At 43.9% G+C, this 574,433-nt stretch overlaps 9 protein-coding genes and 6 long non-coding RNA genes across 56 annotated transcripts; 9 read left to right on the plus strand and 6 right to left on the minus strand.

Moving 5' to 3' along the window:
* Positions 1 to 7,291: 7,291 nt before the first annotated feature.
* On the minus strand, positions 7,292 to 53,635 carry ACVR1 (activin A receptor type 1). 3 transcript variants are annotated; one of them, XM_071435548.1, is made up of 10 exons: positions 53,477 to 53,635; positions 25,993 to 26,066; positions 25,196 to 25,462; positions 24,509 to 24,726; positions 22,009 to 22,108; positions 21,102 to 21,248; positions 18,839 to 19,114; positions 14,065 to 14,262; positions 9,491 to 9,621; positions 7,292 to 8,574 (listed from the first exon to the last, which is right to left on the minus strand). In XM_071435548.1, the coding sequence occupies exons 2-10, from the start codon at positions 26,042 to 26,044 to the stop codon at positions 8,440 to 8,442; spliced, it is 1,524 nt and encodes a 507-aa protein (XP_071291649.1). In that variant the 5' UTR covers positions 26,045 to 26,066; positions 53,477 to 53,635; the 3' UTR covers positions 7,292 to 8,439. The 3 variants fall into 3 exon arrangements, with proteins under 3 accessions (XP_071291649.1, XP_071291648.1, XP_071291647.1); XM_071435547.1 differs by having other exon boundaries at positions 53,454 to 53,630; XM_071435546.1 differs by lacking the exon at positions 53,477 to 53,635 and adding an exon at positions 38,661 to 38,707.
* Positions 53,636 to 69,384: 15,749 nt separating this feature from the next.
* On the plus strand, positions 69,385 to 76,271 carry UPP2 (uridine phosphorylase 2). The gene is made up of 7 exons (XM_071435556.1): positions 69,385 to 69,498; positions 70,077 to 70,194; positions 71,223 to 71,381; positions 73,426 to 73,540; positions 74,126 to 74,335; positions 75,565 to 75,711; positions 76,075 to 76,271. The coding sequence occupies exons 1-7, from the start codon at positions 69,473 to 69,475 to the stop codon at positions 76,221 to 76,223; spliced, it is 924 nt and encodes a 307-aa protein (XP_071291657.1). The 5' UTR covers positions 69,385 to 69,472; the 3' UTR covers positions 76,224 to 76,271.
* Positions 76,272 to 77,122: 851 nt separating this feature from the next.
* On the minus strand, positions 77,123 to 125,319 carry CCDC148 (coiled-coil domain containing 148). Of its 7 annotated transcripts, none has more exons than XM_071435553.1 (17): positions 125,171 to 125,319; positions 123,181 to 123,419; positions 114,724 to 122,122; positions 113,869 to 113,949; positions 112,135 to 112,256; positions 108,963 to 109,066; positions 108,318 to 108,400; positions 107,994 to 108,157; positions 107,640 to 107,735; positions 107,367 to 107,548; positions 101,347 to 101,485; positions 99,122 to 99,328; positions 85,375 to 85,515; positions 83,987 to 84,105; positions 80,733 to 80,850; positions 79,082 to 79,222; positions 77,123 to 78,069 (listed from the first exon to the last, which is right to left on the minus strand). In XM_071435553.1, the coding sequence occupies exons 4-17, from the start codon at positions 113,921 to 113,923 to the stop codon at positions 77,923 to 77,925; spliced, it is 1,818 nt and encodes a 605-aa protein (XP_071291654.1). In that variant the 5' UTR covers positions 113,924 to 113,949; positions 114,724 to 122,122; positions 123,181 to 123,419; positions 125,171 to 125,319; the 3' UTR covers positions 77,123 to 77,922. The 7 variants fall into 7 exon arrangements, with proteins under 7 accessions (XP_071291654.1, XP_071291651.1, XP_071291653.1 ...); XM_071435550.1 differs by having other exon boundaries at positions 123,166 to 123,419; XM_071435552.1 differs by lacking the exon at positions 114,724 to 122,122 and having other exon boundaries at positions 123,166 to 123,419.
* A 143-nt stretch (positions 125,320 to 125,462) lies between these two features.
* Positions 125,463 to 193,012, plus strand: PKP4 (plakophilin 4). Its single transcript, XM_071435584.1, has 23 exons — positions 125,463 to 125,550; positions 151,778 to 151,930; positions 152,778 to 152,911; positions 163,014 to 163,126; positions 167,712 to 167,746; positions 172,084 to 172,215; positions 172,368 to 172,561; positions 173,344 to 173,899; positions 175,560 to 175,751; positions 177,209 to 177,423; positions 179,797 to 179,925; positions 180,960 to 181,173; positions 182,099 to 182,282; positions 182,584 to 182,701; positions 183,173 to 183,364; positions 183,506 to 183,679; positions 184,494 to 184,644; positions 186,653 to 186,848; positions 187,624 to 187,708; positions 187,818 to 187,935; positions 190,549 to 190,680; positions 191,381 to 191,454; positions 191,936 to 193,012. The coding sequence occupies exons 2-23, from the start codon at positions 151,816 to 151,818 to the stop codon at positions 192,185 to 192,187; spliced, it is 3,705 nt and encodes a 1,234-aa protein (XP_071291685.1). The 5' UTR covers positions 125,463 to 125,550; positions 151,778 to 151,815; the 3' UTR covers positions 192,188 to 193,012.
* On the minus strand, positions 190,923 to 198,514 carry LOC139593979 (uncharacterized). 3 transcript variants are annotated; one of them, XR_011680469.1, is made up of 4 exons: positions 198,424 to 198,514; positions 194,932 to 195,019; positions 194,504 to 194,555; positions 190,923 to 192,258 (listed from the first exon to the last, which is right to left on the minus strand). It is a non-coding gene; the product is annotated as an uncharacterized lncRNA (long non-coding RNA). The 3 variants fall into 3 exon arrangements; XR_011680468.1 differs by having other exon boundaries at positions 191,897 to 192,258; positions 198,393 to 198,486; XR_011680467.1 differs by lacking the exon at positions 198,424 to 198,514 and having other exon boundaries at positions 191,897 to 192,258; positions 194,932 to 197,516.
* A 5,390-nt stretch (positions 198,515 to 203,904) lies between these two features.
* On the plus strand, positions 203,905 to 277,660 carry TANC1 (tetratricopeptide repeat, ankyrin repeat and coiled-coil containing 1). 7 transcript variants are annotated; one of them, XM_071435578.1, is made up of 26 exons: positions 203,905 to 203,965; positions 232,660 to 232,734; positions 244,303 to 244,503; positions 248,328 to 248,429; positions 250,852 to 250,973; positions 251,936 to 252,125; positions 255,439 to 255,696; positions 256,266 to 256,385; positions 257,430 to 257,711; positions 258,133 to 258,287; positions 259,505 to 259,736; positions 260,747 to 260,913; positions 262,149 to 262,756; positions 264,130 to 264,238; positions 264,452 to 264,574; positions 265,397 to 265,633; positions 266,250 to 266,435; positions 268,323 to 268,401; positions 269,758 to 269,891; positions 270,633 to 270,756; positions 270,869 to 271,044; positions 272,038 to 272,170; positions 272,989 to 273,080; positions 273,518 to 273,664; positions 274,149 to 274,249; positions 275,111 to 277,660. In XM_071435578.1, the coding sequence occupies exons 2-26, from the start codon at positions 232,674 to 232,676 to the stop codon at positions 276,471 to 276,473; spliced, it is 5,502 nt and encodes a 1,833-aa protein (XP_071291679.1). In that variant the 5' UTR covers positions 203,905 to 203,965; positions 232,660 to 232,673; the 3' UTR covers positions 276,474 to 277,660. The 7 variants fall into 7 exon arrangements, with proteins under 7 accessions (XP_071291679.1, XP_071291676.1, XP_071291675.1 ...); XM_071435575.1 differs by having other exon boundaries at positions 203,912 to 203,965; positions 244,300 to 244,503; XM_071435574.1 differs by lacking the exon at positions 203,905 to 203,965 and adding an exon at positions 217,075 to 217,200 and having other exon boundaries at positions 244,300 to 244,503.
* Positions 216,693 to 222,502, minus strand: LOC139593397 (bcl-2-binding component 3, isoforms 3/4-like). Its single transcript, XM_071434223.1, has 2 exons — positions 222,480 to 222,502; positions 216,693 to 217,539 (listed from the first exon to the last, which is right to left on the minus strand). Exons 1-2 carry the CDS (start codon positions 222,500 to 222,502, stop codon positions 216,693 to 216,695), a joined length of 870 nt encoding a protein of 289 aa, XP_071290324.1.
* Positions 277,661 to 277,864: 204 nt separating the features above from the next.
* WDSUB1 (WD repeat, sterile alpha motif and U-box domain containing 1) lies at positions 277,865 to 294,598 on the minus strand. 3 transcript variants are annotated; one of them, XM_071435582.1, is made up of 11 exons: positions 293,835 to 294,598; positions 292,097 to 292,509; positions 288,709 to 288,893; positions 285,771 to 285,863; positions 284,973 to 285,066; positions 284,670 to 284,703; positions 282,930 to 282,970; positions 282,740 to 282,846; positions 281,634 to 281,813; positions 279,559 to 279,693; positions 277,865 to 278,274 (listed from the first exon to the last, which is right to left on the minus strand). In XM_071435582.1, exons 2-11 carry the CDS (start codon positions 292,492 to 292,494, stop codon positions 278,120 to 278,122), a joined length of 1,422 nt encoding a protein of 473 aa, XP_071291683.1. In that variant the 5' UTR covers positions 292,495 to 292,509; positions 293,835 to 294,598; the 3' UTR covers positions 277,865 to 278,119. The 3 variants fall into 3 exon arrangements, with proteins under 3 accessions (XP_071291683.1, XP_071291682.1, XP_071291684.1); XM_071435581.1 differs by having other exon boundaries at positions 292,097 to 294,598; XM_071435583.1 differs by lacking the exons at positions 288,709 to 288,893; positions 292,097 to 292,509; positions 293,835 to 294,598 and adding an exon at positions 287,165 to 287,287.
* Positions 294,599 to 296,592: 1,994 nt separating this feature from the next.
* Positions 296,593 to 408,613, minus strand: BAZ2B (bromodomain adjacent to zinc finger domain 2B). Of its 14 annotated transcripts, none has more exons than XM_071435565.1 (36): positions 408,458 to 408,613; positions 356,582 to 356,737; positions 350,813 to 350,974; positions 350,261 to 350,454; positions 347,400 to 347,615; positions 346,352 to 346,750; positions 343,527 to 344,133; positions 342,074 to 342,355; positions 339,721 to 339,781; positions 339,076 to 339,184; positions 338,709 to 338,810; positions 333,765 to 333,975; positions 332,735 to 332,827; positions 332,560 to 332,621; positions 327,606 to 327,671; positions 326,801 to 326,866; positions 326,135 to 326,179; positions 325,853 to 325,885; positions 324,599 to 324,664; positions 322,049 to 322,189; positions 320,420 to 320,674; positions 319,453 to 319,667; positions 317,984 to 318,058; positions 312,749 to 312,992; positions 311,062 to 311,124; positions 309,645 to 309,789; positions 306,402 to 307,066; positions 305,621 to 305,897; positions 305,311 to 305,466; positions 304,679 to 304,839; positions 303,451 to 303,761; positions 302,930 to 303,065; positions 300,994 to 301,140; positions 300,022 to 300,284; positions 299,226 to 299,369; positions 296,593 to 298,055 (listed from the first exon to the last, which is right to left on the minus strand). In XM_071435565.1, exons 2-36 carry the CDS (start codon positions 356,733 to 356,735, stop codon positions 297,902 to 297,904), a joined length of 6,480 nt encoding a protein of 2,159 aa, XP_071291666.1. In that variant the 5' UTR covers positions 356,736 to 356,737; positions 408,458 to 408,613; the 3' UTR covers positions 296,593 to 297,901. The 14 variants fall into 14 exon arrangements, with proteins under 14 accessions (XP_071291666.1, XP_071291665.1, XP_071291671.1 ...); XM_071435564.1 differs by having other exon boundaries at positions 305,621 to 305,894; positions 325,859 to 325,885; positions 342,062 to 342,355; XM_071435570.1 differs by having other exon boundaries at positions 303,556 to 303,761; positions 305,621 to 305,894; positions 342,062 to 342,355.
* Positions 408,614 to 416,592: 7,979 nt separating this feature from the next.
* LOC139593980 (uncharacterized) lies at positions 416,593 to 427,392 on the plus strand. The gene is made up of 5 exons (XR_011680470.1): positions 416,593 to 416,880; positions 417,463 to 417,523; positions 417,855 to 417,949; positions 421,220 to 421,333; positions 426,225 to 427,392. It is a non-coding gene; the product is annotated as an uncharacterized lncRNA (long non-coding RNA).
* A 12,050-nt stretch (positions 427,393 to 439,442) lies between these two features.
* Positions 439,443 to 464,193, plus strand: MARCHF7 (membrane associated ring-CH-type finger 7). 9 transcript variants are annotated; one of them, XR_011680471.1, is made up of 11 exons: positions 439,443 to 439,595; positions 445,283 to 445,433; positions 449,492 to 449,650; positions 451,696 to 451,864; positions 453,478 to 453,645; positions 455,176 to 456,289; positions 456,538 to 456,707; positions 457,939 to 458,071; positions 459,433 to 459,546; positions 461,384 to 461,432; positions 463,289 to 463,381. XR_011680471.1 is itself a non-coding variant. In XM_071435587.1 (11 exons), the coding sequence occupies exons 2-11, from the start codon at positions 445,293 to 445,295 to the stop codon at positions 463,538 to 463,540; spliced, it is 2,310 nt and encodes a 769-aa protein (XP_071291688.1). In that variant the 5' UTR covers positions 439,443 to 439,595; positions 445,283 to 445,292; the 3' UTR covers positions 463,541 to 464,193. The 9 variants fall into 9 exon arrangements, 7 of the variants coding, with proteins under 7 accessions (XP_071291688.1, XP_071291691.1, XP_071291686.1 ...); XM_071435587.1 differs by lacking the exon at positions 461,384 to 461,432 and having other exon boundaries at positions 455,176 to 455,970; positions 456,058 to 456,289; positions 457,939 to 458,048; positions 463,289 to 464,193; XM_071435590.1 differs by having other exon boundaries at positions 457,939 to 458,048; positions 463,289 to 463,460.
* Positions 464,194 to 466,187: 1,994 nt separating this feature from the next.
* LOC139593983 (uncharacterized) lies at positions 466,188 to 471,049 on the plus strand. The gene is made up of 2 exons (XR_011680473.1): positions 466,188 to 466,793; positions 468,277 to 471,049. It is a non-coding gene; the product is annotated as an uncharacterized lncRNA (long non-coding RNA).
* An 85,418-nt stretch (positions 471,050 to 556,467) lies between these two features.
* Positions 556,468 to 560,173, plus strand: LOC139593984 (uncharacterized). 2 transcript variants are annotated; one of them, XR_011680475.1, is made up of 8 exons: positions 556,468 to 557,037; positions 557,453 to 558,104; positions 558,179 to 558,220; positions 558,315 to 558,489; positions 558,573 to 558,653; positions 558,731 to 559,822; positions 559,899 to 559,926; positions 560,014 to 560,173. It is a non-coding gene; the product is annotated as an uncharacterized lncRNA (long non-coding RNA). The 2 variants fall into 2 exon arrangements; XR_011680474.1 differs by having other exon boundaries at positions 558,731 to 559,800.
* Positions 560,174 to 560,274: 101 nt separating this feature from the next.
* Positions 560,275 to 561,768, plus strand: LOC139593986 (uncharacterized). Its single transcript, XR_011680478.1, has 4 exons — positions 560,275 to 560,343; positions 560,421 to 561,509; positions 561,588 to 561,629; positions 561,712 to 561,768. It is a non-coding gene; the product is annotated as an uncharacterized lncRNA (long non-coding RNA).
* LOC139593985 (uncharacterized) lies at positions 561,765 to 565,057 on the plus strand. 2 transcript variants are annotated; one of them, XR_011680477.1, is made up of 10 exons: positions 561,765 to 561,825; positions 561,909 to 561,989; positions 562,067 to 562,209; positions 563,095 to 563,161; positions 563,239 to 564,315; positions 564,392 to 564,433; positions 564,528 to 564,571; positions 564,673 to 564,716; positions 564,798 to 564,838; positions 564,920 to 565,057. It is a non-coding gene; the product is annotated as an uncharacterized lncRNA (long non-coding RNA). The 2 variants fall into 2 exon arrangements; XR_011680476.1 differs by having other exon boundaries at positions 562,067 to 563,161.
* Positions 565,058 to 574,433: the final 9,376 nt, after the last annotated feature.

Below are 574,433 nucleotides of genomic sequence, written 5' to 3' on the forward strand. Positions count from 1 at the left end.
CAGACCCAGCAGAGATGAAACCCAAGTGTTGGGATCAAGTGGCTGTTAAACAGCACCAGAAAAAGCTGCTCTTGTACTTTTTTCTTTTTAAAATCTTCCTTTAAAGAGATCCCAGGAAGACACTCAGGACTTCCATGTCACCCCATCCTTAATTAATTGTGATGGGAATTGGAACATCTTAGTGCAGCGAAGTCCAACACAGCAATCCCTATGGGCTGATGTTTTATTGCATTGAAACACAGCACAGCAGATATTGCACACCTCACTGCTTGGGAAATGCTGCAGGGGGGTTAGAAAATACCTGCCAGGATCCAATAAAATATGAAGGTTTGGGTGTCAGAGCAATAAAACAAGAGAGGAAGAATTGCCACTATTTCCTTTCTGGAAGCCTGGAGCCGGTGACTGCTCCCTGCCCACGGCTCTCCATGTCCTGCACCTGCTCAGCCATCCCTCACTTGCCAAGTACCTGTTAAGCCATGTATCACTTTCCTGGAGATCCCAGCTGGCTCTGGGAACACCAGGAGGGAACACTGGATCCTCAGCAGCACCGGGCACTGCTCACCCTGCTGTCAGACCAGACCACGGCAGCACCGGTCCTGGCACATCCGTGTCCGCTTCCACTCCTTCCCAAGTCTTACAAACAATGCACTTCATTTGCTCAATGCTACCAGAAAATGTAAATACAACTTGTTCAGACTCTGTTTTGGTTCACAGCACGGAATTATTCTGCTTTTCCATGTAAAGGAAGACATAAAAGTAGGAATTATGCAATTAGTTTTTCTTCAGTTTAAGAAAGAAAATGTACAGAACATGTTTACTTACACTTTGCAGAAGCAATGAAAAGAGTATCTCCTGCACTTGTAAAGAAGGAGAATCAAAGCTTTTATTAAATAAAATATATATATATATATATACACACTCAGGGACCTGAAGGTTTGGGTCCTGGTTATTCATCATCACTGAGCCTTCACCCTCTGCCTGATCTTCCTCAGGCATTTGACACAGCAAACACCAGCAGAAACCAAAAGAAAACAAAGGGATGGGAGGGGAAAACCCCACCAGGCTTTGAGGCTGTTGTGAGACAAATGTGGTCCCCAGCTTGGCTGCTTGCATGGCATGGCTCATGGGGGACAGGAACAGCCTGTCCTGGGGATTTAAGAGTCTTTGGGAATAGGTACCACCAGAGAAACCTCTGCCGACTGAAAGCACTTACAGAGTTGGCCAAAAGCCGAGAATTTTGTTTCGTAATTTGTTTTGCTCCACATCAGGACAAAACCAAGATCTACTGAAATTTTGTGCAAAAAAACCCCAAAGGGAATCCACAAACTCCCCATCACAGGCAGCAGGTCAGCAGTTACCCCTCCCCTTGGTCCTCTGCCTCCCACATCAGTGTCCTGGCTACAGAGCAGCCTTGCACTCCCTTAGTCACACTGCTCATCCAGAAACGCCATGAAACCACCAAAAGATTCTGATCAGGATTATACATTCTGGCAAAAGCATTATATTGTTAGCTGTGGCAAGCTAATTAGAACAAGAGGTGGAAAATTCCCAAACTGTTCCAAGAAACATTTTATAATTCTTTAGTCACCCCCTCCCCAGATGCTGCTTCCTGTGGCTCAGAAATCAAACACACAGCAGCCCATAAATCTCCTGGGAAGGTCACATTGCAGTGGGTGGGAGCCTTTCTGATGAGGAGGGTAGTAATGGAACTGCTTGGAGTATTTGAGAATCAGGCATAAGAAGTGTCCAAAGGGCGAGCATTAGTGTAGTTAAAGTTATTTTGTCATGGATGGGTTGGGTTGGAAGGACCTTAAAGGCCACCCTGTTCCACCCCTGCCATGGGCAGGGACACCTCCCAGTGTCCCAGGCTGCTCCAAGGCCAGCGTCCAGCCCAGCCTGGGACACTGCCAGGGATCCAGGGCCATTCTTTCTACCTAGGCCCAACACACCATATTTCCAGTGGGAAGTCTCCAGTGGCCCAGTTTGGAACCATCTCCCAGGGGAGTGAGAGGAGATCTGCCAGAAACAGCAACAGGGAAACCAAACCATCCACCTGGAATGGCCAAAGGCACCAAACTGGAATAAGGGAGAGGGCCAGAGCCCTTCTCCTAAAGGTTTAATTTGAATTCAAGATCCTCATAAAACAGACAAAAGACACTGAGAACATGGAGTTGTGTCAAGTTTCTCATGCAAATTTTTTTTCAAGTGCTTGCAGAGGAGACACAATTGCAGGTTCTCTCACTTCAGCAAACAATTAGAAACAGCAAAATACCTTTTTATATTTCCTGATGCCAGTGTCCTTTCTCCCAGTGAAGAGGGGCTCTCACGTTTTGGATTCCCACAGAATCTCGTCACAAGAGACCTGACAGGGCGGCTGTGCCCAGGTGTGAGCGCGTGCTCAGGAAGAGGGGAAACAACCGAGGCCCCTCTGGGCACAGCGTCGGTCAGTGCCCGGCCTGGGGCACGGCCAGGGCTGCACCCAGACCCTCCAGGCAGGGAGCAGCTCTGCCCCAGCTCCTGGCCAGCTCCAGCTGCCCTCAGCTCCCTGCACTGCGCACAGGACACAGCCAAGCCAGCACCACTGCAGGCACTAAAGTGGGATCGCATTTTAAGGCTCCGGGTTTTCCAGAACATTCCAAGAATGAAAAGAGAGTCATGTTGTGAATCTGAAATACCCATGAAATTTGGGAAAAGGATTTTTGGGTGGTGAAAATTTGAGCAAACTGCTGCAGAGACCCATGGGGGAGGAGGAGATGGGGGCGATGCAAAGTCCTTGACTCCAGCTGGCAGTGCACTAAGGGTGTCATCATCTTTTAAGATCCAAAGAGCAAGCTGACTGCAAGTTTTAATGTCTTTAACCAAGAAATCCCTGGCCTTGCTAGGTATGATTTCCTTCTGGCACAGTTTTTCACAGTTGACACATGGCTTATCTCTGAGCTTGAACAGAAGAACAATACACAGGGATGAGAGGAAGGTATGCGTGGCCTTTTCATGCTGTGAAAGCCACCAAAAACAACCAAAAAAACCTTTAAAAAAATCTCTCCACGATACCCACGGGAAGAAGAAAAATCCAGGTGTTGAAGCTGAACACAGCATCAGCTTTTCATTTTTTGAGAGGATAATATTTTAGCACAGAAACCAAGACCTGGACTTGCTGACACTGATGCCAGTACCTGAATGCTGCTGGTTTTAGGAGATCAGGTAGTTTGGTGACAGAAGAAGTGGACAGTCACTGCACTGGAGAAGGTGGTCAGTGCTTGGGTGGGGGCTGCAGTTAGAGACAAATTACTAATTACTGATGTTAGATCATTTTTAAAATCCACCTCAGAGGTTCAGACCTGGGAGAGCAGAGCCCCAAGGACGGGATGGGAGCCCCAGGGCTGCACTCTGGGTTCTGACACAGAGCTGAAGGTCACAAAGCACAGGGCAGCCACTGCAGTGCCAGTCCTGGCCCCAGAGCCCCGCGCAGTCGGGCTGGTGCAGAGCAGGGTGAGCCAGGGCCAGTGTCCCAAAGCCCTGGCACATCCCTCCCACAGCACCAGGGGCTGCAGCCCTGGGGCAGGTCCCAGCTCTGCTCCTGCAGCCTTTTCCCCCAGGAGGGGCTGCCTGGACACGAGCTGGGTCCAGCAGAGCTCAGCCCTCCCTGGCAGGCTCTGGCTCTGTCCTGGCACGGCTCTGTGGGCCAGGCTCTGAAGGTGCTGGGATTTTCCCTTCTAACTGGGAATGCAAAGCCCAGGTGCTATTCCCAGGTGAGAGCACCCGTCACAGTTCCTCAGTAGCTCGACTTTTCCACTTTTCTCACACAAACCTTATCTTTTAAATGTATGCTGTGCTTGAGAGTCTCTCTCTATAAATGGAACAGCACCTGGAATGTCTTTGCTTCCTTTCTCCAGTGCCAACCACTGCGCCAAGGCTCAGCACTTTGTACAGCAGACATTTTGCCTCACAGGGAAGAGAACTGTCCCTATCAAAACAGTTTAATTCAGGTAAATAAAATTCTGGAAGGCTTCATATGGATTTTTGATGGATAATTCCAGCCCAGAAGGCCCACAAGGGAAGTTCCAGCTGAGGGGAAGGAAGCCTTCAGTGACTTCCCTACAGCAACACTAGCTGGAGTGCCTGGCCTCAGGCTGCTCCCAGCAGCTCTCCATCCCCAGGACACCCTGGAGTGCCCCACATTCCTGACCAGTAACAAACCAGCCTTCTGCTTATCGTGGAATCACAGGATGGTTTGGGTTGGAAGGCCCATCCCATTCCCATTCCCCTGCCATGGGCAGGGACACCTTCCACTATCCCAGGCTGCTTCAAACCCCATTGAACCTGGTCTTGGACACTTCCAGGGATCCAGGGGCAACCACAGCCTCTCTGGGCAACAGAGAAATCCAAACAAAAATCTACATTTCCCATACCCCTCAAAATTTGACACACCCTTGGATCCATCCAGTCTTCCTGGTGTAACTGCTGGGGATTGTCCCCACCAGCAGGACAGCTGAATCCCACAGGCAGTGCTGCTCATCAGAGCCCTTCTTCCAGGCAGGGCCTCCCCTCAGCAGGCTCAGATCCCAGCTCTGTCCTGGCTGGTGCAGTGCAAACCCGCCAGACACATGAATAATTCAGCAGCAGCAGGGACTGCCGGTGCCATCGCCATAGTAATAAATGCAGCGACACCCTCACTGCAGCAGATTATGTATAAGGATTCCAAATCTCTTTAGAAGATTAGATTTTTGTACTAGAGGAACACTGATTACTGAACACGCTGGAAAGTCGCATGGGAGGCTGGGGTGTTCCCTCACGTGGAACCTCCCCCACTGCCCAAGGCCTGACGCCTCCAGGGAAAAGCAGCAAGGGATGCTCTCCTGTGACTGCCCAGACACCTGGAGACGAGCTTAAAGCACACAGGTAACGCTTCCCTGGCTGTCACTGAGTTCTCCTTTCTCTGCCCCACTCCAGCTCCCAAGGGGAGCCCAGCTATGCCCGCTGGCTTTGGGCAGCACAGAGCCTGACTGTCCTCAGCAGTAACTGCACATCAGGACAGCACAGTGGTGCACGGCTTATCCCAGCCAAGGGACCAGAACTTGCTAAGAAGTAACTCCCAATGATTACTTTCCTCTTCACCTTCTTGATTCACATTTGCCAAAAAGCGACCCAATTCCAACATATACACTGGCTAACACTTCAAATAGTTCAGTCAATGCCTGGACTAAAAGCACTTCAGTAGCAGGGATGAAAGTGAAGTATGTTTAAAATAAACCCTGGATGCTTTGCTATGCAGAAGGCACTCCTTGGAGCAGCAGCAGTGACCGTGACCTTGCCCTGCACACCCGGGAGTGCCCAGGACTCCCAGCACTGACAGACTCTGTTACTCTGCCAGTGGCTTCTCCAGACAATCTCCTTTACCTAACACAGGATAAAGAGTATTACTGGGGTGTTCCTATGGCTTGTGGTTTTATCCCTTTGTCGGTTATCCCCTGTGTGTTCAGAGAAGGGAACAGAGCCCCAGGAGCAGCTGAGGGGGCTGGAAAGGGGCTCAGTCTGGAGAAAAGGAGGCTCAGGGAGAAACTTGTGGCTCTGCACAACTCCCTGACAGGGGATGGAGAGAGAACCGTGGTGTTCTTGCTGCAGGCCCCGTACCCTGCAGCATCCCAAGCAGCCCCAGCACAGCTCACAGCCAGTACCCAGCGCTGGGGCTGGGAACCCAAACCCAACCCAGAGCTGCTCCCAGCCTGCAGTCAGTGCTGTTCTAGGACAGAGCACGTTGCAGAGGGTGCTGCAGGGCAAAGAAGAGCTGGAGCAGGTATTTAACAGGACCTAATGCCCAGTAAGATGCTGTGACCCAGAGTGGCAGGGCTGGAGGGACCCAGCCCAGCCTCCACCAGCATGGCCAGAGCTGTCACTAACCCTCAGCACTCACAACAGGCTGCACTGGAAAACACTGGAGAGGTGAAAACTCCAACCAAAAACCTGACCACACACTGCACACTGAACTGCCACCTCTGCCCTGTCCCCACTCTGCAGTGCCACCTCCTGTCACCCCGGCCTGTCCAGACACCCCTGCTGGCCTCACCCCAAGCACCGCCACAAAACCAGGTGGGAAGCAAGGCAGGCTCAAGTGCTGCTGCCTGTTCCATCAGCTGCTAGAGAAAGGCAGGTGTCCCAGCAGACACGGGGCACTGCAGAGCTGCAGGCAGTGCCCACTGTCAGCTCCCAGCACTGCTGACTCCCCTTCCCCAGCTCCAGTGCAGCCCTGGCTCCCCTGTGGCACTGGCAGCCGTGTCCCAGCCAGCCCAGGGCACGGCTCACACACACACCAATTTAAACCAAAACACATTCAGACATTTGAACTCCTGTTACAAACTAAGAGAAAAACTCACTGCATCCCACTTTTCCTGGTTTCTTCTCATCACATATAATTAGAGACCTGGCAGCTGGTGCCAGCTCAGGCTGCTCTGCAGAGCTGTCTCGCAGCCCCAGGCAGCACCTACCCCGCACGCTTGGCTGCTGCTGCTCCTCCTGCACTGGGAATGAGGCATTGCACCTGGCTGCAATGGGACAGGGAGCATGGGGCTGAGCAGGAAAAGCTACAGAGAGGCAGTGGAGCAGAACCTGGTAGACCTGAAGTGCTGAAGGGAACCTCAGGGAAGTGTTTCACCCCAGAGAGGAAGCATGGAGAGGCTGATCCCTGTCCAGAGCCTCGGATCACCTGGGGCATCCCAATCCTATGAATAAAGGAGCTCTTTTCCAAGGGCGAGAGGGAACTCCTGGGCTCCTCCACGGGGTGTAAGGAAGGAGAGGAGTGGATGGAGAGTCCAGGCAGAGGGAAGCCTTGGCGCCCACTGAGCCAGCTGCCTCCCAGGGCTGGGGATCCTGACCACAGGAGGGTGGGGGACAGGGACGTGGCCAGGGAGAGCCCAGCACCTCCTGCTGCCCCTCTGGGGATCCTGACCGAGGGACAGGGGGACAGGGAGAGCCCAGCACCTCCTGCTGCCCCTCTGGGGATCCTGACCAAGGAACAGGGGGACAGGGAGAGCCCAGCACCTCCTGCTGCCCCTCTGGGGATCCTGACCAAGGAACAGGGGGACAGGGAGAGCCCAGCACCTCCTGCTGCCCCTCTGGGGATCCTGACCAAGGAACAGGGGGACAGGGAGAGCCCAGCACCTCCTGCTGCCCCCTCTGGAGCCTGAGCACCTCAGCAGGGCACGAGCAGCCCCCAGGAGCCTGCAGGTGCAGCCCAGGCTCCACACAGGGACACCTGATCACTGACAGGCAGTAACACAACTAAAACACTCCCACGTTTGACTTGAAAACATTCTATTTAATTTATACAAATAACTACTAAATAGAAAAAGTAGATTAAAACAAAATAGTTATTTTTCTGGCAGAGTTTAAATGCATATTATATAGCTTAGAAGAAATAAAATGCATTTTCCCCACAGCATTCATGACCTAATATTCTAGTTAACTCCTCCATTGCTTTCCTTTCCCAGATCAGTGAGATGCCAGACGCAAGGTCCTGTGGGAAATGGCTATATATACGTTCCATATTCCAACTGAAAATATGGTACAGACCACACACCTACAAATGTGAAGCACTTAAAATGTGACTATCAAGTTGTAATATGATAATACAGAAAACAATTCATGTTTCAGGTTATATTGTGTTACAAAAACGTCTGTGTAAGAAATCATGAAAGAGGCCACATAAAAATAAGCTTTAACTTTATGCACTTATTTTACAGTTTAAAAAACTGGCAAGTGCACTAGTAATAAATAATTTGCAAGTTTTGGATAAACAAGAAATTCCTAATGTTCAGCATTATTGTAAACATCAGTACACATGTAAAATGCAGCTAAAGTCTGACAGTTACATTTTCAGTTTACCGAATTCTTTTCCTATTACTCAGGCATAGATCAATGCAGGATACAGCCAATCATATTTTTGGCAAGTCATGTCGTTAAAATTAACAGTGACAGTGCAAGTAAGGAATGCAAAGAATTCCTAGTGCAATAAAGAAGAGAAGCACAGGCAATATTGCTGATTAAAATTTACCACTTCCATGTGTTCACCTTGGGAGTGATTAGGAGAATTAAAATAAAATATTAAAAATTAAAAAAAAAAGGGAAAAAAAAAGAAACACAAAAAAAAAAAAAAAAAAAAAAAAAGAAAAGAAAAAAGAAAAAAGCTGTTCAAAGCCATTGTTTAATGCCCTGATCTTGTCTTAGGATTTCTCTGTCTTCCTTCAGGCCACCAGCTCAGCCACAGCCCGTCCGGCTGAGTCCCCAGCACCGCCCCGGCGTGGCCCGGGCAGGGCCCGGGGTCCCCAGCTGCTCCCCAGAGCTCCTGCTCCGAGCAGCCACGGGGACCAGGGCTGGGAACTGCCTGGCCAGAGCCCTCCGGGCCAGCCAGGTGCCTTCCTGCCGGGAGAGCACCACGAGGAGAGGTCAACAGTCAGCTTTCAGTTTGTCTAAGGAATTGTCAATTTTGGTCAAAGTCTTTTTGATGCGCAGGGCTGTCAGTCTGGCCGAGGGGTTCTGGTACCAGCACTCCTTCATCAGCTTGGCAAGGGACGTCAACGTCTGGGGAGGAACAGAAACCACACAGCACAGGGGTCACTCACAGATAACAAGCCAAGGAACCACTGGCTGGGGCCAAGCAGCCACACAGAAAGGACTGACTGCCTAATGAACACTCCACCTTCAGGGCTTCACACTAGTTATCAAACACAGAGCTTACATGTTTTGAAAAGCTCCTCAAGTCTGATAACCTGATTAAACCAAGAGCACAACAGGCCCGTGGGCTGACTGGAGTGACCAACTAGTGCAACTTTAAACAACAGCGTTGGGGTTTTTTTCTAATTAAGCAAACACTACACAGAATTTCTCTTCAATGAAACCAACTCCTGCAGATCCATGAAGGCAGCTGAGAAGGTACAGAAGTTCTGACTGTGATTTCATCATGCCCAGCAAGATTTAACGGGCTGGGCTCCCAGTACAGGGCTACAGGGCACAGTTCCACACCCAAACCTCAGAGATGGGCACTCTGCCTGCCCAACTCTACAGATTTCAAACTGACTTCCACAGCTCCAAGGGCAGCCTGGAGAGGCCAGGCTGATACTGATGAAGAAAAATTAACTTGAGCATCAGTCTTTCAAAAAGAGCAACAGCCCCTATCTTGTAGGCAGGAAAGGCCAGCATTCTGTTGTCTGTGCTTGTAGGCCACAGAAAGCCCTGGACCAGCTTCTCTCCCCTTCACCTCCCCTCGGAGGGAGAAGAGCCACTGGGAAAATCAGCTCTAAGTTTTTTGTAAACCATGTTCCTAAAAGGCCAGTCTGTGAGCAGCTCAGACCTGGCAGCTGTCAGTTTGCCCAGTGCCCCCCAAGCACATCCCACCCTGCCCAGATGACACTGCTGACGAGGCCATCGAGATCCTCCCCAGGGACTGACAACTGGGAAAGCTTCCGTGACAATGCCAGAGAGACCAGCACACACTGACCGGGTCTGAGAACCATCTGTTGGGAATGTTGGGCCTCTGCTGATCCACACAGACCACTTTCCTCATGTCTTCAAAACTGGGGTCGTTCGGAACCAAGTCATAAAAGGGTGGCTTGTAGTCTTCCACGATTCCTGGTGAGACACAAACAGACATCACTCAATGACTGTGACAGTGAACAGCACTTCTGCACGGACAGGGGGAACACAAAACCCACCTAAAAGGCACAAAAATACTTTAGAACTCAACCCTACAGTGTCATGCAGCCTCCGAACAACAGGACAACCCTCACTGCCCCAGGAACAGCTTTTTCTACTCAAAACGTTAATTAACTGGCTCATATTGCAAGTCCACAAAGTATGGGCTATACCCACTTTGCAGATGCTGGAGCTGAAAGGAGAAGTAAATCCCTTGCCAAAAGGCCATGCATGTAGCTTTCCTGCCTACCAAAAACTGGGATTTCTACAGATGGAAAAATGTAAGGTCTGCACTGGGGTTTCTAACAGGCTCAACACACACTTTGGTGCTTCTGTAATTCCTGAAAGAGTCCAGTAAGCATGTCAGCATCCACAGACCCTCAAGTTGGTGCTTCAAAGCATTTCATTCCCTGCTATGAAAACAGTAAAATCCCCAGGGTAACTGGCACCACATGCCATCACAAAACCAAACACCCAAGAGCCTGTGGCATTCAGGAGTTCAATGCATCTTCATAAAATCACAAACTGGTTTGGGTTGGAGGGACCCTCCAGCCCATCTCCATCCCCATAGGCAGGGACACCTTCCACTGTCCCAGGTTGCTCCAAGCCCCATCCAGCCTGGTCTTGAAAGGCACAACCTGGCCATGTCCTGGGGTTTGGCACTGAAACCAGAGTTTGTGTGTGTGCTGCCTCAGCCCGTCACCCACCCACAGAACACTGCCAGGCTGGAGCCCCTCTGCCTGCTCCCCAGGACACACGTGCAGCTCTGATTCCTCACTGGATCAGGCTCACCAGCCATCTGCAGGGAGCCCAGCCTTCTCAGGAAGCCAATTTACAAACTGGTGTTCAAAGACAGGCATCTGGGTCAGCAGTGTGGAAAAAGCCGGAGCTAATGAGGCCCTCTGTGTCCAGCAGGAACATCAAATAGCTGCTGCTGACAGAAATTCCACAGACTGAAATCTGCTGTCCCACAGCCAGACATGAAATCCAGAAGAATCTCTGCTGCTTTGGATACCCTGAAACTGAAAAGAGGTTCTCAATCTTTCCTACAGCAGTTGAATTTTAGTTTTCCTGTTCTGTTGGAGATGAAGATCAAAGTCCCATAGATATTCCTGTGCATACCCTGCAAAAGTCTGTAAAAGTCTGTAAAAGGGAAACAGCAGATTACAAGTGCCTTGGAGAACAGTAGGGTAATTTGGAGACCTGGCTACCCAAGCAAGTTCCCAGCCTGCAGTTTGCCTGGTGCTATTCTGACATGGACACAGGACAAGTGACATGTGCTGCGTAAAGCAGCATCACCCACCCTCCTCCTCAGAGCACTTCCCAACTGCAGCTACCAAATATCACCTGCTGGGCTGAATTCCTATCTTAAGCATCCACTCTAGTGTGAGACCTCATGAACACAACCCCCAGTGTGCCCTTGCTGCCACACCTGTCCTGCAGGTAAGGCCAGGGCCTGGCAGGAGATTGGTCCTTGTGTGTCCAGCCCACATCTGGCTGTCACAGAGCTCTGAACACACTCCCGGGGCATGAGGATATCACAGATGAACTTTCTCTCTTCTGGCTCTCATTCACTATTGTCATGTGCTCTTTCCCAAGCACGGGGCACACAGCTGGCTGCTGCAGAGACACGCAGTACTGAAGACAAAGGAAGCAGGCTGGCCTTTACTCCAGTGCTGCCTGTGGAGTCCCTGAGCTCTGTCCAGCCTGGCGGGAGCCCTCGGCGGTGCCAGGGGCCACTCAACCTCTGTCCCACAGTGTGTCCCTGCCCCGTGACATGCTGCCCTGGCCTGCTGCCCTGGCCTGCTGCTGGGGACACCCGGCTCCCCCAGCACAGCCCACGGCCTGGGCACAGCCTGGGCACAGCTCACAGCACAGCCTGGGCACAGCCCACAGCCTGGGCACAGCCCACAGCACAGCCTGGGCACAGCTCACAGCCTGGGCACACCTCACAGCCTGGGCACACCTCACAGCCTGGGCACAGCCCACAGCACAGCCCACAGCACAGCCCACAGCCTGGGCACAGCCCACAGGCCAGCCTGGGCACAGCCCACAGCACAGCCTGGGCACAGCCCACAGCACAGCCCACAGCCTGGGCACAGCACAGCCTGGGCACAGCCCACAGCACAGCCCACAGCCTGGGCACAGCTCACAGCCTGGGCACAGCCCACAGCCTGGGCACAGCCCACAGCCTGGGCTCAGCCTGGGCACAGCCCACAGCACAGCCCACAGCACAGCCCACAGCCTGGGCACAGCTCACAGCCTGGGCACAGCCCACAGCCTGGGCACAGCCCACAGCCTGGGCACAGCCTGGGCACAGCCCACAGCCTACAGCACAGCCCACAGCACAGCCCACAGCACAGCCCACAGCTCACAGCCTGGGCACAGCTCACAGCCTGGGCACAGCCTGGGCACAGCCCACAGCCTACAGCACAGCCCACAGCACAGCCCACAGCCCACAGCCTGGGCACAGCCCACAGCCTGGGCACAGCCCACAGCCTGGGCACAGCCCACAGCCTGGGCACAGCTCACAGCCTGGGCACAGCCCACAGCCTGGGCACAGCCTGGGCACAGCTCACAGCCTGGGCACAGCCCACAGCCTGGGCACAGCCCACAGCCTGGGCACAGCCCACAGCCTGGAGGTGACTGCTGTCACTCCCAGCACCCTCCTGCCCTCCTGGAGCCCCTTCAGGCCCTGGCAGGGGCTCTGAGCTCTCCCTGGATCCTTCTCCAGGTGAGCACCCCCAGCCCCCAGCCTGGCTCCAGAGCAGAGGGGCTCCAGCCCTGGCACATGTCCACAGCCCTGAGGTGACTTTAAGCCCAGCCTGTCCTGTGCATGCACAGATCTCACTGCTGAACCCAACACAAAGCACAGCAGCAGCTCCAGCCTCGCACAGGGAACAACGATCAGGGATCCTCTGAGCTTCTGGTGTCACTGTGGAACAAGAGCAGAGCCCTGGGAACAACCATGACAACTCCCAAGGATGTGAGCTGTGAGTGCCAGGCACCAGGTAAGTGCTAAACCAAGGGAGCACATTCCCAGAGCAGGGGACACTCTCCAGGGAACCAGCACTGCTCCATGTGAAGAGAGGCAAACTCAGCTTTGGGGACTGAAATCACATTCTGAGTACAGAGAAAATGCTGGCTGGGGCCTACTGCAGCACACAGACAACACACAAGTACTTCTATGTGCCAAAGGAGTTTCCTTTCACATTTTCCTCCTCATACTAAACAAGAAAATACCAAGAACCACTGCGTCACCTGGAAGATCATTGGGTAAGTTTTTAAAAATAAAAAAATTAAATTAGAATAAATAAATAAAAATTAAGAACTACCAGACTTAGCAGTCACATTAGAACAACTTCAAGGTCTCTGTGAGCTGAAGCACTAAATCAGGCTGAGTCACTGGAAGGCTGTCCACGAGCCCAGGAGAGCACAGGGAGCTGACGAGTGCCTCTGGCCCCCTAAGACACCACCCTGGCTTGCTCCTGCAGGCCCACTCCCAATGCCAAAGTCTCACTGCAAAGGAAACAGGGTTATCAGAGTGACCAGCAATGATTCCTACACAGCTCAACACACAGAGGCCAGGGAAGATGTTGACTCCATTCCAACCAGTGCAAGGGCATGGAATTACTTACAGCAACAGCCAGGAGTACAGAGCAACTGGTTCTGTGCAATTAGTGTCACCTGAAACTTCAGCTGTCCTGATGTGACCAATGCAGGGACAGATCTGCACCACCTTAAGTGTGTCCATGGTGGCACAGAGCTCACTCAGAATCAAATTCCCAGAGCATGTGCCTATCAGCAGGTAGGTCTGCAGTCCCATGAGCTCCATACCAACCTGGTGAAGCTGCCAGCACCATCCACCATTTCTTGTTCAAGAGCAACTCAGGTAAAGCCTCTGCCAGCTGCAGCTGCCGCAGCAGTACCTGTGTCCAGTACCAGAACTGTACCTGTGCACAGGCCAGTGCTACTTTCCAACTCGGTAAAGCAAAAGCAATCCTGAATTCTGATACCTTCTGCACTGCCTTTCTTTCTGTCTTTTATAGGGCTTGTCATGAGAAACTAACACCTACAAATATTCACTATGGTTTAATGACACAAGGAAGGATAGAAACCTGGTGATCTAAAATTTTAACTTAGCTATTTGATACGACTTATGTCTCACCAGGCCTTAGAATGAGCAGGGCACTCTGTTCTCTGCCTTGACAGCAGTGGCAGCAGGAATCCTCACTGCACCCAACACAGCAAGAGCTTCCCCAGCGTTTCAGGGATGGAAGCACTGTGGGGCCCGTTCCTGTGCACCCTGGGCAGGTGCCTGGCTGTGCACTGCCCCTTGGGGAGCTCTCCCAGAGCCAAGGGCAGCAGCCCAGCACTCACCGTTGCTGACCATGCGCCTGGCCACCTCCCAGAGCACCAGCCCGAAGGCCCAGATGTCCACGCGCTTGTAGGAGTCAAAGCAGTCGGCCTGGATGGACTCGTCCAGCACCTCCGGGGCCATGTAGCGCTTGGTGCCCACGCGGGGATTGTTCCCCACGTCCAGCTGGTTTGTGCTTTGGGAATGCATCACTGCAAGGCCTGAAGGACAGGAAAAACAAGGCACTGTTAGGTCCCCTTCAGCTGCAGCAGCACACGCCCGAAGGCCCGGGAGCAGCGACCCCGTCAGAGGGTTTGGGAAAGAGGAGCCAAGGGCCCAGCTGGCCAAAGACCAACAGGGTCAGCTCCAAACTTGCCAGCAAAACCAGCCCCTGGGGCCACAGACAGGCCCGTTATCTCCTAAGGGATTATCATCAAGCATTTTATTGCACTCTTGCAAAACCTTGTCATGAAGTGTTTTGCAGCCACTGGATGTCCCCAGCACTCCGGGCACAGATACGCAGAGGCCAAACAGCTGCTGCTTAGAACAAAACAATTGTACACAGCATTCAAGTTTATTTATAGACCTTTTGGGTAGGTGGATGCACCCGAACTGTGGGGAAAGGAGGAGAAAAACACTGCACGAAGGATACACACAAGTTAAAAAAATAAAGCTGGAAAACAAAAACACTGTATTTGCAGCAGCTTGAAAAATAAACATCCTCAAGCAGATCTAAAATGAGTCAGACAAAACCACTCTACCTGGTTTCTACTAATTACTAAACATTTAAGCAGAGAACATTATGTGAGGGACCAAATTACTGTAAATTTGGAAACACACAGAGCACTCATTTGGCCACGGTAAACAGAGAGCACTGCAAATTGAGGAGCAGTGGGTGCATGGCAGAGCCAAGCGACAGGGAGGGCAATGCAAACTCTCCCTAATTTCCTCAACAAATCTTCTAAGAATGACATATACTATTTACATTTAACAGGAGTTTATTTTAGGTGAACCTTAAAAGGCTTTTTACCTCAGTCCCACAAAAACTAACCTATCACCAGATCATTCATTTGCCTTTCTTTCCAAAGAACAGTCTGTTCTTTAACGTAATAAAAATTTGAAAAACACTTTTCTACTATTCAAATGCACTTCAAGATATTTCAAGCTGATAAGAATATGCTTATGGCCCCTCTAGAAAGATCACAGAATACTTTGGGTTGGAAGGGATCTTAGAGTTCATCCAGTTCCACCCTGCCATGGCAGGGACACCTCCCACTGTCCCAGGTGCTCCCAGCCCCAGGGTCCAGCCTGGCCTTGGGCACTGCCAGGGATCCAGGGGCAGCCCCAGCTGCTCTGGGCACCTGTGCCAGGGCCTGCCCATCCCCACTGTAAAACACTGCCTACATTTAATGTAAACTGACCCTCTTCCAGTTTCAAACCACCTCCCTTTGGCCTATCACGAGCACTGCTGAAATGTTTGTCCCCACCCTTCTTAGGGACACCTTATGTACCATCTCATGTCCCCAGACTGATGAGAAGTCTGCTCCCAGATTCAAGTATTTCTGTCAAATACTGCCACACACACTTTTATGTGCTATTTTAAATTCGTATTAGATTATATTATACAGTATGTATGGTTTATAGTTTTTCCTTAAAAAAAGCTTGCAACAGCAAACTAAGGTCAGAAACCACATTTCCTGGCCAACTCTGAAAACATCAGGACTTAAGAGAATACTTTGATAAAAATCATAAAACTTCACCCGAACTGAGCAAAATAGACTGCAGAGGCTGACAGGTCAAGGTTTGCAGCTGAGGGAGGCCAGTCAGCACCCCACACACCCAGGGCAAGCAGGGGGGCCAGTACAGAGTGCTGTGACCATCACAGGGCATCCCGGCTGCGTGGGAGCTGGGGAGCAGAGCCTGCCCACCAGGGGCTCTCCAGGCCTGGGGGCACTGAGCCCATGGCAGAGCAGCTCCTGCTGTCAGAGCCTGCCCTAAACAGGGACCCAGGGTGTGACAGGGCCCGTGGAGCAGCTCCTGCTGTCAGACACCAGCCCTAAACAGGGACCCAGTGCTGTGACAGGGCCCGTGGAGCAGCTCCTGCTGTTAGAACCAGCCCTAAACAGGGACCCAGGGTGTGACAGGGCCCGTGGAGCAGCTCCTGCTGTCAGACACCAGCCCTAAACAGGGACCCAGTGCTGTGACAGGGCCCGTGGAGCAGCTCCTGCTGTCAGACACCAGGCCCTAAACAGGGGCCCAGGGTGTGACAGGGCCCGTGGAGCAGCTCCTGCTGTCAGACACCAGGCCCTAAACAGGGGCCCAGTGCTGTGACAGGGCCCGTGGAGCAGCTCCTGCTGTCAGAACCAGCCCTAAACAGGGACCCAGTGCTGTGACAGGGCCCGTGGAGCAGCTCCTGCTGTCAGACACCAGGCCCTAAACAGGGACCCAGGGTGTGACAGGGCCCGTGGAGCAGCTCCTGCTGTCAGACACCAGGCCCTAAACAGGGACCCAGGGTGTGACAGGGCCCATGGAGCAGCTCCTGCTGTCAGAACCAGCCCTAAACAGGGACCCATGGTGTGACAAGGCCCGTGGAGCAGCTCCTGCTGTCAGACACCAGCCCTAAACAGGGACCCAGGGTGTGACAGGGCCCGTGGAGCAGCTCCTGCTGTCAGACACCAGGCCCTAAACAGGGGCCCAGGGTGTGACAGGGCCCGTGGAGCAGCTCCTGCTGTCAGACACCAGCCCTAAACAGGGACCCAGTGCTGTGACAGGGCCCGTGGAGCAGCTCCTGCTGTCAGAACCAGCCCTAAACAGGGACCCAGGGTGTGACAGGGCCCGTGGAGCAGCTCCTGCTGTCAGACACCAGGCCCTAAACAGGGGCCCAGGGTGTGACAGGGCCCGTGGAGCAGCTCCTGCTGTCAGAACCAGCCCTAAACAGGGACCCAGGGTGTGACAGGGCCCGTGGAGCAGCTCCTGCTGTCAGAACCAGCCCTAAACAGGGGCCCAGGGTGTGACAGGGCCCGTGGAGCAGCTCCTGCTGTCAGAACCAGCCCTAAACAGGGACCCAGGGTGTGACAGGGCCCATGGAGCAGCTCCTGCTGTCAGAACCAGCCCTAAACAGGGACCCAGTGCTGTGACAGGGCCCGTGGAGCAGCCAGCCCTGTGTGCTGTCCCACAGAGATGCCCAGCTCAGGCCCAGCCAGGCACCTGCACGGCTTTGGGTGGACAAAGGCAGAACTGGGCAGGAATGAGTGACATCCACTCCTGGGCTCTGTCACACAGCACTCTGAGCCAGCCACTGCTGCTCCTGCAGCTCCTGACCCTGCGGTGCCACAGCAGCCCCCAGCTCTGGATCCTCACAGGAAGGGACCAGGGGGTGGAAACAAGACAGAGCCTCATAGAAGGAAGGGCAGGAATGTATGCCAGAAGCAACAAATTCTTTGTTCATTTTCCCTTATGAAGGGGGAAGATAGGAAAAATGTGACAGGTATATGTCTGAGGAGTTCACATTTTAAAAATAGCTATTTTAACCACCATAAAAACTAATCAGGAGGTGTTTACTGCTGTTCTCTCTTAGAAAAATCTCTCAGACCTCTGAAACCTCTAGATAAATAGTGTAATATATTTCACTGTACCAGTGCCATGTCAATCAATGCCTGGACATGCTACACCTCCTCAGAGTGAACTACAAATTTATTTAAAAGCCAGTCTCTGACACTTTGTATTTTCAATTTACTGCTGCATTTATTACTATTCCCACAGCAAACTTCCAGAGGCCCAAGTATGTGGCTTTCATGTTTTCCCTGTCTGTACATCTCAAGTCCCTCAGGCACAAGTGACAGAAACTATGCAGTAGAATTATTATGTAAAAATTCCCATCTCCTGATACACTTTTTGCCTAGGCAATGGTGCCCCAATACAGTTCTACCACTATTTCCTCCCTTGTCTGCAAAGAAAAGCAAAAAAAACGTTACTGTCAGACATCCCTCCAAGGGAACAAGCCACCCTGCTGTGACTGCTCCTCAGCACCCGTGCATCGTGCTTCAACTCCAAACCAGCTTCTGGGCCCACAGAACGCTCTGCACGACTCGAGCTGACAGAGCTACGGGCACAGCGAGCACACGGCTCAGCCTGTCTGTGGGAGCACACACACTGTCTCCGAGATGAGGGCACAGCGAGCACACGGCTCAGCCTGTCTGTGGGAGCACACACACTGTCTCCGAGATGAGGGCACAGCGAGCACACGGCTCAGCCTGTCTGTGGGAGCACACACACTGTCTCCGAGATGAGGTCTAACCCCTGCATCCTCAGGGATCCGGGAATGGGATCGAACAACGGAAACCCGGGAAATGGCCCAAAAAGCGTGGCTGGGCTGCAGGCGCCACCTGGCGGCCGCGGCGGGCGCTGCGGGGAGCACCCGCGAGGGAGCGGCAGCGCCGGGGGACAGGACGGGGGTCACGGACAGGGGACACGGACCGGGATCGCTGTGGATCACGGACAGGGCAGCGGACAGGGACAGGTCACTGTGGGCATATGGACAGGGGACACAGACAGGAGTCATTGCGGGTCACAGACAGGGGACAGGACAGGGGCCCAGACAGGGCTCACGGGCAGGGGTCACTGTGGGCACACGGACTGGGGTCACGGGCAGGGGTCACTGTGGGCGCACAGACTGGGGTCATGGACAGGGGTCACAGTGGGCGCACGGACACACTGCCCCCAGGCCCACAGCACCCCTCGCTCCCTCAGCCGCAGCCACCCAGGCCCCTGGCTGGGCAGGAGCAGGGCTGCACTCACCCAGGTCGGCGATGCAGCACTGCCCGTTCTTCTTGACGAGGATGTTCTTGCTCTTGAGGTCGCGGTGGGAGATGGCCGGCTTGCCCTGCGTGCCAAAGATCTCGATGTGCAGGTGCGCCAGGCCGCTGGCGATGGACAGCACGATGCGGAGGCAGCTCACCGTGTCCAGCGTGGTCAGCTGCAGGTAGTCATACAGAGAGCCCATCTCGTGGTAGTGTGTGATCAGCCACAGCTGCGTGCTCGAGTTCCTGGAAGTCATATCGGACGCAATAAAACCTACAGGGAGAGGAAGAAGGAGAAACAAGAAAATGAACGGACAGAGCTCCTTCAAGACTCCCCGAGGAAAGCAGCTCAGCTAGGCAGAGCAGGTGCTTATAATGCCAAGGTGGTGGGTGTGACCCGTACAGCCCATCCACCCAGTATTTGTGACAAGGTGGATCAGTGCTGCTGGCCCCTCTTGCAATGCACAGCCTGTTTAATTACAGCTGTACTGCGGACAGCTGCAGGTACCGCTGTGCTGAAAGCAAATGTTGGAACTCCAACTCACATCTATTCACAAGAACCCATTTACATATTTGTTAGTCACATCAAAAAACTACTTGTTAGGACCACACACTTTAAAAATATTTTTATTTTTCCTTCTTTTTGAAGGACCTGGGGGTGGGGAAGTTCCCAGTCAAGCAGAAAGACCCCAAGTCATAGCACATTTGCTGCTGCCCACTTGAGAGGGTCACACTGGAAAGCAGAAACACCTCAAACCTCAAGCCAGGAATAACCATTTCCATTTTTAGAGTCCACAGGCAGCTAGTACAGGCTGCTGAGAAAACGGTCAAATGTGTGGCCCAACCACAATGATCTTCTATGAAGAAACAGAGAAAATTTCCTGTTCAAAACTCATGACCTTAAGAACTGCCTTCAAAAACGTCACGTCTTAAAACTGAACCCCAAATTCAGGGCAAGCTCCCTTCCTGTCACCTCTGCATATATCCACACAGTGACCTCAACAGCTTTAGCTGGGAACAACAGAAGTTTTATTCCCAAGTCAAAGGAGCAAATCATGCTTATGAAAAACTCACATACATTTGTCAGAAAGAATATCCACTGCCTTGTGCTCAATGTGACATTTCTGTAATCTGTGATATTGTTTAATATTGCATCTAAAAAAGTCCCTAAAATAGCCAACAAATTTGACAGTCATCAAGAAAGTCTAAACACAGGCAGAGCACCAAGGAAAATATGCAATGTAATTTCAGCCAAGTCACTTGCTCTCTTGGGAAGGGAAGTTCAATAATTCACATTTCAGGAGTCCACTAAATTATTTTTGTAGTAACAAAGGAACTGCTTCAGGAAACACACAGATGTCTAGCAGGGTGAGCTAGAGAGCCAGGGAACGTTCTCTGACAGGAAGCAAGAATAAGGAGCCAAAGGAAAATTGATTGAAGACAGATCTTGGGTGAGGCAGCGTCAGCACTCAAAATGTGCTGCTGCTTTTATTTGCAGAGGTGGCACACCAGTGACAGAAGGGCACGTCTATCAGGAATCAAAGGGCTGCTTAAACCTCAGACATGGCTCAACACAACAAAGCCACTTTCCCAGTTCTCAGAACCAAGCACATGAGGTATGAGTGATGCACAAGGTTCATTTACTTTCCTATTTACAGGGAAAAAGATACATCATGCAGCTATAACTGAAGTTTAAACACCAAAAGAGCTTACTCTCACCCTGAGCAGAACAGTTAAACAGAAGAGAATGCTGGATTCATATTACACTGTACTTAGCCATAAGGAAAAGTATTCAAATCCCTAAATCTCATTATAAACTCCTCCCCACCTTTTCTCCCTCCATTTCTGCAGGGAAACTGAGATTACAACCGGACACAGCTCCACCAGAGCGTCCAGAACTGACACACTGGGCAGGACTCTGCCATGAGAGCTGCAGGAGTCAGTCCCTTCCACAGGGCTCTGTGGCACCTCCACTGCTTTCTGTGTGCTCAGCTGCCAACACCTGGCTCATCTGGCTGATTAAGTGCTTCCTGCTGGAATATTGCAGAGCAGCCAGTCACAGCTGCTACGACACATTCCCCATTTGAGACTCAGCCCCTCCTGCAAGTCTCTCCCTGAGAATTTCTCTTCAGCCATTTCTCACAAGAACCCAGAGACTGTGAGCTGCCTGGTGAGCGTGCAGTGCTTCACAGGTGACCTGTCCAGGTGACTCACCTTTACACCAGACACACCAGGATACAGAATGTGCTTGTCCTACTTACCTAAAATATTCTCATGCCGCAGCAGTACAGTGTTGTACAGCTCAGTTTCCCTGAACCAGGACTTTTCATCCCTAGAAGAGAAGATCTTCACAGCAACATTTTCTCCTTGCCACTGACCCCTCCAAACTTCTCCATAACGGCCCTTTCCTGGTGGGGGAAAAACACAGGAGAAGCTGTGAACTAACAAACAGCCTTCAGCAGGCAGAACGCGACTGTCATGAACCAAGCACCACACCTGGTGTCTGATCTCCCCTGCCTGCACTTCTTGCCACTGGAGCCAGCTGTGCTCCAGCACCGCTCATTTTCCCTGGCTGCTTTGCCTGCAAGCCCTGGGAGTGTGGATCTCCCCTCCCTGCACACCAGTGCAGCACGAGGGGTTTGAACTGGGAGGTGTCACCATTCACCACCAGCAATCAAAGTGCTTTTGCAGCTGAAGGGACTTAGGCAGCACGTGGCAAGGTCAGTGTGCACAACACAGAGCTGTGAATTCTGCAGCAAGGAGGACAGGAAGGAAATGTAATGCTGGGGATACAGCCCTTACATTTCTATTCCATCATCACTCCTTGCAAAATGATGATTTAAAGAAAACAAAAACCCAAACCCATCCACAAACAAAAAAAGGATTAAAAACCACCAGCCCCACCAAAACCAAGCCCTTTCCTGTGGAGAGCAGGACATACTGTCTGCAAGCCAAGCTTTTTACCCCAATAGCTTCCTCACCTCTTCAGTGCCTGCACAGCATCTTGGCTCAATGTCAATGCCCCCAGGTATCTTTGACCCAAATGCCTCCTAAACTCAATTAACACTACTCAATTAATAATAGAAATATGCTGAAGAAAAATGTAATGAATCCTTAAAAGTAACACTAAAGCTCTACAAAAAAACGAAAGAGGCAGAAGACACTGACCTACACACTCCACAAGTGTGATCTGGCGAGCCACCGTTCTTTGCACCAAGAAAGGAAGTCCAGAGCCACTTCCAGATGTGCAGGAATGGTCCAACAAATCCTGTGCAGAAGGAAAAGCACAAGTTTAGGACCCATGAGAAACCCCATTTTTCCCTGTTTACATGCACCAAGGACAGGTTAGGTTAAAGCTCAGGGGTATCTCTGTGGCTCTGGGGATGCCATTTGGTCACTCAGGGTCAGAGCATTTGTTTAGTCAGTCATTATTTCTCTAATAAGTGGAATAAATATATGACAACAGCTGTCTGTGCACTGGAAGCCCACTCCTGGCATAGCAGCTATCCTCTGTCATGAGATTCTGCCCTTTTTCAGCACTTCACTCTTCTTTTACTTACCTTATGTCCTCTCAGTTCTGTTTCTGATACCTATTCCAGCTTGGTGCCGGCATTTAAAACCAAAACCAGTTTTCAAATAAATGAAGTGAAGGGATTTTCCAGCATCACCTACACAAGATCTGCCATTGATACTCCAGAAAAAAATTCTGTAACAAATCTTTCTTAAAAGCTTTATCAGTTTCTGGTATTTTTAGTGCATAGAAAGCAGACTTTGGGCTGTAAGCTTATAATAAACATGAATAAGATACTGATAGAATGTTAAAATCCCATTAGCCTTGTAAAATGCTAATGCCCAGCTACTTTTACAGCCAGGAGTTTTGTATTAGTTCAAAGCATTAACTATTGCTGGACTCTTTATTTACAAAGGAAAATAGGATAAAAAAGCCTAAGTGTAATCTACTTTCTATTATTTCCAGAAAACTGCATTGCAGCACTTGGACCAGATATCCATGAAATCTCATTTCTTCTACGAACCTCTTAACGAGTGCTCAAGAAAAAGAATCTGGGAGTGACAGAGACTACTTTACTTTTTAACCCAAACTAAGGGCTCATTTTCCTTCCTGCTTGCATCAGAGGCAAAACAAAAGCAACAAAAACAAAAAAACATCCCCAAACTTATCTACAGCAACTGTAAAAACAAGATTTGAAGAGGCCAGAGCTCCTTCCACTAAGCAGCTTAGGGCTTTAAGCACTTGCTACACTGCAGAGACTAATCCTAAATGTAAACTTATCTAATGTGTGACAAAACCAGTGACTTAAAACACAATGGACAAGAAAAATCTGGAATCTAGAAGACTTGCTGCTTAGATGAACGTTTAGGCACAGGAGCTATCAATTACATTCTGTGCCTCAGCCATACTGGGAGGCAGAGCAGCAGAGCTGGCACCGTTCAGCACTGGCTCACAGGGTCTGACAGCTCCCAGCTTCTCCCAGCTCTTTGAAACAAAATTTTGATTTTTTTTTCTTCACAGGTTTTATCACCATTTCCAAGTAACATTAAATAACTAGAAGTACAAAAGGTCTGCAAATGGCTTGAAATGGTCTTGCACAGATAAGACAGAGGAGGTGGTAAAAGCTGGAAGTCAGTGCTTAAGGACAGATCACCAGCTGCACACATGCCTGGGCCACGGTGGATACATCAAGATTGGCTGTTTCAAACCAGTAACATGGAATCAAGCTTTGTGGGCTCATTAAACTGAGCCAAAGGCATTAGAGAGCCAAAAAAAAAAAGGAAAAACAAATATCAACAGACACAGGGCACTCTTCAGCCTTGCAGTGAAAGCACATTACAGTGGGACAGCACCAAAATAGAAAATGTTTTCCAGCCTCTTAATGTTAGGGGCATTTTATCTCAGCAATGCAAGGAGAAGAAAACTCTGCATTGCTTCAGAAACACACTCCATTTGCCCGAAGCTTTACTTGCTCTGCTCAGATAAAGGGAGGGACAGCTGCTGGGACATTTGTGCTCTGGCCTCAGGGAAGGGGGAAAGGACAGTCACCCTGCAGAAAGGGAACACTTCCCAGCTCATTATATTTTCCAGAGACCGCATGTGCAAGAGCATATTTTGAAAACTGAGCTTTGAGTAAGAATTGCACATTTCTTAGAACTCCCGCTGCCCTCCATCAGCAAAACGTCACTGATATCCCAGCCATCCCAGAGTCCTGCTACTGAGATCATGGCAGTCAGGCCTGAAGGTTTTAAACATCAAAATTATTTGTATTTTCCTTCTCACCTAGCATCACATCTTTTCCAACCCTTCAGGCTGTTGTATATCACACATGCAGCACAGCTCTTCACCTCTCCCATCACTTGAGGCCACCCAACAGCCAGGCACGCTGTTTGGATGTGCTGACACTGTTCCCAGGAACACCAACAGTACAGAGCCATTCCCCAGGTCAAAGGACCCATACTTGCCAAACCCATCTCTTGGTTAAAATTCATCAATACTACAGTTTTGGGAGCACAGGAGCGGCACCACTCAAGTCCTGAGGCCAAGTGGCATCCATGGCAGCAAAACATGCTCTTAGTGCTGTGGCCACACAGAAGGAGGAAAGGGGAGTTTGGAAGAGAGGAAAACTCACACCCTGCACACAGGTGGGTCACTTACTGCCAGCGTGCTGTCCCCCACGTTCGAGGCAATGAGGCCCTCGATTGTGCCATACTCTGCATCCCTAGAATTGAGCCTCTCCATGTGGTTCTTCTGTATTCTCCGTATGATCAGCACAGCAACTGCAGAAAAAACTATCAACACTACCACAGGAGCCAGGATAACGATGATTAGTGTTTCCATGCTGTAACCTGCAGCCTCTCCTTGAAAGGTTTGCCCTTGGAAAAAAAGGGGGGAAGGGACAAAGCGTGAAAAGAGAGAAAAAAAAATTTTGCAGATTCCCAGAGAAAGTCTTTAAACCCATTAGGACTGGCACCAACCCTGACCCTGGTGCCCACCCAGTGTGACAGAGAGGCTGTGCCACAGCCAGGTGTGAGCACATCTGCATGGAGGATGCACTGCCTGGGAACAGCACAGCCCCCACCTGCACCGAGCCACTTCTCACAGGCAGTGCCTCCATCCTGACCCCAACCCCACAGTGCCACCCCCTCACTGCCCCACCACACGGACCAGTCCACCCGTGGGCATCAGGAGTGGTGGCTGCAGGCCCCAGGGTGGGGAGCAGGGCACAAAGGCACCCTGTGCCCTCCTTCAGCCAGCACTGGAGCCATCTCTCTCCCAGCAGGGCAGATCAAAGCCAACCCCCCTCGTGTGTCAGCATGCACGCCTGCAGAATTCAGCTCTCACCTTTGGAAGAGGGCAGCTGGGCAGTGATGTTCATGTTGCACAGGTGCCCCTGGCAGCACTCCACGGCCTGGTTGGGGGACGGGGGTGTTTTGCAGGTCATTTTCCTTTGCTCATAGACCTGGAAGCAGCCCTTCTGGTAGACCTTGGCCCCGTCATTAATGCTCAGGGAAGCGAAGCAGCGCTGGCCTTGGCACCGATCCCCGTTCCCACAGGAGATGCCTTCACACACACATTCGTAGGGGACCATCTTGAGCTTCCGTTCATCATCTGCAAAAGGGAAGAGCCCAGGAAAAAACATCATCCTGCTCTTAATAGCTTCAGTTAGAGGTAACGAAATCATAAGACAATAAAATCTGCTTAAGGGAAGTGATATTGTTTTCAGGTAGTGCTGAAGAACCACTAAGTAGGAGGTAATGATTCTAATTCAGCTATTTCAGCATGACAAAGATATGCCACAGCAGACACAGAGATCTCTCTCGAGTAAATTAAAATATAAAACTGAGAAAACCAAGTGACTCCCAGAAAGCCTTTACTCAATGTTTTCCAAAGGCTGCTTATGAAGAGAACAACCAAGAGATCTGCAAATGAACCATTCCTTCCTTTCCATGGCAGTGGAAATAGTATTTCCTTTTCCTGAAGCAAACCTTAAACACACTGCATGTCACAAAAGCTCCACGTGCACACAGCAGTGTAAACCAGTTACAGAAGTCACTTTGCAAAGCCAACGGCTCACTGGAGCAACCATGGAAGAGTTACCAAACACCACACTGGAAATTCTGACCCCACACAACACTCACCTTGCCAGCTCGGAGATGGGAACGCCATCACCATCAGTACAGGGAGAATCATAACTCCATCAACCACCCTGGAGCTGCAGAAAGGAGAGACAAGAGAGTTCTGAATGCTTCCACTGCTGTCTAAAAGTGCAGCCACCCCAAAAGCAGTGTTTAGCCTTTCATCAGTTCCTTACACAAAACACAACCCAACGTTGATTGGACTCCTTTTTAACTCTTGTTTCCTAAATAATTTCCTTCACTTATAAAATTCATGCATTTACTGCAACGTCTTTTTAGATTCACAGAGACATCACATGCAACTACCATGCAGGTACAGAAGCTTGTAATAGGGAAATATGAACTCTCCAGTATCAAGCAGGCATGCAATACAGATCATATATTCTTTGAACCAGTTCCTAGAAAGTTAAATTATTGTTAAACTGAGAAGGTGGTCTGTAAAACTGTATTATCTGGGCTTTGAAGGGAAACAGAGAAGATCTCCACTCAGAATAACTTCTATTAACCAGCAAAAACCATTGCTGGATGGCAATGGAAAAAGACTGAGATGTATTTAAGGAAGATGCTGCTCTCTGAAGAGCAATTTCCCAGTTTAAGTTGCCTCTCCCAGGATTTTCCTTTCAATGGCTCAAGTCCATTTCCCTGCTGCTGAAGACAGGTAACTACACCTCGTGCAACAGTCCTGGCTGATTCCAGCATAAAGCAGAGGCACATGCTCCCTCTAAAACAGGAAATAAAGGAGTGAATTTGCCTTTGTATTTCCAATCTTTGCCAGGATACTTGGTCTTCACAAGAAAATACAGACCACTCTTTACTCCACTTTTTACTGCGAAACAAGGCTTCTGAAAAGAAACTCTTCTGCAGTTTCTTAGGGTTTAGCCCAACAGACCTGGCTGGTGACTCAGAATGGTTTGTCTGTCCTGTGCTGGTTGGCTCCTGCAGGGACTCTCTGGCCTAGTCACATGGAACAAAATGCTCCTTATGTGCAGGTATTTGTCTTCATTTTTCAGATTGAATTCTAATTGAAGCAGATGAAAATTGAAAATAAATCTGATACTGCCATTTTCCTTTCAGATCTCTTCTGTTGTGCCTTTTCAAATCATCAGCACTTCTTAAGTGCTCAGTGATGAAAGCCAAGCCATTACTTCTGTATTTATTTCCAGTAATTGATTTGTCATCAGTTAAAATTATCAGAGATTTCTGACCCAAGTACCCAGTTTTCACCTTCACAGAAAGGCCCAGGCAGCGCTGACCACCTCACCTCCCAGAACAACACTCTCCCTTCCAAAGACCCATTCCCCAAGGAAGCTCCCCCCTTGTCCTTGATGCAGCCAGGCACCCGTAACCCCTGCTGATACCTGACCCTCAACACTCGAGCTGAACACGATCAGACAGGGCTAAGAGCAGGGGCAGGAGCAATCCATGGAGGCAGTCTGAAGCAGAGGAGAGCTCTCCCAAGGAACCATCAGCGGCCCAGTGCTCCAGATCAGCTCAAAGGGGTCAGTGCCCTGCTCCCGAGGCAGGCTGGTGTCGGGATCCCTGCTCTGCCTCGGGCAGAACAGCCTGGAGCAGCCCTGGCCCTGTGCCCGCTCACTCAGCTCAGCAAGCCCAGACAGAGGCGGCTCCTGGCACCTGCCTCCTCCTTTGCACACAGGGCACCTCAAAGAGCCAAAGCCACCCCAGGGGCTGCATGGATGGGAGCAGGGGACAGGTCCCCCTGGAGAGCCCTTCAGACAGCAGCGACACCCAGCTCAAGGAAAAGCTGCTTTAAAAACACAAACCCTGAGTTCAGCACTGCTGGGCAGCTCCAGAGCTTAGCCAGCAGCGCCGGCAGCTCTCGGGCACAGCTCTCCCAGGTAACTCAGGGCTGCAGCCCCGGGCCCAGGTAAAACCAGCATGGGTTGTTTGGTGCTGGTGGGAGCTGCCCCGCCTCTGACACACCCGGGGCGGCCCCGAGAGCCCCATGCCTCCACCCTCCTCACCAGGGCATCCCCCTTGGCCGCTCCAGCCCCTCTCCTGCCAGAGCTGGCCGAGGGGGAGCCCAGCTCTGCTCTCCAGGGAAGGAGGCTGAGCACACGGACCGGGAGCTGGCCACAGTGTGGGACTGAAGCCACGGGAAGCATGCACCAGGCCAAACACCCGGAACACACTCCAAACACCCAAACACACTCTGCTGCTACACGGACTTACCTGGTGTCTTTTCAACCAGTTTACTGGAATTACCAAAGAAACAAATATGCACAAGTATATTTGTACACGTAAGCCCCTGCCCTGTATGTCTCAGGGGGAGGATGAGGATGGCAATTAGACCGACGCCCCCAAAGAGGCAAACAAACCATACTGGAATTTTAAGAGATTTTATGCATTCATACCACGCATGGTCCTCCCAAGGAGAAAAAAAAAGCCCAATACTTCCATTTAAACCCTGCTTCTATGAAGCTGCTCTTCCAGCTGTTCATTTTCCCAAAAAGCTCAAGGCATATCTCATCTGCCTTTGCTGAGAAGAGCTGTGCACATGTGCAGCAGCCTGTAACACACCCACCCTGTGTCCTCACCACCAAACCAAGGGCTGCACCCGTCTGGGCAGCCCGGGACACTCCGGGCTTTTGGCTCACAACCCTCAGCACAGCCCAGCCACACCGGGTCAGCTGTGCTGGGAGATTGGAGGAGGGAAGGAGCCGGGAGGGAGCCTCTGACCTTTACAAAACACTCATTTTCCCTTAAAAATTATTTGAGAGCATGAGTTCAAAGATCTTGTTCTCACTGCTTAAAAAAAATTACTCTCCCAAAGCAATTAATGGATGTACATAAGCACCAAAGCCTGGTTCTAGTGGCACCAGCAAGCACACCCCTTCCAGTTACTGCTTGTTTAGAGAGAAAGAAAATATATATTTTAATGTAAGGAACAAAATATTCTTTAATAAATCCCCACAGAAAATAGCTATAGATTTAAAGATCAATGAGATATCCAGTTACGATCTGGTACCTGAATTCACAAGAACTTTTTTCCCAAGGGAAGAGTTGGGATTAAACCCAGATAAATGAAGAGGAATTAACAAGCAACCAGCAAAAACACACAAAAGGTGTTTTCCTTTTGCCATTTGATTGGAGCTTCAGGCCGTGCCCTGTAGAACCGCAGCACAGCAGCAAGAGCCACTAGAGGGCATCGGGAACATGGGCAGGGATCCCAGCGCTCGGGATGCAAGGATCCAGCCATCCCAGCGCGGCATGGATGGAGCTGCCAGCACTCCCTGACATACCCCATACCCACACAGGGATCCCAGTGCCCTGTGCCACGCTCCATACCCACACAGAGGGATGCAGGGATCCAGCCATCCCAGCGCGGCATGGATGGAGCTGCCAGCACTCCCTGACACACTCCATACCCACAGAGGGATCCCAGTGCCCTGTGCCACACTCCATACCCACAGAGGGATCCCAGTGCCCTGTGCCACACCCCATACCCACACAGGGATGCAGGGATCCCAGTGCCCTGTGCCCCACTCCATACACCCACACAGGGATCCCAGTGCTCTGTGCCCCACTCCATACACCCACACAGGGATGCAGGGACCCCAGTGCCCTGTGCCCCACTCCATACACCCACACAGGGATCCCAGTGCTCTGTGCCCCACTCCATACACCCACACAGGGATGCAGGGACCCCAGTGCCCTGTGCCCCACTCCATACACCCACACAGGGATCCCAGTGCTCTGTGCCCCACTCCATACACCCACACAGGGATGCAGGGACCCCAGTGCCCTGTGCCCCACTCCATCCACACAGAGGGATCCCAGTGCCCTGTGCCACGCTCCATACCCACACAGGGATGCAGGGATCCCAGTACCCTGTGCCACACTCCATACCCACACAGGGATGCAGGGATCCCAGTGCCCTGTGCCACACTCCATCCACACAGAGGGATCCCAGTGCCCTGTGCCCCACCCCATACCCACACAGGGATCCCAGTGCCCTGTGCCCCACCCCATACCCACAGAGGGATGCAGGGATCCCAGCATCCCATGCCACGCTCCAGATGCAGCAGTACTGGACACCACAAGGCAGAGCTGGAGGCAGGACACTGTGTCTGAGCCTCAGCCACACACAGGGAAATGTGGATCATTTGGGTTTAACCTCCTCCTGCAAAAGCACATTATTATTGGAAAACTAGAACTTGCTATTGATAGAAAAGTCTCTTTCAAAGTGGCAGCTCCCAGATTTCCAAACAAACCTGCCATGCAGTGCAGGCAAGGAAGGGACCCTGGCTCCTGGGCAGGCCAGCATCTGCTCCAAGGCCAGCTTTGGATTCTGGAGAAGTCCTTTAAACTGGCTTTGGAAGCCCAAATGAAGAATAAGCCAAGGGCAAGGCGGATCAGATGCTTGGTGAAGACACCCAACATAACACACAACTGGTTCAGGTAAGAGTCTACAGAATCATTATGCTCTCTAGTCATAAAGTCCCAACACTGCAAAATCCACCCTGAAACCCCAACGCTTGTTCCACCTTCACAGCTAATATTGCTCTCTCCTTTCTTCCTAAGAAAACTGTGTCCTGCCAAATCATTCCTGTATGGCCTTACAGCAATGTGTGCTGAAGTTCTGTACTGGGACTGTCGGGACAGCGGCTGCAAGAAGCCAGAGGGGAGAGAAGAACCAGTCCAGACAACCTGAAACACCACAAGGAGCCCTGCAGGCACTGGCTGCTGGGAAGTGGCCTTTAGTCCCCAGAGCCAGCGCTGAGCACAGACCACAGCAGACACTGAGCCACTAGTGCAGGAACTTCAGGTTGCATTTCATCTCCATATGACACAGACATGGGAACACGAACATGAGAGCACTCAGACTTTCCAGATGAGATCAGAAGCACCCAGATATCGCTGACAGTCCCAGTGGCCCCCAGCCAAGAGCCCAAGGGCTGTACATATTTTGCATGTACCTCACCAGATTCCTATCAAAAGAAAACATCCATAATACTGGATCACACTTGTGCCATCCACAACAGACACACACGAGCTGAATTCATCCACAGCTGTGTCTTCAGAAGGAGCAATGTGCATTTAAAGGCAATAATTCACAGCTTGCTCTTTAATTGAATCTCACACAAAGGAGGTGCAGCCCCCAAGCAGCCCCACAAAGGCATTCCTTGCATCAGAGAGCGACAACCTTGGGCAGCCCTTTCTTATGATCTAAACCTGGTTGCCAGAATTCAGAAGATGGAAACCAGCCACCAACTCCATTTGGTACCCACCTGCAAATGCACAAGGGACACTTCCATGCTTTGCAGCTCCAAAAATCTGTCAAAGTGCCACCCAGAAAGACCAAATGTCTAAGATTCAAGTGACCACAATACAGAAAGAGTGAAGGACGGGATACTGGCTCTTCTGTACTCGTGTACAAAGCAAAATCACAGCACTGCTGAGTAAGAATGAAAACACTACACGAAAGGCAACTACACAGTGTAAAGTGTCCTGGAAGTTTCTCCCAGTCAGTAACTCTGACACATTCACAAAGAGCCAATCCCTTGGTTCTTGTAAGAAAAAGAAAAGGTAGCAGAGCATGAGTGCCATATAGAAATAAAAACAGCCTGCTCCCAGGGAACAGGGACTGGACAAGAGAATTCAGCATCAAGCTGTACCAGTGGAGGCTCAGGCTGCACACTGGGGAAAATTCCCTCACAGAAAGGGTTGTCCAGCCTTGGCACAGGCTGCCTGGCACTGTCCAGGGTAGTGGAGTCCCCATCCCAGGAGAGATTTAGAAGTTGTGCAGATGTGGCACATTGGGTTAGCGGTGGCCTTGGCACTGCTGGAAGAATGATTTGACTTCATGATCTTAGAGGGCTTTTCCAACACAAACCATTCAGAGATTCCACGTGGGCAGCAGAACCTCCCTGTGGCTCCAGGAGGCAGAAGGCACTTGCCCCAGTGTAAAAGCTTAGGCTGTGTGTAGGTATTGCATCAGTACAGGGGTCTTGGGCAACCCACTGACAGAAGGCTTACTCAAACAATGAAGCAAGCACAGACACTTTTAAATTGCTCTGCAACTTCCCAGTGCCTTTGAAGACACATGTGTATCTTTCCCTATCGTTTGCTGCCTTGCAGGGTAAATAAATTCACCGGGAGGCAACTGGCAAGGATTAGCATTGCCCTGTGGAACAGCCTTCCCCTGCAGAGCCCGCGTTCAGCAGCGTCGCTTAAAAGCCCTCGCTCACCAAGTCCCTGGCTGTGGCTCTCTGCTCACAGCACCGCTGGGAGCACCTGCACAGCGAGGTGTGCAGCTCCACATGGGCAAGAGGCAGCACACAATGAACACGGGGGCTTTGCAGGCCCGTGAGCTGCTCAGGGGAATGCTCAGGCTCAGTTTCACCTCACACGAACGAGGTGTGCACAGGTATCTGCTCAAGACGCTCAGATACACATGAATTACTGTGGCTTCTCACACATTTCACATACAAACAAAGGTGTTATTTTATTATGCTACACATGTTTCCTTGCTGTACAGGTACTCTTACATGGCACACAGACAGCTCCTACCAGAGGAGCATTCTGTAACTACCAGGAAAAAGGCTCCATTACACAGCTGCAAAGTTCCTCGGACACTTTCCCTGTTAGGCACAAGTCATAGCTATAGACAACTTTGAATACCACTCTGCCAAGGCCACTCTAGATGCCCACAAAGTGAGGAAAATCCCCATCAGGGTCTGGTGACCTTATCTGTGCTGAGGCCTTGGGCTTAGGAGGCAAAGGGAGCACCCCTGCACAGCCTGCTGCCAGACTGCCACACTTTCCCCTAGAATGGTTCTCTTTCCAAGGACAGCACACTCTCACATCTCAATAAAACTGCCAATGAAGATACAAACTCTGTCCAAACAGAACACCTGGATTTATCCAGCAGCCGTAAGTCCCAAAGCACAAACATTTTCAACTGAGAGATTATTGGTAATTGCCTGTAAAAGTTGTTTCTGAATAGTTTAGGTAAAAAAAGATTAAATTAGCCACACAAACCCAAAAGCACCCAGTAACAGTGGCTTCCTTTTGACTTACTCAAAGCCTGCCTCTGGGAGCCCCGGCCTGCTTTGGTGCAGCCAGCAACAGCGTGTCTGTTCCAGCTGTTACCCGCGCCCTGTGTGATGAGGGAGCTCGGGCATTCCGGGGCTGCCCATCTCGCACTGCTCCTGCGGCTGTCCTGGCAGGGGAGCAGAGCGCGGGCACCAGCACTCGGCTCCCTCCCACGGGCACAGCAGGGGCACAGCCAGTGCCACCGGACAGGCTCCTGTCCCCAAAGCCACCAGCCCGCAGGGAGAGCCCAGCGCCAGCCCCGGAACCCGTAGCACCCCTGCTCTCCAAATAAACATCGCTCTGCCCCGGAGCTGCGCCGCAATCTCTGCGAGAAACTCACTGAGATCACTGACTGCTAATCATTTTCAAATGCTTTTCAGTAACTAGTTAAATATTACACAGCTCGCCTGTTCAGAGTTTCTGCAGAACACTCCAGCCAACCAAAACAAACATTTCCAAAAACAAATCTTTGGCTTGGTTATCACCAACAAAAGTCCTATTTTTTTCCCTTTAAAAAAAAAAAGAGACTGTGGTTTTTTTTCCTGGTTCTCCCAGTTTTTCTTTACACAAATTTTAAAAACTCATTTCTTTATTCCAGGTTGCAGAGAAGCCTGGGTCTGATGATGTGCACAGCTTTTAGAGACCATCCCTCACTGGGGCACACCCTGCTGCACGGTAACAACGTCGTCTAGTTCCTACAAATGCATTAATTAAGCAGCATCTCCCTACAGTCTCGGTGTTTTCACACATGCAGGGGCCTAGAGAGGTGCAAATGCTTTTTCTTCGCAGTCCCTGACGCTATCAGGCCAGATCATTCAGAGCCAAACTCTGGCTGAGGTGAAGGCGCTCCCTGGGCCACAGCACTCCCCAGGTGCCCCCTCAGCTGTGTTGGTATTTCACTCCAGTGAGGACCCTCATTTGCACATCAATAATCCCAGAGAGATCTCGCAGATTTACCCTGGGTAAACCTGAACCTCCAGAGTTATTTTCACAGGGTCATCACCACGAGAATATTCTACTTCTTCCCTTTAGCCCAAGCACCCTACCCTGAGTACAGTTTGGGGTATTTTAATAACAATTAGCCAAAACTTTTTTTTTTTTAATCCATTTCATTGCATTATCAGAATAATACAATGGTAGCATGACTCAGCAAACACAGCCACTAGTTAACATAGAACCATCAAAGCTGGAAATATTATAAACATATACATATTTTTATTTGTGTATATACATAAATCTATAAACCTGAGCAGGGCAGGGGCAGGAGAGGTGCAGAGGAACACAGTACATGGCAGGGGTACTGAGGAGGGACAGGAGAGCCTGGCTTCACACCTCCAGCTCACTGCTGAGGGATTAAACTGGCATTAGAGCAGCATTCTTCAGGAGTGATGGGCTGCTACAAAGTCGGAAAGGTTAAGGGACATGGCAAAGTCAGGTGTTCATTCTGCACCCCACTTACAGCTTAACTGCTCCTAGCCTCAGCCAGCCAAAGAAAATTAACCAACATTTATAGAGCAATCGGACTGAGAACAGCAGTTCCTGACACTCCATAGGCACATGTCATGAAACAGCATTTCCTCTCAGCAGAGCACCTCATTAACCATTACTCTGGAGTCCAGAAAACTGAACGCAATTAGCAATCCCAAGAAGAAGGAAACACCCTGCTGCATAAGAAAGTCAAATCTTCAGAGATTATACTAGACCACCCCAGAATTTTAGCAGTACTGTTCTACAGTTTGGTCTTGCCTGCTTGGACAGGCCAGAGCCACATTATTCTGTGCTTAAATCCAACACACAAACAAAGCAGGTCCTGCTCCAGCCCCGGTGCTCCTCAGCCTCCCCTCTCCCACCTGTGCAGATGGGACTCCCAGCAGCAGGGGTGTACAGAGCCTCATGAAACCCAGCAACAACAGCGAGGGGCACCCACCATTAAGGGCAATGTAACCCAAAGCTGACTTGAAGACAGTAAGGTGAAGACCAGCTCAGGCTTTTCTCCATCTTGAACCTTCCAGTGGTATTTCTGTTCCTCCCACATCAGCAACATTACCCTCAGTGCTGCAGTTCTCAGCTGTACCCTGTTGTCTGTCTCCACCACGATCCTCTCCCTCAAAGCATCCTGCAAGCTGTCCCCCTTTCTCACCTGAGGCTTCATGAGGCACCACAGCCTCCACCACAGGTCTCTGTTCCGCTCACATCTTACCTGTGGCAGCCTCACCTGGGACACTGATCCATCTAACATTCAGGCCTAAAACAGCTCGAGAACTTTGCAAGTCACTTTGTCCTGGCATTCCTCAGCTGCTGTTACAGCTGTGTCTCCTTTGAGCTCTCAGGCAAACCAACCCTTGTGTTCCCCCGGTACAGGAGCTCCCCATCACTGTCCCAGCTGATGTCCATCCCTGCCTGCTGTGCACCCCTCAGTCCAACCATCAGGCACCTGGTCACCTCTCCAAACACCAAATGTGTCACAATTATACACAATTCTGACTCTTCTTTCCAGAGCTGTTTCAAGAATTCCCTTTCCACCTATTGAGCTGTATGCTGTCAAACTCATACATCTCACATGGCCTTGCCAAGCCTGACTGTAGTCGCAGATCTTCTGAAAACCATTCCATGGATTCATACAGGCTTTTGGTTTAATTGCTGCAGAAGCCAACAGCAGCCAGTCTCATCCCTGTTTAACAGCTAAATTCCCACGGCTGACCCCACACACACTCAGCTGCAGATGTGAAGCACAATGAAAGCAAGAGCTCTCCTTCAGGACCAGTCTGGCTTTGGAGCTCTGCACAGACTGCCCGAGCACCACACCTACCAGCAGCTGGGAACAAGGCCACACTCACCATTCCAGGGAGCTTATGGCACATGTCCAGTGGCTATTTCCAAGGTCCAACATCTCTGCACAGAGCACCCAGTCATGACTGGAAATGTGACACACTGAGGACAGAGAGTCAAAGACCACCTTCACCATCTGCTCCTGAACACAGTAAGCACCCAAACATGCTTTGGGCCACCAGCCCTCCTCACCCATAGGCTGTGATGGAGGAAGGGATCACTCTGAATAGGACACAAGGCAGCTCTTGCTCACACACAGACCATTCCACTCTTTTTCAAACAACATCAAGTCATTTTCCTCAGAGGAAAACTCAAGCTAAAGGAGTAAATGTACTTCCCACAAATAACCTGCTATACAAACTGTTCCTACAAAGGATCAAAAAGCACTGAAGCGCTGTCAAAGGCATGAGGAAATAAATTTTGGATACTCTGGATAGTAACTGTCACCAACCTGTCAGCCAGATAATGCTGAAGGAAAGGACCAACAGTGAGTACAAAAAGGTTTCCATGTCCCTACCACTCACGGCTCAGTGGAAAATGGAAAGCCAGGTTGGTCAACAAGGCCAGATCTGACTTCACAGAAACCTTCAGCATTTTCACTCATCTTCTGGCCACAAGACAGACTCTTCTGGGTTTCATGCTCTAAAGCTTTCCACTCACAAAGCAGCATCAAAACTCTATCCAGGTTCTTACCAGCGTAGCTCTAATTGTGAGCGCTCTGAAGTTAGCAGGAACACAGCTGCAGAGAGAAAGCAGTCGCTGCCATGTCTGCCTGTGAGCATTCAGTTAGGCCAGGAACCATCTGAACTTCAGCTGGACTAGACACTAAGAAAACCACAATAAAATGGACTGAGGCATCCAAAATTATTCACAGAAAATAGGCCAGACCAGGCATGAAAACATCTGGGCTTGGCTTGAGTCATGAACCACATGAGCAAGACACCCCACTGCTGCCTGCGGGCCCAAGTGAGGAATGTGAGCAGCACAAAGGTAGGCAGAGCAGTCTCCCACACCCAGATTCCCTTTCTGCATCTTCCTCCACCAAACATGCAACAGGCCCTTTATTCTGACATGTCTTGCACATCCCAGTCCAGTGGGATCTCCAAGGATGGTATTTCTGGGACATCAGGTAATGCACACACGACCACAGCTGGTCAGCCAGCCAGCTCCAGGCACGTATTCCCACTTCTGAGACAAAAACAAGGCCAAAAAGGGTTAAACCATTCCAACCCTGGCACGCATGTCCAGCTGGCCAACACTGTACATGCTCCAAGGATCCCTTACCCTGCTACACCAACACACACCAGCTCCCCCTGCCCCTCCCACCCTCATCCCAGTAACTTACACAAACTGATGAGGACAAGATTATCCCGGCTGTAAGCAGCAAACAGCCAAGACCTCATATACCAGAAGGACTGCAGCAGCTCAGCTCCTGTGTCCCTCAATGAGTCAGTGTCAGCACTATTCCCTTTCAGCTTTACAGCACTGAGGCAAGTGAAGGGAGCATTCTCACCAGAACTGCTCTCTGAGGCCAGAAAGCCCCAAAGGACTCTATGCCATGGTGGGAAAGACAGGGATGGGCCACTGACCAGAAACTATTACTGCCTAGACTCCGTAATGAAAGAGGGGAAAAAGCAAAGATTAAGGAGGAAGTCAGCAGAACTTCAGTGATTAATTAAAAATAATCTGCTCATACATTTTGGAAATAAGCCTGACAGGACAAACAGGTATGAAAAGAGACACATTCATGCACTTAATATAACACAGAAAATGGACAGACTATTATACATATAACCTATGGACTAATCCAGGAAATCCCTTTTCTGGCCACCACATGTACTCCTAACATGCATTTCAGCACTCTTACTTCAGAGTGGATTGACCTGGGTCCCCTCACTGGAAGGTGCTACCACATATGGCTCCAAGCTGCCCAGCAGAGGCTGAGAACATGACACCCACATTTCAGGACAGAGCACATTTACCATACACCAGGAACAGAGCTTGCAGCTTAGACTCCTCCAGGAGAAATCCAGCATCCACATGCCCAAACCACTCTGCAACTCACAATAAATGGAGCTCCTGGCAGGGACAAGCTTCAAAGAACCACTGGTGCTCCAAGACAGAGGCCCAATGTGGTAAGAGGCACAGAGCCACCCAACCCCAGAAGCGTGTTTGACCAACAGCCCCTCAGCTCTGCATCCCCAAAACCCAGAGGCAGCTGCTGAGGGCAAGCAGGATGCCAAGAGGGGTGAGAATTAACTTTTCACAGGAAAAGGGAGGGTGCACACCCGAAGCAAGCCTGCTGTCCCTGCTCAAGGCAGAGCTCAGTGCCACGGTGGTACCCACAGCTGGCACTGGGCACTGCCAGCCCAGGACTGCTTTCCAGGGACAGCCCTGCCTCCTCAGCACCGCTCACTCCATTAATGAGGGTTTTATCTCTCCCTTTTCCTGTCAGCTCAGATCCAGACAGGCTGACTCTGTTAACATTAGAATGCTTATTTTTCCCCTATCCACTATCTCCAAGCCAAAACAACATCTGGAACTTCAGCCTGCCATACAAAGAGAGACAGATTATAACTGGAAAAAGCTACACATCAGCTTCCCAAGCTTTATACGTTTCTGCTTTTATCTGAACTTCCCACATGTACCTTCCAAACAGCTCCACAGGGAGAAGAACTGATTCCTTCATAGAGACTCCCAAACACAATGTAAGGCCCCTTCCATTTCAGATTATCAGAAAAATAACAGGAGCAAAACTGATAGGAAAGTTTAGAGTAAGAATTTACCATCTGCTCCTTGCACAAAACAGAGGTGACATACCAGTGACCTAGAAAAGGAAATTAAACAAAGAATATTACTTTTGTGTGTTACTTGATAAAGTAATGGAAGAAAAACCTGGCGCCATTTCAGACTACGTAAAGGTCCTTCTTTAACAGACAGCTGTCTCCAGTGTCATTTAAGTGTGCTTTTTGCTTAGATCATGGTCAATGAATCATGAAAATCAATACAGATGGAAAACATAAAACCACGCTGCAGACAGGCTCAGCAGTGGAGCGTGTACCAACTAGCACCAGCCTCGGCTGGAGAGGGACGTGCCAAATAAACACAGACTAGTTTTTCCAACAACATTTATTTAACTCTTAGTAGTTAATTAACAGAAGTTATGACTACTGGTTATTTTCTAACCAGCCATCCCACTGCAGTTGCACACGCCAGGCTCACCACCCGAGCTCTGCCCTGCGGCTGCCGGCGCTCCCGGCCTCACCCACAGCTGCCCCCGGCCCAGCTCGGTGATCAGGGACAGCCTCGCCCACAGCTGCCCCCGGCCCAGCTCGGTGATCAGGGACAGCCTCGCCCACAGCTGCCCCCGGCCCAGCTCGGTGATCAGGGACAGCCTCAGCCACAGCTGCCCCCGGCCCAGCTCGGTGATCAGGGACAGCAGGGCCAGGCCATGGAGGCCGAGTGGCTCTCCAGAGCAGCCCAGCTCCGCTGTCCCGCTCTCCTCCGCTGGCAGCAGCTCCGTGTCCCCAGCCGCCCGCTGGGGGGGCCAGCCTGCTGGGCCAGCCCTGCCCCACGGCCACGCTGCTGTGCTGCCTGCTAAGCAACCAACGCTCTCGGAGCAGGAATTCTCATTTCCCAGCCCCCCTGGACCAGTCACCCCACTGCTGGTCCGGGCTGCAGGAAGCTGCCATGCTGCTGCCAATCGCAGTATTATTTTCAGCTGACAATCATGTAAAACCAATTTGAATGGCCAAAGCAGAGTGAAGTGTATGTTTTCAGGAACAAACAAAACAAGTGTCACGGGTTTCTGTGCCTAGCATCAGAGTTTTAACATAACACAGAGTAGAACCCAATTAAAATAGTTCTCGTTGAACGGAATCGGCCGTGTTGCAAGTGGAAGGACAGAGCCAACCTCACATTGTACCAATGCTTTGACAGTCTCATAGCAATGACCATCAGTTCAAACACGCAGCTCATGCCAACTCCAGTGAAGCAACAGCAGCATAAGCTCAAAATGGTAATTTGCTGCTGAATACAGACACTCTGTGCAACACTCAGAAATTAGTCATGTTTTAGCAGATTTTTGCTTTGCACCCAGCTGTTGCTTGTTCACAAGGCACCTACTCACATATTAGCCATTTTCCCTCTGAAAAGCAGGATTAACTCACAGCAATAGTACTCAGCAGCAATGACACTTGGCCCGCCCAGCCCCTGTCCCCGTGGGTCCCCAGCCTGCCCTGCAGTAGCCAGGCACTCCAAAGGAAGCTGAGTAGTGCCAGCAAACAAGCAGATCTGAGCTGAATAAACTAATTCTCTACCAATTTTTTAATACATTATTTTTCTGACAGTAGGCTGAAAAAAAATTACTAAATCATCTCCAAAACCCTCAGAACTGACTGAATAATATAAACTCACTTGACAGTATGAGCTGGTAAAAACAGAAGTCACCCCTACTGATGTGCACAGCCCTTTGGGAACATTCACCACCAACACAGACGAGACTGAGTTCCTTTGTACCAGAGCTTTCCCACTGAGGGCTGATGGCAAGGACTTCCCACGTGTCCCTGTCACCATTTTCAGGACACATCATCTGTCCCCATGGCTTCCCAGAGCAAAGATAATCACAAACTGGGCTAGCAGAGTTTGAAGCTAAACCAGTGAGTCGCTATTGTGTGAACTTGGTTATTGGTCGGGTTTGTTTCTCATGAGGAGATATTTATGCAGTCAAACAAAATCTGCTCTGCCTAGCACTTCCCTGAACCCCAAGAGCACTGCAGCAGCATTCTCCCAATACCCATTGCATGACCATGCAGGAAACTGAACTGCAGCTACCTACACAAGTTACACCAGTGAACTACTTAACCAAGAAAAGCACTTCGATCTCATCTCTTTCTGTTCCCATTCTTAACACCATGATCATTTCCACTCACTCCAAGCTCCTCAAAGTGATCATTTGGGGAAGACAAGGGTTGCTGGGCACCAGTCAACACTGACCTACTGATACAAACACACTGCTGCAAGAAGCCCTTCTAACAACTGAGCTTTAGCCAAGAACTCTGCTAAGAGATGACTCCTCTGCTCAGAGGAGCAGCTGCTCAGAGACACCTATTTTTGGACCTGCTACTGTACATTACCTCCTCCAGCAGCAATAAACCCCACATGTCCGTGCAGCACTCAGTGCTCTGCTCCTGAGCTCTGGAGCCCTGCCACTGTCCCACCTCCATGCACCCAGGGGCAGGCAGGCTGCTCTCAGCACCACGGGTAAGCCTGGAGCACAAGGCCGGTCTTGTCCGCAAACTGCTGGGAACACGAACTCCAAGCAGAAGCTCTGCTCCATGGTCTGTATTTGACCAAACAACACAGCCTCAGCTCACCTGCCACCAGGTGAGGAGGAGAGGGCGAGAGATGTTTGAACAGCTCTGCTGTCACCCCTGCAAAGGCCTGAGATGTCACTGCACCATGAGAGAGCTACCAGCAGCACCAGCTTGGAGCAGGCAGAACAAGCCACAGAAAAACCCCAAAAACACCGAGTTCCCACAGCAGGGCTACAAAGAAATCAAACAGCTTCAAAATAATTCTGTGGTAAACCTCCCAGGGGCAGAGTTGCCAAACTAGCAATTCTAGGGAGGGCTGGACAAGCCAGAGCTCTCTGCAGGTCTGCACGGCTCCCTGGAGAAAGCAACCCCCTGGCCACCCGAAAATCCAGCCAGGCTGCACAAGCTGCTCCCAGCAAGGAGCACCACACTGACTTCAGCACTGCTCGGAGCATTTCACTCCACTTGAGCAGGGATGTACTTGGGATGGAACTCTCTTTGGTCTGCTACCAGGAAAAAAACAGCTACAGAAATGAAAAATAAACCCAACTGAGTAATTGTGTGAGCATAATGATTCAAAATTCAAAGTTTAAAACAAACAAAACAACAAAATTCCCCACAACCCACACACTCGGAATTTTACCTGGTTACCTGAAATTTTCAAAACAGCATTTTACATTGGTATGGGTGGAATATTCATTTCAGGTTTTGCTGCTTCCAAGTTGATCAAGGTGATTTCAGTCAGGAAGTTGAGAACAATTTAAATAACCAATTTTAGATGTGATTTTGTACTTATTTTTTTTCTTTTGTAAGAAGGGTTTAATTGTTGTTGAAGACAATTGAACATCTTGTTAAGACTAACTAACTAGTCTTTAAAGACCGTTTCCCTCTCCATCCCTCTACTCCAACACCCAGAAACTCAGGTCCCCATTTTTTATGGAAAAGGATACATTTGCTTTGATTCTTCACTCTTATAAATACAATACTTTAATGTTTATTTTTAATTGGAGAACAGGTTTACAGTGGCCTGACTGTGCTAATAATGTAAGAAAAATGATCAAGGCCTTTTGCAAGTCAGGCCCATTACGAGCCCAAGGACACAGGAGCTGCAGCCCCCGAGCTGACCCAGGCAGAGCCAGCACGGTGAGCGTGCCGGGGTGACCGGGGCAGGGGAGACAGGAGCAGCCTGAGTCTCAGCTCCTGGATCCGCTGTGCTGCTTTTGGGAGCCCTGGGCACGGCCCCCCCAGCCCACGCACTGCCATGACAGGGTGGAAGGTCTGAAACACCCTCTAAAGATCCCTGACCTGTTAGATGGGAGGGAGTGTTTAACCACCTTTAAACACTCCTCATGATGCAGCTGGGCTGAGCATTTAACAGGCTTTATTTAGCATTTACTATGGGGCTTTATGAAAAACAAGTAAACAAAAATACAAATTAAAGTCAACCCAAAACAGTTCAGCCATTTAAAGTAATTTTAACTTTTATACTCCAGACGCACAACCCCAAAGGTGCTGCCTGTTTCTGCACAGCCTTCAGGGGAGAGTCAGCTCAGCAATGAAAATCTCATGGATTCCTCAAATCTTTCCAAAAATATTTGTTCTAAGACTAATTTAGTCTAAGTTTTAGCTTGCTAGTTCGTAATTCAGAATTAAATCAGATGCTATTTTTTGCATGTTTTACATGGAAAATATTTACTTTGTTCCTTTACTGTATTTAAACATCTTAAATTACTTTAACAGAGAAGACATGCTCTTCATGGGTTTTTTGTTTGTTTGTTTTGTACGAAAGTAGCCTTTCAAGATCAGAGAATCAACAGAATCTCCTGGTAAGATCAGATACTCAAATATTTCCTTGGTGTCTAAGAAACTGACCAGCTATTACTGACCAGCAGAAAACCCACCTCCATGCTCACCTCTAACTCATATTGGCCATACAAGCCTCTTTCCTTTGGCCTTGGTTTGCTTCTTGACACAGTAGCTACTCAAGACCCATAATTATGTCCCAAAAAGAAGGTAACACATTAAGCACTTTTTTCCTCCAGCTGTGGTCCCAAGAACAATTTGAGTAAAACCTGCAAGCTGCACCAAGCTGTCAGCTAACACACTCACATGTGCCTTTCAAACAATTATGACATTCAACTGTTTTTGGCTTGTCCAACATTCATTTTTTAATTAATATGCCTTTATGAAGTCAAGTTCAGAAGAATCCCTCTTTCATATACAACCAAACACACCTGTGGGACTGAAACAAGATCAACCATGTCAAAAAGCCCAAAGATTTTTGGAAGACTATTTCAGAACTTGGAGAAAAAGCCCCACATTTGGTATCCTTTCCCACTGCTGGCACACCGACCCCTCAGAGACTTCACTTACAGCCTCTGGGTCACTGCTGTTTGTGGCTTTGTCTGGGTTCACATGCCTTCGTGTCCACACTGGCCAGCAGCTCAGAACAAAGCTTTTCTAGGCCCACTCCGGCTGGGCTGGGTGAGCCATGCCCCTCTGGGGAGGGTCCCAGCAGCGCAGGGACAAAGGGCTGTGCTCTCCAGCCCTTGTCCCTGCACTGGGACAAGCCACACCCGGGAGCAGAGCCCTCCCGCTGCCTACAGGGGCAGCTGTGAAACCACAGTCCCACCCTGTGAGACATCACAGGCGCCCCTGTCTCAGGCCAGGCCATCCCAAGGCAGACACACAATCCTTTGCCATCACATTTCTCCTCACCTGCCAGCAAGGAGCTTGCCACCGCAGCGAGAGCGAGCTGTGGTCACCCGAGCAAGGCAGCCCACCCCAGACCTCACTGATGTGTTTCCAGGCGCTGTTTCATCCATTCTCAGCACAAGAGGCATGTGCAGAGGTGAACAGCACCAGCTGTCAGCAGTAACTTACGCTGTCAGACACTTGGCCACACGCCGGGCCCCCTGCCATTCCCTCCTCTGATGGAGCCCCACAGAGTGTCCCTGAGTGCCCCTCTTCCACACTGCACCCCCAGTTACTTGTACCTGTAATGGGGGCCAAACACCATCTTGGTTCTCCAGAACTCTCCTTTAGGAGACCCTACAGCAGAGACCACCTTCACTCCCAGCACAGGGGCTCTTCACCCCATAAACCTTGCAGCCCCAGGGCCACTTTCAGCTCACAGGCATGTGAATTCCTACCAGGAGGCAGCCAAAAGCTCTGCACGAGGCTCCTTCCCTCCCCAGGAAAACAAGGATTTGCCAATTTGTTTTGCTCAGTCACCCAGCAGCACACACACCCCTGAAGATGCTCCTCTTCCCAGATTTCCATCACAGACAGGAAAACTGTGAATCTCTGTCTTCAAGGAGAGAACCTGTTGATGTTTTCACTCGGGTCTCTAAAGTGCCACCAAGTACCAGGAGACAAACACGGCAGACTTTCCAAAGCTGCCAGGAACAGTTCTCACTATTCCTCACAGGAGCAGTGCGGGCTGTCACTGGGGCCACACAGGAGTGATGCTGCAGAGCAAGAGCAATGGTGACAGAACCCCGTGCATAGGAACAGCGGCCTCTGAATTGCACCCACTTCACATCAGGCTCAAAATACAAGCGACTCTCAAAGCGCCTTTCTTCTGCCTCCATCTGCCACTGCGTTGCTGTGCTGTGGCTCTATGGACTCAGCCTTGTGGAACAGCTTCCAGTTAATTCACCTTTTCCATTTGCTTTAGTCCACTCCCCAGAGCTCCATATCCAGTAGATATTTATTTTAAAGCTAAGCCAAAACCATTCAAACGCTAACACTTCAGGGCCTTCAATACTCCTGGTTGCACACAGTAGGGCCTCTTTTAGAATAAAGAGCGTCCACTTTGGGAACTAAACCAACATAATTATAATTGGGCTGCATGTCAAAGTTTTACAAATCCCCAGACTGGAAATAAAGTAGGTTTTACTCCTCACAGATCCTTTGTTACAGAAGGCATAAAACTGCACTGCAGCCTCAGGAACACCAATTCCTCACCAGAGATTCCAGCAACTGTGTAAGAAAACTGAGCTTCAAAATCCAGTTTGCTGTTCTGGCTCCTCACTGCATGGCATTCTGGCTTTCCTAATGGAGAAACAAGACAAAGTTCCCTCAAAATCCTGGACACTGTTCCACATGAAAGTCCAATACATATTTTCTTTGAATATCTAAACAATGTCCAGGATCAAATCCCAACCAAAAAGATGAAGTCAAGGACTTTTCCAGTCATTAAAACATGCCATTTTTGCATCAGGCATGGAAATACCATATTTCTTTCAGACTTCTGATGGTGTTTAGGTTTTTATTTCCATAATTTAGGAACAGCCATATTGATTTACTCATTCTTCAAAATATTACTTGTGTCATAAGGAAGCTGTATGGAGGGAAGGGAATAAACAGGTTCAGATTTTAGAACAGGTTTTGCAGAACAACCATGCCCAGGTTTGCTTTAGGGGTATGACACGAGTCTTACAAATGTGTAAAATATCTACACCAAGACAGAAAAAACACCCTATTGTTTCGGCAAGCTGGGACATGTTACTCAGATTATTCTCCACTGGAGGTTGATGCAAACATGCCAGGTCCACAAACACACACAAAAGTGTCTACGTGGCATTTCTGGCACATTTGTAAAGGCCCAACTGACAACCAACTAATGTGGGAGAGCAAAAGCCATGCCAAGGAGTCGCTGAAGAATTTAAGAAGTGCACAGGCTCAAGGGCAGGCCCCATGAGAGCAGAGATGGAGGAGAGGCCAAGGAAGCCAGCAGCCCCCTCCCAGCCTCGCCGTCACAGCACTCGGCCTGGGGAGCTGAGGTGGGGCAGCACAGCCCACCTTGCTGAGCAGCCTCTTAGGTGGAGCTTTCTCTTCTATCCCAGTGGCTTGAAATAACTTGAATGTTTCTTTCTGGACAGAGACAGGTTCAAATTATGCAAAGAAGCTGGAGGACAGCCAAGACTCAAAGGCTTTAACCTTGATCCCAACCACAAAGATGCACCTCTGCTCTCACAGACGGGCGTTTGCCAGCTGGTCTGGGCACAAAGCGCTGCCCAGCTGAGCTAAAGGGAGAGGAACAAGACATCAAAGAGAGATCCTGTGCTCCTCTGGCAGGGAGGACAGCTCCCGAGCCCAGAGATAAGCAGAGATGGTCCCACACCACATACACACCTTGCCACCCCTAACGAAGGAAAACGGGTGGAGTAAAAAGGTGCTTGCATGGCAATTTTCATCATCATTTCATTTAGACTCAGGATCTAGACAGGTTTTGCAACTCAGTCCAAAAATAAAGGTCAAGTGGAATAAAAGTTACTTAGATCAACACTCAATATGTAAGAATGCACGTCCAGAAAAGAATTTCCTATGTTTTTCAAGTATTTGTTTTTCTATTATAATCACAATTTCAAAGAGAACACATCCCTCCGTTTTGTTGTGTTTTTTAATTCACAAGGATCAGTATTTTTTCATGTGCTAGGGGTACATCTCAAATGCTCTTTTTTATCATTTAACTTGAGCCAGTATTTAGAAGTCAAATTAAAAATAGTCTTTTTTTAAATGCACAACTTATTGTAATTCCACTCCTAAGGAGATAGGAATTTGTTAGTTTAACACTCAGACTGGTGCACTACAAGTTGTACATGTTTTTGCTCTGACAACAGAAAATGAGGAGTAGAACACAGTGTAATCCTACAAGACTGACTGCCACAAACTCCACTGCCAAATCATCCTCCTGATCCTGAAATCAGCTGGAATTATCCTTTTTTTCTTCTTTTTTTTTCCCCACTGGTTCCACTTACATTTATCATCCTGTGCACATACTTTTATATCTCTATTGCCAGTTAATCTTTAAGTTCTATTCAGCACCTTCTGGAGAACGGAAAGTTTTTATTCTCTATGTTGTTTATCACTCCAGCCTGGGATTTGCCCAGCCCATGCATCAAAGTTGATGTTTTAGGAGGCTGCTACCCACAACTGCAGCTGCAGCAAGCAGTTTACTCTCCAGCAGCAGTGAGGGCTGCAATTAAATGGATTAAAAAAAAATAAAATTACTCCTTATGAAGTCAAGACGAGTTTTAATGTGCAGTACAAACCTGCAGCATGGACACAGCTTTAACCAATAACCAACCTGCAGCGTATCACCTATCTCTTCTCTAACATAAGAGTATCATAACATAATATGATACAATTGATATTCTCTTAAATCAAACCATTACCTTTTCATTTTGTTTTCACTTTTAAAATTCAGCCTTAAAATTGCTTTAATTGTTGCAGTCCTCCCACACAAATACAAGAGACAAGTTTATTGCAATGGAGAGCCCTAAATAGCACAGTCTGGTTTAGGCTGACTAATACAAACACACATTTTGTTTAATTTTACATTTGTTCCTAGGGAGATCTTGCTCTCATCTCCTCTCCCTCGTGTTGCACAGCACCTGACAGCACAGGACACCACCGCCCCGGCGGCTGAGCAGCGTGGGCAGCTCTGGCTCCACGTGTGGCAAATCGGGGGACAGGCTGGCCAAGGCTGTCACCGTCCTGCGGAGAAGGGAGGGCAGGCCGGCATGTGGGACCGCCAAAAACGAGAGTCCGAGCACATCCTGGTGTCACAGCCAGGGCCAAGGGTCCGAGCACATCCTGGTGTCACAGCCAGGGCCAAGAGCACGCCAGCAGCAAGGAGACCCGCAGGGACTCTCCCTGGGGAGCAGAGCACAGCAGGTCCAAGGCACACCAAACACGCCCATGGTGCACCCAAGCAAGGCAGCAGCCTTCACAAACACTCCGAGGCAGCTCACAGCCCTCTGCATCTGCTCAGCCACTCGCCTCAGAAATGCCTCCTTAGCACCAGCACAAGAAAAATACCTGGGAATTAACCTGGGTTAGAAATAACCTGGCACAGGCAGACTTAAGTTTTAACCAAATGAATGCCTTATCCAGTGTATCAGATGGCCAGAGACGCCAGAACAGGAAAAAGAACAGCACATGGAGAAGTAGGACTACTCACTCCCCTGCCATTAGTAGCCGGCAAAAAGGTTTGCGCAACCACAGCCCCAGGTGCCTCAAACCACGGAGCCAGGAACCCCAAGGCATTCGCGGGGAGGGCTGGAGGGGCCTGCTGGGGCACACCGACTCCTGAAATCAGGGCTCAGCAGCTTCCAGGACTTCAAAGGGAAGCCTCTTGTAGGCTGGGAGCCATCCGCGCAGCCAAAGGCGGCTGGGCTGGCGGGGCTGCCAGCCCGCTCCCGCTGTCACAGGAGCCTCGCCAGCCTAACAGCAGACCCGCGATTACAAGAGGGCTTTGCTGGCCTCTCCTCTGCAGCTCATTAGCACAGGTAAGGTCTGCAGTCAGAACAACAAAGTCCCGACCTCCAGTGAGCACAGCTCACTACGACTGCTCTGCAAGACAAGGAACAGCTCCTCCTACCAGCTTCCATTCAACAGCATGACCAGCTTAGCATGCTGAGAAGGAACGTTCCAGGCACTCGGGACAGAAGGTTAAGTGCTGCAGCAACACATCTTCTGTAAAAAGGCCCAGATAACAGCTTTTGGTGCTCCCCCTCACAATCTCCTATCTCCATCTTGGTCATTTCAGACAACAGAAATTACTCCAAAGGCAGCCTTGGACAATCACCAAAATGGATGTCTTGGTTTTAATAAGCTTTTCTTAACAAAGCCAAAGCCTTCCTTTCCCTAAAGCAGACTGGAGTTACTCTACAACAGGCTCCAGACACTTTCAGACCCATCTTTCCAGCAGCATCATAGGCCACTGAACTGCCTCTGCACACCAAAGGGAGGAACCACTCACAACACACAGCCCGAACCAGCAATAAGCTGACTCCACAAGAGGCCAGGAGCAGATGCTCAGGAAAGAGCATAAGGACACAGCATAAAAGGGTCATTCCTCCATGCTCCTCTCATTCCAACCCCACACCTCCCAGTCAAAGGTAAATTCCCAAGAAAATTGCATTTTCTGGCCCCCCACAGGCCTACCAACAGATTCAGCTGTTCCTCAAAAGAAGAATAAGGCTCCTGAATATCCCACTGCAATCAGTCTATAGCTTAGACTATAAACTATTGGTTTTAACTTTAAAGCTGCTGACAATTGATTACACCCAGTATTCCCCATTTCTTGCATAATAAGGAATTACCTAACACCATCCCTTCCCGTTTACTCACATCAATTGTGACTTTAAGATCTCTATAGTATTTTCTTTCAAGCATTTCTCCCCTCAGCAAGTCAGTTTATTTACACACCACCTCACCCAGCCTTGCAAAACCAGGCTGAGCCAACGTCCTGTAAAGCTAAAAAAGGGCCCAAGCTTGAAGAAACTGCGGAGCTGAAGGATATTGATTATCCCAATTGCTTAGGGACTTACAATGCCTTTGTAATCAAACAGAAGCCCATCCCTTGGGATAAGGGACCTTGATCCGGGGGGCTTGAGAGGTGTTTCAGAGCTGGTGGCACGGCAGTTTGCGGCACAAGGAAGGCAAGGCACGTTCCCAGCAGCGCTGGCAGAGCCCTGTGTCCAAGAAGCCCAGCATGGGCCGGCACAGCCAGCACTGGGGCAGCCAGCAGGGCGAGGCACTGCCGGGAGGGCAGGAGCACAGCACAAGAGGGATCTGCACCGCCTGCCACACTGACCCAGCTCCTGACGCCCAGTATTCAGGAGCAGATGGATCATGGCTCTGGCCCTCCAGGGGAACAGCAGCGTGTGAACTGCCAGCAGAGAACACGGGCACTGGAACTGCAGCGCTGCTTTCTCCTGCACAAAGGAAGAGCTGCGTACTGACTGCACTGGGAGCACGGGCACACTCCTCAGGCTCCTTCCAGGAAACAGCACCATGCACTTCATGGCAAAGGTGTGCTCCAACGCTGCTTCATAACTGCAGCTCGCTCCCTGTGGATCTTCTCACCAGAGCAGAAATCTGGGAGTGTGATCTGAACAACCTCAATCCACAGATGCAACTCACTCTGAAACAGGAACCTGCGAGCACTGTACACACGCAATTCCAGAAGACCACGTGTTAAGGAGGGGATAACCATTACCTGAGACTGGGTCAGGTGCACACTCATGGTCCAATGTAACACAGAAAACTATTGCACTACAACCACTTAATCTTATTGGACTGTACTTCTACACTTTTGAAAGCATTACTCCAAAAACACGTTCTGGCTGCAAACATAGTGGGGAAAAAAAAGGAATTCCTTGAAAGCATTTCCATGGAATTCCTTACATTTTGTAGTCAACAACATTTGATAAATTCATGATCCCAGAACAGTTTTCAAACACATGTGAATTCAGCTTTCCAACATTGCTAGAAAACACCATCATTCCTGATTTTTTTACAGCTATGTACAGGATATAAATGCCTTACACTCACATGTGGCCACAGAACTTGTCCACAGCAGTGCTCAGAAGGTGAGGATCTTGATAGCACCTGGTATCTCTGTACCTAAGGTGCTCTTAAACTCTCAGTCTTGACTACCCTCAGGTCCTAAAGTAACTAATCCATCCCCTGAGCCAGGTGCACACCCTGGCTGAGGCCAGCCCGTCACCCAGCTCTGTGATATCCCTGAATCCTCACACACAGAGCAGCAATCACCCATATTCAACACCACCACTGCAATCTGCTATAGCTCCTGACAGATGCACAGGTGAGCAGGACAAGTTTTCAACCCGTTTATACACACTAGATCAGGTATCAAGATGCCCATTTGAGAGTTCCAATACCAAGAATTCAAATGAATTCAAGTAGCTTTTTTTTGGCAGGGACAAGAAGGGCTGAACGGGTGCCTAATTATTTCACAACGGCTGTCCCTAGATCCTATTTTAGCATCGGGCTTTCATTAAATTTAAGCATGACTTCAGAGTACCAGCTGGCTGGAAAAAACAAAAACCACAAACACAACCCACTCACAACACCCCACGGGTGTTCTTTCCCCCGCCCATGTTCCCTTCCTACCCTCTCCGAGGGCTTGGAGGACTCCAGTTCCATTTGGAAAGCCAGCCTCAAAAGCAGATAAGTTCTGCAGGAAATGGCTATATTTAGCCCTCCCCTTTCACCTCAGCTCCTCCACACACTTGCATTCTCCTGCAAAAGGATCTTTCTACTCAGTGATAGAGGTGATCTTCAGCAGGTCACCTCAGCAGAAAGAATGCAACCAACTTCATACGTGTTAAGAGAAGAGCGTGAACAACCACCAGAATATCAAACATTCAGCCACTAAGGCATACAATAAAATTCTCACGTCTCAAAGCGTGTTGAATTGCAAGCTCCAGGAACACGATGTGCCCAAAATCACTTTCTGAGTGGTGCCCATGGAGGGCAAGGCTGAACCTCTGCACACACTATCTGGGTTTTCACCAATTTTGTCAGTAACTAACACAGCCATCCTACTCTCTACAGAATATAAACATGAGGCAATGAACTTCACAGCTCTGCAACTAAAATATTTTTCTAATAAATAATTTTCTAAATTTGTTTCCTAATAAAAAATAAGAAAACAGTTAACAATGGTTCCTGGGCAGTGAATATCAGCAACACCTCTGGAAACATCATCAGCACCAGGTCAGTAGGACTTCCCTTTCCCAGCTTGAAACTTTGAAACACATTATAAGACTTAAAAGTGAAAACATATGAAGGGGCTTTTCATCCCCTCGAGTTGTTTTGTTTAAATAACAGCTTCACCTGATATAATTCTGTCCTAACCATGGTTTAGGCCTGTAAGAGCTGATTATTTACAAACTGAGGAGGCTGAAGTGCGAACTAAAAGTTTGTCCCATTACGAAGACAGAACAAAACACACCTCTCACCCAGTGTGAGGAGACAAAGAGGCAAAGGGTTACAGTCAGGAACCACTCCCAAGTCCTGTGCCACTGGGCCAGGAGCACACATGGCCCCCTGAAACAGAGGAATGCAAGCCTTATCCCAGCAAACAAATCCCGAGGGAAGGCAAACCTCTGAAACCACTGCACACACTTAACACCTCCTGGGGAGAGCACAGGGCATACAGGAACTTTTTGTTCCCTTAAAACAGATCTCTAACACTTCCTCCTCAAAAAAAAAAAGGTTTCGGCCATCAAAGGGCCCAGCCGTGCACTTGAGAGCTCTCCACAGCCAGGACTCCAGCTTTCCCATTTCAATTGCAAGGCACCCCAGCACTCTTCAAACAGCTCCAGCCCTTCAAGGACAGGGCTCCGAGAGTATTTGCAAAGTGCCTGCTGCATTCCAGGTCACCACCCTCCCTCTGAAGATGAGTATGAGGATCACAGCAAAGATCGTATTACAGGAAACAAAAGAAAAGTGAAAGTTTAAAAATAGACTTGTCATTGCCCACAGCTAACTGCTATAGCCACAGAAGTCTTCTTCAAGGAGAAGCTGGGCTTCAATGCAGACCATAAAAACACACGAGATTTGGAAAAAGAATCTGTTCTCTTCTGAGAACTCAATGCATCGTTGTAAAACGTGGTTTTGTACAAACGTGCCAGTTCTGCAGCTCAGTCCAGAACCTGGAAGTTCCCACCAGTAACACCATCCTGCAGCACTGGTGCCTCCAGCACACCTACATGAACCCCAGCTCTTGGAGAACCGGATGAAGCTGAGCTGCTCTCTCAATTACTGGAAAACAAAGCGGCTTAGTTTCAATTTATGTAAAAATACTGCGAGAAACTAAAGTTGTTTTAGCACTTTTAATAGAATTGCCTGGGCAGCTTCCCCTCCTAGATTCACGGCCAGATTTCACAGAGCAGCATGCGGGTCCGGAGCCGCCAGGTCAGCACGCACACCTGAGCGGGCTGAGAGCGGCTGTGTGCCCAGGGCCGTGCTGCCGGGCAGCCCGAGTCCCGGCAGGAGCCAGCCCCTCCTGCCCCCGGGCCCGGGCTCAGGAGCCGCTCCGGCGGCTCTGGCCGCGGCAGCAGCCCCTTTAGCAGATGACCGGCACCAGGGACTTTGGCCTGCACCTCGGCTATGCCCATCAACCCTTGGGATTCCAGCGCACTGCCGTGGGCAGCGGCAGCACACCCACGGGGAGCTCGCCGCGCTCCGCGCCGCCCACCCGGGGAGCTCCCGCAGCCGCACGGCAGCCACGGGCAGGGAAATTCACTCTGCCCGGCCAAAACACCGCACGTTAATGAGAGCAGGGAGAAGGGAAGCCGCAGCCCTGCCCGCCGCGCGGCACCGCGGCGATGCTGCGCCCTCCGAGCGCGGCCGCGGCGCCGCGGGGCCTTTGTGCGCCCCCCGCCCGGACCGGGACCCCGCGGCGCCGCCCCCGCCAACCCTCCCGCCGGCGGGACCGACCTGCTCCGGCGGCACGGACTCACCCGCTGGGCCGGCGCGACGGGGCGGGACGGAGCCGTAGGGAGCTGGCGGCGCGGGCCGTGCTGCGGCGCTGCCCCGCTCGGGCCGGCGGGGCCGGGGGCGGCCGCGGGCGGCGGCGGCTCCGCTGACAAAGGAGCGCGGGCGGGGCAGCGCCCGCACCGGCAATGGCCGAGCGTCACTTCCGCCCGCCGCCCCGCCCAGCGCCCCCTGCCGGCGCCGCGGGGACACGGCGGGTGCGGGCTCGGGCTCGGCTCGGCTCGGCTCGGGTTGGGTTCGGGTTCGGGTTCGGGTTCGGGTTCGGGTTCGGGTTCGGGCTCGGGCTCGGGCTCGGGCTCGGGCTCGATGGAACGGAAAGCCCGTCCCGAGCAGCGGACCGAGGCACAGAAGTATCCAGGCACGGTGGGCGGCCCTCAGGGCCTGGTCCTGGCTGGTTCGGGCCGGCAGAGCCCATGGGGTCACCGGTGCCACTCCAGAGCTCGGGGCACAGCAGTGTCCGGGCTGTGTCCGGCTGGCTCTGGGATGGCCCCGGGAGGAGACTCCAGCCCTGCCCGGGCTCTGCTCGGGGCAGGGGCTCTGCCTGCTGTGCCGGGAGCTCCGGGGTTCAGCCCTGCCCGCGGCTCTGGGGCCGGAGCTGGGCACGGAGCAGAGCCTGGGCCTGCTCCAACCTCCCTGCACATGGGGACAGACAGGGACAGACGGACACACGGGGACAGATGGACACACAGGGACAGACAGACACACAGGGACACACAGGGGCAGCCAGGGCCAGGCAGAGCTGAGGCCCCTCTCCCTGGGCTCCTCTCCAGGCTGAGCAGCCCCAGCTCCCTCAGCCTCTCCTGGGCACCGAGATGCTCCAGGCCCCTGCTCAGCTGCAGGAGCTCCTGGCCCTGCTGTGCTGAGGAGCCAGAGCTGGACACAGCACCCAGAGGTGCCTCCCAGGGCTGAGCCAGACTGCAGATATCCTGGTAAAAGACTGGTGTGCTAAATTTTATAAAAAAAACAATTTTACTCCAATTTTCACACCAAATTAATCATAAAGTAGTTATTGTCACGTCATAATTTTTAAAGTTGAAGGTGTCTTCTTCCATCTTGAAGTTTTAACCCTCCCTCATCCACCTGAATTAATTCCCCAAAATCATCTATTCTTCCAACTGTGGTACTCCAGTCATACTCCAAGTCCCAGGATCCCAGAGTGGTTTGGGTTGGGAGGGATCTTGGAGCCCGTCTTGTTCCATGGGCAGGGACACCTTCAGGCACATTAAGGTCACCATGATGCAAACGCACTGACTCGGGGTGGAGCCAGTGTCCCTGTGCCAGCTGCACCAAGCCAACCTCACTGAAGTTCCTGGAAAGGCACAGGATTCTTCCTAAGCAGGAAAAGGAAGCAGATTTCCAGAATAACTGCATCTAATTACTGACAACAGAGCTCTTACATTATGACATGATGGATCAAGGACATGACATCCTACATTTTAAATAAGTCCAAACGATCCTGAACAGACCATGACATGAGAAATTCCCAAATATGACTGACCTGATGCTCCACGTACATTCTGCCCAGCACCATGGCCCAGGCTGTGCCCCCCAGCACTGCTCTGTGCCTCCCCAGGGCACTGGGGGATGCCAGAGCCCCGGGAGGCACTGGGAGACTCTGGGAGGCACTGGGGAGGCACTGGGAGGCTCTGGGAGGCTCAGGGAGGCACTGGGAGGCTCTGGGAGGCTCTGGGAGGCACTGGGAGGCTCTGGGGAGGCTCTGGGAGGCTCTGGGGAGAATCTGGGAGGCACTGGGAGGCTCTGGGGAGGCTCTGGGAGGCACTGGGAGGCTCTGGAGAGGCAGTGAGAGGCTCTGGGAGGCAGTGGGAGGCTCTGGGGAGAATCTGGGAGGCTCTGGGGAGGCTCTGGGAGGCTCTGGAGAGGCAGTGAGAGGCTCTGGGAGGCAGTGGGAGGCACCGGGAAGTGCCACAGCCCAGCGGTCAGACTGGGTGGCCCCTCTCTCTCAGCTGTCACGTTCCCTCAGGGTCAGCGGGGCTGTCCTCACAGTCCCTGAGCCTCACCCTGCCCGTGCCCCGGGCCAGGCTGTGTTTGTTCCTGGGCACTGCTGCAGCACTGCTCTGCTCTGGTGCATGCTCATGAGCACTGCAGGCTGCAGCACCCACCACACAGGCATCCTCCTGGCCAGGCACCAGGGGCTGTGCAGGGACAGCCACAGGGATGGCAGCGAGCCCCGGGACTGCCCGAACCACCTCCTGCAGCTGGGGAGCCCCAGGCACGGGTGTCCTTAGGAGAGACCACTCCAAAGGCCTTTAGACGTTGGCAGGGGCTGCCCAGGGAGGTTTGGAGGCCCATCCCTGGAGATGCTCCAGGCACAGCTGGACGTGGCACTCAGTGCTCTGGTTGGAGTGACAAGGTGGGCATCGGGCACAGGTCCCACTCGATGGTCTCAGGGGTCTTTTCCAACCTGATTCTGCTCCCATATCCCAAGGGACATGGCTGTGCTTTTCCTCCACACAGGCAGTGCTTCCCAAGCAGCAGAATGAGCATCTGCAAGGCAGGAGGTGAGGAGCTCAGAGGGGTAGAACAGGAGCCATGGAGACATGGCACAGTCAGGCTGGGACAGCACGGGTGGCAATCGCAGCGCTGCTGCCAGGGCTCGTTCCCTCGGGAAAAGGCAGGTGGACAGAGGGTTTGGAAGGTGCTCCCAATGAACCTCCTTTGTGCATGCAGCCCATTTATGCACAGCCCTCCAAACGGGGCCAGGATTTGACTCACTATGAGTAATAGGAATGTTTTAAACAGAGAAAAGAATACTAATTCCCTTAAAAATACAAATAGGTCTACATTTGGCTCAACAGCACAAGGCCAGTGATTTTCCACAGTGTACTGCCAAGTAGCTGAATGTGACATTCAAGTAGCTCAAGTGTAGGTGTTCCTCAGGAGAAAATACAGCTCTAACGAGGACCATTTTCCAAAAGAGAAGACTAAAGATTGGGTATCTAATACAGCTTTTCAAAATTGAACCAAAGAGCTACATTTCCAGAAGTGCCAAGTTTCCCTTGAGGCCCCACAGGTGGTGTTGGCAGCCAACACTTCTGAACACCCACCTGCTTATTTGCAGCCTAAAGCACTTTTGACAGTGATAGCCCATGTGGTTACCCGAGCTCCCAGGAAAGGGTGACACAGCTGGGCTGAGAGCCGCCCCTCACTAAAGCCTGCAGGGCTCCCAGGAGACACGAGGAGCCGCATGGGTTAGGAGCACTTTGCATGGAAAAGTTTCTGCTTTACATCTGGTAGAAGAATATGAATTTTGGAACCTGTCATTGAGTAACCCACGCATGGCTCACCAAGGGACAGCTGTTGCTAAGTGCTCATTCACAGCCACAAGGGGAACCAGTGCTGGGAACTGGAATTAGGCAGCTCCTGCCCACAGCCTCCTGTAGCTGGATCACGTACAGTTTACATGCCACTGATTTCTAATTAATAGTGAAGCAGAGGGAATAATTAAGTTACTGAAGTAATCTCAGCATCATCTATAAACAGGGCTATTTTTCTGTTCTTTTGAATGCCACTTCTTATTTATCATCATCATCATCCCTACAATTAAATTTGCTTTACAAACACTGCAGGGTTTTTTCAATTATCTTTTTTATAGGTAACATGATTGTTGATAGGAAAATCCAGCTGTAAGTAGAATTTTATCTGTAATAATGTTATTTGGGGAGAAAACCAAGGCTGCAGTCTGAGAGGGATATGATGACAAAGTGTTTGGGTTAGTGGCTGGCAGTGCCATCTCAGAGCCAGTAGTGCCAGTTCTGAGATCTGGGGAGGATCACGGGGCTGTCTCTGTGCCTCAGATGCCGTGCTGGCACAGTGAGGGTGGTAAAGCATCTGGCTTGTCAGGTATTTTACAGTCCCCCAAGGAAAGGTGGAGTGGATCTGATGGGGGTCTTCATACACAGCTGACTTTGCGCAGCTTTGCAAGGAGTGGGGTTAAACTTGGGGTCTTCCAGTTCCCAGCAGGAGAACCTCGTGTGGCTTTTTCCGTGCTGGGGAACAGTCTGGAACTTCTTCCTGGACAATGTTTGCATTAATTGGGTGTAATAATGGCATGTCCATGTGAAAGGAGAACTTCGGGCACAAATTGCCACCCACAGACATCAGAATAAACACATTAATGTTATGCAAATACCGTGGTCTTCAGAAGTCTGTGGGCCCCAGAACACAGCTCACACAGAGCACACCTTGAGCTATGGGGCAGGTTCACCCTGTCATCCTTCCACACAGAAAACCCTCCCAAGACAGCAAGCATAGCAAAATCAGGCTTCTCTGTTTTGAAACAATTTCCATGGTAACTTGAACTGCCTTGGTTCTTCATAAATTCTGCCTCTCTCTGGAGCAGCTGGGATTTCAAGTCAGACCACTTTGCAATGCTCTGGGAGTGTAGAAACAGCTCACGCAGCTGAAAGATGCCATGGAGGAAAGGTTTCAAAGAGGGGGCTGCTGGACTCCAGTCCAGGCCCCTCATTTGGTAAAACCATCTCACTCTGGCCTGCTTTTCAGCTCTGCTGAGCAGTGAGCACTGCCCCAGACCAACAGAGGCTGGGCTGGGGTCCGGCCCAGCCAGCAGCACCACACAGGGAGGGCCCTGGGCACAGACGGAGCCCCACGGCAAAAAACACCTCTAACAAACACTATTATTCCTTCTAAAATACGCAGTAAAATACAATTTAGTTGCAGCACACAAAATGAGGCTGTGCATGACAAAGCCAGCCTGATAATTGCCTTCAGAGCTGCTGAGGTTTTTAACTCTTTAGCATTATTAACATCAGCACATAAAGACTTTGCTTATATGCTTGAGGTGAGCTGTGGTACAGAAATAATAATCCAGGTGACCTTCCAAGCTGCTGCTTGTCATGAATTATTTTCTTCTGCCTTGAGGAAATTTCTAAATATATATCTGTATATATGCATGCAAACAAGCAAACCTGGCAGTTGCAGCATAGAGAAGTTGCATCACCGCCCCTCCCAGCGCAGCAACTGGCCCGAGCACAGCTGCTGAGAAAACCCCAGGAAGCACTCGGGTTTGAAATTAAAGAGCTTGTTCTAATATTTAGCTGTGATGAATGTGACTGGGAGTACATGTATTTCACCAGGCGTCTGTGAGTCAGGCGTGTGAGTCACAGACGGAGCCGCGCTGGGGCTGCCGGAGCAGCCGGTGAGGCCTGTCCCAACAGCTCCACGGCATGCACAGCTCCCACTGACTCCCCCAGGACACTCCGGGAGTGTGAGGACAGCACCGGGACATGCCTGCTGTCCCAGCAGCTCTGGAGAGGGCCTCAGCCCAAGCACCTTCCACAGTTCTCCTTTTGCAGGTCCTTTCCTCGTGTGCGTCTTTACATCACAGACCCCGTGGACTTGGGGGCATTGGGGAGCCGGGTGCAATTCAGCACAGCGAGGAGAACCCAGCTCCGAGTAATTAACAATAATGTATAATTGCTACCAATTTGGTTCTACACAAATTACACAGTATTATTAAATTAAGCAGACCATGTTCTTGCATCTGAGCATTAGCAGCATAACTTATTTTCATACCATTTTTTAAAATAGCACTGGTAATTAGTCCTGTGCTTTCCAAGCCCATCACATGGAGCGCTTTGTTTTCAGCAAAACACCCACCAAAAAGTGCTTGAGTTCTCTAATTGCAAAGATTCACTTCACAAGGCTGCACAGTTCCTTTCTGCTCTGGCTGTTATTCAGGAACAGCCAACTGGAATTTATTGAAATTATGCTGAAACATAAACGATGAAAACTATTCCTCAGCTGAGGGGGGAGCCTTTGCAAGCCAAGGCTCTGCCCATGGGAACTCTCACCCCGGAGTCACCAGGCGCGGGGGATCAGGGTGGAAATGCTGGCAAGCTCATTTCCATGTCACCCGCCAAACGTGGGATCGGAGGAGCTGTGCCCTGGGCCACCGTGGCGGCTCCCGCCGACCTTGGGTGCTGGTGACTCCCCTGGGTGCTGGTGACTCCCTTGGGTGCTGGTGACTCCCCTGGGTGCTGGTGACTCCCTTGGGTGCTGGTGACTCCCCTGGGTGCTGGTGACTCCCTTGGGTACTGGTGACTCCCCTGGGTGCTGGTGGCTCCCTTGGGTGCTGGTGACTCCCCTGGGCGCTCTCTGCCCCAGCTCGGTGCCGCTCTCAGCGCCCTGCCCGGTGCCGTGCCCATCACGCTGAGCACTGCACCAGCAGTCCCTTTTCCATCGAGGCACGGCAGCCAGGCTGTCCCCGTGCCCTCTCCTGCCCACAGCGGGTGTCCCCAGCGCCAGCCCTGTGTCCCGCCGGCCCCGGCGGCGCACTCGCCCCCTCTCCTTCTGCTTGGCTGGGAAGGAGCTTTTTTTGGCCTCTGCTTCTGTCATCTGGCATTTAAATGTAACGAGAGCTCTCGTTGCTAACATTTATAGCAGCAAAATATTTAAGTTCCAGGGCTTGTAACACATGTTGTTCGCGTCCCCTTGCCAGCCCCAGCTGCAGGCTCCCAAAGTCTTCCCTGGCTCGCTCGGGGCCGGGCGGGCGAGCGGGCGCCGTCCCCGGCTGGGCGGCAGCGGGCGAGCAGGAGGAGCTCGGGGGCGGCCGGCACCGGCACCGGCACCGGCACATCCCGCTGGGCTCCGGGAGGGCTCCCGCTGCCGGCTGCACCCCGAGTGCCGGCACTCCAAGGGCCGTGGAGAGTTTGTCGAACTCTCCATGTGGTGGAGAGGAGGAAAGAGAAGGACAGGGCTCAGTCACCAGCCTGCCACGGCTCCAGCCACCGGCAGCAGCTGAGGGTGGTTCCGAGTGCCCGGTTCAGTCCCGCCTGTGCCAGGGCGTGCATTTGGACGCTCCAGCCGCTGCCTCCACAGCCCCGGCTGTCAGCCCACAAAAGCGGCCCCAAAGGAGAGGAAAGGTGGCGAGCAGGCACAGCGCACCGTGCCCACACGGAGCCGCACGGCGCCCGTCCCTCACCACCTCCCCGGAGCCCGCGGTGCCCGGGGGTGCTCCTGCTCCCAGCAGGGAGAAGGGCGAGAGGACTCGGGGGCAGAAAGCCCCAGCCCCACAGCTGTCCAATAAAGATGTTCCTGGCTTTTGAGGAGGCTTAAAGCACCTTCAGCTGTTACCAAGGAGTCTCTTCCTCCCGCTCCGGTTCTATCTGCCCTTTGCCAGGGTAACCTCAGAGGGCTGCTTTGATCCACCTGCACCAGGACACAGCAGGAGGACAGCAGCAGCTCCCAGCCTGGCCTCAGTGGCTTAGGGTCATCCCAAAGCCATAGGTCCTGGACACACAGGACACCTCAGGGGCTGTGCAGAACACGAAGAGACGCTTCTGACCCTTATGGCCACAGCAAGCACCTCGAGATGCTGACACCAAAGGCTCAGTCTGACAATACAGAAAAAAATCCCATTTTTTAGCCTGCAGATTTTTGAGCCAGTCTTCAGATCTCTCTTCCTGGAGTTGAACTGAGGGAGCCCTCACCTCTGCAGGAGCAAAGCAGGGGCCAGCAGCCATCTCAGCCACCACCATCTTCATCTTCCACTTGTCTCTCAAGACTCCCCATCTCATGTGGGCTCAGGAAGGTCTCATCACCTGCACCTCTCTGTGACAGGCTGCTTCTGCTTGGAGACAGTGGCCAGGTTCTGAGCTGGAAAACCATACTGAGTACTTTGGAGCAGCCTTGACATGTGCTCTTCCATCCTGAGAGCAGACACAGGAGACAGGAGTGGGCTGCAGACCCAGGAGGGAGGTGCTGGATGCATGGTCTCAGCCTGATTCCTTCCAGCAGAGACCAGGACTCTGATGCCTCCACAGCACACGGAGTGGGGTCAGAGCAGCAAGAGACAGGGCCTGAGCAGCTGGTAGGGAGGACAAGCTGAGGACAGCAGCCGTAGTGAGGACAGTTCTCAGCATTTTCTTCTCCTAAAGCCGGCATCAAGTTTATTTTCCTCTCCATAGCGATTAAGTGGCTGGTTTGGGGAAGACAAGTATTTCATCATCTGACTCGAGACAGGGAACTGAAGACTGCTCACTGTGATGCCTCTGGACAGCTGGAAAGGGATGGGGGAGAATGTCTGTCCATACTGGAACAGTGACCGAAATAACGCAGCAGTGTATCAGAGGGCAGACAGCCCAGCACAGCCAGAGTGCGCCATGAGATGCTGTTGTATTTAAATAAACACTTTGGGAGGGCCCAGATTTCTTCAGCTCTTCTGAGACTGGCACAGCTGAAAGTACAGCCTGACTCGTGTCCTCCTCCCTGGGTGAGCCCAGTGCGATCCAGCTGGCTGCTGACCTGCAGGTCCTTTCTGGGAGCACAGCTCTCCTGTGGGATAAGCCATGGCTGGAATGTGGCACATAGCAGGGTGCCGCTGCCACAGCTCAGCTCCAGAGCACAGGAGAGCTGGGCGAGGGGATGGGAGGCAGGGACATGTCTGTGTAAACATTTCCAGGAATGGGGCAGCCACAGCTTCTCTGGGCACCCTGTGCCAGGGCCTCCCCACCCTCAGAGCCAAGAACTTCTTCCTAATCTCTAATCTGAATCTCTCTCCTCTTTTAGTTTACACCTTGTCCTATCACAACAGGCTCTGCTAAAAAGTTTGTCCCCAGCTCTCTTGAAGCCCTTTTGGGCCCTGCCAGGGGCTCTGAGCCCTCCCTGGATCCTTCCCTTCTCCAGGGGAGCATTCCCAGCTCTCCCAGCCTGGCCCCAGAGCAGAGGGGCTCCAGCCCTGCAGCAGCTCCATGGCTCCTCTGGGCTCCCTGCAGCAGCTCCAGGTCCCTCTGCTGTGGGAGCCCAGGGCTGGGGCAGCTCTGCAGGTGGGCTCTCACCTGAGCACAGGGGCAGAATCCCCCCCTCCCCTGCTGCCCACACTGGGACCAGCCCAGGACACCGGGGTCTCTGGGTGCCAGCGCACGTTCCCAGGTCGTGTGCAGCCTCTGGCAGCCCCTCCTGTTCCTTGGGGTTTCGCTGGCTGTAACTGAGCGAGCAGCGTCCTCTGTCACCCCCCTGCGAGGGCTCTGAGCTGCTGTGCGCCTTTCAACAGCTGGCAGGGGCTGCTCGAGGGCGGGCTGCGTTCTGCCTCTGGGAGGAGTTTGCAACGACACCACCAAAAAGAAAAGGGGAAAAGGAATTCTGTCTGTGCCCGCTGCATGGAGAAACGTTTCCACACAAGGTGGCACCTGTCTCCTTCCTTCCAGTCTCGAGCCGGAGACGCTCAAAGGCGCCTGGAAATATTCTCTGAAAATTAACTCCCGGTAATCGGGATGCAGAATCCGTCATTAATTCCCTCGTTAGCCATCGCTTTTCACTGGGCACTCAGGCGGGCACCGCAGGAATTGCTGCCAGTCAGCGCTGCGGCTGGGCAGCAGGGATGGGGTGACAGCAGCTGCCTCCCCTCCAAGTGCCCGGCTCGGGGACACACAGACCGGGGCCTCCGGGCACCAGGAGGGGCCTGGCAGCTGAAGGGGATCCCTGCCCAGCCCCATGTGCAGCACTGCACATCCTCTGCAGATGGGCAGAGGTTTATGTGCTCCAGACCTGACAGAGATTAATGCGCTGTGCCTGTAATTTAAATCACAATTAAGGTACTTTAGAATCTCTTCCTACACTCTGCAGACCAGTGCAAGCACTGCTGACATGAAGTGCTTTTGCATTCCCATGCAGGATGCTGGAGAGGCCTGCCTTCCACTGCAGCGCTTTGCTTCTGATCCTGACCTTTCCACACAAGGAAAATGCACACTATTATTGCACATTAGAGATGCAGCGTAGCTGGAACAGCTGTGGCATCGAGCAGTGAGGCAGTACCACCACTGGCAGGCTAAGGAAGGAGCTGGGCTGTCCTGCACAGGGCCCACTGGGCACCCACAGGAGCCCTCAGCCCAGCGAGGGGGCCCAGCACAGAGATGCTCCTGCTGAGCATCTCCTCTGGCAGCACAGCCAGCAGTGCCATCCCACCCAGCCCTGCCCCACAGTGTGCACACCTGAGCACGGTGGTTTTAAACCTTAAAAACCTTGGTGAAGGGGTGCCAGATCCCTTACTTGCATCAAGGTCCTTGGTCCTCAGAGCTGCAGAGAAGGCAGGGACCTGTCTTGAAGGCTGCAAGAGACCACTTTAATTTTCACGTGATTATTTTTAACCCCTATCAGGCTTCTCCCCCCTGTCTCCAGCTCCATGGTCTCTGCCTGCCCTGTGCTGGCCCAGTGCCTGGGGGCTCAGTCTCCCATGTTGGTAGAGCATGACAGCAGGTCAGGGAGGGGTGCAGAGCAAACTCTCCCTCTCCAGCCTTCCTGGAGGAGAAGAAGAAAGGACACGGGGACAAAAAATATTATAATCACAGGGAAAAGGAAAGGAATCATTTGAAAAAGGAAAAAAACCCCAGACTTCAAGCCTTCTTGGTTTACCTGGGTGCAGGGAAGAGGGAGGAAAGGCAGGGATGGTTTTGCTGGGGTCTTCCATGTATCTCCACAGGGCACAGAGATGCAGAGCCAGCACCAGCAGAACTAAGTGCCTCCTCTGGAACCAGCATTTTTTCCCTTTAGCTGTTTCCATCACAATAAAGTTGGATAAAGTAGGGTCTGGATGCTTCATTTTGAAATAGTGGGGCCAGTGTAAGTCTGCCCTTGCATGGAAGCCCCTAATCCCCCATGGAGTGCAGAAAAGTGTCTGAACAGCCGTGCTCAGTGAGCTCAGATCCTGGCAAATCCAGCACGTGAGGTGATGCAGCAGCTGCCACCAAGACCCCACAGTGCCAGGGCTGAGGACCACGTCCTGCCATGCTCCAGCCCTGCACCAGCTGTGGGCCCTCCATCCGTGTGGGGCACACGGGAAGGAGGGCAGCTTGGGGGGCACAGCACTGGGGCTCAGCCACACAAGCCTCCACATGTTTCCTAATGAGAAATTGCTCCTTGTCCTGTTTCTGAGACGTGATTGGGCTTGACAAGCAGCATGGCTTCATGAACTGTGCTCAGGCCTTGCATCATTTGCCTTATTGTGGCCGAAATCTCCTCCCAGCCCTCCCTCCTGCCTGCACCCACAGGCACCAGCGGCTGCAACAGGCGCCCACAAGCCCAAAGAGTGAAAGACAAAAGGATAAAAATACCCGTGCAAGAAAAATAAAAGAAAAATGAAGAAAAAACACCAGGCACCATCTGGAGAGCAGAGAAGCACTGGGCAGGAAGGGAGCAAGCAGAGAGGTTGCAGGTTCTGATTCTGTGTCTGCTCCCACCACAGCCAGTCTCTGGAGCCACACCCCTGCTCGGTCACAGCAAACTGGGCATTTACACAAACCTCTGTGCGCACTCCCAGCAGGCAGTAGCTCACCCATCCCCGTGGGGTGGGAAGGGTTGGAGCAGCTCACCCACCCCTGCAGTGTGAAGGGAACGAAAAGCAGCATGGAGGAAGGCAAAGGGGAACATACCCCGGAGCGGATGAGAGGTCCCTGTAGCCAAACTGCCCCTCTGCTCATTTTCCTTCTCACCCATTTCATCCTGCCTGCAGGCACAAAAGGAACTCAGCCTTGGGAGAAGCAAGATGCCAGAAGCAACATTTCCTGCTGAAGTGGATCCATATGGGGCCAGGAAAGGTGTCTGTCCAGAATGGGCAGCAGCAATCCATGTGGAGCCTGGTAGAGCAAGGACAGGACCCCTGCTCCTGCAGCAAGTCAGCAGCAAGCCAGCACCAATTCCAGCCAAAAACTGGGTTTAAACCTAAGCAGAACCCTTTTCCTAAGGCTTGTGCGGGGCCAGCCTGGTGCTCCTTGAACCTGCAAGGGCAGACGTGTGTGACAGCCTAGTGTCCTCACCTCCTGGGCAGGGCGCCCAGAGCATGGGCACAGCCCCCCAGCTGCCCTGGGGCAGGGCAGGCACATCCCTGCCTGTTCCCAGGGTGAATCCCACCTGCCGTGGCAAGGCTGCAGAGAGGGAATGGTGGGGAAGAGTGACTTGTCCACAACTCTAAGGAACATTCCTGCAGCGGAGCAACAGCACTCTCAGCCCCGCCTGTGGAGTGACACGGACTGGCAGATCAGCAGCTCCTGAATAAATCCTGAATAGTGACACAGGTCAGGCAGCTGATTTCTGCCTGAAATAAATGGCTTTGCGGCAGTGCCTCCCCTCAAGGGAAACATGTCCTGACAAGCTGCAGTTACTCTAGTGCCCCGAGGGTTTGTGGAGCCTGCTTCCTTTGGGGAGTGTTTTACTGTCTGCCCGCAATGCCAAGAGCGGCTTTATACCAATAATAAACAATGCAAAACATGGAGCCAGAGCAAACAGCTGATAAAAATCCACATTTTGCTTTCCTGACTCCACAGAACATGCCGGGTAAGGAAATCTTTGTGCTGCTGGCACATGGCCTTCCTCCTGTCAGGTAAAACACTCCGCGGTGCTGCTGCTGCTGCTCCCTCATGCCGACTGCCAGCACTCATCCCTAGAGGAACGCACAGGACATTCCCCGGACTGTGAATGTTCCTCAGCTCCCTGCTATCGCAGCAGAACTATGAGGCTGTATGAGCACAGGCTCGCATGCCCTGCCGGGGTGGCGGTGGAGGAGCTCCCTCCTGCGACGGGCACCACCTGCTCCTCCTGCCCAGCCCGACCCGGCGGCCGCAGCCAGCGCTGAGCTCCGGGCTGCTGGAATATCTCATCCAGCAGCAGCTCGGGGAGCTGCAGCAGCAGCAGCACGGCGGGAGGGAGGCAGAGACGAGCCGAGTGGAGAAGGAGCTGCCGGGGCCCGCAGGGAGCAAGGCTGCAGAGCCTGGCAGGACACGGCGGGTGCGAGCTCCCTGCCGCGCACAGGCTGCCATCGCTGTCTGTTCTAAAATAGCATTTAACATGACAAGAGGCGTCGGATGGGCGCGGGGAGCGCTGGCTCTCCCCATCTCTTCCCTTGCCGAGAGCCTGTCTACGCTGCCATATGTTATTCTGCCGTATACTTCATCGTGCTTTATTTGTCATCCTCTAGCACATATGGTAACAGCTCCACTGCCTGGCACTTGGAGAGGCTGGATTTAGCTCTGAATCAGGCACAAACACTCACTCGGGGCAGTGCTCTTTGCTTCTCACCATCCCCACCTCCCCACAGGAAGAGAAACAGGCAGGCAGCTGAGCTAGGTCAGCACTGCAGATCTCTTTCAACTGAAAGCATTTTATTTTAGTATTTTATCCTATCCTAGTCCATTATTCTATTCTATTCTATTCTATTCTATTCTATTCTATTCTATTCTATTCTATTTTCTATTCTATTCTATTTTCTATTCTATTCTATTCCATTCCATTCCATTCTGCAGCCTCTGCCGTGGAAAGCAGAAGAGGTAGGAAAAGAACAGCCACACTTCAGTTTAGGATTTACTGAAAGCCATCCCAAAGAAGAACAACCATGGGAAAAATAATCACAGACACAGGAACCAAAGGTGAGGGACTGCTCATACTGGCCAGGCAGGGAGCTGACCTGAGCCAGACAGACTGGGCCCTGAAACTTGAATGGCCATGGTGATGGCTGCTGTCCCTTCTCTTAAACGTCACTTCTGGGAAGTCAAAAGCACAGTCCAACCATTTCCCTTGGTGCAATCATGTTTACTTAAACAGAACGCCCTGGCTCCTTTTACCTTGGGCACAGCAGGGACAAACACTGTAGGAACATTGCTTGCCCACCAGCTCTCAGCCTGACACTCCAGAGAGAGCTGTGGCTCCAGGGGACTCTGTCCCTGCTCACTCAGCAGGAACACCCTCCAAAATCTAGCCCCTTTTGCCAGCACAGGGGAGGTCCCTGCCTGGCAGAGAGGACACCAGGGGCAGAGGCTGCAGCAGGGCAGGGGCTTTGCTGACCACCAGGCAGGGATGTCCCAGCTGGTTGTGCTGGAACACTATTGTTCATAAGAAAATATTTAAGAATTTGTCCATGTGCTTGGGAAAATTATTTTATCATGGGATGGTTTGAACCATGCAGGTGTGGACCTTCCACGTATGCCCAGAAATACTCTTCCATGGAAGGGAGGCAGAGAAAGGGGAGACATGGAAGCACAGCCTTTACCAGCCCAGGCAGCACATGGGAACACTCATGCCCTGCCGCAGAGCCACTCAGGTGTCCAGCTGTCTGTCCATCTGCCCACACATCCATCCACCATTCTGCTGAACCCTTTCATCCCTGATGAAAGCCCTGCTCAGCCGTGCTGGAGGTGGATGCAGGGCCAGGGCCTCATGTTCCTCCAACCAAATAAGACCAGAGAAGGAGGAGAATCCACAGGAAGCCTCAGCCTGATCCCACCTCCCCCAGAGCACTAACAGCCACCTCTGGCAAACAGCAGCAAACCTTCTGCTTCTGTTCCTCAGATCAGGTAACTCTCACTGGACACGACTGGAAGCTCTGCATGGAGCGCACTGCACAATCTGCTGTGCCCCTGAAACCACAGCACAATCACACCAAGTGACTTCAGCAGGCAGAAAGTGTGTGCAGCCCCAAGGAATCTTTTTCTGTACCCCTCACAGAAATCTGGTGCTTTCTGAAAGGGAGAAGAGTCTCCAGATCCTCATTCTTCAGGAGTGCTATGGAGCATCAGTAATGAGTCATTTTTGGCAGGCATATGTGAACAGCATCCAAGGAGGGAGAACTTCATCAGAGCAGAGCAATCCTTCCAGCCGGCCTTGGTATGACTCCAGCAAGCCTGAAATATCCCTGAGAGCTCAGTTCCTTCCCCTTCTCAGAGCTATCCTGACCCTATCTTGGGCAAGGTACCCAGTTTGCATGTTCCCAGGCCACTGGCTTGCAGTGTTTGCTTATTTTTATCCAGGCTTTTGCAATTTAAAGTAAATTTGGGTAGAAAAATGGGCATTTGCTCAGGGAAAGACTTCCTCAGTTACAACAATTTCTGTCCTTCCCCATTAGGAAAGCAGGACCGCGTCACTGCCTGAATGCAGGGTGCAAGTGAGCCCCACACAATGTGCTTTCACCCAATAATTAATTACCTATTACTTCTCTAATTATCAGAGCTTCCATTGACAATTCCCAGAGGCCAACAGCCTGGCCTCTGGCCAAATGCCAGATTCTGCCCCTCCAGCAGCTGCCTGAAATATTTTCCAGGGCAGTGTCTCCTGTCGTCGGGACAGGAAGCAGGACCAGTATCTCCAGTGTCCTCCTGCTCCTGCAGGAGCATCACACGCTCGTCCCACAGTGCCACAAGCACTCTGGCTGCCCTGGACTGCCCTGTCCCAGGGAGCTGTGCAAGGCTGTCCCTGGCACACAGAGCACTGTTCTGACAGGCTCCTGGGCCGAGACAGGGCTGGGTGGACCATGAGAGCCGACAGTGAGTGCTGCCTGGGCATTGCCGAGAGTGAAATTAGCCTCCCCAGGCCAGCCTGGTGGTCCAGGAGCTGTTCTGAGCAGGGCTGGAGGTTGCCTACAGGCCAAATTCCGGTTTTGTGCACCCCAGACAAATGCAGGGATGTTTTGGATTTGCATCTACTGGGGCCAGAGAATGGCTCAGCTGCAGAAGTGTCCAGGCCAGCAGCAGTGGCCAGGCTGTCAGTGTCCTTCAGTCCCCAGGGCCAAGGAAACACAGCCCGAGGTGGGAGCACGGCAACATCCAGCTCGGACAAACCATCTCCCCAGGGTGCACATGTGCAGCCACGTGCCCGGTGCCCTCCCCACCGGCCAGAGGGCACAACATCACCAGAGGGCCAGCAGGTCACTGGCCCAGCCCCAGGGCTGTCAGTCAAGGTTATTGGTGACGCACCTGCCCAAAAAGCCAGTCTGGGAGGAACCACGCAGCCCAGGAGGAACCTTGGCACACTGGAGCGGGCGGTGGGGACTGGCCACTGTTGACCTTGGGAGCTGCACAAAGCACAGGAGGTATTTAACCCCCTGCAGAGCCCCTTGAAACCTCTTCTGAGCTCTAAACCTCGACAGCTGAGAACACAGGCAGTGTTTTCCTTACCTTTTTACAGGCAGGGTATCGCTTTCAGCTGACTCTGGCGGAGCCGCTATGACTGAAACAACAGGTTACTCGGGGTGAGTAGCGGGAACATCTGAATCTGTTTTAATAAGAGAAGAAAAATGTTCTCCGGGTGTCATTTAAGCCTCATTTATAAGAGCAGCCTGCACTTTTAGTTGCTTCCCATCTCTTAGAGCAGGTGGAAAGGGACAGCAAGCTGGCCTCTGGCTGCCTGCAGTGTCTGCACTCACCCTGCCAGGCAGTTATTTGGGACAAGTGTGAAATCCTGATTTGCTAAGAGCTTAATAAACTTTCACATAGAAAATAGCACAGTATATCACCCCTGGGCATTGCTGGCAAAACCTATGAAGGAAAGAGCTAAGGTAGCCATTGAAAAAAATCGATAAATACTGAGACATATTTTTTGCCAAATACATAGATATAATAACAGACATGTCAAAGAGGTTACCTGGAGCAGAAAGACAGCTGGCCCAAACACCACACACAGCTGGCTTGTCCCTTGTCCCTGTGCCATCCCTTGTCCAACATCAGGGCTGTGGAGCTTCCACGCTGCCCTGTGCCCCATTTCTGCCTGTCCCCCTCCCTGTGGGCACTGCCTGGTGCCCCAGCCTATCTCCTTGTTGTCTCCCTGCAGGAGTGGGCTTGTCCTTGTTAAAAACCCACATCTGGACCTGATGGAGGAGGATGTCCTGTACCACTTGGACTTGGGAACGAAGACGCACAACCTGCCAGCAATGTTTGGGGACATAAAGGTAAAGAGCAGGTCCAAAAGCAAGGCAGCAGCTCCCCCCTGCACAGGCTCTGCAGCTGTGCATCCCATGGTGTTACCGGCCCATGCTGGGCCCCGTTGCTGCCAAAGCTCCTGTGGGGTGGGTTCTGGCTGCTCAGCTAAGGGACTCCGCAGCCAAAGCAGTCTGGGCAAGGAGGTTGTCTGTCCTTGTTTGTTTGGGGCAGAAATCACAACAGAAAATTATCCTTTTAAAAACCTGTAGCTCTGTAAAACCTGATTTAATATTGGCCCCGTCTTGGAGGACAGACAGAAGAGGCATTTGTCCAAAGAATCTTGATCATCATCTACTGGAGACAAGGGAAAGAGAATGTCCTATCAGTTTTGGCTGAGACCTGCTGTCAAAACTGACTTGTCACGATGGCATCCTCTTTAATTTCAAACCAGAGTCTTTCCCTAGTTGTGTGGGGGAAGAGCCTCAGTGCCCAGGGCTCGAGCAGCCTTGCACAGCACAGCGTGGGTTCCTGTGCCCTGCACCCTGGCAGCAGGATCAGCACTGCCCTGGCAGCTGCACTCTCACCCTCCTCCTACCCTCAGCGAGCATATTTTCCTTTAATATGTAAAATTTGTCCTTTTTACTCCCTGACTTTATGGCCTCTGTGCCATCAGCAGTGCTCACTAATTGCAGTCAGCATTGTTCATAGAATAAATTAACCAATGAGCTCCTCCAACATCTGGGTTTGCTTTGCTATCAGTGGTGATACTACCAGCTCAAATTTGTGAAATTATTTTAGATTTTCTTGCCTAGGACTGATACCCAAGTATGTGCAGCTGTATGGCTGCCCAGACCCAGGGTAGTCACCACCCTGCCAGAGTGAAAAGCTGGGTTTCATGACCCTCAGGTGTTCCAATGTCCCTTGATTGATGGTGAGGAAATGGCATCCCGCTGCTTTCTCTGGGAAGATGTTCCTGGCACAGCCACCACCGCCACATTCGGGCTGACTGGGGGTGCCTGTTGTAGCCAAGTACCCACACGCTGGTGCTTCATTCCAGTTTGTCTGCGTCGGCGGCAGCCCCAACAGGATGCGGGCGTTTGCGCAGTTCATGCAGCGGGAGCTGGGGCTGGCGGCTGCCGGCGAGGACGTGGCTGACATCTGCGCGGGGTCGGACCGCTACGCCATGTACCGGGCAGGGCCCGTGCTCTCCATCAGCGTGAGTTCCGTGCGCTCTCGGGGCCCGGGGCTGCTGCTGCCAGGGTCCCCCGGCACAGGGACGGGGTGGCACGACCTCTCCCTCACGTGCCCTCGCCTCCCCCAGCACCCACCAGCAGAGCTTTTTCCTCTCGTCACTGTTCAGCCACTACCACCAGTGCAACCTCAGCCGTGGCAAAGCTGCTCCTGTTTGAATAGCATTCCCCAGCACCTGCACTCTCCACTTGGAAAGGGCCACATCAACAACAGACATGCACGTGTTCTGCTCAGCTCAGTTTGGGAGGCAAAACCACTTCTCACCACACCTAACTATGAAACGCTGCTGGGAGCGTTACATTGATACCAGCTCTAAAAGAAATAGCTGGCCTTATTATTAATTAATCTTTCAGAGTAGGATTTTTGGCACTGAACAAAGGAAAAAGCAAACACAGGCTGTGCTGGGGAGCACTCACACCCAAAAGTTTGGTCCTGACACCATTTCTTCAGGCACAAGATTAGTCTGAAGTGTGATTCACAGCAGATGGAATCACTCACACAACAGAGCTCGTGTTTCGTCCCTCTGAAAAAACCAAACCAATCCTGACCAAGGGAATCAAGCTCGAGGGAATCAATCTGAGAGGATCCAAGGGGGAGAACTGCCACAAGATTTGGTGTTCCCCAGCCTGGCAGCAGCAGTGACACAGCCAGAAACAAACCCTCACCGAGCTTGTGGCCACGCACCAGCTTTGGTCAGTGCAGAAGGGGACATGGGGCAGAGCACATGGCCACCCTGAGAAGCATCATGCAGAGCTGCTGCCAACATCACATTTCTGCAAGTTGCTTAGAAACACAACTGAGCTCAAACATACAGGGGCAGGAACACAGATTCCAGCTCTGAATATTTACAATGAGAATTAATTTTTTAGGCATCGGCGAATAAGCCAGGCTGATGTTCCAGAATAACAACATGCTAAAAGGTCTCATATTTAAAACATGATACTAGGCAAACAGAGCATTGCTCTCACAGCAAAGAGAAAGGAGACAAAGCAACACAAAAACAGGCTGTGTACCTTAATCAATGGTGCTTCCATACGTGCTTCCTTCAGGTTTTTGAAGATGATAGCAAAACCAAAAAAATGTGAGGCACTTTCAAGAGGAAAAAACAAACTCCACAGCACCAAATACTTTTTGTACTTAAAAGTAAAGCTAAGAAAAGGATGTTGGTCTAGCAATGGAGCAGAAGACAGATGACCAAGCAACAAGCACTGGGCAAATGCAGCAGAAGCCCCAGCAGCTCCAGGCCTGCAGAACATCTGCCAGCCCCGGGGAGCAGCAGAAGAGATGGGAGTGGGGCAGCACTGTCTGTGGAGGATGGGAACAAGCCGGGGCCAGCAGTGGGGAGCCAGGCAGGGGCTGGGGACAGAAGGGCAGCAGGGCAGGGAATGTCAGCCAGGAAGAGGGACAGGCAGCCTGCAAGGCACGCAGCAAACACCTGACCCTGCAGCCTGTCCTCAGCAAGGGACACAAACCCTTCCATTGCCCGTTGTGTCCAGCAATGTTGCAGAGATGGTCCAGTGTGGGGAGAGGAGAGGCTGGAAGGCACATGGAGAAGTGAAGGCTCAGGTTGTTCTTGCTGAAATTCACTACTCCTAGAGCATGAGCAGGACACAACAAAGTGCAAGTCACACTTACATGGTGTAAGCATTGGCAATGCATGGGGAAGGTCTGGGAGCATTCAGATGTTGGGATGCATTTGTGGACCTTCCTTGAAGGACAGGCACTATCTGTGTGCCCACACAGGGTCCCCAGGGATGAACACTAGCTCTACTAATTCAAGAACCTTTAAAGCATCGAGGGGAGGAAAAGAGGCTAGACACCTCACCTGCACAGACTAAAAAGACCCCAAAATGTCTCTTCCCCCTCAAAAAAATTGCTGTTGTCATCATGAGCAGAAGAGGCCGCAGCAGAAGAGGCCACAGCATAACCCTGAGCTTGTGGCAGTCATGTACCTGTCACCTGCACAGCCTCGTGGGGACTGATGTCTCTCTTTTCTCTCCTTCCAACAGCATGGAATGGGCATCCCTTCCATTTCCATTATGCTTCATGAGCTGATCAAACTGCTGCACCACGCAAAATGCCGGGACGTTACTATTATACGCATCGGTACTTCTGGGGGCTTAGGTAAGCGATTCATGGTCTTTCTTCAGAGCAAAACAGCTATTATTAAAAAGAACTCTCAGCAATAGGTCATGCAGCTCTGAACTTTAGCATTTTTCCAGGTCTCTAAATATCCATCATGGTATTTTGTTTTGGGTGAAACCCAGAGAACTTGTGGTGACTGGTTTGGCAGAGTGCACATCCTCAGAGTGTACAAAGGCCTTGATTCCACTCCAGCCATGTGTCACTTTCCAAACAGAAAACATGGATTAGAGGTGACCCAAATGAATCCATGTCTCTTGCTGAGGCAGTGGTGCTGCCCATCCCTGCACAAGCTGGCAGGGGGTACAGGATCTCTGCAAGCCAGAAGCAGCTAAACTCCTGTCACTCAGCACATTCTCACAATCACTTACCTTGTGCTGATTCTGTACATTTTACTTGTTCATCCATGCTACTTCATGAATTTCAATTATTCTCTGACATCTTTTTTACTCACTGAAGAGCCCTGCAAGCACACATAGATCTATTGAGATGTTCCTGTCGTGCTGAGGTTTCGCAGCAGGACACAGGTGTTATGAGCTCTGGCAAGCTCAGCTTCCATTTCCACAGGGATCGAGGCTGGGTCTGTTGTGATCACTGACACGGCCGTGGACTCCTCCTTCCAGCCGCGTTTTGAGCAGGTGGTGCTGGACGATGTGGTGGTGCGGAGCACCGAGCTGGACAAGGACCTTGCGGAGGAGCTGCTCGCCTGCAGCCGGGACATTCCCGACTTCCCCACGCTCATTGGCCACACCATGTGCACCTACGACTTCTACGAAGGTAAAACCAGCATTGCCTGTCCTTCCTCAGCACACATAATGCCAAGTCTTTCCACTCTTCCATGGACAAAGCTGTGCAGGGAACCCAGGCCCCAGAAGGGCTGCAGGCAGAGACCCACATGGTGCTGGGGGGCCCAGGCAGACAGGAGGCACCCTCAGAACACACAGTACCACTGCTTGCACCTTGCTGAGTTTGCCACCAAGCTGCTCCCCTACAGCAAGACTGTCACTTCAGAACTACCAAACACTAGGAAAACATTAGGTTGCCTGTGAGATTTCTATAAACAAACTTTGGTTACTCTGGAACCATTTCCTCTGCAAAATTAAATGCTGATTGCAGAGTAGATGAAACGTAATAAATGAAGAATTAATAATCTGAGCACTATTTATAAACCTTTAGATCTGCTTGCAGATCCAGCCATCTGTGTATTGCTCAAGTCCATATTTTATTTAAACAAAAAGCCATTTGAGAGGATTAAAGTAGGAGCAGCAATAAATTGAAGGGCGGCCCAGGCTGGCCAGCCATAGGTAAGCATTTGCCTGCCCCAGGGCTTCAGACAGTGTGAGAGGAGGAGCTGCACGGGGCACAGGTCTGCTCCGAGCGCACAGCAGGACAGCCAGAGCCCCCGCAGGGGTTAGAGGAGAGGGTCGGGATGGCTGCCCTCACTGAACAGTGTTAGTCCTGCCTGCAGCCGTACCTGGAGCTGCAGTAGGAGAGCACCAGTGCCCTGGGACCAGCTCCCCGACCACACCGGCATCCCCGCACCAGGAATGCCTCTGCAAGCAGCTCCAGCTTCCATCCACAGCAGCCCCTGCAGAAAAATTGAACCCACATTAAAGGGGTTTCCTCCTCTCCTCAGTGTTCCCATTCTGCACAGCTTGTTGCACCTCTTCTGCAGCCAGCTGGCATTTTGGGGGTTTAACCTGGCAGACCTTCACAGCTCCTATGCTGCAATGGCCTGTCCCCACAGAGCACAGCATCCGCTGGTACCTCCCACCTGAGGGCCGACTCCACCTTTTACCAATGTTGAAACCTGCGTCATTCTTTCCCGTACACAGAGACACATCTCGCTGGCTTTAACGCTGAGGGGAATACAAATTAACCAGCTGCTCACAGGAAAGCTTTGTGGGCCTCAGATAGAATGTGGGCACCGCTGGACTTCCCATTTCCAACTGTGCTCCACGACACCATGCAAGGCCAACAGTGACAGTTCTCTGCTTCCTTTCCAGGTCAGGGGAGATTAGATGGTGCATTATGCTCTTTTTCCAGTGAAAAAAAGTTGGAGTACTTAAGGAGGGCTTATGAGGCCGGTGTGAGGAATATTGAGATGGAGTCCAGTGCCTTCGCTGCCCTGTGTGGACTGTGTGGCCTCAAAGGTGAGTCTTGTCGCCTCCACCTCCTCCCCACACACGGGCTAAACCCCCTCTAAGGGTCCTGTTCTGTGTCAGAGGGCCAAACACACATCCTTAATGATTTTATCTAGAAAAGAACACTAAAGCAAATTTGATAGTTCAGTAAAACCCAGGTGTGCATTAGGAGACCTGAGTGCGTGCCGGACAAACCAAGGGCTTGCTCCCTTCACGCCCCTCCGGGCCCCGTCCCGGCCGTGCTGCCGCAGCCCCTGAGGGTTTGAGGGCAGCGGAGCCGCGGCTCCCGCCTCCGGCCGTGAGGGGCGGGCAGGAGGGCCCGCTCCGCCCGGGGCCCGGGCCAGGAGCTGACCGTGCTCCGTTCCCCCGCAGCCGCTGTCGTGTGCGTGACGCTCCTGGACCGGCTGCAGGGCGACCAGATCCGGGCGTCCCACGAGGTGCTGTGGGAGTACCAGCAGCGGCCGCAGCGCCTGATCGCCGCCTTCATCCGCAAGCGCCTGGGGCTCACCCGCACGGACTGAGGTGGCGGCACCAGCACGGGGCCCGGCCCGGCTCACGGCGCCCGCTCCGGGAGCGGCAGAGCTGCGGGCCCGGGGTGCCCGGAGCCAGCGGACACCATCTGCGCTGGCAGCGAGCTCAGGCTGTGGAACAGAGCTGCAGATTCCTCACCCCTGGCTCCAGCCGCCGTAAAGGACTGTCCTGTTAGGGTCACTCCTGTCCGCAGCCATCTTCCAGGAAGGAGATCCCTTTGCTTTGGGCAGAAAGACAAAACCTAGGTAAATAACATGAAAATTAATCCATATTTGTGACCAAAGGGGTCTGCAGAGCTCTCCTGGCATGAGCAGCTGTGTGAAACACCCTTTTACTGACCTGCATGTTCTCCATGCTCCACTATTTTGTGAAACCCCCCGCAAAAAATCCTCATTCTGGCCTCACTGTATCACTAAAGACCCCGACTTACCGTTGCACTGAGGTAGCCCAGGCTTCTACAGACTTCTACTCAGTCTCTACCCTGAGACATTACAGACATGAAAACAACCACAAGTCTCAGCCAAAAAATCTGTGCCCACTATTTCAAAACCAATGCCTGCTCCCTTTAAACTTTCTTTTTCATTAACATCGTGGTATTTATAAAATATGACAACTATAATCTCAATTTCAGTGGTGCAAATTTTTTTTTTTTTATCTTGTAGATATGCTTTTAAAGGCAAGGGGAAAAAAAAATCCACTGCCTAGGTTTGGGATGATGCCTTTCTGGGAATTGTCTCACAGCCAGTCTGTTCCCCACAGCAGAACACTGCTGTTCTCCCCACAGGAATATCCAGAGAATATCCACAGTAATAGCCAGCTGTGAGGTGGCCAAGTGTGCTTTAAAAATAACGAGTTACCCCAAAGGAGATACCAAAATAAAAAGCACAAATATACACAGAATTATAATTTTAGCACAAGCACGCCAAGGCTGAGTCCAGAAGACATCACTGCCCCAGCTCAGGGCAGGCTCTGCAGCATTTCCCCACTAAACTCAGCTGCAGCACTGGGATTATGCTGCTCCTGGGCTGCCCCTGTGCTCACTCTCAGGAGTCTGTCACACCAGAAAATAAAGAAAGATCCCAGCTCTATTTATAATTTATACTGAAAAACTAATCTGCAATATGAAATTGAATGAATAGTTTGCAGTAAATATGATGCAGCAAGTTGCCTTCTAAATATAGACAATGGTTAAAGTTTCATCTTATCATAATCAAGGAATATTCGAAACATTCACGGCAATGAAGATTTTATAACTAAAAAAATCAAATTCTCAAGAAACCTGGAAAGAAAATTGTGGGATTTATTCATGTAACATAATAAAATCTAAAGTAATTGCTGTGCTAAGCTATTTCGGACTTCTGCTGCCAATTAAATCCCAATAATTCCTACTCGAGGTGCTGCACATCAGGTTGGTCTGGGCTATGTGCAGGAGTCCTTGAGCAAGGTGTCCCAGCTCGCAGTCAAAGGGACATGGGCAATCCCATGAGCAGCACACAGCCCAGCCTCTCCAGAGCCACACCTGGCAGGTGTAACGTGGTGCTCCCAGCTCAGAAAGGCTGGGAGTGCCTTAGAATGGCTGCACACACAGGGACTGAGCAGTTCTAGGACAGCCAAAGGGAATTTAGGGCTTGCATATCGTGGGCCAGACCAGAGTCCTGCTGCTGCTCTGCCCCTCAGATGAGATGTGCTCTACATTTTAAAAGCTGTAGATTCCATGTCTCTTCTTGGAAGCTTTGGTGGTGGAAGTTTTGACAAAACCTCTCTCGCATAAAGTGTTTTATGCAGTCCAGCTTCTCGGAGAGCGAGCTCAACACGGAGCCTGGCGTCAGAAATGACCTGTTAAAAAAACCACAGCAATGATCAATAGAAGCCAAAAAGCTCCCTGAGGAGCTGCTGCCTTTCCCCATGTTCTCCACGCACACAGCCCCAAGTGCAGCACAGACTCCAATCTCCTCCTGGCTGTTCCTACAGAACCCAAGTGCTTCAAATGCCTTTATGATTTTTCTCACAGTGTCACCTTGTGCTTACATGGCAGTGCCACTTCCATTTGTCAGAACAACAATTAATCTGAGGGAAATTACTTCTGGAATTTGTCAGAGGTTTATCTGACAAAATTTCTAAGCCTCTTTCCAATCCCTGTTGCATGGTTTGCAGTGGGACTGCACTGGAAGTACAAGGAAGAGCAACACATTGGTTCCAGTTCCAGCATCACCTCCCCAGTGCCTAGAGCTGCTGGACACCAGCACTGGGAACATGATCCATAGCCCCTGCAGCACTGGGAAGGAGCATGGGGATGTGCTGGGTGGGCATCACATACTGCAGCCCAAGGAGCACTAAACCTGTCTGGAGTTGAAACAGAGACAGCGTGCTAAGAATTAAGACATAGGACCCAAATATACATGTTCAAAGCATCTTTAAGTTAAGATTTGTCAGAACCTCATACATTGGTCAGATTTGGGAATTTTAATAACCAAGCAAAACCCACATCTTTCCATTACCAAACTGAAAAGCTTTAAAATGTCTTAAAATGGGTGGTGCTGGACAACTTTAGCTATAGACAATGCTGAATTTCATTTAATTCAGTGTCAAAAGAAAGCTTTTACACCACAGAATTGTACCATAGCTCTTCTCTTTTCATAAATAATTTTGAAATTCCAGAGTGGGAATAATTGCAAACACATTGACTGAGCAGATAGGGAACAGTGAGGGAATTTAAAGATATCAAGATGTTCCTTGAGTTCATTTGAAATTGAGGGAGCAGCCTCCTCAGCAACCTGGGTGCCCTGAAACACGAGTACAGCCAGTTCAGTTCCTCATTCATTTACACAGCACGGTTACAGAGCCTTACCTGCTCCTCACTGTAGGTGTGCAACCTGAACAGGGGCTGCTGCAGCTCAAACTCCTCCTTGGCTCCAATGCCCATCCGAGCTTTTGACGCCACCGTGTCAGCCACTGCTCTGGCAGGATCTAATTTTGCAACAATGGCAACCTGAGGACACCGTATGAAAGTCACAATTACTCTGTCTGTGCAGAGCCAGGGTCACTGTCAGGAGCACACCCTTTGAGAACACCATCATTCACAGTCTCTGCAGTGACCCTGTAACAGCGGCACAGAGACAGCCTGGGCACAAGAAGGGTGTGTGAGGGAGAAGCAACAGCACCCTGAGCTCTCCAACAGGCACTGGCATGAGCTCCAGTGTCCAACCTGGTCTCTACAAGGATCCAGCAGCCTCAAAATTCTGCAATACCCACAATTCCAGACTTTCTTCTTTTTCTTTCAATGGAAACAAAGGTGTTCAGGGTGATAATTCACAATTTTACAGAGTCACAGGCAACAGCATTGAGTTATATGCCCCAAATAATACAACTCTGTTTTTTTCTGAAGTGCATCTCTTTTAACTGTGCAATTTCCTGTGCCTAGATCAATATCAAAGACTCCCAGACACTGTATTGTGCCAGAGTTAATATTTTTCATTGCTTACTTACTTTGTGTTAAAATATTCAGATACAGGCTAATACTACTTTGGAAATACAGAAAGATGCATGAGCAAAATAGCTAAAGTCAGAAGCCCATATGAAGAATGGCTAAAACCAGAAAAAAATACTTTAAATTGTGTACAATATTTTTTTGTCCATCTCTTTAATAAAATACCACCTCTGTATTTTATTTACTGCCCAAATCTAGAGGCCAAATGACTTTAGTAAAGATCTTTCCCCCTCTCCCCATACAAACATTGTACATACTTTATGAAGCAGCATTTCATTAGTGTGAAACAAAGAATAGATGTTGATCAGAGAAGTATAATGAAGTGGGAACATCAACATCCAGGCAAAGGCCCCTCTAGAAGCATTTTCTACTCTGGCAAGAGAATTGACTCAGTGGGAAGAGATCAACAGATCATGACTACCAACCAGCCTCTTTGGAGGAAAAAACAAGGAGATTACATACAAAAATGTAAATTAAGACAAAATTACTCTTTCAAAAGTCAGCAGTATAAAAAAATAACCCTAGCACTACTTTTACTATGACATTAGAATCATTAGTAAGCATTTTACTTACTAAAATAAGTGTGTCTTTTTAAAAGTAATGTGCAAAAGTTTCAGAGACTCAAATATCTCTAAAGAAAAGTCATCCAAGGTGTGCAAGTTTCCAGAATTTAAAAAGAATATAAATTACTCATAAATCTTGCCTTAGACTCAAGGTAGACTTAAGGTTATTAAAACAAACAAAACCCAAAAAAAATCACAGAAGAAAAATCACATCCAACCTGGAAAAAACACAATCTCTATCTCCTCTCAGATATCAGCAGCTCCTACAGTTCAATTTAATGTCATAATGTTCCTGTTGTCAGAGCTAGAAAGGACACAGGATTTATAACAGGAGAGGCTTACAGTTGGTCAGCCCTAAAGTGCCTTTTACCTTGTTCCCTTACTTCCTTTTAGAGACTGTTCTTTTATCTCTGCCCGCGCTGACTGCAGCGCAGCCAGGGCCAGCCCACCTGCTGCCGGAGCGCTTCCAGGCGCTTCTCCTTCTCCTGCTGCTGCCGGGCCTGGAGCAGCGCCAGCTCCTTCTTCTGCAGCAGCCGCTTCTCCAGCAGGGCTCGTCGGAACTGCACCCTGCCGAGCACAGGGAAACGCTGGGCAGTCACGGTGCCGCTCTCCGTGCTGCCCTTCAGCTCGAAACCTGCCTCAGCTTCTCTGGACACACCTTGTGAGGCCGTGCTGGTTCATCCAGACACCTCAGAAACACAAGGGTGCTTTTTCATTCCAGTGTGTTCTTTTTGTTGGAGTTCTTGGGTTTGGGTTCTTTGGGCAAGAGGAGTTTGGGGAGTTGTGCTTTTTGATTTGTTTCTGGGTGGGTTTCGGCTGGTCAGTTGTTCTTTCAAACAACTTGGCTAACCTTTCAGATTCCATGTCTAGACCACAGATTTTCTCTAGCATGCTTTATATAGCCCTGGTACTCTTTTTTTCTCCCCCATTTTCTTTGCCAAGAAGAAATGTTCTCTCACATCTGTGTATGGCAGAAGAAATCTTTCCTATAACCCTTTCCATTAAAAGAAACACCTCACTCCCAGTCTTGTCACTGGAAAAAGGAAAAAAAAACTTGAGACTTGCACCCTTCTTTCAAAGGAAAAAGCTGGAGGTTGACACCAGTAACTCCAGAACTTTACCCACAGCACTACCGTGCTGCTCCAACTTTCACTGCAGGCATTTTTAGACTATTGTGCAGAGCCTGTTCCTTATGTGAGCTATAGATATTTGTTGGGATGTCACTTTTAGTCCTTCTACAGGAGTTGCCAATGCCATGCTTTGAATTTGGAGAATTACCCTCCTTTTGTCCTTCAGATCTGAACTTGCCTTTAGAGAAATTGAGACAAGACAGCTGCTTCAACTACAATAAAACATGTATTGTTATTTTTTTAGTCTCCAAATTTTAGTAAGCTCAAAGGAGTATAAAACTTGTGCTATAAACTGCAATAATCAGAACTAAACCTATAGTTCTGCTGGTGGCTAGTGAAGACGTCTGTGTCATTAACCCAATCACAATTAGCAGGACAAACAGATTTATCCCAAGAGTGTGGTACAAGGCTGCCTGAGGGTACCCCCAGAGAGGATTCCAGTTTCTCAGAGCATCCAGTGTAGTTTAGGCAGAGAAATGCCGCAGCAGCAGTGCTCAGTGGTCATTCTGTGCCAGGGAAAAAGCCTAATCTTCTTTTTATATGGAGAACATTTAATAACAAGCAGATCTTCATTTCTTTTTTTTAATGACAAACTATATATACTGAAATCCTTTCACTCTGCTTGAGCTGACTGTTGTGATACATGTTTTAAAATACCCCAGAGTTATCAAACATAAAATTAAATACTCTGGAAGCTTTTGTGCCAAGCCAAAAAGGAAGACTGGGGAGCACTTGGCCAGGCCTAAGGTCAAACACTTTGTGTGCCTCTGGCAGTTTTCCTGCCCAGGGGAATACAAAGCAGTGCTGCACTGAAGCATCCTGAGGCCTTTCTGTGCCCAGTTTGAACCAGTCCAGGTGACCCCGACTGACTGCAGCCAGGGAGCAGCCAGGGAGCAGCCAGGGAGCAGGGGCAGAGCCAGGCACCACAAGGCTCCTGTTCTGAGGCTGTGCTGTGATCCTCCCCAGGCTGCAGAGAGCACAGCCAGCCTTACCAAAGATGGAGTTTCATTTCAGCAATGAAATCCACACCCAGGGAAGGCAGACACCTTGGAAATACATCCTCAACTGCACATCACGTTCCTAAGTCGGAACGCCCTTCCAATACTTTTTTATACTTGGTTCCAGGTGCCTTTAATCCCTTACTTTGACCTAGTCAGAGCCCTGGCTATTGCAATTACAAACTAAGACCTGAATAAACAGGACACCATGGTGACTCTGTGATAATAGCTTTCTTTTTCATAAACATACCAAATTAGTTAATTTTAAAAATAATTTAGTTTGATTAAAAGCAATTCAGGATAATAGCAGAGTTTTTACAAATATTCTATTGTATTAGAAACTCTATGCACTATCCAGGCCATCTCCTGTACTTGGAGTAGTCAGTCAGCCCATTTTTTCCTGTTCCAAAGGACCCTGAAAATGTGTTGGATCAGAACTGTGGTACCAGCCTGTGCCATGTTTCATGGGTGTTCTGCAAAGACTCAAACCCAGTTTCTGTGCTCTGGCAGGTGGCACATGCCAGGACGCTGTCAGATTTGCAGTGCTGCACTGGACATGGCAATGCCACATGTGCACCTGAGCCTGGACAGTGAAATGTTTCATTTTGTACAGTAGGTCAGTTCTGAGTGACAGAATGCACAACATTTACTGATTTCTCATTCACAATAGCCTGAAGGGGTGATTATTTTCTCCCAGTAATTCAAATACATGTGTTCCTTCTCCTACAAGCTAAAACCACTGCAGGCATGTCTAAGGAAAGGTAGAGACTTATTTGTAGCATAAGGACACAGACATTTAAATAAAGTTGTCAGAAAGGTGTCCTAACAAAGTAATACTCAAGTAGTGTTTCCTACAGAATTCTTACGACCAAATTTAATATTCTAATGCCAATGGCACATTAATCCTATTTTAATTGCACTTTTGGTCCACACAACTTGGTGGCTTCCTCTATGTAAAAAGAGTCAGCCTATGCTTTTATAAGAGCAGTTATAACCAGACTACATGAAGGGGTTTTTATGTTCCTCTGCCAGAGGGATTCCTCTATGAAATTCAGTATTTCTTCAACAGGCTGTGAAAGGTCATATTGTGCAAAAAAGACTTGGCAATTCAAGCCTGAGCAGGCTCAAGTCTAAATCCCATCAAACAGGTCAAGAGCATCTACAACTAGATGAGCAATTTAGGACTCCCTAAGATAACAATAAATATCTTTGAGTTTGTTAATGTGTTCCTTGCACTTGCCCCTCAAACAAACCAAACTTGATCATAAATCATTATGCAAAGTGAAATATAGAAGGTCTTATTACTCAGCAACATTTTATGACAGTTTGGTGCTTACAATGGTCTGAAATTTTGATGGATGCTAATTAATTAATTCAAACTGAAATAAATTGCATCTAGGATACAGTCACCTAGGATGCAACCTTACTAGATAGTTTGAAGCGTTTGCCAAACAGGAAGGAAAAAAATATATTATCCACAATTTATTCTAAAAATGAAAGTCAGGAGATCAAAGCAAATTAGATTAGAAGAAGATCCTATTGATACTAAAGGTATTCACATTTAATTTCTTTTACCTTTCTCTGTCTTTGGCAGCTTGTTCAGCCATTAATTTTCTCAATTCTTCCAGTTGTTGTAGATCTCTCTCCTCCTGTTCTTGCCACTTGAGCTCTTTCTCAGCCCAGTATTTTTTCAGCTAGAGTTTGACAAAATACAGCAAACAAAATAACACTCATTCCAAAGCCCAGACAGTGAGAACAAAGCAAGCAAGAGAAGTGTTAAGTTAGAGATTCCAATTTTGATCCTTTTAGAATAAAATTTCTATTTTAGAGCTACAAGCTAACAGAATATTTACTAGGAGAGCAATAGGGTGTGGAGCTCCCACAACAAAAGTAGTAAAATCAGACTCCGAACACTAATTTGAATATATTTTTCCACCACAATTTGAAGACCACCACTTCCATTCTGCTTGCATTCCCCAGAAAAGCAGCTGCAGTATAAGGTTATCAGCCTTTTTAAGTATCTAGGATGTAAAATACTCCAATGAAACAAATGACTGCTGACCCCAAACAGCTGCTATTCCATCTGTGCATAGGCAGAGGGCTGCTCTATCTAGACATTACACACAGCAAGAGAAAAGTTTGCACAACCAGAATATTTACAGATAAAATGAATATTGGTAGTGGTTGGGTCAGCACTGGCTCCCTAAAGCTCTTTCTTCCCTGTGGTTTCAGAGCCACCTGCCACTACAACACCATGTGTACAAAGGCAAATACACAGGAGGAGCTGGAACAAAAAGAGAAGCAGCAGCAAAGCCACTGGTGACCTAAGCAGCAACCCTCACTAAATGTCCCTCGCTGTGCCACTGGACTCAGAGGTAAAAGCTCAGTGCAACAACCACACGGATTTCTGCCATCTCACTTAGGTAAAAAGGCCAAGCCAAATACTCGTGACTCAGCTTGGTTTTCTAAAGCATTCCATTCACTACAGCGCATTTCTGTTTCTGCTAAGGCGCATCCCAGCCATCTCCCAAGGAGCCAGCGCACAAGCCCCGGGAGCACTGTCCCCCCGGGGTGCCCTGCAGCTGTGCTGCGCTGCACGCACATGCTGCCGGGCTCCCTGCTGCATTGCAGCACACAGCTGCAGCACTGGCACTTCCTGGGGCTGCTCCAAGCACACACCCGTGCAGCCAGACTGCCGTGCCTCTGTGCTTCTTCTGTGACACACACACTCTGACTGGCTGAGGCTTTTTTGTAAGAAATGCAATAGAGTAACATAACTGGTGTGTCAGATCAGGCAGCTTTAGAGCTGAAATGGACAGGGGAAAGACCTGACTAATCATTTGCCCATCTCTACATCAATACATAATACTTTACAAGAATACATGTGCTATGAGAACAGCTATAGATTTTAGAAGCAATGGTACACATTAATATATGCAAAAATGCATAAAAGTTTCTCATACTTTCTCTTTATCCTGAGCTCTACGGATGGTTTCCTGTTCTCTCTGCAGCCTTTCTCTCTCATCTTCCTTTTCTTTTCTTCTGGCAGCTACAGCAGCTTCTAGTTTAGCAGCTTCTTCCTGCTGTGCTTTCCACTGTAGAACCTGGAAGAAACAGTTGAAGAGACAGTCCTGCAGCAGACTGTGTAACACTGATCCTGCCAAGCTGAGACTGGGAAGAAACTCATGTAATCCCTTACTTACAAAGTAAGTTTTATAATCTTATCAGCAACACAACCATTTAGCAAGCACCACCTTTCTGCATGTTCATGTGCACCTCCCAAGTGATAGCACAACATGCAATGAAATCACATATGAAAAAGTTTTGGGCAAAATTGCTAAAGCCATCTCAGTAACTCACATCTCTGTTCAGCACTTGGAACCTGTGAAAGGATGGAGACAGAGTCACAGGGCAGAGTGCATTTGCAGCCCTTAGCACAGGCACTCCTGCAACAGCTCCCTGCTCACACGCAGGGCTCACTGCAGGGACAGGGCCATCGCCTCTGTCAGCACAGGTGGTGCAGCCCAGTCTGGGAGCCCTGCTCAGAGCCCGTGGGGTCCTGCACACTCCCCTCCTTTATGGGAAGAGAGGCAGTGCTGCCCAGCACAGCAGGACAGGGCCACGCTCCCCACACTCCCTGTGCAGGGCCTGCCACACTTCCTAACAAACCTGCTGGGGTGGCACACACCAACCAGCCCAGCGTGCCAAAAATCCACTCCTGACACCATCCACACTGTGCTGGTTAAAGGAGACAGCTTGTCCCCATTCCTGGCCATGGGCAGGGACTCATCTGCAGTGTCCAGCCAGGGTGGCCCCATCCACCTCGGGGCTGTCACAAGCAGTTGCGTGCTCATCCTTTTCACGATGCTTTCTACAGGATCAATGATGTCTCCTTTTTGTTGGCTTGCCAGCTCCTTTTGTAATGGATTTGTCAAGCACTAACAGAACTCTGCCTTCCTCTAAGGAGCAAGCATTGCAGCCATTTTTCAGCTGGTTTTCTACACTACAACACTTTATACAAAAATATGAAAATGCTTATAATTTTTCCACCTTTACTGCATTTCACTGGCTGTGTGTGCAGATTATTAATTCTTCTGGTTTGTGCTTATAAAAAATGTTCTGTTTAGAAATCCAGCACTCCCCATGGTCCAAGGTTCTCAGAGAGCTGCATCTCTGAACAATGCCATGCTTGCCCTGCTTCTTGCTAAAATAACAATTATACTTTTTTCTTTGCAATACATTGAACAATGCCGTGGCTTCTCATGGAGGTGCAGGCAAAGTGATAACATGAAAATAACCTGAAAATGCAGAGGGTGCAAAGAGGACAGAGCCAGGCTCTTCCAGAGGTGCCCAGTGACGGGCACAGACTAAAACACCTGAAATTGCAATGCATTCCTCACTTCCCTGCTGGGAGGCTGGGTGAACATGCTGGCCAAGGAGGTTGTTTAAACTGGATTCCACACAGTCACCAGCTGTACCTGACCCTGCCTGGGTGGGGGTGACCTCGGGGTCTGGAGAGGTCCCTTCAGCCTCTGCTGCAACACCCGGATCAAACTTCCCACACACTTGAAACTTGTGACACCAGGGCTGTCGAAATTGAAATCTTCGTGTAGCAATTTTGCCAGCAGCTTGCTCGTGCAGTTTAGCGGTTTAAAAATCTAAAATAAAATGCTAAATTGTTTCAGTTACCCTTCACTTGCCACGCTAATGAACTCAAAAAGAAATGCTTTGAAAATGAGTCAGAAGAACATGCAATCCTTTTCTACCTTGCTTTTGAAACAGGCTGAAGCAAAACCATATATAGAGAAAAGATTTAAAATCTGACAACAAGCAAACAGTAAGTGAAATCTGCAAAAAGCATACTCAGATTGGAGCTGGGATAAGCTGCAGGAGCATTTGAAGGAGCTTTAAACTTCTGTAATAACAGCACAGATTTTCTCAACTGATATGAGGTAAGAGTCAGATTATGTAACAAAAAAATTGCTTTTTGTAAGCCTGGATTTCCCTACATCCTGCTTCCCACTCCTTTCAAATGCTCTCCAATGCTGAGGTCAATGCCACTGGGTGCAGTTCATGATGCAGCCTCAGCTCCCCCCACGCCTGAGAACTCTCCCAATCCTCCAGAGGTCTTCCCTGGACATTCATTTATCTATTAACCAGGGACTTGTTCGGTTGTTTGATTGGTTTGATTGCAGCCATTATTATGGCAAGGCCACAAACTGGTCTCAACAAAAGCTGCACTTCCCTGATGCTTCAGGGGAACCAGTGCCTGGAAATGCCCATGGAGAACAGAGCAAAGCCTGCAGGGAGTCTGGGACGATGGCAAATGACTGAAGGAAGCAAAGCACGCTGAAGCAGTAGCAGACACAGACACTAATCTGTCCTGAGATGATCTCAAGCCTCCCTGTTAACCCATTTCATTGACAGCAGTCTGTGTGGTGCGTGTGACACCCTGCCCTCGTGGTGTGCCATGGTCACCTTCTGGCGCTGCTTCCATGCAGATCTTTCCTCACAGCCTTTTGATCCAAGTCAGAAATCAACACTGGGGCACAATCTAGGTTCCTGACAGCTTATGTACAAACAAATGAGCACAACCAAGCACCAAATTCAGAACTTCACTAAGCTGACAAAGCATTAATCACACACTAGTGTTCCCCAGACAGAAGAGATGGGCCAGTAACTCAGTGGGTATCTCCACTCCTACAATGCTCCCTACTCTGCCCTAAATCACTACTAACACATATATTTACTCAGGGGGTAGAACATGCTTTCCATTTTTCAAATTTCAATTCTGAATCTACTTTTTCATTTTCAAATGTATGAGCCCAAGGCCAATCAGAAAAATGGGTAACAAGGATACCAGAGGAGAGTTTCACTGTACCATACTTGTTCACAATACTTACTTATTATTTTCTGTATTCAGCACATGAAATTAGTTTAGATTTGTCCCTGCTCCCTCCATGCCTTTTCATTAGGGCAAAATAAGAATAATTTCCTTTAAAAAAAATTTATAATTGTGACAAAAAAGGACATAATTCCAAGAACCCCCCCCCCCAAAAAAAAAAACCAAAAAAAAACCAACAAAACAAAGCAAAACAAGGAACATTGGTAAAAACCAGAAAAGCAATACACGCAAAATATGTATAATATGTGACTGTGATTCTGTAGGCTGGCCTTATGCCATGGCTTTTCCAGGAACAAGAGTTGAATCATATAGGATTAAATGTTCTTAACAGAGCAGAGGTAGAGTGAAGTGTAAGAAGTAACAAAAATTAGGCATTAACCAGGTGATTCAAACACCAGCATATTTCACTTTTTAAACCAATTTGAACATTAAAATCCTCTGTGCTAGAGAGCAGTTCTAGTCTGACAGCTCCAGATCACTTTGTGCACCAGGCAGGGGAATCCACACCCTCAGGAGGTGGCAGGAGGTTCCCAAACCAGTCCTGTCCAGGTGGTGGCAGGTTAGAAATGAGGGTCTGGACTCTGGCTCGAGGTCAGACAGGACAGGGCAGAGCCTGACCTGCATTTCCTGCCCTGGGACAGCGCCAGGGCTGGGCAAGCTCTGCAGGGAGCAGCTCCTGGCTTTGGGGCTCTGCTGGCCAGGAGGGACCACCTGATGCTGAACTGCCAGCGTTCCCACAATTGAAGAGCACCAAGAAAGCCTGCTGCATTCATCGTGATTTTATCTCCAGAGGAGGGATCATGCGGGTCTGGAGAGCAAAAAACCTCCCAAACAATAATTCTGCTTCACTACAGCAGCCATCTGGGACCACAAACTGCACCAAAAAAATTTAATGTGTTCTTGATTGCATTCTTCCATTCCTATCAGTTCAAAATCAGAAGGGCATATTTTACTGTGTCAACAGTAAATATTTTATTTAAATATTAAAAAATCCTAGTAGTTAAACTAATATTGAAAATACACTGAAACCTGGCTCTCCCATTGCCTGTTCCACAAAACTGTTTTCATTTTAGCAGTACAAGTACTGCCAGCATGAGGCTCTGAAAGTTTTTAATTACAAATGGCATTTCAAGTACATTTCACAGTTCATGCATTATTAGAGGAGGTTTTGCCAAGTGAATTATTAAATTGCTGTGCTGAACAGAATGCATACACACCTTTTTTCAGTTCATTTTTTCAATATTGAATATTACAATAATGTAAAGTGCACTAGAAACTAATTAAAGTAATAAATTAGTTCTTTCACTGTAACATCTGAATAGCAATAATGTATTTACCATTCACCTAATGTTACAGATACAACTCTTTTAAAGACAGAACAATGCAGAATACCACAGCACCATGTGAGCTTTCCTCTTGAAGCAGCAATGACTTTTTATAAACAGACACAAGAGGTGGCATCCAGCTCCTCAGCTGGGTACCAGGAGCACAGGGCAGCTGGCTGTGCTGGCAAAGGTCGAGCAGGGCAGGCTCAGCTTTGGAAACAGAGGAAAACGTGCACAAGGAACCAAAAGGACACAAAATCCTGGGAGGAACGGTGTCAGAAATGACTACCCAGAGCTCAGATTGCTCTGTGCCACACAGACATACTAAGCTTGTAGAATCCAAGTTCTAAGCTAAAGTTCCCAATAACTGTGTGATAAAGCCAGTACTGTTTGTCACAAGTGAAGGCATAAAAGGAAAATCCTCTGAGATCCCACTCTGATGTTTTCTAGCCCACTTTTTCAACCATATAAAATGACACAATCTAAATACTCTTCTGGTATCTCACAGAGTTTAATTAATCTCTGAGTCACTTCTGCTCATCTTTCCTTATTTATTCTATGGTTTGCAGTTTTCGTTTTCTTCTTCAAATTGTTCACAACTGATTCTAAGAATCCCTGGGAAAAAAATTAGGGGGTCTCTTCAAGAAAAATAACTTCACAAGTGAAGATTCTACATGGTAGAAGGAACCACAAAAAAGAAGAACCACAAAATTTGGCTAGCCATGGAAGCCCACAGCAGAACAGAGCCAGCCTGTTCATGGTGGGATCACAGGAACACAACAGCTGCAGGTCAGGGCTGCATGATCACAAACAGAAAAATGGGATTATGAGACAACTAGAGATTCAAATACTACTTTAAGGAATTCAGTATTTACAAAATCTCACGCATAAAAGAACAAAACACACAATGAGTCTCCCCACATTTGTGCCACGGTTCCCACAGGCTGTTGTCCAAAGCAGGTGGGAGGTCCCAGTGAGCCAGAGGCACAAAGCACCATTCCATGTTTCCCAGTGGGGCCAGCACAGGCTGCTGAGCTCTGTGTTAGGCTGTGCACATCATGTGCACCAAAAACCCTACAAGTGCCAAGCACATTGCCATTGGCTAGCAAAGCTCCATGTCAAGCTATTGATTGAAGGTGCCCGTGGACCACAGGACAAGCCCAGCAGCTGTTGGGTCAGCCAGGCAGAGCCCCAGCAGGCAGTGGGAAGCAGGAAACAAGCTCTGGCAAGGATGAGCACGGCGCTGTGCGGGACCAGCACGGGCTGCCTGCCCACAGCACTGCTCAGTCACCTCAGCTGCTCACATGTGCTCAGGAGAGGGAGACAGCTGGGAGCCAAGACAGCCCCAGAGCACACTGAGAAACGGGCATGTTCACATAACCACGCTGATCCACTGCCCAAACCGCTCTAGCCTCTCCTCTCCTTCCCCTCCCTGCGTCATCACCATCTCCTCTGCTCAGGGTCTTGCTGAATATAGAATTGAGAGTTATCCCATTTATGGCAAGTCAGAGATACCTCTTGGTTCTTCCAGATGGAAGCCACAAGGCACAGAGAGGGAAAAATGCCTCTCGATCGCAAATTTGGATTTAAACCACGTCAACTATGACATTTTTCCTTCACATTTTTAAAATAAGGGCTGCAGCCAGAGAATAAGTTGGTGTCCAAAGTAATTCTGTTTCTAGAGAAATGGCTACTTTACAGCTATGCCCTTCTAGTGTGTTCTGAAAAAGAGAAAAAGCAAAGCAGATGTAAAAGGTGATTAAGTCATAAGAAGTCACATGCTGAACAAACAGCAGGATTGCAACACCAGCCCTTCAGTAGGGATATTGGTCTCAGTCCAGTTCCTAATAGACACATCATCAAACAAGGAAGAAGATTTTGTTTAGATTTGGCAAGCTTTTTATTTCCCCACACAAGATCATTGCTTTTTATCTCCTCTAGAACTGGTCAAACTGAGATCACTACAAGATTAACATAGAAAACTCGTGACTTTCAATGCCAGCAGGGCAGCCTCTTTAGTAACTCAGCCATTCATACTTCAGATGGAAGCAGCACATACTGATCTGTGTCTCCTGCCTGAGCAACTCCCTGCCATTCTGACACGCACAAAAAAGAAAATACTTTAAAGAAAATGGGAGGGAGATGTAGAAGAAAAAAAAAGTTAAAGACCCAATCTCCCACAGAAAAGGATTCAATCAATTTTTCTCAAAAGTAATAGAAGTTAAACACAAAAATCCAATTTGGGTTAATAGGATAATAAATCCCTTGGATTTAAATATTTTACAAACTCAACAGGAACATAGAAGTCTGTGTTACAAAACGAACCGGGTTTTTCAAGTCACTGACTGTATGGAATGTCTATCCAACAACTACTAAAAAGTAGTGCACTTTTTATTGAAAAAAAGTGTTTTTTCTCAAATATACTTGCATTCACCCACAATTTCTCAATACAAACTCTAGTTCACCTGCTCAAACTCTTCCCTGTGTGCCAGGACTAGGAAGAGGGTAAGGGATGGATGTTGTAGCCATTCCCATCTGCAGGACAGAGCTGCTGCAGCTGGTTCTGGGCAGAGCATGACCCTGCCAGGACCTGCCCGGCACTGGACTCACACGCAGGGTGTGGGCAGCCATGGCAAACAGGGGATCTGAGGGGCACTGGGCCTGCTGGCAGCTGATGCCAAGGAGCAGGAGCCCCAGCAGCTGGGCACACACACACAGGGTGTGGGCAGGCACAGCAAACAGGGCACTGGGGGGCACTGGGCCTGCTGGCAGCACATGCCAAGGAGCAGGAGCCCCAGCAGCCGGGCACAGGCACACAGGGTTTGGGCAGGCATGGCAAACAGGGCACTGGGGGGCACTGGGCCTGCTGGCAGCACATGCCAAGGAGCAGGAGCCCCAGCAGCCGGGCACAGGCACACAGGGTTTGGGCAGGCATGGCAAACAGGGATCTGAGGGGCACTGGGCCTGCTGGCAGCTGATGCCAAGGAGCAGGAGCCCCAGCAGCCGGGCACAGGCACACAGGGTGCGGGCAGGCATGGCAGACAGGGAATTGGGGGGCACTGGGCCTGCTGGCAGCTGATGCCAAGGAGCAGGAGCCCCAGCAGCCGGGCACACGCAGCCCCCCAGCCCTGGGTGGGGCTCTGTGCACCCCACGGGTTTCACACCTCCAGGCAGGACTTGCTTGCCAAGGCTTTAGAAGCCACAAGCAAATCGTGTCCCAACAAAGCTGACATTGCCAAGGAAACTGGGATGTATGGGAGACCTGCTACTGATGTGTAATTGTATTATCTGATAATAATAAAAAGAGACTTGCGCTATTCAAAGCCACCACACGCTGAAATATAAAATATTAACAGTGTTATTTCTGGAAATACAATAAGAATAGGAAGTGTATGCGTGTATTCCTAAATGGAAAGCTAATGAGATGGGTGCCTCAGGGTGTGAATACTAGAGCTTATAAAAGGGAAAAAATTAAAGTGTATATTAAGAACAGTTCCCTGGAGTCTGAAATATTACAGGGCAGGGGGAGTTCATCCAAACAATATGAAAAAGCCATCTTTTTTTAAATTCAGAGAGTGTTTTTTTAAAAGCATGGTACATATCATTTTTCTTTCCTCAGGTGCCAGTAACCTCCTGAACTGCCACAAAGCTTTTAAAAAGCCAGTATGTCAGGGGCTGCAGAAGGAGGTGGGACAAGTTCAGATTTGCACAGGGGCTCCACATGAGATATCCCCAGCCTAGCAAGAGCCACTGCTGTTCACGTTGCATTGAGATGCAGAAGGCAGAGGCCCAGAGATGTGCTGCTGTCTGTGCTCTGTGGTTCAAGGCCTACAGCTCTGGGCTCCATTACCCTCCCAGCACTGCAAACCCCGAGCAGTAAATGCAGAGCCCTGCTGCCCATGGAGGGGCTGTCTCCACCCTGCTCAGCAGAGAGAGGGGTGCTCCCTGTCCCTGGGAGCACAGCCCAGCTCTCCTGTCCTGGCAGAGATCTCGTGCTTTGTGTTACTGGACAGAGCCCTGACACCACCCAGTAGAGGGGAAGCTCTGGCATCAGCAGGTACAGACATCCACATCGTCAACAACAAACTCGTGTGGTATCAACAGCTGGGCTCTGAAGGCTCCAGTAACTTTCAGCTCTAAAAATCTGCCCCTTTCTCCCTAAACTGGGGATTCTTCAACCCTGAAAACCTCTGAACAGCACCTGGAACCACAGCCCGACTCCACAGGGTCTTGAATGACAAAAAATAAATGGTAAAAGCTAACAATTTCTGCATCTGCCTGGCCTACACAAGACCTACGAGAAGAATTAGAGCAGCATTAGAGCATTTGGCAGTAGGATAATTAAGAAATAATACATTTACAAGTTTGCTAATCTCAGAAGATAATGTCATTCTGGCTGTGGTTAGAAAAACAATGGAGGTTCACATCCCTAATAGATTTTTGACGATCCTTGTGCTCCACAGGCTATCTCTAAGAGGCTAAAAAAATAAATACCAGAAAAGCGGTTAAAAGTAACTGTTTTGATCATTAACAGAATATTGTCTTCAGTTACATAAGTGTTTAAATCTAAAAAAGGGATATGAAAGAAAAGCACTTGAGCACAGCCCTCACTCACGACCTGAGGAGGAACACCAGGTACCAGTTTCAGTGAGGAAACTGGTCACAAGGGCTGGGATCAGGACTGGTAAAACTTGGGATCCAGAACAGGAGCAGTGCCAATTCCCTGGGGACGTCACATCAGCTTTGCTCAAGGCAGTGTGTGAGCAGTTTATTTCTCACAGCTTGTCCTTGTAGTTCCTCTCTTTCCTCATCCAGCATTATTGGGAACATCTTCCTGTTCTTGACAATGGGAATGTCAACATTTTATTAGCCTGTCTAAATATTATACAGGCTTAAATATTCACACATGCATAACCTTAAGTAGGCTGCATTTGTATTTACAACTACTTATTTAAATTGCTTCCTTTAGATATAGTTCCAGACCCATTGAGTTCTCATATGGATGAGAGCTCCTTTGATCCTTTACAACTGCAAAATTTTGGTGCAGCTTTGCTTGCCCAAGGTGCCACTTTGCTCACTGATGAAGATCATTCTAAGAAAACACTGTGGGCAAGAGCTGTCTGCTTGTCTAGTAATCCATCCCCAAGCAACTGTAGGTGTCACTGGCCAATTCCAGCTAGATTTGAGAGAGAAGTGCTTGTCTCAAACATAGCCCAGCTCTCACCAGCACACAGGGAGCTGAGCGGGTTATGTCCAGGCTGAGGCCCTGCGTGCTCCTCTGAGCAGCTGAGGTTCTGGGCTGCTGTAGTTTGGGTTGTTTCAATGGATCTCAGAGCTCTCACAACAGTCCATGGTCTCCTCCCATGCAGGACCCTGCAGCCCCTGCTCCCAAAAGCCTCAATTCAAGCCCAGGGGATCAGGCACGAAGCTGTGACGGCGTCCTTGGAGGAATCCAAAGGAACACACCTGGAGCTTTGCAAACTGCCCTCAGCAGCTTCCCAGGAGCACAGGGCTCTGTGGGCACCCAGTCCTGCCCAGGGCAGCCACAGGCAAACATCAGAAACACAGTGGGAGGAGATTAACAGGAGACAGATCAGGAATAACAACATCATGTGATGGAACACAGGGACAGGAAAACAGGGGGGAAAGACTGGTGGAAGGGCAAGCAAGGCAAATGTGCAGAGACAGCCTCTGCAAGCGCTTCACATGTACTGTGCACGAGCTTGGTCTGACCCAAAAGACACAACTGGGTCAGTGCTGTGCTGACCTCAGACTATTAAATCCAGGTTTATTAGGGCTGGATTGAAAACTTATTACTGAGTCAGAGCTGGCTCATCTTTGAGTGTTAGAGTCTTAGACACTTGCTCACATACATTTTGGAGAAATACTGTAGCATCCTACAGCTCTTCAGTTCACCACAAACATGAGTAGCTATATTTAAAATTTAGGTTATTATAACTTCCTTGTAATTTTTATGTCCAACAAATGAATGGGTCAACTCAGGGGTGAATAGACAACACTTCTGAAAAAGAAAACCATGCTTTTAAGTGCCTTACTATTCAAATATTTATTCTTTAAAAAAATTCCTTCAAAATGATCAGATTATAGTCAAAGCCCTGGATCTGATACCTCTGGATTTTTTTAACATTCAGTTGTAATACTTCAATGTTGATCTCCTCTGATAGTCACAGCATTTAAACCAGTGACTTGACTACATGCTGAATAGGGATGATTTTTTTTTTCATAAGTTTACTGTCACATCCTTTCTTACAATACAGGAAAGGAGAAGGAAAGCAATCTGCAAGATTTTATACAATTTGCAATACCCCTGTTAATTCCACCTAATGCTTTTCTTTTTGAAATTAATTTATCTTAGCTTCTTCCAGGATAAGAAATACAAGAGCTGCTCTCCCAAACTTCACAATGTGTTGCAAGAGATTTTAGCATTGGAATGGGGATTAATCCTGGAGCACAAAACAAGGAAAAGATTTAAAGGCAAGCAGGCACACAGGTTTGTGCTGAGGAAGAAAAAGCCCCCCCTAAGCAGCACACACAGGGGATCCAACTGCCCTAAGGTCTGCTGCTGTTGGTCTTCCCTCTAGTCTTCTTTTAAAATCATTTCCTACGAAGATGGAAACTACCAGATTACAAATATTTTAACATAGATTCAATAGAAAAATAATGGTTGGAATGCATGCAGACACCTCAACTGAATTTGTGGTGTAATACAGCAAGTACTTCAAACCCCAGCTGTGAGGCAGCACCTCCGAATCCTCTGGAAAGATCACTCCTCACTTCGTGCCTTACCTGCCTTGCAACGTGGAAAAATTTGCTTCTCTGTGTTGTTTAGGAAAAGTAATTTTACAGAGATCAAATTTGTTTTACACAGTGTCTGCTCCAGAACCCTGGGGGATCAGATTCCCGCAGCTCAAAGATCTGAGTGACTCTTGATCACTCAAAGTGTGGCCCCTCAGGGTTTGTTTTCCCATGAAAAACAAAGAAATGTACTAGGCACATTTACTCTTTAACAATGTACAGTGTAACCTCCCCAGCATTGTCCATTTCACATTTTATTTCCTTCAGAGGGCTACCATATGGCCCTTGTGATTTACTTCACCTGAGCTTCTTCAGTTGTTCCAAACTTCCTCCTTAGGGACTATGATTTCTGTTAAGGACACACATTGATCTTCCGTGAGATGGAACATGGAAGAAAAATTTGAAAGTCCTTTCCCCAAGTAAAAACTGCTATAAATATTAATTCAACTTCTCTGCTGCTTTATTTTTTAATTATCCCTCCCTGTCTAGAGTCTTACTAGTGGCATAGGTGCTTCTAGTGCATTTAAAACAGCTTTAAATCATGTACTCTTTAGTCAGTCTGCTGCCCCTTTGGTTTGTTGTTGCCAGAGGAAGAGAACTGTACAAAAGCTGGGTGGTATTGTGTGGTTATTGCAGTAACTAAACCAGTGCACAGCCTGTCAGATATTACATCCCTTTCCGTGTGTGCCATCACTTCCTTGCACAGATGGGCTCAGCAGAAAAGCTGTGGCTCTCTGCAAGCTGCTGCTGCACTGGAGGAGGTCCCTGTCCCTGTCATATACAGCCTCCTCCCGAGCACACCAGGGTTTGCACACAGGTAAATCATTACAGCAGCTGCACTGCCCCCAGCGAGGGGAGACAAGCAAGGTTTCCTGACGTGGAACTTCCCAAAGTGCAAAGTGTTAAGTCAATCAATAGTTAAAAAGAAAAGGTAGTTAATAATAGTTAATAATAATAATAGAATAGTTAAAAAATAATAATAATAGAATAGTTAAAAAAACAGCCCTTATTCCTGATTTCCAGTTCCACACTCTTTCCCTCAGAGGTAGACTCACCTTTTACCCACCTTATGGATCTCTTTCAGGATGGGTTTTACCTGTGTGATCCCTGATTTCCAGTTCCACACTCTTTCCCTCAGAGATAGACTCACTTTTTACCCACCTTATGGATCTCTTTCAGGATGGGTTTTACCTGTGTGAATTGGTACTGGACTGAGTTCCCATTTACCTGCCAGCAGCTGCTTTCCATGTCCAGCACTCTGTAGTTGTAAAGTTCAGAAGTGCAGAAAAACAAGTCTGTAAAATGAACTATAACTGGGCAAACTATGAGTTTTCAAATGCATATCCCCATCAAACCAAAACTGACCCCATGGATACATGGAGAATCATTTCTCTGAAAATGAGTGAGCTCTGTGCCCAAGCTCAGCTTCCGCCCTGCAGCCCTTTCAGTTGTGGAGCTGATCAAAACAAGGTCACAATAATATCCTCCTTTAATGAAAGAAATGTTCCTTTTTCATTCCTCTTTTCTGGGAAACAGGTGAGTTGGTTTTGTTCAAATGTTCAACATTTTAACGAAGATTCCTTTGAAATCACCCTTGAAAAGTGTAGGTCTAATAGGTTTAAGTTTCAAACAGTTCCTGGAAACAGGAGGTCAGAATCCAAAAATCTTTCAGACAATGTCAGTGCACCTGTGAGAATCTTACATGGAGACAACAAAGTACTCCAAAACCAGCTTGTTACTTCTTGTGCAGAAGAAAAGTAAAAGAAACAAAGGAAAAAAAGTGGCTCAGATTCACAGTTCTGGAATAATTGGCCCTTCCATCTCTGGTTGTGCAGGTAAGAGACACACAGGCATTCCAGAAAGGAAGGCCTAGGTAAGAAATCACCAAACATCCCCTCAGCTCCAGAGAACCACTCCTTCCTGCCCCTGGCTCAAGGCAAGGCTGACACAGGAGTCAGAGCAGGGTACTCCCCACTTAGTCATGCCCAGACAGTTTCTAACCCTAAAGTGTTTAGATTCAAACCTTCCTACGCCAGACAGCTCCAGAACACAAGACAGAAGGGCTTTTGTGTTGTTGCTAACTAAAAACTAGTGTCAACATCAAAATCCCACCTCACAGAACAGGTTTTACCATGCTTTCCTTCTCGTAGGAAACCTGAATCAAGTGTTTAGTATTTCACTGAAAAGTGAGGGCACAGCAGAGAGAATATTGGTAAAGTGAGAATAACACATCATGCATGCTCTCAGATGTTCATTTCTGTGCAAGTCAAAAATCACAGAGAGCAGTTTAAACAAATCTTAACATGTCTCATGCCCAGAAATGGGATTCCTCCTACAAACACCTTAGGCATAAATATCACAACATCTTCCTCTTGTGTCCAGCCTCCTCCCACTTTACTCTATTCACCTACCAAAACTACACAGGTATTTTTATCTTTTTTCACCTCTTACCACAGTAAATCAGAATATTGTGAACCTTCTATAACAAGGCCAAACAAGTTATGGGATCCATTGTTTCATGTCTTAAAAAGCATTCTTAAAAAAACCCCAGAAGGACAGATATCCATTATTTACCTGGAAAGAGAGTTGTGCTAATGTAAAAAACTTCATTTTGAATGCATCTGTTAGGTACAGATCTGGTGATGGATTTATTACCAAACGTACCTTTGCTTTCAGATCAGCACAGATCTCCAGTTGCTTTTGCCTGGAATCAGCCAGCACCACCTCTGCCTCATGAGCAGCAGCAGCTTCAGCAGCAGCAGCCCCTGCCCTAAGGACAAAGGCTCTCCTAAGCTGGGCCCAGGCTGACAGCAAGGCTCTGCGCTGGCTCCTGACGCACTGGTAATGATCCCGAGCCTTCTCGTGAGCAACCTGAAAGAGGAGGGCATTTCAGAAAGGCTTGAAAACCATTTGCTAATAAAATTATAATTCTAGACGTTTTTGCAAACCTGGCTGTAACTGATTTAGGTCTTGTATCCCCAGTATTCCCACGGGATCCGCAGCGCAGGCCCAGGCACTGTGCCAGGGATGTCACCGTGTCCTGGTGCCCTGGGCAGTGACACCCTCCAGCACCACAGCATCCTCCTGCCCCACTGCTCTCTGTTCAGCTGCTCTCTTGCAAGGGAGTAAATGAAATGCAACAGTCCCTCCCTGCCCTCAAGGACATCATATATAAGCAGGTCCTTCCATATATCTCCAGAGATATTGAGCACTTCCAGCAAGATGAGGCTTTTCCTAGCAAATTCTGATCTGCAGAGAAACAGGACACCAATAACAGCAATTGTACAAAAGCAGTACAGTGGGGAATCAGCTTCATTTCTTTCCTAGCAGGAAATTTGGAAATAAGATCTTAGTTGGCCAAGCAGCACAGTGCCACCACCAGTGTCATCATCTAGCAAAAACAGGGAGTGTTTAATTCAAAATCCACTTGCTTTGGCCTAATTCAGTGAGGTTCATGAGGATATTCAAGGTTCTTCAAGGCCTTGATGGAAGCAGTATCACGTAAGGCTGCATAGAATGAGGCATCAGAGTCTTGAACCTGTCTTATATCCCCAAAATATATAGGGATGAATGAGATTCTAGAGATGGCTGGCTGCTCTCAGGTGTCTAGGGGACCATTCCAGATGCTAATTCCAGGCCTCTGGCAGGGAGCAGGGGATGCTGACTCACTCACAGATATTCCTATCAGCTCCTGGCTGGCTGAAGCTGCACCTCGAGCTTCCCCACGGCCAAACCACAGCACTCTGCCCTAGCAGCTCCCATGCCAGGGCTGCTGCCCCAGACTCGCAGGCTCCTGAAGCCAAGACACTCCTGAGCAAGGCAGGGGCTGGAGTCTGCTCCTCCAAACACAGAGCTCTGCCAGGATCTGCTCTGGGATCAGCCTCTGAGTGCCTGACCCCGACCGCTCTGCACGGGGGAAGGAGGTGAGGAAGGCTCTAGGCTGCTGCTCCAGTGTGACACAAACATGTTCCCAGAGCAGTGGTTTAACATTTCCATAGTCATCCTGCTAATACACACACCAAGACACATCAGCTCAAGGAAGAATTAGGTTTTTAAATTTTAGATGAACCTTCCAAGGTGTAGGGAGACCCTTTAATGGTGTCTGTGCTTACAACACACCTGCATTGTCCAAAGACCATGACTATTCAGCCCTGTTCAGTCCAGGGCAAAATTTCTGAAATCCACAAGAACTTCATTTTTAGTCAAACTCTGGCTAATTAGCAGTATCACTTCACTGTCATTCCTTTGCACTAGACATTCCTCAAACACAAGGAGGTAGATGGTCTAAAAATACAGACACAGATAAGAAAAGCCTCCTACTTTCCTTATGACATCCTGAAGTGTTCTGGCCTCAAAATGGGTTTCTCAATTAGCTGCTATGTGCTTATTCACTGTGGAGTGCAAGAGGAATCAGCAATCAATTTGAAAGCATTATGTATACAAAAATAGCCTCTCCCTTAGAGTGGGAGATAACTTTCTACTCTTCCTGATATATATGTGCCACAGAACAATTAAAATAACTATTCCAAGACAGTGCAACAAGGCTGTACATCCTCACAAAAAATAAAAACACCAAGAGAAGCAGTGGCATAGCACAGCTATAAAACTGTACGGCAGAAACAATGCTAACAAATTATTTTTGTGAGTTTGGCTGTAAGACTATGTGGAACTAAAAAATCTGCCCAGGAGCTGTTTTGAAGAGATTATAGGTTTAAAAATTCCTGCATTTTAAAACCAGGGATGTTTCTTCTTTACTGTGCACAATAAGATTTATCATTAAGAAATTTTAAAATGAAAAAAATGTAATAAACATACATTCTTTAATACAACCGTTCACGACATAATTTAAGAATTTGTATATTTGAATGAATAGGTAAACCAGCACTGACCAGCTCCTGCCTGGATTTGTGGGGAAGATACCTCTGCAGCATATCCAGGTACAAAGTCCTCCTCCTCTGAAGATCGCTTGGGTACTGATTGATAACAGTCTGGAAAACCCACTGATCTTCTTCCTTCCAGTCACTGTTCCTATAGGAATACAAAACAGTTCATCCCAGTCTAAATTAACCACTGAAAAGGAGGAGTTGGGTTCTGGACAGCCCAGCCTCAAGTGGACTCACAGTCCTGGTGCTGTAAACTGGAGCTGGGTTAGAGGTGACAACATCAGATTAATGAAATAAAGCAAACACACATTGCTTTGCTGATATGACACGGTGTCATCATTTCAGTGAATTGTTCTGTTTCTAATCTGGCTTTTTACTGGGGAATGTCACTGTGTTTCTCAAATGTGCCACATAATTGGATAATCAGTGACCCCACAGGGAAAATACAGTGTAAAAAGAACAAGATGATCAGACTCCACCACTGAGCACTAAATAAATGATCAAAAGGGAATGAATGAAGTGACAATCCTTGCACACAGCTAAGTGAGGATCTAGTTCACCAATCTCCTAACAGCCATAAATTCATCAGCAAGGCATAGGAGTCACCATTTTTAGAGTAGGATCTATAGTAATCAGCTTGCATGCCTCTGTCTCAGAAAATGAGAGCAGGAAGAAGTAACATCCATCTGAAAGAATACCACAGGCTGGGATGCAGATTTTTAGCCTCAATCTGAACTCTTGGCCCTGAAGGGATTAATGTCAGGCTGTCATTGTCAGCATTAACATCCAAGCAGCAACACTGAGTCAGACCAAAAGGTCTCTCTAGCCCAGTGACCTGGTTTCAGAAGTGACTAAGAGCCCAGGGATAATTAAAAGAAGGCAATCATGAGACTCTACCCACCCCCCAAATTCCTGCTGCCTCCAGCTGCTGCAGCTCCTGGACTCCCCAGGCCAGCAGCCCTGTCCCAGTATTCCATAGCACTGCATCCAGTGAGGGGTTGGAACAGCCTTATCCTTATGCAGGCAGAAAGAACAGGTGCTTCAAAAAGGGGATTTTTGTGAGAAACCTCACACATAAATAACATTAAGCTAGAGTCCATGATCTACCATTAAATAAATCAGCAATCCTCCTCTGTGAGTCCTGACACACCTCAGTATGAGGCGACACCTGAACACGCCGCTTCAGTGACAGTAGGCAGACAGTTCTAAGAGCTGAGATTCTGCTTTGAAACGTTTTACTTTGGATATTTCTGACCATGTGGGTTGGTGAACAGAGATCTGCCTGCAGAGAGGAGGAGTGAGGCAGGGTGAGATACCCCTGGTCAGGGATCACTCAAGAGCAGGGAGCAGCCCCAGTCCCTGGGCAGCTCCTCCTCATTTATATCCTGCTCATTTATATTCTATATAGATTCCAATGACCAGCTAACCACAAACCTCTGCACTGCTCAGAACAAGGAGAAGTTTTTGTGGGAGATCCTTTGGGGAGCAATCAGCTGGAGAGAGAGCTACAAGTAGTTTATTGTAAGTAGGGACAAACTGACTGCCAATGCCTCGGTTTGTCAGCTGTGCCAAAATTTGTCAGCTGTGCTGAGATTCTGTCAGCTGCTGATAGAAAAATAGTGAAAAAAAACCCAGCCAACCAAAAAACCCAAAACAGCATGACCCAGCCCAGCATATTCATAGCCACCAAACACATGGAGAATTTCAACATATCCTGCTGAGTGAATCTGAGATGTCACCTCACTTACACTTCTGTAAAATTCCAGAAAGGAATATCTCATCTCAAACAAGTCTGAAAAGTGCCAACACATTTGACATGAATATTTAAGGTATTATCAAGTTTCTGCACTGTCAAGATATTGACAAACATTTGCCAGGCTGAATGCCTGACCCAAATTTTAAATGTAGAGCTTGGTTTTCTTGTATGCAGCATTGTACCAGCGCACAGCACAATCTCTATTTTGTTTCAGAGCTGAAACACAGCAATTGTCTCACCCGCACAGCCCCGAGGCAGCTGCTTCCTTTGGAACAGATTTACCCAGCACTAATCCCTGGCTTTACACACTCCAAGGGATACAAACAGCTCCAGGGGAAGCTCCCTCTCCCCGCTGCAATCCCGCAGATCCCTCGCTGCGGCACCGGGGACCGGCACCGGGGCCATCGGTGGGCACACACAGGGCCACCGTGACACCACACAGTGCCACTGTGCCACACACACAGGGCCACCATGACACCACACAGTGCCACTGTGCCACCGTGACACACACACAGGGCCACCGTGACACCACACAGTGCCACTGTGCCACACACACAGGGCCACCATGACACCACACAGTGCCACTGTGCCACCGTGACACACACACAGGGCCACCGTGACACCACACAGTGCCACTGTGCCACACACACAGGGCCACCATGACACCACACAGTGCCACTGTGCCACCATGACACACACACAGGGCCACCATGACACCACAGAGTGCCACTGTGCCACCGTGACAGAGTGCCACAAAGCCACCACACAGTGTCACCGTGACAGTGCCACCGTAACACACACACACACACAGGGCCACCGTGACACCACACAGTGCCACTGTGCCACTGTGACAGAGTGCCACAAAGCCACCACACAGTGCCACCTTTACACTGCCACCGTGACAGAGTGCCACCTTGACACCACACAGTACCACCCTGACAAGAGTGCCACAATGCCACCATGACACACACACAATGCCACTGTGCCACCCTGACACACACAGTGCCAGAATGCCACTGTGACAGAGGGCCACAATGCCACCATGCCACCTCACAGTGCCACCCTGACAGAGAGCCACAATGCCACCACGCAGTGCCACCGTGACAGAGTGCCACAATGCCACCACACACACACAGTGCCACCAGGTGAGAAGCCCAGCCCCTGCTGTCACCAGAGGCACTGCCCATTGCAGCACAACCAGCCTGGCAGGGGCCTGGAAGAGGAATCCACCCTGAATCTGCTCCACGCTGTCCTGCCCTCCCATTCCTTTGAAAGGATGCTGCACAGGATCCAGCGCTGAGTCTGCAACGCTCCATTCATCCTTCAGTCATTTAAATAATTCAGACACCCTCGGAAATTGTGGAAAAAATATAACAGTGCTTAGAGAATCATTCTAACATGCATCAGTCCAAGCCCACAATTTGTGGGATAGCTCACAACCTGGGTATTTCCCAAGCACAAAAATTTGTGTTTCAGCAACATAAAAAAAAATAAATTAGATTATAAAATATTGTAATCCTGTATAAGGCTTGAAAACAAACCCAAGCTCTTCTTCCATTTCTAAAAGCAATGACTACTGCGATGTGCATTCTAGTGTGAATGAAAATCACACAGAATAGACCAGACCAGAACATTATCTTATTCTAAAATTGCTGTTTTGAACACTTTAGGTACATTTTCCAAATAGTCTGAAGTGTCAAAAAAATGGGATGTGCAATGCCAGAGTAGTATTAACTGAAGGTTTCTTTACTGTACAATCAACATATGAGGACAGAGGAAGTGGAGTGGCCAAGTGACCCAGCTGAAGTGACCAAGCTATTGTGTTATCAGAGAATCATGTGCTACTGAGCAACTTCTCAAATCACAAAAATAAGAAAAGAATGTATTGCAGGAGGATGTGTGGTCTCTGGGTACAGAGCAGTTACAGGAACTGCAAAGGCTTTGTTAAGGCTGCATTAACCGGGAGAGCACAGGGGATGCACACCAAGGTCGAGGGCCTGTCACTCCATTTCTGACAGCACTATCTGTGCCAGTTGGGTCACAGTTAGCATGATGAATTATGGAATGCTTCAATCACAAGGCTGCATCTTTGCAAACTCATAGGATATCTCCATGCAAATTAGCCAATATAAATGTAAGAAGTGACTTGAGTTTTACAAACCCATACCATGGAAGCAAGTAATGCTATAAGAACAAAGTCTTTCTTTTTTTAAAATTGAAAACTCATTTTTAATCCTTTTGTGGATGAAATCACTTGAACATAAATAAGCAATACATTAAAAATGTGGAGACCAGAAGGCAAACAAAAGTCCCCAAGGTCTCGTTTTAAATCGAAAGCCTGAGACAATTGCTGGTGGTGCATTTATGATTCTCTCCATTTCAGTTCTCAGGACTGGCCCAAACTGGGTCTGTGTCCCTGCAGCCTCTCACCAGCATGTCCCCCAGCTCCATCCACTGCGCTTTCCTCATCTTGAGATCACACCCTCCTTCCTTCCAAGTGCCACTGCACATGGGTTCAGGCTACCACTGATTTTCTTTCCATTGCAAATATGGCATTTTATCTTTAAGTCCCAATATTATTTAATTATTGGTGCAAAATTAGCTAGCTCCAGACCTGAACTCACACCTGGCCTATGATCACTGAAAATACTACTGCAGATTTTTCAACCATTTTCAGAAATTTTGTTGTCTATATTTACATCTGTCTATTGTTCAGTAGCACACATGTGGTGTGAGTCGAGGATTTTAATTTATGAATTTTCACCAAAATTGTGTTGATCATAAACTTTGACGCAGCTTTGATTAAAACTGCTAGGAAGACTTCATATATATTTACTGATTTAGCATTTACCACAGATTTTCTCAATGAGGTTGTTAAAACTTCTTAAGATAAACTATAACAAAATATCAGAGAGAGCAGCAAAATAACTGCTTAAATTTGCCATTTGTGGCTCCATAAATCAAAACAATTTTCAGTAAGTATCATGTTCTAACTGCTAGGATGCTCCAGTAATAACATCTATGTCTCAGGTACCACAAGAAGAACACACAGAATATTTGTACAATCTGTACAAAGGATAAGTAGATCATAACAACCCTTTCTATGGCAGCCAGCATCTTCAGCCTGTTTCAGCACATCAGACTCATTCAGCAGCAAGGACAGAACAAACACTGCACTGTATGTGTACACAGAAATCCGATTTGGAAGCAACATGTGATTGTTTTACCAAAGAAATTCAGGGAGCTTCCTGTTCTCCCCGGTTTCTCCTGCCCAGGCTTCACACCATTCCATTGGCCAACCCCTGCTTAGTCTTTTGACAACCTGAAGCCATCCAAAGGAATATCAGGGATGGCAAAAACAAAGGCCATGCAATGTCTGCAACTCAGGGCCTCCTGGCCTCTAGACAGCCTCAGCAGAAAGGCTAAGCTTTATATTATTAATACACAGGTTTATTACATTTCTAGATCATTATGAATACTGCTCTTTCAATAAACATTTTCATTTACAGAAAAATCTCTCCTCCTTTTGGTTATCTGAATCAGAGCAATATACATCTTTTATATTTCTTTGTGATGACAATTATTGTAGTGATCCAAAATTTGTGATAAGATTGGACCTTTTTACCTGCTTGACAGATAAAAGCACTGGAGGTGTGTCTTGGAAAAAGACTGTACTTCCCTGTCATAATCTTGCTAGTGTAATTACCATAGAGAAGGAGCAATTTCCATTCCTGCAAGAGCATATGCAAAGGACATTTGATGCACACCAGATTGTTGGTTCCTTAATCCACCAAACACATTGCTTGTTATTTCAGCTGATAACTCTTGCAAGGGCTGCCTTCACTGCAGCTGTGAGAGCACCGACTGCCCGAGCCAGGGCTGGGCAGTGCCTCCCCTGCTTGCACAGAGCAGAGCCACACCGAGTGTGGCTCACACAGCCACCCACAGCACCCAGAGCACACAGCTCATCCCTGCACAGAGCCTCCCCAGAGCGCACCCCAGGCACACAGCTCATCCCATCCCTGCACAGAGCCTCCCCAGAGCACCCACAGCACACACCAGGTACACAGCTCATCCCTGCTTGCACAGAGCCTCCCCACAGCACCCAGAGCACACCCCAGGTACAGAGCTCATCCCATCCCTGCACAGAGCCTCCCCAGAGCACCCAGAGCACACAGCTCATCCCCGCACAGAGCCTCCCCAGAGCACCCAGAGCACACCCCAGGCACACAGCTCAGCCCTGCACAGACCCACACAGGTGTGGCAGTACCTGGACAGAGCCTCCAGCTGCTGATCCACCTCCTGGAGCTTGGCCCCGTAGCCCCTGGCGAGCTCCTGGTACTGCTCCATCACCAAGGCCTGCAGGTCAGGGAAGGGGCACTCCAGAGACACCAGCTCGGGAGGAACTTCAAGGAATAGCCCATTTTTCTCTTCAGAAGAGTGCTCCAATGCCTGCAATGAAGAAATGCTGCTCAGGGCACTGCTCTGCATCGTATTTACCCCCTCAATCAACTTCTACTTGAACTCGAAAGGAAAAGCTTACATTTTCTTTGTACTCTTCGAGCTCTCTTTCCAAAGCCAGACTTTCAAGGATGAGATCTTCCAAAACTGCCTTCTGTTGATTCTTCAAAAATTTGATCTATTTCATGAAACATGTTACTGTTACTCTTTCTCTTGCTACAATATGAAAACTCCTATTTAGAAACAGAGTCAGATTTCCAGCCCTACACAGCTACGGCTTTACAGACTTTGGCGAGCAGATTTACACCATGATAAGAAGGGGGGTTAATGGCCCACTCTGCATGTGAGTTATAGTCTCAAAGTTTAACAAAAAAATAAATGAAAATGCTAAAAATATGGTGATAGCAAATTGTAAAAATAAAGTTAAAGCTCCAACCTGCTGTAACACCTCAGCTGAATTGATCTTGGGTTTCTGACAAGATTCTTTTGAGAGGTGACGCTGCACTTGAGACAGCTTGAGTTTCAAATCCTCCTTTAGCTGCCAGACAGGAACTAAAGCGTTTGTTTGATAAGTGTCCCACTCCTTGGACAATTTCTGCTCTGTATGAACATAAAGCTTTCTCAAACACACAGAACATGTTACACAGCATGTGCTATGTAAATCTAAACCTTTCAAAGAAGGGATTAAAAAACCCAAACAAACGATCAAGATAATGTTGACTATAAAAACGAAATTAAGAAATTAATAAAAAATTCTTACCCAATTCCCTCAAATCAAAAAAAAAGTTGCTCTTATGGCTTTCTTCATCAAGAAAAGTCTTCATTTCTTCTTCTGCTTTTTGCCTGAAGGAAATGAACATGCATTTTGCAGAAAGACCTAATTTCTTATTCATTACATTTGCAAGAATGATGAGCCTCAAATACCCCAATAATTACATTAAAAAGGAGATCCTTTGCCTGGGAAGGTATGAAGTGAAGGCCTTGGAAACAAAGATGGTAAAGAAGCCACAAAAGCTCTTGTTGAGTACACAGGGTAGTGGACAAGAGCACTGTTCATGTCCCCTGTTGTGTGACCTCAATGCACAGCCTAGAGACAGCCTCTAAAGGAGCTAAAAAGCATCTGGAAACTTTTGATACTCGTACAAAGACACGGGCTTCAGACCTGCAGATCAACTGAACAGCTCTGAGAGCGACATCACCTGTTCTCCCTGCCCTCAGGTGAGCTCTTCATGTCACAGACCCCTCTCCACGTGGATCACAAACCTCCATTCCCCACACAAAAACACCCTCAGATCAGGTATTAAAGGCTTTTTTTCTCAGAGTCCCTTGAATCAATTATGCCAGCCCAAAAACTCTGTCTGCTCATCTTTTTAGTAATCACTCCTTCAGATGCCTCAGCCCTTACCTGCTCTCACTCAGTCTTTTGTACTCTTGCCACCACACCTGACGATGCTGTTTCAGCAGCATTTGCTCTTTGCTGATTTTCGAAACTTGCTCTGCTTTTTTAATCTGCGGGGAAAATTAAAGGTTGTGTTTTGAACATATTCAACAGCTTTATCAAATGCCTTCACATGGAAGCTTTTAAATACAGAATGATGAACCTAATAGCTTTTTATAAACTGTGTTTTTCTAAAGAACAATGGGGTCAAATGTAACCAATTTTCATTAAATAAGTGTGTTGCATTTCAAATCACAATTAATGAGAAGAGAAAGTGAAAAAAAAAAATCAGTTCATTTTCTTCTTTCCTATCCCATCCCTATGTCTCTGGAAGTAAAGATGAGGAAGGATAAGCACAAGAACAAAAAACATACTTTCTTACAGGTGGGAAGATGAAAATATGTCAAGAAAAAGAATTTCAAAAATCTATTACTAAAAAAGAAGTTTTTTACAAAATCTATCCCATTAGAGAGGCTCTCAAACTGAGGACTCCACAAAAACCTCGCTTCACACTTTGGATAAAATAGGAATACCTGCTTTTGAAACAGATGGAGTTCCTGCTTAAACCAGAGGAAAGCCTGCCAGGGGAAGGCTGCTCAAGTGGAACCAGCTGACTCTGGCCAGCCAGCAATGATGGAGAAAGGCTCAGAAGCCTGAGAGAAGTGGTTTCCTCTGACCCTCCTGCTGCCATGGCTGTCTCTGGCTCTCGGTGCATGCTGAGGGCAAAGCTCCTTCCCACTTTCCTTGCTGCTCCCTTGCTGTCCCTTTCCCCCAGAGCTGCACCCCAGCAGCTCCCACAGCTCCTGCACTGACCCTTTTCCCCTGCCCTGTTCCCCCCTCACACAGATCCATTGTCCTGTGGCAAAACGACAGCAAGGCAAGAAAAATACACGGGCAAGACTTGCGTTCATTCACAACGGGGAGAAATGAACAAAGATCTCACTCCACATCCAGCTCAGCAAAGGAATGATTCAGGTCAGAACTGCTGGGACTCCACTTGGATCAGCTGGAAACAACCTGCAGCTTTCCTGCCCAGGGCAAAGCTGCACAAAGCCACCAGGACCCCTCTGTGTCCACACGCACCAGAGCACTGAGCAAACACACCCAGAGACACAGATGGGATGTGTCTCACACCCACAGACGTGTCCCCCTGCATGTCCCCACTCCTGCCATCCCATACCAGAGACACAGACATGTGCCCCTGCGTGTCCCCGCTCCTGCCATCCCACACCAGAGACACAGACGTGTCCCCTCTCCTGCCATCGCATACCAGAGACACAGACATGTCTCCCTGTGTGTCCCCTCTCCTGCCATCCCACACCAGAGACACAGATGTGGGCCCCAGCATGTCCCCTGTCCTGCCATCCCACACCCAGAGACACAGACGTGTCCCACACCCACAGACGTGTCCCCCTGCGTGTCCCCACTCCTGCCATCACACTCCCAGAGACACAGACGTGTCCCACACCCACAGACGTGGCCCCCTGCGTGTCCCCTGTCCTGCCCCAGGAAAAGGTGTGGAGTTGCTCTTTGCAGGACTCACATGGACAAGGAAGGGCTTGAAAACTCTGCAATCACAGTTCCTCAGCCAGCCACCAACAAAGCTGAAGTCCTGCTCCAGACACAAACCCAGCTCCGATCAGCTGAGTCCAGAGCCTGTGGGTGAGTTCACCTGAAATCCTGATCCAGGCACATGGGAAGAGCCCCGCTGGAAGGGGCTGATGCTCCTGCCTGGCACCAACCCTGCCCTGGGGCTGCTCCTGGTGAGCAGCTGCAGAGGGGACGCTGTGTGCCCGTGCCTGGGACACGAGGTGTCACAGGAGTGCACTGGGCTGTGCTGCAGCTTGAACACGCGATTCCGTGCTTTCGATCACTGTGTTACAATACTTCTGCATCAAAGATAAGCTCTTGCTTTTATTGCTTACATATTTTCACACTCTAAAAGTTACTTATAGTTTCCTCTATTTCATGAAACACATTACTGTTACTTCTTTCTCTTGTTACAATATGAAAACTCATATAAAATCATCAAGTGTTAAGCAAACAGAATACTGTATTTAAAGCAATTTGAAAATAGTTACATCTGCAAACCAATTCCAAAACTAAGTGAAACAAAAGTTGAAGTACCTTTATACGTAAAGTTCAACATGCTCTTGAAATTATTTTATAACAACAGCATTGCCATTTGTGTATAACTGCTGCAATATTACCGTTTTTCCCTGTTGGGCTGTCTCTTTATTTCTTAAGCAGTCAGCAGCTGATTTACCATTTGTTTCTTTGGTTCTACCTCAAAGGAAGAAGAACCCAGCTCTTGAAAATCTGAATGGCTTGAATCAGCAACAAAAAGTAGTAGGTGGAACACATACTCGTCTCTCTGGAGTTTCCACCATACATATTTTACTACCTACTCAGCTGGAAAACACTTGAGAAGGTGATAAAACAAAAGAAAGATGAAAACAAAGCTTGAATGAATTCAGTAGAATTTGGTATTGCCAATCCATGACCAATATCTGCCAGAATTGTTGATATATGATATCTATGTGCACTAAAGAAGCAAAATAATAATAATAATAATAATAATAATAATAATTATTATTATTATTATTATTATTATTATAATTTTATACTTTTTCCCTCTCTCTCATTCAGCCTTCTCTAGCATTAAATAAGGCTCCTCCTGTCTTTACCCCTTGAGATGTTCTGCACTAATTTATACCTTTCTGTCTGCTCCACATTTACATTTTATGGTGATTAAACATTTTTAATCTTCTTTTTAAGATCTACCTCCACTTGAGTTTTGGAAATCCTCACTTCATATCTTTTTGTTTGGCTTTTTTTTCTGGCTCAGCCTTCCCTTCTCATTTAATCACACAAATTCTTCATTGCCCCCAGGATTATGTAATAAGTTTGGGTGAATTTCCTCAAGGCAGTAAAACACAAATTTTTCCTGTCTTTTGAGGAAGTAGAATCCACACATACTTTGCATCCCTGGTCTGAACAAAGTCCCCACATTGACATTAACACATCCAAATCCCAGTATAGCTATGATAAACTTTCATATTTGACCCCCTCTGGCTGAAATAAATATGGTCACTGAATTTCAAAAGCATTCACATTACAAATAAAACAAAAATCATACCTTTAACTGAATTTGTGCAGAGGCCATTTTTGCCTCTGCAGCAAGTTCATACAGATGTTTGTAGTCAACAGGTTTGTACTTCTGGCTGCAAAGAGCATTTCTGGCAGGAACCATCAAATTGTCTAGTTATCATATAAAACACACAAGGACATTTCAATTTCTTGAGAAATAATTTAAGTGCAAGGCATAAAATGAAAGCTCTATAGGTAGAAATCAGAACCAATGTTTTCAACACTAGAAGTTTTCATACCAATATTGTTAGTTGGTGAATGACAATTTGAAACAAACAAACTAATATACTAACATCAAAATTATATAAGAAACAGTTGTCTGTTTACAAAAAGTTATTTTGACAAGTTTTTAGTTTACATGTGAATTTAGTTATCAATTCATTTTAAACTGCATTTACAGGCATTGTAATAACTTCTAATACAGATATACTTAAGTTTCAAAAAATGCATCCTTCTTGCACTGATTGGAAAACTGCCCCAATGTTTTTTGCAACCTATGGGTTGAGCAACAGGAGTGGTTTTTTTCTGGAAGGTATAAAATTGAGGTCCAATTACAATTGTAAATGAACTACCTGAACTTTTGCCCCGGCACTGTGAAGCCCTCATGCACAGACACTCAGTCATTCTACATAAGCCAGGAGGCTTACAGGGATCAGGGATGGGCATTTCCTCACAACCTCTGCTTTAGTTTTCCTTAGTAGTGAAATTGGCCGTTGTGTTTCACATTCCCTGCTAAGCTCTGTGGCTGCAAGTGCTGTGCCTGGCATGTGGTTTTACAGAGAGGTAAAAGGTAAAATAAATCCTGCAGAGCCATCCCACGGTCCTCCTTCAGGCCTCCCCCAGGATTTTCATTTGCTGCATGCCTACACGAAGCTGACAGCACCTCTCCAGATGATGCCTCATGGGGAAGGGTTTTTCCAAGTTCCCCTGCCCTGGGACAGACAGAGACTGGGCACTGAATGGATGGAGTAGCCCTGGGGAGAGCAACTTGGGGATCCTGTGGGCAAAAAACTGGGCCTGAACTGGCAAGGAGCCCAGCAAGCCAGCCTGGGCCTGGCCTGCAGGAGAGGCAGTGTGGAATTTAGTTATTAATTCATTTTATGAATGGTGCCAGGGGAGGTGTTCTGCCCCTCTGCTCTGCACCTGGACCTGCAGAGACCAACACTCAGCTCCAGGACCCAGGCACAGGGGGACAGAACCTGGCCCAGAGACCGAGGAAATGGGCTGGAACATTTCTCCTGTGAAGACAGGCTCAGAGAGGTGGGGATGTTTGCCTAGAGAAGACTCCAGGGAAATTTTATTGCAGCCTCTTGGTATGTAAAGGGGGCTTCTATGGGAAACAGAAAGGCTCCTCACCAGGATCTGTAGGTGACAGCCTGAGGGACAACAGGTGCAGCCTGAATGAGGGTGGGCACAGACAGGGACTAAAGCAGGAATTGTCCCTGTGAGGGTGGGCAGGCCCTGGCACAGGTGCCCAGAGCAGCTGGGGCTGCCCCTGGATCCCTGGCAGTGCCCAAGGCCAGGCTGGACCCTGGGGCTGGGAGCACCTGGGGCAGGGGAAGGTGTCCCTGCCATGGCAGGGTGGATGGGATGGGCTTTAAGGTCCCTTCAAACTCAAACCATACCCAGGGTGCTATAACAGCTCCTAATGAGGCTATTAATTGCAGAGGGTTTCATAAAGAGTCAAGAAAACAATTAAACTTAAACATGATAACATACATACCTCCACCACTATTCCTATGAGCTAAAAACAGTGCTCCATGGTCCAGTTCATCCATTTTTATTTTTTATGTATTTTTTATACCTGTTGAGAAACAAACATAGGTTTTGAGAATACCAACATTGTGGATGCAATCTAAAAACACTTTCAAAAATATCTATTGTTTTTTGAGAAGAGGTACATCTCACTAAAAATGTAATTAGACAGAAATTCCTCCAGTTTATCTTTCATTTTAGGAGGTATTCCATGTGCCTCATACCATTAAGTAGCCAGGAAAAGAAAATACTATTTCCTTGATGAATTTGTAATGCTGTGACATAGCTCATCTATTCTTTGCTTTATGCTTTTCAAAATATGAGTCCCTCAATCCAAATGTCAGATCAGGTTTTGAGGTGTTCTTTGCTTTATAGAAATTAAGCCTGAAAAGATCAGTCTTTCCTTATTTTGGAGACTGCCCAGGTCCCTTTAACCCCTCTGCAGTAACACCTGTGAAACCAGGGCAGCTGTTTGGGCAGCAGTGCCTCAGCTCTTGGTGAGCAGCATCTATCAAGCATCCACATTGTCATGGGTCAAATGGGACGTGTCAGATGCAGTAAGTTACACAACACAGTAAAAAATGTCTTGTATGTGTCAGACCCCTTACTTTCAATTAAGCCTGCATTGGTGTCACCCCAGGTCTGGCATTGAAATAAAAGCAATAGATCCACCTGAGGTGTTTCAGCTGAACTGAACCAACAGCTGAGTCCCACCAGAAAGGAAAGGCCATGTCCAGCAAGGCTCCCCATGAACCCCCTCCCTCAAACCCAGCCATACTGTGCCCAAATTTCATACACACAAACTTCCATCTCTTGGTCGTACCTTTGACATTTGCCTGGTCCCAGAGCAAGCAGCAATACAGCAAATAGTAGAGCAGCAAAATTTGTTCATTTGTGGAGTTATTTCCTCACTGTTCTAGTGAGATGAACTGGTTTATTCCTACAAATTCCAAGGATGGCACAATGCAACAGGAAGGTGGGAAGGAAGACCAGCAGAAGAAATGTAAAGGGGACTACTCTGACAGAGAACTATTAATGTCAGTCAAATAAAAAGGTGAAACTGCAACTGGAGACAGTTTACAGTGTACTTTGCTGTGAGCTGTTTGACACTCTGCATCCAGCCCTCTGCTATAGACAGTCAGCCTTCCTCTGCCTGCTTTTTGTGGCTTCTGATCATCTGAGCACTGCTTCTACCAATAAACTTGGGAAGGGAGTACTACAGTGACCCTCATCTACACCATATAATGAAGGCAAAAATAACACTGATGGAAAATTGGGAGTACTCAAGAGCTCTAAGAAGATTGGATGCATCACAGGCACTTCCCTCTATTAAAACCTTTTATTACTGTTCCCTGTGCAGCTGCCGCAGCAGCGTCACTCTCCTGTGCTACGCATTTGGGGAACCATCATCCTAATCTGGGTCCATCTGGCCAGCTTTAAATGACAAGCTCCTAGCACAAGACACGCTGTCCTTTTTGAAAAATAACTATGGATACTAGAAAGATTAGCAGCAGCAGAGCTACCCCTCTGGGTTATTTATTTGTTCATTTGGCAAATTGTTAATATCTTCTTTCTACCAACATGTTTCTGATTTAATGTCAGTATTTGAGCAAAACTTCACACATATTAACCTTAGCTTCACCTCCTTTCACAAGAAACCAGGAATACATCTCGAGAACAGAACTGATGCAAAAAATTTACTGGCCATTTTCTGTAAATTTAGGGCTACAGTATTTGATGAACCAAATCCTTAATCCCTTCTAGCCAACCCATTTCTCTCTTCCACAATGATGTCATACGTGTGTATTTGATCTCAGCCTTTCACAGGCATTATCTTCTGTTATTCAACATTATGAACTAACTAAAACACTGAAAGTGAATGGTAAGAGGTTCTGGAAAAGGACAAGATCCATATAAATCTGCATTTTATCTCCAGTAACTAATAAACATACTAATCAAAATGATGAAAGCACTGCTAGTTATATTTATTTCTGCTTTAATGCAGATATAGTCAGAAACCGCTCAGATACTACAGAAGTCCATTTAAGCCCAAATTCCAATACCCTGCCTCAAAGCTTTGCTCAAACTTCATTGCAGGCTCTAGGCTGGGAGTCTTGATGCATCTTAAAAAGAAAAAGTGCATAAGATCAACCAGCCACCAGGCAGAAGTCCCTGTACATAGAAATCTGTCCCCCAAGAATGCCAAGTCAGCTCTGCCTACAGCCAACCACAGCTAAATCTTTTAGCAGCAGTAAAAAGCACAAGGTTTATCAAATCTCTTTTTCTGCTCCTTAGACAATTTAGTATTTCCCTATTCACTGAACTCTTTTAGGCAATAAAAACGTAGTCTCTTAAAAGATTTCATCTCCAATTCAACCTAACTCTTCAGTACATTCTTAATGTGAGCCCTTGCTGGTATCTGAGGTATGTGACCTATGTTTATTCTTACATATGCAAATAGCCAATATTGAGGCAAGCCTCTCCTTCCTTTCATTTAAATAGAAATTAAACTCCCCAGTGTCAGTCAGCATTCCCAGAAGAAGCCAAGCCTGGTGCCTGCCACATACTGCTCCTGGGGATGAGTCAGGTCCAGCCCAGGCCCCAGTTCCACAGGTGAGTGCTCCCGGTGAGTTCAGCCAGTGATTTTAAAAGTCTGACTCCACTGTCTCCATTCAACAAGTTGTTTGCATACATAAACCTTTGCAGATCTGGGTCACCAGTGCCATTTTCCCTCCCAGCTAAAGTGCTGCTCCTCAAGTGAGGGACAGATGGAATTCTGGCAGGGAGGCACAGTGCTTACCGAGCCAGACATGCCTTTTGAAACAATTTCTTGTGCATGTTTTAAACGCTCACTCACATTATTAAATACCAGAATCAGTAATATGAATCAAGTCTTCCCAAAAGACGATTTAGTAGCAGCAGCAGTGGCAGCGCAGCGGGTGCTCCCAGAGTTCGTGTGAAGGAAGCTGCAGAACCCTGTGACAGCAGGTGCCACACTCCTCTCCATGGCTCACCTGATGTCCTGCTGGGGCTACACCACCAAGAGCCAGAGCTGAACCAGACCTGCTGGGAGCAGCATCAGCAGGAGCTGGGATTATACATTACAGCAGAGGTTCCTAGCAAATACAAACTCGGGAAAAATCCCCAAACTCAGAAGTCCCTTATTCTCAGTGCTCTCTTCTGAATATCTGGCTATGTCTTGAACATTTTGTGGAAGGCTTTTTAAAAGATTTTAAAGTTTAATGGAAATGTTAATCGCTTAGTTACTGCATGTTTTCATTTAAAGAAAAAGCATATTAATATGCAGTTGTTGAACCCTCTGATCCTAATTACTGTTAAGGAAAAGAGGCAAAGATTCACTCCCATTGTAGGGTGTGGAGTACAAATAACAAACAAATAATGAGCTTGATCCCTTAATCAGATCCTTTCTCTTCTAGTTGAACTAACTATCTGAAAATGGCACCCATCCAGAATGTGTTAATCTTGCAGCAGGCAATCCTTTCCACAGGAAGAAAATACACAGTATAATACTTCTATCATTCGGTGCCAAAACAGTTTCTAGAAAAATCCCATTGATTGTAATTTAAATTTACATTCCCCTAAAGAAAGAATTATAGCTCTCTTTGAAATAAAGTCAAGTCTCAGAAATTATATGTTCCCAAAAGAGACACAGTCCTTTTTGTCTATGATAATCTCATTACTTCCTCATTAAGTAAAACTTAATCCAAATTAGGAAGATCAATTTGAGTAACACTTAAAACAATCAGCTTCATGGACTGCTCTGTCACACTGCAGGGGTAGGGAATAGCTCATCTGCTTTCTGAGGATCTGCACATCACAAGGGAATTCTATTTCCCCTCCATTCTTGGAATATTCTTAGAAAATCCAAGAGAAAATAAACTTTAGGAACACTTAGAAAAAACAAGCAGATAAAAAAAAGGAAGTAAATGCTTTAGAAGTTGGTAAGTTGACACAAAAAGGGTGGGAAATGAAGTCACCATGTCACCTTGGATCAAGTGAGTCAGCTGGCATTTCATGTTGTTTTGTTTCAAAGAAAACGTGCACAATCCATTTTCAGTGACCAGACGCAGCTGGCCTGCTGCAGTGAGCGCACCTGGCAATTGCAAGGTTTAAATGAAAGAGCATGAAATGAGAGCATGCTCTGAGTAGTTAATCATAGAACATTTGGGGTTGGATCTTAAAGCTCCTGCAGCTTCACCCCTGCCATGGCAGGGACACCTTCCCCTGTCCCAGGTGCTCCCAGCCCCAGGGTCCAGCCTGGCCTTGGGCACTGCCAGGGATCCAGGGGCAGCCCCAGCTGCTCTGGGCAATTCCTGGCATGTGCCTGGACCAAGTCCAGCTTTGCTGAGCTAAAGGCAAAAATTCTGAGGCATCATTTACAGACTTCTGTAACACAAGAGATTTGCAGAATTTTGTCATATGTTGTTTTTATTAATGTTCTATTTTGATTTCTATTTATTACCTCCATGGTCAACAAAAGCTAGGAAATGAAACAATATGCATGAATATATGAAAGAATGATTGGAAGACATGAGGCTGAGTTATCCATTACAGGACCCTAAAATTTTCTCCATTACTTAAGACATGATAAATGTTTAGTTAAATTGACCTGTGACTGCCTGGCCCCTAAAGCATACCTGCTATTGGCTAGTCTGTGTGCAAAGGCTTGTTTGGAATGGTGCAGCAAGCAACTCACCCCTCTGCTGCTCTGCATGCATCAGAAAAAACACTTAAATCTATAGAATTCACTTAGCACAACAGAAGCAAAGATGCTGTTACACAAAACTGCAGAGAATCAACATTTCCTGCAATACAACAAAGTACCTGGGCTTTGCACTTCTTATCAAGAGGCAGGGTTTGCACTGCACCACAGGAACTGCAGAAACAGATTCCACATGTAACACCACTGGGCCAGTGGAATGAGGATGCAATTTTACAGGCAGGGTTAATTAAGGAGCCAGACCTCAAAAGGAGCTGCAGCAGATCAGTGTGTTCTGCAAGAAGCATCACACGTACTAAACCATCAGATACTGAAATAGTCAATACTAAGTAGTAGCAGAAGTTCAATGGAAGACAGTTTAAGAAGCTCAGAGCAGGTTGAAGCCACTGAGTCACTTTAAAAGGAAAAAAGAACAAAAACATACTGAAGACTGGACTTAAAAAAATCTGTGCAACATATTTAATAACTGGATTCCAGCTGTTAAATGACAGCCCAATTGCTCTTCAGATAAACCAGCCAATGTGATTTTGTTTCCATTGCTGCAAAATGCAGAATTGGAAATACACAGTTTGAGAGTCATGATACCTTTATTTTCTATATCTAGCTAGGTCTCAGATTTTGTCAAAGCAAGAAGGGAAACAGGAGTCAGGTTCCTTATTTAAGGAATTAAAAAGGTAATTTTAAGTTGTCCTCACCTTCTGTGCTTGCCTCTGCCTTTACCTTTGCCTTCTGTGTAGTATTTTTAATGAAAGTATTTCCTCCTACCCCATTTTCATGCTAGCTTTGTTACTGATGTTTTTTACTTAACCAACCCCAATCTGTATGGAAGGGTTCCCTGCCCCACTGCTGGAGGCCTCTTCCTCACAGCCCTGCTGACAGACCAATTTCTGCACGCATTTCCTAATGAACTGCAGGCAGAAGTCAGCTGGCTGAGTTTATGTTGCTGGCAGCACACTTTAACAGTGCTTCAAGAACACGAGACTCTGTCTGAATAAGCCCAGTTTCTCCTTAAGCCAAGACACTTTTCCCTGTTTAAGCCAGAGAAGCAGCGGCTGTCTGGAGCTGGAGCTGCAGCCCTTTGCACACCGACACTCCAGAGCAATCCTGCAACTCCCCTGCCTGGGCTGCAGGTGGGACACACAGAGGGCAAACCCCAGGGGCAGAGAGGGCCCCGAGGGCCCTGCGAGGCAGCACTGGCACCAACGACTCTGTGGCACTGTCCTTCAGCCAGCACAGATGATTTTTGTCTGAGCAGGGTAGTGGGAGTCAGAGCACAACGTTTGTCTGCAGCCTGTGAGAGACAAGCCAGAGGGACAGATAATTCATGTGATTTAGGAGCCACTGCAGCTTATTTTGTCAGGAGCATCAGTATCATTTTGTACAGCTTTTGCCAGCTCTGCTAGGCCAAATTCCCAGAGTTATGTGCAGGGAAGCATTTGGCACAACTTCGCTTTAAATTATTGCATAATGTTGTCTGATATCTTACTACAAAAAGCAACTCATTCTTGTCTGGGGCCTCTCAGTCACAGCCATCAGAAATGTACAGTCCATAAACATGAATTAAACAATCTTTCTGCATATACATTCTCTTTGTTGCCTCCTTATTCAGAAGTATCTCTGGATTTCAGCCTGACATTCTGTATCCCTGGTCTGGTAAGAAAGATTACAATTTGGTTAATTTCTCAACATTTTTTCCAGCCTCATATACAAACTAGTAAGAAGATCTGTAATATTTTGTTCAGCAACTGTAGTTGGTGGAAATGGCAAAGGATTTTAGCAGATCTTCCCCTGTCCTTGAGCAGATAGAAGTACCTGCATTGCCCAGAGCTGGGGGGCTGAGGGATTTTTTATTTCTTTGTTAGTGGGCTTTGGGGAGAGTTGTTGTGGGCTTTGGTTGTTTTTTGGTTTGTTTTGGGGATTTTTAACATGACAATTACAAGCTTAGGACCCGAAAACCCACAGAACAGACACCAGCTGCTGATGACCTTGTCTTTACTGGACACCTCACTCGGCATTTCCTGCCATCTTTTCTCCAAATCATTCTCTTGGCTGTTGTCAAGCTGCCTGCTTATTTCCAGTGCTGCAGTATCCTAGAGGACCCTGACTTACAGGTGCACACCTGATGAAGCCTGATGTCACCATCAGCTGGCTGCAGCAGCACAGCTCAGTTCAGGACACCCCTCCCCTGCTGCCCCACACACAGCACCCTCCCTGCGCTCCTGGGACCACGCTCCAGCTGGAACAATACCCTGGGACAGGATGCACAGGGCTTGCCAAGGACAGGTGACTGAGCTACACTCAGGCCAGCAAGCTGCTGCGCCTGGAACCTCCTCCATTCTGCTGGAACAGGGACCCAGGGCAAAAGAGGAGCCCCCAGTCCCGCTGGGCACGGCTGCTTGCACATTCCTTGGTGCAGGCATCACGGGCAGCAACAGTGCCCTTTGGAAAACTGATCCAACTGAGAAAATAAGGGCATGTGTGTTGTCATCTTATTGCAAAAGTTCCATACCTTCTTGGTGATTTCTCATGGGCATCTCCTCACAGCACAGCCAACAAACTCCAGCTCTCCTCCCCACCAGCTAATCCACTCTTTTGTAGTGCTCATCTCCTTATTGGACACAGCTGTGGCCTACTAAGGGCAGGCTTGTTCCTGATCTTTGGTGATTAGTACAGCTGCAACTCCTCAGGGGTGAGATTACCTTCTGCACTATCTTTATTTTCTTACATTCTATCCTCCTGGGGAAGCCGGACCAGTTCCATAATGCACTCCCTGCACGGCTGCAGGATCCTGTTGCTGGCACTGGGAAAGCTGCAGAGAAGTGTCACTATAGGGCATTATTGTCCTACCCGTGGCAGCTGGGCTTCAGCCAGGGCACGGGGCCCTGCAAGGAGGGCTGGTGGTCATGCTGAACACTGTGCACCATCTACAATCAAATACTCCTACTTGATGCTTCAAAGCCATGCAAGAAAGAAGGAAAGCGCAAACAACCTGTCAGTATCCAATAGTTTTTCCTCAATATTTTGTTTTACCGCTGGGAAAGTGTAATATCTATCCACAGCAGAGCAGTAATTTTGAATGGCACTGTCTGAAACAGAATGTTTCTATAAAGCCCTCACTGAAAAAGCAAAATGTCAGCCCACCACTTTCCTCAGAAATATACCTGTTAGGTGCCTTACCTCCCCAGTGAAACAATAAAAAGCAGGAGAACATTTAGTGCTTTCTATACCAAATGAAATTACAGTTTCAAAATTACCCAAAATCAATTGTATTGTGATTGACTGAGTTGCTGTGACATCAACACAATAGCTTGCAGTAACTTTTGAAATCAAATTGTAGCTTTTAATGAGAGGAAAATACCCCACAAATCTAAATAACTCCCCCTGTGAACACTAAACAGCTGTTCATGGCTTGTGTTAGCCTGCCATGTCATCACTCTCTTCTCCAGATACCTTTTTTCCCAAACCTTCATAATTTCAGTATCTGGAAGAGATTACAGTTAAAGCAGGTAGCATTAAAAAGCTTCCAGCAGAAACCAAACCACACCCCCCAGCCTCCCCCAAATAACCACCCAAAACCAAACCAACCTAATTCACAAGAACAAAACAAAAGACAGAAAAAAAAAAAAAGATAAAAACAAAACAAAAGCAAGAAACCCACCAAGAAATAAAGCAACACTGTTTTTGTGACAGATATTTATCACTAAAATTAAAAGATAGGCATATTAATATTCTGCAAGGGCTGTAATCATCTGTGGAACATTTATAAAGTGAGACTCGATTAAGGATTAATTTCAGGATAGATTAAACAAAGCAGAAAAACATATTAATGACTGGAAATGCTGAAGAAGCACAACAGCAGCAAAACAACTAGCAAATACCTGTTAACAACCTTGCCATCTAAAGCACTGGAAGGCGAGCACAGTCAGTTTAAGGGGCCAGATTTAAGGCTCAAGAGAAACCAGTACAGTCCCAAAGGAAAACATGAGACTGGGTTGTTAGGAATTGCAAACATAGTGGAATTATGGCTTTCCTAATGAGAATGATACAGACCATCTCACTTGCAAGTCGCATCCAGAAGAAGGTGAATAAAATGAAAATGGACTTGTTTGCTGCCAATTTTAAAAATTATGTAAGAATTTAAGCATATATTTGACAAAGGCCACTTTCAGCGAAGGGGATAAGAATTCAGAGAATCAGCCTCCGTGCAGCCCTTTGCATTGTAAAGTTGACATGGGGTGCCTTTCCATAGCCGATGTCATCCCTGCTGGACAGGGCTGCTGCCCTGGGACACGCAGCAGGCAATTAGATAATGTATTGGCTGCTCAGGGTGCCAAAACAAATACACCAGCTATGAGGGTATGACTAATACCAGACAGAATGAAACAGCTTTCCTCACTGACAGTCATTCAACAGATTTCCAAATCTGACAGAACCTCAAAATGTTACTTTCAATTCTTTCTACTTCTTTTATGCCAAAACAAACAGACTCAAGATCCCTTTCTCCTTCCCAACAGCATTTCTTACCCTTTCCCATCTCACCCCAAGAGGAGCTCCAAAGCACAGTCAGACTCTGCAGTGTGTGGTTCTGCAGGGATGCAGGGCACCTGGAGCAGCCTGTTCCTGATCACCTGGGACAGCCAGAACCGGGAAGGCCTGGGGATCCTGGGGATGGCACTGTGCCACATCCTGTGGCAGGCTGTGCCTTCCACAGCGACATCCAGGAATTGTCCCTTTTACTGAGGGACAAGTGAGCGCAATCCTTTCCCAAAAGCCGTTACCTGTGAAAGCCAAGCCAGCATAATAACACCCAAATTACAGGTGAAAACCAGCTGAGACTGATTTGAAGCTAATTTAATTAATCCAGTACACCTTTGGTAGAAGCAACCTTTGTAACTAAGGAAGGTCACAGTTCTCATACATCCTGCACTTTCTCTTCTATTTATTCTAGATCTAGTTAGTTCACATTTTATCTTTCCTTCACTCCAGCTCTCCACTCTCATTTGACCCTTTCACCCCTTATTTTATTTCACATCTACTACTCTTTATTTTCCTAAGTTTCTACTGTTATTCCCCTCAGTTTCTGTTTCCCATTTCCTAGACAGAGACCACCATTTTGGTTTAATATTTTATATGTAATTCACATGGAATAAATTACGAGATTTTTCAGAGCAGTGAGGACTCAAGACTCCTGTTTACAGCTGCCAAGCATTTTCCATGTGGATATCATCATAATGTAGGAGCTCCTACTGCATTATTCAAAATACAAACAATTATACAAATAGCAACAAAAACCTCAGCGATTAAATATCTTGCCAATAGCCTATGTGGTTTCCATGTAGCAGAGTACATTCCAAGTGGGAAATTCAGAGAAGGGACTATAAGAGTTTAGAGTTCACTCTCCATGTCCACCTGCCTCCTCCTCGTTACCTGCAGCTCCCTCTCAAGCAGAGGCTAACGAAACACATAATTCTACCTGCAGCATCAGCACCAATTAAACCACATCACGAGTTCATGTGTCCTTATGCCTAAAATAAAACTACGGTTCACCCCATCAAACACTAAACCGAAAAACGGAGCTGGATGGAAAACAGACACAAGTTACAATGTGGACACTTTTTCCACGTTCCTTTACAGCAGGCTTTCTACACCATCCGCATCTATGCAATAGGGGAAGAGAGTGAGTAAAACAACCTCTTGAGACAGCGAGAGCTGCTGATTTAAGTGGCCATTTGGTTTTGGCTCCTCTGAGCCATTTACAGCGTCATTCAATGAAGTGGAGAGTGTCGATCGCTATCGTACCTGCGGGGCGGGAGGAGAGAATAAGTAAATGGAAAACCAGTCACACCTGGGCTACAGCGGGACAGTCTGTTCGGGAAGGAGAGGAATGGCCCCAGCCAGATCCCCGAGACACACCGAGAGGGTGAGTCCAGGACAGGCATGGGATGCAAAAAGTTGATCAAGCATTTAAAACGCCCAAAGCCTCTTATTGAAATGTTTTACGGCGATTTTAGGGATACTGGCTTTTCTTTTCTACGTCTATGATTCCTCACACGCCATCAAGAGAGATCAGCTGCTATTGGAAGCTTAAAATGGTAGGATGTTAAAACCCTATGGGAAAGCGTTTTCCATCTTTCCCAAACACCTGGACTTAGCCCGTCGGGTCTGAGCAGCGCCGCGGGCTGTGTGCTCTGGCGGTACCGGGACACGGCAGGTCACAGGAGCGGCAGGTCGGGCAGGACCAGGGGCAGCCAGCCACTCCCAGCTCCCTGCCCAAGCAGGGCCGTCCCGCAGCCCGTGGCACACGGTGACGGGCACACGGGCCCGGCTCTGCGGCTCGGCGAAGCCCCCGAGCTCCGGGCTGCTTCCCGCCCCGCTCCCGCGGCGGCTCCTTCGGCGGGACAGGAGGCGGCCGGCACCGCGGGGCGGGCACGCCCGGTGACCGCGGGCACCCCGCACCGGCCATTGTGCAACCGGTTGCTCCATCCATCCGCTCACACACCGCTCGCCCCCGCCGCGCTCGGACACTCACCGCGACGGGTCCGGCGGGTGGCGCAGGAGCAGCCTCCCGTCACCACGGGCTGTCCCGGCGGAGCCGCCCCCGGCAGGGGTCGGGTTGGGTCCGGTCCCGTCCGGTCCGTCCCGTCCCATCCGCGCCGTCTCCCCCGCACGGCATCGGTAACCACGGTAACCTCAAGTCGCGCCGCCATTGGCGGGTTTAACGCGGAGCAGCAGCCAATGGGGCGCCGCCCCAGGCCGCGCCTGGCCAATGGTGGTGGGCGCCGGGCCGGGCGGCGCGTGACGCGGCGCGCGGGCGGGGCGGGGCTGGCGGAGCGGGCGGCGGGGCCGCCACCATGGAGACCCCGGGGTAGGGCGGGCGCGCCCGGCGGGGCCGCGGGGCCGCTCCGCGCGGTGAGTGCGGGGCACGGGGGAGCCGCGGGCTGGGGCTGCCGCGCGGGAGGGGCGAGGGGGCGGCGGGGTGCGGTGAGGCGGGCGGCAAGGGAGGCGAGGCGGCGGACCCCGCCGGGGTATCGGGGCTGTAGAGCCGTCGTCTCGGGCGGCCCCGCGGGCGGAGCGCCGCGCACTCTCCGTGCCTGCGGGGCCGCCCGGAGCCCGGTGGAGCCGCCCGGAGGGGCCCTGCGGGCGGAGGTGCCGCCGCCCGGCCCCTGCCCCGGGCGCCGCGCGGCACCGGGCGGGAGTGCGGAGCCCGGGCCCGCCGGTGTCCGCGGCCGCGCCGTGTGCGCGGGGTGTGCGCGGCGCCGCGCCGGGAGGTGCGAGCCCGGCGGAGCCGCTGCGGGTAGGGCCACCGGGCCTCGCCGTGCCCGCAGCGCCGCGCAGCTCCGGGCGCGGGGCCGGGCGGGGACACGGCGGGGGATGGCGGGGTCGGCGGAGCGGGCAGGGGGAGCCGGCAGCGCCGGGCCCTGCGTGCCCCGTGTGCCCGGACCGGCGGCCGCGGGGCCCAGCGTCCGCCCCGGTGTTCCCCGGAGTGCCAGGCTTCGGCTGCCGCCCCGGTGCCGGGCGTGCCGGGCCCCGCTGCCGTCGCGGTGTTCCCTGCGCGGGGGTTTAAATATGGATTTTTCACCCTTCGTGTGACCGCGGAACGAGCCGCGCTCCCGTCGCCGAGTACCGGGAGCCGCGGAGCATCCTCGGCCCGCGCACCGGGAGCACGGCTCGTGGGGTTGTAGTAACTTGTGGCGGCGTTTTCTCCCCCGGCTCCGATCGCACACGCGGCGCTGGCAGCGGGGCAGCACGTGCGGGGCGTGGGCGCGGCGGGGACAGCGGTGGCCCGCGGGGACAGGTGGCCGTGCCCGGCTGGCCGTGCCTCGGGCACGCTGCAGTGTGTGCGAGAACAGAAAGTGCTCTGCAGGTGCCGGTTACCGAGTGCGACTGCCGTGGCTTGGGCTGGGAGAGCTGGGAAATGAAGTCTCGCCGCAATAAAATAAATGCTGATGCTGAGCCCAGGCTGTTTCAGCACAGAAAAGCCAGAGCTGATGACTCAAGCCCCCTCTGGTCCATTTCTCCTCCCGGCTGACGCTCAGGAGACATCACCAGTTCGCGAGCAGAGAACTGAGGGTTTCTGAAGTGCCTCTGTTTGCCCCATAGACCTTTGTACTTTTTTTTTTTTTTTCTAAATAGCCTCCTGCTCCCTGTTAATTTTACATTAGTCATTGCTTCCAGATTCGACTGTTTGAAGGAAAAGGTGTGGTTGGACTGAGAGCACTAGTGTTGCATGAGCTGGCTTTTCAGTTTTTTCAGCATTGTCAATTTTTGATAAATTGGAGTTTAGAGATTAGTAGATTACAAGGATGATAATGTTTCCCCCTTAACTAATAACTATATTTTTGAGGTCAACATCAAATAATTTGTTCATTGCGATAAAGATATGGGAACCTACTAAATGTGCTTGTTTAGTTTATGAGGAGACAGTAATTCAGTCGTGTTCATCATATTTAAAGTGGCGGGAGTGCGTGTTGGGAGCAAAAGCTTTTTGTTGGCATTTATATACTGTAATGTTTCTGTTAAACATTACAATGTTATATGCAAGTAAATGTAACATGACTGTGAAAGGTAGGTTGCAGTAACTTTCTCCTTCTGTGAACTGCTCTGCTGCTGCTGAAATAAGATGCTATTAATATTTTTAATTAAGGTAGAAAAGCTGATAGGCCCTTTCCAGTAAAAACTGTGTCTTTTTCCTTTTCATCTTGTTAGATGTTCAGAACAAATAGCAGTACTGATACCAGAAGTTCTGCTTTGAAACACAGTTGGAGAAAGTTTCGTGAGAGTCATCCTCTATGAGAGGGGAGAATTTGTTCATTTCTTAGAATGTCAACAAGATAACACCTTTTGGAGTTTGCATTTTTATATAGTAATGCAGGATCCTTTTAACAATGAACAGTTGAATTCAGTCACACAATGTAAACAAGTTATAGGATGCAGTACCTTTTTATAGAAGCTTCTTGCAATAGCAAAACAGTGTCTGTAGTGCATTTTGAAGTATTTTTCATATTCAGTGATAGCATATGCTATGTACAAATAATAGTAATCTTAATTAGTAATGTGCGTTTGCTGTTTAGTGTAGAAATCTGCATGCACTGAGAGAAGACTCTCTGGAGAAAAGCTGCATTTTAAATGAACAGAAAACATGAAGAACTTCATGTACTTCTGCTTCACTTTATGTAGATTATTTCAATACATTTAGTACAGATGAAGAGCTAAAGCAGTTCTGAACTATGGGACTGTGTGAGTAAGGTCTACATTTTGTTATGGGGATTTTTTTTTTCTTCATTTTGATGCTGGGAATAATCAAGTCGTGTAACATTTGGTTATTTGTTTGGTGCATAAAAGCAGTGGCTAGTTTAGGGAGTTCAGTGAGCTTAACAGTAGACTAGTTTGCTTTAGTACCAGGTTTAGTACTTAGTGTAATGTGCAACAGAAAAGTCCCCGAAAAAGCAAGCAGAGCTTGTGACACTTGTCTGGAAAAGCATGGTTGTGAGCCTGCTGTTGGCCACAGTCTGTATCGCTCTCAGTTGCTTTTCTGTCACGTTCAGTGAGTCTGGTGGGTTCCGTGGAGGTGCTGCGGGTGAGCAGCGGCGCTCATGGTGCGGTGCAGCAGAGCAGTGCCCGGAGCAGAGCGTGTTCCTGGCAGGCTGCCATGGGCTGGGACCCCGCTCCAGGAGTTCCCTGCCCTGCAGGAGCAGCAGCTCCGAGTGCCAGGGCTGCCTGGAGCTGCTGCAGCAACAACGCCTTCTGCTACCTTGCACAACAAGCATGTGGACATCTCCCCGGGAGCCTGTGTTGGTGCGGGTCAGAATTCTGGAATTTTCAGCATTTTTGCATTTTTGGTTAGGTTTGGTGCCTTTTTTTTTTTTTTCTCAAGCAAAAATAAGATATTAAATCCTTATGAATATGGCATGTACTGCCAGTCTAAAGTTAAACTGGTTCCAGCTTTAGTAATGAGGTGGGAAAGGAGAAAGGCCTGGCATAGCTTTGTGTGTGAGTGACCAGAAACCAGATGTGAAACTGGGCTGTTGGGCATGGCCAGTAGCTATCGCTTGCTACCTGCCTCCGCCTTGATTGCAATATTGCTGACAGCAAGGCAGTTCAAATGCTAGTGAAGATGGGGAGTAAACACACAACCGCAGCCAAGCCCAGAGCCAGGGCCTGTGGAAATGGCCCTTCCCAAGGAGCAGGCTGTGCTGGCCCTGGCAGCAGAACTTGGGAATGGAGCTGGAGGGGATGATGGCACCGAGTGATCTCTGGGCATGTTTGGGAGCTTTGCTGATTCTCAGCTGCTTTTCCTAAGGCCTGCGAGATGTCCTAGTTCATTGGATAACTTCTCATGTTCTTTTATCCAAACAGAATACTCATTTATTCTGCTCGGGGGAGGTTTGCAGAGGGAGGGGAGGAGGTGGATAAAGACAGCCAAAAACTGCCTCTGGTGACCTTCCCAAAGCTTTTGCTTGCATGGAAGAAAATCCCAGCGTCTTGTCAGTGAAATCTCTGCAGCTGGCAGCAGCGTTCAGACCTTTGCTCCTCTCCCCCTTGCTGCCCTTAGTACCTCTCTCCTTTACTTTGAGGCAGATGAGAGAGGTCTGGATTTCAGGAGGAAGGAAGGAGTCCATCACTTTCACAGAAGACTAATTATTTTCTTTTTTGATAGTGGAATCAAAAAGACTCTGTCATTGAAAGGGAAGGCTGAAGGAGAAGGGTCTGGGAGTGGTGTGTCATGGTGGCTCAGCTGGGCCATGGGAGGCTGGAGGCCATGGTACTCGGCCATGGGGCAAGCCGTGTGTGTGTCCAGGGCCAGGGAGGACATGGGGCAGTTGTGTGTGTGTCCAGAGCCAGGGAGGCTGTGGACTGGCCGTGTGTCCAGGGCCAGAGCAGCCGTGTGTCCAGGGCCAGGGAGGACATGGGGCAGTTGTGTGTGTGTCCAGAGCCAGGGAGGCTGTGGACTGGCCGTGTGTCCAGGGCCAGAGCAGCCGTGTGTCCAGGGCCAGGGAGGACATGGGGCAGTTGTGTGTGTGTCCAGAGCCAGGGAGGCTGTGGACTGGCCGTGTGTCCAGGGCCAGAGCAGCCGTGTGTCCAGGGCCAGGGAGGCCGTGGGGCAGCCGTGTGTCCAGGCCCAGGGAGCAGCCATGTGTCATGGGGCAGGGAGGCCATGTGTCCTGGGCCAGGGAGGCTGTAGAGCAGCCATGTGTCCAGGCCCAGGGAGGCTGTGGGGCAGCCATGTGTCCAGGGCCAGCCATCTGTCCAGGCCCTGGGAGGACATGGGGCAGCCGTGTGTGTGTGTCCAGGCCCAGGGAGGCCGTGGAATGGCCGTGTGTGTGTGTGTGTGTGTGTGTCCAGGCCCAGGGAGGCCGTGGAATGGCCATGTGTGTGTCCAGGCCCAGGGAGGCCGTGGAATGGCCCTGTGTGTGTGTGTGTGTGTCCAGGCCCAGGAGGCCGTGGAATGGCCGTGTGTGTGTGTGTGTCCAGGCCCAGGGAGGCCGTGGAATGGCCCTGTGTGTGTGTGTGTGTGTCCAGGCCCAGGAGGCCGTGGAATGGCCGTGTGTGTGTGTGTGTCCAGGCCCAGGGAGGCCGTGGAATGGCCCTGTGTGTGTGTGTGTGTGTCCAGGCCCAGGAGGCCGTGGAATGGCCGTGTGTGTGTGTCCAGGCCCAGGGAGGCCGTGGAATGGCCGTGTGTGTGTCCAGGCCCAGGAGGCCGTGGAATGGCCGTGTGTGTGTGTGTGTCCAGGCCCAGGAGGCCGTGGAATGGCCGTGTGTGTGTGTGTGTGTGTGTGTGTCCAGGCCCAGGGAGGCCGTGGAATGGCCATGTGTGTGTCCAGGCCCAGGGAGGCCGTGGAATGGCCCTGTGTGTGTGTGTGTGTGTCCAGGCCCAGGAGGCCGTGGAATGGCCGTGTGTGTGTGTGTGTCCAGGCCCAGGAGGCCGTGGAATGGCCGTGTGTGTGTGTGTGTCCAGGCCCAGGAGGCCGTGGAATGGCCGTGTGTGTGTGTGTGTGTGTGTGTCCAGGCCCAGGAGGCCGTGGAATGGCCGTGTGTGTGTGTCCAGGCCCAGGGAGGCCGTGGAATGGCCGTGTGTGTGTCCAGGCCCAGGAGGCCATGGAATGGCCGTGTGTGTGTGTGTGTCCAGGCCCAGGAGGCCGTGGAATGGCCCTGTGTGTGTGTGTGTGTGTCCAGGCCCAGGGAGGCCGTGGAATGGCCGTGTGTGTGTCCAGGCCCAGGAGGCCGTGGAATGGCCGTGTGTGTGTCCAGGCCCAGGAGGCCGTGGAATGGCCGTGTGTGTGTGTGTGTCCAGGCCCAGGGAAGCCGTGGAATGGCCGTGTGTGTGTGTGTCCAGGCCCAGGGAGGTGACTCCAGCACAGGCTTGCCCTCCTTTCAGGATGGGCTGTGTGAGTCAGCCCTCCTTCCTGAAGAGCCAGTGGTGTCTGCTGGGAACCGGCCCGGCCAGTTCCCTGCTGCCTCTCCTGCCTTTCCTCCCTGCCTGGCAGAGCCTGTGGCTGCCGGGATCCGTGGAGAGTGTCTGGGGCTGTCTTCAACTTTCTGGTCCTCTTCATTGCATCCCGCTCTTACAGGAAAACAAAGATGACTTTGGAAAGCTGGGAAAAATCTGTTCTTTGAGTATGGTGTCTTTAAACAAGGTGCCGTTTTAACAGAGTTTTTGGCATGCTTTTGTTATACATGTGTTTTCCTACTTTAATTTTAAGCAATTTTACTATATTAAGAAAAAGAAATTGCTATTTTTCTCCAAAATGTCTCCATGACCATCTCTTGTAGATCTCCCCCCCTTTTTTTTAACTTTGCACAGCATTTTAGAGATTTTACCTAGCTAGGTAAGAAATTTCCTTACAAGGAATTGAAGACCAGTCAACTTCCTGTTTAATTGCTTTTAAAGATAATTAAAATATGTCTTTATTTTAGTGGAGAAAATGAAACCAGGAGTTGTTACTTAATTTGAGAGTCATTAAACCATTATTCAAGAAATAAGTAAAATTAACCCCCCATGTAGTGTTCCAACTGAAATGTAGTGTTTTTGTGAACCTTCAATTAACATTATAGTTGATCTGATGTTTTGATTGATGTTGTGATGAATTCATTATTAAAGAGCAGAAAGGAATCTATTGTAAATTCTTTGAAGGTGCACAAGTTGAAACTTGCATTCTGCATCACAGCTCAGTGGGGGGATTTTTAATGTATTTACTGTTTGTGGATGGGTTGGTGGTTGTGGGCAGTGCATGAAATCCCCCTGTGGCTATGGGATGTGTGAGGCAGGTGGTTCACAGCCCCTTTGCAGGCTGTGGGATGAGCTGGCCTTCAGGGTTCGCTGAGTTTGTGCAGAGGAGTTTAGGGCACCAGGCTGCCGTTCCCTGATGAGTGAGATGCATCTCAGAGCATTGCATGGGCGAGCCCTGATGGGATTTGCTTGTCTTGGGGCACCGGTGCTGGCTGGTGGTAGGGGTAGCTGTGCTAGATTGGTCCAAGAAATGCCCTCAGACTGACTGGGGCCACCTCCAGCAGCTTTCCTAGTGCAGGTAGGGAAAGGAGTAGCACAGGTCTGGGAGCAAGCGAGGAAAAGAAGGAGCTGTGGTGTGATGCCAAATATCACCTTTTGTCCTATGAGGTCCAGCTGTAAGGAACAAGGAAGAAGCATTAAACAAATTCTAGATTTCTGTTCGTTTCTGTGGGTACCAAAAACTTTTCCTGTCTTTATCTTCTTATCAAAAGCTCTTCATCTTCTGTCTGTGGTGTGTCTAGCCAAAGACTATCATCTGGGCTATGCTTTTAACAGGTTTTTATAAACGGACTCAAAAGCATTTGCATTACACGTGTCCAAATAGAAAGCACCTAATCTATCCCTTAGTTTGCTCTATATGATGTAACTTAATGCCATCTGTGCTAGAAATCAGATGTGAATGGGAGATGTCCATTTTGTGGTGGATGTCTATCCTCTTCCCCAGGAAGGCAGCAGCAGGCAATGCGTCCTAGGTGCTCTGAAAGGAAACCTCTTCAGTTCCAAACCTGTGTTCTTCACTGTCTTGCCTTGGCAGAACTTCCTGTTGTGTAGTCTGGGAATTAAGTATTGGCACATTTGTTATCATACAGGTAAATCTGATTGGTGAAAACTAAAACTACAGAAACTCACCTCTTTCTGAAATGGTTTCAGACAAATGATAATTCTTTAAATTTAAAATATTGGCAGTGAGATGACTGGTACAACACATCACTTGTTTTTGGGAGCATGTTTATATTTTGGATGGGAAATGAAAAACCATTGAACCCAGAAATCTCAGACTGGCTTGTAGACTTGTGAGATGTGCCCATTTGCTCTGTGTTATTGGGACTATCACATAAAGAAAGAAAATTCTGAGGTTTTTTAGTTTTGCTATTGTTCCTTAGCATAAATCATAGCAACAGCATATGAGATTTAGGAAACTGAGATTTAGGAAACTTCACTGTCATTAAATACATTCTTTTCCAGAAGATACTTAAAAAAAATCCTAGTTTAGTGTTTTTCACAGAATAGATACTGGCAGAAAAACTTCCTGTGGTTCAAGAACTTGACACTTCTTAAGGAAGTTCTGAAGTTCTGGTAGAGAGCACTGCCTGTTGTGGGATGCTTTTTGTTCAGGCTGACGTAGTCAGTCTTTCAACACTCAGAGTTTTTTAATTTAGTTGTGGAACCCAGGTTATTTTTAAGCAGGAAGAAAATTCACCAGGTCATGTACTGACGCTGAGACAAAATCAAAAAACTGCAACAACAAAAGACCCAAATCCCAAAAAAAAAAAAAAAAAAAATCCTGAAGATATGTGGTTAAAAGTGTTGAATTAGCAAAGCACACTGAATCCAGGAACTGGATTTGTCTGATGAGCTACTGAGTTTTATTTTGGCTAACTTGAGTGCTCTGAAAGGAACCACCCACTGTCCATCGGGAGCTGCTGCTGCATTGATCCAGTCTGGAAATGTAGTCACACAGTGGAGGAGGATAACATTCTGTATTAAACTTAATGCATTTATTGCTGTTCATAATGGGTAGATTTTAAATAACTTATTTACTGTTGTAAATATAGATACAAAAGAAGATATCCTGAATCACAACTTCCTGCTTTTAGGAGGTGTGACGTGCATTATATTTAGGAAGTCTTGCCTTGTTAGAATGCAGCAAATGCTATTTTAGTGATACAGTTCATTGTATTAATTAATATAGTAATATTGAATTGGTTTGTATTACTAGTATATTGATTTAACCTATAATATTAATATATTTTAGACTGAATTTTGAAATATAAAAGGAAGTTATTTTTTCAGATAGCAAAGATAATTCAAGTTATTGCAATTTTTCCAGAATTTTCCTTTTTTTTCTCTGCATCTCAATGTGTCACAGGAGTCATATTGCAACAGAACAAAAATGTTTTACTATGGCACTATTCCAGGTTTTTTTTGTTGTTTTTTTTTTGTTTGGTTTTTTTTGGTTTTTTTTGTTTTTTTAGAAAGTTGAAGAATATGCTTTATGTGCAGCAGTGCACACTGTAGGATGGTATTTCCTCCTGGTCAGGTGTTCCCAGTTCCAAAGGGACCGTGTGGTGAAGGCTGTGTTGGTCGGGCTGTGTGCACCTCTCTCAGGTAGAGCAGCTGTGGAGGTTGCAGCTCGGAGCACCAATGACTGCACGAAACCCAGTCTGCACCAATCCAAACAACAAACCCCTGCACCAGGCTGGCCGGAATCCTCAGCTCTTCACTGAGTGCTGGAGCTGTTTTCACAGAGGTCACTGAATCCTGTCTTTCTAAACTGATTGCTCTCCAACTTGGTGTTGTGATTGAGCATGGTGAAAACAAAGGACTGCTGCACAGACACTTTCTGTGCTTTGAAGCATAAACATGACCTTTTTCCTTGTGCATGGAAGCTGATTGCTCATGCCTTAGAAGAATGCCCTGGTGTGAAAAGTTCAGACAGCCTTTCCTTCAGCTATGCAGCACTCAGGAAGGCCTCATTCCACAGGCCAGCAGCTGCCTTGTGCTCGTATGGGATGTCCTCACAAAACGAAGAACTGCTAACTCTGAGCAGATGACTTCTAGAGTTGCTCTTGCTTCTCTTGGAGCTGGTAATTGGTTCTTCCTTCCCCCAGGTTCCCTGACACAGGCAGGCCTTTGGAAGAACTTGTTACTGTTGTCTGCATGGCAAATAGCCACCTGCCTGTGAGGGTTTTCTTTCCAAATATTTGACGGGTCTGTCTCACTTCCAAGTCTTTAGTGGGCAAACTTAAACATGTTGGAGGAAGGCGAGCCAAGCTGTGCTGCTGCATGGATTGCGTTCGGCTGTTTCCCTCCTTGCACAGGATCTCGCAGAGGCTGCCTTAGCTTTGATCTCTGGACTTAAAACTATCCTCTAGCTGACTGAAATGGTTTGCATCTTGCACAGAATTATAGCCAGAATAGAGATTTTTATCTTGGAATTTTTTTTACCTTGGATTTTTATCTTGGAAGCAAAAATGCCTTGTAAGTCCAGAAATTCAAGGGTGGTGTGTCCTTTTCCCTAGTACAAACATAAATACTACCTGTGAAAGCTCTGCTATGTCATGCTGCTAATGCCCAGGAACTAATTAACAACTAGCCCCAGAGCTTCTGCTCTGGCAACTTATAACAGCCTGGGGCAGGAGGAGAGCAGGGATGTACTTGGGATGTCTAGACAGGCTTCTTAACTTACTAAATTTTTACAACCTTTATTTTATCAACCCTCCCATTGTACCGCTGTCTTTTGGATTTACACTTGTCAATGTATTCTATTAATTCTTACTCCAAGGTATGAGGTGAAAATCCTTATAGAAGAGTTTAGTCTGTTGAAATTCAAAACTGTTAAGCTTGCTTTACCTGTATTTCAGAACCAAGTTTTGGTTGGTTCTAGACAACAGATGAATAACCACTGTTCTGCAATTTCTTTTGTTGCAAGAATCACTTGAACCTGGAGCTTTTAAAAGATTCCTTACAGACCATGGGAAAAAAACTTCTAGGAAACTGCTAATGCTTGGTTTTCCTTCAAAGTATTTATCCATTTTACACAACTTTAAAAAAGATATTGTAAGTTGGAATTTATCTCCTTTACAATTACGTCCCCACAATTTAGCTGAATCTAGTGATTCCAGACTGGAAGATGCGATGTTTGTGCAGCCAGCTCATTTCCTAGTGGAGGCTGGGAGAGAGCCCCAGGGTGCAGAACCCACTGCTCAGGTCCCTGTCACTGGGGATTAGCCAGAGGAATCTCTGCTCTGCTGCACTGGAGCTGTTCTAAAGGGTTTGTGGATAGCTCAGTTTACCATGGCTTGTGATATTTGGACCTTTTCACTTTCTGAAATGACACAATTCAGTGGGAAGACAATGCTTGTCACTGAGGATATGCTGTTTTTTGGAATACAGTGCTTGTTAATGCATTGGCTGATCTCTCACATAGTGCATGGAGTGAGCAGCTCTCTGCTCTGTAGTGATGGGGACTTTGTTTGCCTTTCAAAGGCCCTCACTGATGGACAGCCTTGTATGCTTCAAAGTTCAGACTTCCTGCCAATGTACTTTTTCAATATGAATGTGAATCACTTTGGTGTGTTAAATTTGTGAGACCTACAACTTCATAGATTTATGAACACTAATGGCAACCTTTCAATTTAAGTGTGCATCGGTTTTTCACTCAGTTTTCCTTGAAACAAAAGCTGGAGTTTGATATGATTAATCTTGTCCAGGATCCTGGCAGTGGGCCTGTGAAGCTGACTGAGGTGGTGCTAATCCCTGACTTTATTTCTGTTTTGCCTTTTTTGTCCAGAAGGGTGTGTTAGGAGATGCAGTGACTGTGCCTCTCACCTGGCCAACATTGATCATTTCTTCTTCTAGATGAAAGAACATGTCTGTCAGACTTCCGGCAGTGTAGGATCTCTGTGGGTTTACAAAGCAGATTCAAAGAGAATTGTGACTTGTGTGTGCAGAGTGACTTGGGTAGGGGACAATCAGCATGTCCCCCAAGTTATTGTTTATTTTGCTCATTTGGGCGGGTTACAGCAGCTGTGGCCTTGACTTGCTCCTACGCTGGACTGACAGGATCAGATCCCTCTTTGTCCCAGGTGAACTTAAACCAAGATGTGAAGTCTTGACACAGTACTGGAGGAGGGAGACAAAGTGACTTGAACTGATGGTTTTCACATGCCAGCTTGTACTTTAAATGAGGTGGAACTTGAACGTGTGATTTTGTGGGTATGCAGATGTTCCTGGCATTGCTATGGGTGGATGATAAATGCAGTAATAGCTTTGGTTGTTAGTTAGTTGAGCTCCTGTGTGAAGATACAGGTGTATGTTTTATTAGAGTCCTAACTGAAATGGCCCTGCCACAGGAGGAAAGCAAGCAAATCACCTTGATTTGACCTTAACATTTTCCAGCTGCAGAGATGCCAGCAGAATGTGAATCAAAACAGTACTGCCTGTAAACACATCCCAGAGGAGCCAGCTACTTTCTGCTGGTTTAACTCTGATTGAAGGAGTTTGACTCCCTTTAAGTTAGATATGATTTTATTTGTACAAATAAGAAAAAATAAGTCAGATGTACCAGTATGATAGGAATCCTCTCTATGGATCCTAACAGGGCAATTACAACAGTGGAGAAAATAGCCACCAGTAATTCTATTCTCAAATGATATATTCACTGTACTTTTTTACTTTTCCAAAATGTTCATTTCACTAGGAAATTTCCTAATTTGTAGCTACAGTGATAAATTGGTTTATGGTCATTTAAGACATGTTTGGTCTTCTCTCAAATGTTTCCTTATCCTTATTTTTACACGAAGTATTCATAGAAAACAGTATCTGCTCAGTTTCTATTTTGAAAGGTTTCTGGTGATGAAAAAGGAGGATTTGGTTTCTTTATCATCATGACAGCCTTTGAATTCAGGCAGACCAGCAGAACCCACTGCAAATGTGAGAATCAAGGCCTGTGCCAGGTGCTGAGTTAACTTCCATTTCGTTCTAAGGGGAGCAACACTTCAGATTCTCTGCTGGAAGTGTGTTTTTGATGCCCTCTGCAACAGCATGTGCTGTTACTGTGGCCATGTCTCAGGAGCAGCTATGTTCTTCTCTCCATTCACCTCTTGATGATGGCCTTGCTGTCCATCACAGAAACTTTCTTTGTTCACTGTCTGTGATTTGGGTAAAGAGCATTGGCGAGATTAATGCCCCATGCCCTTCTTGCCTACCAAACCCCACCAAATTTGGAAGATATGAAAACCCGTTGTTTTGCCACTGTTAAGAGTGATCAATCACAAGGCAATTCCTAGTGGAGAAACTTCTCTCTGGATGGAGAAGTTAATTCTACTTCTTTGTCTTCCTTCCCTTAAGCAGGCTGCATACACAATGATGGTCATTTGACAACAGAGACGGTGTTTACCTTTGTCTGAGGCACCTGCTGGGCTGTTACCTGGCTATGTTTTCTCTGCAGACAGATGTTTCTGTCATCCTTAGTTGCTGTGCTGCTTTAGCTTGCTTGTCTCCAGCTTTCTCATAACTCCATTATTATTTGACTTGGAAAACAGCAGCAGGCAGGTAGATTTCTCCTCTCCCCTTAGGCTAGGAAGGGAACATCAACCTTCTTTTGCATTTGTATCTCTTTTTAAAAGTAGGTATGCTTCCCAGATAAGGACTCCTCTATTAGCTTAGTTATATGCCTCTGTGTGTCATCCCTTCCACTGCTTTGGATAGCTATGAATTTATTTGGGAGCAGGAGATCAGCTCTGCTGGGTTCAGCTGGTTCATATCACCACATTGTTTCCTATTTTGTAAGACTGGTTCTTCTTAAATCCACCACTTAAGTTACAGTTCTTTTACTTGAATTGTCTTTCCATTTAGGAATTGAATCACTCCATAGCAATTTTGGCAACTGATTTTTTTCTGTTCTGTCTTTTAGGCTTGAGTTTGTTGAGTAATCATTTTTATTTATCTGCATTTTTTTGTCACTGTATCCATTAAATGAGTAGCTGTGCCCACGACTGTGCTGATTATTCGTGCCTCCATTGATGTCTAGAGCAGCTGGGTCTCACAGGACCAAGATTCTGGTGGTATTTCTTTCTAACAGAGCTTGCACCCCAAAGTGTGAGTGGCCACTACTAGCAGCTGTCTCTTGTCTGCTGTTGGAGATTGACTGAACAGCGTTAATGGCTATGCTGTAGCCTCTATCTTTTGTCATGTGAAGGAACTCCAGTTACAAAACTGAACAGCCTTCAGAGAGGTAATTACCTTCTTTGACTTCTCTTGGTGACATGACTGTTCCTATCCTTTGAATTTTGCTTTGGTCAGTGGGTCTTACAATTCTCTGATGGATTAAGATTGTAACTAATGAATTACAAATAGGACAGAAGTCTATTGTGAAGACAGTGAATTGATAGCTTACTAAGGAAGCCCCTTTTTTCTGTTGAAAGTTGGTAGCTTTGAGCATGCTGTACTTTGTACCAGTGCAAGTTCTTCAATCTTTTGCTAAGAGGTTTTCAGTGAGGTTGGGTCTTCAGTTCTTTGGAATTCAGTGTGAAACCTGCAGTTCATATTGCCACTCCAGTGAACAGTTTTACTTTCATGAAGACTTACTTGAGGATAATGGATTCTAAAGACTTGTCCCACCCCTGCATGGTGTTTGTTGGCCTAAGGTATGGAACAAGTAACCAGCCTTGTGTCAGAGCTTTGTCCTGTGCCAGCTCTGCCACCTTTTCCTCTCTTTAAATGCTTTCATTTCTCATTCCTGTGCAGGACAGGGGTAGTGATGGTAGTGATCTTGGCTTTGAAAGAGAATCAGACTGGCTTCACCAAGATGAGGGCTGGCTCCCTGGCACTGCTCTGGCCTCGGAGGCACAGGTGTGCCAGCAGTGCCACAGTGCTCCTGCTGTCCCTGGCACCGGGACCACGGCAGCAGTGTGTGGCCAGGACAGTACTCCTGGCAGGAAGCCTGGGTTCTTCTGGGCTGGATTATCAGCCTGGCATGGTTCTGCTCAGCCTCGTGCTGTGTTGGGTGGTGGCTGCCCTGCCTCAAGGGAGCTGTGCTCGGGTCCCCGAGTGCCCAAGGACAGCAGCTCTCCAGGATGTCACCCCAGGACACATGGGCAGGGTACTCTGTCAGTTCAGTTGTAAGTAAATACTGTCTTTTAAAGTGACCACAAGGGACTTCTTCCTTATTCCTGGGCATATCCTTTCTGTGGCTCACCAAGAGGATGATGACAGGCAGCATCAGTATTAAGAACAGATAAAAATGGGACAAGGTAATGTGTGTGCATGTTTACCCTGCTGTATGGGAATGTGCTGATCTGAAGTCTGCATTACTAACCTTGCTGAGGGCTACTTTTAAAGCATATAAAAAAAGATTTTGACAGTATTCATCAGAAGATGCGTGCTGAGTCTTATTTGGAATTAACCAGCAGCATTACTGTAGAGAAACAACTTAGGAAATGTATTTACCATTTTAAAGAAGCAGCTTCTTTGAAAACCTTATTTGAAGTAATAATTATGTGCAGACTATATATATATATATATATATATATGACATTTTTCATCAAGTTTTTATTGGGCTTTTGTCAAAAAATGTGACAAAAGAAGTGCAGAGTTACACATTTCTTTTAAAGGTAGATTTTTGAGCCTACTTTTGCCCCTCCTTTCTGGGCATGTTCACATTTGCTCTGGTATTTGCAGATTTACCTCTTAGGTCGTATGAGAACTGAAGTAATAGAGAATGTCCTATATTATATTAAGTTAAAGAATAAAAACCAATGGTTTGAACCTCTGTGGAATTCCTGTGCTACTGCTGAAAAGCTCAATTTTAAATGTTTTGGGTTTGAAGTGGTCTCTCACAAATAGGCAAGAAAATGCTATTAGGTGGATATGCATTCTGTTTCTATCTGTAATCAATCCTGCTGTCTGTGATACCGAGAAGATAACCAGCAGCTGCCTTAGAGCACCTTACTGAGATGGTTCATTTTAGGTGGCATGAATGGCCTGTGTGCCAAGTATTTTCAGCTGCTGCAAGCCAGTGGTTGGGGTGTTGGTGATTCCTCCCTTCCGCGCAGGGCTCAGCGCTGCATCCTGCCAAGGGGGCCGGTTCCTGCCCCGCGCTCCTGCTGCCTCTGCCGCACTTCGCAGCGCCCGGAAGGGACAGGTCAATAGCAGCTCTCTGAAACTGTACATATTCTTATGGAGCTGAAGTAAGACATTCTAAAAATGGAAAGATATGCCTCTAACTACAATTACCCCGTAAGCGTTACATAAAAGAGCAATAAAGAGCAATCTCGCAAGTGGTGGAAGTGCATTCTTTTCTGCTGGTGTCATCCAGGAGTGTATTTCCTGAGTTGTTGTATTGACATTCTCCTGGACTTGCAGAGAGCAAGCAGGAGCAGGCCTTCTCAGGTTTGAAAGTGGAAATCCCCTAAAACGCTAATTAATTGTTGTATTTTTTTTAAGACTTAAAATTGGGTAATTTTCCAACTCCCTCCTTGTTACTGAGAGGCTTTGCTTTTTAGCAAAGATTTTAAACCCTTCATTCTGAGATTTGTGTTACAGCACAGTGAAAATAACTGGTTGAGTTTGTATCTTCACTATTGGTAGATATACTTATTTAAATATATCAGTATTAATTGTCAGGCATATCTAAGTGTGAACATTTTTTTTTTTCTATTATGTGTAGATGTGAAATTATCTAAAAAATCATGTTCGTTTGAATTTGGAAGGGCAAAAAGGAGCCCCTGTATTCCATTTAGAGAAGACAGCAGCACTTAAATAATTAATGTCATTTATGTTGTCTGTTATTGGCAAGAAGGTAGCTGTAGCTCTTTTAAATATTATCCTTGATTATTATTTTGTCTTTCCTGCAGTGACTTCACTATTTTGGCTATTACTGCTTTTCCCAAAAGTCTCTGCTTTATATCTGAACACAGGCAACTTCTGCATAAAATTTGCTTTGCTTTGGTTGCTTTCTTCTGACTTTTCAATTGATCCAGCTTGACACTGGGTGCACAAAACTTCAGTGAAGCAGTCTGGGAAGATTGTGCATTTTCAATGCAGTGCAAAATGGAAAAGAAGCAGGAGTGATCAGTGAGGTACCTTATTTTTCTTTTCCCTCTGTTTTCTTTGCCAGGGGAAGGTACTTTGATTACAGGCATCCCAGCTTTGTGTTTTCCTCAGAGCTGTTGTTTTGCAGTGTCTGCTTTGATGCAGGACTTGGTTCTCTGTGTCACCTGCATTACCTGGAGCGTGAGTGAGGCAGAGCAATGTGTGGGAGGTGAAATTGGGTATTGCTGGGGTCGATGAGCAGACTTCAGCGTTTGGTGTGTTGGGGTCAGTTGGGTTTAGCTTGCTGTTCGTTCTGAGCTGCATTCTCCTGCAGTTCCTGACCTCTGCGTGCTGCCCACCCCTCCCTGCTTTGTGTGTCCCTGCCCCAGCCATGCCATGTGGAATGCCTGGAGTGCCAGCCTGTGCTGCTGTGCCAGGGAGCACAGCTGTGACGGAGCGCATCCCAAGCTGCCTTTCCGTGCCAGCCAACTGCTGCCTTGGGTTCAGCTCCCTAAGGAGGTGCCCTGGTCACCTCTCTTTTCCCAGGGCTCTCACCTTGGCTTTCTTGGTTGTGTCTCACAAAGCCACATGGCAGTGTCAAGACTACACCAAATGTGTTTCTCTAGTGCTCTTGTCATTCAACAAAATTAGGTAGATTTGATAAAACAAGCCCACGCTATTTTCCCAACACTTGAAATTCTAGTGCCTGTTACTGGTTTTGGTGTGCTTAATTGCCCTGCTCAGGAATTAGCATGTGACTAGAATATAGGGCAGGGAATTAAAAGGTAGAAATAAGATTGGTGTTGTTGTGACTACTCTTTGAGATTCCTTTGATGTTAGCATCTAAAATACAGTTGAGTCATACTTTCAGTCTTTCAGGAACTGAGGCAGGAAAGCTATCTAAATTGCATCTCCAACTGGTAAACTTTGATGGCAAAATGTTGCCATCTCATGACAAAATTGCATGCCTTTAGCAGATTTTACAGGAAGAAATCCTTTTCACTGTGAGCAGAAAATTGCATCGTAGGATCTTGTAGTGCTGCATAAAGATGCAGTTCTGCCACACAGCAGGAAGCCTGTGAATGCTGTTCTTAAAGTTTCTCCTTGTTTTAACTGAGCATCAGCAAAGAACCATATGCCTTCATTCAGTATTTGTTTTGCTTCTTGACCAACTTTCCACACTTAATTCCACACTTAATTCACAAGTGTGATTTCCACACTTAATCTTCATTCCTTCAATATATAGTTGTCTGTCTCTCTGACTTTTTTTGTTGCTGTATGCTGGATTGCCTACCTTTTGCACTGTGGATGTCTGTTTTGGAGTATAGTTACAATTATTGACTTTATTTAATGTACCATTGACTTGACTTTTCCCCCCTGTGGCACTTCCGCAAAAGGTTTCCCTGCCTAGCCAGGCACTTTAACCTGAGCCTGCCTAATTTTGTAGCTGTGTTTCTGTCACCTACCCTTGCTACAGGAAGGCCTATGGGTCACTTGGATGGGAACAGTTTGTATGGTTTTGTGTTTATCAACATTGGCTCATTCATCTTTCCTTGTGGTTTTCCTCAAATTAGTCAGTTGTCCTTGATCTCCTCTAGTTGTGATATCATTTGTAAATTTTGGTGTTCACAACTCTTCATCTCTTCAAAAAGTATTAGTAGAAATACTTAATTATCTATAGAGTAGAGTTATGTGTAATCCTACTACAGTACTTTCAATTTTGAGGGGTGAACAAAATCAAATACACATGGGAAAATAGCACCTTCGGGATATTGGAGAACTGATGGAAGTATTGGTAATTGTGGCCTGAAAACCCAGATGCTTGTTGCCTAATTCTTATATTTTGCTTCTACATTCAAGGAGTTTTTTAAACTTCTAGCTTGGAGAACAGAAGAGGAGAGAGCTTCATTTGCTTAAATGTAAAAGTTTGCAGGTAGAATGTTCTTGGCAGCAAACAGAGTTTTGCTGTGGAGTTCTAATTCAGGGCAATAGGAAGAGTAATCTGCAGTTTAGTAATTGATGAAACTTCATTTTAGTAAATGAACTTTCATGAATTACTAAACTGCAGCTTACTCTTCCTTTTGCTAATCGGAAGCCATGTTTGGAAAACAGTGGTATTCCTCAATTTATGTTTATGGTATGCAAGAATTTGACATTTCTGTAGTAGTCATTTGGGCAGGAACATCCACTGGTAGCACTGAAGAACTCATAAATGTATCCTGAGTAAAAGCAGGGTTTCAGCGTGGTCAGTTTTCAGTTTTGCAGGGGCACGGCCGGGTTGCTGTCCCTGCCGCAGGCGGCTGAGCCGCCGCCAGTGCGTGGCTCGTTCCTGAGGCATGGCTGTCCCTGCAGATGTGCAGGCTGTGCTGCCAGTGAGCACACAGCTGTGCAGGGGAGGCACTGCTCACAGCTGCTTGCTGTCTAGAGGCAGGAGATGACCGCCGCTGGTGGCAGCCAGCTCCACACCGTCTCAGGGACACATGTGACACCACATCGCTCAAAACTGGCATTGTGCAAACAGGGAGCTGTGGAAGTCTGTAACTCTCCAGCTGTCTTTTGTAATGGGAATTGTAGCTGATAATTGTTATCATTGAGAAAATTTTTTGTATAATATTTTTTTTCAAATATACTATATGACAAAATTGAGAAGCATACTTTTATAAAGGCATAGAACATATATTTGGGTTGCTAATACTTCTGAGGCATGTCTCCCTGCAGGTAGTGAGCATTCTCTCTAGCAATAACATAGTCACACTTGAGCAATAATTTTGCTAGGAGAAAATACAAGTAGAAATTGAAGAGCAGTTGCAGCCATTGTTGTGATTGGCAGTGTTCATATCTGTACTTACAGCCATTCTCATTTTAATTGCCATTTGCTTGTTTGTAGTTTTCGGGTGGAAGATGGAGCGGGTACAGGTTTGTTTGGAGCTGGGGAGCAGGGCAGCAGTGCTGTCAGCACAGCATGCCTATGCTGCAGGTTCTCAGCTGTCAGTCTGCAAGTCATGTTGTTCTGTGAAATTCATTCTGCAGGACTTCATACCTGCATTAATTGCATCTATTCCAATACCAAACTGAGAATTTATCCTTCTGTGCATGGTTGGATGAGTAATTTATGAATGCCCTAGCCACCTGACGGCCTGCTTGGAAAACCTAAAATCCTTCTGTGGTGCTACGTGTCCCTCCTCCCCCTCAGTCTGCAATAGAAGAGAGACTGAACTTCATCCCTCGAGATCAATCTGCTGTCAGTTTGCTGTTCTGCAGAGCTGGCTTTGAGCACTGTGCTCTGATGAGGCTGTGTTCAATGGCAGTGGATTTGGATACTTCAGCAGAAAAGAGCAACACAGATGTGGGATGGCCCAAAGGGAAGGCTCAGATTTGGGGTCTCTTTTTTCTTATAAGTCATGGAGCCTTGTTGACTTAAACTACTGAAAACTCTATTTATTGCCATTTAGCTTCTCGTGCTTCATACGTTTGCCAAGTGTAAATGCTCTCCAGACATCCTTCAGATGACAAAGAGGCTTCTTTTCAGGTGAGCTACAGACAGTGCCTCAGGCCTTGAAGGACATGGTTATAAATATGTCTTTATTCAAAATGGTTGTCTTGCTGTACATGTCTGATACCTTCTGGTGAATGGCTCACTTGAAAGCTATAAAAGATATTAGTCTTGTGAGCATGTTACAACTAGATATTTGTGGATGTAGAATCTTGCCTGCTCACTGGAGTGGAGTTGAAGTATGTAGCCAAAAAAACCCAAAAAACTGTCTTTTCCTAGGAACTGTAACAAAAATATGTTTATCAAATGCTAGGGTAATGTACATTTTAAGATTTTAATCAGGATACAGTACCAAATGGTTTTTCAACCTGCATATATTTAAGTAAAAAACAAAAAAATTAAAAAGAGGAAAAAATATGTGTTGTAAAGAAAAAGGGATTAGGAAAGGGCTAAATTTAGTGGTAAATCAGTTAAACATCTCCCACATTTCTCAGGGAACAGCTCAGGTGTGTGTAGGTTTCCTTTTTGACTATGGGACTCAGTCTGCACAACTGTGCAGGTGGTTTTTATCCTGCCATTACTGAAGTTACTTTCTTCTGTGTTTTCATCAGATAACATGTTTATTTTCTTGATTTCATCCTTAAGTCTGCATGAACTTGTGCACTACTAATGTCCATAAAGAAAACATGTCTTGAACACAGTGGATAGCCTGCAGTTGATGTTTGGAGTATCCTCCCCTACTGCATCTGGAAATTTCAAACCCTGTCTTTTATGTAAACACTGAAGCCATCTTTCACAGAATCCATTTTTAGTTGCTTGCATCATCCTTGCAAGCGGATAAGTTGTCATCTGCTGCCTCTCCACCCAAAGACATTCTGCAGGCTGGCAGACAGAGCGCAGAGCGTGGTTCAGTCACTTGGTTTCAGGAAGCTCGAGCATATGAATCCCTGCCTGGTTCTTAGGTGAGCAGCTCTGGCCTTGCAGCAGGGTGGATGCAATGGGAACTGCTCCTGGAAGTGCTCTGACAGCTCTGTGAAGGAACCTGAAAACAGATAAATTTTAATCATATCTTCCTGTAAAAACCAGAAACGTAGTACGGCTTGTTCAGGTTTTGACTTTTCATGCACACTGTAAAGGATGAGCAGAGTCCTTGACCAAGAGCTGAGATTTGCCTTGTTGTTCTCAGTGTAGATATACAAGAATAACTTTGTCATGTAGTAAATAATGTTAGTGTCTCAACAAGATGATTTTAGCTTATAGGAGCTTTTCCCCTCTGTACTAATGAGTATATGTCTAATATCATTGGTAATTTACTATTGTTCCTTGAATTACCCTTGTAGCTAGATAAATGTGAGGATTTTCAGTGATGAGAGGGTGTCCATTGTTTTTTGCATGTTGCCCTCATGAAATAAATACGTTATTGTTGTTGTTGTTGTTGTTATTAATAATCCATTATTATTATTATGAATCCACTATTATTATTATTATCATGTCCTAGCTGGCAGAGTTGGTAAGAATTTTATTACCTCTTCAGCATGAATTGTGCTGGTGACTGTTCTTACTGGCTGCAGGTCAGCAAGGGGAGGCTCAGAAACAGGGAACATAGGTAAGAAGCATATTTGGAAGAATAACCAATGTAAGGAAGGCAGGAGGAATACGAAGGGAGGGGATTAGGAGGTTGTGAAAAAGCACCACTTCTGTCTGGCATCAATCCTCAAAAGGTCTGGCTTTTTCTTGGGCCTGCACTAAAAGAAGTGGGATTATTCGGTACTGGCAAAGCTGTCTGAATATGTCTAGGACAATAACAGAAGGAGCACTGAAAAGTGGGAAGTAGAGACTAATGACAATGAAAACCTAAAGTATGGTTTACTACACTTGGTTTAGTGATTTCTCCTATTTCTTCTCTGTTTCTCAGTAGTGTGTTCTTGCTTCCTTGTGTCAGTGATTACTTGGCTGCAAGATCAGCTGGCTCAGGAAAACACACCCCTATCTGGTCCCCAAAAGCATGGCTGAGTCAGATGAGCTCCCTGAACTGCTGGCTTTGCAGTGTCTGACCAGTCAATCTGACCCAAAAGAAGGTTTTTCCCAGGTTCCTTCCCTGTGTGCTGAGAGCAGTGTGAGAGCCCGGACTGGCCTGCTGCTGGAGCCGCCGGGTGACTCTGCCCAGCCCAGGGCAGGGGGCTGTGGAAGGACAAGGGCTGGGGGGCTTTAGGAGCTGGGGCTTGCGTGAGCCACGTGAGCAGAGCAGGGGGTGCACAGTGGAGGCAGCACTGTCCTCTGAAGGGAGGGGCAGTTATGGGGCTGTTTGCCCAATGTGGGGGTCCTTGCCGAACCCTCCATGGATAGAAAGCTGTCTTTATGGTGGCTTGGTTTGCTCTGCTTTGATTTACTGTGTGGTTTCATAAAGCCATTTGATGAGTGAGTCTCTACAGCAGAGAGGCTGGGAAAACCACTGTTCTCAAAATTATTTTGGGGTATTTCAAACTGGAGGCTTCAAATTGAGCAGCTTTGTCTTTCTTGCACACTTGATCTGGATATGCCAGCCTGGAGCAAGGTTATCGCTGCTTTTGGTCTTTACTTCTAAATGGAGAATTTGAAAATTCAGAACAGATGTTAAGAATTTTCTTGGACTTATGCTACAAGATGAACTATTTAAGTATTTTCCTGAAAAATTATCTAAGTGATTGAAAGACATTATTTTTTTTACCAGAGACTGAAATGCACAACAAATTCTCCATGTTTCCAAGCTTCTCACATTGTACTCTTGAGCTCTATTAGAGACATTTACACCGTGCACAAGTCTCCGTTCTGCAACATCCAACAAAAGATCATTCCAGAACATTTAAGACTTCCAATTCTTGTGTATTCTTTGCAATAGCAGAGAATTTAGTGTGTAAACTTTGATGTTCAGTGATGTTAAGATGTAGTCAGGTGTGCTGAAATGCACTGAACAGAGCTATAAACAGTAAAATATATTTTCTGAGTTTTCATTGTGGCTACAGAGATCCTAGATCTTGAGTGTGCAGGAGCAGTTTGAGAATTAAAAGAACTGGAATGCAGGGAAGCATTAAGGTGCATTTTTGATGGTACCTGTGTGTACTGCCTGATCCCTCAGTGCTCAGGGCTTGCAGAGAGCAGCCCAGGGCAGGACCTAGGAAACTACAGCATGGGGCTGTGGGGAATGAGGGTTTGGACAGCCTGGGAAGAATGTGGGAGCAGTCTCCTGTTCTGGGTGATGCCTGACTATTCAGCCATGACAGGCAAAATAACTGTGAACCTAATTTTTTTGAGGTATGAAATCTGGCTGCTAGTTTTCCAATAATGAATCAGTTATCTATCCCCAAATGAGTGGTAGCACAAGTCCAGGGAGTGTTTTGAGTAGTTAAATCCCAGTCTTGTGTAGGGAAGGAAGAGGGTTTTGTATTGACTTCTCCAAACTTCTTACTCACACCAGATTTCAAGGCTCTCACAAAACCTCCTCTTGCTATTTCCTGTTCCTATAAGGTGAAGATGAGAACCTGCCTTGAGTTTGTGAGTTCCTGTCCTTAAGCAGCATCCCCAGGCAGAGCTGTGGGGTGGGACAGGGCCCTGCAGAGCTGCTCCTGCTCCCTTACTCTCCTGTGCTGCCACCCAAGCCCACGGCCTGGCAGCAGGGCGGGGAGGGGATGGCAGACTTGTTTATTAGCTCAAGTGTGTACCTAAGTGTTTGTAGGACCAGAGCCAACAGTTATTTAATGTTGGAATCAAGATTAGAAAATCAGTAACTTTGCCAAGAAATGTGTTAATTGAAGGAACATCAGTTGAAACAACTGCCTATGTGAAAGGGTGTAGGTCTGTGATTACATCTCTTAACACTGAGATAGATGTACATTTAACACTGACACCTTCACTAATAATTAATTTGATTGGTTTTTATCTGGATGTTTTTATTATATACTCAATACTGGGTAGATTTTCTGTTCCAATGAATTAGTACACCTTCCAGCCAGCTCAGAGGGATGTTTTCTGGACTGGTGTATTACAGAAATCTGCTGCAGAAATTATTCACAATGTTGGGGTGAGAAGAGAGAGAAAACTATGGAAAAGCTAAATTGAGATTGTTTCACTGCTGTATTTTGTACTTCTCTCCTGGAAATCCCAAACAGGATCCCTGCCCAAGCAAGCACTGCCCTGTTACATGCACGTGGAGACAGTGGGATACATGGACCAACAAGCAGCCCCCTTCTGAGAGAAGGGCATGTGTAACATGAGTTTGTGAGACTAGTCCTTTAGATTGCTTAGCAGATGTTCCTAAATGAAGGAAAGGCTTGATTGGGTAGCTTTATTACTTGATATGCTTGCAAATTTATCAGGTCATTTAGAAACCTGAAACACTGAGTTATAGTTATAGAAGAACTATGGTAAGTGATATAAAAAATCAGATATGACACATGGAATTGTGACATGTGTTCTGTTCTTTGGGTTCTTACTGCTTGATTAAAGAGTTAGTTTTCAGAAATAAAACTTTGAAAAAAACAATTTCCATTTTCTAAAACCGTAAAGTTGTGCATTTGACTTTTCAAAATTCTATTATACAACTATTAGAGGTTGTTTTTTATTCTGCTTGCTTAATTGCTGTTTAATGGGTTCTGTAGAAATGCTCCTTGAAGTTTTAGTTGTGTGCCCACCTGACATGCAGCTTGTGATAGGCTCAGTGTGGCAGCCTTTGTATCTACAAGCTGAAACCAATGAAAATAGTGTTTCAAAAATAGCCAGATATGTCTAGTTATTCATTTGTGGCACCTTGGAAGTCAAGCAGCGTTTAATGCTGCTTTATTTGTCGAGAGTGAGTTCTGTTCCAGTTGCAGTTGACGGAGGTCCCTGCAGACCCACGGGCCCGGAGCTCGGCTGAGCACGAGGAATCCCTGTGGGAGCTGCCCTGGGTGATGGTGCAGGGCCTGCCCGGGGTGCCCCGACGGCGCTGGGGCAGGAGGGAGGGAACGCTCGCCGTGGGGCAGGAGGGAGGGAACGCTCACCGTGGGGCAGGAGGGAGGAAACGCTCGCCGTGGGGCAGGAGGGAGGGAACGCTCGCCGTGGGGCAGGAGGGAATGCACGCTCACCGTGGGGCAGGAGGGAGGGAACGCTCACCGTGGGGCAGGAGGGAATGCACGCTCACCGTGGGGCAGGAGGGAGGGAACGCTCGCCGTGGGGCAGGAGGGAGGGAACGCTCGCCGTGGGGCAGGAGGGAGGGAACGCTCACCGTGGGGCAGGAGGGAATGCACGCTCACCGTGGGGCAGGAGGGAGGGAACGCTCACCGTGGGGCAGGAGGGAATGCACGCTCACCGTGGGGCAGGAGGGAGGGAACGCTCACTGTGGGCCAGGAGGGAGGGAACGCTCGCCGTGGGGCAGGAGGGAGGGAACGCTCACCGTGGGGCAGGAGGGAATGCACACTCACCGTGGGGCAGGAGGGAATGCACGCTCACCGTGGGGCAGGAGAGAGGGAACGCTCACCGTGGGGCAGGAGGGAACGCTCACTGTGTGCCACGGGGCTTGGCCATGAGGAGGACAGCATGGCGTGGTCCTCACAGTGCCATGTCTGTGTGAGGGGAGACCCACGTCTGTGGGGAGAGAAGGTGAGGGGAGCGCCATGTCTGTGGGGAGGGGAAGAAGGCGAGGGGAGCGCCATGTCTGTGGGGAGGGGAAGAAGGCGAGGGGAGCGCCATGTCTGTGGGGAGAGGAAGAAGGCGAGGGGAGCGCCATGTCTGTGGGGAGAGAAGGCGAGGGGAGCACCATGTCTATGGGAAAGGGAGAAGGCAGTAGAGTGGCTCTTGGTGTGGCTGGGCTAGCATGTTCGGGTGTTCTTGTGCAGTACTGACAGCAGAAACCTTTGTGCAGTTTCTTTTGCCTGTTCCAGAAGATAAGTGTGGTGTAGATGTATGGTAAGAATGGGCTGTTCATACAGGCTCATTTCAGGGTATGTATAGGGCAGCCTGCCTGTGCTTCACCTGCAAAGTGCTGAGGGGAAAAGTCCTGCCATGCTGAGTTATGCTTCTTCTCTGATGTGTTTGGGAAACAGCTTTTCTTTCTCCATTTGCAGTGGTGGAAACTGGTGGGTGACCAGACTTCTGCACCACAGGTTGCCCCCAAGACTGCTCCAATCCCTCACATCACTCATCTCACCTGAGTTCCCCAAAAACTCTTTGAATCCCTCAGTGGCTGATGTGAAACTGCATATGAGCCATGTCACGAGCTCTTTTAGCAGACTGGAACAGAGTGGTTAATAAAGAGCCTGTGCTAGTGCCAGAAGAGGTCATGGGCCTGAGGAGGAGCCGTTCCTCTCACAGCCCATATGCTGCTGTACATAGAGCAGAATGAAACCCCTTGTTTTTACACCATCACTCACCTCTCCATTAGCAGCACAGGGCTCCTCTGACAGCACAGGGCTTTGCCTTTGCCTGGGCTCTGCATACAGGGTGAGGGAGAAACCTTGCAAGAGGCCAGCAATCCCAGGAGAGATCCCACCAGGGTCAGCTCAAGTTCCCTTTCAACCCTGTCAGAAACATGCAGCTCTGCAGCACAGGTGTACACTGATCCTGTGCATTGCCCTGTGCTCATTCAGGTGCTCATGGCTGATACAGCTCCACACGGAGGGGTCTCATGGGTCCGTTCCTGGCCTTGGAGCCCATTTGCAGCCTAAGCATCTCCTCACCCTTTGATAATGAATGGAATGGGGAAGGAATCTGTTCCTGTTTGTCTGCCCTAGGAATATTGGGTGAGTTTGTTCTGAAAATCTAAAATGAAATACGGATTACTTCTAACATTAGACCTCACAAGCTTTATTTTCTGAAGGAAATTAAAGCGTGGTATCTGCGTAGCAGCTTTGTGAATGCCACTTACTTGCTGTTTTCAAAGCGTTAAACACACTTCGTAACTATTTCTGTAATATTGGTTAATAGTGACTTTGATAATTGAACAAATTAATTGCTCTTTTCCATGGATTGGAGTTCTTAGTGTGCTGCCTCTGCAATAACACAGCTTGGGATTATTGGATGCTAATCCTGTCAGTCCTTTCCACACTATCCATAGCCCGGGGCAATTGCTTTAACTTCAGCATTTTAATTTCCTCTTTTGCAAAAAGAGCATTAGAAGCATTGCTCCCATTAAGCTTTTATTGCCATAATTAGTCTCTTCCATAGTTTGTTCCTGACAGCAGAGCATTCTGCTGTTATGTGTCATTCTTTTGTGCCGAAAACTGCATGTGGTAAACTCGTACTGATCCTGGGTGTGCTTAATAGTTAACACTAGTATTTTTCATGCATCTTGAATTGTGCTAGTTTTATTGACCACCACAAACCAGTATTTTTTAAAATAATCTTGAAGCATCATGCAGCGTGCTTGCTCCTGCCTAACCCTTGAGTTGTGTAGGTGATTCTGGTCTCCATTTGTGAAGGTGAAACACAGTCACACAATATAGATTGAGTAATGCAAAGTTCTCTGCTAATTTAGTTAAGTTTGGAAAACTTCTAGAAAAAAATGAATATAATTCATAATCCTGAAAACTTGGATTTTAAACTTCACTGGCTGAAAATGTAAACTATATTAAAATCTTGTTATTGCAGGCAAAATGCCAGCCCCTGAGCAGAGCCCAATGGTGGAGGAGGGGCTGCCGCAGACAGCACAGGAGGCATCCACAGGCCCAGGCATGGAACCAGAGACCACTGCCACGACCATTCTGGCTTCTGTAAAGGAACAGGTATCTGCCTCCTTTTCAGCAATTCATCAGTTCAGAGTGTGCGTGGAGCTAACTGCTGTCTCTTACTGCATTGCTGCAGCAACCATGGCTGTTTGTTTCTGTGCGTGTGACCCAGGGCCGCCATAGCCTATTTCGTGTATCGGTTTTAGAATCTGAATATAAGGGGTTCAGTTACTGCATTAAACAGAAGCATCATTCTGGTATTCTGTATCCCTTGGAATGTCTGCACTGCTGTTATAAGTCAGACTGGAAATGCAGGTTTAGTGGCAAAGAAAGAGAAAAGCTAGTGTAGGTTTGATGCGACATTAGAATCAGTCCTTGTCAGTCCTGCAAAGCCAAGTGTTCAGTGCTTAAGTCCTGCACATACAGATTGGGTATGATTAATTGTACTTTATTTTAAAATGGTCTTTAAACTCTGAGTTTGTTTTCAGTTATCAGTACCAAGGTACTAATACATTTTAAATCTGAAGCACATTTATGGGTGTGTATCTAAAGCGATAATTTCTACAGGAAAAATAAAATTGCATTTGCAATCAAATTCAGCCTTAATTTGTAAAAATCATTCAAGTGGAAAATATAGCAGTTCTACAAGGAAACACTCCAGCTAAAGTTTTTGTTTTTTTCTTTTTTAAATTTAAGGAACACAAAGAGAGAAGGGATACTTTGGCTTTCATTGTATCATACTGAGAAATAATATCATCTTTGTTGCCTTTATACACAAACACAAACTGTAATATCTGAACCTCAGAATAAATCTGCTTTGCTGTCTCTGTTTTGGAACTTCCTTGATTCAAGGAAGGATCACAACTTGATTCAAGATGGTAGCTCTGAATGCAAACAATATAATAGTTCTTATGTTGTCCCATATAAACATTTTTTAAAAGATGAGAATTAGGTTATATCTTCTTGATATCAACATTTTTCACACCCATAATACCATATTGTTAAAAATTTTCCGCAGGATGATGAAATTTGAATCTTAATTTTTGTGCCTAAATTAATTGTTTCAAAAGTAATTTAAGGTGACAATAGCAACCCTAAATTTTCTTAGCAGTGTTAAAGTTAGTATTCACATTTGCAGTGTGCAGGATATCACTGCCAGAGGCCCTTGCAGTGTGAAAAGTCAGCCAAGAGTTACAGATAACTTCAGTCCCCTCTCTCCAAACAACAGGTACCCTTGTGCCACCTTAGCCTGTCACAAATGGGTTAGGACTCATTTGCCTGAAGTATGTTGGTGGTGGCTTTAAGGTGGTGCATTTTATGCTGCAGTGGGCAAGGAGTGTACTCACAGTGTGGCTAAGCTGCAGTGGCAGTGTCAGAGCTGGGCTCTCCAGGCAGGGATGCTGTGCCCAGGAGCTGCAGTGGCAGTGTCAGAGCTGGGCTCTCCAGGCAGGGATGCTGTGCCCAGGAGCTGCAGGGGCAGTGTCAGAGCTGGGCTCTCCAGGCGGGGATGCCCTGCCCAGGAGCTGCAGTGTCAGAGCTGGGCTCTCCAGGCAGGGATGCTGTGCCCAGGAGCTGCAGTGGCAGTGTCAGAGCTGGGCTCTCCAGGCATGGATGCTGTGCCCAGGAGCTGCAGTGTCAGAGCTGGGCTCTCCAGGCAGGGATGCCCTGCCCAGGACAGCTCTGTGCTCCAGCTGTGCTCTGTGCTCACCACTCCCATGGATCCTACCATGGGAGCAGGCAGGGCAGTGCTTTCAGGAACAGCTCCAGACATGTGTGTGTACTCACGGCTTTTGTTAGTGTTTCTTTGCCTGCCCAAGCCATGTTTGTATCTTTTTATTAGTCCTAGAGAAAAAATTATAATGGAATATTTCTTTCTTTTCAAAAGTAGGTTAAAACCTCTTCCTCTTTCCATTTATAAAAAGGCTATTAAATATGTTGCTATTACATAACTAAATTCTGATGAAAGCTAAAGAAAATTAAATAGTCATTTATCATCTGTGTTGCAGAAAATTCAGAATTGGAACCTTACTGTGAAACCTACAGACACATAAAGTGAGTGTGAGGGGAGGAAGATGTAAATTGTCCTTCAGTCTTGGAAGTGATAATATGAAAGAATTAAGAGCTGAACTGCTGCTTTCTGGTATTTTTTCTGTTGATAATAATTAAGGACACTGACATGTTCAACACCCTTCCTGTGTGGCAGAAAGCCCAGAACAGAATATTTTCCAGTGAAGTTCTTCACTTTATTAAGCTTGAACAGAAACTGCTACACTGTTTGCTGTTTCCTTTGGTACAGGAATTACTGCGAGGTGCAGCAGGTCAGTGTTTGTAAAATAGAGCTGCCACACCCTGACCCAAGTACTTCAGAAACGCTGCAATGGAAACACAATCGAGAAAAGCCTTTATTGTTATTTGTCAATTGGGCAAGATTTTAACTTAATAAAAACTTTTAAAATTACTACAGTAGTTCTAAGATAGATAAATGTATTCAGTTACTTCAAGCTTTCTGCCATAGGCATGAGACAATAGTTATGATTATATAAAAAGTGGCACCAATTAGCCTTTGACCCCTACAAGCTGCTTCTAAAAAAAGTTCCCATTTGTTTCCATTTGTTTCCTTTTCCTAGGACCTCTAGTTTAAAGCAACTATTTTACCAAATTGGAGTGTGTAGTCTAAACTCTGATCAGTCTCTCGTTGAGTCAGGTGTCAGACAGCTGGGTCAATCTCCTTTGGTCATGTTTTAGGAAAGGAACATTTCAATTCACTCACAGCGTTATAAAATAACACAAGCAGAAGAGGTGTAACCTGTGAAGAAATTTAGATCACGATAGCTTTGTGCATTTCTGACAAAGCTCAAGATTTGTTTTAAAGTGAATATGAGCCCAGGTGGGCAAGAAAGCCAAAGGCACCTGGCCCTTGTCAAAACTTGTGTGGCCATCAGGACTAGGGCAGTGCCCTCCCCTGGCTGGCACTGCTGGGACATCTCCAGGTCTGGGGGCAGTTTTGGGTCCCTCAATATAAGAAAGACATTGAGGGGCTGGAGTGTGTCCAGGGAAGGGAACAGGCCTGGAGAGTTCCTGAGGGAGCTGAAAGGGGCTCAGCCTGGAGCAAAGGAGGCTCAGGGGGCCCTTGTGGCTCTGCACAGCTCCTGCCAGGAGGGCACAGCCAGGGGGATTTGGGATCATCCCAGGGCACAGGGCCAGGAGCAGAGGGAACGGCCTCAGGCTGGCCCAGGGCAGCTCAGGGTGGGCACAGCAGGAATTTCCCCATGCAAAGGGGGCTCAGGGATTGCAGCTGCCCAGGGAGGTTTGCAGTGCCCATCCCTGCAGGTGTCCCAGGGATTCTGGAGGTGGCACTCAGGGCTCTGGGCTGGGGACAGGGTGGGCATGGGCACAGCTGGGACTCCATGGGCTGGGAGGGATTTTCCAACCTTGATCCTGGGATTCTAATAGAGGAATTCCTTTTTGAATGCATGAGAATCCCAAGACTAATTGTAACAAAGCTGTAAGTAACATTTTCATATTTTTGTCTTTAAGTAAATTCGATGATGGATTTTGAGTATTTTGGGTTTTTTGTGGTTCATTTTTTTATTTTTTTGTTTGGGGAGGGGATTGTTTTCTATGGGTTTGTTTTAGAGGAGGGTTGAGATTTTTTTTTTCCCTAAAACATGAATTTCCCTTCTAAAAGGTTACAAGGCTTCCATATTGTCATGGGTAGAAGTATCTTAGGAATTGCTGAAATAAGTTTTAAATAAAAGTAAAACATGTCTATACTTCTGAATCCTGGGGAGTTCTGAATCCTGCATAGACGTTTAGTTGAGTTCTGTAGGGAATCTCTTATCCAAGTTAAAAGTAAATTGAGTATTTTCATACTAAAATAACAATTTATTAGAAATTGTAGGGGCAGGATGGTATTTTGGGGGGCTTGGAATGTAGGGCAGCTAATTGCCAACTGCTCCTTGTAGGTTTGTGAAATCATTGCTATTTTCTGTGTTCAAGCTGTATGCTGCTGGATTTGGAATGAGCTGCTGCTGAATTGACAAGATTAAATGGGATCATTTGGAATTTTGAATTTCATGCTTAGCACGTTATTTTTCAGAGGCTGGGCTGAGAAAAGGTCTTGCAGGAAACACCACTCATCAATGTAGTTTTCAAAAGTAACTGGAATATGCTGATTTTAATGTCTTTGCTAAGACAGAAGCACTTGCAGCAGTGGCTGTTTTTTAGTTTGTTCTTTGGTCTAGCTGTTTGTGACACTTAGAGATGGGCAACTCTTCACCTTTTCTTTAGTAAATAGATGACAGAGTAAGAACAACTGGATATGCTTTCAGATGAAAAATACTTAGGTTTCTCTACATGTTTTTCTAGAAGAAAAACATGTTGTTTGTTCAGGACTTCAGCAAAATGCTTTCCTTTTGTGTAAGTGCATTGAACTGTATCGTATAAATAGAGAACGCGCACCTCGCTTTTTTCCTTCATTATTGTTTAAGTACAAATTTTTACATTACTTTTGAGATGCTTTTTATAGGGTCTGGGAGCAGGGAGCAAACCTCTGTGTGTTTCAGATGGAAACAGAAGGAAGAATGCATTCTGCCAATTTTTATTGCCTGTTAAAATGTCTTTTTGACTGAGAACTATTGATATTAAGTCTTGGAGATTTCTTTACGGTTCAGATATGTAGTGCTGTACATTCAGTAGTCTGTGTAGGCATATCACTTCATGGAGATACCTGAAAAGAGACTTACTAAATGAACTTCCAGTAACTGGGCACAAACTTTGGAATTCTGATTTGCATGCATCTAGTGATCAGTTAGGTGATTCATGTGTGGCAGTTCTGAATTGAAGGCAGTACTTTTTGTTGAATGGACTCCCACGTTTGGCAGGAGTGAAACAAAAATCTTGATCAACATTTTGTGAATGGCTGGAAGAACTGGGGTTTTCTTCCAACTCTCTTAGTGTTGTGTTCAATTGCATAGGTCACTCTTGCCTACTTAATCCTAGAACTTTGAGGTTTAGAGTTTCTGCTGTTTACCAGCATTTTAGTTTCAGTGAGTCAAGTCTGAGATGTCAACTTCCTAAAGGTCTTACTCTAGAATAAATTTAATGCCACTGCTGTCTCAGGTGAAATAGCTAGCTCATTTCCTTAATCAAAATTCTCTGTACTCCTTTATCCATATGATGACCCAGAAGTTAATTTTCCTCTCTTCTTTGTACTGTTAGGCTTCAGAGGAGAAATTCCCCTTGAAAAAGAGCCTATGTGGAGCTGTGGGGGCCTCTGCCATGTGCTGGAGTACTGACACCTTGTGTAGCACCCTTGGTTTAGATTGTCAGCTTGCCTGCTCACCCTGGTGCCCAGCTGGCAGAGCAGTACCCTCGGCTCCAGCACTGACTTGAGCTGCCCGAGTGTTGTCACAAAGCTTCCAGAGAGGATGTGTCAGAGGCAGTCCGGGAATGCCTCCAGTGCCATTCTTCCCTCCTGCCACTGGCAACAGTAAGCTTTTTATAAAATGCTAAAATTTTGATCTCTCATCAGCTAGAGCAGCACTAAACTGTTGTACCAGACTAGTGAACAATGCATGCATAAAAGTATTAAGGGCTTTAATGGTCTGCTGCTGTTGAATACAGAGTAAGTGTGATCAGCCAGTAATTGTAGCTGTGTCATCTCACATCCTGTAATCTGTGATTCTCTCTACACTGTCCAATTTTTTATCTTTTGTCTTCTGTTTTGGAAGATACTGAGATACTGAAAGCATGCAAATGCAGTTGTGTGCGTGAGTAAACTTAATTTTTACAGAAAATATTAAGATTGCTCTAATATGGTTAGTTTGAAGTATAGGCTTTCTGCAATACATTCTGGTTGAGAATTTAAATATTGGGTCACTACGTTATGACATCCACTTTGGAAAATACAGTATTCAGTGTGGGTTTAAGTAGTGAGTTGCTTGATTTAGCTCTGAATTATGGCAGGTAGGAACAGAGAACTTTGCATAGATGAGTGCAAGAGGTTAATATAAAGGAAGGTATAAATCAGCTTCTGTTTTGTTTGTCCTCTTCTTTGTTGCACATTTGTATCATGAAAATATCCAAAATATAATAACCTTTTCTGTAGCACTGTGTGAACTTTCACAGGTGATGGAAGTTGTGCGGCTCTGCACTGTGTTTACAGTTGAATAGGAAATAGTAAGCACAAGGTAAAAATATTTCTCTCAAATGCAGGCTTCGCTTTCTTAGATTACTAACTTGAGCTATTGAAAGGGCTCAGCTCAATTGTTCAACAGACAACACTTTTGAGATTAGAAAACACTTCATAGTTCAGCTTACAGTTACTTTCATAATGTTTTGTGGACAGTGACGTTTGGCATTTGAAGCAAGTTAGCATATCCCAGTGTTACTGGGATGGGAGTGCCAGCCCATCCTAGCCCAGCCTCCACTACAGCAGCCACTGAGAGCTGGTCAAGTCAAGAAGTGCAAGAGATGCCTTTGCTCATTGGAGGCATTGTCACCCTCTGATGTCCAGCTGCCCAGTCTGGGTCTGGCTGGCCAGGCATGAACCATTCAAAAGGAATCTGTGACTTCTCTTCATTGCTTGTGCAATTGCTACTGATTCTTGCAGAGCTGTCAGTAGAAAACCTTTCACTGGCCACCTGGACCACTGTTTAAAATTGTTTTTCCAGAGGTCCTCAAATCACAACAGGGTGGGAAGGAAGTAATTTTTATTTTTCAGTGTGGTGAATGTAGATTCCTTATTCTCATCTATGTTACTGAGGGATAAAAGTTCCCCGTTAACATAAATGAAAAAAGTGAATCTGCAACATGGTATCATGATAGGATGCAGATAGAAGGCACAGGATTGCCCCCAAACCCCCTTTTATTATCCAGCGCCTGCAACAGGAGATGGCAGTCTTCATGGTCAGTTGTGCTAACAGCATTCCCATCACTTACTTGTTTTCAAATATTTGCTGGCAAGAGGCCAGCACAGTGGTGGTTGCTGTCCCTTGCCCTGGAGCCACCAGAGACACTGAGCTTTTACATAGAAAGAAGATTCAGCTGCTGAGATTGGTGTAGCTGGCCTTGCCTTGCAGTGAAAAGTCATCCCAAGTGAGATTCCTGCTGGGCAGAGCTCCCCAAGGAAGAGCAGTTGGTCACCTGGTGTGAACACTACAACACCAGCACAGGGTTTGCCCCCCCCTCTGAAAAAGCTGCAGCCTCCAAAAGGAGATGAGACAGCTCTGTGATGTCCTGGGCTCTGGTTTTCACTCACAGCGCCTGTCTGCCTGCAGGTGGTACAACTGCTTTCCAAAGCAAGCTGCTTTCTTGCCCCATGTGTGTGCACTTCCTCATCTGGAGCTGAAATTGTGCTTAAGGCTTTTATTGTAGTTTCGTATTAAGAATTATGGCCTGTGGCTTTGCAGTGGAATTTTAGGTTATGAACATAAACCCTGCAGTTCGATAAGGTGCTTAAGTAGTTGCTGCTAAAGAGGTTTATAGAATTACAGGTTACTTTTTTTTTTCCCCTCAATGTATGTTGAATAGTTTTGAATAAAAGTAGTTCTGGCTGAGCCAATGTAGTGTGTCTAAGAAGGCTTGTTTGCTCCTTGGGATGCAGTATGGCAGTATGTTCTGTAATTTTGTGTCTGATTTTACTATGTGCTTGCCACATAGATGTTCTGCTGCAAGTGCTAATGAGCTTATTAAGAGTTGTATTTGAGTCCTGCAATGCCATTTTGTCAGTAGCCAGTGCTGTAGGAGTCAGTGTGTTGTGATTTGTGCCCAGGGCAGAGCTCTGTGCAGGGAGCATCCTGTTCAAGAAGTGAGCTCTCCCAGTGCTCCCAGAGAACCTGGAAAGAAACAAATTCCAATAGATTCCTGCCAGAACTAGTGTGCTGTCTGATAGATACCCATTGTGGGGGTATGTCCAACGTGCACTCAGAGTGGTATAAAATTTCATTATAAGGAGGCATAAACTAGAAAGGTGATTAATTTAGAGCTGGTTAGGAATTAGTTTTCTATAATAATAATAATAATAATAATAATAATAATAATAATAATAATAATAATAATATTATTTAAGGTAAAAGAAAAAAGTTTTAAAGCATGAGGTATTCCAGCTGTAAAAAGATGGTAGGTCTAAAACTATCTGCCTTGTATATTTATGCAGGTATTTAAGACATAGCACCTGCTGCAGATCTCAAATTTAAGAAGGTGCATACACAAATCAGCACTCATGGTTTCAGAGTTTGTAAACTGCTGCTTCTTTGGACTCCCAGGCTGGGCATGCCAGAATATACTCAGACTAGAAAACAGAGCTGGATGTTTTTTTCTTACTATACTTGCACTTGCAAAAGCACATTGGATCTTCCTAAGCATCAGCATGATTTAAAACTGGCAGAGGAGTTGCAGGCCTCTCACCCCTCTGCTGTTCAGTGCACTATGCAGTTTGTGGCTCTCTGGTCAATGCCCAGATAAAGTGAGGATCAATGTAAATAGACAGCGGATGGTGTTGTTCCCAACTCAGCAGTGCAAGTGTCTCTGAAGTGGCCAAATGAGGCTTGGTGGCTTTTTCTCCTATTTCTCCTTATCTCAGTTTTTCTGATAGAATACAAGTGAGTTTTGCTTTTAAATGTAGTTTAAATATTGCTGTGTTGTCCACTTACATCATTCATCTCTTCTACTCTCAAGAAGAATAGAAGTATAGTTCTTCTGTTTTAACTGCCTTTGAATTTTTGTAGTGTGGGGCAAAAACCAGGGATTTTTATTTCAATGGGCAATTTATTACTTGAAATGTTATGCAGCAAGATGTTTTCTAGAATAATGTGTTCATTAATGCCTCTATCTGTAATGGAAAGGGAAATTAATCCAGATTGGTTGAATGGAAGCAATTAATGGCTAGCATGTTTAATTTTATTCATCTAATTAAAAGATCCGTAAATAACAATAGATTCAGATTTGCAGTTTGCATCCATGACATTGCTGTTTAAATATTGGTTTGATAGTTGGAGGAACAGGAAACATGTCCTGGATGCAAACCCACTTTTTCTTGCCAAAATTGGGGATGTTAAGGTGTTTATTCAGTTTGATTAGGGAGTTATCAGAAGTGCTTGGACGTGTCCACAATCGCATGTATCCTCTGGAAGGGCAGGAGTGGGGAGTGGCTGGTGAAAGGGAAATGGTTCCACCCCATTCCGGGGGGGGTGAAGGAGCAGTTTGCAGGAGCTGATAGCCCTGGCTCCACACAGCTGCTGGGCAGACCCATAACGGGAGTCACACGGGAGAAACCCCATCAGTCATTTGAGCTTTCACGTCAAACGAGTGCTCTGTGCTGCACTTGACCTCTCTATAAGACTTGCTTGGTGCTTCATCTGATCACTAAATATTGGTGTTCGTCTATTTTTAGATGTTGTACCTAAACTTCAGAGGGTTTACAGTATCAGTTTGAAAAATAATGCAATTGCTCAATAGAACCCTTCTCTGGTCAATAAAAGCTAACTGAGGAGAAAAACACCCTCAATATCCTGTGATGTGACATAGTCTGGGTTTCAGAGAGCTTTAGAAAATGGTTCCAGATTTGAGTTACACCTGTCCTGTGCAGCACTGGTATTTCCCACATCACCCTTGCAGTGTTGCATCCCAAAAGCCTCTTAAAAAGGCTGAAGAAGTTTGGTACCCTTGACCAAGAAATATAAAAAAAGCTGAACTCAGAAAAGGTGAAATAGCACATCTCTACACTCAGCCAGTTTGAAGTTATAAATCTTAAGGTTTCCAACTACCGTCAGAATGTAGGATAACTTAGGATCTGAAGGTTTGTGATTGGAAAGGTTAGGATATTTTCTGGTTTCCTTGTTTATAGGTTAAATTGAAGACTGACTTTATAGGCACTGATTTTGTTAGACTGTGGTAATGTAAGAAGACACAAAAATTTTAATTGTAGGAGTAATAAAACCCAAGAATGCTTAAACATGTTTTTCTTTCTGTAACAGGTGATAAATCAATATTTGCATGAATCACTGATTTAAAGACCCATTTAATTTCCACTTTTGTAGTTTATTCACCTAAGGAAGAGTCAAAACACAGAGCTGTGATGAATCAGTGATTGTTTCAGAGTTAATCCACACCCATTTTTAACATCAAGAATGCTTTTCTTTTTATTTTGAAATTTCAGGAGCTTCAATTTCAAAGACTTACCAGAGAACTGGAAGTGGAAAGGCAAATTGTGGCTAATCAGCTAGAGAGATGTAGGCTTGGAGCAGAGTCACCAAGTATCGCCAGCACAAGGTACAGGTCCTGATGACTTTACTTTCATTTGTCCCAGGAATTAAAGGCTTTTTAGTGGTGCTTATGTCCTCTATATATATATTTTCACTGATAGCTATTCACCGCTATTAATATCTGAAGGATGAAAAAAATGCAGATTTGCTGTAAAGAGTTATGGGACAGTTTCAAGAGGCCTCTGTGATGATTAGTGTATTCCAGACATGTTCTGAATTCACACCTGGAGAATTAGTGGTTTCCAGGGTCACCTGGAAACAGCCAGGAAGTCCCAGGACTACCTGTTTTTGGTGGCAGTGCTGGTTAATTTGTTTTGGGGGGGAGCATAGGATTGCTTAGGCTCCCGGTACAGGGTCTGGCAGAGTGGGTAGAAGAATCAGTTATATTGGTGAATTCAAGAAAATAGCTGTTAGAAAAGTTGAAGACTGAAAACTACCTCACTTACTTAAAATATTTGTGAAAATGTCTGCTTACCTGTCTCGAGAAGAAAAGCAAAATACTGGGTTTTGTGGTTTCCAGTGGCTTGTAAGGGGTAATACAAGTTTATGGAGTTTGCTACATGGCATTTTATTAGAGAAATCCCCTATACTAAGAATTTAAAGTTACGCTGAGTTTCCCATACAGTGCACGTGGTTGTAAATGCGTTGTTGGTGCAGATTCCCAAAGTGGAAGCCAAAGGACGAGCGAAGCAGCTCGGGCAGGCTGCAGGGTACGGCAGTGTGGCAGGCTGGCTGCAGGGTACGGCAGTGTGGCTGGCTGCAGGGTACGGGAGTGTGGCAGGCTGGCTGCAGGGTACGGCAGTGTGGCAGGCTGCAGGGTACGGCAGTGTGGCAGGCTGGCTGCAGGGTACGGCAGTGTGGCAGGCTGGCTGCAGGGTACGGCAGTGTGGCAGGCTGGCTGCAGGGTACGGGAGTGTGGCAGGCTGGCTGCAGGGTACGGCAGTGTGGCAGGCTGGCTGCAGGGTACGGGAGTGTGGCAGGCTGGCTGCAGGGTACGGCAGTGTGTGGCAGGCAGGCTGCAGGGTACGGGAGTGTGGCAGGCTGCAGGGTACGGCAGTGTGGCAGGCTGGCTGCAGGGTACGGCAGTGTGGCAGGCTGCAGGGTATGGCAGTGTGGCAGGCTGGCTGCAGGGTACGGCAGTGTGGCAGGCTGCAGGGTACGGCAGTGTGTGGCAGGCTGGCTGCAGGGTACGGGAGTGTGGCAGGCTGGCTGCAGGGTACGGCAGTGTGGCAGGCTGGCTGCAGGGTACGGCAGTGTGGCAGGCTGGCTGCAGGGTATGGCAGTGTGGCAGGCTGGCTGCAGGGTACGGCAGTGTGGCAGGCTGGCTGCAGGGTACGGCAGTGTGGCAGGCTGGCTGCAGGGTACGGCAGTGTGGCAGGCTGGCTGCAGGGTACGGCAGTGTGGCAGGCTGGCTGCAGGGTACGGCAGTGTGGCAGGCTGGCTGCAGGGTATGGCAGTGTGGCAGGCTGGCTGCAGGGTACGGGAGTGTGGCTGGCAGCCCCGCGGGCAGCGCGCCAGGAGCCGCCCTTGCTGCTGCCGCCTCACAGCACAGATGTATTCCAACATGGGGGCGGAGCCACCCGGGGAGCTGAAACACTACACAAATATGTGTGAAGTACATGCATTTTTAACACAATCATATTTTTAGCTTTTTACAGCTTTTCACCATTTTATAAATATTTAATAAATAGTACTTAATTTTTTCATCTATTGCCTTTTCTTGATGACAGCAGCAGTATAGCCAAGCAGGAGGGTAGGCGATGGAAATCACTGCTTTTCTCTCAAGTGGTGCTGTTTAAATCAGAAACATTTTTCACCTTACGGATACTTGCAGAGATAGTAGGCTTAAACTGTTTCATGTCATGCAAAACCTGTGAGAGATGCACTGGGAATTGACCTCTCCAATCTAGGAACTGGAGATCATAATTGTGTTTACATAATTTTTTAAAAAATAGCACTCTGCTTAACAAAATCAGAAGTCTGCAATTTCCCTAAGTGTCAGTGTTGTTTCTGAAGGCCTGTTGTGCTGTGCACAGGTGTGGGCTGAGACCTATCTGGGACCTCCACCAGCCCCTTCTGCCTTAGCAGCCTGGCAGAGCCGCTTCACTGAGAGAGATGCTGGCCCCTGTTCTAACCTGGAAATTCAAAGCTGGAAAGTGTTTGCAAGCTGCCACATGAGAATGTAAAGCAGTGCTGGTGATCCTTAGTGTGTTTTGTTTCTAAATGTTTTCATGTAAAACATTTAGAAATTTTCCATTTATTTTTATTATTCCTTTTCCATTTATTAGATTTCTACTTTTTCCAGATTGGCAGCTGGTTCAATTTTGTATCTAAGATAGCTTTGAACTAAAGCAGTGAAATGGCGAGGAAAAGGTGTGAAATTAAGAAAGGGGCAAAACCGAAAAACAAACAAACAACAAAAAATCAAATTAGTCAAAACCTCAAACAAAAAAACCCAAACAAACCAATCCAAATCCTTAAAAATACAAGTGAGGAAAAACATCAAAAGGGTAAAAAAAAAAAGGCATAAATGGATTTCAGCACATTTTGTATGCATTCTCCATCTCTAGTTACCAAATATTTGTGTTACTGTCATATTTGTCTCTATCTTCTCTAATTGTAAACTGAACATCATACCAAGCTGTTATGATATTTCTGATAGAGGACAATTTCTGCATTTCTACTCTACTGACCTAATTCTTTTTCAAGGATAGTAGTGGGCTAAATTAACATTTTCCAAAGTTCAGTTTGCCACATGTGGGCTCTCTTTGGATCTATTGCATGCTGCTGTCAGGAAGAGACAGCATTGTGACTAATTTCAGCAACAGCTCGGCATGGGCCCTGCAGTGTGTCACCACAGAGGCTTTTAAACACCGGGATGAAATGCACTGGAGGTACTGCTCAAAGCTGACAGATTTGCTGTTTTCCAAATATTGCTTCTGCTAGGTGACAAAATCAGGTGCTGATATCAGTAGGTGATGTATGCTAGACTTGTTCCAAAATCATTTAATAAGAGTCAAGTTAAATGCTTAACCAGTTGAAGTGTCAATGAAGCAGCTTTCCTCCTGTGACCCACAGTCAGAGCAGCCTTTTTCATTCCTACGTTTTGTGCCTGTAGAGGAAATTCAAGTAGTCAGGTATGTTGGGCAGGGATGTGCTCTGGGTTATAACTTGTGTGTGTGACATAAAGTATATGTGTGTATTCAGTGTGTGTTACCATTGCCAGCAACACAGAGCCATGTTCCCCCAGGGTAAGGAATTGAGTTTCCAAAAAGTCTCAAGAGCAGAGCAAAAGGGCAAGAGTGGAAAACTTGGTATTCAGGTAGCATGAGAATTCTGGGGCCAGAGGTTGACTTTCAGACGTCTGTAGTCTGCATTGGAATTCTCCTTTTACTTGAAGTCTCATTGTAACTCTAGTTCAGTTTGTGCTAGCATGTGTCTTTAGCACTCTTTTGTACAAATATTTTGTTTCCAAAAAGGCTTCTAAATGGTTGTTTCATTTTACAAAAGAAGTATCTCGTGCTGTTCATGTGGCTGAGCTAGTTTTTTGCAATCGGTAGCTGTGGTAGAAAGAAGTAAATAAAAGGTCATTTAGAAATTGCTACATCTTACCCAAAATCACAGTCTCATGCTGATATTTAGACACAATCAAATCTGATGGACTTGCCTGTTTTTCCTTTGAAAAGCTTTTTATTTGGAAAACAGTAGCTTATAATCACTGCAAAAATGATGTATTATTCAAAGTTTGATATTTTATATTTAGAGTGAGGAAATACATTTTCCCATAAAAATATTTAGACTAATGTTAGTAACACATGAATGAATTCTGCATTTGCCTGCATCAGTACTACTGTGAGCACAGGAAAGCACATGTCTCAGTGGAAGATAGTTTGATAAAAAATCAGTACTGGAAAAATGCAGGAGAAGGTTTGGTTTTACACTGATATCAGACACCTGCTTGGTCTGTGCAGTAGTTGGCTCTGAAGGCATCTTGCTAGCCTGGACAGTGTGCATCTGTCACCTCCTCACTCTCAGAGTTGTAGCTGTGTGTGTCAGGTGCTTTGACTTGTTCTGTACAAAGGATCAGAAATCTCTCTGGAAAACTGGAAACTGAAAAACAAACAGAAACAAACCTACAATTTTTGAACTGCTCTACATGTAGAAACCAGATGCTGTGGAGTGGTGATCCCCAAAGCTCCTTTGCTGGACCCTGCCACGAGCAGTGCCCGCTGCTGTGTGAACAGAACGGCGCTGGTGGTGCAGTGCTGCTGGTGACACACGCTGCTGTGGGCTGCCACTGACAGCAAAACACCTTAAACAGGAATTGGGGTCACAGGCTGTCCTCTCACCTGCCTGGTGCTGTGGTGTACAGGAAGTTAGAGTGAATAATTCCCACAGACTAATAGAAAATTGAACTCGATAACCAATGGTTTGCTTGTCAGGTATAAAGCACTGAAGAATGGTATTTACATGAACTATTTTTTAAGTTTTATCTGCTGGGGGGTTTTGTAAAGGTTTCTATGATTAATTAAAAATAAAATAAAAACTAACCACATGGTTCATTTGTGTGATAATTTTTTTTCTTTCTGCAGCTCTACTGAGAAGTCATTTCCTTGGAGATCCTCAGGTATTATCTTTTATGTACAATTTGCTTTATGCCCAAGTAGATTTATTTTCTTGGCATTCATAGCTTGTTTTGACACAAATGGAATATAAAGCAGCAATGCTACATATCTTTTCCAAGTGTTTTTTCTAAAGTATGACATTAATGTTTTCTTTGTCACATATGGGACACGTGTTGTCTGTGTTACTGTAAAAGGTGCTTGAGCTTATAGGTAGTTGCAACCACTTTTCTTGTATCTTTATGTGCCTTTGCATTTCTGTGTGAGCTCTGACTCTAACATAATAACATAAGGCTTGTCATGTATTGGGTCTTCCTTGCAATTAACTAAAATTTACTTGTGAGTCTTCCCCTTGGCAGGTAAGGAGCATGAAAAAATACTGCATGTTTAAAGCTTGAAAACTGTTTTGGTTTTTTGGTTTGGTTTTTTTTTTTTTTTTTTTTTGCAGATGTTCTTACTTAACTGAGAAAATCTCTAATAAGTGGAGGTTTTTCTGGGGGTGCTTTTTCTACTTTTGTATCTTGAGATAGTGTGAACTTTCTTTCCAAAATAAGCATTTTTCTTGTACTGCTACATCTGCTCCTGGTTATACTGGGGGAGGGGGTAGGGCTGTATCTTCAAGGTGGCATTCCCTGGTCTGCTGGAATAATCCCTTCTGGCCCTGACAGCCCGAGCACAGGGCTCTGACAGGTTGTGTGCATCAGCTGCTGTTCGACTTTGCGGAGTCGCTCTGAACCCCATGGGCTCTGGAGTGATGGGGGCGTGTGCAGGAGCCACTGCAGGACAGGCACAGACAGGGGCTCCTGCAGGTCACTTGTTGTGCTGGGTCACCGTGTGCTCTTGTCATGCTGGCCAAAATGGCCCAGGGCAGTTCCAGGGCAATCCCAGGGCAATCCCAGGGCAGCTGGCATTGTGGGGTGAGAGTTGCCTGAGCCCCGTTCTGCAGAGCCTCCTGTCCCACTCGTGCAGGGGCTGCCTGTCCTCGGAGCTGTGGCTGCTGCACAGGCACCCTGCCTGCTGCTGCTGCCCAGTCAAGCATATTCATCATTACCATCATTGGGATTACTTTATATGCCATTCCTGGTTTTTGTTTTGTTTGGAGATTAAGCCCTTAAACTTGTACATAACTGTATTTTCATGGTTTCTGTTGCTGCAGCTGAGGTGAGGCTGGCTCATGTTAGCTTTTTTCCTTTATTTTAAAGCTAATATTCTCAACAGCCTACTTGCACTGCCATTTAACTTCTGCTAGTCATGGTGGTGCTTTTCAGGTTTTCCTCCAGCAGTGGTTTTAAACAAAAATCAAATTTGTTTTTTCAAGTAACTGAGAAACAAGTCTTACATATTTTTTCAATGTGAGTGTTGGATTTGTGGGTTTTGTTTGTTGGCGATTTTTTAAAATCATGTTGTTTCCCCTTGCTCTATAATGTCCCAATGATATTTCACAACTGGTACAGATTCCTACTGAGAGCTCTCAGGTGTTGTTTTACTTACTTATTTCAGCCAGTTCCATTCCACTGCTTCATTTCCTCTTCTGATTTTCCTGTAACTTACTCACTTTTCTCCTTGACCTTCTATTAGTCTCTCTCTCTTTCTCTCTCTTTCTCTCTCTTTCTCTCTCTTTCTCTCTCTTTCTCTCTCTTTCTCTCTCTTTCTCTCTCTTTCTCTCTCTTTCTCTCTCTTTCTCTCTCTTTCTCTCTCTTTCTCTCTCTTTCTCTCTCTTTCTCTCTCTTTCTCTCCCTTTCTCTCCCTTTCTCTCCCTTTCTCTCCCTTTCTCTCCCTTTCTCTCTCTTTCTTTCCTCCTTTCATCCAGCTCATGTTTTTATTTTGTTCTTTAATTCTCCCTTCACATTTGTGTATTTTTTTTAGAAATCTCATGTGCATCTCCCTGCTAAGCAGTCACTTGAGATATGGCCAAGAATTCTACTTCTGTTTCAATGCTCTATGTGTTAATGCAAACCTAGATCTGTATTTCACACGTCTCTATATTCAAAGTAGCCATTCCTGATGTAATTGCTCAGAAGTGGGCATGTTGGAAAAAATCCCTATTTCTTGCTTAGAAGTTCCTGATCTACATTTCATTTCCTGTTTACATTTATGCTGTGATTATGGTTTGATTATAAGTTTTTATTCCCCAATTCACCATGAATCTTTGTTTTGAAGTGTCACTAGTTGCTTTATGAACTGTAATCTGAAAATACTGAAGATAAAGATGGATTAAACCACTGCCTTAAATCACCTTTTCTGTGACTGTAGGTAGTGGTTTATGTCAAAAGCATCAGTGGATGATAAGATGTGACTGTAGCTGTAATTGCTTTCTGCATCAGTGGAATTATACAGAATTTTTCACAGAAATATAAAGTGATGTTGTTTTGCAGATGCTTATAAATAGAATATTAGATCAGCCATTTATAAGAAGGGTATTATTTTATTCAGGCCATTCCTCCTGTTTTATGGTAGTGGAGTCAGATAGAAAGACAACAATTCATTTTATTGTGCATTCTGCCTTTGTTAAACAGCCTAAACAATCTTTATTTTTTAGCCCTATGAAGGCTTTGGCCTGGTGGGCAGTGTGTGATGGGAGCGAGATTGGGCTCAAACCTCTGTCCTGGGAACATCTGCACTGAACAGCACAATTGGGCCTTATTCTTTCTGTGTCTCTCCCCAAACTGATTGTCAGTTTGACATTGATTTAGTATCATGTAATATCCAGTAACTGAGATAATAGGCCTTGTATTAGATAAACAAAAAGATTAAAGTATTGAAGTTGGATGTAATCCTAATGTAAATGTCCAAGTCCTCCAAATGTTTTATTCCGAAGAACATGGAACACCCACTGGTGGCTGTTACCATCTGGTGTTGAGCTGGTGTAACAGGCTGGGAAGTCAGTTCTGGCAGTGTTGGTTCTCTGGATCATTTCTAGGCATACTGATGATTAAAGTAATGGAAGTGTAGTAACACTTCTTATTAAATCTTAATTAAATTTGATCATAATATTCCTATTCTAGTAAAATAACTAGCCTCAAATTTTACAAGCTAGTTTTGACCTAAGAATGTACTACTGGTAAATAACTGCTGACTGCCTGGGATTTCTAGGATTTATTGATTTTTTAAAAAATCTGACTAGCATTCAACCCTTCTTCATAATAGCAATTGCTGAGTAACATTTTTAGTATGAATGTTCCTTATGGGTCATTATGCAGGTAGTGAGAGACCAGCATTTTGTGTGCAGCCACTGGCAAGAGCCAGAGTATTTCTGTGCATCAGGCATTGCTGCCCAGAGCCCACCAAGGCCACCAACCAATCCTTGGGGCTGGGCTGGTGCTCCTTGGCACGCTCCCATTGGATTTGCACCAGGCTCTTTCATGGATTTCTGCAGCAAGAATTTACATTTCAGGTGTTACCTTTAAACATAACATCCATTGCCTACTCTGCTTGCTCAGAGGGGTTTAGCTTGGATATTAGGGGAAATTCCTCATGGAAGGGCTGTGCAGCCCTGGCACAGCTGCCCAGGACAGGGCGGGGTCCCCATCCCTGCAGGGATTTAAAAGCTCTGTGGATGTGTCACTGTGGGACCATGGGGCAGGGGTGGCCCTGTGCTGGGGGAGCAGCTGAGCTCCATGGTCTCAGAGCGCTTTCCCAGCCCAAACCATTCTGTGGTTCTGTAATGCATCTCTGCTGCCTGCTTAACATGGTAACTGAATGCTTCGTGTTTCTGTTAAAATAATGTTTATTCAGTATCCTCATCTTTGTCCTTTTTTCCAGACTCTTTAACTTTTTCCTTTCATCATTGCTGTGCCTCCTTTGCCTTTCCTTACAACACTGTCATTTGTCTGTACAGTTCAGCTGGCATTCTTGGAACTGAAGTTAGCTTAAGAGGCATATATTTAGATATTAGTTTACTAAGTAAAAAATATGTTTAGAAATTTGTAGCAACTACTGTTCATAGTACATAAACAGGGATGAAATTCAGCTCAGCCTTTTACATCTGGAGGTATTGATTACAGGTCCTTAAACAAGGATAGCTATCCACTGGGCAGTGCAGCACAGTTGCACAGTGTTTCTATTCTGCAGAGTGTACTAGATAATCAATTAATTTTTCATTAATATAGGTTGGAACATATATTTGAAAAATTAGAGTTGTAGAGCTACATCTAACAAAATTCTCAGGTATTTATATTAACATTCTGTTAATTGTGTTTGGGAGATGATAACTGTCTGCAAGTAAACTGATTCTGTTTGGTGTAAGTCCTCCATTAGTATGTATGAGAAAATGATCATTATTGAGATTGCAGGAAACTTGCATATGAAACACTGGATTTATCTAAACAATTTATTCTTTCAGATCCTCCGCCCACCAGTGTAAGCAAGCCCCAGGTGTCAGAGGGTGTTCACACCAATGCCTATGATATTAGGACAGAAGCAGAGCAAGGGACCCTCTACTCGCCAGAGCAGACATCTCTCCATGAAAGTGAGGGTCTGTTGTGTGCATTTTAAATATTAGAATATATTTCTGTATTGAAAGTATAAAAACACAATATAGTTATGAATGCAAAAAATAATAAAGTTATATAATACTTGGTGGACTTGTTAGATGATTTTATTCTTATGCTGGCTTCATATTTACAGGGTCTGTAGGTAACTCAAGAAGTTCAACACAAATGAATTCTTATTCTGACAGTGGTTACCAGGAAATAAGCAGTTTCCATAACAGCCAAAACTTGAACAAGGCAGAGCTCAGACAGCAGCATTCCCTTGGTGGACCCCTCAACAACCATGATGCGGTGAGGAGCTCGCGCGCCGAGGGGCAGACGTCAGTCCAGGTACTCTGACCGGTGCACTGTGCGCCTCTGGCTGTGCACGGGCAGGGTTGGAGACAGTAGCTGTATAGCTGGGCCCCTTTGTATGGGCTGGAGTTAATGTTACCAAATTAGTTTTTGTTTAATGCTTTCACTGGTTACAAAGCGGAAATGGCTTGCAGCAGAGACTCCTTGGCTGGGATCAGCACGTGTGATCTGGGTCATTCACAGGAGCTGAAGTAGCACTCCTGACTGCACAGTACACTGCTATTAGCATATCAAGAAAGTATCACTCACTCAAAATTCATTGTGAAATGGGGCAAAACCTTCCTAGAAGTTAGCCTATATGTAAGCATAGTTCTTAAAGGAAGATGCTACTTGTGTTCCTGTACATTCTATGGTTTCTAGCTTTTCCCTCCTTTTTCAGTAAGTGGAATGATAGTATGACAGTAATTGTTAGAATATTTCTGGATTATACCAGAACTCTTTGCATTACTGTTCCTGAGTTTCCAGAGTGGTTGAGTAGTGAGGAAGGAAAGTATAGGTGAAGATTAACATAGCAAGCCAAACGAGAATGAGAAACAGGTGGGTTTTTAATGTTAAATTGTCATTTTATATACTAAGAAGCATTGGTTAGAAAAGTTACGGTGAAACTTAAAGGAATTAGGTTTAGGATAGAAGCTAGACTCCAGCTGCCTGTATATACCGTTGTGTGCATTTCCTGCTGACTTCTCCATCTTACAGGAGAACAATATCCTCTCTGTGACCTAAATGATGAAACTCTAAATGTTTTTGATTTCCAACAGCCTTCAGCCAACACCGCTGCCAACCGTGTGATGAGACGGGTCAGTTCGGTGCCATCCAGAGCCCAGTCTCCCTCCTACATGGTCGGCACGAGCATGTCCCCGTCGCGGGGGTCGCTGCGGACGTCTCTGGGGAGCGGGTACGGCTCTCCCGGCATTGCTGAGCAGAGGCCCCTGCCCTCGCACGCGTACTCATCCACCACCCTGCCCGTGCAGCGGGCGGGCTCCCCGTACGGCGCGCACAGACCGGCCTCCCCCTCGGCCGTGCGCCGCGTCGGCTCGCTCACCTCGCGGCAGGCCAACCCCGGCGGCGGCACCGCCCCGTACCCGACGGCAGGCAGGGTCGGCTCTCCTCTCGCCCTTGCTGATGTGCAAACCAGAGTGGGCTCTCCATCCCAAACTCAGCTGGGATCCTCTTCCCCGAAGCGCTCCGGCATGACAGCAGTTCCGCAGCACTTGGGGACGACGCTGCAGAGGACAATTCATGACATGGAACCGTATGGACAGCAGTACGAGATCTATGAGAGGATGGTGCCCCCACGGCCAGATAGCCTCACAGGTGAGTAACGGGCGCAGACCGCAGCTGTAGAAAACCCAGAATGCAGCCCTGGTGTTGTGGAGGAAACGTGGTAGCAGCACTGGGGCACAATTGCGGTGCTGGTGTCAGGTCACTTGTACATACTGATGTCAAACATTGTGTCAGTCGCAAGTTCCTCAGAGATACTGGATTTATGATTATTAATTGCTAGCCATGCATTGAATTAAATCCTATGATTTAAGTTGCTAAATGAAATTCTAAGTCTTACAGAGTCATGTCAGCGTTTTCAGAGATAAAGTACATTTAAAATGTGTGTGCAAGCTAAATGTAAAGTAACGCATACTAGCCTGGAACTAATTTTATTTCCAGTTCTTTCCTAAAATATATAGTTTATTACCACTGAATATTAGGGTTTTTTTCCACTGACATTTCTAGACTATCTCATACTTCAAGTTAAATATAGGGTAACCATTTTAATACTAGCTTAAAATAGAGCCCTAAAAGGTAGGATCTATTAACCTGAGAGGTAGTTCTTGTTAACATGTGTGTTACTGATTTTGTTCTGACCTTCATCTGAATGAGCACAGACAAGGTGATTTTCCAATTAGACCATGTGCCCTTTGAAACAGATGTCAACTTCTGTTTTTTCTTTTGAACCATTATAGTGCAGGAAACTCCAAAATGATCTCATTCCTCAGTAAAAGATAAAATGTGTCTTCTCCCTCGCTTCAGTTTGCAAGAGTTAATAATATGCCAGTTTGATAAGGGGTTGGGAATGAGGTTGATGGGAAAGGCCCTGCTGCCCTCTTTGCCTGCCCAAGTCCTCTGTTCTCACCACCTGTAGATGTGTTTTCTTAGTGATGGCCCAAAGCTTTCCTTGCAGTCACTGGCAGAGTAGGTCTGGGATTTTAGGGGAGGAGAATACACAGACAAAGGGTACATTTTGTTACACATCACTACTCCATTGTACTTTTGAAGCTGTTTTGTAATCTCCATCATTTCATCATCCTTGCATAGCTCATTTCACATATTCTGCTGCTTTGATAACTGCCAAAGCTTTAGTGCCCACAGTGGTAATGCTGAAGTCAACAAAGTTGAATATATTTTGTATGAAATATTAAATATATAGCAAGGTGAAAAATACTAATCCAGCTGCAGCGTAGCTGTTTATATATACTCACATCATGGGCTATTTAAACCTTTATAAAGTTTTTTCTCCATGTGCTTACGTTTCTGCTGCCACAATCAAGCAGATGTTTGCTCTTACTGCTGCAGACTGTTTCAGTTTCATGATTACAACCCCTTTAGTCTGTGCCCTCTGTCACGACAGGATTTCTGTCAGGTCCATACTTACCCTGTTATTGCTGAATCTGTGCACCGTGCGTGCTGACTCAGCTTTTATTCTCTGTGGTTTAGACTGTAAATGATACCAAAAAATTAAGTTGGAAAATTTCAAGTTGTTAGTGTATGGACAAAACTTTTGGTCAAGGAAATGCTGCTTTGTCAGCAAGCCTTTCAGTATGGGCCATTTAATAATGGAAAAAATTTAATGAATAAGTCTTTGTAACTGGTAGGTTAAACAACGCCTTTTCGTGGCCAAAGGAAGAAAGAGTCAGTCCTGAGAGCTCTGTTGCTTTGCTGAAGATGGGCCACACGGGCATGTCCCTGTGCTTGGTTGCAGGGCTGAGGAGTTCGTACGCGAGCCAGCACAGCCAGCTGGGGCAGGAGCTGCGCTCGGCGGTGTCCCCGGACATGCACATCACCCCCATCTACGAGGGCAGGACGTTCTACAGCCCCGTGTACCGCAGCCCCAACCACGGCACCGTCGAGCTGCACCACGGCTCCCAGGCCGCCCTGTTCCGCGCCGGCTCCGGTGGGTGACGGCCCCGGCCCCGGCCGGCACGGGGAGCGGGGACACACAGAATGCCAGTGCAGGAGGAGGAACTAGAGGGGGTCCATTAATGGAGACACAGGCTAGGCTTGAAGGACTTAAAATAACCTGCAGGAATTAAAAGGCTCCTGTGATATTTGCAGGGAATGCTTGGGGCTGTACATCACTGTCAGCCTGGGGTCAGAGTGTTTTCTGTTTGATAGCACATGCACAGCTACATCCTAGATAAGTGTATTCATGACACACAGAATTTATTGCTTCCTCTCTTGCCTTCTCTATGCATCTCTCTCTTAAGAATTGAGTTGGTTCATGGGGTTTTTTTATTCATCAATACAGTAAAACAAGAGCTTGCCACTAAAATTACCTACCGCATCTTTCACAGTAAAAATACTGTTTTACCCAACTTCTCAACAAAGCATAAGGGTAAATGCTACAGCTGAGGATTGTCTATTGAAACCAAAATATTCCTCTAGTATCTCATAGAAGTGCCACTCATGTAATATGAAGAGTATAGGCATTAGATTAGTATTAGGATTTATTTTCTGTAGAGAGAAATGTAATGCATGTTGCAATGCAGTTTGTTCTTTAAGGTTGATTAATAATCTGTATAGTGGTTTCCAAAAACTCTTAAAATATTAGAGTGATTTAGTTAAGTAACTCTCTAGAATTATTTATAGAGAACTGTCCGATTCATATGCCATATTTTCCCACACTTGAAAATGCCTTTTTAATGTTTGCTAATATAACTGCAATACCAAGATAATAGTGCTGAAGGAGCAACCAGTTTTTGCAATTCTCCTGCCTTCCACAACCTGGAATAAATGGAGTTTGTCAGGATGTGCCAATGAAGAAGCATAGCTAGAAACTGGAACTCTTTGTTTACTTGTCTACTTAATACCACTTTCCTTGGGAGAACAAGAGCCACCACATCAGCTCTGTTCAGATTGGAAGAGGCATGTTCTTGTTCCCAAACCACTCAGCTTCGTCTTTGCAATGATCCACATGTTACCTTTTACAGGGAAAGTGTAGTTAGGAAAAGCAGACTATCATATAAACAATACGCATTTTTGCTTACTTATTTTTCCTTTTTGGTACAGTTGGTGAATTGATATTATGAACTTTGAAAACACTTTGCACCCAGATTTCTGCTTATTGGCATGGGATGCATTTCCTACTTTAAATACTTGTTGAGGGAAGCTGAGGCACGAGTCTGATCCCACCAACCCTTTCATTCTGTAACTAACCTCTCTCTCCATTTGCATGGGACACTGAGGAATTGCTCCATGAAATCTGGCATCAACTTGCAACCTGGAGCACAGTACACATTTTCAAGACTGATGGTTTTTTTGCTTGCAGTGTTAAGTAGGTGTAGCCCCTTCTCTACAGCGGGCACTTGTTACCTTTTGTTACCTGGTTGGTTTGACGCTGTTTTATCCTAGGCATGGGTAACCTGCAGCGCTCCTCCAGCCAGCGTAGCACCCTCACATACCAAAGAAACACCTACGGGCTGCCCTCGGCGGCCGTGCTGGCGGAGCCGCTGCGGGCGGTGCCGTTCCGGCTGCCCGAGCCCGGCTACGGCCGCCTGCACCCCGCGCCCGACGGCGGCACCACGCGCTCGCCCTCCATCGACAGCATCCACAAGGACCCCAGGCAAGTGCCCGCCAGGGCTGCGCAGGGCCCAGCCGGGGCGCAGCTCCCTCCCGCCCGCGGCCCGTCAGCCCCGGCTCATTTAAATGCTCACAGTATTTATTGAGTCATAATCAATTACTTTATTGCCAAAACAGGGAACACGGGCTGCTTCTTGCTGTGAGAAAAAACAGCCCGTACACATTTCATTATTACATTTTTCTTTCATGTTTGTTTTTGTGGGGAAGTTATTACAGGGAACACAACTTCTATGAGATTTGACTGGATTATTGAAAATATTTTTTAGTAACCTGTAACACTGCAGTGAGTTTTCTCTTTCTATGAATGGGAATTGGGGCTTGAAAAGTCAAAAGGACAGACCTAATTTATTTGAATTAATTTTTTATGAACAACTTGCTTAAATTTCAAAACAAAGTGTTAAAACTATTTATAAATGTGCCATTTTGAAAGTGAACACACATATTTCTGCAATAATTACTGGTTTAACGTTGCACATGTCTGTGCAGAGTGTGAGCCTCTGACAAGTGTAGTATCATCATTGTAATTTATTCTAGACACTGTGCACTAAAACCTTGTATTTAACCTGGGAGTACCAAAGCCCAGGCTGTGCACAGCTTGGAAGGACTTACGTGCATATTTGGTGTGGATTTGGAATTAGTAGGAATTTCAGTCCCTCCCCAGATTGCTGGTTCACTGAGAAACCAGCTCATCCTGGAGGAGCAGGGCTGAGCTGTGCCTCCAGGGCTGTCCTGGGGACATGCTGGGCTCCAAGGAAACCTCAAGCAGAGATGGTGAGACTGAAGTTTTCTGTTGCATTCCCCTGCTCCCATCTATAGCAGGCTCATAGCACCGGGCAGTTATCTAGTCTGGGCCAGTCCTGTCAGCTCAGCAATGAAAATGCTGCTTTAATGGATTTTGTTACTCTATTTATTAGTGGAAATTGATATATTTTATTTGTTAATAGATACCAAGAGACAGAACTAGTTTCATTTAACTGAATGGTGCATTCATCCAAATTATTTTAATAGGATAGTCTTACCTCTAGGTAGTAAAGCTTGGAGGCTGCCTGCTCTGGTATGGTGGCAAGAAGAGTTACTTATAGCAGGGATGCTTCCCATTCATAGCAAGGAACTTTAAAGAAACTCTGACTCAGTTGTCACTGCTGATGCACCTTCTTAACTTGTTACAGAGGAATAGTTATTACAGAGGAATAGCTTTTACCTCACATTTAATCTGTTCCAGTTTCTGATGAGCGTACCTGGCTGTGGCAGGGGAGCATGTTACACAGCCTCAGAGGGGGCTGTTAGGAAGCACCACTCTGGAATGAGAGGGAAAGCAACTAGTTGTATGAGAAAGCCAGTTTCCCCTTGGGTTTTCCTATCATTAGTATGGAAAATAAAGCTCTGAATTGTTGAGCGGTTCAAAGTGGGCACAGACCTGAGCTTCCCCTTTGTGTGACTGGGAGTCCTGGGGAGACCTGAATGGCCAGGCCAGCATCAGTCTTGGAACAGCTGCCCAGCTACTGTTCTTGGAACATACTTTGCTCTATTTTTGTTTATTTTGGGTTTGGTTTTTGGTTTTTTGGTGGGGTGGTTGGTTGGTTTGCTTGTTTGTTTGTTTGATTCATTGATTGTTTTTGGAGTTTGGTTTTGGGTTTGTTTTAGATTTTTGTTTACTTGGATTTTTGACCCTGAGAAAACTTAAGATACTACTTTATCCCCCTCCAGTTCTCTTTTACAAAAGGCAAATGGCCCGGCAAATATTAATTACTATGTTTCTAAATCTGCAAACTGGGCATGTTTCATGCCTTTTCCAGGATTGGTCTGCACAAAATCATTGTGGTTTAATGGAGGAGATATTATTTAATGATTTTAAATTTACAATCCCTGAATAACTCAAATCAAGCAAACATCCTGCATCTGATTCTGACAATAACACTTCAGGATGTGCAGGTTTTGTTGAGGTATAATTGGCTTCTGCCTAGGGAGAACATTAAGCACTGAGAGAAAAATGTTGTGCAGAAATGATGCCCCTAGGCAGCACTGTTGAGGGGGTATCTTCTGCATTATATATTTAACTTCTGTGAGATTTTTTGTAGATTGAAATGTTTGAGTTGGTGTTACCTTAGTGATTATTTGTATTTGTGTGGTCCATAAGCCAACAGAAGCACACTGGATATAGTGTCCTTTTCCAGCTGGAAGACTAAAGGGTGATGTGACCCACTGCTTTCCCATTATACCTGGGTTTCCTTCTGGCCCTCTTACTCCAGAACAAAACTGAATTGTTGGAAATCCGTTGAGATGCTCCAGTACTTGTAGCTGGTAAATGCCCATCCTTTGTGAGTAATGCCTCCTCTCTGTGTGCTGCCCACTGAAGGGAGTTTGCGTGGCGAGATCCGGAGCTGCCCGAGGTCATTCACATGCTCCAGCACCAGTTCCCGTCGGTGCAGGCCAACGCAGCTGCCTATCTGCAGCACCTCTGCTTTGGGGATAACAAGGTGAAGACAGAGGTAGGTGCTGCTTGCGCTGCTCTTCCAGGGCCTCTTGCCTCTTCCCTTGTTTTTCATCATGACACAGTATTTGTGACCCTCCTGTGTTCCTGTGTGTACCAGGTGGATGCTAATATTGAAGTGCCTGGGGGTTGTAATTATGCACACTCAGATTCTTCCTGTCATAAGAGCTGCATGGAAATTCTATGGAAATCTTTTGCCTTAAAGTTGTCATCCAGCAGAACTCTAAAGTGGGTTTGCCAGAGCCTGGCTATGTGTAACCTGTTGGTGACTGGAGACAAGAACAAGCAGGAGCTCTGGAGTGCTTTCAGTGGTTTTTATCAAGGTGTTTTAAGGCATCATAGGGAATGAGTGAGCTGTCAGGCAAAGGAAAGGAGCCCAACCCTAGAGGAACATGGAGGAAACTGTTTATGCCATTGTGATGTGGGGGCAGAATACATCTGAGTGAACATTCAGATTATTATTATTGAAATCTCCTGAAACTTTGCATTCAAAGACCTGCTGGTTTTGCGAAGCAGCTGTGACCTGTTGATTTGAGGGAATTTTGCCTTTTCATTTGCATGCTGTGTGTGTGTGCTAGATGTTATTTTCAGTATAAATTTTATTTATGTTAATAAAATGTTGGTTCAACTTTTGTAAGAAGACAGCCCATATAATTCACTGTTGCTGGGAGATGAAAAGGTGATAGTTTTGATGATCTGGTGATGATCACAGTGATAATCAGCTCTTATTTCCAATGTTCCCTAAAAGCATATTTTGGGTATGGGAAATTACTTTTAAAACTGGAAACAAAACTGATGCAATAACAATTCTCTGCACACAGCAAGTGTCTGAAAACAACCCTCAGCCACTGCAGTGGGGTGGAGGGAGAGATTCAGTCCCATGTAGCAATCAAGTCAATAAGGTTCAGCAGCTGTTTCTTCTGGAAGTAGAATGGGAAGTACTGTTCTCATAAAAACAAAAGCCTTTTACATCTGTAGTGTGAGGTGAGTGAGATCAGTGGGTGCTGATGGTCCTGACATTCCACTTTCCAGGTCTGTAGGCTAGGAGGTATCAAGCACCTGGTGGATCTCCTGGATCACAGAGTCTTGGAGGTTCAGAAGAATGCCTGTGGTGCGCTGAGGAACCTCGTTTATGGGAAGTCCACTGATGAGAACAAAATAGCCATGAAGAACGTGGGAGGGATACCTGCCCTTCTGCGGCTGCTGAGGAAGTCAGTTGATGCCGAGGTCAAAGAGCTGGTGACAGGTAAGCTTGGAAGGGAAATTAGCAGAGAGCTGTAAGGCAATGTATTTTTCTGGACACTTATCTTGATCAGTTAAAACAGCACAGAGTGTAGAGTCATTGGGAGAAATAAATGCTGAGGTAGCTGCACTAAAGCTCCACTTAGGTGGATTTTCCCTCATATGAGTCTCCTGCACACACAGCAGGTATTTCTTTATTGATTCTGAACATTCATTTTATTACTGTCTTTTGTTTTATCTTTTCTTGACAACAGTTTTAAATAAGATCTTGCAGAATTCTTAAGATGGATCCAAACTATGTAAATGTGTATGGTATTTAATCTGAATTATAATCAAGGATGACTCCTTCAGAAAAATTATTTAAGCTGTGTTTCATGATGACAAAGAAGATTCAGTGCTGTTCAGTAGGTTATTTGTATATACAGTTCTGCTGTTAATTTACATCAGGTTTCATACTTCTGTGTCTGAATGTCATGTATAGAAACTTTGCCAGGCAGGGGACTAGAGATTTCTGCCCGAGGATAAAAGATGGATAGCAGTTACATGCAGCTGATGGATGGATGGGACATGCTCCAGACTTGTTGCTGTAGTTTCCAGGAAGAAAGTTTCCATAGGATTTTTATATCCCTTCTTGTATGTTCAGTTCTGCTCCTCAGCACCTGACATCCCTGGTATATGGTGCCAGGTAGCAGGAATGTCAGGGCAGACCATCCTTATCATTGGCAAAAAACCAAACCAAAGCCATGCCCTCCTTCACTGTTCACTTTGTTCACCTTGCTTTCCTCCTTTCTGGATGCTGGCTGTCCATGTTCTGCCTGCTCTAGAATCACATCACATATTTAAAGTAATGTCTTTTAAGTTGTCAGTGTTGCTTCATGTTTGTTTGCCAATTCTCTGCTGACTTTTCTGCTCTGGAAATGTCTTCTAAGGGGTTCTCTGGAACTTGTCTTCGTGTGATGCCGTGAAGATGACAATCATTAGAGATGCTCTGTCCACGCTGACAAACACTGTGATAGTGCCCCACTCGGGATGGAACAGCTCCTCCTTTGATGATGATCATAAAATTAAATTTCAGACTTCCCTTGTTCTGCGCAATACAACAGGATGCCTGAGGTATTTGCTCTTCTAGAATACTCCCTTTTAAAGAGTAATCATGTTATCCAGCAGGTCTTTCTTGTATTGTAAAGACAAAGGAATTGTTTTAGTCTATAAATTACAGAGTTCTATCATGTAGACAGCTTTTCCAATTGTCCTTTTTTTCCTAATAGAAAAATATGAAAATTACCAAGTTAGTCACTAAGAGTTGCTAACCAATTACTAATCAGCTGCATAAAAACCTTCTGCAGACTGCCTAATAAGTGATTATCTGTATATCCTTGCATACACTATGTTCCTTTGTCATTCCAACTTTCAGAAACCTGAGCTCCGCTGGGGAAGAGGCACGAAAGCAGATGCGGTCCTGCGAAGGACTGGTTGATTCTCTGCTCTACGTGATCCACACCTGTGTGAACACCTCAGATTATGATAGCAAGGTGTGTGCATGTCTCATGTACAGATACTTTAGTGCTAAACTGTGTGTCTGATCTTGGGGCTTTGTTTAGCTCAGCTGAGCACGGTGATGTCCTCAGCTCAACTGGCATCACTCCCAGCCCCAGGTTACTGAGGCACAGCCAAACTCAGCTGTGTAACAGAGGGTCACTTCTTGTTTTCAGCAGTGTTGCAGTATCTGTTTCTTAATAAAACAGTAATAAGCTCTCAAGCTTTTCATTTTCAGAATACTAAAGAATAAGCCACTATAGCAGAGACCACTCTTATAAATACTGTCAGATTTGAGAGAGATTGCATTTTCCCAGAGAAGCAGCCACAACAACAGCCCCAGGCCCAGCATTAGGGTTTAGCACTTGTGCTCCCAGTGCCTTTTCTCCTCTACTGACCTGGTTTGGTTTGGTTGGTGTCTGTGTGAGGAAGAACTGGTGACATGGTGTCTCTCTGGTTTGGTTCAGACAGTGGAGAATTGTGTGTGCACCTTGAGGAACCTTTCCTACCGCTTGGAACTGGAGGTACCTCAGGCACGGCTGCTGGGAATAAATGAACTGGATGACTTGTTGGGAAAAGAGTCACCCAGCAAAGACTCCGAGCCAAGCTGCTGGGGGAAGAAAAAGAAGAAGAAAAAAAAAACTTCCCAGGAGGATCAGGTTTGTATTTTCAATGTACTGCAAATACCTCAGATGGGGTTTGACTCATGGTGGGGAAGGACATAGCTTGGCAAAAACAGCCCTACATGGAATGAAAATACAGAGTTTTTGTCCGGTTACAAATCTGCGTTCCTTTCTCAGTGGGATGGAGTTGGCCCTATCCCGGGATTTTCCAAGTCTCCTAAAGGAGTGGAGATGCTCTGGCACCCATCGGTGGTGAAGCCATACCTGACGCTGCTGGCAGAGAGCTCCAACCCAGCCACTCTGGAGGGCTCTGCAGGATCACTCCAGAACCTTTCTGCAGGCAACTGGAAGGTAAGGGAATTCCTGCTCCTCCTCCTCTTTGTAGTCCAGCTGATTTTTCTTGTAAGACCCTGGAATGTGTTTGGGGGGGACGTGCCATTTTCTTGTGTGCCTCTGAGCATTCCTCTCTTGTCTGTGCATTAGTGCTCATGTGCTGCAGTCATGTTTCCACAGTGAAGAGCCTTGGCAAAGAGCAGGGGCAATAAGAGCCATATGGAAACTGGCATTTATTTTAAATAAACAGAAAAAGCTTCTTCCAGCTTCATGTTTTGATCTTATCAGATCAAAACAATTTTCAGGTTTCTAGCTGTGAATTCTGGTGGGGAGGTGCTGTTGAAATAAGACCAGGACAAGTAAATTTACCTTATTTCCATAATCCATTATTTATTTCCATACATTCTGGCCATTGCATATATAATGTGCTACAAAAGCAGCACATGAGAACACTATATTGTGTCATGTATTTGTTATGGAGAAATTAAAAACAAAGCAAGCATTAATTGCTTCCTTTGCTTGCAGCAAGCCAGCTAAGCCCTTTTCAGTTTGACCATTATAAAATTGGTATTAAAAAAAAATACAAGCAAAACCCAACCCCCCTGCTCCCTTTTCAATAATCATCATCTATTCAGATACTTTCTCTCTTTGTAAGAGGAATGAGTGAAAAATGGCAAAGAGCCATCTCTTTATAATCACAGAAAAAGCACACATCAAACGTGTCATCTTTTATTGGAAAGGACCAAGCATGCTTGAGAGTCCCAGCCCAGCCCGAGGCAGTTCCAGTGGCAGTGCTGTGCAGGGTTGGTGGGTGACTGAGCTTCTGTGTCAGTTCGCAGCCTACATCCGCGCTGCCGTGAGGAAGGAGAAGGGGCTGCCCATCCTCGTGGAGCTGCTGAGGATGGACAACGACAGAGTGGTGTCATCTGTGGCCACTGCCTTAAGGAACATGGCCTTAGACGTCCGGAACAAGGAGCTCATTGGTACGTACAGACCGTCCTCAAGGGAGCAGCAGCTCCGGGATGTCAGACCTTGGGTGGGAAAGCCAAGGAGAGATTCCACTAATGGGAACAGCAAGCTTGATGTTTCTGTGTCACATCAGTTGTGTCACATAAGTGAGTCCTCCTGGCAGCAGCAGCTTTCCAGAGCAATATTGCCACATTAGTTTGCTGCTGGCCATCTTTCATGGATGGGAGTCAGCCAAACCAGACAGGAAACCCTCAATGCCAAAAATGCCAAATAGGATGGGAACACAGCTCTGCTTCCTTGGAGCTCAGTGCTCCCCTGCTTGGGGGGTGCAGGTCTCCCATGTGTTCCTGGGGGCTGGAACAGCTCTGCTCCACAACAGCCGTGCTTTGTTAACAATCTTGAACAGGAAGAGAGGGAAGAAATCTTCTCCAGGAAAACACAGATATAGAGCATCATCTGTGTCTTTGCTGAACTAAGTCATCAACAGAGGTGCTTGCTAGAAAAAACTTACGGTCTTGTCACTTCTAATATTTAACCCTTTAAGAATTCATCAGTGCCTTTTTTATCTAGCATTAAAAAGGCCCAACAAAATGTCAGTCAGCTTTCCTGAGTTTTCTCAATCTGTTAGTGTTGAGCATGCTTCAGCATCAGGCTGCTGTGGGTTCAGTGAACCCTGTTAACAAATGGTGTGATATAAGAAAGTCTCATTTTTGTTACAAAAGCATTTTCTGTGTATAGAATGTGGGGTCAAGGCTATAACAACTGTTCATAGAGATAGGAGGATCGTTATTCTCACAAAGAGAAATACAGGTGGACAGAACTTTGTTATCTGTTTCTGAAGCTTCTCATCTGGGATATTTAGAGTGTGTTTTCCGGCAGCGCAAATGAGGCATGTGTAAAGAGAGAATTCTATTCCATAGCACCAGCCCTGTGCAGGTCAGATTCAGGTGATATTCTTTTGTCAGTATGTTTCTTCCATTCCTGGCAAAACTTTTCAGCTCAGGAATGGTCCTCCACCTGCTCCCTCTCCCTGTCAAAGCTGTACCTCTGAAAGAATTTCTGGCCTCAGACACACTCTGAAACAGACCATTGGATAAAACATTGCCAGATGTGAAGCAAGATCTGCACTATCCCATGCTAGAAATCATCTTTAGGAGCTTCTCTGCTGGTATAGGAAAGGAACAATGGGCTCACAGGGTCACACTGAAGGAAATGAGAGATGAGGACTCTAGCAAATTACAGTATATGTTGGAACATGCAGCAGGTGGCTGAGCTTGCTAAAGCATTTGCAATGGCAGGGTATTGCTGCAGATGCCATTGTGGGGATAATTTCCCAGTGTTTCCTTTTGCCTGCAGAATTCCTTTTTGTTTCTTTTTTTCCTTTCAGGCACATTATGCAAATAGATAGCGAATGACTTTGTGCAAAGCTCCTTCATTATTCACTGTTATGTGCAAATACATGTCTACTATAAAATCAATTAATCATTCAATTAAGAGTACAGCCCAAACAGGAAGAAACCTTGACCTTATCTTAGTTACTGTCCCTTGTGTGCAGCTTATCTCTGGCATCAGTCAGCAACTGGAGCCTGACAGAGCTGAGCACTGACAGGTAGCAAACAAGGTGAACAGAACATCCAGAAGAAAGAATTTCCAGTTACTGTAAGGATTCCTTTAATCCTCCCATAGATGAAGCCCAGCAATATGCATTGCTCTGTCAGTCATAATAAGTAGCCTAACATTTTTCCTTGAACAATTCTTCTTTCTCCAAATAATTCTTGTTTAAAATTGTTCCTCTTTTAGTGCAGAATTCAGCTTCCCACACTTCTAAGCTAAAAGGAAAAAAAACATTCAAAAATTGTCACGTGGTCTCCCTGGGCTGTGTGTAAAATGTGAATTCTTGGCGGATTTTGGTGCTGTGCTGCTTCTCACTGCCTTCAGCTGCAGTTTTATGCTGAATCCTGCAATTTCCAGCCTGAAGGACCAAGCTGCGGTTTTGACCTGGTTCTGTGGGTGTGTTTCCAGGCAAGTACGCGATGCGAGACCTGGTCAATCGGCTGCCAGGAGGCAACGGGCCCAGCATCCTGTCGGACGAGACGGTGGCCGCCATCTGCTGCGCCCTGCACGAGGTCACCAGCAAGAACATGGAGAATGCCAAGGCCCTCGCCGACACCGGTGGAATAGAGAAGCTGGTCAACATAACAAAGGGAAGAGGTGACAGGCAAGTAGGCAGCAAAGACCATACCTGAGCTGTTTGTGTCCATTTACAGTGCTTAACAATGAGGGAAATGCTTTTTTTGAGTGAAAAAAAATCTGCCTTTGGGTCTGGGTCTGGGTCTGAGGAGCTGTCAGCTGGAGTCTCACTGGGAGGGAGGAGGCACTGGTACCACTGTCTTGGGCAGTGTTCTCTGTCCCAGGCTTCTGGAGGCTTGTACAGCTGCTCACAGTTACCATGGTCACGGGACCTGTTCAGGTTCAATGAGTTAGCCAGTCACCTCTTCAACACCTATAAGATTAATAAAATATTTGGAGCTTTTCCAGGTCAGACTCTGTGGGCACCTTAGTCAGGATGTATCCCAGCAACTATGAATTGTACCTAGTGCAGCCCTTTGGTCAGTGGCAGGAGAACGTAGCCAGGGGAATGCCCTCGAACTTGCCAAGCAAGTGCTGGCTGAGGGGAGCTGGTCCTGCCCACTCTATCAGGGCTCCAGGGAGGCCATGAGACAAGTTCTCTGCTGGCACTGTGGTTGTCTAGTGGAAATGAAAGCTGTGAGCGTGTGGTGGGTCAGCAGCAGGAGGCCCCTGTGGCTGGTGGATGGGGCAGCAGGAGCCCCACCTGTGGTGAGGCTGCTGGCTTGGCTGTGCTCACACTGGTGATGCAGGGTCTGGTTTGCCCCACAGCAGCAGGTTCAGGCTGTTACAGAGCTCAGGAACACTGTTTGTTTGAAGTGGAATTCTGTGTCTTTCTCACACTGCCATATTCTTCACCTCCTCAGGTCCTCGCTGAAGGTTGTCAAGGCGGCGGCCCAGGTACTGAACACGCTGTGGCAGTACCGAGACCTCCGGAGCATTTACAAAAAGGTAAATTGTAAAATTAGCTTACACTGGAAAATGGTGCCACAAAAACTCCTCCTATTTATTTATAACTTGCACCTTATTCTGATGTGTTTTTCTTTTTGCCACTCCATAGGATGGATGGAATCAAAGTCACTTTATTACACCTGTATCAACACTGGAACGAGAGAGGTTCAAATCCCATCCTTCTCTATCTACAGCAAATCAGCAGATGTCACCTGTCATGCAGTCAGGTCAGTCAGGGAGGGTGAAGGGGACCTGCTGTCCCGTGTTTTTAATTCAAACACCTCTCAGTTTGGTATTAATCCCATTTAAAACACAGAGGTCAGGCCGTTGCTCCTTGGTGTATTGGAATATGATCCCAATATTACCGGATGGAACGTGCCTGGGCTCCGGCCCTTGCTGCTTGACCAAAGGCAACATAACAAAGGGAAGAGGTGACAGGCAAGTAGGCAGCAAAGACCATACTTGAGCCGTTTGTGGTGTTTCACCTCAGAGACACCTTTGGCTGGCTGGATGTAGCAGCTGGCACTTGGAACAAGTTCAGGCAAGCAGGAACTCAGGTTTACCTCTGGTGGAAAGGCTTTAGGCGAGGTGAAGAGGAAAAGGAGACGGATTCTGCCGTAGGGTTCAATCCAGAGATTTATCCCAGGGTCACAGATCTCTGAATCTTGTACCAGCTCCAACAGAATGCCGACCGCATGGTCCCGTGTCTTTTTAAGCTCGAGGGGAGGGAGAGGAGAAGGGGCAGGTGAAGAAGGAGCCACCAACCAGGTGGCAGGGGGGGAGTCTCAGGGGACAATGACACCCAGACTGGCCAATGACCCCAGGGCTGAGAAGCATCTTTTGAACTGCACCAACCAGACCAGGGCCTTGCTGGAATGTTAAGATTGATGGACAGCACTTAGCAAGGGGGCAAGGGGGAGGGGAAGGGAGAGGTTGGCACACCTGAGGGACTGGGAAAGGTGAAACAGGAAATTGCTTCACACCGCAACATTGGTGTTTAAGCAAAGTACTTCACATGCTCTGAGTACTCCCTGAATTGTTCCTGCAAAGTGAAATCCTCAATGAATAGAGCTGGATGTTGTTACCAACCGTTGCCCCGTTCAAAGCCACTTCTCCTGTGCTGTGTGGGGATTGTGGAGTGGCCTCATGGAATGTGGGGACCTGGCAGCATAAACAGCAACACACCCACAGCGAGGAGCTCATTTTCATTCCCAACTATGTCATGTTCCATAAGAATGAGCAACCAAACCCAAAACCCTTACTTTTCTGACTCTTCCTTGTTTATTTGTCACCTTTGTTCCTTCAATGTGTTCAGTGTTAGGATTTAGATCTTCAAGACAGCTGATACAAAACCACCTGAAGCCTTCTATTTTGTCATCATATGGCATTTTATTTTACCCAATTTACTCTTCTAGAAACTATCTGCAGCAGATCTCTGTTAATACTGAGAAATGCCTACCTGCTGTGACTACTAAAATTAGTGACCAGTTCCTACAACACTCTTGTTTAATTGCTTATTTACATAAAAGTAATAACCCTCACACATTCCTTTATGACATGGTTGACTTGAAAAACAAGGACTCCACCAGGGGTTTGTTTTCCTACAAGAAGTAAACCTGTTGTGGCGTTTATGCCAGAGTTCCTCTCACCCACCAAGAAAGCCAGTACAGCTTATGCTCAGGGAATGACTGGATTCTACCCAAGTGTAAAAGGATATTCTGACACCAACTGTCAAATTTCTATCTCGGCGTTTTCTCTCCCAGGATACAGCAGCAGAACAACGGTGTTACTCCAGTTCTTTGAATGACAAGTAGGAAGTAGATGAGCAGCTCTAATTTAATATTCAGAGGATGTTGTATTTCAAAGAGGGTTTAGTAAAAATTCCTAATAGGAAGTGTCTGCTTTTCTGCTCTAGAGCACAGCCAAGCCCAAGGGAGTCAGTGGAAGTGGTGAAAGGCCCACATCCCCAGAGGGGCTGTACAGCATCCTGCTGAGCACAGCAGATGCCTATTGGAACAGATACGCTTGGCCTGAAACAGTTGTTCTTGTTTCAGTCACTTCATCATTAAAACACACATTATTATGTTGACCCATGTCAGATTTTTAACAACATGGCATATTTAGCCATGAATGTGCCAGGAAAATACCAGTAATTAAATTATCCATAAAAACACAGAATTCTGAGCTATGATGTAACGGACACATCAGTGGAGGAAGATTATCACTGAACTAATATTTTGATTCAAAATTTATAGAAATTGTTTTTAACTATTTTACTCCCATTGCTGGAGTCTTTCTGAGCCAACAAAGCCCAAGGGATATGTAGACCAGGGAGGATTTAGCAGAACTTCTTACAACGGCAGTTGAGATTCAGCTGCTTATTGAGGAACACAAGTGGTCCCTAGCTGGGATCCCCCCATGGCCATTGGCCTCCCAGAGCACACCATGCCCAGGACTCACCTGTGAGGCCAGGTAGGTTGGACAAGTGACAGGGTAGCCTTAAGTATTGTGTTTAAGTGTAACTTAGGTAAACCATCACCATTAGCAGAGTGTCATCTTCTGCCTCCACACAGGCGATGTCCTAGCATGGTAAGGTCCCATATCTGGGCTGTGAGTGTCACAAAAGTCCCGCGTCTGCCTGCGAGCACCACAGAGCAGTGAGTGCCCCTTGCAGTCTCTGGTACCTGGCTGGCAGCTCTAGGGTGTTCACCCAGGAATAGCTCCGGCTGTTCTGTCCTTACCCATCCCCTGGCAGTGAGCACTTGGAGCAGGCAGTGGTGAAGGCTGGCTGTGCAAAAGGCTTTTGTTGTCAATGCTGAGAACCTCTCTTTTCCTGTCAGTTGGCAGCACGTCCTCGTCCCCGGCTTTGTTGGGAATCAGAGAGCCTCGCTCCGAGTACGACAGGACGCACCCTTCTATGCAGTATTACAGTAGCCAGGGCGATGTCATTGCACATAAAGACATCTACACTGGTAAGAGACCAGCTGACCATCTTCTGGAACAGGGAACTATCCCTTGTGGGAAGAGTTCACAGTCATACACAGACTACTGCATTAGCAGGCTGCTTGCTACCAGCTGCTGCTTTCCCTTTCCATTCTTTGTATTCCCTGGCTGTGGCACAGGGCAGGGTGTCACCAGCTCTGCTGTCCTCTGTAAAACTGCCCAGTACCAGAGTAAACACAGATCCCTTTCTATACTGGGAGGTGAGAGGCAGTTGGAATTCTTATTTTTATTTAAAATACTAGAACAGAAAATTGTATTATTATGTACATTATATTATAATGATGATGTTATAAATTTTAATGTGCAGTTGTATATTATTATATTACTAGATTATATCAAGATTTCATTTTTCTCTGATCTCTCTTTTCCTTCCTACTATGTCACACAAGTAGCGAAACAAGAGATGACAGTGACTAAAGAGAAGGAAACTCCTTGCTTTAAAGATTTTCAGTCTGTAAAATGAGAAACAGCAACATAAGCCTCCTGACTTTGCTGTAAATGCTGCTGAGGGACATTTGCCTTCATTCTGATATTACATTGTATCATTAGCAGGCACAGAAATCTGCAGATTTAATAGTATGGGTGCTACATAAAAGGCAAGATAAAAACCTATAGACTTACGGCTGAATGAATAAAGACTGAAGTTATGCATTAACCTTTTTCTCCCAGGTTCTAGCAAAGCTTCACCAATTTACATCAGTTCCTATTCCTCACCAGCGAGAGAGCAGAACCGGCGGCTGCAGGTGAGCCCAGAGGTGTGTTCAGGTAGCAGCTGCTGCCCAGGCCCAGCAGGAGGGGCCAAGCCTGGGGCTCTGGCCACATGCCCCGTTCCATTGTCCTGGCTCAGTGCCCTGAGCTGGCAGGGCCTCGGGGCTGATGGAGCCTGGCTGCCTCCATATGAGTCACCTGTTTTAACACCTTCTTACAGTGGGATCTGAGACCTCTTTTCTGACTCAGATTGGGTTTGGGCTGGTTTTGGTGGGTGTGGCCAGGTTCTGTACTTACTGTACTTGAGCTCTAAAATTGTGCACTTTTAGAGTTACTCCCTTCAAGTGATGTAGGAGGAGACACAAAGCAAACTCAGGGGCATTTCCTCCATTTCCCTGGGTATATTTCATGGAGGTTTGGAACCTACATTACTGTCATGGGTCGAGCTGCACTTGGGTACAGTATTTTCTCAGCTAATTATATTTTTGAAAGTTTATTTTGATATCATTTTACCAGCAGCATCAGCAATTGTACTACAGCCAAGAAGATACCACCAGGAAAAACTACGATGCCTATCGGTTGTACCTGCAGTCCCCACACAGCTACGAGGATCCTTACTTTGACGATCGAGTTCACTTTCCTGCTACTTCAGATTACACAACACAGTATGGACTGAAATCGACCACCAATTATGTAGACTTTTATTCCACCAGACGATCTTCTTACCGAGCAGAACAGTACCCAGGCTCTCCTGACTCCTGGGTGTAGCACAGAGAGAAGAACCCAGCGTGCTTCTTGTCTGGCTTGAGAAGGACTGGAATGGCCCCGTGTTGTTTTGGCTAAGAAATATGAAAGTGAAAGAAAAGAAGGAAAAAGGATGATTGGTGTTTTGGTTTTTTTTTTGGGGGGGGGGTGGGGGGGAGGCGGGGGGTGGTGGCTTGGTTTTGGGGTTGTTTTTTGTTTGGTTGGTTTTGGTTTTTTGGGGTTTTTTTGAGTGAGGAATTGTCAGGAGAAAAAGCTGGCAGGGATGGTTTTGCTCTGCTTAGGTGTTAGGTATCATTACTTGTAGCTCCTGTAGTCTGGTGAGGGTGTGGGCGATGTGATGAAAGGTTTGAGAATTGAGTATGATGAATTTGGAAAGTGTGTAGGTCAGAGCAAATTAAAGCCGATTTTTTTAATGTGAATAAAAGTCTTGTTCTGATAGTTTGTACAGAAAAAATCCAATGGCTGCCCTTGTTTTATTGCTATTACTGAATGTCAGGATTGTATGCTACTGCGTCATGTAAATTTCTTTGTTGGTGTAAATATGGAAATGCCACATTGGTCTCAAGTGCCATCCATTTGTAATGCAGTGTGTCATTGGAAAAGGAATTTGAAACATCATGCACCAAAAAAAAACCCCAAAACCAAGAAAGTGTTGTGAATTCTAAGAAGAGCCCAAATTTTAAAAAATGAATAGTGTAATTTTGAAGCACAAAGTCTAGTCCAGTATATCCATATCTCTCCCATTCCCTGCCTATTTCATAAGGAACTTCACTGCCATTTTCTATGCACATGGAATAACAATAAATATGGAAGTCTCATCCATGGAAAGCTGTTCCCTGTTCATTTTTTTCTTATTATTTTCTCTGTGTGATATTCAGAAACAAATACCATGAAAATTAAGTCTAATTGCATGTTCTTAAGCAGGTTAAACATATCAAAACATTTGGGCCATTTTCCCAGCTCTCTCCAGTGGAAATGTCCTGAATGTGTCAGGCTGGTGGCCCAAAGTGCTAAATCCAGCACCTTCCTACCAAGATTCCTCAGACTTCTGTTTTTACTTTTGGTATTGGCAATCCAAGATACTTCAGAACTCTAGCCCGCTTTCTTTCCATCACCCCTCTACCCCTCCTCTTGCTCTCTGAAGGAAATTGAGGTCACCTTGCTGTCCTAGAAATGATGGTTTCCATTCTGAGTACAGTCTGCTTGGATTTGTTTCCAATAAATATGTTTGATTATTTTAAGTAACTAAATCACAAACTCTCCTGTGCTCTACAGTCTGTTACCTCTACCCTGTCTGTAACCACCATTATTGCTCCACATCACTGCATTTTCCTTGGGTTTTCAGGGTTTCCAGTCTTCTGAAGAAGGATGGGAGAGCACTGGGAAAAGGCTAATGAGTTTTTCCATCACAGTTAACAGACTGAAGAGAATCCATCTCAGCTGAGGACAGTACTCAAGCATGCATTCTTCATTTGAGTTACTGTATCGAAGACTAACACAAAAGGTAACATAAACAGGAATAATCTTTTTGAAAAACAAGGCGAACATGACTTTGTAGCTACAAGTAGATTCCTGTAGCTGTCAACAACAGCAGGCACAAGGGGAAAGCTGTCACTGAGACATGCTGGAAGGTTGGTCATTTCCCATCACAGAGTGCAGGGATTCATTTGTGGCCATCAGGTAGAGGTGAGGGAGGGACTCAGTGCTGGCTGCCCCACTTGGAAACCTCTCCAAACACTGCCATGGAGGGGGGGTAAGTGACTGTCTGCCTGGAAGGCAGAAATCAGCAGAATGGTTCTTCATTTGCTCACAATTAGCATCGATGTAATATTCGTGAGGTCTGTTATCCAAAGACATCAGTACTTTATTAGAGATTCTAAATATTTTGTATTGAGATGGATACAACTTATAGGACATTCACTAATTTAAAATGCATGCATTTTCAAAAAATACTGCATTTTTGCTCTTATTAAGGTTTTTACCCCATCAAAAAAAAAATGTAATGTTTATTTGGCTTGGTTAATGGCATTTTAGTTCAGAGTAGAGTTGGTAATTACATCACAAGATTTAGTGTGCAGCCATAGTAGACTCATTGTCACGCCAGTAGAAATTGATAGTGCTGTGTGAAACAAAGCAGGGGTCCCTTGGGGAGACTGCAGCAGTAGCATTTCTGCAGCCATCCAAAGAGCTGGGTCAGGTTGTCAGGGTCAGCTGGTTCACTGACCAGTGCTAGTCCTAGAGCAGGCCAATGATATCAGGCGCCCTATCTCCTTACTGCTTCAGGGCACCCCAGATTCTAGTAAATGCTGTCATACATACCGTTCTGTTGTATGAAACATCACCTCCTGGTCTGTCCCACGTTATGTGAATCCTGTGTAAAAGAATAAGACAAGTAGCAGGCTATGGAATGTGCTAATTTTCAGCTAGCTGTCAAAGTCAGAAAGATTGTGGAATGAACTATCTGCCTATTCATTGGCAAAAAGCAATCGCACTCTGAGAAGAAACTGATCTCCATTAAGATGAAATTCTAAAGGCCTCTGTCTGTGTGTTGCAACCTAATTCTTTAGAATTCACTCACTTATTCCACTGCCCAGTAATACTTTTTAAACATGGGCACATAGGTGGATAAAACATGTGATGACAAAGGTATATCTTTTTAGTCCTTCTGTGGGGAAAAGAGAAAAAAAAAAAAACTATTATTAAAATTAGCCAGTAAGGTTCCTCTGCTTAATGATGTTGCCCTTTACCTTCCAGCCTGGAGACTTCTTTTTCTCCTGTGGTCTGAGAAACAATCAGCATCCAGATCAGAACCAAGACCTGAACGTGTCAGGTTCCCTACAAAAAACAGGCAAGCTTTACAGATGTGAAGCCAGACATATCCTCCAGATTTTATCAAATATATACTACATGCACTAGTGAAAAATTATATGAATACAAACCTCACTGAAAACATGTCTGCCTTTACTTCTCCTTGCTTTAGACACTTAACACAAATGATCTCTCTAATATTATTAACTTTGTGCTGAACAGAACATAAAACCATGGGTGGGAGAAATTAAAGCATGACAAACAAAAAACAAAACAAAACAAAAAAGCACTATGTACCTGCCTCAGAATATTTGCTGTCTCCACTGGGCTCCTGGAGCATCTAAAACCAGCTATATTGACTCATCTGAAAAAGGTATTGCCTACCTGTCACTGACTTTGAGAAAGCAGCAGTAGTATTTCACCATTCAGTTGCCAGATATAAAACCAGTATCAGTTTGTGTCAGTAGCCACAATTTAGTAATTCTGACATTTGAAAACAAGCAATACTGGGAATAAGACAGAGAAGGGAAACTACTGCAGAGTCACGAGCAGTAGATCTTAACAACAGAGAGATGCGGTTTAAAATATGACACATGAGGAAGGTATTCCATATGTCTGTATGCTAACTGCTTGTTTTTGATGTGGGCTGTCTGGTTGTCATCCCGAGACACTGGTGTATAATTATGCTAGTAGCTGTTAGTTGGATTAGAACAGACGGTCTGCTTGGGAGCATAGTGATTTTTGTTCCTGCCCAGTGACTTTTCAAACTTTGCAATCGGCTAATAACCTGCCTTTAGAACATAGATTATAAAGGAGAAATTTCCAGGAATGTGAGAGATGCTGAGAGCACCACTCAGGAAAATTTAAATTACTATTGTCTCTTTATCGCAGTTAAAATTCTGTGTCTGTCCCCAGGCTTTCCCACATCTGCCTGTGTTATGAAAAAAACCACATTCTGAAAATATGTAGAACCATTACAATATAAACTCATTTTTAATTCAGTCATTCACAAATTACTATCATTAAAATAAACCTATCCCCAGCATCAGATGAACATCTCTGAAGTTTGGTATTTACGTGATTGGGAAATGGGACTGAGGATGGCAGGAAAAGCAAGAGATTTCAACTGCACTATCCCACAGCCACAGAAGGATTATTCTCTTGCTAATTCTTCTCACCCAGCCAAACCAGTCTAACAATTTCCTACAGGTAAAAAGTCTAAATGAAAACAGAAAAAAAGTCTAAATAAATGAAATCATTACATAAAATCAGGTTTACAAATCTAAGCTGGCACAGTGGCATTGTTGAGGTAGTGCCAAGGGCTGCCTGTCAAGAATAAGGTGCACCAAAAAGTACTATATAAATATGGTTTCACTTCACAACAGCCTCTGATTTAAAGATATACCAAGTGACAAAGGAAATTAAGTAAAGAGAGTGGAAGAAAAAGAAAAAAAGAAATGGCATATTATATTTAATATGGTAAGAAGTCAACATGAACTTAAAATTTCTTATTTAAACCAAGTTCCCATGCTTGTCCCAAGAATTCCTAGAACAGATGTACAATGGCACTAAACCTTATCATTATTAATGCTTTAGGCAGCGCACCAAAGCTGTGCTACATGACTGCCTTATGTGGTAAGTAATGAAATTTCACCTCTCCAATCTGTGCAGTAACAAACAGCTCAGGTAAACAAACTGAAAAAATCAGTATTTCTCTGCTGAGGCAGAGAAACATGAATATCAAAACCCCCTACTCCTGGCCAAGTACTTCAGAGTAGGGTTCTTTTGTTCTCTCTCCTGCAGATCATTTTACGTAAAAGAATTTATTTTCCCAATCAAAATTGCCATCATCCACTTCAGGCTAAATGCTTATGGGCAGAGATTTGCAGTACTATCAACTTTAATATTTGCAAAGTAAGTTGCTTTTCTAGGGAGGAAATTGCTGCATTTCAAAACTATTTCCTGCCTCATACATACAGAATTAAATATCAGAGAGATCTAGTTTAGACTGGATGTCCTTTCATTTTTTCTGCTTTAAAGATCCAAGCCAACAGTAGTCACTCATAAGGTGGTTTTTGTGCTATAAATACCTACTGGTTTCTTAGTCTATTTTCTCTTCCTTTTTTTTTACTTTATTTCCCCCTTCTTCTGATTCGACTTAATCACATCCTATCTTTACATTCCCTCTGTCCTTTTTCTTAATCATTGACATCCAATAATAAGACAATTCCAAATAAATCACGAGACTTAACAATTTTTTTTCTTCTTTCGTGTTTTGCTTTCAGAATCCCTAAAAGAGCAAGTTTTTGTGACGAAATGCTTTAGCACAGCAAAGCAGAACATGTTTACAGCAGTCTAGGGAAATCTTTTTGACAGTGTGCACGATGGTTGCAGCAGCTGCCTGCAGCCCAGCCCAGCCCGCGGCAGCAGAGGCAGGGCCGCCCTCCCTCGGCGGGCACCGTGAGCAGCGCGCCCGCAGCCGCAGCAGAGCCGCTGCAGGAGCCGCTGCCGGAGCCGCTGCCGGCGGGGCTCGGGCGCTGCCCCAGTCCCCCTCCCCGGGGCACTCACATCCCTTCGGAACGCTGTGAGAGCGCCGTGGGATGCATCTGCTGCCTCACACCTGCCCGGCACCCGCCTCATCCTTCTGGAGACCCGGCGGTACCGGTATAGTGGAATAGAAATACAAAATACAAAATCTTACCGCCACTGACAGCTTCAAGAAACTGACAACTTTTGTGATGAACATTTCTTCATCCGCAGTATAATTTACAGCATAGATGGTAAACATTAAAAGATAATTCCTTCTTTTTTTTTTTTTTTTTGGTCATTTTAAATACCGAAAATGAAAATATTGAGGGGTTCATACAGTAAATAATTCCAGATTGGCTGTATCTATTTTCTGGGTTTGTGTTTCTAATATGTTGTGTAAAACGTCAATGTTTGTTAAGGTCATGGATTTTTTAAAAGAGGGCGTATGAATGACAATGTTTTGCTTGTCTCAAGCAGATACTACTGATTGAACAGGGTAAGATTTACCTCACTAAATCAAGTTCTTTGACTCTTTAGCAATGTTTTTAAAAGTCCCGCCCCTCACAGCGCTCCCCGCCTCTCTCACCTGCCCTCACGCCGTTCCCCACCTCTCACACCGCCCCTCACACCACACCCTGCCCTCAGGCCGCTCCCCGCCTCTCTCCCCGCCTCTCACACCGCCCCTCACACCGCCCCCTGCCCCTCTCACCTGCCCTCACACCGCTCACCACCCCTCACACCGCCCCCTGCCCCTCTCACCTGCCCTCACACCGCTCCCCACCCCTCACACCGCCCCCTGCCCCTCTCACCTGCCCTCACGCCGCTCCCCACCCCTCACGCCGTCCCTCACGCCGTTCCCTGCCTCTCTCACCTGCCCTCACGCCGCTCCCTGCTCCTCTCACCTGCCCTCACACCGCTCTCCACCCCTCACACCGCTCCGCCTCTCACACCTCCCTTCGGAGCGCTTGCCGCCCCTCACTATCGGCTTCGTACCGCCCCTCACGCCGCTCCCCGCTCACAGGACCCCGCCCCGCCCCACCCCAAGCGCTCCGAACCGCCGAAGGCGCTGCCGCTCGGGTCGGTGCGCGGTTTCCTGCGCAGTTCCGTGGTCCTGCCCTGGTCTGCCCCGCTTGGTTCCCGGCGCTCCTGGTTCCGCCATGGTGCTGAGGAAGAGTGTCCCGCCGGGCCGCCGCCCTCCCGCAGGTAGGGGCCGGGGCCGCGGCCGCTCCGGGCGCGGTGTGGGGGGGCTCTGCCGCCGCACCGTCCCACACAGATGCAGCTGCTCCGCGGAGAGGACCGGGAACTGGGGAGGCGGGTCTGTTGTGCGCGGCCCGCTCTTCCCAGCAGGTCCCGCACCGCCCCATCACGGGTGCCCTCGGTCGGCGGGTGTGCGGCTGGCGCCGCGCGGTGATCGGGCGTTATTGAGATATAATGTTTAATGTCTGTGTTTAATGTTGCAGCCGTATCCCCCACCTCCTGTAGTAAGGTGAAGAATTTACTTCCCCTCCACCAAGCGCCCCCCCCGCCTCACAGAGATAGATCTCTCTGTGAGGAAGCCTTCGAGCCTGCTGTTCCAGCCGCCGCTCTGCCTGTGTGGCGGCTCTGAGGATGTACTACCGCGACTTTAAGGACGTAGTGGCGAGTGTAGTAGCGCATGTGTTTGTTAGGGGAGCGTGTAAATGCATACAGCGTGAGCAGCTCCTGGGCCATCCCGGGAGCTGTGCGGAGCTGTCTCTCAAGCACACCAGTGAGTGAGCTGTGTGTGTGTGTGTGCCTGTTCTGGGGCACACGCAGAGATGCTGCAGGCTCAGCCTTTGGAGCTGGGAGATAGTCGCTGCTAGCACAGTGACTGCAGGCTCAGCCTTTGATACCTGAGGAACCGTCACTACAAGTCTTTAAACTAGCTGGGACTTCCCCTCGGTTTATTAGGAGCAGTTAGTGCCTGAGGAGCACATACTTGTCTGTCTCCCTGTACCCCATAGAACGGTTTTGTTTTCTTGGAAATATTTTTGTTTGGAGGTTTTTTTAGCATACTTCTACATGAATTGGGGATGTAAATAAATTTTTCATCTTGTCTCTAGTCCATTCCTGGACTTTTGTGTGTGTGGCAGGGACAGTTGAGCTGTACCTGAAAGGGGCTTTAAACCGCTGCAGTCAGTGACCTGGCGCAGGTACTGGTCTTTCTGAACTTGCATGATAGTATTCTGCAACTTGGAGATTTGCAAGTCTCCAAGAAAGTCCTGGTGAAGCTTATGTGTGACTGCAGTGGGGACCAGCTTGGCCGAGGGGTGGAGGTAGCAGAGTAAGTGGTTTATTCTGAGCAGTATTCAGCCAAGCTTTGTTTTCACTTGGGTTTGTTTTTATGTTGTTTTGTTGCTGTTGTTGTTGGTTAGTTTTGTTTTGTTTTGGGGGGGGGTTTTTTGTTTTGTTTTTTTTTTGAGAGGAGAGCATAAAAAGGAGTGTACCTCCTTACTTTCTTGTTTTATTTTAAAAATGCATGGTCTTTTAAAAATGGAAATTAGTAAAGATTTTGTCACTTAACTGTTGGATTACATGGCTAACAGGTCACTTATAAAAATCACAAAATTGAACTCTGTATTAAAAGTTTGCCTTACCTCTCTATTGCTTTGGAAACCAAATTACAAAACAGCTTTGTGGAGCATCCCAGATGCATCTGTGTTTAACTCTTGCCCCACCATGGAAGTGTGTGAACAGGTGGGACAGCTGTTCCTAGTGGCTAGTTTCAAGTCAGTGCAGAGATGGAAAGGAACATGGGTTATGTTTAATCACTATAGATAACATTGTTTTGTGGGCCTAGTGGTAACAGACACAATTCCAGACTGTCTATGTTTCAGTATCTCTTCCCACGTTGGGTATTTCTCTCCTCCTTGTCTAGCTCCCCTTGTGCTTTGTGTGAAGCCTCATAGTGTTAAAATGTCTGCTTCTGTCTGGATCTCCTTGCCCTGCTAAATTAAAACTAAAAACAATGCTTGTATCTAGAAATTGCCAATCCTGCATGTGAGGGAAGGTCCCAAACCAAAAGCTGCAGGTCTAGGTTCAGTTACCTTTTTTTTTTTTTACCTAATTCCAAAATTTTAGTGGTTTTCCTGTTTGTGGTTTGACTGGTTCCTAAAAAGATGAGAGCATATCAATGTGTGGGAGAACACTTGGGATAACCTGTGTTGTGTTCTGGATGAATTTATATGAAGAGAAATTATGTTGAGAATATCTCTGAGATCCTGAAAGATGCCAGGGCTTTTTTTTGTGTGTTTGGTCTGGTTTGTTGTTGATATTTGGTTTGTGGTTGTTTGGTTTGGTTTTTTTTAAACATGCTTTGTCATTTTAGTTTGAAGATGCCTCAAAGACAAGGAAGAGTTTCACACCTTTGAGCTGATGGTATTTAGAGTCTCAGTTCTCTTTGCTGGTAGACACTTGGAAACAAATGGTTGAAACTTCCATTTCAGATACTTTTAATTTTGCGGTTAGGCTGCCAGAAGGACTAGGTTCAGTCTAGGTCTCCAGTGTATTTGCAGCTGTAAGATGGCTGGGCAAAGAATTTGCTGCTTATACAGCAGTATAATTAACTGTATGTATGTCATTTTAGGAAGAGAAGAAAAGCCAAGTCTTGCTATAGCATAAGTCTGATCTTATAAAGCTCCCTTGGACATGACTGTGGGAGAATTTTTGTTTCTAAAATTAAACCTGCAACCAGGAAATACATGGTCAGGAGTCAGATTAGGAGTCAGATTTGGTAGAAAATGGGCATTAGTTACAGATGGATACAAATGCATTTCTCATGCTTGCTAGTTAAGTAATTCTAGAATCCTTTCCCTATTCTCTCCTTCCCTCAAATTAAAACTCTAGCCTTGATTGTTCATGATCAGAATAGGAGTCTTGCTGAGAGGTGAAGCAACCTGCTAAAAAGGATGAGAAAAGAACACTAAGGTTGTTCTTTCTTACTTACAGTTTTAAAACTTAAAATGCTCTCCTGAAGAGGGAGAAAGTATTTCTTTCAAGAGAATGTTTTAGATAACTTTATGTGTTCTTTGTTCAGAATTCAATTTTCAGATATGCCTCAGAACTTAAATTGTTGTTGTTAGGTCGCCTGTAGCTTAATTAGTACTAATTGGTTTTGTGATTGGCAGATATGTTAATAAAATATAATTAAACATGTTGGAGCACAAGTACAAGATGAGTATACGTCTGGTTCTTCTCTGCATTATAAAATTGATTCTGGGATCTCCTGAACTGATCATGAAGCCCTTATTGCTGTTAGTCACATTGTTCAAAAACCTGAAAGTGTTCAGATGGTGTTCGGTTTTCTTTTTTGTTTTTAAAATACAAATCAGAGATGTAATAGTTTCTAGGGAAGAATGCATATTAACATAGTAAGGTGTTAAGGTTTAATATAGTTAGTGGTGCCTGAAACCACTCTTGATTTCCTGATTTATGGTGTCTGGAAGTTGATTTGAGTCTGCTGTGACACAGAATTTTGAAGCCTTTGCTGCATCTCTTTGGCTACTCCTGTGTATGTGTGTGTACAAGTAAAGCATGGAGCTAAATACTGAAAGATGATTTCTGGTTAATGGTAATCCTGGGTAAAATTATTCTCTTCTTGTGTATGTAATGTGGTATGTAGTTCTGTAGGTATTTTTACTCACATTTCACTTTTTTCTTGCAGTTAAAGCTGGAGGTATGAGAGTGTCTAAAAAGCAAGAAAATGGACCTGCTGAGAAAAATGCTAAACTTCCAGGAAAAGAAAAGTCAAGGTATTACAATGCAGGGCCTGTTTCCCCCTGCCCTGTAGTTCAAGTTCATAGGCAATGATCCTTGAAAACAAAGAAAACTCTTATTCTACAAGAGTTTAATTCTTAAATTATCTTGTGCAAATTGTAGATAAAATAATACTGATATTGAAATAAGTATTGACTTAAAAAACCCCAAAACCCAACAACTTCAAAACCCAAGGATAGTGCCTTGCAATGAAAGGCAAGGCTGAATCTCATCTCTATTGTCATGTTTTATGGAACAGAAACTAAAACAATGTATTACATACCTGTGCCTAATAAAGGAATGGTCAAACAGTTTCCAGTGAAATAGGAATGAACTTTAGGCTGTCCACATTCTCAAGGAAATTAAACCCACATCAACTCCCCCAAGGAAGAGTCTTATCTCCTGTATAGGCTATACTCCCTATTTCAATCTAAAATCTAATTTGGTTTTTGCTGTTTGCTACTTTATAAGGTTAACCAAACTGTTTTGCCCTGAAAATGAAGGCATACTTCTATTTTGAATAAAATAACAGTCACCAGTTGATGTGGTCATTAAAACAAGTATTTTCTTGCAGCTTTTTCAAAGACTGAACATTTTTCCTAAATACCTGCACTTTTCTTAAATGTCACTTTACAAAAAGTTAAGTTAACCAATATAAGGATATGACAGTAAAATTTGAATGACTTGTGATGTTCCTGAAATTTTTTGTTGTTGTTGTTTTTTTCTGGGATTAGAAGCTTTTTATTTTCACTTGTTGCCAATTGTCTGGGTGTAATTTTTTACCTGTCTTCTCCATAGTCATAGTTACCTAATGGTATAAACAGATCTTAAATAACATATTTGTCAGTGTAGCAAACTGTCAATTGCTAAATTGAAATGTCAGTAGGAAATGTCTTGCCTAATCCACAGAATCATTAACTTAAGCAGTATCTGCTTTTTTAAGAGTTACATTTATGATATTTGGGGTTTATAATGATTTTTCACTACTCCATTTTAAGCTACAGATGTGTCAGTGGATATAATGGTTTCATCAGGAGAATGTGCCATCTGAAGTTCTTCCTCTTGCTGAAGTAAATTGTTTCATATCCACAGATTTGTTTATTTGTGGAATATTGGTAACATGGTGTTATTCATTGGAATATAGAGAAGTTAATAGGGTAATCTTGTGAAAAAAAAGTTCTTGCATGACAAATAGTTGCTGTGAAAGGAAACACTCTCCAAAAGCAGAGGGTAAATTTTTATCATGGGTCTAAATTGGAATCAAGAAAATGTTTTGTAGATTGGGATATAACTGCTCAGCTTCTGAGAAGTTATTTCACAGTGTACAAAAAAAAATTCTTTTCGAGATATTCAAGGATATTTCATATACAGTTTCTTGGATATCTGAATAAAAATATGAGCCTGTCATAGATTTTTCTGCTGTTCCATTCTGAAACAGCATGCCTTTTTTGATATGACATAGTTTTTAACGTGATGAAAAGATTTAGCTCCAAATCCTAAATTTATATTGCAAAATGTTTTGTATTAAGTCTGGAAAATGAAAGTGACAAATGCTTTGCGTTTTTGTGAGATGGAAATGCTAAATATTTTTTTCTTCTGCTTTACAGTGCTATTGTCAGTTTTGCAAAACCTCAGAACATGGGTGTCTTGGTAGCAGAACCACTGAACAAAGTAAGTCTGAAAGAAAAGTCAGGGTTTCTTTATAAAGCTAAACAGGAAAAAATGTTAAAAAGTGAAATTTCCTTAAACTGGTGTCTGGCAGTTGCAGGTGTTTCATCTGGCACTAAATGTTCTTGGGATAACCTATTTCTGTAGTGCTTGCGTGGCTGAGCTGCTAGATGGCTAAAAAGTACCTGGGCTTCTGTCCTTGCTGTGACTCCTCTCCTGGTTACTGCAGCATGCCCTGGGTAGCTGTGCTCACCTGTGCAGAGAAGCACAGCCAAGCAGCGGGGTGTGTCCTGCTTGTCAAGTGGCATCGTGCACTAGCCTTAGTGAAATATGGGGAACAATTACCAGTGGCATCTAAGTGTCTGGCCAAGCTGGCATTACATTGCCGAGCAAAACCTTGTCTTCAGTGCTTTATCCCACCATGGAAATCACTTTGACTCCTAGAAGGGTCCAGCAGAAATACGGAGCTGCTTGAGGGAGGCGGGTGGCAGGTGCTGGGGACACCAGGATGGTGACCCAGTGTCCTGCTCTGGGAATGATCCCTGAGACAACAGCCACAGCATGTCCTCTTGCTGTGCCATCTGAGGCCTGAAATCACTCACTCAGGCACCTTTTGTCTTCTCCCTTAAGAATACTACGGGATCTTGTAAAATCTTGTATCCCACAGCTGTAATGGACCCTTCTGTTTATCACATGCTTACAGCTCCTGTCCTGTGTCTTATTAGGCTGTTGGTGCAGACTTACCCCTGCCCTTTGGAAGAGCTGATTTCACAAGCAGCTCTTCGGTTTGCATAGTAATCTGAAGATCTGACAGCTATCATCCCTTTGTTACATCCCTTTGTGCAATGTTCAGACTCTAAAGCATACAAGAGTTCCTCATCCCTAGAGCCCAGTAAAACATCAGTTGCATAATTTCAACACAAGCCTTTTATCAACAGTTGTATTTATAGATTTAGCCTGTAAATCTTGAATTTTTGTTTAGACTTTTTAACGAAGAACAGATACGACTCATCCTCCTTCTCTTCCACCTGTCCTCATCCCCTCTGTTCTGACCCACCATTTCCTTCTCCTCCTGGTTTCCACAATCTTGTATATGAAACTTCCTTGCTACTTTAGAATGTGATAGTTAGTTACTGTAATAATTATGATTTTGAACCTGGGAAAATAAGAATTTGATTCAACTTACTGTTAACTCTGACATACTGATTATTTGCTGTGTTTTCTTTATCTTGGAAGATCATTCTATGAGCTACTAAACAAGGGAAGAAAAAAATCAAAAATTCCCGAAAGGTAGTCAGACTAATATCACTTTGAAAACAGAAATTATAACTAAATATACCAAGTTACCATGAGTTCTCTGTATTGATCACTTGAACTTTTTGTGGGTTTAGGTTTTACTGCTCCTTTTAAACTACTTTAATAGGATAAAATTTAGAAAGAGAATAGCTGAAAATCTGTATTCTATCACAACTTTTTTTCTCCCCCCTTTAATGTTACAGATGAGCCACAAAATCCATGCAGCAACATTACAAGTGGCTCACCAAAAGCCACAACCTACCTTGGAGAAGTTCATACTGCCTAAAAGAATTTACATTATTCAACAGCCACGGAAATGTTAAGATTATCATTAAAACACTTATGTTTACTTAAAAGTGAGTTTCTATTCTATATAACACTTGGCACACTGTGGTGAAATGCTCAAAAGCTGTGTGCCTTGTATCTTGCTGTGTTTCTGTTACTGACAATAAAATATGAGAAGAGTTACTAAATGTACTCAGGATTTATTACTATATCATGGCTTCTCTCTAACCTGGTGTTACTGGTATATAGTAATTACTCAATGCCAAAAAGTCTAAGTTTCACTTACTGTGTGAGTTTTGAGTGAAGGAATGGGAACTGTCAGCCCTATTGTTTTGGGGGTTTTTTTAGTTTAATGGTAGCAAAGCTGATGTGAACATTATTCTAAGAAAGCATGATTGAGAGACATGGGGCTTCTTTCAGTTGAGCCTGAGGTTTTCCATGCTGAATGCAGGCCTGAGGCTTACTGCATGATAAGTAATTCACAAAGTCCTGTGAAGGATTTCTGTGCAATGAAAGAAGTATTTTTTTGTTTGCATTTCTTTCTGTAAGAAACCCAGCTCCTCTGCAGAGATCCAGCAAGCAGGAAGAACTGAGTGGAAGCAGTCTGTCTGAACCTGTTTGGGGCTAGGGTGGATAAATGAAAGAATTACCTGACTTGGAGCTGAACCCTTGGCATAGGAGGGCAGGTGGCAGGGAGGAGCCAAGGTGCAGAGAATGCTATGGCTGGAGTTTGGACTCGGTAGCATGGTGTATGAGACTTAGCACTGCCTGGCAGTAGTACAATCATGAAGGGTCAAGCTTAAAAATGGGGAGGAACAAGTGTAAATCCCAGTCCAGGCAATGTCCTTGAGCCATGACCTGCTTGCAGTGACAGCAGGGACAATAGAGCCAGGGGATAATACTGTCCTGCTGTTGGGAGTTGGTTGTGGAGCTGCACTGACTCAGAATTTGACTTTTTTTAAGGTAGTGATTGCAGAAGAATATGATTCTGATTCTTTCAAAACTGATTATTTGACCCTTTTGGTGTCCAAGAAATTGATCCCCACAGAGAGTGGAGGTTTTTGATCTGTTTACAGTTGTGTGCAGAAAGGGGTGCTGGGTGGTGAATTGTCAGAGCTAGCATGGAGACAGACCAAGGCAGGCACACCTATAGGTTACAGTCTCAGGCCAAGCAGATCTTACTTCACTCCATGGTTAAGTTGCTGTTAGCTTCCCTCTGTTTCAGTCTCAAGGTGTAGTGCCCAAGAAGTCGTGGTATGTGCTCACTGAGCAGTGGGCTCTTGGTGGGCAGAGGGGGCTGAGCTAGAGATTTGGCTTTTACTATTATAATCTAATGAGGAAAGTTCATGGCAAGGGCAAGTTCTCACCATAGAAGCAGTCAGACCTGGGGGTTTGTTGGCCCATCATATAAAGTCCTGAATAAAAAGGGTGTGATCTTTTTGCTCCCTCCCCTTCAAGGACATAGGACATCAATTTTTTGTTTTCTACATTCCTGCAGCCATTGCTCCTATTGCTTAACTGCTTTGTTCTCTGTCTTATTATTTGGAACTTTGTTCCTGTTATTCATCAGTTCCCCACTTCTGTACTTATGATGCTTCTTATACATATCATAAGTCTCACTTTGGAACTGTCACATACTTTCCTGAAAGGAATCATGGGGCTGACAGGTAAATCAATTGCTTCATGATTTCCCAAATGCAAATACATAGTGCTGCAATTCAGACAAAGCATAATAGGGTTAGTATTAGGAGAACAACAAGATAAGACTTCTCACTTAAACTCCCTGTAGTGATGGTTAGTGACCATCTGAAAAGTGTCTTACCACCCCTGTGGTAGGACACTTTTCACTTGTTCCAACCCTTGTGTGCTTTCCACATCACAATGGACAGTAATCAAAGTATTTTATCCATTCTTCTGAACTTGTTTCAGCAGTTGTTGCAGATCATCCTGCTATAATAATTTTCTTACTCAAGTGAGATTCATCCCAACTGGGGTGGGCAGCAGATCTTGAATCAGCATATAAATATACTGCAATAGCTGATAATAATGTGACAGGAACGGAATAATTGAAATCCCACCCATTGATTTTGGTGAAATTTGGAACACAAACATTAGAGTAATTATCTGTATCTACAATACGGTTATCTACAAATATGAAGCCACAAATTGTTCTCATATAAGCACGTAGTTTTCCAGTATATTAAAGTACGCGTTCATGAGCTTCATCAGGATGGATTTCAAAATGACAAACACTATTCTGAATCCAGACGAATGTCAGGGCTTTGGTGTTAGGGCACAGGTGAGTCCCTATTCCCATGCAGTGCATGTATTAACACTGATGGTTTGCCATTCCCCATGGGCACACGGGGAATTCTCTGGGGTAGGGTTCGGTTATGATTCAGGCCTAGTGCAGCGACTGAGTGATGGACACTGAGGCTCCTATATGGATTAGTACCAGGATTGTGCTATTGATGGTATTATAACGGACTAAATGCCACCAAGGCTGGAATTCCTTTGCAAATTCAGTCATTATTCCAAATTACTTTTTGAAGTTCAGTGGGTGGAGGTGCCTTCTTCGCCTTCTCTTAAAATTGCTGCTGCTGCTGTTGATTGTATCCGCAACTGAGCTCAGACGAAGCTAAGAGAAAAACAACCTTGACCTTGGTTTGCACCAAGTGCCTCTGGGATCAACTATGAGCTCGCTCATTGATTCTTTCCCACTGAGGCAATGTGTCAGATAAGAGCCATTGATTAGTTTCTAATGCTGGTAGAGAACACCACAGAGGGTGTTGCAATTTGCTTAAATCACTTATGGTTGTGCTCAGGTTATTTATAAGTATTTCAGCATCTGTAGAATTTAAAACTCCCTGTGGTTCCAGTCACAATTCTTATTCCTTGTGGCATTTTGCCCACGTAGCCAATCTGTCTTGCATGGGGAGCACTTCAGGATGGTTACCACATTGGTTTATGTGTAGAAATAATAATCTGCATTACTAGTTCTATTTGTTTAAGAAACCAAGGTGGATTAAACAACATTTGTTGCTGATCTGCATTTTTGATCACATGGTCTAATTTCAAAAATTTTGGGGAATTAAATTTTCTCATCCTCTTTGACTGGGGCAGATGTAATTGTTTTACTTTCAGTAATATCTACCTTGAGTTTAAATGTTAGTCCCATATTATGGTGGTACCAAAGTCATATAACAAAAACAGGTTTAACCAGGGTAATATTATACCAACAATCCCACCTTTTGGTGGCACAAAATTTTGAGCCTTTTGTGCTTGATTCTGTTGTACCATTAAACATTGAAATCTGAGTGGCTTTCCCATGTGTAGATCCATCCATCATTTTGCAGCATATCTGAATTTTTTCTTGGGTTGTTTCTTTCAAGAGAGGAACCCAACTATACCTATCCTAATCCTACCCATGTTCTAAATATGCTTCAGCTCCATGCATAACTATAGTAGTGAAATTGTACACTAAAATTGTATACTTAACTTCATGCTTAATGTTAAAGGTGATACTCAAAAAATGGTTATACTGTCAATGAGGATTCTTTTTAAGGTGCGCTTTCCACATGACTGCAGTGGAAAGCTATTGCAAATATATGAGATAATCCCTCTAAAATCAAGGGATCCTGGGAAGGTTATCCAGAGTTAGTGTTGCTATTTAACACTAATGTCTGCATCTTTTCATCCATCCATCAAATGCAGATACCCTTGTGTTGATTAAAGATTATGATCACAGGAGGTGGTGATTAGTAGCATGTGCAATAAATATTTTGGTTACACCTTGAATAAATAGAAAAAATTAAAGTACTGCTTCTCCTTTGAAGACAACTGTTTTTTATCTCTGGTTCCATAACTGACTGATAGCCACTTGTGAAATACCATCAGTGTTATCCTGGACAACAGCAGCAATATACTTTATGGGTGTTGAAGTTGTAGGTATGGGATTTGGAAACCAGTCTGCTTTTCTATTGTTTACAGCACACTTCTATTCTCCAGGCTGGCTCTATGGCAGTGAATACTGATATGAATGTCAGTGAACAAACAGGACTTGAGTCCAAGCTCTCCATGTGTTAAATGACTATCCATGCTCTCAAAGCCAAAATTAGCACAGTGCACTCTAATGTATTGATGGCCAATACATGCTCCCTATACAAAGAATATTTGTAAAATCTTTAGAATTCTAATCTTTATGTTTTTTATTTCTGAAGAAAATCAATAGCTAGGGAAAAGTTGTAGGGGTCTGATTCTTCAGGCCTTTATAAACATCACTTTGTATGAAGCTTTGGATGAATGTTACGTAACTGTTTAAGGCGGTGCATTCAGGGAGGAGGGATGTGCTTGGTGTAGAAGGGAACTGTGGTAAATCCCTTTGTGGCACAAATCAGGCAGTCATACAGGGATTGCTAAGGATGGAACAGTTCTGTCAAAAAGCCCTTAGGCACTGCTCTGTGCAGTGCACACTTGGCAAGTGCAGTCCCAGAGATGAACTAAGTACATTCCCTAACTCGCGTTTCTGGCAAGACCGTGTCTGTGGGCAAACAGGAGTTCTGCAGCATGGGCTCAGCCCATGTGTCTGAGCTGCATCAGCCCACCCAACCCAACAAATCCAGGTGTGCCCTGCAGCAGTTCCGGGCTCCCCTGTATGTGGAGCACTGCTGCAGGGTGCTGAGGGAGTGCCCAATGGCCTGCCAGAGAGCAGGCTGGAATGGAAAGGATCTTCCAGGTGCTGCCTGGGTAAAACTTTCACATGTTAAAACAGGTCCAGACAAGAACCTAGGAGGTCTAGTTTTGATAAACTTTGTGTTGTGGGTTTGCCCATTTTAGAGCAGGTGCAATCTCCTCTTCTGCTAGAGGATGAATCTTGCAGATCAGGAAATCCTGGCAAGTGTTCTGTTCCATGTCCTGCTCAGTCAGGTGGTGTCCAGTTTGTGTTTGCACCATCATTAATGATACTGTGCTGAGGCTGTTGTGCCTTCTGTTGCAGGGAATTTGTTTTATTTAGTTCAAGCTGTAATACTTAGCTTTCATTATTTAAATATGAATTGCCACCAAATTCAGCACATAAAGAGCAAATGCAGTAGGTTTGCTAGAAAAATCAAACCTCTGCAGGAAGACTGTTTTCAGGCTTTTCATGGACTATTTCAAACAATGTAGGCATTCCGTGAGAATGACATGATTTCAGGAAAGTATTTCTGCTCCTGATCTTTGTTTCACCATATTGGAGGACACAATGTTGGTTAACATGCAGTTGTTATTAGCTGTAGCCCTCAAAACACCTTACAGAGATGGGAAGCCAAGGGACAATGAAAGCTGTGAAAAGAGATTTCAATACATGTTGGTTGGTTCAATGTCTTTGTCAGCTTGGTAATGTCACGTGTGCTGTTTGATGGCCTGAGACACACACGATCTGTTGGACTTCTCTGCAGGGAGGAGTTTCCTCTGGGGCAAAGAAGAGACTCTACCCTTAAGCACTTGGTGCTCCTGGGTTGGGTGGTGCTGGACAGAGCTGCTTGGGAATTCAGGACTGTGCAGCTTGTCACTGGTCCAGCAGGAGCTACAGGATATGCTGTTCAGTGCACAGACCAAGGCCTGAATTGAGATGAAGGGATTCCTGAATTTTGTGTGAAACTGCAGCAGATGAGATGGCAAAGAAATTACACATGGCGAGACTGGGAAGTTGCAATAAAACAGAGCTACAGCACAAGACTTAATCAAGACTTAATTTTAATAAACAAATAGTAGCTGTTGTTTAGAGCCTTTGTGCGTTGCAGGATGTACTTGTTCAGCCTGTTCCTCTCTAAGTGGTATGCATAAATCTGCAAATAATTTCAAGCACAGTAACCTCTGCCTGCCATATCAGCCCCAAAACTCCTGGTAAGTGGTGCATACATAAGTCAAATAATTTCCTGAGTTCACCTTTAATTCCAGGATAGAAGACTTTATTTCTACAATGTAAAAAAAAAAAAACCAACCCAAATTCAGTGGTCTAATCATCTGCCATACTCATATTGTTCCTGTTGGGTGCATTTCCCATAGCGTGTTCCCAGGCAGGCACCTCTTGGTTTGGAAAATCTTGCTCTTGTTGAATACCCTTGTTTTCACATGTTGTCATTCCTCCTCTTCCCTCCTTGCACCTTCTTGCTGCCCTTTCCTCCTCAGCCTGCACAGGAGAGCCAGCTGGTCAGATGGCTGGAGGAATGTGTACTTTTATAGTATGTTTATGGTTCTTGTCATACACGGCCACAGGTTCTACTTGTGGCCATTATGCCACTCCTGCTCAATTTTAAAGAAAAACTTCTAGATTCTATTATTAGCAGAAATTTCGGTCTGATACTGCATTTATAATGGGCTACCAATGTTTACTTCATTCCAGAATTGAAGAGAAGGACTACCACAGCTCTGAAGTCTGAGTATTGTGGGGGGATAGAATGTAAGAAAATAAAGATAGTGCAGAAGGTAATCTCAGCCCTGAGGAGTTGCAGCTGTACTAATTACAAAGATCAGGAACAAGCCTGCCCTTAATAGGCCACAGCTGTGTCCAATAAGGATGAGTGCTATAAAAGAGTGGGTTTACTGGTTGAGAAGAGAGCTGGATGGAGTTTGTTGGCTGTGCTGTGAAGAAGGCGTCAGTGCTGTGAGGAGATGCCCATGAGAAATCACCAAAAAGGTATGGAACTTTTGCAATAAAATGACAACAGAGTATTGTTGAGTGTCCAGCTAACAGGGACTCTCCAGTTGTTCATTAAAGCAATTTTATAGAGGTTTATAACTCATATCAAGAGAAGCTTATGTTGTTTCAAAGGTTATTAATTATTACAGGTGTAGTGGATTTGCCACAAGAGGTTGCTGTATGCCTACAGTTTGTTCCAGCTCTGCCAGCTGAGCTGCCCTCAGAAATACTGCTGTTTTCTGCCAAGGAGGTGTATTTTAATCTGCTGAAAAAGTTTCAAAGAAAAGGATAGATAAATTTATAAAATCCTCATTTAGTATTTCATGGGGGACATGACTGCCTAGAAGCTGTGAAGATACAAAGGGTATCCATGGTACCATAATTCCATGGTAACAAAAAGTATCAGACTCCCCACCCTTCCTCCAGTCTCTGGGTTCCCAGCTGGAGTCAGGTACAGGTGAGGCAGCACAAGGAACAGGAAAGAGTGCAGACTGTATTGGTATTGAGTACATTCAGTATGATTCTCTCCGTTTGTAGATGCTTACATAGTATGTTTCTGAATGTGGTCGCTTCATAACAAATTAATTGCTCCATGAAATAGGCAACATTAGGAAGCTGGATATAGCATCCCACAGTCAACAGTTATGTATTGAGAGATGAAGTTCCTGAACCCCTCTCTAGACACAGTGTATTTCTTTTATATTTGGGCCTGACTTCTGGAGAGAAATTCAGAAGTTGTTGTTATTTAAAGGAATTATTAAGGCTTTTCTTGAGTTATGATAAAAATATTTTATATAATAGTTATCATTTTAGTTGCAAAAAATGTAATTACCATATACTGAAATAGAATAGTCACTACAATGAAGATTGGTATTAAAATTTAATTTCAACTCTCTACTTTCATTGATCACAACTTTAATAAATTCTTTCTAGTTTAAATTTTTCACATTCAGTATGTTTTTTCAAAGTTAAAGAGAGAGTTGGAGCAAACTGAGCTACCTTTAAGCTGCATAAGCCTGAAATATTTGTTTTTTATATGTTACAATCAAGAAATATTAAATAATGAAAAGTATGGTTATCTATTTAAAAAAAGCTGAAATTGAAAACTTTTAATTTGGTTTGTTTTGTGGATCTCAGCCTTAAAAAGTAAAACAAATCAAAACCACAAATTTAGACTGATTATGCTGAAGCTGTTCACAGATACCAGTCAAAGGTGACAGGTGTGTTGCTCATCTCTGGTGTGTGTGCATTTGAACTCTTCTCCAGTAAAGTCTGTTGAGGTTTCTCTAGACACTACTTGTAAATATGTCACAAGGAGCTCTCCAATTATGTCAAAAGTTCTAGCTGCTGGTTCTAAAATTAGTTTTGATGCCTTGAATTGTAATGACTAAAAAAGACAATAAAGGAGGTAACAGGGAGATGGCAGAATGTCCGAACACTTTGCAGAGCTGGGCTGTAAGGAATTTAGGAATTTGGCTGGCAGAAGTGGCTACGCTGCATGCTTCTGCTGGTTGAAGTGCATATGCTGTTCTAAAAACTTACAGCTCACAAATGGACTTTTTTTTCCCTTGTCTCATGCTCTGCCAGTGAGGAGGCTCACAAAGGAAACTGGGAGGGAGCAGAGCTGGGACAGGTAACCAAAGCTGACCAAAGGGGTATTCCATACCATAGAATTTCATTCCCAGTCTATGAACTGGGGGAGGTACCCAGAAGGGCCTATCTAAATTTGGGAAGCGGGGGGGGGTCTGGCATTATTCAGTCAATGGTGAGCAATTCCATTGTGCATCACTTGTTTTTTCCCTTTTTATTATTTACCATTATGACTGTATTTATTTTATTTTCAATTATTAAACTGTTATTATCTCAATATGCAAGTTTTACTTTAATTCTCCTCCACATTCCGCTGGGGTGGGAGTGAAGAAAGTGGGTTGAGGGAGCAGCTCCATGATGTTTCATCTCCAGATGGGTTTAAAATCATGACAATCTACTACCTTAAAATCAGTAAATTAAGGATTTAATACCAAATTATTATGTTGCATGAGAATGAATCTGCTGGGATAAAAGCATCTACATTGAATGGAAACCTCTGAAATTTACAAATTACCTTCCCTGAAAACACCTTCCAAAACCAAGAATTGGGAATAGTAGGTTAAGATGAGAAGCACGAACTAACATAAACAACACTGAAGCGGAGCTGAAAAAGGGGAAAAGTCTGATTTTGAATTTCTCTAGCTCCCAGCATATATGTTAATACAATGAACACTGCTGCCATTCTATTTCAGTGTGATCTGATTCCTGTTTTCCTAAAATAAAAAAACTACTAGAAGCTTGCGTGATAAGTGCGAGACTGAGGAGAGCCATAACCTTTGTGAGAAGAAGAAAGAAGGAATTACCATGGAATTATGTGCTGAAGAATTTCAGTGGCTAGGAATGGATAAATCATCTGAACAAATGAGTGGAAGGAGCACAAGGCAGAACAGTTAAAGTAGAACAGCTGTGAGCTAAATACTTCCCAGAAGGAAGCTACTGATGGGAGCAAAAATCTTTATGTTCCTGATATCAAAAGCATTTGCTCTCCTGAGACAAATTGGGAAGCACTAGAATCCATTGTGAGCTTTCCTGTGAAGAAGGACCTAAATCCAATTGACTGTAAGTACTATTTCAAAACTTTTGGGTTCGTATCTAGAGGAAGAGAGTGCTAGTGCTGGACCTGCTGAGGAATAGATCCAACAACAGTGGAGTCATACCTCAGTTTCTTGTCTCAGATTTCAGACACAAAATCATAAAATGCTGCCCAAACTTTTGACATTTCCTCTTAGAAGGAAAATTCCTTTATTTCCAGATATAGGCCTCATCACACTGGCAAAATGTAGGGAAGAGTACGTGATTAAGCGCATTCTCCACTGGGGAAAAGACACCGTACGCTTGCTGCTGGCTGAGGTGCTTACAGCATCCTCCCCTTGTTCTGGAACCAATCTTTGGCTACCAAGTTGCTGAAGTGACAGTGAAAGAAGAGAATGTCACTTATTGCTGTTGCTCTTGTCACCCTGAGGGCTTTGTCTCCAGTTCTTCTGCTCTTCTGACACCAAACAAGGCAGTTATGGCCAATGTTCTGCAGAGACTGTGCTGCTTGTGTATCGGCCTGTCACTTCTTTCTGAACACATACATGGATTGTCTTTGTGCCCCTTACAGACACATTGGAAGACATCTTGTGAAATGCTTGCATGGTGTAGAAAATGTTCTAGAATATTCTGGCACTGTAATTTTGCGGTTAAATTCAGATTTGCTTTGTCATGATGAATTAAATATGAAAGTCAATTAGAGTTTGCACAGAAAACAGCAAATCCTTATTTATTAATTTGTAAATGTATTTTGGATTGCCCCTACATTTTCCTTTCTGGTGTGAGGAGGATTTATTTTTGTATTTAATTATATGAAATTGTAGAGGTTGTGTGTAGCAAAGCTAAGCACTTTGGCCTCTGTGCAGGGAATAGCTACAACATTGGACACTTGGGGTGGAAGAAGCAAGCAGCTTCAGGTTGGGAGAGAAAAACATGTGAGCTGAATGTTTCTGCTGACACTTTTGATTGATGTGCTCATAACAACGGCATGCAGATCACCACTGCGAAACCTGTGTTATACTTAACATAGTTAATACCACCAGGCACTTCAGTGCTAATGCCACTGATGTAAGACAGTTATCTCTCTACGTGTGACATTCTCAGCCAGAGATAATGCTCTTTGGTGGCTACTTTGCTACAGCTTATTGGGGTTACCATGGGTGCCCCACAGTAAAATTACCACTACCTCAGGTTTTTTCTCATCAGCTACCATCTGAAATGTCTTTTTGAGGAGCTAAATATTTTAACACTCTTGCTGCCCGGCATCATCTTCAGCCTTCAGAACAGTTTTGTGGATTTCTTCTGCAGTCTCTCATTCTTCAGTATCTTGGAAGATATGGATGGATAGATCGGGAATGCTGTTCAGAGGTAATGCCACCTCTACACGTGCTTGGGATCGCTCATTTGTACAGGTAAAGAACACACTGGCTGCTTTTGGAACAGCAGCACTGATGTCATGTGGTTTTGCCATGGCAGCCCCATACCCTTTTGAAAGTGTTGCTTTCCGGGACGCAGTTTGTCTTTTTCTGTGTTGTGGGCAGGGCCACACTCCTTGTTCCTCCTACACCTGCCATTTCAAATCTGGCTGTCAGAAATGCCTTGTGTGGTCCAGTTCAGAAAGTAACTTGGAACAGTCAGAGATCTTAACAGAATCACAGAATGGGTCAGTTTGAAAGCGACCACAGTGGCTTATCTGGTCCAACCTCCCTGATCAGTCAGCGTCATCCCAGAGCACATGGCACAGGATTGTGTCCAGACGGTTCTTGAATACAAGCACCTGTGGAGGGAGACTCCACAACCTCTCTGTGCAATCTGCTCCAGAGCTGCCGTTATTATTTATATTATTTATATTCCACTCGTCTTTTGCCGTGTGCAGCCTTTATAAGCTCCGATGCGATTACTTTCGTGTTTCTGATGGAAGGCTGCTTTGGGTAGAAGTGGATGGCCTCCGGTGCGGGGCTCGGGGCAGGAGCCCCCAGCCCCGAGCTGTGCCAGTGGGTTCCCAGGAGCAGAGCTCAGCCGTGCGGAGCGCACGGATGGTGGGGCGCTCCGAGCAGCGCACGGTCCGCGGGCCCGGGCCCGGCTCTGCGGGGCTGCGCGGTCGGCGTTTGTGGAGCAGCACCGCAGCCCGTGGAAGGGCGGCCCGGCCGAGCGGGCACTGCCTCGCTGCGCCTCACCCAGCGCTCCAGCCCGGCCCCGCTCCGCCCCAGCCCGTCCCGCGGGGGGCGGGCGCTGCCGCCGCCCCTCCCGTGAGCTCATCCCGCCGCCGCGCCTGCCCAGCCCGGAGGAGCCCGGAGCAGCCCGGGCTGGGCCGCGCGCGGAGCCCGAGGCGAGGGGCCGGGCCCGCCGCTGGGTGAGACCTCCCTGCCTCTTCCTCTCCTTCCCTTCTTCGCCCCGCGCCCGGCCGGGCCGGGGGCTGCGCGGGGTCGGCGGGCGCGGAGCCGCCGGTGAAACTTTCTGGCGGAGGAGCGTGTGCGGGCATGTCGGGCAGGCACGGGCCGGGGGCAGGGCGCGGAGGGGCGCGGAGGGGCGCGGCCCGGGGCCGGCGGGGGTGGCCCACCGCTCGTGAGTGGCCCGGGGTGGCCGGGGCCGGCACGGTCCGGGGGAGGCGCTGCCCGGGCGGGGCCCGGCCGGGATTTCCGCCTCTCCGGCCCGCACTGTCACGTTTCGGTGACTGGGGCGGTTTTCGTGCCTTTACCAGTAAAGATCTGGGGGGGGGGGGGGGGGGGAAAGCTGCTTTCTTCTAAACTTGCTTTCTTGGTGGTGTTTCTGTTTGGTTTCGGTATTGGAAGGCGAGGAAGAGCCCCTGAGAAGAGGCACAACGGCCCGGGCAGAGCCGGGCTGCGGGTTCGGCCGTGCGGGGATGGGATGGGACACGTGTGTGCCTGTGGGCAGCGACCTTCTTTTGACGGCTGGGGCAGAAGGGTCTGCCCGAGAAGTCATCAGTGTTCCCTGCTGGGATCTCAAGCATAAAATGATAAAACAATAAGTTGATTAGTTTTTAATACGTGAGTTACTGATAGTGTATAGTAACAGTGTATTTTAAAGCAGACTTTCTTAAAGCTTTCTGCTTTCTCAGTATTTGTTTGCCATAGCCTCATAATGCATATTTGTTAGATAGGGGACTGGGTCCTGAGTTGCTGTTTTCAAAACCAGAATGTGTCTGGAGATACCTTTGTGTGGCGTTGGACCCCGGGGGATGGAAGGAGGTTGGATGCGCCTGGGTGTGATGCGGATGTGTCCCCTGCCCGTGGTCCCTGCTCTGTAGCCCCGCGGGTGGCAGTGGCGCTCGCCTGCTCTGCCTTACATGGCGGTCTCTGACGAAGCCGGTGCTTTTGCACCATTTGGAAAGCTAACAGCTGAGGATGTGGGAGGTTTACTTTGGGCTTCTGTGACTGCTGGGTGTAAAAACAGTTGGCAAGAGGTTTGTTCGCTGGTCTGGAGTATTTTAAATGTTTTACTCATCCAGCCTACTTCAGAGTTTTGCAGGATTATTCAGTATATGCAGAAGTTCTATGTTACCTCGTATTTTTGATAGCTGTTGCTTAAAAATAGCCTGATACTTAAAAATTGAAAATACCAGGGAATTTGGGAAATAAGTGTGATGCCTTAGATCCTAGAAAATTTCCTTCCACTGTTATTATACAGTGGCCAAAAATGAACCTTTCCCACTTGTTCTGATCTGCTGTATAAGTGCTGTTTAAGTGAAAAATGGGAATATATTATTAAATAGTGCCAGTGAGCAAGGTAAACATAAGTACTGCTTCTTTTTGCCACTGTTTGGGTAGTGCATTCAGCGCTTCGTTTATGTGGATGCTCTGAAGTTCTGGTTGCCTTGCTTTCTCAGTGTCGCTAACCATTGGAATGTCCAAATGGTGATGAATTATATCTGCTTTAGAGCCAAAACATATTTGGTTCATGGCCAGAGTTGCTCAGCTTCCCATAAGAGTATGTAGGAAAAAAGACATTTTGTGGGTATGACCACAGTCCTGAAGTTGATGCCATGGCAACTTTGTGATCTGAATTATATGTTGGATGGCAGCTGAGCAGTCTAAGCAGAGGTGTTTGTTTTTCTTTAGCTGAACTTCTTCCTCTTATCAAGATTAAACCTTTCTTTGAAGGTGAAAGATTGTTTAGCAAGTTTTTAAACTCCTGTGCATGTAAGAATATCAGCCTGATCTGTTAGTTATTTGTAATGACATCCATAAATATCTGTAAATTGTAATTTATATCCATTATTTTAAAATTAAGGTTTATATGTAGGGATGCTGTTTTGACTAAAAAGTGGTATTTCAGGCTCTTTCAGGAGTTAGATCTTCATGTTTTCTGGAAAAATAGATAAAGGTCAGCTTTAGGTTTTATGTGTGGGAAAGTCTGAGAAAACTGGGTTAGTTCAAGTCTTTTTGTTGCTTTCAGCTCCCAAGACTTGATGTGGAGGTTGGAGAGTTTTTTTATCACAAAGCTGCGGCAATGGAAAAAAAAATCTCAGATCTCAGCATATGGCCTAACAAATGTGTAAGGTCTTATTTCTTAACAATATGTTTGTGTATAGGAAGCACCACTGTTAGAAAACTGACCTCTGAGTATTGAAGGCATAGCATAACACCAAACTGAAGAAACCCCAGAAGCAACCTCTGGAACATTACGTGATCCTCACTGCATTTAGTTTTGTGTTTAAGTTTAGTTTGATAAGTGCATCTTTTTTTTTTTTTTTTAATAAGTTTGTTTTTGTGGAGCCTTAACCTCTCTGATCTTATCCTGAAGGGAAGTAAATAAAGGGATCAGTTGCTCATTAATGCAGAATATCTATTGTGTGGTCTAATGTTAATATGTTTGTTTGCTCTGCTGTCTCCTACTATCCTTTCCTTTTAAAATTCATTGTTTAGCATGACTGAATTAATCCTTCTGTATTCATTGTACTTGAGAAGTTCTGTAGAGGTATTTCAGCATGCTTAATTGACTAGATTATTTATCTAAGTATAAAACTGTAGAGCTCAGGGGATGATCTCTATGCTGTGTTTGGGCTCTCCACAGATATTTTGGAGTCTCCTGTGGTGTCCATCTCCTGCTCACTGGAGTGTAGGAGAGTCTGAACTGGAGCACAGTTTCTATTTCACTTGGTTTGTGCTTCAGTCAAACAGGGTGCTTTTGGTCTCCTTTCATAGCTAAAATGTCCTCTTGCTCCCCCTCCCTGTCTTCCAGCTTCATAAACCTTGAGAGGTTTATCCAGTGTAGTGATTTCAGATTTTTGTGCTGTGTAGGTGATACATCACTGTGTAGGCTTTTTTCATCCATCATCGTCACTCCTGCTTCTTGAAGTATATGCATTCTAGTTTGTGTTCATGGAATTACTTTAACTTCTGAAAGTCCTGTTTCTCTTGCTGTGTTTCTGGAATTTTGTTTTTGCTCCCCCTCTCACCAAGAGGAGGCTTGCTAAGCCATAAGCCTAATCTGTAAAGGTACATTGTTACTAGAATATTCAATTTTGCAATATCTTAGCTTCAGTGCTTGGCCTCCTTGTAAAGTATGGAGATACTCCTGTGCCTGAGGGATGTTCATTAGAGTGTGGGAACAAAGGGCCAGGCAGCTGTGCCTGTGAGAGGTATTTCTGCACTGAGTGATTGGAAGCGTTGCTGGCACATGGGCTTTGCTTCCTGAGGTGGTGTCATCAATTTAATATTTCACATATTTTCTCCTCTCGATCTGGAATACTAATTTCTAATGAAGGTGCCAGTTTGAAAGCAGAAGCTCCTCTGGCTTTTGGAGTGACCGGCTATGCAGATCAGCCAGATGTGGACAGATGTGAGGTGTCCCGGTGGTGTCTTGGGTCCTTGGGTGCTGGCACAGAACAGTTTGCTGGCAGCCTCGTGGCTGGTGTGACACCTCAGCCTGGGATTCTTGCTGGGCTGCAGGAGGTATGTGCAGTGATGGCAGCGGCGAGTTCTGCCACGGCCCTTACTGAAATTTAAGTGTCTGGTCAAGTCAAAAGCTGCCTTTACAGTCTGGATGCCGTGGAAGTTGGTGTCAGTGCTCACTGAATTACGCCTGTCTGACCTTTTCCTGTAAACACTCTATGTCAACAGGTGCAGGGTTATGGTTTGCAGTGTTTGTGAGGTGACTGACTCAGTGAGGCACTCTTTGTGAAGCACTTCTCAGGCACTTTTGCAGTCTAAATGGCCAAAATAATTTTGTGAATGCAGCTGGTCTTGAAGTCATCTAGTTCTTCCTCATGTGCATTAGAGAATTCAGCTGTATCTGGGTGTGTATGAAATTGGAAAACTATATGCAGCTTAAAGTTCTAGTGATCTTAAATATTGTAACTACATAATGAATATGTGCAATATATAAAATATATACAAAGTTACAGATATGTATTTTGAATATTGGACTGGTTTATATCAGCTGCCCTTAATTCATGGTGATGCAAGTTGGAACTTGTAGATTATCATTAAATGCAGATTTCCTCCATGTTTTAGAGTTCTGTAATACAGGGTGGTCTTAAAAGAGAAAAAACCACCACAGCCTACAGTAGAATTGTTCGCAATCTCATCTCGCTCTGCAGCAGAATTCCCGCCGATTAGTGATGCAAGTGTTAATGGAATTTATCACCTTTTATTTTTAAGAAAAGATGCCTGGTGGCTCAGCTCTGTCAGAATGTAGGGGGGGTGCCAGGTGACAGTGGCGCATAGCCTGCCTGGCACAGAGGTGTCACAGCTGTCAGGGCCCTGGGGGGATCCTGAGGGTGGCTCAGGACAAGCCATAGGCACACAGGGCACGGGGCAGTGTGGGATCCTGAGGGTTGGTCAGTGTGAGCCATAGGCACACAGGGCAGTGTGGGATCCTGAGGGTTGGTCAGTGCAAGCCATAGGCACACAGGGCACGGGGCAGTGTGGGATCCTGAGGGTTGGTCAGTGTGAACCATAGGCACGCAGGGCACGGGGCAGTGTGGGATCCTGAGGGTTGGTCAGTGTGAACCATAGGCACGCAGGGCACGGGGCAGTGTGGGATCCTGAGGGTTGGTCAGTGTGAGCCATAGGCACACAGGGCACGGGGCAGTGTGGGATCCTGAGGGTTGGTCAGTGTGAGCCATAGGCACACAGGGCACGGGGCAGTGTGGGATCCTGAGGGTTGGTCAGTGTGAGCCATAGGCACGCAGGGCACGGGGCAGTGTGGGATCCTGAGGGTTGGTCAGTGTGAGCCATAGGCACACAGGGCACGGGGCAGTGTGGGATCCTGAGGGTTGGTCAGTGTGAGCCATAAGCACACAGGGCACGGGGCAGTGTGGGATCCTGAGGGTTGGTCAGTGTGAGCCATAGGCACACAGGGCACGGGGCAGTGTGGGATCCTGAGGGTTGGTCAGTGTGAGCCATAGGCACGCAGGGCACGGGGCAGTGTGGGATCCTGAGGGTTGGTCAGTGTGAGCCATAAGCACACAGGGCACAGGGCAGTGTGGGATCCTGAGGGTTGGTCAGTGTGAGCCATAGGCACACAGGGCACGGGGCAGTGTGGGATCCTGAGGGTGGCTCAGGACAAGCCATAGGCACGCAGGGCAGTGGAGTGTGGCCATGGGAGAGCGGGGCTGCAGGCAGGAGCCTGAGTGCTGAAGCTCCTTGTCCCTGAGTTGTTTCTTACCTTTCTGCCTGCCTGTGCCCCATCTAGCTCAAACAAATCTGTAATTACAATATTCAAGAATTACAGTGTTTGCAGCAAAGCCTGAAGACTTTGTAGGAAACCTTTTTGGCCTGATGCAGGCTGCGGTGAGTGCTCTCGTTCTGATGGCCAGGCACCCTCGGCCGTGGTGGAGCCTCTGCCTGCCCTGTGGATGTCACTAGCTGTCACATACACCTGCTGAGCAGTGGGAGCTGGTGTCACCTGTTCTGTGGAGCCCTTAAAGTGCATTTTCAGATGTGTGTAGGGTGAAGGGCTGCTGCTTGTTTGCTGCGTATCTCATATATTTGATAATTAACTGCTTTAAGGCCAAAGGGTCCTGTAAAATGTTTGCTGCACTACACTGCAGTTGTGTATATGGTGTAGGTTGTTGTTTTGTGTTGTTTGTGTTTGCTAGTGAGGTTTTTTTGGTTTATTGTTTGGAGGTTTTTGCTTTCTTTTTTATTTTTTTAAGACTCAATCTTAGTCATGGCTAAATTTAGCTCCAGCAGGAGAGAAGCTGGAGCTTGTTAGCACACAGGAAACGCCCTGACAGGAGGTATTTGATGTGTGTGTTTGTGTGTAAATGTGAACTCTGCAGCTCCACGATGGAGTCAGGCCTGTGGACCTTTGGGTAGGTCACAGTGGTTTTACATCTTTAAACGTTGTCTTAGATTCTGGTGGAACTTCGCTACCTTAAGTAGTAAATATGTCTTACAACTTGTCAAAAACTGGTAGTTTTAAGTTAAATACAAAGCTATTCCTCTTAAAACAGCAGAGGTGTTTAATTGCTGAAAAGACAGTTCAGATTTTATCTCTTTCAGCTTTGTGTTATCTAGAAAAATGCTAGAATTTGTGTAGTCTAAAGACTGTGCTTTTCTCTTTTCAGTCATTTACAATTAAACGAATCCATTTCTGTCTCAGCAGGTGTCCCTTCCTTAGGATCTATATTTCTGACCATGCTTTAACAATTAAGTATTTGAACAATATCCAAGTAAGAGTAAATAGAAGCACAATATGACCTTTGCTTTTTGGAATTTAAATAAGGTGGAAGTTGGTAGAGGCTTAGGTTTGATTCTTTTTCTGTGTTGTGTGTGGGTTTTTATCTTTTCCTGTGTTGTGTGAGGCTTTTTGTTACTTGGGATTTTTTTGTTGTTGCTTTTGAGCAAGAATGACAAAACACAAAATATTCTCAGTGTGGGTTTTAGGGAGACTGGTTTTGTCCAGAAATGCCTTTGAGTTCAGTTGATTATTTAGTTAATATGCTTCAAGGTCTGTTTTACACTGGGCTAAATGCCACTGAGGTTGCAAAGGGATTTTTTTTTTTGTGTTAGTAAGGACTGAGTTCCTGGATTTTTCTACAAAATTTTCCAGCAATTGAAAGTTTGAAGAGGAATATTTCTGCCACAGAGCATAGGCATGATAGGATAAAATTTTCAGCGCTCCCTAACTACTGATACAGAATGTTTATGTTCATGCAAGAATTCCTTTGAAAAGATAGGAGACAAGACATAAAGGGAAGACTTTGCTTTACTTTATAGATAAACTATACTTGGCAAAGGTAGAATGGAGTATAGGAACATTGTTGAAACTGTTGTGCAGTTTCAGAATGCAGTGATGCTGGTATATTCAAAACTCTAGCAATACAGAGCTGGTGTGGATGTTTTTGTTTATTTATTCTCTGTCTAAGCCATTCTTTGTGCCACTGTGGTATGTCACCAGCAGCTTATAAAGTGTTTTATACTCATTTGGAGGTATTGGGCATAGTTTGAAAGTCTGAGGGGGAAAAAAGACCTAATTAATATTGGGTCTTTTCCCCGACCAAAAGTGTTGCACTTTGTCCTTTTAAGACAATAAGGAAAGAAGAACAAAAGTGACATTAAATTATTTTTTTTTCTGCTGGAGTTCAAAGCTTGGTAAAAGTCTGCACCAGAAGAAAATGCTGAATGGTTTGTCAGGGAGGACTTGTTTCTCTTTTTGCTCCTCCATGCCCGTGCAGAAGGATCCCCCAAGGCTCTTGCACTCTGTGTGCAGTGTGTGCCACCAGAACTGCCTTGGGTCTCACTGGGGATCTGGGCTTCTCCAGAAAGCTCCTTTTGCATGTCCCAGGCATCTGCCTCACTAGCATTTGGGGAATCTCACACTGTCCCACAATCTGGTAGAAAAAGTTTATTGTCTACCTGTTTTCATCATCTCTGCTAATAGGAAAAACAGGTGCTTTTCTTCTCAGTGAGCCTTGCTTGAGCCTCCTTTCTTCAATTCTCAGCCTTCCCCAGGAGAAAAACTGAATTTTGTTTCTTTGCAGTATTTCTTCTGTTGGTAGGATTTTGACCTGAGTGAGTTCTTGTTGGTGTTGCATTGCATTGCTTCTCTTGGTGTATCAGTGAACTCTACTCATGTGATGTAGAGTGGGCTTGTAGGTGTCTCAGGAGCAGGTTAAGGGGAGGCAGTATGCCCTGTCTTGGCAAACTTGTAAATATTTACACAGACTTAAGATTTTAATGAATAATTACTTTTTTTTTTAAGTGTAAAAGTCTGTGTTCCACTAGTAGTCAAATTCTGGTTGTGAGGATTTAAATTTATTTGGTTTGGACGCTTTCCTGTGGAAGGAATGCTTTCTGGCATCTGAGTTAGAAACTATAGTGGTGCTTGGCTGTTTAATTACTGAAAACAACAGGACAACTGCAAAATTTTAATAAATACAGGCTTGCCGAGTATTTAATATTTTTGGTAAAAGCATGTAGGATCTTGTCTACACCAGGGAGTTATTGCAGGATGGGGGCGGGTGTAAATGTGAAGCACTTTCCCCCTTGTGTAGACAAGCCTTTAATTTTCTTGAGTGAGCTCTGGGATGTTCTGGGTATTCCATGTTCTTGTCCTTAATTTGAGCTCTGCAGGGCTGATAAGAGTTAGTCATCCCGCACGCCTGTGTCTGGTTCACGTGAATGACCTCCCTAGTCTGGGGTGTGTGTGTGTGAGGAGAGCCCCCCGTGCCAGGCTGGGGCTCGGGGGAGGCTTGTGTGCCATGCCATGGGGCAGGAGCGTGCAAACAGCCGGTATTGTGCTGCAACCAGGGCTCCCAGCACCACTGCCCTGTACGCTGGCGTGAGGGGATTCAGGGCAAAGAGTTGGGAGAGCATGGATGGTAGAGTGTTTGCTTGAGCTTTACACTACACAAGAATGCCCGAGTCTGCTCCGTAAAACAACACAAGCGGGTAATTAAAAATGGAAGGCTTGCATTTCATGAGAGACAGAAAAAGGCAGCATCCCAGGATCTGAGGTGGAAAGCAGGGAGAGTAATATTTTTGTTTTGCCTCCTTCTGATGAGTGAGATTTCAGGAAATAGCCAAGCTAATCTAACAGTTTGCCGTGATTCGGGGGAGTGGCATTCCTTCCTTCTGTATCTGCTGTGAGATCCTTCTTTTTTCCTATGTCATCTCCTCTGTAAGCACAGAGAAGATGAATCACATCTGACACAATGCAGCAGGAGCACAGGGCTGACCCCACTGGCCATCTTGTAAAGGCTCCACCAGTATGACCTTGAGAAAACTGGGCTTTGCTCCTCCTAGGTGAAATGGAAATAAAATTGTTCCCCTTCCTGCAGGCTGCTGTGAGCTGTCATATGTTCTGAGATGCTCTGAGGTTGAAGAGGCAGTATATATAGGTACCCAACATACTTTCTGGATTATGTGAATTTCATGTCTGTTCTTTAGGCATCCTCAAAAATGTTAATGTTTAATTCCAAAGTTTGCTTATTTAATTGTCCACAAGATATATACCCTTCTTCTTGCATATGTGTATAGTTGTGCAATTGTGCTGATGTGTCCTGGATAGGTCAGTATGTTTGAGCTTTGTGTTCCTTGTGTTGCTGCTCACTCCCACATTTTAGGGTCACTTAGCACTTGCTTTTCTTTTATTATTTTTGGGAGGAGGAGGGTTGCAGGAGGTACTGTCATGTTATATGAATTGTTATTAACTGTCAAAGCCAAACCCAGCACAGGGATCAATTTAGACAGTTACATTCTCTGAAGGAAGTAATTTTGCTTTGTATTTTTGATAGCGGTTTCCAAGATTTTCCTGTGTGACTTGCCCTGACCAGGGGGCTGGACCAGGTGACCTCCAGAGGTCCTTTCCAACCTTAACCATTCTGTGACTCTGCCCTTGTCAAAGAAGTCCTAGTGAGTCCTAATATTTCCTTTCTGTCATTTTGGATATTTCAAGCCGTTGCACACATATCACTCTACCTCTAGTAACTAAAGCTAAGGATAGTTATCCTAAGGAAGAAAACATCAATATCAATTGGACGTCAGGGTAGTGTACTTTTAAAAGCCATATTAAAACCTTCTGAAGTGTTTACATAGTAATATATATGTTCATCTCTGCCTGTAAGAAGGAAGTAAGTAGTGTGTTGTTTGTGTACAGATTTTGGATAGAGCTCTGCATTTGATTTCTAGAAAAAGTAAGGGGCTGTGATTCCCAACCATTTCAAGATCAGGTATTTTGTGATTTGGGTTTATAGTAAACATACTGTCCCAGAATTTCTAAGGGTAGCTGACATGGGGGAGAAAAGATTGACACCAAATACAGGTGCATGTTCCCCATGTTTGAATAGAGATCTGTAGTGTTAGGAGAAAACTATTAGTAAAACAGGAGAAGAACTCCATGAAAAAGCAGACAATAAAATCCTGAAAATACCTGATAAGGATGAAGAATATAGGAGATTTGGAACTAGATATGATAAGGAACTAAAATAGAAAGAAGCTTTATCAGCACCGTCTTATGTTAGCATTCAAGGAAATACAGCTGTCATTAGTGTAATGTTTCTTAAAAAAATAAAATTCTCAGGCATACTAGCATACTAGATTATTTGAAAACCTGCAAATTAGCTGTGATGATGAAAAAAAGTCACCTCTTTTGTATTCTGGACATAATACTGACCTTGTTTGGGATTTTGTTTGGATTAGTTAGTTTTAATTTTGTTTTGTAAGTCATACCTGAAGAAAGGGAAGACTGTAGAAAAAGCTAGATAGCTGTGGTCTTGGCATTTTCTCTGGAGGGTCTCAGCAGAATGGGAACAAAAAGTCTAAAACACCTCTGCTTTGGCAGAAAAGCTGTGAACAGGTAAGATTTTCAGGTTGTGTTGGCAGCTGCTACTCTTCTTTCCTGTGCAGCCAGACAGGTGATTCCACTCGTGATTCTCCATCTGCAGGATTGCTGAATCCTTCGGGTTGGTTCAGACAGGGGCTTGTGACCTTTGGAGTGAATGGTTCTGGCTCGTGAGTGCTCTCCATCTGCTTCAGTGAAGATCAGTTTCTTCAGTGCTTCAGGGTATTCTCAAGTAGTGAGGAGCAGTAATCTCTGAAAAGATGATCAAGAGTAGTTTTTGCAGTGTCTGGCTCCTGCCCAAGATTTTTGGACAGCAGTCAAGTGAAGCCACCAGCTTTTCCCGTGTGTTGGCAGCCCTTGGCGATACTGGCCAGAATAATCAGCAATTTGGTAAAAGAGTAACATAGCAGAAAACTAGGTGATTGCAGGGCATAATAGTTACAGCTCTGGCATCTGAGAAATTAAATCTAGATCTAGACTGGTGGGAAAAAAGCTACTGCAGAAGCACATTCTAACAGCTAACATGATAATGAGGTTTTTCTCACGCTTCCTCATCTTTCACCTCTTATTGTATTTTAATAGTGCTTCAGGGCGTAATTCCACTTCAGAAGTGAATAACAAACTGGAAACCTTGCTGTTGTTTTGCAGTTTCCTTTTAAACTGCTGCATAGCTTTCACTGGGTCAGATGAGAGGGAGGAAATGTGGAGTATCTCACTGGTAGGTTTAATAATGATTAGAAGATTGAGTGAAGAGCAAATGATGCAAACGTACTATGGCTTGTCAGTTTTGTATCTGTATCTGGTTTGTACTTAGATTGATCTTTGTGCATGAGAAATGCCTACAAAGGGTAAATTGTTTAGGGTATTGTATAAAAATATTTCAATAATAACTATTTAACTTTAGTGGGTCTGGCTAAATATAGTGCATTGGAAACATTATATATGCCTCTTTTTACTTGGCTGTAGGGACAAAGGGTCAGGGACAGACCTCTCCAGTGTATGCTTTATCATTTTCGTTCATGCATTTGAATCATCATAACACAAATATATCTCACTGGAAATTGTGTCTTAAAAGTAAAAACACTATTCTCTTCAAATGTCTGTTCATTAATGAATTAGTAGTCACATATCTGGGGATATGCCCTCTGTTTATTACAAAATGTAGTAATTTTGAAGGAATTTTTTACTTACTTGATTTGTTGGATCAGTAATACCTTGCTCCTTTAAGTATTGTTTTTTTGGTGTATATTCCTCTTGTTTGAAATCTGCAGTTCAGCTAAAGGACTTTGAATTTGCCAGAAAAGGGAAGTGTTGGAACTTTTCTGTGTGACACATAGAATGACACTCTGAATGTATTTGTAGGCAGTGAAAGCAGTTCTGACTAAATGAAGTTTTCTTTTGAAGCTTAGGATTTTGGGATTCAAAAATGCAAAATGCACTTTAAAAATGCAGATTATTTGAAGTATGTGTTTCATAAACCCCACTGAAAGGTGGCAAATACTTAAGTACTTCCGTGCAGACAGTAGACTAAGATGTTCTACCCTGGATTTCTTTGCAAATAAATGCTCACTGGTTTTCAGGATCTAAATCTGGAAGTTTGAACGCAGCTGTGGGTAGTAATGTAAGGAGTGTAAATGTAAGGAGTGTAAATGTCAGGAGTCCATGGGCATTAGCTCAGGTGTGTACCTGCCATGTGGGCTTGGTTTATTTGACCTCTGCAGTAGTGATGAACTCCTGTGGGTAGATCTTTGAAAATAACCCTCTCCAAAAGGTGAGGGAGGTGCAACAAGAGCTGTGAATCATCTTGTTCCTGATGTTGGTGTCTTCAGCAGGAGTTTTACATGGAAAACACTCCCTTGCAAGGAAGTTGCTGAGTTTTAAGGAGAGACTTGCAGGCTGAGTGAAAATGTGGGGAGATTTTTCCATCTCTGCTTTTCAGAGGGGATTCCTCAGGTAATGAAGTATTTAATTTACAAAGATTGAGACATGAACTGTTGCGTGTGCCTGTGCTCCTGACTCTTTCCATGACCTAAGATTTCTGTTTTATAAAGCTGACGATGCTTTGGAGTTGTTCAGAAGAAGCTGATCATTATAAATTCTTGAATCAAGGGACTTTCTGCCCTTTCCCTTCATGCTCTGAGCAGGAAGCATGTATGGAATGCAATGTCCTCTGCATCTGAAGTTGAACTGGTGGGAGGACAGCATCCATTTGAAAATGCTCTTGGTGTGAGCTGGAGTCCACCTTTGTCAGCAGCTGACAGGGTCTTCAATTCAACAAGCAGTAGAGTTCTGTTGAGACATTGTTATTATTAATGCTCTGGGATAACAAGTCCACATCTAATACCCATTTTTAAATGGGAATGATAGTTTCTAAATCTTTAAAAAAACCCAGCAGACACCAAACAAGTGGTTTCATGGCAGAATTTAAAAATTGGAATTAAGAAATCATGAACTGGAGTTGTTTACCAAAGTGAAGCAATTGCAGTAGCTGAAAGGGTTCCTGATGTCTGAGTCAGGGAGTTTTTCTACTTAAGCTTAGCTGTGAGAAGGAGAGAAAGTGCAGTGTGCTTAGAAAGACAACGTGCCAGCATTACTGTAAAATATCCCATTAATACAGTTACCTTTAAAACAGAACAAGATCTAGTCTCTTGTGCCCGATTCAAGGGATGAGAAATTATAAATGCACACTCTTGCTGTTCACTTTAATTGGTGTTACTGAGGTGTGAACTATGGGTATGAACAAATACGTTACCTGAAGCTGAAATGCCCTTGCATGTATGTCAGTAAGCATCACAGTAGGTGCAAATAACGTCGGTATATCTTTTGGCTTTGGTTTTTTTATTTTTTGCTAACACTGTCTGAAGTATTTCTAAGCTGTAGCAGTTGGTTCATTCCCTCAGCGTTCACCTGCACGCTCTGGAATGCCAATGATGTTGTACTGGACCCAAGGTGGTGGTTTTAGCATTGCTTCAGAAGACAGTTTATTTTTATACCCTTCAGCTTGCAAGCAAAGAGCATTGCTATTGCTTTGCTGTTGCAGCCCTTAGGGTTAGCTCTCTCTGTGTGCATAACTCACATAGCAAAAGGTGAGTTGCTTTGGAAGTACTTACCTTTATTTCTGCATTTCATTTTGTAGGGGAAAAGGAAGGAAGTGGACTTCATTTCCAGGTAGTAGGCACTTTTCATATCTGCACTGATTGTGGTCTGAATAAGCAACCATCTTGCATGCCAGTCGTGTTCTGTGTTAGAACAGATCAGCGAAGAACTCTTCGCACAGTAGGGAAATTGGCCTCAATTCCAAAAAGAGAAAATCTAGGATGGAATTGTCCTTGATTCCTTTTATTTGGTCTCTCATCAGCCCTTATCTATATTCTAGGAATAGGAATGACATATACTGTAGAGTTGCAGTTCTATATGAAGCCTGTCTGTCCTGGTTAATAGAAAATTCACACTTGTATTTGCAAAACAAGAAAGTTAAATATAATATGTGACTTTTCAGGTCTTCCTTTTTTTTTTCTCCCCCTTGCCACTCTATTCTAGCTATGTATGTAAAGTACCTTTCTTAGATTCTGAAATTCATTAGCACCTTCAGGTCCTACCATTGCATAATGCAGGCTTTCTAACATGGTGGATGGATAATTTGATTAATTTATTTTGCTTTGTATCCAATAAGTAATCATAAATTACTTCCTTTCAGTGTATTTCATTTTTCGGGTAGATGATCCGGTTTTGGGGCTGTGTTTGCGAGCTTTTTCAGTTTTCTTGATGCTGAGCTGGAGAGGGCTGGGTAATTTCCCTGCTTTGGGAAGCAGCTGGAGGCGTTGCAGAGCCTGTTGGCCCCGGCAGCGCGCAGGACAGCGGTGTCTGCGTGTGGGTGCCCATGGGTGGCCCAGGCAGCGCCACCCCAGCACAGCCCCTGCCTGCCTGGGGACCAGCCCGGGGCGTGCCTGGCTGTCACCTGTGGGAAGCTGCCGGGAGCTGCACGTGGAGTATGAGCCAGGCCTGGAAACCTTCCAGTCCTCTGGGTACTGTTAGCTGCGTATGCTTCGGGTTATTCATGGGAGCTGAACAATTCTGTTGTACTGATTTCTCTTTCTCTGCTTTATTTCATCAAATAAAGAGAACTTTCCGAGGAATCCATAGTTTTTGGATGGAAGACTTTTCCTGTTGATTCATGTGGAGTTCATAGCAGTCTGTTACATTAGACAGCATAGTCAGATTACTTTTTTCCCCCCTTCTTGTTGCATGTTCTGTACGGAAAGTTTTCTTAAATGAGGTATTTTTTGAATATTTCAGTAGAGAAAACAAATGAAATTACAATTGTCAGATGCTCCCAGAAAGCTTTTTGGGAAAGAAGTGATGTTCATAATTCCTTCCATTCTGTTTTCCTTGCTTTGTAACTGGTTGCTTCTGTGAAAGAACTGTCTTTCAGGTTGATCAGCCCAAATACATTTTTCTTTTACTTCATACTTCTCTGAAACCTGCAGTCAGCTGCAGCCAACCTGTGCTCACTTGAGGCTGGCTGTTAGTGTGCCGTGTGGCAGGCAGAAAGCCTTGTGGGGAGGAGTTTGTTCCTCAGTTCCCCGGGTGCTGTGTGTGGGCACAGGTGGAGGGTGTCCCATGTCCTGCTGGTATCCCTGCTGCACAGTCTTGCAGGTGGCATTCCCAGGTGACACCAGGCTGCTCCTGTTGCTGCCAGTCTGGCGGCTGAACTCTGGTCAGGAGTTAGAGCTTCATTTTAGTTTATTTTGCTGGAGTATCTTAGAGCAACTTACTCAGGTTTAGCCCTGTAACTGCAATTGGATGTGGAGCATGGAGAATGCTGCATTACTTTTCTGTACCAGAAGACAGCAAACTCTTAGTTGCTTAGTTAAAGTATTGAAATATTTCTTGTGCATGACTACTTTGCTTAACCAAGTGATGCTGTAAGAAATAACTGTGACTACCAAAAGGTTTCTTGTAATTACTTCACTGTTTTATTTGTATTGATCCTGTTTTTTGTTTTGACTTGTGTGAATGGACATTGCATTTATTTTTGTTTCTCTCTGTTATTCTCTAGGAGCAACATTTAAAATGCTAAAGGCCGTTCTAAAAAAGAGCCGAGAGGGTGGCAAAGGGACCAAGAAAGACCCAGGTATGACTGTTACTGTGATGTTTTATAGCCCAGGTGAGTTGAGCACTGCAAACCCAGGACCGTCCATCCTGTGGTGCAGCAGTGCCCGTCCCGGGGGCAGCTCCCTGTCCCCCTGCCCAGCTGCTGCCTGTGGAGCAGGAGCTGCAGCTCTGGACCTGCCTGCGAGGCGGCTCCAGTGCAATTATTGCTGCATCTCCAGCGGGCGGCGCGGGGGACAGCAGTTGGTTGTGGTTGTTGCCCTAGAAGTACCGAGAGCAGGCTGTGTGTGCTGTACTGCCAGCTCCTACACGGCCTGGGGCCAGGCCTGCTGACCACAGAAATGCACTCTAAAATGCTTATTCCTTACGTTACAAAAAAACTCAACTCTGGTTATGTATTATGGGCAATGGAATTTTTATTATATATGTCTTTTGGAAAAAAATAATTATTGAATTAGTGAGAAGTTATTAAGCTGGTTATCAGGTTTCTATTATGTTCTAGTTTTTGCTTTAACTACAGAGATTTTTTGAAGGTAAAAGTAATCATTATCAACAAATCTTACTTAAAATAAAACTTATTTTAATACTAACCATAAATGTAGTAGGCCACTACTTACCTGCATTACCTTCCAGGAAGAAGGGTAACTAAGAGCTCTCATTGCCATGTTCAAGGGCAGGGGAGGCCCAGGGATGCTGGTTGAGGAGGAGCAGTAGCTGTAGATGTGCAGGTGTTGGTGACTGATATGAACATGCCTGCTCTGTGCCAGGCATGCTGAGGTCTTTGCTGCGCTGGCTGGAGAGCTCATGGGCCTGAGTGAGAGTGACCTGTTTTTCAGAGTTACATTTTTAACTTCAGACTATTAATGTAGACTAACATTTCTGATTTTCTGATGAGTTTGATCCTAAATTATCCATTAGAGTAAATTTATGGTCTTTGGCAACATTAGCTTCTTACCCCCAGAGTAAAATACAAATAAATCTGAATACTTCTTATATGTATAAAGAAAAGAGCATAATAAAGGTGCCACGTCCTTGTTTATTGGAGCCTTTAAAACAACACAATCCTGTTTTCTCAGAAAGCAAGTTACATACATGTCTTGCATTGCAGCTTCTAAAACTATGCAGTTACACTGAGTCCTACAAGGGGAGAGTATTTTCACTGTTCTTTTGCAAAATCTGGTTCTGAGTTCATCTGGCAGGTAATGTGTTGTTCTTCAGGAAATTTCTGTGGTCTTGTGAAGTTTTCACTCTGCCCCAGTTCCTTTCTAAATGACTGAATGATGGGAGCTATGCTGATTAGAAAAAACACTGACACTAGATCAGAGATGCACAGAAATTATCACAGAGCAACACGAAAGGCATTCTGTTAATTCTGTGTGTGCTGCTGACTTGAAGTTACCAGCTGGGGTTGTTTAAACAGAGTGGGCTACAGATTCCTGTGGTGAGGCTTTCACTGGTACATTTTTTGTTAAAGTACTAGATGGAAGTTGGTTTTGGCTCAGAAGGAAAATCGGGCTGTTCAGAATAGAGCTCTGACCAGGCTTTGATTAAAATCTGAAGCTTGGAAAAACCCTTTTCCTGTAGGTCAGAAAGCATGGCTTTTTATTTTAGTATCTCTCTGCAGACATCTGTCTGTAGTAATGTGTGCAAAAGAAGATTTTTCTCTGCTTTTGCAAATACAATGCTGCTGTATTTCTGAGCAGCAAGGAAAAAGTTAAAGTGTGGGAAGTTTTTTGGTTTAATTTTTGGTTTGGTAGGTTTGTTTATTTGTTCGGGGGTTTTTGTTGTTTTTTAAGCAGAGCTCTAGAGCTTCACGTATTAATTAGATGTTATGGAAACCAAGTATTGGGAAAAATTGGTGAATAGTGCCTAACTGGTGAGAGCTAGAGCAAGGAGGAGTTCAGGAGCAGCTTTTTAAAAGGAAGTAAATAATTGATACATTGGATTTCAGAGATTTGTGGGTTTTTTGTATTTAGATGATGTGAAAAGTTTGAAGAGACATGTGTGCATTTAATTCTGTTCTGTTGTGTGCATTTAATTCTTAGACCAGGACTTTCTGTAAAGTTATGTCCAGTTTATTAGCTTTCTCTGTTGTTCCAAAGGACATTCCAATTCTTCCAGCTGCAAGACATTTCTCCACTTTTAGAAAAGATGTGAAGCAAGGAAAAGAACATTGATCTTAGTAGAGCTTATTTTTGCTCACTCATCTCCCTGGTCTTTAAACTGAAAACAGGGAGAAACTGAAGGGTTTTTTTGATTGTAGAGTTTTCCTACTTCATGGCCCTTTGGATATGGAATAGCAGCAACACTTAAAATTTCCTGTTCTCTGTAGAGAGTAGAAATGCACCCCAGCAATGGGAGCTGACTAGAGAGATAAGACTGTTAACGTGGCCATGGCCATTCTTCAGACTGCTGTTGGAGAGAGGAATGCAGTAGTAAATTTAGATGCTTCTCTCAGCTCTGTGGGCACATGGGCTTGATTTTTTGCTTATGAAGTTTTGAGAAATTGTTCAGGTTTTTCAGAGCTTCCAAATGTGGGAGGAAGGAGACAGCGCATCTCAGTAGGGCCACCCTGAACACAGCTGGGAAGACTGCATGGTCCTTTTTCAGCGTGTTCATGGTTTCAGAGTGATACTGAGGAGCTAGAAGGCAGTAGAATCTCCATGGGTCATAGTGGGCAGCCCAGCCGGCGTAGGAGGGACACCAGAGTGATGAGCTGCAGCTGCGCCTTGACCACGTGGGACCATTTGGAGTCAAACTGAAAGGGATTTAGGCTAAACTGCAGCAGCTTATTCTTAAACTGAAGTAACCCCAGTTGTCCCATGGGTTGCATGAAAGGAACGCCTGGAAGTCTGCATGATTTAGATCTTAGTGGGATGATTCCTGTTTTACTGAATAGAACTTCCTGTTTGTGTGTTAACTCTATTTTATGGGTTTTACAGCTGGTAGGCTTGTGGAACTTGTATGAGTAGGAATGGTGGTGCTTTTTTCTGGATTGAAGGAAGGCACAGCTGTAATATTAAAAAGTGTAAAAGGGTTAAAGGACAAAAAGAAACAACCCTAACTGTTTTAACAGTAGCTTGTATGGATTTTAATACTGGAATTTCTCATTTGCCCTGACATAAGGGCTTAAGAGCTGAAGCTGTGCGTAACATTTTGGAAATCTAGCTGCTGGGAATGTTGATTGCAGGTTTTAATAGATTCTTAAATTCAGGGTTATCTTGAAAAATAGGGTTTCAAGAACTAGTATCGATACTTTGAGAGAGACAGGTGCTCTGCTGAAGAGTGGTAGAATATCTTTGTAGAAATAACTTCTGCCTTGATCAGATGGAAGGCTGTCACGTGGGAATGTCACTTGTGGAAAAATGATACCTGAAGCAGCACCAAAAGCAGTAGTTATGGATACATAGTTGGGCTCAGACCCTGAAGGTACTTCAGTAGAAATTCTTCTACAACAGTTTTGTAATAAACCCATTTTAAAATGTGTTTGTTTGGATGTGGCTGGGAGGTGTTGATAGGTAGGTAGGTGGCTGTTGTAGAATTAGATACAATCTGAATGAAGCAAAATGAGTGTGTTTAAACTTGCACGTATGTAATTATCAATTTGTGCAAACATACACGAACACAGGTGAAAAGAGCTGTGTTGGCAGCAAGTTACTTGTAGAGCAGCTTTTGCAAGCAAAACTTAGGGATGTTATTTCTAAATGTGGATTTGAAGACAAGGTGATTGGTATCCAACTTAGGTAAACAGATGTGCCAAATGAACAAAATTTCAAACAAACTAAATTTTTTACACAGACATAAAACTTTTTCTGCATCCAGATTTTTTCTGGTTTTCTGCAGCATGGAGAAACCTGTCTTTACAGCCCTTCAGACATAGTTATTTCCATACAACAGAAATAACTGTAATCTGTAAGTTGATTTTTCTTTTCTCTTGTCCTTCTTTGCATTAGTAATGTACATACTTGATAAAGGACAGAACCTGGGGGGGGAAAGCCACAGTCTGCACCTGTAACCTTAAAGTAACAGAAAACGGTTTGGGCAATGTTTGAAACCAAGCAGGAAGGGAGTAAACAGAAACAAGTAAAAAGTGGTACTATCTCCTCTTTGTTAGCTTATTGTCATCAAATCCGTGTTGTCTCTCTAAACTCTTCCAAAGTTTCCAGGTCCTCTAGAGATTGCTGGGGAGGTGTCTCTCCAGTGGGACATGGCAGAGCTGTCCCACCTTGTGCCCTCTGCTGAGGGTGTGTGTTCTCCTTCCTTGCTCTTTGCCTTTTGCTTTGCTTTGCTAATGGACTTTATTTTCTACATTTAAGGTAATCCCAGCTCTTTGTCTGTTTCTGCCCTGTGTTTCTTTCTACCTACCATAGAATTGTGTGTTTCTGCTCTCTCTCCTGTGTTCTCATAGTTGAGGTTAACTTGTTGACCAGTTTATTTCCTTGAGGTTTTTAACTTGACCTCTGTAACCACAAGGAGATCTTCTGTCTCTGGCCTCAGCTGAAAGCAGCTGGCTGTTTTATTTTAATATAGCATAGAAATTTTGTGTGTTAGTGACACAGTTCAAGCAATCAGGGCCAGAAGACTGTTGTTCAAGTTCTGCTAGGTTACCTGTAAGTCCTGTCTGTGCCTAGAAGAGTAGTATAAAGAATATACATAAGCTTCAGAATATAAACAAAAAGTACTTCTTAATTATGATTGGTTTAGAAATTCTACACAGCTACTCATACTTAAATGCTTAAAAATGCTTCAGAGATAAATTTTTATTAGTATTTCCTGTTGGGTTTCTGTACTGCCAGCTGCTTTCCAGTATATAATTATATTTGTTTTCTTTAACTGTCCCAAAGTCAGAAACTCGCTTGCATTTGAGAATCTGCTTTTTTTTTTACTAACCAAGCAAAAGCTCATTCAGTATAAAATACATGTGATGTATTTAATTTAAAGAGAAAATAAAATCCTGTATATTAAGTTTCTACAGAACATACTCAGTTATTTCAGATGGTTTTGTAGTAGTGTGACCATTGTCGTTCTGTTGACCCAATATCAGGCCTGAAGGAACACGAATAATGGCAGTATTGTGCTTAGTTTGCAGTGTTCTTCTGCACTAAATCCCATCAGAAGTTGAACATCAAATGTAGTACATGGTATGCCTGGAAACTTCATTGATGTCAGTAGAAATAGAGTGTGGTAAGTAGTTGGGACTTTCAGGTTTTCCAGCTTCAGGGCTTGTTAGATATTAATAGTAGTGGTCAAATAACAAGGGACAGATTATTATGTCAACAAAAAGATGATGTTTAGAATGCAGCAACATAGAGCTTTAAAGGCAGAGAATCTGGAGAAACAAGATGGGTGGTTTTGGTTTCTGACATAAAAGTTATTGAAGTACTTATGGATTTGTATATATCAGACTTGGAGTAATTGCCTGAATATTTAGATTTTTTTTTTCTTATTTGGTCTGCCAAAAGGGTGCATATTAATAAATCTTTCCTGTGTCTTGTTTGATTCAGATCTGATAGATCAGACCTAATTTTTTTCAATACTCTTTGAGACTTAATTTTCATTTGCATTAATTTCCTTCTTATATTCAGGTATCTTCATGAAAGTATCTTTGGCTTAAGTATGGGTATGGGTATACAGACTTCTGAATGTTTGTATAGAATGGAGGCTTTATTTCTGCATTATGTTCCTTTGCAGACTGGCATATCGTTAGTTACTTTTGTTTGTCTGCCTTGCCCTTTAGGAATATTGTACACTGAACAAGTTGGATGAAATCTGAGAATTCAGAATTTCCTCTCTTTTACTCACATAATCAGATACAATTAAGAAATTGAGATTATACTTAGTATTCTTTTTCATAAGTAAAATGGCTTTCAAAGGCATGAGCTGTGATCGCTTGTATGAGGCTCCACCACCCCTGTTTTACTTTCTCCTTTTCCTTTTAGCCAAGGCCCCTGTTACAAGCCTGACGTGCAGCCCTGGGGCAGCACTTGGAATGATAAACAGAAATGTACTGAAATTCACTGTTACTGGGTTTTGGGGTTTTTTGTTTGTTGGGGTTTTTTGTTTGGTTGGTTTTTTATTTATTGTTTCTGTTGCTATTGGTAACTAAATTGCTACTCTGAAAAGTGAAGCTGCTGTGCAGAAAAGCCTATTTTTTTCTTAAGACCCAGACCTGCTATTTAATCTTTATTTTAAAACTGAGTGTTTTAAGAATTACTTGCCTGTAGCAGTAAAGGTTTGATTCTCAGCTGACTGTGGTCAGCTAAATGCAGCTTTTAACAGCCCTGTCTTGCATTACATCTAACTCAGCATTTTGGCCTAATACACTCTGAACCCAGCTGACAGCATCAAGGTACCATTCTGGAAAACTGAAAGGCCATTAAATAAAATAACTTTGCCTTTTAAAATCTAAATATGTAAATTCAATTGGCTTTTTCTGTCCAAATGCTCTGTGATATTAGGCTTTGAATTTTAAGAGCAAAGGACATTTGTGCTGCATAAAGTACACATTCACTGTCTGGAACATTGAACTTGGAATGGAATACTTTTAAGTTTCAGTTTGACTTTTTGTTGTTACTCTAGAAATACCTTGCAACAGAGGAAGCATTGTTTCATGCTTATAATATAGAGCTGTTTTTGATTATCTTGTGTTGCTTTGCCCACTTTCAGCTGCTCTTGTCAGTTATTTAAGAGCTTAAGCTTTTTTGCTGAGCACTCAGTATTTAATGTGGTGAATGTCTTTTCAGAAGCTAATTCCAGTGATGTATCCCATGTACATATAAACACCACCCCTCAAAAAAAAATTCTGCCCTTGAAACACATGCAAATTACTTCAGTGACCTGAATAACCCCTATTTTTCCCTGTTTTCTTTCTTTTTTCTTTAAGAGCTACAGGAGAATGTTAATATTTTGTGTACTGATAAAGTAATCCAGGGTGCCGAAATAAATGCCAGAAAGTGAGCAAATAATGTCAAGTACAAGCAGAGTTGGCAAAGGTTGCCCATTTAAACCATTTATTCTAATTTTGCTGGGTTGTTTCTCACTCATTGCACTTCACTGCTTCCTTTACTCAGGCCATAATGCGTTTTCTTCCCATTCCATGCTAGTTTCTCTCTTTTTCTGGTCTTCCCAGAGTCTCGAGAGCAGAAGAGTGAAATGCTGCTCTCCCCTCATGCGTGCATTTTCCATGCCAGCAGCCTGTGTCCTGTCCCAGAAGGCTGGCTGTGGATGGCTCCGCTTGGCAGGAGTGGTTCTGCAGCTCCTGGTCAGTGTGTGCACTGTGTGACTGCACAGACTGGGACACTGGACTCCCCAAGCCTCCTGGATTGCCCTCCCCTGAAGCTGGGCTGGCTGTGTCTACAAGCACACACATGCCTGTAAGCATTTCAGTTTTGAAAGACACAGCCCTTCAAGGGCAGTGCTTACTGTTTTACCATAAAAATGAAGCACCTTATACTTGGTCACTGAGCCAGGTTACAGAGTTCTGTGTACACTTGCCTGTCAGTTCTATTGAAAGACTATCAAACCCACTGGGTTTTGTAATCCTTACACAGTTTCTTACTGCTTAGACATAGAGATGCCTTGTTCTGGAAGGGACTTTCCAGTTTGGATGGCTTTCCTTGTTCCTACAACCGTTTTCTTTTTCCCACGTGTAGTTTCCTTCTGAACTTGTCTGTAGGGTCGCATTTTTTCTTAAATATTTGTTAGGGTGAAGCATGTCCTGTGGAGCAGAGTGGACTTTGTTAAGACTGTCAGTGCTAGTGTAGTCACATCAGTGTTGGATGTGGTGGTGTCCTTCACTTCGTGGGGTTCACAGGGAGCCTTGGTCAGCAGCAGCATCCTGCACGTTTTTTTCTTTTTAACACATCTGAAACAGAACTACAGAATTTAGGATTTCTTCCATCGTAGCATGATTTTATATCAGATTTTTTTCTTAAAAAAAAGAAAATAATTGATATAAAATTGGGTTGAGAGTCATGTTTCACTTTAGTAGAAAGGTTAAGGGAGAGAAAGACAAAACAGGCTTTCCCAGAAGGGCTTGTTGAGGGAATCCATGGAACATAGTTTTCTCTGTGGCTGCTCTCAATATCCAGGATCAAAGAGGCTGCATGTTCATTGTTTAAGCTCTCACTGCTGTAAAGGTAGTGGTCCTATTCCTTCATGTTAAAAAGCAATCTGAATTCCTGGTAATGTAGGTGGCATTCTTCTGGTTTCTAAGCACCTTATATTGAATGAAGAATTAGATGCATTTTGTAATGTTTAATACTGATATAGACAGGTGTGAAGGTTTCCATTTTAGCTATCCTCCCTATTAAATAGGATTAGTTTGATCTTAAAGTTCAAGTTCTCTTTTAGAATATTAAGCTCTACAAAATCATTACTGTAGTCAGCCATCCTTGTATCTCTTTGTATCTAAGGGGAAAAAAAAAGTAGTTTGTAATCAGATTATGCCTATCAGTTGCATCCTTAGGTGCAGCTAAACTGGGATTTGGTTTTCATTCTCCAAGCTTTTTGTGTGTGGTTTTTCAAATTTTTTATTTCTGTGGTTGCATTGACCACTGAGTAAGAACTCTAGTGTTGATTGATGTTGTGCAAGGTTTTTGTCCAGAGGCTGCTTTGCAGTGGAAAATGTACAACTCAGAGGTTTTAAAAAAATGGAAGTGGGTTTTCACCAGACCTTCCCTTACGTGTTTGTTTTACACCAACAAACTTCCACTCCAGAACTGACGCAGCCTGCTTCATACTCTGGTAGATACCAGGCAATGTCATGTAATTTTCAAGTATTTTTGTGGGGTAATTTTGGGGTTTTGTGTTTGTGTGGCATCTGCGAGTATCTGAGCATTTTAACAGATTGTATTTTGACAGGTATTTCTTATGCATTTTTCTAGTATTGTTTCCCTAATGTTAAATTGCTGTGTGGGAAGCATAATCTATTACTGGGTGAATCCCACAAGCTTGGTAATTTTGGGTTTGTCTTGTCATGTGTAGAGCCAGGTATGTTACAGGAATTTTCATGTTATTTGGATGAAATGTGGAGATTGGTCATCAGTCCAGTATACACAAAATAGAAAGTGCATGATTAAATGGGATGGATTTAGAGACTTCGGAAAGGATGATGTAAGCACGTAAAAAGCTTGGCACGCCTCGTTATCCCACATGTAATTGAACGGAGGCAGCCACAGATGAGGTTCCTGGTGCGGGTCTGGATGCTGCCATGCCGGGCCGCGCGTCTGTGCCTCCCTCAGAGGTGCCGCGGGCTCGGCTCTGCGCTCGCTAAGGCGCGGACACCGCAGTGTCCCAGGGAGCCCGGGCAGCCTGCCCCGGGCACGGAGCGGCCCTGGCCCTGGCCCTGCTGAGCGAAGGGAGCCTCGGAGCCGGCCCAGTCCCTGCTGAGGGAAGGGAGCCTCGGAGCCGGCCCTATCCCTGTCCTTGCTGAGTGAAGGGAGCCTCGGAGCCGGCCCTGTCCCTGCTGAGGGAAGGGAGCCTCGGGAACGGCCCTGGCCCTGTCCCTGCTGAGGGAAGGGAGCCTCGGAGCCGGCCCTGGCCCTGCTGAGTGAAGGGAGCCTCGGAGCCGGCCCTGTCCCTGTCCCTGCTGAGGGAAGGGAGCCTCGGAGCCGGCCCTGTCCCTGTCCCTGCTGAGGGAAGGGAGCCTCGGGAACGGCCCTGGCCCTGTCCCTGCTGAGGGAAGGGAGCCTCGGAGCCGGCCCTGTCCCTGCTGAGTGAAGGGAGCCTCGGAGCCGGCCCTGTCCCTGCTGAGGGAAGGGAGCCTCGGAGCCGGCCCTGTCCCTGCTGAGGGAAGGGAGCCTCGGGAACGGCCCTGGCCCTGCTGAGGGAAGGGAGCCTTGGGAACGGCCCTGGCCCTGTCCCTGCTGAGCCTCGGAGCCTCGGCCTGTTCAGCGAGGGACATGTGCTGTGCCAGGCTTCCACTGGAGCTGTTCTTGGGCTGTCAGGGAGTTCTGGGGAAGAGCTGGTCTGTGCCCATGGTTGGGGCAGCATTCCAGGGGCTGTGGTGTACATGCTCTGCTGGTTCCCTGCTATTCCTGGTGTGCATGGTTTCTGAGCTCGCAGGTGTGGCGTTGGTCTATTACCTTGTGTTTAACAGCTTTTTAGAAACGGCTTGGAGGAGCAGGGTGCTGTTCCTCCTTTCTTGGATTGCTACTTGTCTAATAGGTGTCTGCTATTCCATTGTATCATAACCATTTTACACTTAACACAAGGGTTTTACTGCTTCAGCAGAATGCAGCACTGTTCAAATACACTGACCATCACTGAGGATACAACACCCGTAGGCTGAAGCCTGGGGTTTTCTCAAGGTGTGGGTTTTGCTCCAATGAGCTGCTCTGTCTGAACACCATGGCGATGTGAGTGGTAATGTGCAGAGGCTTATTGTACAATTAGGAAATGAAATTATTAAAAAGGGGGATTTCTGTGGTACGCATTTTACATTTTTGTCTTTTAAGTCATACTGCTCTCAGATTCTGAGTCATGGAAGCCTGCTCTCCACAGCATCAGGAAAAAGAAAAACCAGAGTACTGCTGGAACAAAAATTCCTAAGATACAGTAGTGTCTCTATATATTGACTGTAAAATATCTTTCCTGTTGCTGTCATGATCAAATACTCCTAACTTACTGATTAGAGCTATTTAGCTCCATCCAGCTCTCTTCCATGTTTGTAATGTTTCATATACAATAGAGACAAATTAATTCAAAATTCGAAAGTGTACTAAGAAGGCAATGAATTACACAGATTATGCCATCATAAAAGGAAAAATAGAAATGAAGGAATTGCAGGTGGATGTGTCAACCCTTTTGCACCCCCACCCCTCAGCAGTCCACCTGGAATACTTATAAATTCCAAACTGCAGCCTGGATATGTCGCTAGTAAAAAGCTGTTAACAGGAATTCCAGTATTTTCTAGTTACATTTAGCTGTATTACTATTCTACTGTGTTTTTCAACACCTTTTGAAGCAAACTCACATATTCTATATTGAAACAAATAATAATATCACCAATGTTAAATCTGTGTTTAAATTGGCTGTTGTAGAAGTTTAATTTTCAAAAGAACAGAGAAGGGAAATCCTTAGCCTCTTTAATAGCACTGAAAGTGGGAAAACAAATCTTAGACTGCCCATCTCTGAGTGTACATATTAGTAATCCACCTTTTCATTACATGTAAGGGGTAACCCAACCCTCCTTTAACTAGTTCAGTAAACAGTATTTCAGATGGTCCTGGCTTTCATGCTAATGCAGTGATGCTAAAACACCTTTTCAGTTTGAAAAATACTTTTATGTTCATAGGGAGCTTGATGTTGACCCTAAGGATGGAGTCTGAAAAGTGCTGACTGTTGAAAGTGAGGTTTTTCTTCCCCTTTTTTCTCTTTTTTACATTAAATTGGAATGTTGCTTACTTGTGTATTTACATTTTCCCAGTGGTTATCTGGATTTTGCAGTGGAGGTGGCATAGTAGGGCGAGTCACGCTCAATTGTTGCTGGCGAGTGTTTTCTTGTGTTAAATACTTATATTTCAGTGCAACTCTAGGCTGTTTATTTTGGCACATCTCCAAACAGATGACAAAATTTTATTTTTAGCAGGTGACTGCTGCCCAGAGAATGCCTCGCAGGTTACAGCAACATCTGGCCACAATGCAGATTACCCCAGTGGCGAGCAGCCAGGCTCCCAGGACACCTACAGAACAAACTTGGCCAAAGGAGTCTCAATGTCACTGCCGTCCTCGCCTCTGCTGCCACGGCAGTCCTATCTGATGCAGGCTAGAGCAAACAAGAAGTCTCCAGGTAAGATGAAACAATGAGCAACTAAAATCTTCATAACGTGTTGACTCAGTTATTGATAAATTCTGCATAAAATAACTTCGTAAAATCATGTTAATCTTTTGCAACAAGAATAAAAGTAGTGCATGTTTCCGGGTTAAAAAAGTAATTGGTTATTAAATAGAACATATTATTTCACGTGGCAAAAAATTAATCTATTTGATGTTGCAGATACTTATATTGAAGTGTCTGAATATGATTAAACCTGGTTATTTATGGTTAGTTAATCAGGTAGATTAAAAAAACTTTGTGCATGTGTAAGTGACTGTGTAAGAGTGAGTATTGTTTGTGGCTTTTACAGTTCAATTATTTTGCTTGTATCTCCATACACAAATGTATCAATAGATAAATTGCTGTGGAAGTGACAAGGAAGTTGTTCGTTTTCAGCGGTTTTGTCCTCAGTGGTGCCTACCCCACTGGTGTGGGAGCCAGACTAAATATGGGGCTCCATGGGGCTCCTTTTATCAGCATTCTGTGCATAGAAATCATTCCAGCACACCAGCATCACTTGGGTTCACTCGGGTCAGTGTGGGAGAGACAAGTGAAACTCTCCATGTTCCTGTTGCCTGTGGAGACACTCAACAGGTTTGAGTTTATAAGGTCTGGGAACAGAGTGTCAAAAGCTGGGCTTTGTCAGCACAGAAAATGCTGAACAGTCGATGAGTTGTGACTGAAAAGCCATATTCATGATGACTGCAGAGTCATTCCACTGTGACCTACAGCCAAGGGAAAAGACTTCCTGTGATTCTACAGTGCTGAGAATGCACTGGCATTTATGCATCATTATTTTGAACAAAGACCTAACCAGGTGATAGGAGGCTGACAGAAACATTGTGCTATTCCTTTGACTTTCACCAAACTCTAGCTGATGGAAGATGATTCAATATAAATTAGCTGTCTGGTATCTGGGGCAGGGTTAGTAACAGGATTATACTAATGTCCTGATTTCAAAGCTCTCTATTTCAGTAGCATGGCAGCAAGTTACAGATCTTTCCAGATATGGTGAGTGAAAGAAGAAAGGACTGCACAGGAGGCTGAAGTAGTGTTCTGAAGTTGGGTTGTAGTGATGAACTTGTCTAGCAATGGTAGAACAAAATTGTAATTTCAGTCCTCCCAGTTGAGCTTCTTCTACTACAAAGCTAGAGTGAGCATTGTTTGGATTGGTTATCTTAACAGGTGTGCAGCTAAACCAGTTTTTGTTCTCTTAAAGGGGTAATAGTTGATTGTAGTCTGATTTAGGAGGCTCAACTAAAAGAATGAAAATACTGATTTATAAGGGATGTTCCGATAAAATGGATTGTGGAGTTTAAGATATGAATGAAAGATGATGCTGTTGCACTTGAAAAAAATGTTTGCTGCTTTCCTTACATTAATGATACAATAATGCTTTAACAGAGAAAGGTTTCCTTGGAAATCAGTGAATTTCCGTCAGTGAATGCTGGAGGTGACTCCTAGGAGAGTCTTGCATAAAGAACTTCAGTAAGTTTTGAAGTCAAGCTTCAATTAAAACTTCTAATTAATAAGCAAATTAATCCTCATACTGATTCTTGAGACTAGACTAGGTCAGAGAACTGGTTTCATCTCAGGCTGCAGTTCTGCGCCCTGCCCATGGGAGCCCTGGGGACTGTTCCTCCTGCAGGCACTAAGCTGGCCCAGCTCCAAGGTCCTGCAGCGGGCAGTCTCTGGGGTCAGTACAGCTACAGATCCACTTTGTCCTGACAAGAGGGAGAGGATGGAGCTGCACAAGTTACAATGATCTTCTGAGACATCAGCTCTTCTGCAGTCAAAAAAGCATTAAGAATTACTCGCAAAACAATAGATGACTTAAAAAAACTATTGGCATGGAATTGTATAAATCTGTAGTTTGTTCCCCTTGGGAGGAGACCAGCTTTAAAAATCTGCACTAGATTTAGGACAGAGCTAGAACAGGCTTCAGGAATGACTGTTGGTGTGAGATGGCACTGAAGAGAAGTTATGGTAATAGACTGGAGTGGTGTTTGTCTGCCTAGGAGAAAGGCAGCTGTAAAAAGGAGACAGTGCAGTCACTGTGTCTGGCAGTGTTGTGTTCACCTGCTGATGTTAGAGTGTGAGAGAAAGGCTGGAGTTAGTTCCTGGAAGAAAAATCCAACTAAACTCCTAAAGAGCAAGTGGCCACTTTTGCCTCAGGACACGATAAGGCACTCAGCAGCAGTCACGAGAGCATAGCAGGGAGTGTGTTTTCCCTTACTGAGATTCCTCTGCAAATTTGCTGCTGATAAAGCGCTGTCCCAGACGAACGTTCTGTCAGACCTGATTCAGCCACCCTACACTTCTGTAAAAGAGCTGTTCTGCAGATGCACTTCACATTTAAATGAGTCCTTTTCATCCAAGGGTTAATTCATGCGTCCTGTTCTAGATTAGTGCATGAAAATAAATTTACCATGAGTTCTCCTACTTGTTGCGATGTTGTATATTGGATTTGCAATTACTGTTAAGTCACTTCCACAACAGTTTGTGAGGAACAAAATTCAGTAAAGGGTTTCCTCCACAGCTTAAAGCATGAGTGTTAAAAATACATCCTGAAGATCTTTCTGTGTTGATCTAATTTTATAACTGCTACACAGTTTTTTTGGTTCTTTTAGAATGAGTGCTTTTTGTTGGCCAACTTTGATATGTTTGATTATACTTCTGCTTACAAATGACAGGTGTAGGCTATTGTCTCCTTAAAGAATGGGATTTTGTTTCAAATGAATGCATTTTTAGCTGCTTTCACCGGGGCCAGTGGCCTTTATTTTTGTTAGACAAGTAGTGTTGGAAGAGCCCCCCCTGGTGTTGGTGCCGAGCTGTTCGTGTAAAAAGTGAAATTGACTCAAGAATCTCTACTGGAGATATAAATATGTGTTCGTATAGGACTGACACTTCCTCACCAGTATTTCTTGGCTAAGAAATTAGGTTGTCGCCATGTTCCCATATTGCACTTCTAGGTGGAAATCTGAAAGAGCAGATGGGTCCAGATTGTTCTGGGATAATGATGTGTGTTACCCTGTGATGGGGGGGCCAGGCCTTCACAGCTCTGTGGCAGTGTGACCCTGGGAGCCTGAGGCCACAGAGGAGAGATGCAGCTTTTCTTTAAAAGCAGTCATGAGTCTTAAAGTGCTCAGGAAAAAGAGCAAGAAATTGATGTGATTTTCAGAGACTTAATGTAGCATCTGAGGCTGCTGCCAAAAGGAAAGACGGGATGCTTAATGTGACTGAAGTGCCACAGCCTAAATATAGGGTGGGATTTTAATAAACAAAGTATGAGAGAGCTTTGGTGTGCCCTTGAACTCTGAACCAAGGAGAAGGATGCTTTTTGAGGAAGGGGCAAGTCTCTTTATGAAGGTCAATGTGAGACAGCTGGCCTCAGACCTTCAGTCCCTCTGCAGTGCTCCCTGAAGGGGTTTTGTTCTGTTGGTGCAGGAAGTGCAGAGCAGGAGGAGGCATGGTTGAGAGCCAAGGTGTAGTCCTGAGTTACACATCAGTACTGAGAAGAGTAGGGAGACCAACTACTGGGGTTACATGCAGTATGCAGCTTACACACCACGTACAAATGGTTTGTTTTCTAGCAGCCTTTGTGTTCTGAAAGACCTGGAGCATGTGTTTCTCACAAGAGTGGAAGTGCAGCAGCTCGCTGATTTTTGTGATAACAGCTGTGTGTGTAAGAAGTACTTTCTCTGCTTTTTTTACATCGTAGAGAATAGAAGCAGGACATAGGAACTTTGTGGTCCGTGTGGAAACAGTTCGGTATGCTCCGTTCGTTCCCATTGCAGGTCCGGTCAGGAAGCCCAAGTATGTGGAGAGCCCCAGGGTGCCAGGTGAGGCAGCCCTGGCCCTGCAGAGGAGGCCGGAGCCGGGGGAGCCCAGCGCCAGTGGTGAGCATCCGCCCGAGCGTCTGTCTGTCCGCTTGCTGAGTGTCTGTCTGCCCGGCCGTGCTGCCATGTGCTGTGGGGTGAGATATTCATTCTGTGCTGGGAACAGGCTTTTGCAGGAGGGGCTGCTTGCTGTTACACCTACGCCGTCTTTAGAGCTGTCTTGGTTCCTGGGGCTGGTCGTGTGCTGCAGGCAAAGTGATGTCCCAGTGTCATTGACTGCCACCTAGAGCAAGGCCTCCTGGCGTTTTTCTAAACTTGTTTTTTATTATAAATTCACTCAAATGTGTAGCTTTGCTTTCCTTTCAGCACTTCATTTTAGACATGTTGTAAAAGTTTGCTGATTAAGGCCGTAAGTTAACTCCTGTGTTGGCAAAGCTGGGAGAAGCCACCTCCCTAAAGTTAATTGGCATTCTTGGAAAGTTTTGTGTTGGTTAAACTGATTAGTACATGACAGTGTGGCTTTTACAGCAAATGTCATGACATATGTTAGTATATGTCATGTATTTTTAGATTAATTTTTAAGTTTAACTAACCTCACTAAGGTCAGTGGATATAACTGATGATGTTCCAGGTGAAAATTCTCTTTTCTTCCTTTTATTTCAATTTTAAAGGAAACTACCATTTAAAAAAATCAATGTTTTCTTTCTAAAATATAGGTGCTTAGTAGCAGAAATAGAACTAGAAATTGTTTTCACCACCTACTTGATGTAGTATAGTTAGCCTGGTTGCTCTTGTGCCTTCATCTTCACAGCCATCTTCTAGTGCTGGCATTAAAGTTCTAGGTCCAGCTGGGAGAGCATGTAGTTTTCATCCTCTGATTTGAGGGTGACCATGTTGTGATATTCCTCCTCTCACAGAGCTGTGCTCCCAGGTGATGAGGCTGAGGCTGCTGGAGATCAGCACCAGTTTCTGCTGTTCAAGACTTGAACCGTGGATGCTGGGTTGAACACCTTGGGCTCTTAGCTTTGGTCTCTGTTACTGACTGAATTTGGTAGTATGCCTAACATTCAGTCAGACTTGTCAGATATTATAATTTTTCTAGTAATAATAGTAATAATTTTTGTAGTTTTGAGTGAAGAATGAAGATGTTGATTTCACAAAGTGTAGTTTCCAGGATTGTGACTTAAAGATTACTTGTAATCTTTAAAGTTGCTTTTTTGTATGAGAAAATATATTTTCCAGGCAAATATTTGAAGACCCGTCAATTTGTGAAACTTCTGAGATAAAAAAAACTTTTGCTATCTACTTTCCTCGACTTCCTTCTTTTGGGATTAAGTGAGAATCAGTCTTGCAGAGTAAAACCTTAAGCTGTCTACAAAATTAAGAAAGGCGTGCCTTCAAGTAGGCATTGAGCTGCAGTGAAATAAAGACAGAGGGTTGACTGGTACCGCACATGTTTGCAAACTTTGGGGTTTTATGTCACTCATAAAATTGGGCCATTGTTGAAGTAGTGCTTACGGTCGGCTGTTCAGTTGCAGTTGTTATTTTGTGTTTTTCTTCCAGACTGCAGCCTGGGGAAAACGTGCTGTTTGCAGTTACCACTGAGTGTCAGCTGGGTCTTACATGGTTAGAGACAATATACTCCTCACAGAGATTAAAAACTGTTCTGACGGTGCTCAGGCTCAGTGACACTGTGAAGGGAAGGCCAGGAGACATTCAGCTGGGTTGCTTTGTGGGTTGCCCCCTCACCCCGGCTCCTCTTGGTGGTGGGGCAGAAGGTGTTACAGCTGGGGGCCTTTTATCTCCTCTCCTAAAATTCATCCCTAAGTCTGGGCACCTACTTCTCTGGCACTCTGTAGCAATTGGGAATTGTTTGTTGCATGACATCTCCAAAAGTTAAAGTGCTAGAGCTGTTTGGGTGTCTTTGCTGGCTCCCAGCAGGGGGATGGCACCAGCAGCCCTGGTGTGCTGGCTGGGAAGTGGCCGAATGCTAGAAGACATTTCAAAGCACGGTACTGATAAAATTAAATATCTTGGCACCAGAAGAGCTGGGACTTTTAGAACTGATGTCACATCTTTTGCATAGCAAGCAAAACAAAAATGTTTGGTACTAGTTCCGGTGTTAACTGTGAGATTACAAAACATCTATGTTATTAACCTCTACTTTTCACATTTTTATATGACAGAAATAGAATTTCAGCTTGCCACAAAGCTTTGATAGCATTGAGCTTAATACTATCTTAGGAGAATTGTTGTGTTATGTTGCTCATCAGTCCAGTGATGAACTGATTGCACTTAAATATTTCTGGTTTGACTGGCAGGTGGGTTTTTCCTCCCCTAGATTTGTGCAGTTATGCAGAGGATCCAAGACCCACCAGCAATTAAAAGTCTGGTGGACAATTTGGTTGTACTTTTTCTACCTCTTTTAGTAGTTCCCAAATAAAAGACTCTAACCTTCAACTTTTTTCCTCCCAATCCAAAGCAAAACCTGACAAAGACTCAAGCTGTTCTCCTGCAGCACAAGAATTGATGACAAGATTGGGGTTTTTACTGGGAGAAGGGATCCCAACTTCTACTCACATGGAAGAGAAAAGTGAAGTTATGGTAGGATAATGGAATATAATTTTTTAATGTTCATCCTGTTTCAGAGAGGACTAATCTTATTTTGTCTGTCTGCTAGTTGTAGTTACTTGATATCTACCCAAATACCAACCATTTAAATAGAAATACAGTAATAGAATTGGACTTCAATTTTAACAAGTGTTTGTTTTCAGAAATTCAAGATCAATTCACAATTTCAAAACACACAAACTGAATAGATTTCTCATCACTTCTGGAGGTTAAATCTAGTCTACTATGAATGTGAATAGCTTCTAGAATTCGCTCTGCTTTTAGTATTTAGGAGGAAATTTTTGCCTTCTCTTTTCAATGATTTCCAAGAATGGAGAAGGCCAGCATTTTGTTAAAATGGGAGCATGCTTGGGGATACGGGTGTGTTTATTTCTTCCTGAGAAGTTGACTTCAATCAGACAGTCCTTCTCTGTCATTTGGTGTAGAGGGATTGGAGTGAAGCAGGCAGCTACTATCCACATGAAACTCATCTGCTAACTAAAACTTCACAGTAACTACCAACCTCTGCTCCTCCCCCTTGCTCCCTCCACTTTTAGTCCCAGCCCTCCTAAATCTTTGTGCATCAGTTTGGGCTTTCACACTGATAGTGAAAAATTAATAAGACTGTAGCTCTAGGTTTTTTCAACTCAAAGAATAAGTACAAGAGGTGGAGGGGAGGGGTATCCAGTAAAGTGTTAAATAGAGAAGAGATCTGCCTCACTACAGCTTTTTTACTGAACTGTGAAAATCCCTTTTTAATTCAGTGGTCACTTTTTAAGAGTAATATGAAAGATTAAGATTCCCAGTCTAGACAAAACTTTCACTTCTTGAAGTTTTTACTTGCAAAATGGGCTCTTTGCTTTGCTCTTACTCTACCTCAGCTCGAGGTCTCTCGTTTTCAGCCTAGCAGGGTCCTGCCTGCTGAGCAGTGAGTGTTTCTTGCTCTTCCCTGGCAGGGCGTGGGCGCCAGCCAAGGCGTGAGTCCCTGTTCCACCCTCACCAGCAGCACGACGTCGCCCAGCACCGACAGCCCCTGCTCCACCCTCAACAGCTGTGCTGGCAAAGCAGCAGCCAACAAGGGCAGTCCCTGTGGCACCATCAGCACCCCCAGCTCCACCCTGGAGAGCAAGGACAGTGGGATTATCGGTGAGCATTCTCATTAGCGCGTAGTAGAAATTAGTTTCCTCTTAACTGTGCAAGTCTGAGCAGCTGCTTTATGTCACCGTGTTCGGTTTTACACTGTCTATGGGATCCCATTTTGAAAGATTGAAATCCTGTTCTTGGCTACAACAGCGGCTCTTATGTGTGCATTTCTCTTCTTTTGTTTTTCTAGTGCAGTTCTAATTTCTCCACTTTTTCCTTTGAAATAATTATTTTCCTCTGTTTTTCTTCCATTTCTTGTTTTCTTATGCTTTTTTTCTTTTCCATTCCAGAGGTCTTAACAGTGCTTTTCATAATGGAGAAGCACAGCAGGGCTTGAAGTTGATTTAATTTCCAGCTGAGGGAACAATAATTGATGTGATTTCTTATGAGAATAGCCTAAATTAAACTGTTTAAAAAAAGTGCAGACTTTTGAGTAATTGGCATGAAAATGAAGCTAATATGGGACATTGTGGATGAGATGAAATGGTGTGATCCTCTGTTGAAAGATGGCTGAATTGAGGGTATATGTGCATCTTGTGTGGGGACTCCATGACCATTGGAGGCAGCCACCCTCACAGCCCAGCTGTTACCAGCTCCTTGTACCAACCAGCTGAGTAAAAATAATTTTTACTGATCGGTTACCCTAAGAGACATTGTTTGTCATGGGTCAAAAGACTCCTGTGTAAAACTTAAGTGTTTCAGTTGAAGAAAATTATTTTGTGTACTTATTCCATGTCAGATTGATACTTGATCAACTTTGTATAAGATCTAGTTTTGAGATAGTATGAACATCTTGATGTAAAGAAAAGGATATATCCGAATTGTTGCTTTTAGAAAAAGAGCACAAATGTAGATACTGATATGAACATACTACCCTGACATACTAGCTTGACAGGCTTGAAATAGTCCAAGAGTATGTCCATGCTCTAAATAAGGTCAGAATGGCCTCATATTTGTTTTAAATAGTGTACTGGCATGACAATATCATTACTACATAACCTTGTAAGTACCAGTGTTTTAAAGAAAATATTTTAGAACAGTGATTAAAGTTACTTATTGAACTCTGAAAAGGAAGGATGAGTGTATGAGTGCAAGAGCAGGGGGAGCTTGCTGGTGGCTCCTTCAGTCAGGTACGTGTGGTTGGTGGCTGCAGGACCGTGTGGAAGCCATCCGCCGCTCCTCTGCAGAGCTGCCCTTCGTGTCTCAAATTCCAGAGGAATTTGAGCACCCCGGCAGCACCCCTTACATCTATAAAGGCATGAAACCAAGAAGGGAAAGAAGAGGCACCTTTCTGATAAGCAACCTGTGCTTTTGGCTTTTACATACAAGTATGTCTGTGCATTCAAATTTGTTATTAGTACATGTGCATTTTAAATTATGTTTAGCAAGTATATGTTTTCTAATGTCTTTGACAGAGTTCATCCAGCCATGAAAATATCTTGCTCCTTCATGCTACTTATGTGGGCCTCCTTTGTATTTCTACTCCCACAATGTTTTCCGGACCAGCAGACTGATGGGAAATCGGTCTTTTCTCCCTTTTCCTCTTTTTTGCTTACAGTTCAGATTTCCTTTAGTTTTCCAGTGTTTTACTGCTGTAGCTGAATTCTTCTTTGCTTCTGTTGAAGTTGATGTAGTAGCAGTAAAGGCAAGTTTTAAACTTCAGCAAGGAGCAAAGCAGGAGAAAAGATTGGGCTGCTGGCCAAAATAAAAGCTTTGCTGGATCCTTGCTGCTGTGTCAGGATGGAAATCTTGAGCAGACAGGTTTCCTGGAGTGCACTTCACTCCAAGAGGAATCAAGGTTTTAAAGATTTCATACTTCAGGAGGAGCCAGATTTTTTTGACACAACAATAAAAAGAAAATAAATTTGTCATATGGAAATACTGTCTAAGTGTGTGCAAAGATTAATGGGGTGCCTGGAAAGCTGGTTTTTTTCTTCTGCTGCCTCTAAATGGTATGTCATATTATTGGTATTTCTTAGAATATGAGCTGCTGAATTGAAGCATCCAATCTTCTGTTTCTTATGAATGTGAGGCTAAGCTGGCGGAATGCAGAGCTGTACAGGTACCTCACCATCCTGCATGGCTGAAGCTTCAGTGCAGCTGGTGTGGAAGATCAGTTGGTCCTTCCTTGACTGGACCAGGCTCAGCATTGCAGGAGCCACCCCTGCGGTTGCATTTTGTTAGCAGTCCAGTATGCCAGAATGTTTTCATTAAAGAATGGGCCAATTGAGTGTAGACTAGCCACAAATATGGCTCTAACTTTTAAATTGGTGGCCTAGGAACTACCCAGAGTTCACACAGATATTATAGTTTGAACTGGTATTGATTTTTTTAATGGTTTTTTTTTTTAATCTTGATGCCTTTTCATCCTATTTTGTATTTTCCTCTGTTGCGTTAAAGTGTTCAAAATGCATTGAGTGTTGGCTTAATCTTCAATAAATATTTGTTGTTCAGTTATTTTGTGAGAGATTATTGCAAGTAGTTGAAAGAATTTTGAATTAAACAGAGTGGTTTCAGTATAAGTCATACAAAAAAAGTATATATCTGCAGGGTGTTCCTAATTAGGCAAGGAGGTTAGCATAGTTTTATCAAACATTACTCAAGTAGGTGTTCAGGAATATAAAGTCTTCACATTATTGCAGGAGGCCTTGATTAAATGCAATCTCAAACAAGTACAGACACACTGATAACCCTCAGCTACCAAACTGGAACATTTGGATCCCACTGGATAATGCAGTTGGTGTTGTCTGTCATCCAGGGAGTCACTGCAACAGCGGAAACTGCTGCTCTGTACCATAGCATCCAAAAACACCTCAGTGGTCTTAGCTGCCTTTTACCTGAGGGTCTCTCTAGGTCTGTGTTCCTTATTGCCTAGCATAGGAAATTTTCATAGCAGAAAATGCCCCCTTTCCCCCAAGCCTTTATTTGAGCCTCTGATTTATACTGCAGCACTTCTTAAAAAACATAAATCAATATGTTTAATAGAATCTGAAATTTTATTAATTTACTCTACTGTTCTGATTCATCATGCATCTACTCCTGTTTGCTCTTACTGACAGTGAAATGTAGTAGGTGCTTAAGAAAGGAACAGTAAATAGCTTATTTGCTGGAAGGTTTCTGTCAAGATTGGTTTGCTAGGTATATGAGTACAGGCCGATTGTCATCCTGATGTGATTGTGTATTTTAGGTAAGATGGACCTCTGAACAACATTGAATTCTTGTCATTTATGTTTCACAATGCCATTTGAGAATGAAAATTCTTATCTGTGTGCCAAATTCTTCTGACTTTACTTGGGTTTTTTTCCCTCTTTTTCAGCCACTATAACAAGTTCGTCAGAAAATGATGATCGTAGTGGATCCAGCTTAGAATGGAGTAAGGATGGGAGTCTCAGAGCTGGAAAACACCAAGGCATCAGCCGTGATCGAAGAACAGATAATTGTTCGCCCGTTGCAGAAGAGGAAGCCATTGGCTCTTCTGAGAATCTGCCAAAAGAAGTACCAATGGGAGAGGGTCCCCTTCCTTACACTCAGAGTTCTGCCTCTTTAATAATGCCTCGTCCAAACTCCGTTGCAGGTAAAGTCCTGAGGTCAAAACCCAAGGCTGTTCTTGATGATAGGACATTTCTTTTGAATCTTTCTATTGTTAGCATGAAAGTATCTCTATAGGATAAAAAGAAAAAAGCCTATGTTCTGAACGGAATAGATGAGCATTACCTCATTTGTTTAAAACTGTGGTCTAGCATGCTTTTCAGTAGGTATTGATTAGGTCAGGGCTTTTCAAACACTTCAGAAGTCCATCAGTTATTCCAGGACACTGCGTGGTGACAGGGGGTGTATTAGCAGGTAATACCTGAACGTGCTCTAGCACTTCTGACCTTGCTGATGTGGTTGTTCCTATAGTAAAAAAGAAAACTCCCTCAATGGGAGAACCGAGGGCCATTTAAACAGGGAAAAACCCAACTAAATCTTTAGTCAACTTGATTGAAACGTATTTTGTAAATGTTGTAACGCGAATGACTTTGTTGCCATTGTCTAGAAAAACTGCTCTGTAAGTAACATGCAGATGAAGGACTGTAATAAATAATGACATTCTTTGTAACTTGTGTTGAAAGAATAATAAGCTTCAGTTCTTTAATACTCTAGCAACAAGTTCAACCAAATTGGAAGATTTGAGTTATTTGGATGGACAAAGAAATACTCCTTTACGAACTTCAATTCGCTTACCTTGGCACAACACCGCTGGCGGAAGAGTGCAGCAGGAAGGTAAAGGCAGAGATATTTACACCTGCATGTGTCTGGCACAGTCACACATTCCTTCAGCTTCAGTTTGGAGCGTGGGTGGGCTGTGAGCTTTGTGAGCAGCCCTGGCCTGCAGTGTTACTGTGGAGTGCTCCTGACAAGGCACTCTGCGTGTCCGCCAGCAAGGTGCTTGATTACGCTTTTTCCTGCGCTGTGCTATGGTTTAGAGATGGAATGTGCGTGCATCTGTTACAACCAATAACAATTAAAGGCAGAAAAATTTAAGTGAACTCCTAGTAAAACTGATCTTGAGGATTGTATGGAGATGCTATGCTGCCCTCTTTCATTTATGGCTTTTCACAGTCATAGATTAATGCTGAAACAGAAGTTGTGTAACACTACGTTTGGCTAATGAATCTTTAGAGCATATTATTGGTGAATATTATTATTCCTGTAAATTTTAATGTATTTTATGCAATCAAACCCAAATTCTTTCCTAAGTCATCAAGTGTTTTCCAAATGTATATATCAAAGTAGTCAAAGGTGTAACTGCTGATCCTATGACTTGAAAAGTACAGAAGAACAAGGTAGTAATTTTTTTTTATTACTTTAAGGTTTTTTTTTAAACAGAAAAATTATTTTATTCTCTGTACCTTTTTCTGTTTCTCTGTAAATGTCTTTACAGATTTGAAAACCTAACTGTGATGCTCAGCACATAGTTCACTCTAAACTGAAAAATTGTGCTTCCTGATTTGTAAAATTATTAATGCATTATTAAGAAAACTTTTTGGATTCTACAACTTACTAACTCAAGTTCAGTTGTAAAAAAATAGATTGTCCCTGTAGCTTCTCTCCTCTACAATTTAATTTATGCAAAAATTATGGAGATGACCTGGACTGAGACAATCAGATTTTATTTTATTGCTTTCCTCGTGAAAGCAATGGAATTCATCTGATTGTGACTGATAATAACAAAGCTTCTAAATGATGTTACCTTCTGAAACCATGCTGTTTGATTGCATGTCAAGTTTCTTCTGGTAAACTTTCCTCCCTGGCACATCTTTTCAGCTCGTTTCATCCCCTATAAGCCTCAGGACATTTTGCTGAAGCCACTGTTGTTTGAGGTGCCAAGCATAACCACAGACTCAGTGTTTGTTGGAAGAGAATGGCTGTTTCACACCATTGAAGAAAAACTGCAGAATCCTGACCCAGCAGAGAGCAGGGGAGCAGTCATTACTGGAAATGTGGGATTTGGGAAGACTGCAGTCATTTCACGGCTGGTAGCACTCAGCTGCCATGGAAGTCGCATGAGACAAATAGCCTCCAACAGCCCAAGTTCATCTCCTAAAAGTATGTTCTTTTTCTGAGTAATCGTCTGGGTTAATGTGCTGACATCAGGAGTCACATGTTTGCTTTTTATTATTATTACTAATAATAACAATGATAAATTTCCCAAGAGTTCAGTCATATAGTAACTACTAGTTTAAATGAGGCATTGTATGTGTAATTTTCTGAAGGAAACTCTTCACATCAGCATGGTTTTTCTTTCAGTAATTCTGTAGTTTTGATCTAAAAGTCAGTTGAGTTGTTTTAAAATAGTAAAGTTGCAAATGCTTGCCTGTATTTATCAGACTAGTTGCAGGCTTCTTTTATAACGGTATAGCACAGTTTCAAGTTTTACTCTAGCAGTAAGATAATCTGTGGTAATTTCCTAGAAAGCAATCTCCGGTCAGCAAATTTGGTTTCTCTTGTATTTGTTGCCTTTTACAAGCAGGTGGTGACTCCTGTCAGGAGATTCCCTTAAGCCAGTTAGCCCCGTGTCCCCCTCCGTCAGGTGACACCAATACAATGAAAACTCTGACCTGTCCTGGTACTCCTGAATACAAAACTCAAGCAGGGGATTCTGTGAGACGCCTCGCTTCAAAGGTGAGTTTTCACTTCCTAAGAGATGTTCAGTGTGCTAGAACCCTCTAACCTGGAGGTCAGTTTGCTTTGCAGAGCCCCCGGGAGGCTGCGGGCACCTCTGCACGATGGCTCTGTTTGGCTGGTGAAATCAGCTGCCCGCCTCTTGTACTTGTCAGGTGATCACCTGAATCCTGCGTGGTCTTAGAAAGTGTTACCTTAGCAATTTCTCATCAATTTTGTGTGGGTGTGGGAGGTTGGGATCCTTTCCTTGCCAAAGGGGCTGTATGTTTTCTGCAGGGAGCTGCTCAGTGTACCTTTGAAAAGCAAAATTCGGGGTGGGGGGAGGCAGGGAAGATAAAATGTTTGCTTCTTGTATAACCCATCTATATGCTATGATACGGATTGAGTCTGAATGCAGTTTTATTTTACATCCTCTGAAAGCCTGAAGTCATTTTTGTATTAGATTAATATGTTAGGTGTTTTATTTTTTGTCTAAGTAGTAAAACTAATGAGTATCTGACTTGCATATTTTATATGAATAATTGTAGGGAAAACATGAGATCTTTAACATTTGCAGTCTTTAAAGTGATACATATTCGTTTGAAGCAGTGTTATGAAAACTACTGAAATGGAGGCTTTTTATTCACTGTGAATACCATGTTTTCCTTGCAGTTTGTTTAGGGGTTTTTTACCCCAAAGAAATATGGGTTACAGCCTGGTTTATTTTTAAGCAATACACAGCTTTGAAATACTCGGAATAAAGCCAGTTGTCGTATTTCTCCATTTGCTTATGTAAGCATGTCTTTAATAGCTGTTTGTAATTTACTTTTGCCTGATGATCAAATTAGTCCTTTATTCATTATAGTGTGGGACATGGTGTTGTTAAATTACATATGCTAGGTTACCTAGTCAGACCCTCAGGTTACTTTTGTGCTCAGTTAATCAGCTGCTTACCCACTGTATCCAAATGCGTGAACTCAAGTTATGTTTTCCTGCCAGAATCTGATACTTTGATTTCTTTTCCTCTCTGCATGCCCTGCAAGGTCAAACACCTATTTCATTGCTTTCCTCCCTGTGTTTGACCCAGACTGTCAGAGACTGTTACAGCGTGGGATCTTAACACTGAAAAGGATTTTGTAGTTGAGAGAGAAGTTTAAAAACACTTTATCATAACTGCGCTAACTAGTAACCAGCCAAAATTCTGACAGAGTAATGCTTTTTACTATGTGATTCTGCAGGTCGTTGCTTATCATTACTGCCAGGCTGATAACACGTACACGTGCCTCGTCCCCGAGTTCGTGCACAGCGTGGCAGCTTTGCTTTGCCGCTCACATCAGTTAACAGCATACAGAGACCTCCTCATCAGAGAGCCTCACCTGCAGAGCATGCTGAGCCTGAGGTCTTGTGTCCAGGATCCAGCAGCAGCTTTTAAAAGGGGAGTGTTGGAACCACTTTCAAACCTCAGGAGAGGTACGTTAAGCAGGAAGTGACTTGGAAATAAAATCTAAACTGCATAAGTATTAGAGAAAATTATTAAAAATAAATAAAGCAGAACATTCGTGGACAAAGGTATTCCTTAATTGTGCTAGTTGTTTGTAACAATAATAGATGGGTTTTAAACAGGTGATTCGTGTTTAAATTAAAATTCTGTGAAACATATTAAAGGTCATAGAAACTTTATATTTACTTTTTTTGCTAGAAAACAGGGAGGCAGCTATTGTTTGGAGTTAAAGCTGGCAAATTCACATTAAAGGATTTTGTTTTAAGATGCATTTTAGTTTTGTCACATACTTTAGTTTTCTGGGCCTAAAGATCTGCAAAGTGGATGTAGGTTTTGCTTGCTTTTAAAATGGATGTGGCAGTTCTTCAACAATCACAGAATATCCTAAGCTGAAAAAGACCCAGCAGGATCATCAATCCAGCTCCTGTCCCTGGACAGACACCCCAGCAATCCCACTGTGGGCATCCCTGGGAGTGGTGTCCCAGCGGTCCCGGAGCTCCAGCAGCTTTGGGAATGTGACCGTTCCCTGGGAGCCTGGGCCGTGCCCAGCACCCTCTGAGGGAAGAGCCTTTCCTGATATCCACCCTAACCCTCCCCTGCCGCAGCTGCAGTGTTCCCTCCAGTATGGTGTGTAAAAGAAAGCATGTAGCAACGTGATTTTTGTATTTTATAAAGCCCTAGCAAACTCCCCTTGAAAACAGCTGCTTCCCAGCAGATGCCAGCTTGAGCACATACCTGATCTGTGGCACAATGGCGGCTTTGCCTACATATGAACAGAGTATATCATTCCTGTTAAACTGTTTTTAGTCTTCTAATGCTGTTTTTAATCTTGTAAATAATGCTTAAATGCCGTAAGATGTATACTGGTGTGCATAAAGATACATTTTTGTTTCTTGACATATGGAATTTGAGGATAAAGGTGTGTCGCTTTAAGGGAGAATGTGTTTTTATCCTTTCCTTTTTTATTCTCAAATTTCAGAGCAGAAAATTCCTGAGGAAGACTACATAATTTTGGTAGATGGTTTAAATGATGCTGAATTTCATAAACCTGATTATGGTGACACAATTTCTTCATTTATCACAAGTATAATCTATAAGTTTCCTCCCTGGCTGAAGCTCATTGTGACTGTAAGAACTAATTTCCAGGTAAAAACACCTTTTAATGCTTTTCTTACTCTCAAAGACCAAATGATCACAGCTGCATTATTATGAAAAATACTGGGTTTAGAGGAACTCAAAGTCTCTTAGATTTTTTCCTTCCTTCCTTTGTTACATGTTTATTTGCAGTGAACAGATACAATATTGGAGGCCTTTTCCATTGTGAATCACTTTATTGCAGCTGTCAGTAGAGTTGCTAATGTAAGAAATGAAGAAACTTGAGTCTGTTCCCTTGTACTTCAGGAGTGCAGTGTTAAGGTGCAGCTGTGCTTCAGTACAGTCTCCAAGAGTTTATTTCTTCTCTGCTTTCTTACCACTAAGCACTCAGTGTTTAACTGGCTGAAGAGTTTATTTCTCAACTAAATTTTTGGGTTTAAAAAGGGATTTCTGTAGCAGAGACTATTCCCTCTCTGGAGACTGGAGAAGTGTGTCTTTGCTTAAAACATCTCACTAGTCTGAAAGTGCAGCTTTTTGAAATCCACTGAATTACATAAAGTGGAATAGTTCCTTTTTGTGTTGTGAAGGTCGGGAGATGTTGGCTAAACTTTTGTAGTATATGACTCTATGTAAGAAGTTTCTGGTTTCAGTTAGAAGTTGCAGAAGTGTTTCTTTTAAATAAAGGTGTTTTGGATCTTCATTTACATAAACATAAAAGTATTCTGTGGAACAGAAGCATGAAAGTGTGTTCAGGTGAACCTGCTGAAATGTCTGTGTTGTGCTTGGTACTTGTACCTTCAGGCACAAGGGGCTGGGGATGTGTGCACAGCACCTTTCTGGTACGTTTTTACTGGAAGGTGAAATGATAAGGGGAGTCTTTTCTCTCTTGTCATTTGTGATACTTCTCAATAAAACATTCCTGCCTAATAGAGCATTCCTTTTGCCTCCCCCTTTCCCTGGCCTGTCTTAGGGTCTGGTAACTGTTTTCCATTTCCTTGACTTTGAAGTGGTCATTTCTCATCCCTTTCAATTGTTGAGTTTGGTCACTGAAATATTTGAGACCTTCCAATGAAAAATGATAAAATGTAAAAATACTGTTCTACCTCTTATGAGGAGGCAATATTTGCAAAACCATCTCAGGGTTACTGAATTCCTTTTTAAGCTGGTACTCACTACAGAAGGGAAATGTAGCAGAGATGCATCGTTGAGTTGTCAGTGCTGGAATACTCTAATGTCTTTGGTTTGCCTTTTTTTTTTCTATTTTTCCCCCCCTCTCTCCCTCACAGGAAGTGATAAGTTCACTGCCATTTATTGCAATATCCTTGGATAATTTTCCAGAGAACAAAGGAATTCATGATGATTTGAATGCTTATATTCAGTACAGAATTAATAACAGTCAGGAAATTATAAACAACATGTCTTTAAATGGAAAAGCTGATGCAGCTACAATTGGGAAAGTGAGTAACCACCTGATCATGAGAAGCCTGGGATCTTATCTCTATTTGAAACTCACTCTGGATCTTTTCCAAAAAGGTCATTTAGTAATCAAAAGTGCAAGCTACAAGGTTGTTCCTGTGTCTCTGTCAGAGCTGTACTTACTGCAGTGCAATATGAAGTTCATGACAAACTCTGCTTTTGAGCGAGCTCAGCCCATATTGAATGTGGCATTGGCATCCCTGCATCCCATGACAGATGACCAGATTTTCCAGGCTATTAATGCAGGACAAATAAACAGTGAACAACAGTGGGAAGACTTCAGCCAGAGGATGGAAGCCCTTTCATGTTTTCTGATCAAAAGACGTGACAAAACACGCATGTTCTGCCATCCTTCCTTCAGGGAATGGCTTGTCTGGAGAGCAGAAGGTGAAATTACTGACTTCTTATGTGAGCCAAGGTAAATTAAAACTGCAGTAATTCATGTTCAAATAACCAAAACTAGGTTTTTTATATTTATATTTTATATTTATATTTTATATTTATATTTTATATTTGATTACAACAATTGGTGAGAGGAAAGAGTGATGTTAAAATACAAGCACACCTAATGTTTTCCAGAATGAAATCTTTTGTATATTTAGAGGTAATGTTACTTAAGATTCAAAGTTTACAATGCATAATTGACTCTATGGAAGTCAGAAGTTTGCATCTGACTTTGCTACCTTCATGGAGAAATTAGAGTGCTATATTGTTATTAACACAGCAAAATTGTTTAGAATCCTGTGCAGGAGCACCTTGTCTATGTAATGTAGAATGCAGGAATAGAAGGAACAGATCATTTGTGCTTTTTAAAATGTACAAATAATGAGACGTTTTGTGCTGTAATTATATCCTGCTGGCATTGTTCTAGTTGGTTCTGTAACTTTGAGAGCCAGAGGTGGTTGAGTTGGAGACAGCAGCTGTTACTGTTCGTCATGTTCTCACAGTTGGCTCCCCTTTCTTTTTTTCATGTTTCTTGGGGTTTACAGCTTTTCTGTTTTACAAAAGAATAAATAATGCTGACATTTAAAATTATTACCAGCCCAAGACTTGTCTGAGCTTTCAAGTGGCTGTAACAGAACCAGTTCTGTAGGTGGGACTAGGGGCTTGCAGCCTTGTGGACCTCTGGTCTCACCACACTGGGAACTCCTAGTTCTTGCCCCAGCAGCAGTGGGAGCTGCCTGGGCCCAGGTAAAGCTTCTGATGGTGGAAAGTTCTGCTCAGAAATGTCTGAAGGTGGGGTGAGAAGTCACTTCCCACAACTCACCCCTTCAGATGAAGAGTCCAGCTAACATACGGCTAATTGCCCAGTTCCAATGTATAGTGTGATTAACAAACAGTATATGATAACCTTCTTTTCTCAGGGTTGTGCTGCTCTCACTGTTTCCTAGAACACTGACCACCACTAACATAGGTGCAGAATTACTAAATACGTGTTTTCACTCAAATTTCACTAGCATTCAGATCTTGCTCTTCTAAAAGGATTGACTTCTTTCTGACACGCCTGCAGTTCCTGGCTCTGAGAATGCAAAAGGGAGCAGTATGTAAACCACTTCACAGCTGACACAGGCCCCCTGTGAGGGGACAGCACAGAAATAAATACCAGGAATGTTTCATCTTCAAAATTTGTCATTTTTCATTTTGCATTATTTTGTTATGGAAGGAATTTTGTTTAGATGTGATGGTATGTTTCAGTAGTCTGACAAAGTTGAACTCTTATAACAGGCATAAAGATGTGTATTTACTGAAATACAATTATAAAAGTGGTTCTCTCTTAATCCCTTTTATTAGGAATGGACATGCTCTACTGGCTTTCATGTTTTCTCGACAGGAGGGAAAGTTAAACCGCCAACAAACCATGGAACTTGGCCATCATATACTTAAAGCTCATATTTTCAAGGTAAAGCTTGCAGCTTAGTAGGCTTTATGATCTATTCATGCGAACACATCATAGAGGTTCTCCTCTGACTTGCTTGAATAATTTGTTGGGAGCTTATGCAAAATATTTGGTAGTGCTATCAATCCAGATTTTATTTCTTTTGATACTGAGTTGTAGATTAAAATAGGATTTCTAATTCTACAGAGAGATTTCCTGTTATATCATTTCTGTTAGGGTCTCAGTAAAAGGACCGGAATTTCTTCCAGTCATCTCCAAGCCTTGTGGATTGGTTATAGTACTGATGGACTGTCTACAGCCCTGGCTTCTCTAAGAAACATCTACACACCCAACGTGAAGGTAAGAACAATCAGCAGGGCTGTACAGCCAGAGCTTTGTCTGGCACTGGGCAGGGGAATGCTGAAGTCAGTGTAACCCTTCAGCAGAAAAGCACCTGGAGCTGAACTCTTTTGTGACAAGCTTTCATGTACTTTTGTAAGCTGTTGCTTAAGTTCAAATCAGTTTTCCTTGATGGAAAGAAGGGTTTTTACTTTTTTCTTCTGTGGCTGTGCACTGTAGCACAGGTAGGTGTGTGGCTGCATTTCTGGGATCAGATGTTCCACATGGCCTTGCTGGGCAGAGCTCAGTGCTCTTTGCTTCTGTGGGAAAGTGTCAGCTGTAAAAGGGGAAAATACTGTGAGAGGATGGGATTTAAATTCCACAACTTTACACTGTTATTTGAATCCCCAGATGATGGATAGCAAAATCCAAGTCAGTTGGAATTTGAGCCAACTGCTAAGGCTTTTAACTGGAAATTTGTGTGTACATAAACACACATGTGCATACTCTCGCCTTTTTTTTTGAGATTTTCTTTTTATCCAATCTGGTTCTCTTAATGGAGGTAGTTGCAGAGTAGCAGCAAGTCACACATGCAATTGTGATGACAGGTAGAGAGTTTCAGGGGAGAGACAGGTCTTCTCTTGGGAGTGCAGTGCTCAATAATACAATAATATATTTACTAAGAGAAGATTTTAAACTGGTGTATTCCTATATGTGTGTTAAAGTTGATGTCTGCCAATAAAATCTGCATCAAAATTAGGGTGTAACAAATGAGTACCTGATCAAGATATCAAATTCAGACAAATCTGAGGAAAACATTGTTTTGTTTAAATTAAATTTTAGGTGAGTCGGCTGCTGATTTTGGCAGGAGCAAATGTGAATTACAGAACTGAAGTACTGAATAATGCTCCAGTGCTGTGTGTTCAGTCACACCTTGGACATGAAGAAGTGGTCACTCTTTTACTCGAGTTTGGAGCTGCTATTGATGGAACTTCTGAAAACGGGATGACAGCCCTTAGTTACGCAGCTGCTGCAGGTCACATGAACATCGTGTCACTGCTGTGCAGAAAAGGTGCAAAGGTAAGCTGGTGCACAAAGATTGCCAAGCCTGCAGCCAGAAGAGTCATACAAAGGCCCAAAAAAGCTGTTATTGATTACTTAAGTGTATAATTATCGAGCATAGGCCCATGGGGTGAGTCCAGACTTCCGTGAAGCATTGTGCACGTGCCGCTGGTCACAACCCTCCGGCAGAGCTGTTCAGCCGGTTTTGGGTGCCCCTCACTGTGCACTTTCACGACCTGTTGTCATCAGCTTGTCAGTGACTGTTACCAAGAGAGTGTTGGGGCCCTCTAAAGTCGAGGTCAAGGGCAGCCCCTGCTCTCCTTACCCACCCTTTGGTCCCCTCAGAGCCGCTGGCTGTCCAGCAGGCTAAGCACAATCTCCCCTTGGCAAGCCCATGCTGGCTGGTCCTGCTCACCTTGTCCTTCCTGTGTTTGGCAGTGCTCTCTGGGATTAGTTTTTCATCAGCTTCCCAGCTGCTCAGGTGAGGCTGTTGGGCCTGTAATTCCCCAGATGTTCCCCCTTGTCCTGGAAGTCAGGAGTGAGAGCTGCTCTCTCATAGTGCCCTGAAGCATCTCCTCTCCACAACCCTTCATTGCATCTTTTAACCTCAGATGTTCCCTCTTCTCCCCTTCAGGCTGACCTTGCAGACAAGAAGGGCCAGTGTGCTTTGGTGCACAGTGCACTGAGAGGGCACTGTGGAATCCTTGAGTTCTTGCTCGGCCTGGTCTGGGTGGCTCCCTCCCAAGAGCAGGATTCACTGAGGAAGCGCCAGGCACTGCAGCAAGCTCTCACAGCGGCTGCCAGCATGGGGCACTGCCAGGTGGGTTGGAAATGCAGGTCCTCCAGATCTCCAGTTTGACATTTTCAGAACTGTACAACAGTGCTTGCAGCTATTTTTAAAAGAGGCTTGGAAAGAATTGTTGACACTTCTGATATTTATTGTAGTATATATTAGCAGCTGGTTTAAATGCTCTAGCTGAGTATCTGGTAATTCAGTTTGCTTCAGGATTTGTTTATATGTAATTTTCTGTCTATTTTGTCCTCCCTGTCCTTGGATGTAGTCCTGAATCTCTAGTGGTGGTGATGACTTTCTGTATCACTGATCCACCCAAGTATGTTTCTACTTCAGGTTGATATTTTTCTTCCAATTTTTCATTGCATGCAATCACACAGGCTTCAGTTTTTAGCTTGATGCACATGCCAACTTACAGACTTCAGCTCAGTGTCACTTTAGACAGAAATTTGGGAAGGAACACTAAAAATAAATGTATGTGTTAAAAATAAACACATAAGAAGTACTGAAAATGCTTTAGATATTTAGGTAATACAAGTATGTCTTCTGTTCATTGGGAAAATAAACTGTAAACTGTTACTTGATAGAAGAGTAATGGGTAAGTAAAGATATGAATGAAGATCAACTGTGCAAGAGGACTTAGTTATGTAGTAAGTGAGTGCCAAAATGGAAACAAAATCTTCAATAAAGCTGTTTCAATATTTACTTCTTTTAAATCTAGTTTTAAGTTTCTATAAGATAAAGAGTCTGATCTTCGAAGTTGTTTAGATGATCCAAATATAGAAATATCTATGTGCAGTTAATTTATTATATGGTATATAAGCCATTGCTGTCTTACAATATAAACTTGAGGATTCTGAGCTATGGTTAACTTGGATGAATAGATCATTCCTTTACTCCCATGAAAGTTCTTGTTTGCTGTCCACTGATTAAATTAAAGCAGTCAACTCCTGAATATCAACAAAAGAGATCACATTAATCATAAATACATACCTGAAAAATGTCCATCTTTCTCTATTTTTAAGACATTAAGAAGCTGTATTCTTAGCTGAAAAGAAGATCTGTGTGTTTCATGAATTTTAATAAATTATGTCCTAGCATTTTGAATCCTAGGATTTTCCATACATTGTATACAACAGTTTTCAGACAGCCTGAAAACACACAGATCCTTTCTCCTTTCCTGCCTTTGTTTTTTCCTGTAGCATCCCAGACTTTGTTAGTATGATTCTTCTCCCTCACCTGTTGACTGCAGCCTCAGTGACCATGTGCCCCATTAGAAAATCTATTTAAAACAGTCATAAGTAAAAGTTTTCATTTAATGATCTTTTAGCAGGTGGTTTCAAAACACAGATATCCTTAATGTTGTAGAAACACAGCAAAACTTTATTTAAAGCTTTTTTCAGCTTTAAAAATTACCATTTATTGATATGTGCTTACACTATTCTGGGAAGAAATTTAGAACAGGTAAGCTATAAGCAATGTGGAAGGAAAAACCTAGGTATCACCATTTTACAAAATGTATGCAAATATTCTCATTTTTGCTCTCTTGTTTTAGATGATCTGGAGTTTCCTCACTGAACTAGGAGGCTTTATTTTTGCCATTGTTTATTTTGATTATTCTGTTCTATATAGGTCACATGGGAACTAATTAAATCATAGTCATGCCAAACAACAAATTCACAGAAGAGCACTGGGCTTTTTTTAAATTGTTTTCAATAACATTCACTTGTCTTAAAAGTCATTCTAAAGTCCTACTGAATTTGTTTTGAGTAATACTGATTTTCTTTTCTATTGATTATATGCATTGAGAGAGAAGCACTCTCACTTGTTTTACATCTTTTTCTCCCTTGTGTCATATGAGTGACAACTGATGCTCTTGTGGCTCAGCCCATCTCTGCTCAATGATTTTGGCAGGTGGTTCATTACATCTTGACAGTTGAAAAAGACCATGACATGGACATCAATGACACTGATGCCTTATGGGGAGAAACAGGTATTTCCCTTCTTGTGTGTTTCATAATTAGCATTGCTAATTTAGGAATAAAGAGTTGTTAATCTTACTTTTAAAATTTAATTCTCCATAATAAAAATAATGGAAAATACCAGATTTAATAATAAAATGCAGTTTATAAGTATGGTTTTAATTTACTGAATCTATGCATCTCAAGTATTGAAGGACTATTTTATATTAAAATTACTGTAAATTACTGACTTTTTAACTAAATGGAAAATTGTGGAAATACAGTGCTTAGGTTTTAGTGTGGAATTTTATGGGATTCTCTGTCTGAGAACCTTTGTTTAAATATCATTAGCTTTCAGGAAATGCTGGGCCATAGCCTCATTTGTTCTGATTAGGCAGTGGAAGCAGAGATGCCTTTGGGCATCTGGGAAAGGCCAAATGTCGTTTTTAAGGCAGACTGTAATGCCTGCACTGCAGTTCCCTGGTGTGCCTTGTGAGCGGCATCTCCATGCCATGGAAACAGCCGAGGGTGAGGGAGCAGCACTGGGATGATGGTCAGTGGCCTCTCACATCCTAGAGAAGCAGATGTGCTTTGTTCCTACACGTGTACAAAACCCTTGTTGCAAATCCAGCGAATTCCAAAAGCCATATATCTGTTTCTAAATTAATTCTGTTCTTCAGTATTTTCCTGTCAGTATTTTTTAATTGAAATCCTTGCATAATACATTGGGAATCTTCACTCACTGAGGAAGTGAACTCCCTAAAAGGGGGATTTTTGAACAAGTCTCAACTCTTTTGCTTGTAATATTGGTATCCATAACAATTACTTTCCAGTTGTTCAGCTCTAAACAGTTGTTATAACTGTTACACAGTGCAGTTTCATCAACTGAGGAGGGAATGGGTAAGATAAGTGCTAAAAAAGAAAAAATTACTTCTTCCTCTAGTGTTTGTAATTTCCTTTACTTTCAGCATTCATTGGAATTTAAAAAAAAATTCTATTTGACTGTGTTTGAAAATGATAAAATCACTTCTTAGAAGAAAATGGAAGTTACTAGGCTTTAGAAGCTGGAGGAGCAAGTCCTTTCCTGATTCTTGCATAAGTCACATGTTAACTCATCTTTTAATACTTGTTGGCATGACTGGTGAGGCTTCAATACAAACAACATAATTTAAATTTCAAGTTCTGTTTAAAACACAATATGAACAAAATAAAAGAGGTGGAAAAATTATGGTGGGGAAAGTATTTTCTTTTTTTTGTTCTTTTCAGCTTTCACTAAGTGTCCCAGTGAAAAGCTGAAAGAATGGGGATTCAGTAATACTCACATATTGTGCATGTGTCCAAAGGCCAAATAAGCCAAGAGCTGATGTTGATGCAAATGCTTTCTCTAGCGCTGACAGCTGCTGCAGGAAGAGGAAAGCTGGAAGTGTGCCAGTTACTGCTCGGGCACGGAGCGGCCGTGACCAGGGCCAGCAGGAGAGGCGTGCCCCCGCTCCTCTGCGCTGTCCGGCAGGGCCACTGGCAGGTCTGCACTGCTCCGGGGGTCCTGTGGGAGGCGGTCCCTCATTCCTCCCATCTCTAGTTTTGAAAATAATTGGTGTCAATTTTCTAATACATGTTTGCATCTGCTTCAGAGGGATGTGCTCAGAAGCTTCACTTCCAAACCCTTTGTATCCCTGGAAATAACTTTAAAAGCACGTTGGCGTCACAACAGTCTTAGTTATAATATACCTGAAAAATAAATGTGAGTTTAAAATATTTTATTTCCTAGACCAAGATCTGAGGTGATTTCAGACCTTTTGTACTGCTGCTGTGCAGAAGAGAGAACCTTGGATTCAGAAGCCTTCCTCATGCTGGCCTCTCCTGTGAGAAGGCCTTGAACTGCAGTCAGGGCTTGAGCTACATAGAACTTCTCAGTGGTTGCCATAAATACACCTTAGTCCTCTTGTTAAAAGTTCATGATATTATAGCCAAAATCTCAATCTGCCAATTTAATAAAATCATAGAGTTGGTAAGATTGGAAAAGCCCTCCAAGACCATCAAGGCCAGTTGCTCCCCAGGCCTGCCAAGGCCACCAGTAACCCATGTCCTGCAGTGTTAACACCCACATGGCTTTTAAATCCCTTCCGGGATGAGGCAGGTGGGAATTCCACCCCTGCCCCTGTGCCAGGGCTGGACAGCACTTTCTAAGAAATTCTCCTAATATCCAATCTAAACCCCCTCTGGTGTGAGGAATGTATTTTTAAATTGGTATTTTCTGTTTCAGATCGCTAAACTTCTAGTGGAACATGGGGCTGATGTGAATTTAAGTGATAAGCAAGGCCGGACACCGCTGATGGTGGCTTCTTGTGAAGGACATCTGAGCACTGTGGAATTTCTCCTTTCTGAAGGTAGAAAATAAATAGCAGATTACAGCTGCACCAGGGATTGCATCTGGGTGAGTTCAGGAATTTTTCCATTTAAACAGAGAATCTTCATAACAAAGTTCATATTATTTTACAGGTGCAACTGTTTCATCTCTGGACAAGGAAGGACTGACAGCTCTGAGCTGGGCATGTCTGAAAGGCCACAAGGAAGTAGTTCAGTATTTAGTAGAGAAAGGTGCAGCCACTGATCAGACTGACAAAAATGGAAGAACACCCCTAGACTTGGCAGCTTTTTATGGGGATGCTGATATTGTAAGTATAACAAAACATAACATTCAAGAAAAAGTTACCAAAATTTAGGATTTATAAAAAATATTGCCTACCAAAATAGGAAATTTGGGGAAGTAGCCAAGAGGATTACACTGCTCTCATCTTGACTACAGTGAAAATGTTTGCTCAGGAAAGCATTTTCTAGATAGGTAGAAGCTCAGAATTATGCTGCAAACCCACAGAGGTCCCTTCTCAGGGTCCTGATCAGTTGATGCCTTTGTAGACGAAATACCCCAAGAAGAGGTGTAAGAAGAGGAAGGGCACACTCAGGTCTGTGTGCACTGTGGAACTAGACAGAACAGCACACGCTGTTCTCACACTCACTCACACCTGTGTTTCTGCAGCTTGCATACCCAAGGTCTGTTTCAGCTGCTGCTGTGGCGTGTAACTCACTATAGCATGTTGTCCCATTCAGCTTTGTCTGAATTAACTTGAAATTGTAAGTGATAGTGGCTTTGGTAGTTTTCAGACACTGTGTTTTTGCCCATGACACTGGGTACTGGAGGCTCTGCTGGAGAATGAGGGGTGTCCAGGCTCCTTCCTGTCCCTGGATTTGCTGTAGGTCATTGTCCTGGAGTGGTGCCAACTCCCATTTCCCTGCCTAGACCCTTCAGTAGGTCTGTGCTCAGCTACTGGCCAGGCTGGGACAGGGACAATGCCAGTAGAGAGGTCCTTGTGCAGGCCCATGGCTGTGGGTCATGGGGCTTGTCCATGGGCAGGACTCTTGGTGCCTCTTCCCTTACAAGATCACTGCTGGTGGCACTTGAGCAAGTAATGGTTATGGGAAAGAGCTGCTGCTTCCCTCCAGCCTGCCTGTGCTGTGGTGCCTTTGGTGGGTTTTAGATGGCTGTACTGTACTCAGCAGCATATGCTCAGTGTGTTTCAAAGAAGATTACATGGTACCTTAAATATTTCCTTGGTCTGCCTTTTGTACCAAGAGCCATGTTACAAAGCATGTTTCATTTCTTCTCCCAGGTGCAGTATTTGGTGGAGAAAGGAGCAATGATTGAGCACGTGGACCACAGTGGCATGAGGCCACTGGACAGAGCGATTGGCTGCCGCAATACCTCAGTTGTGGTCATGCTGCTGAGAAAGGGAGCCAAGCTGGGTTAGTGAAACTGCCCTGCACCGTGACAAACAACTGGGTTCTGCTCTGCCAGAATTAGTTATTTCTGTGAAGTAGATGAAATAAAACACCAGATTTTTGCAGGCTGTCTGGTTTGCAGATGCCTGCCTAAGATAAACAATCTCCTTTAAAGGCAGACACACAAGACTCACTTTAGAAATTAGGAAATGCAAGGACTTTTATTCTGCTCCTTCTTTGATGTGTGCTGATGGTGAGGTCTGGAGGAGTTACTGTATATGATTACTCTGCCTTAATATATTGCCTTAAGACAAGAAAATGGTGATTGTGCTACTACTGATACATAATTGTGGCACTATTAATGATTTAGATTAGGAAGCTTTACTTTTAAATAACACTCTTCTAATAAACTATAGAACTGTGTATTTTTGCAAAGGGTAGGCCAAAGAAATGTAAGTTATGTATTGCTAGTAGGCAAGTACATGATGCGGTTGTGTATGTGATAATTACTGAATATTTAGTACATTCGAATCACTATTTCATATTATTTGGGTAGTAAGTGTGATCAAATACAGATTCTTACTTAGGCCTGAATTTAATTGTGACTTCTATACATTCCTTCACAGCGGTGAAATGTATCAGACCATTTAATACCTGGCTGCTGTCCAGGTGGTGCCAGAGATGCTTTTTAAATGCGTGCACCCTAATTATGATGATAATAGTAATATTGGTTCCATGTAGGTGGAATATATACTGAAGTAGGACCAGGCTTTCTGCTGTGGTAGACAGCAGGAACACACTTTCTTCCCTTTTGTCAGAGACCCTTAAAATTTAACTTGCAGGAAATGCAGCGTGGGCAATGGCCACCTCCAAACCCGATATTCTCCTGATTCTTCTGCAGAAACTGATGGAAGAAGGAAATACACTCTATAAAGTAGGTGGATTTTTCTTTTTTTCTGGCAGCAGAACATTGGACTTCTGCCTGAAGGTAGACTGAATGCCTTTATGCCTCCTTTTCAGTTATATAATCTAACATATTACAACTCTGTTTAAAACAGAGTAGTAATACATCAGATTATATGATTTTTTTTCTGGTACTAGTAGTAGTACATATTAGTGCAAATATTACCCTTGTCAAATACCATTAAACATTTGAGTTCAGAAAGGGACACAAACTCTGATTAACATGCAGGTTCTCCCTGTGCTTTTCTGACAGTGTAGTTCATACTGTGTATATTTATTAGAGAATCTCTCTCTGTGTTTTCTGCTTGAAGGGCATCTCTTGTTAGATGTCAAATATAAATATGCTTTTTGGACAGTATTGCAATATTAGACGTTTGTGAAAAACTTCTTGTTCCCTAAAATTTGCAGAAAGGCAAGATGAGGGAAGCAGCACAGCGCTATCAGTATGCATTGAGGAAGTTCCCAAGGGAAGGGTTTGGTGAGGAAATGAAAGCCTTCACTGAGCTGAGAGTTTCATTATACCTGAACTTGTCACGATGTCGCCGCAAAACAAATGTAAGCTCTTGCTGTTAGTCTGCTGCCTCTCTAGCATTGGGAATCTGAGACTTATATCCTACTGCATTACTGGGTTGTGTGTGGATATCTATCTGTGCTATTTTAGAATCCTTTTCACTATATCCTGATCTTGGGCTTTATTATGTCAATAAATGGGTGGCTTATAAGGTGAGGGCATGTTGTCGTGGGGGATCTATTACAGCTGGTCTTACATCATGCAGTAATTGTGGAATGATGAACTACTGGATCTTTGTGGTACTTTTAAAAGACTGAATACAAAACATTGCTACCTTTGTTATCAACCAGCACAACCAGGTGCCATGGCTGTGCCCATGTGTGCTTTCAGCAAGTACCTGCTCTTGCAGACCGGGGCAGGAGCCTCTGCCACGTGCGCTGGCTGCGCTCCTGGAGCCAGAGCACGACCCGCAGCTGGCAACTTGCTTTGCCTGGCGCTGTGTAATGGTGTGCTTGATTCCTTTATTAGGATTTTGGAATGGCTGAAGAGTTTGCTACCAAAGCCTTGGATCTGAAGCCTAGGTGCTACGAAGCCTATTATGCCAGAGCGAGAGCCAAGAGGAACAGCAGGTACTGCAGAGATTTTTTTTTAACTTGCCATTTTTAATAACTTGTTCTTTTCTGCTAGTTGCATTTCAAATTTGCAAAGAAAAAATTATTTTTTAGTGCACTTTACATCTGTACTGGGTCTCTCTTATCAGATAAAGCCAACCACATCCAAATGGTGATATTGAATACTCGGTAAGTACTTATGAGGCAGTCCAGAAAGTAACAAACTCATATGAAGAGGGATTATTTTAAATGTAACAGTGAATAGGTCTGCTGCTCCACATGACTCAGCAGAATGTGACCAGCAGTGTGCCACCCAATTCCAGCGCTTCATTGTTTATTGCCAAGCTTGCAGTTTATTACTGGCTACTTTGATAGGAAATAATATGATGAATCGTTAGCAGTTGAAGACAAAAATAAGGGGAGAGAGGAGGAACCATCTCTTTAGGATGAAAGAATAACAAACTATAGTGGTGTAGCTGAAGTACAGGAAGAGGTGTCTTTTTGATTCACCATATCTTTTCTAAACATCAATAAATGGTCATGAAGCAGAGTTCAGCAGGTTCCTATCTCTAGAGGTAACTGTGGAAGAGCTTGTGAGACAAATTGTCATTTCCTGGTGTTCCCAGCAGAGAGTTCTCCTGCCTGTCTGCATGGCGTATCAGGATACTTTAGGGAAGCATTCAGGGTTGGGTCTGTGCTTCCACCTTAGTTAAGAATTTCCTGAGGTGGAGAATTTCCAGTTGTAATTTGTCACCACCTGCAGCAGGAAGCAACAAATCAGGACATTTTGCTAAAAGGGTGGAGGTGGAATAGTAGTAGGCAATGCTGGGACACAGATTTGCCCCAGTTTTCATTGTTTACTTATTTGTTCCTAAACAGAAAACTACTTGCTGCTCTCTCTGACCTACGGGAAGCCACTCAGATATGCCCCAGCAATCAGGAGATAAAACGTCTCTTGGCTCGGGTGGAAGAGGAGTGCAAACAGTTCCAGAGAACACAGCAACAGAAGCATCAGTGTCCACAGCTGCTTGAACAAACCAGCAATTCTGATAATGAGGAGGAAGGAATTGTATCAGGTGTGAACGATAATTTTAATCTTCGAGACAGGGAAGCTGACCTGCCACACCCCAGTGAATCTGTTTCTCCTCCACAAAGGCTGCAATGTTCCTCTGCTGCTTCATTATTTAGCAGGACCCTTCAAGAAGGTGTTCAGAAAGCTCAGTGTGTGTCCCCTCAAAGCAGAACAAGCAACAAATACCTGAGAGAGCCAGGTTTGATAATGCAGCCAACAAAGCAGGCACAGATTGTAAAAACGAATCAGCATCTGAGCTCCATCCAGCCTGGATCTAAACCAGGAAGCAGTCAATGTAGCACCAAGCCACAATCACCTTTGCAGCATCTTCCCCACAGTCCCTTGCCCATCCGGCACTGTGGAAGTCAACAGGTGGATAAGACAAACATATTTTCATCTGGAAGCATTTCCACAGATCCCACTGCTGAACTGCACAATGAGAAGTTTGTGTCTAGCCAGCGTTCACATCCACAGCATCATGAGACTCTCTCTTCTCGTTCTTTTGCTTGTAAATCTAAACCTGGTGACACATCAACAGCCTCTGCTCCAACGAATTTCAGTGACTCAAGGGAGCAAAGCCCTGTAGCCAGTGGTGGCTCTTCTGGCTCTCCATCCAGTAGTGTGATTCTTGCCAGCTCATCAAGCAGCTTCACTGCAGCCAGCAGTTTGTCAGGCAGTGTTAAGGGGCTGGGCCCAGATGTTCGACTCAAGGAGACCAACATCAGTCAAGCTCAGGGCACTGAGCACCGACCTCGCAATACCCCGTTTATGGGAATCATGGACAAGACTGCAAGGTTTCAGCAGCAAAACACACAATCTAGTCGCACTTGGCACTCTCAGGCAGCAGATGGATTATCCACAAACGTTGCTTCTGCAGGCATTCAGCCCTCCAACTTGGAGCAGTTCTCAGTTAAACACTACTCAACTAAGGGATCCTCTACAGGTGCTGCCCCTGGAGATGGCAGCCAGAGCAGCGTGCAAGCAAAAGAACGTGAGGAGCTCCCATGCCAAACCCCTCCCCACTGTACAGACAGCAGATCACTCAACCAAGGTTCTCATTTATACCCTGATGCTGTAGCCAAACTGCCATCCCACAGCACTCAGGACGGCCCCCTCAGTCACGTCACCACGGCAAAACCAAAGCGATCGTTCATTGAATCAAATGTATAAATACTGTTCTGTACATTGACAGGGGAGACTGGGCTCACAACATCACAGGGTCTGACTGCTCTACAAAACACTGACTGCCTCGGCATGGCTGGGTCCCAGAGAGCAGTCTTTATGGGATACAACCACTTCCAACTGTTCCTACCATCACAGGCAGTGACAGTAACTGGAATAACAAATTAGTGTAGAAAGACTTAATTAGGTTGGCCTAGGAGCTCGAGCAGAGAAATCTTTCCTATCACATGTTACCATTAAATAAGCCTTTCCTTTCACATATGGCTTCAGTCTTGGCTTTTGGTTCTCTTGCATCTCACACATAGTACTCATGCCTCTCAACTGCTTACGTGCTGATGTCTCACAGCAGCGCTAAGGGCGATAATCTGCTGCAGAATACTCAGATCTGTACATGCATGCATTTTTTTCAAATCAAATTATTTTATCACTTTTCTAGTGGGATCTAATTTGGGTTGCATGATGTACATTTAGGAAGCATAAATAATTTGTGTATGAGTAAACTATAAGCAGCCATGCTTTGATGTGTAAATAAAACTATTTTTAGTAAATAGAAGAAATTAAATAAAATGAGTGACATTTGCATGTGTATTGGGAGGCTTTGACCATATTGGTTATTGCACTGAAGAACACACTATTATGGCCTATTAACAATAATCGCACTTTATATAGGGTATCTAATCACCTTTGGGTGCTATCTTAAAGCAAAATGATTTATTGTTTATTTGTGAAAAGGTACAACAACTGAATGCTTAGTAAATGTTTTTATGGGAAACCAAGAAAGGGATGGCATGAACGTGAAAGTCTGAGGAACAGTGTATGTGCAGTTGCATGACAGAATGAAGTTGAGACGTTGGTTTTTTAAGGAAATGAAGATTTTTATTGGCAAGAACATACTGAAACTGAACTGCTGCAGTGACATTCCTATGAGTGCAATTCAGGTGGAGTGCTCAGCTTTATATTCTTCCCATTGTGCTTGATTACAGTGTTCGGTGTACATTGTAAACAGCTGTACCCAGCTCTACACATCCTTTTGCAGTTTGTATCATTACACTTTAGCTTATTTATTGTTTACTGTTTCTTTGATATTTTGTACAAGTCCCATATTAGTCTTGTCCTCTAGTTCTATTTTTGCACAGCTACTGTACTCTTTCCATACAAAATAAAGATTATTAATACACCTGTGGGATGAGATGCAGTCCCTGATGGTTACAGGAGAAACTCTCTCCCAGCTTTTCCAACTATATGTCCAGTAATGGGGAACAGAGGAAGACACATTTTGGTTTGTTAGAGTAGAAAAAGAAATACAGATCCTGTACTTTGTTATTTCTTACCTTCTGAAAGACTGACTTGGCAAGATGAAGACTCAAAACTCATAAACATAGTAAAAATTATAAGAAAATTTTATTTGAAAAACTGAGTTTGAGTACTTGATTCTTAAACAGAAATACCACAAAGCAGAACTACCAGGAACTTAAAAGTTGTTCTGGGAGTTTCCACCAGTGAAGGTTGAACCAGCCACAGATAGAAGAGAAACACAAGTTTTGCTTTCCATTTGTTTCTGATACAATTAATTCCTCCAGCTGCATAAAATTTCAATTAATTTTAACAAACAACTTCAAAATTAAGTGGTTTAACTATTTCTGCTGAGTCTCTAGCCAGCGACTAATGGCCATTTTTAGTGTTCTGTTTGGTGTGAGCATAAGAGACTGGAGAGGAAGATTTGTCATGGGACTAGATCGTCTATTGCTGATCCAGTTTTCCATTGCTTCCCTTTCATAGGAATAGCCATCTGCAAAGAAACCATCAACAAAAGCTCATATTACAGAGGCTTGGGCACTGTGGCACTGTGCAGATGTTAGCTGTTTAAATGTAAAAGGGAAGTAAGGAAATAAATACATGCAAACAGGAAAATTGAGATCTAGAATAAGTGCACTCTATGTGAAATCTTTACAGTGGATACAAACAGTTCTGGCTAGTTTCATATATCTATCTCTGCCTGCAAAGCACCAAAATATATTATGCACAAGTTAAATAAGACTTTCTTTTCAGTTTGAATGATCCATAATGTGAAGTAAAAGCTGATTCCCTAACTCAATTGCCTAACACAGCTAAAGCCTTCTGCTTTGCTGAACAGGGGCCTTGTCCACGTGGCTGACCCAGCCCTGAGCTGTGCCTGTGCAGAGCCCTCACCACCTGCCCAGGTTCAGGACTTTGGCTCTTAAGAGTTTGTAGCTGAACCATCTGATCCTTAAAGAGCAAAAATTAGGCCCCAGCTAAGTGTCAGTCACCCAGGAATATCTGTGGTAGAATACAAGCCTGGGCCTTATGCCCCTCCTCTTGTCTCCTTACTCCTTACTGAATAAAGCAGCTATCACTCCAGCAGTTAGCAAATGTCTTTGTATTTTGGCCAGTTTAGTTCTCAGAAGTCTGCCTAATACCTCAGAACCAGATGAAGTTAGTTACTGTTTACAGAGCAACAAAAAAAAAATACTGATCTGATGTTTCTATGCTTACCTTCCCTCTCCCCCCAGGAACAGAACTACAAAACAATAGTTCTTCATAAAATGTTTTAACTATGTAACATCTTATGCTGCTGACATATCACAGTTCCAATGGCTGCTGCATTTATAGGAGTCTCGTTCTGTACAAACTTTTAAGTGCCCTACAGATGGTGTGCTAAGCATAGAAATGAGCCTGGGGTTTTTTGGGTTTTTTGGGGGTTTTTTTTGTGGGGGGCTGGTTTGATTTGTTTCCTTTTTGCCCTACTGAATGCACAATTCCATTTTGCATTAACTGAGCCAACACTGTAATTAGGCTTGTAATTATAGTTACAAAGGCACATAGAGGGAGGCACATTAAGAAAAGGAAGAAGTTGCTTGATAAGAGTATTTTTCTCCATATCAGAGCTGTAATTCAGCAAATTAAATGTTTATCACAATTCTGGTTTGTTGCTACAGCTATTTAGAATAGTTTATCTTTCTAAGTCTGCTGTTAAATAGGTGTGGGAATACAAAAATGGGCCTATCTTTACCCTCAAGTAATTAGTTTTAGTCTATGTCACGTAGAGACATACCTGTGGCAATGACAGGATCTTTCATAAGCTCTCTTGTTATAGGACATAGGAACTCATCAGGAACAGAAACCGAGGTCATTGTCATCCTCAGTTCTTCAATTTTCTGGAGAACTTTACTGCGCAGGCCTAGAGACTCTGAAAAATGATTTGTACATGAAGTGGACAGCACAACAGGTAAGGCAAAGAGGTCAGGTTTTGGAATAGTCAGCATCCATGTTACAGGAGACATAGCTCCATCTCACCACCCCCTAAACCAAAAGCCCTGGCTCCCACTCCAGTCAGCTCTGCCACAGGTTCTCTCTCTGCTGGGCAACAGCAGCTTTGGGTAGTGATGAAAACCATCAGTAAAAGCAGCGCAAGTGTAGCAGAGCCATGGCAGAGCAGTGGCCTGGTGGCCGTGCAGGGTGCAGAGCGCGAGAGCAGCGCTGCCCTGCAGCCACAGCCACTGCAGGGCTGGCCCTGGCAGGGCCCGAGCGGTGCCGCTGGGAAGGGACAGATGTGCACCTCCAAAGGGAGCAGGAGAGACTGGATCTCCCTTCGCCTTCACACTGGCATTCCACACCCCTGCTCAAACATACACTACACCTGCTGGGCAGCTCTGTCTGGGCTTACAAAGGCACAAATCAAAGGTGCCTGAGCCTGCAGAACATCAGAACACTGATGTTCTCCAAACTGCACAGACTGTGAAAAACTTGTAGAGGTCTTTAGCAAGATCTTACATCACAGTCTCAGAGGAAAGAAAACAGGTTATCAAGGAGAGAAAGAACATGCTCATTCAAGCATTTGTATGGTGGTAGACACCTAAAATTTAGTTAAAAAGGAATATGAATAACACAAAAAATGTTGTTCATCTTAGGCATATAGTATTTTCCTACTTTGTAAATGCTTGAGCTATGGCAGATAAAGAGCAATTTTTAAAGTCAAATATATGAGGCCATAATTTCTATACCTTTCTATACCTTCTCCCCACAGAGAATCTCTTTGTAGCAAGTCACACTACATTCAATTCTCACAGAACTTTCTAGTCAGCGTTATCTGATTAGCCTCAGCTGGCAATTGCTGCAACAAAGTTTTATACTACTTCAATGCTAAGGAAAATGTTTGCCTAAACTGAGGAAGCCAAGTGTCTTTCATGGATGACAATTCCTGACAGATTCCCAGCATTTCTGTTATTTCTAGATTTCAACAAAGCCAGCTGTTACACAGAGATAGTATGATCCAATATGGACCAATTCCACACACACAGAAAGGAAGGGAGCAGTCTTCCTACAACAAAAAATATCCAGCTGTACTTTTTAATAGGTTTCTTACCTCATTCAGGCTTTTGTCATACTTGACCTCACTTTCACGAATGTATTAGCACCTAATTTACATCTAAATCTGGCCATCAAAAGTAATAGAGAACTTGCATTTTGAAAGTTCCAGTGCAGTTCACTATTTTAAATCTTCTTATTTCATAATGACCACTGTGGAATCATGACTTATATGGTGCTTCCTTTTGATTCCTTCTAAAATGTAATCACAGTTTTGCAATAAAGCAATAGGACAATGTATGAACCTGATGTATTAGAAATTGTCTGAGCCAGGCAAGCTTTGCTTGGTCTTTACCAAAAGTCATCATCAAATGCACACTTAGGAATGTCACTGTTCAATTCAAGGTTGGCAACCACCCGCAATTCTAAACATTGCACTTCTGCAGACTGATAGGAAAAACTATAGACTACCCTATTTACCAAAGTGAGAAACATGAATTATAGAGCATAGCTGAAATTCCTTTTCCACAGCTTAATAATACAAGATCAAACAAGGAAAATAGAAACAAAATCAGGTAAGACCATTTAACAGTATCATTAGTGGAAGTGCACTGTACGCCACCAGGTATGAGCAAACACACACAAAAAAAAGGAATACTGTGAACAATGTAAAATAAGGGGGTTTTTAACAGCCCTGGAAATGAAATAAGAAAGGCATTTCAGGGGGGGAAAAATCCATTTATGGAACTCCTAACTTGTTTTCATTCCAACATTTCAAAGTACTCTAGAGATTAAAACCTATTTGGATTTCAATACTCTTACCAATTTTTAATTCATTAGCAAGACTTTCTTTAGTAAGATTCAGTAGTTCCTTGCCATCAATATTATTCATTTTGAACAGTCCAACAAAGTCTGCTAAATCCTGTGCACAGAGCCAGGCTGAAACATCATCCTCCGACCAGTCCTCAATAGCCACCTTTGACTCATTTTCTACAGTACCTCCTTTGAAAATGAAAAAGAGTTAAAAAACAAAACAAAACAAACCCAAATTAAAAACAACACTATCCTCCCTCCCCCACAAAAAAAACCCAACTCATCACAACCCCCCAAAAGCAAACAACAATGAAATTCTCAGTTCAACGAAACAAGGTCATTAATAGATCCTGTTTTTAAGTGTTCTCAGTACTATACATTCTTCAACTAAGAAAATAAATGCTTCTTAGAGATTCTTTCGTGAGGGAGGGCAGTAATTTGGGTTTACCTTTTACCTGTCAATTTTCAAAGTTTAGAGGAATTTAATCTCTTAGATGCCTACACTTCTGTCAAATCTGAATTTAACAAACAACCAGAAAAGTGCTAGCAGACACTGGAATCACCTTGCACATCCTTAGAAGGCACACCAAAATCCAAACTTACTGTTGTGGTTTGAAAAAAGACAAAATGTACCTTTGTTCCACACACTTGAGGTGCTGGTGTAATTTGTACCATTAGTTATCCTATATTAATGGCACTAACGTCATTTGTACAATTAGTTTTTCACCTATAACAACTGGTAAGGTGCATTTCTAATTGACAATTACACTTGCAATTAGCATATTTTCAACTTGTCACAAATTACGCGTGTCCAAGAAGTGCTTCAACACTGGCAATAACATTCACCTCTTAAATGCCAAAAAATAAGCAATTGCAAATATCAGAAAAACAGACAGACCAAATTATTAAAACTAAAATACGTCTAGTATTTTTTTCTTTACAAAACAACAAAAAGAGAAGACCTCTTCTGGGCATTAGTCAGGTTACTTAGAAGATAAAAAGCATGCACACAATCCTGATGTTACACATTAAGTGCAGGTAAGAAAGGGATTTTTGCATCTTCAGAAGGTGTTTTGAATTTAAAAGAACAGATTTCAAATACTTCACACACTGACCTGCACAGGGTTGCTTAAGGTCAAGCTGCCATATGTGCACAGTTTTATCCATTGAGCCTGTGGCAAGTAAAGGACTACGTGGTGCAAAAGCACAAGTTGTAACATATCTACAAATGAAAAAAAGTCTGAAAATTCATTAGAAAAGGATTTCTTTTATTTATGAAACAGAATAATCATGCTGGTTACTTACCTTGTATGCTGAGACAAAATATGAAGGGTATTGCCAGTACTCTGTAAAAAAGTTTTTGTGATTTTAAATCTTAAAGAATAAAAAAAGTGTTTCTTCACTTGTTTGCTTCCTTTCAAAACAGGGAATATTGCTTCTTGAAAGGTGACAGAAGGTACCTTCTGAGAAGTTACACAACTTTGACAAAGCTGAACAGCAGCAGAATCAGAAATACAACTTGACTTTCCTGCTTTAAGCCCCTATTTGATGCCCTGGAGCCTTGTTCCCCTGCACAATCAGCCAGCGTGGAACATGCAGGCAGAAGAGTGCTGGAACACTGACTGAATTAAATCCATATTGGCTGCTTGGTTGTGTAGATAAAGACATTTCTTCTATAAATCTTGTATTAGAAATGACCAAAAGGGTCATTGTGGGGGTCAACTCACAAGCCTTCAACTGGACCAATAATTAACCACACCTATTTGGCCTATTCTCTATTTGGCCATGAAATACTAACTAAAAAATGAAATTCCTGAATTTTGGCAGTTTTAACTTATTATGGAAAGATTTTCCCTCCTATGAAAAATAGCATTTCTTTGACAGGTACAGACAGGTTGGAAAGATGATGAGCAAAATTATTCTGAATCACTAATTGATCAGTCAGCACTCCAATATTTTGAGCTGTCCAACATGATTAAAGTTCCCTAATATAGGTTGAAATCTCTCTCCCTCCCACAAAGGTTTATTTAAAAGTCCCCACTTTTCCCCACAGAATCACAGGATGGTTGGGGACCCCTGGAGATCATTTAGTCCAACCCCTCTGCTAAAGCAGCATCACCTAGAGCAGGTGTCCAGGCAGGTTTTGAGTATATCCAAAGGAGAATTTCAGAACTAGAAAAGTTATTGTCCCATTTAATAAAAACCTAAGGCCACAAAAGCTGATGAACAGTATTAAGAAACATTTAGGCTGCGGTTTCCTTCATCTTCCAGTTTTCTGAGGCTCCTGAACTCTAGAGGACATCTTACATACCTGTCTAAACTACTAAAATAACTGGGCCAAAAACTTTGCTGGTATTGTATTAGTGATTTTGGTGAAAAACTTTAATGCTAATTTAAAAATGGTATCAATACAACAAATATGTGCAGAGCAAGCTGAAGAAGTTTAAAATTTTTTCATCTGTCATTTTCAGCAAAATTATTATTTTTAATACTATAAAATATTAAAGGCATATTTATCACTTACAGGTGAATCATAAAGGAGATAACACCGTTACTATAGAAAATGCTTAAACAATAGGTTTTAAAGACATTGTGCTTAATATAAAAATTTTCTTGAATTCTTTATTATGCTTCTATTTGCACTTTACATATAGCTAACTACAGAATTTTTATGTTCACCATTCCTGATTTTATGTCAAAAGTTACAGTTTTCTGTGCTTTGGAAGCTAAGCTAAAGTTAGGATAAGAAAAAATCCTTCCACTTCAATATGAATCTTGTAAAAGTATGGAATTAATTAACACCCTGCTGCAGAGAAATCAACGGACAAATCCTCACAATGTAAATAGAAAGTGAGAAAGATTGATCAACTCTCAGAAGATATTTTTCCTTAGACTCCTTCCCCTCCTGCCCCCAAATGCACAGTAAGCATTTGGCTTAGTATAATTTGTATTCTTTAGTATTTTTTCATTGCTACAACACTGCAGAAGCAGTGCTTATATTTAAAGACAACCCCAACAAATGATCCTGTATTATGCTATACTTACAGTTTCATAGATTATGACGCACTTGTCCACAGACCTTAAAAAAATACATTGACATGAAAGTGATGCAGAGAAGGAAAAGGAAAGTGTTTCATTAACTTTTTCCACAACCCAAGATTTCAAACTCAATCACCCACAAGACACAGACTGATTGTAAAGACACTTCAACAGCTCTAGAGGTCACAGAACTATTCCTTAATTATTGATAAGAAATATTTAGAAATTTTTAACTCTTTTGAACTTTCTGTTTTACAATATTGAAGCACGAACCTGGACAGCCTGACATTTTAACAAGGTGCTGCTTACCCCGAGACTATCATCTGTCCATCACATGAAAATGCACAAGCCAGAACTGGGGCAGAGTGCCCATTCAGGGTGCATTTATATTTTAACTGAACACCTAAAAATACAAAAAAGTAAATTATTACATATGGCTATATTTGACCAGGTATAACACAAGCTGCTCTAAGAAGCCCAAAGCTCCACCAAAGATGTGACCCTGTGACATATTGTTTACAAAAAAGGGGATAAAAAGACCATAGAGACAACTTCCCCTTTTGATATCTCGAACTTTATCACTTTGTAGTCTTAGCCTGTCTCACAAGGTTTTAGATAATTAAATGTGTATCTGGACACACAGTATTAATGCTTACACACTTTTTTATAAAGGAGATTACAAAAAAGCACCCACTGAAGATATTTTGGCAAATTTACTTAGTCTCTACATCGTAGTTTTTGCAGGAGCCAACATTCTTTTCTCCAACTCTTATTCAAGTCCCAGGATATACTGAAATGTGAACACAAACCTCTCCCTTGCCAGGCAGATTAAGAGGTTTTAACCTATCAACCCGCTAAGGCCATGGTAGAATTTTTTTAAAATCTTTACTTACAGTACTTGTTAAATAGATTGCTAAATAAAATTTACATGGCACAGCATCACAAAGTGCTGAATGCCTTAGCTGTTCTCCAGCTCATAATTAAAAGAAAACTTTCAACTTGTGGTTAGTTTGGCTGTGAATCCAGTAGTACAAATTTGATTTTCGATTTAAATTGTCACTAAAGACCTAAGACATTGGTAGATCCAAAAAACATTTCTATACAAACCTAAGGAATCTGCAAACAAAATAAGCCAGAGTTTGATATGATTATCTTGTCCACAGGAAGCCATCTGGAAGTATTTGAATCCATTTTCACTATCTGATAAAATTAAAATATATAAATGGGAGTCAGAAACATTGAAAATAACAGCAGATCAGTAAAGTACATCAGCATAAAATCATTGCAGAAGTTCTAAAATAGTTTGGACGTAACAAATAGGTATCATTATACTCTTTTCTGAATAAGTAGATTAAGAATAGAGCTGTGCTCATGTTTTAAATTTTCTTGGTGGGAAATGTTTGAATCCTCTAATTATACGGCTAGGGTCTTTAAATCTAAATTATATGGTTATATCCATTTTTTCTACAGTTCCGCAATTCTCAAAATTAACCACATACACATACAAAATTTGAGAGTATCTGACAGGGAATTTTCATACTTGTACACATTTAACTTTTCACTTTTATAAACTGACATTTCATGACTGCAGTCCAGCCAAACACTCAGTAAATACTGCATTAAGTGTGAAATACAACAATAGTTTTATAGCTTTCCCTTCTGGATTCAGTGGCTATGAACATTTCTGAATCATGTTCCACGACTGGACTGTTAGATGCACAAGAAAGTGGTTGGATGGTTGCATCCTCAGGGTAGTGGTGAATGGCTCAGAGTCCCAATGGACCAGTGGTGTCCAGTGGTGTCTCTGGGTGGGTTCTGTATTGGGAACAGTGCCATGTAATATCTGCATTTATTTAATAGGCACAAGAAGGAAGCAAGCACACCCTCAGAAAATTTGGAGATGACATCAAGCTGAGTGGTGCAGGTGACACAAGAAGGACAAGGATCCGGAGGACCCCAGAGGAACCTGGACAAGCCCGAGTGCTGGCCCATGGGGATCCCAGGTGCTGGTGCAGCAGCCGGACTGGGGCAAGCCCCAGTGACAATCCAGGCTGGGGGGTGAACAGTGGAGAGCAGCCCTGCCAAGAAGGATTTGGGGCTGCTGGTGGGTGAGGGGCTGGGAACATTGCATCACTTGCCAGGTTCAGTTCCAGCTTCACCTCGGCCTTCCTCATCCCCTCCCTACACAATCGTAACTCATCTCTTTACTTTTCCCAGGTTACACATCTTTGCTCCCACTGCCTGGGCATGCACTTCTTGCCTTTTAGTTTGACCAGCAGTTCTTGACTCAGCCATGCAAATCTCTTGCCCTCCTTGCCCAGTTTCTGACTCCTGGGGACCACGGACTCTTGCACTCAGTAGAAGACCTTCCTAAAGATCTGCCAACTCTGTTCCATTCCTTTGTCCCTGAGGGCAGTCTCCCAGGGGATCCCACTGGCAACCTCTCTGGAGAGCTGGAAGTCTGCCTTCCTAAAGTGCAGGAGCCTGCCTCTATTCCTTACCTGACCTATACTCCTTAAGATGGTAACTCCACCAAACTCCACCACAACAGCTCTAGATGCCATGAGCTCCTAGGCAACTGTGACTGAATCCACTTCAAAGGCAGAAGAATCACCTATTACAGCCTAAAGCACAAAGAACCTATCAGACACTCTGGATCAAAACTTGCTCTGAATTAAGCAGGTAAAGAGAGATAAAACTATCTTAAATATAGTTTAAAATATAGTTTAAAACTATCTATAATTGTTCTGGATAAGCACTACTTGTATGCATTTCATAAAGTATTAAATCTGCCAAAAATCCCAGAAGGTTCAACCATTGATGACTAAACAGCAACACACAAAAAGAAATATGTTGACTTTCAGTAATATATAGATTGAAAAATCAAAAATTATCAGAAATCAGCCAGAACAAATCCACAGTGCAGGAAATACCTGCTTTGTTGCCTGTTTATCTTGGCAGAAGGCTGTATTTTTTAAACCTAGAGAATAATCTCAATATGAAATGGAGTGGTGGAAATTACACTCCGATCTGTTTCAGCTGCAACATATGTTTTGGTCTCAGATGCAACTCTTAGTTCATGATGGAGTTTTTTGTGTAGTATTTTCATCAAGTAAGATCCTACACCTTTCAGAGGGCATATATATGTTTGATTTGGTATTGTCAATCACTAATTCTCTGTTCTGAAGTGTATGTTCACATCCTTCTTCCTCAGGTTCCTCCTGCTTTCTTTCCCACTGCTTCTCTCCTGTTTTCTTCTGCTCTGCATCACCTCCTTAGACAGGGTGGTACACACACAGTAGTACTTATTGCCAGGTCCAGCACTTGAAGATGCAAGTGGCTGCTCAGTTACAAATTTTGGGGTCTTTGAAAGGGCTGCTTGTGTATTCTGAATATAAAAGTCTAAATATGTCTATGAAGATCTGGAAAGCACAAAAGTATACATACAAGGTTGTTAAGTGAAGTCGCTTCATTGCTTCCTGACAAAGAGATTTCTTCCCAATTTCCTAACCTCCATTAGAAGCAAATGACTATGTGATCAAATGCTAAAACAGCTCCAAGATTTTTGAACATCTTAGGGGAATGCAGGAGATTCTGGGCTCATTACTCCCCCAAATTCCTCTAAATGACAAAGTCAGGTGCAGGAAAATAGCCTATCTGTTCATATTCCAAAGTTCAAGCATTTAGCTTATTAGATTTACAGCTCTCTGCATTGTTTTAATCCAGTCCTGCTCCTTGGGAACCAAAGTATGAAAGAGACAAGTGGGAATAGTAATCAAACACTGCATCTCCTAACACCCGTGTCTGCCATGGGGGCGATTAGCTACTCAAAGTTATCACCTTGTCTGTTGACCTAGTACATTTCTTGCCACCCACCTGACCACAACCTTTACTTAAGAATATTCAGAATATTCCAAAACATCAGCTCTTCACAAGGTCATTTGTATCTTGAGCACCAATGGCAAAAATAATACAAAAACAAGAGCTAGGGAGAAATAAACATCTCTTTTTAAAAATGTTCCCCCTGATGAGTTGAGTAACTAACCAGATACTGGATGTGAAGAAATATCACAGCAGGTAACTCCAAGATCATGTGCTTTTTCATTATACAGGCATCTCATTTTATCATCCCAAATGGTTAAATCACCACTAGATGATCCAGTGACAAAGAAGTCTCCATTGGGAGAAAATGCACAAGCCATCAAAGAACCACCTTTAACCTTCCCGGATCTGAAAAGCAAGAGTACACAGGATTTGAATTGAGAGTAGTTAAAGTTCTACAAAGTGACCTCTCAAATGCAGTCTGATGCAATAAGCCAAACTCTTCTATGGTTTGCACTTTGGAACTAGCTAACAGAGGAAAGAGAAACCCAAACCAGCTATGAAAGGAGAGCGAAATAAGCTCTGCAGCAGGGACCAGACCAGCTCTGACAGCAGGAGGAAAAACATGAGATGGAGGCCCAAGGCAATAATTTTAACTGAGTGTTAAAATAATTTTCAAACTAAAGACAATTTGCATGGATTTAACACTTAAAAGGCACAATGTGCTGTTAAAATTCTATGGCAGGATACATTTTAAAAGTCAAAGATAAATATACAACTATAATTAATACAGATTTACATGTACACAAACAAGGGGGAAAAAGACTGACAATTCTTCTGTTTTAGAGACAAAAGAGAACACCTAATAGCCCATATGATAAGGTGTACCTGAGTGGTATACTTGGTGATTTATGATGTAGGATTAATTTTGCACCACTTGAACACAACGGAAAGCAAGATGGAAAAGAAATTATGTATTTTAATTAAGTCAGCCAAAGCACTTTGCAAAACTGATCTTCAAAGAAAATTTTTAGCACATATGGAAGAGTGGTCAACCCTCAGGAAGGAAGTGGGGTCAACCTGACATCCTTTATGTTGTCTGATAACCTAAAGTTAATTGAAAGAGTCTGACTCCTTTTAATGGACACCAGACCCAGCCAAGGGTGCACAGCTGAGTCTTTAAGTGCGGGGAGAAAATCACAGCCATGAGAAACAGTCACATGAAAAGTATGTCAGAACTATTTACTCTGTCATCATACTTCGTAGAACAGCTGCTAATGCTCTTTTACTGACAGAAATTTTATTTACTGCCAGAGGTGTCAAACTTAATGTCACAGAAGACAAATTTTACTCAGTGTCACACTAATCAGACCCATAACCTTCTAAAAAGCATTGTATCCCTTAATTCTTTTATTAAGAATATTATCAAATCCACTACAGTGCTTCCCATTTTTATATGTACAATCTTTTTTCTTTAGTGTAGCTTTTATAAACTCCATTTTTTCACACAAAAAGTTGCTGATTCTGCTCTGAAAGCAACAGTAAAATAAACAGCATTGTGCATGAATTTAAAATTTGCAGGCCAAATACCAGTTTTGTAACTTACTACTGAACAGGAAATAGAGACCAGTAAGAAATACACACAAGTCAACTTGCTTTCCTGTTGTTTACATCCACTACAGAAGTTATTTAAATAGCCACTTTACTTCACCATCTGAACTGTCAATTACAACAGCTGAGTAGATAAGGAGCAAATTTTATGTAATTTTATTATAATTACCATCCATATATTTAGTCAACTGACAAAAGAGTGTAGTAAAATGTTTTCTCATTTTCAGCATCAACACAATCAACTGTTTCAAAGAAACAGAGGACCACAGATTTACATTAGATGGTTAACTAACTTCCCCTGACATAATTTTTAAGTACTTTGATGATTTCTATGTTACACTGATTTCAACTATTAAAAACAGGACATGTGCATTTTTCTACCTGCAATTACAAATCACAATAAAAATATTCATCACCTGAAAATACATACACACGTGCACATCCCAAAATAGATATAAAGTTGACTACTGCTGGCCTGTTAACACTCTGAAATGAACTTTTAGTAGTTAAGGGGATAGGATCATAATGTTCAAATTTTTTCTTATTTCTCTACAATGAAAACACCAAAGCAGAATAATTTCTGCTTGTAATAACAATATAATTTCTTTGTAGTCATTATACATCCACCATTGAACTAGAAGAAAATTAGGATGTAGGTCTAAAATATGCACCACTGCATGTATTAAGAGCATACAATTGTAAGAAATGTTGTTTGCATATTTCTGGGGTTTTCCCTTCAGCAACAAGCATTCTGAATAAAAAAAAAGAGATCTCTTCGTTAGTAATGTCTCAAAACAAACCCTCAGATTTCAGAATACTAATGACTGAATTTCCTAATTTTTCTGAAAGATAAAACTAGGAAAAAATAGGTTATCTGTACCTCTTTACTACCAGAAACCATTTCAGTGTTTCTTTATGCATTACAAAAAACATGGTGGCAAAAATCTTGGACAATTTATGGACAAATTTCCAGATTTACAGAATTTCAAGTAACTATAATCAATCATTTTGAAAAACTGTACAGTTTCCCACATAAATCACTGCTGTGGAAGGCAAAGAGGCCACAAGATGAGGGACATGCTTGACAGGGAACTACCAAGATCAAACACTTCTGTCTTTCAGAAACAGCTGCTCCCTCAATCCTGAGTGAAACATCAGTTTGCTCAAATTCTTAACTACTTTTCTAACTTTAGAGAGTAATTTAGTTGGATAATAAGCCCTAAAACCTAAATAATGTCTTGCCCAAGTACAGATTACAACAACTGGCCTAAAGAATTCACTGAAAGACAGAGATGTAAAGGAGGACTCTGAAGATAGCTCTAAGGTTCATGCCTTTAACTATGCAACACCAATTAATATACTCATCTGCTTTGCTTCAAATGTTTCTTGGAAACCTATGTGAAATGCTGTCTGTCATGCTTAACTTATTTAGCACCAATACTTCTTTCAGTCACTTTATGTCTTAAAATGTACAGTTTCAGGACAGGTCCATAGTTTCCAAACTCTGGTTGCTGGATTACCAGCAAGCTTCTAAGACCTTCCTGGACACCAAACTCCTAATAATTAAACATTTAATTTATACTACTATATGCAAATGCAATATAAAGCACACAGTACAGTCAGGCTCCACTAACTGTGTATTATGTACCACAGTTTGCTGACCCACCCTTTAGAAACCAGATGCATACAGTGTGCAATGCATCCTGATCTCATGTTAAATCAATGAAATTAACTTTAAAAAAATCAGGATTAAGATGTACAATAACCTTGTAAAAATTAAAGCTTCTTGAGTTTGCATTGTTTAACTTAAAAAACCAAAAAGCTACTTAGCACTTCTCCCTCTCCTATCAATAATCTTTTGGTCATCTAAATCCTATCCCCGTTTGGTTGTGATATCCATGGGTGGTGTAAGTCTACATATCTTGTATTCCATAGAGCGTACCGCTTGAACTACATTCACCTCGAAACGAAGTATTTGTCAGAGAACGCTTGGCACTCACCGGTAGAGTGTCCTGGCCTGCACGTTCCAGAGAACCACGCTGCCATCCGCGGCCCCGGCCAGCAGGTGTGCGGCCCGCGGCGAGAAGCGGCAGACCCTGACGGGGCTGGCGCCGGGCTGCTGGAGCACGGCCAGCCTGCGGCCGTCGCGGGTGTCCCACAGCGCCGCGGTGCCGTCCGTGGAGCACGAGGCCAGCACCAGCCCCGAGGGCGAGAAGCAGCAGCAGTGCACGGCGTACGCGTGACCTTCCAAAGGCGAGTACGGCAGCTCGGCGAAGTTGCTCAAAGAATAAACGCGAATTGTTTTGTCCAAGGAACAAGTAGCCAAGCACGATGATGAGAAGGCACAGTAATTGACATCATCACTATGATCTGATAAAGTGTGAATTAATGTCGCCATTTGAAAAAAAAAAATCTGAAAAAGATTTAAACAGACTTAATTTTCCTGTTCCGTAAATGAAACATACTACCTTAGCAAGACAACTTCTGAAGGAAAAAAAAAAAGGAAAGAAAAACCTATTTGCAAAGTAGGATTTTCACCTAGCATTGTTTAAGCAGAGAATCATAAAATCACAGACTAGTTTGGGTTGAAAGGGACCTTAAAGCCCATGCAGTTTCACTCCCTGCCATAGGCAGGGACACCTTCCTCATCCCAGGTTGCTCCAAGCCCCATCCAGCCTGGGCTTGAATGCTTCCACGGATAGGGCAGTCACAGCTTCTCTGGGCACCCTGTGCCAGGGCTTCACTATCCTCACAGCCCAGCCTTAGCCTTCCCAAGCTAATCCCTGACTGCCCGAAAGATCTCTCTGTAGTCCTCCCAATGTACCTGTCCTTACTTGCATCCTTTTCCTTTTTGTTTGAATTTGTCCAAGAGCTCCCTTCTGCTTACTTTCACAGATAGCAACAGTAGTGATGGCAAAACATCAGCACAATACCACATACTTGTGTTGCCAATCCAAAGTTTGACCAGCCTGACTAAAACATTTAAGTCAAAATGTGAATATTAATTGGGTGATCAACATTGGAACCTCTGCAGAAATTGCATTTGCTGCTACACAGAATAACAAAAGGCAATGTGAAATTCACATGCATTTTTCCAGGATGTAAAACTGCTAGAACCAGTTTAAATTGTATCAGACAAGTGATTTACACTGCTGAGGTCCAGGAAATCCCCAAATGCACAGAGCCAAAATGAAGTACCTATAGCTCTTATAAGCTGTTTATAATGAAAACCCAGAAATACTATTTATATTGAATTAACTTATATAATAGTCTGCTGTTTTAGATAAGTGTTTCATTCTGAATAATAATTTCAGTGCTGAGGCATCTGCAAACAAAACTATATATACTCACGCTTTTTTTTTTTTTTTTTTGCATAGAAACATACACACACACACACGCTTGTATGTATGTGGACATGTAAGTATGTATAAATGTATGCACACATATGCAGAGGTACGTACATATACCTACAGACACAAAGGTACATATGTAAGGGCAAAATACTCATTCTCTTCAGACAGTGCATGGCACACCGATTTAGTTAAAGACAAGATCATTGAAGACTACCTACTTCAGCTTCAGGATGCTCAGTTTTACTACCACTCTAAAACCATTAAACAAATAAAAAAGTATCAATAAGATAGCTGCAGAAAGAAAATAAACATATTTTCTTCAACTACGAGAAACCAAAGAGTCAGAGAAAACTTAACATCTGGAAAGATGAGCTGAAAAAGGCACCTTGATCTCACTGTCAGAAGAATTTCAGGAGCTCACTGCAGAAAAGCAAACCTAAGAACAAGAGGTTTCAGTATCAATAAATCGACTGAGGGAGCTAGGAGCAGCGGGAGCATTCGTCACCAGAGAGATGTTCAGCACCACAGCATCATCTCTGGCAATTACGTATTTTTTTTTATAATCCACAAACCAGCAGCAGCGGCCCACGGGAACAGCTGCAGCAATTCTCGACACGGCTGGCAGCCCCTTCCCTACTGCTCTTTCCCGCAGCCTCGCCCCACCCAACCCATCGCGCCGGCAGCGCGGCCGGGACGCTCTCGGAAGGTCGGCGGAGTCACCCCGAGCTCCAGTGGCACGTGTCGGGTAAACAAGACCATGCCCCGGCTGCGGGAGGACCCCGCGGTCACCAGTCACGGCCCCGGGCCGGCCATGAGGGGATCCCGCCCGCACCAACCGCGCTCCGACCGCGGCGCCTCCTGCCTCGGCCACCCCGCACGGCCCAGAGAGCTGCGCAAGCGCGGTGCCCCCCCCGGCCTTCCGTCATGGTGCGCTCCGGGCCGACCCGCCCCGCTCCGGGCCGCGCCACTGCGCGCCGGCCGCGGGGGGACCCGGAGCTTCCCGCTCTAGCGCCGCCATTGGTCCCGGCCCCGAGGCAGCGCGGGCGCGGATCGTGCGACCTTCAGCCCTCCGCACCCTCAGCTCCAGCGCGGAGCCGCACAACAGCCGCCGGCGCTATGGCTGCCTTGGCACGAACCCTACGTGGGCGCAGGCGGTGCCAGCGCCTGTGGCATGCTGGCGGGGCCGGATGCTATCCCGGCCACTGCCGCGCCCTCACGTCAGAGCACTGTCCGAGCGGGCAGCGGGGCCACGCTCTGCGGCTGAGATGGACGCGGTGACCGCCTCAGCCCGGCCTCCGCCCGCCACAGGCGCGGCCCTCGAGCAGAGCGAAGGGGAGCTCCAGCAAAGAGCGCTCCCCCAGGCCCAGCAGCCGTCAGGTAACTTACCCCATCTCCCCCCCCGCCTTCACACACACGCTCAGCAACTTATACATAATAAATGGTTTAGCCGGCACCTACACGTTTTGAGGAAGACAAAGTCACTTCCTCGGAGTCACTGTGCCCAGGAAGCATTCCGTAAATGACTGGCCTTCCGTGTTTAGTCTGTACCATCTCATGCTCTGTTTTATAGCATTTTATTTGATTGCACACTCTGTGATCGATGGCTGAAGCCTGGTCTTTCACTGTTCTGAATCCTAGGTGACAGCCACTGTTAAAAAGAAGGCTTTAGACCTCTTTTTAAAGATAGGTATTTTGATTTTCAGCTGCTTTTTTATCATCCCATTTTTTCCAAAGAGATGACAAGAGACAAAAGAGAACTCGCACTCCACCATAACATTCCTCATTGAGTACCGTTACAATATCTATAAAATAGTAAGTTTGAAAGTTTCAGAATAAATTCTGTAAATTAAGACTGGTCATGTTTGTTCAGAAAGGATGAGAGCACACTGGAAAATTTTTCCTCTAAAGAAAACATACAAACATCAACAGGAGAGAAAATTAGCAAAGAGGAAACGTTACCAACATTTTTCTAGTGGTTAAATCCCTGCTCTTTTCTATGGATCTATGAGGGCATATGCATGACTCAAGCTGGCTATTCAAATATTGTATTTCCTGTAAATTTAATTTTACTGCAAGAGAAATGAAGACACTGGCTGTTAGCAAGGAAAGTGATACGCTGGCCATGTCAAGTTAGAGGAGATGCTTGTCTCACTGTCATCACTCTAGTAGTAGATGTTGCCACCTTCCCGGCTGTTCAGCTGACTTGGGATACAAACTGAAAAAAAAGCAACTTGTACTATAGGTATTATATGTAGTGTAGCTAGTGACCTGTCTGATATTTCAGAAAACTAACAGGTCTAGTTTTGCAAAGAAAGCATAAACCAGCACAAAATCTGAAAAAAATCATTGAAGAACTAGATTTCTCAATTACCTAAGCATATTTATAACATCTTCTTACAAGCTTACCATCATAAATTCAAAACATTGATTAATCTTCACATCGCTGGTACATGTCAGCAAACCTCTTTACTGAAATCTTCAGAAAGGTCATGAAAAGGAAAGGCACAGAGCAGTCAGTGTGGAAAGACACGTTAGCATGCAAGACTGTCTGACACCCAAATGTGCTTTTTTTTATTTAAAGTAATAAAGATTATTCTAACAGAACTTTGTAATAAAGGAAAATATTACTGAACAAGATATTCTGGGGAGAGCAATGGAAGCATTAATTAAAAAATAGGCACTAAGACTCAAACACGGCAGACCTAGTTTAAAAGCAAAAACCAACACCCCAGCATTATTTTGAGAGAACTACAGATATTGCAGTTCCACAATATCTGTTTGTAATTTCTGTATTTTCTTCAGTCAGAGCAGGAATTATGATTAATGCCCTTCTACAGGCCAAAGAAGGGACAGAACCTTACGAGGACAGCGGTTGTCAGGAACGTGACCAAACACGTGCACGTCCATGTCTGTGAGGACAGCGATCTCAACCTTGCACACCTCCCTTATTTACAGGCAGGGAACTTCTCTGACTGCTTGGCAATTGCTTCCTTATGAACTACTATTAAAAGCCCAAGAGAATTAGATGCATCATAAAAAGAACTCAATGTTAAATGCAAGACTCCCAAGATATTATCTAAAAAATACCCCAAACCAAAAAACCTGTGTACATAGGACCTGAAGTATTAAAATTGTCAAGAAAATCTGGTTTGCAAAACAGTCTTTTATTGTATCCGTGCCACACATACTAGTGAAAAATAACACTCCTAAAAAGGGAAAAGAAAAAGAATGCTACCTTTCCACAACATTTCTTTTAAATAAAACTTCAAGTACTCTTACATTAGTACAAAAAAAATTCCGATCTATCTGCCCCAACAGGCCACCACAACACACAGTAGATAAAACACAGTGGTTACAAATGTCTTCTTTTGTTATTCTGTGACAAGGCAAATGGAGGAAATGTTTCTATGAAAAAATACTGTGTGCGTAGGAAATTGTCACAATTTTCTTCCACATGGATACAAATAATGATTATACTTGGATTTGAGGCCGTGGGGGCTTGAAATTATATAACAAAATAGAAAAAATGGAAAACTAATATCCCCTACACCCTGTTTTAAAGGCAGGCACTACCAAGATTAAGGAGACTCCACAGTGTTGGTAGAGGATAATTACTGTACAAGCCATAGAGCTATAATTACCTTAAGACTAAAATAAAATGCTACCATCCTCCTAAGGCATAAACAATAATGTCTGCAAACAATATGTACACATCATACATATTTAAAACAAGACTTAATATAAACAATAATGAACAGTATATACATGTCTCAATTTTTCTTCACTGTCTTGAAATACAATTTAACTACACAAGTGATGCAGCAACATATATATAAATGTACTTGTAACTCTACAGTAAAGTTTAATTTTTAGTGCCTTCACAGCACATCAGTGTAAACAGTTTTACTTGGCTTTGTTTTATATTTTAAAACATTCCTTGTTGTATTTTCAATATTTAAAGCAATTTTCTAGTTCTTCCTTTTCACAGAAAACGAAGATTCTGAATGCTGTATAATCATAAATAATTCATAAAATTAAATACATTCACTAAAAAATAAACTACAAAGTAAAAAAAATGAAAAATAGATATTTATTGAAAGGGAAAAGAGAACCATTTCCCCAAGTAGAGCTCTGGTGGTTGAATATTCAGTGCGTTTTGATAAATTGCTATTGCACTATAACACCCCTTTCTTTGAAATTCTTTGGGTGTGCTTCCCTGTTCTACCTAAATTAGTTTGTTAAAACACACAAACCAATAACCAAGGGGCCATGGTTGCTGTAGGAGTGAAGCCTTTAAAATTAGTATCACAACTCCGTGATATTTTGAAGGAAAAAATTAGTTACGTATGTGCCTTGCACTTCCATGTAAATATAGTTCACATTGCTGGTCTTATCAGTCCTCATTTGAAAGAAGGAAAAAAAAAAGAAAAGAAAAAAAGAGTCCTAGTAGCTTCAGCTCACTTTGAAAATCTCTGTCCATTTTTTTTCAAAATATTTCCTCATGTTATGGCCAGCCCTGCCTATGTCAGAATCATCTTCATTGAAAGTTTCACAGTTGTCAAAAACAAGCCTGACATCCAGCGAAAATGCTTCAAGATTAGGGTACCTAAAAAGAAGAAAAAAGTGAATGATTTTTGGAACACAGGGAATCACAGAGGAAAAGTATTTCAACTAAATGAGAAAATATTTAAGTTAGAATTTAAATTAGAATTTCTAACAAGAAAATGAACATCAGTGAAAGGAAATACTCTCTTGTCACTGTTTTGTTATTTTCCTCACAAGTTTTGTAAGGTAGAATTTCATGCCTGTACTCGAAAATAAACTTCTAGAAAATTAATTCCTCCCTCTCTTCAACAGCTTTCTAGCTAAAATGCTATGGCTGTTTTTCATTTATGCATCTATTCTTGCATTCAGGGTCCTTTCAAAATGTTGAATAGAGCTTAATTTATCTAAATGAGCAACAAATGTGTGCAAAAAAAGGCTGCCCAAATAATCTTGTGATCACTATCTTTGCTAATTCTTTTTATTATCCTGAATATACCCCTGAATGGCCCAAAGAGTGTTCTAATATTCATAGGAACTATTAAAAATAATAGAAGTTACAAGTCTAGTGATATGAGCACATGGGGAGCATTTAAACCTCATATTCATGGGAGAAAAAGTCTGAAGAGGTTAAAAAGCTCCTTGTGCTATCCTAGGGAAGTTGCTGGTGGAGCAAACAGACACTGCACAGGGTCCATCTTCACAGATCCATTAGAGCATAGGGATTCTAACAAGGAGGGAAGGTAGGCACACAGAGGCATGGAAGTGTGGTCTTCTCTTTTAAGAATCCATGCAGTTTAATTTTAGGACTATAAAATGATTAACCACCATTACAGGAGCGTTACCTACAACAGAGCTGGCATTTCACTCTACAGCCACATCATTTACAGCGACTCCAGAAGCTTAAAGCCTACACAGCTGGTTCTCTCTGACACGCAATAACACTAAGGTGTCTCCATGAAAAAAGGTTCCTTTTGATTGTTTTGGTGCATTTGACCTGGTAAGTTTTATTGTTTTTCAGCCAGTTCCACACATTCTCCTATCCAACATGCTATTTCACTTGGATATGGCAAAGATAAAAGCATACAATGAAGAATTTTTATTTTGACTGTAAACATAATCGCAGATGTGTCAGAGCAGAACAATATAGTTTGGCTAATTTTAAACATGTATTGTATTTCAGTGTTTAAATATTTTTAAAATGTAAAGTACAATTTACAATAGGTTTACTTACTGTCCACTACTTAGCTTGTCTCTAATGGTAGAAAAGTCCATAGGTTTTTTAATAACTTTCTTATAACCAGGAACAAGTTTCAAGTTTACAGGAAGTAAGAAAGGCCAGGCATCTTCATGAGTTTCCAATTCTGAGAGAATCATACTAAATAAGATAAGGTTTCGAATCAGTATTTTTATATTTTATTCATACATTCACAGTGTTTTCACTATTACATGAATTCCTATGAACTGCCAAACTATTCATTTTACAAAAGGAAAACTTTACTCTGCACCCTGTTGAAGGCTGAGAACAATGTACATAGAGACAGACAACTAAGTAACTAATACAGCATTAAGTTCTCTCCAGGCAACCTATGTGAGATGAAATTCTAATGATCAACATTCCAAAAGAAAACATGGTCCTGCAACTACGATCCTCAGTGTAAACCACTTGCAAACCAGCTGCTGAAACGGACTTTCCAGGACTGTGACAAGGCTGAACAATGTCCCTCCCTTCTGACCGAGCAGCAACGCTGCCACAGCAGATGGTTCAGGTGTGCCCGTCTGGACGAAGCAGACATTGTCTTTGATACCCTTGAGAAAGGTGTCAGTGCTGCTGGGGCTGGGCTTTACTCTTCTCCCAGAAGACACACGTGTGTAGGTATAAATACATACATACACACACACACACACACAACGTGTATAGTACATTTGTCAAAGAACAACATTCCTGTTTCCCAGAACAGAGAGAAAAAGGGTCAAGTACTGCTTGTTTCAGTAAGACTTACCCCTAAATTTAGCATCTGACACTTTACCTGCATATAGCCAGGTCCTTGGAGTCTCCATCTCTCTTAGGTTTTTTAACAGCAGTGCAAGTTTCTTGCTTTAACTGGCTTACACAAACATTTTCATCCATTTTTCTTTTTTTAGGGTCTGTTTTTCCTCTTTTTAAGGCAACGCTTGTAGTTGCAGAGTCTTCATCCTCTGTTTCCCCTGCTAATTTCCTGCTTCTCTTTTGTTCATTACTTTTTTTACCTTTAATTTGAAGTTTTTTTATCTTTAGAGTTTGACCACTTGCCTACAATAGAGACAACTGAAATAAGTAATAACCTAGAAATTACAGAAACCTCTGTTATCACTGATAGACAATAATGAAGATCAGAAACAGAAGCACCAAAACAAATTAAATATTTCATATTAGAGATAATTCACTTTTTGCTCTTCTCTGAAGACAAATAAGGCTGCAGAAATTCCTGGTACTCATGACCTAGACTCTCAGCTTGTGACAATACAAAAGCACTTGGCATTCAAATTAGTACAACAATACCTCCTAACAACCAAGTTGGCATACTTTTAGACAAACATTAGTCCATTGCTACATGACTGATACAAACATACAAAAAAAAAAATCACAAAGTTTTTTTCTGATTTTTCTTTTGAAACAGAACCTGACACATTGGTCTGTCAACACTTAATGATGAAATTTCAAAGACAAATACTGAATAAATTTTAAAAAAGAAATTAAAAAATATGGCATTGAATAAGCATGAAAATTCTGACCTACTTCCATTTAAAAGCCAATAGTTTAGAACAAATAAAACTGTAGCCTTTACTGCTACTAAAATACAAGTTAAATAAAACTACTAATTTCATAATTTAATGAGAGCTCCCCATAAAATATACAGACCATTATTTTCACTGAAAAAAGCACTGGTAGACCTGTAACTCTACCACATATAATAAACCAGTCACTTGCTCCAGCCCCTCCATCCTGACAGGAGTGTTACCTTTGCTATGCAGGCAGGACAGAACCAGTCCCCATCTGGGATAGTGCTGATCTTGGGTCTGTGGCAGTAGGTGTGACAGCCTTTATCACAGCCATCACAAAGGAGAAGCAGTTCCTCATTATCTCCCTTTCGACAAATTTGGCAGTACTGTAATTGATGAAAAATGGGTTTAATTCAATTTTTAAAATTTGAAACACATAAATGGTACCTAAATTACCCTTCTCCTTCAAACATGTAAATTCACTCTCAAAAATACTTTCATTTTACTTCAGTCAGAATCTGCTAATGCTCATATCCATAGAAGAATATGTGGAGTATGTAAGGAACTAAATTAAAGGCTACATTTGGGGAACATCTTGGAAAAGCAATTTATTTATTATAAGACCAGTGTCTCTAGAGCACAAAAAAAGATGAGCACTTTTTATAATTCATTAATGTCAGTGAGAAGTAAAGGTACACCTATCAAAACCTCTTGGCCCAAACATACTATCTCAGAAATCTTCTCTTCATTTATGCCCATACTGTGTATGAACATTGTTATTTAATAAAGACAATTTATACTTTACAAGGGCATTCCCACATAATAATTGGTAGGATCTTACCTAAGGGCAACCATGAACAAATGCAGTAAAGCAAAACAAATGATCCCAGCACTTCCTAAAATTCACACTAACTTACAAGTATCTAAAGGACTGCCAATTTTCTTAAATGCATTGTGTGATTTTGCTAATTACCTTCTTTTTAGACATATTTTTCACGAACTTAAAAAATCTTCAAATATTTTCACCAAATACATGATTAAACATATTAAACATACACCAGTATGTTTAAACATACAGCAGAATGTTTATTGGTATCACAGAATACTCTGAGTTGAAAGGAATGCATGAGGATCATCAAGTCCACCTCTTCAGTGAATGGCCCATACAGGGACTGAATCAGTGACCGTGGTGTTATGAGCACCCTGCTCTAACCAACTGTGTTGTAATTAAATGCAAAGAATATTTAAATGAAATTGAGAGGGATACGTTTTTTTCTGAATAATATATTACTTCATGTTGAAACGTTTCAATGCCTTTTCAGGTGCTCCTACCAAATTCATAAGCGTTTTGCACTAAAGCTATTGCTTAAAGCTAACAGCTATATAAACTCAAAAGTACAGCCTGACATTACAGCCTTTATTTAAATCATCCTTTAATTGTCCAGATGTAATTAGAATTTATATAGGAGTGACAGAAATTAAAAAATTAGGAAAAGGACCACAAATGGAAGAATCACTTTTGCCACCCTCTACACAACACTGATCATACTTGATCACATCATAGTCACTACTGCTGTAGTAATAAGTTTTGTGCTCAGGAATTTGAGGTTCAGAGGTCCTTGAAATTTTGACATATCCCCTTCGTGTGCTTTTTTTATATATGTAGTTGACACAGATTGACCTGCTGAGTGTACATGGAAACAGGTATTTCGGCTTGTCTCTTCACACACTAATTTGTATGTTCAGTTGTGAGAACTCTGCATGCAAAGAAGCTGCATATTTGGAGCATCTCAACTTTCTGAAAAATGAAATCCTTAATGAAGGATATATGATGTTGAACCTCCATAAAACTTGTGTCACGGGTGAGGTTAGAAACACTCCATTAGAACGAGTATATTTCATCAGATGGAGCAAGATGACTTTTACCTCTATGTCATCATCAAAGAATAATTACCATCTTAAATAATGTAACCATTTACAAGAGCTTTCTATCTTAGCAAGTTCAGGATGCTGAATTTGGCAATCAAGGGACAATCTTTTCCATTAGGCTTATTCATCTGTGCACAATGTACAGTTTAACTTTGTGAGGTTTTATGTGAAGTAATAAGAAATACATTAACTTAAAATGTCTGAAGTTGGAACACAGGATATAGCAAACACAGTTTAGATACTTACAACTTTCATAATGGATTTTTCCCATGCTATTGATTTCTGTAACTGCTGAATGCACAGAGCTACCTGGGCAGCACTGCGTGCTTCTGACAATGCCCTTCTCCACACCCTTAGCCCTGGAGCAATATCCTCTTCAGCTCTGCATTAAAATACAAGCAAATTAAGTAGGTCACGCCTGTGTTTGTTCATGTTTAAATGTGAGACAATCATTATCACACCGAAAGCCAAGCAATGACAAAACATACACAGCCAATAAGTATAAGGTTTAAGCAACTAAATTTGATGTAGTGCACAGACTGTGGCTACGTGCCTCAAAGCTTAGTCACAACCAGTTAAATGTAAGATAACTTTGCAAGAATATTAACAAACATAACAAAAAATTCTTTACAAAGCACCATGCAGAATAAGATGATCCGTATGGATCACAGACATACAAGAAAGTACATAGATAACAGGCAATAAGAAAATAGGCTCCAATTAGCAAAGAAGCACAATAATTTTTCAAGTTAATCTCAATAACCTACCCGTCACCATCACCACTAATAGATGGTGCAGGAGCAGGGACAGTAACTGTGCCCACATTATCCAGTTTGATCTGAATGGTGGTACTTAAGGGGCTCTTCAGATACCTTCGCTCTATGTTCCGCTCCAAGTCAGCGAGCCTGGTTACAGCTATATCTAGAGGGTTGTCACTCCTCCGCTCTAGAGAGCTGGCACTGCCTTCTCCGCCTCCAGCACAATCTCCATCGTGCTTCTTGTGCAATCTAGTAACTGACTTATGTTCACGATATACCAAGTCGTCTCTCTCTGATGCAGGTTCAGGACACAGCCAACCCTATGTCAATAGAAAGGTTTGGGCATTTATTGGTTGCTGTTAACTCAGTGTGTAATCAGAGGAACTGTTTTATGGAATCAAACTAAGTAATTGAAGCGCTGTTTCCAGTAGATCTTGGTTACTTGTAATCCATCTGTAGAGACATTTTCCAAAATATCCAGAAAACTAAAATAATTAATCAAGAAACACAAGCATTACTGGACTTTCTGAAGGGACCTTTCTGCAACAGTCTGCATTTTTATCCCCTTGTGAAGTATCCTGTTCTCTTGGCTGAAACATCAGAACAGGTCTACCTGTTCATCAGGCTCAGGAGGCAGTATCAGGACACAGGAAATTAACATCCATCTCATGCCAAAAACTAGATCCCAAACACTAGATCCCATAGTACACTACACCTGTACTATAGCCAAACATATGCAATTTGATAACCTTACACCCACCTTGGAAAAATTCCAAAATCCAGAGAATTCTTAACTCTATCACACTCATAACCATTACATGTTCTCCATGGCTCTACAATACTCAAGCAAATTATTCTCATGTACTTGTAGATATTTCTGAAAGCATTAACAGCAAAAATCACACAAACCAGGCAGAACTGTGGCAACCCCCCAAGAGTTAAACAGTCTCTGTGAAATATGGTCTTTGCATTCAGAGAAGGTTAACAAAATGTACATGGAACTGCACTGTAGGAGAACATTCTCCCGGAACTGCCATTCTGAACATCTTCAGCTGAAGACTGAACTGCAATAAAATGTTTCAAACACAAATCTCCATGATACTGCACAGTGTATTTATTTCATTTGTAGGCAATTAGGATGGAATAAGAAGGCACTTACCAATACACAAAGACTGCTATCTGCTTTAAATTCATACCACTTATTTTAAAGAGACATTTTACTGAAAGTTGGTTTTACCTTAACTTGTAAACTAGCTGATGCAACTCTCCTCTCTAGATCTTCCACCTGCTGAAGAACAGCAAGATCCATCTCCATAGCTTGCTCTTCTACTGACCAGTTTTCCACAACATCCCGAGTTACCTGGTTATCTTCATTTTCATTGATATCAATAATTGCAACTGTATTTGAGAATCACATTTTTATTATTTTAATTAACATTACAACTGCACTGGTTAATTCAAGCTGATTTACCCGTCACTCCAGTCAAATGCTGAAAAACTGTTGTGAAAGTATACTATTCTTAAAATACCCAATATGAACAACAAATTCTGTATGCTTTCAAACTTTCAATTTAAGGGCAAGAAGGGGAAGGAGAGGCCAAGTGTTAAGGAGATGGAAAGAGCTTCAGAAGGTTACCAAAGCTTAAGAAGGTTACTTATATCACGCAAACTATTTACATTACATGGCATTTCTCTAATACAGTAAGTTTCCAGAACAGGGTTGGTGAAAATGCAGCTACAGATGGGGAGACCTTTAACTTTTTTCTCCAACCATTACTTTAATTCTCCTGCTAAACATACCCCAGGAGAGTTCTATGTCTGTTGTCTGGTGCCCCAACACCATGTGTAACATAAATATCAACTACATACCGTCCTTGTTTTTGATGCAGGCCAGAGTGATATAATCCATGTGTTTCTGTATCTGCTTTTGTAAGGCCTTTTCTCTTATTCCCCTGAGATGCAGCACTTTAAGCAAAGATTTTAGGTCCTCTGGATCAGTAATCCTCCACCATCCATACTGCATTTCTAAATCAAGACAAGCATATGAACACTTTGCAGGTGCTTTTTTTATGTGATCACACATGATCAGATTAGAAAATCAATAGGCAAATTATTAAAACAATTGTAACATGATAGAGACACTGCAGAAATTATCACCTTACTGTTGCATTACACTTACCTTCTGGTATAGGCTTTGGGTTAGGATAATCTACAGGCTTGGCTACTTCAGCTGCTGTAGAAGGGGCAGAAGCTATTTTTTCAGCTTGTAGTGCTGGTGATTCACTTTTACTTGCAGGAACACTAGATGCCAAGAATGAGTTACCATTCACTTCTGATAATCCCAGCCCTGATCCAAGAGCAGGTAAAGGAGATGGAAATGGAACATTTGAAGTAAGAACTCCTGTAGGCCATCCACAAAACTGAAGTCCCATTATAGGTAGTCCTGTCTTCATCTGCTACAAAGCACAACTACCATTACTATAACCAAGAAACCTGAATTATGATTAGGATGCTATTTGTCAAACAATACTCAAAACACAAAGAAAGCCTTTACTCAATACTTCACTTAGTTTCAGAAAAACTAATGTAACACTGACATGTAATACTTATTAGGGCCCTGTTAATGCTAAAAAGCAATAGCCTCTAAAGGTAGGGTTTGGTGTGTTACACTTCCAAGAACTAGTTTGTATTTACTTGCTTTTCATTTAATACCAGTAGCCGACACTCTAAAAGCCAAATTAATTACTGAAATGCATGTACAAAATCATACATTGGCTTACTCAATACATCATAATCTAGTATTACAAAATTTCTCTATTTAGTTACTAACATTTAGAAATAGAAAAAAATAAAGAAATGCAGATATAATGATTGCAGGTCTGTGAAATGATTTGTATAAAGATACATCCTGCGCAAATAAAGTCTGCAAATTCAAGCTATTAAAAAATTAATTTATTTACCTGCAGCGGTGACAACGCAAAAGGACTTAATCCCATGGGACTCTGTGCAGAGGCTGAGCCCAGGAGAGGAGATGGAACAGGTGACGGGGAGTTTGATGGTGGATGTGACTGAGGAGTGAGTGGAGCTGTAGTAGCTGGTGTGTCCACATGGGTGACTGAAGTGTCATCACAGGGCACCCGTGGTAACAGGCTGAACCACTGCCTGCTTTTCTCAGTAAGAGTCTTTAACAACTGATCATTTGGAATTAGTGGAGAACTGTAAAACTTTCCTGTCCCACTGGCATTAGGACTGAAAAGATTATTAGACTCAGGCTTCTCGATGGAGCTTTGTGATGCAGGGGGTTGAAGACTGCAGAGAGAGTTTTTTGAGTTATTTGGGTAAGATAATGTGCAGCCATTTGCTGCACTGCCGTTAGGTTTTGGGGACATAGTATCAGACTCAGGTGGCATTTTTGCTACCTCTAACAGTTTGCTTAATTTTGAAAATGACCCCGGCTTTTGCAAAAACAGGTTAGTGCTGTCCTTTTCTTTCAGATTTTCCTTTTGCTCACAGTGAGTTGTAGCTAAGCAATGCAATTTTTCTTCTGATTCAAATTCTTCTTCTTTGATATGCATACTTTCTTCCTTTTTTAACTTCTCTTTCTCTTTTGCAATTTCTTCTAGACCTAAAAAGGTGCAAGAAACACAGATTACCTGTAACAGATCAATTATTTTATGAACTTTTTATAATCCTAGTTTGAATTAAAAATAGCTTTGTTTTTGGCTCAACACATGTTAGATTCCCATGTCTTTGCTGTTGTTGCTATTAATGAAATCCCTTCTCACTTCACAGCACACTTTGCAGAAGGAACAAGTTTCTAGGCATACAGATTTAAACACTACTAAACACCTCTTGGAAAAATCACCTCAACATGGCTAACACACTACTGGATTCAACCAGTACTACATCGGAAGCAGTTTGCCAGTGCAAAGTCTGTGAACAGGACAAATTTTTGCCAACCTCCATGCCTCATCAAGAAGCTTCTCTGGTGATATCAAGAGAGTGCAATGTTTTCACCCCTAAGTTTATTTTTGCAACTGATTGTTTCAATAAACACACAGCCAACTATAAAATGGAGAACCAAAATTCCTGTTACAAAAATATTTGCCAAATACCAAAATAACATTAAACATTTTACTTCTTTCAATACAAATCATTAACAACTTTAATGGTGCAACAATATCAACAGTCTATGAAGTTTAATTCTCTTTCAAGAGCCACCCAGCATGACTGGAACTCCACACAACTAAGCAGACAGCTAATATCTAATCAATTTAAAGTACAGCAAGCAGAAGCTGATTTAAAAAAAAAAAAGTTTCTTCAAACATAGGAGGTGCAAAAGATCTGAAAATCTAGCTTTTATGAAAGGAAAAGACTTTTTTTTTCTCTGCACTACTAGTCTTTCTTAACTGTTTCTCTTCTACCCTTATACTGACTGCTAATTCAGACAAAAGGTCTTTAAAAGTATAAAATGCTTTTAAATAGAGAACTGTTAGCTTAAGGGGAAGGAGGTAGAAAATCCAACTCCTTATTTTATGTTCATCAGATAACATAATCACAAATAAGCACACAGCTTTCAGTTCATGGCAAGCGCATCTACAAATATTTACTTGCTTCTGAAAAACGGTAATTTCTACCAAGAAGTTACATCCCCTCCTATTAGAACTCCAATATGTGTTCATAGTTATGGTCTGTATCAAGATATAAACAATTTAGGTATCAGCATAAACATGAAAATGACTACACAAAAGGGATAGAGAAGTTTTGTTTAAATGGACAGACCATTCAAGACTTTATGTCTCCTATTTCCAAGGGTTAGGGTTACAGAATTAGAAATAGATAAAGTGTAGAATTTACATAAAGAGGCCAAACTAAGAGCTGAGGGGAAAAGCAGGTAGGTGAGAATATAAGAATACCTCTGCTTTCCTTTTCAGGGAGATTAAACTTTCATTAAGACAACATTAAAAAACAGGTTTGGCCTACAGCTCTTGGCTAAAACTTTGTGTGGGTTGGTTTGTGTGTGTTTTTTTACTATTTTAAGACAGGTAAGTATATGTAAACTATCTTCTTTGTGTATCATTTCCAAAGTGTTTGGGAATTCATCAGGTTAAAATATAATGAAATATGGCAAACCAAAGAAATGCAAGCAGCACATTCTGTATGCAGCTACTTGTGCAAAACTCTCCTAACACAGAGCATAACTTAATGTGGAGCAAGAGACAGAGGGGAGAGCACTTTTTATGCTACCCATTTTAGAAAGAGAACTTGATCATGATTACATTTAGGAGAAGTTCTAGGGCTTATTTTTGGACCACAAACCAGGCTCAAATTTCCTACTATGCTGTACTGTTACAGTTAATTAAACAGCTCTCTAGAATGATGTAATTCTCATGAGATCATTCAATTCTGATGTGCATCAGATCTTTTTCTTGTTATTTTTTAAAGGAAAAAATGTGAGAGAAATGAGGTTTTGGTTCACCTATATGAAAATTAGGAAGGATTTCTCTGTGGCCAAAATGAAGGTTTATGTTTAAAAATTCTAATACCAACAAAAAAGTCAGGTTAATACAAAATTTCTGCATATATCCAATTAAAAGTGTGTGAAAAATTCAACCACAGTTAACATACAACTGTCACAAGCCCAAAATTACATTTTAGTTTTAGCAAAGTGATTTCAGCGATTGCTGGCTAAAGAAACATCAATTGGTAAAATACAGACACTAAATCATGTGGCTTATTAGAAAACAAGGTACTTCACTTCATGAAAGTAATTGTCATATTTTTGCAGACATCTATCCTATTTTCATGCACAGAAGAGTCTGTGCATTTGCAGAAAATCTGAGGATGAAAATTTTTTCTGCATTCTATGGTCCTCCTGATTTTCATACACAGAGATCATTGCCATAGGGAAAGGTGAAATAGTTCAGAATCAAGAAACTTTGCAGGTAGGTAAAAGCATAACAGGTAGAAGTATAACAACTGAAAACTTCCAAAATACCAATCCTTATTTTGTACTACCTGATCTTTCATAACCAGAAAGAGATACCAGAGAACCACATAAGGGGTGAGTTCTATTGACAGCAGCCTGAGGGCATCTGGCTGAGGGTGAAGACCTTGCTGCACAAAGCCAGCGCCTCCAGAGATGGGCAGCATGTCTTGGCCTTGTATGCCTGTGTGTGCCACCATTCCTTTATTGCTCTTACCTTCACCACTTTCCATGCCTTCTACAAAAATACCACCACACTGGGGCAGGATCCAGTACCGGCGCCTGTAACGGTCCTGACCAAACATCATTGAACGCAAACAGTGGGAAGCTTCAAATAACTTCTTTCTGTACTGGCTTTGTTGCTATTTAAAAAAGGGAGAGCATTATAAATCGGTGGGCAGGGAAAAAAAAAATCTCATTATTACAGAAAACATCTGGCTGCCAGACTGAACAGAAGTTCAAGGGTCAGACAAGGAGGCCCTCAGAGACTCGGGATAGTGGTGTGTCTGTGTGTATCTGTGTGATATTCTACTTGCAATCGCTGCCTTGATGATTTTACTTACAAAACTTCCTTTTAAAAAAATCCATTAAAGCACTCCCTGGCTCAGCCCAGGTTTATCCTCTAAAAACACACTGCAATGGTGCACCTTGTCTTTTTATCCCTGACTCTCAAAAAGCAGTGGATTAAAAAAAAAAATCACTGCACAAGAACAGCTGAAATCCTAATAATTACACAGCATCAGCAAGTGGTAAACAGAGCCCCGAAGACAGATGATAATGCAACTATTTATGGGAGACTACTGAGATATTTTAACTGTTCATAAAAGAATGACAACAACAATACACAAAAATAAACTCTGTCTTTGAACATAACACAGCTCTTTAGGGGGGGCCAACAAGAACTTCAGTTAGTTTATTCAGTTCTTGCTCTGCTAAATTGACACTGATGGGAGTCAGGTGGAATCCTGGACTGCTAATTTACTGCAATTTGGAACATGAGAGAAACAACACATGAAGTCTTAAATGACAAATAGGAACAACACATGAAGTCTTAAATGACAAATAGGAACAACACATGAAGTCTTAAATGACAAATAGGAACAATAAAAATATGGGTCATGAGTACCCCTAAATACAGTATTATAACTTTCTCATTTACACTGCCCTTCCAATTCTATTGCTGCTTCTTTCAAAATGTGAAGCCCAGACAGTTCTGTACTGGCTTGGAGCACAACGGCAGAAATCAGCATGAAAAGAAGGGCATGAGAACAACAATCCATTGTATAAGTGAAGCCATTGCTTCTCACATACAAAATTTGTCATCACTTTCTAAGATCAACAAACAGGAATATGTGAAGTAGATCTGGATAAAAATTACATTATTCTCTGAAGTGCAAATATATTATCAACTATTACTATTAACTGCCTTTTGAGTGACGTCTACTTAGTGCCACCGGACAAAACTCACAGTTCAGGTGTCACGAATTGGAGCGTTATTCATAGTTTCACAAAACAAGAGTAGATACTTATTTCAATTTATATTAACTTGGAGCATTGAAATTTATGTTTAATATACTAACTCATAACACCCAGTGATCACATTTGTAGTAGAAAAAAGAGTAATGGTCTCTCACCTTTGTCAGTTTTTCAATCTGCTTCTCTAATTCTTCAACACTTGCTGTCTGATCCCCATCATCCTATAATCACCAAATATACTGTCACACCATATTTATTACAGGATAAAATCATACCACTATGTCTTATCATTATTACAGAAAAAAGATGTAACAGAAAATGAGAGGAAAATACTAAAGAAAAAAATAAGTTCAAATTGTGTGCTTGTGCAATATATTTCACTAGCAACAACACAATTGAAAAGAGGATACACCTTGAATATTTTGAAACCACCCAGACATGGACAAAGGAGAAAGCTCATGTTTGCTGAAAACTGGAAGTAACTCAGTTTGTGCATGACACAATACTATAGAATTTAATCTTAGTTTCTATGAAGCTTTTTAGATAGTCAAAATAATTTTAAGTGTTTCTCATGCATGAAATAATGGCGTCCCTTAAAATCCTATCAGTAAATCTTTGGTCAGTCCACATTTGCATTTTATTTCAATGTCTACATGAAATTGTAGACATTGAAATTATAACTCTGCTATAAAAGTTACAGCATCAATCTTGCTGATTTTTTAAGAGGAATGAGTTCATGATTTAAGTCTGTGGTTGCCTTCTTCTTGCCTGTTTAGAGTCTTTTCTATGACAAGAGTTTTAATTTAGTTGAAGAAAACCTTTGGAAATAGTAGTAAATTTCCAAAAGAATATGGCCAAAATTATCTCCACCATAAGATACCAGTCTTGTATTTCTTGGCTTCGTAAAAGTGTACCAGAGTAATGCCGTCTGAAGTACTACATAGAATACAAATGCGATGAATTTCTGGTAGATCAGAAAATTAATTTCTGTACTGTTACTGGAATTTTGGCTATGAAATGCCCAGTGCACCAACATAAGAGATTGTACAAGATGGAAAAGGATTGAGGGATCAACTTGAGATTAGAAATCTAAATATTAATCTTTTAAAAATTCTGAATTACTTTTAAATACTTTGGGCTGTTCTTCTAAGGTAGTCTCTTAAATTCATACAAGTTCTAGTACTTGAAATAAATCCACAATAGCAGCACTAAGGGCTATTCCTACACTAGAAATTAGCTGGGTTTCTAATTAAGGGTGTATGCAAACCTCTGAGTTCACATATGTTGGATACATGCATTGTTCAAGCAGTCTTAAAAATCTTCGAACCTTGTATGAATGGATCATTTTCTGGCAAACAGAAAATACCCAGTGCTGCATCAAGTGCTTTAAAACGTAGTATTTTCTATTGCTTGTGCCTTGTATCAGGTTCCATCCAGTGGAAGCCTGTGCATTTCCATTAAAAACCAGCTCAACAAGGTAAAAATCTTTCATTGATACTTCCTGTATTATATCTGACACTGATAAATAAAATTTATCATCTTGTGATCAAATCAAGTCAGGCAGTAATCATGTGGGGGAAGTTGTGAAAAAAATGCACAAGAAGATCACTCAAGCTTCAAAACAGAGAATGTTAAAGGCAACTGCGTTGTTCATTTTTTACATTTTTACATTGTTAACAAAATAATAAAAACTAATAAAAATTTCAAAACACTGGAAGTAAGTTATTCTTCCCTCCTTTTTATGGCAACATTTTTGGGAAACAGTGCCATATTACAGAAAAACAGAAGGAAAACAAGTTTTAGCATATTTGCAAATAAAGTTTCACTATACTGACAATTCCCCACCTCATCCTCACAAACTTCTGCCTTTTTTCCTTTTTTATCATCTTTGTCCTCTTCATCCTCATCATCTTCATCTGCCTGGTCATCACTGTCATCATCATCATCATCGTCGTAGTCACTGTCCCCTCCCTTCCGCCGGCGCTTGCGGCCGGGCGTGGGCGTCTCCAAGGAATGGGGTTCCTCGCCTCCGTCCCCACTCCCCGCAGCATCTCTTTTACCAGTTTTCTTGGCATGAATGATTCTAAGCCTTGGAACACATGAGAAAGGGTGAAATGATGGATTATGGCTGTAGCATAAACATACCTCTCTTCCTATGAGATTGAAAGAAAATCATGTATTTCAGATTTGAATTAGAGCTTCTGATCTATCATGACACTGTATTTTCTCAATATTTATTGTCACTAGTCAACAAGAAAAACTGATGTTATAAAACCCTTACTACTCGTGGTTCTGTTCTGAATAGACTTTGTTTCTCCCAGGTCAATTTTACTGTGTAGCTCTTCAGAGGAAATGAAACACAAGAGGGATTTTGAGAAGTCAGGAAAGATGATATAGAAGAAAGAACCATTTCAACTTCTTTATCTTTTATTTAATGCACTTAAGAACATGATGACAAAATACTTGTGTCTGAGCCAGGGAGAAAAAGGCAAAAATCCTCACTTGGAAGTATGAAATTATATACATTGCATGGCAACAGCAGGTTCTACTAAAGATTACTCAAACTGTCATTTTTCCTTTTATGAAAGAAAAGGGAAACTTACATACCAGTTATTATGGTTGTAGTAGACCTCCTTCTTCTATAAAACCCCTATAAGACAAGATTCCACACAGCAAAAATTACAGTTCCACCTATCAGGGAGCTTGCAGGCAAACATGCTGAACCACAGGAGGTGTATATAGCCAGGCTGAACCAGTCACTTATCACGCAGACCAAAAACGCAACTGACTTAGAAGAGATTCATAAACGTGTAGAAAAGACAAAGATTTTTAAAGAGATGACTGAAGAAGGTAGGATGGGAAAAGCAGAACGGTAACGACAAACACAATTACCAGGACGTAATTTTTCCTTGTCGTACTCCTCTCTTCCCATCCTACAGAACAATATTCCATACAGCAAGTGGCTACAAGTACAATGAGTGCTGTCCAAGTACTCGTTCCAGGGAATACTGACAAATGGACCAGCCTTCTTAAACACTGATAACCAGAGCCAGTTGTCAACAGCACAAACTGAAATGAAGGTGTCACTGTTCAACTGGGAGCAGCGCATTTTTTAGAAAAAGACTGTTAGCCAAGAAATCATCAAAGGGACTTGAAAACTGCTGGGCTTTGGTTTCTTGGTATGGTTTTGTTATTGCTGTTGTTTTGGGTTGGGTTTTTATGCACTAGTTAATACAACTGGAGAATTTATAAAATTTTATCCATTTATTTTTTCCATATCAAGGGGATGTTTACCTGTTTTAGTGATTTAAAATATGTTTAAAAAAATCTCAAGCCTTTCAGTGAATTTGGAAGCAAATAACATTTTCAGGTATTGTGCAAAAACCCTCAGTCTCACTGCGCATCAATACCACTCAGGCTTTTGATTAAGTTTTTTAGAAAACTAATTTCCTTTTCAAGAGGATAACTTCAAGCTTCTTCACGTAGACTGGAAATTCCTGCCAATAAACAGGACTTAACTATCAAAATCACTAGTTAATGACTGGATTGTCTGCTGCAGTGCTGGATGATTTTAGAGACAATTTACATACACTAAGATGATCTTGAAGACAACTCAGTAATAAAGCTGGCAAGCGAATGACCTGCCAACACCTCTTTCAAATACCTAAAGGAAATCAGAAGAAACAAAAAAGGCTACTTTTTCTGAAAGCAAAAATAAAGATGTAATGTTGTCAAGCACTAAAGGAAGCTTGCACAATACTGCAAATTATCAAGCATGAATCAAAGATGCTCTTCTTTGATAGCACCACAAGCAGAAGAAGGCAGCAGTCCCTACTCAAAGCAGTGCAGAGGCAGAAATGAATGCCAGCATAACTTTAAAAAGGTACAGTTATTTCAAGAAGCAGCATCATTTTTCTGTTGTTGCCTAGACATATGGCTCACTGAGAGAAGAAAACCCTCACTTAGGAAACTGTTCTGTCTTTCTCACTTTCAGGTATGGACCAAGCGTGCATCTGCAACTGCTGAGAGAATCATAAAGTCTACTGACCTATAAAAAGAGTGGGCGGCCCATCAGAGAACCAGATGATTGACTTAAGCCTGCTCTAATCTCATCTATAATGCTTACTAGATCACAGAAGGAAAATTCACCTTCTGATTTAGTGTTCATGCCTTCCCCATAATTTTTGCATGTATGTAGTAGGTAGTACCAAGGGAAAGAAATTCTGAACATTGTACTTTTCACATAATTCACCTTGCATCTCAAAAAATTAAAGTTTGGTAAAAAAGCATTAGCATCTCCTACCTAAACTCAGGGTGTAATTTCTCCCCTTAGGGATGCCGCTTTTCACATACCATCAATCATTTAGAGTTGAAATGGTTTCATTCAACAGAAATTAACTTACACAGAGCATACAAAAACACTGGCATGTGAAAAGAATACTGTTGCAGTGAAAAACTTAAGTCCTTTATAAAAACGAATTATTATAATCAATTAATTATTAAACCAAATTATTATTACCTAATTCTTTAAGAGGCAGTATTCCATTTTTATTCTGTTTTATGTTGATCTCGCTACAAAAGAGATGCCAAAGAGAAGCCATGTAATAGAAAAGGAGATGCTGAGACTTTGATTATCTAGTTAAAAAAAATCACAGAATCATCTCAGGTGAGAGTCTGACCACAGCTGTCACACAGAAAGCACAAAGAAAGATGACTTGATCATGAGATAGGTGCCTTTACAAAAAAAGGGATTAGTACCAAGATTCACAGCAAAGTGCAATAGAGAAGGAATTAGATGCAACCTCTCATTGACGATCAGCTAAGGAGAAACAGTCCAGGCAGTTCAGAACTCAAATTTCCAACCATCTGTATTACACTTATTAAGATCCTTGAGGGAAGGAGGAGAAAAGGAGGGAAGAGCGGGGAAAGGGGTGAGAGGCAAAGCATCCCTTAAAACAAAATACAATGATTCTGTTTTCCAACCTGGGATTTTACTGTTGCTTATTTGCATCTGTCAAGAACAGGCTTTTGCATTTATTTTTGCCCTCCTTCCCAGCTGAGAAGCTTATGTCCTTAAAAAATGAGAACATAAGTGCAAAAAAAAAAACCTCCTTCATCGAACACATGTGATGCAGATAGAATCTTTTCTCATCCCCCTTGAATATACTTGTAGCCAACCTGGACACAGTGGTTTGAAGATTAATGACAGCAAACACTGGCCAAACAGGCTGAGATTAAATAAACCCATTCCTCAGCCTCCGTTACTCATCCCCTGCGCACTTCCAGCAGGAGGGGCATGTGCTGAGGGGCACGTAAAGGTCTGCAGGCATGTGAAAAGAGGTCACAGCTCTTGATCACACAGCGAGTACCCAACTAACCAGTTATTGCCATGCAAAACTCTTTGGGACTGGGATGCTTAAACATTAGATCAAGATGTGAATGGATGGGGAAGATAAAATGTAAGAATGAAGTCCGGAAGCAGAAAAAAATAGCAAAAAGACTGATGTGTACAGATTTCATTTCAGAGAAGCCCCAGAACAGTTGTAAGGGTTTATGGAAAACATAATTGACATAGTAAAGAAGAAAATATTGTTTAAAATTGATTGAAGAAGAGTCTTCTAGAACCTTCTTGGAATTCATCAGAAAAAGTGGAAAACTCGAAAATTTTTAATCAAAGATCGAGAGAGGTGAATCAAGCTCATTGAATTCAAAGAAGCAGAAGAGCAACATTCCTGAGCTCTGCTGCAATACTTGCACTCAAAAATAGGGAGAGCTACTGGACCCCAAAATCCACACATGAGGCAGAAAAACTCAAGAAATGGAAAAATTATTGTAGCAAGGAGGATGAGCTTGGGACTTCAGAGTATGATGCTCACTACTTGACAGGGAAGAAATGAGAGATTATAAGGAAAAGGGAAGATCCTACATCTACAAGTACTTACAGTTTGATGGAGGGAGAGAAAGACTAAGCAGGCCCTAAGAAGACAAGAACAGGGAAGGGTCCCATTTTGCTAATGGTAAATTGGCTACATCAGAACTTCATAAACACTTCTTAAACCATATCCCATAGAGGGGACACAGATGAAGACAGGGAAAAAGTAAGTGGGTTAACCTAAAGGTTAAAATACATTAACTCTGTGCAGACTGGGATTTGTAGTATTAGTAGAGAATGTCTTTTTATTGGTCTAATTTTTTCCTCTACCTCCCTCTTGTCCTTCTTCTTTACTTCTTTCCTTCTTCCTTCTGAGATATATTAAAGGGAAAAAATGGAGACATAAGATTAGAAATGAAAGTACCTAAAGCAAGGACTAAGAAAGGATTTACCATTCCTAGCAAGAGGTAAAGATGACAAAGAAAAAAAAAAGCAGAGTCTGGCTATGTGTTTTTACCCCCTGTGATTCATTAACTTTATGCCGTCCAGCTTCCTGATAGTTGGAGCCAGTATGGTTGCTGTATGGAATTTTGTCTTGTAGGATGGGAGAACAGTGAATATGAAACTGACAACCTTTAAGAAGTTCAAATTTTACCTTAAACAGAAATATAAGAAATATAAAAAATAATCTCAAAGCTTGCATTCTACATATGATCCCTAGCTATAGGGAACGACGTGACATTGACAGATGAGAAACACTAAGATAACATAAATTAGCAAAATTCAATTGGCAATTGTTGTATGAAAATCACATTGTCTTAAAATGCCTTTCAGAATGAACACTGGAAATTATGGTAGGTCCAAATAAACTTTGATTATGTCAATAGCAATTTTATGGCTCCTTTAATATTCCAATTAAAAAGTTTTTTGTTTCCTCCAAAGAATACAAAATTAGACTTGACTTCGCTCCAAATCTGAGTGACACTACCCCTCTGAATCTCATGCATCTTTAATAGACTGTAAAAGACTGGTGCTGCAACATCCTAAACTCACATACGTCTTAATTAAGCAGCTTGATTACTAATGTCTTGGTAAACCTGTAACTTAATCGGCTGATTTTATGCTCAGAACCAATTTCCTATAGAGCAGTGTATGTGAACAAAGGCAAAAAAGCAAAATATGGTAATATTTAAGGAAATGAAACTTACTTCCGAAGTTTGCCTTCAACCATCCATTTATCTCTCCTTAAGTTTGACATATAATCAATGTTTTTATCAATTTCACTGTCAAAGATGAAAATAATCCATTAACTGTGAACATAGACATTACGTATAGACATTTTTCCCTCAAATAACTATCTTTTGAGAAATCCTTAAAATTCAAAATAAAAAATTTTAAATATAGGAAATCACAATACTAGGAACACCAATGTAGCACACTGCTGTACTTATGTCAGTCTTTATCCCCAACATCACCTCAGCTTTCTTTCCACAAGGAGCATGGCACTCAACATTTCTTTTCATAGCTCTAGTTCAGAGTCAAGCCTCCAAATGTCTTTGCCACAAAGCATGTAGCCCTGTGATGAAAAAATAGTTACCACTGGTACATCTGAAGTATTCTACCTAGGATCTCTGGGACCTACAATCCAACATTCACTTTTCACTGCAGAAACTGAAGAACCAAAAGGAGGACTTTGGTACAGTCACCATCTGCGTGCCCATGTCCGAGACATCCCAGCCTCAGCAATTCAGCAGATTACCGTTGTTTCTATGATCAAAATATAGAAACTCAAGTTCTAAGTGATCATTTCTACAAATAGGACCTAAGAGTCATCTGCAACAAGAGGAAGTTTCTTTCTATGATGAATTTGACTGATACACATGAACTTTCTTGAACAGTTATGCACAGCACTTGCACTGCCCACTTCTGCTATCTTCCAACTTCACAAAATCTGAAGCATCTCTTCCATTCCTGCTTTATGCAACCCTGATTAACTTTTGCAGCACAGGGTACCAAACCCAGCAGAATACACCAAGAAACAAAGCAGCACTCAATTAGGTCATGAAACACTTCAGCATAGACAGTCTGTGGAAGAACAGGCCTCCCAGAAAATGGCATTTCCCAACTTTTTGTTCCACATTGGTGGGTTTTGACAAGTTGTTGAACATAGGGGGGACTTAAAATTATGAAATACTATACACTACTGACCACAAATGCAACATATACACCTTCTTGAATTACTACGATGATACATCAAGCTTGCCACCTCAGCTTATGACCCTACTTAAAGAAACATCTTCAAAACATCTTCAAAAACAAAAGGAAAAAAGGGAAAATAGTGTACTGCAGAAGCCTTAAACAACTCTTCTAAATTATTCCCTAGAATACCTACTAAATTTCTTGGCAATCAACCTCATCTTTTATTCCTAAAATTGCTAGAGAAATTTTGGTTCAAGCTTTGAAAACAAAATTACAGACCAAACATGGAAAAGTTATATTCTTCCATCATATCAACAGTACATAAAGGTAAGAAGCAGTAACTCAACCAATTTCAGCTTCCATTGTAAGAAGAACATAAGTAGTCTCCCTGTAATGGAATACAGTGAATACACAGTATTTCTGAACTACAACATTTTTATGATCTTATTTTCACACACCTGTTTGGGAAAAATCTTACCTTACTACACTTTTGCTGCAGGCTAACTCATTGACCAAAAAAGCAAGTACGGATGCTTTCTGAGCTGGAGAATGTGCCTGAAAAGCTTTTGTCTTCAAGCTCTCTGTCAGCTCTGTTTGCCCACAATGAGCCTCCATGAAAATCTGCAGAATCTCAGACACATTATCTCGATTGATACCAACATTCAGTAAGTGTTCTCCAAGAATAGTTTTAGCCTAAAAAGAACAAAGACATTTCAGACAGTCATGTTTTAAAAACACCATTTTCCTTTGTAGGCTATTTTATTGTTCATAGAGGACGATATGGGTTTCTTTGCATTTTTACATAAGTATATCAAACATGATTATTCTTTGAGACTATTCAAATGTAAATCTTAAATCCAGTAACAAATTAGAATGTCTTCACCTATAAGTTTTTAAAAACAGAGATAATATTAGCAATAATTAAATGGATTACATGTAAAAAGGCATGGTCCAACTGAAAATTGATGAATACTGCTGTGCACAATGATACTATGAAGAGCTCTAGAGTGGAAGAAAGCTGAAAAAGAAGGCCAGTAAGAGAGAGAGTCATGACTGAATTGGGGTTTTGATGCAGTGACCTAGACAGCAGACGTTAGGGAAAGAAATAGCAAGATTCACTGAGAATACAACATGAGGATAAGAACGCAAAGGAATGGATGGAAAGGAGTTAAAAGACATGGCCACAGATGTGACAGTGCCCTACAAAAGATCCAAATAAAAATGGGATGTGTGTTTGTGTGAAGAGAAAATGCATTGAAATTTATCATGTCTGGAAAATGGGAAGGCTGATGGGACACAAAGTTTTGGAGTAACATTAGAACCATGACACTGAAGAAAAGAATTAGGAAAGTCAAAATAAATCCATAGGAGAGAGGTGTCAGAGACGCATTATGAAGAATGCATTTGTATGCACAGGGTGTTTACTATGGATTTTTTCTTTTTACCTTGTATCCTGTACCAAGTCCAGGATCGCACACAGCTGCAGAGACAAGTTTCACAAGCAAGTCCTGTACTTGTCCCATGCTGTCCCCTATGTTGAGCAAACCCTCTTGAAGAACACTCAGGGAGGGAACATCTATGGCCACATCAAAGCCAAGAACTTTACCAAAGTTACGCAGGAACTGCACTACCATAAGACAATCAGAAAACGTGCTTCCATCAAGAACAAGGCCTGGGATGCGAGGCAGCTCTGGGAAAGGCTGGAAAGCAAAGAAAAAAAGTAAAAGATTCAGTAGCATATTTCAAAAGAAATTCTTTTTATAACAGCTGGGAAAATTGATTGACACTTCCTTCTGACCTAGAGCATGACAATGCTGGAAGGTACAGGCAACCTTCCTTCCAAGGGGTATCCTGCACCCCTTGCCCATTCAATGCTGAAACACATTTAAATGTTCACAAATTATAGAAGGCAAGAGATCAGGAAGTACTTCCTTTTTGGCCAGGAGACACTGTAAAGATCTGTTCTGAGTCAAATTACTGTAAAAGGTAGTGTAAAATTATTTAAGGGAAAAAGGGAAGGAATTTCTCTGGAACAGACTTTGAACCCAACCTTCGTCAAGTCCTTACGGACAAAAACTAAGAAGTTGGAAGACTGGGAGAGTAATTCTTTTTGAGCAACAGGTTGTAAGAGTTCTCTAGAGAACTATACAGTGCCTGTGTACTGAGACATGATGCACATTCCTGGTGTGAAAACAACTTGAGTAAAGAATTTTTAAAGGCAACCATGTTTTTAGGAAGCAGGCCTCTTTTTGTCGGGTCCGGCTGTCTGTCTCTGCCCCGACACGGGTAGGGTGGTTCCTGGGTGGCACGCGTTTCAAAGGACGAGTCTGGACTCTTCAGCTTTTCGATCTTCTGATTGTTTATTGTTTCTTATCTACAAAATTTTCTGTCTGCCCAACAGAGGTCTGATCTGCAAGGCAGCCAAGGGCACTCTGACCACCCATGGGGCAGTCATGTCTTTTTATACTAAAATCTATGTACATGATATTTACCTTTATTTTCCAATACTTTTCACCCATGTTAGCAAGTGCACCTTCACCATAAACTAATCCCCAAGTGCCAACATCACTACAGAAGATGGAGGACAAGAAGAAGAAAGAAGAAGGACGAGACATGCCCTGATCCCTCCATCTTGTCTCCATAACCCCCCTGTACCAAAAACCTTAAAGTTTATATTTCACCCTCTAAATGTGTCCCTTTTACACCCTTCACTCTAAAGTGATTCTCATGTCTTCAAACTGCTGTCACTTCTGTGGATGGATCAAAATCAAGCCACCAAACACTCTTGGCAACATTCCAGGGTTTTCGAGACCCCCAAGGGTTCTCCTGGCATCTCTGGACATCGGGAACGATGTGCTGAGATCCCACATCTTTTAAACAAAAAACTTTTACATAAACATATGCTACTGTGTCGCATTCTAGTATCTTGTATTTGTATATATTTCAAATAGCTCTCTAATTACCTCAATTAAAACTTGAATGCTTTGAGTGTGACTGCAAGAAGAAAGTTATTGACAGAATTATAAAATACAAAAACAAGAAGCAAGAAAGTAAGTCTATGTTGTTGTGATTACCTTCTGGTCTGCTAAGCACATATCTTCATTAGGCTTCTTTAGCTCCTTTGCCATTTCTAATTCCAATCTTCGCTGTTCCAGTTTACGTTCCTTATTTAATCTTTTTTCATCACGTTTCTCTTGCTTCAGCCGCTCTTTTTCCTTAAGAGAATTAAAAGGGAAAAAAATAAACCCCACATATTAAACTTACAAATGAACAATCTAAGAATTTGAAGAGCACTAGTTCTGTAACCTTAAGAATCGCCACATCAATTAAGGAACCTGCATCAACGTAAAGGGGAGGGAAAAACTAGAACAAAATCACTGAATTTGTAAAGCAATCTAAGATTCACTTTTTTCTCTCCTGTCCACAGAGACACAGGTTTCAAGTATGTTTGCAAAGAAAAACTCTTTGACGTACCATTTAAAAAAGATGACTGAGTGAAAATACGGCAAAGAATTGCCATGCAAGGCACCTGATTTTAAAGGCCCTGCTTACACCCCAGTATTGTTAATCTGCACCTGCTACAGCAGAGACCACTCAAGAAATCTCTCTGAACAATACATGGCTGAAAAAGTCCCATAATACATAAACTAGACATGAATGCCTTATAAAACACAACCAATCTTTTCAAACACAAGTAGCTTCTGGCCTTGAATTACCATACACTTTGCATGCAACCTAAAACTGAACATTTTGTCCTTTATGTCTTATATGCACAACAAGAACACACGCATCATCAAGTGAGAAGTCAAGCACCTACTGTCTCTTCAACACCCTCCACAGTGGAGTCACACCAATACTACACCAACTCTGTAACATGCCAAGACTATGAACCTAGATCTCCCGTGGCCTTTCCCATCCCCGGTGCCAGGGTTTCTGCTGCCAATCCACTGTCCTGATGACACAACTGCCCACACCCCCCCAATATCAAGTGTAAAATGTATGGAATCTGCCACACATCAGCACCACCTGTTCAGAGCACAGAACTGTGTGTATAAACAAACACACGTATGTGTGTGTGCCTCCACTCAAGAACCTGATACAGTACAAAACTGAAGATGCTGCATGTGCTTTTCACCTGTGGACACAGAAGGGCTAAAGAACCAAGCTAAGATGCCTCCCATTACTCAGAACCACTCCCTACTATTCTGTTAGTTTAAGAGGTCACTCTAGTCTCTTCCATTTACTACCACCATATTTTGCAACAATGAGAGTATGGGCGATACTAAGTCAGGGCTCAGCTGCATTTGTAGGCCAGTATTAACCACTGACTTCTCTGGAGAGTTCTGGCAGGCCCCATGACTTTTTATTCTTCCTTTTGATTCTACATGGAGTATTATCAGACCACTAGTGACACCTGTGGATAACCACTGTGAGTGCACAGGGATCATGACTTCTACTACTACAGTCTTTAGTGGATAGCAAGATCGAATTTCATATTACACACAAAGAACATATTTGGACCAGTAAATTTACACTGGCAGAAAAAAAATGCACTGACATTCAGAACTACCCATCTGCCCACCTGCTTGCTACTCTACAGCTGTGTAAGCACCCTCTGTACTGCCCACGCAGGCCCTCTTTATCTACCCTGAGTTCATAAGAGACATCTTGTATTGAAAAATCACAATACACTAAAGCAGCACACAAAATCCCTAACTTGATGACCTCTGATTTGCTTTTGGAAACTGATTTATTGCCTTTTATCTTAGCCTATGTCAATGTCCCAAGGTCAGCTGGCATTGCTTACAACTTGTTTTTGCCAATTTGAAATGCTCTACAACAGAAGAAAACCAGAGATGTATATATGGATATTTATGTGTCCACACAGTAATTTATAGTTATGATTAAAACTGAAAACTTCAGGCTGCACTACGTTTCATAAATCTATTTAAACATTACTTCTACTGGTTGAAATAAACACTGTTCTATATCTGTTAAGAGTAAGAATACATTTAGACCACTGGATCAGACTAAATGACCATTTAGCCTGGTATCCTGATTTCCAACAGTGGAATGGCTGCTCGGGGTATCATCTTCCTCTACGTCCTTGTAATGAAGTATTATTCAGTTTTTCTTGGGTTTGGTCAGTCGCTTTTATTGAAATTTGCAAATACATCCTAGAGAGAAGTTTTAACAATTTCCTTAACAACTACTTGCTATAATGATGGCTATCTTATTTCAATATCCTCATTATCTGCACTTTATTTACAAAAGTTTCAGGACATGGACTTAAAAAAAAAGGATACAGAAATACATAAATGTAAAGCAAAAAGCAAATGAGTAATTGTGGGGTTTTTGTATTTTACTTCTGTTTCTTCTCAAAAACATCCAGAACTCTCAAAACTGGGCAATCTGTGCCAATGTTTAACCATCTCTCTCCAAGTAAAAAAGGTTTTTAAGTTTGAACAGAATTTCCTGTATTTCAATTTGTGCCTAATGTTTCTTGTCCTACTGCTGCAATGTACACAAATCAAATTATACATAATGTAAAAGGACACTGCTCTTCTACAGATGACTGCAGAACAAAACTACGAAAACTTCAAACTTTCAGAGTTAATACTCACTTCTGCTTTTTTACGTGCTTCCATGGCTTTCATAAGCATCATATGTTGTCTTCTCCGTTCTCGTTCCTATTGAAGTGGGTAATATTAGAACAAAACTAAACCGCATTTTCAAATCAGTAAAAAAGTGGAGTAACAAATTTAGCATTAATAGACAAGTCACAGTAAATACTAAATATAGGACAAGAATGGCCAAGTCTGTGCATGTTTTAGTTCAGGTTTAGAAAGCAAATACAAGAACAATCAAAAGCAAAAAGGTAAAGCAATGAACATGGAGACAGTGTAAATAAGAAGCATACAGATTTACTTATGGTCAGTTGTGATGCTCCTTCATAAGCTGGCAGAACAAAAAGCATAATGGTTGGCTGGAACAGGTCAGTTACCTTACATCTGCTATGACGGAACTTGCAATTTACTTCTTCAATAGCCAATTCAGCAGAAATTTTAAACTGGTCTTTTTCAAACATTGCAAGTATTAACATTTTTCTAACCAAGCAACAAATTAACATGATTAATTTTATCAGCTCTAGATCAGTTTTAATCAAGCCAGTAGTGGTGCATACACATATGCAACAACACTTGCATTTACTGATGCCTGTCCCTCAGTAAATTATGTCAGTAGCTTCAAATGCATTAAGGAGCAGTATTCTAAGGCACTAAGTACAGGGGATTTTCCTTCAGCTTAACAGCTGAAGAGCAAATCTTGGCCCCAGTAAAGGCTATAGGAATTTTATCATCTAATTTGGTGAGGCTAGGATAACATTCTAATATTTCATTGTATATTTATAACGTTATGTATTTACCACCAACTGAAAGCTATTTCCTCAGTATCTTACAAGGGGAAGACATCACCCTGATTTCTAAAACAGGTTAATTCAAATTGTATTTAAAATGTCTGGATTCATTCCCAGTGAATGGGACAAGGCTTGCAAAAATCATCCAAGTGACCATCCTAGTGATTTTGCATCAATCCCTGATTTTATATACTAGTCAAATTTTTACTGGGACATCAGTAACATAGATCCCTGGTTAAAAACCACATTTAGTTATTGCCACATTCAATTTATACACATGTTCAAGACATGGTTTTTTTTCCTTAACAGACAAGACAAGCAGATGTATGCAATGCACTGTGCTGTAAAGCCATGCAGCAGTATGTAATATGACAGCAGCCAGTGCTACATTTTATGCATTGCTATGACAACCATATCACAACCAAATCACAATGCGGTGTTAGATGTACAAAAATAAACATACCCATACCATATCTAGTCTATGCCTCTCCAACTCCTGGTAGAAAGAGTTGGCACAACATTATGAAACAGAAATCACAAAGTCATAAAACCACTTTATAATCCCCCAAAAGACCCCAATACCAAAGCAAAGCAAAAAATTGTAAGGCAAAAGAAAATCTGTGCAGGAATCAAACCCAGAAGTTTAAAAAGGGCATATTTTGATGATTCTACCCCCCCCATACAACTGAAAGCAGTAGCTGACAACTGGCATTCTGTCTGTTTGGTCAACCAAACTTATACCAACCTGGTGCTTCAGAAGAACGGCCTGCTGCCTTCTCATCTCTTTCTCCTTCAACAGAAGAACAGAAGCGTATTTTTTTAAAACATCAATCAAAATTTACTTACCAAATTGCACAGTTCTGCCACACTAAAACAGCACATCTGACTTAAATTCTAACTTACAGAGAAGTATACACAGTATACATGACAGTAAGTCTGGTGAGTTGGGAGTTCCATGTTAGAACACACCTAGAATGCCGAAGCAGCAATAGTGCTTATATACACACACACAGACACTGCATTTTCCAGTATTTGTAAAAGAGTTCTGTAGTTTTGCATGCATTACAGCCTAGAAAAGACTATGCTCACCAAGAAACAACAACATTTTTCCATACAGTGTGCTTGAAAGAATATTGTGAATAATGTTACTGCAGAACATTTTGTTACGCAAACCACGGTAATGGCATATAAAGTACTGTCTCTGTATATCTGTGTGTGTATGCCACACATACACAAACTCCTCTGCATATGCTTCATGGCTTTTTATAACAATACATACATGTCATTATTTGCTGTACAGCTGCACAGCTTCATTATCAATGAACAGCCTCCCAAATCTATTGCTTTTATACATCCACATACATTATGTATAATAACACAGTTCTTGTTTTTGGAGCTCCTCTAAACTAACCTTTATTCGTTTTTCCGCTTCCAATAATTTGGCATTTGCTGCTTCTTCCTTCTTTTTCTTTTTTGCCTGTGCATGCAAAACAGGTCACACAACAGCACAATCACAACTTGAAAATAATCTGACTAGAAGCAAAGTTATGTATCTTTAGAAGTTAAGAACATCATCACTTATTGCGTACATTGCAAGAAATCTCTGATGCAGCTTTCACAATCAATCAATTCACATTTCAGTTACTTTAAAAAAAATTCAACCAGAATTTCAAACAAAAAATTTCAACCAAAATTTCCCACTCAAAACTGTTTCATCTGGCTATTTTAAGAAAGCAGGTACACACAGAAACGGCAAAGAGATTACTATTAATTTTTATGTCAATGGAGACTTGAAAATTAGCAATCTATCTTTGCTAGTACAGTAGCAAACCTGTAGAGTATACTCTAATACAGCCATAGTATTTTTAAACCCACTGCATTTCATACAGAGCATACCCACAGCATTGTATTGTTTTAATATCCTACTACTGCAAACTTTTTCTCTAACTAAGGAATTGTTTTGCTGTTAACTTATGTACACACAAGACTATTCTGATAGAAAACCGTGAGCCCAAGTGTGAATACTTGTAAGACTATGGATCACAGTTTATGTTGATCTTTTAAGAAAAATAATTTAGGACACATCTTTGAACTGGCCTTTGGAAATAAGGTCATTAGAGCTGCTATATTTAGTTACACTTCTAACTACATGTGTAACTACTAAAATACATTTTAAAATGACAATGGAAAAATTACATTTGAGTCATTATTTTTACCTCCAAAATTTGCTGAGCTCGAAGTTCCTTCTCCATTCTAATTTGCTGAATTCGCTTAATTTTTTCCTACAAGGGTAAGAAAGTTACTTCTTTAAAAAATATATATAAAGGAAATTATACTTTTATAAAAAATACATATACTTTTATATACTATACTGTACATACTATACTTTTTTAATACATTTACTTTTACATTTTTAAAATGACAAAGTTTATACATACTTTTTTGTTATTGACTTTCAGCCATTTTAGTCAACTGTTCCCATATGTTTAGAAATTTTACTAGTATTAGATATCTTCCTTTCCCTGAAGGAAACCACGTCTAGTTATGCATGGGTGCTCATGTTTAAGTTGTCAAAGTTTTTATTACTTTTTTAACACCTTCAAGAGGACCAGATTAATGACCAAGTAAGGTAACTAGAGTATTCCAATTCCAGCTGACAATGGTGAAGCTCCTTAAGAATGAACAAAAGGGTGAGCTATGCCATGAAATACATGATGTTTTGAAGTGATCTCTCTGACCAAGAAATAGCAAGGGCTGTCCAAGCACTGAGGCGTTTGTGCCTCAGTTCTTACAGCCTCTTTCAGGCCATTATGGTCCCACGGGCAGCACAGTGAGCTGAGCTCAGCAAAACCCAAAGCCCATGCTCTGTCAGCCAGGAACACTCACCCACATGAAACCTGGGTAACATGCTCAGCTAAGTACACTTCAGCTGCTCCACATATTTAAAGCACTCAGGTAACTGATGCTAATTTTGGAAGCTTTAGTATGCAGTTTAGTGATGGAATTGTACACATGCTGTAACAAAAGAAGTAATTGGAACAGGAACCATGGGTACTACAACATATTTAAGCATGTTTCATCATGGTGAAAACGATGAAGTTATGCACTCCACAGATGGATGCTGGGCAACCATATTCTAATATATCCTTCTTCATAAATTAGTTCCTGAAATCTGAACCAAGTCTTATTACATTGATTGAAAAATGCAATCATAGCAAACACTGGAATCATTTCACACTACCTGTGTTGCATAGGTTTGTCTGTTAAATTAGCTATTAAAAATTCATTAGCACATTATTTGAGATTATCTCAAAAGAGCTGACTGAGCCACAGTGACTAGGAAGGACCATTTTGAAGGAAAGTGCATCCATCCAGCTGGACTTCCTGTAAAGTTTTAATAGCAAAATCCAGATCATGGAATAGCCCTGCAAGCTGGGGGAAGCCTAGACCAGAAGCTTGAAAAGGAGCTCAATGAGCTTCTCTGGAACAGCAGACGCTTTCCCAACAGTGAGGGTAAAGCCCATCTGTACATAATACATTGTTTTCTTGTAAGCTGGCCTGAGACTCTGAGAACAGGGATCACTCTAAAATTTTACTCTCTGGAGGACATAGTGATACATAGTGATACATACAATAAAGTATATACGTAGAGATGTATATACATAGTGATGTATATACCAGGGTCCTAAGAAAAGATAGTCTATAATATTTAACAGTAAAAGAGCAATGACAGATGAGAAAGATGTACTAAGTTTTCTGACAAACAGAGCTGCTACATGAAGTCTAAACACCAGTTTATGAGCTCTGTAAACTATTGAGAAGTCCAACATAACACAACCTTATCAATAAAATTAACTCAAGAGGCCTTGTGCAGACCGCGCAGAATTTTTTCCACGTGAAGCTTCCATGTGAAGCTCACAGCATGGACCTTAAATCTCTATTATCCCTCATTATATTTTAAATCAAAACAGTGCAAAAGTTGAAAGCATGTGCTACACCCTCTCACAGAATGACCAGGTTGGAAGAGACCTTCAAGATCATCGAGTCCAACCCAGCCCCAACACCTCAACTAAACCCTGGCACCCAGTGCCACACCCAGTCTTTTTTTAAACACATCCAGGGATGGTGACTCCACTCCTCCCCAGGCAGATCATTCCAGAACATTATCACCTTTCTGTAAAAAACTTTTTCGTAATATCCAACCTGTATTTCCCTTGGTGCAGCTTGAGGCTGGGACCTCTTGTCAGGCCTGGAGAAAGAGACCAATCCCCCCTGAGCAGAGCCACCTGTCAGGAGCTGCAGAGAGTGATGAGGGCACCCCGCGTCTCCTTTTCTCCAGGCTGAGCACCCCCAGCTCCCTCAGTGGTTCCTCACAGGGTTTGTGTTCCAGACCCCTCACCAGCCTCCTCTGGATGTGCTCGAGCATCCCAAGGTCCTTCCCAACCGGAGGGGCCAGACCTGGACACAGCACTCGAGGTGAGGCCTCAGCAGTGCTGAGTACAGGGCAGAATGACCTCCCTGCTCCTGCTGGCCACGCCATTCCTGATCCAGGCCAGGATGCCCTTGGCCTTCTTGGCCCCCAGGGCACACTGCTGGCCCATGTTCAGCAGGCTGTCAGCCAGTACCCCCAAGGTCCCTTCCTGCCTGGGCACTGTCCAGCCTCACCTTCCCCAGACTATAATGCTGCACGGGGTTATTGTGGCCAAAATGTAGGACTCTCAACTCCATAAAGGTTAGAGTTAATAAATACAGAACAAACTTTTCAGCAGAGATCAGAATAAAGAACTGTCTAAAGAACTATCAGAGAAGAAAGTACTCTGCACATTGAAATAATGAATTTTATCAGGTTACACATCAAGAAGGAATATGACGATGACAATTTTGATGACATCAAGGATTTGATGCATTTGACAATTTAAAAATTCTTGCTCCCTAGACCCCTCGGAATGTAAGGACCACTTGAAAATCATAGTGTGCTACTTTTCTTTAACAAGTATGGGTTGCCTTGAGAAGTGGACAGCTTGAAACTGTCAGGATCTACAAAAGAGCAGACTGGCTGAGGCTGGGAGGGACATCTGGAAGTCACCTTGTCCACATCCCCCTGCCCCAGAAGGGTCGCCTAGAACCAGTTACCCAGGACCACATCCAGGCTGCTGTTGAAAATCCATGTGGGAGGCTCCACAGCCTCCCTGGGCCACCTGTTCCAGTTCTCAGTTGCCATCTTGGTGACAAACTGTTTCCCAATGTTCAGAAGGAACCTCCTGTCACTGGGTACTTCAACTACTAAGTCACCTCTTTGCAACCTCCCCTCAGGTACTTAGCAATATTAGCAAGATCCTCCTGGGCCTCCTCTTCTCCAGGATGAACAGTCCCAGCTCCCTCAGCCTTTTCTAATATAACTTATACATGGTAGAGTGACAGCTTCAAGCTCTGTATCTACTACAATGAGCACTATCATAAAAAAAAGAAAAAAGGGAAATATTTAAACAGTTACCAACAAGAATTAATTGTTATCTATTAAGGGAAAATTTAAGGTAGCCTGAAGTAACACCAGTTCTGGTTTACTACTCAAAAAAAAAAAAAGCAGCATGTCAGGATTTAATACCTGGATTTCAAAGATGTGAAAGGGTTTACTATTTTCATTTTTTTAACACCTCAAGATGTCACAAAATCACAGAGCATGCTGAGCTGGGAGGGACTCATCATGATCATCGATCCAACTCCTGGCCCTGCACAGACACCCCTACAATCTCACCCTCTGCCTGGGATCATTGTCCAAATGCTCCTGGAGCTCTGGCAGCCTTTGAGCTGTGACCATTCCCTGGGGAGCCTGCCCAGTGCCTGACCACCCTCTGGATTGGTCAACCTTTACTCTGATACCTAGCCTAAACCTCCTGACTCAGCTCCAGTAGTTCCCTCAAGTCCTGTCACTGGTCACAGAGAGCAGAGATCAGAGCTGCCCCTCCAGAGTTTGTTGAACACCACAATGAGTTTACCTTCAGTCTCTTCCAGACTGAACAAACCAAGTCCCTCAGTCACTCCTCTTAAGCCTTCCCTTCCAGTCCCATCCCCAATCCTTGCGGCCTTTTTTGGATAGCCTGTAATGGTTTACTGTCCCTTTTATATTGGGGTACCCAAAGCTCTCCCCAGGACTCAAGGTGAGGCCGCCCCAGTGCAGAGCAGAGTGGGACACACCCCTTCCTTTCTGGCCAGCAAAGCTGGGCCTGATGCCCTCCAGGGCAAAGATTCCTTCCTGGGTGCCAGGGCACTGCTGACTGACACCACCCTTGCCATCAACCAGGACTCCCAGATCCCTTCCTGCAGCTGCTCTTCAGCCCCTCATTTCCCAATTTATAAACACAAGCAGGATTGTCATTAATGTATTTGAAAAAAATTTTTTCTGTTGTCCCCCATAATTCTGGCAGCTTAAACTTCAACTGAACTTTGGCCACATGAATTTTCTCTCTACACTGCAAGCAGCATCTCTGTCTTCTTCCCATGTCACCCATGTCACTTACAGGAAAACCAATACTAGTACTTTTTCCAAGTGTTGGGATGCTGAAATCATATACAGACATTGAGGGGATGTAGTATGTCCAGAGCAGAAGGGCAAGAGAGCTGTGGAAGGGGCTGGAGCACCAAGAACAGCTGAGGGAGATGGGAAAGGGACTCAGCTTGGAAAAAAGGAGGCTCAGGGGGGACCTTCTTGCTTTCTCAAACTCCCTGACAGGTGGGTGCAGCCAAGGGAGGGTCAGGCTCTGCTCCCTGGAACAAGGGACAGGACAAGAGGAAACGGCCTCACATTGTACCAAGGGAGGTTTAACTTGGATATTAGGTAACATTTCTTCATGGAAAGGGTTGTCGAGCTCTGTCACAGGCTGCCCAGGGCAGCGATGGACTCACTGTCCCTAGAGGAACAGTATTGAAAGATGTGTTGATGTGGCACCTGGGGACATGGGTTAATAGTGGATTTAATGAAGTTTAGAATTTTAATATATTTACAATTTTAATACAGTAATTTTAATACACTGTGTGCACTTTAAAACTAGATTTAAAACATACGCTTTGTAATCAGGATACTTAGTAATTTACGAAATATCTGAAATACACCTTACTGAGTGATAATGAAAACATCATTTAAAGAGCTTATTTAGCAATTGCATAATTTACCTGTTGCTTCATTATCTTTATCTGCTCCTTTTGCTTTCGCTTTTCTTCAGCTGCCATAATAGCTAACAAACAAAAGCAAACAATTCAGCAGAACACACAAGAGACAGGTAATTTTTCATAAACACTTTTCAAAATAATCCCCTAACATGCACAACTTTGCACAAGTAATACTTACCTTGCTGTTTTTTTGCTTCTTTGGCAGCTCGTGCTTGTTCCTGCTTCTGAAGCTTTCTCAGTAGCTTTATTTGTGCTGCTTGCCTAGCTATTTCTGTTACAAAAAGAAAATATTAAGTTCATAAAAATAGTGCTGTCCAACAATAAAGATACAGTTCATGTTCCAGAGATTTGTATGTTGTAAAGACAGAGCAAACAGAGGATTTGTTTTGCACACACTGGCATCTACAAAATTTTTCTATGAACTACCGTTAATGGCACATCATGTATCAGTAACCATGTGAACAGTGCAAATGAACATGGATACTTTCTATATAAAACAAATACTGGTTGAGGAGGGAAAATTATTTAAGTGACAGAATTATACCAATAATGCTGGTTCATTTTAAAACCATTTTCCTCTTTCTTCTAAAGCAGAAAACATTTGCTTCAAAACTACTAAATCAACATTTTATTCAGAAAGCATGGAATTAGTTTTCCTTACAAGTCACCTCAAGTAATTATGTAATAATTTCTTAACAATGAAGTAAGAACACACTCACCTGGGTCACATGCCTCTTTCCTGTGTCTACCTAAAGTCAGCCATTCTTATGCTAATAAGTAACCTCCTGAAGCATTCTACTACCCTGTGATAGCATTTCTGAAATTTGAATTAACTGTTTATGGACGCACTCATAGAAGACAACTGCAGGAAGGATTTTCTGGAGGTTGAATTTAGCTTCCTTTTCAAAGGACTGAGGTCCAGGACCTGCGTGCTTGAACTCCCCAAAACACTGTCAGCTTCTTGTGCAGTAACTACAGAGTAAGCTTTTAGACACGTCTTTAAATATGCACTTCCTTCTTTAAAACCTATACTGATAAACCATTTACTGGTTTATCAAAAAGTCTTCAATAACAGCATATAACAAATACCCAAAATAAAATGCTGTATACTAATATCCTAGTGAGACAAATCACTCTCCTATAGGAAAAATATTAACTCTTTACATACTGATACCCTCTCTTTGTGAAAATATGAACACAGTTCTTACCTTGAGCTTGGAGCTTTCTCAAAAGCTTTGTGTCAGCGTTGTCCAGAAATTCACCGCTTCCAACATTGGGAGGTCGGCCCTTGCGGCGCCGGGCCCTCGACTCCTCTCTGGAGTGCTGCCTGTCTGGGTTGGGGGGTCGTCCTCTACGCCCTTCCATAGCTCTGATACGGGGAAGGACTTCCTCTTCTTTCAGAAGACACCACTGCACACCCTTTCAATTGACACATTTCACAAAGAAGTATTACAAACACAGATTAAAATAACCCGAAGTCTAAGGTGAGCTGTAGATGTTAAATATGCAAGACGTATTATTTGGGCAGGACAATTTCTTGTTGATGCACAGAAGCTATCTATTGAGAGACTATCACTAAGAACTTTTATAAATTCCACCACTAAGAAAGATTTTGAAGACTATTCAAACATATACAAAGTTTTCACCTAGTAGATATGCCATTACTGTTATTTTTAATTATTTCTCATTAAATCAAATTGTTCAACACTTTCTAAAGGGCAAAACAGATTTTTCCTAATTATGTAAACTCAACAACTTCTGCTTTCATATAATATTATGAATAATATTCTGTTTTCATATAATCCACTGTTCAACATGAACAAAAAAATGTGTCAAGCTATGAGGTGCTGTTTTCCAACAGAGCGTGTTTACAGAAATTCTGGCATACATAACAAGCAAAGGCAGTAATGTATTTTCAAATATTGCTTTTGAGTGTTGTAGAGCTCAACAACTGAGCTGAAAAACCACAGATGCATTTTAATCATCCAGTTTTAGTTAGTACAACTGAATTCTCCCCTCATTCGCTGCAAAACAGTTTCTGCACCAGCTTGAATCAATGAAAAGTACCTTCTAAGCATCCACATATCTAAAGCTACATGAACTATATTCTCTAACCAAACAAAGCATGCACTGCAGTATTTTGAGGCATCACGAAAGCAGATTCTAAAATAGTTTCTTAATAAAAATAACCAAGTTAATCCTCACAAAGGAATGGCTTTATTTAGCTGGCCACTGAAACTAGAGTTTATTGTGTCTACTGAGCAGAAAATATCTAGGTAAGCCTGTTTAATTGAGCACCAGTATTTCAAAATTTTAACCTCTTTTACCATTTCCCCAAGTTTTTGACAAATGCGGCAAAAATCTGCAAGTTAAGCATCCTTTAGGACTTCTTTATAACTTGCCTTAAAAAGGCAAGGTTTGTAAAAAATTTTGAAAATGTCTGCCTAAAGCAAGAAGAAAAGTGTGTATTTAATGAGTTTTTTAAGTTACCAGTTCAGAAGAAATAGATTTAGAGTGCTTTAGTTTTCACACTTATATGCACATAAACCCTAAAATCCAATTTACTGTACCACAACATAAATGATTTCTGCTTTTAATTTGTCTTTTAATTATTTCTGCTCGTTCTTCACAATTACAAAGGTTTTGCATAACTTCAGCGAAAGAAATGGCAGTTTGTTAATGCGACATTCAGATTTCAAAGGAGTTATCAGTATCTGCAAAGATACTTATCTAAAGTCTGAATCATTCCCAGTTAAGACCATCCCCAAAGTACAAGTCACATTTGGTTTGCACACATTCCAAAGGGCTTTGTTATTAATTATGTTCTGAAAATGCACTGTTCAGAACCAAAACCGCATCATTAATGTGTTCCACATCATCATGCACCACCCCTAAGGACTTTAACCCAAAATATTCACCTCCACCACTTGACTAGAAGTTAATTATCTTACTATCTTGAAGAGTACTACTTAAGTGTAACTTTTATTTCTCTGCCTAGTACTTGAATTGCAGTTTATCACAGGTTCAGTTTATTGAGGTAGATTTAATACTTGTACTTATGAGCTACACCAACTTCCAACCTAGAAAACCTAATCTCATAAAATGTACATGCCAAGGGAGGCAAAACAGAAATCAAAGAAGAGAAGGAGAAGCAGTGATAGTTCAAAAAATACCTTAGAATGGCAATGGAGATTGCTCTTGCCCTGTATTTGTATTTTCTGCAGTTAATGATACTAACAATAATTAATATGCATCACAAAAAGTAAGAGGTCTATCAGATCATTAGCACCAGAGACCATGTTGGTTATTACATTTTCCTAATGCCACCTGAAAGAGAAACTAGAGGCCATCAAATGAAGTGAGCAATGGTTCAGTAAGCAAAAGGAGCAGGTGCTTCAAGGGATGGGAGAAGACAGTTTAATGCCCTGTCAAAGGCCATTGCAGATTCACAAGTTTAAGAGAGGACAAGACAAAAATAGTCCAGAACAAAGCCATAAAGGGTTAAGCAAGAGTTGATTGACCATCTATATTTTGTGCTCAAACAATTTTTAAAATCTAACCCGGAATACATTTCTATTAAAAGAATGTACAGTCAGAATGCTCTATTAAAAAAATGTACAAAAACTCTGGGTTTTTGACATTTCAAATATAAAATACAGGGGTTGTGCCTTAACATAGGACAATCACAGGCTTCCATAAAACTGAAGCTTTGCTACTCAAATATTAGAGAAAAATGGGAATAACACTGTGAAATGTTGTGGTGCATTGTTCAAACTAATCAAAATAATAACTTTATTCAATTTCTCACCTTCAAGCATCTACCCATGTACCACAATACTGTGCTGCCACCAGGACATTTGCCAAAAAGACACCAGACAACTATGCATGAAAGCAGAATCAAGTTCAAATCCTGTTAATCAAGCTAATGAACAAAAACACAGGCACTTTGCAAGAAGCAAAAATCCACTTAATTTTCAGATTAGATTTCTGGGGAAAAGTTAACAACATTGCTTTCCAAACTGAATTGCAGAACTCAGAATAGGACAAAGACTCCTATACGTATTACTTAAATTCATGAGGACCCATGTTTATTCCATCAGCCCATATCACATTCATATCAATCTTTCTAAATCACAGCAGTTTAAAGCTTCCGAGTCCAGTCACTGAATTTTCACATTTGCCAAACTTCAATCATTCTCCTAATCCTATTCCTTTGTGGCCCACTTCTGACAGATATGCTTCTGTTACAGTATTCAAACACTGCTTTGAATAACCCATAATATTTGGTGGTTTGCATACCACAAGAGAGAAACACAGGCACTAATAGAAGCAGGAAATCCTCGTACTTTTGCCTTGCTATAGGTAAATCTTTAATAATACTGATTTAGCCTTAAGGTAATTTTTTTCACATCTTGTTTCATCTTAGAGCTGTGTGAAAATTAGCCCAGCACATGTTGCATGTCTCAAAAGATGACAGAAAAGTATAACAAAGGAAGGGAAGAATAATCACTAAAGGCTATACAGAATAATTGAAATTACCACAAAAGCAGAAATAAAAACTTCTGGAATTACCTCCAGACATCCATGAGGATATGATTATCATATATTATTTTGAATCTGGATGATTCAAAAAAATTTGGTAAAGAGGGTGCAAGCTCTTTTTATAAAGTATCAGTACCACATACTGTTTCACTAGGCAATATTATCAGTCTGAGTGTAGCTCCATTGTTTTGTAACTCATCATTCACACATAAAATGTAAACACATCTTAGCACATTTGACAAAGCTGCCCTCAGTCTCTTTTTCTAATAAGAAAACTTCTCCTTTGTCTACCCAAGTCTCAGTGGAACCTATCAAAAACCACATCAGTACAAAGTTCATGACGATATGTACAACAAACTAATGTTCACATTGCCAGTCTTGCCTGTAGAAATCTTCCCCTCACACTGCCTTCACTCTCAAGTTTTATAAATCACAGGGCAAACTGCAAATCAACTAAAGGGAGAAGACAGATATAACTAAAGAAGGGGACAAGACTAATGAAGTTATACAGGTAACAGACAAAGAAAATAGAACAGGGCAAAAAGAGAGCCGATACCCTGCCATTACAGTACATCACAGTAAAATGAATTATTTCAGTCAAGATGTGCAGGTACATAATGAAGTTCATAACTACAGTTGTAACTGTTGAAGACCAAACATGAAGCAAGTTTAGCAATGTTTTAGCCTGTAAACCAGGAAGCACTACCTAGAAGTAGCTGCTTACCATGAATTCAGTCTTTAATGCTTTCATTAAAGACATTCAATTTCATTTCACACTAACATTACATACTTCTACAAGGTATTACAAGAACATCAGGCTTAACTCAAACCTGAACTCAAGACTGTTGAGAGCTAGTAACATGTTCAGAACACTTATACCTTAAAGAAGCAAATACCTTCACTGAGAAAAATAAAAAATTTTCATGCACATCCTGAAGAAATGGCAACACGGCCAAAATACAGTAACACAGCATGGCACAAACACAGTAACAATTTCCTTAAAATTTTAGTTTTACTTATCCTGGTATGGTTTATCTACACACCATCTAACAGTTATACCACTGTACGGCATAACTGGTATAGTTCTGCATCCCCCTCTGTAAAAGTGTCATGCTTTAGGATGCACAGAGTATTCTTGATACAGGAGACACCTGTATATAAATATGCAATTTACATAAATATAGATATATAAACACACACATACACACATACATATATTATGAACACACTAACAGAGTGGGATTTAACATCTACACATAAATTACCATTGATACGAGGCTGTATACAATAAAAGAAGAAACAAAGTCTTAATTCAGAAATACCTGAATGCTAAGATAAAATACGCAGCTCTGAGTTTTCAAACTAGACCAAGCCAGGCTCAGAGCTGATCATTAAAGCACCCTCTGGGCAAAGCCACTGAATGTGGTTCTCAACACAGCCCAGGATCAAGCTCTCCATGTCTCAATCTAACTGCTGTTAAGAATACGTGCAGCTTTTAGAAATATTTAGCTAAAAACAGGTAATGCTTCAGATCGTAGCAAAAATTACTTTACCTAAACTTAAGTTAATGCTCCTTGGATCAAAAACTTTACTTTTTAAAAAGTGGATACCTGCGGTCCATCTCTGGCTTCATAGAAGTCACCCACTCCTATTTTTGCACTGAAGCTGAAATTGTCCCTTGAGATATCCATTATTCCATTTCTGCTGAGATACTGAAAAAATCACATATTTTTCCACTTCAGCTTGTAAATAATTACAACCCAGCTTTGATGCACAGCTAACTTTGTGACTGTAATGTTTTGCATGTTCTGTCAAAGGGATACGCATTTATAAGACATCAAATCAGTAACAGACTGAGTTACATTACACCTCACATCACAGAAAATAAGTACCTCTATTGGAGAGAAAAAAATTACATATTTTAATTGCAAGCATGCTTACTAACATTAGAACACAGAAGTTAAAAAGTTAATGTACCTTTACTACTTCAGGATACTGTCTCAGCTTCTTTCCACAAGGTGCAAAATATGCTACTTCTCCTTGAAGACGACCACCAAAGTTTCTTATTCGGGTTTCTCTTTGCCAGCTAGAGTAATATGAAATAGTTGCATGCAACAATACACTTTTTAAAAAACAAGTAATTTGTGTCAATTTAAGAATTCTACAAAAAAAGGAAGAGGAAAATGTGACTAGAGTATCATAAATCAAACATCAAACCAGAAAATTTTATCATTTTAGTAGATTATCCAAACAAACTAAATATATGAATTTATTTATATCAAGTGACTTACATATTACCAGATTTTAAACAGCTTAGAACTATACTTTAGGGAGTTATTTGGAGTCTATGTCAGATCAGATCATTAGGATTAATTTCCAAAGCAAAACCGCTAAGAGACGGGTCATGTTTGCAAAAGAGCAAATTTAATGCACAAAAACTAACACATGAAATATGCTGACACTTTTTAAAGAGATTCACAGTCACTGGGAGTCAGAAATCTAAATTGCTGAAGCTCTCTCCTTAGTATTCAGCCTCAGAATTTTTTAAACTCATTTCTTTACCAATGGATTTTTGAAGGCATTATGTCCCTCTAAGGAAAGTCAGGTACATACATAACGTACCCATAATCAAGAGGAACACGCAGCTCCCGTTCATCTGCTACTCTTCGTCTTTTTGAAATACCTAAAACAGAATCATTGATTAATACCTAACAGAGCTTACAAAAGAAAACATGTCCCAAAAATGTACTTTTTATGTTTCTATCCCCAAAACAAAAGAGAACTGTTTTTCCATTCTTGCCATTACCAAGAAAACTAATGGAAGTGTTCTTATGAAATACATTTTCCTCTAAGTTCCTGTAACCTCATCCTCTGAAATTGTAAATAGAAAACCTAACTATCCCATACCTATCTGCTTGTACTGTTTAGTGTTCTCAAATATTGTTAGTTTAATTCCTTGCAAGCCTGTTTTTCTAGACAAGATAATGTAAAATTTTTTTCAGTGAAGAAGATGCAAATAAAAACACACTTTACTTTTAAGATCCATATTCTAATAGGTTTAGTCTTCCTAGAGCACTGCCTATAGACTGCAGTTAAATGCCAAAGGCAGAAAATTTTCAGAACTAGTTTGGCTTTCCCCAGTTCAAACAGATGTTGTGTTTGGTGCTTGTCAAGCAACTGAATCAATAGTATCCCAGAGACAACTGCCAAATGTGAGTTTTTTAGTGTGAAAGGCTTTCCTTAGGCCTCTCAGACAGCCACAGGACATGAACTATGCACACAGACCAACTTGTGGTGCATTTCCCAAAAAGGTAGTGTGGACCTTCTGTCAAGAATGTGACACATCCCTTCCCTGGGAAGAGCCGGTACCAGGCTGGCCCCGGCCCTGGCTCAGCCTCTCCCAGCCCAGCACAGCAGCAGCACAGCACTGGCTGCCAGGGGGCTGCCAGCAGCTCCTCACAGACGGTGAAGGGACCCCTCGAAAAAGCACCAAGGAAATGTCTGTGCTCAGATCCCAAAATTCAGACACAGGTCTGCCCTCTTAGCCTAACATGAATGACTACTGCATTATTTGGAATGGTCACAGTGCAGGGAAGGAGGCTGCTTTTCCAAATATAAGTGAAGTAGAAAGTCCAGTGCAAAACAGATACAGAGAAGAGACCACAAGACTCCTTCAGAGACCCTACCAACTCTAGGCAAAAGTTTCACAAAAATATTTTTGTGGTATTGTGTTGATTCTTATTAGGTGATTCTTAGGTGTAGTATTATTATACATAAAGCAAGGACATAAAATTTATTCTACCTTCTACTCCTGTAAATGATAAAATCTGCTATCAGACTTTTCAAAACATCCTAAGTCAACACAGATTCTTGAGAAAAACATCATCTTTTTAATTTACCATTTGGATTACTCCTAATCCATATGAAATCTTTTATAAACTGTACAGTAAACAAGCCTGCTTCTGAGATAAATATTAGGTAGATTACATTATACTTCTTCAAAGCTAATGGCCTTGTATAACATGGAGTGAAGCTCCTATTCCACTGAATCCAAATATAAAAAAACTATTCATAAACAGATGTCCCCATTTAAAAAAAATCTGCTTACACCCATGTTAATAAACAGCAAGTCTCTAATTCAAAGTAAGAAATATGTGATTTAATTTCATTGTTACCATGCAAATAAGAAATGTGACTTTCAAAAATGCATTCTTTACTGTAGCCATAGCAATTTCTAAATCTTACAAATTGTCACCAAATGATGGATTATAAGAACTATATAATATCAGGCAAATGCTGATACTTTCTATGAACTTCTAAAACAAAAAATCTTTGCGCAAAATCCATAAATTCTAATAAGAATTTTGAAAGACTTATTAGAAAATTATGTTCTAATAAAATATGGTTAAAAATTTTGTTGAGGAAGGGACAAAAACTGAAGATTCAGAACATAAACCAGAACATTCAGAAATCAGAAGAATAACTAGTTTAAAATAAAATGGAGAATGCCGAAGACTTAAGAGTTTTAATGTAATCAATATCAAATCTGGATATTTAATTCTATCTCCTCTAAATAATTACACGAGTTAAAATGTCCTCGTCTAAGTGTAATGTTCTAGTCTGGAGAACTTGCAATTTGGCTGACAGATCTTAATGACTGCTGCAAACACCCATGAAAAGATCACAGAGTCACCCATCAGCCAAAGTCAGAAGGGACATCAAAAGACACCTGATCCAACCTTCCTTGGGAAAGGAAGCTTTGCCAAGATTAACTTGCACCCTGACCAACTGGCATCTGAAAACCTCAAGTGAGGGTGACTCTGCCACATCCTTAGAGTGGCTGTTCAGTGAATCACCGTTCTGAGGGTAAAAACCAGCACCTGGACTATTTTTGCAACTACTTTCGCAACACATGGACCTTAGCTATCACATGGTAGTAGTATAAGAGAAGACAGTGAGATACCACAGTGTGTACTTGGCGTGAGGGTGGAGGCTCCTGTCCCGAGGAACACTGCAGGCTGGGACTCAGGACACAAGGCAGCTGGTGCCGAGCTCGATGTCTTGGCTACTTGGAGATTAAGCGGGGCAGAATGAGCTGTAAGACCGATGGAAGAGCTCTTCACAGAGGATGAAGTTTTATTCAGTTTCAGCGGGGCCTTTTCTCCCTCAGTGTCAGTATCCGATTCATCTTGGTCCTTATCCTCATCATCTTCCTCCTCAGACCCTTCTGTATCTGACTCAGAATTACTGTCAGACTCTGTTTAAAGAAAGTGCGGCAAGAGGCACATTATGACTTGGAAACTATTAGCAAGTACGTTAAAGTCCTAACACTTGTGAAGTCTTTTCTCTTATTATGCATGCTTTTTTAATAACATCCCTTGAGTATAAATAGGAGGTTCTAATTAACTACCTAAGCTTTAAAGCTACTACAAATATGACAGTACTAAGTAATTCTGCACAATAATACACTGTTCTTTTGAATGGAAACAGATGAGTGACAGAAGCTGCAGTATCTCAAGACTGTTTACCCCAGAGTGAGCTACAGCTAAATCCTCCCGTTAGACCAGCAGCAGCTGGACATTACCCCAGGAAGGGCATTTCACAGGCATGAAATCCATCATGAAGAGGAAGAAAACAACAGAACTGGATACGGGCTGAAAGGTGTCAGAATCAAAAGTATGGCAATTTGGGCAAAGGAAGAGTAAGAATTGAGGACAGCCAGGGTAAGGAACTAAAGGTGAGATACGATCCTGAGATAAAAAGATTAGTACAGGGTGTGTGGATGAGAGGGGGAAGAGAATGATGAAGGGTGGAGGCTGGACACAAGGGATATCACCACAAAGGACAAAGCAGTGACTGTAAATACAGTCAACTCTTTAAAACAGGCCTTGTCAGTCCAAATTGCATAGCCTGGTCTGCAGCCCTTAAAACTGTCCAATAACTTGCTCAAGGACTACTGTGCTCCTGAATGAGGCACAGAAACACGCTCTTCTTGCCACTCTTGACAAAGGCCCTTGTTTAGGCCCTCTCTGGCTAGGAAACCTGTTTTGCAGCTGGTCTCTGTCTGCCAGGATCATCAACCATCAATCAGCCTTAATGTCAATCCCTTCCTGAGCACTTTGTCACATCAAGCTGCAGGCTGGGTGACTAATGTGGAAGGCATGTCTCTGACAGCCTTTCCAAAAGACTAAGGAGCCACCTCCCCAGGACAGCTGACCAAGTATCTGAACACCCCAAACATGACTTTTGGACATGACACAATGGAGAATGGGGACATGTGCTAATTTCAACAATATGTGTAGGGCACTGTGGGGGCCATGCTGGCCCAGTATTTCCTGCCCCTATTTTAAAATATGGTGGGGAAATGCATGTTTTCAAAATGCAAAAAAATTAAGTTTCTGCTTTTCCTATTAAAAAGGTTAAACCACCTGATTGGCTATCATCAGAATCATCTTCTTCATCGTCCTCATCTTCATCTTCATCATCGTCGTCATCATCATTTGAGTCGTCAGAGTCTTTACTGCTGGGGGCATCTGAGTCTACCCCTCTGAACTGCTCCACCACCAGCTTTGCAGAATGAAGGCGGTGTTGTGGTTTTACTGCATTTACTGCATTATTGCTGACTGCTTTATCCTTTCCTGAACCAGGTAACACAGGAGAGGTAGAGGGCATAACAGCTGTACGGTTACCAGTTGGCTTTTTCCCACATGCACTCAAGTTTATTGGCAAAGAAAAGGGGGCACTACTAGAAATGGCTACACTTTCATTGATCTTGGTCTGGGGTTTCGGTTTCGTAGTGAGTGCAAGAGGAGCCTCCTGGATGACGCTCTGAATAACTCCGTTGGGTTGGTGATTACCTAAAAGTGCATTTGTCAGGAATGGGTTAGAATGGTTGTTTTCCAAGGACGTGAGTTTTTGATGAGCTGGTGAATTAGATGTTGGTTTGGGGCTTGACAAAGCTGCGATAACCTTCTTCAGGCTCTTCGACGATTCCTGTTTCTTTAGCTGTGCTGGGAATGTCTGCTTATATTGTTCCTAAAGAAATAAGAAGACAGAGGAATAAAATGTGGAAGTGTTTGTTTGTCTTTATTTGGTATTCAGGCAGGTAAGCTCTAGGAAATTTTAAACATCTGCTAAGCCATTTTTAGAAAGCCAAAAGCAGATACTAGGTACATCAGAAGAGATGTGTAACTACTGGTTACACAAGTCTTGCATGATTTTTTCACTGTAAATCAAGTAGAAAAAGACGAATTGAACTCAAGATGAAGTTGATCCAAATTATGCAGGGAAGTTTTCTCACCTGCTACAATGCTCTAGACAGAGACTTTCATAAAGGTATTAATCATTCTGAAAAAGGTCATTTTTGGAAAGATACTTACTACTCTTGTGTATCAGCACAGGAAAACCTCTTCTTATAACTTAATTTAGTGTATAAAAATCCCATTAGTGAATGTACAGCTACCTTTAACAATTTGTTCACTTTAAAGCACAAGGTAAATAAAACACACTAATGGCCACAATACTAGAAAACCAACCGAGGACTCTTGGTATGGAAAAAATTTCTTTAAAAGAATGAGGGAAAATGTATTACTCAGAAATGCTGTGATATGTTAACTGTTTAACTGAAAGAGCACCACTTGAAATTATTAATGTGAAACTTTGTAATAGCCCAGAAATGCATGTAAAGCTTACAGTGTCTTTAGTCTAAAGACTCTTCTAAAGAAAAAAACCCTCACATCATCTTCAAAAGAAAATACAATAAAATGAATAAAGATGGTACAGTTTAAAAATAATTTTAAAAAATTAAGTCAAAGACAATACATGCTTGGAAGTTACTAATATTTAAAACTGAATAAGAAATTATGAAGATCTCTAAAACAAATATTCACACAGTGTATACCTCCAGTAAAAGTTTAAGAGAAATCAAACTACTAAATGTGTGATCTATCACCAGCTAAAGACTCATAAATGTGAAAGCAGAAGCCTCTTTCAATAGCAAAGACGTTTGTTATCATAATTATAATTTATTTAGCTACTCCTGGTAAGTGATAAGCTTATTTGAATTTTATGTAGTAACAAGAAATTGGAAAGGAAAAACAGTTTTTATCTTCTAGTCTAGCAATAAAAATTAAGGATTTTTCAGTTCCCACTGAGGGCCTGTGAGTTAGCTGCAAATCAGAATTGAGTTTACTACTCCTGAATACTACTAGTTTAAAACAAAATTTGAAAAAATAAAATAATAATAATAATGAGAATTGCCTCTGTAAATGTATCTTTAATGTATTTATTTTTGTATGTATCCTGAGCCTCGATGTTTGTAAAATGACAGATTTTTATTCTCTTCTAATCCCCATTCAAATCTCACTGAACAGAAAATTCATCAGCAGTCACCTTAATTACCATTAAAAAATAAATAAACTGAGGATCTAAAAATTCTAGAAGCCACAAACTGTTAAGACAGACATATAAACTTATTGTACAGTCCTGACCAGTAGAAAGGAAGATAAACTGAAGGGAGGGTGGGCAGGCCCTGGCACAGGTGCCCAGAGCAGCTGGGGCTGCCCCTGGATCCCTGGCAGTGCCCCAGGCCAGGCTGGACCCTGGGGCTGGGAGCACCTGGGACAGGGGGAGGTGTCCCTGCCATGGCAGGGGTGGGACAGGGTAGAGCTTTAAGGTTCCTTCCAATCCAGGCCTTTCTTTGATTCTAAAAAAACTATTGAAATGGCCATACTGAGTTTCTACAGCTATCAGTGCTTAAATACCTGTCTTTAAAGAGCAAACAAAACTCAACACTACAATGAGCATGTTTGGGGGTTTTTTTAATGGGTTTCAGCTTCTTTGTTTAAAATAGGTGATTTCTATTACTTTGACTTGAAACTATCTAACTTGAAAGAAAGTGAAGTCATGCTTACATACTAGATAAGTGAAGTATTAAATAAGCATTTTCACTGAACCTAGAAGCATAGGAAAAATATCCAGGCCACACAATTTACTTATTTTGATATTTAAAATTTTCTTTTTTTGATATTGATTTCAGATGCACATTGTTCTTAAGAGATGCATGACCCACACAACCTAGTTCATTTACACCATTCAGAAATCCAGATCAACTCTAAAAACACTAACTCCCATGATTATGAAAATATATATACTTATAATTTTAATACACTATATTTAAAAGAGTTTGATGGCACAATGTTATGCCTTCTTAAGCAGATGACACAGGTTACAAATAATCAAAAACTTCACTCACCCGTTTAGATCTAACATCGCTGGTCAAAGTGATAGATTCTTCAGAGGTATTTTTATTCCCTGCTTTGAGTAGATCAGGGGAAGGAACTATGAGTTTTAAATAGGTCTCCTTTTTGGCTTCATGTACCAAAGACAAAGGTTTCACGTGAGGAACCAATCCCGTAGACTGTATTACACTTGTGTGTTTGTTCACAGATTCCTCCTTTGCCTGAGAGCTTTGAAAAATAAACGGAAGCTGCTGTGACAAAACCTGAGGCTGCTTCTGCTGGGACTGGAATGATGAGTGAGTCTGGGAATCAGACACAAGAGGTATCTGCTGGTGTGTTCTTTTTTCTTGAGACTTGTCCTGTGACTTCTGTCCATCGGTTTTTGCATCTGTTAAACCACTATGCATTAGCACCTGCAAAATATTTATTTTTGAGTGTTCATTACATAAGTTAAAGATCCTTTTAAAAAGGCTAAACATATGATCAGTCTTCCTGAAACAATTACACTAGTCTTGGCAGAGGATGAATAATAACTTTTAAATCAGTCTTGTAATATATTTATTGTTCATTTTCAGTTTTTTTCCCTCAGATAGTTTCAGCATGTTACAACAATGTTTACTAGAGAAGGAGGAGTATTAAACCATGGTTGTTCTTAAATGTATTTCTGACTGTAAAACTAACAGGATACCAAAGATTCCAATCTTGCTGTTCTTCTACTAGGAAAAAAATAACTGCCAAAGCAATACCCACAATGATATATTTTCGATTCACTACCTGCACACAGTACTTAATTTCTTTGTACTTCCTACTTCATAAAAAAAAATAAGTCTACCAACTGTGAACTCCCTGTAAAGAACAGCAATACAAAGACATGCATGCACACAAAAGAACCAAAAAACCGCACAAACAGAAGATGCTGAAGCAAACCTAAAATGAGTATTCTTAGCATTCATTAACGTGCAGTTAAATAATTGTTGACTACTTGTTCACTGACGTGAGTAGGTCAACTTGTCACAAACAGCTTGTAGAAACAAGACTGGACAGGAGAGTGAGGTGTTGTACCTTGTTCTTGCTTTTGTGATGTGCTTCATTTTCGGAATCAGATTCATCATCTTCACTCTCTTCAGCACTCTGGTCCTCCTCCTCCTCCTCCTCCTCTTCATCCTCCTCTAGGTCCTCAGAGTCACTACTACTGACACCTTCACTTGAGGTGTCTGAAGAGGAGCCCGAATCACTGTCGCTGTTACTCGAGCTTTCCACTGCTTTTTTTCTGGGCTTCTATGGGAAGATGAATTCTCTGTTAATGCTTCCATTTTAATCTGTTATGTAATCTTATTATGACACATAATCTTTGAAACAAAGAAGAGTGAGACTTTGGAGAAAAGCGATCTGCAATGCCTAAAGAAGAAGTGCTTCACAAGGTGATGAAAATTAAAAACTGGCCACAAAGTTCCACTGAAGTCTTTTTCTGACCACTGCTGACATCACTACATCACAAATTTATATTATTTGGCATAAAATGCCAAATTTAGGTCCAAAACTTGTGGTACAGGTTAGCACAGAAAGAACAACAAACATTAGGTTTATCAAAAGTTTCAGTGATGCATTCATTTAGCTACTTTCACAGTATGGGCTGTACAGCAAAATAGAGTTTTGAGGACTGAAAACAGTATGTTCATCAAATTGCTTCTGGGATTTGCTTCTGAAAAATGGACCAGAATCTGCTGAAATACTCTGACAACTACATTATATCGAAAGTAACTCTAGATTTTCATCAACTGTAAAAACACTTTGATATCAGCTTTGCCTTTTTCTTTTTTTTTTTAAACTAAATAAATATTTTAGCAGGTTTTTTTAGATACCATCCCCAAAAAGAAATTACAACTAAGGTGATGACTGATGAAATCAGAAGATGAATACTAAAAAACTAAAACCCTAAATAAAAGAACTTTTAGAAAAGTATATTAAAAGGTTTTAAAGTAAGACATGCTTTTAAGAAGAGACAAGTTTTACACTTAGAAATTTAAAAGCATAACATCACTTGTACAAAGCTCAGCTTTAATAATCATAATCATCGTCATATTAGAGTTCTCATTTGGAGTAATTTCCATGTTTTGATACAAAAGGTTGTTCAAATCATTACACTGACAAATGCCATTTACCTCATAAAAAGTTTCAGAAGAAAAGCAGCTATGAACATCAGCATATCAAGTAAGATTAGGAACAAAAGCTCCATTTCAGTATTTCAAAATTTACTCCAGGAACTTAAGAAAAAGACAACCTGACATTTATCTGCATGAGACAAAGGACTTAAAAGTCAAGATATGGAACACAACATTCTTAAGAGAGGTACTTGCACATCAAATCCATCCTTTTACAGCACCTCAGTATTTAGTCAATAAAACTGGAGTTTGAAATCAGTGCTTGCATCAAGAAATCTATCAACAGCACCAAATTTATACTTAAAGATGAAAGGTAACACAAAGGAGAAGATAACAATGCTGACAGACATCCTGACAGAAAATGGAGAGGGAGGAGGAACCAAAACAACAAACCAACCAACCAAACAAAAACACAAACAAACAAACAATGGCCAAAAAGAAGTAAAATTTTCTGAATAAAGCAAAGAGCCAAAAAGTACCTTTTGGGAAGGTGTTTAGAGTAGTAAAATAGAAATGTATTTGGTACCCTGCCCAACTGTAGTAATAGTCAGAAATACAGAAACACTATCTGAAAAAGCTTTACCTCTGCACCACAGAAAGAAAGATAAATTTTGCATGTAGATACCCAGGATAAAAAAGCAGAATTTTAGAAAGAGCCATTTTTAACATTTAAGCCTGAAAAAAGTCAAAGATTACCCAAATACCTTTAACTAGCTTAATACTTTCAAAAGGTGTCAACTGTTGAACACGAAGAGTGTTTTAAGAGAAAATATTCTTAGTAATTTTCCTATTGTCCATATACTAAACATTGTATATCACTACACAATTATAAGCAGCCATTTTGGTGCTAACCCCTATTTTTACAAAGATACATCAAACCCCAGCTGTCCTTTGAAAATGCCAACCTCTCCCCTTCAAACATTTGGACTTGGTAGCTGAATGTAGTTCAGTAACAGAAAGAAAGCAAGAAGGCCAATTCACTCACAAAACAAAAATAAATAAAAAAAGAAAAATATTTTGGCCTAGATGGCTATCAGTAGAGAATTACTCCCTTAGCTTTTATTCTGACAGTAATCCCCTTCCCAGTACACCATTTTCTGTGTTTTGCTTCAATAGTTTTGATTCCAAGAGCAGCAAAATTCTTAGAGTGCTTAGGTCAGTATATAAGGTTTACTAACTCACTGAGAGCACTCATGTCTTTCATATTAGATAGCTAAGATTATTGCTGAAACACAGCAGTGAATAATAGTTCTTTCTTCTGATAAATAGAAAATGGCTTACAGAAAAGCACTTTTAATATCTAAAATTTTCTGTTTTTATAAGACATATGAAAACCTAATTAAATTCATAGAAATAATCGATAATATTATAATTGTAATACCAATATATATGCATATATATATACTGTAATAAATAATATCAAATACTGGTGTTAAAAATACAATTTTTTAAAAATTAGATAAATTAAATGAAACAAGATGTTGGACACCGCTATTAACTTATTAACTAGTGAAATTAGCACTAATAGTAACTTTTTGTTCATAAGTATGTCAAAAAACCCCAAACAATTTTTAAAAATTTCAAACACCAATACACACAAAAACTCCCTACAGAGACAAGGAGACAGATCGTGCTCTAATAGATCAGAAGAACCCAAAACATTCTGTACTCAGAAAGAACTCTTAAAAATGCTCCTGTGTGCAGAACACTTATCATGTCAAATTTTTTGTCTGACTCTTCAGTTTCTTTCAGTGTATCTACCTTGTCTTTGATTTTGTCAGCTCTGGTATCCAAAAGCTGAACTTTGCTTTGCTCCTGGTTGTATTTGCGTCCTCCAGCTCCTGAGGTCACACTTTTCACTGGTCCTGCCGATGTTGCAATGCTAGCGGAGAGCACGGATGTGCTGAGAGCTGAGACTGCACTGGTACTGCTGCCATTCAGTGATCCATTCATACCTAAAGATGACAGATTTACAAAGTGACATTTAAAATAAATCTGGAGTAACAAGTAATTTCTTTGAAATGCTCCAGTCACCTAATGTTCCACAGACATGTAACAAGATCCTAGATACTTACAAGTTACTCGCCACATATATTAAAATCTGTCATCAATGTGTCACTGTGATTTGGAGTTATTTTAGTTTAATCATCCATGATTTAAAGGCCAAACACATACTTGGTATGTATCATCATTACCTAACAGAACCAATTTTTATTGAACTGTTTAGGAAGGGGAAGAATGAGGAAAGTAAACGTCAAATTCCACATCTTTCTGGATGTGGAGAAGTTCAATATGATAATTTCCAGCCATTACCTTTGTCAGTATTACTCCGACTACTTTTTCCTGTAGCTCTTGAGTGGAATGAAGCAGAATCATGATTCTGTGCAGGAGGAGCAAACAACGTGGGAATTCCCAAGAGTGGTGGGAAAAAAGCTGCCCCAGGACGAGAGTGTGTGTCTGCTGTTCGCCACCATTCTGAACCGCAAAGGAAATAAAAACAAACTTCAGTTGTTCTAATAGTATATTTAAGTATTTCAGTAAGCATATTGCTGTGCATAATTCAGAGCAGATTTACTAAATCTAGAAGTAAAAACAAAACATTAAGGAACTTCTCAATGACATACATTTCCTGAAGCAACTCTGGTCTTAAGTCATTAAAGCCATGCTGATAAAGATTGCAATGCAGTTTTATTTAAATACATTCTGAAAATTAATACTTACTAGAAAGCTATATGACACTGATCACCCCAAAGTGAAACTGCTAGTCTTATAAACTGAATCAGTATTCACATATCCCCCTTTAACATTTATTATTATCTCAGCACTCTTCCTACACTGGAACTAAGAAGTAACACAACAGCTTTCAGTCACCTCTGCAATCTGAGTCTTGCAATACTCCGAGGCCTCCACCACAAAACCACATCTGAAGCTGTTCCCCGTGAGAAGACCTATTAAACAGAGGAACTGCTAGCTACCCAATGGTAACTCTACAGCCACTGCAAGAGGTCTCTATGCTTGAGTTTGACACTGCATTGCAAAAAAAACTGCCTCTATTTTTTTCCTGTAACAACCCTATTCAAATACCCCAGTATCAACTGGTGATCCTGCTTCTAACTTCACTATGCATCACGCCATCTCTCAGACTGGAAGGTCGGAAGACAAGATGAAGATCAGACGTGATGAAGAGGTGTCCTGGTTCCAGCCAGGGCAGGGTTAGTTTTGCAGTCATTGGGACGGAGCATGGCCAGGACCCAAAGTTTATTCAAGTAAATCTCACATCGCTGGCAGGGGAAAGGGACTCTCTTCCAGGGAGAAGGGCTCTCTTCCCAGCAGGCGCACCAGTGGCAGAAGTCAGTACTTGTCTATTGTTGGGTTGGGCGGGGTTCCATTTGAATAGTTTGTTTCTTATATCCTCTGACAGTACTGCTGATGTTAATATTTGTTTTCTTATCTCATCTCTGTTTCCATAAATTGTACTTATCTCGACCTGTGACCTTGGCTTTTTATGCCTCCAATTTTGCTCTCCAGCCCTCTTCAAGGGCAAGGGTGGTGGTGAGAGGCAGGGGAGAAGTGAGTGGCAATGTGGTCCTAGTGGGAGCACTAAAGCTAGATGAACCAGACTAAAAATTACATGCAAAATGTAAGCATAGTTAGACCTGTGCTTACCTTAAACAGTAAGGATATTGAAGTCAATACAGCAAGGAAAATATGTGAAAAGGAAAATGAACAGAGGAAGTGACCAGAAAAAAGTAAATAGAGAAGTTATTTGAGCTGCTACACACTGGAAGGTTCGGGAAGGGCAGCACAGAAGAGAGCAGGCAAGTCAGCATGTATTCACAGGGTAGGACAAAATAAGAATATATAATAGCTAAGATGACAGACAAAAATCAAAGGCCTAGAAATTCTGTAATCCTGGTAGAGGAAATCTCATAGGAATTTCAGAACTAAACTTCAGCTTTAGAGATAGCCTGAACACAAGTATAGAAAACAAATAATGGAATTCTCAGACTGTAAAAGCATACATAACCAGAAGAACAATGTAGTCCCTAATGGAGATAAAAAGCAGGAAAAGACTGACACCAAAGAACATTAAATTCATGTGTGCCATCCTTTAATATAAAGACCATTCACATCAAAAAAAGGACAGCATAAGAAAGACCAGCATTCCCTGTCTTCCAGAAGACTCCCGTTAGCAACAAAGGCCTAGGGCACACTGACCATGCTTCTGGTGGAGTTCTACACACAAACCATTAACTTACTAATCCTGCTCCTCCCTCTACATGTTTTAAACATTATTACTGTGTTTGTGTATATAAGGAATAATTCTGGAATGAATTCCTGACTGCAGTAACTCATCCTATTAGGTGTTAGGAACACAAGGGCATTCACTAGGATTTTTCATTTATTAGCAACTGCAAGGTAGCAACTACAAGGCAACATAACGGGAATACTACATAGACAGTGCAGGGAAATTCCTCTTACTGATTTCACATTTCTGGTTCAGGTGCCGTTTTTTCCTTCTTCCAAGACAAGAAGGGATTGTCACTTCATTGATGCTAACTATTGCAGGTGATGTGTAGAGTATTTCTTTAAGCTTCTGACATGAGTTTAAAAGCATCATGTTTCAGGTCTACATTTGCTGAATTTAGTTCAAATGGCTTTAACATCACTTTGTAAATTATCACAAAAAAGACCCAAAAAACAACCATAACCAACCCAAACCTCAGTTGTGTATCTTCTTCCACAATGCTTCTCTCTCACAGACCACAGTGGTGATTCTCAATCATGCTGATGAGCAACACTGCATTGCAAAGTTTCATAATATTTGAAGAGTTTCCGAGTCAAAAGAATCTTTGAGATTGTTCATCAACATTCTTCATCATAGAGAAAGTGCAGCTAACTGTACACTATACTACACACTATAACAGCCTTGAAAGAAGACATACTAAATGTGCTATCTGAGCCATTACCTAATGTATCTAGGAAAGAGAAGCCATCCATTTTAAAATACACATTTAAGCATGTGGAAGAAATAAAACACCAACAAAAAATGGTGGAAGTCTTGTAACACTACACTGAACTGTAATGACATTTCCCCTCTTTCTTATCTCATGAAAATACTAACAGTCTGCTTACCAATTAATTATAGTATTTCCTTAATTTTCCTATTTTAATGTTCACTCTTCAAGTTACTAACTTACTTTACACATGCTCCACATAGGTAAATTTCATATTAAATCTCACTCCTTAGCACTCTTGGCTTAGTTTTAAATAGGTTAAATATTTTTGAGCACAGTTTTTGAAATTCTACTAACCACTGCACAGATAAATGATTGAAAGCATTATTCCAAAGGGCAAAATACATTTCAACAATGCTGGTCTCTTACTAACTCTTGTGCATTTATGTACACCATTTTAAAATTGTTATGGATCTCATTAAGGAGAAATGGGGAACTCCAAATAAGACTGAACAATTTTGCTCTAACAAAAACAGCTTCTGGTCTGGGAAAAAAAAATGTTTTGTTATTTATTAAAAAGTTAATGAGCTTCCCTTTCTTGAAAAATAAAAATTAAAGACTTTCCAGCTCTGATAACATCAAAACAATACAGCTTAAATGTTCAGCTTAGAATGGTTTCACACACTAGTATTATTGCTTTTCATAAAGACAAAACACTGAATTATGGTTTTATTTTGAGAAAAAGCTATTGATTTATATTCTTCCAAAGTTGATAACATTCTCATGAGGGTGAATGTAAACCTCTTTCCAGAGGCAATTTACTTTTCCAATGCACCTTATTTTCAGCAATGGGTGAATAAGAAGAAATCAAATAAAATCTCTGTTTACTTGATTAGAATGTTTTAATTATTCAGGAACTAGTGCAAATTAACCAATTAAACTAACAGTATGTGATATATTCCACAATGGTTTCACAGAGGTGCTTTGTCTTTCTGACCTGGGAATATGCCAAAATAATTTACTTGTATTTTAATCTCCCTGGCAAAGCATAAAGACTTCCAGTTCTAACTCATCATGTATCATGGGCACCTGACACGGTATGCAATCAACTTTATTGCAGAGACTACTTAATAGACTACTGATTGCTGCAAAGAAAATAAAGAGATCTTTTTGGGCTAAAAAGAACCTCTCTAATCTCATGCATTAAGATGCATTACCTTCTCTTAGTAAGAATAATTGCTTATTCTTAAAAAAAATATTTTATTAGATACTAGAAAAATGCATTTTTAAATTTGAAGATAATTCAATTATCTGTTTGACAGACATTGATGGGTTTTTTAAAATATTACAGAGTGAAGAACACTGCAGTTTAGACCTGGCTAGTATATAGTCTACCTTGGCTACAGAGTATCGTGTAAATTCAAGACACGCAGCTGGCTGGCAGCATCAACACTTCGGGAACCTTTCCAGAGTGGATACAACAGCAACCACAGTGCACTGCGTCAGCAGAGAAACAGACGTACTCGTAAATAAAACTGATGGTATTGATAGTAAACTACATTCCAGCTTGCTTTTAGGAAGACAAAGTGTCCTTGAAAAATTATATATGTTCTTAAACATCAGATGCAGCCAGGCAAACAATCTGACCATCAAAAAAAAAAGACTGCTGGTAATTACTATCAGTCTTTTTAACTATTAGCTACCAGACAGAAATTACACTTTTTTAAAAATAAAAGATGAAAATAGAATGTTTAAAAGGCCCTTAGTAAAGAACCAGCTGTGTTTCCTAATGAAGAACAAAACTGACAGTTTAGTACCTTTATTACATTATTCATCTGCTTCAGTCTTACTGTATTTTGGCAGACCAAATACATATCCCTATAAATGCACAGAACCTTAACAGTAGATACAGAATTACATGATGTAATCTGCACACAGCAAAAGCAGCAAGGAGAGGTAAATGAGTCACAGAAATGCTCAGGTTAGGACTATACATTCATAGCCATATGGAAATTTACTCCTGCTACATTTTAGGAACGACCAAAGAAACCCATTTCAAGTGGCATGGGCTAATGAATATAGACCAAAAATTCTTTTGGAGATGAGTCTTTAGTGGGGTACTGAAAAATGAAATACTTCGTTATTTATTCCAGAAGAGTTTTAGTTAAGAATTTTCTGGCTGATTTTAGAAAAATTAAAATAAATAGTTGAGACATAACTCTAGGTCTGGAGACATTCTGGTTTCAGGTTCTTGGGGCAGATACAAAACAAACAAATGCAGGATGATACTGGGGACTTGGAATCTACTCATTACTTATTATCAAGCTGTATCAGTTTGGAGAATATACTTTTGCTCATTTTGCTGCAAGAACAGAGTTTTTTTCTGAAAACAGGGGATTACCATTAATTTAAGCTGAAAAAACTTCCTATTTACCATATATCATTCAAAAATCAGGCTAACAGAAACAATGTTCTCCAAAAAAAGATCTGTTTATGAACAGTTAAGTGAGAAACAGCAGGGAAGAGTTTACCGTTTCTTGTTCTGTGGATGACGTTTGCATCGTTCCGCTGAAATGGGAGTTTCAATCACAAAAATTAGATTCTTGCATGGAGAAATCTTCCATATATATTTCTGATTCAAGGTAAGATATTTCACTCTAGTCAAGATTACCCAAGACTGTGACATTGTGAAATTTATCTTTTCCATTTCAAGCTCCATTAGAAGAAACTACTCATCCAAATGTAAAACTACAGTATGGGCTGGGCTTAAAAGGTGAGAACAAGATGTACGTTCAAGAAGCTGATTATTACAACTTAATCTGAAAGTGGCGCAGAGTTTGCTAGATGAACCCTTTATTTGATCCTCACTCTCAAGGCAGCCTTGCAAACTGAATTTTTTTTCCACATATTAAATAGTAATTTTTAATCAATTTCATTCCTTCAGTAAGTAAGTACTATGTAAAATGTATTCACAGCAAATGAATGCCACTTGGCAAAACCAAAAACCTCAGACATTTTTCTTGGATGCATCTGTGCAACCTTATTACGTTTGACTTGTAATAATAATTACAAGCGCTGACAAACACTAAAATTACATTGCAATATAGACTTGAGTCATTTTTACCACACGTGTTGATTGTGGAGCTCAGTGTCGCGGCTCCAGAGGAAAGGCCACCCTTCGATACTTCTGAAGTTACCGACGGTGTAGAAGATGCTGGAGTGGAAGCAGCTGTAGTAGAGGAGACTGATGATGACGTTAACCGCTCTCCAGACTCCATATCTGGAAGAGAGAAGATAAATATCTGTCTTCTATGGCAGCAAGGGAAATCACAAGGGACTATGGGACTGTCTGTGCTGACTGTGTCTCAGGATCTGCACTAAATTCTCAAGAGGTTCCCATGAGACCTTCACATGAGAGGTACATCCCATTAACAGCACCCATCGGTCAGGGAACTCAGCAGCGCTGCAGAACTGTGGGAATTTGGTACTGCTGTTCAGAGTTACATCACATTTCACCTTGAATGCCTCTACCACACCCTGTGCTCAGGAGCTCCACTTCAGCTCAGGCTGGACGGAGCCAGCCCACCACTCTTGCAGCCTGCCTGTGCCCCTGCGTCTTGGCTACATCACATGTTCTACCTGCTCTCTAGGATGGCATCAGCTCCCATTTTCTGCTACTTCTCATCAGGCAACCAGATGGATGCTGGGCATGACAGATTCCACTATTCTGTCTAACCGTGTGACCAGCATTGTGCTGGAGAAGGCAAAAGCCCTGCCTGTGTAATCCTCAACTGCCAGCTTACCCCTCCTTGCAGAACAGCCCTGCTCTTTGCTGCTCTCTGACAGCCAACTTTAAAGAACCGGTATTGCATGCCAAAATGTCCATATCTAGACTCCTAATTTAAGAAAAAACCCAGCAATTACGGTGAGATAATATGAGTACAAGAACTCCTGTAAGTTGCTAGGAGTTTTTGGTGGTGGTGGTGGTGTTGTTTCCTGGTGAGCTTTTCATACAAAATAAGACATTTATCTGTGCCATGAATTGTCTAAATCCAAAGCCACCAGACTTATCTCATGGAGCAAGCATGTGTATTTTAAGAGAAACAGACAGTAACATTATTATTAAAAACACTAGAAAAAGTGTTTGGACAATACTCAGGGACATCGTGTGGCTCCTGGGGACAGACTTGTGGGTCCCTTCCAACTCAGCATATTCTGTAAAGTAGTTTCTCAAATACTTAAGAAGTGCAGCCAAGCCAATGATGTCTTTTCACAGTGGTAGCAGCATCAACAGACTGTCTGACTCAATCTGCCAGAGCAGCAGATGATGGTGAGTCAAGATCACAGTATAAATAAGGTGGAGAAAAAATTCCAAAGTCCCTGTCCTATTAAAAATGCCATGAGACTAAGCACATTGAACTCCTAACTGGGAAACTTCCAAGAAACTTGTTCCTGTCATGGAGTCTCCCTCATGGACACAGGCAATACCCTTTCTCAGATTTACACCTGAAACCTGAGGGGTAAGCACTGAACCTAAATCAAACAACTTATAAAATCTCATTCCCAGCGAGAATGAGATTTTGTAAAACAGAATGCCAAGTACATAAGAAAGACACACTCTTCTAAATTCTATTTTAAACAACTTAGAAAACTGCTATGTTAAACAGCACTTCTGATCCAAAGCTGTATTAAACAGTGACTTCACAAATGCACATTTGAAAGATAGCATAAAACCTGTTACCTGCCTCTCCAGAAAGTAGATCCTTGGTTGTCTCAGACAGTAAAAATGAAATTTAAAAAGCCACAGCAAATACAAAAGCAAAATCAATGGAGAAACACAAAATACTGTGAAGATACACTGTACCCATTTCAACTAAATTGTTCATTCCTTGTCACTAACAGTTTTTATACATTGCAATTTCTGTGCATGAGGAAAGTCTCCAGGCTTTGCAGGCTAGCAGAACAAAGCATACTACTTTGGGAAAGTGAAAACTGCTAACATGGGAGGTACAGTCTGTCATACAGAATTGCCTACCCTCTGTACCAACTGCAAACAGCCACTCCACCCTCAACAGCACCTAAAGATTTCACTGCTTTTACTCTTTACAGGCCAATTTATCATGAATCAATGTCCTAGGGTGATGTTATGATGCTTGTATCCCCAGCCATGTGTTCTGTTTATGCTGGATATTATATTTTGTGTCCCCAAGACTGGCTGAGAGAGAAGGCAGGGAGAAGAAGTGCAGATTTTTGTTATCAGAGACTGGACTCCTCTTCCACAGTCTGCGGGAACACTGTTGATGTCTGGGCACGGATGGGGCAGGACCCCATGCTCCTTTTGCTTTTTAGTTAGTTAGTTAAGCTAGCTGAGACAGTCGGAGCTTTCCCTGGACTGTTTTTCTTTCCCTTTTCTTGGAACCATTTGGACCTGCTCCAGACCCAAGGAACCCAAGGAAACACCAAGAGCTCACACTTTGCAGCCTGCTGGGGCCTTCTCTGCAGCCTTTCCCAGTGCCGGAGGGACTGATAACAGAGCAACTACCCACCAGAGAGACTTTCTGAATTTGTCGTCTCTTCAGAGCAGCAAATGAGTTTTGTCATCTGGTATTGTTCATTTTTTGTGCTGGGGAGTGCTTTGCCTGCTAAATAAACAGGTTTTTTCCTCTTGTCTCTGAGGAAAGTCTTTCCCGAACCAGTTGGGGGGAGGCCAGATCTTAACCCAGCAAAGAGTACAGCTGTCCAAGCCACGAGCTGCCTGTTTCTCCAGGAGAATGTTGTGAGAGACAGGATCAAAGGCTTTGCTGAAGTCCAGGCAGACACATCCACAGCCTTCCCCTAATTCACTAGTCAGGTCACCTGGTTATAAAAGGAGACCAGGTTGGTCAGACAGAACCTGTCTTTCCTAAAGCCCTGCTGGCGGGGCCTGCTCCCCTGGTTTCCTGCATGTGCCGCCGTGTGACCGCACCCAAGATGATCTATTCCATAACCTTCCTGGGCACTGAGGTCAGGCTGACAGGCCTGGAGTTTCTCAGATGTGAACATCTAAAGTATTTTATAAATAAGCATAGTTAAGAACCACCTACAAGCAATCCATGCTTGAGTCATAAATAAGAAGACATCCTTGGCAAATCAATACTTTTTAAATACAGAAAAGTAAATATAGCTATACTCGCAAGCTTTTAACTAACATAGGCCATCTGTTTGATCAAATAAGAACTGGGAGAACAGTAATAAGCTGCCCTTTTAAGGCTCTCCTCTCTCTCTCACTCCCACCCTGCTCCTTTTATTTCAGTTTGCAGGGGTCCGAGAAGTCTTTTTGAGAGGGTGCTTTTTCAAACTTTATTTTAGCTGCTTGTTTAATGTCTTTAATAGAGAAATGAGATATTGGGATTTCAGAATTATTTTGAATGGAAGAAATTTACATTCTTCTCCTAGAGACATACATAGTTTTGATTTCAAACTAAGTTAACCCTTAATTATGTTTAATTACTCTAACCACAGCAGATGGCTAACTCCAAAAGAGATAATCCCCAAAACAGTCATTAGACAGGATCAGCAATAATTACACTATAGACCTAATGCATTCTGTGACTAAAAAGTCCATACCAGTTACAGCAGATCCATATCCTTTTTAACCTCAAGTATAAGTGAGACATTTGGTTCATTGGAGTTATTTTGTCAGTCAATAGTTATGAACTGCCATGACTGATTATTAATCTCTCATATTTGTAAAAGAAAAATCATTAAGTAAAACTAAGAAGAAAATTACTTTTTAAAATTTTCCTGGTGTAGTGATTTATGTCAGTTCCTCTCAATGCTTTGCCTGAAACTCCAGATATTTTCCCAGAATTTCCCATGGTGAATAATCATCATTAATGCAACTTAACCCAATGAAAACAGAAAGTAATCTCTTAGTAAAAAGGAATGAAGAAGGGAAGTATGTGAAGCTTTACACAGGAAAAATGTTGTATTTTGGGGGGAAAAAATTACTAATGTTTAGTAAAAATAGAAATACTAAAAAAAAAAAAAGATTTACTGAAGGAAACAACAGTCAAATAGTTTTCAAATATATCAGGTTGAAATTTCTTTACAGTCAATTACCTACCTATTCTATGCTCAAAACCTTCATGGAAATGTACCCTAATGCAGAAGAAAAACCCTTTTCCTACTCTTATCCTATCAATGTTAGCAGGAATGTGTGAATACTATGAAGTATGTTTTGAAGACATCTAAACACTAAACTCATCTCCAAATTCCAATTTAACTTCTACATTCCCATGTACTGCTTCCTTGTTTCAATTATTACCTCTAACACAGTGAAAAAAAAGTTGGGTAAAAATACGCTTCAGTTTTTCTCAACGACCAAGTGAAATTTGTAACAACTTTATGATCCCAAACTATAGAAGAGTCCCACAATACTGTGTTCTCTTGCCTTACAGCAAGGTATTTCACTGCGTCATAATAACATTGTCAGTCTGCCACTAGTTCTTGTATCAATGAGTGCTCCACTGCCAGAAATATTGCAGGTGATGAAGGGAAGCACATCAGAGTCCCAGAACACACAGTCCAGCACATCACAAATGCAAAATGCAGTGCCCAAAAAGGTCATGCTCAGAAGGTAAACGCAGAGCATGGGTGCTAGCTCAGAGGTGACTCAGCAGGCCAAGCAGTACCTGTGCATTCCACACCTTCCACAAGGGCCACAGAACCAGGGAGGAATGGGTTCAAAACAAGTGGTGTGACAAAAAACACCCACAAAACAAGCAAGCACACTGACCAAACCTCAGGTGAGAAGGAAGTGAGGTACCCACAGGAATGGGTGAAGCTCCTTACAGACAGACTATGGACACCAGAGGCTCCCACTGATGCTCCGTGCTCTGCCGACAAGGCCTCGTCACAAACCTTCCAACACACAGTCTACTACTGCTATGATGTTTTACACATTGAGATTTTTAAACTCAAATAAAAGTGCCTATATACTTAGTGAGATCCACTGTCTCAAATATTGTACAAACCAGAAAAGCCAAGTTAACTGCTACATATTGCAAATTTTGCAGAATGTCACTGCAATTATGTCACTTTCAATAATTTGCACTAAGTACTTTATGTAAAATTCTCGGGGAAAAAAAGCCACCATAACAAAACTTCTTTTATTGAATCAACAACCACAATAAAATCTTTTTTTTTTGTCAATCAAAAGCATGATTGGCTTGTGTTTCAAAGATATCACACAAAGACACTTTTATGCATCAATGCATAATTAATACCTTATTGCCAGTTATACTGTGTGAGGCAGACTGTACGTTCCTGTGATATGTTCTAAATGGGCTTTATAGCCTTCCCCTGACTCACATCACCCATATTCAAACGGTGATGTGACAACTCATTGTTTATCACATTAGAATCCACAACAGTGAAAACATTCCTAAAATCACACAGAGATTACAATTCCATATATATTTGTTTTAACTGTCTTTACCCACATCAGGTGACTTACTAAAAGCCACTTCAAAGCAGACCCAACTCTTAAGCTCAATAAACAAGTAACTGTGTTGCTTTCCACTAGAAATAAACATAACTTTGAGTATTTCTGCACTCGCACATTTTGTAATTTTCATGATCATGGTAAAGAAAGAATAGTTACAAATGACAGAGGGCATTATAATTCACTTAGTTTACATTCCATGGAGGGAGGAGGGGCACACAGGTCAGGTTAAACTACAATCCTTCATAAGCCTCACTTCGGGACAAACCTCAGAATATATTTCTGAAAGCTGCATAATGCTGGGCAAAAAATCTAGCCTATCCAATCTGTACCACAAAAAGTGTACAGCCATAATAAGTATCCATGGGGCAACACAGCACCACGGAGAGGTACTTAATGTTGAAGTGACCCAAGCCTCCTTAAATGTTTCAAATCCAGAGTAACAAACTAAGAGTCTGGTTTAAACCAATATATAAACAGAATCATAGGATGGTTTGGGTTGGAAGGGACTTTAAAAGCTCATTTCATTACACATACACACATCACCCCAGGCAAGGGACACCTTCCACTGGATGAGGCTGCCCACAGATCCATCCAACCTGGCTTTTAACAGTGCCAGGGGTGGGGAGATCACAATCGCTCTGGCCAATCTGTGCCAGTGCCTTACCACCCTCAATTTCTTCCTAACATCTAATCTAAGCCTACCCTCCTAAAATAAAATCTATCTGCATTATCTGTTATTCTGTATGAGGTTATCAACTTTATACATCCATGTTTAGCAGTTACCACTTTTATTAAGAACACACATCCCTTCACTTATTTTCACTTCTATGCTGGGTTTGGAAAGGAGAAGCTAACACCGTCACCCTCAAAACACAGAAGTAGATGGGTGGGATTAGCTTCTTACACAGATGAACACACTTTCAGTCAGGAATGCTCACCCTACAAAAGCAGCTGCCCAAGCCACTTCTTACAGTACAGCAAATTTCAGATGACAAGAAAGGAACCATCCTGTAAGTTACTTTTACCAACAGAAAAACTGTGCAATTCATCCAGTTCAAGAAGAGGAGCAGTCAGGATGCAGATATCAGGGTGGCAATTGTACAGTGCAACTCTGTGCAGACATTAAGGCTTATGGACATTCCGCTCATGAAGTGGAGATGATGGCACCACACACCTGTATTCCAATGCTTCTAAGCAGACTCCAAACAGCAAATAAATAGTGGTGCCACATAAAATTGATGCAAAGTCTAGACTCTTGTCATAACTGCAGAGGCTAAAATAATAGCATCTGAAGAACATTCAACAGCAAAGATTCTCTGGCATCGGTTTGGTAAATGCCCCAAAGAGGGAAACTCACCAGATTGTGTCATTAAACCAAAACAAAGGATTTATCATTTCAGAAATGAGGTTTTACAAATCCTTCTGTTCCTAAAAAAAAAACCCAAACCAACAAACAAATGGATCACTGCAATATTTTATACTGTCTTGGGATGAATATCAGTTTTTATTTTCATGCCTAACCGTTCAACTTAAATACATGTTTCCAGTTTCAATGTAAAAGCCCACTCTTCCATTCCCCACATATCTTTTTTTTTAATGTTCTCATTATGAGACTTCAATAACTTGGGGTTCATTTGCACCAGATTCTAGTTTGTGAGGGCACTGAGCAAACTATCTACAACTACCTCTATGCCTTTAAAATTATAAAGTATTATTCAATCTTTGCATACTGATAATCAATACAACATTTTTTAAATACATAGCAGAAATTCTTGCTTAGGGTGGTTCTGACCCACCCTAAGAACAGAAACCCTAAGAATATAAATCCTATGCAACAGTAGTTCAAAAATCAGTAAAACAACCGGGACAGCTGATGTCAATGCCTTTCTTTTCTGTGCTTTTTCGAAATCTGAATTTTAATCCGTCAGAGGCAAATTTTCTGCTTTTGAGGTGGTTTTCTGCCACTCAGAAACTTAGCTCCTGTTTAGCCATTATATAGTACACCTCTTCCCATAGTTCAAAAGCCAGACTTGATCTCAAGCTCAAGATTGAGGCTTAGCTCCAATTACAGGCACTATCAGAGCTGGAGAAAACATCTACCGAGGGGGAGTGCCCTGCTGAACCTCTGACAGCAAAAGCTGCCACAGGCTTGTCTAAGCATCATTAAAATTCAACAGTGCTTGTGCCAAACATGCTTTTTATAGTACTTCTATATTTGAATCTTGCCTAACTTCGCCAAATAATAACAGAAGGCATTAAACCAACACCTAACTTTGTGGAGCCTAAAGTATTGTCTCTAATATATATATGTATAAGAACTTTCAAAAGGAGTCACAACAAACAATATGGTTTTCCTACTTGGTATTATTTTGCTTTATGCTAGGAAAAATAACATAAAGAAATTACTACATAGAGAAAAATTCAGTTCATCTTTAAAAATATGATCTAAAGGAAAATTATTTTAGGGAAAGAATAACTACAAATCTAATATCTGTTTGGGTGTATGAAAGCCATGTGTGTCAAAATAACGAGTTCAGAACAAGTCCATGGGTACTGCCCAGTAAAAAACAAGATGCTGAAAAAAGGGTTCTTTTACCCTGAAGTCCTGAACTTACAGACCACATATACTCTAACAAGTAGGCCAGGGCAAGGATGGTAGGCAAATGGACCATTCCTAACAAATGGTCTAGAGATTTTTTGGGGTTTTTTTGTTTGTTGGGAGTTTTTCATTCTAACAATTTAAGTTATTATTCTAGTCCTTCAAACACTGCTAAAAACTATGACCACCAGCATACTCTGATGAGAAATGAATTATGGATACCAAGTCAGAGTTTCAGGAAAGCATTCAGGAGAAACAAATATTTTCATTGTGTTCCTGTACCAGCCTTAGGCTTTGCAATGGGTCCTGATTTTGTTTTAGAATAGCATCAAACTTCAGTCTGATTATTCTAACACTAATATCATTTTATGTTTAAGCAAAAGACAAAAACCCAAACATCTAAATTGTACATTAGGTTCTCCAATGCCAGCGAAAACTTGTTTTAGCCCATGGGAGAGAGAAGAAGTCTATCAGCCTCTCACATCAGTGACTGAGTTCTGGCACCTTGACTAAAAAACTTATCACTGAGGAATGCTAATTCCTCAGTTTTGAACTTCTAAAAGCATCTTGTGGTGTCATCTTGAAGGAATGTAATAGTTCCCACTAATTGGCTGAGACACACATACACGGTTTCCACATTTTCATGCAGTCACACTCTCATGGTTCTTTGGAATCCCAGAACCAGCTCTTGAAGGAAGTGTTACATGCCATAACAGCCACTGTTTTGAGTCAGCTTCATCACTGGCATCCATTCCCTTTTCCAAAATATCTTTCTTAGGTTATTTGTACATTGTTTCTTCCAGTTGGAAAGATATGATGATTTTTTTTAAACCTGAGACATTTGAGCAAAACAAAACCCCCAGAAAACAACAACAGAGTCCACTAAAGTATAGGTAAACAGAGTAACTAGAAGGAAAAATAATGGGCACTTAAGACACAAAGAAATAAAATTAAGCTTTAACAGAACCCACAGCAGGTATTACTGTGTCAGAAGACCATTCTGGCTGAGTCCATTCACAACACTATTTTTACAAACCAAGCAGATGCAAATCTGCCATCTTGATGTTATTTACAAACCTGAAATAAGTGCCTAGACACAAAAAAACTGACAGATCACAATTTTATTTCTATAAACTGGAAAGAAAGAAGATAATAGGCCATCCATACTTCCATCATCGAAACAAAAGTACTATATCTAGATATTAAGCTCTAACAAAGCCACATGCTAAACATTACATTTTCCTACATGATTAAAGAACACTGGTTAAAGCACATGAGTCCACTTTTGCTGTACACCATGTGTTGTTTTCTTGCAAAGCTTGAAAACCCTTTAAAGATTAACAGTGATACACATTGTAAATGAGCCATTCTTTAAAAATTTGAAGGCACTCTGCAAAGGCAAGCATTCAATGATGGTCATATCTGACAGATAAAGCTGGGGCTGTCTTATGGGGTGTGGGAGCAAGAAGCCTAAGCAGACCCAACTCCTGCTAGCCAGCTCTCAATTGAAGAGCTCCATGGGGACCTGTGCTGGAGCCAGGGCTAGCATCTGCCCTTCCCTGCACAGCAACAACACCTGTATCCTTTGGCCACTGCTGCCTCCCACACTTCCCTTCCCCCAGGCAGCCCGGGCAATGCAGCTCCCCCAGCTCCCATCAGGGCTGTTCTACCTGCTCTGCAGGAGTAAGTTCTGTAAATTAAGCTGAAGCTTGAGCCAACAACGTCAGCTGTGAGGCACCAAGCTTTAAGAGTGTCTTCAGAGGTAGAATATGCAAAAAGATTACAAATAGCAAGGGAAACCTTTTCAAAACACCCAGATTGTAGGACATTGGAAAGAACAGAGCAGGGGTACAAGAAGATGGCTGGACAGCAAGGACGTCTGCTGGAAGACAATATATACGTTTCGCTGGTCCCCAGACTAGGACATTTCATAGACATAGTCAATATTAAGCACTACTGAAATTATCTGGAATATCATACTATATAAATTTTATCTATTAACAGCAGCAATTCAGTATTTTGTTAAAAAAAATCAACAGACTCTTGTTTTGTAAGAGACATTAGGATAGGATAGTACTCCGGGTCACTGGGCTTCCAAATTAAATACAAGTATTAAAGGGCTTGTAAGGGAGGCAGCATTTGTACAAAACCTATGGCTATCCTGTGAATCCTTTATCTTTCAGTCAGTGTTCTCAAGATGAAAAGGTCATAGTTTCAGAGAGAATGGCACTCATTCCTCAGCAATCCTCTGAATATAGCACAAGTATTTGGGGGAAAAACAGTTCAAATCAATGGCTTCCAAATACCAGGTCTTCACCACCCCACAAGATGAGAACCCTTTAAAAAAGTAATATACGTTGAATCCCTCTTCCTTTCTTCCCCATGGCATTTTTCCTGCCTTGTTCTCCTTAAAATAGACCTGTATCTACATGCTCTAGCCACTCCGTTGTCCACACCCTTTTCTCTATAGCTAACAACTCATGTGAACTAATAGGTCAAGTATGTCCAAAAACCTCTTTCTACCTCAAGCTGAAGGAACACTGTTCCTCACCTACTTATTTTTCTCACAGAGTGAACAAAACAGATTTCTCATATATGCTGTGTACTTTACAAGTTTTTTTAATAACAGCTGTTTAATTCAATGTCTTTTTTACCCATCTATTATAAAAAACATCTCTTTCTTTTAACTGAATCATATTTTTTCTCCATGTTTCATTTTTGGTTCCAGTTTCTGTTAACATAGTGGATATATTGTGTTACTAAATGAAATTATATATCCTTTTAATTGCATGTAAAATACAATAATAGAAAAATGGACTTTTGAAGAGCAACAATTATTTTGCTTAGAAATTCATTAAAAGGTTTTTCATAATCTAATTTATAAAAGGAGAAAAAAGTCTTTGGTACCAAGAACACAATATTATTGTATTATTAATTTAAATCAGAACTGCAAAATTTAATTTAGCCCTTTTCTAAGCTTCCACAAAATGACCAAGAACACAAATTGGTACTATGTACTATAGGATGCCAGTAACATTCATCATGGTACATACAGCACTACTGCAAATGCTATGCCATTTATACTAGCGCAACACAAGACCAACCTTAAGAAGAATAAAATAATTGTAGACCCATGTAGAAAGCCAGGTAAGATCACAAACACTCTGTAACCATTGTTTGACAACAAGAAATCTGTTAGACTGATAGTCTTGAGAAAAATAAGACCACACCCGGGTACTGAGTGATAGCTCACACTCACCTGGTCCTCAGCAGCAAGAGCCAAGAAATTACTTAAAGTAAAAATAACACATTAACTCTAATAAAGATAGAAACAGCACTCACATGATCATATAAGAAAGGTTGACAAAATGGCTGTTTTGCTTTATTTGAAGACTAAGTTTCTTAGACAGGAAAACAGTTCTGGAAGTGATAAAAATATTATGAAAACAGCAATACTTTAGAATTTGCGTGAAACACACATTCTATGTCACTGCATTTGTCCAGTGAGTATTCATCAGAATTTTTCATAAAGTTAATACTAGTTTGCTGAAACCTAAATAGACTTCAATGGTTTGGGGTTTTTTAAGCTCATGAAAATCAGAATTTTTGCTCATCACTACTGCCAGATAAGCATTACAAGAAGCAGCAGTTGTCTCAGAATTAAAAAAAAAAATTTGCTATTCTATACATTCTTTTTGCATTCTTCAATCTATAAACATTTCAAACTATTAACCCAGGGAAGGCCAGGAGGGGCGGAGGGGGGGGGAAGGAGGGGAAGGAAGCACAGAAGAAAAGCACTGAACACTTGGCATTACAGGAGAATAGATAAAGAACACAAACAGCTTACTGTGGAGAGGGGTTTAATCAGGAAGTAGCCATTATCCTGTCGCTGCAGAGCAGTGACAGCACTCCAAAACAAGCCGAGGGTTTGGTCTTGGAGGTTTTTGTTGTTTGCTTTCTTTTTCAGTCAAGAAGGAAGAAAGCACACATGCTATCATGTCCGAGTTTGCTGAGCCCAAAGGTCGCCAGATGCCTATTGTCAAAAGCTATCCTGAAAATGAAATCCAAGCAAGCATTGACAAAGCTGTATTTAAGGAAGCATCTAAAATCTACCACAAGCTCCCTCTGTGTTACACACAAAACATGGCTGTCTTATTCAGAGATTAGCAATTATTGTAATGAGATACTGTCGGAGAGGGTCAAACAGCGCTTCCTGCAGTTTACACATCTTGATTTCCTGGTAAACAAACTGAAAGGCAGGTGGAGCACTTGGATCACCAGTAACACAGCTGCTCACAGACCAAAACCAGCTCAGGAAAAGTATGCAGCTTTATCTGTACTTTAATTACATGAAGGGAAAAGGTAGAAGAAAAACATAAAACCAACTGAACCATAAAGGAAAGTTTTCCCACAGTGTCACATAAGCATCAGTGCCAGGCTGCATTTTCTCGTTTATACCAAGCCCAAGGAAAATATCGCTATTTTTATGTAAATTATGCATATGTACACACACACACACACACACACAGACTCTCTCTCTCCAAAACAAACTGCTCCCCAAGTTGTTTTTGGTATGTAAAAGTGCTATGAAACTATACCCTGAAACAACCCTGGAAAAATCTGAAACTAAGAAAAACAAACTCTAATCACTGCATGCGAATTTAAGCACAATTAAATCTACTAACAATATGCAGAAATCATAAAAATTAATTAACACAATTTTAGAAGAAAAAAAATTCAAATTGCTTTTCTTGAAACTGCCAAAAACTTTTCCTCTACAAATCAAATAATCGCATATGGACTAAATATATGGCAGTGACTCAGTGAGAAGAGATTACAGGTTGTCCCCTACCTATAATCATTCCAAAAACTAATTTCCACAAGCTTCAGTTTAAAAACTGTATTTTCATGGTGGAACTGAAGAGGGTCCTAGGTTACTATGAAAATTAAAAGGGAAAAAAAAAAAAAAGCAACCACCAACAAATAAATAAGAACACTCCCCACCCAAAAAAACCCTTTGACTAATAGAATTAAAAGCTCACTTCTCCTAAGCAACTAGAATAAAGTATTTGGTCCAAAAACAGAATACAGAATTTCTGCAAGAGATCAATATAGTTAACTTATTAGACAATCTGTTTATACAAGTGAAACTGTTACAGTGACCAAAAATAACAGCACAAGCGCCTGAACCACAACATGTAATCCAAGAAAAATCATTTGTATGGCAGTAGAGAGATGCAAAGATACTAGGGGCTGGGGGGCAGTGGGTCAACCAAGGAATTCTTCCTCTCTCAGAAATCCAGCAGCATCAAAGACAACCTGGGGAACACACCAAAGTAACATGTCTGAAAAAACAAATCAAGAAACACAAAAGTTTCTAATAACAATGTTAGAAATACATGGCAGCCATTTTTCACAATCACGAAAGAAAAAGAGGAAACCCATAAAAAATACAGAAAGCATTACTGGAAAGATCAAGAAATATGAAGGGGTTCATCTGTATCAGCAAACACTGACAGTGAAAATGCAGCCTTTGCCAATGAAGGAATGATTCTGTCCTCACAATCTCCCAAAGATACATTAAGAGGGATCTCTACAATTAAAACAACACACCAAGAAGAATTTTGCAGGCTGTGATTGTTACAGACCTAACTAGTGCAGCCACAATTTCCTCATCAGACACTTGCATATTAACTCATTGCCTTAAGTTAAACTACACCAAAACTTCAGCATTTCATTCACACGATTTTTTGTTTCCTGTCTTACAAAAAAGTAGTTCTGTCAAACCATGTGCAAGTTTTCTGAAGAGAACAGTAGAATTCCAAACCATCAAATGAAAAAAGTCTTTGCAAAAACAAAGACTATCAGCAGCACTCTTCACAGTAGTCTTAAAATAGTTTTAAAAAGCAATATATATTGTGTTTACTTGGGGTAGTTTGGTACTAGTATCACTGCAAACAAGCTTTCACTGCAAGATTTAGGAGACCATGATCTGAATCCTCAATCTGCTAATATCAGAAATTTGCATGCTAAAATACAGCTACGATTAATTTGGTTGTTGTATGACTCCAGGACAATCACATAGAATAGTTCTACGTGTTAAAGTAATAGCTCATAAATGATGATTTTTCTAAAATTGTTTCAATCCATATTGCTCATAATGTGAAAAATACTTAGTGTGGAACAGCTGTTTACTGACAGAGCAATGAAGGAGAGAGAAACAAAAACATGCCACTGGAAGCAGCAAAACAGAAGGTCCGTACTTATTTTCTGAACCCAAGGCTCAATCAGACCTTAGTCCAGTAACAGTCAGTGAAGCACTGAAAGCACAGATTTTGTTTCTATCACTGTAGCCATCAGAGAAGCTAAATATACTGAACTACAACCCACTGCCTCCATGTTAGTCAGCAAGAGAGTAACAAAGATTCAGCAATTGTTCTCAGACAGAAGTTTTACAGGCGACCAAAACACTGGTGGTCAAACACCTCAGCTTCACAAAAAAAATTACACGTTTATAAAACTGACCTAATATGATATAATAAATGAACTACTCCAGCTGTATCTCAAATACTTATCATCCCCTGCCCTCATGAAATGGCATGGCCTCAAGATGTGGAGTTACTGTCTTCGTGAAAGATTTCCTTTTCTTAAGAGTATCACTTTCTATACAGCAAATTCTAAGTATAAATATGGGTACTGAATACAACTCTAGCTATGGGTATGCTTAGGTAAACTATATCAAATGAAAAAATTAAAATCTTTACAGAACAATACATATGATAACATTAAGTAAAATATTGAAGGGCTCCTCCACTGAGATTTCAAACACTGCTCATGGAAATTAAATCTATGGTCATAAAGAAATTACAAAATCGTGAAAACTTCACCTACTAGATTTCAGTCTAGAACTACCTATATTCATTGAGGTAGCTCAATTCCACAGATGTTGATTTAGAACGTCTCAGTTTACCCTGTGATAAAGAAATATAAAAGCAGTTAAGTCATAAATGTTGCTTACACACAGTTGAGAAGAACATGTAATCCCTATGGAACCTGCAGTGAATGCTAACAAAGCCAGAGATCTACATTTTGCATCATAACTTGATCCAATTTCAAAATTGTTGCAAAAACCACATGTTCATACCAGAAATACTTGCTCAAAATAGCAAACATTTATGAATACAGGCCCAATACCTGAATCCAGCGTCATCTGTGAACACAACCTGCATCAATGGTGTTGGAGAGCATAAACTTCCTGCAGTTTATTAATTCAACATGCTTATTTATAAAAGTTTCAGATGCAGTATTAAGTCTACCTTTTGCTTCTAGCTATTTTATCTGGAATACTCTGATACTAACTGCATGGACCAATAAGGAGGACACAAAAGGGATAATTCATTACTTAAGGAATAACAGTGATTCTAAATAATCTTTTTATTCAAGAAAAATCTAACAAGCTAATAGAAGTGACCTCCAAGTAAACTACAAAAGATTGGCAGGAGGACAGAAGTGTCCACAAAGGATAGGCCCAACAACCGACTTTCTCCCCCTCATTCAGCCTGAAACAGAAGCCTCAATCACCATTTACTCCTCAGAGACCTTCATGCAATGGCACACCAAAGCAAGTCCTACTTGCATCCCTGTAAATTCAGACTCTGACAACATTTACAAGACTCAGTAGCATTTTTTCCCTACATATGCTACTGTACGGAGCCCACTCTTGAGTTCTGCTCTTACACTGAGTACCACTAGTACTCATTGGATTGGTCTAAAGTTTGGTCCCCAAACTGGAAACAAAGATGCATCACAAGGGACAGATTACCTTACTTCAAATAGTTTCTCACCACCAAAAACAACTACATCAACCAGTCGTTAAAACACATCAGCTGACAGTAAGGAATCTGCATCCTTACAGTGGTTATATCCCTTAACAAAGCCAAGGGAAAGAGGTGTTATTTCCCAAGGAGAAGAGAGGCAACAATCCTCCCTTTGCTCTACCTCCTACATAGCCCAGTCACATTTTTAAGTCATATTGCTCACGATTTGGCTTTATTTTAAAGGCCCTTTGGTCCTCATTGAATTGTTTATAAAATGCATGAACACTGCACCTGTCAATTTGATCCTGAAACAGGATCCTGCATTTGAAATGAACACAGTAGCTACCAGTGAACATTACTCAGAAAGAGCCATATTCTACTCTTCCTATACACCTCTACCAAAACCGAATTGTTTCAGTTCACATAAGAAGCCACACAAAACCCCAGAAAACTAGCATATTCTTTGCATTACCTTAGTGCCCAAAATCATTCTTGATGCCAGCTCGTTACCTAAAACTCATCACAGAACTACAAAAAATCCCAAACTATCACTCACTTAGTGGCATTGCAAAGATCTGCCACTAGATTTCAACCCCACAAAATATATATACATGGAATAAATACTCAAAGAGCACAGAAAAAAACCTGAATTTCAATACATTTTCATTTTCCTGTATCAAAGCTTTCTCATGTACTCCTTTTCATTCTTAGCATTACTAAATGGTTTTAACTAGCAACTTGGAAAAAAACAAACTAAAAAAACCCGAAACTAAACCATATCAGGATGTCAAGGAACACACTGTCCTATGTACCAAATAATGTAATTTCATAATAAAGTTGATATATCTTACCATAAAGTTTTGCTAGCATTTTTCAATATAATCTATTAAAATTTAGTCATTTGAGTTTTATGAGATTTGACACCAAGTTAAGGTTTATTTCCATGTCTTGCATACATTACTATCATCCATTTTGAAAAGCATTACAGAAACCAATATTCTTGATTTTCTTTACATATTTTCTTTACATATGTATTTGGGGGGGATAAATTCAGTATTAACTGCTATTTAATAAGATTTTGGAGAAAAGATCACATAGGTAGAGAAATGCACATAGAAGTAGAGTTAAACTGCTATTTTCCATTAAAATAACCATTAATTTACCACATTATTGGAAATTTGAAAATAAATTATTTTGAAACTATATTTCAGAAGTTTTTAAAGCTCGGAACAACAATAAATATATTCTTTATCTATCATCAAAGTACATATACACACACAGACACTCTGAGAATACAATATTCATTTTGCTGCAGAAGAACAGACATTGCATAACAATGAGATTTGCTAATGAAATCAGCCATCAACCTGGAATACATTTGTATTAAACCAAGACCTCAGTGTCATTTTCTTTTTGCATCATTTGTTCTCTCATTTTTCGACCTTTCAAGTACTCTATCCTCTTGGTTTCAGTGCTTCGAGTACAGCAATACTGCAAAATATTTGAACACTGTATGTACAACGCTTATTATTTTACAAAATTTCTTTCTCTGCTTACTACTAAATGCAGATTCTAATTGCATAGCTTCTATCAGCATTGCGAATGTACCCTTGAATGAAAAATCAACGGGTACTATAGAAACAAAGGAGTTTTATTTCCTCTGTAAAACTGCAGGAACATCTAATAAAAACTGGCTGTCACTTGGAACAAACTATACTTTCATAGCTCAAGTTGCACACCCCTTAATACAAGAATTTAACAGAAAAATAGCCTCTCTATTTATCTAATGATTAAACAGGACAGAATTTAGCATCATTACATGAATACAGGTGTATTTTCTTTGCCTGAACATGCAAGAACATTATGAAAAAAATTAAAACAAACCAGCAAGCTCAGTGACAGTACGTTAAAGTATGCTGTATATATAACAGGTACATAAAACATTTTACTGAAAAAGAGATTAATACAGAATGGAATTATTTATTCTACTCCTCTGAGGTGACCATAAAAAATTAAAAATTACAAAGGTGTTTTAAAAGACATTTTTCTCTCATTATACCAATATCATATTTTGGTTTTGCAGGTTATAGGCTGTCCTATACTTCATAGATAAAAAGCAATCTATTTGCACCCCTAGCTCCAAAAGTATTAAACCTATGTTTTGAAATCACCCCGAAACTATTGAAACTAGAATACAGCGCACTAATTTTTTGTACTGTTCTCATTTTACAGATTTTTTTTTTCATTGAATTAATACAAATAACACATTGTGACCATATGGTACTATCAAGTTAGTATTATTGTTGATAAGCTCCAAAGTCATACCAAAACCTAATACAAAACAATAGGGAACAAATGTTTGTGGACCTGTTTGGTAGGGTTGGCTTTTTTTTTGCAGAAGCAGGTGAGAGAGGGGGGTCACACATTACATGGTGCTTGCTTGGGTGGGCATGAGTGTTTTTCCACCTTTTTTTTTTTAATTAACACTACAAAACCCTAATTCCATGAAAAGGAAAGGGCAAATAATTACTTACTCTAGTATACAAAAACTGCTCACAACTCTCAGGGAATAAATGGAAGCAATTTGTAATTTATTTCATCTGGGGGATGTAAGGAAGCCATTCAGTCATTCTATAGTTACAACAGCCATCCCAACATCAAAAAAGTCCAAAAGAAAGTTTAACTTCTTTTATGCCACTTTTTAAAGTGGCATAAAAGACCACTGAAAACATAGAGAAAAGTAATTACATGTCAGAATATGGACTTAAGCATCCCTGGAGCAAGTTGTATCAAACGGTCTCTATACAGCTCAGGAATACTATCAAGATACTGGACATAATGAACTAGGTAACTAACTGAAAGCAAAAGAATTTCCATAAACTGTCTTTATGGAAATTAACTTAGGTGCTTGTTAACTTAGCAGTGGAGTGCTATGTCATATACACAGGTGTAAGAGCCTTTGAAAGCTGAAGGCATAAAACACATGGCCTTATTTTTTCTTCCATTTTCCTCAGTTTTAAAGATACGTGGCTACAAGATACAAACATCCAGTCATAAGTCATATGAAGAGGTCTTACTCTTATTCACACACTACCACGTCCTAATAAAAAGATCTATGAAGACTATCACACACTATCAAAAATGCTTCTTTCAATTATGAAGCATTTGTCCTTCTGCAATAAAGCCATCCACATTAGATCTCAAAACGACTGAAGCTGAAGAGATACAGGAGGCATGATTAATTTAAACACAAGGACTATATGACCTCTAGGCTCTGAAATAAAGAAGTTCTAATGCAACAACCCTGACCCTTGAAAGTGATAGGTCATTTTCTTCTGTGATTGCTTTCTGAAACTCTTAACAGTTGTCAAGTAGGCTAAAGAGTACGGCTGGCAGATGATAGCTGAGAAAAGCTTGCACTTTTAACAATGACTTACTGCCATGTCATATAGATCAACAGTCCAATTGAGCATTTTCTACAAGATCTTACAGGCTCTTGAAGCCACATACAGCAACTGACATCACTGGCTTTATTAGTGATCAATCTAGTGGATATGAAAGCTAAGAATATAGAAAACTGTTAAATGATACAGTCTTAATTCAAATGAGAATGACAAGATGTGCAAATTTACTGTACATATGAAATATGTGATTCTGGTACATCACTGTTGACACTAGGCAATCATGCATATACCTTAAGCACAGAACATAAAACTTCACAACTCACACAACTTGGCATAAATTTCATAGGCATGAGAACACAGAAACCAGTTATTCTACTAATGAAAGTGAACCCTTATTTTAAAAGTATTGACAAGAATATAGATGAAACTGTATCAACACCACATAGAATAAGATAACGCCAGGTGCATGCTAAAACATACTTGAATTTTTATCAATAAGAAAAAGCATTCATCCAGAAATTTATTTATTTGTATTTATTCTCTCTGAACTCCAAAGAGGAAGCTACTTCAGTATATAGTCTAAAATTCTATATCTTGCTGCAATAAATCACAGATACAGATACTCAGAGTATGAGTATATTCCAAAATTTAACACTGTCCATTTTATAGTGTTTCAAATATTCCGGAGAATATTCATAAACATATACATGCTGACACACAGAATACACACATATACATATCCAGTTTGCATATACTGGTTTTGTGTTGTGCTTTACTCGTAGTCATATGCATGCACACTAACACCCACACTTTCAGCATTACACAGTGCTTACTTAAATGCTATTACTGGCATGTCAATGCAGAAATTGTAAGCATGCTTCAAAGCTTACTTTTAAATACCTAGCAATAAAGCAGGCTTATACTTTTTTCACAATGAAATACTACAAATTGTACTGAATTACAATGACTACCATTTATCTACTTTTAGGGAGTAAAACTAGAGGACAATTTATTAAAGCACAGGAGGAACTCCTGAACACTGGAAGGTCACGGGCTATGTGCTGAGCTGCTAAGCAAAAGTGTCTCTGATGTTGCAGAGCTGCCATTTTTCTTCCTTGACAAAGCCTCCATCTGCCACAGAGCCATTTACAGCCTCAGAGTCAGAATATCAATGATTTCCAACCATTCCGCAAGTATGCTTTCACCTTGACATCACCTCTGTAAAATATCTAAAGCAGGTAATACATATAACCCTCAACTATCTCTAAGCCCATGCTTTATTCAATTGATATGCATTTAAGGTGTACTCTAATACATAATTTCTTTACTTCCTCTGAATTGTGCAAGAATATGAAAACTAAATTGTATACATCGTTTTCCCTGTTGTGTTTGCCCTAAAGAAATTACCTTTGAAAAATCTAAAAAGAAAACCTTTGACTATTGACAAAACATGTAAAAATTAGTTAGAAAATATCTGTATTTACATAATGTACATGCACACCATCACAATTTACTTTATTCTTTCCCTTATAAACAAAACATGCCTGGTAAGATACTTACTACACAGAATAAACTATCACAGCCCCACTGAAACTAGCAAAACTACTTTCAGCTCTTGATGTATAAACAATCTGATTTTTTTTAAAAAATCCAGATTAGAGATAAATCAGAAGAGGAAAGAGAATCCTGACTTACTAAAAGAATACCTAATGAATTAGGTCCTCAGACAAAACAGATTATACCTGGATCAATAAAACTAATCAGGTACACATATATATATTGTTAAGCATTAACATATATATACACGCACGTACATGCACACGTATGCTGTCTGTCAAGTACAAGAATACACACTCCATCAGGCTCATTACAACATGACTTTAATGAAGGCATTCATAGATAGCAACTTCTGGAGTCTGGAAATGCAGATGAATGTCAGTACTCTAGACTAATTTTAAAATGAGTGAAGTTGCAGCTTGATTTTATAGATAAACTGGACCGCAGAAGAAACAATTTTGTATTACAAATATGTATGTAATCACATATGATAGCCAGAACTTCAAACACTGCCATACAAACCCTCAAGATGCTAAGTATACAGGAGCAAAATATTTGAACACTAGATGAAACTTGCGAGCATCTTTATGAAAAAATTACTTCATAACACCTGTAAAGTACCTATTTTACAATCTCAACTTTTGAAGAATCAAATGTATAATTATCAATGGTAGTCTGGGTAAATAGCAAAAAAAACCCACATGCAATACACTTCCCTCCTTGAACTCATAGCCTTTACAAAGACCAGACTTTTTGGAGCTTTCCTTGAGTGAATTAGTCAAGTCCTATTAAAACAAGCTTTCTAGCTGAAACAGGAACACAATACTCAAAATGAGTTACCAGCAAGAAAATTCCTGAAGATTTAGATTGAAAGAATAAGGTGGCAAAAATTTACATATGGAAAAATATCTTTTCAATAGTCAACTAGAAATGTCTTCTTAACCTGAAAATCTAAATTTCAGAGCTACTGTATAATAAGACTTTGAAATTTAGTGAGAAAAAATATTTCTCATTTCCTATAAGTGGACAAAGCTTTATTTTTAAATGCTAAGAACAGTTCCTTCTGTAAGAAAGCCAAAGCAAACAAAGTGAAAACTCTAATCTAATCATATGTACTTGGAAAGATTTCTGAACTTTTAAATTTTTGAAGGAACTGTGAACAACAAAAATACTTTCTTGTGCAAACAGAATGTTGCTATTGCAAAGATAAATCAGCTGGTCTAAACAACACGGTGATACTACCAAAAACTGAATTTACATCTGAGCTACTCCAGTTGTCATCTGTACATTAAAGTTTAACAAACCATTTACTCCTCCTAACAGTGGATTTACAATACTAATTTAGAATCTGCCCCTCAGCAGATAACCATCATTAAATCTGGTTTGCAGCAGAAGCATTAACAAAGTTGGGAGTAAGTCTTACAGAAACTGTCAGTAAAGGGGCTGTGTGCTTTGTTTTGGTTTTTTAACTGCCTTCCTATTACAACTTACAACACATCAAATGTAGACTATTAGTTTAAAAGAAAACTATAATAAAAAATAGGTGTTCCACAGATAAATATGCAGATCGTTAACTCTTTCCTTGAAACTTTCAGTCCTTTTGTAGTTTTACTTTGGTAATTTTAGTTGCTTGATCTAGCATGGCTGTTTTACCCAACAGAGGCATCTAAATACATAGAAGGATATACAAGTACATACTCACTAACCAAAGTTGCAGACAACATACAGCAATAAACTACTTCCAATTTTTTTATAAGATGATTTTCTAAAAATAATTACATAGAAACAAGTAGAAAAAAGGTACAATTGTCCTGTATTTTATTTATGCTCAGTATAATTACTGCAAGCATATGAAACTGTTGCAATCATATTATCTTTAGTTTCTTTGTCAATGTTAATTGTTAGTATACTAAAGTGAAGATGTAATTAAATCTCCAGCTGTTACACATGTACGAAGAAAGCAAATTCTCATGTTCTGTGGGGGATGGCATGTTTTGGAAGCTTTTAAATTTTTTTGGAGCTTGCTAAGCGTATATCCACCTAAACAGTTAAAAAAAACCCCAAACTGCCACTTTTCAAACATTATTACCACAAACCATGAACAGCCTCCTTTTCTAGTCTCAGAATGACTCTGTTTAGAAAGGACCATAAAGCCCATCGCATCTCACCCACTGCCATGGCAGGGACACCTTCCCCTGTCCCAGGGTGCTCCCAGCCCCAGTGTCCAGCCTGGCCTGGGGCACTGCCAGGGATCCAGGGGCAGCCACAGCTGCTCTGGGAATCCCAGCCCAGCCAGGAATTCCCAGTTCCCAATGTCCCATCCAGCCCTGCCCTCTGGCAGTGGAAGCCATTCCCTGTGTCCTGTCCCTCCACCCTTTGTCCCCAGTCCCTTCTCCAGCTCTCCTGGAGCCCCTTGAGGCACTGGAAGGAGCTCTGAGCTCTCCCTGGATCCTTCTTGTCACAGACATCCTTTTGTGAAAATTTTTTCTTTAAGATTTTCCTGCTGAAGCTGAGAAGTTTCAGCAACAAATGTAAACAATTATTATCTGCTGCTGTAGAATGCAACAAGTCCACCTGTGATTGGCCCCTCTTAGATGTTTATAATTAATAGCCAGTCAAGACTGAGCTATCTCGGAAAGAGTCCGAGAGAGCTGCCTTTGTTATCATTCTTTTCTATTCTATTCTTAGCTTAGCAAGCTTCTGAAGGAACCTTTTCCCTCCTCTTCTTTTTAGTATAGTTATAATGTAATATATATCATAAAATAATAAATCAAGCCTTCTGATCATAGAGTCAACATTCTCGTCTCTCCCTTCATCTGCAAACCCCTGTGACCACCAGCACACCTTCTCTTCTCCAGGTGAACACCCCCAGCTCTCCCAGCCTGGCTCCAGAGCAGAAGGGCTCCAGCCCTTACATCACTGTTGTGGCCTCCTCTAGACCTACTTTAGCAGCTCCGCATCTTCCTTGTACTGTAGGCACCAGAATTGTTTTGAAGGTAATATAAAAACAGAGATACTTTTTCCATAACCAAATGGACATTTCCAGTAATTCTCTGCATCTTTTTGAGTAATTACATGATGTAAAAAGGCAAATACAGCTATGTATGTAGATGCTTAAGTTAACTTTTGATGAGAAGGGGAACAGTTGTGGAGAGGGAGCTACTGATACCAATTCAAACTGCCGTAAAGCCATAGAACTACTTCTATTAACCCAAAATCACCAAATTTTTCTTCTTTTTTTCCTCCTTACTTCTCTGTAACATGTGTTCCAACTTATTATCAACAGTTTCTCATTAGCTGCCCAGACTTACCAAATTTCACTTCCAGTTCAATAATCCTGGTTTTTGTTAATTTTCTTTTATTCAGAGACATAGAAGCTGCAAGTGATAAAGCAGATGGTTTTGTAAAAATAAAATAAAAACTGTTTGCCTAACTTGCTTGTTTCTGCAAGTCTTCTTTTATTTAGCTGCAAACAGGCTATTATTTATCTACATTTAAATTTCAAGTAAGGGCTTTTCTTGGCAAATTGCTTTCATATTTTAAACTGAAATACATGAAATCTTTCATGGGTCTGACTCACACTCATTTTTTGTTGATGTTTGCTTTCACACTCATAGTCACCAATTCCAAGTAGGCCACTGAATACTTTGTTACTGTGAAAAGAAAACGGGTAGTTTTCAAAACCTGTTAAATCCCTACTTAAACTTTCTGTAGGACACTTGATTTCTGAATTTTCTAACATGTTGCTTTTCTTTGCTCTTATTTTTCCCCCCTCTGCCCTCCCCTCCAAAAAAATGGGGGAAAAATCCTTAAGTGTAGATCTCACCTATGAAGATGCTTCTGCTCATCACCATACTCACCCCAACACCAGTATTCCTGTAATGGCAACATCTCTCAAAAACATGACATTTACCTTGTCATGACAATTTTTGTCAAAGAGACCTCTCTTCTTAATTTCATAACTTTACTCTAGAAAATTTTGCTCAGCCTTCTGCTGAGCTGATCTTTTACTCTGAACTCTTTTTTTTTTTAATTATAGCCATTAATAACTTGCTTAGTTACAACCATATAAAAAATTTTTGAAAGTATTACCTGCATAACTTTCAAGTCCTGTGTCAACATTCTAAATTAGCTGTTTCCCCAAATAAATTGGGACTGTTAGAATTCACCACTGCTGCCTTTTGTACAAATAAAAGGAGCCACAATTAGGAATTTAAAAAATTTTGTATTTGGGGAGTAGAAATTAGCATCCACAAGAACTTCCTATCTAAAATGGCATCACTGTAACATGAAAAAAAAAAAGAAAAAGAAACCTCACCAAATTAAGAGACCAACCACCAACACCACAAATGACATCACAGAAGGAATTACTACTTGCCATTTTTCCCTATCTTTTCAAGCTCTCCCTTAATTGACCTATTTGTTACAACCCAAGGCACACTGAAGTGCCATTTCTTTGTTTGGATGCAAGGGTTATTATTGCTTCATAGCAAAGACAGTATGATCTGTAAGCTAAAGAATTGACTGTACTCACAAAAATGTTAGAGATTATTAAGGATACATTTTTTTATTATTATTCAGAGATTTGATATTTTTCATCTCTCAGAAAATAATTAAGCATGGTTGGACAAACACACAAAGAAAATAAGCTGGCACACTGAGTTAGTACTAACAGTCAGCATCAAAATGAAGTTTGTTGAAATAAAGATATCTACACCTGCCTATTGTTTCTCTTTTATTTTTTAATGCCTACAAGAAAACTCATCAAAAAGCATAAATCTTTCTGTAAATTCCTCCTGTCCTTCTCCAACTGCATACTTAAAGGGAGGAAATTCATGCATGTCAACGTGACCATTTATGAAGCATTTTTCTCATTTTCCTGAGTGAGGCACTCTTTTCTTCAGCATTCATCCTGATGACTCCACAGAGTTAAAGTGGTGAGCTGCTGCCAGCAGCAGTTCTCACTCCACACTTGAGGTCCAGGAAAAACTGCCCCACAGAGTAGGACTTGTTGCCCCTATGAGTAGGACTCATCGATAATAACTCCCAGAACATTAAGGAGGAAGGAGCCTTTGTAACACTTGAGTGTTCAGAAGTCAGGACAAACTTTTAACTCAAGCAATGCACCTGTGTTCTTAGTAGAATTCTATCTCCTTCCCCAGGTAAAGGACTTTTAAAAAAACAAAATTTTTCAAGTCAGAAAGCTAGAAGGTTTAGCTTTTCAAAGCCAAACATACAGGTAATGTTTAATACCAATTATGTATTCCATCCCCTTATCTTCTGCAAAACTGGAAGCTTCTTCCATAAAGTTTCTACATCCTTCCAGTCATTGGAGGCTGGGAAAGTAGCACTCTCAGTACTCCTATCCCAGCAAAAAACATTACCCCATTAACAAAAAAACAACAGGGTTAAGCTTTTAGTAAATGAAGGCTTTTTCACTAAAACCAGCTCAGGTTACAGAAGCTGGCAGTACATTACCACATTACAGGAAGTTTCACAATAGCTGGTTCTGCACTAAACATTAAATACAGATAAAGCCTTCCTATTTCTGTTATTGCAAATTATTTAATTACTTTCCTAGTTCTGCTTTTTGATTTTTTTTAATGGTTCAGGATGCTGCTCATGATTTTGAAATAGCAGGCTATCATACCTCCCACCCTTACTTGCTCGCCCATCACTGCCTGCCAAGCAATGTGTTCACTAGAAAACTGTTCTTTTGAACTTTATTTCACTTGATCCCTCCAGTTTAGCAGATCTGTTCTCTTCATATTAACCTATTCGTTCTTTGAATTTAGCAGCTGCAGGTGGTGCCCTTGCCATTCCCACAAACATTATATTAAGACACATGTAGTGGCTACCACAGCTTCTTCCACACTGAACAGAAAGCACTTCTGAAACTTGAGCCTTTTAAATTTAATCTGACAAATTATTTTAACCAGCATGCAAAAATTATTGGTTTAGGCTTTTCTTCCCTACTGTTAGCGCACATTTCACCTCTACTAACTGGGATGAGGGCCAGAAGGTCGCTATTGAGACATAAAACTCCACTGTTATCGCCCAGTCTAGTAAAACAAGAAAACTCATGTTTATCATCTAGCAAAATATCACGTATTCTCTGACTGTGCAAAAGTTGCTAAAACTGATTTTGGAATTAACCTCACAGCACAAACTCTCTATTAGTTTTAAATACTCTGTAAACTGTACAACAGACATCAAACCTATTAAAGGTATATACTAAAATTATCTAATGCTATCTAATTTATATTTCAAGCTTACATACAAAGTAATCCAGAAAGAATGATAACAGTATTATGTTAATTGTTAAAGACCTTCTCAACAGCTAAACCTGAAGTCACAAAAATAATTGCACCCACAGACTAAGTTTTACTTAGACTAATCCCTAAGTTTTAGCTGAGGCTGTACTTAATGTCTGGCTGAAATCACGACCTGCATGAAGAATTTAGCACTAGGCCATTCAGTAAATAATATTTTCCTTTTCCCTGTATGAGTTATGCTTCTCAGAGAACTATCAGAATGCTCACTGCTACAGCTTACTTACTATGACCAACGTGGTCAGTTGTGTGACATTGCTGTTCAGCCACCTGAAAACAGAAAACAACTGATGATCAACTGAGTCATCAAGCAACTTTTGCAAGGACAAAGACACAAACAGAACAGTAAAATTTATTTTAAAAAAGTATGTGAGGCATTTCCAGCACACTGAAAGCACTGTGTACCAGATATGAGCCATTACAAGAGGAACAGTTGAAGATAAATGTTATATAGTAACACTTTATTTTTTTGCAACCATCTGCTTAAATACACATACCCATTTTACTATAACTAAATTGTGAATGATACAGTACAACAGGCACCCCTTTGATAAACACAGTAAGCCAAAGGAATCTGTCAAAATGCAAAGTAATTTCCAAAAAATAATAGAAAATGTTATTTTTTTTAATAATGGAACCAGAGTTTCATTCCATTAGCGATGCTCTCTAGCATGCAGATTTCAAATTCCCCTCATGCTATGAGAATTCAGAAGCATCTGTGTGTCAGTACACAATCCACACATATTGCACTGAAAATTTAAAACTCAAAATAATTTTCAGCACTTGTTTGGATTGTTTACTTCCCAGACTTTTTTTCTCCCTGGGCAGATCAAGTTTTTCTGAACACCTAGCTCACACACAGTGTATAAGACACCAAAAACAGCAAAACAGATGCAACATTTCCATTTCAGAACAATGTTATTGGTACAGTAGTAGAAATCCAATACTGTTGGGGTTTTCTGATTTTTTTTTTTTCACTGAAGACATGTAAAGATTGAGTGAAATTTTACAGCTTCGTACTTTAAAAATATCTTCTGTAAAATTAAATGTGGACTTGCTTTACAAAGCCTAGAGGTGCTCTCTTCAGCTACACTGACAGACAATTTTAACTAAGCAAAGAGGCATCATTTGCCTACGTATCAAAATGCTAGAGCAAAATGGCATTTCAGGATTTTTCTCTGGGTTTGCCTTGATTAGGGCTTTTAGACGGAATGCTTTTTAGAAAACAAATGCATAGAAAAACAAGTATTTTTACTCTAGATCCTTTTCTACAGCATCACATTTGCTGGGAGCATAAAGCTCATCTATCTCACAGTGGCACAGACAAGAAAGCACACTAATAAGCTAACACAAACAAAACTTCAGTCATCTACATGAGTAAGAACTTCTTTAAAAGTTAGGCAAGCTAGCTAATTTAAATCTAGGTAGGCAGTTGCATCAACAGCAGCCATATTTTTTTTAAATGTAATCTTAAATTACAACCTGGAAATGTGTGGGCATTAACTCCAACTGTTTTTTTTTTGTTTGTTTGTTCTGGCCACCAATGTCAAGCTAAACTCCCATGCCTGCCAGAAAAGCAATAGGTATTTTTCTCCCTTGACAAAGGACAACCAAGAACAAAACACTCCTCACAACAGTCAGTGCAACATCAAGAACCTATAAAGGAAAGGTATCATGTTTATTCTCCCAAGGGGAAATCTGAACATTGATATTCACCTTCTCTAGCCTACTGTCATACTTTGACACCACCAAAAAACCCCAACCTACTGGAACCAAAACAAGGGAGAAGATAGAAGATACCACACAGTAATTAGACAATTTTAACAATTGGAGCACAACTTGACACTTGAGAAAGGGGAAGCTTCGAAAAGTACACATTTTGCTACACTCTTAATCGTCCTGCTGGCTGACTAGAGCTCTGAATTGTCTTCCCAAATGCAGAAAACACAAGTGTATTTCCTTTCTCAAGTTGGAAACATGGCACTTCCTGCATTAACTGAAGCTCAAAGCTCAAGTACTTGCTCTCAGCTAATATTCTGCAAGACTACATACATTTCTGTGGCACTGCTGAATTTGGGGTTTGGGATCAGTCCTGAAGGCACTGAATAGTCCCGCAAGACCTGAACTTTGGGATAAAGGTTAGAGGTTCAGCAGAAGGCAGCGAGAAAAGTTCTTAAGGCTCCTGCTTGCCACTTGCCAAGAATGATAACCAGCTGCTTAAGCACCCGGCAGGCGGGGATACTGCACAGTCACGGCTTCTTCAGCCTTGAATCAAGTCATGAAATAGTTTTAAAAACAGGGTCTACTATGGCTCCCTGATTAAAAGCACACAGACTGGTTTTGGCCCCAGTGTCCAATGTACAGAATAAACAGATGCCCTAAATGGAAAACCAAGGTAAAACTCAATAGCAAAGATATGATTTAGCATGAACTGAAAGAAATTATACAACATTAACTTCTCCATACAGTAAAAAATACTCGAATGGACCAAAGAATATTGTTTCAGATTAAATATTCTCTTTCTTAACATAACTGCACACACACAAACATGACAAGCTCAGGATTAACCATTTAACTGTCCAATACTGGAAGTCCTTGAAACTAGTTTCTTCTTCCTTTCAGTACTTCCAGTTATCCTATTAAGGCCCTAGAGAGAAGCATTTGTTTGTGGTTTATTTTTTTGATTTGTTTTTAGAACCAATTATTAGAAAGTGTAAAACAAAATATCCTCAGACACAAACAAAATCCTAATGCAAATTAAGAATAAAAGGCCAGAAACAGCCAACATTCCATACTCAATAACAATGGAGAGAGGTGGAAGTTGAGTATTTAAAACAAAAAACAAAAACAAACAAACCTAAAACCACAACAACAACAGAAACCTGAGAGTGGTCAACGGAGAATGCGACACTTACAATGGACGAGAGTGATTTTATTGTTTTCAAATTTCAATATTGACTATGCAACATTAATGTAACCTAATCAGGCTTCCCTGTTTTATTTCCTTACTGTGTAAAAGGTAAAGACAAAGGAAGCTTCCTGTGCTTAATATTAGCATATAAATGAAGCTAATTAAGGTGTGACTTCAGTGGGAAGTCAGGATGAGGTGAATTCCCACCTTTGTTACTCTTATCACTTTGCAAGGTGGGTTTTTAAGCAAGATTAGAATAACTCGTTTACATTATGGGAATGGCATCTTCTCATTTAAATCCAAACTTGTATCTGAAAGCACTGCAGAATGCAGCAAAATAAAACGTTTTCATAAAGCTGTGAGGGAAGACATTTTCTATCTTGATGGCAATTTGCTTATTTCTCCAATGCAAACATACTACTAAAGATATGCCTGTCTTCTAAAAACTTAGCACCCTTCTTAATTACACTGCAAACAAAGACTGAAAGACCACTGTTTTGAGGTTACACTCCTCCTGGTTTTCATTCATTAATTCAGGACTTGTCTGCTCTAAAAGCTTACTGTGACAGGAAAGCAAATGAAGTTGTAGCATTTATAAAAGACTGAGAAAGTGAGATTAGGGAGCATTATCAATCTGTTTCATACTTCTATTAATATTTGTAACCAGTAGTTGCCAAAAACCCTATAGAAAGAACATTTGATAAAATGGGGGGCCCTTATTCCTTTGAACTTACCTGAACATTTGAAAAAAACTGAAGCAAGTTTCTCTATGTAAGACAAGACACGCCATTTTTGGTATTTTTGATCATTTTAAAAGCAGAAAAGTCATCAATACCTACCAATGACTAGTACATGACAATATATTTCTTGAAAAGCCCTTCCGCTGAATAGTCAAAAGAAAGAGAGAAGTCATGGGCCCAAATACAGTCTTAGAAAAGTACCCTGATTTAAAAAACCACACACACATACTTCTACAGGATATTTTAAGACTCATCTCCTCTGGTGAACTAATGTTGGAGAACCAATCATTCAAAAAAATAAATTTAGAGCAAAAGATCAACCAAAAAAAATCTCAGAAAATGTTGAAACTGCCAAAGCCAAATTATCCCTTATGATTTCAAAAACTGATAGTACAACAAGAGTTGAGTATTGCATCATCATATTTATACATCAGTTGTGAAGAACATTGAAGTAACAGAAATCAATTGCCTTCTCCAAGACTTTGGGTTCTGGGTTAATTTCGTTTAAAAGATTTATGTAGTTGGGTTTTGACTGCTTGCAATTCTCCCCCTGCCCTCTTCAACAAACCAGTGAAACAGTATGGAAAGGGCACAGAACTGAAAATAACTTCTGGGTCAAATTTACTTCCTTCCTACCCCACATCACACAATTCTTCTCATAATAGATAAAATATCACCTTTGAATTTGGTTTCCTTCTCTAATCTTTACATCCTTCAGGTTTTCATCTTAAAATTGCTCTTCATCAGCTTGACTCTATTTGCTTGAATCCTGCAATTTCTGTTTTTTGGGAGCTTGTGCACCATGGGGCACGAGTATGCAAGGTTTAAATTTTGCTAAAACTAAAGCAGTTTAAATTCTTTCAAATCCTGGTATAAATCTCCACGTTTTCTCATATTATTATTTTATCAGTCCTCAAAAACCTACCCACTCTTCACCTACATTAGACAAAATTCTAGAAGTGGGAGAAAAACTAAGGCCTTTACCCACATTTTAACTTTGTACAAACAGAATGAAGATAAGAAATGTTTAATCAATGTCACTGTACTAAGAAATCATCTTTTCAGCAGCAAATGGGAGTTGTCCATTTTTATGACTAACGTCCTAAGTGCAAGAAGCCATACTTTTACAGTGAGTATGGTAGCACTGCTTTTTGAAAGCAGAAGCCACACAAGCCCTTAGGTTAGTACCTGATTCTGCAGTGGGCAGACTATACTACTCTGTCGTAGAGGAAATACGGAGGTTCGTTAGCTGCTAGAATGGTGCACACAGGAACTATGAATTGGCCCCAAACTGCCTGACTGAGGCTCACACATAGTTTCACTCTATGTTTTTTAAACAAGTAATTTGATCATTTCATATTCAATCACTGTGTACAGAGATCCACTTACACAGAATTGCTTAGGTTGGAAAAGCCCTCCAAGACCATCGAGTCCAACTGTTCCCCCATCACTGCCAAGGCCACTGCTAATCCACGTCTCCAAGTGCCACACCCACGTGGCTTTTAAATGCCGCCGGGGACAGGGACTCCATTACTGCCCTGAGTAGTCTGTGCCAGGGTCTGAAAACCCCTTTCCAGGGAAGAAATTGTTCCTAACATCCAATCTAAGCCTTCCCTGACACAAAACTGTACAATCATACCAAAGTAAATACCTTCTAGACAGAATCCTTATTATCCTCTGAACTGTCATATTTCTTTAAGTCTCTATTAATTTTAACTTGTTTGTTTGACCATCTTCAAATACTTGAAAAATATTAATAATTCTCATACAAAAGCAATTGTTCATTATTTGATCTCCAAATGCTGTAAAATCTCCATGTCAATCTTCACTTTGTGAAGCTCAAAGACACTCCTCCTTTGAGCTTATTTCTGTTTCAGTGTAAAAGACTGCAAAAGCATAACCATCAACTGGAGGCTTCATTTAGTTCAGTAATATTAAAAAACAAATTCAACTTTTTAAAGTCCTTTTTTGCATTTTTCAGGTAAAGTATGCCCACAAAACATGCCACTTCTTTGCATAATTATTCTCTAGATCAAGCTAAAAAGCAAGAAAGTTCAGGAAGCTGAGCTATGGGGGTTTATTTACATTGTTGACCATTTTGTGCAGCTCGACAAGGTGAGATTCCAACACTTGGCTGCTCAGAAAAAGAAGGCACTGTGGAAGAAACAAAAGCTGCATGGACTGTCAAAGCTCTGTCAGCACATCGGACACACTTATGCCATGAACCTTTCCACAACAGGACTTCTCACTGTTATGATGGCTGAAAGCAAAGATGTCAGCTGTGACATGGCCTACATCATAATTAGGTATTTTGATCAAGATTCAACACTTGTGAAAAAATGATCTTTTACCAAAGCTTGCCCAAAAGTGCTGAAAGGCTTTTGCATCGCTTTAATTAGTTTTCATCAACTCCCACATTCTACAGACATGACAGATTTTTTCTCTGACTCAGCACTTCCAGGTATCAGCAGGCACACTTAGGACTAAAAAGCATGGCCATTCTATAGAACCTCCCTAAGTGTCACTTCCATACATTTGAGAAACAAAAATTGTGTCAAGGCTATTCTCTAACAAGTGAGGACATGTTGGTTAACAACTCTATACTGCCAGTAGAATGTGAAGGAAAAAACATTGTCGGTAAAAATTCAAAACTGCTCCTCTTCCTGTCGTCACCTTCAGTAGAAGACTAAAAAATGTGAAAATAATTTTTTCTTCTAGCAAAGTGCCATTTCAGCCTTTAACATCCATTTCAAGCTAAAGAAAAAGTCTAAGAATTACTGCACTAGTAGGACTTGATCCTCTCTTTGAAGACTGACTACTACTTTGAGACTGCATATTTGCTGCAATCTTGCAAACAAGAGGGGAGCAGCAAGACATGGCTTCAGTATTCACATAGCTAGCTGCTCCAGTCTGCCAAAAAGACACAGTAACTGTTTTGCATAGTGCCCCAGTCACAAAGCTTCACTGCACCATACATGATTCAGAGACTCCTAGACAGTATTATAAAGGCAATAATTACACAGACACAAACACAGCTGAGAAAAGACAGAGAAAGCAAGAACAAAAAAATCAGACAAAGGAAGAAAATAAGAAAAAAACAAAGCTATCAGAAAGTTTCAAAAGCCTTTTTTTTAATTAATAGATTGAGTTACTTAAGAACAAAAATGCAATGCAACCATAAAGTCTCACATGAATTCAGTGAGACTATTAGGATGAAGATGATGATGATGATGAAGGTACAGATACCTTTATTAGGAATTTGTTTATCACAGCACATAGTTAAGTCATATCTAAAATGTCAGTAACTTTTCTTAAGTTTCACAGCACTGAAGTCCAGCAACAAATGGTTAGAAAAGGTATGGAATATAGATTTGATTCACAATTAGATTATGTCAAGTACACAAGCTAATATAAGAGTCTTATTCTGAAAACTGCAACAAGAAGATAACTTTTTCCAGGCAAAGATATTATTTCCAGGTCCTTAAAAAACAGTTTGATCTCCAAAACTGAGATGCTGTGATGTGACAAAAAACATTTTGCCTCTTCTCCAATAAAAGGAATTACCAGCTGCATGCTAAAGCATTTCAACCAAATGAAATTGGAAACTAATTGGTTATCAAGCACAGCTACATTTAAACATCCTTTGTATCAGATCTTCTGCCTTTATACTTCTACATCAGTCACAGAAACATTGCCCTGCCTGTCTACAAAACCATTAATCCAACTTGTAAAAACAAATTTTCGAAGATGTATGTGTATATGTGTGTGCATATATATATATATATATGTGGGCACCTTCCACTATCCCAGGTTGCTCCAAGTCCTGGATACTTCCAGGGATGAGGCAGCCACAGCTTCTCTGGGCACCCTGTGCTAAGGCCTCAGCACACTCATGAGGAAGAATTCCTTCCCAATATCTCAGCTAAACCTGTCCTACCAATCACCTGGCGTTTAGAGCCCAAGATACCATGCCAGAAAAAGATTCCCCATATTGTGTGACACTGAAGAGTTAATTTAAACCTAATGCAGAAGCAGCATTTTTGAGGCAGAAACATAGATCCTGTTTACAGTTTCTTGTAATTAGTCTCTTGATGGACTATCCATACATAAAATAATTTTTCCACGTAAGTATACAAGAAACCACATAACCCGAAGCAGGTTATAGGACATAATGGATTTTCATAAAGAAGAATTCACAAATTAAAATCTGGGGAAAAAGAATCCTAAGTAATGTATTGGAAGGCTTATTTGGCAAAGAAGCACTGGAGGACAAGAACAAATCCATTTCCAGAAAAATATCTTAGATAATGCCAGGATCAAACCATTTACTACATATCATTACTTATATTTTATAGGTGCATCAGATGAAACAGGAACAGATTTAACAAATAAGAGCATTTTAGCAATAGAGATGGCTTTTACCTATAAATACACGTTAAGGAAGAACAATAATCTATTGCAATTCTAAGTCACTCTTGCCCAAGATAGTAGTACCTTCCTTAAGCACATATGTAACACTTTTTGACACTGGAATATTCTCACAGGGACCTACAGTTTCCATCTATCCACAAATGAAGTCAACATAATACAATATAAAAAAAAACCACACCATTCCCTTTCAGTAGGGCAAACCCCTACCATTTTAGGCTCTCACTCTTCTTCCAAGACAACAATCAGGCTCCTGCACTGGCAGCTGCCATACAAAACAACCAGAATAACACTTACTTCACATATCGCATAGTCCTTAGCAATACCACATTCCTTCTTCTCCATTTCCTAATGCATACGCCTCCATTCTGCTCTTGAGAATGAGTCTGACTTCATGCTTTGACAGAAGAGGCACATGTTCACATCTGACTTGGATAGCCTTGTATTGAAAGATGCCAACAACAAATGTCTAGTAATATAACTAGCACAATAAGGAAAATAGATCAGGATTCAAAGAAGCTTGGATAATAAAATACCTCATGTCTCATTCAAATTTTCTTTTTCTAATTCAATTTTATCTTCATTTTACAATGTTCAGTAAAATACTTTATTTACATTAAAAATCTTGTAGTCCTCTTTATCAGTTTACATAACACTACATTTAGATCAAAACACTTCTTATTAATCACAAAAATTACAAGCTAATGAATCATAGAGTATGTTTCCTAGTTACACGTCTAGTACTAGGCAGCATTACTTTTCAAAACAACCGCTAAAAATGAAAAAATAGGGGGTTTCATTACAAACAGGGGTTTGTTGGGGGTTTTCTGTTTGTTTTTTGACACGTATTATATTTAAGCTTACTGCCTTACAAAACAAGACAGTGCAGCTGATAAGCTAACTTTAGCATTGCAAAGACCAAAGGGAAACACAGGTTTTCTTAATTTCAAAAATCACAGTATGTTTATATACATACATACACACATGCATGCACTTTATGTATTCAAAGGTGGAATTACAACCATTGAAAAAAACCTAGTGAACACATTTTATCAAATTAATACAGTAATTCTAATATATTACTCCTCTGGAACAACAAAAGGCTTTAAATTGGTCCATGTATATCAAAGGCAATAAAAAAAGCCTGTATCACAAAAAAACCCAACAGTACTAATGGACATCTTCTGTAGCTTATCCCTAAGTCATCAGGGCATGACATGAGCCACCTACCAGGCATATATAGTTGATTTAACAGATCACATGGTAAGTACCAACATGCTACCTGAAAAAAAATAATAATCCACACCAGTGGTAAAGGCTATTCCACAGATTTTTCTAAATACAGAGTCCTGCTACAGAAGGTTCATTTCCCTGAAACTAAAAGGCAAAGCAAATCCTGCAACAGAGACAACCACTAAAAATTCTGGAACAGAGAAATTATGTTGCTCCTTGCTAGCATGCAAAATATAGTTGACAGAATGGAGCTACACACACAAATATTGAGTATTTTGTTTAGGCATGGATAAATTTGAATGGAAATAACTGTTGGTTTTCAGGGAAAAAACAAAGGAGAAAATTTTATTTAAGGAAAAATCAACCCTTCTCCCTTTCCCCTCAGATTTTGGGTAAGGGAGAATTTGACAGTGTAAATATATGAGGTAATCCATCAAAGACGGAACTGAAGAACTTCCTACTAAGTTTTATTATAAAACAATCTCTAAAAAACAACCCTTTTTATTATTCTGAGGAAAAGCAGCAAAGAGAATGGAAGTTTAACCTATAATACTCTGGGTTCCCTGTGCTCACACAGTTCAGCATGAAGTTACTAAAAACATCTGTGTCAACATTCTCTCCTAACATCATATAGAAGCAGCAGGAAAAAACCCATTTTGTACTTGACATAGTTGTTGATTTTCTTCAGGCACACTTTTATGGAGTCCTCCTATCTCAGGACATTGTGCATTAAATCTAAGAAATTGCAGAACGACAAACAGCTATCTTTTTAAAGATCACATGGATAGCCTGTAATTTAATCCTCATACATTCTATTTCAATGAATCCTAAAGACCCCAGAATTTGAGAGTCTTAATTCAAGACTGTAGCAATATTCTATACTTCTGGTCAAAACTCATGACTCTGCATGCTCTCCTAGTACCATTCTGACACAAAGTAAGTTTAAATAGTTCACCAAAACATCCCAAAATATAGAACAAGTGACACACAGGATCACAGAGTGGTTGAGATTGAAAGGGAGACCATCTTGTCAAAGCCTTTGCTGAAGTAGTCACTTGGAATCAGTTGCCCAGGACTGTGTCCAGATGACTTTGGAGTATTCCCAAGGGTGAAGACTTTGCTACCTCTCAGGACAACGTATGTCAGTATCCTCACAAATAAAAAGTGCTTCCTGATGTTTGAGGGCAACTTCCCAGAATGGGTCAATTTGAAAGGGACAGCAGAGGGTCATGTGGTCCTGCCTCCCTGCTCAAGCAGGGTAATCCCAGAGCACATGGCATGGAACCTCCTGTGTTTCAGTCAGTGCCCATCTTTGTCCTGATCCACTGAAAAGAGCCTGGTTCTGTCCTCTTTGCACCTTGCAGACAGGTATTTCTAAACAGCGATGAGATTCCCCTGAACCTTTTCTCTGGGCTGAGGAGTTCAAACTCTATTTCCTTGCAGGTAAAATGCTCCACACCCTTCAACTCCTTAAGGGCCATTTATCAGATGCACTTCAGTAGTCCCATGCTGAGGAACTCAGAGCTACACACACAACTCTACAAACCTCACCTCTGTCCTTCAGCATGAATTTAATTGCATTTTGAACAGTGAAATGCCATAAAGAATTTTGGTAACAACTTACGAATTGTAGTAATTTATTGGAACAACGGCAAAGCCACAACCAACACCAAAAAAGGCTTCAAGCATCTGCCCTTTATTGTTCTTCAGTCCAACCTTTTATATTCTTTATCTTACATGCAATTCCACCTGTGTGTCCCCTGTACCCTTTTGTCATTGGTCAGTACACCTCGGCACTCCATGTCTCACTGCCTTCAACACCGGTCACTGTCCAGCACAACTATAGCCCATCAGGGATGAGGCTCAGCCACAACTCCACTCCCAATTACCACAAACTGTATGCTTGCAACAGTAATTCTTCTGGCAAAAAGATTTATGGTAACAACTAGTTCAAAGAAACAAAAATTGCATACCAGTTCCACTGTATTAATGAACAAAAAATACTGAGATAGTGTTGTGCCAGCAAAACAATGGACTACAAGATACCACCGGAAGTTGAAAGTGTAATGCAAGGTAGCAATCTTACCTAGTTTAAAATAAAATTGATAATTAGGTGTGAGCGATGGGCTCTGCTGTCAGGATTCTCCACTGCCCCTATTCCTTCAGTCTTGGTGAAGCAATTGTATGAATCTTGGCCACATAGACAAGGGAGAAAGTAAACCCAAATAACCCTGTGAATTGTACTCAGAAAATACAGTGTAAAAATAAGGAACTACTGGTAGTCATAATTTTTTACTTCAAACCATTCACATGTATTACATTCATTATATTAGCATCATTCCAGAACAAATGCAATGTACCAGACATTCTACTAGGTTTCTGCAAGTTGGAAAGCTAACAGCAGCCTGAAGATACTATAATGGGTACCTATTTGAAAATCTAGAACTTGTGTTTCAAACTATTTTTCTTCTGCTTCCCTACTCTTTCTGGGCAAAAATAAGCTTGCAAGTATTTTCTTCTGCTCTGTGAGCTTTCAAGTTCAGGATAAGACCACAATTTTGACAAGATAACTTAGGAATCTGTAGAAGGAAGTTGATTGTCTACTGATTAAAAGACAAAATACTGTAAAAAAAAGGCCTTAAAACTGTGTGGAAAGGACCACTACAGGTTATGACATGATAAGAAGCCACAAGCTAGCAAGTCTGAATTAATTGTTTCTTAGAAGAATACCCCTGATTTTTCATCTCCTAAAGGCTGGAGCTTGAGGTCAAAACTGAAACTTCACCCCTGCTTAGCACTAATTTAACTCTGCTACTAATGGAATTCAAAGTACATCTAAGAAGAACATAAAGAGAAATGCTACATATTTTTAAAATATTGCCCTAAGTATCAACCAGTATCTGAGTATCTCAGACAAGAAACATTGAATCAGATTAGTAAGAATCCATCATGGAATAGTTTTTTGTTTTTAACAAACTACATTTATTTAGAAGGAAAGATAGTCAAGATATAAGTTTGTTCTAAAACTCACTTTTGGTTTGATATCTACAGATCGCTGATCATTTGACCTCTGCCTTTTTCTTTATGGCTCATAAAAAAAAAAAAAAAAAACCAGAACAGAAAAGACGCAACAGGCAAGTTGAAAATTAATCATCCTGAGGCCATATGCTTTTAAAAATGCAACTTCTGATTATTTCATTGATTTTTATATATAAAATAATCTATTTACAAGAAAAAAACATTAAAAAAGGAACTTAAATGTCTTGTTTAAGAAACTAAGCTTCTCTTCAAGTCCCTTAGAAATTGTAGTCTTACACTTCTGTTCAAAATTAAATTTATACTGATCTAACAGCAGCTGACTTCTGTTCAACAAGTGAAAACATACTGAAACCTGTTTTTCAGCAATTCTATAACTTATTTTCTAGCATCCACAGAAGTTAATTACTGCCACATGCATGAACCAGTATGATTTATACTACAACAAGAGTAGCTATCTATGCAGGCTTTTTAATATCTGATAAACAAGTCTGACTCCTGTTAGTCAAGTTTACAATTTATAGGATGACAGTGAATCTTCTTCATCACTGAAATCCAGTCCACAATATGTGGCGGGGTGGGGGGCGGGCAGGTGGTGGAGGAGGGCAGACACCTCACCTGCCTTAAAAAATAACTATGACTATATATTTTAAAGCTTTGTATTTTTCACTTGCATGTGACTACATAAGTAGTAGTCATTAAAAAAGGAAGCAATAAAAGCAGGTCCTGCTTTTATTAATGAAACAGCAATCAGCTGTCTGTAAGCCATCCACGGGACACATGCACATAATCCATTTCACAGGGCACTGGTACATTCACAGACTTCAGTTCTGAAAAATCCTCAACTACAATGAAAGCTAATGCAAATGCTTGTTCTCTCATGTAATACTGCACTGGAAAGATAACAAGTCAGTACAACTTGTGCTAGACTATCTGTGCACCCTCAGTAAGAAATAATGCACACATGGGAATGATTCTAAGGTACTTTCACCAACAGAAATTACTGGAGTACTTATTGCTCATAGTTACAGATGTCAACATAATTCTAGTCATGCTACTTAAAAGTGACCAACATTTTCTAACTGAAAATATTGAATTTATCCTGAGAACAAAATTTTGATCCAAAGAAAGTAAAATTTAGTATCCACTATCTGCATTCTACTGTGCACAAAACCCATGTACAAGGTATCATGCAAAAGCTTTTTACTACAGGTCTCCTCATGTGCTTTTGAGGTGGCTGAAAAAATTCTCCTGTGAGCAGTGTGTTCCTATGATGATCCTCTGCACTTCCCTACTGCCATAAACCAGACCGCATGAGGAAATGCAAGTCCAGTTCAACAACCCACTTGGCAAGGACAGTGCTGACAGCACATATACTTGTTGGACAGTGGGCACACACTGAGGAATCAGAGAACTGCTTGGGGCATCGGTGAAGGAACATTAATATTGGCCCTACCACTTCCTCAGCTGGCAGGTCTAATCTGTCCATCTTCTTCAAGACAGTGATTGATTTTCAAAAAACTGTAGAACTTTACTGTTAATTATCTAGCCTACTTTCAATTATGTCTGAAAAGAAATGACGAACAGAAGTTATAGCATGGAATGGACAGGCACATGGACAAACAGGTAAGCCCAGTCATAAAACTTTACATGTTGACAACAGGTACTTGAAGGGAAAGACACATGGAGCAAAAAAAGTAACTCAGCTTTACAAAAAGATCCCATTTACATGCATTTCAAATGTCTCCCAGAACATGTAACACAGATCATTCCTTAAGACAATTGCTTATGTATTTATTTTAAACACACTGCAAGGTATAAAAAATACCACAATTATAAAAATTAAGCATTTAGAGGCCAAGAAATCCTTTTAAAGTGATTCCCCATGCTTGTTTTAACATAAAGTCCTTACACTATTCACGGATCTCTCAGAACACATAATTCATTTCCATTACCGCTAAAAGACTGCAGGCTACATTTGAACACTGCTCTGTATAAACTACTTACATCAACACAATAAACTTTCCAATATGCTGTATATCTATAACATCTTAACTACTAACACTGAAAATTTACTGGCATCTGCAAGTCAAAAGATTTACCTCAATCATAACCAGAAACAGGTTGACATAGAAAAGCATCTCCCAAAAAACAGGCAAGTATTCAAGCTGCTCTGTATCCTTCTCACATATAAATAAAAGGAAAATGACATAGCATAATCTGTTCCTTTCAGTTCCTAATACCAGACAAAAAAGAGCATTTTATAACTGACTGCACTTAACATTAGTTTTAAGCTAAAGTGAGAGCGAGCTCCTTCCTTCCCCACATGCCCTTTGACTGTTTCTTTGTATAATGAACACACTACATTTTGCAAATCATAAAAAAATAGTTCAAAACTAGCCCTCTGTATAAGGCTCTACCATGGAACCAGTACTTCCCATTCTTGCTCAAAAATATATTTGGTTCCATTAAGACAACTTGCTATATACCCTCTAAGCCTTAAAGGGGGAAAATCAGGCCTGAAAAGCACTTCTAGAAAAGAAGAAAAGAGAACTGCAGAAAAATATAGTGTTAATACCACAGTTAAAGGCTGAACAATAAAGGACCCTTACTAAGTCTGTTGTCATTTTAGTAATAGATTCTTTCCATATGCATTTTTTCTCTTTTCTACTCCAAAATTTACTGCTCCAAACACTCTTACATGCATTAAGTGGCAAGCATGTAACTCTAAAAACCCTTCAGATATTTTTTATTTGGCAAATTGTTGGCAAGTTAAAACAAACAAAAAAAGACATGAAAAACATCAAACAGAAGCACTTCAGTATGTCATTAAAATGGGGCATACCCATTTTTTGTTCAAATATACACCTATTCTAAACCCCTATCCTCTAAATCCTCCGTTACATTTAAGGTATGACTAAATCCAAGTGCACTCTCAACTAAGCTGCCAGAAAGATAATAACTGTTGGAATATATTTCTGTGATTTTTTTCAATAATCCACAGTATTTCACTCCCTTTAGTCAAGACTGGGGATCTCAACTTTCTTCCCATTTCTCACACTTTCTTTGGGACAGTAGCTTTTTAACATGGTCTCTGTTGACAACGCAGTGAAAAAATCTCAATTGGTTAAGTGTCAGCGATTACTAAGAGGAGGGTAGGTGTGTAATCACCTAATATCAGAATATCCTGCATTGGACATCCACAAAGATCACTGAATTCAACCCCGACCCTGCCCTGGATACCCCAACAATCCCACCCTGTCCGAACTCTCCTGGAGCTCTGGAAGCCTTGGGGCTGTGACCATTCCCTGGGGAGCCTATCCAGTGCCCAACAACCCTCTGAGGGCAGAACCTTTTCCTGATACCCAACCTAAACCCACCTCTGACACAGCTACAGCTGTTCCTTCAGGTCCTGTCCCTGACCATAGAGAGCAGAAATCAGAGCTGCCCCTTCACTTCCCCTCATGAGGAAGCTGTAGACCCCAATGAGGTCTGACCTCAGTCTCCTTTTCTCCAGACAGAACAAACCAAGAGACCTCAGCCATTCTTCACATGGCTTTCCCTCCAAACCCTTAACAAATTACTTCTTTAGACTCCTGTGTAAGGTAATTAATTTCACTGAAAGAGCCAAAATGGAAGCGCCTACTGTTTCTAATATTAGACTCAGTAACTAAAACCACTCAAAAACCCAAACAGTAATTCTCCTTGCTGCTTTGAAAGCTCCTACAATCGTGCTATGAAGAAACTGCTTCTGGCATTACAACTGTTGTAGAGGTTGGGTACCCCCAGGGACCTATTGAGCACCCTTCCACCCCACTTCTCTCCTAAACCACACAGTTGTAGTCTCAGTTACCTCTGATCTAGCTCTTTCTTCAACATTGAAAAGAAGCAGTGAGGTGCTACGGGTAACTCCAAGAAAGAAAAATGATCAGAGATGCAAAGGAAAAATGCTGGTTTGCATTTCTCACAGTTTATCCTTTTTTCAATTGCTGTAACTACTCAGACAAGACCAGAGCTGTAAGGAATGATAACATCTTTTAGTAAATCAACTGATACAGCTTGAAAAACTAGACGCTTTCAGGCACGTATGTTTGATATTTTTGTCTTGCTGACTAACACAGTAAGAAACCTCCCTTAATGACTTCCCATTTTCCTGGATCCATACATATGAAACAAGAATTTATTTACAACTTTCCTCAGCAATACTTTCTTTACATGCCAGCTTATAAATTAGTAACAAATTAACAACTTACAATGTACTGGATCAAAAGATGTATGGAGAGCAGGAATTCTGGGCTCCCTTTTATTCCCAGAAGAACTAAGGATGTTAAGAAAACTGACTTTTATTGTCAAAATTATTTTACTCCTTATAAAAGTTCCAGTCACTAGGCCAAACAAAAATACAGAAAAGTTATCAAACTATTCTGCATAAGCTTGATTTCTCACTGAAAAGCAAAACTGAATGTGGGGAGATCAACTTTACATCACGGCTTATATATATTAGTAACTAATATTTCTAAGTATGTACTTTTCACATCGTAATAATAGATAAACATACCTTTATAGGAGTACAGTCATTCCTAATACATCCATTATTTTCTCCATGGGATACTCAAAAGGACTGCTTACTTCTATTTTACTATACCTTAATTTTGTGTAATACAATCACATGTTATACTTCTTGGTTTTCCCCCAAAACCATTGGGTATACAATGCATGAAAAAAAAATATATCAGCAACTACAGTGTTAGCAAGGTAACACTGGGTAAATCTAACAAGGATTTCTTATTCAGAACAACACACGTTACAAAACGACTACAAAGCTTGGCTGATGTCACATTTTTAGTCTTTACATAACAAGATTTCATGTTTAAGATGTATGTCACTGCTCACCCTTACACCTTGTTTCTTCAAAGCACAGAGTTTAACATTTTATTCAGCATTTAGTTAAAAATAAATATTTAATACAGAGGTTGTTCTACGATGCAAGCACAGCTAAAATGAAGGGCCTCTGTGGCTTCAGCGACCAGATTTCAAATGCAGGTAAATCAATAAAATAGAAAGCTCAAGCACAGTCGCCATGTGTGAGTAGAATGGTTTATAATAGCTTGCAAATGACTATGCACTTGCTGTAACCAGCTGTTCTTAAATTATGAATATGCAACCAATTCATGTTAAAGCCAAATCCCAGCACCATTTTTACAGGGAAATCCTAGTAGTTTTTTGCTTGTTCCACATGTTAGTTCTGTTAAGGCTAAATACAAACAGCAGTAACTTTGGAACAAATAGGACCAAACTACTTGCATTTCATTACTAAGTCCATTAGCACAGCAAGGGTTGTCAATCTTTAGAACTCCCCTAAAACAGCACAGGCAGTACAACAATGATCTCCAAGCCAAAAAAAAACCTCCACAGCAGACACATGAGCCCCTTTGCCAAGTTTTTGCTTCAGCCCATCAGCCTGTCTACCCTGACCTGTTTGAAGGCTTGCATCAAGCTTCAAACACTTAAAAACATCCATCATAAAAACAAAGACAGGACACTGAATTATACAGTATTAACCTCCAGGCTTTGCATACAAAGATGTAAGATTTATTTATGTCGTAGCACGTTAAGAGCTTCAGCACACTGTTCTTTACACCAAACCAGCTGCCAATTTGATGAACCTCTCTGCCCTCAACAGTACAGTGTCTTTGATTAATGAGTGCATGCTTGTGGAAAAGTGCGAGAACAAAAAATGGGGCAAAATCCACACAATTATGTCCCTGTGCACCAGTGGACCACTGAAATCATTTTTGTCCAACTGGCTTCCTGTTGTAGAAAGACTGAGGGCTGAGGAGGTGGTTGTGGAATTATTTTGCTGATTATACTTGGATACTACATACCACTCTTCTAAAATAGATAACTGGTAAAATGGACTGCTTTGTTTATGAAAGAAACTTTCAGCATTAGAAAAACACTAACTCATTAACACAAGTCGATTTATAAACAGGGTCACAATCCAAAAACATCATCTATGTGCTCAGTGAAGAAAAAAATACTCTCAGGAAGATCTCAAGGTTTTATCTTCTAATCCAAAAGACTCAGGACTGAGGTTCAAGTTCAAGAATAGCTAGGCAGATTACTTTGTGCCTTTAAATTACTGTATTAAGTATTCTAAAGAAAATCTACCTTATACTTCCTGTAATTTACAGGAATAAAATATACTGGTAGGGTTAATCATTACTCAAAAAATGAAAATTTTTCATCATCCTTTCCAACAATTCCAGAGCAGAACTAAGTTCTGTGTGAGGCTCCAAAAAGACAACAGCATTATCAGAACAGTCACTGTATTATTTTTAAGCCTACCGTCTTTCCCAAGGTTTTACACTGTAAACATTACCAGTGACAAATACTTAAATTTAGCAGCCCCACTAATTGCTAATGTAAAGAGTCCATCAGGTAGAACAATTTTTCAGGTAGTTTTTTCTTTACATTTTTAGTAGTTTGAATTTTAAGGTTTTGGGTGATTCCTCCCTCAGCAGCTAGAAAAATCTCTGCAATCTCTTTTTGCAAACTACCAAGGCTTAACCCATTCAGCTCTTTACAATGCCTGACCTACATCAAGTGAAAGGAGTCTTATTTCCTTTACACACAGAAAACAAGACATTCAGGAGGCCCTGAAGGGCTTGGGTAGCAAGGTAAAAGGAGAGAATTCACATTAAAGGCAACAGGCATCATACAGACACAGACAAGACCAGCACATTTTTTCCTAAGTTTCAGAGACGATGTTTGAAAGATCATCTGTCACTAAGCAAAGTTTTAAAATGTATACTTGTTTTGATATCAGGTTTTTTTCCAATGATCTGAAAGATATTCTAAAAAAAGAGAAGGAACTGGTATTAGGAATTGTGTCAAATACATAAATTAATTCTGTTAAACTAAACTGGGAAAACCCTTGTATCCTTTCTTCCTTATTGCTACATTAAAAAAAGTGAAACAACCATTACAACCTCCTCACACTCCAAGAGTTTCTTTCTGATGTCTCAAGAGCTGGTCTCATGAAATGCTAACACCACAAAATAAACCACAATTTCTCCTTCCCAAAAAGAAACAAAAATATATTTTATACCATTAAATTATTACTTTTATTATTTATTTCCATTTAAATCTGAGCAGAACTTTTATATTGGACTTTAACAAAGTATACTTGTTGGTTTTTTTTTTTTTTTTAAGGAATGGCTGGAGTTCTGGCCACTATATAACAGCAAATTTAGGACAGTAAATAGCTTAAACACTAAAGAACTTGGATAAGAACACAGTGAATAGGTGAAACTCTGTGCTAACTGGACTATATGTTCTACATACCTCTTTACCACTTAAAATTGTATGATTAAGAAACAAAATAATGGCAAAATACTGCATCTTGCCTGGCCCTTCTGCAGAGGTTGAATGAATACATGGTCCCAGTTTTGTTTAATGACTACGCGCTGCATTCTGCTCACCTACCCATAGCAATTACTCTGTGGGCTAACAAACCACACATTTCCGTTTTCAAGGAAACAACTACCCAGCACACTACAGATTAAAGTCAGTGAAGGCAGTTCTTTCTTCATCCTCTACCACCAACTACTTGTGATGTTGGTAAAAGACTAAACCCTTCAAGAGTCCTTATCTCTGTAACAGTGAAACTAATACTGTCTTGCTTTCATAAAGCCCTAAGAAAGACAAACTAAAAACTAATGAGAACGTACTGTTTTCCTCACACGAATCTTCTGGTGATTTCTTTCTGGTTTGTTTGTTGCTATTTACAATAAAAATGGTTTTAAAGTAAAAATGTAGTAGCATAACAAAAAAAAAAAAATCTTTAAAAGCATAGATGTCCATTTAAAAAAAGGATATTTCATTTCTTTCTTTGATGCAGCAGGGAAGATCATATGTACCTAGATTCCGAATAGTGCATAATGTTCTTCAATACAAACTTCCTATTTCTATAAAATATGTTGACCAACATATACTTGCTTGCTACATTTTGTCTACATTCAGAATGTTGTAAACTACTAAACTATCATAAAAATCACTGCTAACCTTGACAACTGCTTCAGTGTTCCTTGTGGTGACAATTAACAATCACAAACTAGTTTATAATGTAGTATGACATAATTCACTGAATGTACTGTAGTAAAACTACAGTATTAACTCAGAAGTTGATCCATATTTGGGAGAAAACTGGTAGACTATAGGAATCTTCTTGGGGCCAAATTATCTACGTGATGAAAACAATAAGCATCACTCTTAGTACTCTAATGGAATAGTCTGTTTATTAAATTTAAAAAAAAATCAAACAAAAAAACCGCATTCCACCATTATTTACACTTTTAAGTTTCATTTAAAGATAACTATACATTAGCATCTCGGAGACGATCACAGTAAAGGGATTTGAACACAGAATGTTCACACAGTGAAACCCTCCATGTGCCAGAGGGAGGAGGGAGGAAGGGTGTAAGAAACTGCATTGCTGGTTATACCTCCCAACAGTCAAGATCTCCTATTCCCAAATATACCATTATAAGAAAATTATAGAACTAACAACAGTGAGGTATTCCTTCCCCTCATTCTGGGATATGAGAACGGGTGCACAAGCTTCATTTTCTTTGCAACTCTGATATTCTACGTCTTGCATAGGAACAAAAAGTAGCAACAAAGACCTTAACAATTGCAGTTCAAGCTGGGAGGGACTGTTCTACTTGAATTCAATGACACCACTAATGGCTTCTTAGCAGTTTCACGAAATCAACCAGCTGTCAAATCGATGCATCAGAAGGAACAGTTATGCACTCCCAGAAGAAAAAAGCAACACATCAGGATGTTTTGCAAAACATCTGCTCCCTTATAATGCAGTTCTACAATAAACGTGCAAACAAAGAAAACATGAAAAAGGGCAACAGGACCTATAGGAAAGGCTTCTATTACCTTCTTATTTGCATTTTAAGTGTCTCCCAAAAAAGACCAAAAAAGTCTAGTAGATCTTTCTTCTTAACATAAGGTCAACATAAAGATTAAACAAATATACTACAGTGGTCAAACCAATGCTCTTTCCCTCCATGTTATAAAGATATTGTTAGTTTACCTTTTGAAAATGCAGAACATTATATTACATGTTCAAGAAAATCAAGAATTTTTCACCAAAAGGTATGAAGTATGCATTTAGTTTTTTTCCCTCTCACATTACTCAAAAAATTTTACAATGGCATTGACAATCTACAAGAATCTTAAAAACAATTACCTTTTTGTGGGAACACAGACCTGTAAGGAACCCAGCACAGTGGAATTTAGTTTGAGAAAATAATTTGGATGAGAAATACCAGTATGCCACGGTTTAGGACTGGTAATCTCCAATTCGCTGCTCCCACTGAAACCATGTGCTGCTCATTCACTCCCTCCCCTTCTTCAGTATGGAGAGGAGAATTGGAGGCACAAAAGGTAAAGGTCTCGGATTGAGATAAGAATAATTTACCGGAAACAGCAATGGGACAAGAAAACAAAGAGTAATAGCAACTATACCAATGACAGAGACTACAAAAAAGCGTCCAAAGATTCACACGGAAACAACAATACCCTAGTTTCACTTGGAAGAAAGCCCTTCTCTCCCCAAGAGGAATAGAGTGCCTTGCCTGTCCTTCCCACCCCCAACGAACAGAGGTAAGGTGGTCAGAACCACTGGGTGCTGGCCATGCCCCTCCTGGCTGCTGCAAAAATGAACCCTGTCCTGGCTGGAACTAGAACACGGTATCACAATTCCAATTTATTTTCAATACAGAATAGTCACAAAACCTTATACTGTGCCATTCAGAACAGACTTTGGATCAGGAATGAAAAGGAAACAATACCTGATCCTCTAAAGAATTTTTTTTACTTTCCAGAGAGTTCTGTTTATGAACAACTTCATCACAACCTGATATGGATACTCCTCTCGCTTGCAGGAATTGGTAGACCCAATGATTAAGCCAGCATCACCTGCCTGAAGTGAACATAGTATTTCTTGAATACTGAAGATTCCTTAACGATTCCTATATTCCCTTCTCTACATATACTTCACAAAAATTACCTTGGCTACCATTTTCTTAACATTATGTAGTTTACTTTGCAGCATTTTGCAGCATTTTGACAAAAATTGTATGTGGTTTATTATGAGATGTCAAAGCTATACTGCCATTTTCAGAAACTACTTATCCTCTGTTGTTCATCATTTATAACCAATCCAATCTTCTAGACCTTCACTGCACTTATAATTTAGAATCACCTGCTGCACATGCTTTCCACTGTTTAAACATTTTCATTTACTCAGCATTCACACATACAGGAAACAGCAAATCCAACCACACTTTCTGATGCATTTAGGAAAGAAAAATAAAGTAAGCATCTGACGCTTGTTCTAACATAACCTTAAAGCTACTTTAAGTACAGCATTTAATACTGACTTGGATAGAAAGTCTTGATGTACAAACAACTACTCCTATTACTTTGTATGTTAACTGTTGTCAATATTTTCCCCAATCCTGAAGACTAAGAAAATGTGAATTAAATACAAGTAGTTTCATGTTCTCCATAGTGTGACTTTAAATATGGAGCTAGTCAAACAAGCATAGAAAAAAGGATGGAAAAACAAAAATTTATCTACAACAATTACTCCTTACCAATTACATGTTTCACCAAGTCATGTGACCAGAAAAACTTTCATAAGATCAAAAAAGGGCAATTGAGAACCAAATTAACACGTTGAACAATACCTTTTATTGTTCTCCCTTTCACAACAGTTGATGCAAAACTGTAGTCAGAGGAAAAGAGATTTGTTGTTGGGTTTTGGGTAAGGAGTTGTTGTAGGGTTGGTTCTTTCAATGAGTTGAGTATAGTTACTAGGTTTAGCCACACACATTATACAGCACCTGGAACATAACCCAAACTACATGTAATATTTATAGGTACATTCCAGATGGAACCTTTTAATAATATACCTTAATAAGTTCGTTGCTTCCAAACATACCTCCAAGTCTGTAATTTAAAAATGGAGGTCTGTTTAGCCAAGTTCCTCATGCCAAGAAGACTCTGTTTATTTCTCAGGGAAGATTCTGTACCAAGTGTTTCATGTAAACTTCACATCAGATTCATACTTTCCATAAACAAAACCAATGCAGATCTCCAGATAATTTGTTATTTAACATAGTAACTTCAGAACGTTTTTTTAAATAACCCAACAGTTAAGCATTGCACATTAAATGCTAAGGCCAGGGCAGAAAAAAAATAAAGGGGGGGGGGGGGGGGGGGCGGCACGATTCTTTTCCCGATATGAAACTAGGCACCAGATAAAAAAGCATATTCTCAGTGTCCCCTGTACGTGCGCTCACGACTAGGAACCTTTCTCTTTAAAGAAGTGCGGTTTACAACACGTTAGATCAGGGATTCCAGGGGAAAGCACAGAGTCTTGGACAAAAATCCCCTTAAACTTTACATGACGTCACTATCTGTCCTTGTAACATTCCCTAAACTTTAATGTTTATCCAGAAGTGCTTTCAGGTTTTCTACGCATTCCCTCCTAAAAGAGACGGTCAGAGTTTGAAATAAAAATTTGCCCAAGATGGCGAAAGGCTTGTTGTTTAGAGGGCAGAAAAATGGAGGATATTGTAATATACACAAAGGGATAAATTTCAACAACTCGGCCCAGCGCTGCAGCTGCTTGTTTCTCTTCACAGGGACGGGACACGCACAAAGCCGCGGACAGAGGGGCCCGCAGCGAGCCGGCTGTGCGGAGCGGCGCCCGCTCCCGGCCCGCGCCGCGCCCCGCGGAAGGGAGGGAGGGAGGGAGGGAGCGGCTACTCACCGCGCGCGGGAGCGGGAGCTGCGCGGGGCCGAGGGTCGCCCGCGGAGGGGCATCGCCCGCTCCGGCCGCTGCCCCGCGGCCGCCCCGCGCGGCCCCGCCTCGCGCCCGCCCTGACAGCCCCGACCGAGGGGAGCGAGGCAGCGCCCGCCGCCAAGAAGGGAACGGGGCGGGAGGGCCGCCGGGAGCGCCGCCGGGAGCGGAGCGTACCACACAGCGCCACACAAAAGAGCCGCCCGGTGGCCGCTAGAAGCCGCCGCGCCGCCCCGGAGGCTGCGGGCGTCCGTCGGCAGAGACGTGACCGGCACCGCCCGGCCAAGGAAAGGGCGTGCGGCCATGAGCAAAGTTTAAAATTGCTCGGAACACGGCCGTCCCGTCTGCAGACACCCCGGCCCCGGCCCTTCCCCGGGACTCACCTCCACGCAGCCACTCCGCCTCCCGCCCGCAGCCCTGCCCGGGCAGGGCCCCGCAGCGGGACTCGCGCTCGGCCCACACAACAAAGGGGCGATACGCACCGGCAGGGACGCGGCCGGCGAGGCGGGCGCTACTCGGGTTGGGGAGCCCTGGCGCGGTAGAACACCATCCTACTGCAGCCGCTCACCTGGGAGAAGCTCCGCCGCTCGGTGCGCGGGGCGCGCGGCTCTCACTCTCCCGCTCTCTCCCCTGCGCTGTGCGGGCGGCGCGCGCCGGGCCGGCCCTTCCCGGCGCTCCCCGGAGCCGGGCGGGGGCGCGCGCGGGCGGCGGCGCGCACAGCGCCCGCCCCCAGCCGGCGGGACCCTGGAGGGGGTCGCGGACCCCGCGCCCCCGGTGACGTCACCGCCGGCGCTCCCCGCAGGGCTGGCGGCATGGCCGGGCCGGGAGCGAGCGGGTGGCGGGATCGCGGATCTCGCTGCGGGACCTGCGCCCGCCCCCGGGCTGGGAAAAGTTCTGAGCCACGTTCTTCACACAGCGACCGAAAGTTCCAGTCCACCTTGGGTCATTTTTTAATGATGACTTTATCGGTCGGGGGAGAAACCAAGTTGCCCACCTTAAGAACCTACAGATTAAGTTCAGGTTAAAAAAAATAATAAATCAACAATAGAATCTGTGGTGTAAACGACTGACGTCTACGAAACAAAAAAATAAAGTGATCCACTTCTAAAAGGAGACATTTTAAAGAAGCAACGTTCCAACTTTTGAGTTCTTGAAGTACTCGATAGAAAAAGAAAGCAACAAGGGTGGCAGAATGAAATTAAAATCAAGGGGAAGTATTAACACTCACCAGCTATTGACACAAGAATTAAAATTAAAAATACATCTTTTAAATATAAATCATCTCGCCTTGCCTGAAACAATCCATAGAGGTTGTTTGTAGGAAATTAAAAGCTGTGCTTCCCTACACCAACCCTTCACACTACACACATGGTATCCTCCTTTTTTTCTTTTTTTTTTTTTTTCTTTCTTTCTTCCTTCTTTGGCATAGTCTCAAACTCAAGCAGGGTTAAAGTACACTGCTAGAGCCCAAGGACTGCTCCCTACAAACCATAACTATAACATCATCAAGTTAAACCACAGTGCAATGAAGAAAATCTAACTGTTTTCAGTATGAGTTGGTAACAACATACTTGCAGAATTCAAGAATATGTACAGCTTGTTAACCTTATTAAATACTACATATATCCATTTTAAAAATCAACAATATTTCTAAATAAAGTCGATCTATGCATAAAGAAATATGCACATGTAGAAAGATGCCATTGTCTTCTGTTTTCTCTTCAGCCACTGGCTGCGATTTTAATTGTGCTGGAGGATCTTCATTAGTATTAACACATGGGGAGATTTCACAAAGCTCCTTCATTAGGGGGAAAAAAAAAGCCTGGCAGACTAGCTCTTTTTGCATGCAACGAGAATGTCAGCCTTACCTCGGTCATTTGTAACATAATAAGTGCAAGCACAATGATTGCAGTGCAGGAGCACTGGGGGAAGGGCAAAAACACTGCCGAACACGGATATGAGGAAAAAAAAGCTTCTCATTACAGAGTAAAATTTGTGCTAAAAATTAGTGAAGATGATGTCTTGTGAGACTCATGCTAAATACATTAATGTGCTGATATGTTTTTAATTATTATTTTTGTACCAGGCTATTTCATTCCAAGGATTCACATCCAGCAGCAAAGGTTTCCTAGCATTTATTGATTTTTTTTTTTCTTTTTTTTTTTTTGTCTACCACATTCCCGGAATACAGATTTTAATCATTTCACTACACCGCACTTAGTAATTTCATTAAAAAATGGAAGCTTCCATCCCCAGAAAGGCATTTAATTTCAATGACACACAATTTCTTTTAGCAGCAAACTGTCTCAACAGTAAAAGCTGGCCTAAGGTTCAAATGCATAATTTAGTCCAAAATTCTCCATGCTCTGCATTCCTTTGAAGCTATAATTTGACTAACTACCTAATAACTGTAATAAGGACAATGATTTCCTTATAATATACTATTAACCCACATTTAATTAACTCAGAGGCTGAGCTCTGTACATGTTTGATTGGGTCAGTACCTCTCTAACCTCAAAACTTACTAATAATGGTCTAAAAAACAGTGTGGGGTAAGAACTAGTACAGATACAATAAACAGCTGCTTTGCTCAGAATGTTATCCATCAAAAGCTCACACATTGTGCAGTACAACAACACTGTCAGTCATGAGATTACAGAGTTTTGTAACGGGGAACAAACAATGGCTTTAGATAATTCACTATCAAATTTACTGGATGTTTGGTGCATATTTAATACTGCTGCTTGTAACATTTAAAAGAAATTCTAGTAATAATAGAAATTGTATTATTACAACCTCTCTAAATAACCATTGTAAATATATATTTTGTTGTTACTAAGAGGAATTATAGTATCTTGTGACAAATAAAAATATGTGCATGTTTGGACAATGTTATGTAATCTTTATTTTCTGTAATGCTCAGCAGGACAGAATTTAATCTGTGAGCACAGAACGACAGGTCCCAACACATATTTCTCTTCACAAAGTTCAGTTAACTATCCAAATTTACACCACTGGGTTGTATTTGTCATCAAAATATGAAAAATATCTTTCTCATTGTGCTGAATATTAATTTGGTTTTTGGTCAACTATTTAATGTAGTCTTAGGTAGCTATATAATATTTTATACTCTACACCAAAATATGTGTAAAAAGTTACAGTTTTTCCACTAGTCACAAACAAATCAGTTTTACTACTGCAAAACATACTAAGGTTTCAAAAAAAAACATGTCAGAATTCCTTTGTTTTAATATGCTTATTCAACAGAAGCTGTTGCTAGTGGACATTACTGATGCCTTTAAAGTGATTAACTATTACATCAGAAAGGTCCCTAGCTTTCAAATTTGGCTGTTCTCCCTCAGGCAGTATGAAAGATGGAATTCTCAATTTTAAAAAATGCAAATTCAACCTGCAGCACATATACTACAAAAAGAGCATTCTTTTTTTCTTTTGCTTCCTTTTCAGGATGAATTAATTACAAATACAGTTAGCCTTTGCATTTTCAGGCTTCCAGTGTAAATACCATGAAAAAAAACACACCATGCCAGAGTTTTGTAGTTCCCTTAGTATTTTCTGCTATGTTTTTTGACCCTATCATGATATTTTTTTTTAACTACCTGCACACATCAATGCATTCCTAATCTTAACTGCTGAATCGGGAGAAAAAATAATAAAATAAGCACCGTATTTACAGACATGTATTCTCATATTTGAATAATTACACTGATGTCACAAGGGCCATTTACATACCATGCATAAATGTCTGGAAGGTCAAATCCAAAATTCCTGTGGGACCACAGAGATAGAGTTCACTGCAATGATCTCTCCAGAGGCACAGACAGTTCAAAAGGTTTCTCTCTTCTGCACCACGATGCACAGGCTAGCAGCACAGGTTTACAGCTCTTCATTTGTAGCAATCCAGATGTTTGTGAGGCTACACTAAAGGTAAAACTCACACAACATTTCCAAACTCTGATCTTGTAACAGGATCTGTTCTAGACAGACCTTCTTATACACCTAAACAAACAAAATGTCTTTGAAGTATTTTAAAGGGAGATGCAGTATTCACTAAGGACTAGAAACTATATTATAAAATTCTGTTAACAGGTGTCCTGTGCACTGTTTGCGAAGCATGCATTTTATTATCATAAAATATATTAAAACTGATTGGCCACACTGTAAGGACCAGCAGGAAGTTACTATCAATCAAAAATAACAACATTTTTACAAGGCTAGTAGGGCTAGTCCATCCCCAATGAAGGGTTGAAGTAGTTAGCATTTAATGAATACTATTAATAAAAAAATTAAACAGTTGATTTAAAAAAAACCCTGAATACATCATTCAATTGTGATGTGCAATTTGTTTTTAAAACATTACATTCAAAAATATTGCAAAGCCTTTTTGCTGCATTTGCTCTGTGTTTAGGAGGTTTATTGTCATCACAGATACCTGTAAGCATTTGCAGAGGTTATGCTACCACTCTCTGACAGCTATTTAAACAATTTAGCATGTCTAAGTATCCCTGGCTTTATGCTCTTATACATGGGGTTTTATTATGCTGTCCTGGAGTGGTCAAATGAGTATCTACTTCACTACAATGAATGAGGGTCGAAGTACAAAAGGCCAAGGAATCTTTAAAAACATAAATAAGTTTATAAAAAGTATAAAACTAATTTAATAGTTCTGCAACTGGATCGATATGTTCACCACTAAGTTGCTTTCATTAATAAATGCTGTGTAATTGTTGAAAATCATTATGAAGGGAAATTTTGTTTTGAAGTTGTGCAGAGGTGCTGAACTAAATTAATCTACAGAGCAGTCATAACTGGTGTGCAGAAAACACAGATTTGAAGTACCAAAATAAGAACTTCTGAAAGATGGAAAATAATCTAGACTGCAAGAATCTAGACTTCACACATTCTATAAAAGGCTAGAAATCTTCCTTAAGGAGTTTCTGCATCAGCCTGTGTTACAGACAACTTACCAAATACACTGCATAGAAAGTGCACTCTTCTTACAACACATCTCACGGGGAGAGAGGTGAAAGCAGCTATGTGTTATTTCCTGTCACTCATAAATTGTTAAAAGATACTTTCGCTCATCTTAAAAGATAGAGAAATCTGTGATCTGTTCTGCCAATCCCATTTCAGCAGTCTCATACTCCAACCTTGCCTTCCATAGCTCCTCCAGCATTTCTTTCATGTCCATGATCAAAAATAGTATTTTTATTAACCAATTAAATCTCTAAAAGTGGGAAATGCCAGTTCAATCGAAACAGTTAAAATATTAATCCTCTGGAAGTAGAGAGATAAAAAACCGTACTTCACTAGGTGCCTTCTGTACGATATTCCTGTCAAATTTTACAGTCAAAATATCTGGGTCTGACTTGTACTCAGATCCAATGTTGGATTTTAAGTACAAGGGTGCTTTCAACTGCAAGTTGTTTGGGACATATATCCAGGATGTTATATTTACCCTTGGAATGAATGAAAAACAAGGTCATTTTAAATGTTACAGTCAGGCAATAAATTACCTCCACATTAGAAAAGACTTAGGTTTTTCTGTTTGACTGGAAGAGCACCAACCTCACCGACAGCAATGTTAGCAAATAAGGTATTGAAAATCTTTGATTACTATGACAGCTCACGTTGTTCTATCAAAATCTTTGCAAATTAAAGTGTCTAAAAGACATACATAAAAACAAAAGAAACAGGGATTACTTTTGTAAAATTTTTTCACTAGGTGCTTTAGAAGAACTAAAGCAAGGAAATACTAACTGGCAAATTCAGTTATTTTTTTTATCTTCTTCCAAAAAATTGATGCTTTTTGCTATTTAGGTATATTTGGCATTTTCCTTTCCCTATGTAAGTCTACAAAATACCTTACATAACAACTTGGTTAATTTTCTTATACCTACAAAGGTCTCTTCTTCTGGACCAAAACTACAGCTAGTTTGATCAAAGAATGTAGTGTAGAACTTGCACCCACAAGTGAAAAGAAGCTCTTTCAGGGTGGAACGCAACAGCTGTTACATAGCAGACAAGACTACACAATAGTTTAGGACAGGAAGTGATGGCATCTCTTATCAAACTATATTTAAGCAGGAAGTAATTTTATGTGATTAGCCAACTTGGAACCTGGCCAGGTCACAAGGATTAAGAACTCTTGCAAAAATTTCAGCACAGCCTTAGTTAATTGCCCTTGAACTTAATTTAAAATACAGCACATTACTACTGCATATATAGTGCTGCATGCACCAAAAAGACCTGTGGCAAATTATTTTGTCACTATATACATTTTCAAGTTGCACTTAGGCTATTAATGATGTTGCCTTTAGTGTACTTTTAATAATTTTATCTATAAAACACCATCCAGCCTTGATTACCTTTAAGGCTACATCAAATGTATGCATATTGTCTAGATGATTTTTATACATTAAAACAGAATAATGCAGAACACCAATACTGTGACAAAACAAAGATTTTTTAGTTGGTTGGGTGGTTGGGTTTCTGGCTTGTTGTTTTTTTTTAAGAGACACATGCTGTTCAAGTTTTATTTAATTAAGGTCTCATATGCCTGCAAAACCTATTGTTTCAAAGCAGAACCTGGCTTTACTTACACAGTTGAGATTCTTCAGTTTCTAGCTCTTCTCTTAGTTTATCCTTATCCTGTTTGCCATGTTCCTAAAGACATTATAAACACATTTCTATATTTTAAGACCTTGGTGATGCATCCATAACCAGAAAATATGTAAAACGGAACAAGGATTACTGCAAAAAAAACTAAGCTGGAGAATAAATGCACTGACACTTGTCTTCAGCCATTGAGTTAATGACTTTTACAACAATGCCACTAATTGAAGGAAATACAGAGGTCTAATGTCCAAGAATGTCCTTAGCATAACAGAATCAACCCATTAGTATATTTAATTTCCTTCCACCAACATCATAAATTATATTCTATATGAGAGCTATATTGAAACATAAAATATACAATGGCTCTTAAAAGTTATATTCATACATTGCCTCATGAACACTAACTCTTAAATTTAAAAAATACTAATGATTATGTCCTTTTTATAGACAAGGATTGAGGTAGACAGAACTAAGAGCTGAAATCATAAGCTTGTGATTCTAAATCCTGTGAAATTCCACCTTCCAAATATTAAAAAGAGCTTCTTAAAAATAGTTTTGTACCATAATTAGTTGCATATGTTGATAAAGAAATACACATTCCCTAAACTAGTTTTCTAGGAATTTATAATAATATAATTTGCCAGAGAGTTCAGAAATCATATTCCTGAGTGGAATACTATTGCCGTTAAAAAAAATAAAAAGTGATTTTCTTGTAGCCATGTCTTCAGAATCTCTTGCTAATCTGTTATTTCTTAATCTGAGCACATTTTCTGCATCTTCCGTTTGATGTCACATCTATTTGTACTATCTTAGAACTCTCAGAACATTATCACCATTCATGTCACAACATAACCCAAATAAAGATCAGGGTTCTTTCAGACTACAGAAAGCTGAACTACAGATCCAGAGATTATTATTGCACCTATCTGATTATTAACCTGAATATTTTATAGTGTTTCTGAAAAGACTGCACCATGTAGTATAGAAATTTTAAACTGTTTTTTTACATAAGTAACTAACATTTCTTTGCAGGGAAGCACGCATGAAAAGGACCTTTTCTATACTACTGAAAATTCTAAACGCCCTACATTTATTGTTACATATTTGAGGATATCTTAGGCCAAAAAAAAAAAAAAAAGTAACAAAAAGCTACTTAATGTAACTGGAATAGTAGAAATCGGGCATTCATGTGTTGATAATACAAAACTTCCAGTCTTGGCCTTTCCTGTACCTTTCCACTTCTCTCCCTCCAGATTATATTAACTTCCTTTGTTGAAAGCTAAAAATGCATAAATTTATTACTATCCACTACAGAGATCTCTATGACAAAGCCTTACCTAAATCACTTCCTGGTGTGGTAAAATGACTGATTTGTGCTTCTGTGAAAGCTCATAAGAATTATCATAAGTGGAAAAGGTATATCGTGTTTGAAATTTTTATGACTATAACAGGTAGTATTTTCAAATTAAGTATGTCATTCCAAATTTTAGCTTCTAAAAATTCAGGTTTCTGATCACATTTTGATCATAGAAATCAATAAATATCACTTTGATGCTTCTTGTGTCTTTATGTTTTAACATTAACAGAGAAATAAAAACAAAGCCAAAAACATTCCAAGCGTCTAGTCTTGAATGTCTACATTAACTCATACTCAGCAGATATAAATACAGCTGCATTTTATGCATCTCATAAAAGATTGTGTATGTTCATGAAGTGCAAGAGTTAAAAATAACCTCGATGCTTTTCCCAGTATTTTTAGCAGTTGATAGATACTTAATTCAATCTCATTTTCTGTCATACTTTAGCAGTTTAGGAAAAACTTTAAACAGTTATTTTTAAAAATACATTTGTTTGTTTGTTTGTTTGTTTGTTTGTTTGTTTGTTTAAGGGCAAATAGTGGAATACCTCTAGAGGTATTCCTGCATGACGAGACCCTCCATCTTTTCTCCGGCTTCACCATATTAATGGCCCTTGGCCCACACTCAGCCGCGGCTGTAATTTCCGTCTGTTGAAGACAGTGCACACATGGGAGCCGACCCGTCTGTTGGCAGCGTTACACCTCAGAGAAGCAGCACGCCAGAGAGCGCCTCCGGGCCTCCACGCCCGCCGAGCCCAGCGCTGCCCGGCCGCGCACTGTGCGCCGGCCCTCACGGCTCTGAGGCCCGGCCTCTGCCGGCCGGGGCAGCGCGGCGGGAATGTCACCGCCCGGCGCCGTGAGGGGACCTAGAGACGGCCCGGCGCCTCGGCTCCCCGGCGCCGTTCCGCACGCCCTCGGGCCGCCATAGCCCGCACCGGGCCCGTGAGAGAAGCGACGATGGCTTGTAGTGATGGCCTGCACTGGGGCCCGGCCTGCAGGTGAGCAGAAATGGCCTGCGCTGGGGCACAGCTACGAGGGCAGCCGTGGCCTCACAGCCCGGTTGCACAGCAAGGCAGCTTGGACAGAGCAGACCCTGCCTTTTAGAGTTTGTGCTCCCTCTGCCAGACTAGCTGCAGACTGACTGAAGCGCTTGAGTCCAAGTCCCATCTTGGCTATTAAATTATATCTCTGCTTTCAGTTGGTTTTTGCCCATACAAATTTGACTGAAGGTGACCTCATGCACAACTGCAGTGGTTTATTGCACAATTAAATTTTCTCACCTACTTCACTGGCAAGGATTCTTCTTCTTCAAAGAAGGCAAATAGGTACTTGCTTCTTAAAAGGCTGTGTTTTGTGAAAGCACTATGAAGAAGCTGGAGTAATTATTAAAAGCAAAGAATTATTAAAAAGGCTTGATCTCTACTTGATGTACTATCTACTCTCAAAAATCCATGTTGGTAGAGGCAGTTCAACAAGATTTTCCAGCACTGAACATTGTTTAAGAGTGAGAACAAACTGCCAACAACAGGCAATTTTCCATTGCCGACTAACCTGAAATGATCTCATTCTGTATACTTCAGTGCACATAGAAGACAGAGACGAAATCTGTAGATGCTGATGACAGCAAGAGGGAAGATGAAGGTAAGTCTCAGACAACTTGAAGAGGTAACTAAATAGTATCATTATAGTTCTTCAGTCAAGAGGTCTAGATGATGTCAAGGAAACTGCTAGCAAAGAATTCCCATAGTTATATTTGAAACCTATCATTAAGCAAGTCCTCGATAGTCTGTCTTTTCCTTCATGGGTATTTATTAAGAAAAGGTGTTTACTGAGGGTTCACTGAACTTGTGAGCCCATTCTTACCAAGCAGTAATTTTCTGTAATAGACAGTACAAAAGTATATGCTTCTGCTGTTAGACCTTGAGCTATGCATTATTTTTTACTAATATTTTTCCAGTCTCTCTTAATTAAGTTACTTCTTACGGTAGTCTGAGACTTACCTTGATCTCCTCAATTGCGGTCACCAGCATCTGTAGATTTCTTGGCTGTCTTCTATCTGCACTGAAGGTAATGGAACCAAAATAAGTTGGGGGGTTGGGGATTGCAGGTTCCTTGGCCTGGCCAGCCTAAGCTTCCTACACAATTTGAGGAAGTTGAGAAATAAGGCTTTTTGTTCTCAAGTCCAAATAATAGTTGTATTTCAACTAGGACTAAGTTGAAATCCCATCACAACTAGTGCACTAAACAGCTTAGGTCTTGAAAGTTTGGCTTGATGCAGTCAGCCCTGGAAATTAAATCTTCCACGCCTGCCCATATGTTCTTAATTTGAGTGGACATGAATTGGTGTTTATGAGATCCCCTTCAATCTGATCTGTTTGAACTGTCATCACATTCTGTTGTTCCAGTTGTGTGAAATCACAGGATGGTTTGAGTGAAAGATCATCTCATTCCTATGAATGTTAAGATGTATGCAGAATAGTAAGTGCAGCTACTCAAAATTCCAGATATTTTGTCAGTGCTCGAAAATCCACACCAGAGGACAGTACTGGGGTTGCTTATATGCACAAGAGCTTCATCACAAAAGACAACTACATACTGATGTGTATGTGTAAGAACACTCCAGGGCAGTAGAGATTTGGATGGCCAAGAAAGAGGCATTTGGCTTCCTAAATTCTGGGTGGCAGTTATTAAAAAATAAAAAAGAAAGAAAGAACAGACTTTTGGAGGGGAGCAGGGAAAATCGACAACCTTGATTCGCGTTCTATCAGTTTAAATTTTTTTAAAAACTGAATAGACAAAAATCTAAGATTCATCTTTCTGAAGGGGACTACAAAGTTGACAGCTAATTAAATGTCAGTCATCCATGAAGCTGAGCAAGCCTAAGGACTGAAAATTAACATATTATAGAAATAATCCTGTACTACTTGATGGGCCTTACATTTTACTATTATAACAAAAAAAAATATTTTCAAGACCTCACAGACAAGCTCTCTGAGCTAAGAATAAACAGGACTAAAACTCATGCATGACATCAGTTTGGCCTCTTTGTTCTCATGAGCTTATTATTCTAGTGTAGTTTGTTGGGGTATTAGGGCAGTAGACAAAGGCGGCAGTTATCTATTCAATTCCTGAGCCAGTTGCTGCAGAAGTTGGACCACAGAATGAATGAAATATTGAGTTGTTGCTCTTTAAGTTAAGGAAAATGAAAACCACTCAGGAAAGCAGGCCTTCTGTCTCAACCTCTGACATGAAATGTTTTTTTATTAAACTGAAGGTTCAATAGTTAATCTTTATTACCTAAATAGGTAGTTTGACCACCTGTTTTCTGAAAGTATCGGGTATTTACCAACTTCCATTCACAGAAATTTAGAGCTGTTTTCTGAGCAAAGATCTTCACCAAACACAGATGCTTGACCTGAGCATCCAAACTAATTAAGCAAAGTTGGCAAATACATATTGTAATATGCCACATATGAAAACTGATAAAATCATTCCTAATACATATAAACTAGCATGCCAAATCAGGACTACTTATTCCAGAATCAATTGTTACATAAACATGGTCTCCTATATGGCCTAATGACCATATTATGAAGAATAGGTTTAAATTCATGTCTGCTCTTGTTCCAGATTAATTTTCACCTGTAAAAAAAATCATTACTTAGAGCCTACTTCTTGTCTCTGAATTGATAAATTCCTCATGTACCTTAATAGTGTGTATGTTATTACCGTACAAGAAGTAGAAGCTCGAAGTCCTTCATTTTGCGCACACAAGGAGCTTTGATAATCTGGCTTTGTATTTTGACTTTGGTTGCTCTCCAACAGATCACTTGATTAACAGTCAATGCAATAAAAAAACACATTAAGATTTATTTAAAATACCTCCTTGTAATCCGATCTGTATTGCCATTACTACAATTACAGAGCAGCAATTTGAGACCCATAACTAGAGAGGTGTTTCATTAAAGATTCCTGTTCTCAGAGTGCTGGCATTTTTGACAGAATAATTTTACTTTTGCATCTCAATCTAAAGGTAATTTTCATTACTGTTGCTTTGTAAGCGTGGCAAATTAAATCAAAAATATTTTCTCTAAGTCCTCATTCTGTGAAAAGGTAGTAGAATCTATTTTATTTTGTCACTAATTTCAGGAATATTTTTGTCTCTAAAAGTTAAATATTTAGTCTTTCATAAGCTTAATTCTTATTTAAAAATCCAACTTGTTCAAGGAAAGTGAATTTAAAAATAGATACTTTAGTCTAAAAACTATGTAATAAGCCCCGCATTGATTCTATGCTCTACCTCCTATTAACCTTCTGTTTACAGCAGAAGTTGTAATGTGGCCTTCTGGAGAGGGAAAAGAAACTAGGCTTTGGTAGTTCCACTCGCCATAGAGCTATTTTAATTTGTGTTTACTGATGTCATTAAAAGAAATCTGAATATTTTTGCTTGCACAAAATGCAGGTTTTCAGCTAAAAGAACAGTCAAGAAAGGGGTTTTGTCCTTTGACTCCTCTTTTATCACAGTAGTTCTGTTTATCCCATGATCCCTTCAGTATCCTTTCCAGGACTGGAGACAACATGTGTTATGCTAATGTAAATCCGTGTGAGTTGGCTGGCCAGGAGGCTTGTCCCAACCAGGATATACAGCATATGCATCCTGCATTCTTTTCTTCACTCAAAGTATTAATTCTTATTACTCTCCTTCATGCCTGGAAAGATACGACCACCAAATGAGACCTCCAACAAGTTTTCTTGCTATCTGCTTTTACTGCTCACTCAGGATCTCCAGTTAGCATCTCTGTCACAACAAGCAACTTCTCTCTTTGTTCAGGCTCAGATCTAGTAATCTCCACTCCTACACACCCTGAGTTTATCACTCAAATAGCTACTATTATTTTGGCATTCGCTTTTGCACAGACACTGATTTTCAGGAAACTTGCAGGAACACAGATTTTTATCTGTCCTTCAAAATGGGTTGAAATTGGTCAAGACAGTAAACAATGGGACTGGCAGGGCATTTGTATGAGCCTCATTTCCTTGGGAATGCACAATTGAATTATGTCTCAACCATGCTGGTGCAAGCCCTGTCACCTCTGCAGGGGTCAGTGGCTCCAGATACAGGGTAAGCAGAGATAAGCAGTTGCCCCCTTTCAGAACACACCTACATCAAAGCCTGTTGGTCCATCAGACCTGGGCACATCCATTGCTAGGATTTCACAAGAAGTCTGTAACAAAACACTGAAATTTATGTATGCTAACTGTTAACATCAGATATGTAAGTATGAAAGAAAAAGTAATTGGTGAATGGCTTACATAATTATTCCTATCTTTTTCAAGTCTAAAAAGGGTGACAACCAAGAATGGCAGAGGTTGAAAGTAAACCTTACTGGAAAGGCAGCAGGAGGCAGATGTGTGCAAGGACAAAGGAAGAAGGCAGGCAAAACCACACAGGTATTTTTGAGAGCTGTGAGTTTCTTATATCTGCAAAAGATCATTCACAATATAAACAGAGACATGTTGTGGGAGGAAAAATTACTTAGGGCTATGGAAAGAAATATCTTAACAGAATTTGTTTCAAATAATTTTTAAAATATTTACTCTAATCTTCACTTGAAGTTAATTTCCTCAGCAGGAGCAGAATTCTCAAGGTGTACTTTAACACAAAGCACTCAAACTAACAGACTGGCTTACTACTTAAAACTAAGCAGGTAAATTGACTTTATACAATACTCAGGTGTAAAACTCTTTTAGCAATCATCTAGACAAAGGAAACAATTGCCACGTGCCATAAATAGTTTTGGAAAGGTTTCATTTTGAGTAGGTAATTGGTAAGAAGGCTGCTGGCTCCTGGCATTTCCAAGTTTCCCAGCAGTATGGTACTAGCTGCTTTGCTGTCCTTAATGGATGCATACAGACAACTGCACACTCCTCCAAGAGCATGTACATATTGCTATTTTTTTAATTGCAGATCATTGGATAAGATAGTGAGATAGATACAATTTTTAATGCAATACTTTTAATACAAAATTAAGATAATTCCTTCAAAATAATGAGACTGTTTTTTCAATTTTTTTCATTAGTTCTAAGCTTTCTTCCATTAGCTTTGTTTTCATATGATAAAGACACAAGTTTCTCATGTTTATTCTTTTTCACTTTGACAATTATGATGGTTTCTCCTGAGTCTTGATTTGTTGGCTCTAGCAGGATATTCCTTTTCGTCATTATAAAGTACCGGTGGAAAGAAGCATTTATTTGGCAAAAGCAGGCAAAAAGTAAAATAAATAGTTGGTCTAGTATAGTGTTAAACAAGCTACCCTACTTCGTATTTGGAGGACTCCCAAATCAATCCATATGTATATACAACATAGAGGAAGCAAAGAACACAGAAAACAATTTTACCAACTTTAGAAAGAGAAGTGCAACAGAATTGGGATGGAATAAGCAGACTGTGATTAAGTAAATTGTGCTATTAGTGGTTATTTTTTCCCCTTGTCATAGTGTTATTTTTTCTATGGGCAATGGTCTTAGCTTACAGTGCATGACTTTTTTCCAAATGCTGTATCAAAAATACTGCCAGGTCTTAGCACGTGAGTGAAGGTGAGCACAGAAAGCCCCACCAATGTCACCAGTATCTCAGGTCAGGATAATAACTACCCATCTGATGAAAAGTCACTGCAAGAAGCACCAAACTTATTAGTAAAAAAATTATTGGAGAGGCATAATTTAACCTTTATTTTAGTCTGAGGCCAAACCCAGCAGTCTGGATCCTTATAAAGCACTTAATATTATGCCAGGTAAATAGGCACCAGTGACCCCAAGGCTTTGAACATCGATTTTATCCAGACTTCAGAAATCCTGTGTGAATCTTCAGATGGCACTGGGCTTTTATAAGTCCAGAACTGTTGTCAAAATGACCTGTGACAGAAATTCTGAGAAGGTGTAACATGCAGGCTCATTTCTAATCTGGTTGTCTGTGGCCTTTATTTCCTTCCTTCCTTCCTTCCTTCCTTCCTTCCTTCCTTCCTTCCTTCCTTCCTTCCTTCCTTCCTTCCTTCCTTCCTTCCTTCCTTCCTTCCTTCCTTCCTTCCTTCCTTCCTTCCTTCCTCCCTATTTGGATTCAGGGCCATAATCAATGTTAATTGCATATATTGGTTTTGGATAATTGTTGAATGGCTCTTTATCATAAAATAAACATTACCTGTAACTGGTTATGTTAGAACTGGCAATGAGGAATGCAGACCAATGATTTTAAAGGAGTACACTGTATTTGTTTTCACCTCTCACTTTCAACTGATAGAACTTGGTTATGGAACTAAAGTTATGTGTTTGCTTTTCTCTGCATTATTTCCTCATATGATACTGGCAGTCATGCTTATTTACTAAAGTAAACAAAAGAACTTATAGTTTTGATAGCTATGATACTAAGTTATTTAACTAATGCCATGAATGTGCCTTAAATGATGAGAAATTACGAGTATTTTTACTGTATTTGTTTTTTATTTTAAGAAGGGACAATAATGCAGAGGCTGTATGTGTAACACCTTCCAAAAATAAACCACATTCTAAATTTAATTGTGCTAAGCGTAATCATGGGAATCTAAATGTATTAGCGTAAGAAATTTTAATTCTGCACAATAAATAGAAGCAGGCTGAGTTATGTTTTAAAAAATGTCAGATATAAACTTTCTTTTGTGAGATCTTTATTTTGCTCTCCAGAGTTAGTCAAAATCTGGGATTTTGACTTCACAGGTAAGCAAAAATCCATAATTTAATCCACTTTTCCTCAAATGTAAATATTTTTCTTACTGAATCTTAAATTTCAGGCAATTACTTAAATTCCAGGCAATATTACTTGTTCAGCAAAATGCTAATTCTCGCTGTACTCTGAGATTAGAAGACACATGATCTTGAAGAAGAAGCAGGAGACAGTTAAAAAATCCATGACCAATTTCAAACCTGACAATTCTTAATGGATTGAGACTCAGAAGGCATAAAGTGGCATCAGCCTTTATGACTAACTGAAATAGAAGTCTCTAATATTTTATGAAAAGAATTTTTAATATTGATAATGACATAGAAACAAGGTGAATCTGGTGTTTTCCAGTCTGGTGAAATTGCATGCATTTACATGGATGCAAGCCTTATTAGCAAGGGATACAAAGAAAAGTAGTACATTTATTAGAAGATGCAGATGCCGTGGGTATTTTCAAAGATTAAGGAGGCTAACTTATCATATACACTCAGCTATTTCAGTGATGCAATAGGTGACCTTGTCCTTCTCATATAACTGCCAAAAAGTATGCACAAATTACATAATAAAAGCAGCATAATGGGTTGCAACAAAACAATTTCTCAAAGGGTATTTAAAAATTTGAGAGTACTAGGATTGGGGTGATGCAGTTTGTCTTGCAGTGTGTTCTTTTCCCTCTTTGTACATCACTGGGAATCAGTTAATCAATAATAATTCAGTTATAAAATTGCTTCAATGTGTTGCTTTCCAGAGCAAGATCTACTCACGTGAACAGCAGTCTTCACAAGAGAATGGAGAAATAGTGTCCTGGGATACATCAAAATAAGTGGTTACTGCAGCCCAAGCTGTCTGATTATGATTTCACCAGTCAGTGCTACTGTGTCAAGTGGTGCTAATAAACGGTTACAACAAGGGAAAAAGAAACCGTGCTGCATTAGCGAGGGAAATGGGTACAGAGATAGAAAGAGAGAAAAAACCTCATATAATGTGATTACACAATAGAGCAACTGAGCCTGGGATATGTTTTAGAAACTTACTTCTAGGTACATATGGGTATTTTAAAGTAAATAAAATATTGTGAAAGCTTTTTTTCTGTTTTGTTGGTATACTATTGCTTTCTTTAGGTTTTGTACATGACATCTTGGCAGTGTATCGTTTCAGTGGTTAACTGATAAATGCCACCCCCACAGGATTGTTTCCAGCCCCATCTGCTGGTCTGAAACTCACCATTTCCAGCGAATTCTGGAGTTGGCTCTGTATTTGATTCTGGCTAAATTCTTCTTATTTTTAGGCCTGGAAATTCAGGTAAAAGCTAAATGCATTTTATTTAACCAGGATTTTTTATTTTCCAGGATTTCTAATAAAGCAGTAGATATTTTACAGATATTTAGCAATTTTCCTCCTGCAGGGTCGATATATTTTATAACTACGACATGCGGGCCCGGGCCCTGCGGGGGGGACAGGCACCACGGGGTGGATTGCCGAGGTATAGCCGCGGTTTGCCTCCGAGCGTGACCTGAGACTTGCGCTGCACCACAGAGTCACAGAATATTCTCCGTTGGAAGCGACCCGCAAGGATCATAGACCCCTTACGCGCTTACACCTCAACAATCTTTACAGTGGTCTCCTGTACCTAAGGATTAGAATTCGGCCTTTAAAAACATGATCACCTTTTGCTGAGACCACTGTCCATCCAATGGAGAAATATGCTTTCATAGTCTCCTGTGCTGTTTACTCACAACTTTGAATGATATTGGGGTTTAAGACTATCTTTGATTCTTCTTCTATATTCTAGCAGCAGTTACCTCAAAAATATTCAATGGGTCATTACAGTTTATGTATGCTTCATGCTACAGATAATATGAAAGAAAGTATTATGAAGGCATTGGCTAAAACATGATGGATCACGTAGGAAGCATCAATAAGGCAAGAGAAATATGTTCAACAAATAACTATATATCTTAGGGAAGAAAATATAATAGATCAGCAAAAGAAAAGTGTGATTTCAAACAATTTTTCTATCTGGATTTTGGATGAGGCCTTCATTTATGCCCATTAACATTCCAAATAGGTCCTTAATTTTTGAATAATGTCTTGGATGTGAAAATCTGTACGTAAAAGTTGTCTTTTTATCTAGAAGAACAGTTTGTTTCTGTGAAAAAAACCTAACTTTTCTTGTGTGAATATGTCTGATTATTAATAGTAAAGGCAATGGTGTTTTAAAAGAAATAATCCTATTTCCTGGTTTCATGAATATTGAATGATTTTCAATCTTTTTCTACATAACAGCTTAAAATGACAGAACCCACCCTCCTTATTTTCTCATATACACAACCTAGCCAATAGTGTAAGGACATTTCATAAAAGATAGGGAGAGTTTTCCTAGAAGGAGACTGAACTTGATTTTTACCTCTCCTAGGCAAGGATCAGTTGATCACGAAGCGATGCAGTTCTTGTATTATGCAGTAAATTCCTCTTACCAATCCAATTATGTAAGAATAATCTGGCAGTCCTGTGTTTATCCTAATGATGTGTTTCCTGAGTTTCCAACTGAGTATTTGCATTTGTGTTTCTCATTTACTTCTCATATAGGAGCATCAATGGCTGTTACACATTCAATTCCCAGCCCGTGGGTGCTGGGTGGCAGCAGCTCAGCTGGAGCCAGATGATGACAGAAGGAAATGGTCCCTGTGAGCTCACCATCGGTGCGGCCTCACCACGCGGTCCATGTGCGGCACTGGGCCCCAGCGTTGGAGAATGACATGAAGGTCCTCTGATGCCGCTGGAGGAGGCAGCCGAGCTGGTGAAGGGCTGGAAGGCACCTCCTGGGAGGAGCAGCTGAGGGCTCTGGGCCTGTCTGGTTAGGAGAGAAGGCAGCTGAGGGGCAACCGCTGGGCTTTTTACCAATTCCTGAGCAATGGACATGGAGAGGCAGGCGCTGTGCTCTTCTCCCTGGGATCCAGGGACAGGATGTGTGGGAATGACTCAAAGCTGTGCCAGGAAAGGTTCAGACTAGACATGAGGGAACATTTCTTTACCAGGAGGGTGGTCATATGCTGAAATAGGTCTCCTGGAGAGGGAGTGTATGTCCCAAGTATTGAAGAGACATTTGGGCAGTGACCTTAAAAACAAACTTCAACTTTTGGTCAGCCTTTGAGAAGTCAGGCAGATGTACTAGATGATTGTTGTAGGTTTCTTCCAACTGAAATAGTCCATTCTATTTGAAACCTTTTGGCTGAGTATAATGTCCTTGTTTTAAAATGTCCGTCCATTCTTTTTGGTTTTCATAAGTAAATTAGATGGGTATTAATTACAACTAAGATTTAGTGCATTTATACAAAAGCATTAGGACTATGTACATTTAAATAAAGCAAATTAAATTGCTTTCTAGTTTTGCACAGGTCTCACTGGGTGTCGCAGACATCTTTTTGTGAAAATCCTTTCTTAGGATTTTTTTCCTTCTGAGAAGATAAGAGTCCTCAGAAACAAAATGTAACCAATGGTTATCTGCTGCTGTGGAATGCAACAGGTGCATCTGGGATTGGGCTCATCTGCTTGTTTGTAATTAATGGCCAGTCACAGTGGAACTGGCTTGGACAGAGAGTCTGAGCCAGCTGCCCTTGTTATCATTCTTGTCTTTTTCTATTCTTAGCTTAGCCAGCCTTCTGAGATGAAACCTTTCCTTCTATTCTTTTTAGTATAGTTTTAATGTAATATATATCATAAAATAATAAATCAAGCCTTCTGAACATGGAGTCAACATTCTTGTCTCTTCCCTCATCTGAAAACCCCTGTGAACACTGTCACAATTGGGAAATACAGCATACATTATACAAGCAACCTGACTGTAGGCTTCTCAGTATTTCCGAAATAAAAAAATTACTGTAGTTAGTCCAGAAGAGTGCCACATCTCAAGGTAATCAATGAATAAAAACAAAGTTACATTTCCAAACCAGTGAAAACAGATATTCCAAATTTGTTTCCAGAGAAAACTGTACGTTTTCAATAAATTATAAAATATACATTTTAGTATGTGTCGGTGGTATCCAAGCCCAAGTTCCTATTGCAAACTTGGGAACACAGTGCTGGTACAGACAGTATCTTCATATCAATTTTATTTTTTGCTTCTTTTAATACCTTGTATTACAAATATTTATGAGCATGCTAACCATTATGATTTTTGAGAAGATCCATAAGCCCCACAGCATATCAGAGCTGTTGCTTGATAATCAGTCTAGAGAGCTAAGAAAGAGTGTCGCAGGCTGTCTTATAGAGGATATAATATTTGTAAGTATAAGTTTAGTATTAGTCAGTTACATATCACTTATTTACTTGAGTGAAGTCTGCAGAACCACTTCAGTAATCACACCACTAGCAGATACTAGACACAATATTAGTTTTACTAGAATCTGAAGAGATGTCAGTGTCTGCACAGGTATCCTGGTTTAACCTGGACAGACTTCGTTTTCTTCTCAGTTGCTGGTCCAGTGACTGCTGTGTTTTGGATTCAGTATGAGAATAATATTGATGTTTTGATGCTTTTGGTTGTTGCTCAGCAGTGCTCATCCTAAGTCAAGGACTCTTCCTGTGCTCTGTCAGCAAGGAGGTGCACAAGATGCTGGGGAGAAGCATGTTGAGGACAGCGGCTCTGAACTGGCCAAAGGGATACTCCATACCACAGAGTGCCACAGGACATGACAAGCCATGTTAGTATTTATGAACTACAGGTTCTGTAAATGCTTATAACTAAAAATTCAAATTACAGATTAATAAAGCCTCTGATCGGCCTTATCATAAAGCAGAGCACTAGGGCTCAGGAGCTCAGTCCCTGGGCAGGGACCGGGTGCCCGAAGCTGGCTCGCTCATGCCAAGGCCGCAGGGCTACCATCTAGCAAGCATGGTGATTATCAGCTCTATAGTGATTGCAAGCTCTCAGGATTTCAGCTCTGCTTGCTAGGTAGTGGTGCCCTGGGCTGGAGGCTGCAGCAGACGGAGAGAGAGGAGAAGGAGAAGGCGCAGGCTGTTCCACGGAGATGGCTTTGTTTGGGGAGGTCCGTGAAGGGTCTCTGCTCTTCTTCTTTCTCCCCTAATGGGGTACAGTATGCTTCTTTTATAGGGTTGGAAAGGATCCAAGCTTGACCAATGGTAAGGGGTTAACATGACATTGCCTTATAGGGTTACAGAGATAGGTTAAAGGGTGGAGGACAGGAAAACAGGAATTTTCTTTTGCTGTTTCAACATTCCTATTGTTCATATCCTCCATGGTGCTTTTCCTAATCTATGGGGTTTACTACAACAGATTCTAAGTGTGAACACATATGAAAGGACTCCAGTGACACAGGGGCAATTTCCTAGGAAAAAAAATTACATTATATCCTTTCCCTACCGATGAGCTGATGCAAGACAAATGCTTATCATCAGTTCTTTATACCAACAGTTGTCTGTGTCTGAATTTTGAACCCATTTGTATGCTGGTCTTTGTTAGGAGCAGTACATTCTTCTCTGTTGCCAAGAAAACCTTATTTTGCAGTGATTTGTCTACTTTTTTGCATTGCACATGCCTCCTGTACATAAAAGAAGTTGGAAATACTCCAAACAATTGTCTCTGGAGATCATGATCTCTGACCTTTATCTGCATGTAACAACAGCTTAAATTCCACATTTTGTTCAGCATAGGATTCACACAAAAGTCTTCTAAATAGGCTCTACCAGCTTCTATTCAGAGCTGCTCCCATTGTAAAAGCCTTTTCCCCCACAGTTCATTGTTTTAGAAGTAAAATGTTACTGGTTGTATTTTTAGAATTTTTTTATCCTTTACATCTTTAATTAGAAGTGAATATGCTAATAGTCTGCCATGCATTTTCTTTCTATGACTTTCTGCAAAACACGACTAAACCATCAGTCAAAACAGTAAAGGTTTTTATGTTAATATTAATTTGAATAGTCGTTTGAAAGATGCAGTTGTTTCACTAACATTTTAGTTCCCATCTACTCAACAAACATCTACAAAGAAAGCAGATACTTCTAGCTGTGATAATTTCTTGTTTTGACGGCGTGTATCCAAATCTCCTTTGGCTACTTTTAGAAGCAATAGATTTGTTATTAGTTTCAAGCTCTAAGAATGAAAAGGTTAAGTGCTACTTAACTATATTAAGAATCTGATTTAAAATGTAAAATCCAAGTTTTCTTATTCTAAATGTGATGTTATATATTTGTTATTTAGGCTGTACAGTTTGGATAAAACCAATTCATTATTTATAGAAGTCAAACATTGTACAAAGCGTCTAAATGAAAGCCTTTCATATTGTATTTGATATTTAAAATTAAGAGAGGGAGGAAAAAAAAAAAACCAAGCAGAAATAAACTACTTGAAGCTGTGGAAGACAAAGCCATTCTTGTTTCCCTAAAACCCAGACCCACCAAAAGTTATAAAGTTAAGATTCATGTGAAACAGGATTTAATTATTCCTGAATCTTACATCCTGATTTCCACGATGAAGAGCGGAGCCCTCTGAGTCACTGGGGTATGACCTCTAAATGGAACACAAAAAAGCAACAGGCCTTGTACTCTATAAGGACTATGTATTTCTCCTAAGGCTCTGACCAAAAACCCTCAAGCAAATGGTAGCTGCAGGGTGGGAACATGCTACCTCACTTGCAACACTCACAACTTGCAGTCCCATGCGGGGTAACCCTCCTATCCTTTTCCCCTCTGCACAACTTCTCAGGCAGTGGGTCGAGGCTTTTAGAACTTTTCTGGATCACACATCCATCCTGGCATGCAGGAGAGGACAAAAAGTGACCCTTGAGACTGCGGATAAAAAGAAAGAAGTGAAGGTTTTTAACAGCTGTCACTTCCTTTATGCATTTTGAGAAGATAGCTTCACTAGCTGGAACACAAAGTAACACATCTTTTCCAGATCAAGGTCATATGATCAAAAACTAATCCCTTTTTATGTAAGGCACTGCATGTGAGACACCCAATGGGTTTGGACACACTATTAGAAAGGAAATAATCTAATTAATTTGTTTCAGACTTGCCAAATTTCACACGAACTGGCCTCAAATGAAAAAGCTGTATGTCACTAACCAGAGATTCAGATTTCAGGTTCAGTCCTTCCCGGCAGGAAGATACAGATTTATTTAGGGGTATGTGCATAGCAGTAATAGAGCCATCTTCCCAGTAGTGCTATCAAACTCACACTTGTGAGAAAGAAAAAGTCAGTAGCTGACAGAGATTTAGTTTGACACATTTCCTACTTATGGAACATTCAAGAATAAACAAACAAGTCTGCCTATATGAGATCAGAAAATGAGCATCCAAGACAGTATCTTTTTCCAACAGTGTCTGTGTGGTGGGTTAACCTTGGCTGCCTGCCAGATGCCCACTAAACCACTCTCTCACTCCACCTCTTCAAGAACTCAGGGGGAGAAAATATGATGAAAAATTATGTGGCTTGAGATAAAGACAGACAGATCACTTACTAATTACCATCAGGGGCAAAACAGAACTGACTGGGGGAAGATTAATTAAATTTATTGCCAATTTAAAATTGAACAGGATGGTGAGAAACAAAGCCAAAATGAAAATCAATCTCCCTTCCCTTCCCCTATTTCCCAGGCTCAACTTTACTGCTTTGTTCTGACTCTTCTACCTCCTCTCCCATGAGCAGCACAGTGGGGATGAGGAATGGGGATTGCACTATCGCAATAAAGCATTCCTGTTATCAAAACTGTTTTCATCACAAATCCAAACCATATGAGCTACTATGACCGTAGGAGCTACTATGAGGAAAATTATCTCAGTGCACACCAGCATGCGCCTCTCTACCACACCTTCCTCTTCCTGCGCTTTCCTTCTTCAGCATGGGATCCCTCCCACAGGGTACAGTCCTTCACAAACTGCTCCAGCATAGGTCCTTCCCATGGGCTGCAGTTATTTAAGAACTGCTCCCTCCAGTGTGGGCTCTTTTCACGGTGTACAGTTCTTCAGGAAGAGATTGTTACAGTGTGGGTCCCCCACCCCACCCCATTTCTCTTCCACCTAGGCCACAGAGATCCTGCTAGAAAACCAGCTCCTGTCACCTCTCCCTAGACCACAGTTTCTGCAGGTGGACTGTCCTGGTGTGGAGTCCTCCATAGGGCACAGGGCCTCAACACACGTCACCATGGTCTTCCTCATGGGCTGCAGGTGAATTTCTGCTCTGGTGTGTGGAGCACCTCCTCTTCCTCCTTCACTGACCTTGGTTGTCTGCAGGATTATTACACATTTTTTTCACTCCACTTTCACCCAGCTGCTCCACAGTGTTTTTACACTTTCTTACATTTTATCACAGAGGCACCACCAACATTGCTGGTGGGCTTAGCTTTAGGCAGCAGTGGGTCTGTCTTGGAGACAGCTGGAATTGACTCTGTTGGACAAGGGGGAAACTCCCGTGTTTTTTCACAGAAGCCACTCATGCAGCCCTCCCACTACTAAATCCTTGCCACATAAACCCAATACAAGCTAATAGCAGATATCCAGTGAGAGTATGGGAATAACACAAGATACAATGAAGGCAGCTTCTCTTTACAATCCAGCATATGGAGTTCTGTTCAATCCTCCTTCTGGGAAGAAGCATGAATTTCATTCCAGACTAAATCCTTAGGTGTCTGCATTTCTTCATGGCCTGTAGTGATAAAACCCCAAGTACAAGTTACAAGTGCTTAGAAAGGGAATACAGTACAAATGTGAAGTCGCCACTAAACCACTATTAGTCTGTGGTGTGCCTACACCCTGAATAATGAGTTCAGTTACAGCTACTTCTGACAGAAATTATCTAGTAGAACCAGAAAACTAAAATAAAGGATGTTCAAAGTTACAGAAGAAGTCACAAACTAAAAAATGGACTAGAATCCTGTAACTCAGGAGAGGCAAAACTCAAAGTCAAGATGATAGGTATCTATAAAGTCAGAACTTGAAAATGAAACAGTTATTTGTTCTTTGTCTTATTTCAGAAATTGGGAAGTATCAAATTAAATTATCAGATAGTGAGCTCTAAGAAAACAACATGAGAATCCATTTTTTTTTACACATCACAAAGCTAAATTCTGGAACTACCACTACAGGATGTGTCTGTGAGGATAAAATAACCAGTCATCATAAAGATGTGTGCTACTACCTGTCTTTGATCTATAGGTCTGAAATGCAAGTCTGGTATTTGGTGTTCCTTTCCACAAACTCTGTGGGTGTCCAGTCTCACAGTCTGTGTAACACGGGCAGCACCTATCACAGCACCAGTAAAAAAATTAAGGTGACAAAAATACCTCGTTAAATATCCCATGAAGTCAATTTTCACTTCTCAAACTGTTTCTGGCATTGGCTATGTTGTGTTCTTGTTATTTCCAGTCCCCTCTGTGTGAGGCAAAGGTGAAGATATGCTGTCTCAGCCCCATGTGAGTCTCCCTGATAAAAACCTCCAAGAATAATACCTTATCCAAATGCAGGACTGTCACCTCATTTACCTTCTCCTCCCTTCCCATCTCTGCCAACTGGTGGCTCCCTATCCTTGGTCAAAACAAAATCCTTTCATTTTCTCCTTCAATTTCTTTATCTTAAGCTGGTTTAAAATGGGCACAGTGGAGCATATAGGGCCTTTTACATGTAAATCACTTTTCATGTAAATTCTAGCTAGGCCTTTGTTATATTTATGTACACACCCTTTAGTTTTAAATGAATTATTTTTTATTTTTTAAATGCACCACTGTATCTACCACATGTGCACTGTAAAGCAAAACTAAAAAAAAAAACCCCAAAACCAAAACAAAAGAAAAAATCAGCCAGATGGGGAGTTGAGCCGCTTTCCACAGGTGAAATACACTTGTAGTACATACAACAGTAGAAACAAGGCCTATATGCCTAATCCTACACATGATTCATTAAGTCAAATCTACTTGATATTTATTTTCTCATTTGTTTAAGGCACAAGAGGAAGAGATTTACTCTGGTCCTATTAAGTGCCCAGCAAAACACAGATGTTCATTTTTATTTTTTCCTACTGGAACCTTAAGAAAGGGATATTAATCTCTTCAGTCATAAAGCAAGAGCAGGAGAGAGGTATAGTTTCATCAACAGTTGCAAATGCTTTCTGGTTTTAATTATGTTTTAATAACAGTCATTTTTTTCTACCCATAAAAGTGTTTGACATAATAAAAATTAAGGTAAATCAATAAATTAATTTGAGACAACTTTTGAGACAATTCCACTGCCAATTACAGGAAAAGCAGAATGAACTCCTTGTTGAATGTACTGTAATAATAATTCCTGATGTTTTGCTCCTCCCACTTCCTTCTCTGCTTTAACACTGAATTAGTCACCATGTGACAATAACAACAATTATGTTGAATCTGGATTCCAGTCCAGATCATCAACACGGAAGTAAAACATTTTGTGTTCCTGCATTCCTCACCCTACTTACATACCATCCTCAGTAGCAGAGCTCAGATTTTGGTAAAATCTTACACTGCTATTATTCTTGCTCAAAAACTCTTTCAATCCCATATATATATTTACACATATGTATATGTGTGTCGGTTTTGTGCAACTATTACATTCTTATAATAGGTATATAGAAAGACAGTTTAAGGCTATCCAAGCTTTTAGTAGCTAAAATTTCTTGCTAAAGGACAATAAACAAAGACATTTTCATTTCCAGTGGAGTAATTTCCACTGCTCTAGCCTGGGTTGAAGACATCTTCCTGGATAGGAAGATGAAAGAAAACACTGATGTCTAAACACTCTCTTTTCTCTAAAAGGTGTTGGGACTTTTCACTATTAGCTTTTTCTATTGCAAAAATGAGAAACAATTGACACATGTGATTTAAGGTGAAGAATTCTTCCTATTTATTAGGAAGGTATACACAAGGCATACAAATATTTAGATTTTTCTTTTTAAACATAAAAGCTATTGGAAAGGGAAAATGTAGTTGTTTCAGATGTCTGCTGAAGTTCTGAGTAGTTTTTTTGTTTTAACTTTATATGTCTCTATTTAGAAGACTGGTTATTCCACAGAAATGAATGAAAGGGCATGTAGGTATTCTGAGAAAACAAACCAACCGAAGCATTCTGATCAGTGTTCTTTAAAATGAGCAGTAAGAGCTCCCTGGTGAATAAAACAGAACTAGAAGTACAATTTTGTGCTTCACAGAGCTTTAGTCTTCTTCCTGACTTGGAACATGGGAAGAAGAAAAGAAGTAAAGAAAGATTTTAAAACATTGACACTTTCTATAGTATTAGAATTCCAGAAATAGTAATTACAGGGAAAAAAAAGAACTCATCACCTTTATAAAATAGAGCTGAATAATTTTTAACTATTCTAATGATTTCTGTAATTTTAAGTACACGTTCTTTTAGCTTCCAAAATATAAGTTTAGCCAAAACCTAAAATTTCAAAAGAAGATACAGGTACACTTGATCCATCTACCCAAGATATAGCAACACGCATAAAGTTAATCTGTAAATGTGGTTTAATTGCCTTTTACTTTACACTGATGTGATTCAGAAGGCACAAAGAAGCTTCTTGATTAAAATAAATTGGTAACATGATAAAATAAATCTATTTATGCTTGAAAAAAATTCTCAGGAACACTGGACAATGATTTTAGATGGATATTAAAAAAGTATAAATTTATAAAATAAAACAACAAGAGGGAAAGGAAACCTTTTAATATGGGTGTGCACCACAGTGTTTTATCTCATAAAACTGGGATCCATATAGGCCAAAATTATTTCAGCTTGATTTTGATAAAGTTAAAAAGTATTTTAGTTTCAAAAAGCTTCCCATATCAAAATTAGGTTTTAAGTTAATTTCCTGTATCAAAACATTTAAAAGCAGTTATTTTAACCTTGCCTCAAAAAAATTACTAAGTTCAAAGTGCCTGCATTGTAAAGTCTATATACATATTTTGATAAATTATTTATTTCTATAAGAATTATGCCATGTTTCTCACTGTCAGTATTACAGTAGTTTCTTTATGGCTTAATCTGTTCTAAATTCTCTGCAATGTTTTGTTTTTGTTTTTTTTTTTTTTTTTTTTTTAATATCACCATTTATCTTACAGTTTGGATAGAGATCACGAGACTTTTACAGACACCATATTTACCATATTTGTTTAAGCTATGAACTGTGATTTGGATTTATTTGCTGAGGACAACTTTCTGGTTTACCATCCACTTTCAGAAATCTTTCTTGTGTAATGTTTATCTTAGACAGTTAAACATGAACTCTGCTTTTCTTCACATCCTAGTTTTCCTTGCTCTGTAAAACCTACATGGTGCAGACTTACTGTTTTAGCAAGTCAACCAGGAGCAACCCCACAACCCTGCACAGCAGGCTAGAAACCAGGGAACCTCTAATACATTTAGCGTCATGCTCAGTAGCTCTAGTGCACACAGAATCAGAGAACCTCCTGAGTTGGGAGAGACCCATCAGAATCATCGAGTCCAACTCCAGGCCCTACCCAGACACCTCTACAATCCCACCCGCTGCCTGGGAGCGTCGTCCAAACACTCCTGGAGCTCTGGCAGCCTTGGAGCTGTGGGTTAGGGTTAGGGTTAGGCTTAGGCCACTGCTCTGGGGAGCCTGTCCAGTGCCCAACACAAGAGTCTGCAGAAAGAAGAAAAGGCAAGGGTTCAATTCATTAAAAACAGCCCCAGGAATGGGTATAGAGTCAACCATAGGGACTATCTTAGTCCTTGTTCTAGCTGACACAGTAAAAAGAACAAGTCCATGTGTAAACTAAAGTAACACTTCAGCGCAGAAAAAAAACCACATTAAAAGGATGATTTGAGATTGTTTTGGTTTTTTGTCTTGTCTGCAAGTTCTTCAACCTATTCCTTTTCTGCTGTCTAAGCCACACACCCATGGCAGGCAATGTATTTTAAAAACTGTATTTCATAGTGAATGTTGAATAAATGGACTTCTGTCTCAAGGATGCATTTTCCTTTTTCTTGGACACAATGGCTGCTATCCATGGAGGTCTTCTTCCTGCCTCTCACCTTCAGAAATGGCTACTGTAATATTCAGAATCATCTGTGTTATAACTTGCCATATAAAAATCCATTCTCTGGATTTGAGGCCTTTTTGCTTCCTTTTCTCTCTGAAAGAAGAAGGTTAAGATTCTTAGGATATTGCCTGAAATCCTTCATAACAAATGAATATTCAAGATGCAGTCTAAATCACATTAAAAAAAATGTGCTCTCTAATAAGATTCTTGCGGTTTGGTCAGAAATTTAACAAAAAGTCTATGGAAATGGTCTATCTCCAAAAGGTTATTAAAAGTGAATTTTTCTGAAGAATGACTTACTAATAGGGATAAGTATAAACTATTCAGCTAGACAACACTGATTTCTGAAAATCCTAACATTCCAGACTATGACCTACTGAAGTTAAGGACAGATACTAGAAGAAGTTTAGCCATTTGTGGAAAAAACAGCTTTTGTGATTCCCTTTTTGTGAAGAGATGTAAGACTAGACAGTTAAGGATAGTAACTGTTAATAATGATGTGATTTAAATCTGGCTGTTTCCATATCATTGATATGGTTAAAGAACACGATAAAGCAGAGGTACTTTAAACGTACTGCTTTGCCATTTATGAGCACACTGTTACACAGGATTTGTGACTTCAGCCACTAACGCCCAATATTAGATATTTTCCCTGAGACGAAACCCAAATTATATGCATGTTTGTAAGATAGTCCTATTTTAGCAATGATTCAGAATGTAGAGAAGTCTTTGTACTATGTGGTAGTATTGAACACTATGTCTTAACATTTCCTGATTTTGTATATTTGTAATTAAACTAGTTGTTACAGGCTAGATCTTTGATCCATTATGCTGAATAAAACAAACAAAAAAAAAAAGCAAGTTCATGAACTCAGGTGATAGTCCAATTTCTTTTTTCTGTGAGCTAGCAAATGGCTCATAGAGCTCATAGATTGTTCATAAAAGGTCATTGCATCAACCCTCCAGCAATAAAATTTGTGCATTGCATTGGACAGGGCTAATGCAATGAATGCTATAACATCTTAGCATTCCCAGTAAATCATGTTCTGGTTTTAGCAAGACAGAGTCGAAGACCTCTGAAGTTTTGTATTGGATGGGGCTTTCCCCACTTACCTTCTAACTAGCTTCTAAAAAGACAAGCATAATGCCCTTGGTTAGTGGTGGCTGTGATCTATCCTGGCTGCAGGGAAGGCCGTACGCTTCATCCTCCACATTTACACAGACACTTCACTAGATCTGTGAATAACACTTGATTTGTGCATTACTAAAACACAGAATGACGCCTTTAAGGATTGAATTTATTATAGATCTAAGTGCTCTTTCTATAAGTGCTCTGGTTTGCTAGCCAGGAAAAAGAATAACTGCTACTGCTGGAATCATTCATGAACCCATTCTAGCTGTCCTCTTCTCCTGGAGAGAGTTATGCCAAATAAATGGTATTGTCTGGGGCAGTAGGCCTGCTTCTGGGTGCTATAAACAAGATTTTCCCAAGTCCAATAAGCATTGCTCTTGGCATGATGGTGAAAGGCAACATGCCCATCAGCAAAAAACCCCTTTCTCTCCATATCAATTTTTGTTCCATTATTCCTCTTTTCCCAGCTAGATTGTACAGCTCTTCTGAGCTCTTCATCTTTGTCTCCAATTAAATAGTACTTTGTCCATTATTTCTCTGTGTGAGGAAGTGAATAAAATGCAATACAATCCAAACATATTTAAAAGCATGAATGGAAACAGAATCAAGGATGTTGCTCAACATAGCAATTGGATGGTCTACAATTTAGGTGCCACCTGTCTAGTTTCTAACCAGCCTGGCTGGTCTTACACAGGTCTCAGATCTGTCAGACCTATTAGACATGGACACACTGAATTTGTATGTCTTGTAGCTCCATGTAAGGGTATCTTGATTGTGTTTTTCTTCCCTTTTTAATTTTCTTTTTTCTTTTCTTTTTCTTCCTTTTATCTTCCCTTAAAGAATAGCCAGACTGCTACTGTTGCACACTCCTTTATTTTAATTGCAAAGCATGATCTATGGCACTTATTGTGATACTGGGATTCAGGAAAGCCCTGCTGCAGACTGATGACAGATGGAGATTGGATCAGTAAAATACTGAGGCTCATGACAGCTGTGATACAAGTCTAGACCCGTTAGTAATAACATAACCTGTCTTCTTCAGGGCCTGGCTCAGAAGCACACTGTGAAGTCTCTCCCACTTTCTGTAGTGGCCAGGGACACTGGAAATCATAATTTGTTTAGGATTGCTAATCTAAATGCTGTGATTATGTGAAGACTCGGCATTTTAAGAATTTGAGAAGATTATCTCCTGATTTCCAACATCATGCAACATCTTCCCCTCAAGTAAAAATTGCTGCCAATGTCTGTTACTGTCAAGAGGACATAACTGAGGCCTCAATGCAATTAAAATGAACGAGAATTCTGTTGCTTTGCCGTTGAGGGGGCTCTGTCCAACATCCCCATCCCGCCGCGTCCTTCACAGACAGCCGGGTGTACCCGGTGACGAGAGACGGGGGGAATTAATTTACAGGGTACAGGCAAGGAAGAGAATGTGACAGAGACAGAAAACTCAAAGAGCGTGATGCAGTTTTCAGGCTGAACGTGGAAGACGATTCGGATGTCTCCGGCGATGCTGCTGGACGTACTAAAGGGAATCCTACCGCTCCCAGTAGGGTTTTCCAGCTCCGGCCCGCCCACAGCCCTCAGGCTCCGCTCAGGGCTCCGCCCCCGCCGCGCCCCTTCCGCGGGACCGGCCCGCGCGGCAGCAGTTCTCGCGGGAGCTGGGAGTGGCCGCGCCGGGCAGTCGGGCGGTCTCGCGCTGCCGCCATTGTGTTGCGGGAGCGCCGGGAGCGGGCGGCTCGGCCCGGCCCGGCCTGGCCTGGCCTACGCGGCGGCCCGGCCGTGACGGTGAGTACAGACCCCCGCGGTGGGCCCGCCTGCGGCTCGGGCCGCGCCTGCTGCGGGGCCCCGCATGCCTTGGCGGCCTCACGCCAGGGCCGGGGAAACCATTTTGTGCCGTGCTGGGACCGGCCCATCCGCCCTTCTCTCTGCCATCGCCGTCAACGGCCGCTCGGCTCCGCGCCCGCTCATAGCGAGGCTTTGTGACACCTGGTGCCCCCTGTTCCTCTCCGCCCTCCTCGCGGCCTCTCCCCAGCCGTTGGGGCCGGATGCTGCCTGAGTAGCGGGACCGGGTGCGGCCGCGGGCCCCGGCCGGGCCCGAGCCGTGCGAGCCGCTTCCCGGGGCCTGGCGGGGGAGGTGAGATGCCCTCGGCGGCTCTGCAGAGCACCTGCTGGCTGCGAGAACAGCCCAGCCTTAGGGCACCAGCCGCGGCAGCGTGGGCAACCATCGACATTTGTAAATATTCTTGCTCCTGAGAGGTCCCCGAGAGGCTCCCGAGTTATTGTCAGTTTCACTACGTTGAAGGTTGAGAAAATAGCTGTAACGAAGAATTGCAGAGTCTGAGAGAAAGACTCGTGAGCTCTGTCTTGTTTGTCATAAAAACGTGATTGTGAGTAAGCTCCGAGGAAGACACGTGAGCATGTTTTCTCCCGAGGTTGCTCGGGAGAAAATCTTATGAATAGTTGTATTTCAAGCTACACAAAAACATGTAGATATGAGAGCTCGAGTCTTAGGTAGAAGTGTAAGTGCATAGTTCCAAGCTAGAAGAATGAATTTAGGAGCAGGCAGTGAAGCTTATGCTTCTCTCTGATGAAGGGTACAAGATTGCTTAAAACTGGTAGTAATCATGGAAGCTGGCAAACACTTTACTTACTCTTAGACGTGGTTACCTGAAATTGCTCTTCTTTTATTGATAGAGAGGGTCAAGGCAGAAGAGAAATATTTGCTGTGTTTTGTGAATACCTTTTTGTGAAGGGGTATAAAAATGGACAGTTAAGGATAGTAACTGGTTTTGTCTTTTGAGATTGCATTGCTTTCCCTCAAAGACCGCTTGGATCTTTTATCACTTCGTTATGTCTATCCGTGGCTGTGTTAGGTCTAGTTCGTCTTTTACAATGCTGTTGGAGGGATGACAGATCAAGGAAGGCAGGACATTTGATCTGTGTGCTCAAAATAGGCTGTGCAGCTCCGCCTCCTTTTTTCAACTTGACCATCTGTTTCTCAGGTATGACTGAAAAGTTTTATTTCAGAACTTGATTTCTGCCCAAGTTTTGAGAGGTATTGCATATGTCCCTTATTTCAGGAGGTTCTGGAATTGTTTCAATTGTTTTCATGAGGTTTTGATTGCTAAGTAGTGTAACATGGCATAAGTTGGTGAAATATGTTGCTTTGATAAGAAGAGTGCTGCTCATCCTGCTGTACATGTTCTCATTTTTCTGTTGTTGGGTAGGAGTGTGTGTAGTGTTAAAATCATGGAGAAGCCAGAAGTGCATTTTTACTGGTTGATGCGTTGAGGGTTCTCAATGAAGGCACATCAGGTGTGATACTTGAGTAAGGTGTTTCTTTGCTTTTTGGCAACAACAGGCTTTTTAATCAGTTCAGACTACAACCCAATTTCTGGTTCCATGATAATTGTTATTATTTCCTCAGAGAAGAAATTTAAGTATTTTTTGGTCTCACTACCTTCTGCATAAATTGAGGTATCTACTTTGTCATTACAGAACTTGCTACAGCATGTTAATTACCACTTGGGGTTTGTTGAATTCCTATGTGTGTAAACAAAATGTTTAAGGTTTTGAGTGTTTTTCTTCAGGAAAACCCTTAAGATAATGATATTGTAAAAGGGAACCATTCTCATTCTGAAATATTGTATACAAGCTCAATATTCCCCTTGCAGAGAAGTATTGTTGTGGCTTTAATAGTGTGGTTTGTTTTTTTTTAGCATGAGAGCATTGTATTGCTCTGTCCTGTGCTCTGTGATAGCTTAGCATGTTAGCATGCTCACCTTATTTATAACCACCTCATTGTGTTGCCATGATCAGCATAAGCCTTGTATGTGTTTTGTTTGTATTCAAGCCACCTATAAAGACAGTTGCATCTCAGGCCTTTAAGGTACAGTGCCTAAAATGGTATTCAGAGAACTCTGGGGAAAAATTTCCAAAACCCAAAAGACATCTTAATAGTGTTGATCACTAGAGGTGAAATGCCTAGATCTAGTTTTGTCTATCTAGTAAATGGATGTCATGGCTCCGTTGACTTCAGCTGCATCTCTGTCCATCTGGGTAAGACTATGAGGTAAGGCTGAAATAATTGGGGTTGTTTCGCCAGGAGAAGAAAAGCCTCTGGGGAAACCTCATTGCAGCCTTTCAGCACTTAAAAAGGGTCTGTAAGAAAGATGGGGACAGACATTTAGTAAGGCCTGTTGTAATAGGACAAGGAGTGAATTTAAGGAAGGCATTTTTTATGATGAGCATAGTGAACCATGGGCACAGATTGCCCAGAGAGGTGGTGGATGGTCTGTTCCTGGAAACATGGAAGGTCAGGTGGGATGGGACTCTGAGCCATGTGATCTCCTTGAAGATGTCCCTGCTTATTGCAGGGTGGTTGGACTAGACAGCCTTGAAATATCCTTTCCAGTTCAAACTATTCTATGATTTCTCCTAGTTGGATTGCAAATAAATTTTATAACGGATGCCCAGAAGTTGAAGAGCTCTCGGGCAGCAGAGTTTTAAAAATGATTCATCTTAACAACATGCTTTATGTCACCAAATCTTTATTGAAAGGGAAAGGTAAAGTCTGATTTCCTTGACCTGAAGTTCTTTGCCTAGATCATAATGCCTTTTATTCAGCATCTTTTCACTTCTGCATCAGACATGGCAGATGTCAAATGCCTATTCTTATGTTACTCTGATTGATCTTTATAGCAAATCCTTCTCATTTGCTGGCTGAAGCAAAGACTGCAGAAAAAAATTAAGGTTGTATGCAGGAAATGAATCACAGTTTGTATACATAAACTGACGCATTAAATTTTGCCTTTCCTATTGTGCTACCCTACCTTAAGTTGGTTTAAACACTGTTTTTTGGGTATAGTTTCTGCAAGATTTCTTTACTTGTAGAAAGAAAATACTCTATAGGTAGTATTATCCTGACATATTTGGATTGAAATCAGAACCTGTGCCAATTTACAAGATGAGGCTGATGAGTAACATTGTCTGTCCTCTTGGGGCTACCATTGAAGGAGAAAATTAGTCTTGTGCCTATTTATGTATGTCTGTAGAAGGAATTTGCTAATTTTGGACTCGATTTCATCTTTTGCAGGTAGTTGGCTCTGGTGTCCAGTCTTCCACACCATCCTGTTCTGTATGAATGCTCTTACTCTGTTCTGTGGATGGTGCATAAGCAATTTTATTAGTATTAGATGATGTATAATTTAGTCTTTGAAGTTGTCTTATGCTCCTGTCTACTCTGCTGACTCATCTGGGCATTAATTCCTACTAATAGAAACTTCCATTCCTTCTAGAACCTTTGCGTTTTCCATGTGTGTCCGTGTCTGTCTTTTATCTATGCTATTTAATTCATCTGGTTCCACACCTATCTGAAACAAAGGGATTCAGAAACAGAATGATCAATAATAGAGGAGATAATGCCAGCACTCTTTGTTGAGTACTTAATAGTACATACTTGGATCATTATTTTGAGTGTTGGTTCCTTGTATTTTATATCAGGGTAAAACACAGACAAACAGTGCTTTGACTATCAGATCTCATCAAGACATACGGCTGTCCTGTCCAGCCTACACTAGCCTATATTATTGTGATATTATTTTAGTTTTATAGTTTGCAGCTTTGATAGTTACTTTTTTTATACTCATTGCAGCTTCATACAAGTACTAAACTTGTAGAGCACATCATGGCAGATTACTCTGAAGGATAAATTATCATTACAGTTTGAGAATGAATATGATTGTTACGTTTTACTGAACTGATGATCCACTTGAGTGCTGTAGTTTGGATAATTAGGCTTGTAATCAATTTCTTTTAAACTACCACAATCAACTGGTTTTTTTTGAACTCTGGACTGCTGCTTAGAACATTCTTATATTGATACAGATGTGCTTACAACTTGAGAGTTGCATAAGTTGCTGAATATTTACCAAAGGTTTTAAATATAATCTGGGAAATTAAATTAATTAATTATTCCAGTATATTGATGCGAAGTTGGGCAAGTGAGCATTTTAGATTCTTAACCAGATCTTGTTTACCTGGTGATGACTTTGGCAAACACGAACGGGTTATTGGTGTTGGAAGTGTGATCTAGAAGCAGATGTCCTCTGTAATATGGGCCAGTAGCTTTTTTGTACACAAAGGTAAACAGTCACTTAAACCTGGTATACTTTAGAGTCCTACTTGCAATATTAAACATTTTGGCTGCTCTTGTAAAGCTAGGTAACAACTAAACGTGCATGAGAACAGTGGTTAAGGAAACTAACCTCAGCTGTCCATGCTGTTAGGTTGATGGAGTTCTGTACAAACTAATTGGCTTTTACCAGGTAGAATATTTAATTCAGCGTGACTTGAGCAAAGATTAAAAGTCCTGAGTATGTGGACTCACCTTGAAACTGCAGCCAGACATGAAGTGTGTCAGGATTGATGTAACAGCTTTTTGCAGAATGTGATACTGATGGGCATGACTGAATTGTGGAAAAAAGGAGTGCTTTGTTGATGGATAGGGTTTTTTTTTTATCAATATAGTTTACTCCTGTTCTCAAAAGGGTAGGCCAGAATTAGAAGTGGTTAAATAGACTGTACCACTTTGGCAAATCACCCTGTACCACTGGGATTCTCTGCCATCTGTTTGTTACGTGTCATGCTATTGTTTATGTACCACACCATTGAGGATACTGCAGTTTCCTTAAATTTTTTTAAGAGCTAACGTTTGTGGTCTGCTTCTGTCTCTACTGTCCTGAGGAGGAAGAAACTAGCTGTCTTGGGTTTTAGGTAAACATTAAGTCAGATCCCATTTCAAGGGCAGGTATGAGTATAGGAGCACATCTCATGTGGAAAAGGCACGAGCATTTCTTTTGAAATGCCTAGAAAGAGCAAAAGGCAGATAAACAGTCAGCAAGTGAGAAGTCAATTTATGAATACACTTGTGAGATAACCTGTGCTCCTTTGCCTATGTTAGCTTCCATGGGAGCTGTCTTTGGAGAAGTTGAAGGCAGATAGACTGCTGGTGTGTTTTTCCACAGGAGGGTGAAGTTTCACAATTTCAACCCTGAGGAATAAATCTGAATATAATTTCTGCAAGTGTTGAGATGCAGTTCATTAGCAAAAATGTAATATATTAATTTGAGAAATCTGAGTAATCTGTTCCTGACTCATTTTGCATTAATATGAGTACTGTGTGGTTCTTAAGGGAGTACCTCTTACACTTATAATTGCAAGAATATATCGTAACAAAATCATAAAAGGGGCTGTAGTTTTCTGATGAGGGATGGGAGGAGATGTAAAGAAGGGGTTACAAAAACTAGGATAAGAACTTGTTTCCCCATTTTGCTGATGCAGTCAGACCAAAGCACTGTGTAAATATTTGTATGTGTGAGTCATATTTATGTTATACCCAGAATGATCTGTGTCTATTTTGCATGAGTTCCCTGCTTCCATGAGAAAAAAATGATCAGTATGTCCTTGTACAGGATACAAAGGATGGAGTCAAAACCCTCAAGAATTCCTCGCAGGATATCTGTTCAGGCTTCCAGCTCTCCTGTAGGATCTAGAACTGGAAACAGTTTATCTGGTGCATATAGTACAAGAGAATCTTCATGGAGATTAGAATCTGGATACCAGGTAATGTATTTTTTTTTTTTCCTTTTTATAAAGTATGAATAATTTTAAAAGTGTCTTTTTTAACCAAGAAAAGCCCTAAAACTTAGCCAAAAAAATTTCTAAAATGCAAGAATTTACTAACCAGGCCAGTGACAGTAATCATTGAACTGGTAGTTCTAGATTTTCTGGTTTTACCTGCTCTTGTTTGTAGCTGCACCTTTAGAAATCAGCTGTTTAATGAATGAGAGGGCATTCTCATAATATGGATCTATTTTCTTATGAACCACTGCCATCCTAAATCTGGATAAATGGAGTTTTTTGTTGAGGGAGAGGTGAGGGTTTTGTTTGAACTTTGATGTGTGTAGGGCATTACACCTAATGTGTTGGTGATGCAAAAAGTACAGTATGTTGTCAGTAACAAGGCTATACCGTTCTGCAGCACCTCCTGTGTTTATATTTTGAAAAGGTACGAAGAGGAGCTTTAGACTCTGTTGTGGTTTCACCCTGGCCAAATGCCAGGCACCCACAACAGTTGCTCACTCATCCTCCCCTGCTGCAGCTGGGCAGAGGAGGGAAAAACTTAATGAAGGGCTCATGAGTTGAGATAAGGACTGTGAGAAAACACTCCAAGGGCAAAACAGCCTTAACTTAAAGGTATAAAGTTAATTTATTACTAACAAAATCAGAGGAGGATAATAAGAAGTAAAATAATCCCTGAAAAACACCTTTGCTTCTCCCAGCCCCTCCCTCCTTCCCACTGACAGTGCATGAAGACAGGGCATGGGGATTTTGGTCAGTTCCTCACCCGAGGTTTTCTTCCGCTTGGCTCAGGGTCCGTAGTCCTTCCCCTGTGAGGCTGAGGGGTCCCTCCCATGGGAGACAGTTCTCTCTGAACTTCTCCATCATGGGTCCATTCTCATGAGCGGCAGTCCACCCAAAACTGCTGTGGTGTGGGTCACTCTTCCACAGGATGAAGTCCTCCAAGGACAGGCCGCTGGAGCCTGGGAGCAGGGGCCCTCTCTCTCCATCGGGTCTGCTGCTGAATCACAGCCTTCTCCAGGAATTCACCTGCTCCAGTGTGAGCACCTCCCCCATGGGCTGCGGGTGGATCTCTGCATTCCCGGTGGACCCATGGGCTGCAGGAGGACAACCTGCTTCACCATGGTCTTCACCACAGCCTGCAGAGGAATCTTGGTTCTGGTGCATCTCCTCCCGCTCCTTCTCCACTGACCTTGGTGTCACTGTGTTGCTTTCCCTCACATGTTCTCACCTTCTAATCTGTTGTGGCTGAAATTAAAACTGCATCCCTCCTTTTGTTTTGATTTCTGAAATCTGTCATCACAAGAGGTGTTACCACCATCTCTAATTGGCCTAGCCTTAACCAGCAGCCTGTCCATCTTCAGAGCCATCAGGGATTTGCTCTGCCAAACATAGTGGAAGCTTCCAGCTGCTAATTACAGAAGCCACCTCTCTGGCCCCCAAGGTTTTTGGCAGCTACCAAAAATCACACTGTGCAAAACCAACAGAGACCCACATTAGCCTGTCATGTTAGTATGTTAGTACAGCTGGGCTTTCTGTGCACTACATGGGACTGAAAAAAGGCCTTTTGCCATTTCACCAGCAGCATTTTACACTAACCAAACTACTTTTGTGGGGAAGGGAAGCTGTTCTCAAGAGGAAGTATTCACACTCTGCAGGTACTTGCAGTTTGGGAGGGTATTATGGGAAGCAGATATAAAACTTCTGTAGAAATAGCAGTTTCGCTCAATTATCTTAGTACTTTTTTTTCTGCTCCTGTCAGCAGTTCTCACCTCAGTTTTGGGCTCAGAAATGTAAGCCCATTTTGGTCTTTGAAATTGCAGAAACTTAACTCTGTGATTAAATGTTCATATTTAAAAAAAAAATGGTTAGGAGTTTGTTCCCTGCTGTCAAGCTGTCTGGGACATTGTATTATATAAAGCCTTTTTGAGAAACAGTTTTACAAGTAGTAGAACATTATTTTTAGCACAATTAATTGTGTGTGTTACATTTTTGTTATCTTCAGCATGCATGTGCTTGTTATTATATAGGCTACAATATATAGGCTGAATGTACAAGGGGAAGCAGTTAGTAATTTTTGTATTTTGGAGTCCTGCATGTTTTTTGCTGTCTGGCTGCTCAGCAAAAGCAAATCGAACAATCTTACTCTTTTGTAGAGATATGTGGACACAGTCCACACAGTGTACGTATACTGAAAGCCATTGATCAGAAGTCTTCAGCTGAACTGGTGCTGTTAAAAGATTTTGACACAACATATCTTTCATTATTTTATTTATTACATGAATTGCAATGTGTTCACTGCACTGTGTATTCTCTTGACTATTTCCTGTTGAGCAAAGTGATTCTCAGCTGAGGAATGATCTCATAACACTTGCCAGTTAAAACAGCAGGGAAAATATTTGTATAGAAGATTATGTTGTATCCCTTTTTTCCACTCCCAGTTTGTAGAAGGTAGTCTGAGAACTCATTACACAACACTGGTGCTTAGTGATAAAACTGTAGGAAGCTCCCTCTCTTGACTAACCTTTGGTATTTACAGAGCTGGAAGGAACAAATTGCCTTATTGCTGGCAGGTTAAGATTACAGAGCAAGAAAGTTTAAGTCCAGTCAGATAGGAATACAAAGGACAGGCATTTTCACTTTGTTAATCCATTAAGAAACCTACCATAAAGTATTTAAGATCTAGTACAGTTACAAATAATTAAAAATTTGTCATTTGGAAGAAAAACTTGGACTATCAGTAATTCTTTAGGTATAAGGAGGACTTGGATTTTTAATACAGAATTTCTATAGAGAGAACACTTGATTATAAGTTAACTCAAAAACTTCTGGGACAGATCAGTCAAATTTATATTTGGTTTTGATTAGGGCTAACAAATACGAAAGGTTTCCGTTGGATGGGTTTGTTGTTTTGTTGGTTTTTTTTTCCATGCACATATCGAATTCTTGTATGTCATGCACTTTTGAGATCAATCTGGGTACTAGCCCCTGCTTATCTGAGGAGGCATAATGGAGAGGTTAATTGTAAACTAATCAGATGTATGGGATATAGGGTTGCTGCCAGGTAACTTTAAAAAATCGAACTAGTGTCATAGTATGAGGAAAAAAAATCCTATCCTTTACGATACAGCATAGTAAACATTTTATGACAAATGAATTATAAGTTTGTTTTTTTTTCAGTGGAAGCATAGGGTCAAGAGCAGTTTATAAAATTGTTTTGAATGCTTTCCTGATAACATTTTTCAGCTGCTGAAAACAAACACCATAACCAGAATACCTTATGTAGGGCTTTAATTGTTAAATTCTGACAAGGGATTTTAAATAATCTGAAGCTGAAATGAAGGAAGAAAACTGAGGCTGAGATTTTTGTATTATTTTGGTTTGGCTTTGAATGCTTTGTTGTTGCTTTTAAGAAATGGTGACAGCAACTACTGTGTTTGTAGTACTCATAGTTAATAGAAAGAGAATGGACAAATAATCACTCAAAAATGCTGCTTAGTATTAATAAAATGGTTGAATTTCTGTTATTTCTATTAATTTTGCTAATCTCCATTATTATTCTATGGAGCAAATTAAATTGCAGTATCTTTCCTCAGTTATGACCTATTCATTGAAATTCAGCTTGTTTTAGTGGCCAAAGAGGTGCTTTTGTTGTCATAGAGACCCTTTCTACACCTGTGGGGGTTTTTGCATAACACTCGAAATCAGGCCCTTAATTCTGCCCTGTTGCTGCAGTACCTAAGTCAGGCCAATGCCTCAAAAGCCTTACATTTTGACTTTTTATTGTCCTAGTTCAAAACAGAGGACAGATGAAGGAGCTGCTGTAAAGTACTTAAATAAAATAAAGCGAATAACAAGACTTTCCTTTTGCCAGTGGTTCTCTCTAAGCCTGTTTCATTTCTTGGCTATCCCTCAAGGTTTCTTAATAAATGTTCCCAGATTTGTTACTGCACCCATTTCCCTGTATTTTCAATACTCAGACCAGATACTGAATTATTTTTAAGTTACAAGATGCATATGATAATCACGTTTTTCTTCAGGAATCCAGTGTATTGAATAGTTCCAGTAGAGACTGGAGAATTGGAGAAAGGGACACCCGTGAAACTCCTTGGAAGCTTACAGCGTCGTCTCCAACGCGCTACTCAGGGACACTTGATCACCCTCATTCTGGAAGATTTTTGGGAAGCAGAAGCAGATTGGTGAGAACTGTTAATGTGTGATAATTGGGGAAAAATATTGAAACCCCAGGGTTTTACTTTAGTCTTCCCAATCTGAAAAGCTGCCAGCAGGGGCTCTCTGTAACATTTTCAGATAAGTAGATCTTACTAATTCAAGATGGAGCAAAAACTAGAAGATAGCAGTGTTTAAAAACATTCAGAGGATGAAAATAGTGATGTATATTAATTTTACTAAGAGTTAAGAAATACATTTAAAGTCAGTAGCTTTGTAAAAGTCCATTTAAAAAGAAAAAAGGAGGGGGTCATTGGAATCTCAGACATGTTATAGTCCTGTGGATGGCAAAGTTCATATTACTTATACTCGCTCCCTCAGATATTTCCCGGGGGGGGGGTGTTTCTTGGGTGCTAGCTTTGTGAGTTAACACAATGTTCATGGGTTTGGAGACCTACTTTAGGAAATTTACTTGTGAGGTGTAGTTCATAGTCTGATTGTTCTTGCTTACAAGCAAAAGAATGGTTACTTGAGATTCAAGACTCAGGCCATGAGAGTTTGTCTTAAATGCGTTCTAGAATGTGCCTTGGTAACTCCAAGAATAAAGTAGTTTGCTTGTGGCATGCTTATGCATTGTAGAGTGACAGAGAAACACTTTAAAGCATGGTAGAAATATTAAGAAAAGCAGAAAACTGAACAAGTTTGGCAGGATGATAGAGAAATAAAAATTCTACTCACTTTCAAAGGGAAAGATGTTTGGGCTCACATCATTAAAGAGGTGTTGGTTTTCTTAGGTGAGTCAAAGGTGAAACACTGAGATATTGGAGGGTGAGGAGGGAAGAACTATGTGCACGTGTTGGCCTTCAGGGGAGGTCATGGTAGATGTCTACCTATAGTTTAAATGCAAATGGAATCTGTGCTTCTAAGTGGTCTACATATCTAGTTAAATTAGTGCTATGGTTTTCAAGGTAAAAACCCTTTTTTTCCCCCATTAAGGTTAATTATTCTCTTGAAGTAAATTCTAATGCAAGTGAACCTTGCAGAAGACACTCTGAAAATTCCACATATCAAGTAGTAAATGATTAAAAAATAAGTGATATGTTAAATAGAAGACTAATAAGGGAAAGTGTTCTGGTTTGTACTTGGTTTCTGAATGTTGGTTTGTTTCCCTGTTTTTTTATGATGAGATGAGGGAAATACTTAAAAGACTTCTTAGTGTGAAAGAGTAAGAAGTTGTGGCTTAAACTTAGTAAAAACCATAACTAAGTAGAAATAAACCACAGATATAATGTCCTCTAATTTGGTTGATCTTTAAAGGATCTTGGTTGTGGATAGTTTCTGGGAAGACAAACAGCTCAATTCAGCTTTTTGATTGAGCTTACCTTTTTCTTTTTTATATGAAAAAAATGAACCTGAAGTATTTAAAATAGAAGATGAATGCCTTAACTGTAAGTAACCAGATAAACAGCTTTGTAGGCTATTCCAAACTTTTTTTTCTAGGTCCTATAGTGCTAGTTTTTGAGAACTGTTTTATTTCGGTGCTGTACACTGCAAAAGTTGTTTTGTACCTGTTCTTTTCTCTGAAATCCTTCAGTTGCGCTTAAGCTTGTTGTAATCAAAATATACTTGTTTCAAACAATTTTCCTGAGGCCCACTCCTTAGCTAATTATATTTTAGGTTGATAAAAAATAAGCTTTGGCCATTTCTGGACAGCAAGATATGTTCCCTTGGGGATCTGTAAAGCTACATTTGATTGTGTTTATAGCATCTTACAGGCCAGGAATATAATTTTCCCCCCTTTTTGCAACAATTTTTTGTTGTAAGCCACATCTATCTGGAAAGGAAATAAAATGTTGAATGTTACAGAAACTCACTTTTGTTGGTAGGACTGTATTGAGTAAACCTAGAAATACTAATCAAGAGCACAAGCATAATTCCTACTTTATTTTTGAAGAAAAGGTTTTGTATCTAATGTTATTCTTCACAATGTTTGTGAGTTTTACGTTATGCACACTTTTGTGGAGTATAAGTGCATCTGATGTACTATGTAATTTATTTTTTAATGTTATTTCAGTCTACATCTTCTTCTCATTTCACATCTGGGTGTTATGGTGAATCTGAGAGAACTCAGGGAGCATATCCAAGATTGCATAGCCAGCAGCAAGATAGTGATTCAAAGAGACCTAAACTATCTTGTACATCTACCTCTTCTGTGAGAAGTAATGGCTTGGCTGCCTTTTCAGGTGAGTGGTTGATTGCTTGAGCTGAGTTACATCAAAATTGTCTGAGTAGTAAGATGAGGTTTTACCAAGTTTTAAAAGACTTGCTTCAAATATTATGCCTTTATCTTTCTTAATTAATGAAAATTTATGCCTGTTTGAAGAGTATGTTCACAATGATAACAGCTTCCAAAGTTCCGAGTATGCTGTTTACATGGTCTTTGGAAAGTCCAGTTGTACTCATACCATTTCAGAATTATTACCTGTACCTATTCCATTTGTGGTCAAACTGAACTTCATGGCTCAAACAAACCTTCATTGGTTAGGATGTCAAGAAAAGAATAAGCGCAGCTGCTCTTATTTCATGAGTCAGATGGTGTTGATACATCAATGTGTGCCAGGGACAGCAGAAAGGAAATCTTTACCATACTTAGCAATATGTTCAAGCACAGCGTCATGGCTGGTTAGAGCACTGTTGTTAGGGGTCGGGGAAGAAAGTGTTCCTTTTTTAGCAGGGCCTGAACTCATTCTCTAGGTCCTGGCTAAAGAAACATTCTACACTAAGAGCTCTTTCAGGAAAACCTGAGACTTTCATTGAAGCTGTGGGTAAGTTCGTGAAACTTGGATAGACAGAATTTATGCAGTATGCCAGCAGAAATCTAAAGCTCAGGAAGTAACGGTCAAAACCTTATGCTGAAAATATTTCTAACCATTTTGATACAGATCATTAAATTAATTCAGATTACCCTTGTGAGTATGGATTAATGGGTTATTAAAAAAACCTTATGGAATTGCATAGATATCCAAATAAAAATTACTAAATTCTTGCTCAAACCTCAGTATTATTGATACTTTCTTACTGTGTTAATAAAACGACAACATTAACATTTCTTGTGGTATAGGACTGTTTATCTTTCCGTTTCTATGTTGGTTGGTTGTCACACTGCCGACCAATGAGTGCTTAAATTTCTTTTTCTAAGTTAGCAATGAAGTGATATCAAGGTGAATTTTTCAGAGTCATTGAAGACTCTTTTGGAACTAGAGTTTTGTCCCCAGCTGATGTATATAACAGCTTGCTATGCAGTTGTTGGAGCTGTTAGCAAAAACCAAGATCCATTTTTACGCTGAAGTGTTTTACTCTGTAATATGAACAAGGACAGTGCTAGTCATTGTTCTTAAAGTTGTGTCTAAACTGTATTTAAGCTTCATCAGCTGTTTTTATGAGAAACGAAATTTCATTTAAGTAATGTCAAGTAGAATGGCAGTATTTGCTAAGTCTCAAGCTGCTGTTTTGCTATAATGTGAAATCTTTAAAAACTAACAACCATTAGGAAGCAAGATGCTACTTCTCTTCCTCTTGTATCCTGTAAGAGTGTTAATGGGTCTGACTCTTCACAAAAGTATTTCTACTTTTTGTTTGATGTAGCTTTCAGAGCCAACTTTCTGCAAGATGAAGTAAGTGTCTGCATCAGCAGAGTGCACTTAGCTTTATGTTGGCAGCTGGGTCCTTGGTCAGCCTAATGGTAATGTTAAACTTGCCCTTGATACGAATAGCGAAAATGTCTGTGTAAGTGTCAGTTTTAATGGAGTTTTAGATGATTACAAAACCAGGGGATTTGTTTACTTTTTCTTCCTAGATTCCTCCTGGAGATGTAGTAGGATTCCTAGATCTTCATCAGTAATGCTTGGCTCCCTTGGAACTGATCTGGTGAGAGAGCGAACACAGTTAGAAAGAAGAACAGATCTGTCTGTTAATAACCTGCTGGATCCCAGCTACGGAAACAGTGACTTTTCACCTTCAACATGTATGTTTCGTGTAACTGAAAGCTCATAAACCTACAGTTTGTATGGATTTTAGTTTCTTAACATGTTCATAGGATCACAGAATGATTTGGTTTGGAAGACACCTTTTGTTCCACCTCCTGCCATGGGCAGGGACACTTTCCACTATCCCAGATTGTTTAAAGCCTCATCCAATGTGGTCTTGAACACTTCCACGGATGGAGCATCCAAAACTTTGCTGGGCATGTTTTTTAATATTTTATTGAAAACATGAACACAAAATAGATTTTAAAGTATCCTTTTAAATAAAATTGGTTGGCCACTTTCCATGTGTTGACCAAACCATTGAAGGATATATGAATGGTCTAGCTTGTAGATGCATTGTGGTGTTGATGATCGCCACTGTAACTCTGCAATTACTCAGTAAAGCTCATTTCTTATTTGTCTTAAAAACTCTTTGTATTTAGGTATGGGAAGAGAAATAATGTTGATTTGACCCAGGGAAGTTTTTTCTTAAAGGTGCATATTATCTCTTTTTATTTGGGTTCTCAAATGGTTATTAGGGAAAACTGTTAGAACACTGAGAATAAAAATGAATAAGCACACACTTGACATGAGCTGAGAGGTTTGTCTCGTGGCAACTGCTAGGACTAGTAAGGACTTCAGCACTGTAATTTTCACTTTCTGTTCAGAGTGCTGTGATGTTCTAGAGCTGTCTCAGGGGAAGCTCACCATTAGTCTTGATCTGCAACTTCTAGAAAAGCTAAAAACTACTTTCAGAATTTGTCTTGGAGTCTTGCCTTGACAGAAGAGTATATTTTAATGTCATCATACTCATAGCACTTTTTAGTAAGTGGACATTCAGCTACTCTACCTGGTAGAACCTTATGGGAGAAGTGGACTGGGGAGCAGCCTTTGTACTGTCTATGCTGCATTTCTAGCAGTAGTGCTGCTATTAAGCGCTATTAATAAACTCCCAGCTGTGTTCCCTGATGTGTAATCAAAAGCATATGGTAGATGATTGGCATCTGTGCAGATGTTTAGTTAGCTGGAATCTGCCAGATAAATAAAGCTCATCTTGAGCAGTAAATTGTGATTGCAATGCAGCACCCATTAAAAGAAAGTCACCAAAACTGCAAAGATGAAAGTTTTAAAATTGAGACTACATAGAGAGCTTCTGTTTCCTACCTTCATCTATTCATGCTTGTTTCTTCTTCCCCCTTTTCCCACCCACAACCACCCAGTGCAGCTGTTTGAGGAAGGACACTAGCCACCTCAGCTGCTTCATGTGAACTATGGTTCATCTGCAGTGGAGTTCTTCTCAGTGTGTTGAGATACTCAGACAGCATTTACAGAAGATGTGCTTGTTAGAATGATAGAATGGTATGGGTTGGAAGGGACCTTTAAAATCCCCATGTCCAATCCCCCTGCAGTGAGCAGGGACATCTTCATTTAGGACAGGTTGCCTAGAGCCCTGTTGAACCTAACCTTGAATGTTTCCTGATGTGTATGTGCACATCATCATAGTATTTTCCTTTGCTTTTCTGCAACAGATCTTCAAGACAGGCCTGCCTCTTCATACGCAGAGGGAGCAAGACCAAAAGACAACTCATTAAGCACTTTGAGGCTGAATGCACCCATGAACCGCCAGTTGCCTTCTGATCATCAGCCATCTTTTTTCAACAGAGACTCTAACGTGAGCTCTTCAAGATCCAGCCATTCTTCAAGACAAAGGAGAAATGAATTGGAATCTCCCCACAGGAGTGTGCAGCCAGCATTTTCTCTTACTGCCATTAGAGATGAAACCCCTTCCTCAAGTGGTTCTGAAAGGATTTTATCTTCTCAGAGGTCACTGAATGAGTCTGCAGCTGACAGTGAAGGGAGGCGCACAACCAGACAGCTGCTGTCTCGTTTAGCATCTAGTATGTCATCCACATTTTTCTCTCGAAGGTCTAGCCAAGACCCATTGCATACAAGATCGTTAGGCCCTGAAGAGTCAACAGCGGTCCCAAGAGTTCAAGCTACTGCTCTGTCAAGTAGTAATGGAGCTGCAACTCCGGAGGTTCCAGGACTTCAGTCATCCGAAGCTTCTCAGGGGTTCAGTTTTCTTGGACGAAGATGGGGTTTATCAGGAGTTTCACAGAATCGCAGCTCTGATTCTGATGGGGAAAGTTACAGACCAGACACTGAAAGTAGGAGCACAGGATCCTGGTTGTCGTCCTCTTTGAGGAACAGATGTACACCTCTCTTTTCCAGAAGAAGAAGAGAAGGAAGAGATGAATCTGCAAGGATCTCTACCCCTGATACAGCTGCTAGATCACAACATGTCTTTAGAAGGAGAGGGTCAGGTGAGGAGACCTCTCTTGAAGCATCAGATAGCCCTCCTCGGGCTTCTGTTAGCAGACCAACGCCTTCAGTATCTGTTATTTCTACAGCTACTGCCTCCCCACCGGATTCAGCCTCCAGTGGAAGAGGTTCAGGAATTCTGCCTGCTTCTCTCTTTCGCTTTGCAGTGCCTCCAACATTAGGAAGCAGTCTGTCTGACAATCTTATGATAACTGTAGATATTATTCCCTCTGGCTGGAATCAGTCTGATGGACAAGAAAGTGGCAAGTCTAAAATACCACCTTCAAGAGATCCGGAAAGACTCCAGAAAATAAAGGAAAGGTAAGTTAGTATGTTCTTTTGGAACAGTAAAATGTACCTGTTCTAACCTGAGAGGGCTTTCTGCAATCATGATTTAAAAAAAACAACTTTCTTTTAGAGGAGGTGGCAACTCAGTTGTATTCTCACTTTTGTCTTTAAAGAAACTTTTAATTCTCATGGGTTTGAGAACAGTTTGATAAGTGGAATTCTCATTATAAAAAGTCCTGTGTGAAATGTCACAGCGTTTGTTGGTATTCCATCCTATTCAGCCTACTTTTAGAAGATTCTGAAGATGAAGAGGGTGACATATGCAGAATCTGTCAGATGTCCTCTGCAAGTTCTGACAACCTTTTAATAGAGCCATGCAAATGCACTGGAAGTCTGCAGTATGTTCACCAGGAGTGCATGAAAAAATGGCTGCAGTCGAAGATAAATTCAGGTAAAGCAAACTCTAGACCAAGGTAGACTTCCAGTTACACAGGGAGGCTTATTGGAAGGATTGCACCTACTGGGGTATTTAGTTGAAAAGCGAGCAGTGGGGACAAACAGTAGTATGGCACTTCCAGGCTTTTTGTGTTCTGTGCAGCTTCTCATGTGAATAGTTCCAAGAACTGTATTTTTTGTTTAGAGAACTGCATTTTTTGGGGTTGTCTACTAAGATCTTGGACGAAAAATAATGTTGCAGAAGTCTAGCTTTAAAATTACTCTGCCACTTCAGTTGTACCACTTTGGGTGGCATTTGTTCCCCACTCTTCCTTATGGAAATGGTTGTGTTTTTTTCCAAGACTTCTATAGCTGAGCTAACTGTTAGCAGTGATAGGAATTTGAAAATCCAGAATTTATTTTGAATTGTAACTAAAGTATGTTAATTTTTTCTTAAAGATATTAATGCCTATTCAAGGCACTTTAAAAATGCTTGTTCAAAAATTACTTAAAAGTGCGTATATAATTCTTTAAGAAACATTTCAGATATTGCATGCTGTAGAAATATTTTTGTAACAGATTGATTGACTGGTTTGTAACTGTTACAAAGTTATTATTAGCAGTATTCTTAAAAGTAGGTGGCTTGATAGAATACATGAAATACTTTATACCAAAGGAAGGTGCTAGTATCTGAAGTTTTTGCTCAGCACCAGAGGATACACATCAGCGAACGGATGTTTTAGAAGTCTCAGCCTGTAGAAGAAAAAGAATTAGAATTATTTAGCTATATATGAAGACAGAAGTCCACTATCAACTTGCTTTGTTCATCTTGTTGCTTATGGAGGAGTCTGTTTTAAAACTGGTACTTAAGACAAAATGTTACTTAACAATAACTTTGTTGTGGTGTATTTATTCTTACTTTAGTGTGTATTTGAATTACACGGTAAAATTCAGAAAGCCCAAGAAGCGATTTTATGCCATACTTGCAGGAAGAAGCATATTAATGCCCAGAGTGAATGTGAGGCAAAATAGATGCAGCTGGATAGAGAATAAACATTCTACAGGGTTTAAATTCTGACAGTAGCAGATGTCACTACATTCCTATTAGAGGCTTGCTTTTCTTCTAACCTTGCTCTGCAAAATAAAGTCAAAAATTACGTAGAGTTTTTAATGTGTATATGAGTGTGTTGTTTGTTGTAGACTGTTGAAACTTGACAGAGTTTTCCCCTTGCCCGCCACCCCACCAGGTTCTTCTTTGGAAGCAGTGACAACTTGTGAATTGTGCAAAGAGAAGTTGCATCTCAATCTGGAAGACTTTGACATTCATGAACTTTATAGGGCACATGCAAATGAACAAGTTAGTATATTTTACCTTATTTGGTAAGTGTTGCTTTAGTGCTGGGAGGGCAGTCTTTAGAGAAGCCAAATGCATCTCCATTTCAGAAGGGCTGTTATGCATATAAAGTAATGTTAATGTGGAACAGATTTTTCTCCTCAATATTCCAACTACCACTACCTTCCTGCTATGCTTCCTACAGCTGAGCTTTCAGTAAGTGTAACATATCTCTTTCCTGAGTTGCATATCTGTCATCTAGCTTTGTAATCCAGTGTCTGTGCCACATAGGTGCAGTGTGAGTTCTAGCATGATTATATTGAATTTCATACTCAGGCGTTGTTGTCACTTTTAGCTGTTTTTGAACACAGTTTAGCAGTTGTTTTAAACATAAAATTAAAAATTTATTTCATTAGAGTGGTAGAAACTAACCTCTGTTCTAGCAGTTTTTAACTGCTCCTTTTAATAATTTTCTAACTTAAAAATAAAGGCCCGTTGGTATAACTTTTGTTATTTAAAATAGAATATCTTAGACCTACTGGACTGTGTAGTATTTAAAAAAGAGTAAATAACTCAGAGCTGGTGTTTTTAATGAACTTTATTCAGAGGGGTTTTCCCTATTCTCTGGGTTGTAATCTGATGATATATGACGACTAATGCTATTATCCTATCTCGAATATTTAAAGAAAATACCAAGTTGTAAGAATCCATGCCAAGTGACATCAATTTTGGGGCAAAACATTGGGCTCTATTTTTTTTATTATTTAAAGTAAGTTCTTACCCTGGTACTCGAATTCCTATCAGTCGGGGAAGTCTCTGAAAAGTCTTTCTCAAGACATCTTGTTTTAGTGCTAGTGCTTATTGGTTACTGCCACTGCACTTTATTAGAAATAAGAATTTTGATTTTTTTTTTTCCTAAAGAATTGACTAAATTATCTGTTCAGCAGTAGCATTTTTAAAATTTTTCTCTTATCTTAGCAGGTAAAGGAATTTCTCAAATATTTATAACATCATAACATTCTTAAAATATATTCCTCTATTTTGGCTTTCTGTAAAGCCTTGAGACCACAGAGAGGAAACCAGCAATACTGGTTTGATTTACCCAAGTGATCTAATACTCCGATTCGCACATTCTTTCCTCTGAACTAATCAGGCTGACAGATTTAATTTGTAGAACTCTATTTATCTTCAAGGATAACAGGTTAGATTTGGGGTGGATGGGAAGGACCAGAGGTATAAATAGCTTTTCAGCAACTTAAATTTTTTAGTATTACATTTTCCTAATTCTTTCGAACAACTACAGATAACTCTGTAATGATTTCATTAAAAATCTAATTGTTGTTCTACTTGAATCACATATGCAGATGTATTGCTGACATTCTGAATGTTTCTTTTGATCTCCTTTAAGGCAGACTATGAATTTATCAGCTCTGGTCTCTACCTTGTAGTGTTGTTACACTTATGCGAGCAGCGCTTTTCTGATATGTTAGGAACTGCAAATGAGGCCAGCACACGTGTCAGAGTAAGTATGCAGTGATTTTCTGGCAGGAATTACTCATACAGAGAACTTGGAAGCAGATTGTTACGTTGGGTGACCTAGGAGCTAGATACCCAAGAAACACACTTTTAAAACAAATTTAGGTTTAAAATGGGCTGTGCTTGTCAGTGTGCTGTGTTTGATTCGAAGCTGAAGGTACTACATAATTGCAGGTACTCTGCTACAGAATACTTTCTGTCAAAGTTGTTGGTAATTCATTAGTTAGCACACATTAGCACACAGCATACAGTTAGCATACATGTTGTCGTGATTATTGTGAATTTATGCAAAACTGGAAGGTTAACCTCTCTCTGTGCCAAACATGTAGTTAAGAATGCTGGACTACCTGATTTGTTTAATTTTTCTCATTATGCAAGTCTATATTGCAAAGGACTAGAACTTGTGCTTGTCTAGTGCACTAGACTAGTGCTTGTCTGCCAGAGTACACCTAAATGTGTACTTGAATATTAACATTCTGCAACAGCCTATAGCTGTAGTGTGAGTTCTCTGGCATTAGTCCAAACTCTTTATTGCCTTTGACTGCATTCTTGTTGCTCTAAAGGTCCAGCTTAGGGACATGTTAAGTACACCTTTAACCAGTAAGAGATCAGCATACAGAGTTCTTTCTGCACAGTGATTCACTCATAAATCCAGTTTGCTACATGTTTATTTGATACTAGATAATTAATCAGTGCTCTTAGTCAACTGAGCTCCTGAAAAGCCGGTTATTTTTAGTTTTTTTTTTTCTTACATACAAATGAGTGACAGTATTATACCTTTTCCAGTGCATATGGGAATGATTGACTGCTAGCAGGTAGTAGATCTTTGGAAGAGGCAGGACTGTGCTCTACCTAATCTTTTAATGTATTAGAGCAGTGCTCCTCTTTTCTGTACAGATCCAACGTAGAGCTTGTATTCCATGCTCCAGTTTCTGTGCTACAAGTGTAGAGATATAAAAGACACATGATAAAATTGCAGTCAGCATCCAGCACAGATTGTTAGCTTGAGTGTATTGCAGAATATGTTTTTACTGGTTTCCCATCAGAGGAGGCATTACGTACTTCTGTGTGTGACACTGCATTTTAAACTAGTGAGAGCATCAATGCTAGTATTTTATATCAAGCATATGAGTAAGCTGTGGAAACTCTTGTTATCTGCTGTGTCTCAGTATCTGGGCTTTTAACTGAAGCAGTGATGCAGATTGGCAGTGACGAAAACCACTTGGCTGAGACTTTTTAATCGTAGGAATTTTGGCTTTGGGTTTTGATACCATATGTTTCTTACTTCAAACCACCACCATTGCCCAATAGTAATCATGCTCTTAAGATTTTAATTATAAACAAGAACTTAAGTGTATTTATGAATTTTTCCTGAACAATATTCATTTAGAGGGTTCTGTTTTTTTCATATTAGTCGTGAATTAAATTAAATGGATTTAACTAATGCAAGTCCTTACTGTGATTGTTTTTCTGCATCAGAGTTTCTAGGAAAGGTTTTCATTGAACCTGACACTTGTTTATGTTTGCTGCTTTCAAAATCGATGTGTTCTACAGACTGTAGAACATGAAGATGATGTCACAAGTTGCTACCACAAACATTTTGCAGCTGAAATAACTGTGTAATAGCAATTTGAAGTCTAGTGTGTGGGGATTTATGTTAAATTTTGCATTGTTTTTTGGAAGTTGGGCAAATGGTTTAGGTAACCAACATCTGTCATGAAGCTTTGGGATGTAAAAAGTGAAGAAAAATTTGCTAACTTGTTGCAAATTTCTGCAGATAACTTTGCAACTTTTAAACTACTTTCTCTCTGCCTTGTTTCTAGTTTATTAACCTTGCAAGAACTCTTCAGGCACATATGGAAGATATTGAAAGTAGGTGCTTCCCCTCTTTTCCTCCCCTCCCATTAGATCAACTCAAAGCTAATGAGTACAATCCTCCTTGCCAAGATTCATAGTACTGAATATAATTACTGAAAACCTTACTCAGCAGTGCTTTTTCCATCATCAGTAGAATTATTCTGAGGGGGAACCAATTTTAATTCTCCGTTATTAACTTCCCAACAGCACAGAGTTGTTTAGACCACAGTAGTGTTATCTGCAATCAATAACAGAATTCCTTAGTAGTTACACTTTGGTTATTGTAGTTCTGGTAATTCATAATTACAGGATAAATGGTGACCTTCAGGTTGCTGCCTTTTACAAGAGAAAGTAGGAAAGAAAGTAGTATGAAAGAAGCATTTAGAATTGAATTTTACTGTATTTAGATTAGACACTTGTATTGCCAATTTTCTTCCCTTTCTTTTTCTTGCCCTCTTCTCCCCTTTGTTTTTTCCATTCATACACATTTTTTGGTTGTGTGGGTTCCTTGATCAGATCTATCAGACCTCTTGAATGAAGTCTGAAGGTTGCCAATTTTGGCAAACCAAAGGATTAGCCTGCCTTTCATCTAATGGCTTTTTTTTTTAATGTGTTTAAATTCAAAACTATATGCTGATACATCTAAATTTCTGGTAAATATACCCTGGATCTATTTCTGAGCATGTTGAATAGGCATAGAAGGGTAGTTGGTCTACCCTTTTTTTCCTAGTGTGCATGTGTCTGTCAACTTCATATGGGTTTTTAGTACTCAGGATGCATTTGGAATACTATAAAGAAAGGGAGTGTGTGTGTGTGTGTGTGTGTGAAAGAGGGAGTTCTGGTTCAAGGTGATTATTTCTGCATTCAGAGTGGTCAAAAGTGGACATGAGTTATGAATTCATTCCTAAGTTATGTGCGTCCTTACTAGTGGAAAAATTAATGAGTGTCATTTAACTCCTTAGTTCAATCTATATTTGATTTAGCCTTTAACTTGCAGGTGAGGAATACGGACTTGTAGATTTATTATTGATGCGCTTCAGTTACATTTCTCTTCTAAGAACTGAAGAAGCAAGGAGTCAGACTTTTCTTCTTTCTGTGTTCAGGGATGGAACATGTTACTCCAGTATACATACTTTCTTGTCTGCAGACCTGGCTTAAGAGGACACATTAAATTCCTGTTATAGAGAGGAACATTTTACAAACCTAATGTAGATGTGTGTATGGACTTTTCTACCATAGTTGACAAGTGCGTATTTGTCTTTTGACTCACCTTGCAACGACAAAATCCTGTGCATATGCGGGCATTGGGTTCATCTTGCATATGCTGAAAGGACAGGAGTGGAGTAGAGGAGCTTCTTCCAAGTAGGCCCAGGTTGCATTAAGCTATATATATATATATATATATATATATATATATATATATATAAAATGTAAGAGTCTGTTTAGACTGCTGGATCATTCTAGGTATTTTAGTATCCAAATTGTTAACTTGGTGTTAACTTATGTTGGGTGCTGCTGTCATGGATTGAGTATATCCTCCTCTGACTACTGCTGGAATTAGCCACGTTAAGCACTACATAAAAGTTGAATCTCTGGCTTAATTAAGTTTTCTCCCTCTTATTTTGAGGAAGGAGAGTAGGAGGGCACAGCATATTGTATGTTCTGTTGAGTTTTGATTTGAAAATGCTGCATTTTTAGGACATGAGATGCATTTAAGAATTAAGTTATGTGATTACTCAAGGTTTGGGTGGGTATTGCAGTCTGCTATTTAATATTATAAAATCACTTCTATTTCCTCTATTCATCCTAAAGTGCTTTAATTTTCACACATTTTTGTGAAGGCTTCTGATTACACTGTGTTGTTCCAACAGCTTCTGAAGATGACTCTGAAGACTGATGCTGGTAGAACTTTCATACTGCAAGAAACAAACAGAATTGCTGCAGAAATGCTGAACTGGCAAGAACAACATCAACACGCATTTGTTTTATACCTCTCCTTAGTAAAATGCGCATTGAATATTACTGTAGTTTTTGAAGCATTGTTGAATTCAAAATCAACTGCTGCACAGTGGAGCTCAGTAGACTTGAGAACTACTCAGCATGTGTGCGGATTAGATACATAGAAAGCAACTTCCCTTTTTAAATTATGAGGATGTTGTACTTTGTTTTGGAAGACATCGGATTCTGAATATTTAAGGAAGCTCTATCTCCCTTTGTGTTTTCTTCTTACTGTAGTCAGACTTCTGGCTTTGTCTTACCGGGTTTTGCTCCTGTACTGGCACTAAGTGGTTATAGGGGGTTTCAGGGGGAGGGTGGGGATGCCTGTGTACTTAAATAGGTTTTGTTAAGGTGTTCTTAAATGCCTCTTTTGCTGCATCATATAACTGATTGCTTCCATTGTTAATGAATGAACAGGAGGATAAGCAAGATACCGTAGAGATTGTTTGGATTTAGGCTTATTTGAAGACTATTATTTAACTGAAAAAGCAATAAGAACTTGCAGTGGTCTTTTAATACTTGGCGATGGCTTTTTTATGTACCAGTTTGGAAATTTGAGATTATATTTGATATCATGTGGCTGTTCCATTATGGAATATTGCAGGTGTGAACTCTTGCATTTCAGCATTCCTGGCAGATATGCAACTTGATAAAGACCTAAGGTTGTTTAGTTTAATCAGACTTTTTTAGATCCCACCTTCACTGTTCAAAGCACCAGTTATCAATGTGTTTTCTAGTGTTGTCACTTCTTTATAAATAAAGACAAAAGAGGTATGCATCTCTACTGGTATTGTCCATTTCATTTAAATGTGGATATCTACCAGAACTTACACTTGAAAACATAGAAAGCTGGAATCTGTGGGATATCTTCACTGTTTCTGAATTCTTACGCAGATATTTAAGATTGTTCTGACCATTTTGGATTGAAATGCTTTCTATAAATGGTGATACAATAAATTCTTATACATGTATTGGAATTGTATGTCCTACAGGTACGTGTTAGTTTTGTAATTACCTCAGTAAACAATGTGTTGGCAAAGAGTGCAGTATGTTGAAATGCCATGAGTTTAGTTCATTGTTGCAGTATGTAAAACTAACTTGTGCAGAGGAAAGGATGTGCCTTACCAGCTGAAATGAACTCATGATTTGCAGAGTTAACTTTGCTAGCATTACACGAGTTGGCCTGTCATCTGTAAGACTTGAAAGAAAATGGAATGCTAAGGAAATGGCATATTTCTATGCCTATTCTAGTAACTTTAGGCATTCAGTGCCAGCACTTACAAGTATTATTCAGTAATTAGTTGAAATACAGCTCCAGGACATTAATCTGAAAAGTGAAGCTCCAGGCATATGTGAAGATGTTTCTGACTCATTTATGAAGAAGATGAATTGAAGCTTATAATAAATGTTCAATCCTTGCTGAGGTAGATGGTACCGCTTAATAAAATGTCATACAGTGAAGCAGTCAGTATTTTATATGCACTCAATACATTTAGGGTTACAAGCATGGGTTCTGATACCCTAATAAATTGATGACTTGAGGGATATTTAAAAAAATTTTCCCTCACTCTTTGTAACAAAACAAAGAGTTGCACAAAGGTGAGCAATGTAAGGAGCTCCACGTACAAATGCAGTTGAAGTGATACGTGTGTTTGATGTTCTGCAGCCTTGTTGAGCTTCATTGCAAATGAGTGACATGGGTGAATACCCAGGGGAGTTGCTGAAGAGTAGAGGGTCTGAATGCATCAGCTGGGAAGAATGGTGTCAGCAGACCCAGCTCCCTTCTCCGAGGAGATCTGCCTTGCAGCCCTGATGCCGCACAGTTTTAGATGGGTAGAGCCTGGCAGCAGCCAGGTTAGTTGTCATCTATGTACCTGTGCTGTGAGATCTCTGTCCATGAGCGCACCTATCTGTGCAAGCTCTTGTGGGTCCATGCAAGCGGATTTTTGTTAGCACACCGCACGAGTGTCCATGCAGGTGTCTGTGCAAACATGCATTTTGTCTTGTCCGCACATGCACGCGCCCTGCTAGTTCCCAGGGTTTTAAGACATGAGGAATAACTGTGGCTTGTTGCTGGTTCCAGCAATTCATAGGCATACCTGATCGTCAGTGGTGGGCCTAGATATCCCTAATGATGCCGGTGATGACAGATCCATGTGTGAATGGGAACAAGCTGCAGAATTGAGTGCCTCATCCCATCCTGAGGCCAGTTTAGAGCTGTGAGGTTGACAGGATGCAAAGATGTTCAGTGCCACCGTGAGTATTTAGGGCTTTGGCTCCTGCAGAGCTCCTTGGTGCTCTGCTGGATGTGCTCCAAGTGTCTATCCTGGCCTCCTGAGTTGGGGGTGAGAAGGAGTATACTTTTCCAGTATACTGGAAATTCTGACTTTGGCTACTGTGTGTGCAGTGCAGTAGTCTTTTGTTCTGTGCCACCCTCACCTGCCAGGTTGTTTGCACTGCACTGACCTGCCTTGTTTGAAACATCCATCTTGCGCATTGCTGCGCTCCTCCCAAACCTAAGCACGGGCTGGGCTCTTCTGCTCGTTAACGCTGAAAATAAGAAGGCTGTACGTGTGCAGCACAGAGGATCTCACCCGTGAACACGAACTCTGCAGCGCCGTGCATGCACAATTAAAAAGCAGTAATAAAGCTACTCAAACATAAAAACACCCAGCAAAAATGCGTGCACATGGCGGCAGGACTCAAAAAAGCAAAGGGACGAGGGACGACTCGGAGAGCGGCGCACGCGCAGCACAGTGAGTTACTGCGCATGCGCAGCGGCGGGCCGGGGGGAGGGAAGCTGCGTCTAGGGCAGCTCGCTGTCTCCACCTGCTGGCTGACAGGAGGTGATGCTGACTCGGGAGAGCCGCGGTGTGCAGGGAGCGGCCGCAGCTGCGCACGCGCAGTGCCCCGGGACCGCCGCCCACACGGCGCGGCTTCTTCCGCTCGGTGCCGCCGCCTTATGCTGTAACAAACGTGCCGTACCGCAGCCGGGACCTCACGCCTTCCCTGGGTGCCGCCGCCTCGTGCTGTAACAAACGTGCCGTACCGCAGCCCGGACCTCACGCCTTCCCTGGGTGCCGCCGCCTCGTGCTGTAACAAACGTGCCGTACCGCAGCCCGGACCTCACGCCTTCCCTGGGTGCCGCCGCCTCGTGCTGTAACAAACGTGCCGTACCGCAGCCGGGACCTCACGCCTTGCCTGGGTGCCGCCGCCTCGTGCTTGTCCTGCCCTTGTGGGGCCACAGTGCCCAGAGTGCAAATCGCACAGCTGTGGCGGTGCTGCCGCCAGGCATTCGTAGTCTCCTGTTGCTTCTGTGGCCTGAATTGCTTCCAGTCAGCAAGAATTGTTCCCAAACGTCATCCCCTCTGGAGCTCGGTAAGGTTGTGTTCCCCGAAGTCCAGGTGCTGCTTCTTGGTGCTGTGTGCACTTCTTGCCTTTGACTGCTGTGAGCAGTTTTGTGTTGCAGCTCAGTGAAGTCCAGTTCAGTGGTTTCTATACCAGAAACCCCTTTAGTGAGCAATCAAAAGGGAGGTTTCCTGTTCCTGCTATATCTTGGCTTTCTGGAATTGCTATATCCTCTTGCATGCCGTATGCCTGAGAGAATTCATGCCATGATTCCTCCAATTTGGCACTAGTCTGTACCTTGCTTGGGGCACAGAGCATCCTTGAATGCATTGTTAGGAATCTTAGCACGGAAGATACTTGAGATGTGAAGCTGGAGATCATGCACGTGTTTGAAAAGCAGAAAGGTTTACTGGACTATTGTCATGTTGTTTTGAATGCAGCAAAGGAAGGCCGTCTATTGGCTGGGCCTGTCATTTGCGCTAGCTCAGCTCTACTGTACAGAAAAAAAATGTTTAGTGCTTTGGGGTTGTGCATTTCAACTGTAATGTATTGTCAAATTTGTCTAATGGGTCTTGCATGAATTTTATGTGTTAATGTTGTTGCAAAGCTAAAGGCTGAGAGGGAATGCTGTCAGTAATACAGAAAATACTACTGTGGGCATAGAATGCATCTGAATACCTCTGAAGAGACTGTGCTACCTCTTACCTGGACACTCCCACCCAAATAGTTGACTTTAAAAAGAAAAGCAGACAGCATGTCTTTTGTTTCTTCTGGTTGCTGAGGACTGTTACCTCCTGTTGAGACTCTTGAGACCCTGCAGCTTCTTTTGTACGTTGGCAACTCTGTTGTGGCTTTAATTTGTTCTCTACCCCTATAATAAAGGTGGACTATGCACGACTGTATACACCATCTCCTGAACTAGTTGGATGTTATGGGGAATGCTAAGAAGGTGACAGATCAGTTGTTGTTTTAAAAACAAAGGCAATTCTTTGGGATGATTCCAGAGTACAAATCTCACACTCAGTTGTTGCTTTATTGCCATTGAGGGTGCTTGCTTTTAAGTTGATGAACACTGGTAGACTGTCTTACTTTGTTTGAACAGCCATGGTTATTTTATCCACCTCCAAAGCTTGGGAAGAAACCAAAACAGTGTTTGGAGATTGTTTAGAATAAAGCTGGTGTTCCAAGAGTGGAGGAGTAAGCACTCAGGAGTCATTTAAGGAATCAGCTTTCCTCAGCATGAGAGGAACCAGCCATGGGCACTGCTGTGTAATATGGAGCACATGCAACCACTGCATCTCTCCGAGCAGCTGAGAACATACCTTCCAGTGTTTTGCAAGCAAGATAGCTGTTTTACTTTTTTGTGTAAATATTTTGGCAATAGAATACAGGGACTCATATCTATGTGTGTGGCTGGGTGCCTCTCTGTGGATATTTAGGTATCTCAAAGAAAAGTGCCTGTACTTGTGACTGGGACCATTCTGAGAAGTTCTTTCCTTGCTGTCCTTCACAGGAGGATATTACTTGAGAAGCGCTTATGGAGCACTTTCGCTGCTCAAGAAATTCCAGGAAAAACAAGCTGCCCAGCTATCAGTGCGCCAGAAAAGCTGACCAGTCTGTCGGCATCCTGTTAGAGGCACCCTTCATTGAGCAGTCCTGCTGGACTGGAGGGAAGTCTGACTGACATTCACGGAAATAGGCCAAGAATGTAATGGAGACCCCTCAGCAGGTCTTTCCACTTTATGACCCCTCAGTAGGACTTCTTATTTGAATATGTTACCTGCTGCTGGCAACTGCTAGCATCCATGAAGGAGTCACACTTTGGAATTTTATGGAACAGTTTATGGAACTATGCTCTTTATAAAATTGTGACAGGTTAAGGTTCAGGAATTGTTGGTGATGGTATCTGTCAGTGATAGTATTTGACTGCAAAAACTTACTCAAAGCAATATACAGACAAGTTGTAGTCCCCAATAAAAATATTCAGCAGGCAGAGTGCATTTCTAACCCAACAGGGGTTCCTATGGGGCAGAAGACAGGTTCAGCCCATTGACTGATCCCAGCAGTTATGATGGAGCCTTCACTAACTTTTTCTCCATTCTTGGCTTACTTTTATAGTATTTCTTTATATTTAGGTGAAGCTTGAGTGACTCTACTCATGCATATATTTGCTACTGACTGGTGTAAAATCCTCTCACTTCACTTTCAAAGATACAATCAAAAAATGTATAGGGCTCATTTCCATTGAAAGGTTGTCATAATTTGGAGGCAGTTAACTTTGGGATGGAGGTGTGCATTAATATTACAATTAGGCTATAATAAACCACGTTCATCTGAGGAAAGCGATTTTGCCACGTTGCTAGCTTGGCAGTAAGACATCTCTCTCACAGCTGCTATGCAGTTAATCAGCTTCAAAGTACCATCAAGTTGCTGCCAAGGATTTTGGCAGAGCCTGGTCATGGTATCTCCATTCCACTGCACCCTTCCTTAGCAGGTGCTTATGGTTGTATGGGGAATCATTGTGCAGCATGCCAACCCAGTTCCATCCTGGGAACAGCATCTGTATTTTACCCTAAAATTTCTGTCCCGTTGTAACTCCTGTTAGGATACAAATGTAACTTAGTTTTCTCTGATTTTACCCTCAGTCATCTTTCCATACAAACATTGCTCCACTCTCCAGAGGATTATTGTGAGCAGATGTGAGCTCTGCTGTCCCTTTGGACTGAGAAAGACAGAGGTTTTTTCCCAAGTTCCTTTTGAACCTGTCATGCACCTGTTACAAGTCTTCAGTCTCCTGCAGTTTTGTGGGTCAGTCATGTGTAGAACAGCACAACTGGCTGGCATGCTTTGCTTGTGAGGGGAGACAAGAGAAGAATCCCTCTGTTCACACCAGACTTGCAGCTGCCAAACCTCACCAAAGCACCTGAGGAGCCCCCAGGGATTGATGGCACAGAGGGAGCTGATGGAGGACAGCACAGCAGGCAGCCTGTCCTCCCATCAGGTCTGGCTTATGGTGCCACCCTGAGGGTTTCCCCTGTCTTCGGGCAGTCCTAGCTACTGCAGCTCACTTGACAGAGACTCACTGTCTATACTGTGCTTGGCTACACTGGAGAGGATGAAGCTGAGGACAGCAATGGTTGCCTTCACATCCCCTGACTGCAGACGGGAGAGAGGGCGAGCTCTGTCACCTTGGGAAGGCATCTGCAGATTCATTGCTGCCCATCTCTGGAGCATGGCTCTATCGGGGGATCGTGGTAAGGACAGCAGTGCTCACCTAACTTTGCACCTGAGGACAGCTTCAGGATCTTGTCATACTGTGGGAGAGCAGAGCTTCACAGTAAACACCAGCTAACACGCTTACTACCAGTGTTAACACTAACAATTCTTACCCAAATATTAATACTAATAACACTTACTATGCATATTATTAATGCTAGTAGAGGCTGGTAGCGTTCTTAACGCTGAGGCTTGCATGAAGAACACAAAATTAATTAATGTTGCTGATTATGCTATTGTGGTGTTGAAATACTTGGCCTCCACTGCAGTAGCCCCACACTTACCTCGATGGCCTCCCCCAGCAGGTCCCGAAGCACTGGGATGCAGATCAGCTTAAGCATCACTGATGTGATAAACAGAGTTCACTCTTTAAAATTTTTAAAAGTTTAATAAAGGATAAAAGGACAAAATAATCTAGCACTGGGGTGCTTTTGGCACCCGGCCACAGAGCACAGAGGTAGCTTAAAATCACGTTCAATATATATGGTTACATTGCTGGGGTTACACGCATATTCATTAGCTTATACATTATTCAAACATTCCTTTGAGTTTTTGGTGTTCCAGGAACTCTCTTGTTTGGTTTTAATCTCTGACTTGTCTGCAGAACATTCTGTAAATTAGGTCTAAATATTTTATTTTTTCCTGTAGTTTTATCCTGTTGCTTCACACTCCCTGATAGCGCCGACAGAGCTGATAAATCTTCCTGGATGCTTATGCTTTGTTTTTGTCACTGTTATCTTATCACTTGGCCGGGCCAATCCGCAGATACAAGAAACACAGTAATTGCTTTACACCATTCTCTGAGTTAGTTACATAGAAGTATTTTAGTTTCTATTTTAACTTTCTGTTAAAGCCTACGATGTATTTATCACACTACTATTCATATGAAATACACAGTGCATACATAAACTGGCATATTACACAATACAAAGCAGTTAAAAGTAAGTACAAGTTGTACCATATCAAAATACTTGTGATGCAAAAAGCTAATCTATGAATGGGAAAGCCAATATTGTTTTATCATCTATAACATCCGACCGCTGTGGGGGAGAAGGAGGGTGAGCAGCGGGCCCGCAGCGGGCGGGGGGACGCGGGCACGTAACTTTGGCCAGGGTGCTGATCTCGGCTAGTCGGGGCAGGCCAAGTCCCCGCAGAAGCGGAAGCACTGCAGGGGAAGAGGCGCCCAGAGCCCGGAGCGGGCTCTGCACGCCCTCCCCACTCCCCGCTGCCAAACCCTCTCCTCACCATGTCGCCGCCGCTAGTCGCCGCCGCTCCCTAGTCCGCGCTGCTGTCGCAGAGTCCGCCTTTGCGACCCGGAACCACTCCCGGGCTGCACCACCCCCACCGCCCCCCTCCCCGCCCCTGCCCCGAGTGCCGATGGGGCGCTCCGGTAGGGGCTCTGCGGGGGGTCTTTTCGCCGGGACCTGGGCACGAGAGAGGGCCGGATGAGGGGACGGGAGAGGGTCTCGCGAGCGGGACCCACGGCGCCCGCGGACCCTTCGGGCAGCCCAGGCTCCGCCCCACGCTCCCACGGGCCGCAGCCTGACGGCTCCCAAGCCTGCCAATCCCGGCCCGCCTTTCTCCGCCCGCCCTGTCCAATCACAGCCGCCCTTTCAATCCGGGCGCGGTCCCGCCAATCTCAGCCCGCTCAGTCGCGGCCCGGCCCCTCAGCCTGGCCCCACTCCCCCGTACGCCTGAGGCGCCGCTCCCGCCACCGCCGCTTTGGGAGCTGGCGGAACTGTGTCCCCGCTGCCGCTGCCTCGGCAGGTGCTGTTGGGGCCGGGAAGGGCGGGCCGGGAGCGAGCTTCAGTTCAGGTCCTGACCGGGATCAGGTTCTGGTCCAGGGAAACGGGCAGACGGCGGGGAGCGGGCGGACGCGGCCCCTGCAATGGCGGCGGGAGGTCGCGGAGCCGAGCGCGGCGGGAATGGGCGGGCTGGGATTGGTGGGGCCGGCAGGCGCTGCCTCGGGTTGTGATTGGCTGGCTGGTCCGGCCCTGGGGCATAAATAGCGTGCGTTGAGGCGCCGCAGGCGTCAGTTCGGCGGCGGAGCTGGAGTGACGGGAGCTGTGGGTGCGCGATCTGAGGAGCGGCGCTGCGCCGGGACGGGACCCCAGTGGCAGCTGATCCGGGGAGCGCTGGTGAGCACGGACGCGACGCCTGCGGCAGCATCTGGGAGCCGGTTGTGTCCAGTTCTTTCTGCCGCGCCCTGCGCGGCTCGGGTAGCTGGCGACTGGTGTGGGGCCTGGAGTGGCGCGGGGGGGAACCGGGTGTTGTCACTGGGGGCCGGGAAGTAGCCGTTCCGCGGTTTCTGGATTTAAAGTATTGTTCAGAATACGAGGAATAAAGCTTGCTTTTTTTGCTTTTTTATTACTTTATTTTGTTTCTACTTATAATGATTTTTTTCTTTATTGTGTTATTTTATCATTGCTCGTTTTATTACATCTTTTTGGTTTGATTTGTTTACTAGATATCTGACGTTAATTCAGTAAGGGTTGTGGGACTGGGGCTGAAACACCAGTTGTGAGATCAGTGGGGACATAAAACCCCAGGAATAATGATATTGACATGAGTCAGGCCCAAAACAATGTGGAGCGGTGGAAATGCTGGGGCTAGAAAAATGCCATGGGAGAAGGGCACGGAGCTGCAGCACAGGGCCTGCAGGACATGCCTGGGGCTTCCCAGCCCCTGCCCCGTGGTACCAAGCAGAGAGGCTGCAGGTGTGGGGGCTCAGAGGGGTTCCAGGGGCCAAGAACCAGCCCAAGGGTGCCTTTTGGGATGGGGGAGCAGGAGCCCGGTGGCTATTCCCAGCCCCTGGAGCTGCCTGGGAGGAGGTGAGGGGGCCTTTGTGCAGGTGCTGGGCTGAGAGCCAGAGTGAGGGAGAAGGTAGATGTTGAGCTTCAGGCCTCAAGTGTCCCCAAAGTTGGGATCCCGCTGGGGTGGGTGGGACAGCTTCTAGAGACATTGAAATGATGGCAGTAATTGATTTGTGACCTTATCAACAGCCCCAAGCTGCAGTGAGAAGCAGGAGCAGCTTTTAGCTACAGCCAGTAGGAAGCTGAGGAGCTGGAGCTGAGGCAGCAGAGCTGGAGGAGACAGAAATATGGTAGGGTTTGGGGTAAAACCCCTGTGGGAATGTGGAGCTGGGAGGTGAACTGCAGGGTTGGAGCTGAAATTGCTGTTAAGAGCTGCGATCTGAGCTCAAACCACACAGAGCTAGAGCTAAAACAAAGATCCTGCCCTAAGAAGCAGTACTAGCGTTATGTGGCACTGCTGTGAAGATGTTGAGCAGGAAGTGGAACAGAAGAGCTGGCAGTGAAATAAAGCTTGTGGGACTGGAGCTGAAATCACTGGGGCCAGGGTGGGGACTGCAGTGCTGCAGCATCAATTACTGCTCAAAGGGAGACTCACTGTAGATCTGAAGAGTAACCATAGAATGAGACACACAAATGAAAAATCTGGAAATAGAATGATGACTACCAGAATGGGGTGAGAATGGTGACACTGAATGTGGACATGAAACCCCAAAACTGCAGCCAAAGCCAAAACCTTGTTTCAACGTGAGAGCAGCTTTGCCTGTCAGAGCTGGAGAAAAGTGCCAGCTAGGAGGGAGAGAGCTGGCAGTGAAATACAGCTTGTGGGTCAACAGCTGAAATCACTGGGGCTGGGAAAGGGGAATGGGGTTGGGATTGAGACTGCACATGGGATGGAGACTGAAAGGCTGACATAGAGACTGTATGATTTATGTGCTAAACTCACTGCAGGCCTGTGGTATGAATACTGGGGCTGAGTATTGTGACTGAAAGTAGAACAGGATATGTGAAGTGGAAAAGGGGACTGCAACCTTGTGCCTGAAAGCCCGGTCGATGCCGTGATATTGTCGAGATTTGTAATGGCATCTCTAGGGAACGAGCTGAAATCACTGTGGGGCTGGGATTGTGGTTGAAAATGCATAAAAAACTAAGGCTGAGAATGGGACTGTGAGCATCGAAGGGAACTTATGCAGGGGCTCGCACAGTGACAAAAGTGTTCTTGTGTCGAAATCACTGTAGGCCTGTGACATGGATGCAGGGGCTGGGGATTGTGACCAAAAGTAGAACAGGATGTGTGGAGTGGGAAAGGGGGCTGCAACCTTGCGCCTGAAAACCCAGTTAGTGGTAGACTATTGCTTCCGCCTGTGACGGCACCTCTAGAGGTGGAGATGAAATGAATGTGGGGCTGGGATTTGAAAGTGGAAAAGGTGCTAGACCTGTGAACAGGGCTGTGGGAATTGCGGTGAGCTTATGCAGGGGCTGGCAAAGTGACTGGAGATTATTGGGTGGGAGCTAAAAAACCTGCAGGACTGGAATATTGCTGGTGGAGTGGGCTTTGAGAGGCTCGTGTGGGAGGTGAATTGTTGCTGAGCTGGAGCCAAGGGCAAGATGCTGCCCTTTGAAGCTGGAGAAACACAGAGCTGGTGCTGGAAGAAGAGAGCTGGCAGTAAAATAAAGCTTGTGGGTCAAGAGCTGAAAGAGCTGAAATCACTGGGCCTGGTGCTGTCATCATTGTGGGTCGGGGATCGCGGCTGAGCACAGCATAGGAACCATAGGTCTGTAACGGAGACTTTAGTGTTCTTGCTGCGAAATCACTGTAGGCCTGTGACATGGCTGCAGGGGCTGGGGATTGTGACTGAAACTAGAACAGAACATGTGGCCTGCAAAAGGGAGCTGCAGCCCTGCGCCTGAAAACCCCGTCGATGGTAGAATCTTGTTGGCACCTGGGATGGAACCTCTAGAGGTGGAACCAAAATCAATGTAGGGTTGGGAAGTGGACAGTAAGGCTGTGATTTGAATGTAAACAGAAAAGGTCCTAGACCTGTGAATGGGGCTGTGGGTCTCGAGGTGAACTTATGCAGGGGCTGGCACAGTTACTGGGGATTGTTGGGTGGGAGGTAAAATCACTGCAGGGCTGGGATATTGCTGGTGGAGTGGGCTTTGAGAGGCTGGTCTGGGGGCTGAATTGTTGCTGAGCTGGAGCCAAGATCAAGATGCTGCCCTTTGAAGCTGGAGAAACAGAGCTGGTGCTGGAAGAAGAGAGCTGGCAGTAAAATAAAGCTTGTGGGTCAAGAGCTGAAAGAGCTGAAATCACTGGGCCTGGTGCTGTCATCATTGTGGGTCTGGGTTGGGGGCTGAGCATGGCATAGGAACCATAGGGCTGGCACAGAGACTGTAAAATAAAGCTTGTGGGTCAAGAGCTGAAATCACTGGGCCTGGTGCTGTCATCATTGTGGGTCTGGGATCACGGCTGAGCATGGTATAGAAACCATAGGGGTGGCAGGGAGACTTTAGTGTTCTTGCTGCAAAATCACTGTAGGCCTGTGACATGGCTGCAGGGACTGGGGATTGTGAGCGAAATTAGAAAAATATGTGTGGAGTGCGAAGAGGGCTTCTACCTTGTTATTGGAAACCCTGTTGATGGTAGAATATTGCCTGCGCCTGTGCTTGCACCTCTTGGGTTGGAGCTGAAATCACTGTGGGGCTGGGAAGTGGACTGTGAGGCTGGGAATTTAAATGTAAACGGAAAAGGTACTAGACCTGTGAATGGGGCTGTGGGTCTCGAGGTGAACTTATGCAGGGGCTGGCACAGTGACTAGGGATGGTTGGGCGGCAGGTAAAATCACTGCAGGGCTGGGATATTGCTGGTGGAGTGGGCTTTGAGAGGCTGGTCTGGGGGCTGAATTGTTGCTGAGCTGGAGCCAAGATCAAGATGCTGCCCTTTGAAGCTGGAGAAAGAGAGCTGGTGCTGGAAGAAGAGAGCTGGCAGTAAAATAAAGCTTGTGGGTCAAGAGCTGAAAGAGCTGAAATCACTGGGCCTGGTGCTGTCATCATTGTGGGTCTGGGATCGCAGCTGAGCACGGTATAGAAACCATAGGGCTGGCAGGGAGACTTTAGTGTTCTTGCTGCGAAATCACTGTAGGCCTGTGACATGGCTGCAGGGGCTGGGGATTGTGACTGAAACTAGAACAGAACATGTGGACTGCAAAAGGGGGCTGCAGCCTTGCGCCTGAAAACCCCGTCGATGGTAGAATCTTGTTGGCACCTGGGATGGAACCTCTAGAGGTGGAACCAAAATCAATGTGGGGCTGGGAAGTGGACAGTAAGGCTGTGATTTGAATGTAAACAGAAAAGGTCCTAGTCCTGTGAATGGGGCTGTGGGTCTCGAGGTGAACTTATGCAGGGGCTGGCACAGTTACTGGGGATTGTTGGGTGGGAGGTAAAATCACTGCAGGGCTGGGATATTGCTGGTGGAGTGGGCTTTGAGAGGCTGGTCTGGGGGCTGAATTGTTGCTGAGCTGGAGCCAAGATCAAGATGCTGCCCTTTGAAGCTGGAGAAAGAGAGCTGGTGCTGGAAGAAGAGAGCTGGCAGTAAAATAAAGCTTGTGGGTCAAGAGCTGAAAGAGCTGAAATCACTGGGCCTGGTGCTGTCATCATTGTGGGTCTGGGTTGGGGGCTGAGCATGGCATAGGAACCATAGGGCTGGCACAGAGACAGTAAAATAAAGCTTGTGGGTCAAGAGCTGAAAGAGCTGAAATCACTGGGCCTGGTGCAGTCATCATTGTGGGTCTGGGATCGCAGCTGAGCACGGTATAGAAACCATAGGGCTGGCAGGGAGACTTTAGTGTTCTTGCTGCGAAATCACTGTAGGCCTGTGATATGGCTGCAGGGACTGGGGATTGTGAGGGAAAGTATAAAAGTATGTGTGGAGTGTGAAGAGGGCTTCTACCTTGTTATTGGAAACCCTGTTGATGGTAGAATATTGCCTGCGCCTGTGCTTGCACCTCTTGGGTTGGAGCTGAAATCACTGTGGGGCTGGGAAGTGGACTGCGGGGCTGGGACTTGGAAAGAAAATGGAAAAGGTACTAGACCTGTGAATGGGGTTGTGGGCATCGAGGTGAACTTATGAATGGGCAGGTAAAGTGACTAGGGGATTGTTGGGTGGGAGGTAAAATCACTGCAGGGCTGGGATATTGCTGGTGGAGTGGGCTTTGAGAGGCTCGTGTGGGAGGTGAATTGTGGCCGAGCTGGAGCCAAGAGCAAGATTCTGCCCTTTGAAGCTGGAGAAAGAGAGCTGGTGCTGGAAGAAGAGAGCTGGCAGTAAAATAAAGCTTGTGGGTCAAGAGCTGAAAGAGCTGAAATCACTGGGCCTGGTGCTGTCATCATTGTGGGTCTGGGTTGGGGGCTGAACACAGCATAGGAACCATAGGGCTGGCACAGAGACTGTAAAATAAAGCTTGTGGGTCAAGAGCTGAAAGAGCTGAAATCACTGGGCCTGGTGCTGTCATCATTGTGGGTCTGGGATCGCGGCTGAGCATGGTATAGAAACCATAGGGCTGGCAGGGAGACTTTAGTGTTCTTGCTGCGAAATCACTGTAGGCCTGTGACATGGCTGCAGGGACTGGGGATTGTGAGCGAAATTAGAAAAGTATGTGTGGAGTGCGAAGAGGGCTTCTACCTTGTTATTGGAAACCCTGTTGATGGTAGAATATTGCCTGCGCCTGTGCTTGCACCTCTTGGGTTGGAGCTGAAATCACTGTGGGGCTGGGAAGTGGACTGTGAGGCTGGGAATTTAAATGTAAACGGAAAAGGTACTAGACCTGTGAATGGGGATGTGGGTCTCGAGGTGAACTTATGCAGGGGCTGGCACAGTGACTAGGGATTGTTGGGTGGGAGGTAAAATCACTGCAGGGCTGGGATATTGCTGGTGGAGTGGGCTTTGAGAGGCTGGTCTGGGGGCTGAATTGTTGCTGAGCTGGAGCCAAGATCAAGATGCTGCCCTTTGAAGCTGGAGAAAGAGAGCTGGTGCTGGAAGAAGAGAGCTGGCAGTAAAATAAAGCTTGTGGGTCAAGAGCTGAAAGAGCTGAAATCACTGGGCCTGGTGCTGTCATCATTGTGGGTCTGGGATCGCGGCTGAGCATGGCATAGGAACCATAGGGCTGGCATAGAGACGGTAAAATAAAGCTTGTGGGTCAAGAGCTGAAAGAGCTGAAATCACTGGGCCTGGTGCAGTCATCATTGTGGGTCTGGGATCGCAGCTGAGCACGGTATAGAAACCATAGGCCCGGCAGGGAGACTTTAGTGTTCTTGCTGCGAAATCACTGTAGGCCTGTGACATGGCTGCAGGGGCTGGGGATTGTGAGGGAAAGTATAAAAGTATGTGTGGAGTGTGAAGAGGGCTTCTACCTTGTTATTGGAAACCCTGTTGATGGTAGAATATTGCCTACGCCTGTGCTTGCACCTCTTGGGTTGGAGCTGAAATCACTGTGGGGCTGGGAAGTGGACTGCGGGGCTGGGACTTGGAAAGAAAATGGAAAAGGTACTAGACCTGTGAATGGGGCTGTGGGTCTCGAGGTGAACTTATGCAGGGGCTGGCACAGTTACTGGGGATTGTTGGGTGGGAGGTAAAATCACTGCAGGGCTGGGATATTGCTGGTGGAGTGGGCTTTGAGAGGCTCGTGTGGGAGGTGAATTGTGGCCGAGCTGGAGCCAAGATCAAGATGCTGCCCTTTGAAGCTGGAGAAACAGAGCTGGTGCTGGAAGAAGAGAGCTGGCAGTAAAATAAAGCTTGTGGGTCAAGAGCTGAAAGAGCTGAAATCACTGGGCCTGGTGCTGTCATCATTGTGGGTCTGGGATCGCGGCTGAGCATGGTATAGAAACCATAGGGCTGGCAGGGAGACTTTAGTGTTCTTGCTGCGAAATCACTGTAGGCCTGTGACATGGCTGCAGGGGCTGGGGATTGTGACTGAAACTAGAACAGAACATGTGGACTGCAAAAGGGGGCTGCAGCCTTGCGCCTGAAAACCCCGTCGATGGTAGAATCTTGTTGGCACCTGGGATGGAACCTCTAGAGGTGGAACCAAAATCAATGTGGGGCTGGGAAGTGGACAGTAAGGCTGTGATTTGAATGTAAACAGAAAAGGTCCTAGTCCTGTGAATGGGGCTGTGGGTCTCGAGGTGAACTTATGCAGGGGCTGGCACAGTTACTGGGGATTGTTGGGTGGGAGGTAAAATCACTGCAGGGCTGGGATATTGCTGGTGGAGTGGGCTTTGAGAGGCTGGTCTGGGGGCTGAATTGTTGCTGAGCTGGAGCCAAGATCAAGATGCTGCCCTTTGAAGCTGGAGAAAGAGAGCTGGTGCTGGAAGAAGAGAGCTGGCAGTAAAATAAAGCTTGTGGGTCAAGAGCTGAAAGAGCTGAAATCACTGGGCCTGGTGCTGTCATCATTGTGGGTCTGGGTTGGGGGATGAGCACGGCATGGGAACCATAGGGCTGGCACAGAGACGGTAAAATAAAGCTTGTGGGTCAAGAGCTGAAAGAGCTGAAATCACTGGGCCTGGTGCTGTCATCATTGTGGGTCTGGGTTGGGGGCTGAGCACGGTATAGAAACCATAGGGCTGGCAGGGAGACTTTAGTGTTCTTGCTGCGAAATCACTGTAGGCCTGTGATATGGCTGCAGGGACTGGGGATTGTGAGGGAAAGTATAAAAGTATGTGTGGAGTGTGAAGAGGGCTTCTACCTTGTTATTGGAAACCCTGTTGATGGTAGAATATTGCCTACGCCTGTGCTTGCACCTCTTGGGTTGGAGCTGAAATCACTGTGGGGCTGGGAAGTGGACTGCGGGGCTGGGACTTGGAAAGAAAATGGAAAAGGTACTAGACCTGTGAATGGGGTTGTGGGCATCGAGGTGAACTTATGAATGGGCAGGTAAAGTGACTAGGGGATTGTTGGGTGGGAGGTAAAATCACTGCAGGGCTGGGATATTGCTGGTGGAGTGGGCTTTGAGAGGCTCGTGTGGGAGGTGAATTGTGGCCGAGCTGGAGCCAAGAGCAAGATTCTGCCCTTTGAAGCTGGAGAAAGAGAGCTGGTGCTGGAAGAAGAGAGCTGGCAGTAAAATAAAGCTTGTGGGTCAAGAGCTGAAAGAGCTGAAATCACTGGGCCTGGTGCTGTCATCATTGTGGGTCTGGGTTGGGGGCTGAACACAGCATAGGAAATATAGGGGTGGCACAGAGACAGTAAAATAAAGCTTGTGGGTCAAGAGCTGAAAGAGCTGAAATCACTGGGCCTGGTGCTGTCATCATTGTGGGTCTGGGATCACGGCTGAGCATGGTATAGAAACCATAGGGCTGGCAGGGAGACTTTAGTGTTCTTGCTGCGAAATCACTGTAGGCCTGTGACATGGCTGCAGGGGCTGGGGATTGTGACTGAAACTAGAACAGAACATGTGGACTGCAAAAGGGGGCTGCAGCCTTGCGCCTGAAAACCCCGTCGATGGTAGAATCTTGTTGGCACCTGGGATGGAACCTCTAGAGGTGGAACCAAAATCAATGTGGGGCTGGGAAGTGGACAGTAAGGCTGTGATTTGAATGTAAACAGAAAAGGTCCTAGTCCTGTGAATGGGGCTGTGGGTCTCGAGGTGAACTTATGCAGGGGCTGGCACAGTTACTGGGGATTGTTGGGTGGGAGGTAAAATCACTGCAGGGCTGGGATATTGCTGGTGGAGTGGGCTTTGAGAGGCTGGTCTGGGGGCTGAATTGTTGCTGAGCTGGAGCCAAGATCAAGATGCTGCCCTTTGAAGCTGGAGAAACAGAGCTGGTGCTGGAAGAAGAGAGCTGGCAGTAAAATAAAGCTTGTGGGTCAAGAGCTGAAAGAGCTGAAATCACTGGGCCTGGTGCTGTCATCATTGTGGGTCTGGGTTGGGGGCTGAGCATGGCATAGGAACCATAGGGCTGGCACAGAGACTGTAAAATAAAGCTTGTGGGTCAAGAGCTGAAAGAGCTGAAATCACTGGGCCTGGTGCAGTCATCATTGTGGGTCTGGGATCACGGCTGAGCATGGTATAGAAATCATAGGACTGGCAGGGAGACTTTAGTGTTCTTGCTGCAAAATCACTGTAGGCCTGTGACATGGCTGCAGGGACTGGGGATTGTGAGCGAAATTAGAAAAGTATGTGTGGAGTGCGAAGAGGGCTTCTACCTTGTTATTGGAAACCCTGTTGATGGTAGAATATTGCCTGCGCCTGTGCTTGCACCTCTTGGGTTGGAGCTGAAATCACTGTGGGGCTGGGAAGTGGACTGTGAGGCTGGGAATTTAAATGTAAACGGAAAAGGTACTAGACCTGTGAATGGGGTTGTGGGTCTCGAGGTGAACTTATGCAGGGGCTGGCACAGTGACTAGGGATTGTTGGGCGGCAGGTAAAATCACTGCAGGGCTGGGATATTGCTGGTGGAGTGGGCTTTGAGAGGCTGGTCTGGGGGCTGAATTGTTGCTGAGCTGGAGCCAAGATCAAGATGCTGCCCTTTGAAGCTGGAGAAACAGAGCTGGTGCTGGAAGAAGAGAGCTGGCAGTAAAATAAAGCTTGTGGGTCAAGAGCTGAAAGAGCTGAAATCACTGGGCCTGGTGCTGTCATCATTGTGGGTCTGGGTTGGGGGCTGAGCATGGCATAGGAAATGTAGGGCTGGCATAGAGACGGTAAAATAAAGCTTGTGGGTCAAGAGCTGAAAGAGCTGAAATCACTGGGCCTGGTGCTGTCATCATTGTGGGTCTGGGATCGCAGCTGAGCACGGTATAGAAACCATAGGCCCGGCAGGGAGACTTTAGTGTTCTTGCTGCGAAATCACTGTAGGCCTGTGATATGGCTGCAGGGACTGGGGATTGTGAGGGAAAGTATAAAAGTATGTGTGGAGTGTGAAGAGGGCTTCTACCTTGTTATTGGAAACCCTGTTGATGGTAGAATATTGCCTACGCCTGTGCTTGCACCTCTTGGGTTGGAGCTGAAATCACTGTGGGGCTGGGAAGTGGACTGCGGGGCTGGGACTTGGAAAGAAAATGGAAAAGGTACTAGACCTGTGAATGGGGTTGTGGGGATCGAGGTGAACTTATGAATGGGCAGGTAAAGTGACTAGGGGATTGTTGGGTGGGAGGTAAAATCACTGCAGGGCTGGGATATTGCTGGTGGAGTGGGCTTTGAGAGGCTCGTGTGGGAGGTGAATTGTGGCCGAGCTGGAGCCAAGATCAAGATGCTGCCCTTTGAAGCTGGAGAAAGAGAGCTGGTGCTGGAAGAAGAGAGCTGGCAGTAAAATAAAGCTTGTGGGTCAAGAGCTGAAAGAGCTGAAATCACTGGGCCTGGTGCTGTCATCATTGTGGGTCTGGGATCGCAGCTGAGCATGGTATAGAAACCATAGGGCTGGCAGGGAGACTTTAGTGTTCTTGCTGCGAAATCACTGTAGGCCTGTGACATGGCTGCAGGGGCTGGGGATTGTGACTGAAACTAGAACAGAACATGTGGACTGCAAAAGGGGGCTGCAGCCTTGCGCCTGAAAACCCCGTCGATGGTAGAATCTTGTTGGCACCTGGGATGGAACCTCTAGAGGTGGAACCAAAATCAATGTGGGGCTGGGAAGTGGACAGTAAGGCTGTGATTTGAATGTAAACAGAAAAGGTCCTAGTCCTGTGAATGGGGCTGTGGGTCTCGAGGTGAACTTATGCAGGGGCTGGCACAGTTACTGGGGATTGTTGGGTGGGAGGTAAAATCACTGCAGGGCTGGGATATTGCTGGTGGAGTGGGCTTTGAGAGGCTGGTCTGGGGGCTGAATTGTTGCTGAGCTGGAGCCAAGATCAAGATGCTGCCCTTTGAAGCTGGAGAAAGAGAGCTGGTGCTGGAAGAAGAGAGCTGGCAGTAAAATAAAGCTTGTGGGTCAAGAGCTGAAAGAGCTGAAATCACTGGGCCTGGTGCTGTCATCATTGTGGGTCTGGGATCGCGGCTGAGCATGGCATAGGAACCATAGGGCTGGCACAGAGACAGTAAAATAAAGCTTGTGGGTCAAGAGCTGAAAGAGCTGAAATCACTGGGCCTGGTGCAGTCATCATTGTGGGTCTGGGATCGCAGCTGAGCACGGTATAGAAACCATAGGGCTGGCAGGGAGACTTTAGTGTTCTTGCTGCGAAATCACTGTAGGCCTGTGATATGGCTGCAGGGACTGGGGATTGTGAGGGAAAGTATAAAAGTATGTGTGGAGTGTGAAGAGGGCTTCTACCTTGTTATTGGAAACCCTGTTGATGGTAGAATATTGCCTGCGCCTGTGCTTGCACCTCTTGGGTTGGAGCTGAAATCACTGTGGGGCTGGGAAGTGGACTGCGGGGCTGGGACTTGGAAAGAAAATGGAAAAGGTACTAGACCTGTGAATGGGGTTGTGGGCATCGAGGTGAACTTATGAATGGGCAGGTAAAGTGACTAGGGGATTGTTGGGTGGGAGGTAAAATCACTGCAGGGCTGGGATATTGCTGGTGGAGTGGGCTTTGAGAGGCTCGTGTGGGAGGTGAATTGTGGCCGAGCTGGAGCCAAGAGCAAGATTCTGCCCTTTGAAGCTGGAGAAAGAGAGCTGGTGCTGGAAGAAGAGAGCTGGCAGTAAAATAAAGCTTGTGGGTCAAGAGCTGAAAGAGCTGAAATCACTGGGCCTGGTGCTGTCATCATTGTGGGTCTGGGTTGGGGGCTGAACACAGCATAGGAAATATAGGGGTGGCACAGAGACAGTAAAATAAAGCTTGTGGGTCAAGAGCTGAAAGAGCTGAAATCACTGGGCCTGGTGCTGTCATCATTGTGGGTCTGGGATCGCGGCTGAGCATGGTATAGAAACCATAGGGCTGGCAGGGAGACTTTAGTGTTCTTGCTGCGAAATCACTGTAGGCCTGTGACATGGCTGCAGGGACTGGGGATTGTGAGCGAAATTAGAAAAGTATGTGTGGAGTGCGAAGAGGGCTTCTACCTTGTTATTGGAAACCCTGTTGATGGTAGAATATTGCCTGCGCCTGTGCTTGCACCTCTTGGGTTGGAGCTGAAATCACTGTGGGGCTGGGAAGTGGACTGTGAGGCTGGGAATTTAAATGTAAACGGAAAAGGTACTAGACCTGTGAATGGGGATGTGGGTCTCGAGGTGAACTTATGCAGGGGCTGGCACAGTGACTAGGGATTGTTGGGTGGGAGGTAAAATCACTGCAGGGCTGGGATATTGCTGGTGGAGTGGGCTTTGAGAGGCTGGTCTGGGGGCTGAATTGTTGCTGAGCTGGAGCCAAGATCAAGATGCTGCCCTTTGAAGCTGGAGAAACAGAGCTGGTGCTGGAAGAAGAGAGCTGGCAGTAAAATAAAGCTTGTGGGTCAAGAGCTGAAAGAGCTGAAATCACTGGGCCTGGTGCTGTCATCATTGTGGGTCTGGGATCGCGGCTGAGCATGGCATAGGAACCATAGGGCTGGCATAGAGACGGTAAAATAAAGCTTGTGGGTCAAGAGCTGAAAGAGCTGAAATCACTGGGCCTGGTGCTGTCATCATTGTGGGTCTGGGATCGCAGCTGAGCACGGTATAGAAACCATAGGCCCGGCAGGGAGACTTTAGTGTTCTTGCTGCGAAATCACTGTAGGCCTGTGACATGGCTGCAGGGGCTGGGGATTGTGAGGGAAAGTATAAAAGTATGTGTGGAGTGTGAAGAGGGCTTCTACCTTGTTATTGGAAACCCTGTTGATGGTAGAATATTGCCTACGCCTGTGCTTGCACCTCTTGGGTTGGAGCTGAAATCACTGTGGGGCTGGGAAGTGGACTGCGGGGCTGGGACTTGGAAAGAAAATGGAAAAGGTACTAGACCTGTGAATGGGGCTGTGGGTCTCGAGGTGAACTTATGCAGGGGCTGGCACAGTTACTGGGGATTGTTGGGTGGGAGGTAAAATCACTGCAGGGCTGGGATATTGCTGGTGGAGTGGGCTTTGAGAGGCTCGTGTGGGAGGTGAATTGTGGCCGAGCTGGAGCCAAGATCAAGATGCTGCCCTTTGAAGCTGGAGAAACAGAGCTGGTGCTGGAAGAAGAGAGCTGGCAGTAAAATAAAGCTTGTGGGTCAAGAGCTGAAAGAGCTGAAATCACTGGGCCTGGTGCTGTCATCATTGTGGGTCTGGGATCGCGGCTGAGCATGGTATAGAAACCATAGGGCTGGCAGGGAGACTTTAGTGTTCTTGCTGCGAAATCACTGTAGGCCTGTGACATGGCTGCAGGGGCTGGGGATTGTGACTGAAACTAGAACAGAACATGTGGACTGCAAAAGGGGGCTGCAGCCTTGCGCCTGAAAACCCCGTCGATGGTAGAATCTTGTTGGCACCTGGGATGGAACCTCTAGAGGTGGAACCAAAATCAATGTGGGGCTGGGAAGTGGACAGTAAGGCTGTGATTTGAATGTAAACAGAAAAGGTCCTAGTCCTGTGAATGGGGCTGTGGGTCTCGAGGTGAACTTATGCAGGGGCTGGCACAGTTACTGGGGATTGTTGGGTGGGAGGTAAAATCACTGCAGGGCTGGGATATTGCTGGTGGAGTGGGCTTTGAGAGGCTGGTCTGGGGGCTGAATTGTTGCTGAGCTGGAGCCAAGATCAAGATGCTGCCCTTTGAAGCTGGAGAAAGAGAGCTGGTGCTGGAAGAAGAGAGCTGGCAGTAAAATAAAGCTTGTGGGTCAAGAGCTGAAAGAGCTGAAATCACTGGGCCTGGTGCTGTCATCATTGTGGGTCTGGGTTGGGGGATGAGCACGGCATGGGAACCATAGGGCTGGCACAGAGACGGTAAAATAAAGCTTGTGGGTCAAGAGCTGAAAGAGCTGAAATCACTGGGCCTGGTGCTGTCATCATTGTGGGTCTGGGTTGGGGGCTGAGCACGGTATAGAAACCATAGGGCTGGCAGGGAGACTTTAGTGTTCTTGCTGCGAAATCACTGTAGGCCTGTGATATGGCTGCAGGGACTGGGGATTGTGAGGGAAAGTATAAAAGTATGTGTGGAGTGTGAAGAGGGCTTCTACCTTGTTATTGGAAACCCTGTTGATGGTAGAATATTGCCTACGCCTGTGCTTGCACCTCTTGGGTTGGAGCTGAAATCACTGTGGGGCTGGGAAGTGGACTGCGGGGCTGGGACTTGGAAAGAAAATGGAAAAGGTACTAGACCTGTGAATGGGGTTGTGGGCATCGAGGTGAACTTATGAATGGGCAGGTAAAGTGACTAGGGGATTGTTGGGTGGGAGGTAAAATCACTGCAGGGCTGGGATATTGCTGGTGGAGTGGGCTTTGAGAGGCTCGTGTGGGAGGTGAATTGTGGCCGAGCTGGAGCCAAGAGCAAGATTCTGCCCTTTGAAGCTGGAGAAAGAGAGCTGGTGCTGGAAGAAGAGAGCTGGCAGTAAAATAAAGCTTGTGGGTCAAGAGCTGAAAGAGCTGAAATCACTGGGCCTGGTGCTGTCATCATTGTGGGTCTGGGTTGGGGGCTGAACACAGCATAGGAAATATAGGGGTGGCACAGAGACAGTAAAATAAAGCTTGTGGGTCAAGAGCTGAAAGAGCTGAAATCACTGGGCCTGGTGCTGTCATCATTGTGGGTCTGGGATCACGGCTGAGCATGGTATAGAAACCATAGGGCTGGCAGGGAGACTTTAGTGTTCTTGCTGCGAAATCACTGTAGGCCTGTGACATGGCTGCAGGGGCTGGGGATTGTGACTGAAACTAGAACAGAACATGTGGACTGCAAAAGGGGGCTGCAGCCTTGCGCCTGAAAACCCCGTCGATGGTAGAATCTTGTTGGCACCTGGGATGGAACCTCTAGAGGTGGAACCAAAATCAATGTGGGGCTGGGAAGTGGACAGTAAGGCTGTGATTTGAATGTAAACAGAAAAGGTCCTAGTCCTGTGAATGGGGCTGTGGGTCTCGAGGTGAACTTATGCAGGGGCTGGCACAGTTACTGGGGATTGTTGGGTGGGAGGTAAAATCACTGCAGGGCTGGGATATTGCTGGTGGAGTGGGCTTTGAGAGGCTGGTCTGGGGGCTGAATTGTTGCTGAGCTGGAGCCAAGATCAAGATGCTGCCCTTTGAAGCTGGAGAAACAGAGCTGGTGCTGGAAGAAGAGAGCTGGCAGTAAAATAAAGCTTGTGGGTCAAGAGCTGAAAGAGCTGAAATCACTGGGCCTGGTGCTGTCATCATTGTGGGTCTGGGTTGGGGGCTGAGCATGGCATAGGAACCATAGGGCTGGCACAGAGACTGTAAAATAAAGCTTGTGGGTCAAGAGCTGAAAGAGCTGAAATCACTGGGCCTGGTGCAGTCATCATTGTGGGTCTGGGATCGCAGCTGAGCACGGTATAGAAACCATAGGACTGGCAGGGAGACTTTAGTGTTCTTGCTGCGAAATCACTGTAGGCCTGTGATATGGCTGCAGGGACTGGGGATTGTGAGGGAAAGTATAAAAGTATGTGTGGAGTGTGAAGAGGGCTTCTACCTTGTTATTGGAAACCCTGTTGATGGTAGAATATTGCCTGCGCCTGTGCTTGCACCTCTTGGGTTGGAGCTGAAATCACTGTGGGGCTGGGAAGTGGACTGCGGGGCTGGGACTTGGAAAGAAAATGGAAAAGGTACTAGACCTGTGAATGGGGTTGTGGGGATCGAGGTGAACTTATGAATGGGCAGGTAAAGTGACTAGGGGATTGTTGGGTGGGAGGTAAAATCACTGCAGGGCTGGGATATTGCTGGTGGAGTGGGCTTTGAGAGGCTCGTGTGGGAGGTGAATTGTGGCCGAGCTGGAGCCAAGATCAAGATGCTGCCCTTTGAAGCTGGAGAAACAGAGCTGGTGCTGGAAGAAGAGAGCTGGCAGTAAAATAAAGCTTGTGGGTCAAGAGCTGAAAGAGCTGAAATCACTGGGCCTGGTGCTGTCATCATTGTGGGTCTGGGATCGCGGCTGAGCATGGTATAGAAACCATAGGGCTGGCAGGGAGACTTTAGTGTTCTTGCTGCGAAATCACTGTAGGCCTGTGACATGGCTGCAGGGGCTGGGGATTGTGACTGAAACTAGAACAGAACATGTGGACTGCAAAAGGGGGCTGCAGCCTTGCGCCTGAAAACCCCGTCGATGGTAGAATCTTGTTGGCACCTGGGATGGAACCTCTAGAGGTGGAACCAAAATCAATGTGGGGCTGGGAAGTGGACAGTAAGGCTGTGATTTGAATGTAAACAGAAAAGATCCTAGACCTGTGAATGGGGCTGTGGGTCTCGAGGTGAACTTATGCAGGGGCTGGCACAGTTACTGGGGATTGTTGGGTGGGAGGTAAAATCACTGCAGGGCTGGGATATTGCTGGTGGAGTGGGCTTTGAGAGGCTGGTCTGGGGGCTGAATTGTTGCTGAGCTGGAGCCAAGATCAAGATGCTGCCCTTTGAAGCTGGAGAAACAGAGCTGGTGCTGGAAGAAGAGAGCTGGCAGTAAAATAAAGCTTGTGGGTCAAGAGCTGAAAGAGCTGAAATCACTGGGCCTGGTGCTGTCATCATTGTGGGTCTGGGTTGGGGGCTGAGCATGGCATAGGAACCATAGGGCTGGCACAGAGACTGTAAAATAAAGCTTGTGGGTCAAGAGCTGAGAGAGCTGAAATCACTGGGCCTGGTGCAGTCATCATTGTGGGTCTGGGATCGCAGCTGAGCATGGTATAGAAACCATAGGGCTGGCAGGGAGACTTTAGTGTTCTTGCTGCGAAATCACTGTAGGCCTGTGATATGGCTGCAGGGACTGGGGATTGTGAGGGAAAGTATAAAAGTATGTGTGGAGTGTGAAGAGGGCTTCTACCTTGTTATTGGAAACCCTGTTGATGGTAGAATATTGCCTGCGCCTGTGCTTGCACCTCTTGGGTTGGAGCTGAAATCACTGTGGGGCTGGGAAGTGGACTGCGGGGCTGGGACTTGGAAAGAAAATGGAAAAGGTACTAGACCTGTGAATGGGGTTGTGGGCATCGAGGTGAACTTATGAATGGGCAGGTAAAGTGACTAGGGGATTGTTGGGTGGGAGGTAAAATCACTGCAGGGCTGGGATATTGCTGGTGGAGTGGGCTTTGAGAGGCTCGTGTGGGAGGTGAATTGTGGCCGAGCTGGAGCCAAGAGCAAGATTCTGCCCTTTGAAGCTGGAGAAAGAGAGCTGGTGCTGGAAGAAGAGAGCTGGCAGTAAAATAAAGCTTGTGGGTCAAGAGCTGAAAGAGCTGAAATCACTGGGCCTGGTGCTGTCATCATTGTGGGTCTGGGTTGGGGGCTGAACACAGCATAGGAAATATAGGGGTGGCACAGAGACAGTAAAATAAAGCTTGTGGGTCAAGAGCTGAAAGAGCTGAAATCACTGGGCCTGGTGCTGTCATCATTGTGGGTCTGGGATCACGGCTGAGCATGGTATAGAAACCATAGGGCTGGCAGGGAGACTTTAGTGTTCTTGCTGCGAAATCACTGTAGGCCTGTGACATGGCTGCAGGGGCTGGGGATTGTGACTGAAACTAGAACAGAACATGTGGACTGCAAAAGGGGGCTGCAGCCTTGCGCCTGAAAACCCCGTCGATGGTAGAATCTTGTTGGCACCTGGGATGGAACCTCTAGAGGTGGAACCAAAATCAATGTGGGGCTGGGAAGTGGACAGTAAGGCTGTGATTTGAATGTAAACAGAAAAGGTCCTAGTCCTGTGAATGGGGCTGTGGGTCTCGAGGTGAACTTATGCAGGGGCTGGCACAGTTACTGGGGATTGTTGGGTGGGAGGTAAAATCACTGCAGGGCTGGGATATTGCTGGTGGAGTGGGCTTTGAGAGGCTGGTCTGGGGGCTGAATTGTTGCTGAGCTGGAGCCAAGATCAAGATGCTGCCCTTTGAAGCTGGAGAAACAGAGCTGGTGCTGGAAGAAGAGAGCTGGCAGTAAAATAAAGCTTGTGGGTCAAGAGCTGAAAGAGCTGAAATCACTGGGCCTGGTGCTGTCATCATTGTGGGTCTGGGTTGGGGGCTGAGCATGGCATAGGAACCATAGGGCTGGCACAGAGACTGTAAAATAAAGCTTGTGGGTCAAGAGCTGAAAGAGCTGAAATCACTGGGCCTGGTGCAGTCATCATTGTGGGTCTGGGATCACGGCTGAGCATGGTATAGAAATCATAGGACTGGCAGGGAGACTTTAGTGTTCTTGCTGCAAAATCACTGTAGGCCTGTGACATGGCTGCAGGGACTGGGGATTGTGAGCGAAATTAGAAAAGTATGTGTGGAGTGCGAAGAGGGCTTCTACCTTGTTATTGGAAACCCTGTTGATGGTAGAATATTGCCTGCGCCTGTGCTTGCACCTCTTGGGTTGGAGCTGAAATCACTGTGGGGCTGGGAAGTGGACTGTGAGGCTGGGAATTTAAATGTAAACGGAAAAGGTACTAGACCTGTGAATGGGGTTGTGGGTCTCGAGGTGAACTTATGCAGGGGCTGGCACAGTGACTAGGGATTGTTGGGCGGCAGGTAAAATCACTGCAGGGCTGGGATATTGCTGGTGGAGTGGGCTTTGAGAGGCTGGTCTGGGGGCTGAATTGTTGCTGAGCTGGAGCCAAGATCAAGATGCTGCCCTTTGAAGCTGGAGAAACAGAGCTGGTGCTGGAAGAAGAGAGCTGGCAGTAAAATAAAGCTTGTGGGTCAAGAGCTGAAAGAGCTGAAATCACTGGGCCTGGTGCTGTCATCATTGTGGGTCTGGGTTGGGGGCTGAGCATGGCATAGGAAATGTAGGGCTGGCATAGAGACGGTAAAATAAAGCTTGTGGGTCAAGAGCTGAAAGAGCTGAAATCACTGGGCCTGGTGCTGTCATCATTGTGGGTCTGGGATCGCAGCTGAGCACGGTATAGAAACCATAGGCCCGGCAGGGAGACTTTAGTGTTCTTGCTGCGAAATCACTGTAGGCCTGTGATATGGCTGCAGGGACTGGGGATTGTGAGGGAAAGTATAAAAGTATGTGTGGAGTGTGAAGAGGGCTTCTACCTTGTTATTGGAAACCCTGTTGATGGTAGAATATTGCCTACGCCTGTGCTTGCACCTCTTGGGTTGGAGCTGAAATCACTGTGGGGCTGGGAAGTGGACTGCGGGGCTGGGACTTGGAAAGAAAATGGAAAAGGTACTAGACCTGTGAATGGGGTTGTGGGGATCGAGGTGAACTTATGAATGGGCAGGTAAAGTGACTAGGGGATTGTTGGGTGGGAGGTAAAATCACTGCAGGGCTGGGATATTGCTGGTGGAGTGGGCTTTGAGAGGCTCGTGTGGGAGGTGAATTGTGGCCGAGCTGGAGCCAAGATCAAGATGCTGCCCTTTGAAGCTGGAGAAACAGAGCTGGTGCTGGAAGAAGAGAGCTGGCAGTAAAATAAAGCTTGTGGGTCAAGAGCTGAAAGAGCTGAAATCACTGGGCCTGGTGCTGTCATCATTGTGGGTCTGGGATCGCAGCTGAGCACGGTATAGAAACCATAGGGCTGGCAGGGAGACTTTAGTGTTCTTGCTGCGAAATCACTGTAGGCCTGTGACATGGCTGCAGGGGCTGGGGATTGTGACTGAAACTAGAACAGAACATGTGGACTGCAAAAGGGGGCTGCAGCCTTGCGCCTGAAAACCCCGTCGATGGTAGAATCTTGTTGGCACCTGGGATGGAACCTCTAGAGGTGGAACCAAAATCAATGTGGGGCTGGGAAGTGGACAGTAAGGCTGTGATTTGAATGTAAACAGAAAAGATCCTAGACCTGTGAATGGGGCTGTGGGTCTCGAGGTGAACTTATGCAGGGGCTGGCACAGTTACTGGGGATTGTTGGGTGGGAGGTAAAATCACTGCAGGGCTGGGATATTGCTGGTGGAGTGGGCTTTGAGAGGCTGGTCTGGGGGCTGAATTGTTGCTGAGCTGGAGCCAAGATCAAGATGCTGCCCTTTGAAGCTGGAGAAAGAGAGCTGGTGCTGGAAGAAGAGAGCTGGCAGTAAAATAAAGCTTGTGGGTCAAGAGCTGAAAGAGCTGAAATCACTGGGCCTGGTGCTGTCATCATTGTGGGTCTGGGTTGGGGGCTGAGCATGGCATAGGAACCATAGGGCTGGCACAGAGACTGTAAAATAAAGCTTGTGGGTCAAGAGCTGAAAGAGCTGAAATCACTGGGCCTGGTGCAGTCATCATTGTGGGTCTGGGATCGCAGCTGAGCACGGTATAGAAACCATAGGGCCGGCAGGGAGACTTTAGTGTTCTTGCTGCGAAATCACTGTAGGCCTGTGATATGGCTGCAGGGACTGGGGATTGTGAGGGAAAGTATAAAAGTATGTGTGGAGTGTGAAGAGGGCTTCTACCTTGTTATTGGAAACCCTGTTGATGGTAGAATATTGCCTGCGCCTGTGCTTGCACCTCTTGGGTTGGAGCTGAAATCACTGTGGGGCTGGGAAGTGGACTGCGGGGCTGGGACTTGGAAAGAAAATGGAAAAGGTACTAGACCTGTGAATGGGGTTGTGGGGATCGAGGTGAACTTATGAATGGGCAGGTAAAGTGACTAGGGGATTGTTGGGTGGGAGGTAAAATCACTGCAGGGCTGGGATATTGCTGGTGGAGTGGGCTTTGAGAGGCTCGTGTGGGAGGTGAATTGTGGCCGAGCTGGAGCCAAGATCAAGATGCTGCCCTTTGAAGCTGGAGAAACAGAGCTGGTGCTGGAAGAAGAGAGCTGGCAGTAAAATAAAGCTTGTGGGTCAAGAGCTGAAAGAGCTGAAATCACTGGGCCTGGTGCTGTCATCATTGTGGGTCTGGGATCGCGGCTGAGCATGGTATAGAAACCATAGGGCTGGCAGGGAGACTTTAGTGTTCTTGCTGCGAAATCACTGTAGGCCTGTGACATGGCTGCAGGGGCTGGGGATTGTGACTGAAACTAGAACAGAACATGTGGACTGCAAAAGGGGGCTGCAGCCTTGCGCCTGAAAACCCCGTCGATGGTAGAATCTTGTTGGCACCTGGGATGGAACCTCTAGAGGTGGAACCAAAATCAATGTGGGGCAGGGAAGTGGACAGTAAGGCTGTGATTTGAATGTAAACAGAAAAGATCCTAGACCTGTGAATGGGGCTGTGGGTCTCGAGGTGAACTTATGCAGGGGCTGGCACAGTTACTGGGGATTGTTGGGTGGGAGGTAAAATCACTGCAGGGCTGGGATATTGCTGGTGGAGTGGGCTTTGAGAGGCTGGTCTGGGGGCTGAATTGTTGCTGAGCTGGAGCCAAGATCAAGATGCTGCCCTTTGAAGCTGGAGAAACAGAGCTGGTGCTGGAAGAAGAGAGCTGGCAGTAAAATAAAGCTTGTGGGTCAAGAGCTGAAAGAGCTGAAATCACTGGGCCTGGTGCTGTCATCATTGTGGGTCTGGGTTGGGGGCTGAGCATGGCATAGGAACCATAGGGCTGGCACAGAGACAGTAAAATAAAGCTTGTGGGTCAAGAGCTGAAAGAGCTGAAATCACTGGGCCTGGTGCAGTCATCATTGTGGGTCTGGGATCGCAGCTGAGCATGGTATAGAAACCATAGGGCTGGCAGGGAGACTTTAGTGTTCTTGCTGCGAAATCACTGTAGGCCTGTGATATGGCTGCAGGGACTGGGGATTGTGAGGGAAAGTATAAAAGTATGTGTGGAGTGTGAAGAGGGCTTCTACCTTGTTATTGGAAACCCTGTTGATGGTAGAATATTGCCTGCGCCTGTGCTTGCACCTCTTGGGTTGGAGCTGAAATCACTGTGGGGCTGGGAAGTGGACTGCGGGGCTGGGACTTGGAAAGAAAATGGAAAAGGTACTAGACCTGTGAATGGGGTTGTGGGCATCGAGGTGAACTTATGAATGGGCAGGTAAAGTGACTAGGGGATTGTTGGGTGGGAGGTAAAATCACTGCAGGGCTGGGATATTGCTGGTGGAGTGGGCTTTGAGAGGCTCGTGTGGGAGGTGAATTGTGGCCGAGCTGGAGCCAAGAGCAAGATTCTGCCCTTTGAAGCTGGAGAAAGAGAGCTGGTGCTGGAAGAAGAGAGCTGGCAGTAAAATAAAGCTTGTGGGTCAAGAGCTGAAAGAGCTGAAATCACTGGGCCTGGTGCTGTCATCATTGTGGGTCTGGGTTGGGGGCTGAACACAGCATAGGAAATATAGGGGTGGCACAGAGACAGTAAAATAAAGCTTGTGGGTCAAGAGCTGAAAGAGCTGAAATCACTGGGCCTGGTGCTGTCATCATTGTGGGTCTGGGATCGCGGCTGAGCATGGTATAGAAACCATAGGGCTGGCAGGGAGACTTTAGTGTTCTTGCTGCGAAATCACTGTAGGCCTGTGACATGGCTGCAGGGGCTGGGGATTGTGACTGAAACTAGAACAGAACATGTGGACTGCAAAAGGGGGCTGCAGCCTTGCGCCTGAAAACCCCGTCGATGGTAGAATCTTGTTGGCACCTGGGATGGAACCTCTAGAGGTGGAACCAAAATCAATGTGGGGCTGGGAAGTGGACAGTAAGGCTGTGATTTGAATGTAAACAGAAAAGGTCCTAGTCCTGTGAATGGGGCTGTGGGTCTCGAGGTGAACTTATGCAGGGGCTGGCACAGTTACTGGGGATTGTTGGGTGGGAGGTAAAATCACTGCAGGGCTGGGATATTGCTGGTGGAGTGGGCTTTGAGAGGCTGGTCTGGGGGCTGAATTGTTGCTGAGCTGGAGCCAAGATCAAGATGCTGCCCTTTGAAGCTGGAGAAACAGAGCTGGTGCTGGAAGAAGAGAGCTGGCAGTAAAATAAAGCTTGTGGGTCAAGAGCTGAAAGAGCTGAAATCACTGGGCCTGGTGCTGTCATCATTGTGGGTCTGGGATCGCGGCTGAGCATGGCATAGGAACCATAGGGCTGGCACAGAGACTGTAAAATAAAGCTTGTGGGTCAAGAGCTGAAAGAGCTGAAATCACTGGGCCTGGTGCAGTCATCATTGTGGGTCTGGGATCACGGCTGAGCATGGTATAGAAATCATAGGACTGGCAGGGAGACTTTAGTGTTCTTGCTGCAAAATCACTGTAGGCCTGTGACATGGCTGCAGGGACTGGGGATTGTGAGCGAAATTAGAAAAGTATGTGTGGAGTGCGAAGAGGGCTTCTACCTTGTTATTGGAAACCCTGTTGATGGTAGAATATTGCCTGCGCCTGTGCTTGCACCTCTTGGGTTGGAGCTGAAATCACTGTGGGGCTGGGAAGTGGACTGTGAGGCTGGGAATTTAAATGTAAACGGAAAAGGTACTAGACCTGTGAATGGGGTTGTGGGCATCGAGGTGAACTTATGAATGGGCAGGTAAAGTGACTAGGGGATTGTTGGGTGGGAGGTAAAATCACTGCAGGGCTGGGATATTGCTGGTGGAGTGGGCTTTGAGAGGCTCGTGTGGGAGGTGAATTGTGGCCGAGCTGGAGCCAAGAGCAAGATTCTGCCCTTTGAAGCTGGAGAAAGAGAGCTGGTGCTGGAAGAAGAGAGCTGGCAGTAAAATAAAGCTTGTGGGTCAAGAGCTGAAAGAGCTGAAATCACTGGGCCTGGTGCTGTCATCATTGTGGGTCTGGGATCGCGGCTGAGCATGGTATAGAAACCATAGGGCTGGCAGGGAGACTTTAGTGTTCTTGCTGCAAAATCACTGTAGGCCTGTGACATGGCTGCAGGGGCTGGGGATTGTGACTGAAACTAGAACAGAACATGTGGACTGCAAAAGGGGGCTGCAGCCTTGCGCCTGAAAACCCCGTCGATGGTAGAATCTTGTTGGCACCTGGGATGGAACCTCTAGAGGTGGAACCAAAATCAATGTGGGGCTGGGAAGTGGACAGTAAGGCTGTGATTTGAATGTAAACAGAAAAGATCCTAGACCTGTGAATGGGGCTGTGGGTCTCGAGGTGAACTTATGCAGGGGCTGGCACAGTTACTGGGGATTGTTGGGCGGCAGGTAAAATCACTGCAGGGCTGGGATATTGCTGGTGGAGTAGGCTTTGAGAGGCTGGTCTGGGGGCTGAATTGTTGCTGAGCTGGAGCCAAGATCAAGATGCTGCCCTTTGAAGCTGGAGAAAGAGAGCTGGTGCTGGAAGAAGAGAGCTGGCAGTAAAATAAAGCTTGTGGGTCAAGAGCTGAAAGAGCTGAAATCACTGGGCCTGGTGCTGTCATCATTGTGGGTCTGGGTTGGGGGATGAGCACGGCATGGGAACCATAGGGCTGGCACAGAGACGGTAAAATAAAGCTTGTGGGTCAAGAGCTGAAAGAGCTGAAATCACTGGGCCTGGTGCTGTCATCATTGTGGGTCTGGGTTGGGGGCTGAGCATGGCATAGGAAATATAGGGCTGGCACAGAGACTGTAAAATAAAGCTTGTGGGTCAAGAGCTGAAAGAGCTGAAATCACTGGGCCTGGTGCTGTCATCATTGTGGGTCTGGGATCGCAGCTGAGCACGGTATAGAAACCATAGGGCTGGCAGGGAGACTTTAGTGTTCTTGCTGCGAAATCACTGTAGGCCTGTGATATGGCTGCAGGGACTGGGGATTGTGAGGGAAAGTATAAAAGTATGTGTGGAGTGTGAAGAGGGCTTCTACCTTGTTATTGGAAACCCTGTTGATGGTAGAATATTGCCTGCGCCTGTGCTTGCACCTCTTGGGTTGGAGCTGAAATCACTGTGGGGCTGGGAAGTGGACTGCGGGGCTGGGACTTGGAAAGAAAATGGAAAAGGTACTAGACCTGTGAATGGGGTTGTGGGCATCGAGGTGAACTTATGAATGGGCAGGTAAAGTGACTAGGGGATTGTTGGGTGGGAGGTAAAATCACTGCAGGGCTGGGATATTGCTGGTGGAGTGGGCTTTGAGAGGCTCGTGTGGGAGGTGAATTGTGGCCGAGCTGGAGCCAAGAGCAAGATTCTGCCCTTTGAAGCTGGAGAAAGAGAGCTGGTGCTGGAAGAAGAGAGCTGGCAGTAAAATAAAGCTTGTGGGTCAAGAGCTGAAAGAGCTGAAATCACTGGGCCTGGTGCTGTCATCATTGTGGGTCTGGGTTGGGGGCTGAACACAGCATAGGAAATATAGGGGTGGCACAGAGACAGTAAAATAAAGCTTGTGGGTCAAGAGCTGAAAGAGCTGAAATCACTGGGCCTGGTGCTGTCATCATTGTGGGTCTGGGATCGCGGCTGAGCATGGTATAGAAACCATAGGGCTGGCAGGGAGACTTTAGTGTTCTTGCTGCGAAATCACTGTAGGCCTGTGACATGGCTGCAGGGACTGGGGATTGTGAGCGAAATTAGAAAAGTATGTGTGGAGTGCGAAGAGGGCTTCTACCTTGTTATTGGAAACCCTGTTGATGGTAGAATATTGCCTGCGCCTGTGCTTGCACCTCTTGGGTTGGAGCTGAAATCACTGTGGGGCTGGGAAGTGGACTGTGAGGCTGGGAATTTAAATGTAAACGGAAAAGGTACTAGACCTGTGAATGGGGATGTGGGTCTCGAGGTGAACTTATGCAGGGGCTGGCACAGTGACTAGGGATTGTTGGGTGGGAGGTAAAATCACTGCAGGGCTGGGATATTGCTGGTGGAGTGGGCTTTGAGAGGCTGGTCTGGGGGCTGAATTGTTGCTGAGCTGGAGCCAAGATCAAGATGCTGCCCTTTGAAGCTGGAGAAACAGAGCTGGTGCTGGAAGAAGAGAGCTGGCAGTAAAATAAAGCTTGTGGGTCAAGAGCTGAAAGAGCTGAAATCACTGGGCCTGGTGCTGTCATCATTGTGGGTCTGGGATCGCGGCTGAGCATGGCATAGGAACCATAGGGCTGGCATAGAGACGGTAAAATAAAGCTTGTGGGTCAAGAGCTGAAAGAGCTGAAATCACTGGGCCTGGTGCTGTCATCATTGTGGGTCTGGGATCGCAGCTGAGCACGGTATAGAAACCATAGGCCCGGCAGGGAGACTTTAGTGTTCTTGCTGCGAAATCACTGTAGGCCTGTGACATGGCTGCAGGGGCTGGGGATTGTGAGGGAAAGTATAAAAGTATGTGTGGAGTGTGAAGAGGGCTTCTACCTTGTTATTGGAAACCCTGTTGATGGTAGAATATTGCCTACGCCTGTGCTTGCACCTCTTGGGTTGGAGCTGAAATCACTGTGGGGCTGGGAAGTGGACTGCGGGGCTGGGACTTGGAAAGAAAATGGAAAAGGTACTAGACCTGTGAATGGGGCTGTGGGTCTCGAGGTGAACTTATGCAGGGGCTGGCACAGTTACTGGGGATTGTTGGGTGGGAGGTAAAATCACTGCAGGGCTGGGATATTGCTGGTGGAGTGGGCTTTGAGAGGCTCGTGTGGGAGGTGAATTGTGGCCGAGCTGGAGCCAAGATCAAGATGCTGCCCTTTGAAGCTGGAGAAACAGAGCTGGTGCTGGAAGAAGAGAGCTGGCAGTAAAATAAAGCTTGTGGGTCAAGAGCTGAAAGAGCTGAAATCACTGGGCCTGGTGCTGTCATCATTGTGGGTCTGGGATCGCGGCTGAGCATGGTATAGAAACCATAGGGCTGGCAGGGAGACTTTAGTGTTCTTGCTGCGAAATCACTGTAGGCCTGTGACATGGCTGCAGGGGCTGGGGATTGTGACTGAAACTAGAACAGAACATGTGGACTGCAAAAGGGGGCTGCAGCCTTGCGCCTGAAAACCCCGTCGATGGTAGAATCTTGTTGGCACCTGGGATGGAACCTCTAGAGGTGGAACCAAAATCAATGTGGGGCTGGGAAGTGGACAGTAAGGCTGTGATTTGAATGTAAACAGAAAAGGTCCTAGTCCTGTGAATGGGGCTGTGGGTCTCGAGGTGAACTTATGCAGGGGCTGGCACAGTTACTGGGGATTGTTGGGTGGGAGGTAAAATCACTGCAGGGCTGGGATATTGCTGGTGGAGTGGGCTTTGAGAGGCTGGTCTGGGGGCTGAATTGTTGCTGAGCTGGAGCCAAGATCAAGATGCTGCCCTTTGAAGCTGGAGAAAGAGAGCTGGTGCTGGAAGAAGAGAGCTGGCAGTAAAATAAAGCTTGTGGGTCAAGAGCTGAAAGAGCTGAAATCACTGGGCCTGGTGCTGTCATCATTGTGGGTCTGGGTTGGGGGATGAGCACGGCATGGGAACCATAGGGCTGGCACAGAGACGGTAAAATAAAGCTTGTGGGTCAAGAGCTGAAAGAGCTGAAATCACTGGGCCTGGTGCTGTCATCATTGTGGGTCTGGGTTGGGGGCTGAGCACGGTATAGAAACCATAGGGCTGGCAGGGAGACTTTAGTGTTCTTGCTGCGAAATCACTGTAGGCCTGTGATATGGCTGCAGGGACTGGGGATTGTGAGGGAAAGTATAAAAGTATGTGTGGAGTGTGAAGAGGGCTTCTACCTTGTTATTGGAAACCCTGTTGATGGTAGAATATTGCCTACGCCTGTGCTTGCACCTCTTGGGTTGGAGCTGAAATCACTGTGGGGCTGGGAAGTGGACTGCGGGGCTGGGACTTGGAAAGAAAATGGAAAAGGTACTAGACCTGTGAATGGGGTTGTGGGCATCGAGGTGAACTTATGAATGGGCAGGTAAAGTGACTAGGGGATTGTTGGGTGGGAGGTAAAATCACTGCAGGGCTGGGATATTGCTGGTGGAGTGGGCTTTGAGAGGCTCGTGTGGGAGGTGAATTGTGGCCGAGCTGGAGCCAAGAGCAAGATTCTGCCCTTTGAAGCTGGAGAAAGAGAGCTGGTGCTGGAAGAAGAGAGCTGGCAGTAAAATAAAGCTTGTGGGTCAAGAGCTGAAAGAGCTGAAATCACTGGGCCTGGTGCTGTCATCATTGTGGGTCTGGGTTGGGGGCTGAACACAGCATAGGAAATATAGGGGTGGCACAGAGACAGTAAAATAAAGCTTGTGGGTCAAGAGCTGAAAGAGCTGAAATCACTGGGCCTGGTGCTGTCATCATTGTGGGTCTGGGATCACGGCTGAGCATGGTATAGAAACCATAGGGCTGGCAGGGAGACTTTAGTGTTCTTGCTGCGAAATCACTGTAGGCCTGTGACATGGCTGCAGGGGCTGGGGATTGTGACTGAAACTAGAACAGAACATGTGGACTGCAAAAGGGGGCTGCAGCCTTGCGCCTGAAAACCCCGTCGATGGTAGAATCTTGTTGGCACCTGGGATGGAACCTCTAGAGGTGGAACCAAAATCAATGTGGGGCTGGGAAGTGGACAGTAAGGCTGTGATTTGAATGTAAACAGAAAAGGTCCTAGTCCTGTGAATGGGGCTGTGGGTCTCGAGGTGAACTTATGCAGGGGCTGGCACAGTTACTGGGGATTGTTGGGTGGGAGGTAAAATCACTGCAGGGCTGGGATATTGCTGGTGGAGTGGGCTTTGAGAGGCTGGTCTGGGGGCTGAATTGTTGCTGAGCTGGAGCCAAGATCAAGATGCTGCCCTTTGAAGCTGGAGAAACAGAGCTGGTGCTGGAAGAAGAGAGCTGGCAGTAAAATAAAGCTTGTGGGTCAAGAGCTGAAAGAGCTGAAATCACTGGGCCTGGTGCTGTCATCATTGTGGGTCTGGGTTGGGGGCTGAGCATGGCATAGGAACCATAGGGCTGGCACAGAGACTGTAAAATAAAGCTTGTGGGTCAAGAGCTGAAAGAGCTGAAATCACTGGGCCTGGTGCAGTCATCATTGTGGGTCTGGGATCGCAGCTGAGCACGGTATAGAAACCATAGGGCCGGCAGGGAGACTTTAGTGTTCTTGCTGCGAAATCACTGTAGGCCTGTGATATGGCTGCAGGGACTGGGGATTGTGAGGGAAAGTATAAAAGTATGTGTGGAGTGTGAAGAGGGCTTCTACCTTGTTATTGGAAACCCTGTTGATGGTAGAATATTGCCTGCGCCTGTGCTTGCACCTCTTGGGTTGGAGCTGAAATCACTGTGGGGCTGGGAAGTGGACTGCGGGGCTGGGACTTGGAAAGAAAATGGAAAAGGTACTAGACCTGTGAATGGGGTTGTGGGCATCGAGGTGAACTTATGAATGGGCAGGTAAAGTGACTAGGGGATTGTTGGGTGGGAGGTAAAATCACTGCAGGGCTGGGATATTGCTGGTGGAGTGGGCTTTGAGAGGCTCGTGTGGGAGGTGAATTGTGGCCGAGCTGGAGCCAAGATCAAGATGCTGCCCTTTGAAGCTGGAGAAACAGAGCTGGTGCTGGAAGAAGAGAGCTGGCAGTAAAATAAAGCTTGTGGGTCAAGAGCTGAAAGAGCTGAAATCACTGGGCCTGGTGCTGTCATCATTGTGGGTCTGGGATCGCGGCTGAGCATGGTATAGAAACCATAGGGCTGGCAGGGAGACTTTAGTGTTCTTGCTGCGAAATCACTGTAGGCCTGTGACATGGCTGCAGGGGCTGGGGATTGTGACTGAAACTAGAACAGAACATGTGGACTGCAAAAGGGGGCTGCAGCCTTGCGCCTGAAAACCCCGTCGATGGTAGAATCTTGTTGGCACCTGGGATGGAACCTCTAGAGGTGGAACCAAAATCAATGTGGGGCTGGGAAGTGGACAGTAAGGCTGTGATTTGAATGTAAACAGAAAAGATCCTAGACCTGTGAATGGGGCTGTGGGTCTCGAGGTGAACTTATGCAGGGGCTGGCACAGTTACTGGGGATTGTTGGGTGGGAGGTAAAATCACTGCAGGGCTGGGATATTGCTGGTGGAGTGGGCTTTGAGAGGCTGGTCTGGGGGCTGAATTGTTGCTGAGCTGGAGCCAAGATCAAGATGCTGCCCTTTGAAGCTGGAGAAACAGAGCTGGTGCTGGAAGAAGAGAGCTGGCAGTAAAATAAAGCTTGTGGGTCAAGAGCTGAAAGAGCTGAAATCACTGGGCCTGGTGCTGTCATCATTGTGGGTCTGGGTTGGGGGCTGAGCATGGCATAGGAACCATAGGGCTGGCACAGAGACTGTAAAATAAAGCTTGTGGGTCAAGAGCTGAAAGAGCTGAAATCACTGGGCCTGGTGCAGTCATCATTGTGGGTCTGGGATCGCAGCTGAGCATGGTATAGAAACCATAGGGCTGGCAGGGAGACTTTAGTGTTCTTGCTGCGAAATCACTGTAGGCCTGTGATATGGCTGCAGGGACTGGGGATTGTGAGGGAAAGTATAAAAGTATGTGTGGAGTGTGAAGAGGGCTTCTACCTTGTTATTGGAAACCCTGTTGATGGTAGAATATTGCCTGCGCCTGTGCTTGCACCTCTTGGGTTGGAGCTGAAATCACTGTGGGGCTGGGAAGTGGACTGCGGGGCTGGGACTTGGAAAGAAAATGGAAAAGGTACTAGACCTGTGAATGGGGTTGTGGGCATCGAGGTGAACTTATGAATGGGCAGGTAAAGTGACTAGGGGATTGTTGGGTGGGAGGTAAAATCACTGCAGGGCTGGGATATTGCTGGTGGAGTGGGCTTTGAGAGGCTCGTGTGGGAGGTGAATTGTGGCCGAGCTGGAGCCAAGAGCAAGATTCTGCCCTTTGAAGCTGGAGAAAGAGAGCTGGTGCTGGAAGAAGAGAGCTGGCAGTAAAATAAAGCTTGTGGGTCAAGAGCTGAAAGAGCTGAAATCACTGGGCCTGGTGCTGTCATCATTGTGGGTCTGGGTTGGGGGCTGAACACAGCATAGGAAATATAGGGGTGGCACAGAGACAGTAAAATAAAGCTTGTGGGTCAAGAGCTGAAAGAGCTGAAATCACTGGGCCTGGTGCTGTCATCATTGTGGGTCTGGGATCACGGCTGAGCATGGTATAGAAACCATAGGGCTGGCAGGGAGACTTTAGTGTTCTTGCTGCGAAATCACTGTAGGCCTGTGACATGGCTGCAGGGGCTGGGGATTGTGACTGAAACTAGAACAGAACATGTGGACTGCAAAAGGGGGCTGCAGCCTTGCGCCTGAAAACCCCGTCGATGGTAGAATCTTGTTGGCACCTGGGATGGAACCTCTAGAGGTGGAACCAAAATCAATGTGGGGCTGGGAAGTGGACAGTAAGGCTGTGATTTGAATGTAAACAGAAAAGGTCCTAGTCCTGTGAATGGGGCTGTGGGTCTCGAGGTGAACTTATGCAGGGGCTGGCACAGTTACTGGGGATTGTTGGGTGGGAGGTAAAATCACTGCAGGGCTGGGATATTGCTGGTGGAGTGGGCTTTGAGAGGCTGGTCTGGGGGCTGAATTGTTGCTGAGCTGGAGCCAAGATCAAGATGCTGCCCTTTGAAGCTGGAGAAACAGAGCTGGTGCTGGAAGAAGAGAGCTGGCAGTAAAATAAAGCTTGTGGGTCAAGAGCTGAAAGAGCTGAAATCACTGGGCCTGGTGCTGTCATCATTGTGGGTCTGGGTTGGGGGCTGAGCATGGCATAGGAACCATAGGGCTGGCACAGAGACTGTAAAATAAAGCTTGTGGGTCAAGAGCTGAAAGAGCTGAAATCACTGGGCCTGGTGCAGTCATCATTGTGGGTCTGGGATCACGGCTGAGCATGGTATAGAAATCATAGGACTGGCAGGGAGACTTTAGTGTTCTTGCTGCAAAATCACTGTAGGCCTGTGACATGGCTGCAGGGACTGGGGATTGTGAGCGAAATTAGAAAAGTATGTGTGGAGTGCGAAGAGGGCTTCTACCTTGTTATTGGAAACCCTGTTGATGGTAGAATATTGCCTGCGCCTGTGCTTGCACCTCTTGGGTTGGAGCTGAAATCACTGTGGGGCTGGGAAGTGGACTGTGAGGCTGGGAATTTAAATGTAAACGGAAAAGGTACTAGACCTGTGAATGGGGTTGTGGGTCTCGAGGTGAACTTATGCAGGGGCTGGCACAGTGACTAGGGATTGTTGGGCGGCAGGTAAAATCACTGCAGGGCTGGGATATTGCTGGTGGAGTGGGCTTTGAGAGGCTGGTCTGGGGGCTGAATTGTTGCTGAGCTGGAGCCAAGATCAAGATGCTGCCCTTTGAAGCTGGAGAAACAGAGCTGGTGCTGGAAGAAGAGAGCTGGCAGTAAAATAAAGCTTGTGGGTCAAGAGCTGAAAGAGCTGAAATCACTGGGCCTGGTGCTGTCATCATTGTGGGTCTGGGTTGGGGGCTGAGCATGGCATAGGAAATGTAGGGCTGGCATAGAGACGGTAAAATAAAGCTTGTGGGTCAAGAGCTGAAAGAGCTGAAATCACTGGGCCTGGTGCTGTCATCATTGTGGGTCTGGGATCGCAGCTGAGCACGGTATAGAAACCATAGGCCCGGCAGGGAGACTTTAGTGTTCTTGCTGCGAAATCACTGTAGGCCTGTGACATGGCTGCAGGGGCTGGGGATTGTGAGGGAAAGTATAAAAGTATGTGTGGAGTGTGAAGAGGGCTTCTACCTTGTTATTGGAAACCCTGTTGATGGTAGAATATTGCCTACGCCTGTGCTTGCACCTCTTGGGTTGGAGCTGAAATCACTGTGGGGCTGGGAAGTGGACTGCGGGGCTGGGACTTGGAAAGAAAATGGAAAAGGTACTAGACCTGTGAATGGGGTTGTGGGGATCGAGGTGAACTTATGAATGGGCAGGTAAAGTGACTAGGGGATTGTTGGGTGGGAGGTAAAATCACTGCAGGGCTGGGATATTGCTGGTGGAGTGGGCTTTGAGAGGCTCGTGTGGGAGGTGAATTGTGGCCGAGCTGGAGCCAAGATCAAGATGCTGCCCTTTGAAGCTGGAGAAACAGAGCTGGTGCTGGAAGAAGAGAGCTGGCAGTAAAATAAAGCTTGTGGGTCAAGAGCTGAAAGAGCTGAAATCACTGGGCCTGGTGCTGTCATCATTGTGGGTCTGGGATCGCAGCTGAGCACGGTATAGAAACCATAGGGCTGGCAGGGAGACTTTAGTGTTCTTGCTGCGAAATCACTGTAGGCCTGTGACATGGCTGCAGGGGCTGGGGATTGTGACTGAAACTAGAACAGAACATGTGGACTGCAAAAGGGGGCTGCAGCCTTGCGCCTGAAAACCCCGTCGATGGTAGAATCTTGTTGGCACCTGGGATGGAACCTCTAGAGGTGGAACCAAAATCAATGTGGGGCTGGGAAGTGGACAGTAAGGCTGTGATTTGAATGTAAACAGAAAAGATCCTAGACCTGTGAATGGGGCTGTGGGTCTCGAGGTGAACCTATGCAGGGGCTGGCACAGTTACTGGGGATTGTTGGGTGGGAGGAAAAATCACTGCAGGGCTGGGATATTGCTGGTGGAGTGGGCTTTGAGAGGCTGGTCTGGGGGCTGAATTGTTGCTGAGCTGGAGCCAAGATCAAGATGCTGCCCTTTGAAGCTGGAGAAAGAGAGCTGGTGCTGGAAGAAGAGAGCTGGCAGTAAAATAAAGCTTGTGGGTCAAGAGCTGAAAGAGCTGAAATCACTGGGCCTGGTGCTGTCATCATTGTGGGTCTGGGTTGGGGGCTGAGCATGGCATAGGAACCATAGGGCTGGCACAGAGACTGTAAAATACAGCTTGTGGGTCAAGAGCTGAAAGAGCTGAAATCACTGGGCCTGGTGCAGTCATCATTGTGGGTCTGGGATCGCAGCTGAGCACGGTATAGAAACCATAGGGCCGGCAGGGAGACTTTAGTGTTCTTGCTGCGAAATCACTGTAGGCCTGTGATATGGCTGCAGGGACTGGGGATTGTGAGGGAAAGTATAAAAGTATGTGTGGAGTGTGAAGAGGGCTTCTACCTTGTTATTGGAAACCCTGTTGATGGTAGAATATTGCCTGCGCCTGTGCTTGCACCTCTTGGGTTGGAGCTGAAATCACTGTGGGGCTGGGAAGTGGACTGCGGGGCTGGGACTTGGAAAGAAAATGGAAAAGGTACTAGACCTGTGAATGGGGTTGTGGGCATCGAGGTGAACTTATGAATGGGCAGGTAAAGTGACTAGGGGATTGTTGGGTGGGAGGTAAAATCACTGCAGGGCTGGGATATTGCTGGTAGAGTGGGCTTTGAGAGGCTCGTGTGGGAGGTGAATTGTGGCCGAGCTGGAGCCAAGATCAAGATGCTGCCCTTTGAAGCTGGAGAAACAGAGCTGGTGCTGGAAGAAGAGAGCTGGCAGTAAAATAAAGCTTGTGGGTCAAGAGCTGAAAGAGCTGAAATCACTGGGCCTGGTGCTGTCATCATTGTGGGTCTGGGATCGCGGCTGAGCATGGTATAGAAACCATAGGGCTGGCAGGGAGACTTTAGTGTTCTTGCTGCGAAATCACTGTAGGCCTGTGACATGGCTGCAGGGGCTGGGGATTGTGACTGAAACTAGAACAGAACATGTGGACTGCAAAAGGGGGCTGCAGCCTTGCGCCTGAAAACCCCGTCGATGGTAGAATCTTGTTGGCACCTGGGATGGAACCTCTAGAGGTGGAACCAAAATCAATGTGGGGCTGGGAAGTGGACAGTAAGGCTGTGATTTGAATGTAAACAGAAAAGATCCTAGACCTGTGAATGGGGCTGTGGGTCTCGAGGTGAACTTATGCAGGGGCTGGCACAGTTACTGGGGATTGTTGGGTGGGAGGTAAAATCACTGCAGGGCTGGGATATTGCTGGTGGAGTGGGCTTTGAGAGGCTGGTCTGGGGGCTGAATTGTTGCTGAGCTGGAGCCAAGATCAAGATGCTGCCCTTTGAAGCTGGAGAAACAGAGCTGGTGCTGGAAGAAGAGAGCTGGCAGTAAAATAAAGCTTGTGGGTCAAGAGCTGAAAGAGCTGAAATCACTGGGCCTGGTGCTGTCATCATTGTGGGTCTGGGTTGGGGGCTGAGCATGGCATAGGAACCATAGGGCTGGCACAGAGACTGTAAAATAAAGCTTGTGGGTCAAGAGCTGAAAGAGCTGAAATCACTGGGCCTGGTGCAGTCATCATTGTGGGTCTGGGATCGCAGCTGAGCATGGTATAGAAACCATAGGGCTGGCAGGGAGACTTTAGTGTTCTTGCTGCGAAATCACTGTAGGCCTGTGATATGGCTGCAGGGACTGGGGATTGTGAGGGAAAGTATAAAAGTATGTGTGGAGTGTGAAGAGGGCTTCTACCTTGTTATTGGAAACCCTGTTGATGGTAGAATATTGCCTGCGCCTGTGCTTGCACCTCTTGGGTTGGAGCTGAAATCACTGTGGGGCTGGGAAGTGGACTGCGGGGCTGGGACTTGGAAAGAAAATGGAAAAGGTACTAGACCTGTGAATGGGGTTGTGGGCATCGAGGTGAACTTATGAATGGGCAGGTAAAGTGACTAGGGGATTGTTGGGTGGGAGGTAAAATCACTGCAGGGCTGGGATATTGCTGGTGGAGTGGGCTTTGAGAGGCTCGTGTGGGAGGTGAATTGTGGCCGAGCTGGAGCCAAGAGCAAGATTCTGCCCTTTGAAGCTGGAGAAAGAGAGCTGGTGCTGGAAGAAGAGAGCTGGCAGTAAAATAAAGCTTGTGGGTCAAGAGCTGAAAGAGCTGAAATCACTGGGCCTGGTGCTGTCATCATTGTGGGTCTGGGTTGGGGGCTGAACACAGCATAGGAAATATAGGGGTGGCACAGAGACAGTAAAATAAAGCTTGTGGGTCAAGAGCTGAAAGAGCTGAAATCACTGGGCCTGGTGCTGTCATCATTGTGGGTCTGGGATCGCGGCTGAGCATGGTATAGAAACCATAGGGCTGGCAGGGAGACTTTAGTGTTCTTGCTGCGAAATCACTGTAGGCCTGTGACATGGCTGCAGGGGCTGGGGATTGTGACTGAAACTAGAACAGAACATGTGGACTGCAAAAGGGGGCTGCAGCCTTGCGCCTGAAAACCCCGTCGATGGTAGAATCTTGTTGGCACCTGGGATGGAACCTCTAGAGGTGGAACCAAAATCAATGTGGGGCTGGGAAGTGGACAGTAAGGCTGTGATTTGAATGTAAACAGAAAAGGTCCTAGTCCTGTGAATGGGGCTGTGGGTCTCGAGGTGAACTTATGCAGGGGCTGGCACAGTTACTGGGGATTGTTGGGTGGGAGGTAAAATCACTGCAGGGCTGGGATATTGCTGGTGGAGTGGGCTTTGAGAGGCTGGTCTGGGGGCTGAATTGTTGCTGAGCTGGAGCCAAGATCAAGATGCTGCCCTTTGAAGCTGGAGAAACAGAGCTGGTGCTGGAAGAAGAGAGCTGGCAGTAAAATAAAGCTTGTGGGTCAAGAGCTGAAAGAGCTGAAATCACTGGGCCTGGTGCTGTCATCATTGTGGGTCTGGGATCGCGGCTGAGCATGGCATAGGAACCATAGGGCTGGCACAGAGACTGTAAAATAAAGCTTGTGGGTCAAGAGCTGAAAGAGCTGAAATCACTGGGCCTGGTGCAGTCATCATTGTGGGTCTGGGATCACGGCTGAGCATGGTATAGAAATCATAGGACTGGCAGGGAGACTTTAGTGTTCTTGCTGCAAAATCACTGTAGGCCTGTGACATGGCTGCAGGGACTGGGGATTGTGAGCGAAATTAGAAAAGTATGTGTGGAGTGCGAAGAGGGCTTCTACCTTGTTATTGGAAACCCTGTTGATGGTAGAATATTGCCTGCGCCTGTGCTTGCACCTCTTGGGTTGGAGCTGAAATCACTGTGGGGCTGGGAAGTGGACTGTGAGGCTGGGAATTTAAATGTAAACGGAAAAGGTACTAGACCTGTGAATGGGGTTGTGGGCATCGAGGTGAACTTATGAATGGGCAGGTAAAGTGACTAGGGGATTGTTGGGTGGGAGGTAAAATCACTGCAGGGCTGGGATATTGCTGGTGGAGTGGGCTTTGAGAGGCTCGTGTGGGAGGTGAATTGTGGCCGAGCTGGAGCCAAGATCAAGATGCTGCCCTTTGAAGCTGGAGAAACAGAGCTGGTGCTGGAAGAAGAGAGCTGGCAGTAAAATAAAGCTTGTGGGTCAAGAGCTGAAAGAGCTGAAATCACTGGGCCTGGTGCTGTCATCATTGTGGGTCTGGGATCGCGGCTGAGCATGGTATAGAAACCATAGGGCTGGCAGGGAGACTTTAGTGTTCTTGCTGCAAAATCACTGTAGGCCTGTGACATGGCTGCAGGGGCTGGGGATTGTGACTGAAACTAGAACAGAACATGTGGACTGCAAAAGGGGGCTGCAGCCTTGCGCCTGAAAACCCCGTCGATGGTAGAATCTTGTTGGCACCTGGGATGGAACCTCTAGAGGTGGAACCAAAATCAATGTGGGGCTGGGAAGTGGACAGTAAGGCTGTGATTTGAATGTAAACAGAAAAGGTCCTAGTCCTGTGAATGGGGCTGTGGGTCTCGAGGTGAACTTATGCAGGGGCTGGCACAGTTACTGGGGATTGTTGGGTGGGAGGTAAAATCACTGCAGGGCTGGGATATTGCTGGTGGAGTGGGCTTTGAGAGGCTGGTCTGGGGGCTGAATTGTTGCTGAGCTGGAGCCAAGATCAAGATGCTGCCCTTTGAAGCTGGAGAAACAGAGCTGGTGCTGGAAGAAGAGAGCTGGCAGTAAAATAAAGCTTGTGGGTCAAGAGCTGAAAGAGCTGAAATCACTGGGCCTGGTGCTGTCATCATTGTGGGTCTGGGTTGGGGGATGAGCACGGCATGGGAACCATAGGGCTGGCACAGAGACGGTAAAATAAAGCTTGTGGGTCAAGAGCTGAAAGAGCTGAAATCACTGGGCCTGGTGCTGTCATCATTGTGGGTCTGGGTTGGGGGCTGAGCACGGTATAGAAACCATAGGGCTGGCAGGGAGACTTTAGTGTTCTTGCTGCGAAATCACTGTAGGCCTGTGATATGGCTGCAGGGACTGGGGATTGTGAGGGAAAGTATAAAAGTATGTGTGGAGTGTGAAGAGGGCTTCTACCTTGTTATTGGAAACCCTGTTGATGGTAGAATATTGCCTACGCCTGTGCTTGCACCTCTTGGGTTGGAGCTGAAATCACTGTGGGGCTGGGAAGTGGACTGCGGGGCTGGGACTTGGAAAGAAAATGGAAAAGGTACTAGACCTGTGAATGGGGTTGTGGGCATCGAGGTGAACTTATGAATGGGCAGGTAAAGTGACTAGGGGATTGTTGGGTGGGAGGTAAAATCACTGCAGGGCTGGGATATTGCTGGTGGAGTGGGCTTTGAGAGGCTCGTGTGGGAGGTGAATTGTGGCCGAGCTGGAGCCAAGAGCAAGATTCTGCCCTTTGAAGCTGGAGAAAGAGAGCTGGTGCTGGAAGAAGAGAGCTGGCAGTAAAATAAAGCTTGTGGGTCAAGAGCTGAAAGAGCTGAAATCACTGGGCCTGGTGCTGTCATCATTGTGGGTCTGGGTTGGGGGCTGAACACAGCATAGGAAATATAGGGGTGGCACAGAGACAGTAAAATAAAGCTTGTGGGTCAAGAGCTGAAAGAGCTGAAATCACTGGGCCTGGTGCTGTCATCATTGTGGGTCTGGGATCACGGCTGAGCATGGTATAGAAACCATAGGGCTGGCAGGGAGACTTTAGTGTTCTTGCTGCGAAATCACTGTAGGCCTGTGACATGGCTGCAGGGGCTGGGGATTGTGACTGAAACTAGAACAGAACATGTGGACTGCAAAAGGGGGCTGCAGCCTTGCGCCTGAAAACCCCGTCGATGGTAGAATCTTGTTGGCACCTGGGATGGAACCTCTAGAGGTGGAACCAAAATCAATGTGGGGCTGGGAAGTGGACAGTAAGGCTGTGATTTGAATGTAAACAGAAAAGGTCCTAGTCCTGTGAATGGGGCTGTGGGTCTCGAGGTGAACTTATGCAGGGGCTGGCACAGTTACTGGGGATTGTTGGGTGGGAGGTAAAATCACTGCAGGGCTGGGATATTGCTGGTGGAGTGGGCTTTGAGAGGCTGGTCTGGGGGCTGAATTGTTGCTGAGCTGGAGCCAAGATCAAGATGCTGCCCTTTGAAGCTGGAGAAACAGAGCTGGTGCTGGAAGAAGAGAGCTGGCAGTAAAATAAAGCTTGTGGGTCAAGAGCTGAAAGAGCTGAAATCACTGGGCCTGGTGCTGTCATCATTGTGGGTCTGGGTTGGGGGCTGAGCATGGCATAGGAACCATAGGGCTGGCACAGAGACTGTAAAATAAAGCTTGTGGGTCAAGAGCTGAAAGAGCTGAAATCACTGGGCCTGGTGCAGTCATCATTGTGGGTCTGGGATCACGGCTGAGCATGGTATAGAAATCATAGGACTGGCAGGGAGACTTTAGTGTTCTTGCTGCAAAATCACTGTAGGCCTGTGACATGGCTGCAGGGACTGGGGATTGTGAGCGAAATTAGAAAAGTATGTGTGGAGTGCGAAGAGGGCTTCTACCTTGTTATTGGAAACCCTGTTGATGGTAGAATATTGCCTGCGCCTGTGCTTGCACCTCTTGGGTTGGAGCTGAAATCACTGTGGGGCTGGGAAGTGGACTGTGAGGCTGGGAATTTAAATGTAAACGGAAAAGGTACTAGACCTGTGAATGGGGTTGTGGGTCTCGAGGTGAACTTATGCAGGGGCTGGCACAGTGACTAGGGATTGTTGGGCGGCAGGTAAAATCACTGCAGGGCTGGGATATTGCTGGTGGAGTGGGCTTTGAGAGGCTGGTCTGGGGGCTGAATTGTTGCTGAGCTGGAGCCAAGATCAAGATGCTGCCCTTTGAAGCTGGAGAAACAGAGCTGGTGCTGGAAGAAGAGAGCTGGCAGTAAAATAAAGCTTGTGGGTCAAGAGCTGAAAGAGCTGAAATCACTGGGCCTGGTGCTGTCATCATTGTGGGTCTGGGTTGGGGGCTGAGCATGGCATAGGAAATGTAGGGCTGGCATAGAGACGGTAAAATAAAGCTTGTGGGTCAAGAGCTGAAAGAGCTGAAATCACTGGGCCTGGTGCTGTCATCATTGTGGGTCTGGGATCGCAGCTGAGCACGGTATAGAAACCATAGGCCCGGCAGGGAGACTTTAGTGTTCTTGCTGCGAAATCACTGTAGGCCTGTGATATGGCTGCAGGGACTGGGGATTGTGAGGGAAAGTATAAAAGTATGTGTGGAGTGTGAAGAGGGCTTCTACCTTGTTATTGGAAACCCTGTTGATGGTAGAATATTGCCTACGCCTGTGCTTGCACCTCTTGGGTTGGAGCTGAAATCACTGTGGGGCTGGGAAGTGGACTGCGGGGCTGGGACTTGGAAAGAAAATGGAAAAGGTACTAGACCTGTGAATGGGGTTGTGGGGATCGAGGTGAACTTATGAATGGGCAGGTAAAGTGACTAGGGGATTGTTGGGTGGGAGGTAAAATCACTGCAGGGCTGGGATATTGCTGGTGGAGTGGGCTTTGAGAGGCTCGTGTGGGAGGTGAATTGTGGCCGAGCTGGAGCCAAGATCAAGATGCTGCCCTTTGAAGCTGGAGAAAGAGAGCTGGTGCTGGAAGAAGAGAGCTGGCAGTAAAATAAAGCTTGTGGGTCAAGAGCTGAAAGAGCTGAAATCACTGGGCCTGGTGCTGTCATCATTGTGGGTCTGGGATCGCAGCTGAGCATGGTATAGAAACCATAGGGCTGGCAGGGAGACTTTAGTGTTCTTGCTGCGAAATCACTGTAGGCCTGTGACATGGCTGCAGGGGCTGGGGATTGTGACTGAAACTAGAACAGAACATGTGGACTGCAAAAGGGGGCTGCAGCCTTGCGCCTGAAAACCCCGTCGATGGTAGAATCTTGTTGGCACCTGGGATGGAACCTCTAGAGGTGGAACCAAAATCAATGTGGGGCTGGGAAGTGGACAGTAAGGCTGTGATTTGAATGTAAACAGAAAAGGTCCTAGTCCTGTGAATGGGGCTGTGGGTCTCGAGGTGAACTTATGCAGGGGCTGGCACAGTTACTGGGGATTGTTGGGTGGGAGGTAAAATCACTGCAGGGCTGGGATATTGCTGGTGGAGTGGGCTTTGAGAGGCTGGTCTGGGGGCTGAATTGTTGCTGAGCTGGAGCCAAGATCAAGATGCTGCCCTTTGAAGCTGGAGAAAGAGAGCTGGTGCTGGAAGAAGAGAGCTGGCAGTAAAATAAAGCTTGTGGGTCAAGAGCTGAAAGAGCTGAAATCACTGGGCCTGGTGCTGTCATCATTGTGGGTCTGGGATCGCGGCTGAGCATGGCATAGGAACCATAGGGCTGGCACAGAGACAGTAAAATAAAGCTTGTGGGTCAAGAGCTGAAAGAGCTGAAATCACTGGGCCTGGTGCAGTCATCATTGTGGGTCTGGGATCGCAGCTGAGCACGGTATAGAAACCATAGGGCTGGCAGGGAGACTTTAGTGTTCTTGCTGCGAAATCACTGTAGGCCTGTGATATGGCTGCAGGGACTGGGGATTGTGAGGGAAAGTATAAAAGTATGTGTGGAGTGTGAAGAGGGCTTCTACCTTGTTATTGGAAACCCTGTTGATGGTAGAATATTGCCTGCGCCTGTGCTTGCACCTCTTGGGTTGGAGCTGAAATCACTGTGGGGCTGGGAAGTGGACTGCGGGGCTGGGACTTGGAAAGAAAATGGAAAAGGTACTAGACCTGTGAATGGGGTTGTGGGCATCGAGGTGAACTTATGAATGGGCAGGTAAAGTGACTAGGGGATTGTTGGGTGGGAGGTAAAATCACTGCAGGGCTGGGATATTGCTGGTGGAGTGGGCTTTGAGAGGCTCGTGTGGGAGGTGAATTGTGGCCGAGCTGGAGCCAAGAGCAAGATTCTGCCCTTTGAAGCTGGAGAAAGAGAGCTGGTGCTGGAAGAAGAGAGCTGGCAGTAAAATAAAGCTTGTGGGTCAAGAGCTGAAAGAGCTGAAATCACTGGGCCTGGTGCTGTCATCATTGTGGGTCTGGGTTGGGGGCTGAACACAGCATAGGAAATATAGGGGTGGCACAGAGACAGTAAAATAAAGCTTGTGGGTCAAGAGCTGAAAGAGCTGAAATCACTGGGCCTGGTGCTGTCATCATTGTGGGTCTGGGATCGCGGCTGAGCATGGTATAGAAACCATAGGGCTGGCAGGGAGACTTTAGTGTTCTTGCTGCGAAATCACTGTAGGCCTGTGACATGGCTGCAGGGACTGGGGATTGTGAGCGAAATTAGAAAAGTATGTGTGGAGTGCGAAGAGGGCTTCTACCTTGTTATTGGAAACCCTGTTGATGGTAGAATATTGCCTGCGCCTGTGCTTGCACCTCTTGGGTTGGAGCTGAAATCACTGTGGGGCTGGGAAGTGGACTGTGAGGCTGGGAATTTAAATGTAAACGGAAAAGGTACTAGACCTGTGAATGGGGATGTGGGTCTCGAGGTGAACTTATGCAGGGGCTGGCACAGTGACTAGGGATTGTTGGGTGGGAGGTAAAATCACTGCAGGGCTGGGATATTGCTGGTGGAGTGGGCTTTGAGAGGCTGGTCTGGGGGCTGAATTGTTGCTGAGCTGGAGCCAAGATCAAGATGCTGCCCTTTGAAGCTGGAGAAACAGAGCTGGTGCTGGAAGAAGAGAGCTGGCAGTAAAATAAAGCTTGTGGGTCAAGAGCTGAAAGAGCTGAAATCACTGGGCCTGGTGCTGTCATCATTGTGGGTCTGGGATCGCGGCTGAGCATGGCATAGGAACCATAGGGCTGGCATAGAGACGGTAAAATAAAGCTTGTGGGTCAAGAGCTGAAAGAGCTGAAATCACTGGGCCTGGTGCTGTCATCATTGTGGGTCTGGGATCGCAGCTGAGCACGGTATAGAAACCATAGGCCCGGCAGGGAGACTTTAGTGTTCTTGCTGCGAAATCACTGTAGGCCTGTGACATGGCTGCAGGGGCTGGGGATTGTGAGGGAAAGTATAAAAGTATGTGTGGAGTGTGAAGAGGGCTTCTACCTTGTTATTGGAAACCCTGTTGATGGTAGAATATTGCCTACGCCTGTGCTTGCACCTCTTGGGTTGGAGCTGAAATCACTGTGGGGCTGGGAAGTGGACTGCGGGGCTGGGACTTGGAAAGAAAATGGAAAAGGTACTAGACCTGTGAATGGGGCTGTGGGTCTCGAGGTGAACTTATGCAGGGGCTGGCACAGTTACTGGGGATTGTTGGGTGGGAGGTAAAATCACTGCAGGGCTGGGATATTGCTGGTGGAGTGGGCTTTGAGAGGCTCGTGTGGGAGGTGAATTGTGGCCGAGCTGGAGCCAAGATCAAGATGCTGCCCTTTGAAGCTGGAGAAACAGAGCTGGTGCTGGAAGAAGAGAGCTGGCAGTAAAATAAAGCTTGTGGGTCAAGAGCTGAAAGAGCTGAAATCACTGGGCCTGGTGCTGTCATCATTGTGGGTCTGGGATCGCGGCTGAGCATGGTATAGAAACCATAGGGCTGGCAGGGAGACTTTAGTGTTCTTGCTGCGAAATCACTGTAGGCCTGTGACATGGCTGCAGGGGCTGGGGATTGTGACTGAAACTAGAACAGAACATGTGGACTGCAAAAGGGGGCTGCAGCCTTGCGCCTGAAAACCCCGTCGATGGTAGAATCTTGTTGGCACCTGGGATGGAACCTCTAGAGGTGGAACCAAAATCAATGTGGGGCTGGGAAGTGGACAGTAAGGCTGTGATTTGAATGTAAACAGAAAAGGTCCTAGTCCTGTGAATGGGGCTGTGGGTCTCGAGGTGAACTTATGCAGGGGCTGGCACAGTTACTGGGGATTGTTGGGTGGGAGGTAAAATCACTGCAGGGCTGGGATATTGCTGGTGGAGTGGGCTTTGAGAGGCTGGTCTGGGGGCTGAATTGTTGCTGAGCTGGAGCCAAGATCAAGATGCTGCCCTTTGAAGCTGGAGAAAGAGAGCTGGTGCTGGAAGAAGAGAGCTGGCAGTAAAATAAAGCTTGTGGGTCAAGAGCTGAAAGAGCTGAAATCACTGGGCCTGGTGCTGTCATCATTGTGGGTCTGGGTTGGGGGATGAGCACGGCATGGGAACCATAGGGCTGGCACAGAGACGGTAAAATAAAGCTTGTGGGTCAAGAGCTGAAAGAGCTGAAATCACTGGGCCTGGTGCTGTCATCATTGTGGGTCTGGGTTGGGGGCTGAGCACGGTATAGAAACCATAGGGCTGGCAGGGAGACTTTAGTGTTCTTGCTGCGAAATCACTGTAGGCCTGTGATATGGCTGCAGGGACTGGGGATTGTGAGGGAAAGTATAAAAGTATGTGTGGAGTGTGAAGAGGGCTTCTACCTTGTTATTGGAAACCCTGTTGATGGTAGAATATTGCCTACGCCTGTGCTTGCACCTCTTGGGTTGGAGCTGAAATCACTGTGGGGCTGGGAAGTGGACTGCGGGGCTGGGACTTGGAAAGAAAATGGAAAAGGTACTAGACCTGTGAATGGGGTTGTGGGCATCGAGGTGAACTTATGAATGGGCAGGTAAAGTGACTAGGGGATTGTTGGGTGGGAGGTAAAATCACTGCAGGGCTGGGATATTGCTGGTGGAGTGGGCTTTGAGAGGCTCGTGTGGGAGGTGAATTGTGGCCGAGCTGGAGCCAAGAGCAAGATTCTGCCCTTTGAAGCTGGAGAAAGAGAGCTGGTGCTGGAAGAAGAGAGCTGGCAGTAAAATAAAGCTTGTGGGTCAAGAGCTGAAAGAGCTGAAATCACTGGGCCTGGTGCTGTCATCATTGTGGGTCTGGGTTGGGGGCTGAACACAGCATAGGAAATATAGGGGTGGCACAGAGACAGTAAAATAAAGCTTGTGGGTCAAGAGCTGAAAGAGCTGAAATCACTGGGCCTGGTGCTGTCATCATTGTGGGTCTGGGATCACGGCTGAGCATGGTATAGAAACCATAGGGCTGGCAGGGAGACTTTAGTGTTCTTGCTGCGAAATCACTGTAGGCCTGTGACATGGCTGCAGGGGCTGGGGATTGTGACTGAAACTAGAACAGAACATGTGGACTGCAAAAGGGGGCTGCAGCCTTGCGCCTGAAAACCCCGTCGATGGTAGAATCTTGTTGGCACCTGGGATGGAACCTCTAGAGGTGGAACCAAAATCAATGTGGGGCTGGGAAGTGGACAGTAAGGCTGTGATTTGAATGTAAACAGAAAAGGTCCTAGTCCTGTGAATGGGGCTGTGGGTCTCGAGGTGAACTTATGCAGGGGCTGGCACAGTTACTGGGGATTGTTGGGTGGGAGGTAAAATCACTGCAGGGCTGGGATATTGCTGGTGGAGTGGGCTTTGAGAGGCTGGTCTGGGGGCTGAATTGTTGCTGAGCTGGAGCCAAGATCAAGATGCTGCCCTTTGAAGCTGGAGAAACAGAGCTGGTGCTGGAAGAAGAGAGCTGGCAGTAAAATAAAGCTTGTGGGTCAAGAGCTGAAAGAGCTGAAATCACTGGGCCTGGTGCTGTCATCATTGTGGGTCTGGGTTGGGGGCTGAGCATGGCATAGGAACCATAGGGCTGGCACAGAGACTGTAAAATAAAGCTTGTGGGTCAAGAGCTGAAAGAGCTGAAATCACTGGGCCTGGTGCAGTCATCATTGTGGGTCTGGGATCGCAGCTGAGCACGGTATAGAAACCATAGGGCCGGCAGGGAGACTTTAGTGTTCTTGCTGCGAAATCACTGTAGGCCTGTGATATGGCTGCAGGGACTGGGGATTGTGAGGGAAAGTATAAAAGTATGTGTGGAGTGTGAAGAGGGCTTCTACCTTGTTATTGGAAACCCTGTTGATGGTAGAATATTGCCTGCGCCTGTGCTTGCACCTCTTGGGTTGGAGCTGAAATCACTGTGGGGCTGGGAAGTGGACTGCGGGGCTGGGACTTGGAAAGAAAATGGAAAAGGTACTAGACCTGTGAATGGGGTTGTGGGGATCGAGGTGAACTTATGAATGGGCAGGTAAAGTGACTAGGGGATTGTTGGGTGGGAGGTAAAATCACTGCAGGGCTGGGATATTGCTGGTGGAGTGGGCTTTGAGAGGCTCGTGTGGGAGGTGAATTGTGGCCGAGCTGGAGCCAAGATCAAGATGCTGCCCTTTGAAGCTGGAGAAACAGAGCTGGTGCTGGAAGAAGAGAGCTGGCAGTAAAATAAAGCTTGTGGGTCAAGAGCTGAAAGAGCTGAAATCACTGGGCCTGGTGCTGTCATCATTGTGGGTCTGGGATCGCGGCTGAGCATGGTATAGAAACCATAGGGCTGGCAGGGAGACTTTAGTGTTCTTGCTGCGAAATCACTGTAGGCCTGTGACATGGCTGCAGGGGCTGGGGATTGTGACTGAAACTAGAACAGAACATGTGGACTGCAAAAGGGGGCTGCAGCCTTGCGCCTGAAAACCCCGTCGATGGTAGAATCTTGTTGGCACCTGGGATGGAACCTCTAGAGGTGGAACCAAAATCAATGTGGGGCTGGGAAGTGGACAGTAAGGCTGTGATTTGAATGTAAACAGAAAAGATCCTAGACCTGTGAATGGGGCTGTGGGTCTCGAGGTGAACTTATGCAGGGGCTGGCACAGTTACTGGGGATTGTTGGGTGGGAGGTAAAATCACTGCAGGGCTGGGATATTGCTGGTGGAGTGGGCTTTGAGAGGCTGGTCTGGGGGCTGAATTGTTGCTGAGCTGGAGCCAAGATCAAGATGCTGCCCTTTGAAGCTGGAGAAACAGAGCTGGTGCTGGAAGAAGAGAGCTGGCAGTAAAATAAAGCTTGTGGGTCAAGAGCTGAAAGAGCTGAAATCACTGGGCCTGGTGCTGTCATCATTGTGGGTCTGGGTTGGGGGCTGAGCATGGCATAGGAACCATAGGGCTGGCACAGAGACTGTAAAATAAAGCTTGTGGGTCAAGAGCTGAGAGAGCTGAAATCACTGGGCCTGGTGCAGTCATCATTGTGGGTCTGGGATCGCAGCTGAGCATGGTATAGAAACCATAGGGCTGGCAGGGAGACTTTAGTGTTCTTGCTGCGAAATCACTGTAGGCCTGTGATATGGCTGCAGGGACTGGGGATTGTGAGGGAAAGTATAAAAGTATGTGTGGAGTGTGAAGAGGGCTTCTACCTTGTTATTGGAAACCCTGTTGATGGTAGAATATTGCCTGCGCCTGTGCTTGCACCTCTTGGGTTGGAGCTGAAATCACTGTGGGGCTGGGAAGTGGACTGCGGGGCTGGGACTTGGAAAGAAAATGGAAAAGGTACTAGACCTGTGAATGGGGTTGTGGGCATCGAGGTGAACTTATGAATGGGCAGGTAAAGTGACTAGGGGATTGTTGGGTGGGAGGTAAAATCACTGCAGGGCTGGGATATTGCTGGTGGAGTGGGCTTTGAGAGGCTCGTGTGGGAGGTGAATTGTGGCCGAGCTGGAGCCAAGAGCAAGATTCTGCCCTTTGAAGCTGGAGAAAGAGAGCTGGTGCTGGAAGAAGAGAGCTGGCAGTAAAATAAAGCTTGTGGGTCAAGAGCTGAAAGAGCTGAAATCACTGGGCCTGGTGCTGTCATCATTGTGGGTCTGGGTTGGGGGCTGAACACAGCATAGGAAATATAGGGGTGGCACAGAGACAGTAAAATAAAGCTTGTGGGTCAAGAGCTGAAAGAGCTGAAATCACTGGGCCTGGTGCTGTCATCATTGTGGGTCTGGGATCACGGCTGAGCATGGTATAGAAACCATAGGGCTGGCAGGGAGACTTTAGTGTTCTTGCTGCGAAATCACTGTAGGCCTGTGACATGGCTGCAGGGGCTGGGGATTGTGACTGAAACTAGAACAGAACATGTGGACTGCAAAAGGGGGCTGCAGCCTTGCGCCTGAAAACCCCGTCGATGGTAGAATCTTGTTGGCACCTGGGATGGAACCTCTAGAGGTGGAACCAAAATCAATGTGGGGCTGGGAAGTGGACAGTAAGGCTGTGATTTGAATGTAAACAGAAAAGGTCCTAGTCCTGTGAATGGGGCTGTGGGTCTCGAGGTGAACTTATGCAGGGGCTGGCACAGTTACTGGGGATTGTTGGGTGGGAGGTAAAATCACTGCAGGGCTGGGATATTGCTGGTGGAGTGGGCTTTGAGAGGCTGGTCTGGGGGCTGAATTGTTGCTGAGCTGGAGCCAAGATCAAGATGCTGCCCTTTGAAGCTGGAGAAACAGAGCTGGTGCTGGAAGAAGAGAGCTGGCAGTAAAATAAAGCTTGTGGGTCAAGAGCTGAAAGAGCTGAAATCACTGGGCCTGGTGCTGTCATCATTGTGGGTCTGGGTTGGGGGCTGAGCATGGCATAGGAACCATAGGGCTGGCACAGAGACTGTAAAATAAAGCTTGTGGGTCAAGAGCTGAAAGAGCTGAAATCACTGGGCCTGGTGCAGTCATCATTGTGGGTCTGGGATCACGGCTGAGCATGGTATAGAAATCATAGGACTGGCAGGGAGACTTTAGTGTTCTTGCTGCAAAATCACTGTAGGCCTGTGACATGGCTGCAGGGACTGGGGATTGTGAGCGAAATTAGAAAAGTATGTGTGGAGTGCGAAGAGGGCTTCTACCTTGTTATTGGAAACCCTGTTGATGGTAGAATATTGCCTGCGCCTGTGCTTGCACCTCTTGGGTTGGAGCTGAAATCACTGTGGGGCTGGGAAGTGGACTGTGAGGCTGGGAATTTAAATGTAAACGGAAAAGGTACTAGACCTGTGAATGGGGTTGTGGGTCTCGAGGTGAACTTATGCAGGGGCTGGCACAGTGACTAGGGATTGTTGGGCGGCAGGTAAAATCACTGCAGGGCTGGGATATTGCTGGTGGAGTGGGCTTTGAGAGGCTGGTCTGGGGGCTGAATTGTTGCTGAGCTGGAGCCAAGATCAAGATGCTGCCCTTTGAAGCTGGAGAAACAGAGCTGGTGCTGGAAGAAGAGAGCTGGCAGTAAAATAAAGCTTGTGGGTCAAGAGCTGAAAGAGCTGAAATCACTGGGCCTGGTGCTGTCATCATTGTGGGTCTGGGTTGGGGGCTGAGCATGGCATAGGAAATGTAGGGCTGGCATAGAGACGGTAAAATAAAGCTTGTGGGTCAAGAGCTGAAAGAGCTGAAATCACTGGGCCTGGTGCTGTCATCATTGTGGGTCTGGGATCGCAGCTGAGCACGGTATAGAAACCATAGGCCCGGCAGGGAGACTTTAGTGTTCTTGCTGCGAAATCACTGTAGGCCTGTGATATGGCTGCAGGGACTGGGGATTGTGAGGGAAAGTATAAAAGTATGTGTGGAGTGTGAAGAGGGCTTCTACCTTGTTATTGGAAACCCTGTTGATGGTAGAATATTGCCTACGCCTGTGCTTGCACCTCTTGGGTTGGAGCTGAAATCACTGTGGGGCTGGGAAGTGGACTGCGGGGCTGGGACTTGGAAAGAAAATGGAAAAGGTACTAGACCTGTGAATGGGGTTGTGGGGATCGAGGTGAACTTATGAATGGGCAGGTAAAGTGACTAGGGGATTGTTGGGTGGGAGGTAAAATCACTGCAGGGCTGGGATATTGCTGGTGGAGTGGGCTTTGAGAGGCTCGTGTGGGAGGTGAATTGTGGCCGAGCTGGAGCCAAGATCAAGATGCTGCCCTTTGAAGCTGGAGAAACAGAGCTGGTGCTGGAAGAAGAGAGCTGGCAGTAAAATAAAGCTTGTGGGTCAAGAGCTGAAAGAGCTGAAATCACTGGGCCTGGTGCTGTCATCATTGTGGGTCTGGGATCGCAGCTGAGCACGGTATAGAAACCATAGGGCTGGCAGGGAGACTTTAGTGTTCTTGCTGCGAAATCACTGTAGGCCTGTGACATGGCTGCAGGGGCTGGGGATTGTGACTGAAACTAGAACAGAACATGTGGACTGCAAAAGGGGGCTGCAGCCTTGCGCCTGAAAACCCCGTCGATGGTAGAATCTTGTTGGCACCTGGGATGGAACCTCTAGAGGTGGAACCAAAATCAATGTGGGGCTGGGAAGTGGACAGTAAGGCTGTGATTTGAATGTAAACAGAAAAGATCCTAGACCTGTGAATGGGGCTGTGGGTCTCGAGGTGAACTTATGCAGGGGCTGGCACAGTTACTGGGGATTGTTGGGTGGGAGGTAAAATCACTGCAGGGCTGGGATATTGCTGGTGGAGTGGGCTTTGAGAGGCTGGTCTGGGGGCTGAATTGTTGCTGAGCTGGAGCCAAGATCAAGATGCTGCCCTTTGAAGCTGGAGAAAGAGAGCTGGTGCTGGAAGAAGAGAGCTGGCAGTAAAATAAAGCTTGTGGGTCAAGAGCTGAAAGAGCTGAAATCACTGGGCCTGGTGCTGTCATCATTGTGGGTCTGGGTTGGGGGCTGAGCATGGCATAGGAACCATAGGGCTGGCACAGAGACTGTAAAATAAAGCTTGTGGGTCAAGAGCTGAAAGAGCTGAAATCACTGGGCCTGGTGCAGTCATCATTGTGGGTCTGGGATCGCAGCTGAGCACGGTATAGAAACCATAGGGCCGGCAGGGAGACTTTAGTGTTCTTGCTGCGAAATCACTGTAGGCCTGTGATATGGCTGCAGGGACTGGGGATTGTGAGGGAAAGTATAAAAGTATGTGTGGAGTGTGAAGAGGGCTTCTACCTTGTTATTGGAAACCCTGTTGATGGTAGAATATTGCCTGCGCCTGTGCTTGCACCTCTTGGGTTGGAGCTGAAATCACTGTGGGGCTGGGAAGTGGACTGCGGGGCTGGGACTTGGAAAGAAAATGGAAAAGGTACTAGACCTGTGAATGGGGTTGTGGGGATCGAGGTGAACTTATGAATGGGCAGGTAAAGTGACTAGGGGATTGTTGGGTGGGAGGTAAAATCACTGCAGGGCTGGGATATTGCTGGTGGAGTGGGCTTTGAGAGGCTCGTGTGGGAGGTGAATTGTGGCCGAGCTGGAGCCAAGATCAAGATGCTGCCCTTTGAAGCTGGAGAAACAGAGCTGGTGCTGGAAGAAGAGAGCTGGCAGTAAAATAAAGCTTGTGGGTCAAGAGCTGAAAGAGCTGAAATCACTGGGCCTGGTGCTGTCATCATTGTGGGTCTGGGATCGCGGCTGAGCATGGTATAGAAACCATAGGGCTGGCAGGGAGACTTTAGTGTTCTTGCTGCGAAATCACTGTAGGCCTGTGACATGGCTGCAGGGGCTGGGGATTGTGACTGAAACTAGAACAGAACATGTGGACTGCAAAAGGGGGCTGCAGCCTTGCGCCTGAAAACCCCGTCGATGGTAGAATCTTGTTGGCACCTGGGATGGAACCTCTAGAGGTGGAACCAAAATCAATGTGGGGCAGGGAAGTGGACAGTAAGGCTGTGATTTGAATGTAAACAGAAAAGATCCTAGACCTGTGAATGGGGCTGTGGGTCTCGAGGTGAACTTATGCAGGGGCTGGCACAGTTACTGGGGATTGTTGGGTGGGAGGTAAAATCACTGCAGGGCTGGGATATTGCTGGTGGAGTGGGCTTTGAGAGGCTGGTCTGGGGGCTGAATTGTTGCTGAGCTGGAGCCAAGATCAAGATGCTGCCCTTTGAAGCTGGAGAAACAGAGCTGGTGCTGGAAGAAGAGAGCTGGCAGTAAAATAAAGCTTGTGGGTCAAGAGCTGAAAGAGCTGAAATCACTGGGCCTGGTGCTGTCATCATTGTGGGTCTGGGTTGGGGGCTGAGCATGGCATAGGAACCATAGGGCTGGCACAGAGACAGTAAAATAAAGCTTGTGGGTCAAGAGCTGAAAGAGCTGAAATCACTGGGCCTGGTGCAGTCATCATTGTGGGTCTGGGATCGCAGCTGAGCATGGTATAGAAACCATAGGGCTGGCAGGGAGACTTTAGTGTTCTTGCTGCGAAATCACTGTAGGCCTGTGATATGGCTGCAGGGACTGGGGATTGTGAGGGAAAGTATAAAAGTATGTGTGGAGTGTGAAGAGGGCTTCTACCTTGTTATTGGAAACCCTGTTGATGGTAGAATATTGCCTGCGCCTGTGCTTGCACCTCTTGGGTTGGAGCTGAAATCACTGTGGGGCTGGGAAGTGGACTGCGGGGCTGGGACTTGGAAAGAAAATGGAAAAGGTACTAGACCTGTGAATGGGGTTGTGGGCATCGAGGTGAACTTATGAATGGGCAGGTAAAGTGACTAGGGGATTGTTGGGTGGGAGGTAAAATCACTGCAGGGCTGGGATATTGCTGGTGGAGTGGGCTTTGAGAGGCTCGTGTGGGAGGTGAATTGTGGCCGAGCTGGAGCCAAGAGCAAGATTCTGCCCTTTGAAGCTGGAGAAAGAGAGCTGGTGCTGGAAGAAGAGAGCTGGCAGTAAAATAAAGCTTGTGGGTCAAGAGCTGAAAGAGCTGAAATCACTGGGCCTGGTGCTGTCATCATTGTGGGTCTGGGTTGGGGGCTGAACACAGCATAGGAAATATAGGGGTGGCACAGAGACAGTAAAATAAAGCTTGTGGGTCAAGAGCTGAAAGAGCTGAAATCACTGGGCCTGGTGCTGTCATCATTGTGGGTCTGGGATCGCGGCTGAGCATGGTATAGAAACCATAGGGCTGGCAGGGAGACTTTAGTGTTCTTGCTGCGAAATCACTGTAGGCCTGTGACATGGCTGCAGGGGCTGGGGATTGTGACTGAAACTAGAACAGAACATGTGGACTGCAAAAGGGGGCTGCAGCCTTGCGCCTGAAAACCCCGTCGATGGTAGAATCTTGTTGGCACCTGGGATGGAACCTCTAGAGGTGGAACCAAAATCAATGTGGGGCTGGGAAGTGGACAGTAAGGCTGTGATTTGAATGTAAACAGAAAAGGTCCTAGTCCTGTGAATGGGGCTGTGGGTCTCGAGGTGAACTTATGCAGGGGCTGGCACAGTTACTGGGGATTGTTGGGTGGGAGGTAAAATCACTGCAGGGCTGGGATATTGCTGGTGGAGTGGGCTTTGAGAGGCTGGTCTGGGGGCTGAATTGTTGCTGAGCTGGAGCCAAGATCAAGATGCTGCCCTTTGAAGCTGGAGAAACAGAGCTGGTGCTGGAAGAAGAGAGCTGGCAGTAAAATAAAGCTTGTGGGTCAAGAGCTGAAAGAGCTGAAATCACTGGGCCTGGTGCTGTCATCATTGTGGGTCTGGGATCGCGGCTGAGCATGGCATAGGAACCATAGGGCTGGCACAGAGACTGTAAAATAAAGCTTGTGGGTCAAGAGCTGAAAGAGCTGAAATCACTGGGCCTGGTGCAGTCATCATTGTGGGTCTGGGATCACGGCTGAGCATGGTATAGAAATCATAGGACTGGCAGGGAGACTTTAGTGTTCTTGCTGCAAAATCACTGTAGGCCTGTGACATGGCTGCAGGGACTGGGGATTGTGAGCGAAATTAGAAAAGTATGTGTGGAGTGCGAAGAGGGCTTCTACCTTGTTATTGGAAACCCTGTTGATGGTAGAATATTGCCTGCGCCTGTGCTTGCACCTCTTGGGTTGGAGCTGAAATCACTGTGGGGCTGGGAAGTGGACTGTGAGGCTGGGAATTTAAATGTAAACGGAAAAGGTACTAGACCTGTGAATGGGGTTGTGGGCATCGAGGTGAACTTATGAATGGGCAGGTAAAGTGACTAGGGGATTGTTGGGTGGGAGGTAAAATCACTGCAGGGCTGGGATATTGCTGGTGGAGTGGGCTTTGAGAGGCTCGTGTGGGAGGTGAATTGTGGCCGAGCTGGAGCCAAGAGCAAGATTCTGCCCTTTGAAGCTGGAGAAAGAGAGCTGGTGCTGGAAGAAGAGAGCTGGCAGTAAAATAAAGCTTGTGGGTCAAGAGCTGAAAGAGCTGAAATCACTGGGCCTGGTGCTGTCATCATTGTGGGTCTGGGATCGCGGCTGAGCATGGTATAGAAACCATAGGGCTGGCAGGGAGACTTTAGTGTTCTTGCTGCAAAATCACTGTAGGCCTGTGACATGGCTGCAGGGGCTGGGGATTGTGACTGAAACTAGAACAGAACATGTGGACTGCAAAAGGGGGCTGCAGCCTTGCGCCTGAAAACCCCGTCGATGGTAGAATCTTGTTGGCACCTGGGATGGAACCTCTAGAGGTGGAACCAAAATCAATGTGGGGCTGGGAAGTGGACAGTAAGGCTGTGATTTGAATGTAAACAGAAAAGATCCTAGACCTGTGAATGGGGCTGTGGGTCTCGAGGTGAACTTATGCAGGGGCTGGCACAGTTACTGGGGATTGTTGGGCGGCAGGTAAAATCACTGCAGGGCTGGGATATTGCTGGTGGAGTAGGCTTTGAGAGGCTGGTCTGGGGGCTGAATTGTTGCTGAGCTGGAGCCAAGATCAAGATGCTGCCCTTTGAAGCTGGAGAAAGAGAGCTGGTGCTGGAAGAAGAGAGCTGGCAGTAAAATAAAGCTTGTGGGTCAAGAGCTGAAAGAGCTGAAATCACTGGGCCTGGTGCTGTCATCATTGTGGGTCTGGGTTGGGGGATGAGCACGGCATGGGAACCATAGGGCTGGCACAGAGACGGTAAAATAAAGCTTGTGGGTCAAGAGCTGAAAGAGCTGAAATCACTGGGCCTGGTGCTGTCATCATTGTGGGTCTGGGTTGGGGGCTGAGCATGGCATAGGAAATATAGGGCTGGCACAGAGACTGTAAAATAAAGCTTGTGGGTCAAGAGCTGAAAGAGCTGAAATCACTGGGCCTGGTGCTGTCATCATTGTGGGTCTGGGATCGCAGCTGAGCACGGTATAGAAACCATAGGGCTGGCAGGGAGACTTTAGTGTTCTTGCTGCGAAATCACTGTAGGCCTGTGATATGGCTGCAGGGACTGGGGATTGTGAGGGAAAGTATAAAAGTATGTGTGGAGTGTGAAGAGGGCTTCTACCTTGTTATTGGAAACCCTGTTGATGGTAGAATATTGCCTGCGCCTGTGCTTGCACCTCTTGGGTTGGAGCTGAAATCACTGTGGGGCTGGGAAGTGGACTGCGGGGCTGGGACTTGGAAAGAAAATGGAAAAGGTACTAGACCTGTGAATGGGGTTGTGGGCATCGAGGTGAACTTATGAATGGGCAGGTAAAGTGACTAGGGGATTGTTGGGTGGGAGGTAAAATCACTGCAGGGCTGGGATATTGCTGGTGGAGTGGGCTTTGAGAGGCTCGTGTGGGAGGTGAATTGTGGCCGAGCTGGAGCCAAGAGCAAGATTCTGCCCTTTGAAGCTGGAGAAAGAGAGCTGGTGCTGGAAGAAGAGAGCTGGCAGTAAAATAAAGCTTGTGGGTCAAGAGCTGAAAGAGCTGAAATCACTGGGCCTGGTGCTGTCATCATTGTGGGTCTGGGTTGGGGGCTGAACACAGCATAGGAAATATAGGGGTGGCACAGAGACAGTAAAATAAAGCTTGTGGGTCAAGAGCTGAAAGAGCTGAAATCACTGGGCCTGGTGCTGTCATCATTGTGGGTCTGGGATCGCGGCTGAGCATGGTATAGAAACCATAGGGCTGGCAGGGAGACTTTAGTGTTCTTGCTGCGAAATCACTGTAGGCCTGTGACATGGCTGCAGGGACTGGGGATTGTGAGCGAAATTAGAAAAGTATGTGTGGAGTGCGAAGAGGGCTTCTACCTTGTTATTGGAAACCCTGTTGATGGTAGAATATTGCCTGCGCCTGTGCTTGCACCTCTTGGGTTGGAGCTGAAATCACTGTGGGGCTGGGAAGTGGACTGTGAGGCTGGGAATTTAAATGTAAACGGAAAAGGTACTAGACCTGTGAATGGGGATGTGGGTCTCGAGGTGAACTTATGCAGGGGCTGGCACAGTGACTAGGGATTGTTGGGTGGGAGGTAAAATCACTGCAGGGCTGGGATATTGCTGGTGGAGTGGGCTTTGAGAGGCTGGTCTGGGGGCTGAATTGTTGCTGAGCTGGAGCCAAGATCAAGATGCTGCCCTTTGAAGCTGGAGAAACAGAGCTGGTGCTGGAAGAAGAGAGCTGGCAGTAAAATAAAGCTTGTGGGTCAAGAGCTGAAAGAGCTGAAATCACTGGGCCTGGTGCTGTCATCATTGTGGGTCTGGGATCGCGGCTGAGCATGGCATAGGAACCATAGGGCTGGCATAGAGACGGTAAAATAAAGCTTGTGGGTCAAGAGCTGAAAGAGCTGAAATCACTGGGCCTGGTGCTGTCATCATTGTGGGTCTGGGATCGCAGCTGAGCACGGTATAGAAACCATAGGCCCGGCAGGGAGACTTTAGTGTTCTTGCTGCGAAATCACTGTAGGCCTGTGACATGGCTGCAGGGGCTGGGGATTGTGAGGGAAAGTATAAAAGTATGTGTGGAGTGTGAAGAGGGCTTCTACCTTGTTATTGGAAACCCTGTTGATGGTAGAATATTGCCTACGCCTGTGCTTGCACCTCTTGGGTTGGAGCTGAAATCACTGTGGGGCTGGGAAGTGGACTGCGGGGCTGGGACTTGGAAAGAAAATGGAAAAGGTACTAGACCTGTGAATGGGGCTGTGGGTCTCGAGGTGAACTTATGCAGGGGCTGGCACAGTTACTGGGGATTGTTGGGTGGGAGGTAAAATCACTGCAGGGCTGGGATATTGCTGGTGGAGTGGGCTTTGAGAGGCTCGTGTGGGAGGTGAATTGTGGCCGAGCTGGAGCCAAGATCAAGATGCTGCCCTTTGAAGCTGGAGAAACAGAGCTGGTGCTGGAAGAAGAGAGCTGGCAGTAAAATAAAGCTTGTGGGTCAAGAGCTGAAAGAGCTGAAATCACTGGGCCTGGTGCTGTCATCATTGTGGGTCTGGGATCGCGGCTGAGCATGGTATAGAAACCATAGGGCTGGCAGGGAGACTTTAGTGTTCTTGCTGCGAAATCACTGTAGGCCTGTGACATGGCTGCAGGGGCTGGGGATTGTGACTGAAACTAGAACAGAACATGTGGACTGCAAAAGGGGGCTGCAGCCTTGCGCCTGAAAACCCCGTCGATGGTAGAATCTTGTTGGCACCTGGGATGGAACCTCTAGAGGTGGAACCAAAATCAATGTGGGGCTGGGAAGTGGACAGTAAGGCTGTGATTTGAATGTAAACAGAAAAGGTCCTAGTCCTGTGAATGGGGCTGTGGGTCTCGAGGTGAACTTATGCAGGGGCTGGCACAGTTACTGGGGATTGTTGGGTGGGAGGTAAAATCACTGCAGGGCTGGGATATTGCTGGTGGAGTGGGCTTTGAGAGGCTGGTCTGGGGGCTGAATTGTTGCTGAGCTGGAGCCAAGATCAAGATGCTGCCCTTTGAAGCTGGAGAAAGAGAGCTGGTGCTGGAAGAAGAGAGCTGGCAGTAAAATAAAGCTTGTGGGTCAAGAGCTGAAAGAGCTGAAATCACTGGGCCTGGTGCTGTCATCATTGTGGGTCTGGGTTGGGGGATGAGCACGGCATGGGAACCATAGGGCTGGCACAGAGACGGTAAAATAAAGCTTGTGGGTCAAGAGCTGAAAGAGCTGAAATCACTGGGCCTGGTGCTGTCATCATTGTGGGTCTGGGTTGGGGGCTGAGCACGGTATAGAAACCATAGGGCTGGCAGGGAGACTTTAGTGTTCTTGCTGCGAAATCACTGTAGGCCTGTGATATGGCTGCAGGGACTGGGGATTGTGAGGGAAAGTATAAAAGTATGTGTGGAGTGTGAAGAGGGCTTCTACCTTGTTATTGGAAACCCTGTTGATGGTAGAATATTGCCTACGCCTGTGCTTGCACCTCTTGGGTTGGAGCTGAAATCACTGTGGGGCTGGGAAGTGGACTGCGGGGCTGGGACTTGGAAAGAAAATGGAAAAGGTACTAGACCTGTGAATGGGGTTGTGGGCATCGAGGTGAACTTATGAATGGGCAGGTAAAGTGACTAGGGGATTGTTGGGTGGGAGGTAAAATCACTGCAGGGCTGGGATATTGCTGGTGGAGTGGGCTTTGAGAGGCTCGTGTGGGAGGTGAATTGTGGCCGAGCTGGAGCCAAGAGCAAGATTCTGCCCTTTGAAGCTGGAGAAAGAGAGCTGGTGCTGGAAGAAGAGAGCTGGCAGTAAAATAAAGCTTGTGGGTCAAGAGCTGAAAGAGCTGAAATCACTGGGCCTGGTGCTGTCATCATTGTGGGTCTGGGTTGGGGGCTGAACACAGCATAGGAAATATAGGGGTGGCACAGAGACAGTAAAATAAAGCTTGTGGGTCAAGAGCTGAAAGAGCTGAAATCACTGGGCCTGGTGCTGTCATCATTGTGGGTCTGGGATCACGGCTGAGCATGGTATAGAAACCATAGGGCTGGCAGGGAGACTTTAGTGTTCTTGCTGCGAAATCACTGTAGGCCTGTGACATGGCTGCAGGGGCTGGGGATTGTGACTGAAACTAGAACAGAACATGTGGACTGCAAAAGGGGGCTGCAGCCTTGCGCCTGAAAACCCCGTCGATGGTAGAATCTTGTTGGCACCTGGGATGGAACCTCTAGAGGTGGAACCAAAATCAATGTGGGGCTGGGAAGTGGACAGTAAGGCTGTGATTTGAATGTAAACAGAAAAGGTCCTAGTCCTGTGAATGGGGCTGTGGGTCTCGAGGTGAACTTATGCAGGGGCTGGCACAGTTACTGGGGATTGTTGGGTGGGAGGTAAAATCACTGCAGGGCTGGGATATTGCTGGTGGAGTGGGCTTTGAGAGGCTGGTCTGGGGGCTGAATTGTTGCTGAGCTGGAGCCAAGATCAAGATGCTGCCCTTTGAAGCTGGAGAAACAGAGCTGGTGCTGGAAGAAGAGAGCTGGCAGTAAAATAAAGCTTGTGGGTCAAGAGCTGAAAGAGCTGAAATCACTGGGCCTGGTGCTGTCATCATTGTGGGTCTGGGTTGGGGGCTGAGCATGGCATAGGAACCATAGGGCTGGCACAGAGACTGTAAAATAAAGCTTGTGGGTCAAGAGCTGAAAGAGCTGAAATCACTGGGCCTGGTGCAGTCATCATTGTGGGTCTGGGATCGCAGCTGAGCACGGTATAGAAACCATAGGGCCGGCAGGGAGACTTTAGTGTTCTTGCTGCGAAATCACTGTAGGCCTGTGATATGGCTGCAGGGACTGGGGATTGTGAGGGAAAGTATAAAAGTATGTGTGGAGTGTGAAGAGGGCTTCTACCTTGTTATTGGAAACCCTGTTGATGGTAGAATATTGCCTGCGCCTGTGCTTGCACCTCTTGGGTTGGAGCTGAAATCACTGTGGGGCTGGGAAGTGGACTGCGGGGCTGGGACTTGGAAAGAAAATGGAAAAGGTACTAGACCTGTGAATGGGGTTGTGGGCATCGAGGTGAACTTATGAATGGGCAGGTAAAGTGACTAGGGGATTGTTGGGTGGGAGGTAAAATCACTGCAGGGCTGGGATATTGCTGGTGGAGTGGGCTTTGAGAGGCTCGTGTGGGAGGTGAATTGTGGCCGAGCTGGAGCCAAGATCAAGATGCTGCCCTTTGAAGCTGGAGAAACAGAGCTGGTGCTGGAAGAAGAGAGCTGGCAGTAAAATAAAGCTTGTGGGTCAAGAGCTGAAAGAGCTGAAATCACTGGGCCTGGTGCTGTCATCATTGTGGGTCTGGGATCGCGGCTGAGCATGGTATAGAAACCATAGGGCTGGCAGGGAGACTTTAGTGTTCTTGCTGCGAAATCACTGTAGGCCTGTGACATGGCTGCAGGGGCTGGGGATTGTGACTGAAACTAGAACAGAACATGTGGACTGCAAAAGGGGGCTGCAGCCTTGCGCCTGAAAACCCCGTCGATGGTAGAATCTTGTTGGCACCTGGGATGGAACCTCTAGAGGTGGAACCAAAATCAATGTGGGGCTGGGAAGTGGACAGTAAGGCTGTGATTTGAATGTAAACAGAAAAGATCCTAGACCTGTGAATGGGGCTGTGGGTCTCGAGGTGAACTTATGCAGGGGCTGGCACAGTTACTGGGGATTGTTGGGTGGGAGGTAAAATCACTGCAGGGCTGGGATATTGCTGGTGGAGTGGGCTTTGAGAGGCTGGTCTGGGGGCTGAATTGTTGCTGAGCTGGAGCCAAGATCAAGATGCTGCCCTTTGAAGCTGGAGAAACAGAGCTGGTGCTGGAAGAAGAGAGCTGGCAGTAAAATAAAGCTTGTGGGTCAAGAGCTGAAAGAGCTGAAATCACTGGGCCTGGTGCTGTCATCATTGTGGGTCTGGGTTGGGGGCTGAGCATGGCATAGGAACCATAGGGCTGGCACAGAGACTGTAAAATAAAGCTTGTGGGTCAAGAGCTGAAAGAGCTGAAATCACTGGGCCTGGTGCAGTCATCATTGTGGGTCTGGGATCGCAGCTGAGCATGGTATAGAAACCATAGGGCTGGCAGGGAGACTTTAGTGTTCTTGCTGCGAAATCACTGTAGGCCTGTGATATGGCTGCAGGGACTGGGGATTGTGAGGGAAAGTATAAAAGTATGTGTGGAGTGTGAAGAGGGCTTCTACCTTGTTATTGGAAACCCTGTTGATGGTAGAATATTGCCTGCGCCTGTGCTTGCACCTCTTGGGTTGGAGCTGAAATCACTGTGGGGCTGGGAAGTGGACTGCGGGGCTGGGACTTGGAAAGAAAATGGAAAAGGTACTAGACCTGTGAATGGGGTTGTGGGCATCGAGGTGAACTTATGAATGGGCAGGTAAAGTGACTAGGGGATTGTTGGGTGGGAGGTAAAATCACTGCAGGGCTGGGATATTGCTGGTGGAGTGGGCTTTGAGAGGCTCGTGTGGGAGGTGAATTGTGGCCGAGCTGGAGCCAAGAGCAAGATTCTGCCCTTTGAAGCTGGAGAAAGAGAGCTGGTGCTGGAAGAAGAGAGCTGGCAGTAAAATAAAGCTTGTGGGTCAAGAGCTGAAAGAGCTGAAATCACTGGGCCTGGTGCTGTCATCATTGTGGGTCTGGGTTGGGGGCTGAACACAGCATAGGAAATATAGGGGTGGCACAGAGACAGTAAAATAAAGCTTGTGGGTCAAGAGCTGAAAGAGCTGAAATCACTGGGCCTGGTGCTGTCATCATTGTGGGTCTGGGATCACGGCTGAGCATGGTATAGAAACCATAGGGCTGGCAGGGAGACTTTAGTGTTCTTGCTGCGAAATCACTGTAGGCCTGTGACATGGCTGCAGGGGCTGGGGATTGTGACTGAAACTAGAACAGAACATGTGGACTGCAAAAGGGGGCTGCAGCCTTGCGCCTGAAAACCCCGTCGATGGTAGAATCTTGTTGGCACCTGGGATGGAACCTCTAGAGGTGGAACCAAAATCAATGTGGGGCTGGGAAGTGGACAGTAAGGCTGTGATTTGAATGTAAACAGAAAAGGTCCTAGTCCTGTGAATGGGGCTGTGGGTCTCGAGGTGAACTTATGCAGGGGCTGGCACAGTTACTGGGGATTGTTGGGTGGGAGGTAAAATCACTGCAGGGCTGGGATATTGCTGGTGGAGTGGGCTTTGAGAGGCTGGTCTGGGGGCTGAATTGTTGCTGAGCTGGAGCCAAGATCAAGATGCTGCCCTTTGAAGCTGGAGAAACAGAGCTGGTGCTGGAAGAAGAGAGCTGGCAGTAAAATAAAGCTTGTGGGTCAAGAGCTGAAAGAGCTGAAATCACTGGGCCTGGTGCTGTCATCATTGTGGGTCTGGGTTGGGGGCTGAGCATGGCATAGGAACCATAGGGCTGGCACAGAGACTGTAAAATAAAGCTTGTGGGTCAAGAGCTGAAAGAGCTGAAATCACTGGGCCTGGTGCAGTCATCATTGTGGGTCTGGGATCACGGCTGAGCATGGTATAGAAATCATAGGACTGGCAGGGAGACTTTAGTGTTCTTGCTGCAAAATCACTGTAGGCCTGTGACATGGCTGCAGGGACTGGGGATTGTGAGCGAAATTAGAAAAGTATGTGTGGAGTGCGAAGAGGGCTTCTACCTTGTTATTGGAAACCCTGTTGATGGTAGAATATTGCCTGCGCCTGTGCTTGCACCTCTTGGGTTGGAGCTGAAATCACTGTGGGGCTGGGAAGTGGACTGTGAGGCTGGGAATTTAAATGTAAACGGAAAAGGTACTAGACCTGTGAATGGGGTTGTGGGTCTCGAGGTGAACTTATGCAGGGGCTGGCACAGTGACTAGGGATTGTTGGGCGGCAGGTAAAATCACTGCAGGGCTGGGATATTGCTGGTGGAGTGGGCTTTGAGAGGCTGGTCTGGGGGCTGAATTGTTGCTGAGCTGGAGCCAAGATCAAGATGCTGCCCTTTGAAGCTGGAGAAACAGAGCTGGTGCTGGAAGAAGAGAGCTGGCAGTAAAATAAAGCTTGTGGGTCAAGAGCTGAAAGAGCTGAAATCACTGGGCCTGGTGCTGTCATCATTGTGGGTCTGGGTTGGGGGCTGAGCATGGCATAGGAAATGTAGGGCTGGCATAGAGACGGTAAAATAAAGCTTGTGGGTCAAGAGCTGAAAGAGCTGAAATCACTGGGCCTGGTGCTGTCATCATTGTGGGTCTGGGATCGCAGCTGAGCACGGTATAGAAACCATAGGCCCGGCAGGGAGACTTTAGTGTTCTTGCTGCGAAATCACTGTAGGCCTGTGACATGGCTGCAGGGGCTGGGGATTGTGAGGGAAAGTATAAAAGTATGTGTGGAGTGTGAAGAGGGCTTCTACCTTGTTATTGGAAACCCTGTTGATGGTAGAATATTGCCTACGCCTGTGCTTGCACCTCTTGGGTTGGAGCTGAAATCACTGTGGGGCTGGGAAGTGGACTGCGGGGCTGGGACTTGGAAAGAAAATGGAAAAGGTACTAGACCTGTGAATGGGGTTGTGGGGATCGAGGTGAACTTATGAATGGGCAGGTAAAGTGACTAGGGGATTGTTGGGTGGGAGGTAAAATCACTGCAGGGCTGGGATATTGCTGGTGGAGTGGGCTTTGAGAGGCTCGTGTGGGAGGTGAATTGTGGCCGAGCTGGAGCCAAGATCAAGATGCTGCCCTTTGAAGCTGGAGAAACAGAGCTGGTGCTGGAAGAAGAGAGCTGGCAGTAAAATAAAGCTTGTGGGTCAAGAGCTGAAAGAGCTGAAATCACTGGGCCTGGTGCTGTCATCATTGTGGGTCTGGGATCGCAGCTGAGCACGGTATAGAAACCATAGGGCTGGCAGGGAGACTTTAGTGTTCTTGCTGCGAAATCACTGTAGGCCTGTGACATGGCTGCAGGGGCTGGGGATTGTGACTGAAACTAGAACAGAACATGTGGACTGCAAAAGGGGGCTGCAGCCTTGCGCCTGAAAACCCCGTCGATGGTAGAATCTTGTTGGCACCTGGGATGGAACCTCTAGAGGTGGAACCAAAATCAATGTGGGGCTGGGAAGTGGACAGTAAGGCTGTGATTTGAATGTAAACAGAAAAGATCCTAGACCTGTGAATGGGGCTGTGGGTCTCGAGGTGAACCTATGCAGGGGCTGGCACAGTTACTGGGGATTGTTGGGTGGGAGGAAAAATCACTGCAGGGCTGGGATATTGCTGGTGGAGTGGGCTTTGAGAGGCTGGTCTGGGGGCTGAATTGTTGCTGAGCTGGAGCCAAGATCAAGATGCTGCCCTTTGAAGCTGGAGAAAGAGAGCTGGTGCTGGAAGAAGAGAGCTGGCAGTAAAATAAAGCTTGTGGGTCAAGAGCTGAAAGAGCTGAAATCACTGGGCCTGGTGCTGTCATCATTGTGGGTCTGGGTTGGGGGCTGAGCATGGCATAGGAACCATAGGGCTGGCACAGAGACTGTAAAATACAGCTTGTGGGTCAAGAGCTGAAAGAGCTGAAATCACTGGGCCTGGTGCAGTCATCATTGTGGGTCTGGGATCGCAGCTGAGCACGGTATAGAAACCATAGGGCCGGCAGGGAGACTTTAGTGTTCTTGCTGCGAAATCACTGTAGGCCTGTGATATGGCTGCAGGGACTGGGGATTGTGAGGGAAAGTATAAAAGTATGTGTGGAGTGTGAAGAGGGCTTCTACCTTGTTATTGGAAACCCTGTTGATGGTAGAATATTGCCTGCGCCTGTGCTTGCACCTCTTGGGTTGGAGCTGAAATCACTGTGGGGCTGGGAAGTGGACTGCGGGGCTGGGACTTGGAAAGAAAATGGAAAAGGTACTAGACCTGTGAATGGGGTTGTGGGCATCGAGGTGAACTTATGAATGGGCAGGTAAAGTGACTAGGGGATTGTTGGGTGGGAGGTAAAATCACTGCAGGGCTGGGATATTGCTGGTAGAGTGGGCTTTGAGAGGCTCGTGTGGGAGGTGAATTGTGGCCGAGCTGGAGCCAAGATCAAGATGCTGCCCTTTGAAGCTGGAGAAACAGAGCTGGTGCTGGAAGAAGAGAGCTGGCAGTAAAATAAAGCTTGTGGGTCAAGAGCTGAAAGAGCTGAAATCACTGGGCCTGGTGCTGTCATCATTGTGGGTCTGGGATCGCGGCTGAGCATGGTATAGAAACCATAGGGCTGGCAGGGAGACTTTAGTGTTCTTGCTGCGAAATCACTGTAGGCCTGTGACATGGCTGCAGGGGCTGGGGATTGTGACTGAAACTAGAACAGAACATGTGGACTGCAAAAGGGGGCTGCAGCCTTGCGCCTGAAAACCCCGTCGATGGTAGAATCTTGTTGGCACCTGGGATGGAACCTCTAGAGGTGGAACCAAAATCAATGTGGGGCTGGGAAGTGGACAGTAAGGCTGTGATTTGAATGTAAACAGAAAAGATCCTAGACCTGTGAATGGGGCTGTGGGTCTCGAGGTGAACTTATGCAGGGGCTGGCACAGTTACTGGGGATTGTTGGGTGGGAGGTAAAATCACTGCAGGGCTGGGATATTGCTGGTGGAGTGGGCTTTGAGAGGCTGGTCTGGGGGCTGAATTGTTGCTGAGCTGGAGCCAAGATCAAGATGCTGCCCTTTGAAGCTGGAGAAACAGAGCTGGTGCTGGAAGAAGAGAGCTGGCAGTAAAATAAAGCTTGTGGGTCAAGAGCTGAAAGAGCTGAAATCACTGGGCCTGGTGCTGTCATCATTGTGGGTCTGGGTTGGGGGCTGAGCATGGCATAGGAACCATAGGGCTGGCACAGAGACTGTAAAATAAAGCTTGTGGGTCAAGAGCTGAAAGAGCTGAAATCACTGGGCCTGGTGCAGTCATCATTGTGGGTCTGGGATCGCAGCTGAGCATGGTATAGAAACCATAGGGCTGGCAGGGAGACTTTAGTGTTCTTGCTGCGAAATCACTGTAGGCCTGTGATATGGCTGCAGGGACTGGGGATTGTGAGGGAAAGTATAAAAGTATGTGTGGAGTGTGAAGAGGGCTTCTACCTTGTTATTGGAAACCCTGTTGATGGTAGAATATTGCCTGCGCCTGTGCTTGCACCTCTTGGGTTGGAGCTGAAATCACTGTGGGGCTGGGAAGTGGACTGCGGGGCTGGGACTTGGAAAGAAAATGGAAAAGGTACTAGACCTGTGAATGGGGTTGTGGGCATCGAGGTGAACTTATGAATGGGCAGGTAAAGTGACTAGGGGATTGTTGGGTGGGAGGTAAAATCACTGCAGGGCTGGGATATTGCTGGTGGAGTGGGCTTTGAGAGGCTCGTGTGGGAGGTGAATTGTGGCCGAGCTGGAGCCAAGAGCAAGATTCTGCCCTTTGAAGCTGGAGAAAGAGAGCTGGTGCTGGAAGAAGAGAGCTGGCAGTAAAATAAAGCTTGTGGGTCAAGAGCTGAAAGAGCTGAAATCACTGGGCCTGGTGCTGTCATCATTGTGGGTCTGGGTTGGGGGCTGAACACAGCATAGGAAATATAGGGGTGGCACAGAGACAGTAAAATAAAGCTTGTGGGTCAAGAGCTGAAAGAGCTGAAATCACTGGGCCTGGTGCTGTCATCATTGTGGGTCTGGGATCGCGGCTGAGCATGGTATAGAAACCATAGGGCTGGCAGGGAGACTTTAGTGTTCTTGCTGCGAAATCACTGTAGGCCTGTGACATGGCTGCAGGGGCTGGGGATTGTGACTGAAACTAGAACAGAACATGTGGACTGCAAAAGGGGGCTGCAGCCTTGCGCCTGAAAACCCCGTCGATGGTAGAATCTTGTTGGCACCTGGGATGGAACCTCTAGAGGTGGAACCAAAATCAATGTGGGGCTGGGAAGTGGACAGTAAGGCTGTGATTTGAATGTAAACAGAAAAGGTCCTAGTCCTGTGAATGGGGCTGTGGGTCTCGAGGTGAACTTATGCAGGGGCTGGCACAGTTACTGGGGATTGTTGGGTGGGAGGTAAAATCACTGCAGGGCTGGGATATTGCTGGTGGAGTGGGCTTTGAGAGGCTGGTCTGGGGGCTGAATTGTTGCTGAGCTGGAGCCAAGATCAAGATGCTGCCCTTTGAAGCTGGAGAAACAGAGCTGGTGCTGGAAGAAGAGAGCTGGCAGTAAAATAAAGCTTGTGGGTCAAGAGCTGAAAGAGCTGAAATCACTGGGCCTGGTGCTGTCATCATTGTGGGTCTGGGATCGCGGCTGAGCATGGCATAGGAACCATAGGGCTGGCACAGAGACTGTAAAATAAAGCTTGTGGGTCAAGAGCTGAAAGAGCTGAAATCACTGGGCCTGGTGCAGTCATCATTGTGGGTCTGGGATCACGGCTGAGCATGGTATAGAAATCATAGGACTGGCAGGGAGACTTTAGTGTTCTTGCTGCAAAATCACTGTAGGCCTGTGACATGGCTGCAGGGACTGGGGATTGTGAGCGAAATTAGAAAAGTATGTGTGGAGTGCGAAGAGGGCTTCTACCTTGTTATTGGAAACCCTGTTGATGGTAGAATATTGCCTGCGCCTGTGCTTGCACCTCTTGGGTTGGAGCTGAAATCACTGTGGGGCTGGGAAGTGGACTGTGAGGCTGGGAATTTAAATGTAAACGGAAAAGGTACTAGACCTGTGAATGGGGTTGTGGGCATCGAGGTGAACTTATGAATGGGCAGGTAAAGTGACTAGGGGATTGTTGGGTGGGAGGTAAAATCACTGCAGGGCTGGGATATTGCTGGTGGAGTGGGCTTTGAGAGGCTCGTGTGGGAGGTGAATTGTGGCCGAGCTGGAGCCAAGATCAAGATGCTGCCCTTTGAAGCTGGAGAAACAGAGCTGGTGCTGGAAGAAGAGAGCTGGCAGTAAAATAAAGCTTGTGGGTCAAGAGCTGAAAGAGCTGAAATCACTGGGCCTGGTGCTGTCATCATTGTGGGTCTGGGATCGCGGCTGAGCATGGTATAGAAACCATAGGGCTGGCAGGGAGACTTTAGTGTTCTTGCTGCAAAATCACTGTAGGCCTGTGACATGGCTGCAGGGGCTGGGGATTGTGACTGAAACTAGAACAGAACATGTGGACTGCAAAAGGGGGCTGCAGCCTTGCGCCTGAAAACCCCGTCGATGGTAGAATCTTGTTGGCACCTGGGATGGAACCTCTAGAGGTGGAACCAAAATCAATGTGGGGCTGGGAAGTGGACAGTAAGGCTGTGATTTGAATGTAAACAGAAAAGATCCTAGACCTGTGAATGGGGCTGTGGGTCTCGAGGTGAACTTATGCAGGGGCTGGCACAGTTACTGGGGATTGTTGGGCGGCAGGTAAAATCACTGCAGGGCTGGGATATTGCTGGTGGAGTAGGCTTTGAGAGGCTGGTCTGGGGGCTGAATTGTTGCTGAGCTGGAGCCAAGATCAAGATGCTGCCCTTTGAAGCTGGAGAAACAGAGCTGGTGCTGGAAGAAGAGAGCTGGCAGTAAAATAAAGCTTGTGGGTCAAGAGCTGAAAGAGCTGAAATCACTGGGCCTGGTGCTGTCATCATTGTGGGTCTGGGTTGGGGGATGAGCACGGCATGGGAACCATAGGGCTGGCACAGAGACGGTAAAATAAAGCTTGTGGGTCAAGAGCTGAAAGAGCTGAAATCACTGGGCCTGGTGCTGTCATCATTGTGGGTCTGGGTTGGGGGCTGAGCATGGCATAGGAAATATAGGGCTGGCACAGAGACTGTAAAATAAAGCTTGTGGGTCAAGAGCTGAAAGAGCTGAAATCACTGGGCCTGGTGCTGTCATCATTGTGGGTCTGGGATCGCAGCTGAGCACGGTATAGAAACCATAGGGCTGGCAGGGAGACTTTAGTGTTCTTGCTGCAAAATCACTGTAGGCCTGTGACATGGCTGCAGGGACTGGGGATTTTGAGGGAAAGTATAAAAGTATGTGTGGAGTGTGAAGAGGGCTTCTACCTTGTTATTGGAAACCCTGTTGATGGTAGAATATTGCCTGCGCCTGTGCTTGCACCTCTTGGGTTGGAGCTGAAATCACTGTGGGGCTGGGAAGTGGACTGCGGGGCTGGGACTTGGAAAGAAAATGGAAAAGGTACTAGACCTGTGAATGGGGTTGTGGGCATCGAGGTGAACTTATGAATGGGCAGGTAAAGTGACTAGGGGATTGTTGGGTGGGAGGTAAAATCACTGCAGGGCTGGGATATTGCTGGTGGAGTGGGCTTTGAGAGGCTCGTGTGGGAGGTGAATTTTGGCCGAGCTGGAGCCAAGAGCAAGATGCTGCCCTTTGAAGCTGGAGAAAGAGAGCTGGTGCTGGAAGAAGAGAGCTGGCAGTAAAATAAAGCTTGTGGGTCAAGAGCTGAAAGAGCTGAAATCACTGGGCCTGGTGCTGTCATCATTGTGGGTCTGGGTTGGGGGCTGAACACAGCATAGGAAATATAGGGGTGGCACAGAGACAGTAAAATAAAGCTTGTGGGTCAAGAGCTGAAAGAGCTGAAATCACTGGGCCTGGTGCTGTCATCATTGTGGGTCTGGGATCACGGCTGAGCATGGTATAGAAACCATAGGGCTGGCAGGGAGACTTTAGTGTTCTTGCTGCGAAATCACTGTAGGCCTGTGACATGGCTGCAGGGGCTGGGGATTGTGACTGAAACTAGAACAGAACATGTGGACTGCAAAAGGGGGCTGCAGCCTTGCGCCTGAAAACCCCGTCGATGGTAGAATCTTGTTGGCACCTGGGATGGAACCTCTAGAGGTGGAACCAAAATCAATGTAGGGTTGGGAAGTGGACTGTAAGGCTGTGATTTGAAAACAGAAAAGATCCTAGTCCTGTGAATGGGGCTGTGGGTCTCGAGGTGAACTTATGCAGGGGCTGGCACAGTTACTGGGGATTGTTGGGTGGGAGGTAAAATCACTGCAGGGCTGGGATATTGCTGGTGGAGTGGGCTTTGAGAGGCTGGTCTGGGGGCTGAATTGTTGCTGAGCTGGAGCCAAGATCAAGATGCTGCCCTTTGAAGCTGGAGAAACAGAGCTGGTGCTGGAAGAAGAGAGCTGGCAGTAAAATAAAGCTTGTGGGTCAAGAGCTGAAAGAGCTGAAATCACTGGGCCTGGTGCTGTCATCATTGTGGGTCTGGGTTGGGGGCTGAGCACGGCATGGGAACCATAGGGCTGGCATAGAGACGGTAAAATAAAGCAGAAGAGACACCAGAGACATCGGTAGAAGATAAAGGGCCCACTCTTAGCAGATGCTAATCCAAGGTTTTATTAGGAGTCCCAAAGGAGCTCCTGCACCTCAGGGGCCTCCTGCCAAGAGCCCCAGGGAGATGTGCCAAGGTTACATTTAAAGGGAGGTGGTAACCCAAAGGAGATAACATCCTACCAACTATTAAGTGACCCTAAGGGATGGGTACTGGGGGGTAGACATATAGGACAGCGTATGGGGCAAGGCTTGGGGGGCTGAACCTTGGCCTCTGGCTAATCACTCGACGACTTGGACCGAAACTTCTGCATGGAGGGGATGGGAGGCTGAGTGATTGACAGAGAGCCAGCGTGGGGGTTTGGGGATGATCTCATCCCGGGAGAGGGATAACACAGGTAAAGGGAGGGGGGTACAGTTTGGGATAAACCATTTGGCAAAAATATGGGGATACAAAACAAAATTACTTCAAAGTATTACAAAGTATAAAAATGCACTACAGCAGGTTTGGGCAGCACCAAATAAATTGTAATAAAATGCTTTAAAAAAAGAAAAATTAAAAATAAAAATTAAATAAAATTAAAATAAAAAAATTAATTTAAAATAAATGAAAAACAAAATAAAAACTGTAAAGTGCTGTAAAGTGCCGTAAGACTTCCATAAAATGTAGTGCTGTAATGCAAGACCCTCAAAGACCACCACAATCACCAGCTTGAGTTGGTCTGGGCAGCACCAAAAAAAATAATATAAAAAGCTTCAAAAATAGAAAAATTAAAAATAAAAATTAAACAAAAAATGAAATAAAAAGCTTAAAAAATTAGAAAAATTAAAAATAAAAATAAAATTAAAAAATAAAATAAAAAGCTTTAAAAATAGAAAAATTAAAAATAAAAATAAATTAAAAATAAAATTAAAAAAAAAGCTTTAAAACTAGAAAAAATGAAAATAAAAATTAAATAAAAAAAATAAAATAAATAAAATAAAAGCTTTAAAAATAAATAAAAAATAAAAACTGAAAAATAAAATAAAAAGCTTTAAAAATAGAAAAATCAAAAATTAAACAAAAAAATCAAAAAATAAAATAAAAGCTTTAAAAATAGAAAAATTAAAAATAAAGATGAAATAAAAAATAAAATTAAAAAAATAAAATGAAAAGCTTTAAAAGTAGAAAACTTAAAGATGAAATAAAAAATAAAATTAAAAGAATAAAATAAAAAGCTTTAAAAATAGAAAAATTAAAAATAAAATTAAAAAAATAAAATAAAAACTTTAAAAATACAAAAATTAAAAATAAAAATAAATTAAAAATAAAGTTAGAAAAATAAAATAAAAAGCTTTAAAACTAGAAAAATTAAAAATAAAAATTAAATAAACAATAAATTTAGAAAAATAAAATAAAAAGATTTAAAACTAGAAAAATGAAAATAAAATATAAATAAAAAATAAAAAATAAAATAAAGGTTTAAAAATAGAAAAATCAAAAATTAAATTAAAAAATCAACAAATAAAATAAAAGCTTTAAAAGTAGAAAACTTAAAGATGAAATAAAATAATAAAATTAAAAAAATAAAAAGCTTGAAAATAGAAAAATTAAAAATAAAATTAAAAGAATAAAATAAAAAGCTTTGAGAATAGAAAAATTAAAAATAAAAATAAATTTTAAAAAATTAGAAAAATAAAATAAAAAGCTTTAAAACAAGAAAAATTTAAAATAAAAATTAAATAAAAAATAAATTTAGAAAAATAAAATAAAAAGCTTTAAACTAGAAAAAATGAAAAAAATTAAATAAAAAATAAAATGAATAAAATAAAAGCTTTAAAAATAGAAAAATTAAAAATAAATAAAAAATAAAATTAAAAAAATAAAATAAAAATCTTTAAAAATAGAAAAACTAAAAAAAAGATAAATGAAAAATTTTAAAAATAAAATAAAAGCTTTAAAAATAGAAAAATTTAAAAAATAAATAAAAAATAAAATTAGAAAATTAAAATAAAAAGTTTTAAAAATTGAAAAAATGAAAAGAAAATAGAAATAAAAAAATAAAATCAGAAAAATTAAAATAAAAGCTTTATAAATAGAAAAATCGAAAATAAAAATAAATAAAAAATAAAATTAAAAGATAAAATAAAAAGATTCAAAAATAAAAAAATTAAAAATAAAATTTAAATTAAAAATAAAATAAAAAAATGAAATAAAAAGCTTTAAAAATAGAAAATGTAAAGATTAAATAAAAAAAAATAAATAAAGATTAAATAAAAAATAAAATTAAAAAAGTAAAATTAATTAAAAATAAATGAAAAACAAAATAAAAACTGTAAATTTTCCATAAATGTTGTGGTGTAAAGCGCGACTGTCGCAAAAGATGCCGTAAAGCGCAACTGTCGTAAAACTGCTGTAAAGCGAGACTGTCGCAAAAGGTGCCGTAAAGAGCGACTGTCGTAAAAGGTGCCGTAAAGCGCGACTGTAGTAAAAGGTGCCGTAAAGCGCGACTGTCGCAAAAGGTGCCGTAAAGCGCGACTGTCGTAAAAAGGTGCCGTAAAGCGCGACTGTCGTAAAAGTCGCCGTAAAGCGCGACTGTCGCAAAAGGTGCCGTAAAGCGCGACTGTCGTAAAACTGCCGTAAAGCGCGACTGTCGTAAAACTGCCGTAACGCGCGACTGTCGTAAAAGGTGTCGTAAAGCGCGACTGTCGCAAAAGGTGCAGTAAAGCGCGACTGTCGCAAAAGGTGCAGTAAAGCGCGACTGTCGTAAAAGTCGTCGTAAAGCGCGACTGTCGTAAAACTGCCGTAAAGTGCGACTGTCGTAAAAGTCGCCGTAAAGTGCGACTGTCGCAAAAGCTTTCGTAAAGCGCGACTGTCGTAAAAGGTGCTGTAAAGCGCGACCGTCGCGCTTTACGGCAGGTTTTACGACAGCCGTGCTTCACGGCACTACCTTTTATGGAACTTTAACGGTACTTTACAGCACTTTATGGATTTTATTTTGTTTTTCATTATTTTTTAATTAATTTTATTTTTTATTTTTATTGAATTTTTATTTTTAATTTTTCTATTTTTACAGTTTTTTATTTTTTAATTCTATTTTTATCTTTAATTTTTATTTTTAATATTTTTATTTCTTTTTTTTAATTTTTTAAATTTAATTTTTAGTTTTAATATTTTTATTTCTTTTTTTTATTTTTTTATTTAATTTTTAGTTTTGATTTTTCTCTTTTTAAAGCATTTATTTTATTTTTTTAATATTATTTTTAATTTAATTTTTATTTTTGATTTTTCTATTTTTAAAGCTCTTTTTCTTATTTTTTAATTTTTTGATTTAGTTTTTATTTTTAATTTTTCTTTTTTAAAGCATTTATTTTTTAATTTTATTTTTTATTTAATTTTTTTTAATTTTTCTATTTTTAAAGCATTTTTCATTTTTTAAATTTTATTTTTATCTTTAATTTTTAGTTTTAATATTTTTATTTCTTTTTTAAATTTTTTTAATTTAATTTTTAGTTTTAATATTTTTATTTCTTTTTTTAAATTTTTTAAATTTAATTTTTAGTTTTGATTTTTCTCTTTTTAAAGCATTTTATTTTTTTACTAATATTTTTTATTTAATTTTTTATTTTTGATTTTTCTATTTTTAAAGCTCTTTTTCTTATTTTTTTATTTTTAATTTAATTTTTAGTTTTAATTTTTCTATTTTTAAAGCATTTATTTTATTTTTAAATTTTTTTATTTAATTTTTATTTAAAATTTTTTATTTTTAAAGCATTTTGTTATTTTTTAAATTCTATTTTTATCTTTAATTTTTAGTTTTAATTTTTTATTTCTTTTTTTAATTTTATTTTTTATTTAATTTTTAGTTTTGATTTTTCTATTTTTAAAGCTTTTTATTTTATTTTTTAATTTTATCTTAATTTTTTTGTTTTATTTTTTCTATTTTTAAAGCATTTATTTTATTTTTTTAATATTATTTTTATTTCATTTTTATTTTTTATTTTTGTATTTTTAAAGCTTTTTATTTTTTAATTTTATTTTTTATTTAATTTTTTAAATTTATTAATTTTTTTAATTTTATTTTTTATTTAATTTTTAGTTTAATTTTTTTCTTTTAAAGCATTTAATTTTTTTATTTAATTTTTTATTTTTGATTTTTCTATTTTTAAAGCTTTTTTGTTATTTTTTAATCTTATTTTTTATTTAATTTTTTTTATTTTTTCCATTTTTAAAGCTTTTTTTTTAAATTTTTTTTTATTTATAGAGCTTTTTATTTTATTTTATTTGGTGCTATCATTTCTATAGCTGCTTGGAGTTTTGTAATACGACTCAATAGATAATTTGGGGTCAATACAGAGTTAAGTTGCTGTGCCGGTTTTACCTTTTCGTTTATTATTTGTTTTTTTACCAAATCTCGAACCGTATCTTCAAGATTAAATGTAAAACAAATCCATCTCTCTCCTTTTGGACATTCAATTCCAAATCTATTACCACTTTTTCCTAAGTTTCTTGTAATCCAATACTTTACTCCATTTTGCCTACAGGTTCTTAATTTGGATGGGTTATAACAGTGGCTGTTGACATAGGTGTGTGTAATTAAAGAGGAACTTTGGTTTCTTTCCACGTGATGCTTTCTGCAGCATTTGTGACACAATCTTGCTGGTATCCCGAAAGGGAAAAGAGAACAAATGAGTGCCAGAAACAGGAATAACAGAGGTCCAGTATGCCTTATACTCCCACCTCCCAGGCCTGTGAGGTTGCAACCCACAGCAGGTGTATTTGATCTTCTCGGTGGCAAAATACAGAGGCCAATCTGGTCGTGCCCTCTATTTCCTTGTCACTTTCTCTTAAATAATTTCCAGGCAAATTGGTTTGGACACCCTTTAACTGTGGTCTCTTACCATTCTTCAGGTATCTCTCATTCAACAGGCAGCAATAATTCCCATCCACAAAGCTAAGTTATTACTTTAACACTTTTTGCAATAAGAGCATAAATGTTGTGAACTACAATACTAATTATTCTCACAATTCAAGCATTTACTTATAACCCAGCTAGCATGTCCAGTATTGGAATGAATCAAATAAAGTTTACTGATGGAAATGGTAATTCCCCTTCTCCCCAGTACAATTCTCAGGCTAAGGTCAGAACACAAAAACAGTCTTGATCCTTCTATCTGGAGTATTCCTCCCATAAGGAGATGTTTTATTCAGGCAGTGCTTGAAAGCAGTGGTATAAGCATTGTCTTACTTCTGAATTCAGTGTTATTCTTTGTACATTTCTTGGATCATTTGGCTGTTTCCAAACTATTACCACTCAGTCCCCATTGGAAAGTCAGTTTGGTATCACCCGGTTTAAATGTGATAGTCCTTTGATTCTGCTGGCATGAATTCACCCTCTTTCCGTGATTCTGATTGTTGCTTCGGTAGTACCTGGATAGGACTTCTTAATAGCATAGTAATAAAAGAAAGATAATACTGCATTAACTTTTACCATTCACTTTTCTTCCAAACTTTCAGGGTTTAGCTAAAACCTTTTTCCACAGCAGCCTCTTCTTCTTCTATCCAGCTGTGCTAATAGCTGCAGAGGCAAATTCTTCTTTTTGTGAGTTACAGTTAGTTAAATAAGAAAAGCTAGACCCATTTTAACTCTAGATGTATCACATCTATTGCTTTTTACTTTTTGGGCAGCATTTAATTGTTTTAGCCTTACAAACCCATTCTTCAGGAAAAAAACCAAAAAACAAAAAACTTCTTTTTAACAGCAAACAAAACACACAAAAGAAAAGACCAAAAACCTTCTTACTTAAGAAAAACAAACCCCTTTGTGAGGTTTGGAGAGTGAGCAATCTCTGCTTTGATTTTATCTTTTAGTGCTAGCCCCCTCCCGCTCTTTTCACGGCCTTGCTGTCAATTCCGTGCTGCCACTTCGCTGCAGGGCCGGAGCAAGGGAGAACAGCCACGGGCATGGGGACCCTGGGGGCAGCCTTGGGTCCCTTTTGCCCTCTCTCTCTCTCCTTCTCTCTCTTTCTCTTTCCTTCTCTCTCTCGGCCCACTTACCAGGGCCGACGCAGCCATCCTCGACTCGGGACCCCGGCAGTCTGGGAGCCACCCCGGCAGTTCCGCCACGGAGCCAGCCCGCTCCTGCCCGGCAAACCCGTGTGTCTCCTGCTGCCAGCACCGCCGCCGGGTCACCTCCATGGATCGGTCCCTGCTGCAGCCCCCGAGACCCCGCCGCTCGTAGGGAGCGGGCACACACCTCCCAACCTTGACAACCCCAAACCTGGCGTCCCCAGGTGCTCCTGACATTCCTTTCCTTTCTCTAGTCAACTTATCCTCTTTTCCCTTCAAGGTTCTGCTAAACCCTTTCTGGACCTCAGTTCGGCATTGAATAACCTCCTAACAACCGTGTGTTAAGACACTTCCCTACCTTTCATGCAAAAAACTTTCACACTTCTGCTCTCTTCTAGCACCAAGATGTCATCACTTCACATTCTAACATCTCAGAGTTTGCTAACCACCTCCCTACTTCAACTTCTCTCTTTCTTCTCTTCTTACCTGTTTTTTTTTGTTTGTTTTTTTTTTTTAATTCAACAGACCTCAGATGGTACAAGGTGAACCTAACTAAATTACTTCCAAAAGTAGGCTTACAACTTTCTTTTACTAGGATTGCAGTAGCTGTTAAATACCTACTGGCTAGCTGTGGCTTACTGAGTCTAACATCTTTGATATATAAGCTACTAGATATTTTTTTACTCTTCATTACTCTTGAATTAAAATTTTATGAGCTACTCCATTTTCTGTACTTATGTATAAATGATAAAGCATTTTTCTAACAAAGGTAAGCTTAAAGCTGGTACTTAGGCTAGTTTTAACTTAACTCTTTTAATTTAACAATATCTTCTTTGGTCTGTTTTACGTCATCTCCTTCTGTCAATTTTTTTCCTACATGAATTTTGCTACTTGTGCGTACCCCTCAATCTATAATCTATAATATTTCAATAATCTAGGTAATTTTCTGATCTCTCTCTTTGAAGAGGGAGGGAGAATGAATAAAATTCTTGCAATTTTCTCATGGTTGGTTTTCTAGCTACTTTTATTTATTAAGTGTCTAAGATATTTTACCACTGGGTAGTGAGTCTGAGTTCTTTTATTAACCTCCCTTTAATCTTATACTAGTCTATAACTCCCATCAGACTTTACTGGGGGAAAAGGGATATTATGAGGAAACATACAAGGTTCTAATGCCCCATCCTTTATTAGTCCTTCTATTACCGGCTTCAAATCTTCCTGTCCTTCTAAAGATACAGGATACTGATGTACCCCTATGGGACAATCTTCTCTCTCAATTGTAACCCTTATGGGGTCAATATTTAATCCTCCCCTATTTCCTTCTCCAGCCCAAACTTCTTTGTTGATTTTTTTTTTCTTCATCCTCTTGGCCTAATTTTAAAACTCTAGCTGTCATTTTCCCATTTTCTGATATAAATCCTATTCTTAATTGCACTTGTAAGACTCTTCCCAATAAATTGCTAAATGCCCCTGGGACCAATAAGACATCTCCCATCCAAATTCCAGTTTCTTCCCTCAATTACTACATCTTTAATGAGCAGAAATGTAAAACTTTCTCTTTTTGCCCGTTACTTTCACTATATGTTTGCTCACACTATAACTTTTTGGAATATTTAACAGGCAGGTTCTCTCTGCCCCTGTGTCTATTACAAATTCCAATTCTTCTTCTTGGGGACCCACTTTTAAAGTTATCACAGGCTCCAGATGGTATTTGTCCCCCCCAAAAAATTAGAGCTTATGACCTCCCTATTCCTCCTCTGTGCCCATCTCTTTAACGATTTTTAGATCTTCCACTTACTTAGGACCATTTTCCTATTTCTCTTAAGTTTGTTTATCTATTTAGCTGAAGTTTCTTCTTTCCCCTCTAAAAGCTGTCCCTTAAAAACTTTTTTTTCCCTGCATTTCGCCTTTGATATGCTGTCTCATTTATTCCTTTGATTATGTAATTACGATAATTATTCACATGTTTACTCCCCTCCTTATTATTTTTACCCCACTCAGGAGGTACAGTTGGCATTTTGTCTTCTCTGGGAGTCCCCACAGATTATCTTTTTTCCTAAGCTTTTATTTCAGCTGCTCTGATTAATTGCCTTTCTTCCTGAGAAAAATATTATTTTCATTACAGACCTCATCTCTTCTCAAATATAAATGTTTGGACCTAAAAATTGGTCTAATTGTTCAGCTATGCCTATGGGATCCTCCAAATATCCCTTTTATTTATTTCTTAAAATTTCAGACCTCAGACGAAGTCAAAGGAGCATTTACAAACCCTGGTCCGCCGCCTCCTATGGGACCCTCTTTTAATGGAAATAGACCAATCCCTTTATCCCATTCTTTTTGGATTTTTATCTTCTATAGCTTTTCTCCCGTATTTTAAGGATGAATCAGGAGAGGGCTTTCTTTTACCTGAACTTTAAGTGTTTCGATAAGGTGATTCCTTTAGAGAGTTCCGCTGAGCAGCCGGAGCTGTGGTTACCAAGGGAGCTCAGGGCAGGACGGGGGAACTCGGCACAGCTCCGGGTCCGGGTGCTCCAAAGGCGGGGTCTGCAGGGGGAATCGCCCGAGGGGCTCGGCACAGCTCAGGGTCTGGGTCCTCCAAAGGCGGGGTCTGCAGCCGGAATCGTCCCAGGGGCTGTTCCGGTGCAGACCGAGCTGGAGCGTGGATCGGCCCCGCATGGCTCACGGCGGCTGATCCGGCAGAGACAAAGCCGGCGACTGACCCCGGCTGCAGCGGCGGGAGCCGAGCAGAGTCAGGGCAGCCGGGGCTGGGACAGACGGGACCCCCCCTCGGTGCGGTCAGCACGGTACCCACGGTGCACACGGCAGGACGGACCCCCCGCCCCTTCCGCCGGCACGGCCAGCGGAGCGGCCGCGGGCCAGGCGGCCGGGACCGGGACAGACGGACCGGGACGGACGGACTGTGCCGGAGCCGACACAGGGGCTGGGGCAGCCGCGAACGAGTGGGGGAACAAACGGGAATGGATGAGGTAATATTTCTATAAGCAAGATTGAAATGAAAGCGAGCTTTGAGATCCCTCAGTTACTGGACATCAGGAAAACAATGGTGTGGCCAGCTGAAGGTAATCCCCTTTGATGAAACAACACCCTCTGGCTGCAGACAGCTCCAAGGGGCCGAGCAGACCCTACTAGCTTGGCAGAAGGGGCCCAAAGAGGAGCTTTTAGGGTTTAAAATGTAACACAGTATGGTAATGTAGTGATTCTTATAGGCCGTATGGAAATGCTATAGGATTTGTGTATTGTACTAGATTGGTTAGTGAGAAGTAGAATATTCAACACAGAAAATGATTTATTGTATTGTAATGGGAACTTCACTCTCTTGACCTTTTACTCGCTTACCCCTTTTTACTCTTATGCTTTTGCTCTCTTACCTTTTTACGCTCTTACCCTCTCATCGTCTCAACCCCTCTCTTCTCTCAGGCCTGCTCTGAGCTGTGGCTGGCAGCTCCCAGCAGGCCACTGCACCCAGGCCCTTTGCAATAAACCCCAAGTTCCAAAAGGCCCCTGCCCCCGGGCCCTTTGCAATAAACCCCAAGTTCCACGACCCGGCTTCAGAGATCTCTGGTCCCGACCGTGCTACCCCCTCCGATGCTCCTACAGCTAGAAACTCACTCACTAGCAGGAAAAATCCTTCCAAAGCATTTTTTTCTATTTTTATCCTCCGAGTGTCCAACTTCTTTTGCTAAATTTCTACAGATTGGAGTTCAAATTACCATTTCTGACCAGTGCAGAGACAAATGATGAAACATTCCTGAGTTATTCTTACTCTTCAACTTATGGAAGTAGCCAGCACTCAATTTGCATGATCTAACCAAAGTAGCCATTTCACAGAAAAGCACTTTCTATAGCAATATTGAAAAACTATAGATTGAGGTAAAACCATCAAGTTCCTGCCCTCACTGCTGCAAAGTCACATGTTTGAAGAGCATCCCACTGAATTTTCTAACGATGTGTGAATGTGTCATCTGGACCACAGGAGATAAAGCAGGGTTAAAACACTGAGCAAAACTGAAGTTAACAAACACAAGGTTCATCAACCTTGCAATAGAAGCTTGCAGAAACCTTTCAAGGCTTATCCAATAAAGCCCTGTGGCACTTTGTTCTTCCCTCTCCTCCCAAATCTCCATCCGTCTGAGCCAGCATCAGCAGGAAATTTTGCACGGAAGCTTGCCAGATAAAATAGCTATATCATCTGCCATTAGTTTTAGAGAGTTCTTCAAAAATAGATTAAAAATTATATATTATTTTTTAGCTGTGTCCTAAGTTAGGGATGGGCCAAGTCTTGTGTCTTTGTCTCACAGAAAGGTGGTTCATGTGTCCTTTAATATCATATGTGCAAATATTTCCAATCTGCATTCTGCCTTATCAGAAGGCTAATTAATTACTTTATTATACTATATTACATTACATCTAAACTGAATCTGCCAAGTACTCAACCCTGCACACACCACACACTACTCATTACTGTCACTCAACAGACCCGACACACACACACTTGGCCCCGACAGGCCAAGGAAACAAAACACCATCACTTTGGGTGAACAATCTCCACGCTGCATTCTACTTCGGCACAAACACAGGCACAGCACATGAGATAAGAATTGTTTTTCCTTCCTCTGAGGTTCAGAGAATGTGAATCCCAGAAATATTCTTGGGGAGAATTGTGCCTTGCTTTTCTCTGTGAAGTGAAGTGTGGTGACAGATGCACCCTGGCCTCCAGGGCAAAGAATCACGGAATGGTTTGGGTGGGAAGGGACCTTGAGGTTTATCTTTGATTTATGCAACACTTCAACAGGCAAGAGGGGGCTCATTTGCTTCAGAGGTGCTTGCTTTTCTCACACCTTTCACAAGCAAAGCCTGAAGCAAACCCTCCCAAGTTGCCCTATCGACCAGGGGACCCCTCAGCACTCGGTGACACTGCCAGCAAAACCTCAAACTTTTACTCACACAGGGACGAGGCCGCGCACTCGGTCGTAACCCAGATTCTCTTTTTCCCACAGAATCCTCGAACTTCCTTTGTTCTCTCTGCAGGCCTTTTTGCAAGCACACCAAGTGCTACAGACTACACAAGTTTCACCAGCAGACTTCAGCTAAATCCAAAATTGGTTTCTACCCCAAGTAAAATTTCTGACCCCCTGTCTCACCTGCGATGTTTGGAATTTTAGGAGGTGGCAGCCCACTCGAGATCTAAGGTCCTGGGCAGGGTGCAGGCCCACGGACACAAATGCCACCCCTTTCCCACGGGAAACAAAACTCATCACCCCAGTTTCCTTACATCAGTTTGCCAAAGACATTCACCACTCCCAGGTCACTCAGAGTTCTCGTTGGCTGCAGACTCGGTCTTGGAGTTATGGAGTTACGCTTCCTCCTAACACTCACCTCCTCACCTCAGCCCCCTGCTGCTGCGTCCCCTTCTCCGCCCCTAACCCTACTCTATTTTCCAGCCCGCCCTTAACCCGTCCCACCACACTTCCCGCTCCATCCGTTACTTCACCCACCGCCCACCGGTGAGTCCCCTGCAGCAGCACGCAGGAGCCCGAACCCTCGGAGGACGGCGCAGCTCTCGCAGCAGGACAACACCCAGGCGAGACAGGCAGGGACAACGTCTGTGGGCTGCAGGGTGTCACAAGGGGCTGCGGGCTGAGGGGAGGGGGCTGGAGGGTGACACAGAGGATGGGGGGAGCTGAGAGGCAGAAGGGGGCTTTAGGAGCAACTGGGGGGCTCCAGGGTGGCACAGAGATGCTGAGAGGCTGGGAGTGGGGAACTTGAGGGTGACAAGAAGAGAGTGAGGGGAAGCAGATGCCTTGAGGGGCAAAGTGGGGGCTGCTTGAGGGTGACAGGTGAACCAGCCCTCACACCACCCCTAACCAGGTGGAGAGTGCACGGTGGAGGCCAGGGGGCCAAGGGACAATATCAGAGGTCTCGGGGTGGCACACAGATATTGCGGGCTGAGGGGCAAGGAGGGGGAGGCTTGACAGATGGAGAGCTCACACTGAGAGTTAGGGGTACAAAAGACACAGGGTACCAGGTAGGGTTAGGGTACAGGTGCAGCAGCCCTCAACCCAACCCCAAGGTCACCCTAAAGAGCACCCCTAGGACCCCAGTTTTCCCCAACAGCAGCACAAGGCAGTAACCCCAATGCTGGGACAGCCCCAGAACTCTCCCAGCAGCTGCAGGCAGCAACCCTAATGAAAAGGTAGCAATGATGTTTGTGGTCTAGAGAGTGACAGGTAGAAGTTGGGTGCTGAGCAGTTTTTTAGGGCTTTTTTTAGGGTTTTTCTCATGGCTTTAAAAGGATATTTTAGGGCTTTTTTGGAGGAGTTTTCCAGGAATTTTCTGGTAATGTTTAGGATACTTTTAGGGCTTTTTCAGGGCTTTTAAAAGATTTTGTTAGGGTATTTTAAGGGCTTTCTTAGTACTTTTAAGAACTGTTTGGGGGGGATTTGGGTGTTCTTGGGGTTTTTTTAGGACTATTGAGGGTATGTGGAGGACTTTTTAGGGCTAGGGTATTTTTAGGGTTTTTGAGGAAATTTTTAGGTTTTTTAGGATCTTATCAGGGCATTTTAAGGATTTTGGGGTATTTTTTGAGCTCTTTTTGGACTATTTAGGGTATATTTAGGGATTTCTAAAGGTTCTTTGGGGAATTTTAGGGGTTTTTTAAAAGTAGGATATTTCCAGTGTATTCTAACAGCATTCTGAGCCTGCTTTTAGGTTTTCATGGGGTTTTTAGGATATTTTGAAGATTAGGAGGTTTTCAGGGAATTTTTAGGTTTTTTTAGGGTCTTTTCATGGCACAACACATGGAGGCTGAGGGGCAGCTTGAGGGGCACTGTGGGGGCTTGAGGGTGACAGAGGCTGGGAGCTGAGGGAGGAACAGGGAGAGGGGACAGCGGGTGACACACAGAGATGCTGAGGGTGGCAGGGGCAGCTGTAGGGTGACGCAGAGAAGCTGGGGGCTGAGGGGCAAAGGAGAGGGGTCAAGGGTAACACACAGGAGCTGAGGGCTGGGGGGCAGAGGGACCGGTTGGGGGGTAAAGGGAGAGGGCTTGAGGGCTGGACAGTCCAGTGGAGATCAGGGGTGCACGGTACAGCTGTACCACCCCTCACCCCAGCCCTAACCTCAGCCTAAGCAGCCCCCCTAAAAACAGCCTTTTCCCCCAACAGCAGCACAACACAGCAACCCTAACAGCGAGACCAGACAGCAACCCTCACACACCAGGACAAGGACAGAACCCTCAGAGGACAACAGACACACTGCAGAAAGGTAGGGACGACATCTGTGGGCTAGACAGCAAGAGGTAGAGTTCGGAGACTGAGCATGTCTTTTTGAGTTTTTTTTTCCAGGACTTTTAAAGGTATTTAGGGGATTTTGGAAGGGACTTTTCTGGGACTTCTTAGGGTATTGTTGGGGCTTTTTCAAAGCCATTTTATGAGTCTTTAGCATATTTGGAAGATTATGGTCAGGGTCAGAGAAAACAGCCTCCAAAAAGGCAGAGTTTTAGGACTGCAATGGAATGCTTTAGAAAGGGGCCAGCAGTGGCACAGCGGGTTGGGTCCCACACTGCCAGTCCAAAGGTTGTAAGTTTTAGACCCAGATAAGTTGTTGTGGTTAGGGTTAGATGCTCTCAGCTTTGGTCTGGGAGAACTTCTGCACAGAAAAACTCACCCCCCACATCTCCCGACGCCAGTTTGCAGGAGGTGCTCGGCACTGCCAGGGCAGCCCGAGTTCTCGGCGGGGGCAGCTTCGCTCCCGGAGAAATCCTGCGCCGGCCCTCTTCCCCGTAAAGCCAAACTCAGCCCCGCTGCACGTGGACGTCCGTTCGCAGGAGGCATGTGGCCCTCCAAGGGCGGCAAGAGTTCTCGGCGTCGGCAGCCGCGGTCCGTGAGAAATCGTTCTCTGCGGTTTTGGAGGCCGAATCGCAGTTTTGGCCACGGGCACACAGAGAATAAAGACGGTTAATTTCCTTAGAAAGGAAAGTCTGGCAGCCCATGGTTTAAGGGGCAGACGAAGGGCTGTGCAGGGGAAGGAACTCCTCACAGGACCTTTCTTCACCTCAAGCCCCACTCCAAGGTCTAGCAGCCCCCCATGTGACCAGCTGCTTTCAGAGGGTTACCCAGTCACACCCGCACAGGGAGCTGCTAGTCCAGAGGGGCTAACAGGGGCATCCCAAGGGTCCCTCCAGGAACTACGGTCGGAGCATCCAGCACGGACTAGGGAGCAGCCAGACTCACCTGAGCACAGAGCATCACTTTGAGAAAATGCCAAGGGAAGAGCCCTTTTGCCAAGGGGCAGCATCTGAGCAGGCCAGGCAGCATGTGGGGTTCCAGGAGAGAGCTTTCAACTTTCCCCTTTTACTGTGTCAGTCCCTCCCCAGGGCCCCCAGACCCTCCACAGCACTCCCAGAAAGGAGAGGGGTTATTAGGAGAAAAAGGGTTTAGAAAAAAGGCAAAAAGCTTCCTTTTCCTTTATTTTTTGTGTTCCAACTGGGAGGGACTCTGCTTCCCCTGCAATTTTAATGGTCTCAGTTGAAAGAATCCCTGCCTTTTCTATGCTGTCAGGGGTGTTAATTGACAGGGAGTCCTCATTTTCTATTATTTCCCAGTTTAAGTAGAAGGGGAAAATATTGAAAATGTTTCTTATGGGTTTGAATTTAGGGTAGCCGGCCCCTTTTTGTTGTCCTGAGGCCTAAATTGAGGGAGAAGCCCAGCTATCCCTCCATAAGAGTTTGAACTGGGGGAAAAATCCCTCTTTTTTCATCACTAGAGAGATTTAAAGTGATGAAAACCCCTCTTTTCCCAGTACTTAAGGAGAATAAATCAAAGGGCAGAAGCTATTTATTTGCTATTGTATTAGTTTCAGTAGAGGTAACTGCCCCATTTCCTCTGTTTAAGGGGTGCACTGGAAGGAAGCTCTGCCTTTTTCAGCATTTTAAGGGTTTAAAACTACATTTCAGGGCCCTTCTTTCTGTGCCGTAGGACCAAGTACCTCAGAGCAGGGTGAGCCTGGCAGGCACTTAACCCTTACACTGCCTGGGAAGCTTTTATTTTTCTTATTTTTACTTATAATGTAGATAGGCCTAATTAGAGGTCCCAAGGAGACTTAGACTATTCATATCATAAGCATTCTTCTCCACCCAGCTCAGTCACACGTGAAGTACTACTTAGTAGCCACTAAGGAATAATTATAAGTAAGTTAACAGCAAATTACCCAATTCATCTAGTTATGCTGCCTAAACAGAAAGTTATATTTCTTACCAGTTTTCTACCCTTTTACTCCAAGTAGTTGTTGCAAAAAAGAAAGTGCTGTTATTTTTCTGAAGAGTTTTCTTCTATAACAAGCCCTTTGCTCCCCTTGAATTTGAGTCAGAGGAGCCAAACAGCTGTAGCTTCTCTGAGGGCTTTTATGCCCAGTGGGATTCGCCCCCTCCCTTTTCCTGGGTGCCATGGGAACGAGAGGCAGGCACCATCAGGGGTATATTAACCCCAGCTTTTGCTGAGGGGGTTCATTCCCTCTCTGGGCTGTGCTAGGATAAGAGCTTTCCTCTCATTTCAGAGAAGAGGCTCTTTCAGCTTATCTTAGCTTGTTTTCAGTAGGTGCTTCTGAGCATCTAAAGCAACAGAGGCTTTGAAGATCCTGTGAAGAAAACAGCATAGAATACAGGGAGTATTTAAGTTCACAATTTTGGGTTTTGTGCTTAGGGGTGGTAAAGTGCATTTGTAATTTCTGGTTTTGTTTGTATTTTGGTTTGTATTTTTTTTTGGAAGAGTGCAGCTTCCAGAGGCTCCAGGTTGTGTCAGCTACGACACTTTTCAGCAGATTCATCATGTCACAAGAGGGATCTGCCCAGTGTCAAAGATAATGTTTGAGATTGAGGCTTCAGGTGAGTTGAGGCATGTGACTAGGAGAGGGAGGCTGAGCAGGTATCCAGTTAGGAGTTATTGTTGGGGGGGGGGGGGGGTGGTTTTGAAGGCAGCAGGGTGAGAAAGGGTGATTATTTGAGGCCCCCCCCCCCCCCCCCCCCCCCCCCCCACCCCAAGGCTTTTCAGAAGCGTAGCAGAGGCATTCACATGTCTTACAGCACACAAGGTCATCCACTGCACTCACAGGAATGCTATTTACTTTGCCTTTCTCTAACCCATGCACCACTCATAATAATAGCCACAGCCTGGGAATCAGGATGAAGCTGGAGCCTGAAGGAGCCAGGCACACTCAGGAGAGGGCAAGTAGCTGACTTGCTGGGATTTGGCCCACATAACTCTGTACTCATACTTTGGTTTTGTTTTTCTTTATTGTAGCTGACCGAGAGGCTAACAGGCGATCACGGGGCCCTCCGAGGCAGACTCATTTCAGGCGCAACGCAGATCCACATCACCGATCATCCAAAAGATAAGTCAGGGCCACGGCCTGGAGATGGGATGATGGGAGAGTAGTGGGTTGGGAGTTCCTGGGACAGATTTAAAAATTAGCAGAGGGAAAAGTAATCTTCTCCAAGGGGCCTCTTAGGACAGCTAAAGGGAGAGGTTCTCCTTTTGACGGCAGCTGTCAGGCAGGCAGCGCAGAACAGTTCCGGTCCACGTCGTGTTGTCCGGCGTACCATGTTACCTAGCGTGTCTTTGGGGTCCCTTTTGCCTTTTCCCCTCGAGACCCTCACCACAAGCATAATGTGTTGTTTGTTGTCCCCCTGTTTGTCACGTTCCGTGTCACGGGTGTCTGCACATATTTGTGCCGGAGCTGCTCTGCTGCAACAGGACAAGTCCCATGGACTTGCAGTTTGTGGGGTGTTGCCAGACTCTAGATGATATTCCTAGATAGACAGAAGATATTTGGAGCTGTGAAGTTATCCCACAGCCCTTTGACTTTTGTCCTCACTTTCTTTCAGACGCAGAAGGATAAAATCCAGGGCAAAATCCATCCACCCATCCCGAGTGAGGAGGTTCCCCCGAGCAGGTCAGTCACCGTTTGTCTCTGCAGGGGGAGTGTAAAGTGTGACTTTGTTACAGCACTGTTCTTTTTCTTTTCAGGAGGTAAAGCTGGATATCAGCAGTCAAGATGAGGTGGGCAAGGTGAGCATTGAGTAGCGTCCAGAAGCAGTTGTTATTGCTCCAGTCTCACTTTCCGGTGCAACTCTAAGCATCTGTTCCTGTTTCTGCGCTTTAGGCAATCCACTCGGAGTATGCCGAGCCCCAGTCACCAACCGGCTGACGCACCGGGTGTGCCGCTCTCTCGAGCCCTGCGGAAGAATCACGGGACTCGTTGATGAAGCCTCTGCCTTTTCTATATAAAGGTGTCACCAGGGTAGCCTTGGGCACGGGCCGAGGAGTCAGGAGTCACGGTGAGTCGGGGAAGTAGGGAGGAGGAGCTAGGGTCCACTCAGGTTTCAGCAATGCCACATGACCTCGTCTCCTTTTAACCCAGGCTTACCCCGTGACAATGGCATCAACCTCGGAGCGCGGCCGAAGGGTGCGGCCCCAGGAGCCGGGCATTCCTAGGAGAACGGTGAGTAGCAGAATTGTTGGGTTTTGGCCAGTGTGCTGCAAACATCATGCATTGATATTTGGATTTCTTTCATGTAGTTGACTAAGAAACAACAGGGAGTTGTTGAACAACAGTGCCAGCAGGAACTTCCCAGATGTTGAGGCTGCCTTCTTTTGCACCTGACACGGATAGGCATCCCCAGATGTCCGAGAGATAAGTAGAGGGCTACAACCCACAGAGGGGATGAAAGCGGGGCGCAGGGTAGGGACCCACCGGGAGGGGTTTTTGAGCCTTCTTTGGAGATGGGGGTGTCCATGAAGTGGACACCTTAGGCCCCATAAAAGGAAAGCCTGACTTTTCATCACAGTGCTGAGGTGTGCAGGGCAGAGCGGTCCCGGTGTGTATCGTGTCACTTGTCTTTTGTGTATTATGTGTTGTTTGCATATGTCATGTCTTTTACCTTAGGCCTTGGTGGGGCCTGTCAGAAACCCTGGCATCATTGTTAGCATCTGTGATCTCTGCATTCCTTGGCCTGGCACCCATGCCATAGAACTTTTGACTCGGGAGCTCAGACAGGCATCAGACTCTCTTGTCTCTTTAGAAGCATCCGGTCAGCTGTCTTTTCAGGTCTTGTTCTGAGCTGTATGGACAGCTATGTCTCGCCAGGATCCATTATGGCGGACTAGGACGCGAAAGAACATGAGGGCAGGTAGAGGCTTCTGGCTGTATGATTCTTGGGCATCCATCTTTGCAGTTCTTGGAATAAATCATTCAGTTAGCATCTTCTTCCTCCAGGTTTCTCTGAGCCTCATCAGCTCACCATCGGTCTCACCTCGGTCATCTCCTTTTGCATCTTCTCAGTCCTCGCAGCCATTTTCCTTGCCAGGAGATTTCTGTCTGTGTTGTGTTCCCGTTGTTTGTCACGTCCTGTCCCGTGTCACGGGTGTCAGCACACACATTTGTGCCGGAGCTGCTCTGCCCTGCCACATAGCCTGGTGCAATAGGAGAAGTCCCGGGGACTTGAAGTTTGTAATGTGGGGTGTAGTTGGACCCTAGATGGACACAAGATATCTGGAGCTCTTAAGTTATCCTGCAACAGTTTGACTCTTGTCCTAACCTTTTTTCAGATTCAGATGGATTAAATGTGTGCCAGAGGGCCCCATCCCGGGTGAGTAGTTTCCCCCGAGCAGGTGAGGCACCATTTGTCTCTGCAATAGAAGTGTATGTGGTGACTCTGTTACAGCTCTGTTCTTTCTTTCTTTTTAGGAACTAAGTCTGGATACCAGCAGTCAAGGTGAGCAGTGGAGAGAAGTAGCTGTTATTGCTCCAGTCTCAGTTTCTGGTGCTGCTCTAAGCTTCCATTCTCTTTTTTGTGCTTTAGGCAATCCACTCGGAGCCTGCCAAGCCCCCGTCACCAGCCGGCCGATGCACCGGGTTCCCTGCACGTGTGAGCCCTGCGGATGCATTACAGGACCTGGTGATGAAACCCTGAACTCTATTTAAAGGTGCCATCCAGGTGGCCTTCAGCAGCTGCCGAGGAGTTGCAGTGAGTAGGGGAAGTAGGGAGGAGGAGCCAGGTTCTACTCAGGTTTCAGCCATGCCAAATCACCTCCTCTCCTCTTAACCCAGGCACCCCCTGTGACGACAGCCTCGGTCTCCGAGCGTGCCCGAAGTGTGCGGCCCGAGCAGCTGAGCATTCTTAGGAGCATGGGTGAGTAGCAGACTTGTGGGGTTTTGGCCGATGGGCTGCCAAGATCGGGCACTGATGTTTGGTTTTCTTTAATACAGCTGTCTAAGACACCAGCCCGGTGCCAGCAGGACCTTCCCAGCTGACGAAGTGGCCTTTCTTCGCACCGGAGACCGGCATCCCCAGATGTCCGAGAGATAAGTAGAGGGCCACGACCCACAGAGGGAATGAAAGCAGGGTGCTGGTTTGGGAATTACTGGGAGGGGTTTTTGAGTCTGCTTTGGAGGTGGGGGGTGTCCATGAAGCAGCCACCTTAGGCCCCATAAAAGGAAAGCCTGACTTTTCATCACAGTGCTGAGGTGTGCAGGGCAGAGCAGTCCCGGTGTGTATCGTGTCACTTGTCTTTTGTGTATTATGTGTTGTTTGCATATGTCATGTCTTTTACCTTAGGCCTTGGTGGGGCCTGTCAGAAACCCTGGCATCATTGTTAGCATCTGTGATCTCTGCATTCCTTGGCCTGGCACCCATGCCATAGAACTTTTGACTCGGGAGCTCAGACAGGCATCAGACTCTCTTGTCTCTTTAGAAGCATCCGGTCAGCTGTCTTTTCAGGTCTTGTTCTGAGCTGTATGGACAGCTATGTCCCGCCAGGATCCATTAAGGCAGACTTGGACTTGTAAGAACGTGAGGGCAGGTAGAGGCTTCTGACCGTAGGATTCTCGGGCATCCATCTTTGCAGTTCTTGGAATAAATCATTCAGTTAGCATCTTCTTCCTTCAGTGTTTTCTGAGCCTTGTCAGCTCGCCATCGGTCTCACCTCGGTCATCTCATTTGGCATCTTTACAGTCCTTGCAGTCATCCTTCTTGCCCAGAGATTTCTGTCTGTGTTGTGTGCCCATTGTTTGTCACGTCCTGTCTGTCCTGTGTCACGGGTGTCTGCACACATTTGTGCCGGAGCTGCTCTGCCCTGCCACATAGCCTGGTGTAATAGGAGAAGCCCCGGCGAGTTGAAGGTTGTAATGTGGGCTGTACTTGGACTCTAGATGCTATTCCTATATTGACCTAAGGTGTTTGTAGCTTTTGAGTTATCCTGCAGGTGTTTGACATATGTTCTAACTTTCTTTCAGGTGCAGATGCATTGCATCCATGGCAGAGCCCCCCATCCTGGGTGAGGGGGTTCCCACAAGCAGGTCAGTCACCATTTGTCTGTGCAGGGGGAGTGTCAAGTGTGACCCTATTACAGTGCTGTTTTTTGTCTTTATTTTTAGGAAGTATAGCTGGATCCCAGCAGTCAAGTTCAAGAGAGCAAGGTGAGCAGTAGCCTTTCTTGTTGCTGAGGTCTGAATTCTAAGGGGGCAAGTCTAAGTCTCCATTCTCGTTTTTGTGCCTTAGGCAATCCACTCGGAGCACGCCAAGCTCCCATCCCCACCCGGCCGACGGACCGAATTTTTCACTCTGATGAGCCCTGTCTTCCGGGTAGCAGTCAGGAACCACCGAGGAGTTGCGGTGAGTCAGGGAAGTAGGGAGGAGGACCGAGGGTCCAGTCAGTTTTCAGCAATGCCACATCGCCTCCTGTCTTCTTAACCCAGGCGTACCCCACGACGACGGCGTCGGCCTCCGAGCGTTCCCGAAGCGTGCCACCCGAGGAGCCGGGCCTTCTTAGGAGAAGGGTGAGTAGCAGACTTGTGGGGTTTTGGCCGATGGGCTGCCAAGATCAGGCACTGATGTTTGGTTTTCTTTAATATAGCTGTCTAAGAGACACCAGCCCGGTGCCAGCAGGACCTTCCCAGCCGGCGAGGCGGCCTTTCTTCGCACCCAACACGGACCGGCATCCCCAGATGTCCGAGAGATAAGTAGAGGGCTCTGACCCACAGAGGGGATGAAAGCAAGGTGCTGGGTTGGGACTCCTGGGATCGGGGAGGGGAGGTCTTGAGTTGGCTCTGGAGATGAGAGTAGCCAAGAATTGGCCCCTTAGGCCCCCTAAAAGCAAAGTCTCACTTTGGATCACAGTGCTGAGGTGCACAGGGCAGAGCAGTCCCGGTGTGTATCGTGTCACTTGTCTACCGTGCATTATGTCTTGTTTGGGTGTCTCATGTCTTTTATCTTAGCCCTTTGAGGGGCCTATCAGAAACCTCGGCAGTATTCTTAGCAGCCACGATCTCCATGTTTCTTTGGCCCGGCACCCAGGCCATAAAACTTTTGACTCGGGAGCTCAGACAGGCATCAGAATTGCAACTCTTTGTAAGCATCCAGTCAGATGTCTTTTCAGGTCTTGTTCTGAGCTGTATTCACAGCTGCACCCTGCAAGGTTCTATTATGGTGGATTAGGACTTGTAAGAATGTGAGGGCAGGTAGAGGCTTCTGACCGTAGGGCTCCTGTGCATTCATCTTTGCAGTTCTTGGACTAAAACATTCAGTTTAGCATCTTCCTTCTCCAGGGCACTCTGAGCCTTATCAGCTCGCCATCGGTCTGTCTTACCTCGGTCATCTCATTTGGCATCTTCTCAGTCCTCGCAGTCATCCTTCTTGCCTAGAGATTTCTGTCAGTGTCTTGTGCCCATTGTTTGTCGTGTCACGGGTGTCAGCACACACATTTGTGCCGGAGCTGCTCTGCCCTGCCGCATAGCCTAGTGTAATAGGAGAAGCCCCGGGGAGTTGAAAGTTGTAATGTGGGCTGTACTTGGACTCTAGATGCTATTCCTAGGTTGACATAAGGTGTTTGCAGCTTTTGAGTTATCGTGCATGTGTTTGACATATGTTCTACCTTTCTTTCAGGTGCAGATGAATTACATCTGTGGCAGAGGGTTACGGTTACGAGGTGCCAGGCCTTCTTAGGAGAACGGTGAGTAGCAGACTTGTGTGGTTTTGGCCGATGTGGTGCCAAGGTCAGGCGTTGATGTTTGGTTTTCTTTAATATAGCTGTCTAAGAGACAACAGCCCGGTGACAGCACAACTTCCCAGCCGGCGAGGCGGCCTTTCTTCGCACCCGACACGGACCGGCATCCCCGGATGTCCGAGAGATAAGTAGAGGGCCACGACCCACAGAGGGGATGAAAGCGAGGTGCTGGGTCGGCACTCCTGGGATGGGGGAGGTTTTGAGTTGGCTCTGGAGACGAGGGTAGCCAAGAAGTGGCCCCTTAGGCCCCCTAAAAGCAAAATCTCACTTTTGATCACCGTGCTGAGGTGAGCAGGGCAGAGCAGTCCCGGTGTGTATTGTGTCACTTGTCTGTTGTGCATTATGTCTTGTTTAGCTGTCTCATGTCTTTTATCTTAGCCCTTTGAGGGGCCTACCAGAAACCTTGGCACCAGTCTTAGCATCTGTGCTCTCAGCGTTCCTTGGCCTGGCACCCATGCCATAGAACTTTTGACTCGGGAGCTCAGACTCTCATCTCTTTTTATAAGCATCCAGTCAGCTGTTTTTTCAGCTCTTGTTCTGAGCTGTATGGACAGCTATACCCTGCCAGGATCCATTATGGCAGACTAGGACTTGTAAGAATGTGAGGGCAGGTACAGGCTTCTGGCCGTAGGATTCTCGGGCATCCATCTTTGCAGTTCTTGGAATAAATCATTCAGTTAGCATCTTTTTCCTCCAGTGTTCTCTGAGCCTCCTCAGCCCACCATCAGTTTCACCTCGGTCATCTCCTTTTGCATTCTCTCAGTCCTCACAGCCATTTTCCTTGCCAGGAGATTTCTGTCCATGTCGCGTCCCCGTCGTCTGTCATGTCCCGTGTCACAGGTGTCAGCACACACATTTGTGCCGGAGCTGCGCTGCCCTGCCGCGTAGCCCGGTGCAATAGGAGAAGTCCCGGGGACTTGAAGTTTGTAATGTGGGGTGTAGTTGGACTCTAGATGGGATTTGTAGATGGACACAAGATATCTGGAGCTCTTAAGTTATCCTGCAACAGTTTGACTCTTGTCCTAACCTTTTTTCAGATTCAGATGGATTAAATCCGTGCCAGAGGGCCCCATCCTGGGTGAGGGGATTCCCCCAAGCAGGTGAGGCACTACTTGTTTCTGTAGAGGAAGCATAAATGGTGGCTGTTACAGCATTGTTCTTTGTCTCTCTTTTTAGGAAGTTAAAGCCGAGAGCAGCAGTCAAGGCCAAGTGGGCGAGGTGAGCATTGACTAGCGTACAGAAGCAATTGTTATTGCTGAGGTCTCAGTTTCTGGTGCAGCTTTAAGCATCTCTTTTTTTTTTTTTATTTTAGGTGGTCTGCTTGCAATCTATCCTAGCCGAGCATATCCGTGCCAGGTGGGTGCGAGCTTAAGGTATCGGTGTGGCATCCTTGTCAGATTTGGGAGGTTGTGTTTTCACAGTATCTCAGCATGCTTTTCTGCTTTGTTACTTTGCAGGTGCTGTTGCTGCCCTAGGTACGCCAAGGAACAGAGGAGGGCAGGTGAGTCGGCGTTTAGGCAGGCTGACTCATAGGTGAATGTTATGCAGCAGCATGCTAAGCATGTACCTTTTCTCTTTGCAGGTATCTTCTGGCCAGCCTCCGGAGTCAAATCAAGATTTGAGGTGAGCCGGGGGAGTGGTGCGGAGGAGTCCCGGGGATTACTGTTGTTGAGGGCAATAGTCACCTTTTCTGTTTTGTCTTAGGTACCCTGAGGAGGCTCTTACCCAAAGCTTAGAAACGGCAACACCGAAGCACACGTGGAGAACATATCAACGTCCACGTGCGACCGAGGATGGATTTTGTCCGCTCCTCTTCCAAAAGCTAAGTGTCGGGGCCAGCGGTCGGGAGAAGGGGAAAAACCTTTACTATCACAGGGGGCAATTTCACATCAGCTTAGCGGAGAGGTCTGTAGCGGGACAGGCTCTCTGGAAGTAAAGGGAGAGGGTTTCTCCTCAGCCTCACCAGAGCCTTTGCCGGGCAGGGCAGTTCCAACCCATCTCCACGTTCTCGGGAACTTTGCGTCGTCCGCCTTCCTCGACTCGACGTCGTCACGGATCTTTCCCCCGAGGAGCTCGCCTTCAGGTCCGGAGCTACGGCCACGGTCACCCGGCAGTCGGCTTCCTTCTCTAGGCTCACCGAGCCTCTCAAGCATCCTCTTAACTGCTTTGGCACTAACTTCTTTTAATGAGTTATGTTTCATCATCACGTGCCATCATCATAGGGCTTTCTTTCCTTTGGCATCATCGGCCTCTGGCTCAGCTTGCGCTACGAATCTCGGGTCCATAAGTTGAAAGTGCTAGGCAGTTTACTCGTGTCTCTGTTATGCCATCCGTGTCTATGTTGTGTCGTTCGTGTTATGTAGTCTGTGTCTATTGTCTTCCGTGTCATAGGCCTTTGTTACATCTCGATGCTTTACAGGCACTATTTTGTGCCATATAGGCAGTATTTTACTCACATTCCTTCCCAGATATAGCTTATTCTGGCATCTTTCCATTTTTACTCTTTGAGACAGGAAAGGATTACAAGATCTTCTCATCCATCTTCCTTCTCACTACCAGCTTTGGTAGTGCTTTTTTTTCCATGCCATTATCTTGGACTTCTAGAGGGAGCGTCTTACACCCTCCTCAAGTGACTGCAGTTGTTCTGTAGGTTCCATCTTCTCAAAAGGTATGGGGCCCAACAATTAATCTTCCACAGAGTTATCTCAAGTCTTGGCTTATATTGCGTGTACCTATGTTGGCTTGTATTGTGTGTAGCTATATTGCATGTACCTTTGTTGGCTTATATTGTATAGGCTTATATTGTATATACTTATATTGCGTGTACCTGTGTTGGCTTGTATTGTGTGTACCTATATTGCATGTACCTTTGTTGGCTTATATTGTATAGGCTTATATTGTATATACTTATATTGCGTGTACCTGTGTCGGCTTGTATTGTGTGTACCTATATTGCATGTACCTTTGTTGGCTTATATTGTATAGGCTTATATTGTATATACTTATATTGCGTGTACCTGTGTCGGCTTATATTGTGTCTACTTACACTGTATGTACACTTGCACTGTATGCGTTTGCTTATATTGTATGTACTTATAATATACCACTTAGCTGCCCTGCCCCGGCATGTAGTCATAGTTAGGTAGAACAGTTGTAAAAACTTTACTGTTCATCTGTCTTTTATGGCATATTGGGTAGAAAATTTATTGGTCCAGAGTGGGGAAAATTCCTAGCTGTCAGCCACAAGTTGACCAATTCCTGTCGTCTCACAGGTCCTCGAGGCTACCGATTTCCCCAGAATCTACCATTCGACGTCAAGGAGCGGCAGCCAGAAGACGCGTCGAAGCACGTTCTTCAGCATCTCGAGTAAGGGCCATAGCGAGCCTGTAAGCAGGAAGAGCATGTGAGTGTGTGTGAGAGCACATGACTGTGTGTGCCTGTGTCCACTCGTCTCTGTGTGTGTGAGCACATGCTGACTAGTTTTAACCTTGTGTATGTGACTTTTGCTTTTCAGGTTTTTCAAATCATTTTTAAATTTAGAATAAAAAATCCCCAGCCGGGGGGTTTTTTTTTTTTCCCCCCCGGCTGGGTTTTTTTTTCCCGGGTCCCGGTCGGTCTGCGAGGCAACATTCATCACCAAAGTTTGGGCGCAGACCGTCCAGGGACCGGGGTTTTCGTCAGGCAGGAGGATTTTTTTGGAGGCTCCCGGGAACCGCGTTCCCGAGGAGCGGCGTGAATGCGTGCCGGGGGTTAGCAGAGCAGTTGAGGTGTGAGCGAGGGTGGGTTTGTGTGTAAGCTGAAGGAGGTGTGTGTGTGTGTGTGTATGTGTGTGTTGAAGGGTTGTAACCTTATATGACTTTTGCTTTTCAGGTTTTTCAAATCATTTTTAAATTTAGAATAAAAAATCCCCAGCTGGGGGGTTTTTTTTTTTTCCCCCCCGGCTGGGTTTTTTTTTCCCGGGTCCCGGTCGGTCTGCGAGGCAACATTCATCACCAAAGTTTGGGCGCAGACCGTCCAGGGACCGGGGTTTTCGTCAGGCAGGAGGATTTTTTTGGAGGCTCCTGGGAACCGCGTTCCCGAGGAGCGGCGCGAATGCGTGCCGGGGGTTAGCAGAGCAGTTGAGGTGTGAGTCAGCGTGGGTTTGTGTGTAAGCTGAAGGAGGTGTGTGTGTGTGTATGTGTGTGTTGAAGGGTTGTAACCTTATATGACTTTTGCTTTTCAGGTTTTTCAAATCATTTTTAAATTTAGAATAAAAAATCCCCAGCCGGGGGGTTTTTTTTTTTTCCCCCCCGGCTGGGTTTTTTTTTCCCGGGTCCCGGTCGGTCTGCGAGGCAACATTCATCACCAAAGTTTGGGCGCAGACCGTCCAGGGACCGGGGTTTTCGTCAGGCAGGAGGATTTTTTGGAGGCTCCCGGGAACTGCGTTCCTGAGGACCAATGATTGCTGGGGAGTAATTTAGCAGTTGTGATGGCAGTGATGGTGAGTTTGTGTGTAAGCTGAAGGGGGTGTTAATGGTAGATGAGTGTTGTTTTCTGTGTGCTTTTGTTGTTTTGGCTTTCCTGTAACAATAAATCAACATCTAATGAAAATAGAAAAAGGTTATCGCTTTGTGTTAATATGTGTATTGCTCTGTATTGCATTTGCCTTACCTGCTGCATTTTGCTGTGCTGCTCTGTATTGCTGCTCTGTATTGCTGCTCTGTATTGCTGCTCTGTATTGCTGCTCTGTATTGCTGCTCTGTATTGCTGCTCTGTATTGCTGCTCTGTATTGCTGCTCTGTATTTGCATTAACTGCTTCATTTTGCTGTATTGCTCTATATGTAAATTAGACTTTGACCAGTGTGTCTGTGCATTGTATCTGCACTTGCACTTGTATACACTGTTTCCATGTATTTTGCTGATGTATAAATAAAAGCATTCTTTCAATAAAGTTGAGTCACCCTTAATAAAGATACCCCCTGCCCTTCCTTTCCCCACCGTGGCTCCTGTCTTTTTTTGGTGTGGTTCTGTCATTTCTTTCCACTGTATTTCTTCCTTTTGCTCCTCACTTTACTGTTCTATTTCTAACTTAACTTCCATCTATCTCTAACCCCTTGTTTCTATTTTCTTTATCACTGTCAATCTCAGTCTTCTTGCTTCTTTTTCTCTGTGTTCTCCTTTTCCTTGGTTTGTGTTTTTTTTTTGCTCTTAGTCTTTTCCTTTTTCACCCCACTCCTAAGTTTTCACTTTCACTCTAATCCTAACCACTTTCCTTTCCCTAACTCCTGTCCTTCTTCAGTTTTCCCACCCTCCTTTTCCTGTCTCACTCTGTCTTTCTGTCTTCCTGTTTTATTCTCTTCTCTGTCTTTTCCTCTGTCTCCTCTCCCTCTGTCTGTGTTCTCTCCTCCTCTCTTCTTTCTCTGTCTTTGTCCCTGTTCCCTCCTCTTCTCTCTCTGTCTTTTCTCCTCTCCCTCTATTTTTTCCAACTCTTTGCTTCTCTCTCTCTCTCTCTTCTCTTTGCTTCTCTCTCCTTCTCTCTCTTCTCTTTGCTTCTCTCTCCTTCTCTCTCCCCCTCCTCTCTCTCTCTCTTTTTCTCTCTCCTTCTCTCTCTCTCTCTCTCCTTCTCTCTCTCTCTCTCTCCTTCTCTCTCTCTCTCTCCTTCTCTCTCTCTCTCTCCTTCTCTCTCTCTCTCTCCTTCTCTCTCTCTCTCTCCTTCTCTTTTTCTCTCTCTAACTTTGTTTTCCTTTCTAGCTTTAGATTAAAAAAGCAGCAGTAAAAACTTTCAGGCTCCCTGGGAGTAAAAAAAGAAAAAAAAAAAAAAAATTAAAAAAACACAAACCATTTACTCCCTGGGAGCCTGAAATTTCCTACTGCTGCACCAGACATATAGTTTTTCTTCTTTTTACTATATACAGTATATAGGGACCCCTCCCACCCCAGGTGCCAGTAATCAGCAGCCATCAGCCAAACCACACCCCCCCCCCCCCCCTCAGCTACAGCCCACCCCCAGACCCACACACCCCACCCCCACATGTACACCCCACCCCCATGGCCGCCCCCCTCACCAGACCCGCCCCCTGCAAGCCAGCGCCCCACCCCCTGTCATTTACATGTAGATCATGCAGTCACAGCGCCACCTGCCGTTCACTCGCGAGTACTGCACTCACAGCGCCACCTGCCGTCTGCAACCGGGTACTACATGCACAGCGCCCCCTGCTGCTTGCCGGCCGGTACTGCATGCACAGCGCCACCTGCTGCCCGCCGGCCGGTACTGCATGCACAGCGCCACCTGCTGCCTGCACCCCGGTACTGCACTCACAGCGCCCCCTGCCGTCTGCCGCGGCGTACCGCACCCACGGCACGCCCCCGATGACGTCACCGGCGCGACACGCCCCAGAAAGGACCCCAGCGCGCAGGCGTCCCCCCCAGACGCCCGACCGAAACGCTGCCCCCCTCCCCACGCCCCCCAAACCCCCGCGCGCGACGCCGCCGACCCCACACGAACCGGAACGCCATTCCGACCCCAGCCGACCCGCAAAAACCGCGCAAAACCCGCCCAAAACCCCGAAAAAAATCCCGGTCCCGGCGGCCGCCATTTTGCCGCAAATGACGTCACCCGGCCCGCCGCCATCTTGCCCCCCCCCCCCACACCACCTGACCCCCGCGGCCGCCATTTTGCTGCCGTAAATGACGTCACAGAGCACTCGCCGCCATCTTGTCTCCCGGGTCACGTGATCGCCGGCAACCGCCATCTTGGCCCCAGTCACGTGACCTAATGGCGGCCGCCATCTTGGCTCCCATACCACGTGACCCACTGGGCGCCGCCATGTTGTACGACACCACGTGACCCCCACGGGCCCCGCCATCTTGGATGACATCACAGGGCCCGCCATCTTGGTCCCCATCACGTGACCGCATGGAGGCGGCCATCTTGGTTCCCGGATCACATGACCCCCTGGGCGCCGCCATGTTGTACGACACCACGTGACCATATGGGCGCCGCCATCTTGATGAGTCATCACGACGTCACGACGGCCGCCATCTTGGTCCCCGATCACGTGACCGCATGGGCGCCGCCATCTTGATGACATCACAGAGTCCGCCATCTTGGTCACCATCACGTGACCGCATGGGGGCGGCCATCTTGGTTCCCGGATCACATGACCCCCTGGGCGCCGCCATCTTGGTCCCGTACCATGTGACCATATGGACGCCGCCATCTTGATGAGTCACCATGACGTCACCGCGGGTTTTAGGGTTTTAGGGTTTTAGGGTTTTAGGGTTTTAGGGTTTTAGGGTTTTAGGGTTTTAGGGTTTTAGGGTTTTAGGGTTTTAGGGTTTTAGGGTTTTAGGGGTTAGGGTTAGGGTTAGGGTTAGGGTTAGGGTTAGGGTTAGGGTTAGGGTTAGGGTTAGGGTTAGGGTTAGGGTTAGGGTTAGGGTTAGGGTTAGGGTTAGGGTTAGGGTTAGGGTTAGGGTTAGGGTTAGGGTTAGGGTTAGGGTTAGGGTTAGGGTTAGGGTTAGGGTTAGGGTTAGGGTTAGGGTTAGGGTTAGGGTTAGGGTTAGGGTTAGGGTTAGGGTTAGGGTTAGGGTTAGGGTTAGGGTTAGGGTTAGGGTTAGGGTTAGGGTTAGGGTTAGGGTTAGGGTTAGGGTTAGGGTTAGGGTTAGGGTTAGGGTTAGGGTTAGGGTTAGGGTTAGGGTTAGGGTTAGGGTTAGGGTTAGGGTTAGGGTTAGGGTTAGGGTTAGGGTTAGGGTTAGGGTTAGGGTTAGGGTTAGGGTTAGGGTTAGGGTTAGGGTTAGGGTTAGGGTTAGGGTTAGGGTTAGGGTTAGGGTTAGGGTTAGGGTTAGGGTTAGGGTTAGGGTTAGGGTTAGGGTTAGGGTTAGGGTTAGGGTTAGGGTTAGGGTTAGGGTTAGGGTTAGGGTTAGGGTTAGGGTTAGGGTTAGGGTTAGGGTTAGGGTTAGGGTTAGGGTTAGGGTTAGGGTTAGGGTTAGGGTTAGGGTTAGGGTTAGGGTTAGGGTTAGGGTTAGGGTTAGGGTTAGGGTTAGGGTTAGGGTTAGGGTTAGGGTTAGGGTTAGGGTTAGGGTTAGGGTTAGGGTTAGGGTTAGGGTTAGGGTTAGGGTTAGGGTTAGGGTTAGGGTTAGGGTTAGGGTTAGGGTTAGGGTTAGGGTTAGGGTTAGGGTTAGGGTTAGGGTTAGGGTTAGGGTTAGGGTTAGGGTTAGGGTTAGGGTTAGGGTTAGGGTTAGGGTTAGGGTTAGGGTTAGGGTTAGGGTTAGGGTTAGGGTTAGGGTTAGGGTTAGGGTTAGGGTTAGGGTTAGGGTTAGGGTTAGGGTTAGGGTTAGGGTTAGGGTTAGGGTTAGGGTTAGGGTTAGGGTTAGGGTTAGGGTTAGGGTTAGGGTTAGGGTTAGGGTTAGGGTTAGGGTTAGGGTTAGGGTTAGGGTTAGGGTTAGGGTTAGGGTTAGGGTTAGGGTTAGGGTTAGGGTTAGGGTTAGGGTTAGGGTTAGGGTTAGGGTTAGGGTTAGGGTTAGGGTTAGGGTTAGGGTTAGGGTTAGGGTTAGGGTTAGGGTTAGGGTTAGGGTTAGGGTTAGGGTTAGGGTTAGGGTTAGGGTTAGGGTTAGGGTTAGGGTTAGGGTTAGGGTTAGGGTTAGGGTTAGGGTTAGGGTTAGGGTTAGGGTTAGGGTTAGGGTTAGGGTTAGGGTTAGGGTTAGGGTTAGGGTTAGGGTTAGGGTTAGGGTTAGGGTTAGGGTTAGGGTTAGGGTTAGGGTTAGGGTTAGGGTTAGGGTTAGGGTTAGGGTTAGGGTTAGGGTTAGGGTTAGGGTTAGGGTTAGGGTTAGGGTTAGGGTTAGGGTTAGGGTTAGGGTTAGGGTTAGGGTTAGGGTTAGGGTTAGGGTTAGGGTTAGGGTTAGGGTTAGGGTTAGGGTTAGGGTTAGGGTTAGGGTTAGGGTTAGGGTTAGGGTTAGGGTTAGGGTTAGGGTTAGGGTTAGGGTTAGGGTTAGGGTTAGGGTTAGGGTTAGGGTTAGGGTTAGGGTTAGGGTTAGGGTTAGGGTTAGGGTTAGGGTTAGGGTTAGGGTTAGGGTTAGGGTTAGGGTTAGGGTTAGGGTTAGGGTTAGGGTTAGGGTTAGGGTTAGGGTTAGGGTTAGGGTTAGGGTTAGGGTTAGGGTTAGGGTTAGGGTTAGGGTTAGGGTTAGGGTTAGGGTTAGGGTTAGGGTTAGGGTTAGGGTTAGGGTTAGGGTTAGGGTTAGGGTTAGGGTTAGGGTTAGGGTTAGGGTTAGGGTTAGGGTTAGGGTTAGGGTTAGGGTTAGGGTTAGGGTTAGGGTTAGGGTTAGGGTTAGGGTTAGGGTTAGGGTTAGGGTTAGGGTTAGGGTTAGGGTTAGGGTTAGGGTTAGGGTTAGGGTTAGGGTTAGGGTTAGGGTTAGGGTTAGGGTTAGGGTTAGGGTTAGGGTTAGGGTTAGGGTTAGGGTTAGGGTTAGGGTTAGGGTTAGGGTTAGGGTTAGGGTTAGGGTTAGGGTTAGGGTTAGGGTTAGGGTTAGGGTTAGGGTTAGGGTTAGGGTTAGGGTTAGGGTTAGGGTTAGGGTTAGGGTTAGGGTTAGGGTTAGGGTTAGGGTTAGGGTTAGGGTTAGGGTTAGGGTTAGGGTTAGGGTTAGGGTTAGGGTTAGGGTTAGGGTTAGGGTTAGGGTTAGGGTTAGGGTTAGGGTTAGGGTTAGGGTTAGGGTTAGGGTTAGGGTTAGGGTTAGGGTTAGGGTTAGGGTTAGGGTTAGGGTTAGGGTTAGGGTTAGGGTTAGGGTTAGGGTTAGGGTTAGGGTTAGGGTTAGGGTTAGGGTTAGGGTTAGGGTTAGGGTTAGGGTTAGGGTTAGGGTTAGGGTTAGGGTTAGGGTTAGGGTTAGGGTTAGGGTTAGGGTTAGGGTTAGGGTTAGGGTTAGGGTTAGGGTTAGGGTTAGGGTTAGGGTTAGGGTTAGGGTTAGGGTTAGGGTTAGGGTTAGGGTTAGGGTTAGGGTTAGGGTTAGGGTTAGGGTTAGGGTTAGGGTTAGGGTTAGGGTTAGGGTTAGGGTTAGGGTTAGGGTTAGGGTTAGGGTTAGGGTTAGGGTTAGGGTTAGGGTTAGGGTTAGGGTTAGGGTTAGGGTTAGGGTTAGGGTTAGGGTTAGGGTTAGGGTTAGGGTTAGGGTTAGGGTTAGGGTTAGGGTTAGGGTTAGGGTTAGGGTTAGGGTTAGGGTTAGGGTTAGGGTTAGGGTTAGGGTTAGGGTTAGGGTTAGGGTTAGGGTTAGGGTTAGGGTTAGGGTTAGGGTTAGGGTTAGGGTTAGGGTTAGGGTTAGGGTTAGGGTTAGGGTTAGGGTTAGGGTTAGGGTTAGGGTTAGGGTTAGGGTTAGGGTTAGGGTTAGGGTTAGGGTTAGGGTTAGGGTTAGGGTTAGGGTTAGGGTTAGGGTTAGGGTTAGGGTTAGGGTTAGGGTTAGGGTTAGGGTTAGGGTTAGGGTTAGGGTTAGGGTTAGGGTTAGGGTTAGGGTTAGGGTTAGGGTTAGGGTTAGGGTTAGGGTTAGGGTTAGGGTTAGGGTTAGGGTTAGGGTTAGGGTTAGGGTTAGGGTTAGGGTTAGGGTTAGGGTTAGGGTTAGGGTTAGGGTTAGGGTTAGGGTTAGGGTTAGGGTTAGGGTTAGGGTTAGGGTTAGGGTTAGGGTTAGGGTTAGGGTTAGGGTTAGGGTTAGGGTTAGGGTTAGGGTTAGGGTTAGGGTTAGGGTTAGGGTTAGGGTTAGGGTTAGGGTTAGGGTTAGGGTTAGGGTTAGGGTTAGGGTTAGGGTTAGGGTTAGGGTTAGGGTTAGGGTTAGGGTTAGGGTTAGGGTTAGGGTTAGGGTTAGGGTTAGGGTTAGGGTTAGGGTTAGGGTTAGGGTTAGGGTTAGGGTTAGGGTTAGGGTTAGGGTTAGGGTTAGGGTTAGGGTTAGGGTTAGGGTTAGGGTTAGGGTTAGGGTTAGGGTTAGGGTTAGGGTTAGGGTTAGGGTTAGGGTTAGGGTTAGGGTTAGGGTTAGGGTTAGGGTTAGGGTTAGGGTTAGGGTTAGGGTTAGGGTTAGGGTTAGGGTTAGGGTTAGGGTTAGGGTTAGGGTTAGGGTTAGGGTTAGGGTTAGGGTTAGGGTTAGGGTTAGGGTTAGGGTTAGGGTTAGGGTTAGGGTTAGGGTTAGGGTTAGGGTTAGGGTTAGGGTTAGGGTTAGGGTTAGGGTTAGGGTTAGGGTTAGGGTTAGGGTTAGGGTTAGGGTTAGGGT

Source organism: Agelaius tricolor, unplaced genomic scaffold (genome assembly GCF_023055355.1).
Source record: "Agelaius tricolor isolate 1412-34295 unplaced genomic scaffold, bAgeTri1.0.p SCAF_10, whole genome shotgun sequence".
Lineage (NCBI taxonomy): Eukaryota > Metazoa > Chordata > Aves > Passeriformes > Icteridae > Agelaius > Agelaius tricolor.

Bases quoted from the DNA above. Each gene is read 5' to 3' on its own strand.
- ACVR1 (XM_071435546.1), bottom strand. From the start codon at position 38,692: ATGTCACCTCTGTTTTGTGCAAGGAGCAGATG. The intron at 22,109-24,508 runs GTAAGTGACCCA...CCTTCTGCACAG, and splicing joins TGGGGGACAGCACGCTGGCA to GATTTGTTGGACCATTCCTG. The intron at 14,263-18,838 runs GTGAGTGCAGCC...CCTGTCCTTCAG, and splicing joins GTGCTGCATCGCCGACCTGG to GCCTTGCAGTGATGCATTCC.
- UPP2 (XM_071435556.1), top strand. From the start codon at position 69,473: ATGACTGAAACAACAGGTTACTCGGG. The intron at 71,382-73,425 runs GTGAGTTCCGTG...TCCTTCCAACAG, and splicing joins GGCCCGTGCTCTCCATCAGC to CATGGAATGGGCATCCCTTC. The intron at 73,541-74,125 runs GTAAGCGATTCA...CCATTTCCACAG, and splicing joins CGGTACTTCTGGGGGCTTAG to GGATCGAGGCTGGGTCTGTT.
- CCDC148 (XM_071435549.1), bottom strand. From the start codon at position 113,923: ATGGATGAACTGGACCATGGAGCACTGTTTTTAGCTCATAGGAATAGT. The intron at 101,486-107,366 runs GTACTGCCACAC...GTATTCCTATAG, and splicing joins CAGCTGGAGGCTCTGTCCAG to GAACAGTGACTGGAAGGAAG. The intron at 99,329-101,346 runs GTCAGTGCTGGT...CTCCTCTTTCAG, and splicing joins ACAAATCCAGGCAGGAGCTG to GTTGCTCACGAGAAGGCTCG.
- PKP4 (XM_071435584.1), top strand. From the start codon at position 151,816: ATGGGTCCGTTCCTGGCCTTGGAGCCCATTTGCAGCCTAAGCATCTCC. The intron at 172,562-173,343 runs GTACTCTGACCG...GATTTCCAACAG, and splicing joins AGGGGCAGACGTCAGTCCAG to CCTTCAGCCAACACCGCTGC. The intron at 184,645-186,652 runs GTACGTACAGAC...GTGTGTTTCCAG, and splicing joins CCGGAACAAGGAGCTCATTG to GCAAGTACGCGATGCGAGAC.
- LOC139593397 (XM_071434223.1), bottom strand. From the start codon at position 222,502: ATGGGGCACAGGCAGGCAGAAAG. The intron at 217,540-222,479 runs GTAAGAAACAAC...TTACTGGTAAAG, and splicing joins GGGCACAGGCAGGCAGAAAG to GCACGAAAACCGCCCCAGTC.
- TANC1 (XM_071435573.1), top strand. From the start codon at position 232,617: ATGGACATTGCATTTATTTTTGTTTCTCTCTGTTATTCTCTAGGAGCA. The intron at 259,737-260,746 runs GTACGTTAAGCA...CTCAAATTTCAG, and splicing joins ACTTTCAAACCTCAGGAGAG to AGCAGAAAATTCCTGAGGAA. The intron at 272,171-272,988 runs GTTAGTGAAACT...TTTAACTTGCAG, and splicing joins GAGAAAGGGAGCCAAGCTGG to GAAATGCAGCGTGGGCAATG.
- WDSUB1 (XM_071435582.1), bottom strand. From the start codon at position 292,494: ATGGCGACATTAATTCACACTTTATCAGATCATAGTGATGATGTCAAT. The intron at 285,067-285,770 runs GTTTGTATAGAA...TTGTATTTTTAG, and splicing joins TTTGTTTGCAGATTCCTTAG to GTGTTCAGTTAAAATATAAA. The intron at 284,704-284,972 runs GTAAGCAGCACC...TATTTTTTTAAG, and splicing joins GGACAGATGATAGTCTCGGG to GTCTGTGGACAAGTGCGTCA.
- BAZ2B (XM_071435557.1), bottom strand. From the start codon at position 356,735: ATGGAGTCTGGAGAGCGGTTAACGTCATCATCAGTCTCCTCTACTACA. The intron at 327,672-332,559 runs GTAAATTATGCA...TTACCCTTGTAG, and splicing joins TAAAGATAATGAAGCAACAG to GAAAAAATTAAGCGAATTCA. The intron at 324,665-325,852 runs GTATGTTTATTT...CCACTTCAATAG, and splicing joins ATAGACTAGATATGGTATGG to GAACGAGAACGGAGAAGACA.
- MARCHF7 (XM_071435585.1), top strand. From the start codon at position 445,293: ATGGAGTCAAAACCCTCAAGAATTCCTCGCAGGATATCTGTTCAGGCT. The intron at 449,651-451,695 runs GTGAGAACTGTT...ATGTTATTTCAG, and splicing joins TGGGAAGCAGAAGCAGATTG to TCTACATCTTCTTCTCATTT. The intron at 456,290-456,537 runs GTAAGTTAGTAT...CATCCTATTCAG, and splicing joins CTCCAGAAAATAAAGGAAAG to CCTACTTTTAGAAGATTCTG.